The sequence below is a fragment of the Tubulanus polymorphus genome, chromosome 10 (assembly GCF_964204645.1).
Source record: "Tubulanus polymorphus chromosome 10, tnTubPoly1.2, whole genome shotgun sequence".
In the NCBI taxonomy this organism is placed as follows: Eukaryota; Metazoa; Nemertea; class Palaeonemertea; order Tubulaniformes; family Tubulanidae; genus Tubulanus; species Tubulanus polymorphus.
The window spans coordinates 12,512,824-13,032,961 of record NC_134034.1 but is presented as its reverse complement, the minus strand read 5'-3'; the positions used below and the strand labels follow the sequence as shown (position 1 = coordinate 13,032,961).

The following is a 520,138-nucleotide window of genomic DNA, read 5'->3' as shown; positions in this document are numbered from 1 at the left end:
TGGGCTGAATACTTGTGTATTTGGGGAGTATTGGGCTGAATACTTGTGTATTTGGGGAGTATTGGGCTGAATACTTGTGTATTTGGGGAGTATTGGGCTGAATACTTGTGTATTTGGGGAGTATTGGGCTGAATACTTGTGTATTTGGGGAGTATTGGGCTGAATACTTGTGTATTTGGGGAGTATTGGGCTGAATACTTGTGGGGGGCTGAATAAATGTGTGAAGGAGCTGAATTGTTCATGGCTGCTTTACTCGAATTGTGTTTACTATTTCTAGATCAGTTCAACTCACCACATCCCGGAGCAGTGAAACTACCGTCATACGCCGAGGCGACATCTAACGGATTCAACAGTTATCAACCAGCCTATCCACCCGCTTATCCGAGTCATCAGTTATCATCATCAGATCCTGCTTATCCACCTCCGGGTCCTGCTTATCCACCTCCGGGCCCTGCTTATCCACCTCCGGGTCCTGCTTATACACCTCCGGGTGCTGCTTACCCGCCGATACAGCCCTCGTACCCAACATAATGCCGCCATCTCTAGCGATCTAACCTAGTCAAATTAGAAAAATATCCTCTAAATCGGTTTTAAGAATTAGGCCAAAGATTGATTCCTTGTTTTTCATTTCTGCTGAGCTTAAAAATGTCGACCCGGCCGCGGCCGCCTATCTACCCTGTACATAACTAACTGTTTTTAAATCGTGATCGAGCTGACAATAACAGACCCGACAGACCGGATAGAAATGAACTGATTACAGGTGTTATTACGATTTACAAAATCAGAGGCGGATCCAGACCGTATTAGCCGTATTGCCCAATACGGTCTAGAATTTTTAAGTGCCCTTCGAAATTTCACCGGCAATATTTTTAAAGGCATTATTTCAGCAACCACTAATTCCGTGTCCGGGTCGTTTATTCTGGATTGCTCTGAATTAGTCTCTAGAAGCCCTCTAAAAGCCTTTAAATGGTACCATATTTTCAAAATTTTCTGGGGGAGGGCCCCTTTACCCCCTTCGAAGGACTTTGCGCCTTCGGCACTCGCATTGACCTGGATACTGGGTGTGCCCTAAGATCAGAAAGGTGCCCTTAAATTTTCTTCCAATACTGTCTACCCATGCCCCTGGATCCGCCCCTGAAAATGACCCGGCCGATTAGGAGAAACGATGTATTATTGTCTTAGCCTTAGTTTTGTAAATAAAAAACGACCGAAGATTCGTCGTATCAAGCATAAAAGACCCTGACGATGATCTCTAGTGTGAGATCGAAACGTCGTGTTCTAATATTTGAGATTGTTTCAATAAATAAATTCTCGATAGTTTAGAATTCTTTTAATTTGTAAATAGTGGGTTTTTATCTTATTAGCTTAAAAGAATCGAATCTGTTATAAAATGAAATAGATTTATTTACGTCCGGTCTGCGAAGAAAGAGGATTTAGTCGCAGTATGAGACTAGTGAACCATATATAGACTCACTCGGCGTGTAGAGCGCGCACAGACTTGTACACGCCCATACATGCATACATACATACATACATACAACAGCAGATCAGTACAAACCCGTCGTATATTTACTGAGTTCTGCCTGTAATTGTTTGTCCGGTTTTTAATAATTTATATTCATTACGCTTCGAGCCGTTGCTGAATGAACGAGTTGATATCGAACATGGGCTTTTCGACTAGTAAGTGATAGGATTGACTTGTTTCATTCGATTCAAAAATGATTCTAGCTTCGTTTGACCGGGTTGATATTGTAGGCCTACGCGTAAACTAGCAACAATGTTTAGAATCATATAAAATCTCAAAACTCAACGATTCAGACTCAGGATCCGCACGATCCAGTTCCACAGTTGTGAATTACGATTTGACTTTAGAGTTAACTCATCGCAAATGAACTAATTTCAAATCGGGGTTAACTCTAAACTCACAACTGTGGAACTGGGTCCAGGAGCCAGTTGTTCAAAAGTTGGTTAATAAACGTCGCCTGACGGATGTTACACTGAAGTTTTTATTTCCACTGGTTAACTATAACCAATTTTTGAGCAAATGCAGCCCCTGGAGTTTGTCTGGTTTTAATGAAATCTGTTATAACGTGGTTCACAGGTAAAGAACGAACTTATAGGATTCTCTATTTCATAATTGCGTTTTGAGAAGATTAAATCCTATTTCTATTTCAGGTCAGCGATTAGTATCGCTGTCGATGCCTAGAGGGCGGCAGTTGAAAGGCGCGGTTATAGGATTCGTAGGATTATTCGCGTTCGTCGTTATCGTCAGTAATTTGCACTCAACGCAAGAATCGATGACGTACAACGCAGAAATAGACGACAAACAACCAGCTTGGACGAATAATATGGATATCGACTCGAAAATCGAACGAAATTTCGAGAAAATTTTGAGAAATTTCAAAACCGAGAAAATCAAAAAATCGTCGAGGCCGCTTAGAAAATTGAATAAGCGAATGAACACAAAGTTGAGACTATCGGGATCGCATCCGCAATATCAGAACAGCGAGGGCTGTATGTTCTACGAGGATTCCGTCGAAAACTGTTTCAAAACGCCGCTCAACGTCACATTGCTAAGATTCCTATCTCCGCAACTAGAGAACCTAGCTATACGTCACTTCCTGGGAGTTCCCGGGGATAACCTGATGTACGCGAATAGTCCCGCGTTTTATCAGGAACGAGACGGTAATTACACGATAGTGGCGCGAATGTGGCAGGAAGCGGAAGCTTACGCGTCTTTAAACCAACGTCAAGCCCCGTTAAACGTTTACCAGGATAATCTATTCTTCACTGTCAGAGCGAACGATAAACTGGAACCGATCGATAAAGGCCACTTTATAGGAATCCCGTCGCCGTCTAGCGGTCAGATCGGCGCCGGACCGATCGAACCGAGATTGTTCCAGTTCAAAAACCGGCTGTTAGTATCGTACAACATGGCTTACAGACCCGGTAAACAATCGTTCCTCGATTACACGTTCATCTGGGATTACCACCGCCAGTATGTGATGACGCCGCAGATAAAAGAGGGCGGTAGTGTCGTGTTGAACATGAGTACCGCTAGCGGGTATCAGCGCAGGGATAAACACTGGATGGCGCTGATCGACAGAAATCAACTGTTCATGGTTCAAACTTTAGAACCGTTGCGGGTACTGCAATGCAACGTTACAGACGAGTTCCATTGCTCGTACGTAGGGGGCGCTCGTATACCGCTGGCGGGGGTCGGATCGGTTCGAGGCGGGACCCCGTTTATCCTGTATAAATGGCCGTTCTATATAAGCGCAGTACATTCTACGATAACGAGAAAAATCGATACGAAATATAAACGATACTACATATTTCACTTGTTGGTGATGTCCGTGGATCCAGTGTTTAAAATCGAGTACATGACAGAAGCGATCAATATTCATCCGTTAGTTTTAAAATCGTGTCCGATCGTCAGACATTTGTACATAGCAGACGAGTTCTTCTTTCCCGTCAGTATCCATCTAGAGACAGACGACTCGATCGTCGTGGGGGGTCATATCAACGACCACTCGGCCGCCGTGTTCCGCGTTACCGGTATACGAGAGATGATGGCACAAGTGATGAAACTGGCTAAAGATGCGGCGTCGTCCGGGACGAAAGCTTCCAGTCCTAGACGAGTGGTCCAGCACGCGGCTGAAAGCTTAAACGACTTCGCAGTTCGCACTAGTTCACGCGCGACGGGATACACGCTTTTCAAATCGAAATACTAACGAGGGTACTATTTTCTGGCGTATTTATACGAGTAATCACGTGTTGATTTAATTTCTGCTTTTTTTCTCTGGTCAATTTCTGGTCAATAAATTTCGATTTTGAAACAAAAGAAAAACATTTCTGCAATGAATTCTAGCTGTGACGTCACTCATCGAATGCCGATAGATGGCGTGTTTTACTGACCCCGATAAAGATGAGAACGAGGCTTAAGTGTAAATGTTGTTATAAGAATGATATATATTTAATTCCTGTCTGGATTTTATGAGTTATTTACAATATTTACAAAATAACCACACATCACGCGCCCCCTACAGGAGCTTCATAGAAATACGGGTGACCACTGTCGCCACCTACTGGAATACTGAGTAGATGGAATAGAGGTTTTTTGATAATAAAGATGGCTGTTTTTTAGGAATTCCGGGTACATGCACACAATATATACACAACTGTTTTTCATGGATTTCCTAATTCACCGGATCTCGGACTATAACGTCTATGCGCCTGCTTTGTGCTGCCACCTATTGTCCCTCGTACTTAATTTCTTTCACGCGGTCACGTTATAAATGCTGCTAATATACACATCAGAGGTCACGTGACATAATCACAGACCGCGTGTCGTCACTTACATTCCCAGTCGTCACGTGACACGATCAGTCCGATCGAAATGCTTCGTTCGATAGTTTAGTGTCTAGTCGATCGCCTAGGTGGCGCATTCCGTCGTATTGTTATCGTTAAGCTTCTGATTTTGTCCGTTAGGTGTCGTGCTGTAGGCGTTCAGGTAATCCTCGTTGCTACCGTGCAGATCGGGCATCGCGTACGAGTTGCGACTAAACTCACTAGGACGGAGTTGAACCGAACCGTTACGAGTTTCGGTCGACGTTAAACGAGTTGAATACGTGTTGAACGTCGAGTTTAAACTCCCCCGTCGTCCGTGACGTAGCGACGCCCGGATCTCGTTCCGCACCTACAAATAGTGATATCAAACCGGTTAGAAATCGGGACGTATTTTTGGCGAACTTCGGTTTTCGTAGTTATAGGGCTAAAGGTCGGAGCTATTAACCGAACGCACTATAAGCCGCAATCACATGACGGAGATAATTTGGCCGAGGCTCGCACCAAATTTGTTTTTGGTCGGGCCAAATTTGGCCAAAAAACCAGGGGCCCATATTCGGCACCCGTGTGAACAGGCCAAAAGCGCTGTGTGATCGCGGCCATAGTTTTGTCGTCGCGCCTTTCACAGTGTTCGACTTTGGTCGACTAACTACGATAACCGAAAAGTTCGATTTGTCAGCCAGATATTGAAGAACGGACTTTAAGACGGTTACCTCTTTATTCACGAAACAGTAGAAAATCGATACGAACATCCCTTGTGTGCCGATCAATACGTTCTCTATGATGTCATAAGGCCACCAGTTCTCCGGTCTGAACATCAGGAATAACATCTGTAAGCCGCACATAGGAACCATAGCTACTGTAGCTCGCAGCACCCGTCTATATGAGAGAGAGAGAGAGGGAGATAGAGTGATACATACAGCGCTACCTATACGCCGAACATATTCATCGACTATACAGTCCGTTCGATCGACACTTACTTCAGTATCATGACGTCACGATCCTGACCATGACCTCGCATTGTTGTTAACAGTATTCTTTGTATATTGCACATTAAAATCAATATAATCTGAAAATACGATCAGTTTAGATAAAGATGATGTTTATTTGAGGGAGTTAGAGCGTGGGGGACAGAAGGCGGGAATGCGGGGAGTGGGGGTAGAGAGGAAAGGGACTTACCAGTAATGTCAGTATGTTTGGAAGCTGAACAATGAAGTTAAGGTTTGAGTTGCCATTGTGTGAACGCATCCAACAACTACAAAACAAACATATCACCAATAATAATGATCAGTTGGCACGGCGGTCATCAATGACGTCATATGGGGAAAGCTATACTCACTTTTCATTATCGAGCTGCACTTTCACAATGATCCACGTGATCACCGGAATTAATGGGATTCCTGAAAATAGTCATAACCACCAACGATTAGTTACACACTGACCTCCTAGCCGCGGCCGATAAACGGCGCTCTCTATCGATCACGTGACCTACCCCAGCCGATGATGACGTATTTTTTAATCGATTCAGTGACGTTGCTGATCGACCAGGCGTGGATCTTCTGGTGTAGATATATACTCTCGCACAGTAAACACCAGTAGGTGGCGCCACGAGCGAACCATAGAAACGAGTGAAGGAACCGACAGCCGACCTGCGCGCGCAGATGAAAAGAGAGATACAGTAGCTGCGTAGAGATACACTTCATATTTATATAGATATCCTTTTTCAATAAGAAAGTGCCTTTTTCTTGAAATAGAACTGCCCCTCAATAAAGCTCGGGACAAGCCTGTACACAGTGTGACTCTGATACATTTACTAACGATCTACTATGTTTCAACTGTATAAGAGTCGGATTCTATCCCCAGAGCAGACGATTGAACTGTAGGCTACCGTCGCGAAAATCTCGTGCCGTTGTCCATTTTTTCAACGCCTAAGTTAAACTCATGGCACATTTTTAGTCGTCAGGTTCAATTCCGAAACTAGAAAACTAGGCACATTTTTTACGAGACGATAAAATCGGCGCGTACACTCGTGTTTTAATTTCAAGAAAAAAAAAGAATGCCGCCGGGCACTTCAAGTCGTCCCCATCAATACCAAAAGCAGAGAAGAATACGTAAGTTGTACTACGCTCAACGGTAGTCCCTGATTGCAGATTCACCCGCTAGACGGCGCCACTTACCGTATTTTGATTAATTCTCGCGTTCGAACTATTGATTAATCCGTCCAGATAGAAAACCGGTTCCCAAATCGATAATACAAAATGTAAGAGGAAAAACGAGCCGAATAAACTCAAGTGAAGACGAGCTCGGAACTTCGACGATTCATCTTTGCGTAAACCCCTGAAATATACAACATAATTACTCAGTCACGCCCTCTACCAATATAAACTGTCAATAACACAGCGGCCATATTGGATTTCGAGATATACACAGCGGCCATATTGGATTTTGATGACGAATTTATGTGAGAAGCTCGTGTTATTCGCTCAGCAACTGAAATCTTGCCTCTAATTGATTCTCGCGCAAGGAACTCATCACAATCTCGCGAGATCCAATATGGCCGCCGTGTTAATACGCACTACGCTATTCTACTCAGATTTCATGGTTTGAATATATTTTTTTTTCTTGTATTCGTAAATATTTCGATTAATTTTAGTAATCTATTAATATTATCAATATTATAAGTATAATCGTTATTACTATAAATACTCGTTCGCTATAAACGTATTTCAAATCTAAGCGTTAATGTAAAATCCAACAGCAGACTGTTTGAATTCCGAGTGCTTGAAAAATGCTTTAGTTTTTTTAATGGATGGATATATGACTCGTATTTCCGATGGTTCCCACCAGGTGGCGTCATTCACAGTGGGTCTTCTATTGTAAACAGTGTATGTTTGTATTTCTAACTATTTCATTAAAAATTTTTACTTTCTATAGTTTTGTAACTATGGTATATTTCATTGTCTCCCCCCGCATACCGCGGAAATGGTTGGAGTGCAAATAAATTCCTTTTTTTCTATTGATGAAACCAAAAAAAAGAAAATACACACAAGTTACTTTAGAATATGAAGGCCCACTAGCGCCCCCTGGTGGATGGTCGACTGCCGGAGTAAGTCATGTTGTCAGTGTTGAATCAATGCACAAGTGCGCGCGCGGCATGACGGGAACTAGAAGCGAGTCGACGCGACCTCGGTTTCAAAAGCGGTTTTAAAAATCTCCCGAACAGGAGACCGGAAATTAGTACGGATTATTATACTGCGTTCAGAAATAATCGTTTTACCCGAAACTCGCTGTAAACGGAACGCTAGAAAATAATACAACGAAACGAAAATTTATCATTTCCACAAACCGGCGGACCATGAGTTCCACTCGTAACAACTGTGGAACTGGCTCCTGAATGGTCGAGCAGTGTGGTGTCGGCGGCGGTGGGGCCGTTTTGATAAATTAGAAACGTTTAAACGATTTACCTGAAGTAAATATAAATGAACGTGGCCAACACTAGGCAAACCATACTGGTGATATTACAACCAAACCCGACATAAACCGCGATCTTTAGAATAACCTTCATCTCACCCTGAAACAAAATAAATCATTGCAATGTTACACTCGAAAAAGGTAGATTTTTCAGAATTCTGATTTTTCTGAAACAACAACTTGAGTCAGCTATATAATAAATCTATGTTGTGCTGACGCGCTATGCCACGCGTATGCGTTTATTTGAACAGCAGATATTTGAAAAAAAAAGTTAAACACGATATTTGAAAAACCAGCTCTGCGTAAACAATCTATACTGAACCCCATCACAAAACAGTTCTGCGTCAAAGCAAACAACCCGCAGGAGCTCAGTATGCTGCCTGAACTGTACAAAGAACAACCCTGTATAAACACTAAAGAACAACCCACAAACAAGTTCTGTGTTAAACGACCCGCAGGAGCTGAGTATATCTGGATCTCGGTATAACGAACAACCCTGTATAAACAATCAACCCCAATCACAATACAGTTCTGTGTTAAACGACCCGCAGGAGCTGAGTATATCTGGATCTCGGTATAACGAACAACCCTGTATAAACAATCAACCCCAATCACAATACAGTTCTGTGTTAAACGACCCGCAGGAGCTGAGTATATCTGGATCTCGCTATAACGAACAACCCTGTATAAACAATCAACCCCAATCACAATACAGTTCTGTGTTAAACGACCCGCAGGAGCTGAGTATATCTGGATCTCGGTATAACGAACAACCCTGCATAAACAATCAACCCCAATCACAATACAGTTCTGTGTTAAACGACCCGCAGGAGCTGAGTATATCTGGATCTCGGTATAACGAACAACCCTGCATAAACAATCAACCCCAATCACAATACGGTTCTGTGTTAAAGACAACGACCACTCTATTATAACCCTATATCATTCATTCATTACATTTCCTAAGGTTAACTATTTTCAATCATGCAGTTTTCCAGGCAACTCAAACGTGGCAGAAATTACTGACTCACGAATATAGCCTGTATTACAGGCGTGGCTGATAACTTCAAGGGCATGGACCAATTATTAAAGGGTGTATTTATAATTGGACAAGTGGACTAAATTAGACTAGTAGGGTCGGTTTGAAAGGAGCATAACTAGTGAGCAATACAATCAAGGATTTTATTGATACTTACTGCGTTGAAACAATTTTTGTAATTCGTTTTTTTCGCCCATTTTCCCCAAATTGAACAAGTTCGTGTCGATTTAACTGCAAATACAGAAAACAAACGACATAGGTAACACGAGAATAGATTCCGAATGTGAAAACTTTAAAAAGATAGTCTTCACCAAGTTCCATAGTCCTGGAGCCAGTTACACAGTCCTGGAGCAAGTTCAACAGTCCTAGAGCCAAGTTCAACAGCCCTGGAGCCAATTTAGCAGTAGTCCTAGAACCAGTTCCACGGCCCTAGAGCCAAGTTAAACAGTCGTGGAGACAGGTTTCACTGTGCTGGATGGCTCCAGCTGGTTAAATTTGAGTCTAGAGTTGAAATTCGTTGACCCAGAACTGAGTCTGTAGAACACTGTGGAATAACTAGATTTCTTATAGTCAAATGTTTTGTTCAATTCAAGTGAACTGTTACACTGTGGAACTGTTTCATCGTGGAACTCCTGTGGAACTGTGGAGCTGTTACACCGTGGAGCTGTTACGACGTGGAACGGTTACACCGTAGAACTGTTACACCGTGGAACTGTTAAACTGTGGAACTGAAACCTGATTGAATCTTCAGCAGCCTTTACGAGATTTAGTCATATTTGCGTGGACCTCAGTTTACCATCCTTACGAACAAAATCTTCACAAAATGTTACCAAAAAAAAACAACTTAGATATTCGAACAATATAACCATAGCAAAACAGGTGCAATTAGTTCAATGCATCAAGATTCAACAAACGTAAAATAGCTGAATCGATTCTGTAAATAGAAGGAATTTAATCTATTCTTCGGTGTAGTGTTTAACCTGAAGCCGTTCATCGACATCTGATCAAATATTTTTCAGTCAAAAAGATGTATAAAACTCGCAAGATCGAATGAAAAAAACGAGACGTTTTTGCGGTAGCTTTAACAGCACGTTACATCTCAACGCCCATCATTCACAGGTAAGAACATCGCTTATATATCTGACACTCCGGCACGGCCGGCAACCAGTCTCTAGTTCTCACTACCGGGAACCAGTTTCTAGTTCTGAATGCCGGGAAGCAGCACGTACGTATCTATTTCTATGATCTGATTGCAGTTTAGCCTACAGCATGAATTCGAGTAGTTTATTGATAGTCTTTCTGGCGGTTTTCTGCGCGTCGACCGATGCCCTTCATCCAGGAGATAGTATTGAGTGCAAAACGGTAAATACACTATTTCACTCGACTTAATCGAGGGTTATCAAGAACTAGTAATACTAATGTCTATTTCAACCTGGCTTGAGAGCATAAAGGGTGGCCTAGCTCAGTCAGTTTTGGTAGTACATACCTGATAAAAGTCTTATTAGGGCCAGAATGCATTGGCAGTTGACCTAAATCAACATTTTTTAATCCATTTGAAACTGTATTGAAGGATATCTAAAAAAATCTGCATTGAGAGGGGTTCATGAGAGAAAAGTGACTCCATGATTTGAAAGTTTAACAATATGTCTCCATGCCTACCAACTGAAATTTTATACGTAGGCATGGAAACATATTGTTAAACTTTCAAATCATGGAGTCACTTCTCTTCATTTAACCCCTTTCAGTGAAGACTTTTTGGGTATCCTTCAATACAGTTTCAAATGGATTAAAAAATGATGATTTAGGTCGACTGCTTGTCCTTTCTGGTCCCATTAAGACCATTATCAGGTTGTACTACCACAAATGAGGGAGCTAGGCCACCCTGTATGCTCTCAAGTCAGGTTGAAATAGAAATTACTGTCTGTCACACCTACTCTCCGTGCGACGTTTTGGTCCGTAATTTCGTTAATAATCGGTTTATCTACCTTTATTATGCATCAATTTGTTCAGTGAGGAATTTGCATTCAGAAATAAACAACAATTTTCACTAAAGTTGTTTTTGTTTTCATTTATGAGCGATAGTTTACTCAGCATACGCTCGCGTAATGCTGAAAAATCCGCTCCGCGGACGCTCGGAAACGTTACAGTGACGTCATCACCTGCTCATTAGCATATCAAAATACAGTAGGTGGCGCCACGTGACGGGCCATAAAAGCCGTTTTTCAGCATTACGCGAGCGTATGCTAGGTAAACTATCGCTGATAGAAGAAAACACAAACAAATTTCTGCCAGTTCATGATTTATTTCTGAATGCAAATTCCTTACTGAACAAATTGATGCATAATATTTACAGATCAACCGATTATTAACGAAATTACGGACCAAAACGTCGCACGAAGAGCATGTGTGACAGACAGAAGTAATTTTTTCCTTTAATTGTAGTTTGCTTTGCGTGTCGAAAAGTGGTACGGCGAAGCGTTGGAGACACCACTGGAACACGTAGATTGTGAAAGTTTACAAAACGCCAGCGCAAATCATTTGCGAGACGAGGCCAAAGAACTGAGGTGGCTAGACACTCATCCCAGACCCAGGTTCTCAAAACAAAACCAATTGCTGATCTTCAATTTCGTAAAAGAAACCGCGGAAATGGTTCGACGGAGATTTCATGACTTGAAAATGGCATTGAGGCAAATTTGAATGGCCCCACGGGATCTACGTATAGCTTCGGATGATTTACGGGTGGCTCCGTGGTATAAACGGGTGGTTCCACGGGATTGATAATCATTCGAGCTATATCACATTCACCTAATGTAGACGATGTTATGATTCTATTCTACGACAAATTTTCGGTTATTTCCGAGTATATGGTTCAAGGTTGTGTCAAACTATAAACTATCGTTTAAATCATTTATCAGTTATCAATTATCAGTAAGCCTATCAGTTATCATTTAAAACATATACTTTACATTCAAATTAATAAAATACATTTAAGTCGGCATTAGAAATGAACGTATTGATGTTTTCAAATGTTTTAGTTCCCGGAAACCGGTCAGCACGTGATACTTACAAGTTCCCAGTAGTTCCAGACCATGTCCTACGTAATACAAGGGACAATTTTGTGTAGCAGTAACGCCACCTAGCGTATGATCCCAACAGCTAACACCGTCCCACGCCATCGGACAATAATTGTGTGTCGGTCCACCTGCGATAGACAATAAAACAAATAAACAGTGCAGAGGGGAGGCACTAGTGTGGACATGACAATAGCCGCGATCACACGAGCATTTTTGGCCCGGGCCAAATTTGGCCCGAACAAAAAACGTCGGACCAGGCCCGAGCCAAATTTTAGCACCGGACAAATGATTACGTTTGAATACCGACTGGCACCGAAAATGATCCACTTCGCTTTGTTTGAGCATTGTTTAGTATCGAGTGAGTGGTTTGCGTGTGAACGCGCTCTCTATTTAGGCACGGGCCAAATTAGGCCCGAGCCTGATCCGTGCATATTTGGCCCGGGTCAAATCGTGTCCGTGTGATCGCGGCTATAACGTTCAATGATAGGGTTGATACCTGTAGGTGTGGCCTGCGTGGGCGTGGGCGTGTTCTTCAGCTGTCGATCACAGCACTGTTGGGCTGCCCGGCAACACGAACGCCATTTTTCACACTCTTGATCGCTGAGATATTTTTTACAGACGAGCGAATTCGACTTGAACGCGTCCGGGACTAAATACCGACTGTTGTTCTCTTTTAAGACGAGGTTCAACTGAGTCCGACTGTAAACCATTGTCGTATTGATCGTCAGGTTTTTACGATTGAAAAACACCCCCACGAAGCAGTACGAACAGGAAATAGTCTGAAAATCCGTTTCGTTGAAATAACCGAATTTGCTTAGATAGCAATTTTGAGCGGTTCCTTCCACGGCAACCTGAAACAGAGAGTTACGTCATTGAGCGAGGTTTGAAACTGGATTCGGAGAATCATTTAAACACGAACTGGCGCGTCGGTAATTCCCACTTCACCCCATACCCCAGGAAGGTACATCGTCCCTTAAACGCTTCTTTGGTTGGATCGATTTTCATGGTGAAGCGGAATAAAAACTCTGATTCTCGCTGAATTGTTACTTTACGGGAAACATAAATTACATTAGATTACGTGTTATTAGTGATCGCCTGCTCTATAGTCTGTTCCGACTTAGTGGCGTTAATCAAAGGTTTTACACCTGTACTGATGGATGAGTTGCTGCTGCTGCTGCTGCTGCTGCTGCTGCTGCTGCTGCTGCCGCTGCCGCTGCCGCTGCCGCTGCCGCTGCCGCTGCAACCGCCGCTGCCACTGATGTTGCAGTAATGCGCGTCTCTAATACAATTACTGCCACTAATCAAAACTATGTGTCTCTTTTGACCAGCTACACACGCGACGAGCAGACGGTATCTATTTACCACGTGACGAAGGATGTTAGCGTTATCACGTGATATATAAGCCGATGACGTCACACGTTACAGGATAGTTTTTTTTTTTTAATCAATCCGCGCAGGTTTCAGTTAAACAATCGGGGAAGGTGTCAAAGTATCGTAATAAATACTACAGTCGTTTCTAACATTGAGCAGCCGCGCAAGGCTCTTCATCGTTCAGCCGTACAAGAAACTATACAATGACAGGGTACAGGCGGGTTGGAAGCAATTTCTGCACTGTCCCCGATCCTGATCTCTGCAGTACATATATACAATGAATATATTGTGCTCTCATTAGAAGGTCGACAGTGGGCGGTACGTGCCATTCCGGAATGGAAATTAACTCCATTCCATTAACAGGCGGGTTGGAAGCAATTTCTGATTTGCTGCGGCCAAATACCGATTTTGGACAGGTTCTAAATATTGCCGCGGCAAATTAACTTAATTTCTTCAAAAACGTGGTAGTCAAAGAAAAAGTCATTCAGTAAATTATTGCTGCGGCTTTGGCCGCTGCGCAGTCGCTGCGGTTCCAACACCACTCCTGTAATTGACCACCAATGATTGGTCACCTACCGATCACACGTGATCGGTCACTCCCACTGACCGCCAGTGACGGATTATTCACGCTGACCACCAGTCACTGGTCACTTACTGGCCACCGGTGACAGATCATTCTGAACCAAGTAAAACTACGCAATGACTAGAATATAAATCCCCCCCACAATTCACGAGATCGAAAAAGTTTTTAAAAAATCGAAACAGTTTAGAATTAATTAAAAACCCGAATTTTCGGTTTACGCTAAAAAAAAAATTTTCAAGGAGTAACTACAAGAATGGACTATCACAGTATATATATATATATATATATATCCAACCAGAACGACACACACTATTACACATAAAACTAGATGATATCGACCAGAGAGGAAATGTATTTGGAAAAAAGTTTATTATGGGGGGTGAAACCAAGGTACCATTGACACAGGGATTAGAATAGGTACTTATTAAAGGCGACTCAACTATGTGACAATGTCGGGTAGTACTGTTGAAAATTCTACGAGAATTCCCAAACTCGGGTAGCCTCAGCACTTTAGGGTTTTTGATGAATTATATATCTTTCTTATGTTCTTTAATATGAACACTGATGGAGCGCCCGGTTTCTAAAAATTATCACAATCTAAACACCGGCAGTGTATGTTGGACAGAGTATTATTTTTTGGATAAATGACTAGAGATTTAATTATTATACTTGAATATGATATCAGTGTTAAGAGCTTTTGAGCGTAGGTTTCAATGTGTCTTAACAAGGGACGTAAGGAACAACAATGCGAGACTTGCGTTGAACAGAGTTAGGGTCATCACGGATAAAATTAGGTTAAAGGGACCTTTTAGCCTTACGAAGGGCGAGGTGGTCCCTCCTGATAGTGACTGGTCAGTCTTAATGACCAGTGACTGGTCACTCTAGATCACCAGTGACTGGTCACTTTTAATGACCATCACCAGTAGCTGGTCAGTGTCAGTCAGTCAGACTCACAGTGTTGACTCTGTATATTTGTACCTCTCTTCTGAGATGTCAAACCTGATCCCGTAACGAAGCTTCTTAGTGTACATACATATAAATCATTATTTATGACCTTGACATTGCGACCCCGGTATCCGGCGCATACCAGTAAATTCATTATAGCGCGCAGTGGAGAAAACTAGGCCTCAAAACAGTGTCTAATATAGAACAATAGATAAACAACCCGAGTGGAATTTAGGAGGCGGATGTTGTCGGAGCGGAGAGGGAGAGGGAGGGAGCGGAGAGAGAGAGGGGGGAGCGGAGAGAGGGAGAGGGGGAGCGGAGAGAGGGAGCAGAGAGAGGGGAGGGAGGTAAGAGAGATAGAAAGGGAACAATCAAAGTCTATAATTGAAGACACGACCCGCGCATATTTATACGTGTCTACACAATAGTGTATCTTATGTTGCAATAAAATAAAAGAATATCACATGATTAGAAAAACGGCGATAAAACTCGCGTTTGGAAATCGATATTTACAGCGCTGACTGTGACCTCCCCCTATAGGCTACGTCCCGCATTCGTTTTTCAATAAAATCCATAGCGCGACATTAAACCACCCCCCCCCCCTCCCTCCTGACTGCTGCCGCTGCTACGTGTCCTTGATGTCACTTCGAAACGAAAATGAAAGCATCTGTCCCTCGGGGAACGTCTCCGATTAATTAATTAACCCCTGATCCTCTGTTCTCACCCAGTTGCTGAGATGCCCCCAGTTTTTTCTTCTCGCAGATTTCAATCATTCAGAATCGGTTATTATGAATGACTTATTGATTTTCTATCAGACGCGTGCCGCACTGTGTATTTTGATGATATTGATATATCGCCCGTTGAGATTCTCGGATTATTCACTCGATCAGTGAATGGGGGATGTATCACGTGACCTCTCGGCGTCTCATCCTGTGTCAGACTCGACATTCACATTGTTGTCGTTAATAGCCCGTTACCTAGCGACGACGTCTCTCATTCAGAAAAATACATCATATCCCTATTCGAACCTGCGAGATTCCACAGTCCTTACGTGGCGTTAACGTGACGCAGTAAGTCCTGACAGTCTCCCTAAGGGAAAGGGGGGCTAGGTGGGCATTGCGCGAGTCTGCAGAGACGTCCCAAAGAACCCACAACTGAAATAAAGACGATTATACTACTCTTTTAACTTACCGGGTGAAAAAGAACGCTGACTATAATTAATACAACAGCTACAGCGAATAGAGGAGGCTTCATATCTCAGCAGTCAGTTTTTTTTTTAAATAAAGAGAAACTGAAATCCTATCTGTCCGTGGTTGGTGGCGTAATTCCTATATATGTCTGATATCACCGAGTGTAACTACGTAGCCCGAGAGACCTTTATCTCTTAGCATTTCATTTAAACCAGGACACACAACATTTTATTATATCCCTCGCCTACACTATGCGCACACGTATATGTATATATGCGCACAAACACAGATATGAAATTCTCAGAATTTGAAAACTGTATTAAATGAGGGGTTATTCATTTCCTGCGCAGCGTCGAGAAACGGTCATAAAATATCATTCCATTGTTAAACGGTAGATCAGAGACAAGCGAACACATCCTACCAGACAAGTCTCCCACAACTCGATGTGTGTGTGCGTACGGCGTCTGCGTGTGTGTGTTTTATAGCCCCTAAATTTATGACCTAAATTAACTCGACTTCACGTCCGATAGATATCCGCGATTGACCCAGTTGGTTTAGTTATCTACTTTTTGTCGCTTTACAACCGAGTGTATTGTATCCTAACCGGCGCACTATTAGCGGCTGGATGGACACGTCCTCCAACAGTCGCGGATATAAACATCTCGAGCCTTTTTTATGTTCTAGCGGTCTATCAATCCCAGCAGACGCAGTATCCGGCGCTCCGTCGTCGCACTGGAGGCTGTCCTCGCGAGCGACTGCAACACAGCGCGATCAATAAACCGATGAATAATAATTGACTCGTAAAATAATATAGCTCTCTCCCTCTCGGCTTTCTCTCTCTCTGTCTCTCGACGCGCGTCTACACGACTCTACACGACAAAGCTTCTAATAATAGTGTTGCGTCTCGCTCGAATCAATATACTAAAAACACTAGTCATTATTCACTAGTCACTATAATCCTGTATCCCTGCAGTTCCACTAGTCACCAGACAGTCCAGAGTCGTGTTCTAGTCACTAGTCCCAGCGTTTCACTAATCCCTGGCGCCCTGTATCACCAGGCAGTCCAGCGTCCACTGTTCCACTTTTCACTACTTCCTGTCGCGTTCCACTCGATTTTAGAAATATCAAAATCTATTTCGATATTAAAACAAAAACCACACCGCAACTGAACTTTCGTATTTCGTAATTACTGAAAACAATGTGAAACGTTCAACGACTTTCGCAACGATAAACGAATGTAACAATATTGCACAACGCAGAGTGAGAGAGGGATACAATGTCGCAATCAGATTGAAGTTCTGAACAAAGATCAACTATCTCTCGTGACCCTGAATCCACGTGTCACACTACAAGTCTCCTCAGTGTGAGATATCCAATAACTATCAGTGATACCCGTTTATATAGATCTGTAACAAACATAGAGTCAATCACAGCACGATTCCATACGCCGCTCCAGTCAGTACGATATAGTCACTGCGCTATACGTAACACTCTATACTATAGACTCCTCTTGTGCTGGAACTGCTGCGGTTATTTTTCAGCGCGATAAAACACATTATGTATATACGTGCGTGTCTGTATAGTGAGCTGTATGTGTGTGTGTTTAGCATTGCGCAGCGGTTCGCTGTGTAAAAAACAGCTGTTCGGAGGAGATCAGACTCGGAGAGAAGGAGAGTGACATAGAGCGTGCCGACGGCGTATAAACTGTGTTTTAATTGATATCATGTGTATGCATGACCGGCAAGACGCACTGCCCCGGGGAATCCGGCCACTGCTACCCTGGACTGCTCCGGTTAAACCTGAATGCCGACTGCCTTCCTGGACTACCTGGACGACCCTGGGTACTGTGCCGGTACTGGTGTACTCACGAACGAGAAAATGTTACGTTTTTACGTCCGGTGAAATATCACGAACATTAAATGAATTTCACCCTATAAAACCTAGATTTTCCGAACGAGCTCCGACAGGGACTCGAACCTGGGTCTCCGGCTTCCCAAAACCACTGGCCAAAGGGCTGATCCAGGGACCACTTAAAAAACGGGCCTAAACCCCTCCTACAATAGAGGGGCCTGGGGGTCCTCCCCGAGGAAAGTTTGAAAAATGTACTGCTTTTTGGTGCAATTTCGAAACAATAGGTGAAGTCCTGGTGAAATGCGCTTTCTAGAAAGTTTACTGCATCGAGATGTAGTTAGTTTCCAGGCGATAAAGATGAAAAGAATGCCTGGTGACTTTTTGTTAAAAAATTATCAGCATCGTCTTGTAAACATGTGTCCTTTCCTACTCATTGCGATTGATCGAGACAAAAGAGAGCGACGGTAACACACGCCTAGTGGTACTACAGCGTCTGAATCCCCGCCTGTCAGGGGTCAGTTACTGCGTAAACTGTGACATGTGATGACCGGTCACGTGTGTCGTGATGTTGTGGAATCGCTATTCCGAACAAAAGTTCGCCTCCCATCACGGGTACTCAGTCACCTCTCCCTGGTCAGGGTATTCACGTCGTCCTTGCACCCAAAGGTACTCAGGTTTTGATGGATGGAGGGCGGGGTTCTATTAGTGACACTATAGGAGAGTTGTGTATGCGCGGTATCTACAGATAACGCGGCCTCACGTACAGAAATAGATCTCGATATTTTTGAACTGGTTTCGTGCGGTTTTTAATTGCGAGTTTATTACAGTCTGGAATTTACAGTTTTATCAGCGGCATTTTAACTCGAACAACCCTCGGTGATCGTAATAACAGTCGCCACAATACATGTACCGAGATCCTAGTGTAACCTAGTATACATCAGACAAAAAGGTGAATAGATAAAGCAGCCTGTCCCGGAAGTTGTGGGGCTATAGGATGGCGTGGGAAGCTGGCGGTGAATCCTATGTATTTGTCATTAATATAATGCATCAGGAATTATGTATGGGCGATCGATAATCAGAGCCAACTTCGGTTATCTGAGTTAGTCGACTATAAGTCGAAATAAGCGAAACCGGATTTCAGTTAGTCGGAACTTTGAGATAAAAAAAAACCCAGCCACTATCTACAGATTAAAAGAATTTAAAAACAAGAATTTATTTATTTCAATCAAAAATACACGACGTTTCGATCTCACCCTAGAGATCATCGTCAGGTGTGACGCCTGTGTGACACCTAACGGTGATCTATAGGGTGAGATCGAAACGTCGTGAATTCTTTAAATTTTAGATTGAATAGATAAATTCTTGTTTTTAAATTCTTTTAATCTGTAAATAGTGGGTTTTTATCTGATTATCCGTTCACCACGTTTGAGTGTGGTTGTCGTTCTAGTCGGAACTATATTTCGGAAATTATTCGGAAATTAAGCGTATTCGGTTATTAGTTTCGACCGTTAGTCGACTAGATACGAACACCGAATTTGGCCCTGGCTGACGGGTAGATAGTTTATGTCACTTATTTTACTGCACTATTGTTCGAGGGGTTTGGGTTTTAAAGAGCACCGCGTGAACTGACTTTGATAACCATTTTACGGGGAGTAATAAAGTTCGTGAATAGACTCTCGGCAGTCAGGAATCTGTGGTTCTTCTCAGTGTTCGTGGTCTTTCTAGATCGCGGGGATTCCTTGGAATTGTATGACGTCATTCGGTGCGTGGGAGAAACCGTCGTCGTCTCGTGATGCACGTATCGTAGCTCGCTGAACTACCTTTGATGTTTGAAACCTTCGAAATTAATCGTAGGTTTCCGTTCTGTGGCTGCTTGAACTCTGATCGAACTATATATGAATAGAAAGAGTCTGTGGCAAGTGTGCGCGTCGGCAATCAATATACCTTATATCCATATATATATATTTGAACATGATATTCTCTGTATATTTATCTGATATATCAGACACGGAAGAGAGAGAAAGGACATTTATTTTATTACACCTATTTTTGGTGATTTCTCATTTGTTTAAGTCTCGTCAGCTTCCCAATCTATTTACATGTGTCAATGTCTGAATGTCTGCAGTATATACACCTCCCACATCTTCACTGCGAGCCTCGAGTCAACAAAGCTTCGACTGATTGATAAAACCAATTAATAGCATTTAGTTAATTAGACATTATCTAATTAAGATATTGTCGGCGGGAATCGCTGGCTGACTTCTTATCAGCTGAGATTAATATTACGATCTGAGAGATTAAAATCAACAGATTGAGTTCACGACCCCATACCCTCCCTTACCCTTCTCTTTCTAGCAACTCCCCTCCCTCTCTCCCTCTCAACCCAAATGGCTCTCAATGGGCGTTTCTAAATAGCAGTTACAATTAGGAATTTTGGCGTTTATTTCGTAATTGAATAAGTTTCATAACTCATATTTTATTTTCGATAAATTTCGATGATTGTTATTTTTGCGAGGATGTGCACTACGTCATCAATATATCCGGGCTAGACTGGTTGCCGGGTCAATCCAATTCAATTGTCGATATATTCAAAACCAAAATAACTTCACTGATCCATTAATACTATATAATTTATATTGTTCTATTCATTGTCGACAATATTACGTAATACATATGTTTTAATTTACAAGGCGTCTATAATTGTTCGAAGTTAGGTTTTGTGTTCTGATTTTCTTAAAAGTTGATATTAAGAGAGAAATAGTTCTACATATGAACCGGCTGCTGCTGCTGCTGCTGCCGCTACTGCTGCTGTTGCCGCTGCTGCTGCTACTGCCACTGTTGAACTGCTGTTGATTATTTTCGTTTTTTCAACTCGTTCGAAAGCCAATCGAGACCCTCGTAAAGTCCGTCCCCGCTCGTGGCGCACGTCGCCTGAATGTACCAGCTACGACTACGAATATCGTGAAGTCCTAATTTGTCGGTGACCTCCGCGGCGTTCATCGCGTTCGGTAAATCCTAAAACGAAAAGCGTTTCATAACGTAACGATGAATCGTGGTCCCAATGGGAAAAATGTCTGCCATTTGAATCGGTGAATTTCTAGTCGTTATTTGACTCGACTCGTGCGACAGAGGAACACACATTTTTATCCCAAACGAATTGTTGTTTTAACAATCTGCGGGGGACGGGCGCAGGAAAACCCTGTTAAGGCGTTAACTGTGGTTAGTACACTGTGGTTAGGCATAAGTGGGCGCAGGAAAACGCTGTTAGCTACCATTGTCTTCGTGCAGCCTCGTATTTCAAGCTGGTTAGCCTAACCACGGATAAGCCACTAACCACGGTTAGGCTAACAGGGTTTTCCTGCACCCGCCCCACAGATTGATAAAACAACAATTGGTAGGGATAAAGGCAAGGCTAATGATTCAGCCATAATCCGCTAGCAGGATCACTATCGGGTTACCGAACTTCAATTTCGTTCGACATCTACATCTCATTTAGATTCGAGTCAACTTTTCCGATTATAAATTTTCAGTGAAATCAATACACATACACCGAGTGAGTAGGCAATGTTGTATCTACCTGATGACTCGTTTGATGATTTTCGGATTTGGAAACCTCAAAACCAAGTCAGTCAGTCGGATATTTACTACGAATAACCCGATGTTTTGTTGCGCCATCTGGTGGTGCCAGTATCCCATTTCAAGCATAATGTACTTGTAAGGAAAAAAGTGATTTCTAATGTGGTCCCCCGGATGATATCGAAATCGAGCTGAAGAGTCTTCAAATATCTCGAATATGATTCTGTGCGAACAGAATCTGGACGGTAGCCGTTGATGACGTCATAGGGTGAGTGATGGCCGGCGAGATTAGAAAGAGCCGTTGTTACGGTACCTGTTTGTTGGCGAACACTAATAAAACGGCGTCTCTGAGCTCATCTTCGTTTAACAATCGATTTAATTCTTCTTTAGCTTCGCCGACACGTTCTCTATCGTTACTGTCGACTACGAATATCAAACCTACGAAACGACGAAATCAACCTCGAATCATAACCTCAAATCATTAATAACTCATCGTGTTTCAGATCAGGACCCAGGTCCACAGTTGTTTCTGAGTTAAAGTTAGTGAATTTTCAGTGAGTTGACTCGGAGTCAAATCCAAACTCAAACCGTTGAACCGTGCCTGGATTACTCAAGTAAGTCAAATACCTGGACCCAGTTCCACAGCTCTGAGTTGGAGTTTGAGTTAAAGTTAGTTCATTTTCAATGAGTTAACTCGGAGTTAGATCTTAACTCGGAACTGTGGAACTGGACCCCAGATCTACAAACCTTGCGTGTTCTGGAAATACTGTCGCCACAGAGGTCTGACTTCGTCTTGACCGCCGACGTCCCACGCGGTGAAACTAATGTTTTTATATTCTACAGTTTTTACGTTGAATCCTGCAACAGAAATGAGAGAAGCCTCTACTGAGAAAACTATACCCAGCAGCCCCCCCCCCTCCCCCTCTCTACCCCGGCCACATACACTCACCGCTGGTTGGAATAGTCGTAACTATTTCACCTAATTTCAGTTTGTGTAAGATCGTTATTTTACCAGCTCCGTTCAAACCGACCATCACGATTCTGATCTCTTTCTTGCCGAACAGAGATTTCATAAGACTTTGAAAAGCTCCCATTGTTCTTCTCAGATCAATCTATCTAATATTCGTGCTGCAATTTGAAAGCCGGGTTGATTACATAAATGCATCAGAGACAGGGTGCGGGGCAGGACGGACCCCGGGCAATCGTATTTTTGCCAAGATAGGTCACAAAATGGCGCTCGCTCTTTCGTGCACTATTATAGTGAGGCCATTTTGAGGCCTAGTTTTTGTATACATTATAATAATATTAAAAACACTAGGCCTATGAACCCCCCCCAAATTCTTCGATCCGCCCCTGAGGTTGGAGCGATGGGTGGAGGGCGAGGATAGGCCGGGCCAGGTCTAACAGACCGTAGAGTTATCATATCTTCACGTTAGAACACATCTTTTGGTCTCGTCAACACCCACCTCCCCCCCCCCTCCAACGCATACTAATCTACATACAAGACCCTAAATTCCTCTCACAGTGGATACATCAATCCACAGTGGAAAACGCGACTCTGATTTATAATATGCATTACTTACACTACTACTCATAAGAACTAAACAGCAAAATAGCAAAACATCCGACGCCCTGTTTTGATATCAGATCCTACAAAAACTGGTTTGTTATTTATAATCCCCGACCCCGCACCTGCGCGCCATTACATATACATTATACCTGGGAGAGAATCGATAACGGCACATTCAGCTATAATCGGCCTTAAAGAGAAATTCTTGCTGGTCCAGAAGAGTTTTTAAAGACCACGACCAAAAGCTTGTACTTTCGAAACCGACTTATAATAATATTCTATATGACGGAGTATCCATACGATTAGGACATGGCAAACAAAAGTAAGGATTATAGAAAATATAGTATGGTGCCGGTCTCTGACCTGATATAGAACGGGGTTATAGGGGTTTATAACTAGATCTATTGTGACATACTTGGAGTAATTACGGTTGACTGATTTCTCCGACAAAGTCACGAGAGGAATCTATTAATAATTCCACGGTTCTGGTTTCTATTGATTAGAGTCTAAATTGGGGGATTAAAGAGATTTTACATGATCGGACTGGACTTTATAACTTTAAACAGAATACACGTAAAACGTAAAATAAGATCTCATTTTCAACACCGTCTATGACCATTTGAAGGTAGGTGGCGCTGTCGTGTACTGAACCGCGTTCTTTTAGACCGTTTTAAAGATCCCGGTTACCTGGCTACAAAGGGTGATTAAGATGTACGTATTTGATGGCTAAGGATGGCCTGAGGTGAACTGAATTGATTAACTATTGGCGGGTTATTACAAACAACGCGAATACAGCTATATCCCTCTACCCACGTCCATCTCTACAGGAAACCTCCACGCGTGACGTCACAGAAACTACGGGATTGCTGCTAGTACGATACAATACAATACAATACAAAACACTTTATTGAACTCTTAAACTTTTATAATACAAAACAGTCGAGTGTGACAGCAAAAAAGTACACACAAGATAATCATACAATGTGGATAAGGATAAAATAAAAGAAAGGACAAAAAAATACAATCGAAGGGTATATGGCAGTACAGTAGCAGCCAGCACGTAACACACTCATGATAGTGCTTACTGACAGTCGTCTCTGCCCTCTACACGTGACGTCACAGTAGCTGCAGGATTGCTGCTAGTGCTGACTCGTCTCGCTCTTAAGCGATGTTTATATCTTTCCCCTTCTAAAGAATAACTTTTAATAGATACATTAATCATTTTTAACGTATGATCGAATATCGATCGTGTGGACTAGCAAAAGACTATAAACTAAATTTGTCGTAACATCATCGTCGTTTCAGCCGCGTTATCATCATTTTCTCGCTTCTCGCGTGTGACGTCATCGCCGGTGACTTCATGACCGGTGACGTCATCTTCAGTTGGTCGACTACATTTGCATGAGATGGTCCTGCGCGACAGATAATCGATATCGTCCATCGTTTCGGGAAGTGGCTGCTTTTTCGTTTCTGGCAACGGTAAAACGAGTATTCCGTTGACGACTGCTGCGACCCCTAGCGTCACGCCGAGATACACGGCGGATTTACGCGCCAAAACCTCCGCAAATGGCGCCAACATCGAACCGAATCTGGCGAACATCGAATTCATACCAATTCCTCGAGTTCTAAACAAAAACAATGAAAAAAAAATCAACAACCAACAATCATTTCACAAACTCATCTCCGTATTGCAGACCTCATACTTACCTGATATTGGTAGGATATAGTTCACTCGTGTAAATATAGATGGCGCCGTATGCCGTTGTTACGAAGAATTTTCCCATCGCGTTCATTGCCATGACAACGGGCACCAAATTCATGCCATTTACTAGAAAATAACAATAGAAATCAGACGCCTGCACAGCGCCACCTGGAACAGTGACAACGCCACCTATCGATCGAGCCTTACCGTGTCTGGGTGAACAGTTACTGATGAGAACGAATAACCCGGTCAAAATATAACACGACAAAACGCAGTACCGGCGACCAAATCTACAAATACAAATACAAATCAAACTTTATTCACTGTATGGAGAGCTGTTTGTAATAAATGGATTGAAAACGACTCACTTTTCAATGGAGAATTTCAGGAATATATACGCGGGTATTTCTACTACTGCTGTTAGGAAGAAGTTTACGAATCGATTTCCAACAAACGCCGTTGAACTGAACGACAGTCCGTAATAGACGATATTAGTATTCATCCTGTATGAACGGAGAGTTAACATATCAATGACTTATAGGGGGCGCTTCAGTCGATGAGATCAAGCTCGTCGGATGCACTCACCAAACGAATAGCATTAATAGCGACCAAATCCGTAGTTTGGGATGTTTCAATATATCCAAAACTCCAATATCCGCGTCACCCTGTTTAGTACAAGCACATTTCAGCTTCAATACAGCGGTGATATTCTTAAGTCCCGCTAGGCGGCGTTTTTGGCCATCTTCGGGCTGATTTGCATCACGCGATGCGGCCATTATGACGTCATCGATAACGTTGCTGGGTAGAGTCGCTCGGTTACGTTTTGCGGCTTTCTCTAGAATAGCGACGGCTTGTTTACCGCGACCGTTTGCGACCAACCACGGGACTGATTCCTCCAGCAACCTGTGGCGAAATACACAAATACTAAATGTGGAACTGTTGACTTGTGGAACTGTTGACTTGTGGAACTGTTTAATTGTGGAGCTGTTTGATTGTGGAACTGTTCAATTGTGGAACTGTTGAAGTGGAAATGATCAACTGTGGAAAAGTTCAATTGTGGAACTGGTGAATTGTGAAACTAGGGAAGTGGGCCTAGAAGTGTAAGTAACGGCTAAAAAGATTTGAACTTTACCAGACAGCGATAATGGAGAGATAACAGCTACATCCAACCAGTAATATAACATGCCTCCAATCTGTGAGTAAATATCCGACCAATGACAGAACGGATAACCAAATTGAATACCAGAAAAACTGATAACTAGCAGCGAATGAGCGCTTATCAGACGGGAATAGTTCGGCGTTTAGTGTAAACTGTGCCAGTCCGCTTCCCTGAAATACACACAACATACAGATCATCATACTAGGCAGGCTATTCAGCTGTGGCAGTCGACGTTTCCTCCTATGGCAAGTGGGAATCCGCTAGGTGCGCTAGTGTGCTGTTAGTTATATGAAAACGTACTTTTATAAATGCTCCGCTGAAGAATCTGATGGCGATATAACCGTAGGCGTCGCGAACCGTTAGCGTACACAGGCAAGTGAGTCCGGCACACCAGAGGGCGCCGAGAGCCGTCAACTTCCGCCCGAACATATCAGAAATCGTAGGAAAAATCAAACTTCCGCATAAAACTCCGAAAAAATAACAGGACTGACTGAGAGCGGAGAGATACGACTTATCACACACCAGGTCGAACTAAAAAACAAAAAAAAAGATTCTTATAAAATCATTTATCCGCGAGGCAGTGAGTAATTCGGTTGTCATACCTCAGTAACGATACTCGTGTATCCATCCGCGTTATACGTGTAGTCATGACAACCGGTCGTCTGATTGGTCAGTCGGGTGCGGTTATCGATCGATGAAGTCACGTACACGTGACATTGATCCAAGGTGCGGACGCTTTCCTTATTGTAAATGTACGGGATCGTTTGATTGGAGGAAGTGTTATTAGGTGTGGTGCAGTGATGAGGTGGAGTCCAACCTGCAATAAAACTGTACATCATTGAAAACAACCAGGAGCCACCCTCTTAGAAAATCATCCGGTTGTAACCTGGAGCCACCCTCTCAAACAATCTTCAACCTCTGGAACCATCCTATTCAGACATTCAGCATTGTTGTGCAAAAAGTCTAAATAGTTCGTTACTGGTAGTGGTTTCCGGAGAGCAGATTGTCTGAGGGATGCCTGCTCGAGGGGCTAATTGTAGCTGCTAAGACGAATATCGTGAACGTATCTAAAACTTACCGACGAAGACGTTTAAATAAGCAAAGAACGGACATGTTAGATAAACGAATACAGTCATTATAGTTGCTTTCTGCAACTGCCAAAGACTGCGTTTACCTCCGACCAGCGACAGAGCTTTATCAACTTCCATATCGAAACTATCCGTTACCCCAGTGACATCAACTACTCCTGCGTTAGTATACTCGCCCACTATAGAACATAAGGAGGAAATGACTTATCGCCGATACATAGTACATGGATGCGAGACAGATTGAGATAGGGGGTAGGGTGCTGAAAGAAGCGAACACCAGAGGGGAAACGTGAGGCCCGTCTACAATACGGACTCGCCGGGGTCTTCAGGCGTAGCGTCTAGTGACAGATTATTACACCGGTGTCGCTGATGTCACTGAGAAACTATCCGGTTCCCCAGTGACACCAACTCCTGCAACGCATCCTCGTCAACTGGAGAGTATTGTGAGGAAATGACCTGCGCTTTCCAATGGGATATGTAGGGACTTAAATGATCGACTATCTATCCTTCTCATTCCCCTCTTCTATTCCCAGAACTCATTACCGAAAAGGGGATGAGAGGATAAGTAGGTTTATCTAAGATAAAAGGTTTAGCAGTAAACACTTCTCCCAAAACTCATAAAATCGTGAGAAGAAGACTAGTGTATGTAAGTGCTAGATATCCAAAAACAGGTCTCAAAATCATTAATCTACAACAGTACAAGTTCATCCCTGGGGCAAAAATCCAACCGGGTAGAACCCAAAACAAATTAGTAAGTAATAGAAATAAACGTTAAAAATTGCGTCAATTGGTAGAAAATATAACCATGGGGCGGGAAGCCCCCGACCGTAACTAGCGTGAATAGAGTCTACTAGTCACCCTACGAGCGGACGCGGAAATTCTCATAAACCCGAGCCAAACAGATATTAGAGACCCGAGGTAGAAACCTGTAGAAACCTCATAGGACAATGAGAAATAAGCCGGGTGATTTTTGAGTCATACGACAAGCAATTGATCATGTAACAATGACGCAAGCTTACTATCATACATTAAGTGTAACAGCCTGACGGATCTCGAAACTAACGATAATAAAATGAATTAATTGTACAGCATTCGCCCGTATATAATATAACAAGCAAACTAACATGTGTCATGCTTCGGGCCCTCTGTCTAGACTATAATTTGCCTGGACTTGCCATAAACCTTTTGGCCATTACTTGACACAAAATCTCCTGCCCAACCTCACTAGTTGGCACAAATCGTCACCGCCCACTCCAACTAGTTGGCACGAATCGTCACTGTCCACTCCAACTAGTGGGCGCAAAACCTTCACTGCCCAATCCAACTAGTTGGCGCAAATCCAACTCCAACTGCCCACTCCAACTAGTTGGCACAAATCTTCACTACCCACTACAACTAGTTGGCACAAATCTTTACTGCCCACTCCAACTAGTTGGCGCAAAATTTTCAGTACCCACTACAACTAGTTGGCGCAAAATCTTCACTACCCACTCCAACTAGTTAGTACAAATTTTCACTACCTACTCCAACAAGTTGGTACAAATCTTAACTGCCCACTCCAACAAGTTGGCAACGAAATTAGACTAAAAACGGAACTCTCACCGGATAGAAGTCGACCGAACGGGTTGTAGTCTTCAGGCAATGTGTTTAGTGTCTGAATATTACACAGTGTCGCTGATGTCACCGAGAGACTAACAAAACCGTGGGAATGTTACCGTCCAAAAAAATACTTGAAATATCATCCAAACGACTATTCTTGAGGCAGTATAATCCACGAACTGGGTTAAAAACAACCGATTTTACAATAAATTGATCTGATATATTATTTTATTTACAATATTTACATAGATTATCATCGCATACTATTAAGATAGATTTTATGGATTGATAGCGCATTATTATCAAGTAATAAAGATAACGTAGAGAAATTGGAAAAAAGTTTGAAGTTCGTTTAAAAACTCGCGAAATTAAACATAAATTGTCACTGTATATCTGTGGGTTGAACTCAGTGTTACTCAGAGAGGATTATGAAGGGTTTTCATGGACCTGAACTACGCTAAACCATGCGCTTCGTTCATATTGTCGATATCAGAGTCGAATAATAATCCTGAAAAAAAGAAAGGAATTTAATATTTCGAATGAACTCGTCTCGCGTGATGAGGTCTGAGGAGGAATAAGAGGGTTCAGAGAACTGAAGACTGAAGGTTGAACTTTTCAACAGACATCCAAAATCAGGCCCAACCACATGTCAAACCGAGCCAGAATTAGCCCAAAAGATTAGACGGGTGACCACCCTAACACTTACGGGATTCGAACACGCGACCTGCCGTTCATCAGTTACGTATGTTAACATTTTTAGACCATCGACCCTAACCCCCAAGCAAGACTCGCGACCAGGGGCCAGTTGCATAGTCATGGCTTAGACTTAAGACCAGTCTAAGACCAACTTAGTTCTATAGCCGATCTAACAACTTGAGACCAGTCTTAAGATTTAAGACCACTTTTGGACTTAAGTCACGACTGTGCAACTGGCCCCAGGGGGAGAGGGGCGCACAGGGGGAGTGGGGCGCACAGGGGGAGTAGGTGCGTAAGACACACTGGGGTGGACAGGGGGAGTGGGGCGCACAGTGGGAATGGGTGCAGATGGGAGCTGAGAACTCACCCGCGATACAGGCAGTCATAAAACAGGCAACATTACCAGCTATCATAGCTCTCAGTACGACACGTGATATATCCTGTCTGCGGTTAGGAGCCATCGCTCCTAGAGCTCCTAACATCACCCCTATAGAGCCGAAATTACTGAACCCGCACAGAGCGTACGTGGCTATCGTTTCAGAACGAACCTGTAAACAGAAACGGAGCATGAGTTTATTCGCGAGATCTCAATTTCTACGATCAGGAGCGTCCTCTGGTGTTAAGGGCAAGTGGGTAGAGAGATAGTGCTAATGATGGTGGCAAACAGGACTGGAAGCAGATCTTTTATAGAAAAATCGGATAGGATTCATTAAGAACCTTAGTGTCAGGGTAGCTTAGTATAATATAAGTTCTATAGGGTTCTAGGATTCTAGGACTTAAAGATGGTTCTCGGGTCCTTAAGATTGTCAGGTTCTAGGATTCTATGGTTCTTGAGTTTCATGAGTTCCATGCTGGGATTCTATGGTACTCGAAATCTGTGAGTTCTATGATCCTTTGATTCCAGGGTTCTAGGATTCTCAGGTTCTGGGATTCTATGGTTCTCGAATTTTATGAGTTCTATGGTTGTTTGATTCCAGGGTTCTAGGATTCTCAGGTTCCTGGATTCAATGACGCTCGAGTTCTATGAGTTATATGGTTCTCAACGGTTCTCAATGGTTCTCAATGGTTCTAGGGTTCAATCTATGGTTCTGAGGCTTACCGTCATGAAACCCCCAATCAGCGTTTTGTTCCAACTTTCCAATATGACGTCATCGTTATGATACACAACGCTTCCGTTTCCGGTAGCTGCGATGTATTTTTGAAACGTTTTTCTGTTTTCTATAAGCGTCGATAGGGCTGCGTAACCTACGAACTCGTTGATCGACACTTTAATTCCGATAAGTCCCGCGACGGCGCGACAGTCGCTCATATCCACACCCATTACAAACGAGAACGGCCACAAAACATAGGAGCAGATCATCTGGAAGCGGAAGAGAATAAGAATCTAGGAGCAGATCATCTGGAAGCGGAAGAGAATAAGAATCTAGGAGCAGATCATTTGAGGAGAGAATAGTATTATAGGTGCGGATCTGTGAGGGACAAACTGAGTTAACAGATTAGTTTAGTGTGGACGATCAGTTTTTGAAAGTTTACAAATAGTTAGTGCGCCGGGTTGCAAAGAATCGATGCGATGTTACCTCGAATGTAAGATAAGGGTATCCAACTCGAGCTCCGAGCCACATCAGACTGGAGTTTATAAAGTGAAGTATTGAAATAAACGCGATTAGATTCACAGCGACTCCGGCTACCAGTTTGATAGAGGCCGAGGCACCGTTTGATGCAGCTTCTAAAATATTACCCTCTTTCCTGGAAAGAAGATTACAACATTGAAGTGATTAGTTTGACTGACTCCCTACGTCCCAGATTCCCTTCCCGCTCCCTCTCTGTGCGTATCCACCGATAAATAATTTAGTTATTACTCCTCGTGAAGCCAGACTCTGAACCTGTGCTCAACTCACTGGAAGCTGTGCATGCGATGGCTAAATGCATGATTATCATATCCGACTATTGCAAATTTCAAATCTGTTTGTAATGTCTTCATCATCGTTATCATCATTCCTATGGTGATTATGAAGTTCAATAAAGACTGTTTGTATTTGTATTTGTATTTGTAATTGTAGTTTCAAAGATAGTTACGGTTTTTCCATATTCCTCACGTGATCAGTCGTCGTTTTGGATGTTCTTGTTTCCGGCCAGAATAGTTTCGACATGGCGAGTGCAGCTGGCGCTGACATTACAGATGCGCTCAACAAATGATTAGCAGGTACCTAGAAAAAAAAAACAAATATGCGAATTTACAAAATCGCCGAATTGATAAAGCACGTCAGAATGGACTCTCAATTCTACGGTGAGTCTACGAGTCTGAATTGAGGCAATTTTACTGATTTTGAATTCTAGCCGAAACGAGACTGTCGGACCGGTATTATTTACCCCGAATTCGATATAAGCGGCCATGACACTTCCGGCAACTGTCGCGAAGCCACCGGTACAGACTGAATGCAGTTCAGATCGAGTCATGTGAGGAATTAGAGGGCGAATCATCAACGGCGCTTCACTCTGCAAAAAAAAACACACGAACCATCTAGAACCACCTAGAAACGTGTTTCATTATCGCATTGTTTGTTGAATTTCAGCTCATTTGAATAAATCGACCTCGAATCGACCAATCAACGGCCTGTATTCGATCGACTAACCAATCAGCTGGCCTCTTACCTGACTGATGAATATATTAGCGGCGGCGTTAACGGATTCGGCAGCAGTTGTACCCATCACTTTCTGCATGAACCAGGCGATTTTCTGTACAACTATCTGCATTATACCGATATACGTTAGCACGGATACAGTAGCGCTGAAAAATACTATCACTGGTAGTACCTGTAATAAATAAATACAATACTATCACTGGTAGTACCTGTAATAAATAAATACAATACTATTACTGGTAGTACCTGTAATAAATAAATACAATACTATCACTGGTAGTACCTGTAATAAATAAATACAATACTATTACTGGTAGTACCTGTAATAAATAAATACAATACTATCACTGGTAGAACCTGTAATAAATAAATACAATACTATTACTGGTAGTACCTGTAATAAATAAATACAATACTATTACTGGTAGTACCTGTAATAAATAAATACAATACTATCACTGGTAGTACCTGTAATAAATAAATACAATACTATCACTGGTAGTACCTGTAATAAATAAATACAATACTATTACTGGTAGTACCTGTAATAAATAAATACAATACTATTACTGGTAGTACCTGTAATAAATAAATACAATACTATCACTGGTAGTACCTGTAATAAATGAAAACAATCACTGACACCATCATTATTGTAAGGATCTCATTTATCAGAATTATTACATGTATATTTCATAATCTATTTTTATTTTCATTATCAGTTTTCAGGGTTCATCCCCTCTCTGAGTTCAGCCTTGTTTGGCTTGGGACAATTACTCGACACGTTTTTGTACATTAATGACTAATTCATATTTGCGTAATGTATTATGCCCTGTACTGTTCTTTCGTGTTTAAATAAACTTCAATTCATAAAAATAATCAAATCATTTCAAGATTATTTTTAAAATGTGACCGTACAAAAGTATTAATCTGATATTTGATAAGATATATAAGATATAAACAGTAGAGTTTTGTAAGCGGAACAACCAAGAAAACATAATCACGATTGATAAAACACAATATCCGTGTTGAAGCGACGTAGAGAGAATCCCACAATAATAACGAAAAACAGTTCGAAAATGTAACTGAAGCAAGAAGTTCCACTATTCCTGGAGATGACTATTAGGATAAATAGTCGAAACGTTGAATAAACTACACTAGCTCAAGGAATACAGTATTCCTGGAGATGACTATTAGGATAAATAGTCGAAACGTTGAATAAACTACACTAGCTCAAGGAATACAGTATTCCTCAAGATGACTATTAGGATATAGTCGAAACGTTGAATAAACTACACTATCTCAAGGAATACAGTATTCCTGAAGATGACTATTAGGATATAGTCGAAACGTTGAATAAACTACACTAGCTCAAGGAATACAGTATTCCTCAAGATGACTATTAGGATATAGTCGAAACGTTGAATAAACTACACTAGCTCAAGGAATACAATATTCCTGAAGATGACTATTAGGATAAATAGTCGAAACGTTGAATAAACTACACTAGCTCAAGGAATACAGTATTCCTGAAGATGACTATTAGGATATAGTCGAAAAGTTGAATAAACTACACTAGCTCAAGGAATACAGTATTCCTGAAGATGACTATTAGGATATAGTCGAAACGTTGAATAAACTACACTAGCTCAAGGAATACAGTATTCCTGAAGATGACTATTAGGATATAGTCGAAACGTTGAAATAAACTACACTAGCTCAAGGAATACAGTATTCCTGAAGATGACTATTAGGATATAGTCGAAACGTCTAATAAACTACACTAGCTCAAGGAATACAGTATTCCTGAAGATGACTATTAGGATATAGTCGAAACGTTGAAATAAACTACACTAGCTCAAGGAATACAGTATTCCTGAAGATGACTATTAGGATATAGTCGAAACGTCTAATAAACTACACTAGCTCAAGGAATACAGTATTCCTGAAGATGACTATTAGGATATAGTCGAAACGTTGAAATAAACTACACTAGCTCAAGGAATACAGTATTCCTGAAGATGACTATTAGGATATAGTCGAAACGTCGAATAAGCTACACTAGCTCAAGGAATACAGTATTCCTGAAGATGACTATTAGGATATAGTCGAAACGTCGAATAAGCTACACTAGCTCAAGGAATACAGTATTCCCGAAGATGACTATTAGGATATCGCCGAAACGTTGAATAAACTACACTAGCTCAAGGAATACAGTATTCCTGAAGATGACTATTAGGATATAGTCGAAACGTTGAAATAAACTACACTAGCTCAAGGAATACAGTATTCCTGAAGATGACTATTAGGATATAGTCGAAACGTCGAATAAGCTACACTAGCTCAAGGAATACAGTATTCCTGAAGATGACTATTAGGATAAAGTCGAAACGTCGAATAAACTACACTATCTCAAGGAATACAGTATTCCTGAAGATGACTATTAGGATATAGTGGAAACGTTGAATAAACTACACTAGCTCAAGGAATACAGTATTCCTGAAGATGACTATTAGGATATAGTCGAAAAGTTGAATAAACTACACTAGCTCAAGGAATACAGTATTCCTGAAGATGACTATTAGGATATAGTCGAAACGTTGAATTAAATACTAAATTTAGCTTAAAATAACACTTTCGGGCTGTTTTTTGTTATTATCGTGGGATTCTTTCTACACAAAAAAAAAACATAACTGAAAACATACCTTGAAGGCAAACGGATGATCTATGTAAGCCTCGCCAAAAACGAATTCGGCACCGGCGTCGGCATGCGCGAGGAATTCGGAAACTCGTTTACCGGCCCAATCAAACGCGGCATATCCCCAAACAGTGCGCAGTATCAGCAGAGCGAATATAAACTGTAAACCTAAACCCCAAAATACTGGACGCCATTTCACCTACCAGAAGAAATAAAACATGTTTATTTAGTTGGGAATTTCACCTAGGAATGAAATGGATTTTTACGCCGTAAAAACCGTTACAATAATGTTTATACACGTCGATACCTAGTATGCTTTATTCAAGGGGTTCTGTGTGAGTCGATGTGCACTACGTCATCAATATTGACGGTTCAAACTAACGATTACAAACGTGAATTTTGGGCTTTGTTTCAGATACATTTCATTAATATTATTTCATTTTCGATAAATTTCAATAATTATTTTTTGGAAGATGTGTACTACGTCATCAATATATCCGGGCTAGACTGGTCAATTCAATTCAATTATCGATGTCGACAATATTGAACGGTATATGTGTTATTTTTCAATATAAAAATGTCAAGTTAGTTGTCTTGTCTTTATTTTATACTTACCCGAGCCGGATGTTTGGAAAATATGTAGAAAAGTGTAATATAGACGGCGACACCGGACAGCGATATGAGATTTCGTGGATTTTTCAAACCGACCTCGAACACTAGCACAAGTATCACGCCGATAACAACTAACACTATAAAACCTCTGAAATATAAACCGCTTATCTATATGAGTTTTGGTTCGGAATTCGCTGTGAAATAACAAATATTTCGAGTTGTTTTTGTACCTTCTGAGGAACGTGTAATAGGAGAGTATGAAAAATTCGAACGGATCAAAAAATGCGACGATTTTATCGCCGAACTTTCTGTGAATCAAAACAATCGCGTAACCGATAATTACAAGTAGGGTTAAAACCAGTAAACAGACGGATGGACCATCTCCGAAACTATAGTCCATCGCGAACCCGAAATAAACAGCGTAACCAGCCAATAGAATCGCGTAGAATATCCGCCATATCGAATTCCTGTTTGCCTCGTAAAACTGTCTGATATAATTGCTGATGTGTGTTACGGGTTTCTGACACCCGGTGGCGCTGTAGTCGAGAATCTCATCGTCAGTTTCATCGTCATTATCATCAGCTGTCGGTGCGTGCGCATCACTGGCGCCTCGTACATCAGCGCCCTCTTTCGGTTGGTATATGATGTGTATTTGTGTATCATTCTCATTAGTTAGTGTATCCGACTGGTCGCTAGGTGGCGTTGGTAACACGGGGCGTGAATCCTGATCGTTAGGTGTCGCTGGTAGTACGGAAAGTGAAGTCTGATCGATAGATGGCGTTGGTAGCACGGAACGTGAAGTCTGACGACACAAATAGAAGGAACTGATTTAGGTTAGAGAACATTCAGGCGTTATATGAATTATCATAGTCATTATGATAATAACGCTTATCATAATGATAGATATTAATATTAATTATATTTGAGGGATGAAACTAACCTTATCTTTAACCATGATTTTGAATATTTCATTCAATAAAATCCTTTAACATAATGATAAATACAAGCCCAACCGCACAGTAATACCAGTCTATAATAGTAATCCTTATCAGTTTATCAGTAAGGTTAATAGTGATAGGTGCTTTCTATGATTGGTTCAAACTAATTCGTTTAATTCGACCTTTATCAAAATCTACTTCCTGATAAAATTCCTCGATCTAAAATTAATTTGTTTGCACTTGAAATATACGATGACTTATTTTTTGCGGCGCTGACTTTAAACACTCGATTAGGTTTTATCGAAGCTATACCCGCAATCTGTTAATGGTTTAGGATCACGAGTCACCAGTTATAAACTGAATATAACAAACAAGTATCGATCCTCAATTCTACAGTTCAACTGTTGAACCCCTACCGTGGGAACTCATAAAGTTCCACTAGTTCTACCAGTTCCACCGTGGAGCCAGTTCCACTAGTTCTACCAGTTCCACTAGTTCTACCAGTTCCACCGTGGAGCCAGTTCCACTAGTTCTACCAGTTCCACCGTGGAGCCAGTTCCACTAGTTCTACCAGTTCCACCGTGGAGCCAGTTCCACTAGTTCTACCAGTTCCACTGTGGAGCCAGTTCCACTAGTTCTACCAGTTCCACTAGTTCTACCAGTTCCACTAGTTCTACCAGTTCCACTGTGGAGCCAGTTCCACTAGTTCTACCAGTTCCACTAGTTCTACCAGTTCCACCGTGGAGCCAGTTCCACTAGTTCTACCAGTTCCACTAGTTCTACCAGTTCCACTAGTTCTACCAGTTCCACCGTGGAGCCAGTTCCACTAGTTCTACCAGTTCCACCGTGGAGTCAGTTCCACTAGTTCTACCAGTTCCACTAGTTCTACCAGTTCCACCGTATCTACTACAATTGTTATTTTACTGATGATCATAAGAAATACATCTGACAATGAAACTATAGTGTAAAATCCTCATTTCATAACAGTGGACTCAGCTCCACTAGCTCAGTTCCACCGTGCACCCAGTTCCACCCATTCCACCAATCACACCATGTTCCAGTTCCACCGTGGACTCAGCTCCACTAGCTCAGTTCCACCGTGCACCATCGCAACACAAGTATTGAAACCAGATATTCTATATCCATTATTCAGGCTATTTTGTTACAGGTTGAGGGTAATATTGATTAGCAGTAACGGCAGATGAATAGAGTTACAGGATTGATAGGTGCTGATTGGTTGGTTTTTTGCTTCATATGTTTTTTCTATGAAGTTGTCGCGACAATTATTTGTCGCGTATCTAATAAGCCCGTCCGAGTCAACAGATCCTGGCGGAAGTGTGGAACGGTGTGGAACCGTGTGGAGCTTTGTGGAACCGCCCGTCCGAGTCAACCGATCCTGGCGGAAGTGTGGATCAGTGTGGTACCGTGTGGAGCTTTGTGGAACCGCCCGTCCGAGTCAACAGATCCTGGCGGAAGTGTGGAACGGTCTGGAACCGTGTGGAGCTTTGTGGAACCGCCCGTCCGAGTCAACAGATCCTGGCGGAAGTGTGGATCAGTGTGGTACCGTGGGAGCTTTGTGGAACCGCCCGTCCGAGTCAACAGATCCTGGCGGAAGTGTGGAACGGTGTGGAACCGTGTGGAGCTTTGTGGAACCGCCCGTCCGAGTCAACCGATCCTGGCGGAAGTGTGGATCAGTGTGGTACCGTGTGGAGCTTTGTGGAACCGCCCGTCCGAGTCAACAGATCCTGGCGGAAGTGTGGAACGGTCTGGAACCGTGTGGAGCTTTGTGGAACCGCCCGTCCGAGTCAACAGATCCTGGCGGAAGTGTGGATCAGTGTGGTACCGTGGGAGCTTTGTGGAACCGCCCGCCCGAGTCAACAGATCCTGGCGGAAGTGTGGAATAGAGTGGAACTGCATTTTAAGATAACGGATAATTCTGATTGTGCGTTTTGTGGAGTCGATCATGAAATTGTTTGTTCGAGTTTTCCTTCTCTCGTTTACCTGTTTAATACGCCCCCTAGTGGCGACTGGAAGTAAAAAACCTATGCGCTTTCGTCACCTGTTGCCGGGCGAGAATGAGGGGAGCGTCTACTCAACCACAAACACTAGAAAATGGTTAGATTGCGCAATGGCTTGCATAGACGATACAAAGTGCGGTGCGTACCGGTTTAAACCGGGTTCTTGTGATTGTGAATTATACCATGGCGTCAACCGAACTTCACCGACAAGTACCGGACAATTCCGGAAAGATGTTTACTGTAAAGGTTTGTAAAAATTAAGTTCAATTATAATCAATTTGTATAGTTTGGGGTTCGGATATAGGATTCGATCTAGGGTTTAGAGCTCGGTACAAGGGTTAGAATTTTTTTCTAAAGAGAATGTGTTTTACATTATTCTCCACACAGAATACAGAGGATGTTTTAAAGATACGGCGGATAGAGATGTCAATGGTCTAGAGAAATCAGATTTTAAGCAATTAACGCCCGATATTTGCCGCCAGTTCTGTTTGGAAAAAGGTAACAATTCGATGGCAGCGACACCTGAGAGCAATTGAGAGCACGGGTTGGTTTTGTTTACTTGAATGACCTTTAACTCAATTCATAATGCATACTTGTCTAAAAAAGAAACTGTCCCCTTCATAAGCGCCACGTCGGGTACTGAGAGATAGTCGGGTGGACAGGGAGAACCAGTGGGACCCAGGGGAATAGTGATAGTCAGCAGGTCCTAGTGGATTAGGGAGGGTCAGCAGGACTCAGTGGATTAGGGAGGGTCAGCAGGACTCAGTGGATTAGGGAGTGTCGACAGGACCCAGGGGAATAGTGATAGTCAGTAGGACTCAGTGGATTAGGGAGTGTCGGCAGGACCCAGGGGGTTAGGGAGGGTCAGCAGGACCCAGGGGAATAGTGATAGTCGGTAGGACTCAGTGGATTAGGGAGTGTCAGCAGGACCCAGGGGGTTAGGGAGGATTGTTATCTATATTACTGATATACATATTGTTGTATTTCAGGATTCTATTACGCCGCGGTACAGTACTCATACTCCTGTTTTTGCGGTAATCTTTACGGCAAACATGGACGCGTCGCTGACGCTGAATGCAATATGAAATGTTTGAATTCTCCAAGTTTTATTTGCGGTGGTTCGTACCGCAATTCTATATATTCTACATGAAAAACTCAGTCGTATCAGTTAATCGATGGTTTACTCATATCTAGTCGGGAGGTTTTTGAACCCGTTGTAAAGTTTTTGACTGGAAAACCAATACAGCGGCTATGGGCAGCTTCTGCGTGCTATTCTGCGTGTAGAAATTAAATATTAAAGTACCGGTTTTTTCTGCGTTTTCTCATTCGTCCTGGGAGGCCGAGCGAAAATATCGATACCATGTACGAATCGTGCGCCATCTAGCGGAATTAACACATCAACCGAATTTCCAATTGTATAAATATTGCATGTCTCAATGTTATCTACGCTGTATTTAATTATGTGTAGATAAATCTTCGTTGAAAGAAAAAAATTAGCGTTGGTTGTATTATTCCCTGGAGAGTGTTTCTAATTCGATTTTTTGCTTCGAATCCGCTTCCATAGTTGAATCATCAGTCACGGGTTTAAAAAAACCGCCCAATCATCCATAAATCATGAAACATCTATTCGTTCCAGAAATATTCAGATACTTCTCCAACGGGAACCCGCAAAGCCAGCTATCCCGCCAGATGGCGTGACGAGCAGTAGGTCGCCCGTAGCCGTAGTCAGAATTAGTCAATTTCCAATGAGCCTTGAACTGTACTTTAAGACTCTTAATCCATATATAATCACACTCCCTCCCCCCCCCCCCAAGAAAATATCGCATCCTTCTTCTCGATATCGGCATAGTTTTCACGAATAATCGATCTGTTTAAAAAAAGTTCATTCAGTTATAATTGCAATGTGAACTAAATCGAACGCGGACGACCAACGTGGACCACACTTGGTGTATTATATTACACAGTACAACACGGTACCTCCTTACACGCGTGTGTATACAATACAAATACCGAGCAGGTGTTTTTATAAACCTGTCTTCTATTCATCAATGGTTTTCGAAATCGAAACAGGAAAATATTTGAATATCGTCGTAAAAACACGCAGTGCAAAGTTTAGAAAAATAGCTTCGTTCAGGAACAGTCGTGCGGACATTTAACACTTAATCGCGCAAATTAGGATTTCAAATCTCTCAGGATCCAGTTCAACAGGTTGTGAGTTAGAGTTAACTGTGAACTCAGGATCCAGTTCCACAGTTGTGAGTGTAACTCTGGATCCAGTTCCACAGTTATGAGTTCGAGGTAACTGTGAACTCAGGATCCAGTTCCACAGTTGTGAGTTAGAGTTAACTGTGAACTCAGGATCCAGTTCCACAGTTGTGAGTTAGAGTTAACTGTGAACTCAGGATCCAGTTCCACAGTTGTGAGTTCGAGGTAACTGTGAACTCAGGATCCAGTTCCACAGTTGTGAGTGTAACTCAGGATCCAGTTCCACAGATGTGAGTTACCGTTAACTGACAAGTCAAGCGAATTTGTGCCGTTAATTTCGAGGTAACTCAGAATTCAGGATCCAGTTCCACAGTTGTGAGTTACAGTTAACTCAGGATCCAGTTCCACAGTTGTGAGTGTAACTCAGGATCCAGTTCCACAGTTGTGAGTTACAGTTAACTGACAAGTCAAGCGAATTTGTGCCGTTAATTTCGAGGTAACTCAGAATTCAGGATCCAGTTCCACAGTTGTGAGTTACAGTTAACTCTGGATCCAGTTCCACAGTTGTGAGTTACAGTTAACTCAGGATCCAGTCCCACAGTTGTGAGTTACAGTTAACTCTGGATCCAGTTCCAAAGTTGTGAGTTTGAGTTAACAGACAAGTCAAGTGAATTTGTGCCTTTAAGTTCGTGGTCTATGTTTATGTAATTAGCAGAGCCTACAAGACGGGTTCGAACCCTGGTGCGCCTTGTTCCGCCGATTGTAAAGGTCATCGGTAATTTGTTTACGCGTGTTTTCAGCTAATCGCCTGAACACGTTAAATCCCAAGCTTTGTTCTCGTCGGATTACTATCGTAATAAACCGATTAGGCTAATCCGCCCGAGGATTAATTGCCCGGTGACGATATAGGATTAGTTGATTACCAGTAAAGCACTGACTGTCAACAGACACGGGTAGACAGAGAGAGTAGAGAGGGGTCTACTACTGGTCTGGGGTATTGGATATTACGAGTTTGTAGTTTCACGAGTGAAGATCGCGAACTGCGCAGACGCTTAACAGGAAAAAGGAAGTTACGGGCCGCTATTTCTCTGATTGACAGCTTCTGCTAATGGACAGCTACCGCTAATGCACAGTTTCCTTTATAATGGACAGCAGCGACAGTGAGTTTTTTAAAGTGCTGGTGCGATCCTGTGACGGGTAAGAATATCTGATAACACACGCACGCGTTCAATTTACATAAGAGATTACGTCATCGGTGCTAATTTGCATATCGTATAATGTATGTATGTTGTATGACAATTCGATTGAGTTTGTTATGATCAGGGAAAATGGAATCTGGAGGAATCGGGAATCAGAATGAATCGATGAAATAGAATCAGTGATTGAACGCGCAATTCGAGGATTATTACTTTACTGATTCGACGTGTTCTAATTATCACCGGTCCCCCCGCTCCCCCTACACCCCTACCCCCCCCCCCCGATCGAGGTTTAATTCATATTGACGCGCCGTAAATACCTTCAGATAAACATGGAAGCAAAAATCAATAAAACTCCCTTCCAGTATCCGGAGAAAGTGGGACTAGTGCGCCGCGCAAAAACAGAACTTGATCTCACGATGCCGCCTCCGACGGGTCGGAGAAAGATCTCCGTACCGGCTGCAGCTGCAGCGGCTACTGGTGCAGGAGCTAAACCCGGTAAACGGACGTCTAAAGACGGGCGTAAATCTAAACTAGGATTACACGATGCCGACAAGGATAAAGAAACGTCGCCGATTGTGAGTAAGAAACAACTTAGAGCAAAAACAGCGACGACTGATAAACGGGGTAAACATAGTAACAGCGATAACGAGTCCTCCTCAAAACCGACCCCTGCGGTACCCCATCTAGTGCGCAGGAAAACCAGGTCCGATCTGTATAGTTCGGACCGTCCGAAAACTAGTTCAGATCGACCGAGAACTTTAGGGGAACGTAAACATTCGGCTATCATTAAGGCTTCGTGCGTGGAACGGGGCAAAACTTTAATTGACGAATTACTGGATAAAACGCAGCTGCAGCAGCACCAGCTGCAGAATGATGAAAAAGATCGGAAATCGGATTCGAATAAGAAAAAATCCGATTTAGATTCGACGGTCGACTCGCTGGGTTCACCCGCAGATCAGGACGATACTGTTCTATCGAAAACGGATTCAGTATTTCGAGGATGTTTAGACGAACTGCCGCCGCTAGGGTCGAGAATCGTTAGAATATTCACCAGTTCAACTTTTACAGGTGAGTTTACAGTGAAAATGTGTTTAATGTTCTCACACAATTCAAAGGAAATGAAATTTACCCACCGAGTGCTGTAAATAGTCCCTTAGATAGGACCAGAACCAGTCCCTTAGATAGGACCTGAACCAGTCCCACAGATAGGACCTGAACCAGTCCCACAGATAGGACCTGAACCAGTCCCTGAGATAGAACAGAACCAGTCCCTGAGATAGAACAGAACCAGTCCCTGAGATAGAACCAGAACCAGTCCCTTAGATAGGACCTGAACCAGTCCCTGAGATAGGACCACAAGCGGTCCCGAGATAGGTCAGAACCAGTACCCGAGATAGAACAGAACCAGTCCCTGAAATAGAACCAGAAGCGGTCCCTGAGATAGAACCAAAAGCAGTCCCGAGATAGTACCAAAACGAGTCCCTAAGATCGGACCAAAATCGGCCACGAGATAGGAACAGAAAATAAATAGAATATTGACTAATTATCTAATATATGCGCCGGAAATATTTGGGTTATAAAATGGATTAACTCCCACCTGCGCAAACAAAATCATTACATATCTATTCAATGTAGAATCGTGATCTTTTGACCCCCGAAATCAAACACTGAAAACAATCTGTATAACAACAGACACTGTGTGTCTAAACGTATAAGTGGCTCATAGACTTTCATAGACTTCAATATACGACGAGAGTTTAATTACACGATCCTGAATAATTATTCATAGTTTACTCACAACTCGTGGAGTAAATATTTATTATAATTGTAATATAAATCGCGGAGCAGTATAATTATTTACTCTGTATAAACCGCCGCTAGGGGTAGATTACCTGTAATAGTTCCTGAAATTATTACACCAACAACGATGGCTCAATAAAAGAATTAAATTCGTCCCAAATACGGCTAAAAATAACCCTGGAAAAGTAACCATAACCCTAGCTCGTTCGTAGGCCTGGTTCTAGCAACACCCTGGACCTGAACGTGCTAACAAGCCGCTAGCAGTGACTGACGTGGTTTATCGATTAGTCTGGCCAGTCTGAACGCTCCATTTAAGGGCATTCGGGTATCGGGGGCCCAAATTGCTACACGGCCTGAGTTCGTACAGCTGTATGGGGGTGGGTGGGGGTTATTTGTGGCACACACGGTCACAATTTCCGGGAAAATTGAATTATAAAATGGATGACACTTTGTATAGCATTGATTGTCGTTGATTGTCAGTATTTTATTGTTAAATTGATAATAAAACCAGTAAAATAAAATAGAATAGAATGGAGAATAAAATGCGTGTGTCTTATTGAGTTAGAACTAGTTATAAAAACCGGCTTCGCAGACATTCAATAAATCTTCCAATAAAACTTGTTTAAGTTCACGAAAAACCAGTAAATAAACAGTATCTGTGTCGATGAGATTCAATTATCTGAATTAAATGTGCAAATTTCATCCGTCCATTTGAAATGAATATTTATCTACAATCAAAATCGCCGAATTACATTAAGTCTTGTCGAGTGAAATAGCGTGATAACCATTCGCATACGTACGTAGATATCTAGATATCTAGAAATTTAAGACAAACATCTCTTGTCGGTAGAGACTGTTATAACAAGTATAATTTCTCTTTTTATTTAGGCAGAGATTTAAATCGTGTTATTGTTCAGAATATTGAGAGTTTAAAAACCCATGAAATTACAAATAAAATCGTTCTTCCGTTGACTCAGGAGTGGTCACGTGGTTATTTCACGGTCAACTCCTTAATAATCCTTAATAAACTCTTCGGAAATGACGTTTCGTTTTTAATTACTCGGCGAAATTTCTGTTTTCAAAGAATTTTCATTGTAACCAATTTGTTTACGATGACAACGAAATTGTTTTGTAAACTAGAATAAATCGCGCCCAAACACGCCGCGGGCACACGCCCTTGGCGCACACGGAGGCACACGACAACGTCCCGGGCGATTAATAGTCGGTTATGTTATTTTTTCATGAATATCAAATGAAATCCTTAGATCTTTAAATTATTTGTTTAAGGGGAAAAAACCGTTGCGAAAAATGGGATGAAATTGATTAATTTTTGCTGGTGAATTGTGTGTATTTAGACAGGTGTTCGACGCACCGCAATAGCGGGCACAGCACAGCACAGCACAGCACAGCACAGCACAGCACAGCACAGCACAGCACAACTTGTGTCCCTCGGTGGGACTAGAATTTTCCTTGTGTAGCTCCAGGAGGCCATGGTTCTCCCTGTGCCACTCCAGGAGGCTCGGGTTCTCCCTCCGTACTTCTACAAGGCTCGGGTTCTCCCTGTACGGGGGCTGGGGTCATCCCTGTGTAACTCGATGGGGCTAGGACCCTCCTTGTGTTACTCCATGGGGCTAGGACCCTCCTTGTGTAACTCCATGGGGCTAGGGTCCCCCTTGTGTAACTCCATGGGGATAGGGCCCTCCTCGTGTATCTCGATGGGGCTGGGGTTATCCCTGTGTAACTCCAGGAGGCTCGGGTACTCGCTGTGTATAACTCTAGTTTCAGTAAGGCTTGGTCTAGCCACAGCCGTTCATCAAAAGCGGATTAATTCCGAATTCACGCGTCAGTTTCTTGTCGTTTAATAAACTTCCGTTGCTAAGGAAGTGGTTGTTTGGTTTCTAGGGAAATGGAGGCGAGTATTGTCCGCAGATGTATGTGTCGGTATGCAAGGGGTATTTACGGGATTTAGTCCATTAGAATTAGCTTAATTTGATTTAAAGGTTATCATTCACTATTTCACTATATCCTGATATTTGTAGAGAATGGAAATGTCACCCAGTTTTTACATCTCTGAAATTCGAGTGGTCAGTTCAATTATAACGACTCGCCGGCTTAGAATTTCTAATTCTTAACGACTTCTTCGTGTTCGTTAAGAAAACGTGCAGGACGACGATATTACAAACTCTTGTTTACATAATCAATTTACAGGCTAAAAACTGGTACCTTATTTCTCCTTAAGTAAAGCCAGCCGGCCGCCTATCTACCCGGTTTACTTTTTTAAATAATCATTAAGCTAACCATAACATACCCGATATGCATAGAAATTAACCGATTACAAATTTCATCGCAGTTTACCAAAGTGACCCTCAGCGATTAGGAGAAACGAGATATCATTTTCGTTTATCACATTTTATCTAAATAGAAATTCGTGTACCCGGAGTCGAGTAGATGTAAACGCGTTGGATCCCGGCGTTTTCTCAGTTGAGTGTGACTCGCGTTTGATAGATGTTTTTTATCCGATCTTTGTATCGTTACAGATCAAATAAAATACAGCAGTAGCAGCAGCAGCAGCTACTGCCTCACTGCTACCTGTGACTTCTAGATCCATTCCAGCAATTATTTATTCTGTCAAATACCGAATTGACTCACAGAGCAAAGCGTTATTCAACAGCTCGCTTGCCGCAGCTCGCTCGGTGATAAATACTGCGATTTAATCGTAGTCACGTTCCTACTTCCGGAACAATAATCGTAGCGGTTGAACGCACTTAAACAAGCTATTAATTTAAATCTATCACCTTAACGACGATCAAACAATCAACCAATCAAACTGGTAGTAATCATCAGAAAACTGATCAGTTTATTTATCGCGAATTCACTTTAGAATGAAGTCAATGAAGTTACAAAACGAATTCAAGCACATTTAAGGTTCTGGTAGCGGTACTTTCGCCATATTGGGTCTGATTAAATGGCGGACGCTGGACTGAAGCAGAGTCCTATAAATTCACCTCTAATAGATGGAAAAATGACGGAATTGATAACAACATTTCTGATTGATAATAATGATAATGATCATAATAAATTTCAGATACGACTTTAGAGCGCAATGCATTGATGGAAAATGTGTATCCTCTGTTGAAAAAATATTGCCGAGAAAAACATGGACTCGAATTTCAGGTATAGTTCATTGTTTATTTCTTTTCTCTCTCTTCTCTCCTCTCCCCCTCTTCTCTCTCTCCTCTCTCACCATCTTCTCTCTTCTCTCACCATCTTCCCCTCTCCCCCTTTCTCCCCTCTCCCCTCTCCTCTCCCTCTCTCCTCTCTCACCATCTTCCCCTCTCTTCTCTCTCCTCTCTCCTCTCTCCTCTCTCCTCTCTCCCCTCTCTCCTCTTCCCCTCTCCTATCTCCTCTCCCCCTCTCCTCTCTCCTCTCTCCTCTCCCCCTCTCCTCTCTCCTCTCTCCTCTCTCCTCTCTCCTCTCTCCTCTCCCCCCTCTGCTCTCTCCTCTCTCCTCTCCCCTATCCTCTCTCCTCTCTCCTCTCCCCCTCTCCTCTCTCCTCTCCCCCTCTCTTCTCTCTCTCCTCCTCCCTCTCATCTCTCTCCCATATTCCCATTTCCCTCTGTATCGTGTGTGATACATAAGTCTCTTAACGCCTTTATTGTCCATTAATCGTTGCTCATACAACACGGTGTTTATGTGACAACAAGTATTATTAGGGTATGGCCTCTAGTTAGTAATTACTGCTATCCATGCATTTAAACTGCGCCTGCTGCTAGCCGGTATGTCTATCAACAGTCAGTCCGACTCAAGAGTCAGTCACTCGTCTGTCAACGCAGTCAGTCCGACTCCTGAGTCAGACAATCAGTCAATCAATATGTAGTATATAATAGGTAAGCGATCAATATACAGTGAAAGATTTAATCTTTGAGTAGGCTGCATCTACAGACTGGCTAAAGCCTACCACCTCCTGACTGGGCTACCTCCTGAATGGGCTACCTCCTGACTGGGCTACCTCCTGACAGGGTACCTCCTGACTGGGCTACCTCCTGACTGGGCTACACCTACTGAAAAGTGCGAATGACTGGGAATTTTATTGAAGTCATTTCTAAACAATTTGCATTTATCGATAATTAGTTTTACGAGCTGTTCAGGTACTGATCGACTGCGGTATTTATCCGGCTGATTTGATACGACCTCAGCAGCAGCTCTCTAACTCCTGCCTGCCTGTGTATACACGATATACGATGACGTCATTATTCGTGCACTGGTTTAACCTGCACCAGGTGGCAGCATCAGCTGGTCAGTAATTAATTACGACTGTTGCTCGGGTTGATATCAAATTTCGTGTTCTATCAACATCAGTTTGAAACAGAGCGAATCATATTCTTTATCTAATATATGAACACTCCCTGTGAATCCAGTAAACTATCTCCCCGTGGCGCCCTCTACCGGTATTGGTTGTAATTACACTGTATCGCGTGTCTGAATCGATTCAATCAAATTAATAATAATCAATGCTCAGAGAATTGATGAAAAGGTGACGTTTTTTTTCTAATCGAATCAGAAAATGTCATTAATTTATTTCGAACTAGTTGAGAATCGTCTCTATTCTTTCTCTCAGCTCTCCCCTTCCCTTCTAACTTCCCTCCCTTTTCTTTCCAACTTCCAATATATCCCCCTCTCCATCTCCCTCTCTCCCTTCCTTCTTCACTCCCCTCTCCCCCTTTCCCCTCTCTCCCTGCGTGACGGCTGTCGATTGAACTTAATGAGTCTTTTGACGATTCATCTATAAAATCAGTCGCAAAAAAATCCATTTGCTTTTCATCCGTCTCGATTCACGACATTCGATAAACGACAAATGTCATAAGTCACTTCCGGTTGCGGTGAGGAATTTACCGAATAACCGTCAACGTCCATTTCCGGTTTTATTGCGCGGACGTCATGCGCAGTGATTATATGGGCGAGAGTTTTATGAAGTTAGAGAAAATTATGGATAATTTTTGTTTTTCTCATAAAAACGCCAAAAACCGATTTATCTTAAAAAAGGCCGAACTCACTGACCTTGGCAACGTGCCAGAACAATTATCTCCTTCCTAGCTTTCCTAAAAAAAGAAATATCCGGCTTTTATCGCATCGACGGTGCATCGAAAAACAAATAGACATTTTGAAAGAAATCAACTAGGACTGAACGCCGTATTTTATTGATATTATTCGTGTAGGTAGTTGATATGAGATGGGGAGTCAGGGACGAGGCTACCGACGATCACATGACCACTGAATTATGCATGAAAGAAATCGAAAACTGCCAAAGGCTTTCGACCGGTCCAAACTTCGTCGTAAGTAAAAACAAAAGAACTACAGACCTTCTAAAGGCATTCGACCGCTCTCAACATTGTCGTAAGAATAAAAAAATGTATTATAGACCTTTTAAAGGCTTTCAGCCGGTTTAAAATTCGTCTGAGATAGAAACAAGTGTATTATAGAGCTTTCCAAAGCTTTCGACTCGTCCAAACTTTGTCAAGTGTTTTTAGTTAGAACTTTCAAATGCTTTCAATAAGTCTACAATTTGTATTAAAACGTTATAGAATTTTGAATTGTCAAACGCATTCAACAAACATTCGTACAAAAGTATCAAAGGCCTTTTTTCTATTTTACGCTCAGGTATTTCTCGGACAGAAATACGGCTATCGTCCGATGCCTACAAAAATTCTGGCCACTTTATTCGACGCAATATGTGACGCTAGCAAGGATTCGAAGGGTGATTTAGATTTACTGCGTCAGTGGTATAAACTAGACAACAACTCGATACCTGCTGTGTATATACTACAACCAATCAGCTCCATTCTTACTAACTACAACAACAAGGTAAGCGACTGCCCTATTCGTAACATTACTTCTGATTGGGTGAATAGTTTTGAAATCGAAATATCTACCAAAAGCTAAAATGAACGAACCCACAATACCTTGGAAATTATCAGAATTTCCCCGAAACGTTGCCCGAAATATGTATATACTATTCTCTCATATATTCAAAGAATTCATGCCAATTAAAGTCTAATGACCTTACGGAAACAACAGCGTCACCTGGGTGAATAGAATTAGACTAATACGGGGTCGGTCATTCAACCTTCTAATCGATTAAACGTGATTCCTTATTTTTTTTTTGAAACAGCGTCATAAATTGAAAATGGAACAAGATCGTAATTTATGGTGGGAAATATTCGGTAAAATAACGAGAATTCTACGGAAGTGCTCCTACGTTCTTCAACTTACTCGCAAAATCAACAAAGAAGAAATGCACGACTTTTTCATGTCAGGTAACGATCTATACCGCTAGGCGGCATCATATTCGTTCAGCCATTTGCAATAAGTAATATTGTTTGATGGAAAGAGTCGTTATTAAGAAGTAAGTTAGGTCAAGCTTTGATAACGCGCACAATATTTGGAAACTGAGCGACTACTGGCGCCCCTAGTGGATACTCGACTGCCAGAGGTCGAATAATGTCTGTCTATATTGAGGGTTTGATTATGATTTGTTCCAGTCACGGAGAGGGAAATCGTGCACGGAATTCTAACGGCTAAGGACGTTACTGATCATTGTTTAGCCTACATCAGAATCATCGAAAACGTGAATAAAAGCGCCTTCCTCTATTCCTGCAAATTTATGGACTTCTCCGGTCGAAAGGTACGTCCGATAGATGGCGCTATTTTTTAACTATAATTTCGATAAATCTCCCCGCATTGAGGATTGGTTTGATTGTGTATTTTAGGCGGACGAAGAAGCGGCGAAATTGTTGGCGAAATTGAGGGATGAAAGACTGCCGAAAAAACTACCCGAATCGAACCTCGCGCGATTCACGGTCGAGTGGAGCCGTGAGGGTGTTGACAATGTCACACACGCGGAATATCTGCAGAAATTCTGCGATCATTTTCACGAGTAAGTGTCTTAGTTTACAGAGAGCCCTCTTTCTATCGGGGCTATTACGAACCTCGATCCGTTTGACCGGACTTCAAGCTTTAGAATCACTACATTATCTCAAGGAAATACAACTAGCACGCCTAGTGGATCCTCGCTTGCCATAAGGGGAATCCTCGATTGCCACAGTTGCATATAGATGATAATATTTTTTCAGACACGTAAATGAACTAATCGATAGAGCTGTGGCTAAGAACGAGGCTCTCGGAACAGACAGTGTTTACATCGAGATCCTGCAACACTTGCACGCCTGTCAAAACTTCTGCAAAATATTCCAAGGCCGCGAGGAGGTCGTCGCGAAAATACGGGATTACGTCACCGGGGATTCTGAACTGCCATTGGTTCTACACGGTGAAAGTGGGTGTGGTAAAACGTCCCTATTGGCTAAAGCTGCCAGCGAGGTATATATATATACATTACTATCATACGGGTTTAAAACCGTTATTTTGAAAAAGAAAAGTCGAATTTTATCGAATTTTGTTTTCATTGGCTCGCTAAGATATTACTATTATATACCATTTATTTGACCAAGCTTTTAGTCCTTTGAATTTGAAAAAAATTGAGAGCGCTAAATTGTTTATATGAAAAAAATATTCATTGTTATCTATGTTCGTAGGTGGCGAAATGGAAATTTTCAAAAACGTGTCAACCGATTCTAGTGCTCAGGTTTCTGGGAACGTCGCCAAATAGTTCGACGATAATGCCTCTACTGCAGAGTCTGTGTACTCAGATATCCACCGTGTACGGCGAGTCACTGGACGAGATTCCCAGCGAACTGGCGCCGCTCTGCCAATACTTCAAACGTCTAGTCGCCGCATGCGCCACCTATGAGAAACCGCTGTTACTATTCCTCGATTCGCTCGACCAGCTGTCCGGAGCGGATGGCGCTCATTCGTTGGCATGGTTACCGATAGAACTTCCGCCCAATATGAAAATAGTGGTGTCGACTTTGCCCAACTATTACGGGCTGCTGGACACCTTGCGGCGGGCCGTGCCGCAACAGGGCAACTTCGTACAAGTGACGCCGTTAGGGCCGAATTTAAGCAGCATGATATTGACGAGCTGGTTAAACAACGCCAATCGGCAGATAACAGCGGAACAATGGTCGATCGTGACCGAAGCGATTTCTAAATGTAACCTGCCTTTGTTCGTGAAACTGGTATTCGATGAGATTTGCCGCTGGAAAAGTTACAGCAGTCCGGCATCATGCGAACTGTCGTTCACCATACACGACAATATCGTGCAGCTTTTCGAGAAAATCGAGAAACAACACGGCCGAACTCTAGTATCCCGAGCGCTGGGTTATATAACCGCGTCTAAGAGCGGTATATCCGAAGCGGAATTAGAGGATTTGTTGAGTTTAGACGAGAAAGTTTTAAACGACGTTTATCAATGGCATTTACCGCCGGTTCGTAGAATACCGCCGTTACTATGGACACGTATCAGGAACGATTTACCAGGTAAATAACTCATAATCCTCATAATCCCCCTAAGCCTCCCTAATCTAAACTATCTAGAGATTATCATAATCAATGATCCATCTTTTAAGCGGTATATGTTTTGTACGCCTTAAACGTTAAAACTTTTGACCAATTGTCACCAGCCATCTATGTCCTAAATATGATACTCGGCCGATATGTCATTAACCTGTTTGCATTGATTATAGAATAAAGATAAAGACTGACCTTTAATTTTGTAACTGTGTCCAGGGTCTTCCCTCACTCACAAACCACCAGGGGGTGCTCATTCACGTTTATCTTATATTTTGTAGGGTATCTAAGCGAACGCGAGGCTGACGGTATAAACGTCATCGACTGGTACCACCGTCAGTTCATCGACGCGTCACGTGAACGCTACTTCCGGAACGTAAACCTACTGTCGGAGATACACTCGAACCTGGCCGAATACTACCGCGGAACGTGGGCCGGTAAACCGAAACCGTACGAGTTCTCCGACTTACAGAGACAGAGGTTCAACACCGAAGAAAGAGGAGGCATGTCCGATCGGAAGGTGTCGGCTCAACCGTTAGCGTTCACGGACGATTCGGGTGACGTCACGCGGTATAATCTACGTAAGCTGAACGAGTTACCGCATCACTACGTGCGTTCGCATCGATACGAGCTGTTAATCAGCGAGGTGCTGTTTAACTATAAGTGGTTGCACGCTAAGTTGAGTTGTATGCCGTTACAAATGGTACTGGGTGATTTTGAAGACGCACTGAACGCGATGCCCGACGATAAGGATATCGCTCTAGTCGCCGACGCGTTACGTCTGTCCAGTTCGGTCCTTTCCAAATACCCGGACATGTTAGCCCCGCAGATACTGGGTCGACTACTGCCGTACTACTCCAGGAGTAAGAAAATCAACGCTTTATTGAAACAATGCGATACGGACGGGCTGAACGACTGCGCATTAGTTCCCGCGCATCATTACCTGCATACCCCCGGAGGTCCGCTGCACTACTCACTAGAGGGCCACCCGTTCGCTCCGTTCGGTATCGCCATCACTTCCGATCTGAAATACCTCGTCTCCGCCAGCAACCAGTTCATAATCTGGGATTTAAAAACCGGCGAGATATTCCGAGTTATTAATCCGGGGATTAAGGGGATTATGAGTAATCTGATGTTGTTCGACAACGATTTGAACGCGGTCAGTTTTACCAATAACGATCAAGTTTTATTGTGTAACATAATCACCGGTCAATTCACGATCATCGACCAACCGCTCTTCGGGCAATCAAACGTCATCGGTTTGTGCGTATCAGCTGACCTGCTGTTCGCCGTCTGGTCCAATCAGGAAGTCGCTGTCTACGACTGCAACGGAGAGCTCGTCGCTCGACACGATAACGGTAACCATAGCAACCCGATCATACACGTACAGATAGCGGGGCGAGAATTCTATTGTTTGAATAAAACCGGAAGTGAAACTGATGACGATATGACTCTTAATGCGTTCACAATACCGACAGAGGGCGCTAGTAAACAGTCGCCTACAGGAGCGGTCGCAAACGGTCAGACAACTGCGCCATCTATAATGAAGCCGTTTGAATTACACAGCGCTATAGCTGTGAGTAAAGACGGTTTGATGTTGTACGCCTGCATAGCTATCAGCGATAACGCCGTGGCCGCTTACAGACGAACCGGAAACACGTGGAAATACGAGCGCACCCTACCGGACAATACGGACAACGTGTACTGCCTGACGCTGTCGAGTGATGGTAGGTATGTAGCGGCGACTGGGATGTTAGGATACAGAGTTTGGGAGATGATCGATCTGTTTCATTGTACGATGACCCTGATGCGTCTACCGCCTGGAATCCGCAACATTCCAAACAAAAACCCGATGTCGAGTTTAGTGGCGTTCTCCGAGAATAATCAATACTTCATCGCCGGAGTGCGGAAGGTGTTGTACGTATGGCAGACGAAGACCGGTGAGCTATTGAGATCGCTGGACGCGCACTTCGGTCGAATTATAGCTCTAACCTCCGTGCCCGTCGGTGCTAATATCGTCGTTTCGTCATCCATTGATAAATCTATCAAAGTTTGGAATTTCGACAACATCCGTGAGAGCGTCAACCATATCAATAGACACGAGAAGCCGATAGAGGGCGTTAGTTTAGCCGGTAACGATTGTATAGGCGCAGCTGTGGCCAGGAACTGTGTCGGATTGTGGAATTTACAATCCGGCCAGATGACGTCGTCGTTGATGCATTCTGGGAGCAGCGCTATCGTTACGCACGCGCAGATAACGACAGACGCCCGTTACGTCATCAGCGCCGAATCGGGGAAAGTCCTTATTTGGGATGTGGAAAGTAAGAAAGCTATCAAATCCGCAGTAGAACCTGACGTATTGCATCTAGTCATCACCGGGGACGACCGCAAATTCGTAACCGTCTCGAAATCGACGACAGATGGCGCTGTTATGACTTGTAGGGGAATCCCGAGCGGTTCGACTATATTCGCTATGAATTATACATACGGGTCTCGTTTCCTGGAACCGGTAATAACTACCGACGGTCTATTCATAGTAACACCTGCTGTCGATAAAAAAGGCGTTGAAGTGTTGAGTGTGTATCACGCTAAAACTGGGACACACCTGTACGATACGATCCCTAAATATAACAATTATATCGATTACAACCGGCTTATAGCGATACCCGGTGAACCGACGCAAGTCGGTCTGATCGATCACGAGAAAGGCAACATTTGGGATATCAAAAAGAAATCGTTCGTGCGTTCCGTGTTGAAATGGAACGGTCAGTGCACGAAGAACGGTAAATACGGTCTGTACGCGCCGACGCGCGGGGGTCTACAACTGCTCGACCTGAAAAACAACGGTCACGTGGTACACCAGTTGATACCTAAAGTAGCCGAGGGAGTGTTTAGCGTGAAGACATTGTTTACTCGTAACGACCAACACGTGTTGTACTATCACTCAGGACACAGAACTCTACGCGTTTTCCGCGTCGCAGACGGCAAACGTATCGCTAATTATAAAGCGCACGCTGACGTCACGGCTATAATCGGCGCACCAGATGGCGCTGGTGTAGTGTTGGGTTGTACGGACGGAAGTGTTACGATGTTTAATATCGCCGACCCGATTTATGAAGAAGGCAGAAAAGTGTTGAGAACGATACGAGAGCGACTCGAAACTCCGCCCGCTAGTCCCGTCAAAACAACTACGCACAAACTACCGCTGACGTCATCGACTACGCAAAAACCGGTGACGTCATCGACGAAACCCGTCCATATAACCGTAGCTAGTCCATCCGAGCCGGAAGTGAAGATTAACCAGACGAAGTCAATGGAGACTGATAAAATCACAGCGACACCTGGTGACACCAAACCTACAGAGAGTTCAACAGCAGCGACACCTGGCGAAACCAAACCTGCAGAGATTTCAACAGCAGCGACACCTGGTGAAACGAAACCTACAGAGAGTTCAACAGCAGCGACACCTGGTGAAACCAAACCTACAGACAGTTCAACAGCAGCGACACCTGGCGAAACCAAACCTACAGAGAGTTCAACAGCAGCGACACCTGGTGAAACCAAACCTACAGAGAGTTCAACAGCAGCGACACCTGGCGAAACCAAACCTACAGAGAGTTCAACAGCAGCGACACCTGGTGAAACGAAACCTACAGAGAGTTCAACAGCAGCGACACCTGGTGAAACCAAACCTACAGACAGTTCAACAGCAGCGACACCTGGCGAAACCAAACCTACAGACAGTTCAACAGCAGCGACACCTGGTGAAACCAAACCTACAGACAGTTCAACAGCAGCGACACCTGGTGACACCAAAACTACCGAGTTTTCAACAGCAGCGACACCTGGTGACACCAAACCTACAGACAGTTCAACAGCAGCGACACCTGGTGAAACCAAACCTACAGACAGTTCAACAGCAGCGACTCCTGGCGAAACCAAACCTACAGAGAGTTCAACAGCAGTGACACCTGGTGACACCAAACCTACAGACAGTTCAACAGCAGTGACACCTGGTGACACCAAAACTACCGAGTTTTCAACAGCAGCGACACCTGGTGACACCAAACCTATCGAGATATCAACATCAGCGCCAGCTGGTGACATAAAAACCACTGAGGTATCAACATCAGCGCCACCTGGTGGCACAAAAACTAACCAGACACCAACAAATGATGATCAGGGAAAATCCGAGCGCATCAAACAACCACCCGTGGAGAATGAGCAAACTGCGTCATCAGAACAAGTGAAGTCACTGAAAAGTGATTTAACTGATCCTCAGAAATCAGACGAAGTTCCAGAAACTGTTACGAGTTATTCTGCGAGAGCCGAAGACACAACAGAAACCAAGAAAAAAATGTCAGAAAATCATAAAATAGAAACTGTGGTTTCAGATTCCAAGATATCCGAGAAAATCCCAAAAACAATCGTACCTGATACCAGGGAGTCTTGGAAAATCCCAGAAAAGTCCATATCTAGTCCCAATAAACCAACAGAAGCGGTTGTTACTGCCAGCAAGTTACCTAACGGTCATCAGGACAACGCCAAAGCAGACAAATCTGATAAACAGATAATAAATTCGAATACCTCACAGTCTAATTCCAATGTCCCACAGTCTAGTTCAAATACCTCACAGTCTCGTTCAGATACCCCACAGTCCAGTTCGACCACTAGTGTTCATGCAGGGAATCAAAACTCAAATAACCACGTGACCAAATCGCCAGGGAATACAGCATCGCGCACAACGGCGACCAAAAACGATGATTCCGCTAATTCTATTCAAAATGGCGGCCCAGTTAGAAAAGCCAGTAAGAATTTAGCATCGAAATTAACTGAGGAAACTCAAAAATATAAATCGCGATCAGCTGAAGATTTAGTTCAAACGTCTGATGATAGGGGGCAGCAGCAGTCATCGTCTGCTCGCAGGACGTCAGTTAACGCGGCCATGTTAATAGCGAGGCAGGTGGGGAAAATGAACCATCGACGAAAACAGAACCCACAATCCCGTGCGTGCCTCATCTCATAACCCACAATCCACTGCGGCGTCTATCCGCCATTTTGTGTCTTCCTTATATGGAAATGTTGAGCAGTTATTGATTTCAGATTCTAATGAGTTGGTTATGTTAAAATCACGTGACGTGAAACCGGTTTTAATTGATCACCTTTAATCGAATAATGACCTAAATTATGATAAACTATTGTGATTGTGTTAAAGCGGTGCCTTCCTTACCCCGTCCCGTGTCGACGCCTTCCATACCAAATCCCCGGGTCGGTGCCTTCCTTACGCTATCCCCGGCTCGGTGTCTTCCTTACCCTAACCCCGTGTCGGTGCTTTCCTTACACTCACCCGGCTCCTCGTCTTTGTACAGAAACATTACTGACACTTGTTTATTATTCGATTTTACTCAAATTTAAAATGGTTGTTATGCATGCCTGTTGTATTCAGATCATTATTAACATTATTACGGTAAATCATGAATAAATTTGCATATATTAATTTCAAAGTTTTTCGTGGTTTAGAATTCTGCATTATTTGACAGTTTCCAAAACCCCATCTGTTGCTAAAGATTAAATCCCCCGCAGAATCTTCAAATCGTCGCCCCTGCAGGAAGGAGAATGATATCCCTTCTCACTCGCTCCTGGAGGATAGAGAAGGCAAGTTAAAGGCTAGGAACAGATTGACATAGATTCTCCATATTATTTTGTTCCCCAGTGGAGGTATTCACCGACTCCGGAACAGTTTAGACTAGATAAAGTCTAGATAATCGTATTTCGTGGATTAATGCATTCCGGTGAATATTGGGCTTTTAGTCCATTAGAGACCGTTAGCAGCCGATATAAAAATACCATTACTAGTTTTTATATCGGCTGAACGCTGATTGGCTGATTGGCAACAGGAACAGATCCGTTAGAGACCCGAGGAATTTACGCAAGGCAGTTACTCCGGATAACTCAGGCAGCTACTGCAATCTTCCTGTCCGTCACGCCAGGCTCCCTCATACTCAGGACAATCCGTAAGATGCGGTTCGTTTCTAACGGGTCTAGGAGTGGTGCTGATACAAGCTGTAGGTTACAGTCTGTTCGGTACGACGCGTTTATCGGTACGGTTTTACTGGTGACCGGAATCCCTCTAAATATCGTCACAATTCGAGTATTCTGTCGGTTTAGATCACGTTTGACGACGTTCTATCTGTTAACCCTGGTCTCCGGTATCGATATCGTTTATCTACTCGTCCTGGCCGTGTTCGTTCAAGGTCACACGTACATCGGTCTCGCCGTACACGGTCGATATTTCTACTACATGTCGGAACGGATTATCGTACCGGAAATTCCGCTCTATTTTAGCATTATTCAACATATCGTTGAGATGTTCCGCAATTGGTTCGTTGTTGTTCTCTGCGGTGAACGGTTGTTTCAAATTTGGTATCCGTTTAAAGGCCGTGTGTACTGTACGCGTTTTAGCTGTAACCTGTTGACCGTCGCGCTATTCGTATTCTGTGTTTTGTCTCAGATGTTTCGGTTTTGGTTTAAACGTCTGGGTTACGTCTATTTCAGGTGCCCGTACGACCGGTTGATGTTGACTAATTTAGTTTTACCGGCCTCCGAAACTACCCGTATTTTTAAGAGAATAATTATGAACGCTGTTGCTATAGTGATTATACCGTTTGTAACGCTTTGTTTTATGAATTCAGCGTTACTTTACGCTATATTTAAATCGTCACGAAGACGCCGCCAGATGGCGACGCCGTCGGTCGGGACAAGCGACACTAGCGGCACAAGTCGGAAGCATGAATTGAAGGCGGCCATGTTGGCCTTTGCGACGGTTGCTATGTTTCTAGTTTGCGAAGGGCCTCAGGTTGCCGATCGAATTTTAGACTACGCGAAAGTAACGGCCGACGTTATGACCTCGATCCAGAGAATTTTCTCACAAATAAATTCCAGTTTCAATTTCGTCGTATTTTTTCTGACAAATGCCACGTTTAGAAAACTAGCGAAAGAATTATTCAGTAGAAAATAGCGGCAAAATGAAAGCCCGGTTTTGAATATTGAATTATACAAAAACGGGTGTGGAACTGGTCAAAGCCTCCTGCAATCAGTCCCATTAAGTTATGGGTTTAATTCTAATGAAATGAATATCAAATTTTGCTATTGACCTTCAATCAAGATTTTATTTCATCGACTCATACATATAACATGATGTGGAAACTCTATTTCATCCACTGAGGAATCATTTTATCCACTGAGCAATCGGTTTATCACCCCTACTAAGCCACTGTATGCGCCGCGACGACTAAGTCCGTCGGCAATTTCTTTTGGCTATTTCTTCTGCAGTTGAATCATCGTTTGCCTCTCAACTTCTCAACATTTTCATCAGCGTTGACGCCACAAATAAGAAATAATGTTCTGATATTATCATCATCAACGTAATTAGATATAGACGCTACAAATCAAAGATAATGTTTTGATATCATCATCATCGTAATAATTGTAGAATAGCCCCGGTACACTCTGACGTGGAGAACAGATGATAAGTTTAAAACCCACACTATATAGAGTCCGAAATGTCGGGTGTATATCGCCACAATGCGATAGTGGCCATGACAATAATACTATTGACGTGCGTGGCTATACAACCGGCAAATAGTGACCTCCAAAAATTTTCGGTGCACGGGACACCGCTATAGAGCTTGATGGAAACGAAACAAAATTGAATATTACAATGCATTCTGAAATGCTCCCAGAATGCGTATCATAAGTCCATTTTTTCAAAATTTTACGCACAATTGTGACGAACCAGAGCTATAGTTCATACCTTACGCCGGCCCTGTAGTTAATACCCTAATGATGTCATACGTAAGTGGCCATCAGTTCCATCAGGTGAATCTATCATTAGAATGTCCAAACAAATCGAAGAACTAGATCCCACGCTCTCACCCTAAAGATCACCTGACGATGATCTCTAGGGCGAGATCGCGGAAACGTCGTGTATTCTCAATATTCTAGATCGACTAATAGATAAATTCTTGTTTTTAAATTCTTTTATTCTGTAGATAGTGGGTTTTCATCTTGTATCGAAGAACTGCTTTAATAAAATTCCCGTTACGCGGAAACATTCAGTACCCCGGTAGTTCATTGTCAGGGAGTTTCTGTAGAAACCTGTGGGCTACGAGGTAAAATATACATAAGCGAACAATTATATTCCTTCCTGTCGAAGAACTTTTGTTAAATCGATAAAATATTTACACCATACGCATGAACAGTTGTATTGATTTCCTGAGAAAGCGCACAATACACAGACAATGTATTCTAATAAATCAAATCATCTATTCAAAATATGTAAATTAATTCTAATCAATCTGATAATCAATTCAGAATATGTTGATTATTTAGGTATGTTATTTTTAGGTCCAGAATTAAATCGTGCTGATATTATTGAGTTCGGGAACCCGGCTGTAGACATCGGTACAATTCAGGGCTTGGAAACTTATTTTCTATATAATTACACATTCCCAGTAGATGGCGCATTGCTCGGATGGAAATATTTTTTGACTCAAGTGAGACCATGTAGAAGTTATGTGACCACCTGGCGGGTAGAATCGACATCAACCACTTCACAACGCCACCTAGTGTTGACTTCTAGAAGAAAACTTGCAGTGGAGGGGAAAAATACAACCGTTTGAGTAGCGACGTGCAGGTAAACCAATCATCCCCCTCACCCCTACCCCAGGGGAGGAAGTGGGGTGCACTTGGGATACACTCTTAAGCCTAGCGCACATCGACACTGCGATTGGAGACAACTAGTTGCCGGGCAGTTTTCGGCGCATGAGAGGAACTGGCTGGATACGATCAGTTGCTCGAATGTGTCGATGTGAGTTAGCTTACGACTGGTTAGCGTCCATCTATCTCCAGTTCCACCCAGTTGCTCATGTTCTACTTTTGAGCAACTAGTTGTACTCAGTTGCTCTCATATCCGTCGATGTGAGCGCTCCATAATCAACAACACATGGTTGTAACTGAATAAAACAAAGCTATTTGTCACGTGACTTGTGATGCCCTCATTTTTGCTTAACCACATCTCAGTTGCTGTCGATGTGTGCGCTATGGACCTAGCGACCGGCATGAGCCACGCAGTTGCTGGTTTTTACTAAATTTTCGATGTGCGCGGGGTACTCGCTCACTAGCAACTAGTTGTCTCCAGTCGCTTTGTCGATGTATGCTTAGCTGTACACCCCTGCATCAGAGGGAAAACATGGGTTACACTCGTATAAATTGGATGTCTTTAATTGTATTTTGAAGGTCAAAGCAGGAGACCTTATCGCTATAACTCATGATGACGAAGATCCTTACTCACTACATCTAGGCGTATGTATCTCCACATTAAGATTAAATTCGAGCCTGGAGAATTGTGTCGATGTAACCGAAAGACTCACAGGTTTTAGGCAAGATCAATTTAAAATAGGAGACAGTTATAATTTGAGTGTCGGGCAGGATTTGGTTTGTCAAAAATTCTCACTTTTAGCTAAATTAGGTAAGAATTTAACATCGGTATGACCATGTGAGGACACCATATGAGGTCCCCGTGTGACGTCACTAAATGAGGTCACCGTGTTGGGTAAAATTCATTTCTACTTACAGATAATTCTACAACTCCCACATCTACAACTGCCGTGTCTACAACTACTGCGTCTACAACTACTGCGTCTATAAGTGACTCTACTTATATTTCAAAATCGTTCAGTTCAAACGGTCGGGAAAACGTTAAACTCACTCCGAATCACGTGATAGCATCGAATTCCGGTCACAATATGATAAGTTGTGCCGCCTGGTGTCAGAGAACGGCACTATGCGTATCGTTCCAGTTTCACGATACGACACAGATTTGTGAGTTAAACGATATAAACATTGACGATCATTCGGACGATACCAAATCCTCTGCTGACGGGTTTATGAATTACGAGTAATCGTCTGCTGACGGGTCTATGTATTACGAGCAATCGTCTGCTGACGGGTCTATGTATTACGAGTAATCGTCTGCTGACGGGTCTATGTATTACGAGTAATCGTCTGCTGACGGGTTTATGTATTACGAGTAATCGTCTGCTGACGGGTCTATGTATTACGAGTAATCGTCTGCTGACGGGTCTATGTATTACGAGTAATCGTCTGCTGACGGGTCTATGTATTACGAGCAATCGTCTGCTGACGGGTTTATGTATTACGAGTAATCGTCTGCTGACGGGTTTATGTATTACGAGTAATCGTCTGCTGACGGGTCTATGTATTACGAGTTATCGTCTAAAACAATGCATAAAGATTTAAATATCTGGCGCGTTGCTTTCCTCTGATGTCCGGAAATCTGAAAGGGGTGAGATGTAAAGCCGCAGGTGCAACGTCCACGGTGCCGTGCGACATTCGTGGAATCACAATCGACCGGGTTTGGTCCATGCGTTGTTGCAGCTGATAACCCGTTTGTAAATATAACCCCTAACCTCCCGACCCATGAGTAAGTAAACATAGAAATTGACCGCGTAGTTACAACTCAGTAGCAACGATAGGGTTACGTAGATCAATTTCATAGCAGCGCCACCTATATTCGGTATGAAGGTATATATTGTAGTTGGTGACGCGGTCAGTAAGAAAACACTGGAAACGGCCAACAGCATGACCGTTGCGCGCCTCGTTTTCGCGCATTTAGCCTCGTTTCCTCCGAATCGACGGTTCGTGTAAAGTTTTACGGAAATCGCGGAATTCGCGAAAATAACGACTAAAATCGGAATCACGTAAACGTAGGTTACAAAAAATAGGAAAGCGCGCTGTTGGTGTTTCAAGGTTATGTGGCAACCAAGCGCGTCGGTGTACCCAGTTCGCGTGTCGATTATTGCGGTAATTAGCGCGTTAACGACGAGTACGCCGCCTAACGTCGAACGAGCGAACTTCGCCGTGCAGACGACTCGCGCCGTGAAAGGGAAAAACACGAGAACGAATCTCTCAACGGCGATTATAACGACGAACCACGAACTGCAGATTATCAACTCAGAAGCTAGCATTTCAAATAGAATACACTGAACCCTGTTCTGGAAATCTACCAGCCGAGATCCATGAAATTTCACATAGTAGTAGTTCAAAACGGGTAAACACGTCAAGAACACAGTCGAGCCGAAATCCGTCACGGATAGCGCTGTCAGATAGATCGCATACGAAAGATGCCGAAATCGCCGCGACGTCATTATGAAAAAGGTCGCCGCGTTTCCGAATAAACCTAGACCGAAGATCGTAGTCATAGAAACAGTAGCGACGTGAAGCGTTGACCCGTGTAAGAAGCGTAACCCGTCCAATAGGTAATACGAAGCGTATGGACGTCCTATCGGCCTTAGACTGGTTACGTTTGCAGTCGACTGCATCATGTCGACTACAGAACACGACTGAGCAATCCGTTAGATAAGACAACCAATCAGCAACAGGAACCTTTTTTTTATTTTGAAACGATAAAACTGTATTACTAAGAAATCCGTTCAGCAGATATACAAAATCTAACATCAAAGCAACCAATCAGCAACAGGAACCTTTTAACAGTTTGTTGTTTGTTTGATAACTTTTAAATACATAAACCACAAACCACAAACGGTTGATTTAGTCATAGGAGTCAGTATGTATATATGCATATATATATTTATTCATATACTGCGTTTCTACTGTTGTTATAGAGGCCTTGCAGATAAAGAGAGAGAGAAAGAGAGAGAGAAAGAGAGAGAGAGAGAGAGAGAGAGAGAGAGAGAGAGAGAGAGAGAGAGAGAGAGAGAGAGAGAGAGAGAGAGAGAGAGGGAGAGGGAGAGGGAGAGGGAGAGGGAGAGGGAGAGGGAGAGGGAGAGGGAGAGGGGAGAGGGAGAGGGAGAGAGGGAGAGAGGGAGAGAGGGAGAGAGGGAGAGAGGGAGAGAGGGAGAGAGGGAGAGAGGGAGAGAGGGAGAGAGGGAGAGAGGGAGAGAGGGAGAGGGAGAGAGGGAGAGAGGGAGAGAGGGAGAGAGGGAGAGAGGGAGAGAGGGAGAGAGGAGAGAGGAGAGAGGAGAGAGAGAGAGAGAGAGAGAGAGAGAGAGAGAGAGAGAGAGAGAGAGAGAGAGAGAGAGAGAGAGAGAGAGGAAATGTATTGTAATAGTTAGTTGACTGTTTAATCGCTGTATCGATCTTTTTAATGGTCGGTTATTGATTGAATATTGGATAATAATTGTTGGGTTTAGTAGTGCGGTATTTACGGTGAGGACGCCGGGGTTGAGAGACAAGCATGGAGCCGATACGGAGCAGACTATGGCTACTAACCACAGCTATATGGTTGTTTCTGAACTCGTATTTTGGTAAGTTTGGGGGGGGGGACTAACAGGTTTCATTTCACTTAGTGCGGGAAGTGGTTGTACCTACGACTCGGACGATCTTCAGTGTCCTACCCAACTCTATGGTGACGTCAGACATCAGACGAGGTTCTTGTTAAAGTTACAGTGTTATGTGTGAAGAATTAAGTTAACTGAACTGTTTGCACTTACATAAAATGTTAACTGAAAAGTTGTTTTCTTTTATTTATTTCTTACAAAATGGAGGTGGATTCATTTGGCGCAGTGAATGTTTGAATTGAATGTAGTTTTAAATGCTTGAACTGATAATGTAAGGGACCATCAATTTAGTACGTACGCAAAAAAAAAAATCTGCATATTTCTAACTTCCGTTGTCGCTGAACGGAACACGTATTGGTTTTCCGCGGATAGGTGGCGTGTCGGGTAAATTTCAAGCCTTCATTTAGACAGACCTGATAGAATGTATATTAACAAGCATAATGATATTTTAGGTGCATTTTCCGTTCGACTGTTACCGTGCTTGATGAACCCCGCAAAAACTACTTGAAATTGAGAATACCTTCAATACCCCCGATATCTAAAAAAAAAAACAGGCTCATAGATGTGTAAAGATCCTCCTCCAATAGTACAGTAAAACATTGTAAATAGTTTCTGTACATTTTGATATGTCTCTATTTTTTAGATTATTTTTTTCACCGAGTTGTTTTAGTAAATATGTATAATATTTTTCCTCCATATACCATGGCAATGGTTGATGTGTGTAATGAATATTCGTATTAATTTTAAAATCGTCGATGTCGCATTCGATACCTCCTCGCTCCCCTCGCTCCCCTCCCACTCTCTCTCCCCTCCCTCCCCCGTGCGCACGTATACATTTTGCACAGACCTACCCCTCCACCTATTGTGCGTACGTACTAAATGGACGGTCCGTGGGTCTAATTCGAAACGTGCAATCGGGTCCAGATAATAAATGCTCATTTTTTTCGCTGGGTGGCAGCACTATCGCAACTTGATTATCCTACTATCTATGTCGGAGACGAGCCGATACTAGCCTCGCAACATGACGGAAATGCTAAAGCGTTTTTCATGGATGACGTCACGTTCCCGACTGACGGTAGTATAATAAGCTGGGAGTATTACGCCGTCAAAACTAGTCCGCACTACTCCTGGATTACCACGTGGACTAGAAATAGTAACGAGACTCACGCCGTTTATATCCTGACGTCTAAGACTAAACTAGAGGCTAGTTCACTTGGAGTCACACTATATTCACCACAGGAACAACCACGAGTAAGTGTTTTAAGTCTGAGATATATAAGTACATGTATTTACGATTATGCGTCAATTTCAATTCAACCGCGAACTGATGACGTCAATATCTGTGATTGCAGGTTAAAGCCGGTGACGTCATGGCTCTGGTACACGTGACCGGGGAAGAACGTCGTTCTAATCAAGGTCAGTGTGTGTCGTACAGACGTCTGCAGGGTCAACAGCCGTGCAGAAGAACTGTGATTAGATTCAGCGGACTAAGCATCGATCAGTTTTCGATCGGGGATACGTTCGCAGCGCCACCAATCGACGTGATCTGTCGCCAATTTTCATTGAGAGCCGTATTCAGATCCAATCGCGGCATGATTGCCGGTAAGTGGCGCCACCTTACGGAGTTTGACTTCTCTGTTTAAGGATATTCTGGTTTTAGGTTATTCTGATGTGATTTCGTTCCAGATACGGCTACATTCACAGGTGCGCGATTGACCCAACCAATCATCGACTCGCACCCGGTGCTAGATTCCGCTTCCGGTTATACTGCTATCACATGCGCCGCCTGGTGTTCGCGAACAGTACTATGTGCCTCATTTCTATTTCACGAGACTGAACGATTTTGCCAATTGATCAGCGCCATGATATCCCCTGGCGGCGAACACTCTAAACACTCGGGCAATTCGATTCATTATACGAGCGAAAATAAACAGCCGTGAAAATAAGATATTCGCAAATATTCATTCCAACAAAAGAAGGAAAATAAACAAAATTTCGTGATGATTTAAAAAGTTTGTTCTGTTAAATTCGGTCTGAAAACGGTAGAGTAAGTTGTTTCTAAAATGATCTAGAAACGAAATTCGTAGAATTATGGCGTGAGCGGCCATCTTTATATGATGTCGCTATCACATTGTATTTACAACAGAATCCAAAAGATAAAGATCTGTAAGAAATAGCTTTTCTAATAGAAATATATTTCCTAATAATTCAAAATAATTCAAAACTTATTCTCAAAATGCTTATCACGTGACCATTTGAGCCGTTGCAGTTGCCAGTAATCGTAACCGACATAAGCAGTGAAGCAACTGCGAGGATCTCGTATCCCGATAGTCGGCCTCAGTTGCCGCGAATCGGAGTGCAGTCGACATAAGCTGGGCTGCGATGATCGCGGTTGCTCTCAGTCGCGTCGGTAGGAGTCGGTAGGCGTCGCTTCGCTTGTCGACATAAGCCAGGGAATACCTGTGACGACCTGTTCCCCCTCTGGTATGTAATGGACTCGTGCGATACAAATGATACGTCGATAAATATATATAGATGTTTGGTTGATGATGACGGAAATCCTGTTTAACCCTGATTAGAGGCGGTGAGACACGTGAAACCCTGGTCGATTCACTCTACGACACTTTATCTCTATCTTCTTAAGGTAAGAAACCGATCGAGAATTCAGTCGCATTCGAGATTACAAATAACGGAAATAAATTAATGAATTTATTGTCGATTTTTAATTGCTAGAAAATTAATTTTTATAGAACGATAACCACACTCAAACGTGGTGAACGGATAATCAGATAAAAACCCACTATCTACAGATTAAAAGAACAAGAATTTATTCATTCAATCAAAAATACACGACGTTTCGATCTCACCCTAGAGATCATCGTCAGGTGTGGACATGATCTCACCTGACAGTGATCTCTAGGGTGAGATCGAAACGTCGTGTATTTTATATATCTTAGATTGTTCGAATTAATAAATTTCTTGTTTTTAAATTCTTTTAATTTGTAGATAGTGGGTATTTATCTTATTAATGTTTATGATTACTTGATAGCGAAATTGACGAAAACGAAACTTATTCAATTCGATTTAAATAAAATCATTCCATCGACTTCATTTTAAGAAAATGTTTGAAATAAATTGACCATTTTCTAAGCATCTACATAAACAGAGATTCTAGAACAAAATGACCTGCAATTATTTGTCTGTGTCCCCTAAAAAGATCCGTCCACTACATGTAGGCTTACAACGAGCTGGGAGAGGTTGGACGAGGGAGTGGGTCAGGAAGAGTTTAGGTTTGGCTGGAGCTGGAGAAACTTAAGTTGGGCTGGGTGTGGAGAAGTTGAGGTTGGGCGGGGCCGGAGTAGTTAAGGTGAGGCTGGGTCTGGAGAAATTTAGGTTGGGCTGAGTGGGGAGAAGTTGTGGTTGGGCCAGGTAGAGTGGGTGGTTGGGCTGGGGTTGGAGAGGTGTAGATCGGTCCGCGCCGGGTAAGAAAGAAGCGGGTGCTTGGGCTGGGGTCGGGAAAGGCTGGGGCCGGGTTAAGAAAGAGGTTGGTGGCTATTACTGATACCAGGTTTTGGTGAGAAGCAATCCATACATAGATCTCTCTAGAAAAAAAAACGAATTCGATATTAGTTTCAATAGTGATTCATTTGTGAATGTTTGCACGACATAAATGAATATAGTTCGGGGTTTTGGTTTACCGGGAACCAGGATCTATGAACAAGGTCTATATATAAATATACAGATATTCGAACCAGGATAGGGTGCGTAAAGGATAATTTGATAGATACAAAGGTTACAATAATCGAGGAAGTAAGAGTTCAGTCACACGTTTGTTGTTATAAACCATCAACCCCTATCTGTATATGATAAAACAGTGATTGCTATCTAAATAATGATCACTCCTTAATTTGTTTGTAAAACTCTAGTTTGTTTAATCCGAATTCAGGACCCAGTTCGGACTCTGAGCGGCTAACTTTAACTCACAACTATGAAACTGGATCCTGAGTTAACTGTGAACTCAGAATCCAGTTCCACAGTTGTGAGTTAAAGTTTATTCAGGACCCAGTTCCACAGTTGTGAGTTAGAGTTCACTCTGAACTCGGAACCTCAGTTCCACGGTTGTGAGTTTTTAATAGAGTTAACTCTGCATGCTATCCCTAGTATAGAGTTAACTGTGAGCTTAGGATCCAGTTCCACAGTTGTGAGTTAAAGTTAACTCGGGACCCAGTTCCACAGTTGTGAGTTAGAGTTAACTCTGAACGCAGGACCCAGTTGTGAGTTAGAGTCAATTGGAACTGGACCCAAGAGGCAACACTGGTTTGACATGAATATATATCTTTTATATATTTGTCTAATAAAAGAATAGAAAGTTTAAGGTTGACGCCGGGTGGGAATTAATGTACGTTTTATTTGAGGTTATCATAATATTAGGGTAAGATACACTAATCTATTCAACGTGTCAATTAGACACATAGTTCTAACACGCAGCCCCGTTCCGCCGCTAAAGACGTCGGTTGTGATTGTCCTTATTTGGAAGTTGAAGAAGTATCCCATCTATTAGCCTCAGCCGTTTTATAGTTATCCAATTTATAGGCTTACCCAATTTGTAGATAGATACGTGTTTTTTGAAATGCGTATGGATTTCACTGTACATGGCCGTTCTCTATTTTCTGTTTGTAAATTCGAGTCCGAATCGCCGGGTAAAGTAGCTCTGGTCTCCGAAACTAACCTAGGTCTGGAGTCAATTCTACAACTGAAGACCAGTCTAAACTAATCTAATTACCTGAAACCAGTCTAAGTTCATTTTTGTTCTATAGCCGATGTAACAACTTAAGACCAGTCTAAGGGCATTCTAGTTCTATCACCAATCTAACAACTTAAGACCAGTCTAAACTCATTCTAGTTCTATGACCTATCTAACAACTTAAGACCAGTCTAAGCTCATTTTGGTTCTATAACCAATCTAACAACTTAAGACCAGTCTAAACTCATTCTAGTTCTATAGCCAATCTAACAACTTAAGACCAGTCTAAACTTATTCTAGTTCTATGACCAATCTTACAAAGACCAGTCTAAGCTCCAGAGAGAGAGAGGAAAGAGACAGCAACAATGATTTAACTATTTCAGAACCTATAAATTCCATAGTATCAGCACCAGCAGGATCAGCAGCACTAGCAGCAGCAGCAGCAGCTATGGCGCTGTTATTTGCACTGGTTTACACTATATATCGTTCCAGCATCCGAGCGTCGTCGAGGTGTTGTCGGCATCTTAGTTATGTCATAAAAAATCACACAATAGAAATATTACCGTCTAATTGTGTTATGCGTAATGCGTATTGGAATGTGTGAGAAGCGAGAAGCGAGAGGATCGAGAGAACTATGGAATGCCAGTCAGTCGAGTAGGAAGTTCTCAGCTGTCTCCTCTGGAATTCCCGGAAACCCGACCCGCACTTCAACTTCTCTCTTGTTCTATTGTGTTTTGTTGCTACGATACGTAATTGTCGACTGAGCGACTAGGAATCATATTGTGCGGTATTTTTCGGGTTCGAACCCTGTTGGTGATCGTACTGTTTTTTTATCAATTTTAAATCTATATTTTACCAGGATTTGAATAAACGCCACGAGACGATCACGATGAACCTAACTGTATTGTCGATGTTTATTCTGGTGCTGATGATTTTGATTACGACTGTTTTATCGCAAGCAAGCACTACTGGTAGTCCCAGTACTCCAGGTAAGGACTGGGGAGGGGAGGTTAGGACCAGTAGGGGTCGTCGGGGTAAGAGTCAAGTGTGGGGGGGGGGGGTAAGTGGGGTCAAGTGAGGGGTAAGAGCCAGTGGGGGTCAAAGGGGGTTTTCACCCAATCAATTCTATAACTCACAACATTTTATTTGTTTCATGTTCTCAGCTGCGACTAATGGTACTATTGCGAAAGCATCAACTCCTGCTTCCGGTTCCGGTACGGTGGCGGGCACCTTGCTACCGATTGTGATCGCTTCAATCTACCAGATCTTCTTCTAAACTACCAGCACACCAGCGCCATCTATAAGTCGCGCGCATGCCGCGCTGCTGTACATATTTCATTTATCGATAGGAAGGATGTCGAAGTGATGACGTCATCAGACGAATCGTTTATCGTTTGATTTCGAGAATTTTCGAAGACTTTTAAATATTTTTCGTCCGGAAAAAAGGGAAAAAAAGGAAATTCGTAGATAAATTCGCCTAATTTTCAAATCACAGCGTAATATATTAATTATCAAGATTCTAATATTATTATTGATACAAATAAATACATAGCATTTATATGATCGGAACTACTCGGCACTGTTCGGAACTATTCGGAACTCAATCTTGTCTTCAGTTTTTTGAATGAATTCACAATAAACTTTTCTTATTCAATTGAAAATCGTTTCGTTTCGTTTTTTTATCAATTTTTTGTCCAAACTCAAGACTAAGGAATGCATACCAGAATTCAAATAAGAGTTTTAACTTAATCCAAGGCCAACTTAGAGCTTTCTAGTTTCGGAGTTATTCGTAAATAATTTCCAACGAGTGACTCCTAGTCGTCCTACTACACCCGATTACGCCAGATGGCGCATTGGTGAAACGAGGAATTTTCAGGAAACTACTCGCTAACCCGTGGATGAATGGTATGGCCCCGTTTAAGGCATCACCCGTTCGTTTTAGCGGTGTAGATATGGATGAATCGATTGCATTAGAGGGGTGACAGGTAGTCGAGGATCAGCAATAAATAGAGAGATGTTGCGCATTGTAGTTTGAGATCAGAGTAACTTTTCCGAGTTGACGGTTATTAAAGTTGACGGTTGAATTTGAAATTCGAAGATTAGAGGAAGATTTCTGAATTAGCCGCACAATGAGCAGACGGATATTTCTAATCGTTAGCGTTGCCTCTTTACTCGGTGAGTTCAAACATTAGTTATCAAAAATTTTTCTGATTTTTCGATAAATAAATCAATAAATCGATAAATCAAATCTTGGAGGGCAGTAAAATGATTTCAAACTTGAAGGCGAATTTAAATCTACGGCGGTATGAAATTTTAAACAATTCTTATTGGAACTAGTAAATGTAGGGGGTCATGTGCCCGAGGATGAGTCCCATGCCCGGAAGGTTCCCGGGGGCCCATAGATCATTCACATACCTAAAGTAGGGGCCTGGGGCCTGAAGATTCGTCAAAGGCTTAAAGAGACCTAGCAATGGTCAATCACTGGCCGTCCCCCCTAAATGTTTTTTTTTCATGTTATAACAAATACGAATAATTCCCGAATGACAGCCGTCAAATAGCCTCTGAGATCAACAAAATTTCAAAATTCCCTGGGAAAGGAGCCCTGGTCCCTCACCTTCCAAAATCCAGGGGCCTTGCCCAAAAATTGGTCAGAGTTAACCAGTGGATAGTTGACATTTGTAATTGCAAGTTCATTACTACTATGGTATTTATCCGTTATCTTAAACCAACTTTTGAGCAACTGCAGCCCGCCCTGGCTCAGCCCTCGGGTCGTGGCCCCAATGTATAACGTGATATTCATATTGTAATAACCGACAATTTCGTAGAATGTCATCTAATTCAAATAATGAATGAATCTTGAAGACCCCGGTTTATATTCAATACTGTTGTGATGTATGAATAATTACCCGGTTGGGATGCGGTTATTGTTTGCCGGGGTCGAGGCTGGAGCGATATTGCTTTTCCGGGGTGGAGCCCAAAATTAATCCTCTATTTATAGATAATTCAAACTATCAGGAAATGAACGCTCGATTTTAAGTCTCCGCATTTTGAAATCACGCTAATTTTACGGATCTATTCCGAGCTCCGCAGTCGCAAACTTGTATCCATAAATACTATTATTATAATGGCTACATTCAATAAAAATGAGTCCAGAATGATCTTAAATTGTTAGATTTGGTTTTTGATAGACCCAAAATGAGCTTAGACTGGTCTTAAATTGTTAGATTCGATAGAACAAAAATAGCCTTGACTAGTCTTAAGTTGTTAGATTGGTTATAGAACCAAAATGAGTTTAGACTGGTCTTAAGTTGTTAGATTGGTTATAGAACCAAAATGAGCTTAGACTGTTCTTAAGTTGTTAGATTGGTTATAGAACCAAAATGAGCTTGGACTGGTCTAAAGTTGTTAGATTTGCTATAGAACCATTTTAACTTAGACTGATACTAAATCTATAAGCGTTAAACTGGTCCAAGAAGATTCCGCAAAAACATTCGAAAAACTTCGCGATAGAATTCACATCCGTGCGCGGTGTACGCGGTATTCGGGGTGCGCGCGGTGTGCGCGGTGTGCGCAGATGAGTTGAAAAGAAATGCATGAAATTTGCCGCGAATATTAAAACTAATTTAGTCTCTGTCAGTTTCAGAGTCTATTTATTTGTTTCTGTCGTGTCTAATGAAGTTCGGCTCCCGCGGGGAAATCATTTCTTTAGTCTGTTTCAACACCGTCAAACAAAAACATAAATCAGCAATCTTCAATTTGTATTCATGATTACTGTTTGTCGGAGTTGATATTTCGCGCCTGTTTTGACAACGAGCCCCCACCCCTTCTCTTCCCATCTCCTCACCGGCACCCTCTCTTCCCTCCCCACTCCCCTTTCTTTTCTCCTCATCCCCTCCCCACTCTCCTTGTTTTTTCCCAATCCCCTCTTTCCTTCCCCACTCTCCTTGCTTTTTCCCAATCCCCTACCTTCCCTCCCCACTCCATTTTTGTTTCTCCCCATCCCCTCCCTCCCCACTCCCTTTCTTCCCTCCCCACTCCCCTCGTTTTTATCCACATCCCCTCCCTTCTCTCCCTATCCCCCTCTCTCTCTCTTCTTCCACCCATCTCCTCTCCCTCCCTCCTCCCTTTCAATACTAGATATATATTCAAAAACTAGATATCTCTGATGTTAGTTTCCATAACCAGCAAAGATGTAAGACAACTCCCTGCTTAACCCACAATGGTCCGTTACCCTAACCCTACGTATCTCACCCACAACCCTCTACAGATGAAACACACTTACAATTAGTCCATAGACCTGCATTGATTGGTGGAGTAAAAGAGTTTGTCTGGTCAGGTGTGGTGACCGCTGACCAGTCAGGTGTGGTGAGCCTTGACCAGTCAGGTGTGGTGACCGCTGACCGGTCAGGTGTGATGACTGATGACCAGTCAGGTGCGGTGCCTCTTTTCACTAACAAAACCCGGATTTAACAGTTTCTTATTTGACCCGAGGGCTTTCGAGGTTAACTTGTACGCGGTATCTGTGATCTGTAGCGATCGAGCAAAGATGGGTTCAGATTCGTGTAGCCGCGCGTGCTGGGAGGGGGGATGAGAGGGGGAATCGGTAGGGGAGAGGGAATTACTGCTAATAGCCGCTCATTTATTCAACAAAGGACTTTCAGTAATGTAATTTATTATAAGACTGGTACCCGGCTCGCCGCGTTAGACTGGTGCCCGCGCCGTAGGGCGTCACGTATAATTACATATTGACGCCAACAGTAATAATAGAACCAATAAGGCGAACGCGAACGCGCTTGGGTTCTATTATGTCGAGAATGTTTTCATTAACACCTGATAGAAAACAGAAATTCCGGCTCAGATATAACATACACATCTTAACACCAACAAATTGATTCCTAGCTGCCAGTAGTGACCGGTAGTGACCTCTATTGACCAGTAGTGGCCTCTTTTTTTACTAGAAGTGACCAACAGTTACCACCACTAGTTACTGATAGTGACCACCAGTTGTCACCTGTGACCAGAAGTGACCTCTATTGACTAGTGTAGTGAACATCAGTGACCACTAGTGACCAAACAATTTGACCAGTGTAGTGACCACCAGTTAGTAATAACTTCTCTTGGCTAGTAGTAACCAGTAGTGACATCTATCAACGAGTAGTGACAATAAGTGACCTCTGGTAATGCGTTGTGACTCAACGTAACCAGTACTGACTTTTACTGACCAGTAGTGACATCTATCGACTAATAGCGACATTTACCGACTTGAAGTGACAAGTAGTGACCACTAGTAACCGAATACGAATACGAATATTTATTATCGACCAGTAGTGACGAGTAGTGACCACGTTGTGATCTCTAGTGATAAGAAGTGACCTCCAGCGACCTCTAGGGACCAGTATGCGATTCACTTGTAAGTAAACTAAGTAAAATGAACTGATTACAACTGAAGCGGTTGTTCATTGAGGCCGCTTCTCTCCAACTAGGGAGCACTCCCACCTCCCAGCTCCGACCGACCTCAAACAGACACCTGAAACCACCTGAGTGGCGTTCGTCGGGTTGAAAGATTTGCAGTTTCCACGATTCGATTCATTGCCCCAATAAACCAACAGCCGACTATTATTTCCATAATTCTATCTTATAGACGTTTGATTTGAGATTATGAATTCTAGCACGGATTCTGGTTCACGCAGTCGCACGGACTGACTGTAATAAATATGAAGTATTCTGGAGTCAAATCTCGTTATTGGATCGTGCTCTGCCGGTGTGAATACAGCATCTACAAGTCTCCGGGGGGTGACTACGAGTCAGTTCCGGGTCGAGTTTGAATCACAACCTTCAAAGTAACATTCTAAATCGACTCGCAAACACCTTTTTTATTCATTTTGATATGAATAATTCATATATAGATATAATATGATATTAAAAATTGGAAAATTATGTAAAATTTTGACTGTTAGAGGAGGAACGTACTTCGGGTATGAGTTAATCCTACGGGTAAATCGCGTATTAATCCCGCGGATTAAAATATACGAACGACAATGATAATAGGGTTGAAAACTGGGTCTAGAATTAATCCTAGATTAAGAGTTATTCGAGTCTAATAATCGAATCTTTTGAAGACGATTTAACGCAATTATAGATCGAGACAGACGACAATTACAAAGCCTGACGGGTAAAATAACGGTGAAATAACGGCCGACGACAATTTGAAATTTAAAAATTCGTCTGCGCAGAAATCGTTTGAAGACGGAAGAGACTAGTAGCAGCAGCAGCAGCAGGGGGTTTCTCTTTCCTCTCTCAGATATATCTGATATTTCTGATTGAACTTCGAGATGAATATCCAAACATCAAATGATATATCGTCTCGCTCAATCATTATCGTTTACTACAGTCTCCACCGCCCCCCCCCCCCTCTCCTCCCCGTGGGGAGGAGGGTTTAGAGGGCGATCAGTATCATCGCGTGCGTCTCTATTGAAAACGACGATACAAATTCAAATTCGATATTTTATTGAATACGGCAGTTTATTGGCAGTTTATTTTATCGGATCCGTCACTAAACCCGACACAAATAAATCAATACCAACACAGATCTGATCGAGCTCATATTTCTGTTTCCCAGCGATCATCGATGAGAAATCATCTGCCGCCAGGGGGCAGCAGTGTCGTACTGAAATTATCTTTTCAAAGCCAGGATGATAGATCTAATTGAAAGTATTTTTCATCGAATAACCCGGTGACCCTTGAGGGGTTGTAACTCTATGTTCGATTCTTATTCAACTAACGACGCGTGGCCCAGTCACGTGTCTGCAAAACCAAGACGACCTTAAGGGCGCGTTATTAAAAAAATTTCATTGCGTCATTACCGAATATTCAAATTTCGCATGTGTTACCACGGTAACGGGACTCCGATTGTCGGGGTTCTCTGTGAAGTACCCTTTAGGGCTTCAAAATCGATATTTCTGTCAATACTAATTACTGATTGTATTGTATACAATAAGCAGAAGAGTATTATTAATATAACTTACATAACCTCCTTGAGGAACCCACGTGTCAATTAATCCCCAATTGAACATTATGACTGTATAAGATAAGTGTGTTTCATGGTTTTGTGTTCGTGGTCGGTTCAGATTAGGTCGGTTCAGATCTTCATTTTCCCGGGATTAAAACTCACAGGTCACACACAACGTTTCGTCGGGTAGTTCTATAGAAATAGTGGTCTGTTAGATGGTGGGTGATCGTTGATGAGACCCAAGAGTTCAAGGAAACATTCGTTTTCCTTCCTTTATTCGTATAACCACTATTCATCCCATTATGACGTCATAGAATCACCTGTAATCAATGTAATTCATTAGTTTTCGCCCGAGTGACGTCATAGGCGGATGGAAATGATTGACTCAGAAATTGGTTTAGTTTTCGCCCGAGTGACGTCATAGGCGGATGGAGATGATTGACTCAGAAGTTGGTTTAGTTTTCACCCGAGTGACGTCATAGGGGGATGGAAATGATTGACCCAGAAGTTGGCTTAGTTTTCGCCCGAGTGACGTCATAGTCGGATGGAGATGATTGACTCAGAAGTTGGTGTGAGGAATAGTCGGGTTTGATTATGATCTGTTCCGCGATAATTGTCATCTCTGCGGTAATAATTATTACCGGTGTTTCCCCAGCAGGGACGCGCTAATTACCGATTCCAACAGTCTCAATCTATTAGAAAGACGGCGGGAAGAAAGCCAGCAGCGCTGATTGGCTGAAACGTGATCTGTTATTGTTTACAACACCTACTAGTACCCCCGTGCAATTATAGGTGTTAGTTTACAGCCCTTGAATTCACCGAGGGCTCTTCATTCAGTGAAGTGTTTACTTTTCTGGCCAGCGCACACTTCTGATATTGCAAAGAGCCGCGCGTATCGAGTGCCCGATTTTGCCAGGAGCCGACCAATAAAGTGTCAGATTCCGTAGTTGGCAAGTCGATAGTTGTCGCAAATCGAGAGTCGAATGTCGCGAGTCTCTTCAATCAAGCGTCATCTGACATCAATCGTACGTCAATTGAGGGGGTATCTGGAGGGGTTTAGGGTTATTCTGAGGGTATTTTGATGAGTATTCGTCATAAATATCATGCACAATACTTCGTCGAGTTGCCAGTAAGCTACACCGGAAGTGTCAAGAGGGGAACGTAATTACAGGGAGACGGACTCGGACTTGGACTGAGATGAAGCATTTACAGAATTTCTCACAGAGTCCAATATCACGTCACCTGTATCAGATATAGAATACTTGAGAGATCAATAAATGCTGATATTTCAGAGAATTTTTTTCCAAGATCTCCGTGGTTTATAGAAACGTTGTAGAGCATCGCAGCGCGCGGTCCAGTTACGCGACATCGTGTAACCGGAAGTGGGTACAATCTGACGCATTGCGCATCGCAGTTTTTTGCCAAATCTAAAAACGATTACGGGAAATCAGTGCGCATGCGCGCATGTGGAAGTACAGAAACTCGTCCGTTTATGACCGTCAATATAATATGTATTTGGGGAGAGGGGTTTGTTGAAAATTTAGATCAATGGCGACCTTACAAGTAGAAAGTATACCGAGACGAGGCCAGCTGAACCAACTGTATTGTTACTTATTCCAGAGTACAGTTTTAACAGACAATACATTATGTTAGTTGTATGAAAATGTCTAGTCAGACACGGGGCGTATAGCTTATGGCTTGGTATCAATGTTAACTCCCGGAGTACTGTTAACTCCCGGAGTATTGGTAACTCCCGGAGTAAGTGTTAGGAGTGTAAGGTAATGAAAAAGGCTGGTAGACTACATGGAAGAAGATAAAAGATGAATATGATTGACGGCCGGGGACTCGTACGGCCATTTACTGTACGTAACCGTAGCCGCCAACAATCACGTTAACGTTGAATTTACGTGTATTTTACGTGAACGGTAAATGGAATAAATGTTTATGCGTAATGAATAATTTAAACGTTATCAGCGGAAATGAAATAATAACAATGTACAGGTATATACGCAGTAACGACGCAGGTATTCCAACCGTTGTAGGGACATGATTCTCAGATATTACATCTCTCGTCAAATATCTATTTGTTGTAGATAATTCCGGAATAATTTCCATCCCTGTTTTAGTGTCGTAACGTGCGGCGTAAGGGAGCATCTCAAAATTTCTATCGCCTATTTCAATTAGAATAACGCGCAGAAGTGGGGGAGGGGGTGCTGAAAGCCTATCGTGGATTGATCTATCGACCATTGCTATATAGGATTTGAACTTTAATGAAAAAAAGAAATGTTTGTTTGAGAAAACTAACAATCTGCACGAGAAATTGTTGGCCTTTTTGTTAAGTTCCTCAGAGTTCAAAAGGTTTTTCACAATGTTTTTCATAATTTATCTAATGCATTGCCTATTGGGAGTTTTTGAAATTTTGAGATGCTCCCTTAAGCAATTCAGTTGCGATCAATCGAAATTCAAAATTTTGAATTACGATTGTAGAATCATATTTCGATTTACGTGGAAAGGGGGGAGACATTCACACCTCCCTCTCCCCGCGCCCCTTGACTCAGAACTGCTTGTTCCCTAACCGCACCATCAATGACGTCATTCTACATCCGGTAGATGTTTTACTACAAAAATGCGGCTCTCGACAATAGGAAATTACAGTCTTTGCGGAAACAACTAAATCACGTGCTCAACAATACTATCGGTTATCACTAGAGGAAACCAATTTAGCGACATTTCCGCAATTTCGACGCCATTTCGAGATTGTTATTTTTGCAGTAATGCGACAGCGCAGTCGTGGTGAGTACAGCAGGGGTTAAATCACAACCAGCGGTGACCGGTACTACCAGCTAACAGGGCTGTAGCTCATTACGGTCATTATAGACACACCACGTGACCACCGGTTGTCAGTTACGATTTCAGTGTAAAAGTTGTTGGATTGTTTGATTACTCAAAAAAATGTACAGACGAACAAAAAGACGAGTAGGCTAGCATAGATAGATGTAGACAGCCAAACGTACAGACAGCGAGACAGACAGCCTGACAACGACATACATACAGACAGGCAGGCAGAGACAGACAGGACGTAGACAGTCAAACGGACAGGCAGCGAGGCAGACAACGACAGTCATACAGACAGGCAGGCAGAGACAGACAGGACGTAGACAGTCAAACGGACAGACAGCGAGGCAGACAACGACAGACATACAGACAGGCAGGCAGAGACAGACAGGACGTAGACAGCCAAACGTACAGGCAGCGAGGCAGACAGCCAAACGGACAGACAGACATGCAATACCAGACATGAGCAGACGAGAATTAATGAGCTGCTTGAATTACACACGTTCCCCGCACAGATATTAACAGGAATCTTGAAATGTCATAATAATTACTTGAACGCTCACAGGAGGGCGCTACCAGCAAACAGAGGGATGTATCCAGCTTTTATACAAATCGATTGATTTATTCTCTATTGTTGTATTTTGCAGTGTTGCTACTCGGTAACGTGGCGACCTCTATCGACGCGGATTTAGACACGGACCCGTACTTCAATCTGGGAGGTATGGACAAGAAGGATTTCGAGTCGAACCCGTTCGACGAGGCCTACTTCTCATCAGATATGAAAAAACGAATGTTCCGAAGATGTAAACCGGGCTGGGTGAAAAATCCCGTCACATCACAGTGTGTGCCTAGTCTAGCGGTAAGTCACCCATATCTCCACATATAGAGGGCGCGCACGTACATGTGTTACCAATTGTTTCTTTGCCCATCAATGCTTAAGACTCGCCATAACAACAAAAAACAATTCACAAAAGGTCGTCGATGGATATCACTTATTATCATGTGTAAAAAGCGCATAAGGCTACCTTATTATTCCTCCTAAACCACGTCTTACCCGGGGTTTACCTAAACCAACTGAATTACTACCGATTGTGCTTCAGATTAGATTTGGTTTTTTTCATCATAAAATGGGGATTGACCCTGTTATCTATTTGATTGGTAGATTTCGTTTGATTGTTTTTTTTTTTTGATTCGGTGTCCCCTATGAACCAACCACACCTGCCGGGAGAGAAACAGGGGTTTGTTCGACAGTTGTGTGATTGGTGTGGGTTTTAGAACCCGGAAGTCGCATGTCTGAATGTAATTCATTTATCAAGATGGTTTCGGGACTCATAACATTGACGGGAGATTAGTTCCGATAAAAACCGCTTGGTGGCGATAAATGGTTATAACTGAATCGAAACGCGAGAAGAAGTGTTGGATGATATTTTCCTGTTCTGTCGACGCGTTTCGAGACGGTTTCACTTAACGTTCGGTGCGAAAACTTCAGACTCGGTGTCGATTTCCGTACCGGATGAAAATGATGTTGGCGCACAATTTCGTAAGACGCGAGAATGAAACCTGTGACGCTCAGTGAGAAAACTCATTATCAACCGACGGACAATTCTCGCGAGATTGTCGAATATCTCGCGAGAGACTGAGGCAGTGTACGTGTGAATGAAATTTGACACTTTACACGCTCGAAATAATAGTAAGAGATATCAATCGATCATCAACCGACACCCTTCCTCTCCTGGGTAACACTTGGGATTGTGAAATGACCCGCATAACCATCAAAATCATCCAATAAACACATCTTCAAATCTCTAATTCCCACTTCTAGGGTGGGATTGTGAAACGGACCCATTAAACCATAGAAAATATCGAATAACTAAATATATATTAACTAACAACCGCAGTAAAAATCTCTTCAAATCTCAAATTCTTATTTCTAGGGCGGGATCGTTGCAGCGATACTGTTAACAGTTGCCTAAACATCGAATACGGCTTCTCAGATTCAATCTAAGAACACCTTTGAAAGTTAGACCTGTGAATCTAATTTCTTTTTGATTTCTTATTTCAGTTCTTGGCCGGACCACGTAGAACGAGACAGACAGCTCACTAGGGGGCGCGCGTGTCGTGCTTTCATCTAAAAACCCGATCGAAACCCCTCGAGTTTAAGACGATCATCACGTGACTGTTTTCCTTCAGCGCAATACGCGCACGTGACACATGACACGTGACTTCATCCGAAACGAAATCCCCAGCACCAGATGAAACGCTTATCGATGAGACGTATTGCGCATGCGCAAACAGCAAAGGGAAATCGAAAACTTAAAAGTTGTTTTTTAATGAATTCGAATTTAACACGTGACTGTCGGTGCAACGGTCGCTGGGCGCATTGGCAGACGATTAACCAGATTGCGGTTCTCACCAGTAGCGGATTCTGTTTCTATTCTCACGAGATCTCGCGAGATTTTCTTATTCCAACAATCACGATACGAATTTACTTTGAGAAAAACAACATAGTGTCACGCTACCCCTGTACGCCCCTTCACAGCCCCCCCCCCCCTCCCCCGCCCCTTAACACGTCACAGTTAACTTGAGATTCGTAAAAAATTTTTCGAAAACAATTTGGCTAACGTTTCATCAGTTTTTAGAGTCCCGGCTAGGGAGCAAATTCCTGTGTGGAAAACTGATACCTTAGTTTTTCAACGTATTCCCGAGTGAGCATGAGGTATTCAGCAGACGATATGTCTGTCACTTCGGTCGTAGCGCGCTCGCGCGGAGAACAATCAAAACCAATCGAATTTAATTCAATAAAAGTGTTTTATTTCTAAATTGAAAACATCGACCGCATTTTAGTGTTAACCGTCGTCTGTTCCTCAGGGGTATATAAACTCTGTATTTAGTTCAATGCGCACCCACTCTCTCTCCCCTCTCCCCCCCCCCCCCTATCCTACAGACATATACTTGGATAATTGGAAATATAATGAAATTGTCCACAGCCCGATCGATGTGGAAAATGAATTTCTTCGGATTTTTGTAAAGGTTTTTTGTATAATTCATTGTGTTCTGAGAATCCGGTCGAAATAAACTCCTAAAAAAATTACGTAAAAATTGTTATTCGTTTGTTATTTCGGAATAGGAACCATTGTATTTCTTCAAGAGAGAGGAGAAGAGAGGGGAGATGGAGGGAGGAGAGAAGAGAGGAGAGGAGTGAGAGGAGTGAGAGGAGAGAGGAGAGAGAAGAGAGGTGAGGGGAGGCAGAGGAGAGAAGGGAGGAGAGAGAAGAGAGGTGAGGGGAGAGAAGGGAGGAGAGAGGAGGCAGAGGAGAGAAGGGAGGAGAGAGAAGAGAGGTGAGGGGAGAGAAGGGAGGAGAGAGGAGGCAGAGGAAAGAAGGGAGGAGAGAGAAAAAAGAGAGAGGAGAGATGATGGGGAGGAGAGAGGAGAGAGGAGAGGAGTGAGGGGGGAGAAGAGAGGAGAGAGGGAGGAGACAATAAAGAGGTGAGTGGAGAGAAGAGAGAGGGAGAGAGAGAGAAGAAATTGGAGAGGGGAGAGAGAAGATATTTTTGTGTCTGGTGCATCATCAATTTCAGTAATAGATGTATAGATATTATTGGTAATGCGATACTACAAACCCAGAGAGACTGAGACTGAGAGAGAGAGCGTGCTGACAATGATTCTAATTCGATCAAATATCTCAACTCACAGTTTTTACGGTAACCCGATACACGAGACGGTAATATCCGAGGTGTTCATTCGCAGCCACCCGCCCCTCGATACCTACCCCCCTCTCCCTACTCCCCCCGTAACAGACGGCTGCTGTAAATATCCGCCGATGAAATTCTGTCTCCAAATGACGCATAATCGCTCAGATGAAATCATCCGAATATCTGAGAACTCGAGAAATAGGAGCACAGTTTTACCAAAATCAGGGCGAATCCAAGGGGAGGGTGTAGGGGGTGCACATAGAGATTGAACGAGAAATAAAAACAAAGAAACAATCGTAAAAAACAAGCACAATCATTAGAAGAGAGAAGGATAATAGCTTTCTGTGCGTGGACTAAGTAAAGCCGTCGCAAGCAACCAGTAAAAATGGAAACAGAAAATGAAGGAAAACTCGCCTACTGTATAGAACGTGTGATACGCATGCGCATAGATCGAAAACAAAATGGTCGGCAGAAAAAAGATAGAGCGCCCTCTACGAAATGACATTTACACTAAACTTAAGTATTGTTATATAATATTTGTTTATTAGTAATAATATTTCATAATGGTAATAATTGTGTGAGTAATAAACGATTAACAAAAATTAATTATTAATGGATCTGATCGTTCACAGTTTGATAACTCATTATTCACGAGAAAATAGAAACAACCAAAAAACAACTTCGACGTACAACGGTTTGTACGCACAGTACTTCCTGTTCCGGTTGTACGTTACTGAGGCATTCTGGTCTGAGTTCGAATCGCTGCTTCCGGTGGGTTTAATTGTGACGTTTAGTTCTTATCAATAACGCCAGGAACGCCACCAGTCGATAGCCGAACAATAAACAAAACAAATACAGAAAATCCCAACCGAAATTATTCTGAAAAAGTCAAAAACAAAAAAATTCGTCATTCTTATCCGGGTACCTTGTTGAACTGTCGACTTCCGGGCAGGTAAATGTGACATCCCACAAATAATTCAAGATGTTGTGTTGTAAATAAGAGCCATTAGTTGTAGCAGCCGTTAAAACCGTTAAAACCTTTTACCTTATCGAAATTCAAACTTGCGATAACCTCGTTTCCATCGTTATAACAAAGAGTGCTGTTAATATTTGAACAAGCTGCAAAATAGGAAACGTGACGAATATTTCAGAACGCACTATACAATTGCTGACAGATACGTCACACGATGATATATCACCGCATTCAGCGTTTATATCAAAACATGTCAAACTATGATGAATATTTCACGATTTCTTCTGAGGAAACTGAATTTCAGACAGATGTTTGAATTTACAAACTTCAATTTCCGACTGAATTCTCAATGAAGTCACGTGCGTACCTATTGACGTCACTTGATCCCATTGGTTAATTACTAGTATCTCATTTGCGTATTGAAACCACGACAAATATTTCAACCATTCGAGAAATTTCGGAATCGATCTGTAAAAAAAAAAATTTTTGAAAATAACAAAATAGCGGTAAGAATTAAGGCCCCCGGGGGTAAATCCTTATTCTGGAAAAACTTTCAAGAGCCATTCGCTGAAAAGTTGGTTAAAAATAACTGATGGATAAATACCGTGGTAACAATGAACTTTCCATTGTCACCACGTCAACTACCCACTGGTGAACTCTCTAACCAACTTTTGAGCAAATGGAGCCCCTGAACTTTGTCTGGTTTGATGAGATATTTTATAATGTGAAAAAGTTCAGATTTTAACTGACCCCGAATTGAGGAAGAATCCACCGAATAACATGAGAGGAATCGTTAAAGGTGGCGCCAGCGACATGGCTATCTTCACAGTACTGCTGCATGTAGATATCATATAACCTGATAATAATAATAATAATAATAATAATAATAATAATAATAATAATTATGTCAATATTAATAAGGATAACAATAATAAACGTTAATGCAAAGCGAAAACCTACAATAAACTGAAGAAAACTTTAAAGAGAATCTGACGTTCCAATGAACCATTTTCAAAATCAGAATCTGGTCAGATTGAAGTTTTTTTTCACTTAACTAATGGACAACAAGTTTAATTAACACATTCGTATACGTTTCAATTAAAATCTGAGCAATTTTGTTGATTTCAATTCAAATCAATTCAATTCAAATTATGCGCCATCTATCGCGTTAGGCGAGCATATGATGGTCACGTGACACTCACCGAACGATACAGCTGTATTGGCAACAATGATGACCGTTACTAAACAGACGAAGAATTTACCGGCATCCGGGTACAAACCTGCAGTTATAAATAATACGTTAGATTCGAAATTGAATTTTGACACTTTTACGAGAAACCGGAAGAGTAGCGAATAGAGATTTTGATGAATTTCTATATTTCACAATCGCGTGGCGTTGCGATATATCGTGTAATACTTACCGACCATCCAGTAGGAAACGACGACAAACAGAGCCGGCAAACCGATAAATATCGGTAGCTACGACAAAAATAGACAAACATTATCATGAAAAATACTTTCAAAGATTTTCTTCAACAAAATCTTAACAATCGTGCATTGAAACGGCGGCCATCTTGGAGCACGTTATGATTTCGTTAAGATCACACGAGATCTGGGCAAAGTTTCGGCAAAATCCAAGATGGCGGCTTCGATATGAAATAGACGTAGACGCTTACCTCGGCAAGTGACTTGCAGGTGAAGTAGATGATAGGACGATACATTCCGTTGGAGTAATCCCTGAAATACAGCGGCATTTCCGTGGGGAAAACCTGCAAATTCATCGATTGAAATATATTTATATTCTACAATTCAATTTCAATTCAAAAGAAATTAATAATTTATTCAATAATCGATAATTTGAAATTCTTCTTTTTCATCTTCATTTCAATTTTGCATTTTTAGAAACAGTTTTTCTTTTTTATCTATTTTTCACAACAGATGATTATAAACTTTTTGTGTGATCTTAATTTCTAAATAATGTTGTAAATATATATTCGAATATAACTGTTGATTATATAGTTGTTTATGATATTATGGTAGGCGGTTTTGGCGCATGAGCAAAATCAATATTGGTCTAAAATCAACGTTTTAAAATCATAGATTATATCTAAATCAGTAAATAATCGTTTCTTCGGACTTCATTTTAGAAAAATAGATCATTTAAAAACCGATTTTATCTTCAATCAATGCCAGATAAGACGCAAGACGATTTGCAATATGGACAAAGTTTCTCAAATCAAACGCCTCCCCCCCACCCGCTCGCTCTTCAAGCTATAGCTCGTCCTTGATTCTGGACCCTCTTCACAGTTTCTCAAAAGAGTTAACTCCATCAGATAACAGCTATTATCATGTCCTTTATACGTGTCGACTGTTAATTGAGTCATCGAACTTTGAGATAACTCCTGCAACCCCAGGAGGTCGATATTAGTTTTAAAATTCGAAATCTGATGACCATGCATTCGATAATTACTGAGACATTGGTTTAACATCTCGAGTGTCTTTAACTGTGAATTTTATTCCGAAATAAATCCATCAATTAATTGGACACACTTTATTAAGATATATCTCGGTTTATCGAGTGGAATCGTGGTCGACATATTACGTTGATTTCTGATGATTATCGAGAATCTTGTTTTGATCATGTTGCGTTCGAGCAATTACCAATTCACAGAACGCAATCCACTGTCCGTGCTCACTGTCGTAGGGGTGTGGGGGTACAATTTCACTGTTGAAAATAATTGCTATAATTGAAAATGTGTTAGCATTCTCGATAATATTATCACAACAACTAGAATCCAGGTTGGTGTGAAATTGACCCCGGTTTAATCGGTTATATTACGCGGGATATGGTAGTTTTCTAGGTGAGTTGTGGGAGGTGTTTAGCATAGCCTCAAATTATTCAAAATAGCGATTAAGAAATCAACGTTGAATTTACCCGAAATCAAACATCGGAGCCGCCCGAGTACAATCTCAAACACCGGACCGCCCAGTTCAATTACAAACACTGGAGCTACTCCAGTGCAATCAAAGTACGGAGCCAGCCCAGTACAGTCAAAGACCGGAGCCGCCCGAGTACACAGTATTATTGACAATCGTGTTCACTAATCGACGGATGTGCGTGGGGACTGGGGTAATACTAGTTGACGGATGACATTCACTCCACTCACTTGTAGAACCATGTACAGATTTGCGAAACTCATGTTCGTTTGGAAAAAGAACATACAACCATTTATGTTCATGATACTGTCTTCCTGCGACGAGTCCTGACCGTAATATAGCGTTGCCGCTAAGATAGCCACAATCTGGTAACGAAAAAGTAGGACATTTTCATTTTTCTTTTTTTGAAAAATCAAAACTGTAAATAAAACATGAGCTTCAGAAAGAAGCGGAATGAATGTAAACCGTCAAACGTGTGGCGCCATCTATCGAGTTCGGTGGATATAATCATTATTCAAATTTTAACACCGTTCAAGCCGAATCGCGCATGCGCAACAGACGTAAATTCAAAATGTGAATATTAAGAATGCCGTGTTGGAAGCTCAAAAAAGCTCAAAAGCCAAGCGGGGAAATTGCTCGCGAACGAGCCGAGGTAAATGTGTTGTTCATACATCTAGGATCCAAATCATGTTCTCCCAGGTCATATTGATGACGAAATACATCATCATTCCGGTCAACGTCTTAGTAACGGCTGGACTGACATCTAGACTACTACTAGCGCCATCTATACTTCCGCTGCGGTCGTAGTAAATCTGGGCACCGAAGGCGCTTATACCGATCACAACAGCGCTTAACTGTTCCGTGGATAAAAGAGGGAGAGAGAACGCGCTGAATTAAAAACTGTGAAATGCCGAGGCTCTTATTTTGTCATTTGAAGCTTCAAAGCTCGAAAAGCCAAGCGGCCAAAACAATTTCATAAACGCGTGTTCCGAAAATCTAGTATTACTATTATACCATCCCATCACAAAAAAAAACATCATCGTTCCGGTCAATCTCTTCGGCTGCTGGACTGACATCGAGACTGCTAGCGCCATCTGTACTTCTGCTGCGGTCGTAGTAGCCGCAGGCGCTTACGACCAAGCTCACGATCACCTGTTTCACGAGTATGGTGAAACAGAGCGTGGATCGGGCAATGAGGGGAGTTGAAACTTGCACTAATACTGTGTACTCGGAAACTTCACTCGGGCTCCCGGATATTGTCTAATTAATTTTGATAATATTCCGCCACCGAAATTAGAACAGCCTATACAAGGTGGATGCGATCACTTTTGTGATCTCGGTGCCATGTGATCGCGTTGTGCGCGCGCAGACGACTCACTGAAATGACTCCCATCAAATTGCGGAATGTTGAAAATATAGCCATATAAAACAAAGCACCGTTTATATTCAAAATGGCCACTTCATTCAAACTGGAACCGCCTTCACTCATAAACAACAATCCAACAACCAGCGATATTACCTGTATCCATAGAAACCATAATTTGAATTTAAACATTTTCAATTATTGAAGACCAGTAGTCAAAATAAAGAATCCTGACCCCCGCGGGCTCCACCTAGTGAGGGAGATTAAGGATGATCTCCCTACCCCTAATTAACAGGTATTGCCCCTGATTTGAGTTCCGTATTGTGATTTAATTTTCATTCTTTTGAATATACATAATTATATATATTTCGCTATCGGAAAGCGGGCTGCGGCTAGTGAGGTTCTCAACAACGCACTCACTGAAACTGTTTGAAACACGTAACGCCCCGATACGGCAATGATATAGTAAAACAGGACCCCGTTTGTGTCGCGGACGGTGCTACTTTCCAACCAAACAGCACCCACCAGTAGAGATATCACCTATATACACGCCAAATAGAATATATCGATTTACTGAACGGTCAGGCGCATGCGGGCGACGAGAGACACGCATTGCGGCTCAAATTATCTTGTTGCTTACGAAGTATTACTGATACAGTGCCTTGTTTCAAAGTGAAGAAATTGCGTCATTTTTGCTATTTATAATTACATGTATTTATATCGCATCATGTACGGACTTTAAGTCACAGTAATATGATAGTAGGCTGCTGTGAATATTAGTTCGTTTGTGTCTTATTTGTCATCAGATACTGAGGTTCTCAGTGAAGCGGCGGTCACGACTTTCAATCATCAAAGCTCAAACAAGGTTCAAACAAATACACTCCAATAACCAACACGCGAGGGTGTACCCTAGACTACTTGACACGCAGGCTCCGTGATGTAGGATATTTACTTTGAAAATATCGTCGCAACGCAAAATAAACACAAATACTTAATTTCTTGTATTTGCTAAAGATATTTCAATCGATTCACATTTTGAATTCACGCCCGTACAGCTTGTTATACCGGCGTCATAGAACGACCCCCCCCCTTACAATAGAAGGGTAAAAGTCAGCTGCTGCCCCGATGTGACTCTTCAATGTAATCAGTCAATCTGCCGTTGAGGCATCTGATTCCGCGACACCAGTCTCAGGAGATGGCGACTAGATCACGTGATTCAGAATACCCCTAATTACGCTGATTGATAATAGAGGGCGTATTGATCGATAGCGGCTTCCTCACTCGATCAATGCGCGATTAATCATCGTTATCCGCCTACGACGGAATAGTTCCGACACTCACTGTTACATTCGTCATTACTACGCGAGTAGAATTCCATATGATCGTAAAGAAAATAGCGCCATTGATACCTAGGATTCCGTCGCCAGAGGTCGCGTCGTTACTCAAATACAGAATACCGAATATTATAGACATGACCTACAGTCAAAATATTCATCGAAAAATTATTTCAAAAAGAAAAATCAAATTAAATCAATTCAATTTCGGAAAATTTATCATAAACAAACTGCCGTATTTCCCTAAAAGGTGGCGCTATTTTTGAGTTTACGTCTGTCGATGGTAGCGGGTTAGTATAGAACGTAGTTACTATAGAAACGGTAACCACGGTGAACTCACTGTAACAGTAGCGAATACTCTCCATAACGTATTATATGTAAGAGTAAAGAACAGCGCTCCGTTAGTGCTGGTGATACCGGCAAACTCAGTCTTATCCAACTGCCAAAACATTGACCCAACCATTACAGCTACGATCTACATAATACACCACCAGGGGGCGTCTTTATTCAAGCGGATATTCACATAGAGGGCGCTACTAGATGGGTTAATTGTATAAATTCTTGTAACCTCTTTATACCAATGTTTGGTTAGAGAGAAATAAACCATTCTCTATTCTATTACGTGCTCGCCTAGCAGGAGACCCAGTGAGTCCACGCCCCTCTGAGGGGGAGGGGGTTGTGTAGGCCGCCATGTTTGTTTAAATCTACATCTATATGGTTCATAGGCCACGTGATGTGCTATGTCATCGGATGACGTCACATGCCAAGCTTTTAAACTCGTTTACAAAATAAGAATATTTTCTCGACATATGAAATATTGAAATTATTCTGACACTATATCGTTATATCGAAATGTTACTTACAATAGTTTGTATAAGTCTTGTATTGAACACGTAAACGTCGCGGTAAGTACCGACCCATGAGCGCCAGAAAACAGCATAGAACTGCCACCAAAACGATGCTTTATATCTGTAAATTACGAAATTCAATATACAGTTAAAGTCCTTTATAACGGCGCAGTTGTTGAGACCGATGAAAAATATGGCGTTATAACACGACTGTGACAGCGTTAACGAATACGTGGTAATATTTTCAATGAATTTGAGTTGGATTGAGCAAATCTGTTCCGTGAAAAATGCTGGCGTTTAGGGAGCAAGAGAACTTCGATTTCCGATTTCAAAAATCATTCTCCCTGTTTCGCTCCCGGCAGGTGTGGTGGGTCTGTAAGGGACACTCAATCAAAAAATTCAAACGAAATTTACCAACCAAATGAATAACAGGGACAATCCCTATTTTAAGATTTAAAAAAGAGAGCAGTGGTATTGGATGGCCGACTTATGACGGACTTTAACTGTATACATTTTAGAATATGAGAAACGGAACATTCGGCTTTACCTGAGACAGGCCGTATTTTATCGTTTCATAGTTCAATACTAAACGACTTTTACGATAGTCATTTTCTGAAAACTAGGACCTTGTTTTCTAAAGTGTTCTGCTGTAAATCGTAGTTGTCCAAGGTTAGAATACGGAGACGATACGACTCTCACCGCGGATAGCAGACTATGGTATTTTTAGCGGATACTTAGTGAACAGAAATTGTTTAATGTCCGTATAGAAGATTTTGACCGTGATTTTAACGATTTTTCGATGTAAAAATCGTGTCTGCGCGGATGGCGTTTAATATCGGGGATGCGTATCGTCTGCACGACGAGACCTTACCTGGATCGATCGGAGAAAGCCTCTTCTTCGTCTTCGATCTAGAAAGAAAAGAATTAAGAAAGAAAAGGAAACAACTGAAGTAGATTTAGATCTCTAAGATCGAGTGGCTCGTCTCTCTCTCTTATTTCTAACCCGCCGAATAATTAGATTATGTAAAATGAGTGTCTTATTCTGCAGCGGCGCCGCTTTTTTGTAGCATCTAATGTAAAATCAATAACTCAATACGCCTGTTCCAGTCACGTGTTACGTGTTTGATAAAACTAGACACTGATGGAATTCAAGATTCTATTGGTTGCCATGCTGTTTTTCATTGAGGTATTCATGCAGTGAAGGGGCCGATTTTAAAAGACCAGCCTTAACAAAGACCCGTCCACCACACCTGACTGGTCACCGGTCACTACACCTGACTGGTCACCGGCCACCACACCTGACTGGTCACCGGCCACCACACCTGACTGGTCACCGGTCACCACACCTGACTGGTCACCGGTCACCACACCTGACTGGTCACCGGCCGCCAAACCTGACTGGTCACCGGTCACCACATCTGACTGGTCACCGGTCACCACACCTGACTGGTCGCAGGCCACCACACTTGACTGGTCACCGGTCACCACACCTGACTGGTCACCGGTCACCACATCTGACTGGTCACCGGTCACCACACCTGACTGGTCACCGGCCACCACATCTGACTGGTCACCAGTCAAAACACCTGTCAGGGAGAGCTGTGGTCGGGCTAATTTTCATATTTTCATATTTCATCATCATCAGGCGTAGACATTTAGGCGGCAGATTCTCCACTTTTTGCTATAACATGTCGCGCAGTTTAGTAACAAATCAATCAGTGTTGAACCTCTCTCACTGTCGACGTCAAAGATTCATCAAAGTTTTAGGTGTTTTATATTCGCTCGGTGTAGGGGATATCGGTACCGACTTTCCCATTAAATATTGGAAGATTTCCAACAAAGAATTTATTCCGTTAGGCCAACAGCGTTTTGAAATCGAAGAGCAAAGAGATATATTATCATTCGAGTATTTTTCACAGAGAATTTATCTTTTTTCGAAAAAATTGAAAACCTGAAGAAGGATTTCCTGGTAATTTTCACTTTTAAACGCGAATGATCGGGAGAAACAATCCCGAAGGACAAACAAACTATAATTTTTTATTTAAATCATCGATCAAAAATTCAAAAAGACAGAAATGTCACGAGAAGAATTCGTCTTTCGTCTTGCCTTTGATGAAAACTCGTCGCAGGCAATTTCCTTGATATTTTTTGGGTGTTGTTATTGCGGCACGACCTACTCTGAGTAATTAAAATCGACATTTTCTCATTACTTTTCAACAATGAATTCATCGTCGATATTACTTTAGAATTTTCTGAAAATGACCACCGCAGAGGAAGAACCAAAATTACAATACAATCAACACTGTATACATGGTCAATTTATCAGCGGGGGAGCGGTGGGCGTGAGATAAGCTTGATGACGATCGAGGATGGCTCTCCGGGATATAACTCCTGGCCGAGTGACAACGATCGAGGAAGGCTCTCCGGGATATACCTATATACCTCCTGGCCGAGTCACGACGATCGAGGAAGGCTCTCCGGGATGTTCGCAACGATCGAGGAAGGCTCCGATATTTTCTACTTACTAGGAAGTCGCCCTCGGTTGTTGCGGCGTTTGTAACATTCTCGATATCATCCATGACTTCATTGAATAAATCTGACGTCTCATAGTCGTTGAAGAATTTCTGAAAAATATAAATATATCAATATGAAGATGGCTGCTTTCATAAGTCTCCCAATGACGTCATAAAATTGTCCAGAGATTCAATCTATAAATCCTTCAATAATAGATGGCCGCTTCCATGGATCAATCTATGACGTCATTAAATTGCGTCTGTCATCTGATTCATGAACACTTCGAAAAATTTATGACGTCATAGGGGTGTTTCTATGTAGGCCGCCATGTTTGTTATTTGGTCTTACGTCGACTTTCTTCCGGCACTCCTCCTCGCGTCCGGGAACTATAGCTAGAGTGTGGACGTAGTAATCAGCTGGATTATAGTTCATAGGACACACGAAACCATTCCTAGAAATAATCAAAAATACATTCCTAGAAATAGTAATTCATTCCTAGAAAAAAAACAATTCATCCCTAGAAATAACACTTCACCCCTAGGAAAAAACACAATTTATTCCTAGAAATAACATTACATTCTTAGGCCATTCGTGAGGCCCCGGAATGTGACTTACTTTTTAAAATATCCACTCGCTTTAGCGGCCGGACCTAAATAAACAACTCGACCTTCAGCCATCAATAACAGACGATCGAACATTTCAAATACTTCAGAACTGGGCTGGTGAATCGTACACATTATTGTTTTCCCTTTAGCCGTTAGATTCTTTAGAGTTTGAATTACATTCTGAGCCATGAACGAATCGAGACCTGATGTCGGTTCATCGCAGTACATCAGAGGTGGGTTCGTTAGAACCTGCAATCAAATTTTTAAAAAAATAAACATCACCGGCTAGATCGCTTTGTATCTGAACATGAATTGAGTATAGATGGCGAAAGGGTGAAATTCATCTTAAATGAAACGTACAACGTTCGTAGTGATATTTGAATTCAAATTCTGTTTAACGGTTTTAACGACTCTATACCCGACGATTACAGGAACCAGTCGCACAGTCGTGAGACTTTAGTGTCGAAAATTGTCTTGATTGAAATGGAACCGAAATCAGCTTAGGCTGGTGTTATTCGACTGTACAACACTAACCCGGAGTTGTTGCTGGAACCTGTGGCTTCAAACTTAAAAAGTTACAAACCTCAGAAGCGAATGAGAGACGTTTCATTTCTCCACCGGAGATGCCTTTAGTTCTGCCGGGGATTCCTATAATACTGTCAGCACATTTCATCAGTCCTAACTACAATGTAATCAACAACATCAAAATATACTATAATTTACAGCTATCCACAATTGTTTGAAAAATTATCAGTTTGATAAAATTGATATAATAAACAACATCGAAATAAACTATCAACAACAAATTGTTTGAACATTTATTTCGTTTGTGTTATTTACCTCTAGTAAAACATCTTCAATTCGCTGGAGACGTTTTTTATAAGATATATGATGATCCATTCGTAGCATTGCCTGAATATATTAGAATATCACAATATCAGATATCCCAAAAAATATCACAATATCAGATATCCCAAAAATATAACAATGCTAGATATCCAAAATATCACAATATCGGATATCCAAAATATCATAATATCCAAATATTATCACAATATCAGAGATATCCAAATATATATATATATATATATATATATATATATATATATATATATATATATATATATATATATATATATATATATATATATATATATATATATATATATATATATATATATATATATATATATATATATATATATATATATATATATATATATATATATATATATATATATATATATATATATATATATATATATATATATATATATATATATATATATATATATATATATATATATATATATATATATATATATATATATATCACAATATCGGATAATCCAAAATATGAAATAAATCATACAGAAAAATCGAAATAAGATAACAGAATTGACCTCGACCTTACCTGAAACCAGAGATGTTCTCTGACCTTGAGAGTTCCAATAAACAGATCATCCTGTTGTACATAGCCGGACATAGCGGTCATCCCCTCTCCGATTCGTTGACCGTTTACTCTCACGTCACCGGTCACTTTCAACTTGCCTCTGTTTCTGTATGTCAACACGTTCAGTAGGGTCGATTTACCCGCCCCGCTACAAATATCATCGATACAGCCATATATCAGGAGTACAGTTTATATCAAAAATATGAATTTTAGGCTAAAAAAAATTGATACATTGTTTCTCATTTCTGCTGATAAAATATTCAAATGATCAAATATTTTATTGCAGTTTACCGTGATCCGGTCGATTAGGAGAAACAAGGTATCATTTTTTCATCCTTACTGTAAAATAGAATATTTCTTCCAAATTCATTTAACTAAACGGAATCATATAAAATCATTTCAATTTCACTTTTGTTAATTTTCTAATTGAAATAAGATTTTAAATTTATGATGAAATATGAGGTTGTATTTCTCTCCGTAGACTGGCGATACTCCACTCATTCGCCATCTATATTCGATTCGTGTTATTATTTCTATCTAAAGATATATCTCGTATCTTCAAGATAATGTATGAAATTATGACAAACATAAACATAACAGATTTAAGGCCCAATGCGTGTTTGCTGTTTGCATCCACTATTATTGCAGTGTGACAGGAGGGTTCGAGTCCTGCTGGCTGCTTATAGTGTGGTGCGGGCGACACTTTAAAGGCCAGGGTCCTGTCGTGGGGTTAAATGAACAATCCATTGGGTAAGTCTCGGGGGCCGGTCGCATAGTCATGGCATAGACTTAAGACCAATCAAAGACCAACTTAGTTCTATAGCTAATCTAACAACTTAAGACCAGTCTAATCTCATCCTAGTTCTATGACCAATCTTACAGTTTCGATGTTAAAACTAAACCTCATCTTCAGAGGAACAAAAAAAAATCTGTTTTGTTCCTATAGGGGCCGGTTCCTTAGTCAGGGCTTAGACTTAAGACAAGTCTAAGACCATCTTATTTCTATAGCTTATCTAACAACCTGAGACCAGTCTTAAGATTTAAGTCCACTTTTGGACTTAAGTCTCGACTATGCAACCAGCCCAAGATCTGAACGACTTATAGCAAACAGAACAGAACAGATTTCAATGTATGGGCAACTCGTGTGAGTATTTCGGGTCATCGTCTGTTGTTATCTGCCGTATGCGAACCACGTGACACGTGTAGAGGTAAACCACGATCCACGAGTGACGAACTGATAAGTGATAAGCGATTTTACTTACCTCGCTCCCATAACCGCTAACAATGACCCGGGTTTTATCATTCCACTTACTGAAAATAGTAATCAGAACAAATACTTGACTTTTGTCACTGATGGAAAATTATTATTTTGATCACATGACTCTCTTTCAATGAGGGTAAATTTCCGTTGAATCGGGCCAATCAATCTTAGAAATCAATCTAAGTTTAACTAAAACACCTATTGTAGTGCTGCCTATACTGTGGTGTAGGCAGTGCCAGGCTCAGTAATTCAAGATGGCGGAATATTGAATTCACTATTCTCGATTCAAGCGAAATATATTTTTACGGAAAATTCAACAGTTTTTCAATGGATAGAAATCTTACTGTTCAACCTCTCACAATGTTCCACGATGTTTAATGTGTTTTCTGAATGTATCAAATTTTCGTTAAGCACTTTGAAGTAAAGGAGTTTAAAATAGTCATTCAGTTCATGATAGTGGGAAATTCAATTACAGTCGCTCAAGACCCAGTTTCACAGTTGTGAACCCAGTTCCACAGTTCTCGACCCAGTTCAAAAGTTCTGGACCCAATTCCACAGTTCTGGACCCAGTTCCACAGTTCTGAACCCAGTTCCACAGTTTTGAACCCATCAGTTCCACAATTATAGGTCCAGTTATGATATAACGTTATGATTATAATTCAGTCAGGTAGTTGTGAGAGCCTCCTGCGATATTTCTAGGAATAACTGCAGCTAATGCGATATTTCTAGGAATAACTGCAGGCCCTGCAATATTTCTTGGAATAACTGCAGCCCCTGCAATATTTCTTGGAATAACTGCAGCCCCTGCAATATTTCTTGGAATAACTGCAGCCCCTGTGATATTTCTAGGAATAACAGCAGCCCCTGTGATATTTCCAGGAATAACTGCAGCCCCAGTGATATTTCCAGGAATAACAGCAGCCCCTGCGATATTTCCAGGAATCTATTTCTTACACTTACCATCTTTCAGTATATGTTTGACGTAATCGCTCTCGCCTTTACAACATCCGCGCCCATCCGCCGGTAAATATACGTTCACGTTATTCCAAGTTAAAGTGATTTTCTCCGCAGTGCCGTCGATACTCAGCTGGGAATTCGAAAATTTACCCAAACCGCTCGCGTGATCGTGACCGTTACGGAAAGAGTTGTGCAAACTGACGTTGTTACTGCCGTAAGATTTCGTTTTGCGTGAAATGAAACCGACCTCCTCTTCGCTGGTGTACTCACTGGTTTCCGTGTACTTAGCGCGGGAACCCGTGCGTTTCGAGCGCCGCGTAATCAGCGTTCGGCGATCTTCGGATTCCGAATGAGAGGTGAACTCTAAATCGAAGGCGTCGTCGTCCCCTCGACGTCTGCGATTCACTTCCTCCTTCTCCCAGTCGCTCATACTGATCACGCTACTCGCGTCGGTAGGGTTACCTAGGAAATTCATTTTCGCGAATTTATCCCTCTAGGACAGTTCGATCGACGAAATATTGAATATTCTTTGCGAAAATGACAAGATTGTTCGAAGGCGGATTCAAAATCAAGAATCACATTTTTCGATTAAGTTCCAAGATGACTTTTAAAACCGAAATATAAGAACGTTGTCTACGAGTGTCTCCTGTATTAGCTTCAGAATCCAAGAGATAGAGAGATTTCTCGCAAACGGAAATATCTCTTAGTCTCAATCGAACGGAAAGCTAAATGAAATTCCTGACGAAATTGTCTGTTGAAAACGCGACAGCTGTTTGAAATGTTAATCGCAGTACAATAATCCTAAGATCCTTTGAGTTCAGAAGAGTCCCCTGCTGAAACTGAGACACTACCCTTCGGACCAGTGATACCGACCACTGGAGACGGGGTTTATATGTAAGTTGTACTGTCACAGTCACAAGGAATCGCGCTTGCTTTTATATCGTCTGCTCCTATTTAGCGTGTGTCGTCAATGTCATGCAATAGTTTTAAGAAATGAACCAGTCTTATCCTGTTTACTGATAAACCTGATAAACCTCATTGATAAGTTGTTAAATCGATATTGCGATATAGCGCTAACGGCGAGTATGATCGCTGGGGTCTAGATAAATGAAAACCATTGTTTCACCAAGCCTGAAGCAGCCGTAGGTCACCACACCTGGGGCCGTATTCACGAAACACCCGTAAGCCCACGTGTCAAATAGGTCTGCCCGTAAATCTAGCAAGAATTTACGGGCAGACTCGCCTACCCTGTTTAATGGCCTGTTTAATTAACGCAGTAACCCTAGTGTTGGCCTACATAATAAACGCAGTTACCCTAGTGTTGGCCCGTTTGATAAACGTAGTTAACCTAGTGTTGGCCTGCTTAATAAACGTAGTTACCCTAGTATTGGCCTGTTTGATAAACGTAGTTACCCTAGTATTGGCCTGTTTGATAAACGTAGTTACCCTAGTGTTGGCCTGCTTAATAAACGTAGTTACCCTAGTATTGGCCTGTTTGATAAACGTAGTTACCCTAGTGTTGGCCCGTTTGATAAACGCAGAAACCTAGTATTGGCCTGTTGTCACCGGCTACCACACTGACCGTACAACGCTCGCCAATCAATTCTGGTCTATGGCCTAGTGTTTAGCGCGCTCGGCTTGCTTGCTAGAGGTACGGAGTTCGAAACCGAGCTGGGGTTGTCCCAAGGATTGAAACCTTAGCCCCCAACCGAATCCCTGTGCGTAAGTTTTTATCGTAGAAGTAGAATTTCTTGGTGTTCTTTTGTTTGTGAATAGTCACCACAGAAACCACAGAAGCCACCACACTGACCAAACTTCGCAAATGGTCTCGTGGTTAGCTCGGCTGCTTCGCTGGAGGTACCAGGTTTGAATCCTATTAGGGTTACGATCGGGCTTACCATCGAGCTAGGATTGATTTTTGTCGCCTGCTATGATGTTAACTGATCGGCCAGACTGCAGCCAATTAAAAAAAAGAAGTTACCTTTTTACATCCCCATATTTCTCCAGAACAGCAGCAGAGAGTTCTTTCTCTGTAGCAGAAATCAAGTAAAACGAAAAAGGCATAATTTTTTTCTTTCATCTTTTATTTTAATCTTGAAAATAAATACAACAATAATGACGATTTTTATCGTCACTCCACTTTACACAAATACATTACAAACTCTTCCACTCTCCCCCCTCCTCCCCCCCTCCCCCCAATGTCTCCACTAGTAACAAATGCATACGACACTTTTTAATAGCTGATTTTTACAAACAGTAACAAAAGTTGTAAATTTGTCAACTCGAATAAATCTTTTTTTCGAAACGTAGATGTCATGGATGATTCGAACGATACCTCGCTTGCCGAGGTTAGTTCGAGAGCGGTTCCGTTTCGGGCACATGATGATTTTGAGCGTCATTTTGGCGACATTTTTGAGCACGATTCATTGCGCAACTGAATGTTCGCTACACGTTTGAAACGTCTTTCTGCGCATCCGGAAGTCGAACTAAAACTATCGAATTCCTCGACGATTGTTTATGAGCGAGGTCAAGGCCGCCTAGTTTCTCATACGGGTATTCTTTAGGATCGATTTTTATACCGACGTCACTGAACACGTGATTACTATACGTTTTATTGGCGCATGCGCCGCGAAAAGTCCGATGCGGACTTCTTTTTAAATTTTTGTCGAAAAAATGATCGGCCACGAATAACTGCGCCTTGACGAGGCTGTGATGCGCCCGAGACTGTTCACGACGATCGTTTTTAAGCAAGCGCATGGCTAATAGCACCAGTAATATTAATATAAATCCGCCGGCTATAGGCACGGCTATCACAGCCGCTTTAAACCAGATATCCTGCTGCGAAACGGTCATTTTCACCGCGGGCGAGTCCTCCCGTGACGTGGCGCCATCTCGCGTCAACGAATACCGTCCGCGATCGTTTGATGTGACGTCATCCGAGCCGGAAGTAGCGGCCGATTGTTTTTTGTTTAGTTTAACTGCAAAAAAAAACAAACGAAAATTTTGTTACTATAAATCGTCAAACGGGCGGAAGGGAAGATTATCCGCAGGTTAACGGATTAACTTCGAACAGTAACAGATGGTTAACTCGTCTCGTCTCGTCTGCTCTCTGATTGATGAACACTGACAACGCGCTAAGTAAACTCACTACACTTAGATACCATAACATTATTGTTAGTCTCTCTCTCTCTCTCAACCTACTGCGCGCACCGCCGGCCGTTTCATTCCAGAACCAGCGGCGGATCCAGAGCTTGGAGTAGCACCCGATGGAAAGGGCATTGATTAATAAAAAGATGCACTATCCGCACGTAGCAAATAGGGGTCTGCTGGCCCTGCCCCACGAAAATTTTGAAAACATAAACCCTGTAGATGCAATTTCCAAGAATTAGAGCTTGTTTCAACCAAATAAAAAAATCGCATTAGAAGCCCTTAGATGTCTTCAGCCAATTGAAAATCTAGAGGGAAGCACGCGTGTGCCCCAGGTGCTGCCCCCTGGATCCGCGCCTGAGACCAGTTGAAAAACCTGTAAAGGGGGCAGCATCTTCTGATGATAAGAGAACATTTTTATTCTTCTGACCAATTCGTATTATTTGCAAGATTCCCCGACATCACGGAGCTTTGGATTATAGGTGGATATTGCAAGAGAAATGGAGGCAAACATCTGATAGAAATATGTTAAAACTGACTGAGTAAATATGAACGTCTAATTATTTCTGTTCAGCATATTTCCACCCTGCCCCGCCCTGAGGGCAATCAGTACACGTTCAATTAATATAATAAAACCAATTTAGCGAAGCATTTTTTCTTCTGAATTTCGACAATAAAATCGATTTTGAAGGGAGTTTCACGGAGTGGAGGCTGTATATAGATTGTAGGTTCGTTGTCCTGATACCACGCCGAGACGCGATGCCAGAATTTCAACTAAAGTTTTAATCGTTAAAATATTTAACTGACAGTTGATAGAAAACATCCATCTCACTCTCGCTCCCTCTCTCTCTCCCCCTCTCCCTCTCACTTTCTCTCTCTCCGCTCACTTCTCTCCCATCTATTTCAATACACTGCGTGAACGTTATACGTCGTTCGTCAATATCTGAAAACCCGAATTTCTCCCCTTTCGAACCTAAACCGAAATCCTTTTCGCCAAAATATTCAAGGAATTATGCCAAGCCCTCAAACAATCAAGATTGTTCTCAGACCCACGTCCCCATACTCGATTTGTGACTGGAATCTTTTCGGTGTTGCAGATTCAATACGAAAGATTCCCTGGTCAGTGTTTACGAAAGCGCCCCCTAGTGGCGACCGCGTTAAATTGAAACCTACCATTTTGTGATTTTTTCGGTACACTCCTATTCGACGAATCATCTGGGTTGAAATTCAAATTCAAACTGTCAACGTAGTTACACATGTCCGTTTTACAACACGTGACCACCGGCCAATCGGAACTGGGAGCGTTTTTCACGACGATCACACCGCCGTCTTTTCTGCAAGCGATCTGCTCTTTAGGAGTTAGCTTCTCGATACAGCCGTGTATAGTGTCCGAGGACGGCGTGCCGTACTCGTGATGGCGTCTGGAGAAACATCGCCCCCTAGCGGATTTACACATGTATCCGGTACTGATACAACTGGGAGTGTTACAGTAACAGCGTATTTCACCTGGAAATAAACGAAATTGAAAGATTTAGTCGTCAACACAGTGGCCACAAAACAGAACCGAGAGATTTCAAACCCATTCTTTTGTTTGTTTATACTCAAAATGGATTTCAGGTTGATTAGATTCAGATCAAGACATTTAGAAAAAACCACGTGTCATCGGGTCACGTGTCGGGGTAAATGATGCCGGTTCTCAGTACAATAGACCGGTATTACATATAGGGGCCACACCTCCTCGATTGCGGTAAGGGTGGCTCCAACCGCCCTTCTCTGCACGTGTCATAAACACCTGTCGTCAGGTCGTTTAATGATTCACTGATCCGTCTCCGAGCGACTGATTGTCTCCCGGCGACTGATTGTCGCGACAATCATTGTTACTGATCATTCGAAGCCCGGATGTTGGCGGCGCCTAAGTCCAATTAATTATACTCTGTTTCACATCTCGAGACAACTCTATTCGAACTATACCGGCGTCGTCATAACGACTCTCGAGTACGAGTAATAATCAAATCCGTTTAGATTTGAATTTCAAATTCCATATTCCCTTACGAAAAAATATTCAACGCGGTAACAATTGCGTTATTCGATTAATGAGACTGAAATAGTTCTTTGAATTTCAAAAATAAGAAATAACCGTTAGCACGAACTAAAAAAAAAAATTTTCCGAAAAGAATTCACTATTTTCTCCTGACAGACAATAATGATTGGCCGTTACGGTTTGAATAGAGGGGTGATTTATAACAGCGGTGGCGCGGTGCGTAGACCTATAATTATTTCTGCGGGTGGGTAAAAATTCAGGAGAGATTGTAAGCGTAGATAGGTTTGTTAATGTGGAGACACCGCATAGGTAGGGACAAAGCGCGAACTACCAGTCAAAACGACAGGTCTTCATTCAATTCTGATCTCACTGATAAATACTGTCGCCAGGAAGAGATAACATCTCAACGCGCACCAGACGACTCTAATCATCTCTAATCAAATTTAGTTCAAATACTTTTTTTGAAGATTTTCAAGATCGCCGTATACGACCATGAATGTATAACCTGAATACAATACTGACGCAGGGACTGTCTGTTTTATAAGTCACTCGTCTCGGGTTTTAGTTAGACTCAAATTCACTTGCTATCGAGGTAGATTTATAATCTATACAAGGATTAAAAGATTACTTGAGAGCACGGAAAATACAGTAACTACTGAACTAATAGTCAACTGATGAGTTAACTGTAACTCACAACTGAGGATCTGGAGCCTTAGTTCACATGAGTTAACTATAACTGGATCCATTACATATTCTAAATTTCTCCTTAGAAAATAAAATATATGACTCATAGTGACAAAAGATTTAAACATTTAGTTCGCACATTGTAAAAAGCGACTGTACAACAAAGAAGAGTCTAAACGCTCACATATAGTAGAATGTCGTTTATTCAATATGTAAATTAGGAGGCATTGTTGCGTAGGTAATCGATAAATGTATTGACGCGTATATATATATGAATGCCGACGTTTATGTGTCGCCGGGTGGTCTGCGTTTATTAAAATGGCGTCGCTTTCAATGAAACTAATTACATAAATACACCATTGCCCCGCAGGTGGCGACGAGCAGCTGCACCAGCAGCAGCAGCAGCAGCACATTATTGTCCCACGTCGTTGTCATACGTGGAAATAAATTCAAATTACCACAACTAAATATATGGGTTTTTTTAATTCCCTAGTCAGCGAAAAAACGCCATTGTTGGGACCGATGAAAAAATGGCGTACTAACGACTTGTTGTAGAGACTAATATTTTCATTGAATTGAAAATAGATCGAGCAGATTTTGAAATACGTTCCAGTATTTGTAATCTAGTGTGTGTAATCCGGTGTTTGTAATCCAGTACAGTAGTTAGATTTTCAAAATACACAATTTTGTGGAAAGCTCACCGTACACGGAAAAATGATGCACGTATTTCGTTCGAAAGCTCTTGTCGAAAGCTTTTCTACAAAAATCTATTTCCGAGATTTCTGAATTCATTTGTTCTCTGAAAAAATGTTGACGCCAAGAGAACAGCGACATTAAAAACGATGGCGGCGTTACAACGAACTTTCACTGTTTATATATCGTTTTTCACATCCTTTGTCAGCGAAAAAAAAATGTCTAACTAACGCCCGCCGATTCAGAGACACCGTTACAACTTCGAAATTAGGATCTAGGAATTTATCTAAAGTATATATGTTCAACGCATATCGCTTGTTTGCTGAGGGCCTGGTAAAAAACCGGCTAAATAGCAGAGTTTATGGTTCTCAGTTGATAAGGCAGGAATTTTAGTGATACCATCAGAAGTTGGCGTCTGAACATGTATCCCAGCATGCTCCGGTCTAGCCAGGCAGACTAGAGAGGATCTTACTGCGGCATGCGAGCCCAGCCACGCATCATCCGGGTATTTCGTATTGTAGCCCGGACGAACGATCGGCGAAACCGCGTTCTCATTAAGGCGAACAAGGTTTTTGTGTAGCAAATATTTAGAGGTACTTCAAACTGGATAAAAGTTCTATTTTATCGTCAACGTGTCGGTATTGTACGACTAGTGTTTGGCTATTAATGGTATATCACCACTTGAATCGTTCAAGTTCTGTCCTTCTTTGTCATCGCTACCATTTTTTAATAACAACAAAAACCTGTTCAGAATCGACGAATAAATGCGTGCGCGCAAAAGCGAACTTCCGTCGCATAACGTCGAGAAAAATAGCCTCCGGATGCAATATGGCCGCCAGGCGACTATCACAATATTTATACGGCCGTTTGACGCAAGAATTCGGAACTTAAAAACTAAGATAGCCGCGATAGCAGCCGTTTAGGGTCATTCGGTTTATTGATTTAATGACAGTCTGATAATGATGAGATTAGATGATACCCCTGAGATTCATATACACCGATAAAAACAGTCTGCTGTAACTACGGACAGCAGTCGCTAGGGAATTGCGGTCTAATTGTTGTCGATGGCGGATGAAACGAGTTAATTGTGTTCCATCTGAGAGAAAGCAGCTTACAGTCAAACGTCTAAAAACATCAGACTGTCATCAAATCAATAAACCGAATGACCCTAAACGGCTGCTGTCGCGGCTATCTTAGTTTTTAAGTTCCGAATTCTTAAGTTCGAATATATTTCATATTTTCTTATTTTTCCATAAATAAAATATTTTCTAGAAATATTTTCTTTTCTTACTTTTACCCCAATAAAGAATAAATCCAACAGAAAAAAAATCAATGCGTTCCCTGTGAACGAAATGCTATAAGGATCAACTAATTCTATCCCAAATAGGTTGCTATAAGGTTGCTAAATACCTGTGAGTTTTGTCGGCGCCGATATTGGTTGGATGCTTGATGAACTGGAGGTGAGGTCACGGAGGGCCAGAGATTTCACTACGGAGTAGAGAAGGGTGGTAACGAGAACACTCGCTTCAACTGATAAACTCTAAACTACGCCATTATTACAGATTAGTAAACGCTTGATTATCTTTGAATGAAGTTCATTTAGAAATAGTAAAACTCTTTCGCTGTATGCGGGGCTCGGCGTGTATTCGGAGTCTATAATATATAAAAACCTACACTACAGACTAAAAAGTAGAGTCCGAAAATTGCGAGCCAGTATTGTTAAGTCGATAATCTATTCGATTAGAAGTCCCACAATCGCGAGACGAAATATTTGAAATATCGTAATGTTAAAAACTAAACATCTAAATCATTACGATAATCAATAAACTTTTCGGCTTAAATCTTAATCTTTTAACCTCGCCATAGTCATCTTCGGGATTACACCTAAATTATTAGGTATGCCAGGGAGTTGGGGGTCCGGCCGGGATATACGTCCTAATAGCCTACAATCCAACATAAAGAAACTCAAATATCACGTAAAAATACTATTTCTATAAGCAATCTAAAACCAGGAGACTCGTTAATAATTTAAGATGTGATACAAACTAGGGGTATAGCATAAACATGATAAAAAGAGTTTGAAATGTTCCCTTGAGCTAGAGTTGTTTATTCGACGTTACTACTCAATTCTAACATACGTAATATAGATCTTCGGGACTACAGCTTAATTATGGGACACCCCAGATAATGCTATGTGATGCAATGATTTCGGACTCAATTCTTATATATTCCTGGATGATTTTCAATGTTTAATATCGTCGCTACACTATGTCGGCAGTGCTTCATCGGATAGTCGCCCGCAAGGAGTCGTCTGTACCCACCACGCTGATACGATCTGCGATGTTTTTATATCTGAAGTGTTTCTTATTTCAACAGCTATCATTTTTTAAGAGCTGTTTAACATTTCTAGGCGGAAATGTTGCGAGCCACTGCGTAGAAAAATATTTGCCGCGTCGTAGAGTAAGAAATGATCGGCTTTTTTCAGTATAAAACGTAAAAAGCAAAGTTTGAAACAAAAAAACAAAAAATAACCGAAGAAATCCTAGCGAAATTCAGGTACATGGAATCCGGGGTCTCTGTAGGGGAGACGATATAAGATCAAAGCCTTCTCCTCAAGTGCCCTAAAACCCCTAAACCCTATACAAGGGTATTATCACATATACTTACTGCTATTAAACTTTTGAGTATATGGTAAATAAATTCCCGTTAAGACAATTGAGGAAAGTTAATGCAATTGCTACACTTTTCTGGGTAAGATTCAAGAATAGGGGACTAGTGGTTAGGATTAGGGTTAGGTTATCATCATTATCAATTACTAATATTATTACTTAATTGATTACTATCACTACATGTATTTTGCTATAGTCCCCTATTCTTGAATCGCACCCTTTTCTGTATTTAACATCGAGGAAAACTTTGATAACGATAGAATCAATATTTAGGCCAAATAAATGAAATATTTGTAAGTAACTTACCGGCAGATAATGTAAACCGCAAACTAAATATAATCCATAAACAAATAAGAGCCGTAAGTTGATAATCCATCGTCGTCTTTCTAGTACATGTCCGAGTGGATGTGTGTGGATAGTCCGAGGTGGATGTGGATACTAATGAATCCTGATGAGACCCGTTCTGTATAACACGGGTTTTATAGCCGCACGATTATAGCGTATTGTTTAGTACTGAGTACGGCAGTATGAGAGATTGTGTGTGTGTGTGCTAGCGCCTGAGAGAGAAGTGGGCGGAGCTCCAACAGACTGGCGCCAATCTGACGACCTGCAATGAATAGCCTTATCGCAGTCTGTCACTGTAAAGGTTTAGTGTTGTTGTAGCCTTTCAGTCGCGGCGGCGGCGGCGGCGGCGACTCCAGTACAAACAGCACCAAACACCCGTCTATTGAGAGAGGGATGTGTCTATCCAGAGGCTTTGTAGATTTTGCACACAATAGAAACAGAGATATCGAAACCGTAGCGGTACAAACAATATCAAACTGTTGATACAATGTCCGATACCGCGGAGTCCTTCTATGAGTGAGTATCCCGATACACCAACTGGACAGGGTATCATCAATCTGCGTTCTAAATTCTCACAATCTCCTCAAACGAATTGTTGTTATCGAAAATTAATTTTTCGTTAAATTAAATCGCAGTTTTAATGGCGTCGAAATCTGAATCTCTCTTTCTCCAAATAGATTCCACATAGAATCCGAACCTATCTAAACAGTCGACACAGGAACGCTGTAAAACTGTGAACTAATAATAAATCCGGCGGGATTAATGATGCGCGCTGTTAATCCGTTATAATCCACACGCGATAATCCGTCGATAATCCGGGGAACATTATCACATCTGTATTAAACATGTGACTGACGTCACGAGCAGACAGACAGACAGACAGGTGTCGCCAGTACTAATCATCTCAGTAAATATCATCAGACTAAACTTCAGGAAACTTAAACTCGCAAAATTCACCGAAAAATCGTCAAAAAAGCTAAGACAAGTTCAGTGCGTGTGTGTATATTCGGGTTGATAGATCTGACTGGGATCGGGTATAGCGAACGAGTGTTGGCGATGTCTCGAAAGTCTAACAACTCAGACGGAATCCGACCAAGTTTATATTGTCCTGGGCCCAGCGTGTCAGAAGCTCGCCCCGGAATTTAGGTCGTTATCGAGCTCGGCGCCTATTGTTAGGTGTGTAGCTGGAAGGCATCGGGTCCCGGTTTTAGAGCCGGTTCTTTATCAGCGAATCGAGTACGCATCGTTTCACGTGAATGTAGAAATAATGATTAGTTTTGAAGAAGTCTCGCGGTGCCGCGTTATATTGAACGACAGTGTGTCGTCTGTCAGAGCGAAATTATAACCTTCGCGAACAACCGCCAAACGATATAGTAGGGAATTATCTATAATTATCGGTTTCTACACAAGATGACGGGATCACGTGTTTCTTTGGCGTCGGTTTTTATTGTAAAACGAAGCCGAACTCATCTTGTTCGCTAATTACACAGTTGAGACCCCAGTCAGTCTCTGGCTTAGACAGATCTAGGGCTCTGTGGACAGATAGACAGATCTGGGGCTCTGTGGACAGACAGACAGATCTGGGGCTCTGTGGACAGACAGACAGATCTGGGGCTCTGTGGACAGACAGGCAGACAGATCTGGGGCTCTGTGGACAGACAGACAGATCTGGGGCTCTGTGGACAGACAGACAGACAGATCTGGGGCTCTGTGGACAGACAGACAGACAGATCTGGGCTCTGTGGACAGACAGACAGATCTGGGCTCTGTGGACAGACAGACAGATCTGGGGCTCTGTGGACAGACAGACAGACAGACAGATCTGGGGCTCTGGGGACAGACAGACAGACAGACAGAACTGGGGCTCTGTGGACAGACCCCCGGTCTCTGACCTAGACAGATAGGACTGATCCGGAACTATAGAGATCCCTCGTGTTCTGCTCATTCTGTCCAACACGACGGCGAAGGACAGGGCACCGGTTTCACAGTGACCAGGCTGATTCGAGATAGACCCTGCGTTTATATCAGTGACGCCTAAATCAAATTTGTTGTAACGTATTGCTTTTTGTGACAGGGAGGTGGGAGGTTGGGTGACCAGGGAGGTGGGAGGTTGGGTGACCAGGGAGGTGGGGGAATGAAACCTCCCTGGTTGACACAGAATTCCGACTAGACACGACTCTCTCGCCCCAGTCTCGCTTTCTAATCATTCTGTCTAATGATTTTGTTGGGAGGGAAATTACTTTTAAAATGGCGCCTCTTTCTGTCGCCATTCACTAATCGGCAGACGACATGATAATTACAAGTAATTAATCAACGTCTGTACGTGCCACGCATGCGCGCGCATCCCGGAGCCAGTATTGTGTAATAATTACACTAGGAGTAGTATTAATTGTTATGAGTACAAGACTAATCTGATTAACGTCGATTAGTAGCGGATTAAGTCTGGATTTAGTGCTCGTCTATTCATAGGATTAATTGATATTGTTATGAGTACAGACTGTATACACTAACCACGCCCACTCACCCGTATTCCCTTATATGGCGCCTGTAATTCAAATTGTGGGTAATCGAACGACCACGTCCTGACTGACTGACTGACCCGGGGGTCAAAATAAAATCAATTGTAACTTGTATAACAACTGGAACCACATTTTACCACGCGGTACATCGAGGATACAGATTATAATTTGTATAACAGAAAAAAATTCGTCATACAAAAATAACAACATATATATATAAACCTACGGTTAGTTTAGCACAGTTTTAATACATTTACATCGGTTTTACTTTGAAACGATCTCAAAATGAATGTTGCTTAATTCTGTTTGACGACCTATCATTATTTATGAGTTTGTACATTTTTATAGCGTTTTGTCTTTCTATATATTTTTTTGAACAATAGTATTCCAACATTCCAACGTACTAACTCTCAGCGACATCTTAAAAGCGCGTAGTGAACTAAAAGTTCACTCGCTACCCGCGGCCGTACCCACCGTACGGTGGCGCCGAGTAGCGATAGACCGCGGAACCAGTACAGAGATTGGATCAGAAGTTGACGCCGTGAATTTCTGAGATGAGAAATTATTCGATTAGATATATAATTACCGGATATCTGGTTCGACAAAATCCAATTTTCTCGAGCATTTTATCTCATTGTGCTTATCACGTAAATGATCTATATGAGGTTTTTAGTGGCGGCTTCCAGCCGGCAGCGGAGACCTGCTGGAAAAAGATTGAACAATTTCGCCGAATATCCTATTAAAACGAGAGAGGGGGTCGTTTGAGTTTTGATTCGAAAGGAACTAGGTCCGGAACTAGATCCGGAACTGTGGAACCGAGTGCGGAACTGTGTAACCGAGTTCAGAACTGCGGAACTGGGCCCAGAACTGCGGAAGAGGGTAGGCAGCTAGAGGGGTATGGCTCAGCGAGGGGAGGCCAGGGTCTGGAAAGAGACAGGGTCCATGAGACAGGGTCTGAGAGACTAGAGAGATTTTTAAAGTTCCACTGAGCGAGTTGTTTATCTATTTGAGAATCTCCTCTATCCGATTCCATCTAAACAAATTCCCTTTTTGAATCGTCAGATCAAAAAACTCCTAAACCGTAATCCGCACAAAATCGATAATAATAAGCTCCGGTATCTGACTATGATCTCGGCTCGAATTACCCCTGACTGGCGACTGGCTGTCTGTTTGATTCCAGCTCCCGCAAATTAGGGAAACCCAACACTACTGTCCCCTCGCACAATAATATACTATCAGTCGTCATGACAACTAGGTAATTATTTATGAAATCTTTTCAGGCCAAGAATTAAATTTATTCGTGTGACTTTAGCTATTCGTGTACTTTAGGGTAGTTCAAAGCGGCCAAACTTGTAGAGATCGTCTGCAGGAAGTTTTACCAGCCAATATCAGGTTTAATAACGGTAGAAATGTTCTTTGTTTCGCAAAGTTTTGCCGATTCGCCGAGTTACTGAAGCTTAAGAAAAAGTCGTCTAAGGCCGGCCTATACGTGTACGATCGTATCGGCTTAAAATAATCTAGCTAGAAAAAAAAAACTAAAATGAAATTCTATTTCGAAAATATAGAAAATCTAAACAGCACTGAGAATAAATAAATAATCTTTTATTTCAAAAAGAATTGTTCACTAAATTGTTTTACTCTGTTTAAATGTTTGAGTCTAATGCAAAAGAACAATTATGTTTTTATACAGTTGCACTAATCGAGCAAACAATATTCATCTTTTAAATCATGTTTAAAAACCTTTTATTTCAAAACATTTTACAGGTCTTAATTGTTTTACCCTGCTAATGTCAACTTAAATACTTTAGGCTTATGTAAAGTGAAATGATAATGTTTTCGTATGGTCGCGCTATTTAAGCAAATACACTTTAATAATTATCATCATTGCTATTATCATCAGTATTATCGATATCATTATCATCATTATCATTAGAATATCTCCCGGTTTTCAATCGGTTTATTTTTAACTAGAGTTACGTATATTTACATGTAGATAATATTGAACCATATTCACTCATAGAACATAGAACCAGAACCGTTATAGAAAACTCTTATAGCATTGATATGATGTAAAACGCCACTTGTGACTATTGTAGACGATTTTATTTTTAAAAAAAATACTCTCTATGCAAAACCGCGTTCTCGCTGTACAGAAAAGTAAACCAATTTTACGTTTGCCTGAGCCGTTTATGACCGCGACCCGCGACTGGTTTTAGAGAGAGAGAGGAACTATTCTTTAAAAGCCTGTCGTCTGCGTGAATGAAGAGAACTATAGGTAATTACTACCTTCGGCGAAAGAGAGGGAGAAAGAGAGGGAGAGAGGGAGGGAGAACCCGTTTTTACAAAGGGATCGCTCTAAAAGAGCTAGCGAACGGACTGGCCAATCAGCGATTAGAAAAACTTATCAGTAACTTAATCGACTTAGGAATACGCTATATTATACTGGTTGTGCCACCAGCACCACCAGGCAGGCGGAGAGAGAGAGAGGGTAGAGAGAGAGAGAGTTAGTGTTAGCGTTCACGGTGCGATGGACGTCGATATCGCATCAGTTCGAAAACTGATACAAACAACAACGAAAATGTTACAAACAATTCGTGAATTTACGACATTAGCAGCCGTTTGAGCGTCGCAGAAACAATAATGACGTCATTATCGCGCTACAATACGATTTTAATGTGTATTTACGGAGTTATACTGTTACTGATGGAAACTGATCATGTGCAAGGTAAGTGTAAAGTTAATCCAGAGCCGATGTATTATACTGATTACTGATAGATTACCGGGGCGGGGGAAGAACTGGACAACATGTTGGTTATATACTACACTGCAGGTGTGGAATTCAACCACTTTATCTTCTCTCTCCCTCCCTCCCCTCTCTCTTTCTCCTTCTCTCTCCCTCTCTCCTCTCTCTCTTACTCCTTCTCTCTCCCTCTCTCTTTCACTCTCTCTCTCTTTCGTTCCCTCTTTCCCTCTCCCTCTCCCTCTCCCTCTCCCTCTCTATATCTCCCTCTCTATATCTCCCTCTCTCTCTCCCTCTCTCCCTCTCCCTCTCCCTCTCATCACTACTACTCTCCCTCTCCTCTCTCCTCTCTCTCTTGCTCTTTCTCTCTCCCTCTCTCCTCTCTCCCTCTCTCCTCTCTCTCTTTCTCCTTCTCTCTCCTCTCTCTCTTTCTCCTTCTCTCTCCCTCTCTCCTCTCTCTCTTACTCCTTCTCTCTTTCACTCTCTCTCGTTCCCTCTTTCCCTCTCCCTCTCCCTCTCCCTCTCCCTCTCCCTCTCTATATCTCCCTCTCTATATCTCCCTCTCTCTCTCCCTCTCTCCCTCTCCCTCTCCCTCTCATCACTACTACTCTCCCTCTCCTCTCTCCTCTCTCCTCTCTCCTCTCTCCTCTCTCCTCTCTCCTCTCTCCTCTCTCCTCTCTCCTCTCTCCTCTCTCCTCTCTCCTCTCTCCTCTCTCCTCTCTCCTCTCTCCTCTCTCCTCTCTCCTCTCTCCTCTCTCCTCTCTCCTCTCTCCTCCCTCCTCCCTCCTCCCTCCTCCCTCCTCCCTCCTCCCTCCTCCCTCCTCCCTCCTCTCTCCTCTCTCCTCTCCTCTCTCCTCTCTCCTCTCTCCTCTCTCCTCTCTCCTCTCTCCTCTCTCCTCTCTCCTCTCTCCTCTCTCCTCTCTTTACGTCTTGTATATAACTCTATTTCAAAAACAAAAACATTGACATTAAAATGGTTTGTGCAATCAGGGAAGTGATGTAGAAAGCTGTACCCATTGAGTACCAGTCCTCACTGCTTGTGTACATGGCATGGGTACCAAAACAAATGTAAGTCAGCTGCCAAAAATAGGGGTCCTATGCCTTAAAACTATCTATGACCAAGCAGGGGCACTATACGAACAGTTACTGCCCCCTCGTAAATCTAAGACTTTCAGAGAAATTACAATCGAAATTGAATCAAATGAATTTGTTTTATATACAAATTGTATACAACATTTGAAAATAAGTTACCTAGCACAATTCCCAATGAAATCACCAAAAAATTCTAAGTCGAAAAGTAAAGTAAGGATCTTTTATAGGTTTTTTTCTAGAAATTTCCTCGTCAAAACGCATCCAAATGAATTCTAGATTGATTTTTACTATTTTGCTAAGTCAATATTCCGGGGAGCGCAGAAAACTGTTTGTATATTTGGCATGTATAGAGAGAAAGAGACTGATTGTGTGTAAGGGGGTTGGTCTCTTTGACTATTCACGCAGTCAAGAGGTTTAGACAGCTCTTATGTTTACAAACCTATTATACCCACATTACTTGAAGACTTCGAGTATTTAACTTCTTGTCTGGCGCCCATTAAATACTCGTTTTATATAAAACCCACGGCCAGATATTACAATGCGGATTTCTCGTGAAATATACATGCGCTAAGTCGCTAAATCTCGGGTTCTCAAATATACGCCAACACACAAAAAAAGGAGAAAATCATTTAATTCTCGTCGCGGTCGTGTTTGGATAAAACATATCTTATTGTGAGGTTTACAAGAAGTTAAGAGGGTTGTTAACAGTGTAGGCTGACATAAGAGTTTTAGAAAATGCCCCCTTGAATAACAAATTACACCCGGATCGACACAATACGAGCTTCGTCCGTGTACAATAACTATTTAGGCCTAATGCCGTACAATGGGAACGGATCCGAGCGCGTTTTGGAGAAGATGTTTTGAAGGGTTTTTGTGCTCAGTCGAGTTCAGAGAAGAACACTTCATACGGTGCTGAATCAATAACAAGACACTTGATTCTGTAACCGAGCTCTTCGCGCTGAGAGCAAATTCTGGTTGGTTATTATACAAAAAGGCCTGATATAGATTCTGTACACCGACCCAACCCCGAGCGAGAATCACCCCAGACCTGACCGGCCCAACCCCTAGCGAGAATCACCCCAGACCTGACCGGCCCAACCCCGAGCGAGAATCACCCCAGACCTGACCGACCCAACCCCTAGCGAGAATCTCTACAAACCTACCGGCCCAACCCCGAGCGAGAATCACCCCAGACCTGACCGGCCCAACCCCTAGCGAGAATCACCCCAGACCTGACCGGCCCAACCCCGAGCGAGAATCACCCCAGACCTGACCGACCCAACCCCGAGCGAGAATCACCCCAGACCTGACCGGCCCAACCCCTAGCGAGAATCTCTACAAACCTACCGGCCCAACACCAGTAAGAATACCTCCAGACCCGATCGAACCAACCCTTAGCGAATTACTCCAAATTTAAGACTTATTACTGAAATTGATACTGTGAGAGTGAGGTGAAGTTTTCTGGAAGTTAACTAATTGTTAATAGGCTTTAAGTGGATTCTAATCCCGGCCGGTATACTCTTATGTTGCTATATATATGCATGTAGTAAGCCTTACTGTTGTTGGGTTTGGTGCCGATGTATTCGTGTCAAGAGGGTCTTAATGTCTGTCGGTAAATATAACTACATATTATATTAAAATCGGGGTCAAAAATACCTTTTCACAAAGCCGAACAAACACCGGAAGTACCTTTACGTAATAGGGGGAAGTCACTGGGTCGGCACCACTGTCTGAGGGTACCGTACCCCCAGAGCCTCTAGGGTACTGACTCGTTGCGAATAGTACTACAGGGATTCCAAGGGCTGACTGATAGGGTGCAGTGTCCCCGGGGCCTCAAGGGGACTGACAGGTAGGGCGCAGTACCCCCCAGGGCCTCCAGGGGACTGACAGGTAGGGCGCAGTACCCCCAGGGCCTCCAGGGGACTGGCCGGTAGGGTGCAGTACCCCAGGGGACTGACAGGTAGGGCGCAGTACCCCGAGAGCCTCCAGGGGACTGACAGGTAGGGTGCAGTACGCCGAGAGCCTCCAGGGGACTGACAGGTAGGGTGCAGTACGCCGAGAGCCTCCAGGGGACTGACTGATAAGGTATCGAGTTGACAATGTAACAAGCGATCGCTTCCCCCCGAGACTCAAATCTAATCGTTATAAACATCGTTAGTTGATGTAACGAATGTTTAACTGACAGAGAATATAAAGATGAAACGGATGCTGCGGATACTACAATGCATCCATCATCGTCTCATCTCCATCCTCCTCTGCTCTGGTTGTAAACTAACACGTGGTGTAGTCTGTTGGAAATACGTTCGAAGATAACTTCATCAGTATGTGTGTACCGCATGTTTAAATGCTAGGGTTAATTACCCCAGGTATAGAGAGAGAGAGAGAGAGAGAGAGAGAGAGAGTTCTATAGAGAAACTTGAGCGAATAGGAATCTCGATCCTTGCTTACTTCTGTGGGAGTCAGACCACTCCACCTGAGCTAGATAGAGGTACACGGTCGGTTGGGTTAGTCACCCTAATCAGAACGTAGTTGGGACTTGCCCCAGAGAATTTGAAGCATGTGTATGGGCCGACCCAACTGGAGACTACACGGAAGGTCGCCCAATCAGAAGTAAGTTAGGCCTTGCCCAGAGAAGTTGGAGCATCCCTGATCTGTCTTCGAGGTAGACCCAAATGTAGGGGTTAGATACCCCAATCACGAGGAAGTTGGGCCTTGTCCAGATAAGCTGGAGCCTCTCTGATCCGTGTATGGGGTAGACCCAACTGGAGGGTACACGGTGGTCACAACAATCAGAGGGAAGTTTGGACGGGGAAGTGGCGAGCCTCCCTGTTATTGGGGTAGAAGGGTGGGCCGGGTATCATGTGAGAGAGAAGAGGTTCTACCTTCCATGGGGTCAGAGCTAGCAAGGTCGCAATGAAGTGTTCAGCTTCTCTATGAATTCTGAGGGTAGAAAGAGATGATCCTAATTAGAAGAAAGTTGGGTCTATCAAGCTCCCAGTTCTCTGACTGACCACGATCGGTGTAAGACTCCTGGGGCCAGTTGCACCGTCGTGACTTAAGTCCAAAAGTGGCCTTAAATCTTAAAGACTGGTCTTAAGTTGTTAGATCGGCTATAGAACTAAGTTGGTCTCAGACTGGTCTTAAATCTAAGCCTAGGCTGACTATGCAACCAGCCCCTGGACCCAGTTCCACAGTGTTGTCAGTAAGAGTCAACTCTTTGAGTTAGAACCAGTTCATTTTCAGCGTTTAACTCAGAGTCAAATCCAAACTCAAACCGTGGAACCGGGTCCTGTAGGGTTTATGTATATATGTCGGATTCAATATGGTAGTCACACACACACGATTCGAACTCAGCGCGAACGAGAGCGAAACATCTGTGCATAAAAATGACAAATGTTTAGTAATCACGCGAACATATCGGTGCAGACATCGAGGAGCCGTGTGGAGGTTTAGTAGAGGGAGGTCGTCGGACGAGGAGCAGATACCTCCTAGTAGTTTTGACGAGGTAGGAAAGTGTTAAAAAATGCAACAATGGATGACAATGGATTCGTGTTAGATTTTTATCATGCTACGATTACAAATTGTTAGTTTCCGGGCAGAAATTGTTGAAAATTGTTCGGAAAATTACTTCACAATTTTCGATTCGAGTCAATTTTCATTGAACTCGCATATTTCGTGACTCCGTTGACGGTTCCCGAATACCGAGCTATATTCGTGTCGGGATTAGAATCGTTAACTGGCGCCACATTTTCTCGTGTAATTTGATCGGGATTTGATCGCGTTGGATGAGGACAATAGTGAAGCGATGCCTATCTCTGATTGTGGAGACATCTCGGAGCCGTACGGTCGCCTCTTAACCGTAAAATAGCACGATTACGGATAATGGTCCCGGTATTAATCACAATAAACAGGTTTCGTATCTGTTAATCCGATCTATATTGAAATATATCTAAAAATATAGCGGCGGAATGAAACGTCTGTCTGTCTGTCTATCTGTCTGTCTGTCTGCCCTTTGTCCGTTTGATTTTACTGATAAATACCCGCAGTCCTTATGAAATATGACCCGCACAAAACTAACGTCAAAATGACGAAAAAGTTCTCCACCCTACATCTTAGTGTACATAATAGAATAGAATATATCTATTTGCCACATCTACAACAAGGAATCATTATTTCAACAATATTTGTACAATATATATGGCTGGATATACTGGAAGCCAAAATGGCTGCCCCTGAGGGGAACGGTATACCCAGGAATAAACATCAAGAAAATATATGAATATGTTTATGGGAGTGGTGAATGGGAAGAACAATTATACAGGAAGACGCATACTGATTGGCTTATCCTTCAGCCTTGTAGACCCCACGTGATCAGGTTTATCAGGTTTAAAAGGTATATAAGTATGTTACTGTAAACTACAGCTCAGCGTTAGTTTGACAGAGAAAATTGACTTAATAAAAACTCCCCCTGTCCCCGTCGTTCGATTAGTTCGCATACTGAAACATAGAAAACAACATATACAGATCTAAGCGTTTTAGAAACAAGAAGAATTTATTCAATTCAAAACGTCGTCTTTTTATTTTTTTGATTGAATAAATTCTTGATTTTAAACGTTTTAATCTGAGTGTATATAGTGGGTTTTTATCTTGCTATCTGTCCATGTCTCTGTCTCCCACTCTCCATCTCCTTTCTTGCCGAATCTCCACTCTTTCCCACTCTCTCTCTCTCCCTCTACTCTCTCTTCTTGACCCTACCTCTCCGTGTCTCTCTCTCTCTCTCCCGCTCTATGTCTCTGGCAGTTGATTGTATATGTTTATTATATCATTAGTTTTATGATTATAGGCGTCATTGATATAAATGACTAAATTGGCTAACTGACTAACTGACTGACAGTTTGCTATCATTATTGATTACACACGAGACTAGATTTACCGGCGACAGCGAGCAGGCGGCGGCGGCGGCGGAGAGTCCGGTAAGACAGCCTGCAGGCGACACTCAGTCCGCACGCTCCTGATCACCGCTGATTATCAATTTATCAGCGATATAATAATGATAAACCAGCATCATCAATAATCACGTGATTCTAAATAAATCATTATCATCACTGCGTGCGCATTCATGTCGCTTATATTGTCACAAACAATTTACTAATTCCCTACTTCCGGTTGGCGGTAGGGATTGTTTAGTTGCTGTGGTGATAAATCTTTCATTGTTGAGGAGCAAAATCCGATTTTTATCTTATCAGGGGGCGCTGCAGTTGCTCAAAAGTTGGTTGTCAACATAGCGACAATTAAAAGTTCGTTGTTTTATTTATCCGCCGGATATTTTAACTAACTTGTCAGATACTGCCTGGGCCCCGGTTTTTAATCCTCGAGGCCCGGATAATAAAGGGGTGGTCTACAGCTGGAGCCCTAGATAGGAAGGGTGGCCAGCCTCAAGGAGATGGGATCGAGTATAACTCAGGTATCGACCAACTCCCTCACCCCCCCCCTTCCACTAGCTAATGATACTTTAATCCATTGAATCGATGCGTGACGGTTTGTATCACGTTTGTGACGTCATGTGAATGGCGCCAGGTAACACGGAGACTGGCGTCAAGACGCGACATCCAAATCGATCGTTTAATACCGGGATCGTCTGCGCAGCTCCGGCGCTGCTTATTAACGACCGCCGATAATATAATACCAGATAATGACGACGGTTTAATTCGAAAATCTAATCAGAAAATCTCATACCATGTCACATGAGTCAGCAATAGGTATACAGAATGATCAGTCCATCGCTGACTGACTGGAGTCAACATGAAGCACGGCGACTGTGTGTGATGTCATAGGGTGCTTTATGGAGGTAGCCATATTTCTAGGGTGGTCCGATTATTAGACTAGGGGGGCGATACTTATGATCACTGATCGATACCTCAAAGGCGCCTAAGATAAGATAAGATAAGATCATTTTATTACTCTCCAACCATTTCCGTGGTACGTGAAGGAACCGTGTAATCCCACTGGTCCCTCCGTCTACTGTGGAGTCTGGAGACACTACTCTGCCGCACCGTTTAATCGATTATAAACCCCCTCCTGCTGTCTGCCGCCGCCGCCGCCGCCGCTGACGACAGGAATAAATACACGGTATATTTATCATCGCCTCTGAATCTCACAGGACTCAACGGCGACAAGTTCATATCCGTGTTTTAATCATATCCGTTCTCTCCATCCTCGCAACAATATTACGCTGCTGCTAGGCTACAAACCTTTGATCAAGAAAAAGGTTTTCCACGATTGAAGTTGTTTGTGGCTGTTTAGAACTGTTAAGGATCTTGGAGGGGTTGGCGGCGGCTGGCGGTGCGTAGGGAGACTGCATCTATAGCTAACGAGCTCTTCAGAACAGAAAGCTAGACGGGTTATTTTCACCGCTACACCATCTGGTCTCAGTTTCAGTGTTTATTTAAAAACAAAAAAGAAACAGTAATCTAGAGAAAAACAAGCTCCCGCTGGGCTCCACTTCCGAGACTCTCTCATCTCATTCTCTCTCCTCAATTCTGAAAATCGCCTATTTTTGAAATATGTCTAGGCTGATAAAACACTCACGTTTCGACTTGCAAAGGAACAACAGTTAGAAAGATCATTGTTCAGAGGGGATGGAGGGGTGGAAGATAGCGGAGACGAGTCTCGCTCCTCAGATCTTTGATATTTAAACTGGTTTCATACAATCATAGGTTACGAGTAAATCAATATTGACAATGTAGATATCTGTTGACTGATAATTGTAAATTAATTCATTTTTTATCTATAAATGCGGGCAGTCTGTTGTGACGTTTCTAGGTCACCGCCGACCTGATTATAAGTTTTATTGATTCAAAGGGTCGCGATAATGCACATTTTTGTGTTGATCAAATATTTATTTTTAAAACAAACCTTCGATGATGCTTTTATTAAGATGTTTGTTTTTGAAAAGAAATCGCATTAGTGTCACACACAAAGTTATTCAGGTCAGTAGCCGGTCGCGGCGGAATGGGCCACGACGATTCTACTGGCCTGTAGAGTCATGGAGAAGTCTCTCCCATTCATAGGGGTGCCAAATCAAAGCCAAGGCCCTTGAAAGCTCCTGGCGATCTTGGACATGCTTTTGTTACCAGTCACCAAACGACACTTACCAGACAACGCCAGTCATAATGGTCTAGTGGTTAGCACGTTCGGTTGACAGATCCCGGGTTCGAGTCCCGATTAGGGTCATTTCGTAGATTTTTCTTGCTCGAGTTATCTTTTCTTGCTTATTGTAATACATGTACAGGTTTTCAGTAAGCTTTCTTTTTGCTAAAGAGCTGGGCCTTGAACCCCCCGACCTGGCACAATGACAGAACTTTCTTCTTGTAGATCCGCGATCTATAGGAGAGCGCCGGGAAGCACCACAACTATCTTAAAGGTGGTCGGAGAGAGATATTGGAAATGTTTCAATAAACTACGCCTCTTTCTATTGTCTAATAACAACTGTTAGTATAAGCAGCGCGGGGTATTCTATGTCAATTATTACCTCTCTTAAACAATAAACACTCACAACATCGGAACAACCATTTCGACGATTGTAAACCAGATAAAAGTCTGGACCAACTGTCTACGAAGCTTTTAAAGCGCAACTGGCACCGAAATGGCTGACACGGATACCACACGGATTCACTCTAAGTAATCAGCTCTCTCTCGCTCGCTCGCGCTTTCTGCAGTCTGTCAGGCATCACATGTTTCAGTTTGTTAACTAGATCTTCCTAAATGGGTTGTTATATATGTATATGCCGCTTTAACGCATCGACACCTGACATTTGTTTTCATAAGTATGAAAACAAAGTACCTCCGCAGTACATCTCCGAACCGACCCATCTCGTTAACACCCCCTCCCCCCCCCCCCACGTTAACACCCCCTTTCCCCGAAACTTCACCGAGTTCGCTGATGACCACCCTGGTAAAGAAGCATCATTCTTTCACGTCACAATTTTGTATTTAGTAAATAATTACGTGTATATATATATATATCTTACCTCAGCTCACGCGAGAGATACCGGTGTTACGCGTTTGAATTCTCTTCGGAACAGTGAGCGGGAAAGGAAGCCTGAGGGAGAGTCGTCAAGCCCTCGTTAAATATACTTCAAAGGGCTGCGCTGGACCGGGCACCATACACTGACCAGTTACGCATAGTCATGACAAAATTGCTCTTCAGACCGGGTTCTCGTTCGATTGGCAATATAACTATAAGGGACCGATCGTCTTGCACTGGTCTTAAATATTAGCCATCACTTCGGAACTATAGTCAGCTATGACACTCGGGCAACACAGAAGTCTATAAGTAAAAGTTTGTTAAGCTGTAGTATTGTCCCTGTAGACTGAGAGAGAGAGAGGAGAAAAACTCAATTTCCATCAATTCAGTCGTTTAGGTGTATAGTGAGCGTCTTACACGGATGTGTTCGTACATCTGGGTACAAACGTTAAGTTGTTGTTGTACAACTTTTCTCCGACTGTAGCTACAGAAAAAAAAAACACGGCTCTCAGTGAGAAGAGAAGAAGATGAAGAGAGTGAGAGAGGGAGAGAGAGTTTAGTGGCGTGTGTGTTGTGTCGACTCGTTTAGTTAATAGTTACCAGCAGTGTTTGTATACACAACGAACAAGCAGGGGTTAAAGGCCGAGGAGTATGGATGCTAGTTAACCGGGTGGCAAACACTTGAGATCGGCCGTCCCACTTTTACAGTATCTTGTTTATAATTTTTAGAGTGAGCGAGGTTGGCTCACTACAGAAAAGCAGGTCACACACAGTTAAATTTGACAAATTCATAAAAGTTTTCATATCAAGTTCTAAACTAATTTTAAATAATCTAGTCATAGTGGGAATGAAAATCTGATGCTAGCGATCTTTTTTTGTAGAGATAGGGCCAAGATAAAAGATTTTAGAGACATTTCAAATTTTTTGAAAATCATTAATTTTTATCCGATTTTAATGAAATTTGGACACAACATTGATGGTAGATAGCTAAACAAGTGTACGAAATTTCAGACTGATCCATTGATCATAGAAAAAGTTTTGATGTTGCCAAATTTTGGTACTATGAATGAGGCTATGTTTTGTTTATGTATACTGATGACTATAGGTATCAAATTACTGTTAATGTGCTCTGTGAGCTACACTAATTCACTGGATAACTCCTCCCTCTATGTCATTCAAAGATTCAAATTTTGAAGGAAATACCAACTAAAAACCTTAATTTCTCGTAGAGGAGGGCCTAAAACACATTTTTGACTGCAGAAATGAATATATTACACATTAATACATATGTCTGACAAAAAGGAGGGTCCAAATCGGATAACTGACAGAGAAAATAGGAGGTTTCCAGTTTCAACCGTTGGAGCTCTCCACTGCACTATTGCTTCATGGGTACTGCCATCTTTGACATTGATTGGGCTTTTATACTGCTCCTCGGCCTTTAAAATAACGTTAGTTTTAACGATGTATACAAACCATCAGTCATTACCTCTCAACGCCGGCTCCACTCTAACTCAAACTCAAACTATAGTCTCTCTCTATTCGGGAGGAAGGGAGAAAAAATTGCGAAGAGAAAAATATTCGTCGGTTAAAAAGTAATTTTACTATGTAGAAACCCCTTTCACTACGGCAAATATGCTCTCAAATTCTCGAGCCTGGTTTCGTGTAGGCTTGTTGGATTTGCCTGGGGCTTTTATCTGGTTGAAGTTCATAGTCTGCTGGAAATCGGTGAAAGGATGTTGGACAGAATACTTGAGTAAAATGAGAAGACTAAACTTGACTTGGAAGTTTGTGGGGACGCCTCGAAAAAATAATCAAAAAATATATTCAAAAATGATTATCACAATGTTTAATGTCCAAATTTATCTAAATTGAAATAAGTTATGAACAAAATAAACGCCGAATTTACAATTGTAATTGTTATTTTGAAACGGCAATATTGATGACGTAGTGCACATCGACTCACACATAACCCCGTCGCATGCTATAGGTATCAATGTTTATAAACATTATTGTAACGGTTTTTACGACGTCAAATCAGAAGAGATAGGTGGGCAGGATGCCCCTTCATAGACGGGTGGGCACTAGTGTCCACTGGGTCCCTTCACAAGGACAGGTGGGCAGGGTCTCTCCACACGTGCTGAGGGTCTGTCGTTTGGATGAAGGTGAAGGCGATCAGTAAAAGTAAGGCAGTTTGGCATTTCAAGTATACTCTTACCCTACACGAAATAGACGGCTTATCACATGTCTTATCTTGTTAGATAATTCTCACTGAAATTATTTGAAACGCGATCGGCGCCTGCTGCTGCCGCTGCTGCCGCTGTCGTTCGTCTGCTAGCCGCGGGCGGATACTATTGCTGCCGTCTAGCGGCAAATCTTTACACTGAATTTGGTCGATGAAATCAAATTTATTCGACCGATTTTGGGGAATTGGGAATTTACAACGAATCTATACAGCTCTCTCGACTACAACGCCATCTATGCCTCGCTTACCAGGGATTGTATAGCCACCGAGTCGGTAGACAGTGCCGCCTATGTTGAAGAAACCTCGCTTACCGGCGAATGTTTTTATTTTCTAGGAGATGTGAATTGCGTATGTACAACACGAGCTTGCAAACAGAGACAGAAAAGAACGTGTCAGGGCAGGTAAATAAACATCCGTTCGTATTAGAATTAATTTCCTTACGATTCAAAATTCATTTCCTGAATTCTTCACTTCGCTCCAACTATACATATTTTCACGGTCGAATAAGACAATTTTCGAAATCGATAAATTTCTATTGAGAGTAATATAGTTTTAAATTTCTGCGCAGGTATATGTGTTACGCGCAGAGTATCGCCGCCAGTATCGCCGATATCGGGTTAGATATAGTACGAGGATGTATCGACGATCGAACTCCGTTATTGTGCGAGAATAAAATACCGAAAGACGTCACCGGAGCCTGGCCCGTTTTACACTGCTGTAAGGACGACTGGTGCAATCAACACGTTGTACCTCAAATACCTCAATGGCTTCTAGACAGTAAGTTCCACCAGGGGGCGCTCAACCCAGACATGGCCGTACCTAGGATATTGGATTTTTTAGGGGCGGGGGTCAGAGAATGCCGAAAAGGGCAGTTCTGTTGAATATGACAATAATATTTGCAAAAATGACAATTTTCCAAAATTTTAAAAAGATTCCTCACCAAAGCACCCTCGAACTTCTCGAATCTGGGTCGCTGTGGTGATCGGGTCTGCTATTAATTTATGGACCATCGTTTGAATTCGTTCTTAATTTTCTATTTCTTCAGGGGAAGATAAGAAACGGGAACCGAAACCTACTACACCGGAACCGACATATCAATACGATGCGCATGCGTCATTATCGAACATTAAAAACAATCCGTACGTGGAGGATATATACATGCGTAAACCGGCTGATAGTCGGCAATATTCATCCGCCGGTGAAATAAACCCAATCTATATCGGAATACCGATCGCAGGTGCTTGTATCCTATTGGCTAGTGTTATATTCGCTATATTTCTACTCAGGCGAAAATCTTCGCCGCGCCCCCTACCGGGCTCACCGAGAACTAACTACTACACCGGTGGCGGCTCCTATCGGCTGCCTGGATCGTCTCCCGAAACGACTACAGCGCCGTCTAACGCTTGTTACCATAGCAACGCCGCGGACGCTACTACGCATTGTTGCGTCAGTCATAGCAACGACTCGACGGTGACCGATGATAGGAAGTATGCACTGGGAAGAGAGGGTTCTAGTGCGACGAGTGAACGGAAGTTACTGATGAAAGTTTAGCACGTTTCCGTTTAAAAGATAGCAATAAACCACGCACCTGCGTGTCGATCCCTCCCGTGTATATAAACCTATCTATGCTCTCAGGTATCTCCGAGATTAACGAATTGTAAAATATATAGATCTGTATTATAAATAAATAAATCTATTGAAATTAAAGATAATTTTCACTTTCTAAATGGAATGCAATGCATCAGGTTCGAAGTCAAATCCGCTAGATGGCGAATGTGTATTTGAATGCACGTCGGTTTGTTTAATGAGTTTCGGTTGCTCATGGAGCATCTTCACCCATGAAAGAATTCTAACTCACTAAGCTAAAGCGAGCGAGGATGCGCATGGACGTCCTAGGTTTAAATACGTCCACGGTGAAATAAGGCGTTCGATGCTATAGACTGGTTGCCTGTCCCATTCAATATATCTAATTGACGATAGGTTACCGGTCTCTCACGAGTGGACTACGGCAATTTTGACTGGTTACCGGTCTCAATCTCATTGAAGATTGAGACCGGTTACCAGTCAAAATTGTACAGGCAACCAGTCTACATCCAGCCCGGTTGTCAGTTCTGCTGGCTACTTACAGTGTGCGAAGGCCGTAGTCCCGTCGTGAAAACGCAATAGGGTTCGAAATACAAGATCCGAACGACGCCAAGCGAGACAATGTAGAGCATCAGAACCAGTGGTTCCAGATAAATCCATCTTCACCCGTCAATGGATTCGAACCCACTACGCTAAAGCTGTTCCCCGAACCCCTTGACCTCACGAGTCGTTGGAGTCGTTACTAGCCGACCAGAATCAGGTCGGGCCAATCACAGCGCTTGTTACAAACGACATTAGGCATCTATGGAATTTCCCGGTAAATGGACCAATCAGCGAACACGTAGTGAACGCGGAAGTATTGTCGCGTGTTGATATATGACGTCATGCGCAAAAGCGCCAGTAATGAAATCGCGCGTCGTGAGACCAGGGGGCTGGTGGAAGCGAGTTTGGGAGCGATACCGGACTCCTGGCAAGCGAGGATGGACAAATCCGGTAGATGGCGAATGAGTATTGCGCTTTGATTGGTCGTTATGTATGAATATGCAAATTACTTCCTAAATACGGCAAACCAACCACAACCAATCAAATAATTCTTTATTTCATATTTTATTTTCATTGAATAGAATTTATACAAAATATATACACAAAACTTACTAAACCCCCGAAGACATCAGCTTCCGAGGGTCAGTCGCAGCGCCCCCTGTATCAAACGGCGGCCGACTGAGATTATCTGATTTTAGATTTCTCCGTGGTGTCGAGCGATACTTTGATATTCATCGAAGCGAGTTCGGCGACGAGATATCGAAATACGTACGGAATCTCGACCGGTTTAATCGTATCTCGAACTCGACACACGGAACACATCCAAACGCGTTCGGCGTCACGGGATACCACCGCTAACAATGCGGGCAGTTTATCCATCGTCGGGGACAACAGACTACCGCACCGCGTACACAACTGAGCCTAGAAAATAGAAAATGAAAATTTCTGTGAAACTCAGTGGGAGATAACTGGTGCACGGATAATAGATGGTTTCATCTTAATCTAAAACCAGGATGCATGGTTTGAAATCACACATTTTTTTCGCATTGAATCTTCCACAATTCTTCACACAAAAACAAACGATTTCTCACATTTTTTCCATACCAAAACCAGAATTTATCATTACGGACATATACCTAACGCGATTTCTTCATTTTTGAAGAGGTTTTATGCAAAATTTGCATACTTAAAAACACCTTTGAAATAATTCTTTGAAAATTAGATGCAAAGAGAGAAGCAACTTCACAACTTCCAGCTTATTTGGGGTGAAAATTTTGCTTCCTTTTCCTAATATTTGGCCTCAAAATCAAGTAAATTTGGAAGCTTGTGCACATTTTTACCAATGAGTGAATCTTTTGAGGTCGATGCTCAAATTTTCTAAATGCTGGCATCTTTCGGGCGGAAGTTTGTCAATGAGCAGTGAAACCCCCTAAATACGTGCCCCCTGATTATTACCCCTCGATCGATATTTCACACAACACCTGAGCCTGCGCAAGATACGATCGGAAAAGATAATGTCCACTTACGATACTCTTATCGGAGCAGTTAAACAGACGATCTTGCAGTAAATACGACGTTCCGTGAGAAATCAATCCGTCGCGTTCCATCTCCCCGAATCGGATACCGCCGGCTCGTTTACGGCCCTTCACTGGCTGATGAGTGATCGAGTCAATCGGTCCCGTCGTTCGTACCTGTAAAACGTTAAACGCAACACGCGTCGTAACAGCGCACTGATACGCCATCTAGTGAACCAGTGTGTGAACAAAGCACTTGTCCGATTGCCCGGGACAAGTATATTTTCATTAGGGCAAGTAGATAATCACTTGCCCACCAGCAGAGTCCGATCTAAGCACTTATCCGATTGCCCAGGACAAGTATATTCTCATCAGGGCAAGTAGGTTATCATTATCACTTGTCCCCCGGGCTAGTGCAATTTAATTTCACACGGCTTTTTCCAAATCGATACAACGGATGATAGTGCCACTAATCAAACTGCCTGTGTAGGGCAAGCAGGGGGAGGGGGCAAGCAAAATTTCAGATATGCTTGCCCCCCCCCCCCGGCAAGTGGCTTTCATTCCTTAGATCGGACCCTGCACCAGGCTAGTGTGTTTTATGTCTCAAAGCTTTTTTTCCAATCGATATAACCGATGATTGTGCCATCAGTTGGACTACCCGTGTACAGGGCAAGTAGATCTTTAACCCCAGTGAACCGGTGACGAAGTTGAACCGGCAAAAACGAGAAAATCTGAATAAGGAACAAGTTACTTGTTACTTGTAGATCCTTAAGAGGGGCAAGCAAAATATCAGATATGCTTTCCCCCGAGGGCAAGTGGCTTTCATTCCTTAGATCGGACCCTGTTGTGAATGCGATCGAGAAACGGCAGACCGATACGCCATCTAGCGAGCGATCGGGAGAAACTACTAACCTGGAATTTATCGGAGACCATGTGACGAAGGCGTTGATAGTAAACGACGCCGATGAAAATATCGGCTTCGAATTCTCGTCCGTCGACTCCGCTGTAGAGACGCTCGGTTCCGTAATAGTTATAACCAGCTACGAGAAACAACGAAAAACGTAGACAGGGTTTAAAATGCAGGTTATAGACGGTTAACCCTTTCACTACGTCTACATCCCAGTGCGGTGTATTAATCGGTGATAGATTTTACTAGTACACCGCACCGCAGTGTATTGATGTTATTAAATATTAGTTTGTATCTCTATTGTAAGATGGCAGCACCTGTGCAACTGTTAAATGTTAACTAACAATACACCGCACTGCGTATTATGCATAGCTGTATGCCTGTTATTCAACACTGGTGGAATTTTCTAAAATTACAAAATCATCTCCAGTAAATGAACTTATTTAAGGTCAAGCAACTGGCTAACCGGGAGAGAATTCTAGAATTTCAGGTAGCTTCATTCAACAGTACTAACCTGCAGTAAGCATACGACCAAAATAATCAATAGCCGGTTGATCCTCAGAGAACGTGAACGGCGTCGCATCGTGACATAAACCGTGCATAGCAGCAGATTTACCAGCCATAGATTCGATCATCATTCCTGAAATAAATCAGACAGAGAGACGGATAGGTTAACGCTATCATACCAGACAGCCCCCCCCCCCCGCACAGGATGCCACGCTTTCCCCGAAAAATTTTCTTTCCATCCTGGGCCACGTTTCAGGAAAAAGTTTAAGCCTAAAACAGTTAAGTTTGAATTGTTGTCCTCATTGAAAACATGAAGTAACCAATGGCAATTGAAACGAACTCAAATACTTGGAAATGTCTTCTGCAGGGGCTTATTTTTCAAAAACTTCTCTGGGAGAGGCCAACTAGACCCCTTTTCGCTACTCGTGGATAGCGCTTCTTTTCAATAATGACTGCTCTTTCCATCGGGTGCTACCCTCTTTATATGTTCTGGATCCGGCCCTGCCCGGTGACGTACCTATTGTCATTCTGGACGGAAAACCGTGAGGGTTGAATATGATATCCGGCGTCATTCCACTCTCCGAGAACGGTAAATTCTCGACCGGCCATTTCTGACTGCAAAACAAAACAAACACAACTGATTTCAACCCGATTGATTGATAAATGATTCCAATACAACAGCACGGATGCCAAAAGAAAGCCAAACCTTTTTTAATTGATGGCACCTTAACCCTTTCAGTGCTGACTAATTAATACCCTATAGTGCTGAAGATAATTTGAAAATTCTGAAAAATTCCACCCTAGTGTGTTGAATAACGGGAATACCACTATAGTGTGTCTACACCATGGCGCGGTATATCATTAGTTACTAATATTTCACTATGTTTGACAGGTGCTGCCATCTTTCAGGAGAGATAATTAGTAATTACTAATTAAAGCAATACACCGCAGTGCGGTGTACTAGCAAAATCTATCAATGATTCGTACACTGCACTGCGGTGTAGACGCACTGAAAGGGTTAAAAAGAGAAGACAAAATTAAATGAATAATCACAATACTAGAGATAGTAAGGATGGACAAAAAAACCAAACAAAAAGAAATGAAAAAAAAAGAACTTAGCCTGAATGATAATAATAATAATAATAATGAAATAAGGAAAAGTTAAGGATAGTGGCTGAGCGAATGAGCCGATATTCCGAGACGTACCTACAGATACCCTTCTGACCGTGACGACTAGCGAATTTATCGCCGATAATCGGATTACGTTGCACGCGTAACGTTATCGCTACCTTCTGTAAATTCTCGTTACCGAGGTCGCTGCCGCAAAATTTTATATTATCGACGATTGCGTCTTCTAAACCTCGATATTTCTTAATTTTCGCGGCGCCCGTTTGAATGTTTATATAACTGCACAGAGGTTCGTCGTATTTTATAGTAGAGCCAATAGGTGGCAGTCCGTCGCTATCTAGATTACTGACTCGTTCATCGCCGGCTTCTTTACCTGAAATATATATATTTATATATATAAATATATATATATATATATATATATATATACATACTTCATATATACAGTCATAATTAGCATCCCTTAACCGCTCCAAAACAATTGTGCACTCCCCGTACCAGATAAGCTTAAATTAATTTTGATGATGCAAGTACGTGGTGACGCCTATACAGATGAAAAGGAACTACAATGAAAAGCAGACGGTCTTCTGCTAATCGATAAATGCCTATATACCGCGTAGTGGTGTGCTGTGCTGTGTTAACACACTTTCACAGGTCTTAATACAGCTGACTGAAATATCGGTGGCAATGGTTAACAATAGGCAAGATAGTACGGGTTGAATATAGCAAAGCCACAAGATGTAATTATTGCCATTTTGGCATCCCCCGACCTGCCGAGCGGCATTTCCAACAACTCATATAGCAGAATCTTGGTTTCTTTTTCATATTCATTAAGGGTAGAGGCCAGAGAGGATCCACTACTATTGACTAGGATTCGAACCCCTTGAACCATGGATTCATGAGAGACAAGTGAAAGACTGATGGTTTAAAATGACAAAATGAAATTAATTGCTGCTGCTGCTGCTGCTGCTGCTAGCGAATGGAACTTACCAAATAAATAAATAATTCCGCTGTAGCGTTCTCCGGCGAGCGCTTTCAAATCGATAAACTCCGTTTTATAAATCGAACCGTGACAAAAACCGCGTTCGTACGAACTCTTACTCAATATCATCGCATCCTCCATATCATAACCCTGCAAAATATACAACACATATCACTTATCATAACCCTGCAAAATATACAACACATATCACTTATCATAACCCTGCAAAATATACACCACATATCACTTATCACATATCATAACCCTGCAAAATATACAACACATATCACTTATCGCATATCATAACCCTGCAAAATATACAACACATATCACTTATCACATATCATAACCCTGCAAAATATACAACACATATCACTTATCATAACCCTGCAAAATATACACCACATATCACTTATCTCATATCATAACCCTGCAAAATATACACCATATATCACTTATCGCATATCATAACCCTGCAAAATATACACCACATATCACATCACTTATCATAACCCTGCAAAATATACAATACTTATCACATATCATTGCCCTGCAAGTGATACAACAAATATCACATCATGACCAGCAAAATATACAACACATATCAGTGATATCATGTGTCAAAACCCTGCAAGTGGTGCAACAAATACCGCATATCATAATTCTGCAATAAACACATATTGTAATTGTATGAAGGTGATGATGGATGTAGATGTGATACTTACAGTATAAGAGATAACAGCTACGACTGCGTTAGTGCCGAGTGGATATTCATCGATGTTGTATTCGTTGTATTTCGTCGGTCGAACGACGGGAGCCTGAGGCGTCTGTATCCGATAGAGTTTATTATCACTGCGAGCTTGAAGAGCGTGACACGGCGTTCCCATCGTCTGCTTACCCATCTATAAACACATTACCAGTCAATTGTTAGCTATTCGACATCTGCAACCAACACCAGCAGCAGTAGCTGCGACAGAGGCACCAGCAGCAGCAGTAATAGCAACTACAGAGGCACCAGCAGCAGCAGCAGCAGCAGTAATAGCAACTACAGAGGCACCAGCAGCAGCAGCAGCAGTAATAGCAACTACAGAGGCACCAGCAGCAGCAGCAGCAGTAATAGCAACTACAGAGGCAGCAGCAGCAGTAATAGCAACTACAGAGGCACTAGCAGCAGCAGCAGCAGTAATAGCAACTACAGAGGCACCAGCAGCAGCAGCAGCACCAGCAGCAGCAGCGGCAGCAGCAGCGGCAGCAGCAGCGGCAGCAGCAGCGGCAGCAGCAGCGGCAGCAGCAGCTGCAGTAGCCTTATCAGGACATTATTACCCCCGAACACTTTAAATCAGTCCTACAATAATTAGCTGCACTTATTAGCTAAAGTTGGTTAGCTTTGTTTTATCTTTGTGGCTTACTTTAAGATTAAAATGATTCATAAGTGGTGTTAATCCAGATTAAAAAGGATTTTATTCAAGGGGCAATTGTCCTAGAATCAGTAGGAAGCAGCAGCAGTCAGAGAAAGTTCAGTCAACATTTGAAATAGCTCAACGTCTCTCACAGCAAAAACAGGCGCGTTATAACGCTTCAGTTTACCTAATAAAGACGGAGCCACTAGTTCTGATTCGCCTTTTAATCATCATTCTGCTCGGTTAATCGTTTCAGGCACCCGGACCCATTATAACTCACCTGGCATTGATACATGTTTCGAGGACTTTGATTGAAGTCTGAATACGGAGTTAAACTAGCGATACAACTCAACATCGTGCATTCGTCGATCTCTTGATGGGTCGTTTTCTGAAAATAAAACGAGGATCTGAGTTTTATAGATAGACACCGTACGTCATTGAATAATCATACAAGTCTTGATTGTTAGGCTTCCAAATCAAATAAGTCATTGATTGGAAAAGAAATTCACTTTCCCACTCAGTGTAAAAAAGGTATAGATTTAACCCTTTCAGTGCTGACTTAATAGTACCCTATAGTGCTGAAGATAATCTAAAAATTCTTAAAAATTCCCTAGTGTGTTTAATAACGGGAATACCACTATAGTGCGTCTACACTGCGGTGCGGTGTATCATTAGTTACTAGTATTTCACTATGTTTCACAGGTGCTGCCATTTTTTAATAGAGATAATTACTAATTACATCAATACACTGCAGTGCGGTGTACTAGCAAAATCCATCACCCATTTATACACCGCACTGCGGTGTAGACGCACTGAAAGGGTTAATGATGAGAAATTTCAATCTAATTGAAATATATAAGTAATTGAAGCGCGGTAACCGAGTGCCACTAGTGACACCTAGCGGATCCTCGCTTGCCACATGAAGGTTGCCCGTAACTCATAACTATAATGAGAAATGTTTCCGGGGTTGATTTTAAAACCGGCGCTCGCCCGGTCGATTACGTACCCCTCGATGTCCTTCAGACGCAACGACACAAATATCGAGATAAACTTGTTCGAAAGATCCGATCATTTCGATTTTTTTGTGAGCGAGATTCATAACTGGACGAATCATGCGAGCGAGAGTCGTGAACAGATATAACCCCGGATACTGAGAGCGGTGTTCGGACATCGGTATTAAACATATCTCCATCGAAGACGCCACCTACAATACAATACAATACAATATAATAAGGATTCTGGATGAACACAGTTTTCACAAATGGTGAATATCTGTCTAAAATTGATGGTTCAGACAAACATCATGGCACCTTAATCTATTTTCAAAGAAAAATGTCTCCCGGGGTACCACCGCATCTAGTTCGGGAAAGTGATGAAGGTTTGTTGGACGTTGCACAAATTTGATGCAAAGTTTATATCAGATCTCTCTTGGATAGAACGGAGAAAGTAGTTTATATAATTCAACACTTCTCAACTCTGCAAGTAACACAAGTCGTTTCCAAACTCTGATCACACCCTTCCACGCTCCCTCGTACCCCAAACCCCGCACTGCCTTTACCTTCATGTATCCGGTTACTTTCATCGTGCGAAGTTGATCGGCCGTCCGTTGAGCGATGTCGCTAGACAACCAGCCGACCATTTTACCGTTCAACATAACGGGATAACATTGTTTATAAGAGACGTTTGTTTGACTATCGATCGGTAAAACTCCGAGTGAGCAGAGCAGATGAGGGAGATGAGCAGACGGCTGTTCTTTATTCTCTACCTACAAAACATTAAAACATTCAACTCTATTTACACAAATACCACTGAACTCAGTTCCACAATTCTAAATCCAATTCCACAATTCTAAACCCAGCTCCACAGTTCGCGGTCCAGTTCCACAGTTCTGAACCCAGTTCTACAGGTCTGAACCGAGTTCCACAGTTCTGAACCCAGTTCCACAGTTCTGAACCCAGTTCCACAGTTCTGAACCCAGTTCTACAGGTCAAAACCCAGTTCCACAGTTCGGGGTCCAGTTCCACAGTTCTGAACCCAGTTCCACAGTTCTGAACCCAGTTCCACAGTGGATTCAGTTCTACAATTGACTGGATTCAGTTCCACAGTTGACTGCGGATCCAGTTCCACAGTTGACTCTGGATTTGGTTCCACAGTTGGTTAGGTTTGAATCTACACGCGTAAAATTAACAAACTTAACATTTTAACAACCATAGATTAGAATCAAATCTAAACCAGGATCTGCGGAACTGTGCGCAAAGATATCTCCGAAACTCGGGCGCAAGTTTATTCGGTAACTTGTTGAAACTTACCTGACAATTTGCACTCATATGATTCAACAGACCACACGGGGTTCCGTCTGGTGTGTGAACCGGACACATAAATCCTACAAACAAAACAACAAACACACTTTACAACAATACGAACAGTTTTAACATGATTATCACCGGCAGTAACGAGCAGGTTCCGTCAGATGTAACAGTTAACTCCGAGTTCAAATTAGCTTATTTTCAATGTTATAACTCTAAGAGTCAAATGTTAACTCGCAAATTTGAAACTGGATGCCGAAGTGTAACGTACCCCACGCCTCGGGAAGTAATTTACGAACGGCCGTCGTTCTCATCGTCGTGAAGAATCCTCCCCGATGAACGCAACGGAAATGAGATAAATATCGCATGAAATTCAGTTTATCGGCGACGACTGCTAAACCGGAGTGCTGAAAAAAAATTTATCGAAAACTAAAATTCAGGGGGGGGGGGGCATTTCACAACCGAAATCAGCACAAATATATAAATTCAAAATTCTGAAGTAACTCCAAACTATTTCATGTTTCAATGGGATACCAGCAAGGCTACTGTGGCAAGCCAGGATTCCGCCAGGATCGCTAGTGGGTTAGCGTGTTTCAATTTCAACTAAATCCTCGTCAGCTTTTCCGATTAGTAAATAAATTTTCAGTGAGATCAACGCCAGACACCGAGTCAGGTGAGAAAGGGAATGTATTCGATGAATCATTTGATAATTTTCAGATTTGGAAGCTTAAAAATCAAGTTCAAATTTCCTTGAAAACGAGCCGATTTCCATTACGAGAATGACCCACTGTTTTGTCGAGCCATCTGGTGAGTGCCGCCGATATCCCATTTTTGCGGACGGATGAGACTAGATACCGTCGTACGACCGCGAGGTCAACAACGTTTACCTGCATGAGACCAAGTCCCGATTTTGAAACGAGATTCCCGGTTGATAGCAGAAATTCCGTGGAGGCCGTGATATTCGTAACAAGTTTTGAACATTTCGTAATCGAATCTGTGTAAGAGAAAGAGAGAGAGAGAGTTAAAGAGAAGAGGAGAGCAACAGAGAGAGTTTATACATTGACTACCATACCTGCATCGACGCTTAAATCAACTTTCTTATCAGCTAACTTCAAAATCGTATATTTCAAAGCAGTCAACCAGTAAGACAGCCTTTCCTGTAAGACATGATGAAATCCTGGCGTACAGCAGACCTCTAATTTACGAGCACCGATCGATTTGAATGGACCGTTAAGTTTACGATACCTGGATGAATTTCTGATAAAGATGGCCGCCTAACAATACTTCATGATTCATCGGGTTGTCGGGGTTTTCAGGGGCGCATTCTCCTTTCGCTAAAGAGAATAGCTTACGAGTCATATACCTAGAAAAATAAAGACAATTATCAAATAAATTAGTTAATTAATAAATCAATTAATGTCTCACTGAATCTACAATTGTTAACTATCAAATCAATTAGTTAATTAATAAATCAATTAATGTCACACTGACTACTGTAGCTATTAATTATCAAATCAATTAGTTAATTGACAGATCAATTAATGTTGTACTGACTACCATAGCTATTAATCGTAAAATCAATTAGTTAATAAGTTAATTAATAAAAACTTACACTAAAATGTTGAACTTGTCGACGTTTGAATCCAGATGAATCGCGATACATTCTCTGAAATACACACAATACGAATCAGACGGCTGGATGAAGAGATGTGGAAGGGAGCGGGTGGAAGGGAGCGGGCTGAGGGGGGAGCGGTCTGTCGAAACTAACCTGAGTAGGAACTGACAGATTTGTACGTCTGAATGCCACTCCGGTTGTCGTAGTCTCACTCGGAATCGCTCCCCGATGAATTTCTGTAAGAGATGTTGCTTGGTAACGCCTTCACTTTGCGCCTGTCTCAACATGTTCGCTATACATCTATGAAAAAAAAACAATGCCATCTATTAAGTAAACAGCGAACTAACCGATATACAACGCCATCTAGCGGGAAAATTTACCCTTTGTAAAACGCGTCGTCCTCTTTTCCTTTGATTAATTCTGAATAAATGAATTGATCGGGGACGTCTATCAGAGCCTAGTGAGAAATAATATTGTCGTTTCAATAATTCACCGGCGAGTTTTTTAAGGATTTTAAAGACGACAGTCCGACTATTAGCGTTTACCTTTAGAACGTATATAATCGGGATGTAGAATTGTTCTTTACTTTGTGCGAAACACAACACGGCCGTTCCATTCATCAGATAGTGTAGAACTAAATCCTGAAAATAAACCTCACAAATTAACAGTTAAACTAGGACCGATCCACGGAATACGGTTGAATGAAGCCAACTGATTCAGCTGTCAATCCGCGGTCTGCACCATAAAAACACCCTCCGGCGACCACCTTTTGAACGACAAAGTGTGGACAAACACATCTTTCACAAATTGCGAACGTCTGTCTGAAATCGATGGTTCAGACATCGCGACACCCTCAGAGATGAAACCTTAATTCATTTTCAAAGAAAAATGTCTGCAGTTACTGCCGTATAGGGGATGGTGATGTCTGGATGAATATAATTGAGGAAAATGGTGATTATCTAGGTCCGGATGTCTAAGGGGGGATAAGTACAGACAACAGGTTGATAGCTGCGTGATATTGAAAGTAAACTCGATTACAACTTACGGATGAATACAGATCTTTTCTGACACATCTCATAGTGACGCCGAATTTCGTATACTGAGGGCCTCGTCCGGTCCAACTGTTCCTACATACAGCAGCCGGCTACAATCAAAATCAAAAACCATCCATCATACAGTGGCTGAGGAACGGAGGGCGCCGGGCTAGCTGAACCATTTACAGGGTTCGACGAGACTTATTTAGTTCGTCTTAGTACTTAAATCTTAAATGTATTGATATTACTAGCTTGTACTTAAACCCATAGGCCGGGTTTCAAAGATGTGGAAGAAGTTTGTCAGATATAACAATGGTTTCTCATTGTTGCTATGGCGGTTGTCACCCAAATTGAGGATTTATCCCTAGGCATAACTTAGATGCTCAGTCTATGAAACCGGGCTCTGGTTAATAATTAGCTTAGAATTACGCACTTGTAATTCTACAACTTATGTTGTTGGGCCCGGTTCTTTAGACTGGTATCATCTCTCAACCCGGGGGTTAACTCAATTGAAAATGAATTAAGTTAGCCCCCAGGTTAAAGTTAATACCAGTCAGCCTATTAAACCGGCCTCTGTAGTTAAATCATTTGATTCACGTGTATTTCACCTGATGAGGGGATGTACTTACGTAGTTACTATCTCTGCCCAACATCTACTTACATAGTTACTATCTCTGCCCAAGATCTACTTACATAGTTACTATCTCTGCCCAAGATCTACTTACGTAGTTACTATCTCTGCCCAAGATCTACTTACGTAGTTACTATCTCTGCCCAAGATCTACTTACATAGTTACTATCTCTGCCCAAGATCTACTTACATAGTTACTATCTCTGCCCAAGATCTACTTACGTAGTTACTATCTCTGCCCAAGATCTACTTACGTAGTTACTATCTCTGCCCAAGATCTACTTACGTAGTTACTATCTCTGCCCAAGATCTACTTACGTAGTTACTATCTCTGCCCAAGATCTACTTACATAGTTACTATCTCTGCCCAAGATCTACTCGTGTAGTTACTTACGTAGTTACTACGAGGCATCACTAACATTCGGATGATTTTTTCCAGTCCGTTTACGATGAAATATCCTCCCATTTCCTCGGCCTCCTCTCCGTGTCGGATCAACTGAGTCGGATTTAATCCGTTCAAATTACACACGTCAGACTGTAACGAATAAACAGTTATAACATTCACCGATAGGGGGCACTGATTGTCATATAACCCCGGCAGTTACACGGTGACAACTTTTTTCCCCTGTAACATGACCCTCAATCATACACCCCTCCCCCCAGCTGCTCTGTGGAGACGATTTTGTAATCCAGTAATATCATAGAGTCCTATAGAAATTTACACCCCACTCGTCCAGCCCGGGGTGTGCCTGTAATTACTGATACGTTGAAAGTAATTCAATTGTCAAAGTTGACGTGGAACATTTATTTTGCTGCAACAGCGCTGATAAGATAAAATCAACAAGAAGTCGATCTCGATACAAATGCAGGTAAGTTAGAATCGTAATTCGATGATCGAACCGAAGGTGTTGGCATACTCGAGAATTACCTTCACCATGATTGGCACCTCTCCGACATGCGTTTCTATTCTACCGCTTACAACGCCATCTATTTTCCATTGTAGCGTAACCGATAGTTTGCCTCGATACGACGTGCCGCGCCCTCTACACTAAAAACAACAAATAACACGAACTGTGGTCAATAAATAGTACATTTCACAATCGGCACGTTTGGCAGAAATTTTGGAAAAGGGGCCCATTTTGCAAATATGATTGTTATATCCAATAGAACTGCCCTTTTTCAGGTTTCTCTGCCCCCCTCCCTAAACGCAGCGATCATATCTTTATCATTATCATTACCATTTTTTTCGAACTCCATTTGTCCAGGTGTAGCCACTCCCCGAGGCAGTAACCCTAGATATTTTTATTTGAAAATGAATTTAGGTGTCACAATGACAAGCATGCACCATTTGCGAACCCAGACTTCGCCATTCAAAAGGATGACGTCGAAGGGGGTGGGGACAGACTGCTGATTGACAGCCGCAAAAATTCAAATGCTAGGTACGACCGTGAATCACATCTGCTTCTGTTTAAGCTGGTGGAGCTACTTACCTCAGCTGGGTAAACATGCAGGGATTTAGCTGTCAAGTTGCCCCTTGCAACAGTAGGTCGACTAATTTGCGCGTCCTGTAAAAAAAAAGCCACAAAATTGAAAACAATCTGAAAGGATTAAGACAGTTCAAAGAGGAGTTCACTGAGTTCAGCAAGGAGTTCACCGAAGAAGTTCAGAGATGGAGTTCGCAGAACTGAGTTCGCCTGCGGTTAGGAAGAGTTCACGGAGTTCACAGAACTGAGTTCACCAACAGTTAGGAAGAGTTCACAGAACTGAGTTCACCTACGGTTAGGAAGAGTTCACAGAGTTCACAGAACTGAGTTCACCAACAGTTAGGAAGAGTTCACAGAACTGAGTTCACCTGCGGTTAGGAAGAGTTCACGGAGTTCACAGAACTGAGTTCACCAACAGTTAGGAAGAGTTCACAGAACTGAGTTCACCTACGGTTAGGAAGAGTTCACAGAGTTCACAGAACTGAGTTCACCTGCGGTTAGGAGGAGTTCACGGAGTTCGCAGAACTGAGTTCACCTACGGTTAGGAAGAGTTCACAGAGTTCACAGAACTGAGTTCACCTGCGGTTAGGAAGAGTTCACGGAGTTCGCAGAACTGAGTTCACCTACGGTTAGGAAGAGTTCACAGAGTTCACAGAACTGAGTTCACCTACGGTTAGGAAGAGTTCACAGAGTTCACAGAACTGAGTTCACCTGCGGTTAGGAAGAGTTCACGGAGTTCACAGAACTGAGTTCACCTGCGGTTAGGAGGAGTTCACGGAGTTCGCAGAACTGAGTTCACCTACGGTTAGGAAGAGTTCCCAGAGTTCGCAGAACTGAGTTCACCTACAGTTAGGAAGAGTTCACGGAGTTCGCAGAACTGAGTTCACCTGCGGTTAGGAAAAGTTCACGGAGTTCACAGAACTGAGTTCACCCCAGGAGGAATTGAAAACTTACCAATATATCCAAACAGATTTTCTGTTCGAGTTCTTTATTTTGATCGTTTCGAGGCAAAACGAATTCAACCGGATTCAAAAACTAAATAAATGAAAAACAGAAAATTAAACTCTTCAATCGACCGAATTTTAATTGTTTTTTTTTTAGGTGCGCGATCCGAATTTTCAATGATTACCTTACAACACGTTTTCAAGCCTTCGTTTACGAAATAGTTAAACGAATCGATGTGAGGTTTCACCAGATTCTGTAACGACTGAAATGAGAGGAGATTGCTACTGAACGCAACAGAACGGGAGACGAGGGGAGGGCAGAGCTAGATACCTCCGACTGGCAGTAGGGATTCGAACCTGATGACATCCTAAGAGTCGCCACTATACCGAAACCCTGGGGCCGGTTGCATAGTCATGGCTTAGGCTTAAGACCAGTCTAAGACCAACTTAGTTCTATAGCCAATCTAACAACTTAAGACCAGTCTTAAGATTTAAGACCACTTTTGAACTTAAGTCACAACTGTGCAACTGGCCCCTGGTGCACAGCTTAGATGATGTCACTATCAGCCAATCAGAAATACTAGTTATTCTAGCCCAGGTTTTTCCATAGTTTATCCGTTAAATTTGCCCGAGCGATTACACAACGAGCAATCTGATTGGTGCCGCAAGTTTTTGGGGCCGTCTTATGTGGCAGGGTTTTATGCCGTGGCTGAGTGTAGCCATGCCATCGGTTCGAATCCCTGTCGGGCGATGATTATTTAGACCAGGAGTTTTCCAAAACAGACCCCCACTCATATTTCCTGTTTTAATAATCACTGATAATTTGGTGCCGAGGTGTGCTGGGTGTTTTTTGAATTGAATTGATTCGATCGTATGTAAACACACCGGACAGAACATTGCCAGTCAGAACTGATTGCGCAATACACAACGAGTGACAAGTGCCCGCAATTAACAATAATTATAAATGCGTACTTGTAGTTGTTTTTTTCTAGGTTTGCCGTAATTAGGGTCCGTTAAAAGGCGTAACCCCTCGTTTTCAGCTGTCATCCTGAAATCACACACGTGTTTTTCGCCGCTTTATTCGATTAATTTGTATTGAATTGAAATGTCTACCCATCTGGCTGAACCGATAAGACGCATCAATTGGATTATTGTTGAATCTAGGAGTCAATTTTGATAGTAAAATAATTTAAAAATTATTCAAAATGCTATACAATCTATTTAAAGATAGGTTTGATCGTCAAAGATGGAATTAGGGTGATAAACTATGATAATCGTTTCATCAATTTGTTTGCAAGATATAAATGAAGTTAGGAACTGAAACTATTTACTGAACCGTCGAAAATGTTCAAACTACCAAATTACACATTTCACAAAGTTAACAAACTTTATCATAACTAAATTCCTTAGATAAATCACTTTACTTGTGATTCCATACCTGTTAGGTGTTTAGTTACTTATTAAACAAAAAACATCCATGATGATGACTGGTCGTTTCAGTTAATAGTTCGTGATGTGGATCAGATTCTCTATTTCTTTAATTCTTTTTGTAAGCGCGTTCGATTATCTTCTCCGAGTAAGCTTACGATTTATCCGTTACGTGATAGTTTGGGCTTCCCGGGGAATAGTGCGTGCTTTGTGTTGTAAATCCGTTCTAAGTGGCAATAAAGAATTGAATTGAATTGAATTGTGGATCCAATATGGCCGCGCCCATGAATAAAAATAAATAGGATAAAATCACATATGAGTCATTCTGCAGATTTTCCAGAACCTGCCCTGAGAGGCCACCTGGTTTTTGACGCTAAGATTTCGGTATTTTGAGTGAAACACGATAAGACGCACTGCCTGATACCAGCGCCCTCAGCGGCAGGTTTCTGAACTAGATTTCTTAAGCTGGTTACACTGAATTGTGAAATCCTGCGTCCTAAAAAAATGTTTGGGGATTTATTTGTTGAGGATACGGCACAGACCGCAGCCTCCTCCGCCGCCTCGGCGACATCTGTTAATCATAAACCAACAGCGATATCTACGACGAAACTAGGAGTTGAAGCTCCGCCCCCGCCGAGACCGGAACACCGATTATGCGGTATATCGAATCAAGGCGCCACCTGTTATCTGAACAGTTTATTACAGACCCTGTTTATGACCCCAGAATTTAGAGGTGATTATTGTTATTATTTGTTTGCGGGTCCCGAAATTATATCATCAGAAATTAATTCACGTATTTTATGTATAATATCTATCTTTATTTGAAGCGGCGTTGTTTAATCTGGGTCCGGACGAGCTCGGACGTATTGAAGATCAACGGCGCGAAAACAACGATGACCGTTCGTCGAAGAAAGTTCGAATTATTCCGATTCAAATTCAGAAGTTATTCTCGCGTCTGTTGCTGCTCGATCAACAGTTCACGTCGACGACCGAATTAACGGATAGTTTCGGTTGGACGAACAGCGAGGTAAAAATCACTTGAAATTAAAATTTTCGAAAATTTGGATTTGGTCGATATTTTTTAGCAGACGTTGGTTAAATTCTGTAAATTCGACCGCCGATCAATTCTGTAAATTCGACCGCCGATCACACAAATATATTCAATTTCCGATTTCACATTCAAACCCGGCCAGTTTTGCACCCGGCAGGCGTGGTGGGTTCGTAAGGGACACCGAATCTAAAAATTTAAACAAAATCTACCGATCAAATAAATAGCAGGGTCAATCCCTATTCTAAGATCAAAATATTTCGAATGGTATCCAGAATAAAAGTAATAAGTTTGTTTTCATAGGGTCCCTACGACTCCTTGGTATCACATTGGCAATCTTTCATCCCGGCATCTCTTCCGTTTTAAATCATCTGCAGGGCCGGTCGCACAATCACGGCTTAGACTTAAGACCATTCTAAGACCAACTCAGTTCGATAGCCAATCTAACAACTTAAGACCAGTCTTAACATTTAAGAACACTTTTTTACTTAGATCTGATGACTGTGCAACTGGCCCCTGGCGGACATTGCTTCCGATCTATTTTCCCTCGTCATCGTTCTAATGTTTCTATTCATTTTCGCGTTATATATAAACAGGAGCTGCATCAACACGACGTTCAGGAATTAAACCGCATTCTATTCTCGGCGATCGAGGAATCCTTGTACGGCACGTCCGGACATGATTTCATAAAACGACTTTACCACGGAACGGTGGTGAACCAGATCATCTGTAAACAGTGTCATAGAATCAGTGAGAGAGAGGTAAGAAGAGAGGCGAGGGGGTGAGACCGTTTAAATCCATAACTTTCTCAGCTTGGGTTTGGGTTGGATGGAGGGAGATGGAAGGGAAAGGAGAGGGGAGAGGGGAGGAGAGAGAGGGAGATGTAGAGAGTGGGAAATGAAGAGAGGTGAGGGAGAAGAGGAAGAGATAGAGAGATAATTAGAGGGAGGAGAGAGAGGGAGAAATAGAGAGATAATGAGAGGGAGGGGAGAAAGGGGAGGAGAGAGGGAGGAATGGATAAAGGCAGAGAGGAAATTGTGCTGTTTATTTGTGTTAAAACGCGACGATTGTTTTTGTTGTTTTTTTTCAGGAGGATTTTCTCGATTTAACGGTGACAGTTGCCGGAATGCAGAGCCTCGAGATGAGTTTAAACAATGATTACGTCGACGTGGAAACAATGGACGGAAATAATCAGTATCGATGTGAAAATTGCCAGAGACTCGTTGACGCTGAACGGGTAAGTGAATCATCTCCCAGACAGTGTTTTCAATAAGAAATTAACAAGCCAGGTCCCTTTGAAAAACAGGAGGGTCCCATAATATGTCACAGTCCCGGAAATGAAAGCTGGTTTGAAAAAACAGGCGGGTCCTTTACAAACGACAGACGGGTCCGGGACCTGGGACCTGACTCTTATTGAAAACACTGCCAGAGGGCGCCACTTGTAGTATTCTCTATTTTTTTGGTAGTGTTTTATTTGAATGTATGTTTATAGCTGTTATAAATAACTCATCTTATTTCTGTTTGTTAATTTAAACGTATATATTGTGTTTTTGAAATGGTTATCTTTCTACCCGTGTTTTGTGTTATTAGATCTGTAAGTTGTGTTGTTGTCCCTCTCATACTTGTAATGGGTTTGAGAGTAAATGAAATTGAAAACGAACCATAAATCGTCGCCACCATGGAATATTCGCCGCGATCACACGGAGATGATTTGGCCCGAGCCAAATTGACACGGATCAGGCTCGGGCCAAATTTGGCCCGTGCCTAATTAGATTACATTTCCGGTACCAGTTGCAATTCAAACGCAATCATTTGTCTGGTGCTAAAATTTGGCTCGGGCCTGGTCTGACGTTTTTAGTCGGGCCAAATTTGGCCCAGGCCCATTTGGCACGCGTGTGAACAGTTGTTCCGGGCCAAATTTTGCCCGGGCCAAAAAATGCTCGTGTGATTAATGTGTTCTAAACATCAAAACTAGTAATCACTACAAGTGGCGCCCTCTCAGATGATTGGTGTTTTATACACCACAAATTGATCAAAATAATCAAAGTGAAAAATTTTGTACCACATAATCTGAGGGTTCTTACAGTTCAGGAAAAAACGGAATTCTCACTCTTTCTTGAAAATCAGGGAATTTGAATTTTTGGTGTCTTGTTGTTGTTGCTGGTGACGAGTGACACAAGGAACCTCTTGATGAGAAACAGCCCTCACTGAGGATATCTAGTAATTCAATCAGGGATTTTGAATTTTTGGTGTCTTGTTGTTGTTGCTGGTGACGAGTGACGCAAGGAACCTCTTGATAAGAAACAGTCCTCACTGATAGACTGGTATTAACTTTAACTCCATTCAGGTAATACCAGTCTATAAAACCGGACCCAGAGAATTATAGAAGGCCTGATCTGTAAGAACCGAGCGTCGTGGACAAATGGTGAATTTTGTAGATTATTTGTATGTTTTATTATTTTGTTTTTTTGCAGGGAGTAAAAATCCGTAAACTGCCGTCGATTCTAACGATCTCGTTGTTGAGATTCAGCTTCAATTTCGAGAAAATGGAACGATACAAAGAGACAGGAAAATTTACGTATCCCCAAACTATCGACATGAGGAAATATTGTGAGGAAAATGTGAGCATCAACCATCATTACTTAATGTGTCCTCTCCACAACTCTCCCAGCCGTCTTCAAACACTGAGTTCCGTGAATCCCCCTATGACATCATCGCATTCCTTCCTGAAAACCAGGCGAGATGGCTCCCTCCGTAGAAGTGAAATGTAGAATGAAATGACTGTTAGTTTTGATTTTAGATCAGTTGTAATGAAGAAACGGAGTATGAATTATATTCAGTATTAATACACAGTGGTAGTACTCACGGTGGACATTATCACGCCTTCATTAGAGATATACAATCACTAGCTAACTGGACTCATCCGGTAAGTAAACTGTCTGTCCGTCTGTTTGTCAGACATTTCTGGCTGTCTGGCGGGCTATGTCTGTGCGAATCTGACATTTCTGGCTGTCTGGCAGGCTATGTCTGTGCGAATCTGACATTTCTGGCTGTCTGGCAGCTATGTCTGTGCGAATCTGACATTTCTGGCTGTCTGGCGGGTTATGTCTGTGCGAATCTGACATTTCTGGCTGTCTGGCGGGTTATGTCTGTGAGAATCTGACATTTCTGGCTGTCTGGCGGGCTATGTCTGTGCGAATCTGACATTTCTGGCTGTCTGGTGGGCTATGTCTGTGCGAATCTGACATTTCTGGCTGTCTGGCAGCTATGTCTGTGTTTGTCTGACATTTCTGTCTCTGTCTCGCTCTATGATATGTATTGTCTATTTGTAGGATGATGCAGCAGCTGCAGCAGTTAGCAGTAAACCAGCAACAGCTACTACGGATCTAATCGAGTTTGATTCTCCGGTTGATTTAATGAGAGAGATACTCGCCAGGGCTGCTCCTCATCCGATCACTATTGATAACATTTGCAGCGTAAGTTTCACCCAGGGTCCGATCTAAGGAACAAAAGCCACTTGCTGCCCGGGGACAGGTGTACCCGATATTTCACTTACCCTTGACATGTTGTCCAATTGGTGGCACAATCATCCGTTTCATCGATTGGGATAAAAGCTTGGAGACATACATATGCACTAGCCCGGTAGTCGAATGAAAATGACTAAACTACTTGCCCCTAATGCAGGGTGCAATCTAAGCACTTGTCCGATTGCCCAGGACAAGTATATTCTCATCAGGGCAAGTAGGTAATCATTATCACTAGTCCCCCGGGCTAGTGTAATTTCATGTCACAAAGTTTTTTTCCCACTGGATACAACAGATGATAGTGCCACCAATCAGACTGCCTGTGTAGGGCAAGTACTTTTGGAGGGGGCAAGCAAAATATCAGATATGCTTTCCCCGGGGCAAGTGGATTTCATTCCTTAGCTCGGACCCTGTAATGGGAATATACTTATCCCGGCAATCGGACATGTGATTAGATCGCACCCTACTCGTCTGTGTACATGTATTATCTGTGTACCCGTGTACATGTATTATCTGTTTACTAAAGGTAACTATGTGTTTGATTATCGAACAGGAATTGGTAAAACAAACCGGGGTTTCATGGAATAAACGCTTCAAGAAGAATAACGGTTCCATAAATAAGGTAAATATTCCACCGAGGCCCTGTTCGAGACACCGGTCCCAAAATGTTGAATCAACCGAGGCCCTGTTCGAGACACTAGTCCCAGAATGTTGAATCAACCGAGGCCCTGTTCGAGACACCGGTCTCAAAATGTTGAATCAACCGAGGCCCCGTTCGAGACACCGGTCTCAAAATGTTGAATCAACCGAGGCCCTGTTCGAGACACCTGTCCCAAAATGTTGAATCAACCGAGGCCCTGTTCGAGACACCGGTCTCAAAATGTTGAATCAACCGAGGCCCTGTTCGAGACACCGGTCCCAGAATGTTGACCTTCACTTCAATTTCATCTATAACTCTGGGTCCACCAGTTCCACAGTTCCGAATTGATTTTGGTTGTGGCTCTGTTGTTAAGAGCGGGATCCAGTTTGAGCAGTCGGTCCTCTGTCAAGATTTGACGATACAGTTTCAAACTTTGAAAATGAACTAACTTTAACTCAGAGTTTACTCTGAACTCACAACTGAGGAACTGGATCCTGGGGTGTGAACTGAATGATGATTATAGCCCCCCCGCCACCCAACGGACCTATTTCTACGGTCGCGTTTCATGCTTGTTTTTTTTCTCCGTGAAGTTTTTAAGGAAACACGACGACGTGTTCGCGTTTGAATCCGGTTCGAATTGCGTCCGTTTGAAAAACGTCGAAACGAACGAAGACGAACGCGCGAATCAGCAGCAGAACCGGTAAATAGAGAACCGTGCGTAGAATTGACGCGTCTAGCGTCGAACTGGACGATAATCTATTTCATCTTATATGTATAGGTCGACGTCGCCGGCGCCCCCTAACGGGTATTGTTGGTACGATTTTAACGATACTCGCGTCCAAGCGATACAAACTGAACAACTAGAGAAACAATACTCGGGACGAGAGAGCGCTTATATGCTGTTCTATCGACTACGATCACTAGGGGGCGCTACTAGTGGTACAGACGACGTTCCCGATTGGTTGAGAGACGAGGTCGCCGAGTGCAACGATCAACTCATTCAACAAAGGTATTTTGTCAAGGTTACTCTGTCCGTATTTGAATCGATTCTGGAATTTCGATATCTCCGATATTTTCAGAGCCGCGTTCGAGATTGCGGCGAATACGATCGATATCGAGATATTACTGGCGGAGAATTACGACGTCGTAGGTGGCGCTGTACAACAACGAGAGGGAATCGAGCCGCAACATCTGTCGGTAAAAATCGATCAGAGGAAACGCGTGCGCGAACTGATATCAGAAATACAATCAATACTCAAACGACCTTCACCCGGTTTTACAGTTCACGTCGCTAAGGATACGATAGCAGGCATTCATCTGTATGAACAAATATCAGGTATTCATTGACCACAGAATCCCTGACCTAGTTCCGCAGACTTCCTGACCTAGTTCTTCAGAATCCCTGACCTAGTTTCACAGAATCCCTGACCCAATTCCATAAATCCCTGACCTAGTTCCGCAGACTTCCTGACCTAGTAGGTCTTCAGAATCCCTGACCTAATTCCACAGACTCCCTGACCTAGTTCCAGCCTCCGACCCAGTCCTATGATTATGGATTTCGTTACCTGGTTATATTTTGTTATTTCAGAGGATGAAAAATGTATAAAAGAATTTCAATTGAGTAGTAATTGTATGGTGTTTGTGTGGGATGGACAACAAGTACGTAAGGCCCCTCCCGCTACTGTCAATCAATGTCACATGACCCCTCCGTCTGCCCACTGAACTGATGAAGTAATGACTGCTTGTTTTTTTTTTTTCAGGTCGCCGGTAAATTTATTCTAACCGGACTCGAACACGAACCGATTTTACTGACAGTTCAGAAGTCTATGGTGAATCAGTGGTCGGAGGGTTACCCGAAAAGTCTCACTCTCGGGGAATTACGTATTTTAGTGTGCGAACGTCTGCTTCTGACGTACAATGATTGTGAATTATCAGCGCTGAATTCATTTGAAGGTACGACTCGCCCTCCTCACCTAACTTACAGTCCAATTCTTAACCCTTGAAAGCCAGCTACGAGAGGGAGGTGGCAAAAAAGTATCGTATGATATCAGTGACCTTAGAATTACGTTCTCAAAAGAAAGCAAGAATGAAAAAAATTTGAAAAACTTCTAATGGCGGACAAATACCACGGTAAAAATGCAATTTCAATCAGCTCTATGGCATTCTACTCTGAGCAACTGGCCCCAACCTGTTACAGTCAGCACTTAGTAGAATTGGGTAGCCCTGTGCCTCGGTTAGTTGGTTAAGTACAGTCAAACCTGCTCAATACGGATTTTAGTCTAATTTTGGTCTAACCCGGACAATATTTGCAGCCCAATTGTTCATCGATATATAATATATATATATATATATATATATATATATATATATATATATATATATATATATATATATATACAAGAAAATGATTTTAAATCCGGATTTCTCGTAAACCGGATGAAATTCGTCGGTCCGAAATTTATCCGAATTTCAAGCGGATTCAACTGTGTCGAATATTTCAGATAAGACCGGTCAGTATACGATACTCGAACGCGTTAACGACGGATTCACGTTAGACGAATGTAAACTCACCGATTTATGCGCGATCAACTGCGTCGATACGAGCGAATTCATACAACAGAACGACGTCCGTAACCACGGTAACCCGGTACCGGTGACAGATCAACTGATTACGGTAACAGTCGAGAATCATTGTAATCATACAGAAACAAACTCAGCCGATACAACGGGCGGTACGGGCGCTACGGGCACTGCAGCTGTCTCTAGTAAATATCCTACTGTATTTAAGATTCAAACTCCGGAATATGCGGTAAGCAAACGTTCAGAATCCTAAAATCGATTTAGGCTCCTCGTAATGAAACTAACTTCGCCTGGGCCTCGCGAGGCCGATTTGTATTTTCACCACACAGACTGTCGCCGAGCTTAAAGAACGGATTTTATTCAGATTGAATTCGCCATCGATCGAGACACGATTGAGAATTGACGACGATATGATGGGTTGGACCGCTCCCTGTAAGTAAACATCTACATGTTACAAGTACATGTACAACAAAACATGTTACATGCACATTTACACCAAAAACATATATCATGAATGACAAACATGTAACATGTATGACAAACATGTTACATGCAAATGTATCACAAACATGTAACATATATGACAAACATGTTACATGCAAATGTATCACAAACATGTAACATATATGACAAACATGTAACATGCACATGATTCTCAAATATGTAACATGAATATGTACCACAAACCTTAATATGTATGACAAATATGTAAGATGCACATGTACCACAAACATGTACTGGTAACACGAATAACAAATATGTAACATGTACATGTACAGCAAACATGTAACATGCGCAGCAAACATGTTCATGTTTATCTCTTGTTTCAGTACATGAAAATTTAAGTCTAACGCACGCAGGAATCGCGGCTACGACTTGTCTGATTCTAGAACCTGGAAAACCACCGACACATAATCAGGTAGATTCCACTGCACTCATCACTTCTCTCTCTCTCTAATTTTCCTCGTCGTTGTAAATGATTTTGAATTCTATATTGTTTTTGTGGTATAGATTATAGTGAATATATCACCACCACCACCAGCAGGTGGCGCTGCTACGGAGAGATTTAGTTTAACGATGGAGCGAGATATGACCGTCGACGCGTTACTGAAAACCGTCCTACGAAAACTAAACATCGAATGTAAGTTAATCGAACCCGAGTTTCACGATTAGAAAACTGTAACTCCTTACTCTGACACTCTCTGCAGCTACCGCGTGGCACCTGAGACTGGCGAACTGGTGCGGAGAACCGGCCGCCATATTGGACGATCTCGACGCTAAACTATCGGAATCGCAGATGAAAAACGGCGACACAGTTTTACTCGAGGAAGGACGCGTTCCCCCGAAGGTAGAATTATATCCATTAAAAAAAGTGATCGGTTCGCGTACATAAAGAGGGCGCTACTATGTCTGTAATTAACGATTGTAGGGTTACGTTCAGCTTCCCGTGTGGTTATATCCTACGGTAAAACCATCAACTGACTCAACTCCGGGTTTACTGTCGTGGATTACTACAGGAATACAAGGTATGTTAAACGACTATCTGTATGGCAGGAGTAACGTTAAACCGGATTTATCTTTAGATTATCTGTACGGCAGGAGTAACGTTAAACCGGATTTATCTTTAGATTATCTGTATGGCAGGAGTAGCGTTGAACCGGATTTAAAACCGTGTAAATTAGGAACTGTCGAAGTTCGTAAAGAATCGTCGGTCGATGAATTAAAAGAGAGAATATCGTTGCTACCGGCGATGAGTGAACAGACGTATCCGATGTTCGATTATTTGCGTCTGCGACTGATCGAAACCGATCGATTAAAGTCCGTTCTACGCTGCAACCATCAGAATTTGCAGTGAGTTCCACACGACCTTCACCTTTCAGCGGTGTCGTCTGCTACTGGTCACCGTTTGATTTGAACTCGTTATGTTTTTAGGAGACAAAAAGTGACAAGTTCCAGCGAAATAGGAGTCCAAATACTTCAGCACGCTGAACAGTTGAGGTAAATATCACGATAAGACCCCCTCGACTTGGACCCCGTCAACTAGACCCTCTCAACTTAGACCCCCTTGGCTTTGAACCCTCCTCAACTAAACCTCTCCAACTACTAGGCCTCAGTATTCTTATCCCATACCTTCTTGAGACTTTCTTGACCGGTTACTGGTTGCGCAGTCATGGCTTAGATTTAAGATCAGTCCAAGACCATCCTAAATCTATAACCAATCTAACCTAAGATTAAAGACCACTTTTAGTCATGACGATGCATCTGACGCCGGCTGGGCTAGGGGCTGCAGCTGTGCAATGGTTGGTTAAAGATGAACAGTGGATGAATACCATAGTAACAACAAACTTTTAATTGTCACTCTGTCACCAGTCAACTCTAAACCGACCGCAGTCCGTGGCGGTTATTATTCCGGGTATAAATTCTCCTTAGCGGAAATATTTCCAAAATGTTGTTTATTTTTCGCTCGCAGCTCGTGCGAATTGATATTGAACGTCTGGTTGCGAGTTCCCGGAACACGTACGTACAAAGTTTACCCGGAGTTTATTTGGGACACGAGTCGCGGAACGAGTCCGAATCAACTCGTCGATCGAATAGCGGCGCATTGTTCGTTGCCGCAGCAACAAATATCGATAGCTAAATATCATCAACATCGATACGAATGGCAGAAAATCGAGAAAATCGATTTTCAAATTAACGTAAGTTTTACCGGCGATGCAGTTGATAATTCGGGTATTAATTAATTCTGGGAAAATATAGCAGAAATTTTCTTTTCAGAAAAATATTAAAGGCAAACGACAAAAGATTCCGAAAGTGAACGTAAAACAGTCGCCTTATTACATCAGAGATGGAGATATCATAGCAGTGAAGGTTCGTTAGCCATTTTGTGTATGGCGGCCATATTTTTCTATGTGATCATATAGAATCAATTTTGCGCTGTAGAGACCGGCGTTTCAGATAATCGTTTGTCGTTGATAGGATTTGACCGACGACCCGACGGATGAAGACGACTTCACGACTATTGACGACGATCTCGGCAGACGACAATTAAAACTGCAGGCGGAAGAAAAAAGAAAACGGTAAAATCGATGAATTCCTCGAAATAATGAAGTTTATTTTCAGTCCCAGGCTATTTCAACTTGAATTGAAAGGAAATGCAGTTAAATAGTTGTGAGTTGAGATTTGACTCAATGAAAGTGAACTAATCTTATCAGAACTATGGAACTGGATCCAGTGTCATAACTCGGTCAGTTTTGTTAGTACATATGAACCTGATATAAGGTGTGAATAGGTATAGCAAAGATGGGCAACTGAACTAAAATATCGATTTTACACCATATTGAAGCATTACCGAAATATCTTCTTTTTAAACTGAACTTCGATCAAAAGAGACTCCATCTTTTAAATGAATCAAATCATATCACAAACTGAAGTTAATTTCAAATCATCGAAATAATTTTTTTGCGAGAGAGAGAAATTCAGGTTGTACTTAATAAGGAGAATGTATTCATTTATCATGATTTGAATATTCGAAAAGAGATTAATTTCGTATAATAACTATAATGAAATTCATAGAAATCGATATATTAATATTTTGTATGTTTATTTCACAGGCGAGAAGCAAGGGATGCTGCCGAAACTGACAGTGAGACAGTGATTGACAGCTCAGTGGGCGTGGTTTACGGACCGAAACGAGAAGAACGAAACCTGACGATTAAAGTCGATAGATTTAGATAACATTTTATACGGCTACAATATTTCAATGCAACTCATAGTCGACAACAGTAGATTCTGTTTGCGACGGAGCTATTTGCCGCCCTCTGATTGGACAAGCTGATTGGCAGGGATTACATCGGCTCCCACAGAACTGGGAAATTGGGAAAAACTTTTGAAACAATTCCCAGTTTGGAAATATTGGAATTTGAAAAAAATGTCCTCAAATCAGGGAAATATCCGGGTAATTCATTTATATTTCATGTATTGTATTTGCCAAGGGCAACTTTCCTTCAGCGATTTCCCTTGAAAATCACCTTTATCAACCATTCACCGCTAAGATGTCGACTGTAGTATGATGATATCTGTTCATTACCACTTGGGAAAATTGAAATGAAATAGTGAAATAGTTGGGAAAAACCAAGGAATTCACATAATTCAATAATTGTCAAAAATATTAACATAAAACACGTTTTCAATGTCAACAAGGTAACTGATCAATTTATTTGAGTATGATTCTACACTAAAATCAGTTATTGCATTGCAATAAACAGGAGTTAACCTCTATGTGACAGTTTAGCATCAGACATTGCAGGAAAACTCACCCATCGAATACTTGAGAAAGAACCTGGGAATTTCTAATTCATCTAACTGTGGGAACCATAGTAGCTATCACATGCCCTGTCCGATAATGTATTAGAGACCGCCCTGTCCCTGCTGCACATGTCCCGGGCATCGGTATACGGCGGAGACAATTGATTATAGCCCTGCTTGGTCCGACGCAAACAGAGTCTTCTGCATTTATCAGTCCACGATGAACTGGACTGAAAAACATTCAGGGAACAATAAAATTGTCATTAATCAGGGGGAAATGATGTCTCCCGATGTGAGAATTTATTTCAATTCTGTTTTATGTTTAGCCTTCATTGGTTTCAATGATTTAGAAATAATTAGGTTCAATTTACAGATTGAAATCATGCATTCAATTCTGGCAATAATTAATTGCTGCTCGGATTTTCAGTTTTCAAATGTCAAATTTAAAGCTATTGTTGTTTAATTCTAATTTGGGTTTGAAATCTGAAAACTTGTTTAATTTGAATTTTGAGTTTAGTTAGAAATCGAATATAGTTAATGTATTTTAACTACATGGATTTTCTCTGTGTTACAGTAATTAATTAATTAATTAATTAATTAAACAAACTAATTATTGATTAATAAGTGATGAGTCTACAGGTGCTAGAAAACGCTATTTGTTTCTGTGTAGATAAATGATTTGTATATTCAGTGAATAATAAATAAATATTGTTTTGTTAAATTGTATCTGTTTTGTGAATGGATTGATAAAAGGGGTGTCCCGGGTTCGAATCCAGTAATTATCCGTACTCGTTCCTTGTGGTACGGTCGTTAAATTGAGGATGTACAGGGATGACCCAGGTTCGAATCCAGGAATTACTGATACTGGTACATATATTGGCGCTGAACTATGGAAGACCTCAGACGACATACAAGATATGAGATATAACATACGAGATATGAGATGCAACATACGAGATACGACATATGACATACGAGATACGACTTATTTACAGTACGGGTGTCCGTCCGCTGGCGCCACCGCAGTGTATGTTTTTTCAATATTTACTGCATATTAATCGTTTAACATGGTGACGCGTACAGTCATCGTCAATTATATGAAAACCAACATAGTCAACATTTTATTCAAACCAGAAATAGATTTCTTTTGGATAATGGACACCTGGACCGGACACAACGATATTAGGCCATACTGTGAACACCCTGGACTAGGCGCGCCGCCGGCCGTTCCTCTCCCGCGGGCGACGAAAAGTTTTTCAAATCACAAAACTAAAAAGATATCAAACTGTTCAAGTTCATAATATTATGCTATTTCTTGTCTTCCTTTGGTCTTAAAACGGCCTGGTGTTCAGGAGCCGGGGTTCCGGTTACTCAATGCCTGCAGAAAAAAATAACTACTGTTCACCGCCCGCCGTAACCGCCTGCTTTTCTGCATCAGAAATCAAAATTCTAAAAAAAACTCCGCAGCCAGAAATCCCGGCCCCCTTGTACCCCTCCTCCGCTGTTTGACACCCCTGCCTGAGTTCTTGAATCCCAAACAACCTGGGAACCCGTACATCGCCCTGGTATCCAGATTAAGAACTCCCGTGCTCTCTCTCAAGGTTTGAAATCCCCAGCTAAATTCCATCCCTATCGAGCTACTGGGGCAGACTGGTGAGTCCACTAGACCAGCCATTGAGAGTCGAGACTGGCCAGTTTTCGCTAACCGCCAGGGCAGTATGCGGTACTGTCTTTCTGAAGCCATAGTCCGGGGTCCTCCCCTGAAAATTTGTTCAATTTAGGTACTTGTGTATTCTGAGTGCTTTTTGGCTATCTTTCTTTTCTGACATCTTTCATGGAAAGGGCCAATGGCTGAATCTGAATAACTTTCATAATCGGAGAATCCAATTTAAGATCATTCTTATCAATTGTCATGGCCAGTTTTAAAACTGTTTATTGACAAAAGTACAGGAACCACATAAATAAGTCTTCAGCAAAACACAACAGCTCTTACATTTGTAAAGATAAGAGATCCATGGAAATATCAAGTAACATTTCTTTAGACCGGGGAATTAGCGGAACACCGGAACGTTGCTCGTATGGTGCGTTTGCACCCGTCGCAAAAAACGTCGTGATAAATGAAATCAGCTGGACTAGGGCCAGGAGCTGAGAGTGATACAATGGAACTCCATTCTGATATTTAATGAATAATTCATTCAATAGATCTATGTTATCTTTAGTATTTTTAATTCATGTCCATGTTTCAATTCATTCGTTGAAATCATAGTACACTAAACACAGATTCCGCGTGTGTCGGACTTTTTTTTAAACTCTTTGGTCATCGGCATTCGTAATATACATACATCTTTCATTCTTCATCGAAAACCCTCGATCGAACGCGAAGTTTAAACCCTTGACTAGGCGCAATTCTTACTGACCACCAATTTGAAGGGGCCATGGCTAACTCTTTTTGAGGGATTTTTGTACACTCAAAAATGGAATTTGAGGCGTTTTTGGTGGATTTAGGGGCTGTAGCCCCGTATTTGGAGCCAACTCAATCACCGGACCATCGGTGTCTCACACTACTAAGAGTGGCCGCCCACTGATGTCACAGCGAGAAGCCGGTCCCCGGGAGTGGTTGATCGAATATTTTTAAATGTTTTTCGTTTCAAATGAAACGTTTTTCGCATATTGATATTCATAGTTAATGTATACGCCACTGCCTGCGCACGTGTCGTAGTATACGCCACAACGCCGAGTAGATGTTGAAAAATATACACTGCGGTGGCGCTAGCGGACGGACACCCGTACTGTAAATAAGTCGTATCTCGTATGTCATAAGTCGTATCTCGTATGTTGCATCTCATATCTCGTATGTTATATCTCATATCTCGTATGTCGTCTGAGGTCTTCCATACTGAACAGACAGATAATGCGCAGAGTGTCCCGGGTACGAACCTACGTTGATTACAACGATACGGCATATTCGCCATCTATTGGAATTTTGTTGAACTATCACTATCTATTTCTGGCAGCCAAGATTTGCACCGAACTGAACCAAGTTTCACATGCGCCATCTACCGGAATATAGAGTTATTATTTCGCTATTCAACTAAGCTGGTTCACTGCAGGGAGGGCTCCATATCTTAGCTTCCTCTTTATAAGACGATACAATTGAGTGATGCATTAATTCATAGGAATACGATGATCAGTTTTTCCCTGGTGAAGATCAAACAACATCGCAGTATAGTTACTGGGTTCGAACCGAGGGCATCCTAGTCAGTAACCTGTCCTGTGGTTTAGTATCGCCGATGATTTTCACCACAGTCAGGAACTGAACGCCGGTCCGGCATTTTTCAATGAAATATCAGAATAATTTGCCTGTCATTTCGTTGTCTTTTGAGATATCCGTCTGATTTTTGTCTTAAGCCCATACATTTTGTTGGTATAAGCCCACGCGATTATAAAAGCTACCGCCAACGATTCATAGGAAACTATTTTAGGGGCAGCCGGGCGTGTTGTTCCATTCAGCATCGTGGGGACTAATATGACCTTGAAGGTCATTAACCGTTTACATCAATCCGAGAACCTTGTTTACCGGGTATTGGCGTTAATGCCATTTTGTACTCTCGTTAATTATCTGAGAGCCAATCACAGGTAAGAACTGCTAATAATAGATACTAACATTCGTCACATTGTCGATGTTGTCATACGCATGGTGGTAGTATTAGAATGTATATAATGAATTATTAGCCATTCAGGCTCCGTGGGGGGTCTCCATATTAAACGCATCAACGTGGTACTGTAATCCGTGTCGCTTCTTGGACGCGCAAGAATCTTTTTGGATCTATATACAACCAATCTAACAACTTATTGCCAAAAACACTTATGAATTGTTCAAAACTGCTGCGTAGGCCCCCCTCCTTCTCACAGTATGGGTCATCCTTTATACCGTGTGTCGTGATCGACTTTGTCGCTGAAATCGAAGAATATTGACTTGACTGATTTTTGGAAATGCAACTTTTTTTATTTCAGATAGAAATATATATACATCATATTAAATTTCAACACAAAATAGAATATTTTGAAGTATGAAGAAAGATGAAGTGGATCACGTGATGATTGAACATTTATAACAAAGTGATTTGCATATTTGTGCATGTGAATAAATAGATAATGGAGAACCAACTTTTGAACCGAGTCCAGAACTGTGGAACTGGGTACAGAGAACCAACTGTGGAACCAGGTCCAGAACTGTGGAACTGGGTCCAGAGAACCAACTGTGGAACCGAGTCCAGAACTATGGAACTGGGTACAGAGAACCAACTTTTGAACCGAGTCCAGAACTGTGGAACTGGGTACAGAGAACCAACTGTGGAACCGAGTCCAGAACTATGGAAGTGGAACCAGGCCCAGAACTGTGGAACTGGGTCCAGAGAACCAACTGTGGAACCGAGTCCAGAACTATGGAACTGGGTACAGAGAACCAGCTGTGGAACCGAGTCCAGAATTGTGGAACTGGCTCCAGAGAACCAACTGTGGAACCGAGTCCAGAATTGTGGAACTGGGTACAGAGAACCAACTGTGGAACCAGGTCCAGAACTGTGGAACTGGGTACAGAGAACCAACTGTGGAACCAGGTCCAGAACTGTGGAACTGGGTCCAGAGAACCAACTGTGGAACCGAGTCCAGAACTATGGAACTGGGTACAGAGAACCAGCTGTGGAACCGAGTCCAGAATTGTAGAACTGGGTCCAGAGAACCAACTGTGGAACCGAGTCCAGAATTGGGGAACTGGGTCCAGAGAACCAGCTGTGGAACTGGGTCCAGAACTGTGGAACTGGGTACAGAGAACCAGCTGTGGAACTGGGTCCAGAACTGTGGAACTGGGTACAGAGAACCAGCTGTGGAACTGGGTACAGAGAACCAACTGTGGAACCGAGTCCAGAATTGGGGAACTGGGTCCAGAGAACCAACTGTGGAACCGAGTCCAGAACTATGGAACTGGGTACAGAGAATCAGCTGTGGAACTGGGTCCAGAACTGTGGAACTGGGTACAGAGAACCAGCTGTGGAACTGGGTCCAGAGAACCACTGTGAAACTGGGGTCCAGAAAACTTCCCCATAAAAAAATGTGTGCTCGTTAGAAAGTTATTCACATTAAGAGTCAAGGAGATCATGTCGAGTTAAATGCCATGTTTAAAATTGTTGTAAAAACAAATTTCGTCAGTAATCGATATCGCCGTAAAGGATCGAATAACTCTCCGAACTAGTTCCGGTTGCGCTGCTACTTCCGCCGTGTTGCATGCCGGAATCTTCGACCATGTGCGGATTTCCGGCCGCGGCTTCAGACTTGAAAAATAGTCCGAACATGGTGAACGCGATGCCCAGGATGACCAGCACGGCTAACACCCCGATTACTATCGACACCGACGCCGGATACGTAAAACTATCCAGCGTTCTGTGAGCATTGTTTCTCGTTGCCGAGCGAGCCTGTTCTGTGACGTCACCGATAAGTGTCAGGTTCCTAAGCAACTCGTGCGGGGTTTTATTCCCGGCTCGCAACGTGGTGACGGTTAAATTTGAAATGATTGTCGTTGAATTGATGCTGTTATAACCGGAGGTTGTAGTCGTATTGTTATCAGTTAATGGTGCCATTGTTTACTTAGAAGAAAATCAATTAATCGGTTCCTTAGCAACTCACTGAGTTATCAGTATCTCCTGAGATCAGTACCTCACCAGAGTTTGTCCCTCACTGAAAAAGAGTTTGTTCCTCAATGAGTTAGAGTTTGTCCTTCACTGAATAAGAGTTTATTCCTCGCTGAGTAAGAGTTTGTTCCTCACTCGGTGCTCCGAGTTAGAGTTTGTCCCTCAATGATTTAAAAGTTTTCAGCTCGCGGGAGTTGAATCAAATCTAGCAAACTATTAGGCCTAAGTGTCTCTCGTAACGGACACTGTGACGTCACTGTTGCCGTGGATATATGTCGGTATTTTTATATTCTTCATTTTCTCCTAAGTTTCTTTGTTTAACATGAAAATGAATTTCATATCGGTTTCATACGTGATTACGATGACAATATATTGTTGTTGATTGTTGTCGGCTGCTGCTAATGAGTAATTCTCGGTTGGATCGGTGACGGACTGAACCGCAGAGATTCTCTGAGGATAATTAACAACAAGCGGGATGTATAATTGAAAACGTCAATCTCACCATTACCGATATCTGAACCCGATAATGATGACGTCACGCGGTCGTTTGGTCACATCTAATCATAAGCGCGTATGAAGCCCCGATTGTTGTGTAGAACCGTTAAATGATAACAGCTCAACCTTGATCGCGTCGACGGCGTCGCTGAGCGGCTACGAATTCGACTTGAGCGATGATGGACGTAATTTGTCGTTTTCCAATCTAAAAATTCCCTCTTCGAAAAATCTATTTTTAGCAATAACGAACAGTACATTCAATCGCTACTAGATCGTTATACAACTCGATTGTATCCACACGAAAACAACCGACTCAAAACGGAACAAACTGATACTGTGGACAGGTACGGATCAGATGCGTGACAACAGATGCTGCTCCTGCGATTTCAACTGCTCCGAGTCGACGTGTGATTCTAAAACGAGAGAACAAATATACATGTGATAATTAAAGATTATTCAGAATCTGATAGCACGCAATACGAAGTAGTTAGCAACAACATGACCCATGAAAATATGAAATTCCGTATGACTGAATATTTAGAAGATAGCGACTGGCGTCATTGCAGAGCCTACCATCTCTAGTTTCAGGTTAGCGGGGCTTCATGCAACAACCCGTCTCCTTGCAAACTACTTCATTATCCGTCGTAAAGTGTTTTTATATTTCATCGAATTTTTCTTTTAGAGGCAAAAACTTTTACAAAAAAAAATGTTTCATACGATGCGTGATAGATAGGTTTTCCCCTGAATTTGTGATATAGATAAAATGAATCTGAAAAGAAAACTAGTCTATATATGTGTCTATAATATAAAAATGTATTTATAATATACCTACTTAAAAGGCAAAATGAAGATATATGTAAGATTTGGGTTCGACTACAGCACTTCCATCCTGGCCATCCAACTGAGGTCATTAGTAACCCTTAACCCGCTATACTGTGTAATCTTAACCCTTAAAGGACTCGAACCGAATTCCGCGTGCGCGCCAGTCGAACATGCTAACCACTAGACCATAGACCGGTGTTGACTGACCGATTTTGTAAGTTTGTCCGCTAAGTGTGGTCACTAGTGAACAATCAAATGTAGTGACCGGTGACCAGTCAGGTGAAGTGACCGGTGACCAGTCAGGTGCGGTGACTCTATTCACTAACAATACCCGCTATCATTACCTAAATACATCACTTTCTTTATCGGGTGCACTTATTTTGATAATTCAGAATTTACAGAAAATCGATCTGGAAAAATTCCGATAACAAAAAATGTCCAACTACACACTTCATATTATCATAAATAATACATGTGTATTTAATATTATACGGCGATTATTGTTTTTGAAACAATGGAGACTTATGAATAACTTACTAATATATAACACACGTCGAGTTGATCCTAATCAATGACGTATTAATCCGCGGATTTCATTATTTGATATTCTTCCGATAAGTAGATTATCATCGACGCTGATGAGGATCAGCGCTGGTATGATCTGATTTGTATATGTATGTACAATAATTATCTTCGATTTCACGCGATTTGACATCAGCAGCACCAGCATCAGCAGCAGCATCAGTCAGATTAAAGCGATGATACCCTCCTCCTCATACCTTCAGTTGCTGCAATATTCACGCGCTAGCTAACGTTCGTTACCGGCAGGTTTGGTTGGTCTGTAGGGGACAAATCGGACAAAATCTACCAATTAAATGAATACCCGGGTCAATCCCTATTTTAAGATCTGAAAAAAATGTGAAACACCAAACCAGCCAAGTACTGGATTTAGAGTCAATTCATTAAAACCCACACAACTGTGGAACTGGATCTAGAGTCGAATTAAACTCACACAACTGTGGAACTGTATCCAGAGTCGAATTAAACCCACACAGCGGTGGAACTGGATCCAGAGTCGAATTAAACCCACACAGCGGTGGAACTGGATCCAGAGTCGAATTAAACCCACATAACTGTGGAACTGGATCCATAGTCGAATTAAACCCACACAACTGTGGAACTGGATCCAGGAGTCCAATTAAACCCACCTGGGGAACGGTGGGTTCAGAATCTTCCATGCATCCCTCTAGGTTTCCCAGTATCACCAACAAAGAATGTACGAATGGAACTTTGACATTCAGTAAATGATACTGCGAATGTATGATCGCTTTTATTGGTTTTCTGTTTACCTGTTAATGCTTTAGGGGTACCGTGTAATATTGGGCGTGGTCGCTATAATCGTCAGTCGTTATTTACCGGTACTACCACTGGGAGGCTATATATAGTCATTACCCTCACTATCATGGGTGGCCAGGCTGTGCTGCTGCTACTGTCACTGCTGGGCTAAGTTTAGACCATTGATACAGATGAAGAGTCATAGATTTATTGATAACTATATTTATTAATATATTGCGATGATCTACCGGTTATTATTAGTTTCTTGGGGTCAGGTGAAATAGCCCGGGGGCACTTGTTCATTCCATCTGCAGCCGTAGAAGACGAGTGTTTGTGGGCGGGGCTGTAGTCAGATCGATGTCAGAGCTCTAGGGGTAGAGACGAGCAGACGAGTAATGGACACCAGATAGCCTCCGACCGCCGTCGGAGCTTTCCTCTTTCGGTCAGACTTACTGTGGCACGCGAGTTGAAACCGATGGCGGTATGCGAGTTAAAGCCGACTGCGGTACGCGAGTATTTGAATTACTTCCTATATTTCGAGTGCCTTAACTGTTGTATTGACTTTTTAAATGCTGGTCTATTTTTTGTATTGCAATTTTTTTCATAATCTTTATCAATAAAATTAGATTGAACCAACTGCGGCACTTGAGCCTTGACAACGAGACGCTTATCGAAAGTGGAACCCTCGGACACTGTTCGAGGTTCGAATCCTGCATAACTTTCAATAAAAAACATAACAAATCACATTTTATTTGATGTTTTGATATTTAAATCAAATATATTACTTCTATAAAAATTGATAATTGTCATTTGAGTGAATGAGTAGCTATTAGATGAATAAAACTTAGCGATAGAGCTGCCAGCGCGGATGGGAAATAGACCCAGATATTTGACAGTTTATTTTCATTTACTTCCGTGTTTGTAAATTTGTATTTTAAATGTTTAGTGAATATGTGTGAGCTGTGCGGGATTTAAAACTGTTGAATGATGTTCTATAAAACTGTGTGTTTGTGATTGTTTGATTAAAGACGTGTCTCAATCAGAACAAGGTGAATAATTAACGTAACTAACCAATAAATTCAAATTAATGGAACTTTATTGCCAGACGCCGAAAAAGCGCGCAATCGTCATCTTGGCAGCGCACACAAGGCAGTAGTAATGTACGCACGCTGTAGTTAGGTTTGGTTTCTGGGATAAGTCTTAACTCCTGCTGCTAGCTAGAAAAGTAAGAGAGGCTGAACCTGGAACGGGGAAGCAGAGAGATAAAGGCTGGGCAGATTGAACTTCTAGTTAGTAGACTGTAGAGAGCATAGGCGTCCCCAGGAATTTTCATAGGGGGTTCGAATTAGCATCAATCCAGTATCCATGCACAATGTCCTGTGTTTGGTGGACCTCCCCCAAAAAACTTTTTGAAAATTGGAGGGTTTAGAGACGTTTTCCAGGCTCTAAATGAATCATTTACAGTTAAAAGACTAGTCAAATCGGCAAGAAAATCTTGAACATTGATTACAAAGTAACTTAAGAAGTAAGCTATCTCGAAAAGGAGGTGCATCCACTACCCCCCGCACCCCCCTTGGGGACGCCTATGAATAGGGTTTGTTATCAGTGTCTTTAGGAATGTGGTTTTCTAATTTAACTATATAAGTTCTGAATCTGAATTGGGTACCGCAATATGTATCGGGCAAGAATATTCAGGTAAACAAGAAAATATGGAGAAATATTGCTTTAAATTGTTGTTTTAAATTGAATGTAGGATACACGCGTTAGTGATAGACAATGAGTGTAATCAGCTCCTCGCGTCGATCCTCCTCGCTGCGTCCGACGACGACGGCGACAACCCGGTCGTCGAGTTCCGTGAGAACTGCGACGATCCGCTCGTCCCTGGATACCGAGTCTCAACCGGCCGAGTTGTGGGCGAGGGACGTCAGATCGAGAATCTCGACGGCGAAATTCTCGGAAGTCGACGTCACTCCGGCCGATATTCATAATCTCAAACAGGAACTCGTGAAGTTGATTATCGTGGTTGTGCAACAGAATGAGTAAGTTTAAAATTCATCGGTTTAAAAACTTACGATTTCAACATTTTTGGAATGATAAAGAATATAAAAGTTTAGATGCTTATTTGTGAATTTGTCCTGAACCTGGTTTCACACCAGGGGCTGCTCAGAGGTTGGTTAAAGTTTACCAGCTGCCAGTGGATAGTTAACATTGTGTGACAATTAAAAGTCCATTGTTACTTTTTTATTTATCCACCGGTTATCTTTAACCAACTTTTCAGCAACTGTCAGTTAATATTTGACACTCCTGAGAACTGTGGAATCAGGTGCTGTCGAACTAGGTCCTCTAGGACTGAGTGCTATGGAACTATGTCTGGTAAAACTGGTTCCAGTAGAACTAAGTTCCGTGGAATCGAGTGCTGTAGAACTAAGTCCAGTGGAAGTGGAACTGGTTAAAGCGTACAGTATATGTTGATGTATGATATATTTTTCAGCTGTCTGTCGTGGGATTACCTCAGTGTTGCCGTCAGATCACTGTTTCCTATAAGAGAACTACTGCAAGGAAGCAAAGAGGTACTGTTTACTTACTTCGTTTGTTTGTTTCTTACTTTACGTCATTTGGATCTTGGTTTCTTGAGACTGACCTGAATTGGATTGTACGATGGAATGGCCTTTGAAGTGTTGCCCGCTCACCATCAGTGGGACTCGAACCCACTTCCTTGTCACTCAGCACTGAAGAATGCAACCGCATCGCGCCTTATCTCTCTGGGGCCGGTTCCTTGGTTGAGACTTAAGTCCAAAAATGGTCTTAAATTTTAGGACTGGTCTTAAGTTGTTAGATCGGTTATAGAACTAAGACGGTCTTAAATCGGTCTTAAGCCTAAGCCATGACTATGGAACTGGGCCCTGAAGGCTATCGTGCAACTTGAGCCCTGTATAACAGTTGGTTTTCAATCTCAAATGATTATTTATTGAAATCATTAAAACTAGGCTTTTGAAACCGGGTTGCGTTAATTTAGACTCATTCATCTCGTGTTGTTTTTGTAGATATATCACTATCTAGAACGTATTTACGATTTCATACGCGACGATCCTGACGATAAACTAACCGTCTTCGACGCGTTGAAAGCCGTGTTTCCGCAAGAGATGCAGAAGATCAGTTCGAAAACGACGGGGAAAAATCCGTTCAACGTCGGCTCTCCGTCTGCTGCTGTTGCGTCTGCTGCTGCTGCGTCTGCTGCTGCTCGCGGCGTTAACCTTACTCCGATCGCGTCGAAATTTAAAACACCCCCGACTCAACTCGCGTTCCCTTCGAAGAAAAATCTATTCAGGACGAACTATTTCGTAAGTTTAACAAAACGTAAAAGTTTGATAAAGGTAAATTGAGTTGATAGTTTTATTTAAGGCAGTAAACAATCTAAAAACCTACTTTATACAAACAGGCCAGCGCCACCTACCTGGGCCCGGTTTCATAGACAGAGTATCGAAGTTATCCCTAGGGATAAATCCACAATCTGTAGGTGACAACCAATATAGTTACAATGAGAAACCATGGTTATTATAACTGACAAATTTCAAAATGTTCCCAGGGACTACTATTTTTTTTCCACATCTATGAAACCCACCCCTGGAAATCAGGAAAAATATGGGGAATTTTCTTTTTGAAATCGGGAAAAGTCAGTTAAACTTGTTGATATTGCCGACTCAAACAGTTTCCGTAACAGTCTTACGTATTTGACTGTGTTTGTTGATTGGATTCTTAGTAGAATAAGTCCAGGAAAACAATGTGCATGTCAGGGAATAGTCAGGGAAGGAAGTCATATTATCAAAGAGGCCACGGCTGTCAAATTTACGACTCATGAAATCAATGTCTGATGCAGTGTTTGAATTGTTTAATTTGTAGGAAGAATACGAAGAGATCAATCTGCAGCCGGCTGGTTTAACGTTCAGCGATTTGAGGAAATCTCTTCCGGCCGTCGCCTTCGAAACTGCTACTCGTACGTAATTAAATCTGCTGCGATTCCATCTGGGATTTTAATCTCGATAAAACGAGAGATAAAACGTTGTTTTATTTCTGTTTGTAGGTGAATCGTTGTGGGGTCATTGTTTAGGACTGACGGCTCACGCTATGGATGTAGATTTACCGGATCCAGAGGTAAAAAATTGAGTCCAGTGCCCCTCCTGCCACTGGGGATCTGGAAACCTCTAGTACTGTTTTCAGTACCCCCCCCCCCCCTGCCACTGGGGATCTGGAAACCTCTTGTACTGTCTTCAGTACCCTCCTACCACTGGGGATCTGGAAACCTCTAGTACTGTCCTCAGTACCCCATCTGCCACTGGGGATCTGGAAACCTTGCACTGTCTTCAGTACCCCTCCTGCCACTGGGGATCTGGAAACCTCTTGTACTGTCTTCAGTACCCTCCTACCACTGGGGATCTGGAAACCTCTAGTACTGTCCTCAGTACCCCATCTGCCACTGGGGATCTGGAAACCTTGCACTGTCTTCAGTACCCCTCCTGCCACTGGGGATCTGGAAACCTCCAGTACTGTCTTCAGTACCCCTCCTGCCACTGGGGATCTGGAAACCTCCAGTACTGTCTTCAGTACCCCTCCTGCCACTGGGAATCTGGAAACCTCCAGTACTGACTCCAGTTCTGAGTATTTTTACATGTAGGATCTGTTAACCTGAATCTCTGTTAATTTATTCGTAGGATGAAATGAAAGATAAAACTCAATCGAGTTCAGCTGGAAGTCGAAAATTCAAAAAGAAAACATCATCTCTCTCTTCATCTTCAGTGAAGGTAATTGAATAACTGAAAGCTAAGAGATTCTATGCAGGCATGTTTTATGTACGCGAGAGGTTTTTTTCTGGTATATTTCAGAGTTTATTAGACGTAGCTCATCTGAAAACCGGACGAGAAGCCGTCGAATATTTCATGAAATGTTTTCACACCGGACGAATAGAATTCGCTTATTTCAACATCGCGGCGAACAGACGACATTACACTCCGTACGAGCTGATAGAAACTAGTAAACAGAAGGTGAGCAGTGATAAGAGGGAGGGAGGGGAGAGTAGATATCAGAGAGGGGGAGGGGAGGGGAGGGAGAGTAGTGATGAAAGGGAGAGTAGATATCAGAGGGAGAGGGAGAGGGAGAGAGAGAGGGAGAGTAGTGATGAGAGGGAGAGGGAGAGGGAGAGGGAGAGTAGTGATGAGAGGGAGAGGGAGAGGGAGAGTAGTGATGAGAGGGAGAGGGAGAGGGAGAGTAGTGATGAGAGGGAGAGTAGATATCAGAGGGAGAGGGAGAGGGAGAGAGAGAGGGAGAGTAGTGATGAGAGGGAGAGGGAGAGGGAGAGGGAGAGGGAGAGGGAGAGGGAGAGTAGTGATGAGAGGGAGAGGGAGAGGGAGAGGGAGAGTAGTGATGAGAGGGAGAGGGAGAGGGAGAGTAGTGATGAGAGGGAGAGTAGATATCAGAAGGAAAGGGCAGAGGGAGTGAGAGACATGAAGAGGTGATTAAGGTTGTAAACCGATATTGATAATGTGTAATATATATTTATTGTAGGCCGATGATGAACATTACGTATTCTCCACATTCGGAGTGATCCACGTTCAAGGTTTGGTCACCGAGAGTATGTCACTCACCGATTGGTTAAAAGACGCCGTCTTACACGCTGCCGTCTCGAAAATACCGTTCTTTAAATACTTCCTCGTTTTAAAATCAATGCGAAGGTACGAGTAAAATCATTCTTTTATATCAGGGCCCGGTTTAATATACTGGTATTAACCTCTAACCCGGGGGTTACCTCAATTGAAAATGAATTTAGTTAGCCCCCCGGGTTAAAGGTAATAAAACTGGGCCATGATTTCTTTCGATTTGAAACTTGTTTTTATGAGAATGTAAATTTTTCAGATGGCAGAAAAACGTCAGTATTTGTCGATTCGAGAAAATGCGCTCGTCCGTGGAGGATTCTATGATACAGTGCGTTCCGCTGTTCAGCGCCGCACTGCTACAAGTTGAAAAGTAATTATTTACTTACGTAGTTTATTTCACATTTCGACTGTATGTTAGTCCTCAGTATTCCTGAACCATAGAAGTGGAAAAGTGTTACAAGCTTCCAACGTGTCCCCAGCTATAGATATTTATATAAATCAAACCCGCGTTTAATACAACAATTTCACTTTTACCCACAAGACTCATATTAACACAAGGTTCCGCTGTATCAAGTCTGACTCTGTCCGTACTGACTCTGGCCTGTTGTTATTTGTTCGTTTTTGTACCAGGCTTCGTGCAATTTGCTAAAATATTGTTTTTTTCTATTTTGTCCGTAGATTGATGAAAGAATTGACGACATTAGAATTATTACCGCTTGAACGAGAGTAAGTTTAAATGGGGTCACACGTACTGTATGAATAGATTCCCGTGTATATATTCAGAATATTTTGTGTGTTGATATTGTAGTCAGTCGTATCCCTTAGTTACGTATGAACGCACTATAGAGCAGAAGACGAAGTTTTCCGAGAAAGTGCTCGAACGATTTTACAGGTAAACGCTAAAACCAGGAAACTCTTCCGCCGAATTATATTGTTACCGGTATTCTAATTTTTATTCGATTTTCAGATTTTGTAAAATGATTTTGGAAATGACCGAAATTGAATCGTACAAGAAAGTTCAATATTGCGAGGAACAGTTACAGCATAAAATGATTTTGTGAGTAGAGAAATTGATTTTGCGATGATGTCATAGGTGGATTTACGGAAGCAGCCATCGTTTCTGGAAACGTGTATTTCTGGAATGTAAATTTCATTTTATTACTTCAGTTCCAAAGATTCGTTACATCTTCAAAAAGTAAAAAAAGAACAAAGACAGGCGAATTTAGTTCGGGCAAAGTTTGAGGTCGAGTAAGTATTCATTAGACCCTGTTTGACTATTGTCGCTGTCCCTGAAGACCCTGTCTCCGTCCCCCTTCCTGTCCCCTGCTCCTGTCTCCATCCCTGTCCCTGCCCCTGTTCCTGTCCTTGTCCCTCCCCTATCCCTGAAGACCCTCCTGCAGTCCCTGTTCCTGTCCCTGAAGTAAGTTTTCATTAGACTCTGTTGGTGAAGTCCCTGACACTGTTCCTGAAGATCTATTCCTGAAGATCTGATCCTGAAGACCCTGTTCCTTAAGACCCTGTTCCTGAAGACCCTGTCCCTGAAGACCCTGTCCCTGAAGATCTGATCCTGAAGACCCTGTCCCTGAAGATCTTGTCTGTCTCTTTTCTCATTCAGTTTTCTAATGATTGTTTTATTTCTCTCTCTCTCTCTCTCTGTACAGGAGATTACCGATATTCTATAAACTCATCGATCAGATCGTCCTCTCCAATCTCATCGATATTTCTATATCGAACGTTTTAACGTTTGTGAATGAAGTGATGAAGAATGCGTCTGCCGAGAGAGATGGACTCTTTCAAGCATTCTTACAATTCTCCGATAACGGTTTGTCTCTCAATAAACTGAAACTGAACGACGGAATCTTTTGAACCAAACTATGAAATCAAATTCTGTTTTTTTTTTTTTTTTGTCGTTTCAGATGAACTTTGTTTCTGTCCGAATCGTGAAATCTTCATGAATTCCGTTTCCGATTCGATATTCAACATTCCTCATAAACTCAGCGATATCGTACGGACTATCGACTACGAGGATATCACTACATACCGGTCGACTAAACGATCTCAGTAAGTCCGATTCCGGCTCCGCGGGCCTCTCGCTTAAAAGAGCGAAAACATCGAATTAATTTTAACTCTAATTCAACCAAGATCTGTGGAACTCGGTCCTAACCGTGGAACTCAGAGCTAACTGTGGAACTGGGGTCCATTTCATTAGAAATCAAATCTGATTTCCGTTTGAATATTTGTTCCATTGTTTTATTCAACAGAAGCAGTTATTCGGAATTCCGTTTAAAACCGATCGGTCATAAACTAGCGTTACCGTCGTTACGCGATCCCGATACGGCGACGCCCTCTATGATTACGCAGACGGCGGCCGAAACCGAGCAGACGGATCGAAAAACGTGGAACAGTCTCGAATTCAAATTAGACACGCCGACTCCTCTAGAACTAGGTTCGTTAAAAAACTACTACCGTGGCTAGTGATGATCCACCAGGTGTCGCTAGTGTGTAGAAGGACATGCTTAGTAGTAGCGCCACCTAGTCGGATTCGAATAACCAGTGAGCTGGGTTCAATTGGAAAGTACTATTTGATGAAAAAACATGAATTGATAATAATGATAATAAGAGTAATGATATTGATAATGTTAGTATTAATAATAATGATAATGGTAATAATAAATGTAATTTATTAAGGGCAATCCTGTAAGAGTTGAAATGTGCTTTCTGAGAGTTAAATGCTGCACGGAACAGAATTGTTTTGAGTTTGGCGTTGAAGCTTGCGAGTTGTATTTATGTTTTTCAGCGACGGTTGATAAGAGAGAGGACGATTTAGGCGTGGCTACACCCGATCTGGTTCATCATTACAGTCAGATAATACCGCCGATACAGCAGACGGATCGAGGTTCGGACTTCGTAGCTTTATCGGCGGAGAATCTAAAAGAGAAACTCAACGCAGAGTAAGTAACGTTTATACAACACAACTGGGTTTAATATGAATAGAGATCCACAATTATGATGAAAAAGAAAAATTTTCACATTTCAAAACGCATGGAATTGAGTCAAAACATACTTTCATAAATTCATCTTTTTGATTGTGGTTACATCTTCAAAAAGTAAAAAAGGAACAAAGACAGGCGAATTTAGTTTGGGCAAAGTTTGAGATCGAGTAAATATTCATTAGACCCTGTTTGACTATTGTCCCTGTCTTTCTTCAATTTGGTGACTTGTCTATCTATAGAGAATTATCAGGACCCTGGACCCACAGTTAAAGTTAGTTCATTTTCAATGAGTTAACTCTGAATCAAATTTCCACTCGTAACCGTGGAACTGGACCCAGATCTACGATTGTTTCTTGAAACCTTACTAACAGCGATAGCCTAGATGCTAGGACTCATCGGTTCCAAGTTATCTAGTTCAATTTGAATTCTAAAGGGTAGAAATCAGTAAATTTCATATATTTTGCCCTGCAGCTGTCAAATTCTACCCTACCAAGTTGTAGAGCTGAAATGTTTGTATATTTTTTTCCACGAAATTTGGGCCGGTTGCAGAGTCATGGCTTAGACTTAAGACCAGTCTAAGACCAACTTAGTTCTATAACCGACCTAACAACTTAGGACCAGTCTTAAGATTTAAGCCCACTTTTGGACTTAAGTGACGACTGTGCAACTGACCCCAGGCGACTAATGCTGAATATATTGTGGGATTTCTCATATGTTCGGAAGACCAGTCTAAAGATTTAAGACCACTTTGGACTTAAGTCACGACTGTGCAACTGACCCCAGGCGACTAATGCTGAATATATTGTGGGATTACTCGTATGTTCGGGTATTATGTATCATCTCGGAATTGTTTTGTTGCATGTAGTGAGTCATATAGACGAGCTATAGACGAATACGAAACTCTGATGACGGAAGCGTTCGACGAAATTGATCAGTACTGCGCTGAAAACAACTGGTTGAAAGAGATTTCACAATTCACTCGAAGCTGGACGAATAAATCGACCGCAGAATGGAAAGGAGCGCCCCCTTTTACTTTCGAGGTGCGTTTAATAGTTGTACAACTTGATCGATTTAAAAAAAAATTTTTTAAACTCTGAATCAGAAAACCAGGATGGGGAGAGGGGTGTGGCGCCTTGTATTAATATAGAAATATTAATATGGTGCGGTGTACTAGCCAAGTTGATCTATACACAGCACTGCAGTGTAGACGCCCTGAAAGGATTAAGACAAAATAGAATTTTTTTATTTTTGGCTGGACACAATTTGCTGGACGCTACAGCACATTCTACTGTATCTGGTTTAAAATAAACCCCTGGGCCCAGTTTTATAGACCGGTATTACCTTTAATCCGGAGGTTAACTCAATTCATTTTCAATTGAGTTAACCCACGTGTTAAAGGTAATACCAGTCTATAAAACCGGGCCCTGGACTGCCTTATTCATAATTTTTTCGTTGCAGCAAAAATTGACAGAAATTCGAACGTGGATCGAGAGAATTAAGAGTTTCGATCATCAGTTCCTCACGAGGAATCGAGTCGTGTTCGTAAACTGTACGAATGGAATACACGAGTTACTCGTTCCTCGTCTGAACGAGATTCATCGAGAATTGTGTCATTACCTCGCGAGGGAAACGAGGAACTTGGCGAAAACGTTCGTCGAGGAAATGGACGTCATGATCGAGGTTAGTATGAGTGAGGAGAGAGTGGAAGGGAAGGGAAGGAGTGGGGAAGAGGGATAGAGATGATTCAATTTGAGGTATCACTTTCTTACTGTTGAATTGGAGCCTGCTGCGTAGTTTAGATTTAAGACCATCTTAGCTTTATAGCTAATCTAACAACATTAGACCAGGGCCCAGTTTCACAAAAAAGTTAAACTCAAGTTTTTGGTGTAATCGCTGTAATTGGTGTAATCGCTTCATATTTTCAATGAGGACAACAATTCAAACTTAACCGTTTTAGGCTTTAACTTTTTCGTGAAACTGGGCCCAGTTGTATGAGTTGTTAAGACCAGTTTTGCAGTTGGATTCACATTTGAATTGTGTGGTTGATCGTAAAAATTATTGTTTTTTTTTCATTTGTAAATTAGAACATGAAAGACAAGCAGACGACGTTGGATAAATTTGCTGCTTACTCGAAAAATCTACAGCAATACAAAGAAAAGAAAATTCACTATCAGCAACATCAGGAGTATATACGTCAGTTGTTTGAGGTAAACAGTCATATCCTTCACCGCCCAGCACGAACAGTTACAGGGTGGCGCCACTGATGTGACATGGGGAAATCAGGGAAAACTCGGGAAATTTGTAAATCGGTGGTCATCTCTTGAATTCCTTACTGTGAATTCCATGCATTGAACTCTAGATTCAAATCTTTAAAACTAGAAAATCAAATATTCATTTCACTCGTAAATAGAAACTGTCAATGTTGTCTCCGGTTGTCTCGGTGATCGTAACTGTTATCATTGTTGTCGGTCGTCTTGGTGATAATAACTTATTATTGTCTCCGGTTGTCAAGGTGATAGTAACTGTTAACGGTTGTTGTCGGTTGTCTAGGTGATGATAACTATTATTATTGTTATCGGTTGTCTAGGTGATAAGAATGAGTTATCGTCAGTTGAACGGAGATGAAGAGAAGTTGGAGACGAGCGTTTCTAACGCGTGGGATGATTTTATTCAAGTGATGTCCGACGCGAACACGTTCGTAGTTATACAAACGCCGTTACTTACAAAATCCCTTGACGATACGTACCAGGTAAAAACATGTCGGTTATTTACAAAATCCTGTTTTATTTCAATCAGTTTATTTCGTTGTCTCGACTAGTGTTCAAATGTTCAATTCAAATTCTCTTTTAATTCTTTTTGATTTTAAATTGATTTCAATCTGCGTTTCTAAATCATTTTTCCTTAAATAGCTTTTCAAGCAGAAAAAAGGGAGAACAAACTTTTCATTTGTTCATTAATTTATTCGTACGTCTGCTATAATTTATTCGTACGTCTGCTATAATTTATTCGTACGTCTGCTATAATTTATTCGTACGTCTGCTATAATCTATCGTACGTCTGCTATAATTTATTCGTACGTCTGCTATAATCTATCGTACGTCTGCTATAATTTATTCGTACGTCTGCTAGAATCGAATGATGAACGTCGTCAGTAAAATCAGTCGTCGTCAGTCGACAAAAATCGGGAAAGTCCTCCTCGAAAAACAACTTCAACAACATCAACAACAATCGCCACGGAAACAATCGGAACCCGACAACAATGAGATAACGTCTGCCCCATCGCCGCGGAAACTACCGTCGGTCAGTCCGACGAAACTAGAAGGAATCGACGCGACGGCTTTGATGGAGATTCTTCCGATTCTTCCTCCGTCTGCTGAAACTGCTCCGTCTGCCGAGAATCGCAGCAGCGCACTCGATGACCCCCCGAGTGATATAATGGTATTAAACTGCACCAACCCATCCTTCCCTCCCCTCAACCTCCCTCCCCTCATAACAATCTAATAGACTCGCTCCAATTTTAACTTGATGTTTAATCCTGAACTCTTATTTTATTGTTGTAACTAATTATTATAATGTAAACGATGTAACAAATAAAATTGATTACATTTTTGTGTTTTTCTGTTTAATGTTGTGTTTTAATAAAAAATGCTTGAATTCCTGCTTATTTGTTTTAAATGTGTGGCTACACTCTCAACTAACAATCTATAGACCCTCTGAGGAAAGATGGCTTGAAATCCCCTTATGACATCATCAACCTTTAAACTAAACACATCTACCTTGATCGCATAAAGGAAGCCATTGTTGGCCTATTATGCGTCTTAGACTGTTCTGTAGCAAAAGTGGAAAAATTGGTCATCAAAATGGCTTTATTTATACAGCATAGAAAATTTGGTAATCAGCCCCAACCACAGGCTCTCCCAGTTCTAGCTAGAAAAATCCACGAACCCTGATTCGAAACCGTAACCCTAGCTCCTCTGTAACTGTAACCCTAGCCAATGTGGGATTTGAACCTGGGTCTCTAACTTGCCAGCCCTCAGTCCTACCCACTAGACCACTGAGCTCTTGGTGACTGAGTGAGTGTGAAAGTTTGACTGGTCAGTGTGGTAACCCAGTTAGTAGTGGTGACCAGTCAGGTGTGGTGACTGGTGACCAGTCATGTGTAGTGACCGGTGACCTGTCAGGTGTAGTGACTGGTGACCAGTCAGGTGTGGTGACTATCCCGCTATCATTGTCTACAAGGGTTTCTGATCAGATCCGGTACAGGAATGATTAATTCTGAGGGCAATTTTTGAAAACATAAATGAAATGTACATATTGTGTTTCCTTCCCCAAATTCCGATAATGCAATGAACAACGCAAGCAAAGCTGCTGCCAACTGTTCTTGATTTTCAGTATTTGTTACTATTTTATAATAGAAAATACTGATTTGATTTGTTTGATGCATACAGACATATGAAAGATGTTACTGAGGGTCTAACTGTTGATTACTGATTAATCTAGATATATTCTTTCATATTTCCATGAAATGCTTATTGAAAAATTTCCATTTGTTACTGATAGCACTTTTCAGAGGTTTGCAACCCTGGGACAATACAATGCAGATAGTTAAAGATTCTGATGAAGAGTCCTGGGGGAGGGGGGCCGATGTGAAGCGTGGTATCTAGTCAGGAACGGTCTATAGATGCGCGCACTTTAGTTCTAAATGATGTAATGTATGTAACTGTCGTTCAGCGTGAAACTTTGTAACATATTTACCTTTTATTTGAAGGCAACGTGATTAAGATATTCAATCCATTTTCGCTGTCAGGAGTTAAATTTGATCGAATCGATTTAACTCCAAACCCAACTCAGACTTGACTCAATGACTTCTATTTGAGCGTAATTTCTACTCTTTTTGAGAGCTCAATTACTATCAAAAATATCGAAATACTCTGAAAATTATGATAATTTCTAGTTCATTTTCTATTGAAAAAAACTAACACTTTTTTGTGTCATTTTTGGTGAAAACTGCTCCAATTCGAGATATCAGGTTGATTCACGTCTGTCAACTGGGTTGTTTTTGATGATAAACCGGCGTCACATTTTCATCGCTATTTTTTTTGTTTCGTAAGTTCTTAAAATAAACGTCAATTTTTTTGCGGGGATATTTTTGTAGAAGCTCGAGGACGAGGCTAATCGTCTGGTAACCGAGGCGACGTCCGGAAAATACCTGAATCCGTCGTCGAATTGTTACGAAATTCTTACCGACTTGCGGCAACTTTTCGCGCAGTTTATCAAAATCAGGGATAAACTTCACGAAGTCAGCGATTGGAAGAAAACTATCACAGGTACAGATACAATACCAGATATTCATCAGATATTCATCAGATTATTGTCATTATGATTATTATCATAATTATTGTCATTATGATTATTAGCATTAATATCATTATTATTATTATTATTGTTAATATAATAATAATATAATAATAATTATTATTCTTGTTATTATTATTAATATAATAATAATAATATAATAATTATTAGCATTATTATTATTAGCATTACTATTATTATCATTACCATCAATCTTCTTCTGTTATTTTTCTCTAGGGGCCTGAACGTCCTAGTGATTGTACAGCCTTTAAGGCTCTGTTCCTCATCATCAAGCTACTTATTTGTTATAGATTTTATTTGTAATTATAATTGATGATGAAATAAATTACATTACAATACATTCTCAGATATATCAAAATGTGATGTGATATTTCGTACGATACTTGTTTTGGGTTAAACGAGAATTTGTATTTTTCGCAGGGGAATCGTGTGATTTGGAATATCTGAAAGATCTTCAAGCGAAAATGGAAATTCGCCACGAATTGTGGAAGTATCTGGATACATCGATCAGTACGATACAAGACTGGAGGAATATGCTGTTCAGAAAGGTATATCTCACTTTCAGGGTCCAGTTCCACAGTTGTGAGTTAAGATTTGACTCTGGGTTAGCTCAATGAACTCATGAACTAATTTTAACTCAGAGTTAACTCTAACTCACTACTGTGGAACTGGATCCAGTTCTTCAGTCTCCTGAGTTAACTCTGTGAGTTAGAGGTAGTTAACTTTCAATGAGTTAATGCTGAGTTAAATCTTTTACAGCTGTGAATTAGAGTTAAACTCTGAACTCAGGATTCAGTTCCACAGTCTTGTGAATTAGAGTTAACTCTGAACTCAGGATCCAGTTCCACAGTTGTGAATTAGAGTTAACTCTGAACACAGGATTCAGTTCCACAGTCTTGTGAATTAGAGTTAACTCTGAACTCAGGATCCAGTTCCACAGCTGTGAATTAGAGTTAAACTCTGAACTCAGGATCCAGTTCCACAGTCTTGTGAGTTAGAGTTAACTCTAGGTTAAAATCATTTCATTTTCAGTGAATCAAATCCCAACTCAAAACTTAATCTGGACTCGCGGTCCGGTTTCACAATGAAAAAGTTTAAGCTTAGTTCGGCTTCGTATAAGTTAATTTGTCCTCATTGACAATGTGAATTAAGTGATTAATCAGAAATTTTGAGTTCAAACTTTTCATGAAACTGGACCCCGAACCAACCCATCATCCCCTCCTCACAAACAATGAAACAACGTGAGAAACATATTTGTGTTTCTATTTTCAGTTGAACGTGAAGAAGATTTTGGAGAAGATTCACGAATGGCAGGGAATCGCTGTCCAGATGAAGAGACACGTTCCGTTAGACGATCAAGTGCTTATACAGTTCTATAGAAACCTACAGGAGTTTAAATCCTATCTGCCTATACTGAATAAACTGAGCAGTCAAACGCTGAAGGTATGTATGAAATCCATATTCTAATCTTAGTTTGGCTCTATAGCAAATCTAACTATTTTAGACCAGTCTTAGACTAGACCATTTCGGCTCTATAGCAAATCTAACAATTTTAGACCAGTCTTAGACTAGACCATTTCAGCTCTATAGCAAATCTAACTATTTTAGACCAGTCTTAGACTAGACCATTTCGGCTCTATAGCAAATCTAACTATTTTAGACCAGTCTTAGACTAGACCATTTCAGCTCTATAGCAAATCTAACTATTTTAGACCATTCTTAGACTAGACCATTTCGGCTCTATAGCAAATCTAACTACTTTAGACCAGTCTTAGACTAGACCATTTCGGCTCTATAGCAAATCTAACTATTTTAGACCAGTCTTAGACTAGACCATTTCGGCTCTATAGCAAATCTAACTATTTTAGACCAGTCTTAGACTAGACCATTTCGGCTCTATAGCAAATCTAACTATTTTAGACCAGTCTTAGACTAGACCATTTCGGCTCTATAGCAAATCTAACTATTTTAGACCAGTCTTAGACTAGACCATTTCGGCTCTATAGCAAATCTAACTATTTTAGACCAGTCTTAGACTAGACCATTTCGGCTCTATAGCAAATCTAACTATTTTAGACCAGTCTTAGACTAGACCATTTCGGCTCTATAGCAAATTATAACTGTTTAAGACCAAGTCTGTCTTAAGTTCTACAACCAATCTAAAAAACTAAAAGTTTAAAACCCACTATGTACAAATTTAAATTATTTAAAAACCAATTTGTAATACGAAATTGGTTTTAAATTCATGGGGCAGTTAAACAGTTGCACAGTTGTGACTTCAGTCCAAAGGGGGTCTTAAACCTTTAGATTTGTCTTAAGTTGTTAGATTGGCTATAGAACTAGATTGGTCTTAGACTGGTCTTAAGGCTAAGCCATGACTATGCAACCGGTCAGGACTGTGCAACCGGCACCAGGTTTTTACATTCTACTCTCCACGCAGATTGTGGCTATTCTACAATATAAGACTAATCTGTTGGGTTCTGAAACCAATCTAATACAAGTCCAGTCATCAGATCCTGGGGTCGGTTGCATAGTCATGGCCTGAGACTTGAGACCAGTCTAAGACCAACTTAGTTCTATAACCAATCTAACAACTTCGGACCAGTCTCAAGATTTAAGACCACTTTTGGACTTAAGTCACGACTGTGCAACTGGCCCAGGGTCCAGTTTCACAAAAAAGTTAAACTCAAATCTATGGTTTAATTGCTGTTGGTTACTTCACGTTTTCAATGAGGACAACAATTCAAACTTAACCGTTTTAGGCATACACTTTTTCATGAAACTGGGCCCGGGACCGTATTTGTGCGGAAGTCACGACTTCTAAACAACATAAGCTCATGGAATCATTTTCGTGAATATCGTGAGATTCTCTACATATTTTATTTGTGATAGGAACGACATTGGAGACAGATATTTGTCGGTATGGGTGAACAGTACGACGCGTCGGTTCAGTTCACCGTTAACGAACTGTTGTCGTTAAACATCGTCGAACACAGTCAGTCTATAAACACCGTGTACCAGGCGGCGCTCGCCGAGTACGAACTCGAAATGAAAATCTGCAAACTGAAAAAACTGTGGGAAGGAAAAGAGTTCAAACTGGCGAAGCATATTCTAGACAGTGTGTTCGCCAAGGGGGAAGGTAAGAGTCTGCTACGATCCACAGTTCAGGACCCGGTTTTATTGACTTGTTTTACCTTTAACCCTGGGGTTAGCCCCCAAGTTAAAGGTAATACCAGTCTGTAAAACCGGGCCCTAGGGAGTTTAAATCCAGGGGCTGCAGTTCCTCAAAAGTTAACCAGTGGATAGTTATAGTGACTATTAAAAGTTCATTGTTACTATATGTTATTTATCAACCGGTTATCTTTAACCATCTTTTGAGCAACTGCAGCCCCTAGGTCGCAGAACTTCATTCGGTGGCCTTTCCCTTAACTAATGTGGAATCAGAATCCATTTCTGCTGCTTAAACGCATAACTATCAACTTGTCGCATTGTATAATACTGAGTACATATTTCATTTTACTCTTATGGAATCATTTGAGTAAAATGAAATGTACTCAGTACCGGTACTTGGTAAGTTGAATCTTAGAACCGTTTAATGGAATATGAAATGTACTCAGTACCGCTCTCGGTAAGTTGAATCTTAGAACCATTTAATGGAATATCGATTAGATCGCTACATGTCAAACTCAACCGATAATCATTTCACTGGTCCTGATTTATTGATCGTCGTTGGATTTATTTTTATCTATAGAAGTGAATTCGACTCCCGCAAAACACAAAATGACGAAGGTCGAAAAATTACGAACAGCTCGAGACAACAGCTCCAGAGCGGCGTCTCCCGTTAAACAACTTTACATCGATCAGAACAGACTATATATACTGACTAATATAGAACAACTGAAATATCAACTACAGGTAATTTGTAATACCCAAAACAGCTCCACATTTCAGAACCCAGTTCCACAGTTTAGGATCCATTTCCACAGTCCAGGACTCAGTTCCACAATTCAGGATCCTGTTCCACAGTTTAGGATCCATTTCCACAGTTCAGGACCCAGCTCTTCAGTGACTGGAGTCACTTCCACAGTCCAGGACTCAGTACCACAGTCCAGGACTCAGTTCCACAGTCCAGGACTCAGTTCCACAGTCCAGGACTCAGTTCCACAATTCTGGGCTCAGTACCACAGTCCAGGACCCAGTTCCACAGTCCAGGACCCAGTTCCACAGTCCAGAACTCAGTGCCACAATTCAGGATCCTGTTCCACAGTTCCAGATTTACATTTAACTTAGTTGATTTCTGGTGTCTGATGAATGTGGATTTTATATGTTTTAAGGAGAGTAGAGTTTGTATAGAGAGTATGTTAGTATCACCGTATCTCGGAGATCATCGCGTCCAAGCTGAATTCTGGTCGACCTCGCTGAAGGAACTCGAAGAACTGATCAATTTGTGGAATACATGTCAGAAAAAGGTACAGAAATTTCTAGATTTCAAACTAGGCTATTTTAAACTTAATTACCCGGGTATTTTCATGAAACTATATGACCCGAGTGCTCTATGAACTGAGCCACACCCGAAACCCATACTGTGGATACCTGTACAGTTAGTCGGTCAGGTTGAGATCTACCCTGTATTGCCTCTATTTCCAGTGGTTATACCTATTGAAAGTATTTGAAGTACCCGAAGTTTACTGTTCCCTCGGAGAATTGAGTTCGAAATTTGAGGACGTGAATAAAACATTTTTGGTGAGTTTTTATGAATTTGCATATATCAATGAGTATATTTGCATATGTTAATGAGTTTATTTGAGTTTGCATATGTTAATGAGTTTATTTGAGTTTGCATATGTTAATGAGTTTATTTAGACAGTAATGTAACATATTTTCGTGAAGGGAATTCATGTAATCTTCCAAAATCTTACTTGAATAAATTCAGAATTGATTAATAATCTGTTTAGGATTTTATGGATTCGGTTGTTTGCGATGCGACCATTTTGTCGTTGACGAGTTTCGGTACGAAGAGACGTCTGCCGGTGACCGCGATCCGTCCGATGCAAGGAGAACACGCCAGGGTCACTCTACAACAACTGCTTATAGCTGAGGTAAATATACAACCTGCTTTAACTAATGCAAACTGTCTGCGTGAAGAAAAAACCCATTGGAGAAAAACTAAGAGAGTTGTGACATGACTCAAATTTTGAAAATGGCTCATAGAATTGAGTCTAAACGTAACTTCTCTCTTAGTTTTGAAAATGTCTCATAGAATTGAGTCTAAACGTCACTACTCTCTTAATTTTGAAAATAGCTCATAGAATTGAGTCTAAACGTCACTACTCTCTTAGTTTTTGAAAATGGCTCATAGAATTGAGTCTAAACGTCACTACTCTCTTAGTTTTGAAAATGTCTCATAGAATTGAGTCTAAACTTCACTACTTTCTTAGTTTTGAAAAAGAATTGAGTTTAAATGTCATTACTCTCTTAGTTTATCCTCATGATTGCGGGTTCTAAAAAAAATATTTTTCTCGCAATTATAATAAGTTATACCGGTATGTTTGTTTGTTTGTGACAGGAGATGATTCTGAAAGATCTCGACTCGGTGTACGCCCGATTGAGGCGGGAATTCCCGAGATTTTATTTCCTCAGCGACGGCGAACTGATCGATGTTATGAGTATTTCACGTAATCCGGACTCGTTGATTCCGTACGTACGGAAACTGTTCCCGGGAATTCACAACTTGACGTTTAAACTTCCTCCGTCTAAACTGCACAATGTCAACAGTTCACTTGATTATGCTATCAATGGTAAGTTCTTCCTGGATCCAGTCCCATGAGTTCTTCCTGGATCCAGTCCCATGAGTTCTTCTTGGATCCAGTCCCATGAGTTCTTCCTTAATCCAGTCCCATGAGTCCTTCCTGAATCCAGTCCCATGAGTTCTTCCTGAATCCAGTCCCATGAGTTCTACCTAGATCCAGTCCCACGAGTTCTTCCTAGATCCAGTCCCATGAGTCCTTCCTGAATCCAGTCCCATGAGTTCTACCTAGATCCAGTCCCATGAGTTCTTCTTGGATTCAGTCCCATGAGTTCTTCCTGGATCCAGGCTTGAAACCCCTTGCTCCCTAGTCACATAAGTTCATCATGAACACTGGTAAAGTCCTTTGTACAGTTGGTGAACAAACACTGTACTGAGAATGCCATTTCAATTGTCATCCATTTTAACTGATTAACTTTAACCAAACACATTTTTCAGCGTCTGCTGCCCCTAAAACTCTTACATTCCTATTCACCACATAGAAATGGCTGTGTCTAATCCACAACTGTTGAATTGGGAAGAGAGTCCACATTTAAGCTAGCCCAGTTGTTGAACTGTAAACCTGCTGCTGCTGTTGGATGTTGATATCATCATCATCATCATCATCATCATCTTCTCCCGCTGCCATTATAGGGGCGACCCTCAACTTTTAACCATGTGGCACTCTTATATTATCCAACCAGAACCTCCTTGGCCGCCTATCGATATTGATATAATGATATTGATGATTTCAGCTCATAAACTGTTAGCGACTGAAATCGAAGGAAATTACGGCGAGAAAGTTCCGTTAACGAACGCGGTTCAACCGACCCCTCGACTTACGCAGTGGATGAACGACCTAGAATTCAATATGAAATCTACTTTAGCTTCAGTTTTACAACATTGCTTGCAAGCACGACTCGAGGAAGGTAAGGTGTAATACATATTCATTTGTAAGTTTGAGTGCAGAACCACAGATACTGGCTGCTGGCCCCGGCCTCACTTTACCCTCTTGTGTTCAGAACTTCACTTTGAATATGAACTACAATCTCTAGATATTTTATCAGCTCATAACTGATCATCCACACTTCACACAATGTCTGTAGGGGGTACAGGCTGCAGGCTGTAGAGGGTACAGGCTGCAGGCTGTAGAGGGTACAGGCTGCAGGCTGTAGAGGGTACAGGCTGCAGGCTGTAGAGGCTCCAGGCTGTAGGGGGTACAGGCTCCAGGCTGTGGGGGGTACAGGCTCCAGGCTCCAGGCTGTGGGGGGTACAGGCTCCAGGCTGTAGGGGGTACAGGCTCCAGGCTGTAGAGAGTACAGGCTCCAGTTTGTAGAGTGTACAGGCTCCAGGCTGTAGGGGGTACAGGCTGCAGGCTGTAGAGGGTACAGGCTGCAGGCTGTAGAGGGTACAGGCTCCAGGCTGTAGAGTGTACAGGCTGCAGGCTGTAGAGGCTCCAGGCTGTAGGGGGTACAGGCTGCAGGCTGTAGAGGCTGCAGGCTGTAGGGGGTACAGGTTCCAGGCTGTAGAGTGTACAGGCTCCAGGCTGTAGGGGGTACAGGCTGCAGGCTGTAGAGGGTACAGACTGCAGGCTGTAGAGGGTACAGACTGCAGGCTGTAGAGGGTACAGACTGCATGCTGTAGAGAGTACAGGCTGCAGGCTGTAGAGGGTACAGGCTGCAGGCTGTAGAGGTACAGGCTCCAGGCTGTAGAGGGTACAGGCTGCAGGCTGTAGAGGGTACAGGCTGCAGGCTGTAGAGGGTACAGGCTGCAGGCTGTAGAGGGTACAGGCTGCAGGCTGTAGGGAGGATAGGCTGCATGCTGTAAATTGATGACACACCAAAAGAGGATGTAATATTCTGTTAGTTTCTAAAAGTTGTGTTGTATATTTAAGGTACGAAGAGTAGTGAAGCTTTACAACTGCTCGGTGAATTAAAACAACTCGAAGAGAATCTCGATTCTGCCGACGAGACCGAACGTCTTAAGCAACAAATACATCATACGTTCGAACACTGGTTGCTACGGTTTCCGGTTCAGTGCGTCATTGTTGCCGATTCGGTGTTGTTCAATCGAACGGTCGCGAAAATTCTCGACGAACACAAATTCTCGAAACTCGAAAGCGTCAGGTCGGTTTTTAGTTACTACATGTTTGACCGTTTTATACCGGTGCGGCGGTTATATTTGAATTTTGAATATATTACAGGTCGAATATCGCGATGAGAATCGATCAATATTCGGAGGCGCTGAAAGAGAATTTCGATACGGGTTCGAATTCGGAAACGCGACAAAGATTGAACATCGTTTTAACGAATTTAATAAATCAATCAATTCATCAACGAGATCTAATTAACGGTAAATATTCACAGTATGATGTCATAGGGGGATTCATGGAGGCAGACACTCGATGATCCACTGATAATGTCGTAGGGGGATTCATGGAGGCAGACGCTCGATGATCTGATGATGATGTCATAGGGGGATTCATGGAGGCAGACGCTCGATGATCCACTGATGATGTAATAGGGGGATTCATGAAGGCAGACGCTCGATGATCCACTGATGATGTCATAGGGGGATTCATTGAGGCAGACGCTCGATGATCAGATGATGTCGTCATAGGGGGATTCATGGAGGCAGATGCTCGATGATCTGATGATTTGTTGTGTATATTTTCAGGTTTGTTGGATCGTGTTGATTTTCCATCCGATTTGAAATTCGAGTGGATGAAAACATTGAAACACGAGGTGACGATCTCGGAGACGGTGCAGGCAGTGGCGAGTGAGCGTGATTTAACTGAGAGCGAGATCGAGCAGCAGCAGACGCAGCGTAAACAGATCAGACGTAATTCTACTAGAGGTACTTACACTGGTGCTGCCACCTAGTGGTGCAATACACTGGTGCTGCCCTCTACAAGTGGGTACAATGGATGTGCACTCGATCCGTAAATAATTTCTAATGATTTTTAATTCTATTTCAGAACGAGCTCCTCGGTTACAGACGACAAAGGTAACCGCGACGACCAAGCAGACGTACGAGTTTGGTTCGTGCGTTGTACGCCAACTCGGTTACGCAGTCCCGTACGATTACGAGTATTACAGTCCGCACCATGATTTAGTGTTTACGCCTCTCACCGATCGCGCGTATTTGACGCTGATGATGTCGCTACAAGTCGTACAATGCGGCTCATTGACCGGTCGCTCGGCAACTGGTAAAACGGACACGATTCAAAACCTAGCGCAGGTACAAAATCGACCCTAAAGCCAGACTTAAATCTAAACCTATTTAATATTCACAGACCGGGGCCCGGTTTCATAGACTAATATCTAAGTTATCCCTAGGGGTAACTCCTAAATCTGGGTGACAACCACCGTAGTAACAATGAGAAACCATGGTTATAACTGACGAATTTCAAAATGTTCCTAAGAACTATTTTTCTTCCACATCTATGAAACCGAGTCCAGAATTTCAAAAGAATTTTATTTTTACATTCGATTTTCAAAGATAGTAAAAGTTTTAGTTGATTATTGATTTTAGATGTTAGGACGACATTTAGTGACAGTTAGCTGTTCACAGAGTCTCGATTTACCACAGTTACTGAGGTATACACGCGGTATTCTACAAGCCGGCAGCTGGGTTCTATTCGATGAGGTTCAATCCATCGAACCAGGTATCTATCAATAGCGGTGAACCATGCATCTATCAGGGTTCATTTTAGAGATGAACCATGCAGCTATCATCATCTATATCGCATACACAGTTCATTCTTTAGTTTGACAAAACTGAAATTATGATAACCATAGATTCTAATAGTAAAATCCCTCAATAAATGATTTAACGAAAAGTTTATATTTAGGATGGTTACTACCAAACTTCTTCAGTTAAAAGTGACTTGCCAAAAAAAAGAAATTTTCCATTTTTTTTTGGCAAGTCATTTTTGATTGAAGATGGGTGTTTCTGATATCATTAATTCATTTATTGTGGGATTTTACTGTTATCGTTTTTTCAAGGATATTGTGAGCTACACTGATTCACCAGAGACTCTGCCTCACTCACTAGTAACCACTCGTTTGAGGCAGTGTCAGAATTTTACTACTATTTCTCTGATTCACTGTTTGTTTGTCCGTAGGAATATTGTCGGTATTTGCCGAACAGTTGGAGTATATTTGTAACAGTGTACGAGCTCTAAATTCCACGTCGTCGCGACTTTACGAGTCGGACGCGCAGCAGCGGCGGACGAACTCGATAACTCATCGTAGAACTCGTCGTCATTCGGTCGGAACTCTTCATTCCGCTGATTTAATTCCTCGAGTAAGTTCTCGAAAATCTCAACCGTTTTAACAATCTACAATTAGATTTCAGCAATCATTTTAACCACCATAGATCAGCTCTTTTCAATCGAGCCAAAATTTTATTATATATCAATGTTTTATCCGATCGGTTTCAACAAAATCTCATTGAATAAGGCACCAAATATGGAAGATGATAATGATAATTACAAATAGTTCTTGTACAGCGCAAACATCCTGATTCAAAGTTCAAACGCGCCCCTCTGAGATCTTGATTATCGAAATTGTTTTTTTTTTAACACCCTCAACCCGCTTAGCGCCACACAGCGGGTTCGATGTTTCTTTTTCCCAATGGGGGAGAGACCAGAGAAGAACCATTTGACCAAGAAACTCGTGTCGCCACCAGGATTTGAACCCATAAACCCTGGATTGACGAGACCAGTGACCGGCGGCTTAACCCACTCGGCCATTATCGTAATAGTCACCGAACAAGGTGGCTTTGAGATGTCTTTTATAGAATATGGTAAATGCTAATGATAATAATTTCATGTGTGTATGATGATATGTTTAGGATACGCGGCAGTGTTTAACACATAAACGACGTCGCTCTATTGATCGAGAAATGAATATAACTGACGAACAGCAGACGCTGCCTTTATTCACAGGTATTTATCGAAATATATATCGAAATATCGTACCAAAACTTGATCAAATGTGATGAAATGTCATTTCGATTTTTTCCCCAGATAAATTGAAACAGTTTACTGATAGCGAGAGCGATATATCGGACAGCAGATCGAGATCTGTTTATCAGCCCGGATTTATCGGTTATATGATGTTTAACGGAGAGTTTATTCAGGCGCGGTCGCACTTCGGGTGTTTTATGACGTTGAACACCGGAAATCGTAACTTCAAAACTATACCGGACGCCATCAAGGTAAAAAACACTCTGCGGATTGCTGTCGTAAGAAACTAGGCCTGCAGTTGCTCAAAAGTTGGTTAGAGTTAGTGGGATAGTTCATATAGTGACAATTGAAATGGCATTATTACTATGGTATCTATCCGCTGGTCATTTTTAGCCAACTTTTGAGCAACTCACCGCTGATATTTGAATTTGGATTGTTGAAATAATTTGTTGTATATATTTCAGTTGTTGATGCGGCCCTGCGCTCTGGTTGTACCCGATATTAAAGTTGTCGTGGAAACGAGTTTAATTTGTCGAGGATTCACAGACGCTGCGCAGTTAACTAAGAAGATCGTTCTGCTTACTGAATTCTTGAACAAACAGGTACGAGAATAGAGGAGAGGGCGTGAGAGGGGAAAGAGTGGGGAGTGAGAGGGGGAAAGAATGGGGAGGGAGAGGTGGGAAAATGGGGAGGGAGATGGGGAAAGAATGGGGAGTGAGAGGGAGAGAGAATAGAAGTATAAGCCATTCTATAATAGAAGTATAAGCCATAAGTGTATTCTGACTTCTGGGGCAAGTTGCTGTAAAGTTGGTTAAAAATGACCAACGGGTAACAACCATAGTAACAATGAACTTTCAACTGTCACTATATCAACTATCCACTGGTTAAATCTAACCAACTTTTGAGCAACTGCAGCCCCTGATAATTAATGATGTCATAGGGTGATTTATGGAGGCAGCCATAGATTTCAGCGTCTAGATATTGAATGTAGCTTCTGAAGAGTATATAGAACTCGTGTGTTTCAGATGTCGTTGAGTATCGGAATGCGAATATTGAAACAGATTGTAGAATTGGCGGCGTTTAAAATTCACGTCAGACGTAAGAAACACGAAGCGATGTTCGAAGCAGACGCAGACGACAATCTGTCGTACGATGGATCCGAAAATCATCAAGGTCTGCGTTATTCTTTATCGCTTAATCGGTGTTTAGGGGCGAGACTTACAAACATAAAGGAGATTTGAATGAATTTTGAAGAGAATCTTATGAATTTTTAAGAATGTCGTTCTTATTTGACAATTTCGATTTTGAAATTTGAATTTGTCAGTTATCGTCATGGTTAACGATGAGAAACAGTGGAAACAAGCGAAACAACTGAAAATTTCTTCCCGTTCCCCTATGATTGTAAATAATTGATCGTTTCTCTACTAGGTGGCAGCAGTACGCCGGTGTCGGCGCGGACGACCGAGTCCACGTCGTCCCATTTGTCGAGAATGGATCTAACGACTAAAGAAGAATACGCGATAATCTACGGGTTCGTCAACGTGTTGGGACCGCGGCTGGATTCGGACGCGGGCTCGATGCAGCAGTTTAAAGAGTTAATGCGTACGGTATTCCCGCAGAGTTCCCGTCCGAAGTCCGGCGTACAGCCTCACGACCCAGTCGTTATGTCAGCCGTCCAAGAGCAAATGGCACGCGATAACCTACAAGTAACGTCGGAACCTATTAACAAGGTCAGTGGAGCTCAAGTTTCAAAACCTTTAAAATTGCGACCGAATTTTGGAATCCGGGAAACTGTTAAATTTGCCTTTTCTCGCGTTTTGTAGATTCTACAGTTATACACGACGTTACAGTCATCAGTGGCGCCCTCTATAGTGCTATTAGGGGCGGCGGGTAGCGGTAAAACGACGTGTTATCAAACGCTCGCTCGTGCTATGAACGCTCTACACACTGACGGTGAAACAGCAGACGCAGCAGGAGCAGCAGACGACTTCGATCAGTTGAACATGGAAACCGGTTTACGACGTAATATTCAACAGACGATTAATGTACGTTACAAAACTCTTGAACCTTTTATTTATACTCTGACTCCAATTCCACAGTTCACAGTTCCACTGTTCAGGATCTAGTTCCACTGTTCAGGATCTAGTTCTACTGTTCAGGGTCTAGTTCTACTGTTCAGGACCCAGTTCTACTGTTCAGGGTCTAGTTCTACTGTTCAGGACCCAGTTCCACTGTTCAGGATCTAGTTCTACTGTTCAGGACCCAGTTCCACTGTTCAGGATCTAGTTCTACTGTTCAGGACCCAGTTCCACTGTTCAGGATCTAGTTCTACTGTTCAGGACCCAGTTCCACTGTTCAGGATCTAGTTCTACCGTCCAGGACCCAGTTCCACAGTTCACAGTTCCACTGTTCAGGACCCAGTTCCACTGTTCAGGGTCTAGTTCTACTGTTCAGGACCCAGTTCCACTGTTCAGGATCTAGTTCTACTGTTCAGGACCCAGTTCCACTGTTCAGGATCTAGTTCTACTGTTCAGGACCCAGTTCCACTGTTCAGGATCTAGTTCTACCGTCCAGGACCCAGTTCCACTGTTCAGGATCTAGTTCTACTGTTCTGGACCCAGTTCCACTGTTCAGGATCTAGTTCTACTGTTCAGGACCCAGTTCCACTGTTCAGGATTTAGTTCTACTGTTCAGGACCCAGTTCCACTGTTCAGGATCTAGTTCTACTGTTCTGGACCCAGTTCCACTGTTCAGGATTTAGTTCTACTGTTCAGGACCCAGTTCCACTGTTCAGGACCCAGTTCCACTGTTCAGGATCTAGTTCTACTGTTCAGGACCCAGTTCCACTGTTCAGGGTCTAGTTCTACTGTTCAGGACCCAGTTCCACTGTTCAGGATCTAGTTCCACTGTCCAGGACCCAGTTCCACTGTTCAGGATCTAGTTCTACTGTTCAGGACCCAGTTCCACTGTTCAGGATCTAGTTCTACTGTTCAGGACCCAGTTCCACTGTTCAGGATCTAGTTCTACTGTTCAGGATCTAGTTCTACCGTTCAGGACCCAGTTCCACTGTTCAGGATCTAGTTCTACTGTTCAGGACCCAGTTCCACTGTTCAGGATCTAGTTCTACCGTTCAGGACCCAGTTCCACTGTTCAGGATCTAGTTCTACCGTTCAGGACCCAGTTCCACTGTTCAGGATCTAGTTCTACTGTTCAGGACCCAGTTCCACTGTTCAGGATCTAGTTCTACTGTTCAGGAACCAGTTCCACTGTTCAGGATCTAGTTCTACTGTTCAGGACCCAGTTCCACTGTTCAGGATCTAGTTCCACTGTTCTGAACTCTGTTCCACTGTTCAGGATCTAGTTCCACTGTTCAGGACCCAGTTCCACTGTTCAGGATCTAGTTCTACTGTTCAGGACCCAGTTCCACTGTTCAGGATCTAGTTCTACTGTTCAGGACCCAGTTCCACTGTTCAGGATCTAGTTCTACTGTTCAGGAACCAGTTCCACTGTTCAGGATCTAGTTCTACTGTTCAGGAACCAGTTCCACTGTTCAGGATCTAGTTCTACTGTTCAGGACCCAGTTCCACTGTTCAGGATCTAGTTCCACTGTTCTGAACTCTGTTCCACTGTTCAGGATCTAGTTCCACTGTTCAGGACCCAGTTCCACTGTCCAGGACCCAGTTCCACTGTTCTGAACTCTGTTCCACTGTTCAGGATCTAGTTCCACTGTCCAGGACCCAGTTCCACTGTTCAGGATCTAGTTCTACCGTTCAGGACCCAGTTCCACTGTTCTGAACTCTGTTCCATAGTTCTGGATCGCAGATCAATGTGAATTTGACAAATTTTGCCAAAAAACCTAGAAAACTCTGGGAATGCTATAATATTGTTTCTTTATCAATACGCGATTCAATGAGAAATGATTGAATTTTAACACGTAAACCTAGAAATATCTCTGATTCACGCAGGGAATTTAGTGCAATCACATGGAAAATGAGGGAAAACTCGGGGGGATTTGGAAGTGGCACCACCCTGCTAATTGTAACCGGTAATTCAATGATTGATTTATGAATTGATATCGAATTTGACAGGTTTTACGGGGTGTAAAAGATGAACGTCAGCACATGACGAAATACATGAATAAATGGAGGAACGTGTCGCACAGACTCAACCGACTGCAGAATCTTTACAACGATATTCTCAACGATAACACGGGAAAAACATCACGAGATTATCCGCAGATAGATATCGAAATTCTACACCCGAATATGTTTACAACTTCACAGGTAAGGGCATTAACCCCTTGCTCCCCCTCCTTTCCTTAACTAGGGGAACTTTACGGCTAGGAGATCTCAATTTTAGGAGAAATAACCCCTTCTAGCAAGTTATTTTGATAACTGAAAGTATTAATGCATGCGCGTAAATATTTGATTTTTACATTTTAAACTAGTTAATTTACATGAAATGAATTTATGTCAATCTTGATAAATCTGTAAACACAATAACTTCTAAGGAAGGATATGATTTATCTAAAAAAAAGAATTTGGAGCATGAGTTAATGTTATCAAGTTGAATTTTGTGTTGTTTATCTATTTGTAGCTATTTGGTGAATTCTCATCTGATGCTGGCGTCTGGGAGACGGGAATTCTCGCGAATTTACTCAAAAATTCCGCGTTTCAAATTCAATCGGCCGAAATTTATCGCGACAAACAGCAGACGGATAAAACAACGACGAGTAAAAATCAAACGACGACTGACGTGGATACGATACAGAAACTGATCGTATTGGACGGGAATATAGGTGGCGTTTGGGTCAACGGTATGATGTCTGTGTTCGACGATGAGAGAAGATTGAAATTACCGAACGGATCAACCGTCGTTCTACAAGGTAAAAACTAACTTCACCTTGAGCCTATTGACCTGTATACCTGGAGATTCCTTGACCAGTATACCTGGAGATTCCTTGACCAGTTTACGTTGAGATATCTTGACCAGTATACCTGGAGATTCCTTGACCTATATACCTTGAGATACCTTGACCAGTATACCTTGAGATTCCTTGACCAATCTTCCTCAAAATTGGTTGACCAGTATTTTAGAAGATTTGTTGACCAGTCTTCCTCAAGATTCATTGACCAGTATTCCGCAAGATTCGTTGACCAGTATTCCTCAAGATTCGAGCAAGAGAAGAACAGGATCAGTAATATATATCTGTCTCGCGTTGTTTTTCAGATTCAATCAGTTTAATTTTTGAAACGTCGACTTTAGAAAACGCTTCACCGGCGATCGTCGCTAAGTCACAAGTTATACATATAGATGGCGCCGCTAACAGTTGGAAGTCGTTGGTAGAATCGTGGTGTACTCCGGCTAAAAATAGATACCTGCTTACGTCATCGTGGTCAGTGTTCAAACAAGTTTAACACATTGATGAAATACCCCTTTTAAAAAATCATTTCCAGAGTTTGGCAGCTTTGTAATCCTAGGCTGGGTTTCATAGATGTGGAAGAAAAATAGTCCCTGGGAACATTTTGAAATTCGTCAGTTATAACCATGGTTTCTCATTGTTACTACGGGGGTTGTTACACGGATTAAGGATTACCCCTAGGGATTACTTACAAACCCAGTCTAGGAAACCGGGCTTGTTTTATAAACGGGGTTTAAACTTTGACCCGGGGTCTAACTCAAGTGAAAATGAATTCAGTTAACCGCCCCGGGTTAATACAGTCTATAAAACCAGGGGCCAGTTGCACAGTCATGACTTAAGTCAAAAAGTGTTCTTAAATCTTAAGACTGGTCTTAAGTTGTTAGATTGGCTGTAGAACTAAGTTGGTCTTAGACTGGTCTTAAGTCTAAGCCATGACTACGCAACCGGCCCCAGGTCTTGCGAACCCTGCTAACTTAATGAATAATATTGACGAATGTTTTTACAGTTTACGCGTAATTCAGGAGTTGTGTTTACGAGTTTTCGCTAAAACTCTCGCGTTCATCGACGCAGAATGTTCGTTATCACTATCGGACGGACGGACTGTTACGGCGGCTACGCCCGGTATTCATCAGGTGTCGGCGACGTTGAAGATATTGTCGGCGCTGATGGAACGTTATCTATTGCGGGACGAACTCGAAAAACAAATGCAAAGAAAAGGTTCGAGTCGTTCTTAAATCTTAACTTGACTTGACCCTTTCAGTGCTGACCCTATAGTGCTCGAGATTATTTGAAGATTTTGAAAAATTCCACCCTAGTGTGTTGAATAACGGGATTACCACTATATTGCGTCTACACCGCGGCGCAGTGTAGTACCAAAATCTATCACTGATTTATACACTGCACTGCGGTGTAGACGCACTGAAAGGGTTAACTTAACTTTCAGACGTCATGATTTTCTGTGTGTTCGGTATTTTTGTTTGTAGCTCAGTTTGAATCGGATAACAATACCGCCGCTGGTAGTGCGGCGTCGCGGTTACGACCGAGGTCGTCTCAGAGCGGAGGTGGAGGGCGTAACTCGTCGCGGAGCGCTCGCAGCTATCAGAGCAGTCAATCGAGCGCGATCATAGAGGAAAACTTCCCTAATTATATCAACTCGGTGAAAGCGCTTTTCACGTACGCGTTTATCTGGGGATTCGGAGGTCAACTTCACGAGAGGTAACAATTAGTTTAGTTTATAACCGACATGGCGACTATTGAAATCAACGATTTTTGAATTTCGAGTAACTGCAAATGCCAGGGGGGGGGCACAGTCGTTAATTCAGTGCAAAAATGATCTCAGTCCGAAAATAACTTTCAAATTAGTTCAGTTTTTGAAATCATCAATTTTTGACTTTTGAGCAACTGCAGACGCCAGAGCAGTTGTTAATTCAGTCCAAAAATGATCTCAGTCCAAAAATGACTCTTAAAACTGGTCCCTTGGTCCCTTGTACTGTAATATTGGATATACAGTTAAGATAGTCTTAATACTGGTCTTAAATCTAAGCTATGAACTTTGGAAGTTTGGCCGCGGTACTCCTAAATCCTTCATTGATTGTAAATTGTTAGCTGGTCTATAGAAAAAAAGGTGGCCTAAGACAGAATTTAATCTAAGTCCGAGGCCAGTTGGTTAAAAGTTGGTTAGAGTTAACCAGTGAATAGTTGGCATAGTGACAATGAAAAGTTCATTGTTACTATGGTATATGTCAGCCGGTTATCTTTAACCAACTTTTGAGCAACTGGCCCCAGTTTCACAAAAAAGTTAACTCAAATTTTTGGTGTAATTGCTATTGGTTACTTCATGTTTTCAATGAGGACAACAATTCAAACTTAACCGTCTTAGGCTTAAACTTTTTCGTGAAACTGGGCCCTGGCCCCTAGGTCTTTACAGATGTGACCCTTGCTTTTCGATACAAATTCAAAATCAAATGAACTCGTTTGAAATTTTTCCAGTTGCGTCGAGAAATTCGATCATTTCGTTCGTCAGACAATGTTTCGCGACGCTCATCGCGTTGTTGTCCCCGACGACGGGTCGGTGTTCGATTATTGCGTTGATATGAAATCAGGTTCGCTCGTCAGATGGACGAAAGTCGAAACGAAACCGAAAAATGTCGGCATCCAATATCTGATGACTCCCGAGGTAATCGATGACTCAAATTCAACCCTTATGCACTGTAATGGAGTCAATCTCTGGTGACTCTTTAACTGATGACTCAAATTCAATCCTTATGCATTGTAATGGAGTCAATCTCTGGTGACTCTTTAAATTATGACTCAAATTCAAACCTTATTCGATGTAATGGAGTCAATCTCTGGTGACTCTTTAATTAATGACTCAAATTAAATCCTTATTCAGTGTAATGGAGTCAATCTCTGGTAACTCATTATGTTTCTCATCGACAGTTGGAGCGTTATGTGTATATAATGGATTTACTGGTGTCAAGTAATCAGCAGGTTTTACTGACCGGTGCTCCGGGAGTCGGGAAATCTTCACTCTTACAGGTACGTGTCTAGTTACTAGCTGCTGCCAGGTATGTGTCTAGTTACTAGCTGCTGCCAGGTACGTGTCTAGTTACTAGCTGCTGCATGGTACGTGTCTAGTTACTAGCTGCTGCCAGGTACGTGTCTAGTTACTAGCTGCTGCCAGGTACGTGTCTAGTTACTAGCTGCTGCCAGGTACGTGTCTAGTTACTAGCTGCTGCCAGGTACGTGTCTAGTTACTAGCTGCTGCCAGGTACGTGTCTAGTTACTAGCTGCTGCATGGTACGTGTCTAGTTACTAGCTGCTGCCAGGTATGTGTCTAGTTACTAGCTGCTGCCAGGTACGTGTCTAGTTACTAGCTGCTGTCAGGTACGTGTCTAGTTACTAGCTGCTGCCAGGTACGTGTCTAGTTACTAGCTGCTGCCAGGTACGTGTCTAATTACTAGCTGCTGCCAGGTATGTCTTTGTACTAGCAGCTGCCAGTCTTAAAGAATTACAAAGTTTTAGAAACTTTCTCTGAATCGAGGCCTGACTGTGGATTCCTGACTGTGAATTTCACTGATGTATAACGAACTCATAAACTGGAGACTGTGTCAGATGGAAGTGGTTGACATTGGAGCCACCAATCTTTTCAGCCTCAGGTAGAGGCTAAAACCCTTGATGAAACCTCAGAACCTGATGAGGTTAGGGCTTTAAACTTGATGAGGCCGCACACGCTCAGAATAAGAAATCTTTACATGAGACCTCTGACAGAGTCAAATCTTGGATGAGGCCACAAAAGTACAAGCTTGTTGAAGCAAGGCTTGTTGAGGTCTCAATTTGTAAGGTCACCGGTAGAGGGCGCTGATATTGATTATGTATTTGTATTGTATTATGTAGAGTGTAATTGTACCTAAGAATGCAGGCGGTTGTAGATTCGTTTGTTCGACCGATTCGTTCACCCCTGAGAAACTACGTAACGGTCTGATGAGACACGTCGGTGAATTACGCAACAAACGCTCGTCTGCCGGTAACGCCGCTCCTAATGTTACCACGGCTACAGCGGCGAAAATACCCAACAATCTACTGTTCGTACTCGACGACCTTCATATGACCTCTTACGACGAACGACGCGGTAACAAAATTGTGGACAAATTTTTTCGAACTTCAAAAACGTTCAACTGTCGAATATTGTTATAAATCGTAAATGATTTTTTTCGACGTAGGAATTCAGCCGACGTTAGAAGCGGTCAGGAGCATCGCATCGACGAGATCCGTTTACGATTATCAGCGCAAACTATTTACCGAATCTCCCGAAATTCAACTCCTGCTCAGTTGGACGTGTCAACAATACGCCGGTTTGTATCGCTATGGTTATCATAGGCGTCCCCAAGAGGGGTGAGAGGGTAGCGGACGCATCCCCTTTTCGAGATAGCTAACTTCTCAAGTTACTATGTTACTTGCAATGTTCAAGATTTTTCTTGCCAATTTGACTAAAGTCTTTTACCTCTAAATGATTCATTTAGAGCCTGTAAAACGTTTCTAAAGCCAATTTTCAAAAAGTTTTTTGGGGTAGGTCCACCAAACACAACACATTGTGCTTGGCTGTGAAAATTCCTGGGGACGCCTATGGTTATAGTTACCCGGGTAACCCGTGTCCGTCCGAGAGTATGATTAACCCTTGTTCGTTTTACAGGAAGTGGATTAGGATTAAGTAATCGTCCGATATCGCCGAGATTATCGCGTCTGTTCGTAACGATCAACATGACGACGCCTAGCGACGAATCGTTGCACGGAATTTACGGCAAGATGCTGTCGTCGTGGTTACACGAATTCCCGACCTACGCTCTGGAGCACACGAACGAACTCTCGAAGGTCAGATCTCCCCTACGTAACCTTTCGCTTTATAGCGGGCTAAATTTTAAAATTCATCGAAAGCCTTTAATAGTTTATTATTTATAGCTTTCGCTGCATGTTTTTATTTGGAATTTTTGGTAAAATTTTCACGCGAGAAATTTGTTTAAAAACCGTAAGAAGATTTGCATGTTTTAAAACACTGTTAGAACACGATGCATGATTTTAAAGAATTTGTAGATTTTAGAATTTTTTGTTTCCACACTCACTCCAGGGTGAGCTAGGCCCGAGGTCTGTCACAATGGGGCCTCGGTTGTACCGTATATAACTAGGCCCCAGGGCCCATGAAAAAGTTTAAGCCAAAAACGGTTAAGTTTGAATTGTCCTCATTGAAGATATGAAATAATCATTAGCAATTTCATCAAAAATTTGATTTAAACTTTTTTGTGAAACTGGGCCCTGGGGCCTAGTTATGCAGTACAACCGAGACCCCATTGTGACAGACAGCCCAGTCTGATAGGAATCACATTGTTATATCGAACATAATTTCATTGATTTCAGGCAATGTTTAAAACGGTACTGGATATGTACGAATGCGTACGTTTGAAGTTTCGACCTTCACCCGTTAACCCTCATTATATATTCACATTGCACGACCTATCTCATATCGTACGAGGCATGCTTCTATTGTCACCGCGGGCAACACCCGGGCTAGCAGGCGGAGGCAGCCCGCTGAAATCTAAACCGAGCAAGAAAACCTCCAGTGAGTCGTTATCTTACTTACCGGTATAACTGAAAAATTTCATAGGGCTTATGTTCGTGATCACAGAGTTGGTTTGATAGACCAGTTCTTACTTTTGAAATCCATAGAAGCAAAATCAGAACAAATCTCATTTTCTAATGAGTAGATATTTGAGATTTTGCTTTTTTGGATTTTCAACTGTTTGAACTCTCTACCCAAGGTCTACGGTAATTCTCACTTTATCTTGAAGTCAGTCACTATTTTGTCTCAGCAATTTATTAATGAGTTCTAATCCTGGTGGCCGCAGTATTTTGGATGTTTTAATTTCTCCGCGATTTCCTAAGTTGCATTTCATAGGTTGAGAAATGAAACTAAGAAATCATTTAGTTAAAGTTGATACTATTCTAAAAAATCTTGAAGTAATCAGACTTCAGTATCCGGATTAAGTTAAATGAGGTCTATATCTGAAATTGTTATCGATGCGTGATTGATTTTCTAGAGAGTAATAAAGGCAGTGGTAGCGTTTCCAGCGGTGATCTATTGTCCGATAATAAACCGCCGATGATGCGATCGGTCGTGCGTCTGTGCTGTCACGAGATCACGAGAACGTTCTACGATCGACTCGTCTCCGATGAAGGTAAATACCGGTAACTAGGAGCAGACGCCATTGCGTCGGTTGAGTTTATTTATCAACGAATGAAACCGCATTGGAAGAGATTTTGATTGTCGCAGTCAATTACCAATTTTGTCGAAAATATGGTAGAAAAAAATGGTATTCAGGAAGTTATTGCTGTTGTTTTCGCCACTGCAATTTGTAAAAAGAAATATTTTTCATTCGAAATCTCTGGTTCTGTGTTATTTTGCTAAATTTAGCTTTAATTTCTTAACATGACTTAAAAAAATGCTGTCTATTAATGTGTATTCCTAAAAAATAAAGAGCAAAATATCAGAGGAAACATGAGTCTCATCCATTTGTAAACACAGACATCATTGAGATAAACATGTTTCGGCTGTTTCCGTGTAAAAATCAGTTTCTCTTCATTTCATTTCAGATAAGACTTCGTTCGGTAAATTGTTAAACGACGTTGTGTTGAATGATTTGTGTTCGACAGACGACGGCGATCGAAGTCGTTCTCGACTGATGTCCGGAATTAAAGAAGAAAATTCATTCATCGCTACCGAAACGGTAAAACAATTTTCATTTTTTTCCCGGTTTTCGGAAATCACGTTTATTTGAACGAACTGTTGTTAGTGTTGGGTGTTTTTTTGCAGATCCGCAGCGCCGCGCAACAGAGTCCCGATAAATTGAGTACGGTTTCCACGGATACTCGTTTGAGTACGCCGTGTACTCCGGCTGAATTACCGTCTGTCGATCAGATCGTTACAACGGCAATTGAGAAACATCCGTCCAGCCGCGGTCCGGGCAGCACGGAGCCACCCTCTTCAGCAGCATCTCAGACTAGAGGTAAACTACCCTCCCTCTCCTCGGAGCCACCCTTATCAGAATTAAAACCTTAAAACTCTCTCTGTGCACTCTGCAAACTAGAAGTGAAATAATCCACAGTATCCTTCCTTTCCTGGGAGCCAACCTAATCAGAATTATCCCCTTTAAACTCATCGTGTTCTCTGCAAACTAGAAATTAAATAATCCACCATCTTCAAGTCTCTTGTTATTTGATATTTCTAGTAAGTTCGTCGCTAAGCAGCAGTTCAAAATCGCAACAATCTCCACCAATCATCGAGCAGACGTTACAACAACAGACGACACCGACTTGCGACGGCGTTGAGAGTCCGGTGGAGGTGACGACGAGTGTAGAGGGAATTCCTGCCGGACGGTCGTCAGCCAGTGGAGGGGGGATTCCCAGACGCGCGTCTGCCGCAGGGAGTCCCGTCAGGAGCGTTCAATTCAACGCTAAATCAACTACTAAAACACGATCACCAAGCGCAACGAAGAAACCTGCGAACCTCACAGAATCGGCACTTCACAATCAAAATATGGGTAAGCAGACAATTTTCCTTATTTGGAATATTCTATAATTTATGCAAATAATTCTATAATTTATGCAAAGAATGGATGGATCTGGCATCAGTAAACTGTAGTTGAATTCATGATTACTTTGAATTGTATTTATAGAACATGAAAGCGGTCTGTCTGTAGCGTCTGCTGCCGCTATGACGACTGCTACATCCGTCGCTATGACCGTCGCTACGGAAGATGATGAAGCAGCAGATTCCAGCGATTCGTCGTCGAGTGAATCGTTCTACACCGGTACAGTAACAGGTCCGTATCACATGTCAGTATCAACATGTACATGTTACATGTACCTGTTACATGTCACATGTACCTGTTACATGTCACACATACCTGTTATATGTCACATGTACCTGTTACATGTTACATGTACCTGTTACATGTTACATGTACCTGTTACAGTATAAGGAATATTGATGCATATTTTCAGGCTCTCATTCAATGACTACTGTTGATACTAAACTGTATCGTGAAGTACAGAAGAAAATTCAAGCACAAAAAGGTAATTAGTTCGCTCACACGCACAGCCCCTGAGGGGCATACTCCCTTAGGGGGGTCACTCACAGCCTCTGAGAAGGTTTACTCCCTCAGAGGGGTCACTCAGACACAGCCCCTGAGGAATTAACTCCCTCACAGCCCCTGAGGGTTTACTTCCTCCCTCAGAGGGGTCACTCAGACATAGCCCCTAACGGGTTTACTCCCTCAGGGGGTTATTCAGACACAGCCCTTCAGGGGTTTTACTCACAGAAGGGGCCTCATGGGTTCACTTACTCAGGGTTCCAGAAATTCTTACGATTCTAAGAAGCTGAGATTATGATTGAAATTGTTTGATTTACAGATAGAAAGTTTGCAGCCGGTTCCGGTGTAAGGGGTAGTTCTACCGGCCGATTGTCTCGCAATAAACAACTACAGAAAGGAATCAGTTTTAAGAGCGCAGCCGGAACCAGTCCGGATAGTCAATTTGACTGGTTCACCGGTCCACTGTTCTCTATTGATCAGGTTCGTTCTAGTTTTACTGATACCAATCTACAGTTCATATTTTCACTGTAAGATATATGTCGTATGTTAATGTAACTATAGCTCAGTGGAACTGACAGGTTGTAGGGATTTATCATTGATTAAAGGTCTATATTTGTTTTTTATCGTAGATAAAAGATCCCGACGAAGAATTGACGGATTTCATTTTCTCGAGATATTTCCTCGGCGTTCACGGTGATAAAACCGGGCGTCACATTGAAAAAGGTAACATTTTCAATACCCAGGACCCCAGTACCACTGTCCACAGTTATTCAGAGTTAGTCAGAGCTGCTGTGCTTCTGAATTTCAGTATTCCCTCTCAAGAAAAGAGACAGTTGTAACTAAGGGTCTTACTTGTTAACTGATTAATTTGATAATTTTCTCTCATATTTCAATGAAATGATGATCAACCTGCCCATAATGGGTTATTCCCGCATCATGAAAGGTTTCTTTCTTTTATATCTTATGTCAGTTTGATTTGATAAATTGGATTATGTTTTAAAAAATGAAATGATATTAAGTACACGTGTACAACTTGTTACCGATGTCCCTTTGTATCAGCCACTCTGGTTAAAATATCTTAATTACTCGTAGTAAACTCAACCAGTAGAACAGGGTCCTTCTCTACAGTTTAGTGGCTGTAATGTGTAAAATGTTTAATGATTATTTGTATGTTTTCAGGTTACGCCGAAGTGTCTGAAAACCTCTTACAACAAGCTCTCGTCACGTGTTTAAAAGTCTATAACGAAGGCACGAAACAGAATCTGAATCTCGCGTTCTTCAGTCGAGCAGTCGTTCGTATAGCTCGTATCAGTAGAATACTGGTACGTGTGCAGCAGACGTTACATTTCATTTTATTCAATTCTAGTGAACTTACCGTAAGGGGAGTCTATCTCACAGGGTGGCCACAAACCAGGATCCAGTTCCACAGTTCTGAGTTAGTGTGAACTCTGAATTTAAATTAGTTCATTTTCAATGAGTCAAATCTTAACTTACAACTGTGGAACTGGGTCCAGGAGATCAGGTTAAAGTCGGGGAATTTGAGATTGCTAGATCACGTTTTAAAATCAAACAGTTTCGGTCGCGTCTTATGTATTTGACTATCGCAGGGTGGCCACACTTAACCTGGGAATCAGGGAAAAGTCCAGAATATTCTTTTCTTTATAAGAATCGGAGAGAGTTGTTAAGATCGCTAGATTGCAAATCAGACTGTTTTGATTTGATATGATTCTTAGCAGATCACCGCTAAAATGTTGACTGTTGCATGACGATATCTGTTCATTTCCATTTTGGAAAATTGAAAATCATCCATGAAATACTTGGGAAAAACTTTGGAATTTTGAATTCATATAACTGTGGGAACAATGTCTATAGTTAAATCTAACAACTTAAAAAACCAATTTCACAATATTTATGATCATTATTGGATTTAAGCGATTTGACGTTGAGGTTAAGAATATTTTTGAATTGATTATTTACAGGCGTTGCAGACGGGTAACGCTGGAAACGCCGTATTGTTCGGCGTGCGAGGAATGTCGGGTCGTTCGACTCTGGTTAAAATGGCCGCGTTCATCGCTAAGTGTAAAGTGTTCGAACCGAAATCGCAGACGAACGTCGACGGTAACCTGACGGTGTTCAGAGAAATGACGAAACAATGTTTCCTAAACGCTGGATTACACGGTAAACCGGGAGTAATAATCGTATCCGACGCCCTCGGAGACGACTGTCTGAAAGAAGCCGTTCATATTATGACATCAGGTAAGGGGTTACAGTGCCGCCATCTATAGCGATTCTGAGTAATTACAACCCATCTGGTTTTAGACTCAATGTGATCTTTAGGAAGCTTTGGACCTAATGCAGTAAATTGTGCCGTACACGGGGCTGAATATTTCACAGAGTTTAGAATCAGGGCCCGGTTTTATTGACTGGTTTCAACTTATAAGCCCAGGGGTTAACTCAATTGAAAATGATTTGAGTAAAACCCCCAGGTTTAAGTTTGATGCCAGTCTATAAAACTGGCCCCAGAAAAATAATGGGTTTTTCCAAATGAATTTCGGTGAAATTCTCTTAAAACTTGAGAAACCGGAGTAAGCAGCCTGAAACTGGTGGATTTATGAAAATACCTCGAATGAAACATAATGGGTGGAAGGTAAAATCTGCTATAGTGATACCATCAGTGAGGGAAGGTTGAGGAATCTGCTATAGCGATACCCACAGTGAGGGAAGGTTGAGGAATCTGCTATAGCGATACCCCTTCAGTGAGGGAAGGTTGAGGAATCTGCTATAGCGATACCCACAGTGAGTGAGGGTTGGGGAATCTGCTATAGTGATACCCCTTCAGTGAGGGAAGGTTGAGGAATCTGCTATAGCGATACCCACAGTGAGTGAGGGTTGAGGAATCTGCTATAGTGATACCCACAGTGAGGGAAGGTTGAGGAATCTGCTATAGCGATACCCCTTCAGTGAGGGAAGGTTGAGGAATCTGCTATAGCGATACCCACAGTGAGTGAGGGTTGGGGAATCTGCTATAGTGATACCCTCAGTGAGGGTTGAGGGTTGAGGAGATGTAAAGTAATGATTGTTTTGTATTGTAACAGGTGAATTGCCGTGCGGTTACACAGATAAAGAAGAACACGCGATCATCAGTCAAATGTTTCCCGGACAGACAAAACGATTCGATAAAGTTCTGCAGGCGTTCGATAAATTCAGTCAACGCGTCAGACATAACGTACATTTCATCTTCTGTTTGAGTTATACAATTAACAACAGCGGTAAGTGCAACCTCCCCCCCCCCCCCAGACCAGTTAAACATCTCCCCCCTCCTGGGTAAATATCTGATGCTCGCACTCCCCCTCCTGGGTAGATATCTGATACTCGCACTCCCCCTCCTGGGTAGATATCTGATGCTCGGACTCCCCTGCAGAAAGGGCTGCAAGAAATAACTTTTGGGAAAATATATTTTTTCAGATCTTTTAAAATAGGGATTATATTTGTTATTTATTTCATTGGTAGATATCGGGAAGATATATCTTAAGTAGGCGACCATACTTACTCATAGGATGGTTGTAGTAATCCAGAGGGTAGTCGACGTAGTTAAAATCAAAACTTTATAGATTTCATGATATTTACCGAACGGTTTACTTAAACCAACTATTTAGCAAATGATCCCTGAGATGAACTTGGATTTTGAGGAGCCCAACAACCTCTGTTTCTGGTACCCTTTCAGTTGTTGCTCTCCCAGGAATCGAGCTTTATTCACACGTAAATATATTGCATTTTTTGTAGATTCAACTCCTAGAATTTCTCACTCGGAAATGGCTAAATATCCGGCGTTATTCAAATATTGTCACAATATCGACATCTACCGACCGTGGACGCCGACTGAATTACAGTTCACAGCTAAAACATGGCTGATGGAAAAGGTACAAAACAAAAACCATCGGCTTTCACGAATACCGTAGCTGCTTTGGGATCCAGTTCATCAACTGTTCATCGTTCTAACATTTGGATCGTTCAAACATTAGAAATTAACTAGTTTTAACGATACAACGATCATCCAAGTCCTGAGATGTTCTAACTTATATTTGTATAAGAATTAGATTTTTAATGATGACCTACAAGCAGAAGCAAGCCTACAGGATCCTGTCAAATCTTAACTGATAATTGTTGTACTGGTTCTAGAATTATTGATGTTCAAACTTCTCTCTTTTTGAGGCAAAATCTCGATCTAATGAAAAGTTTGCGTTATTTGTATTGTAGAATGCGTTAAAGTCTGTTCCGCACGTTCAGCTCGATCGTCTGTCTGAAGCGATGGTTTATATTCATAATTCGGCGTCTGCTGCCGTTACCGATCAGTTCAAACATCGTCTGCCCTTTTCCTGTTTCTATTCGCCGTTGATTTACGAGGAATTCACCGAAATTATCGACGTCATCGCGAGGCAGATCACGCAGACCGAAAACGTAAGTAATTTTCATTCGGTCCCGGCTGGGCAAAGACGGAGCGTGAACACAGCGCTCGGGAAAACTTTCTGCGGAAAAATATCCCGCATCTAGTTCCATAGTTATCAGTTTCATTCGGTCCCAGCTGGGCAAAGACGGAGCGTGAACACAGCGCTCGGGAAAAACTTTCTGCGGAAAAATATCCAGTTCAGTTTGACGAGAGTCAGTGAAATAACAGTTGAATCAATTAGGATCGAGTGATTGCGATAATGTTATGAATATATGACAACAAGTTGTATAACTACTGGCCCAGTGGATTAGTCACTGGCCCAGTGGATTAGTTCCATTGGCCCACTGGTTAGCGCGCTTGCTTTCTACGTACGAGACCCGGGTTTGATCCCTGGTGTGAAATTTGAAATTTGAAACTTGAATAGAAGAGTATATATATATTTGCGTAACGTTTCGGCTAAAGACTATTAGCCATATCAGGCGTGAATCATCATGCGCAATATATATATATATATATATATATATATATATATATATATATATATATATATATATATATATATATATATATATATATATATATATATATATACTCTTCTATTCAAGTTTCTCGTTTTGGCTTCGTTATTGTGGGATTTCTCTCGTTATCATCGTACACGGATAATGTGTATCTTTTCGTCTCATCATGATTTAATTACTTCATTAACTCGATCTTTTAGTTCATTTTCCAATGATTTAACTTTTGAGTCGCTGGCGGAATCGTGGACAATTGTGGAAAACTGTTGATGGTGCATGTAATAAATGTAACACTAATTGTAGATGAATATAATGAGACACGACGCCGCGTTGGATCGAGTGAAGAAAGCAGAAGAGCGAATCGCCAAACACCAGACGGAGGTCGACAAACTGATGCCGAAATATCGCTCGGCGATGAGCGTCGTCGACGACAAAGTGAAATCGGTCGAGAAACACAAATCGGCGTACGTGACGGCGTTAGAATCGTGTAAACAAGAGGAAGGACAAATCAGCGGTTTACTCGGTCCGATGGCTGATCTGAAGAAAAAAGCACAAGCCGAATTTGACAAGGTCTGTTTACACCTCCCTCCCCTATTGCAGATCTGTTTGACAAGGTCTGTTTACACCTCCCCCCCTCATGGCAGATCTGTTTGACAAGGTCTGTTCCTCTTTCTAGACACAGTTCACACAAACTCTTCTAGATTTATTTATGGCTTTTCTTTTGTTTGTTAACAATTTGACTTGAATCAATTGCGACGTTTTGACAAAATCTTACTAGTCATATTCAGCAATACTGCGCAAGAAATCTTAAGCAATACTGGTCCATCAGCTCATGGAAATATTGCCGAATTCTTTGTATTATTAGTGTTCTATCCCATTGATTTTGTGTTTATGATTCGAGGTGATATTTTGAGAGGAATTTTTAATGAATATTCTATTCCTGAAGATTGTTTTTGATGTCATTTTTAGATCAACCCGATTTATTACGCAGCTCTGGAAGCTCTTGAAAGTCTGAGTAAAGAAGCGATCGCCGAAATCAAATCGTTCCCCTCTCCTCCGCACGGGGTCAGGGTCGTTTTAGATGCCGTCTGCTTAATGTTCAATAAACCACAAAAGTAAGTTTGATAGATAAATTTTTGAAATTAAGAGTTGTTGCTCATCGGTTCATTTAAGAAACCAGGGGGGCCAGTTGGTTAAAGATAACCAGCAGATGAATACCGTAGTAACAATGAACTTTTAATTGTCACTATGTCAACTATTCAATGGTTAACTCACTAGGCAACTTTTGACCAACTGGCACCTGGTCCAAGTTCAACTTGAGTCCAGTGTCCGGTTTCAAAGACAGGCATTCGCACCATAAACGTTGACATAGTGACAATCAAAAATCCATTGTTACTATGATATTTGTCCGTTTGTTATCTTTAACCAACTTTTGAGCGACTGCAGCCCCTGCTGGTCTATGATGAAATCAACCTCTTGGCCCAGTTTCACGAAAAAGTTTAATCCTAAAACAGTTAAGTTTGAATTGTTGTCCTCATCGAAAACATGAAGTAATCAATTGCAATTACACCAAAAATTTGAGTTTAACTGTTTTGTGAAACTGGGTCCTGGTAACAATGTAATACTAGATCTATTAATTCTGTAATTTGTTCACAATGTAATGTAAAGTTTATTTCATCATTAAAGAATAGTTAACAATTATGTACATACAAAATGCATAATATACAATTATTTGTTGATAATGAATTGATTCAATGTGTATTTTGTTTTTCCAGTTGGGAAGAAGCAAAACTGCTTTTATTGAAAGACAGTTTCTTCAACGACCTACAGTTTTACGACAAAGATAAAATGTCGGACGACGTTTACGAAGGTTTGACGTCGTACGTGGAAAACCCGTTGTTCGATTCGGATAAAATCCGTTCTATCAGCCTAGCGACGTCGTTGCTATGTCACTGGATTAAAGCTATTTATCGTTATGCGACGATCTTCCGCGGAATGAAACCGAGGCTGGCGAAATTGATGGATGCCGAATCCGAGGCTAAAAAGGTTCGTGCGATTGATTTGTGAATATCGTTATTAGGAGGGGGGGTCGAATGAGAGAACCACCTCTCTGGGGGGAATGAATGAGAGAACCACCTCTCTGGAAATGGCAGGGAAGCTGCCGGACTCTCATCGATCTAGGGTTTGTGTCTTAGATGTAAGCGATAACTGTGCAACTCGGCCCCGCTGATTGTTCATCCCTAAAGTTTCCATTATCAACTAAGAAACAGATACTTAGAGCCCAATGAGATACAACGCTAGTGGGCCTGGGTTCTGATTTCTGTTTAGTTTGTCAGGTGTTTAGTTTGTCAGGTGTTTAGGGGGGTCAGGTGTTTAGGGGGTCAGGTATTTAGGGGGGTCAGGTGTTTAGGGGGTCAGGTGTTTAGGGGGTCAGGTGTTTAGGGGGTCAGGTATTTAGGGGGTCAGGTGTTTAGGGAGTCACGTATTTAGGGAGTCACGTATTTAGGTTGTCAGGTGTTACACAAGTTGTTGTTCGTTGTAGGCACAGATCGTTCTGACCCAGAAACGAATTTCAGCCGGTAATAAGAAGAAGGAATTAGAGTCGCAGATTGAGGAACATTCGGAGGCTTTTAAACACGCAAAGACAATAGAAAGACAAATACAGGTATAAATCATTCTCGATTTAAACTAAAAATAATTGCTGGCTTCAGGATCAGTCTTAAGTTGGCTATAGACACAAGATGATCAGACCAGGGCAGGTTTTGACAGAGCATATTGTGGTTTAGGAGTAGCAATTCCGGATTACAAACTCTCTACCGGTCGCTTCTATCGGGTTTACAGATAACAAACTCTCTACCGGCCGCTACTATCAGGTTTACAGATTACAAACTCTCTACCGGCCGCTTCTATCGAGTTTACAGATTACAAACTCTCTACCGGCCGCTTCTATCAGGTTTACAGATTACAAACTCTCTACCGGCCGCTTCTATCAGGTTTACAGATTACAAACTCTCTACCGGCCGCTTCTATCGGGTTTACAGATTACAAACTCTCTACCGGCCGCTTCTATCGGGTTTACAGATTACAAACTCTCTACCGGCCGCTTCTATCAGGTTAACAGAATATGTGCCTGAAGAGAATTCCAGAACAGTAGAGATCAATCCTGAAACTTGCTCGGTGTTAAAATCTTCCTCGATCAGTTTTAGAATTCTGTACAATCCGCGAGCTGCGTTCTGATTGTTTTGTAGGCAATTGAAAATAAGATATCGGAAGCGGTGAATGTAATGGATAATATGGCTGTAGAGAAACAAAGATGGCAGACGGATCGTAAACTGTCGAAACGTAAATTAAACAGTTTACACGGCGACGCGTTGTTGTCTGCCGCGATCGTCTGCTACTTCGGTCCGTTAAATAATCAATACCGACTCAGGTAACGAAAATTTAATTTTTGAAATTTGAATTTCGAAATAAACGGAAGAACGAGAATTTATCGCTATCTCTGATTCTATAAATAGATTATTGAACGATTGGTTGGAACGCTGTAAATCGGGTATATTCGACGTCGCCATGGAAACGACGGGTCGCGGAACGTACGTTACGTCGAAGATCGACCGCGTATTTCAAACTCGATGTTTCATCGCCGAATCTGTTACATCGCTTCCTGCCGGGGAAAACCCGAACATCGGTACTCCCATTAAACAATACTCCAGCAGTTCAGGTAAGTGTCTCAACAACCCTGAAATTCTCACTCCCAGCAGCATCGTCACTGAAATCTCGGGGAATCGGAAAAATCTCGTAAAAAATCATGGGAAAACCCAAGGAGTTTGACAAATTTTGCAAAAAACCTGCTGGAAAAGGTTATTTGGATGCTATTGACCACTTGTTTCTTTATCAATACGTGATTCACTGAAAAATGAATGAATTGTAACATTTTTAACCTAGAAATTTCTCTTGATTCACTTGCGGAGAATTTTGTTTCATAACATGTTTTAATCAGGGAAAACTCAGGAAATTTGTTAATTAGAGGAAAGTGGCCACCCTACCCAGGGACCAGGGACCCTCTCTGAATTTAGAGCAACTAGGGCCCATATCAAAGGCGTTGTAAACACTGGACCTAGTGGACCCAACACCCTCTTAGCTTGCATCCTGCAACGTGCACCTCCATAGACAGACATTCAGGACTTCATCTCAGTATTCTACAAACTCTGGATGGACAGGAGTGTTTGGGGGTGTTTGATGGATTATAGATTGTCTAACTCTGGATGGTCAGGTGTTTGGGGTCTCTGATGGATTAGATTGATAAGTTTTGTTTATTTTCTATTCGAAAGCGTCGTCGATGGGAGGTAGAAATTCCGCCGACCAAAATTACCTACGAATACGGGATAATTTCTGTTTGGAAGAGATTTTGAGTTCGTTCGAAGAACAGGGCGACTGGTATAAGCGCCACCTACCGACCGATCTGAGAACCGTTCAGAATATACTGACGATGCGTACGTCTGCCGATAACTGTCGACATTGTTGGACGTTGTTGATCGATCCGGAGAATCTCGGCGAACAGTACGTACGATTGTTACGCGGTCGCGATATAGAGGGCGACGCCGTAGAGTCTGAATCCGACGGTAGCAGTTCTGAGATCAGTAAGTTTTCGACGAATACAGAAATCTGTACGGAAAATCCTTTTATTTTATCCAGAAAAACACTAGAATATGATATTAGAAAATTACATAGGAAAGTTAATAATGATGATAATAATAATTTATTATTCAATAACCCTTTCAGCGCTGACTAATTAATAGCCTATAGTGCTGGAGATAATTTGAAAATTTTCAAAAATTCCACCCTAGTGTGTTGAATAACGGGAATACCACTATAGTGCGTCTACAACCCGGCGCGGTGTATCATCAGTGATTACTATTTCACTATGTTTGAAAGGTGCTGCCATCTTTCAAGAGAGATAATTACTAATTACATCAATACACCGCAGTGTGGTGTACTAGCAAAATCCATCACTGATTCATACACTGCACTGCGGTGTAGATGCACTGTAAGGGTTAAACTTATATTAAGGAAATACAACATATAATAGTGACAAAAGTGAAGGAAGCAGTGAAAGCCTAGAGGCTCTACAGGTCACTGGTCGTTTTAAGATTCTATGTTTAGAAAATGGTTTTTGTTTCCGCAGCAAATGAAGAAACAGTTGAAATACCGACGGCAAGAACTGACGAGGTCACTTTACAACCGACTTATAGAAGGTTCGTTGAACAATTCTTATCATTTTTCATAACTATATTTGCGTTCAATCTGTATTTACACAACATCAGATACAACAGTTCCAACAGGAACCATTGATGTTTTAACTTTATGTGAAATATCCATGAACTCTAAATTAAAACACAATTAATAAATGTTATAGATGTGATCTTTGATAAATATTTCGATATTTTTACAGTCAGTTATCGACGATATCTCGAGGAATATCGAAATTCTCGAGTATCGATGATTTTACGGCTGTGAATCACGTGTTCGATATCGAGAGTTTGTTTACGCCTCGTAGCGACGATCGGCCGGTACTAAAACCGCCAATAGATGGCGTAAGAGTCGTTAAATCGACCGATAAACTTCTAGACGATTACGTCGAACAGGCCGTATCTAAAGGTAACCATTTATGACATCATCGGTGTACCGATTAGCCAATCAGAGCAGCTCGTCTAATATCGATTGTTGTGTTGCTAGGTTACGCGTTACTGATAACGAATATAGAGAGGAAACCACTGGACGTCGTTTATCAGAGTTTAATTCATAAACAATATCAAACAGAAGCAGACGGAACAAAAACTATCAAAATATCAACGCGACAAATCAAATATCATGAGAATTTCAGATTGTATCTCAGTATGTCAACACCTCTTACGCTGCAGGGTAAGTCTATCTGTCTATCTGTCTGTCTGTCTGTCTGTCTGTCCATCCGTTTGTTAGACAGCTCTTACACTGCAAGGTAAGTCAGTCTGTCTGTCTGTCCATCCATCCGTCTGTTAGACAGCTCTTACACTGCAGGGTAAGTCTGTCCATCCATCCATCTGTCTGTTAGACAGCTCTTACACTGCAGGGTAAGTCAGCCTGTCTGTCTGCCTGTCTGTCTGTCTGTCCATCCATCTGTCTGTTAGACAGCTCTTACACTGCAGGGTAAGTCAGCCTGTCTGTCTGCCTGTCTGTCTGTCTGTCCATCCATCTGTCTGTTAGACAGCTCTTAAAGTTAAGTGATAATTAGATCCTTGTAGAGCATATACCGGTATTCATTCATTTTACATCTATCGTTGACTGAAGCGTCTGGTGAATGTTTTTGTAGGACGTGCTGGCGTCGAGTCGAACGGTTTAACGTTGAATAAACTGATTCTAATCGATCTATCGATGAACGAGGAAGGGTTAGCGAACTGGCTGTGGATGGAAACGATGAGCTACGAACGTCCCGAATACGAGGCTCAACTTCGCTCGTACGAAACGGAAATATTCAATCAACGAACGAACATTCAAGGCGAACAGGTAAAAAAATTCAATAATTCATTCGGTTACTGGTCACTTCATCATATTGAAGATTTTTAAACTTTTGTCGTTAAATCAGTGAGTCGACCGGCACTGATATATGTCCTGCCTGAATAACATGGTTTCACTAGGATTCGAAACCCTCAACCTATCGGTTGTGAGTCAAATACCGTTATCCACCATATGCCACATGACAGGACACCGGGTTTACCGGGGGAGACAATCGGGAAATAGAACCTTCGCTATCATAGTCAGAAAATCTGTCTAATTTAGATTCGTCAGTTTCAATTGATTCATTAAACCCAGAAATTTGTTTAATGTAATTTATGTAATAAGCGCCTTAAGTCAACCCTTTCAGTGCTGACTAATTAATACCTGAAAATGCTGGAGATAATTTTGAAATTTCAAAAAATTCCATCCAAGCGTGCTGAATAACGGGAATACCGACCGCTATAGTGCGTCTACACCGTGGTGCGGTGTATCATTAGTTATCTACATTTCACTGTTCGACAAGTGCTGCCATCTTTCATTAAAGATAAAAACTAATTCCATCAATACGCTGCGGTTTTCGACATACTGAATTAAAGCGTGATTAGGATTCATTCTTGAATGATAGACTCGTATAGACTAGACCTTAACACTAGTCTATGCGCCCATGATGACACTTATATATAACAGTTGTAACCCTTGTATTCTTTTATATGATTTTGTATGTATAATCGTGTTGTAATTCGAGGGAAAATAAAAAGTTATTATTAATGAATTTAGATCGAGTTTTTATTTTTTCAGGAAAAGATCAAGAGTAAAATTGTGGATCTGCAGACGTCGTTATTAGCAGACGACACGTTGCTCGACGATTTGAACGAATGTCGCGAACGATTGGCTAAAAACGAACTGATTTTATCCGATACGAATTCGAACGTGCGGGAACTCGAGTCGAAAGTTCGGCCGTATTTACGATTGATTGAAACCGCGACGACGGCTTACGGCGTGATCAAACGTCTCGAGATGCTAAACCCGTTTTATTACACACGGTTAAAACGGTTTAAACAGATATTTACGGAAACCGTTTCTTCGCATCAGAGAGGAAAAGGTTTATCAGGTGAGTTGTAGCGCCGGACCAGGGGCGAACCAAGAGGCCAGTTTTGAAGGGCTGGTCACGTCCCAATAAGACTATATCAAGCGTACAGTCCACAATGAAATGCACCAAAATGAAAAAGGGCACTAAGAAAATTTGATGGGCGTATTTACAAGTGTCACTAGTTATCCTGGGGCGAGTTGCTCAAAAGTTGGTTAAAGATAACCAGTGGATAAATACCATAGAAACAATGAACTTTTAATTGTCACTATGTCAACTATCCACTGGTTAACTCTAACCAACCTTTGAGCAACTGGGGTCTGGATCCTGGATCCGCCCCTGTGGACCCCGGTGAGAATCACCAAAGTTATGAGAGAAGAAGTAAATTGGGGAGATCATGTGAATGGAAATTTCATTCTCGTGGAGAGGGCTCACTGGGGGGATTGATAGGGTGCTGGGTTTATCTGTGGGAACCCATGTTTAGGGGAGGATGTCTGCCTCGAGGTCAAGATGAGCATAGATAAGATCTGATTGAAGGAAATGAAACTGAAATGAGTTGTGAGCAGTGAGAGGAGTTGTTAGAATGTAGCTAGTTGTGAGCACGGTCCAGTTCCACAGTATAGTGAGTGAGGAGTTAACTCCGAGTTAAAATCAGATCATTTTCAACTCTTAAGAGTTAAATTAAACTTAAAACTGCGGAACTGGATCCATGCAGGATTAAAATTTATTCTAATTTTGTTTCTACTGTAGGTGATGTGAAAGCTCGTTGTTGTGAACTGATAAACGCTCTGCTCAGTAATATCAGTCGTTACGTAAACGCGATGATGTTTGAATCGCATTCGAGGCTGTTTCCGATTCTGTTGACGCTCGAGTTGTTATTGTCGAATAAATCGATGACTCGCGCGGAATACGAGGTTTTCATTCGGGCGGCCGAGACCTCGCGAGGTTCGGATCTCTTCATGAAGCCCTCGTGGATGACGACTGAGGTAATATATACACTTACAAATTCATCATTCATAATCATATTCTAAGTTTATGTTAATTAATGCAAATGTATTCAAATCTATGCAAAATTTATACATTTACTGATTAACTCATTATTGATTTTAGATCCAAAAGCTTGAAATCAATTTCATTTTTGTCAAGTTTTCATTCTTGAATCAAATAGATAATAGATAGGGTCAATCCACATTTTTACATCAAAAGGGACCATTCATTATGAAACCCATACGAGGAGGAGGGCTGTTCGAAGATTGTCATTTCACATGCAGGGTCCAAACATCTACGAGATTTCTCTAAAAGCTGATGGTTTGTTTTAGTTTGTTTGTGTTCGTGTGTTGTAGGCGTGGTCACAATGCGAGGGATTGAGAGAAATTCTACCCGCGTTTGACAAATTACAAGATTCATTACACGAAAATCAAAAACAATGGCGCGAATATTTCAAAGTAAAGTATCAATAATACAATATGGCCGCCCCCGTTAATCCACCTATGACATCATCACTATCCGTGTATATTTTCAGTTGCCAGTCTCGCTGATGAATCCATTGCCGGACGATCAGTTTTTTGGATTGACTACGATTCAGAAATGTTTAATTTGGAGGTGCGCCTACAGCGAAAAGGTACGGATTGTTTTCAAATCAAATCGAACGACCTCAAATTTCATCGATGGAACTGGATTTTTGACGAAGTGTTTTTCTGTTAATTGTAGTTTGTCGAGGTTTGTGAAGCGTTGACCTTGCAGGAACTCGGTGAAATCAGTGAAGGTCACGATGCTCAGTTAGATTTGCACGATGCGTATGTGAACAGTTCATCGTATACACCAGTTATACTCGTACTGCCGTCTGCTTCTACTACTAATGCAGGTATGTGCCCACTTCACAAACTCTTACTCAGTATTTGATACCAACTCGGGGTAGAATTTTACCAGTCTCAACTTTACCGCAGTAAGAGACAGAGTCTACTGTATTTCACAAACTCTTACTCAGTATTTGACACCAACTCGGGGTAGGATTTTACCAGTCTCAACTTTAACCGCAGTAAGAGACAGAGTCTACTGTATTTTACAAACTCTTACTCAGTATTAGACATCAACTTGGGGTAGAATTTTACCAGTCTCAACTTTACCGCAGTTAGAGATAGAGTCTAATGTATTTCATAAACTCTTACTCAGTATTTGACACCAACTCGGGGTAGAATTTTACCAGTCTCAACTTTACCGCAGTAAGAGACAGAGTCTACTGTATTTCATAAACTCTTACTCAGTATTTGACACCAACTCGGGGTAGAATTTTACCAGTCTTAACTTTACCGCAGTAAGAGACAGAGTCTACTGTACATCACAAACTCTTACTCGGTATTTGACACCAACTCTGGGTAGAATTTTACCGGTGTCAACTTTACCGCAGTAAGAGACAGAGTCTACTGTATTTCACAAACTCTTACTCAGTATTTTGACACCAACTCGGGGTAGAATTTTACCGGTCTCAACTTTACCGCAGTAAGAGACAGAGTCTACTGTATTTCACAAACTCTTACTCAGTATTTGACACCAACTTGGGGTAGAATTTTACCAGTCTTAACTTTACCACAGTTAGAGACAGAGTCTACTGTATTTTACAAACTCTTACTCAGTATTAGACATCAACTTGGGGTAGAATTTTACCAGTCTCAACTTTACCGCAGTAAGAGACAGAGTCTACTGTATTTCATAAACTCTTACTCAGTATTTGATACCAACTCGGGGTAGAATTTTACCAGTTTCAACTTTACCGCAGTAAGAGACAGAGTCTACTGTATTTCACAAACTCTTACTCAGTATTTGACACCAACTCGGGGTAGTATTTTACCAGTCTCAACTTTACCGCAGTAAGAGACAGAGTCTACTGTATTTCACAAACTCTTACTCAGTATTTGACACCAACTCTGGACAGAATTTCATTTGCTGGTCTCACTGATGGAAAAATATCACTGATCCCTCGGAAAGTGTAAATTTAGTATTAACCCGATAGCTGATGTTTTTCTGGTATTTCAATTTTTTCTAGGAGTTTTATCCAGGAATTTAACAGAATCATTGAATGAATTGAGTAAAGATTGTCAGATGTTTAGAAGAGTTCACGTGATGAACTTAGGCTCCGATGTTCAAATGCAACTCGTGGCCGATAGGTTGAAACGTTGTATGAAGGCTGGTGATTGGCTGGTCTTGCAGAATGCTCATCTGGTTGAAAAATGGTCGCAAGAATCCGTCGAAATTCTTCAGGTATATATCTGTGCAGGGTCAGAGTCAGGGGTGGTTGTCAGAGTCAGCATCAGGGGTGGGTGTCAGAGCCAGGGGTAGGTGTCCGAGGCAGGGTCAGGGCTGTTGGGTATCTTTAGAATCGAGACTTGACTGTTTTGAATGATAAGAACTTTGTTTGAATTTGCAGGAAGTTTTAGATCAATCGGAGACCAGTGATTTAGAAGTGAAATCAACGTTTAGACTTTGGATTACAACGAAATCAGACTCTCGAGTAGAAATCATACCAGGTATGAGACTACGAGCGTTATAGATATTTGTTTTATCGCGGAAACTATTGAAAATATGTTTTAAAACTTGAACTCACAGTTGCTCAAAAGTTGGTAAGAGTTTGGATAATTGGTATAGTGACAATTGAAATTGCATTATAACCACTGGATTGGTCCACCAGTTATCTCTAGCCAACTTTCGAGTAACCCGAACCCAGGCCTGTGATTGATTTTGGATTTTATTTTATTTCTTTTTAAAGGTGTATTGATCGAGTATAGTTTGAAGGTGACGTGCGAATTGAGAGGAAACATTAAATCAACGATCGATAAATGTTACGACGCGGTCGGTAAAATCACAGATCAATGGAACGCTTTGTATCCGCGCGATCAATGGGTTAGTATTCAAACTTGACGTACGCATCTTTAACGGTTTGAGGAGTCAGGGAGGAGGGTTGGTAAACGACGTCCCGGTAGACACCGCATCTCCTACCTGAAATATATTCAGCATCTGTTAGGAGATTATTACAACCACCTGTCCCCGCAGAGCATTGCAGACCGTGGACAGAAATTGGTCGAAGCTTGCAGTCGCCCGCTCCGATGACTGAACATAATATTTTAATCGCAAATTAACTAAATTTGAGTAATATAGGGCCAGTTGCTGATAAGTTGGTTAAAGATACCGGTAACTGGCGGATAAATACCACGGTAACAATGAACTTTCAATTGTCAACTATTCACTGATTAACTTTAACCGACTTTTGAGCAACTGCAGCCCCAGGGATTTGGGTGGAATACCAAGTTTGGCCGATTATAAAGATTGAGTCCGAAACCTTTGAAGAATTTGGTGAAATATATTTACAGTTGAGCGACGCTGATTGGCTGAAGAAACTGCTTGTATTGTTACATTCCGTTCTCGTACATCGTCAGAACTACACGGGCGCTAGCGCCATATATGAGCAGACGCCTGGCTGGACGTATAAAGAGATCGAGACGAGTTTAAACGCGTTGCTAACGGTGATGACGAGGGAGCAGACGTGTTTCGGGCTGAAAACGATCGTCACGGCGACGTACGGCGGACTGTGTCAGAACAAGGCTGATCGCTGCGGCGTCGACTCGCTGTTACAGTTATTACTGAACGTCGTGTTTAAATCCGATCATAACCAGGTAATTTAAACCCGGATTAAAACCCGGAGACACTGATTACGGTTGATTATGCGTGTAATAAATGTATTTTAATTTCTAGGCGTCGTTTGGTAAGAATGATATGACCTCGTTGTGGTTAGCTTTAGATCACGAACGTAAAGACGTAATAATCAATAAACTGGATGAGCTGTCGTCTGTGACTGGTCAAATGTTAGGTGCTCATTCATTGGTCGATTCGTTACACACGGCTGCTAACAGCAGGTTTGTACAGTATACATTGCGGGTGTATTTATTGCTTACATGATCCAGTTCTATACAGTTCTGAACCAAGTTCTACAGTTCTGAACCTAGTTGCACAGTTCTGAACCCAGTTCCGCAGTTCTGGACCCAGTTCCACAGTTCTGAATCCAGTTTCACGGTTCTGGTTCCAGTTCCCAAGTTCTGGGTCCAGATACATAGTTCTGGTCCCACTTCCACAATTCTGAACCCAGTTCCACAGTTCAGACCCAGTTCTATAACTCGGCAGCCGGTTCCACAGTTCTGAATCCAGTTCCACAGTTCAGACCCAGTTCTATAACTCGGCAGCCAGTTCCGCAGTTCTGAACCTAGTTCCACAGTTCAGACCCAGTTCCACAACTCGGCAGCTGAGCCAGTTCCACAGTTCTGAATCCAGTTCCACAGTTCAGACCCAGTTCTTTAACTCGGCAGCCAGTTCCGCAGTTCTGAACCTAGTTGCACAGTTCAGACCCAGTTCCACAGTTCGGCAGCCAGTTCCATAGTTCTGAACCCAGTTTGTTCCAGTCCAGCAGCGAATATTATCTATGTACATTGTGGGTGTCTGATATTAAAGAATGTGTGTGATTAATGTTGTAGGTGTTTGATTGATGATTTACTGACAGTTGAAGGTGTTGTAAACGATGTTGAGAGCGGAGGTGGAGGTGAGACCGTTCAGCCTCATTCAGCTAACATACGAATACTCGAGCATCACTTACAGTCCGTTCTAAAATTACCATCGCTACCGGCGACAAACAGCCTCGCTTTCAACCCGATGGAAATATTCTTCCATCACGAAGTCGAACGTTTCCAACGGCAACAGAATCGACTGCAGGCCGATTTAGAATCGATTATTAGCGGTATCCGTGGCGACGGTGCACTAACTCCGCAACTCGTTGAAATGTGGCGTTCTATATCGACAAATACCATACCGTCGGCGTGGCAACGGGATAGCTCGGTTACCGGGGAAACGTTGACGGATTGGTTGAATCTGATAGCGAGCAGACGACAGACGATGAAGAGTTACATCGAGCAGACGGATTCTATCGTTCTGTACAGATTACCGGTTTTCAATCGACCGGAGCAGTTTATACAGACTATCTTACAACACCACGCTGTTACTCATTACTGTGACGTACACAATCTCAAACTAGTTCAACAGGTATTACTATAGAGGGCGCTCATTATCTAAAGCAGCTCCACCTCGTGTACGCAGGCTACTCTCAGCGCTGACAACAGTTCCTGATTTTCAGTATTTGTTACTCTTTTATAATGAAAAATACTGATTCGATTTGTTTGATGCATCACAGAAATATGAAAGCTGGGGGTCTTGCTGTTGATTACTGATTGATATGAACATTTTCTTTCATATTTCAATGAAATGTTACTGAAAAAAATTCAATTTGTTACTGATAGCAGTTTTCAGAGGTTGGCAGCCCTGTACTTATTACGTACACATTAGGGGAGGGGTCGGTGCAATTGCGTACTGTAATGCTTAGTGTATATGAAAAAATGTCCAATTTTGCGTACAGAGGGGGAGGGGGGGTTGAAAAATTCAAATTTTATGCGTACGCAATAAATGATCCCTAATCCTGTATTGTATTTTTTTATATTTGATAGTTTTTGCCGTTTAACAGTGACGAGCCGAGCCGCCCTCCACCGTGTGGCGTTTACCTCCCGGACCTACTCGTCAGACACGCCTCGTGGGATTCTACGAATTCAACTCTTACCGATCACCACGACGACGACAGCAGACGTCACATTTCTCAACGGATGCCGATCGTTTGGTTGAAACCGATAGATACGACTCAATCAGAAACCGTGGTAACCACTGATACCATAGAAACGTTACAATGCCCCGTTTATTTAAACGATTCCAACGGTAGTGATCCCATAATGCACCTCGATTTACCGTGCGAAAAAACCGCAGATTGGTGGATCCCAAAAAATGTCCACCTAGTGGTCAAATTATGAACTATTTTTTTGTAACAGATATTGATTCCGTCCAGAAACAAGTTTAAACTGCTGTATAATATTAATTAGTTAATTAACTACTGAAATTAACTCTAGAAAATGAAAATCCATCCATTATTTACAGATATTTTAAATTATTGACAAACGTTTTGCTGTGATAAAAGAAAAAGATTTTTCAACTATTTTTTGTTGTTCGTATGAATTATTAGTTTACACAATGACCAACAGGTTGCGTGCTGCTTCCTTTTGAGATGAGAATGTAACAAACTCTAAAAGCATCGTTGAAATATAAACTATTTTATTGCATCAATGAATTCAATGATTATTAAATACTGACATTTTACATGTGCATGTATAAATGAGGTCACATGTACATGTTTATCCCTCAATTCTTTCTCATCCCATTCCACCACTCTCTTCCCTACTACCCGAACCTCCCCCTCCCCTGCGGCCTGGACCAGTCCCACCCCTACTGTGTGGACCTCTTCTTCCCCTGCTGCCTGGACCTTCCCCTCCCCTACTGGCTGAACCTCCCCCTCCCCTACTGCCTGGACCACCTCCACCCCTATTGCGTGGACCTCTCCCTCCCCTGCTGCCTGGACCTTCCCCTCCCCTACTGGCTGAACCTCCCCCTCCCCTACTGCCTGGACCACCCCCACCCCTACTGCCTGGACCTCTCCCTCCCCTGCTGCCTGGACCTCCCCTACGAGATAGGCCTGTTTGACCCCTCCCTCTCCCGTGCTCCCCTCCTTTACCTTGGCCACCTCTACCCCGATCTCCCCTGCCCTGTTCCCCCCAGCCCTGCTCCCCCCAGCCCTGCTCCCCCCTGCTCTGGTCCCCCACTCTACTCCCGTCCTCCGCGGTATTCAACGTTCTATCACTATCGCCTTCAACGTTCGAGTCTCCTCGATCCAAACGAGTAGCGCCATCTATAGTCCGATCGGAATGTTTATTTTTTGCCGATTGTCTATTATTCGTCGAGGAATCTTTTCGATGTCGGGTATTTTTAGTTTTAGTTTCCGTAGCGACGATTGATTGTTGTTCGTTGTCGTCGACGATATCTCCGGCTAATTGTCTGCGTATTAAACGAGCCTCGTGAAGTCGATTCATCCACCACTCCTCGAACGTGTCACTGTCTCCAGCCCTGCGCAATTTAAAATCGAATATTCTTACATATTCCAGAGTTTAGGCTCGTACTTAAACTCGGTTTAATCGGATGAAATACCTTTTTTGTTCGGGAGTAAGTTGTATTTTAGTGAGGAGTATAGTTACTGCTGGAATATCTCGATTCACCTTTAGTCGATCCAAGCCTTCTATCGTCGGCTCCCAATATTCTTCAATCCTTCAAATACACAAAATATCGTTTGAATTATTCGCGAAAAATGTGCCCGAATTTGATGAGATTTTCGAACTGTTCGAATTTTTACCTCAAAACTTTGAATTTTCGGACTTGATGCAACTGAAAATAGAAATAGAATATTGAATCGGATTCGAGAAGTTAAAAAGCACCAGTTTTAACTTCAAAACCAAGGACCAGCTTTTATAGACTCCAGTATTAACTTTAACTTGAGGGACAAGAGTTAGTCCCAGGGGCCGGTTGCAAAGTCATGGCTTAGACTTAAGACCAGTCTAAGACCAACTTAGTTCTATAGCCAATCTTACAACTTAAGACCAGTCTTAAGATTCAAGACAAGACTTGAGCCACGACTATGCAACTGGCTCCTGGGTTTAAGTTAAAAATTATGCCGAACTGGACCACCGATCACACAACTATATCTGTACTTTGATTTCCGATTTCAAAATCAAACCCTCTTTTTCACTCCTAGCAGGTTGCCGGTTTGCAAAGGACACCGAATCAATACAAACCTATACCAACCAAATAAGAGGGCAATCTCTATTTAAGGGATCATTCATTTATTACATACGCATAAAATTTGAATTTTTCAACCCCCCCTCGCCCTCTGTACGCAAAATCGGCCATTCTTTCATATACATTAAGCATTACAGTACACAATTGCACTGACCCCTCCCCCCTCCCCTAGTGCTTCCAGGCTGCGCGGTCCAGCAGGACGCGGTCTCCCGGGTAAACGCACCTTCAGTTTATCAGCGAGAATCTCAGCACAGTTTATCGTTTTAGCGACAGATTTTCCGATTCCGTTCCACGTGATTTGAGCGACATCGGTTTCCTAGAAACAAAAACGCGTTTAAATCAGAGAGGATTAAGACGGATTATCCCGCGATGCGGACGGATTAACAGATTATTATAATCCGATCGCTGACCTTCATTCTATTGAGTGAATACGCTATTAGGTTACGTATTTTAGAGCCGTATTTCACATACATATGAATAGTGTTTGTGGTCGTGTTTAACCCGGGCAGTCCCGCCGTCTCCTCCTCCTCCAGTTCCTTCACTTCTCCTTTTACGTAATAATCCACTACAAATATATGAACAATTCAAACGGATGAAATCGAAGTGGTCGTAGTGAATGAATTAAGACTGTGGACTGAAGTGAACAGAAAGTATATTTTTGAAGTGTTACTTTTTTCAACCGTGTTTTGGCCCGGTTGTCATCCCTAACGTTGGTATAAGCTCATCCGATTATAAAAAGCTCACCACCAATGATTACGTAACTAACTAGCGCAGGTATTGAATGAGATAGTACCTAGCCATCCTTCCAAATTCCCACAGAGAGGGAACAGGTTACAATGACAGGTATTCAGACTATAGTCTATGATCGCACGTGTTGATCTCTGGCCCGCGCACTGACTGACGGGGCGCCTTATGTGTCGCGGACCCACCCGCCCGGGCGTGTAGCCTAACGCTGGGTTTGCGAAAAGAAGGGAACCACCATAGATTCTCGGCACCGACCAGATCCATCCCTCCCCAGCCACCCCTCTGCTCTGCGCCCCTTGGCCGCAGCCCCAGCAGCCGAGTTCGCCGGCAGGGGCTAAGAAGGGGCCGGGGTGTTGACAGACAGTACACTTTGAGCCAGGTGGTTAATTCCGTGATTTAAGTATTTAAGTTGCTATCAAAAAACCCACTCACTCAATTCTTCCTGACCGAAAAACTTTATTTACGAATATTGTTTTGTGGCAATAAAGTCTTGATGTTTTTTTGAATTGACATACGGAGTCATGGACCGGACGCGGATTACTGGCAGGACCTCGAATTTACTTCCCCTTCTCATTATTGATGGACAATCCATCTTCACCCGTCAAGGTAGTCTGCTGAATAGCAGTCGTTGTTACGGTGCCCTGTACACATGATTTGATTCCGCCATACTCTTTGACCAAAATCAAAAATGGGATAAGAGTAGATTGGAACAAGAAACGAAATTCTAATATGGACTTTCCTAAATTTACATGATGATGTACGGCGTTTAATTCAGTATCGAAATTAAAGAAAACAATTTGGTTTTTTTTCAAATTATGAGTGATAATTAGCATGAAGTTTTTGAGAATTTCGACCTGGAATTTCAGAGGATCGGTGCTCCAAGTAATTAAAAAACCTGTCTCCCCTCAATTGAATCAAGGAGTTTTTATAAATCTGTCGATTGACGGGATTCTGTGATAACAGCATGAATGATGATTAATCATGAATACATGGTATTAATACCACTAATTAGTGGGTTTTCCCCAATGACTCAAATAGACCGCTTTCCTCGTGCATGGTGTGAGTTAGTTATCTCGGGGTGCATGACTAATAAACTAATTTCATTAGTAAATGTTTACGCGGATTCTAATGAAGACCTGTGTTGGTGTGAATCTTTAACTGAAGAGCTATCGGTCGGTATAAATTTATAAATTTTTCCAGAATATTCTAGCAGGAAAAAAACAGGCGGCGGCTAATAAATTCGGAGGTAGCTGTTGGGAATCAAGTAATTTATTTCATGACCTTTATTCAGTACCTCCACTATATTGTTCAGCTGACTACTGGCGTGTATTCAACCCGGCGGTGGAACCTTTCATAATGTAAACCCATTCAACGATAGAGAGACACAATTGCGGTTTTTCAGAGTTGTTGATATCATTCTGACACGCGCTATTGAATACGTCACCGGCTGACCACGTGTACACAAGCATAGGCCTCATTCACCTCTGCACACTCACACTGTGAACATGCTACCGTGGATTCTCCTCCTGGCGATCTTCGCTGCGCTCCTGCTCCCGCTCCTGTTCCTGCTTCCTGAGGAACGACGTCTTCATGTTTTATGTGTTACTGTTCGTCTTCGTACTGTCCTGTACTGTTCCGTGTTTATTAATCCGTTCTTTTTTCCAGGTTCTAACCCGTTTTATTTTTCAGGGCCGATTTCTCTGTCGAATTTCAACGTTTGCTGGAACAAAACTAATGTCCGAAAGCGTCAGCTCTCCTTCGCCGGTCATGTGTCGAGGATGTCAGACAAAGAGTCGGTCAGGAAATTCTGCCCTCTACACGCCCTCATACGGAACACGAAAACTAGGATGACGAGGCCTCACTGCCCCCACCTATCTACAAAGTGTGCTGAGTGATGTCAATGACGGGCATATCTGTGGGATTGCGCGGGAAACAAATGGAGCGGTTATACTGGATTGTCACGCTACTAGCATTCATTGTGTCCTTGCGACCACCCGGATGGGGGATGATTCTACTGTCACGCTCTTTGTTTCTGGTATTCTGAGTCGGCTGAGGGATGATTCTACTGTCACGCTCTTTGATTTCTAGTTTGAGTGCTAGTTTTCATTGTGTCCTTGTGATAACCTCGGTCAGTGGATGAAGTCTCTCGTCGGCTTGTGAGTGCTAGTTTCATTGTGTCCTTGTGATAACCTCGGTCAGTGGATGAAGTCTCTTGTCACGCTTTTGGGTGCTAGTTGAGATCCTGAATCTCAACCCGGTCAAGCTGGTTGTACTGCACTATTTGTGTTTCGTGCAATTTTACAGGTGTGTCAGTTACTGACGTCGCCCAGTACATCCTGCAGTTAGATGGGGAATGTGAGGCGTTGTCATCCTGGTTTTCGCGTTCTGTGTGAGGGCGTGTAGAGGGCAGTATATTCCTGGCTGGCTCTTTGTCTGGTGTTCTGGGCATGTGACCGGCGACGGAGAGCTGTAAAGCTTTCGAACATTAGTTTTGTTCCGTACCAGGTTTTCATCGCTCTTCTCTTTTTTTTAATTTCAGGACTCCCAAGATGAAGAAGAAGATGCTGAAGGCGACTACAACGAAGAGGATGCCGAAAAAAAGAACACTGAATTCAGCAATATTGAAAGTTAAGTTGATACACATGTAAATTACGATGAGTGATACGAAAAGGATTGTGTAACTACAGAATATTGTTCTTTTACTCATTTCAGGTTAATCCGGAAAGGCCCATCTAAAATCTGCCCACCAGAAGTGCCCACAAAAGACTCCACCTTGAAGGACCACCAAAGACCTGCCGCAACCGAACCTGGCAGTCTTGACCTCATCCTGCATGGCAACAGGAATGCATACAGACATAAAGCTAAGTTGATTCTTCATATCTGGGTTAGAATGCATAGGCGCTGGAGAGGATAGAGACGCTGGTCAAGCTCACCATCTCCGCACTACTTTATTGAAGCTCTGTGGCCGGTAGTAAATTGAAATATAGCTAGGCAATGATTGCTTGAATATTTAGAATATTAGACGAAATGATTGAGTGACGTCCTTTAAATATTCTTTGGTCTCGTAATTAAAATGTAGATTGGTCAGTTATTGATTAAAAGATTTTGTAAGTAATGTAAAATTAAGGTAAATTCAATATCTTATGTGACATTTGAAATTTTTCGAATGTACCGTAGATATTTCAGGCCTCATATGACTATTGTTTAACTGACAATCAAGATATAGATAGGACAATTTACTAATTAACTAATCGCTTAGATATTAGCAATCATTCAATATCTTATAATGCTTGATGAAAAATTCTTCTGGTGTAGATATTTTAGGGGCCCATATACATTAAGGCTGGCTTTACTTGTAAAGATATATATCAATTAAACTTTATCGTCAGTTGATAGATTTTTTTACAAATGATATATTGATACATATGTCATTTATAAACATTCAGGCACTTTACAGTGTATATTATGTGCTGCTTTACCCATTGCATTAATGAATTTCTGGGGGAAAGATGTATAAAATAGTGTCTAGGGCTCTATCGAGATCTGGTGTAATATATATGGGGAAAACTATGGACTGCGGGTCTTTCAGAAACTGTGATTAGGTCTCAGCGCTTTGACAAATCTAGAATAAAACAAAGCTTTAAGCGGTTCAAATCATTCCCGAAAGCCACACTCTGTGCCTTGTTTTGCGCTATGATTATTATTTAACTGACAATTATCATTTAAAGCTAGGAAAAATTGCTCATTAACCAATGGCTTAGATCCACAATAAAGATGAATTCAATATTTCTAAGATCAAAAACTTTTTATCCGGTATGTAATACAGGTCCATAATATAAATGTAGTAAAATTGAAAATTTAAATATAGCTGATATATGTATAAGCACATCTGAATCAGTCTCATCGACTGATCAGTATTTACATCTCCAACTGCCGTGCTTATGGCAACTGGTCATGTCCTTCACAATTGCCAAAATTTACCTAAACCTAACTGATTCATCTAAAAGCCATACTGTGTGTCAAGTTACGCATAATAGATATTGTTTAACTGACAATTAGAATCAAAGGTGAATTACTCATAAATGTATTACTATATGATATCTAAATACAGCTGTATTAGTTTTGATACATAGGCCTATTGCCAAAATCATTTCACGCTGATTTACTTCCGATCGAAGGGAGATAAAACAAATCTGTACGTGCACAAATACATTCCTGAATTTGGAAGGGAGAATATTTCAATTTCACTGTGTATATCAGATTGAGAGCCTTATTCTGACAGGATATCCTAAACTTAGGTCTTATTCCTCTTGCTAATAGCTCTCTTTTACTAACCCCTCTCCTTCAAACTATTTTCTAGCATAATGTCTTGCACCGCACCAGGGAGGTCCGGTTATAACAAGGTCTTTCGGTCCTTATACACAGTGTACTACTATAAAAGGGAAATAAAGATTATATAGCAATTCGGCTTTAAGGGAATTTCTAATTTACCACTTAAAATGTAGCTAGTATGATCACTAATTAACAGATCACTTAGATATCTAGAAGATTAATTAAAATTAATTCAATGTAATATATATAAGTGAAAATTATTTAAATAATAGTGCAGTGGATGAGACGACTGTATCGTGCAATGTCACCTGCGTCATAACTGGGCGACATGTGTGTGGGATCTGTTGAATCAGTTAGGTTTTGGGGAATTCTGTATTCGTCAAACTAGATATCAAAAGCTCTTATGCAAAATAAGCATTTTGAAATAGTGATCAATCGAAACCAGATCTGAAATTCTTGTCATGTAGAAATATCAAGCCCCGTATAAAATTTTAAGAGACAATTTTAATTATAGCTAGGAAATTAATTGGGTGATTAGGCATCTAAGATAAAGATTAATTCAGCATCTTCATATAAGGTAAAAGTGCTCAAATCTAAACCGTAGGGGTTGATAAGAAAACTGTTTAATCTAATTGGTTGATATCTAAAAAAAACAGGGTGTGTTTAAACTCTGTCTCTTAGGCGTGGGATTTATTGAATCTTTTAAGGCTTTGCAGAATTCTGGATTTGTCAAGGCGTTGGAATGATTCAAGGTTTCTTAAATCTGTAGAACCATGTTGACCAGGATCAATGCTGGCAGCGCACAGTTAGTTATATCATCATAATTACAAGATCATTGTATATATTAGGAGCGATATTTAGAATTACTGGAATGGATTAGAATAACATTCACTGGGCACAGATGTCACCACCTATGGGTAGAAAACAAATCTCTTAAAGTTTATTAATTGACGATGAAGTTAATTTGATAATACGAACAAGGTTTAACTGACAATTGAAATGTATTTAGGGCATTATTACTAGCAGGTTTGCACTTAGTAGGATGGGCCTGGGTTTCAGTAAAAGCCTACTGGTCACTGAGTGTTTAGCACCCAAGAAAGAAAAACATCAAGAATCTCTGAAGATAGAAACAGTACAAAAACAATTTGATAAGATTTATTATGCATTACTAAATTTGTTGTGACTCTGGTATTCCTAGAGATGACTAAAGATGCTTTAGTCGAATTGTTTTTAAACTATAACAATCAACCGTTGCTTAGATATCTAAAATATAGATGAATTACGATATGAGTTGAATTTCATATAGATATTGTTTAATAATTGACTATTATCAAAATCTACGTACCGGTCCACATTGCTGATCTTATATACATATGAATTGACACGTTAATTATGATCAGTGATATTCGAAAGGATTTTCTGCTCACAAGATTCTGCTCTTTTTTTTTCAGCTATACTACTACCCAGTAATCAACTATTCATAAAATGTAAAAAATGATCTTCAACCTTGTAATATAGATATTCCAAATCTCGATGTATTAAAATAGGCAGTCAACTTAATTGACCCCAATCAGTCGCTTGCCGGTTCAGACTGGTTGGAAGATTAATTGAATAAACTGGAACCGAATTTCCCAATTATGCGCTCCTCGGATTTAAAGAAAAAGAAATCTATGTGAAATCGACCGCCGATCACACAACTATATCTGTACTTCGATTTCCGATTTTGAAAAAACTTAAAACTACAAAAAAAATTTAAATTAGACAAAATTACGACCTTGTAAACTTTCGGACTATTTACATGAAAAAAAAGACCAAAGATATGTAAAACTTAGACAAAATTCTCTTAAACCTTGTAAACTTTCGGACTATTTACACGAAAAAAAGAGCAAAGAAATGTAAAATTAGACAAAATTCAAACATTGTAAACTTTCGGACTATTTACACAGAAAAAACAACAAAAGATATGTAAAATTAGACTACAAACTTAGGAGACCTCACCGATAATGAACCCGGCAATCAGAAAAGGTAACTTAGTATACTATCGCCCAAAATCGACTTACTTGAACAGCGCACAGATGAGGCCAACAGAATCGAACTCATTAACCCACCAACTTTAGATGATCCACACCGATAACAAACCAAGTAATCATAAAAGGTAACTTGATAAACATGAAATTATTACGATTAATTCTTATTGAAATATTTTGTCATTACAGGATATCTTCTTTTAATCATTGCAGCTAAATTTCAACTATGCGGAAAAACCAAGTTTGAGAACAACTACTCGACCAAAATCGACCAACTTGAACGGCGCACATATGGGGCCAACAGAATCGAACTCATTAACCAATCAACTAATAAGATAATCGCTGATAATGAAACCAGCAATCATAAAAGGTAACTTGATATACATGAAATTATTACGATTAATTCTTATTGAAATATTTTGTCATTAAAGGACATCTTCTTTTGATCATTGCAGCTAAATTTCAACTATGCGAAAAAACCCAGTTTGAGAACAACTACTTGTCCAAAATCGACCAACTTGAACAGCGCACAGATGGGGCCGACAGAATCGAACTCATTAACCAATCAACTAATAAGATAATCGCTGATAATGAAACCAGCAATCATAAAAGGTAACTTGATATACATGAAATTATTACGATTAATTCTTATTGAAATATTTTGTCATTACAGGATATCTTCTTTTAATCATTGCAGCTAAATTTCAACTATAAGAAAAAACCCAGTTTGAGAACAACTACTCGTCCAAAATCGACCAACTTGAACAGCGCACAGATGAGGCCAACAGAATCGAACTCATTAACCCACAAACGTTAGATGATCCACGCCGATAACGAACCAAGCAATCATAAAAGGTAACTTGATATACATGGAATTATTACGATTAATTCTTATTGAAATATTTTGTCATTAAAGGACATCTTCTTTTGATCATTGCAGCTAAATTTCAACTATAAGAAAAAACCCAGCTTGAGATCAACTACTTGTCCAAAATCGACCAACTTGAACAGCGCACAGCCAACTACGATCGAACTCATTAACCAATCAACAAGATAATCGCCGATAATGAAACCAGCCATCATAAAAGGTAACTTGATATGCATGGAATTATTACGATTAATTCTTATTGAAATATTTTGTCAATACAGAATATCTTATTTTGATCATTGCAGCTAAATTTCAACTATGCCAAAAAACCCAGTTTGAGAACAACTACTCGTCCAAAATCGACCAACTTGAACAGCGCACAGATGAGGCCAACAGAATCGGACTCATTAACCCACCAACTTTTGATGATCCACACCGATAATGAACCCAGCAGTCATAAAAGGTAACTTGATATACATGGAATTATTACGATTAATTCTTATTGAAATATTTTGTCATTACAGGATATCTTCTTTTAATCATTGCAGCTAAATTTCAACTATGCGGAAAAACCCAGTTTGAGATCAACTACTCGTCCAAAATCGACCAACTGGAACAGCGAACAGCCAACTAGGATCGAACTCATTAACCAATCAACTAATAAGATAATCGCCGATAATGAAACCAGCAATCATAAAAGGTAACTTGATATACATGAAATTATTACGATTAATTCTTATTGAAATATTTTGTCATTACAGAATATCTTCTTTTAATCATTGCAGCTAAATTTCAACTATAAGAAAAAACCCAGCTTGAGATCAACTACTCGTCCAAAATCGACCAACTTGAACAGCGCACAGCCAACTACGATCGAACTCATTAACCAATCAACAAGATAATCGCCGATAATGAAACCAGCAATCATAAAAGGTAACTTGATATACATGGAATTATTACGATTAATTCTTATTGAAATATTTTGTCAATACAGAATATCTTCTTTTGATCATTGCAGCTAAATTTCAACTATGCGAAAAAACCCAGTTTGAGAACAACTACTCGTCCAAAATCGACCAACTTGAACAGCGCACAGATGAGGCCAACAGAATCGAACTCATTAACCCACCAACTTTTGATGATCCACACCGATAATGAAACCAGCCATCATAAAAGGTAACTTGATATACATGGAATTATTACGATTAATTCTTATTGAAATATTTTGTCATTAAAGGATATCTTCTTTTAATCATTGCAGCTAAATTTCAACTATAAGAAGAAACCCAGTTTGAGATCAACTACTCGTCCAAAATCGACCAACTTGAACGGCGCACAGCCAACTAGGATCGAACTCATTAACCAATCAACTAATAAGATAATCGCCGATAATGAAACCAGCAATCATAAAAGGTAACTTGATATACATGGAATGATTACGATTAATTCTTATTGAAATATTTTGTCATTACAGGATATCTTCTTTTAATCATTGCAGCTAAATTTCAACTATGCGGAAAAACCCAGTTTGAGATCAACTACTCGTCCAAAATCGACCAACTTGAACAGCGCACAGATGGGGCCAACAGAATCGAACTCATTAACCCATAAACTTTAGATGATCCACGCCGATAACAAACCAAGCAATCATAAAAGGTAACTTGATATACATGGAATTATTATGATTAATTCTTATTGAAATATTTTGTCATTACAGGATATCTTCTTTTAATCATTGCAGCTAAATTTCAACTATCAGAAAAAACCCAGCTTGAGATCAACTACTCGTCCAAAATCGACCAACTTGAACGGCGCACAGATGAGGCCAACAGAATCGAACTCATTTACCAATCAACTAATAAGTTAATCGCTGATAATGAAACCAGCAATCATAAAAGGTAACTTGATATTCAAGGAATTATTACGATTAATTCTTATTGAAATATTTTGTCATTAAAGGATATCTTCTTTTGATCATTGCAGCTAAATTTCAACTATGCGAAAAAAACCAAGTTTGAGAACAACTACTCGTCCAAAATCGACCAACTTGAACGGTGCACAGCCAACTAGGATCGAACTCATTAACCAATCAACTAATAAGATAATCGCCGATAACAAACCCAGCAATCATAAAAGGTAACTTGATATACATGAAATTATTACGATTAATTCTTATTGAAATATTTGGTCATTACAGGATATCTTCTTTTAATTATTGCAGCTTAATATCAACTATGAGAAAAAACCCAGCTTGAGATCAACTACTCATCAGAAAATCTACAAGTAGATGAATACTGATTGACCCATTTGCTGATGAAAACTGCAGAAGCCCAGATTAGAAGTTGAGGAGCCATCAACGGATTAATCACTCAACGATGGATTCTTCTACAAACAGTTGTTGATTTCTATAAAATATTTTATCAGGAGCAGCAGAGACTATAGTGAATCTTATAAACACTGATTCGAGCGACAAAGCTCATGGATTATCTCATAAACACCGATTCAGGATAAGCACTGTTTTAAAAGCAGCAAAGACAATAGTGTATCTTATTAGGAGCAGCATAAACAATAGTGCATCTTTATAAACACTGAGATCCAGGAGCGGCAAAGACAACAGCGGATTTCTGTCGTAAAGTATTGATTTTTTTACTGATCACCCTTTCTCAAACCAGTCTGATATAGTGTTTTCAAGGAAATTATTTCATAATGTTTAATGCAATGTGAGAGTAATAAAAGCGAAGCTCCATTAATTCACGATATTGGTATTCGATCCTTGGTCGATAGAGAAGTCAAGTTAGGTTAGTCACTAGGGGTAAATGGTCGCGTCGAGCGCCTTGTTTGGGCTGCAGGTCTGTTGAGTTAACTCCTAAGCTGAGATATATTGTGAGTTTAATCTTTAAACTTTACCATAGTTAAACATAGTCAACTATGGCTATTTGTCCGTGTAGGTATCACATAGTTAGGAAACATAGAACATAACGTTAGGCCAGTGTTTGATGTACAAATATTAAGTATTTGCTGAATTGTAGATGTATTTATTTGATGGATATATATTTTCGAAGGCCCATGTAACTGATTTCACAATTGAATCGTATATGTCGATTTTCACATCGAGTTTTAACTTTGAGCCTCCATCAATCTGTTAGATGATCATAGCTATGTATTTGAAATCAAAAGCTTTATTTGAAAGGAGACCATTATTTACATTTGAGAGGTAAAGCTAAGAATAACAAGGCATAAAGTTATAGCTAGGACTAATTTTTAACGTTTTAACATTGTTTATAGCTGTTTGAACTTCTTTTATTGTAATGGGTAAATCCATATCACGAGATGGCTCTCGTGAATAATCACTTAGCTTCAAATTGGGTGTATAATGATTATCAAGGAGTGGCAGTGAATCGGTAGTGCTTTTCTAAAATGGGCCCAGAAACTTTACAGTGAAAAAATGCCTGCAGTTGTAAATAGAGGAGTTTAAATAATACATAATACAAACTACAAGTACATAAATTAATAAAAAAATAAATAAAAAAAACCCAATAAATAATAAGTAGAAAATAATACAAAATACAAGTACATACATAAATAGATAATACTAAAAAAAAGATGAAAATAATAAACAACAATAGAAACATCAACAAATTAATATTCTATTTACATGAAAAGGCATTTTTTCAAATATTTATAAACAAGGTTCTTCATTTATCGAACAACCTTCCCTAAGTATAGCGAAAACCCGAGATCTTTTCTGTTGTTATTCAAAGCATTCTATCGGACTCAGTTATTGTAATGAACAAAACAAATAACCATAAACCTTAACTAAATCGAACACACTTAAAGAAAATAACTGATATGATAGAATGCTTTGAATAACTGTGATGAAAGATCGACCCGTCCTTTCAACTAGCCGCGCTCAATCACTGCTGTGACTGTTGATCGTTATACTGGGGTAGACTTACTATCTAAAATCTGGTACATACATTTTACTTTTTAGAAAGAATGTAAAACAGCTATAAACTTAAGTTATTGATGTTATTGATTAGTTACCGATTGTATGATTATGTTGATGTTTTCGAAGCTGACAGAAAAGAACATCAGAATACTTAGTATTTAATGCCAAGGTGCTTGGACATCTTTAAGTCAGGGCAAAGTAGGCAAAATTCTAGTTTTCTAGGTTTCTAGTTTTGAAAGTAATGATTAGTGGATACTTAGATTTCCAGAGTGAATCTGTGTGTTCCATCTCTAGTTTTAATGCTCTATGTTGGAGACTGTTATCGTAATACATAACGCATGTTTGGAAATTAGAAACTTGCATAATGACAGGGGCGGATCTAGAGCCCAATTTAGGGGGGGCACCTAATAAATGTAGCTATGATGATACTTTATTGGCAACGAGTGTCGTAGGCGCGAGACGTTCCTACGCTTTGCGCCTCGGGCGCGAAGCCCCTGCGGGGGTCAGAAATTTTTTGAAATTTAACTCTGTTTTGGGGCCATTTCCTACATTCTGAGGCAAGAATTCATGAATAATACTTCCCCTTTTCTGCTGCTGATAAACTAAAACAAAGGGATTAATTTTTGCGACCTTCACTTAAAAGAAGGAGTGGGGCCCGGGCCCCCTCCCTAGATCCGCGCCTGAATGATTCCTCGTTTAAGATATTATTGTGTGAATAAAACGATGTACATTTTCATCATTCATGTTGAAACTTTTTAGTTGTTAATTTCTATAGCAACAATTTCACTGTGGTGCTTTTCAGTGGTTCATAAAATACTGATTTAATTAGCGGGAACATAGAATAGAAGGAGCAGTTTCTTGATAGGCTAACTCCAGGATACAGTGCTAATTGGTCAATTGTCCTAGCTTTGTTTAGATTATCAGTTTAACCACGTCTGTGTGGGGCCTGTAATATCTGGTTAAGAAGAATTTCTGATCTTTATATAGAGTTGTATTAATATCTACTGTCAAGTTGAATAATACAAATTAAGAAGTTGCCGTAGCTTCGTCAGTCAAACCATATTTATATGAAAATACTCGATTTATCTTAAATTATCACGAAGAAAAACCTTTATAATAGATAGTTTGCAGGGTTTGATCTAAGGAATAAATGCCACTTGACCTTGGGACAGGCATATGTAATATCACTGCCCCCCTCAAAAATCAACTTGCACAATCTTCCCTTACATCGAGTGGGATAAAAGCTTTGAGATATAGAATTACACAAGCCCGGTGGACGAGTGATTGTGATAACCTACATGCCCTAATGAAAATTACTTGTCCCGGGCAATTGGACTAGTGCTTAAATCAGACCCTGCTTTGTTTCAAATGTAACATTTGTGAAATGAGCTAGTTGAAAATGAAAGAAATCTCTACGACGAGGAAATTTTTGACAATGTTTTTAGTTTTCTTGTAGTAACTAAGATTAGTTAGTTTACCTTACGCTTTCCAGAGTGAGCGAATTTGTAGGTTTTATGTTGAACTGTTTTTTTAAATAACTCATTTAGCGGGGTATAATTGTTGTGTAAGAATAAAATGATATACATGTTTCGTCATTCATACTGTGGTGCTCATCAATGCTTCATAAAATACTATTTTCATTAAGGCCCTTATGGAAAATAGAGTAGCAAAATAGAGGAGCAGTCTCTTGATAAATGAGGATATATGAACAGTATTAATCAGTAGATTATGCTAGCTATGGACTAAAACCATGGTTTATCGATGTCTACATGGGTACTGAAATATCTGCACAAGAAGCACCTCAAAAAGTTAGTTATTGAATCTTAACTTATTTGTAGCAAAGCCATTAGTTATTAGTAATTGCCCTAGCTCTATTCAAATTGGAAGTTGAACAATATTTATATACTCGATTCATATACTCTTGCTGAATGCATAGAAGAGAATACCTCCAAAATACTTTGCATTAAATGTAACATTTGAGAAAATAACCAATTTGATAATGTCTTGAAACCTCTTAAAGACAAGGCAAAGGTGGCAAAACTAGCTATCTTGTAAAATAATTTTAATGAAAATTAAATCATATCTTACGCTTTCCAGATTGAATTTGAGGTTTTATCTCCGGTTATAATGTTTTTATGTTGGAGATTTTTTTTGAAATACAGGTCACGTTTTTGTAAATGGCTGACGCACTTCCTCCAGTACATCATTACCTGTCATTTAGGTATAATTGTTGTTGTGGAGATAAAATGACATGTTCATGTCAATTGTTCATAAAACATTGATTTATTAAGGTCCTATCGAATAAAGTTGAGCTTTTTGTTGATAAATGAGATGTCCTCAATCGATGTCATTTGAAAAGTTGACGATGATAGATTCATATTTCATGAAATATAACAAAGTGTCGGTTACATTGACCTCATGAATTGTCAAATTCATAATCTTAGACTTTCAGACAAGTCCAATTTTTTTTATGGATCAAAGTTTATAATTCTTTGTGTATTTTTGTCATTTTCCTATCGATGTAAATTGTATAAATCAGCTGCAGTGGAAATGTATCGTAGATAAAGACTTCTAAATACCTAACATGTAACTTTGTTTTAAGTTAGTACAATTTCATACATAGTAATAGAAATAAAATTACTATTAGAATTTGAGAAAATAAGCTAAAAGTTAATAATATGATGTGAAAATAAAATGATGTAAGAATGTAAATCAGATTACTTAATCCTACGCTTTCCAGAGTATTTGGCCAGGTTTATCTCTGGTTTTAGTGCGGGGAGCCATGGACTTTTACAGTTTAAGAGTCCATGGTTGGGCCATAGACTTTTCTGTTTTAGAGTCTATGGTTGGACCATGGGCGTATAAACTCTCGTTTATAGTTTATACGCCTATGGTGGTTGGACTAATTGTTTTTGAAAGTCCACGTGTTTGAGGAGCTTACATTATAATTCCTCGAGCACAAACCTGGTATTTTGTATAATTGTTGTATGAGAATAAATATGATTGATTTTGAAATTTGTCATTCGTTTCAACAAGTGTTACTAAAACGAAGCACTACTAAAAACGAAAACTATATGCACCCGAGAAAACCGACCAGGCAATTAACGTTTCCGACAGAGGTGGTACAGAGCGCCTCAAGTGATGATTTCGAGTATCTTCTGACTTCTTTTTAGTCATGCATAGTTCTAATACCCCAAAGTGCATAGGTCTTCGTTTTAGTAGCGCATGTTTTTAGTAACACCCCCATTTCACTGCCTTGCTATAAAATTAACTGCTTTTCGCGGCCGGCCCGTGAATCATTTTCACGAACCCAGGGCCACTTTCGGTTATCTGAGTTAGTCGAGACTATAGTCGAACTAAACGAAACCGAATGTCCGTTAGTCGGAACAGGGAAGTGTGATGAGGAAGTGTCTCATCACACTTCCCTGGTCGGAACTATAATCTCGAAAATCAAGCGCATTCGACCACTAGTCAACTAGATACGAAAACCGAATTTGGCCCTGGCAGTTGAATCGGTAGCTGTTCCCAGGAAACCGTTTACTAGGTCACGCACGAGGCGCTTTTCACTACACGCACAGATCGCAGCGAGTCTTGTGGCGCACACGTGTGTGTAGCACGGCCGAGAACATCATCATCAATATCGCGGACTTATGGAGGCCTGTTGAGGCTAGTGTCCGGCTCGTTTGGTAATTAACATCAATTTAGGTGACGGTCGGTTTAAAATATTTCTCATGCAGCCATAGTTTGATATGCACCTAGCCCATCTAAAAGATGGGCGTTAAATGTTCTTTAGATCAGTTAGAATGGTTGCCAAGTATTTAGGCAACGCTCCTGCAACATGCGTGAAAGCGCATTAACAAAATAGTTCTCGAACGACCCCGCACTAGACTGGTTGCCGGTTTCTACCTACAGTTAGAATGGGACTGGCAACCAGTCTACTGAACCACTGGCAAGCGAGGATGACTAGAGAGTGCATCCTCGCTTGCCGGGGTCCGATATCGCTCCGGTAACTGCTTTAGCTTAGTGGGTTCAAGATCCCTTGACGGGTGAAGAAGATGACTGAGGTATGGGTACCGGTACTACTGGTACTGTGCCGCGGGAATCTCCCGTGCATCGGTAAACATGTCTGTCCAATGACAATGTTCTGGAAGAGGACCCGACCCCTCGTTTTTGTGGTCCCATTTTGCTCGCAACGATATGTTCACCATCTATTGGAACTTATCTGAACTGTCACAATTCTGGAATCGACCGAGTTTTACAATCGAGCCACATTCACATGCGCCATCTATGAGAACACGTAAGCGACATTTGTCTTTTACAATTTGGAATTTATTAATGATATCTTATCTCACGCTAGAATGATAAAGAAAAATTCATGAAATTCAATATTTTTATAATATCGCGGTTATGTTCGAATGTATGTATTTCTGCTGGGATGATTTCATTTGTGTGGTTTATAAAGGTTTAGAGCGGTATTTAGTGCTACCCGACTCTCACCACTACCTGTCACATTGGATCGGGTAATAGGATTCGTTCCTCCTACTAAATGTGGTCTGTTGGATATAAAACCGTCAGTTACAGGTAATCAGTCAATTCTTTAATCTGAATGAATTCAATCCGATGAAAATGAGAACTCGGGAACAGATTTATTTCCAGTCGAAAACTGAACAAATTCAACATGTTATTGTTGAATTCAATAAAATTTAATTGCGAGGACGAAGGTTTGGGCTGGCGTGATTTACATAAATCCGGCCCTAGGGCCGCTTCTCCCCGAGATTTGACTAGAGCTTGGCTTCAATAGATATTTATATTAACTGGACCTGTATGTGTTTAATTGTAATGCAGGTTATTTAGGCTCTGATGGTGGAGGGTCCCCCAGGGCCGAGCGAGGGGTGGGTGGAATGGATATGCCTTGGGCCGGGCGCGGGGGTATTGTTGGATGGTATGACTGGTTGGCTAGGGGTTCAGGGTAGATGAGAGCCCTGATGTTTCTGTTAATATTGCAATGATTGGTTGTCCACCTCGGCTATAGCCGACAGTGGTGTAGGCTAGGGCAGGGGTCTGCGGGCTTAGCCTAGAGAGCCAATAGGCCTAGTTTTAAGTCGTGTGTGGTACCTTTTTTAATCATAATATCATCCTAAAAACATTAAAAAATCAGTTTTCGTAAATATTTTCCTGAGCTAATTTTAAAAATTCAACTAACAGTAGAATGTTATTCTAATAAACAATCGTCAGTGAATGAGACGCTTCTCTATTTCCGCGCGATGCCCCTGTTACGAGAATTGTGCGTCTCTCGTTGTCTGTTTGTGATGTGTCACTATTCACAGTTCTTTCGTATATATTCGTGATTGAAGGGCCCGAGGGCGGGGTGACGATAGTCTGACGCCCGAGGGCTGGGTGTCTTTTAGATGTTTTATTTAATATATTTATTAGGCCCTATGGACTGACTGTTAGATTCAGTTCGGTTTTTTTAATGTCAATAGACTGATGAGACCGTTTTATATGTGTTGAGTATTTGTCGAATGTTTATTATCTATCTCTACAAATTTAAATAACCATGTTTATCGAATTCTTATCTCTGATAAAATTCCTCGCGTAGAGCGTTAAACATTTTTTATCAGTATGGAATTTAAGAAAGATATCAAAGCGTATGGAACTGTTCCGTAGGTTTTTTTTTTCTATTTTCTACTGTCAAATTTTGCGCTTAAAGAAAGCTAAAACCCTTAGAATTTAATTCATTCTTCGTTTCAGTTCGCCGTTCTACGTTTGTACTGTATAGTCGTCATGGATACGGCAACAATAACCCCGCGAAATATATCATCTTCGGTGTAATATTTATATTAAATATATAGTTTGTTAAGAGCTCGAGCGGAGAGAGATAGAGAGACAGTGACCTCGACCTTGTTGTCGTTTGTTGAGAGGTAAGTGTCGAATAGTTTTAATATCACACAGTCGGTGAGTAGGTGCGTGTACTAGCGTGGGAAATAGGAGTGGAGAGAGTGGTGAGGGGGAAATAGGAGTGGAAAGCAGGGAGGGAAACAGGGAGTTGGGAGGAGGGGTGATAGAATGGGAGAGGAGAGGAGAGAGTGGTGAGGGGGAAATAGGAGTGGAGAGGCAAGGGATAAAAGGAGAGAGAGGGGAGCTGGAGGGGAGAGGCGATAAGTGGGGGAGGAGAGGGGAGTTGGAGAGGAGAGTGGGTAGGGAAATACGAGTGGAGAGGCAGGGGATAAAGGGAGAGGGGAGCTGGAGGGGGAGGGGCGATAAGAGGGGGAGGAGAGAAGAGGGGAGAGCAGAGTGGGTAGGGGAAATAGGAGTGGAGTGGGGAGTGGGAAGTTATCTCTAATTAGATACAATCACTGGAGATCGACTCCCCTCTCCTCCCCATCTCCTCCCCTCCCATCCCCATCTTATGTCACATTTAATAAACTGACAACTTGATTGACTCTGCGTGTATGTAATTTGATAGCAAATTTTATCTTAGAAATGTATAGACCTACGTCGAATTGAATAATTATTGGGTTAAATAATGAACTGATTGCGAGGCAGGGAGGACTTGTGTAAATCCATCATTCAAATCTTCAAACTGAAAAAAATTGCCGTATTTCAGTGCGCAAGTGTGTTTGATATTGCCTTTTTTGACGTCGAAGTGACGTTTCGAGATGTGACAAGTTCCTCGAAATGAGCTTCTTCATCCGGCCCTAGATTGGTGTCCAAACAATGAACAGTACCTGAACCAGAACAAACGAGCCGGACACCAATAGCCCACCACCAGACCTTCTGTCCGTGATTTTGATGATGATGATGATGATGATGAGTACCTACGGGCTACTAGCCGTGGCTGATGCTGTTCAGTACATCCGACCACGATGAAACCTTGGTTTAATTGTTTATTACTCGCATCGCCTTCGGGGATGATTTAGATGTATAATTAATAGCCGTAAGATTACTGTGGATCAGTGTGGATCGATGTGGATAAATCCCCGTGGATCTGTAATACATTCATCTAAATCCCCGATTCAAGTGACATCCAACTGGGGTTCAGATTATTGATTTCTCTCGGACGCGGCTTCTTACAGCAGGGACAGTGTCTGACAGCTCTTGATTTTAGACTGGTCTTAGGTTGTTCGGATTGGTTAAAGAACCAAAATGACTTTAGACTGATCTTTAAGTTGTTAGATTGGTTATAGAACCAAAATGAGTTTAGACTGGTCTTAAGTTGTTAGATTGGTCATAGAACCAAAATGAGCTTAGACTGGTCTTAAGTTGTTAGATCGGTTATAGAACTAAAAAGAGCTTAAACTGGTTTTAAGTTGTTAGATTGGTTATAGAACCAAAATGAGTTAAGACTGGTCTTAAGTTGTTAGATTGGTTATAGAACTAAAAAGAGCTTAAACTGGTTTTAAGTTGTTAGATTGGTTATAGAACCAAGATGAGCTTAGACTGGTCTTAAGTTGTTAGATTGGTTATAGAACCAAGATGAGTTTAGACTGGTCTTAAGTTGTTAGATTGGTTATAGAACCAAAATGAGTTAAGACTGGTCTTAAGTTGTTAGATTGGTTATAGAACTAAAAAGAGCTTAAACTGGTTTTAAGTTGTTAGATTGGTTATAGAACCAAGATGAGCTTAAACTGGTTTTAAGTTGTTAGATTGGTTATAGAACCAAACTGAGTTTAGACTGGTCTTAAGTTGTAAGATTGGTAATAGAACCAAAATGAGCTTAGACTGGTCTTAAGTTGTTAGATCGGTTATAGAACTAAAAAGAGCTTAAACTGGTTTTAAGTTGTTAGATTGGTTATAGAACCAAAATGAGTTAAGACTGGTCTTAAGTTGTTAGATTGGTTATAGAACTAAAAAGAGCTTAAACTGGTTTTAAGTTGTTAGATTGGTTATAGAACCAAAATGGTGTTTTATTGGTGGTGTTAAAGCTAAAGCTGTAAACCAGAGCTACTGGCCCGTGTTCTCCAGTTTGAACCGACTAAAGTTGCGATGTTTAAAATCTAAACACCGAACCGGGACCCGATCCAAGGATATATAGAAATTCTGCTGAGGCTGCGGAAAAAGTTTGATAATTCAGTTTGTTTTCAAGTGACTTGCCACAGACCACAGAGTTTATTGTTACATCTGCCAATAAATACTGGTATTATTATTATGTGCGCTTGAAAGAGAATTGATTCATTTCATTATTAATGTTTACTCAACGGTAAGAGAAGAGAGGGGGGTGCAACACGTGTGATAGATATGAGGGAGGGGGGTCACACGTGTGTCAATAAACCAGTATTAACTCGTATCGCTACTTTCACTGTCAAATTAACGTAAATGTGTCATTTTCACATGTGCACGAGTCATTGCAGTAAACAGTGAGCCTGAAACTGCCGGTTTCGAATTCGAATCAGTTTCTATAGAGAGAGAGAGGAGAGAGAGGAGGCGGACTTTTCAAGGATGAACTAATTCTAACACAGTAAATTGAATTTGTTTTTTTTTGTTTTTTTTTTTTTTTATTGTGTTGGTAGTCGCCAGGTAAAGATGTTTAAGAATATCGTACCTTGTTTCTAGTAAACGGCCGGGTCGCTTTCATAAATCGCTATGATTATTCGTAATCAGTTCATTTCTAAAGGTTGCAGTTCTATAGTCATGGCTTAGACTTGAGTCCAGTCTAAGACGGACTTGAGTCCAGTCTAAGACGATCTTAGGTCTATACTCAATCTAACAACTTAAGTCCAGTCTTAACAGGAAATGAACACCAGACATAACCAATAATTGGATTTAAGTCTCGACAATGGAACCTGGTCAATATTTAAGCTCGGAAAAACAAGGTATTAATTTTGTAAGTTTAAGTTACGTAATATTGTATCGTTGTTGTTTCAGCAGACGGAGTAAAGATGGCGCTGCGGTATTTCGTACGGCCGCAGTATTGTAAAGTGATAATCGCGACGTCTCTCGTCTGGTTCCTGATCGACGTCGTCGTCATCATGTATTACACCGACTGTTCGCCGTCGTCGTGCAACAATAACAACAACGCGGCCATCGCCGGCGGTAATAAAGCGCCCCCTGCTGGCGGCGGAGGCAGCTTCCTACAGAAATTACTACCAAAAGGTGAGATATATTAGTAATTATCATTTCACCGAAGTGACACGGCGGCCATCTTGAATTTGTTGTTAGCGCTCTTCGAGTAACGAGCGACTTTATTGACAGTTGGTAGCTATGGGTCAAACCTATAATCAGAAATTTGTTTTCTCGTTCTCCCAATATGGCCGCCACGGCGGACATCTCGATTTGTTGTTCGCACTCTAAACCCCAACCCCGTAAACCCAAATCTGTTTTTATAGGTGACAAATTATGTCATTGAATATACAATTTATAGTATTAACACATGGTAATAGTTCACGTGGCCTGAGAGGTTGAGCGGTTGTGGGTTCAAATCCTAGTGAAACCATGAACCACGCAGCACGTGTACGTTTCAGAGTCATAAACCGTCTTATTAGGGTTCAGCAGTAACTGATAGATAGACAGGTAGAATAGATATTTGAGTTTATCAATACAACAGGTGCAAATTGCTGCAAAGTAGGTCAGAGTTAACCAGTTAACCAGTAAACAGTTGACCTTTGTGACAATTAAAGGCTCATTGTTTCTACACTATTTATTATCCATCGGTTATTTTAACCAACTTTTTGGCAACTGACCCCTCTCTCGCCCCCTCATATTTATTTTGACTGATATATTTCATTGTATATTGTCGTTTAAGTCGGACGCCATAGACGCGGTACGTAACAATTTCGACTGTTTCATTACCATAGCAACGATCATTCATAATCTGTTTAATTCGGTTAGATAAGACACCGCGGTTACAAGGCTTCAGCTTTTCCTAATAACGGATCGACCTTTTTTTTTAATTCAGTTTATACTGCAGCTACGTATATACACTGTGTCGTACTAACAGCTGCTCAGTTATTCTAACCAAACAGTGTACAACCTTCCCCCCTCCCCCCTTCAGGCTGTGTATACCACCCTTATAATCAACCTCCCCTCTCCCCATCCCCTGTGGGTGCTCACGCTGTTATTAATATCGAACCTGTTTTATGAAAAATACCCTGAAGAGGTTTTCAAATCTAAACATCACGAGGCGTATCATATACTTACATCAACACGCGGTTGTATATAGAATTATTTACGGTACATAAGCCGCGATGCACACGAGCAAAACTGTTTACACGGGTGCCGAATGGGCCCGGGGCTCGTTTTGCCCGACCAAAAACGTTGGATCGGGCCCGAGCCGATTTTTAGCATGGGTAAAATTATTGCATTTGAATAACAACCGTGGTTCCGGATTGAGTCACTTTGAGCATTGTTGTGTGAACGCGCCTTATAATTAGGTCATCTCGCTCCCGATGGATGACCTGGTTACTGCTATACGGTGGCGCCACTTACCAGGGAATCAGGGGAATAGTCTGGAAATTATAAGCTAAAATCAGGGAAAAGTCAAACAGGGAAATTTGTTGAGATTGCAAGATCGCGCGTGAAATCACGTTTCTGTTTATGTCATAAGACCCTGACCGTGTAAATTGATCCGATTGTTAGCAGATCAAGTCAGAGAAAACGACGTACGCGTCTGGGAATAGTTGCCACCACCGCGCGCGTACTGCGATTATAGTTGTATTTATTATTTCAGGTATGGTAGAGAAAGAAGGAGCGGGTGAATACGGAAAAGCTGTTCACATTCCAGCTGAAAAACAAAAAGAGATGAAAGAGAAATTTAAAATCAATCAGTTTAATATAATGGCAAGCGATATGATCTCATTGAATAGAACGCTAGCTGATGTCAGGATGGCACAGTAAGTTTAACTCACAACTAGGTCCGGCTTCCTAACTGGTTCATTTCAAACAGGGGTGGCTCCATGAGTACATAGATTCATTACAGGTGGCTCCCAGGATATCAGTGGGTGGCTCCAGGATATCAGATACATAGAGGGTGGCTTCAGTACAGCAGATATATCAGTTGGTTAGCTCCAAGGGCATCAGATACAATAGAGGGTGGCTCCAGGATATCAGATACATGAGTGGGTGGCTTCAGGACAGCAGATATATCAGTGGGGCTGCTCCAAAGGTATCAGATACATGAGTGGGTGGCTTCAGGACAGCAGATATATCAGTGGGGCTGCTCCAAAGGTATCAGAAACATGAGTGGTGGCTCGAGGATATTTGAGTTCAGTTGGTGGCTCCAGGGACATCAGATATATATGTGGGGCTGCTCCAATAGTATCAGATATATCAGCAGAGTGTCTCCTGGATGTAAGATACCTCAGTGGTTGGCTCCGGCGTGATGTATTGTATTATTGTGTTTAGATGTAAAGAGAAAGTTTATCCGTCTGCTGATGTTTTACCTGATACGAGCGTAGTGATCGTATTCCATAACGAGGCTTGGAGTACGCTGATTCGTACGGTTTTTAGTGTTATCAATCGGTCGCCGCGGAAACTTATACGAGAAATTATACTAGTAGACGACGCTAGTGAAAAACGTATGTATTTGAAAAGGGAGGGAGGGGGAGGGAGAGGGGGGTTCTGCCTCAGGGAATTGAACTGATCCCAGTCTCTGTCTGTTTATAGAACATTTAGGTAAACAATTAGAAGATTTTGTATCCGAACTTTCCGTCCCAGTTTATGTTGTAAGAATGGGTGTACGCAGTGGTCTGATCAGAGCTCGATTAAAAGGTTAGTATCAACCGCTAGGGGCGCTGCTAGCAGTGTGTCGTATACACACTAGGGGGCACCATGAGAACAACGAATATTGATAGCATTGTTTTTATTTCTAGGTGCTAGTCGCGCGAAAGGTAAAGTGATTACATTCCTAGATTCACATTGTGAATGCGCTGAAGGTTGGTTAGAACCATTATTAGCTGAAATACATAAAGATAGGTATGAACCCCTTCACCCCTCAAACCCCTCGGGAAACGGGGGCCTCAATTATTAAGGAACCAATATCTTTCTGACCAGGATTTTCCTTTGATTATTCATTTTGAACCACCTTTAACCTATAAGACATAATATTCTCAAAGGTCCTGCATTGGTTTGATGATAAACAAATGCTCGCTAGATGCCAGGTAAAAGTGCTCCCTAGACAACAGGGACCCGACTCCAGAAGTCCATAATGATCCATCTTGAAAAAGTGTTTTCATTTCTGATATATTTGATTATTATTAATGGTTAAGAATACGTAATTGATTGGTGTATTTGATTGGTGTGTATTGTGTATTCACCCATCTATTTGATGATGTATTTGATGATGTATTTGATGATGTATTTGATGATGTATTTGATGATGTATTTGACTGTATTTTGCAGGAAGTCAGTCGTTTGTCCGATTATAGATGTGATCAGTGACGATACGTTCGAGTACATCGCCGGTTCCGACATGACGTGGGGCGGGTTCAATTGGAAGCTGAATTTCCGCTGGTACCCGATACCGCAGAGAGAGATGGATCGTCGCTCTGGCGACCGCAGCGTTCCCGCCCGAACTCCAACAATGGCCGGCGGTTTATTCTCGATCGAACGTAACTTTTTCTACGAGATCGGATCGTACGATAAAGGGATGGATATTTGGGGCGGCGAGAATCTGGAAATGTCGTTTCGTATTTGGATGTGTCACGGAACGTTGTTGATCGGAACGTGTTCGCACGTCGGCCATGTTTTCCGTAAGGCGTCTCCGTATTCGTTTCCCGGGGGAACGGTGAAAATAATCAATAAAAACAACGCGAGATTAGCGGAAGTTTGGATGGACGAATGGAAGGAGTTTTATTATAAAATTAATCCAGGTAAATGTTTTATCGTTTAAATGAAAACCTAACATTGAGAATAGTGTGCTTGTCTGAGAACTGAGCGTGCGTCTGCTGAGAACTGAGTGTATGTCTGGTGAGCACTGAGTGCGCGTCTGGTGAGCACTGAGTGCGCGTCTGCTGAGAACTGAGCGTGCGTCTGCTGAGAACTGACTGTACGTCTGCTGAGAACTGAGTGTATGTCTGGTGAGCACTGAGTGCGCGTCTGCTGAGAACTGAGTGTACGTCTGCTGAGAGCTGAGCGTGCGTCTGCTGAGAACTGAGCGTACGTCTGCTGAGAACTGAGCGTACGTCTGCTGAGAGCTGAGCATGCGTCTGCTGAGAACTGAGCGTATGTCTGCTGAGAACTGAACGTGCGTCTGCTGAGAACTGAGCGTACGTCTGCTGAGAACTGAGCGTACGTCTGCTGAGAACAGTTCAATCCTCAGTTAACTACCAATAACCAGAAGAGGAAGATTTACTCTTACATAATAGTTGTTATTCACAGGTGTTTAGAGTGTTGATCGCCATAGGTGTTAAAAGTGTTGATTTGTTTGTAATTTGCAGGTGTTAAGAGCGTTGATTATGGAGATGTCTCGGAACGTAAGAAACTACGAGACAAACTTCAATGTCATGATTTTAAATGGTATCTGGAGAATATCTACCCAGAATCTCAGATGCCTTTAGATTATTTCTCTTTAGGCGAGGTGAGTACCGTGGTGCAAACACTCCCACCCGCTGTACGGTGGTGCTAACATCGGAATAAAACCACCCCTTCAGCAGCTTGGAACCACCCCTTCAGACAATCAGCAGCTTGGAACCACCCCTTCAGACAATCAGCAGCTTGGGACCACCCCTTCAGACAGCAGCTTAGATCCAGCCTCCCCCTCTAAGCTTTCACCATTTATGAAGTGTGCACATTCAGACACTGAAGAGTTTGTTTTTAGGATTTAATAATTAAGAAGAGAGAATTGTGATGAATCTTGAGATGAATCGTTATATAATTGATTGAATTTTAGGTAAAGAATCAGGAATCTGGTCAATGTTTAGACAGTATGGGTCGTAAGAACACGGAGAAAGTTGGATTAGTTTCGTGTCACGGCATGGGAGGCAATCAGGTATGTTCAATCTATTACTCAACAGTTGTCACTAACTGGTGTGTTACTCATCAATTCATTATTGACCACTCGGATACTGGTCGATTCATTGTTGACCGGTCGGTTACTGGTCAATTCATTGTTGACCGGTGTGTAACTCATCAATTCATTATTGACCGCTCGGATACTGGTCGATTCATTGTTGACCGGTCATTGTTGTCAATTTACGATGTTCGAAATATGTCCTGAAAATATGCGACTGCATTTTAAGGTTCATTAGTGAATTATGAATTTGCCATGATAAGTTGTTAGCATGTGGCTCAGTAGACACCATGCTAAAGTGAGTGTTGCTATCTGAGTCTAGTATTTCTCTACATATTCTCAATGTATTTCTCGATGTACAGGTATTCTCAATGTATTTCTCGATGTACAGGTATTCTCAATGTATTTCTCGATGTACAGGTATTCTCAATGTATTTCTCGATGTACAGGTATTCTCAATGTATTTCTCTATGTACAGGTATTCTCAATGTATTTCTCTATGTACAGGTATTCTCAATGTATTTCTCGATGTACAGGTATTCTCTATGTATTTCTCTATGTATAGGTATTCTCATACACGAAGAAGAAGGCAATACAAAGCGATGATTTATGTTTAGATGTTGCAGCGTTCGGCGGTCCAGTTAAAATGATCACCTGTCACGGTTTAGGTGGAAATCAACTGTGGGAGTATGATAAACAGGTAAACATACCTCTCTCTTCAACAGCAGCAGACGGATGCCGGTTATAGGGCTCCACAACATATCTCTCTCTTCGACAGCAGCAGACGGGTGCCGGTTATAGGGCTCCACAACATATCTCTCTCTTCGACAGCAGCAGACGGATGCCGGTTATAGGGCTCCACAACATATCTCTCTCTTCGACAGTAGCAAACGGATGCCGGTTATAGGGCTCCACAACATATCTCTCTCTTCGACAGCAGCAGACGGGTGCCGGTTATAGGGCTCCACAACATATCTCTCTCTTCGACAGCAGCAGACGGATGCCGGTTATAGGGCTCCACAACATATCTCTCTCTTCGACAGTAGCAAACGGATGCCGGTTATAGGGCTCCACAACATATCTCTCTCTTCGACAGCAGCAGACGGGTGCCGGTTATAGGGCTCCACATCATCTCTCTCTTCAACAGCAGCAGACGGGTGCCGGTTATAGGGCTCCACAACATACCGGTATCTCTCTCTTCAACAGCAGCAGATGGATGCCGGTTATAGGGCTCCACAACATATCTCTTTCCAACAGCAGCAGATGGATTCCAAAATCACAGGACTCCACAATTCTCACTTCAGTTTAGACTCAGAACAGTTTGAAATAAAGTCCTTAATTGTAGAATTTTGACTGCTTTCAATCTTTCGGTTGGTCCAGTGTTGTCACGTCATATTTCTTTGCTTCATTGATGACTGTTATATTTTAGTATTTCTGTTTTTATTTTCAGAGTTTAACTTTAAAACACGTTCACAGTAATCAGTGCCTTGATAAAGCTTCACCTTCAGATAGAGATTCACCTACTATGGGTAAATATATCATACTAATATTAAACTTCATCTTAGTCCCAACGCTACTGAGTTAACTCATTCTCAACTCCGTCCCAACGCTACTGAGTTAACTGATTCTCAACTCCGTCCCAAAGCAACGAAGTTCCCTGATTCTAAGCTCAGTCGCAAAGTTAGAGTTCCCTGATTCTGAAATCAGTCCCAAAGCTACATAGTTCCCTGATTCTGAACTCGGTCCAAAAGCCACAGAGTTCCCTGAGCAAAGTCAGTCCCAAAGCTACATAGTTCCCTGATTCTAAACTCCGTCCCAAAGCAACGAAGTTCCCTGATTCTAAGCTCAGTCCCAAAGTTACAGAGTTCCCTGATTTTAAAGTTTGTTCCAAAGCTACAGAGTTCTCTGATTGTCAACTCAAGTTCCAACCCTACCGAGTTCCCTGATTCTAAACTCCGTCCCAAAGCAACGAAGTTCCCTGATTCTCAACTCCGTCCCAAAGCTACAGAGTTCCCTGATTTTAAAGTTTGTTCCAAAGCTACAGAGTTCGCTGATTGTCAACTCAAGTTCCAACCTTACCAAGTTCCCTGATTCTGAACTCAGCCCCAAAGTTACGTAGTTCCCTGAGCAAAGTCAGTCCCAAAGCTACCGAGTTCCCTGATTCTAAGCTCGGTCCCAAAGCTACCGAGTTCCCTGATTCTAAACTCCGTCCCAAAATTACGTAGTTCCCTGATTGTCAACTCAAGTTCCAACCCTACTGAGTTCCCTGATTCTAAACTCAGTCTCAAAGCTACATAGTTACGTAGTTCCCTGATTCTGAACTCGGTCCAAAAGCCACGGAGTTCCCTGAGCAAAGTCAGTCCCAAAGCTACATAGTTCCCTGATTGTCAACTCGAGTTCCAACCCTACATAGTTCCCTGATTCTGAACTCATTCCCAAAGTTATGTAGTTCCCTGATTGTCAATATTTGATGGCCCTGTTATTTTCAGCTTTGTGCAGTGATACGAGCCCTTCTCAAAAGTGGATATTAACGGATATGGATTGGACGAAAGCGAGATGATCGCTGATCACATCGAAAGAGACCTGTCTTCATCATCGTCGTCATCTTCACCGCTCGCACCGACTCTGTCATCATTTTCATCCTTCTCATTATCGTTAGATGTTCGAACGAAGAATTTTCACTTTTCAAAACCAAAAAAAAAAACCACCGAGAAACTTTTACGAGTGTTGAATATCATTTTTTTGTCACCAAAAATTTTTTCTGTAGGTTTTTTCCCTCGATTTCCTCCTTGTGAAGCAAAATTCACCGATTTTGCCTCCCTACCTCCCTCTCCTCCCTCCCTCCCTCTCCTCCCTCCCTCCCTCTCCTCCCTACCGCCCTCTCCTCCCTACCTCCCTCGTAGCCCACATGCGTATTCTATGAACACATATTTTCATATTCAGTAGATTTTCACACCTTTATTTTGCCATGTCGCGCCGACTCTGTTCTGCGAGCGTATTTTTTCGCCTGATCGCGGCAAATTTATAAATCGCCCGAAAAATTCGCTTGTGTGTCCGGTCACGGGGGCCGACTCGATCGCCCGGCGAATCGCCCGTATCAAACATGTTTGATATTTTTGCCCGATTATTTACGCCGGCGATCGATTCGCCCGTCTGCCCGCAGCGATCCATTTTTATCAACCAATAGGATGCATTGTTGATATCATGTGATTCGTTAACTCTCTCCCACTAAGTGCCGGTCGCTGACTGAATTTCGGTTTGATCGCTACGTGTGCTCGTATCGGGCGTATAAATTCGTCGGCGAATTTGCTGGCGGATTTAATCGTCGCGATCGGGCGAAAAAATACGCTCGTGTCCCCTACCTTTAGGCCAATTCTGTGTTATTATCTGTAGTTAAAATGAAGAAGCTTATTTGAATCGCGAGGGTCCTCTACGGTGCTCAATCGCCTGCCTCCCGTTCGGGGAGAGAAGGTTAACCTGTGTACTATCATATTGTAACAATTGTAATGATCCCTAATCCTCAAAAGAGTCACACAAATCATTTGTTGTTTGTTTGGTAAATTCTACATCGCTCTGAAGTGCGCTCTCTTACAATCCGTACTATAAGGTTTAAATGTATTGCGTTAATGGTGTTAACAGTGCCCTCTAGTGATTAAGAGTGAAAATAGAACGAATTGCGTCATCGCTTTTTAGTTCACAGTCTTTAGAGCAGCTAAAAACTAGAATAACCTCCGACTATTCGATATAGAAATATACTGCTACCATTTATACAAACATTCCATGCAAATCTAGTTTCCGGGGGACGGCCCTGGTTTTATAAAACCACAGAACTGAGTTTCATTGATATCTGGGGCACGCTGGGAACTTTGTGAAATTTATCAGACTTTACCATGGTCTCTCATTGTTACTATGGTGGTCGTCATCGGGTTAACAATTCCTAGGGGTAACTTCGATACTCAGTCTATCCCTGGTTGAAGATTGGACCCTAGGGGTAACTTTGATACCTGGTCCATAAAACCAAGTCCAGGTTGAAGATTTAACCCTAGCAGTAACTTTGATACCAGGGTCCAGTTCCACAGTTCTGAGTTAAGATTTGACCCTGGGTTAAGTCATTGAAAATGAACTAACTTTAACTCAGAGTCAACTCTAACTCACAACTGTGGAACTGGGTCTGGTCTATAAAACCGGGCCCTGGGCGAAGATTTTAGCCCTAGGGGTAACTTTGATCATCTATGGTCTACGTTGATATTCAATGAAACCGGTAACTGGTATTTCACTAACCTAGATTCGTATGTTACTCAGGACATGGTTCTATTGAACAATCGAGTCTGACGGTCTGCATCAATTCATATTATTCATCATATATTATTAATTATTCTAGAACGTCCTGTAGGGGGAGACACGTGTACATCGTCTGCCATTCAGATTAATGTGTTACATATTGTGCTATGATACGAATTTTGACTCGGAAAAATGTCTCTCGCTTGCGAAACTTAGCCTTCAGTAGATTAACAATAGTGTTAACAAATCCATAGGGTTTTTAGTTTAGAAGATAGAAAAAAATGAAAGAAAGTATTTTTTTCCTTTATTCTAATACGAGAACAAAAAAAACTTTTTGTTTTTGTTCCGAAAATGGCGAATATTTTTAATTTCGAAGATAAGAAAAAACTTCTCGAAGTAAACATATCAGAACTGCAAGTAATATGCGAAAAATCGACTATTGTTTGAAATGGATACGATTTACAACCGTATTCATTGTTGGTCCCGTTTTTAAAACAATGAATACAAAACTAGATGTATATAAAAACGTATATACAGATTGTATGAAGTATGCTGTTGTACTTATTGTATTTAGCACCAGATTTAATTATTACTGATAAAATACATTCCTTTTATACAAATTATTCACAATCAGTGTTTTATCGTTCGTTTTCTGACAATCGGGCGCTCGTGATGAATCATCTAGACGATGGATAGGGGCGTCCCGGGTTCGAACCTTATTCGCAATACCGATCACGTTCGCCGTGTTACTGAATAGAGCCTAGAGGATGAACTGGGTGGGACCCATCGGTGTCCAAACTTCTTATACTGACGAGTCTAGTTTCCGTGACACCCTGTACATCGTCTATTCAGCATCAGGACCACTCTGAATCAGTATCAGTGATCACTGGGTTCGAACCCGTGCTCCTGTCGTCCTCTATCCAGCATCAGGAGCGATCACTCTGAACCAGTATCACCTTTAAGATATCAACATTTTACCGTACGGTGCTGCCGCTATGCAGATTGTTAGCGGGATTTTCATACACTAACAGAAATAAACTCTGGCAGGCTAGGGTTACGGGACTGCACGTCGATTGCCAGAGTTGACTTAAGTTAGTGTATGAAAATCCCGCTAACGATGAGCATAGCGGCAGCACCGTACGGCCGAACGCGCCCTGTACATCCTCTAATCAGCATCATGTCAGTACCAATATACCGGTTTCGAACCCGGGACACCCCTGTTTGTCCTCTATTCAGCATCAGGATCACTCTGAATCAGTATCAGTAATTACTTTTTCTTAAGAGATCAACATTTCACCGTACGGTGCTGCCGCTACGCTCATTGTTAGCGGGATTTTCATACACTAACGTAAATCAACTCTGGCAAGCGAGGGTTACGGAGTATAACTGGAGAACACGTTGATTGCCAGAGTTGACTTAAGTTAGTGTACGAAAATCCCGCTAACGATGGGCATAGCGGCAGCACCGTACGGCCGGGACACGCCTTGCACATCCTCTAATAAGCATCATGTCAGTACCAATATACCGGTTTCGAACCTGGTACACCCCTGTACATCCTCAATTCAGTATGGGTAATAACTGGGTTCGAACCCGGGACATCCGCCTAGTTTATCAATGATACTATGATCGCCATCTATTGGATCTTGGCAGAACCGACTAGATAGCTCTTACTCGTCTCACTGACTCTTCTTCAATGAATACGAATACGAATATTTATTACACTCCAACCATTCCCATGGTATATGGAGGAAATATCAACATAAGATATCAACATTTCAACGTACGGTGCTGCCGCTATGCTCATTGTTAGCGGGATTTTCATACACTAACGTAAATCAACTCTGGCAAGCGAGGGTTACGGAGTATGACTGAAGAGCACGTCGATTGCCAGAGTTGACTTAAGTTAGTGTACGAAAATCCCGCTAACGATGAGCATAGCGGCAGCACCGTACGGCCGGGACACGCCTTGTACATCCTCTAATAAGCATCATGTCAGTACCAATATACCGGTTTCGAACCCGGGATACCCCTGTACATCCTCAATTCAGCATCAGGACCACTGAATTAGTATCAGTGATTACTAGGTTCAAACCCGGGACACACCTGTACATCCTCTATTCAGCATCAAGACTAGTACTCTGAACCATTGTATCAGTAATTACTGTTTGAACCCGGGACACCCCTGTACATCCTCTTTTCAGCATTAGTGTCACTCTGAACTAGTATCAGTAATAACTGGGTTCGAACCCGGGACATCCGCCTAATTTATCAATGATACTATGATCGCCATCTATTGGATCTTGGCAGAACCGACTAGATAGCTCTTATTCGTCTCACTGACTCTTCTTCAATGCGTTGAAATCACACTCGCCATCTGGTGGATTTCTATGCTGCTACAGTCTAATGATAGTTATATCCACCAGATGGCGAGTGTGATTTTAACGGATTAAAGAGAATCAGTAAGACAAGTAAGAGCTATCTAGTCAGTTCAGACAAATTCCAATAGATGGCGATCACGTTAGAAATCTTGACATCCCTTCCTCTCTGGCAACCCTGTACATCCTCTATTCAGCATCAAGACCACTCTGAATCAGTATCATCATTAACCCGGGACAACTCAGTACACCCTCTTAATAGCACAGGACTCTCAATCAGTATCAGTAATTACTAGGTTCTAACCCGGACACCCCTGTATATCCTCTATTCAGCATCCGGACCACTCTGAATCGGTATCAGTAATTACTGGTTTCGAACCCGGGACACCCCTGTACATCCTCTATTCAGCATCAGGACCACTCTGAATCAGTATCAGTAATTACTTGATTCGAACTCGAACTCGGGACTCCCCTGTACATCCTCTATTCAGCATCAAGACCACTCTGAATCAGTATCATCATTAACCCGGGACAACTCAGTACACCCTCTTAATAGCACAGGACTCTCAATCAGTATCAGTAATTACTAGGTTCTAACCCGGACACCCCTGTACATCCTCTATTCAGCATCGGGACCACTCTGAATCAGTATCAGTAATAACTGGGTTCAAACCCGGGACACCGCTGTACATCCTCCATTCAGCATCAGGACCACTCTGGAACAGCTGGGCTCGAATCCGGGACAACCGTTTACATCTTGTATTCAGCATCGGGACCACTCTGAATCAGTATCAGTAATTACTGGGTTCGAACCTTGGCTCCTGTTCATCCTCTATTCAGCATCAGGACCACTCTGAATCAGTAGTAATTATTTTTAAGATATCAACATTTTACCGTATGGTGCTGCCGCTATGCAGATTGTTAGCGGGATTTTCGTACACTATCGTAGATCAACTCTGGCAAGCGAGGGTTACGGAGTATAACTGGACAGCACGTCGATTGCCAGAGTTGACTTACGTTAGTGCACGAAAATCCCGCTAACGATGAGCATAGCGGCAGCACCGTACGGCCGGGATGCGCCTTGTACATCCTCTAATCAGCATTATGTCAGTACCAATATACCGGTTTCGAACCCGGGACACCACTATACATCCTCAATTCAGCACCAGGAACACTCTTAATCGGTATCAGTAATTACTGTGTTCGAACCCGAGACACCCCTGTACATCCTCTATTCAGCATCAAGACGACTTTGAATCGGTATCAGTACTGGTTTTGAACCCGGGATACCCCTGTACACCCTCTATTCAGCACCAGGATCACTCTGAATCAGTATCAGTAATAACTGGGTTCGAACCCGGGACATACACCCAGTTTATCGATGATACTATGATCGCCATCTATTGGATTTTGGCAGAACCGACTAGATAGCTCTTATTCGTCTCACTGATTCTTCTTCAATGCGTTGAAATCACACTCGCCATCTGGTGGATTTCTATGCTACTACATTCTAATGATAGTTATATCCACCAGATGGCGAGTGTGATTTTATTGGATTAGAGAATAATCAGTAAGACAAGTAAGAGCTTTCTAGTCAGTTCAGCCAAATTCCAATAGATGGCGATCATGTTAGAATCTTGACATCCCTTCCTCTCTGGCAACCCTGTACATCCTCTATTCAGCATCAAGACTACTCTGAATCAGTATCAGTAATTAGTTGGTTCGAACCCGGAACACCCCTGAACATCCTCAAATCAGCATCAGGATCACTCTGCATCAATATCAGTAATAAGCGGGTTCGAACCTGGGACACCCCTGTACAACAGCATTGATACAGACAGATTCTAAGATATTATTTACATTAAATGTTTTATTTTCACTGATTTATTTACAACTGAAAATGAATCATGAGAGGATTATCAGAATCAGAATCATGATCTTATGAGGAACAGATCCCTCTCTCTCTCTCGCCCCTCTTAACTTGTACGACTAATTCTAAAAGTCAATATACACATTAAAACGTAACTTTGCAGTGAACTTTCTTGAAAGCTCTTGAAATACGCCAGGAATTCGCTTCCTCGTATTTATTATACAACGGCTCCACTTTCTGTTGTTTCTTGTGTTTAGATAGTTTCGTCGGGTCGGCGAATTTAAAGAATTTCGGGGCATATTCTACGAGCCAACGCGGATCGATTGTTGTTACTTCTCGCATGTATTCTTTAGTCGTCAACACCAGTTCATGATACACGACCCTGAGAAATAGAATTAAACATAGTTAGAGCTAGTAGCAAGTGAGGATCCACCAGGTGTCGCTAGTGTGCTGTAGAATATCAAAGACTGCTGCAGTACAGGATTCCACTTGTGGCAAGTGAGGATCCACCAGGTGTTGCTAGTGTGCTGTAGGACATCAATTACTGCTGCAGTAGAGGATTCCACTTGTGGCAAGTGAGGATCCACCAGGTGTCGCTAGTGTGCTGTAGGATATCAAAGACTGCTGCAGTACAGGATTCCACTCGTGGCAAGTGAGGATCCACCAGGTGTCGCTAGTGTGCTGTAGGACATCAATTACTGCTGCAGTAGAGGATTCCACTTGTGGCAAGTGAGGATCCACCAGGTGTCACTAGTGTGCTATAGGACATCAACTACTGCATCACATGTACACTTAACCTGAATACGAATACGAAACTGAATGTTAATCACGCCATCTGGTGATTAAAATACTAACCAATCGGGCTGTCTGTTGAATAAAGCGCTAGACGGATGAATATAAACGACTTGTCCGTCGACGAGGGTTCGATATCCTTCCTGAGGATCCTTCTTCGCGGCGCTCGAGAAAAATCCGCTGAGAATCGCTTTCTGTACGCAAGCTGTATTCTTACCACAACTCACCACGTCCAACTTGTGTCTACAATATACACGCATCAGATTTACAAACATCAGATTTACAACTTACAACAGTTTAAACACGACGGCTACGGATCCCGTCCATACCTGTCCATGATTCCTAACATCTGTTTGCGAACGTCCTGAGCTCGTTTTAAAGTACGTATCTGCACGAAGTTCTCGTAGCACCACGGAGCCGAGAATTTATTATTCTTCCACGAGTTATAAACGGCTAACAGAGTCAGGTGATCGCCTTCCGGCTGATGGAACTTCGCTTTCTTCTGGTCGGCCTGCTCTTGACGATCCTATAATTCAAATATTCAAATCTATAACTGTAATCCAACAGTCATCATTGTAAAGAAGGCTGCAATTTGTATGAAAGGGAGTTTCGACCCAGGGCCCAGTTTCACGAAAAGGATTAAGGCCTAAATCGATTGTAAGATAAACTGAATTAATGAAGAAATTAAATCGATTAACCCTTTCAGTGCTGACTAATTAATACCTTATAGTGCTGGAGATAATTGGAATTTTTTGAAAAATTCCACCCTAGTGTGTTGAATAACGGGAATAGCACTATAGTGCGTCTACACCGCGGGGCGGTGTATCGTTAGTTAATAGTATTTCACTATGTTTGACAGGTGCTGCCATCTTTCAAGAGAGATATTTACTAATTACTTATTACATCAATACACCGCAGTGCGGTGTACTAGCAAAATCAATCACTGAGTTATACACTGCACTGCGGTGTAGATGCACTAAAAGGGTTAAGGAGTGAACCTTTTTGTGAAACTGGGCCCTTATCCATAGTTCTTGAACTAATTTCAGCTTTTAGTCAAATCTAAACACAGAACTATGGAACTAGGTTTCATTTTAATCAAGAATACCAGTATCTTTGAGCAGTTTTCATCTTTCATATTTTCAAAACCAATTTCATAAGCGAAGTTTTTTTTTTCTGAAGGGTCTGTAGACTAGTCTGTGTCATTTACCTTCGGTCGATAGAAAACGTTTTGTACGGAAAGCATCGAAACGATCGTTAAAACTTCATCCGAACAACTCAACTGAACCGACATAATTAACATCTTAGAAAGTTGCGGTTCCAGCGGAAACTCTGCCATCTGAATACAGAAATACAGACATTTAACTTGAAGTCTTACCGAATAATAACTACACAAGATTCTTACAGATCCTGATTTCATCCGATCTGTGGGGGCCACTTGCCGTCCATTTACAAATCCCCTTGCAGTTTTCCCCGATTTTTCCACACAAAATTCCCTGAGTGAGTCAGAGAAATTTCTTGGGTTTAAAATCCGACAATTTATAAATTTTTCAGTGAATCACATACTGATGACAAACAAGTCGGACCCAGTTCCACAGTTGTGAGTTAGAGTTAACTTTAACTTTTAATTAAAGTTAGTTCATTTTCAATGAGTTAACTCTTGAGTCAAATCTTAACTCACAACTGCGGAACTGGACCCTGAGTTTTCCAGGTTTTTGGTAATATTTGTTAGATTTCCTGATTTCTTTAAAAAATTTTCTAATTCCCTGAGTCCTCCAGGTTTTCCAGGTTAGTGGCGCCACCCTGTGTAAGAACCCTGATTTCAAATTTCAACCATATATTCCAGGACAAATCGATCGTACCCGTCTGCCGAGTCTGGTCAACAATCCCTCGTCGTCGAGGGCGCTCAACGCGTGTAACTGTTCCATCGCCGAGATTAACGTCTGCATCGGAGGAGCGTCCATGAAATCGAACGACAATAAATCGTTGATTCCCATCGCTTTCAGCGACAGCACGGTGCTCGCGAGATTCGTACGCTGGATTTCGGGAACCGCCGTTTTTAACATCTCGTCTCGGTATGCACGTTCGGTGTATAAACGGTAACATTTACCGGGACCGGTGCGACCGGCTCGGCCCGCACGCTGCTTCGCCTGCGCCTATAATTATACAATACTCTCAGTTAAACCAGCTTCAAATTCCACATTATTAAACAATAATTCACAAGAAATTTCCCCGAAACATAATTCAGGGGCCAGTTGCACAGTCGTGACTTAATTCCAAAAGTGGTCTTAAATCATAACACTGGTCTTAAGTTGTTAGATTGTCTATAGAACTAAGTTGGTCTTAGACTGGTCTTAAGCTTAAACCATGGCTATGCAACCGGCCCCAGATTCCCCAGAAACATTTGTCGGTTTAAAATGTTACAATTAATGACGAATTCATTTCTTATCAATCATCTATCTATCTATTGAAACACGCGGTCAATGAATGGCGTATCTGAATTCCCTGGGCCTGGTTTTATAGACTGGTATTAACTTTAAGCCGAGGGCTAACTCAATTTATTTTCAATTGAGTTAACCCCAGGGGCCAGTAGCACAGTCGTGACTTATGTCAAAAAGTGGTCTTAAATCCTAAGACTGGTCTCAAGTTGTTAGATTGGCTATAGAACTAAGTTGGTCTTAGACTGGTCTTAAGTCAAAGCCATGACTATGCAACTGGCCCCTGGGTTTAAGTTAATACCAATTTGTCAAATTCCTTGAGACTTTCCCTGATCTTTTCTGATTCCCAGATATGAGTTTTCCTAGTTTTGCAGGCCTGGTGGTAGATTAAGCCTTCCCTGACTCTGATAATAATAATAGATGTCGTACCTGTGAAATAGGCGTGACGATCAGCTGATCCATTCCGGTTTTAGAATTATAAACTTTCTGTTTCACGAATCCCGGGTCGACTACGAAAAATATACCATCGATTGTCAGAGACGTCTCCGCAATATTAGTCGCTATGACAACCTACAATAATATCGGCCAGCGATAAAGTACTAAGCCAAGCTTATGATATCAATAAATTCTCGAGTTGTAAATAACATACCTTTCTCGATCCAGGTGGCGCCGGTTCAAATATTCTCGTTTGCATCTCGCTAGGCAACGCGCTGTAAACCGGCAGTATTATCAGTTCGGGAACCTCCGGACCGAGAGCTTTCATACGCTCGTACAGGATCTCGCAGGCCGAGTCGATCTCCTCTTGACCGGTTAAAAACAACAATACATCGCCTACGCAACAATCGATACCGTTAATATCTCCATAGCAATGAGTAATATTCGAATAGAAAGCAGTAGAAAATTTGTATCGTGTCAACGCAGTCAAACCCGACTTATGTCTATTTCCACTTTGACATCAACAATGTTTTTGGCCAATTGCCAGAGCTTTCTGGTCCAAATAAGACATTTATCAGGTATGTACCACCAAAACTGACTGAGTTAGGCCACCTGATGTACTCTCAAGTCGAGTTGAAATAGACATAAGTTCGTTCTTTACTAAAACTAAGCTCCGATCGATCTGATCAGAACTAAGTCAACCGGAGTTAGGCCATGAAATGATTTTTTTTTTACACAAAAAAATTTGGAGTTTCCAATAAATTGTTTAAATTTTTTTGATCTTTCAGGGTTTGAATTTGAATTTGTTCATTGTGGTTTGAAATACAATATTGAAATGTGATTGTCCTCCATCACGGGGTGGTTTAAACGAGCAACAATCGATACAGTTTGAATATAAGTTACCGGGTGGTTCAGTGAGGTGAATCTGCATCACTGTAATCAACGAAGCGTCCAAATAGTCTGTTTCAGCTTCCTTCGTATAAAGCGTCTCCACGGGATACGTACGTCCGGGAATCGTGAAAATCGGCTGAAATTCAAATCGGATATCGTCGATCGCCGTGGTGACGAGTTTTAGACGGGTTCATTTATGAATTTTGAATATTTACCGCTTCGAAGAAATATTGCGAGAATTTGACGGCGTCGAGAGTAGCAGACGTAACGATCAGTTTCATATCGGCTCGTTTCTGAATAGTCTGTGTGAAAATATTACATCGTAAACATTGTTAGCATGAATAGAAAGTAGACCCCCTTCCCCTTCTTCGAGCGCCACTAACCCCTCTCCCTCCCTGGAGCACCACTAACCCCTCTCCCTCCCTGGAGCACCACTACCCCCTCTCCCTCCCTGGAGCACCACTACCCCCTCTCCCTCCCTGGAGCACCACTACCCCCTCTCCCTCCCTGGAGCACCACTACCCCCTCTCCCTCCCTGGAGCACCACTACCCCCTCTCCTTCCCTGGCGCACCACTACCCCCTCTCCCTCCCTGGAGCACCACTACCCCCTCTCCCTCCCTGGAGCACCACTACCCCCTCTCCTTCCCCGGAGCACCACTACCCCTCTCCCTCCCTGGCGCACCACTACCCCCTCTCCCTCCCTGGAGCACCACTACCCCCTCTCCCTCCCTGGAGCACCACTACCCCCTCTCCCTCCCTGGCGCACCACTACCCCCTCTCCCTCCCTGGCGCACCACTACCCCCTCTCCCTCCCTGGAGCACCACTGCCCAACGAGTACTTGCTTCCTCTCCAGAGTACCGATACCCTCCTCCCTCCCCGGAGTAGTACTGTCCATGTAGTACTTGCCTCCCCTCCCTGACCAATCCCTCACTGTAGAACCCCCTCCCCCCATTCTGAGAGAGAGAGTTTAACTTACATTTTTGAGTAATCCGAACAGTACATCCGTGTGTATCGTGCGTTCATGAGCCTCATCTAACATTATCACCGAATACTGAGTTAGATCGCCATCTATTAGACATTCTCGTAACAACATTCCGTCCGTCATGTATTTGATTTTCGTTTCTTGACTCGTACAATCTTCAAAACGGATTGTGTAACCAACCTACACGAATACAATACAATATACAGGGTCGTGTGTAACCAACCTACACGAATACAATACAATATACAGGATCGTGTGTAACCAACCTACACGAATACAATACAATATACAGGGTCGTGTGTAACCAACCTACACGAATACAATACAATATACAGGGTCGTGTGTAACCAACCTACACGAATACAATACAATATACAGGATCGTGTGTAACCAACCTACACGAATACAATACAATATACAGGGTCGTGTGTAACCAACCTACACGAATACAATACAATATACAGGATCGTGTGTAACCAACCTACACGAATATAATACAATATACAGGGTCGTGTGTAACCAACCTACACGAATACAATACAATATACAGGGTCGTGTGTAACCAACCTGCACGAATACAATACAATATACAGGATCGTGTGTAACCAACCTACACGAATATAATACAATATACAGGATCGTGTGTATCCAACCTACACATATACAACATAAATTCAATTAATTCTGGGCAGAAAGAATGAGTGAAACCATCAGTCTTTCACTGGTCTCTCATTAATTAATCTACAGGGTTAATATGGTTCAAATCCTGGGGCCAGTTGCACAGTCGTGACTTAGGTCCAAAAGTGGTCTTAAATCTTAAGACTGGTCTTAAGTTGTTAGATTGGCTATAGAACTAAGTTGGTCTTAGACTGGTCTTAAGTCTAAGCCGTGACTGCGCAACCGGCCCTTGGTGGTTGTCCAGCAGGTCGATGGTTCTAAGGCCTCACCCGTCCCTAGGAGGAAAAGGAACCTTGATCCTGCTTGAAATACCCTGGGCCCGGTTTCCAGAAAATAGATTAACTTTTCAATCAATTTCAAAAGATGAACTGAATGAATTCAGTGGTTTGAGGGGATTTCGTTAAAACTGACCTCTTGACCGAGACGACATCCGAACTCTTCAGAAACTCGTTTAGCTACGGACATGGCCGCCACACGACGAGGCTGCGTACATCCTATTTTACCCTTCGTCGTGTATCCTTCCTCGGCGAGATATTGCGTAATTTGAGTCGTTTTACCGGAACCAGTTTCACCGATTACGATCAATATCTGATTGTCGTGTATGGCCTGTAAAAAATATTTCACAGAAATGTTAAAGCTTTCTCCATCTGGGCCCAGTTTCACGAAAAAGTTTCAGCCTAAAACGGTTAAACTTGAATTGTCGTCCTCGCTGAAAACGAAACCAATAGCAATTACACCAAACATTTTGGTTTAACTTTTTTGTGAAACGGGGCCCTGGGTTGAGTTCTGAAGCAGCAACACTCAGATCCCTAGCTGTGGGTTAGCACTGAGACTACTACGGGTTATTGCTACGGAGGACAGTGGAACTGGTGGAAAGAAGTTAGATATCTATGAAATTCTTGGATGATTGAAATAAAACATAAAGCAGGCATCGTTTGAGATAGATTCGAATCGTCGAGACGCGTACCTTGATAAGTTCATTGCGTAGTTTATAAATCGGTAACCCTTGACGCTGTTCTAAAATACTCTTTTTCTCCTTACGTCCGAACGAAGCTTTAGCTCCGCCGTGTATGTGTTTCTTCCATTCAGGCATATCAGCCGGTCCGCTGCTAGCCGCTCCTCGGACACTGGCCACCAACTTACGTCCATCCTCTGTAAATACGTAACAAACAACATCCATCAATAACTGCTGTCTCTATGAAATCACCCTATGATGTCATCAGATTATCAGAATTAATGGCTGCGTCCATGAAATCACCCTATGATGTCATCATATTATCTGAATTAATGGCTGAGTCCATGAAATCACCCTATGATGTCATCAGATTGTCTGAATTAATGGCTGCCCCCATGAAATCACCCTATGATGTTATCAGATTATCTGAATTAATGGCTGAGTCCATGAAATCACCCTATGATGTCATCAGATTGTCTAAATTAATGGCTGCCTCCATGAAATCACCCTATGATGTCATCAGATTATCTGAATTAATGGCTGTCTCTATGGAATCACCCTATGATGTTATCAGATTATCAGAATTAATGGCTGCGTCCATGAAATCAACCTATGATGTCATCAGATTATCTGAATTAATGGCTGAGTCCATGAAATCACCCTGTGATGTCATCATATTATCTGAATTAATGGCTGAGTCCATGAAATCACCCTATGATGTCATCAGATTGTCTGAATTAATGGCTGCCTCCATGAAATCACCCTATGATGTCATCAGATTATCAGAATTAATGGCTGCGTCCATGAAATCACCCTATGATGTCATCAGATTATCTGAATTAATGGCTGCGTCCATGAAATCACCCTGTGGTGTCATCAGATTATCAGAATTCATGGCTGCCTCTATGAAATCACCCTATGATGTCATCATATTATCTGAATTAATGGCTGCCTCCATGAAATCATCCTGTGGTGTTATATTTTTGACACATAAAATTCAATCACAAGAGATGGCAGCCTCTGTACCCTCCTCTTATGATGTCATCAGATATTTTTGATAGATGTACAAATTGATCACAAAAAGATGGCCATTGCTACGCAATCCCCCAATGATGTCATAGTTTAGATACTATATACACTACGTACCGTCAGGCATGGGATCGATCCAACTCTTACCGACACCGGTCGGAACAGCTTCTGCTTGTTCTTCACGTTGAGCTTGTTTCAATTCTCTTCTCTCTTTCTGCAACGCGCTCTGCATCATAGCGGCCTGGGACAGTGAACCGTCGGGATTCTAGAAAACAACCAATCAAATATCAGTTTATATCAGCCTAGGACAGGTCGAGATTCTAGAAAACAACCAATCAAATATTAGTTTATATCAGCCTGGGGACAGGTCGGGATTCTAGAAAACAACCAATCAAATATCAGTTTATATCAGCCTGGGACAGGTCGGGATTCTAGAAAACAACCAATCAAATATCAGTTTATATCAGCCTGGGACAGGTCGGGATTCTAGAAAAAAACCAATCAAATATCAGTTTATATCAGCCTGGGACAGGTCGAGATTCTAGAAAACAACCAATCAAATATCAGTTTATATCAGCCTGGGACAGGTCGAGATTCTAGAAAACAACCAATCAAATATCAGTTTATATCAGCCTGGGACAGGTCGGGATTCTAGAAAACAACCAATCAAATATCAGTTTATATCAGCCTGGGACAGGTCGGGATTCTAGAAAACAACCAATCAAATATCAGTTTATATCAGCCCGGGACAGGTCGGGATTCTAGAAAACAACCAATCAAATATCAGTTTATATCAGCCTAGGACAGGTCGAGATTCTAGAAAACAACCAATCAAATATCAGTTTATATCAGCCTAGGACAGGTCGAGATTCTAGAAAACAACCAATCAAATATCAGTTTATATCAGCCTAGGACAGGTCGAGATTCTAGAAAACAACCAATCAAATATCAGTTTATATCAGCCTGGGACAGGTCGGGATTCTAGAAAACAACCAATCAAATATCAGTTTATATCAGCCTAGGACAGGTCGAGATTCTAGAAAACAACCAATCAAATATCAGTTTATATCAGCCTAGGACAGGTCGGGATTCTAGAAAACAACCAATCAAATATCAGTTTATATCAGCCTAGGACAGGTCGAGATTCTAGAAAACAACCAATCAAATATCAGTTTATATCAGCCTAGGACAGGTCGAGATTCTAGAAAACAACCAATCAAATATCAGTTTATATCAGCCTAGGACAGGTCGGGATTCTAGAAAACAACCAATCAAATATCAGTTTATATCAGCCTAGGACAGGTCGAGATTCTAGAAAACAACCAATCAAATATCAGTTTATATCAGCCTAGGACAGGTCGAGATTCTAGAAAACAACCAATCAAATATCAGTTTATATCAGGATCCTGCAGTCTGGAACTGGCACCTTCAATCTGGAACCGCCCCTTCAGCCTGAAGCCATCCCTGTAGCCTGAAACCGCCCCCTTCTGCCTGGAGCCGCCCCTGCAGTCTGGAGCCACCCACTTCAGCCCGGAACCACCCTCCCAGTAATGTAAATACGATCAAATCTTCAAACTTACTTTCACAATTTTGACGGGACTGAGATCTAAACTCTGTCGACCGCAGCCTTTCAGGAACGCTGGTTCCTCCTCTACCAGCTCGATCTCGATATCTTCATCGGAATCGTCGTCTTTCGGTAGAATCCCCGTCTCCTCGTCGAAGTCCGGTAATTCCGATTTATCGATCACGTTCGCCGCGATCATCTGTTTCAGTTCCCATTTCTCCGGCGACGAGATACGCTGGATTTTACGCCGCTGTTTCGAATCCATTTCCGGCATCGTCACCATGGGAACGGTCATCGGCCGATCGGGATTTCGAGCCTCCGCCGACGAGTTCGCGCCGTCGCCGTCCAGATTCAAATTTCGAATTCGCTTCGGGTTGAAATCTTCGCCCGTCTCCTGGTCGACGTCTTTTATCGATAGACTCGTTTTTTGCCCGGTGAAATTGAGAACTTTAACTTTACATTGTTGTCCCTTAGTGATCACCTCGGAGACGTTAGTTACGCGACCTTCGCGACGAAGCTGAAATTAACACCGATATTTCGCGGAACACGTTCTCTCGATAAAGACAGCGTAATTTAACCCTTTCAGTGCGTCTACACCGCAGTGCAGTATATGAATCAGTGATATATTTTGCTAGTACGCCGCACTGCAGTGTATTGATGTGATTAGTAATTAGTTTTTATCTCTATTGAAAGATGGCAGCACCTGTTAAACAGTGGAATATTAGTAACTAACGATACACTGCGCCGTGGTGTAGACGCACTATAGTGGTATTCCCGTTATTCAACACACTGGGGTGGAATGTTTCAAAATTTTCAAATTATCTCCAGCACTATAGGCTATTAATTAGTCAGCACTGAAAGGGTTAACGGAAACGTACCTCGGATATGTGAACGAGACCTTCCCAGCGTTTCTTTAAACCTTCCAACAAAACGAAACATCCGAACTGCATCAGAGTCGTCACTTTACCGTTATAAATCTACGAATAGAAAACATCGATGTTAAACCAGGGAAATACTAGCGCCACCTGGTGGATCCTCACTTGCCGCAGGAGCATTTTTTGCGGGATCTTTTTTTTACCTTTCCGACTTCTGGTTCCGATGATAATATGTCCAGCTTTCTGTCGCTGTATCGTTTACGATCTCGCGGCGACCTTGACCTCGAGCGTCTGCCGTTGCGATGTCGTCTGTCATCGGGAGACGGTGACCTCGACGATCTCGGACGACGATTGCGTTCTCTAGAGCGACTGCGAGAGCGCCGTCTATAAAACATGATCAAAACAGCGATTAGCAGACGTGGATTACAAGTTCAAGGTTAATGAGCAGATGATATAGATCAAAGTATTTCTAAGGTTATACTCTTTTATCAGGTCGAAGAATCCGATTGCCTCCAAACGTACTCTTATTATTGGTCATGTGACCTTTTCGAGAGTCGGAAAGCACCTTTCTGTCGAGGTGGTGTGATTCGGATTTTGTGAGGAGCCAACCGGAGATTTCAGATGGAGACTTCGGAGGTCATAAAAGAGTACGTCCTAAAGAACGTTTTCCAATCTGAAGCCATTGATTTTTTTTTACCTGTGTCGCCGTCTATCCCGATCCCGATCCCGATCTCTACTGCGACTACGACTGCGGTCTCTGCTGCGGTCTCTGCTTCGGTCTCGGTCTCGATTTCTATGTTTTTTCTTTTTATCTGATTTTAATTCCTTTGATGTATCAGCTGCAGGGGGAGCTCTGCGTAAATAGATGGAAAATCTAACTTAATGATAAACACAAGTTTCATAGAACAAGAACTGGGCTCACAGTTCCTCAGTTCTGGGTCCAGTTCCTCAGTTCTGGGTCCAGTTCTGTTGTTCTCCGTTCCTTAATCCAGTTCCACAGAATTGTGGAACTGGATCCTGAACAGTGGGACTGAGTCCAGAACTGTGGAACTAGGTGCCAGACTGTGGAACTTGGCTCAGAACTGTGGACTTGGGTCCCGAACTGTGGAACTGAGTCCAGAACTGTGGAATTGGGTCCCGAACTGTGGAAGTGGATCTAGAACAGTGGAACTGAGTCTAGAACTGTGGAACTGAGTCTAGAACTGTGGAACTGAGTCTAGAACTGTGGAAGTGGATCTAGAACTGTGGAACTGAGTCTAGAACTGTGGAACTGAGTCTAGAACTGTGGAAGTGGATCTAGAACTGTGGAACTGAGTCTAGAACTGTGGAACTGAGTCTAGAACTGTGGAAGTGAGTCTAGAACTGTGGAAGTGGATCTAGAACTGTGGAACTGAGTCTAGAACTGTGGAACTGAGTCTAGAACTGTGGAACTGAGTCTAGAACTGTGGAACTGAGTCTAGAACTGTGGAACTGAGTCTAGAACTGTGGAAGTGGATCCAGAAGAGTGGAACTGAGTCTAGAACTGTGGAAACTCGGTGCTGGTTAATGCCGTACGTTTTACTCTTATGAAGTAATGCCTCTAATTCGTCCATCATTGAATCAGCGACGTTTTCGTCGTCCTCCACTTTAATCATCGGTTTCTCTTCGTTCGGTAGAGCCAGACCCGGATACAGTTTCCTCTTCAGCTCTTTATCATCTTTTATCTCATCCTCGTCCTCGTCGTCATCCTTCTCCGTTTCGACCTTCACCTTCGTTTTCATTTTATTGATTAAACGCAACAAATTCGCCGTAAACGACTCCTGCGACAACAATCAGAAAAACCGGTATATTTCAAATTTCGAAAATCGAGAATCAGGTCGGGGTCGGATTCTCGGATCAGAACTCACCGGAAATTCAGCTCCGTTTTCGTCCAATGCCTTTTTAAAATCATCATAAACCGGATTCTTTTCTGCTAGATTTATAATAAACTCAGCTGAAATGAAAAGGACAAGTTTTAGTCGCAATCTCTCCAGTGTCACGTCGTAACGAATTTCAGCCAGGGGGCGCCGCTTACCGAGATCTTTATCGTTCAACCCTAAATGATTGTCTAATTCTGTACAGACTTTAGAAACAAGTGATAAATGTTCTAATTGTTTGAATTCTTCCATGGTTGTCGTCAGATCGGGCTGGGCCCGGGCGGGGGCTGTGTGTCGCGCAGGTGTAGCCTCCTCACAAAAAATCAGTTCAGTTTTGACTCTCTACAACCAGTCCATCACTTCTATTCAAACAAAAAGCTAAGATCTTTGTTCAAAGATTTATATGATGTTGACCTATAACAGAAAATTAAGGTGATTTAACGTGAAATGTCTGCTAATAAATATGGATTGAATTTGATTGAGAAGAAAGATTAAAATAGACTTCAAATTTGAAATTCTTAAGAATGCATTTATCAGAATTTGATTATTCGATTTAAAAGTAAAACGTTTACCTTTAATTCAAGGTGTAAACAATATTTAAACGGCTAAAAATGCGTGAAATTACGACGTTCAATATTCGAATCAATCTAATTAAATATAATTTTATTTCACTATTATTTGTGGTGGTTGATTGAAATGACTCCAAAAAAAATTTCGAAACGAGAAAGACCAAAAATTGTTAAAGTAATGTTATTCCATTTATAAAATAGAGAACGCATTGACAATTGATGGTTTTAATTTACTCTCGCAATTTTGGGGTCGAATCCTGCGATATTGCATCTCTGTGACATTTGTGAAAATCGATGAAAATGTCTTCGAAAGTGGCAGTTATAACCGGTGGCAATGCGTAACGTATCATCGATATAATAGATATAACTATTAAATTTCTATTCTAAATCATGTTAAACTCTGATTTATTGCGTTTTAATCCTGAAAACTGGTCGTTTCGACTTGAAAATCACACTAATTACCGAACGAAACCTACTAAGTTAGTCTGACCAACCCACCTGAATCCTTCAGGAAGCTGATATCTGTGGTGGCACGACCCAAAAAATATTTCTTAAAATGTATATTATCAAAATATTATTATTAAAATTATCATCAACTAAAATTTTCAATGCACTTGGACTTTTCCTCATTTAAGTTAACGCACACGCCCCCCTCTTCTTGCAAGGAGGGAATGCGAGTGCTGGAATGAATGAATGAACTAACAGTAACGTGGTCTGTTTTTCAATTGTTAGTGGTTTAGGTTTAGCTTTAGCCGAGAGACTGTTAACGGATGATCCTACGATCCGACTGTGTCTGGCGTGTCGTAACACCGGTCGGGCGGAGGCCGCGCGTAACGCTCTGAAACTCTCCAACCCGAACGCTCGCGTAGATATCCTCAATCTGGACGTCGGCAAATTGAGTTCCGTTTACAGCGCTGCTAAAGAGATTACGCACAGGTATCCGTGTTTTAGGGTTCAATGGTTTCCTCTTCTGGTTCTTGTCTTTGATTTGTAAAGTGTTTTTATTTCAGATACGATCATGTAGATTATTTGTATTTGAACGCTGGCGTTTTGCCAGGAGTTAAGATCAGATGGGAAGGATTGAAGGAGATATTCTCAAGGTAAACTGACAAAATACTCTCACAAAATACCAAGTCTATCCCTACCACCGAGCTTGAGGAGCCGCGCAGCTGAGCTTGAGGAGGAATTTCTCCACATTTCAAAATTTTTGAGAAATATCATGCATATTTTTGAGAAATGTCATGCATATTTTCCATAAATGTTACTCCAGAAATGTCGTGCATGTTTTATCGACCGGGGATGGTTTATTGACAACTGTAAAGCAGACGACCGAAGACGGATTACAGGAAGTTTTTGCTACAAATCTATTCGGACATTTTGTTTTGGTACGTTATAACAATGTAGTCTTAGTGTTAGGCCTAGAGCACTGAGCAAGCTCTGATGAATTGAGTCCCAGTTCCACGGTTGAACTAGTATTTAAGTCAATTTGTATTTCTTGGTATTCTAGGTTCGACAATTAGAAGATTTTCTTGCGCGGGGTCCGAGAACTTGTCAAATAATTTGGTCGTCGTCCATGAACGCTTCTAAAAACAACTTTCATCTTGATGATATACAACATGAGAAAGGGTTAGTGAACATTAGTGAACTCTTTCTGGGCAAGTCCAGTTTTTAGTGAACCCTTTCTGGGAACTAGCCATTGGTTTTAAGTGAACTAGTTCAGTTTTTAGTGAACCCTTTCTGGGCTGGTTCAGTTATTAGTGAACCCTTTCTGGGCTTGTTCAGTTTTTAGTGAACCCTTTCTGGGCTGGTTCAGTTTTTAGTGAACCCTTCGTGGTCTGGCTGTAATATAACGTATCGTATTGTAGATTTCAGGCTTACAGTTCATCGAAATACGCCATTGATTTAACAAGTTTAGCAATAAACAACAGATTGTGTCATCAGGTAAAATAACAACAGTTGACTCTCTTTTATAGTTAAAATCAGTTCATTTTAAAAGCTTAAACTGAAGAATCAAATATCAATGGAACTGTGAAACTGCATCCACAACTGTGAAACTGCATCCACAACTGTGAAACTGGATCCAGGGGCAAGTTCCATAGTCATGGCTAAGACCAGTCTAAGACCAACTTGGTTTATTGCTAATCTAACAGCTTAAGATCAGTCGTAAAGATTTAAGAACACTTTTGGACTTAAATCTCGACTATGGAACCGGCCCCAGAACTTTATCGAATATTGTTCATTGTTTGCAGAATGTATATTCACATACTACCTCTCCGGGATTCGTTTTAACCAAACTGACATCGCCGATTGTTCCTAACTGGCTCTGGTATATCATACTACCCATACTCAGTCTGGTAAGAGTATCTCTCGTGATGTCATAGGGTTTTAATCGGGAGGTAGCCATCTTTATTAGACGAATATTCGTTTGTTGTTGTTACAGTTGAGGTTGTTTGTACCGAGTATGACTATTTACCCGTACAACGGAGCCGAGTCTATGGTAAATATTTGTGGAAACAAGTATAATCATTTTTAGCCGCAGGAAACAAGTATAATCATTTTTAGCCACGGGAAACAAGTATAATCATTTTTAGCCACGGGAAACAAGTATAATCATTTTTAGCCACGGGAAACAAGTATAATCATTTTTAGCCACGGGAAACAAGTATAATCATTTTTAGCCGCGGGAAACAAGTATAATCATTTTTAGCCACGGGAAACAAGTATAATCATTTTTAGCCGCGGGAAACAAGTATAATCATTTTTAGCCGCGGGAAACAAGTATAATCATTTTTAGCCACGGGAAACAAGTATAATCATTTTTAGCCACGGGAAACAAGTATAATCATTTTTAGCCGCAGGAAACAAGTATAATCATTTTTAGCCACGGGAAACAAGTATAATCATTTTTAGCCACGGGAAACAAGTATAATCATTTTTAGCCACGGGAAACAAGTATAATCATTTTTAGCCACGGGAAACAAGTATAATCATTTTTAGCCGCGGGAAACAAGTATAATCATTTTTAGCCACGGGAAACAAGTATAATCATTTTTAGCCACGGGAAACAAGTATAATCATTTTTAGCCTGATGAACTCTTAATTTCTCATATTCTATTTTCCGCTGTAGTTTTGGTTATCGAAACAAAGACCGGAGACTCTAAACCCGTGCGTTAAATATTGTAGCGGAACCTCGTTGGGCGGAACCAATCAAGTCACTGCTAAAAACGTAAATACACCAATCAAATATTCTCATTTGAATCCAAACGTAGCTATTTTTACAGGGGTGGATCCAAAAGTTGTTTAAGGGGGTCTCGGATGCCCTGCTATGTGTTCTAAAGTATCTGAGAAAACCCAGCGCTTGACCCCCCTCCCCCTGCTCAAATTTCTGGATCAACCCCTGATTTGTTTCTTGATCTCATAGGTTTTACCGATTTATAAAATCAGTTTTCGTTTCAGATGAATTTGGACGAAGAATTAGCGATTAAATTATTCCAGAAATTGTGTGAATTGGAGAAGAGTTTACGTTCTAATTACACTTAAAACATCGCAAATCAAACCATCGATTTCTACTCAATATTTTGTTTACAATTATTGTCAATTTTCAATTGTTTATATTTTTAATCGTCAATTATTTGATTGCGAAATAAATTTCCACGAAAATAAGATACTTCGGACGCTGTTTTTTTTTTTGCTTTTTGAAATTTATCTGGGGATTTTATTTTCGCTAATAATTTTACACCTAATTTATATTATTATTTACATAATAAATACAGAAAATACAAATACCATTTCATTGTTAAAATCTAATTGGATCCACTCTCCAACCATTCGAATTGGAGCCACCCACCCACCCGCCATTCTTTACCCTGAACACATTTGAAGCATTATATACATAAATGAAGTTGATTCTGGTCCCATCGATGGTGGATCCCTTATTTTTATCCTATCCTGACTATTTGGACACTTGAGACAAAGGAGATGCCTCTATTCATTCAGATAATACAATTTGAAATCTATGACCCAGAATGGGGTCCAATCCAAGACTTCCTCAGTCCAGTGAGACCCAGAGTCTGGTCTAATCCAAGACTTCCACAGTCCAGTGAGATCCAGAGTCTGGTCCAACCAAGACTTCCACAGTCCAGTCAGACTTGACTCTGGTCCGATCCAAGACTTCCACAGTCCAGTGAGACCCAGAGTCTGGTCCGAACCAAAACTTCCACAGTCCAGTGAGACCGACAGTCTGGTGCGATTCGGTCTATTTTTCCCACAATCCGAGTTCTTTCATTTTATTCTGGAAGAATTTCTCCAAAACGTTTGCACATTTATAATACTCGGTATCCGGTTGATTGTAAGCTCGACAGTTTGTAAATATCCGCGTCATGTCGGCGATCAACAGACGTTTATGAATGTAATATCGACCTTTCAAACGATCGGTTATTGACTTCAGATCTACAAAATAGAAACATCATCATCGACACACGTCACATCAGTACCACTGAGGGGGGCTGGTTTTATAGACTTTAACCCAGGGGCTAACTTAAAAGCAATTCAGTAAATCCGCAGGTTTCAGTTAAACTGGTCTCTTGAACTATGTCTACAGTTTGTCTATAAAAATGCGACTCCAGGGCCCAGTTTCACGAAAAAATTTGAGCCTTAAAACGGTTAAGTTTGAATTGTCCTCATTGGAAACATGAAGTAACCAATCAGCAATTACACCAAAATTAGAATTTTTAACTTTTTTTGTGAAACTGGGCCCAGGAATGAACTAATCTCTAAAAGAGTCACTGTTGAACTGGGTCCAGTTATAAACAGCTAGACTCCTAGCATTATAACCGCTTTTAAACATTAAGGTGGATAGCAGGGAGGATAGTTGTGTGGACAGTTATGTAGATAGTAATGTACGCGATGTACTTACCCATAGGATATTTAATATGATCGTAATAATCAGGAGCCTCGGCCCGGTCGACCGGTTTCAGGAAAGGCCACGCGCTTTGATGACTCTGAAAATAACAGATAAACCACTGTGAAGGCGGGGGGGTTGATGTACGTTCAGGTTGAGGGGGTTGAAGGGGGTTCTATAGAATAACTGACCTTGATTTGTTGCAATATCGGTTTCAGTATACTGTAGAGTGTATCTGGGTCGATCGGCGACTCCCTGAAAAATAAACCATATTCATTCATCGTTGAAATATTCTCTAATCTTAACAGATTATTGTCAGACTAATGCAGCGAAAACAAATGAGAAAACATGAACTGAATGAATGAATGTGAGTGGGTGCGTAGTACCTACCCCCCCCCAGCCTCTCCAAGGGTGCGTAGTACCGCCCACCTCCGACTCCACCCCTGCAAACCTGCCCAGCCCCTCCTTGTGTGCTTAATACCCAAACTCAACCCTCCCTATTAGTGTGTATAGTACCCAGACTCTACCCCTTCCTAGTGTGATGTGCTAACACCCCCTCCTGCACCCTCCTAGTGTGAATAGTACATCCTCCCTCTCTCCAACCCCTCAAACACCCCCCTCCTAATGAACAAACAGCCCCTCCTGCGCCCTCCTAGTCAGTGTGCACGTTGGGCTAGTGAAAATAAAATAACATTGCACCGACACAAGTGAACAGCAGGGCGGTGAATCGATCATTATTGTGATAATTTACTAATTAAACTGTTAATTAAACGGTGCATGAATCGAAGTGTGCAATAAATAAACGTTAATAGTGTTTACCGCAAATACTGTTTCCTGAAACAATGAGTTGATGTAAAATGATAAATGAATAATGAATGGAGCCGAGCAGCTCGACGACCAGTACAACACAACAAGCGGTTAATATCTCTACGGTTACGATTGATTCCGAAATTCTACTCGGACGGCTGAGATTAGATACTTACTCTTTGTGCGATTTCGGGGTCCAACCGGCTTCCATTACTCCGGGAATACTTTCAATCGGGATTTGTTTTACTCCTTCGTGGAAACATCTTAATCCGGGATGAACTTTACGAATCTCCGTCTGCCGGTTCTCGACTAGTTTCTTTATGATCTGAAACGGAGTATAGAAATATCAGAAAAAAAAAACATGGACGCTTCCATTTATTCCCCTTATGACATCACAATGATTGATGATGAATTCTATACTGTCCCCCTATGACATCACAGCAACCAATCATGAATTCCACACTGTCCCCCTATGACATCACAGCGATTAATGATGAATTCCATACTGTCCCCCTATGACATCACAGCGATTAATGATGAATTCCATACTGTCCCCCTATGACATCACAGCGACTAATGAATTACATACTATCCCCCTATGACATCACAGCAACCAATCATGAATTCCACACTGTCCCCCTATGACATCACAGCGATTAATGATGATTTCTATACTGTCCCCCTATGACATCACAGCGATTAATGATGAATTCCATACTGTCCCCCTATGACATCACAGCGATTAATGATGAATTCCATACTGTCCCCCTATGACATCACAGCGATTAATGATGATTTCTATACTGTCCCCCTATGACATCACAGCGATTAATGATGAATTCCATACTGTCCCCCTATGACATCACAGCGATTAATGATGATTTCTATACTGTCCCCCTATGACATCACAGCGATTAATGATGAATTCCATACTGTCCCCCTATGACATCACAGCGATTAATGATGAATTCCATACTGTCCCCCTATGACATCACAGCGATTAATGATGAATTCCATACTGTCCCCCTATGACATCAGAGCGATTAATGATGAATTCCATACTGTCCCCCTATGACATCATAGTTTACCTCTTTTTGTTTGCGTACGACCTCGGAGAACTGCGTGTATTCTATGCGTGAGTTCAGTTCACATCCCATCAACGTGGCTCCTTCGTAATCCTTTATATATCCTAAATACGCCGCTTTAGATAATTTTATCTCTTTAGAAAAACCCTGAAAATAATCAACAAATTCTTTCTCAGTTCTAGTCACTAACATCAAGCCATGGGCTGCCGGAGTCTCGAAATAGGGTGTCAATTGTATTTTTCTACTTGTTGCTCACAGCTGTGAGGGGAGAGAGTTCAACAAGAACTACAGTGGAGTCTGCTTAATTCGCATCATTTGGGATCAACAAAATTCATCCAGTTTACCAGAAATCCGGATTAAGTTATTTGCTTGTCTGTTAATGAACAAATGGACGGCAAATATTGTCCAGGTTAGAACAAAATCTTAATCTTGGATTAAGCCAATCAGGATTTAGTGGATTTAAATGTATTCGATGCTGTCTCACATGCAGCAGCTTCATAAGGAGGTTCACTAAGAACCCATTCATCACTAAGAACCGTAAACGAACCTGTTTTTTGAAGTACCCGATCGCGTATTCATCGGCGAACGTTAGAAAGTGTAGAATATTCTGACGAATGTGAAAATCTTTTAAATGATTCATCAAATGAGTACCGTATCCCTGAAATATATCGAATAAACCGAAATCTGAGGATCTGACGAGAATTCATAATTCGATAAGATTTGGAACGGAGTATAGAATTATTGACCGACCTTGACTTGTTCATTAGAGGTCACGGCGCAGAAGACGATTTCCGTAAAACCTTGAGTCGGAAACATGCGGAAACAAATTCCTCCGATGACTTTATTCTCTTTTACTAACGCCAGACATTTGTGTTTACTGAAATACAAGCAGACGGATATCGATTCATCGAGTCGATACTAGATGGCAGCACTTATGGGGCAAAGACATAAATAAATGACTTATTGATTGTGACAGGACGCCACAGTGGCACGGTCATGGCTAATTCCAAAAGTGTTTAAGGTGTTAGATCATCCATAAAACCAAGAATGTCTTAAACAAGAAGCCATGACCCGTGCAACTGATCCCAGTTTCGCAATCAGAATTTTAACAATATACAATTAGGAAACTGTAAAGTCAGGTTTTAAGCCCCGAAATGTGGAACGGGGGACCGGACCTAAATGAGTCAGAGCCAAGTTCGACAGTTGGGAGTTAAATCTACCTCAACTGAGTCTAAAAGATATATTTTCAATCATATTAACTCTTCATAAGAGACGCAACTGTTTAATTGGGCCATTAACGCAATAAATGTATGAAATGAATTCTCATAAGTTTATGAAAGCAGACCGATATCGATTTTAGAATTCGACACTAGACGGCAGCACTTACGGATCGAACACTAATCGCGTGATATATTCTTTCGGCATGCGCGGTAATTGATGCGAGTAAACGTTCTGCATTTCGATCAACCACAACATCGTCTGCTTCGACGGTCGCTGTGACAACGAGTTACTGATCACGTGGAAACCGATGGCGCCGCGTTTCTCTTCGATCCGCGCGGCCTCGTCCCGCGCGGCGTGCGCGCAGAATATACTCGTCTCCGGACCGAGCATCTTCTCCGGATCGGTTACCGTAGATACGAGTTCTTTGACGGTTTCGAACGTTAGGTCGCCGTCTATTTTACGACGTTTCGACGTCGATTCGTCTCCGTCTGCCGTCGATTCGTCGTCGTCGACGGTTAGTTTACGTTTCTCAGAACCAGCAGCAGCAGCAGCAGCAGCTGTGGAGGATGGAGATGAACCTATAGGTATAAATACTACTTTAACCCTTTCAGCCCGATACGATAGATTTTCTGTCCTTGACCCCCGATACAGCCAATCAGTGATGTTTCCATTGATTTAAGACAGAATTTGGGTACAGTCACCATTTGGCTTGGTCCTAAGTTGCACCCTCGCTTATTAATGTTAACTCGCATTCATATTTTTCATTTTATTGTTATCTTAAGTGAAAAAATAAATTCAATTTTAATTTTAATTTCACTTTCTTTTGAATTTTTTTCAGTATATCGGGGGTCGACGGTCTGTAAATATGTTTTCAGGAATCAATAACTGACCTGGTTCCGATGATTTCGAAGCTCGCGTCGCGTTGATCAATCCGGGAGTGACGTTAATCGACGTGAATCCGTCTACCGACCCGTTGTTACTAGCGCCGCCGCCGCCAGCAGCAACAGCGCCACCGCACGACGGTAAACTAGTCTGAAATCGATTCAAACCGCTGACACCAGGGGGCGAAGCGTCGTCGGTTAGCATCGTAGCCGTGGCAACGCTCGGTGGATTATGGGTAAATTCCGGGTCCCAGATCGGAGAATTTCCTCCGTAAACTTCTTCCTCTAACATCGATAGAAATCTACAAGAGCAGACGCGAACGAGAATTTCAAACTTTTCTTTTTCGCAAAATTCTAAATTCGATTAAATACATCGGGACCTCGTTATAAAACACAACGATTTGAGGATTCTGTCCCAATTATGACAATATTAATCAATTTCAAACTGGCTCCAACAAACTATTTTGATTTTAACGAACAGATTTTCTCGTACCTTCCAGTTTGTTGTAATGAGGGAATTTCATCTATTCACCTCAGATCTGAGAGTATTGGGGGGAGGGGGGATTGCGGGGGGTTGACAATAGGACAATATCAACTAATTTCATGCTGGATATAATGAACTATTGGTTTTAACTAACAGATTTTCTGGTACCCTTAAGTTTGTTGTAATGAGGTTACGCTGCATCTAGACAATTTAGGTTTTTATCTATTCTTCTCAGATCTGAGAGTATGGGGGGAGGGGGGAGGGAGGGGGGAGGGAGGGGAGGACGTTGCATAAACTATTAAGGTTTTTAGCATATCATTCTCCTCAGATCTGGGAGGGGGAAGGGGAGCAGTTTGGAGAGGATATTCTGCTACTACAAGACGATCAATCCTAATTTTCGTACCTGGGAAAATGAGTTAAAACGAGGGTTCGTTTCTCGGGCGGCATTTTATCTTTCTCGGCGCGGAATTTATCAAGCAGTTGACGTCGCATCGTCTGGAACACCGAACGCAACAATGTGCGTCCGAATATCAGCGTCGTTTCGTATCGTGGCAACCCGTCGCAGAACGTCGGCACGTGACAATAGCAAACCCACCGCGTATAATTCACTTTATACGTCGACGCGTCGTCCGTCTGTTGCTGTTTCCGCGCCGACGGAGTTTCCAGTTTCCAATGATTCAAACAATGCAGGAACATCTTGGCGAGGTCGTACATCGTCTGCCATTCCTTCTGATTCAAATGACCGAATTTATACAGCACAAAATTCGTGACTCCCTGAAATAAATAGAGAGAAATACTAAATATACTTCCAGAAACTTGGCATTGAATCCCCCTATGACATCATTAAATTGTCCAATGATTTGATCTGTGACCCTAGAAAAGATGTCTACCACATGTATCCCCCAATGACATCATCAAATTACCTACTAGTGTTCTGATCTATGGAAATTCAAGAATGATGGTTGCTTCCATACAATCCCCCTATGACATCATCAAATATCCTAATGATTTGATCTATGACCCTAGAAAAGATTTCCATTTCCGTAAATCCCCCTATGACAAATTACCTACTAGCGATCTATTGACATTTCTAGAAAGATGGCTTCCTACATAAAACCCCCTATGACATCACTATTGCAATAGGCCTATCTGCTTGAGCTAATTGAATTCAATAGTCAGATGATGTCATAGGGGGAATCATTCTCCGCTATAATACACTAGGTATTGTTATCGGTTACCTTGGCGATGCTCGGTTTTTCAAAAGGCGGGTTGCCTAGCGACCCTTCAACAGTCGGTTTACTCATGTTCAAAATACATTTTCTCAGCAACTGCAAAAAAATATTCAAAATTTGAAACTCCAGAATTTCTCGAAAGAGGTTTAAAAACTATTTGTAACAACAGAAACGAACCTTAAACAAATAGAAATAAACTTGTTTAGTATCGGCGTCTTCTTCTTTATGAACGCAGAGAAACAGATTCTCAACATCGACGACGATTCCCATCAATCTGTTTAATTCATCATCGTCGGTGTCTTCTAAATGTGATACGTGACTTCCTGCGTAGAAATAAACGCATTGATTCTCAAACTGACCGATTAGAAAGCATTTTCTACAAGAATTGATCTAGTTTATTAAAGCTGCTGAGTAAATGGAGGTCAGAACTGATCAAAATCATTCACCAATCGCACTGCCTGTGTAGGGCAAGTAGCTTTTGGAGGGGGCAAGCGAAATTTCAGATGTGCTTGCCCCCGGGCAAGTGGCTTTCATTCCTTAGATCGGACCCTGCTACGACAAATTCTGATGTAGAGAATACTCGACCAGCCTGAGAGCCTTTTTTCCCTCTCGATACAACGGATGATAGTGCCACCAATCGGACTGCCTGTGTAGGGCAAGTAGTTTTTGGAGGGGGGCAAGTGAAATTTCAGATATGCTTGCCCCCGGGCGAGTGGCTTTCATTCCTTAGATCGGATCTTGCAGGGCCGTAACTTATATTTGAATGTTGGGAGGGGGCGAAGAAACCCGAAAAAGGGCAGTTCCCTAAAATCAAAAACCAATAGGGCTATATTCTCGAACAAAAACTGTGTTTGGCCTATGATTGAAATGGTTGTCAGTCCCAAATGATTCTACAATTGGATGCAACAATAATATGGGCAACAGAGCGTGTATTTACCAAGAGTATGAGCACAGCGACACGGATCGCTGAGATTCGCTGCTGGTTGCGTTGACGACGAATCTACTCTAGGGGGCGTTGTTGTAGGTGCCGGGTTCGGGTTTTTCCAACCGTTACATTTACAGCTGTCCGTCTGAAATTGAAATAAAATTACTGTTAACCTCTTTAAACGAGCACCAGGGGGAACCATTGACACTGCAGGTTCTCATACTAGCCACACAGCCGAGGATTTAACGAGCAGTTCTCACGTGAGCCACCAGGGGGCGCCACTGACTGATCGACATTGTTTCCCGATTCAATATTTTGGACTCACTTTACACGATGAATAAACGGCCAATTTCTCCAGTTTTTTCGTCCTCGGAAAGTTTCTGAATTGCGCTTTTTTCTGAGCGATTCTCTGCAGGTTGTTCGGTCGACTCATCTCCCCGACAGCGGCGTGAGTTCGGCTTGAATTATCACTCGAACCGCCTGAACTGGACGACGCCATTTTTAATCGATCTACCATTGACCCGTGGCGGGATCCGATATAACCGTAGCTCTCATACAGACCGAGGAGGTTCGAATCCCGTCATTTTAAATACCTAACCCTAGCTTTTATATCCTATCTTCATATTTTCATAAGTCTAATAGATGCTAATTTAATGATTAATATATATTTTGAATGAGTAAAAACAATCTGAAGGTGGTATGGCTAGATAAGTTTGTCGATCTCGGAGAGAAGATCCAGAGCCGGTTCGTGTTTCCCGATGTTGGATGTGCTGGTATGATTAGGGTTAACGTTAGGGTTAACGATTTACCATGAAGTGGCTGGCTCACAGGTTGGCGTTTCCCGACTGAGTAATGCGTCCACTCAGAGTATGATGGATGACACGACCACATCGACAGTGAAACCGTTATGACGTTCTAATCCACCCGCGCCGCCGCCCCGCAGGTTTAGCTCTTTTGAAGTGAGGAATATTTAACTAAACCATGGATGAAGAAGAAAGACAGAGGAAATTAAAAGCCGGCAAAGAAAGAGTGAGTGACATTTATCATACTGGAATAAAAACGTTAAAATGCTGTGAAGAAACATTCATTTCCGGGTTGTTGGAACCGGTCGAACGAAACCCTGACAGCTGTCAGCTTATTCTGGAGAGGACTACATATTGGTACCCTATCATAGGGGTTTGGGGCGTATGGGTATAGGTTAGGGGGTGGTTAGACAGTAGGTAAAGAGGGGTCAAACTTTTTACTGATTTTTGGAGGATTTTTTAGGCCTGCTGGCCCGGTTTAGGCTACACCCCCCTACTGACCCCTCCCCTCCCCTCTAATACTGTTACACTCTTCTGCTCCCTACCAGTCAGCATAGACAGTTGTTTTGAAAAAAACTTCTTGCAATCTTCTACAGGCTCTCCTTATCAATAAATCCCAAATTTATGAAATTAATCTTTAAATTCTTGATTTGGTATTTTTAAAACAATTTCCAGTCTAGTTAAAAAAACAGTTTCTGAAATATTGTGAATATTAATTGATATATGAATTAATATTCACAATATAGAAATGTTGGTGCTTTATTCATTGAACTTTTGACTTCACATTAAAGCGCGAGACCCAAATATTATTTGTGAAAATGAATTACCGGTTTCACTTGTATTGTATTCACTGTAGACTCTACACACATTCCTCAACCGCAAGAACTGATTTATTTTCATTCTTAGATAAATTCAGTTGTTCGCTGTTAAACGACTTCTTAAGCTGATAAACAAATAAATCTATACAACAGACTTCTGTGCGAATATTGTCTCATTCGTCTGTTAATCAGGACAGCGCTATTTTAATCACTAGATTAACCCCTTAATTAGTTTATAATTAGATTAGGCATAATTAGTGTAAAAACAAATAAACCTTTTCAAAGGTCAGAAGATTTTCAAAAATAATCGAATAGGCCTAATGATAATTGGACTAATTTATTTTCTTAATAGTGAACTCTGACAAATTGTAATCAGCGCACTTTATATCAGTGTTGAATTTAAACATGAGATGATAAAATAGTAATTTAAAACACTTAGAAAATGAAAGTTAGTTAACAGGTGAATAAGATTAATTGCGGTTACACTGATCGATACCTCTTGATTCAGTTATATCGTCAAACCTGAGATATCAGAAATGTCTTATCTTTTTATTTCAATTCCTGACAGGTCCTAGATAGATTTCATTTTTGATCTTTTGGATTTGCTACGAGTCATGAGTATTAATCTTATTGATTTGGAAAATATTCTAGAAATCGATTGATAACTGGTCCCAGAAATTGAGTGCCCCGTAAAAGGACATAAATTTCAGTCTCAAATTACTAATAGCTTTTTTTCTGATATCTTATTTCCAGCTCGCCGAATTCACAAAACGTAAAAACCGTCGAAAAAAGAAGAGTAAAAAGTCGTCTGCTCCCGACGACGGAACGGACTGTAGTAGTAGATCAGAGCGTCTAGACTCAGCTGCCAGTGCCGGCATTTCAGAACGTCCAAACTCAGCTGCCAGTGCCGGTTCCTCAGATTTTTCAACGGACAGTCTACATTCATTGTCGTATGAAGATGTAAGTCATCAGAAAACAATGATTTAAAAGAGTTTTTTAAGTAGATTTCAGCGTCTGCAGTTGCTCAAAAGTTGGTTTAAGATAACCGGCGGATAAATACCATAGTAACAATGAACTTTTAATTGTCACTATGTCAACTATCAACTGGTTAACTTTTCAGCAACTGCACCCCCCCCCCCCCAGTTGTCTGAGTAAATTTTATTTGCAATGTTATTTTCTTCAGAGTGATCAAGGTTCATTTTTGGCCAGTGATGAATTTTCTGCTGACGTAAGTTAAAATCGATATCGCTCTCAATCGAGCTTCATCTCTTCGATGATTTGTATCGATATATCGATATGTTTTTCGATATTTTCTAGGATTCTACTGTGAATATATCGTTTGATGCTCACATCGAGTTAAAAAATGCCGCCGAACACATAACACAGTTAGAGGAGATGTTACAGGGGAAGCAGACGGCATTGGATGAATTAATAGCCGAAAATCAATTACTAAAATCAGTGCAAAAAGTAAGGGCTAAGTTTTAGTTTCATATATGTCCCTCAGGGGGCGCTTAATGAAGGCCTATGGTGACCAAATATGTACAACATTCAAAATTGACAATATTCTAGTTTGATATAAATCCTCCAGGGGGCGATCAAGTATGTAAAACATTAAGAATGGACAATATTCTAGTTTGATATATCTCCTCCAGGGGGCGATCAAGTATGTAAAACAGTATGAATTTGGGAAGATGTCCTGTAGATGTCTGTCTTAATTTTCACCAGTTGTAAAATAATTGTTTGATGATTGTTTTTATGAGCAGACGGATGTTGCCGCCGGTGATAACGACGACATGCGCGACGCCGTCATCGAGCAACTCTCGCGTGACCTACAGGGGGCGACGCTGTCTAGAGATGATCTACAAGTGGAATATACGTGTCAGGTCGATCAGTTAACGCAGCAGATACATCTGCTACAGCAGCAGCTGCATCAGGTCAGTTCTCGCTATCAGATCTCAAGTGGTTGTGGTCGCTTTATAATCCAGAGATGTTAACAACTGGTGGAAGCTGCTTAACCTATTGCTGTTGTGATGCCCGCGGCAAGGGGAATGGGGGTGGACTTTTTTGGAGGGGTCGACTTTTGGTGGGGGTGGAATTTTCTAGAGCATTGAGTTGATCAAGAATCACGATCCAGTTCTATAGTTGTGAAAGAGTTAATTCTGAACTCAAGATCCAGTTCCATGAGTCAAGAGTTAACTCTGAACTCAGGATCCAGTTCCATAGTTGTGAAAGAGTTAACTCTGAACTCAGGATCCAGTTCCATGAGTCAAGAGTTAACTTTGAACTCAGGATCCAGTTCCATTGTTGTGAAAGAGTTAACTCTGAACTCAGGATCCAGTTCCATGAGTCAAGAGTTAACTCTGAACTCAGGATCCAATTCCATGAGTCAAGAGTTAACTCTGAACTCAGGATCCAGTTCCATGAGTCAAGAGTTAACTCTGAACTCAGGATCCAGTTCCATGAGTCAAGAGTTAACTCTGAACTCAGGATCCAGTTCTACAGTTGTGAGTTAGAGTTAACTCTGAACCCTGAACTGAAAATGAGTGGGGTCAAACTCTTGGGTCAAATTTTAATTCAAAACTGTGTTAGTGCAAGTTGTCTTGAGAGTAAATTCTAGAACCGCACACCACTCATATCCCCAGCCTACGATACATAATAAATCTCTGATCAGTAACTACTGTATTTGTAACAATGTTAAGGCTTTCGCCGGTAATATAAAGGTCACTTGCCAGCGGTCCATTTATTTCTAACCGACGAATTCAACGAAATTTGCTTCATTTTACGAAAATAACGCGTCGATTTTTAAATCGGCACATTTAACAATAATCGTAACCAGTTTTGATATGGTCGCTATGGATACGGATATTTTATATTCTAACCAATCGGTGGTCGGCACATTTTGAAATGATAGAGACGAGCGACGGACGCACGGCGGGCCGCGGGTTCTTAATGGAGGAAAGGTGATTCATAGATGTTTGAAATTCTCTCTCTATTATCATTTCGCGTTCAACTTCAGAAACTCCTCCTCAACCTCAAAACTAAACTAAACTAAACTCAATCACATTTCTACTCATTTTACTTCACTTTATTGATTTCTTCATCGACTTAAATAGAATTAGAATTAACAGTCTTTTTGTATATTTTGAGTACTGCGCTGAATCGGGTCGGAGATTTCTGGAATAGAATTTTGTAGAGAATTATTTTCACGATTAAATAGAATATAACGATTGACCACAATAAGTTACGGTTGTGAAAATATTGGAATTAGCTGAAAAATTGGAATCATATTTTAACTGGTAGGTAGAATATTTATTGAATTTGTGAGTGACAAGCAACTGACGGCCCGCACCCCCCGGCCCGCACCCCCCTAACTCTAACTCTAATAGCTAATAGTAAATCAGTTGGTTTTGTGTTACAACACGTAATAGAGTAATATCATCAGGTAGAACATTACTGCATTCCGGTTGATAATTAAAACACACCAGAGATAGGTTGATATGAAATTCATTTCATAAATCTAATATTAAACTTTATTTGAACCACACCGAGTCAAAGTGTACAGTTCATATACTATCACTATGAGTGATGTATGTTAAGTACCTATGATTGATATATTTACTAAGATTTACAAGTCACATATTTCACGACTGACCGTAAACATATACTCCACATGTTTGTTCTCATTTCTAGGCGATCGTAGCTTAGAGAATGAATTAATATCTAATTAACAGAGCAGTCATTTGATACACTGACCAGCGGTCAATCCGCAGTGGTCAGTGTGGTCATTTGATGCATTCTGAAACTGACCAGCACTCAATTCAGAGTGGTCAGCTTGAAGAGAGCTTTGAATAAATTTGTTATATAGATGAATACTAATATTGACCAGGGGTCAGTGTGGTCATTTGATGCATTCTTAAGCCAACCAGTGGTCAGTACAGAGTGGCCAGTGTGGTCATTTGATACATGCTGATGCTGACCAATTTAAACTAACTCTTTGTCACTAGTGGTCAGTGTTTGATCGATGAACACTGACCACTAGTGAACCACTGTCCTAAGGGTCGCCCTCAATTTATTTGGTAAAATTGTAATTTTTTCTTAACAAAAACCAAACCAACAAACACTAACTTAGCTTGAATCCCCGTGAGGAGGATGGGGGGGGGGAGATTTTGAAGTTGAACAGTGAATATTATTTTCTATTGAAAGCCATAGCATTCGATCAAATACAGTAGAAACGACTAACCTTCTTCAGATCTATATTTCTGTTTTTTCGTTCAGCTAAACCCGGTTTTCTAAACCCCGGTTAATAAAACAGCCACCGACCAGGAACTGTATATGAGAGGGAATGGGTTAATGAGTTTACCTTCCTTCCATTCTGTAATAATCCATTCCTTGCTACGCGTAGGTGGTAGTTTTTAATCGCTTCAATCTGGTGCTGGTTTTGAATGCTATGGCTGCCGTTAATGCTTTACAACTTAACCAAACCCTGCACCTAGTTCCAGTTAGTCTGAACACCGGGTTCTAGTCAGTCTGAACACCGGGTTCTAGTCAGTCTGAACACCGGGTTCTAGTCAGTCTGAACACCGGGTTCTAGTCAGTCTGAACACCGGGTTCTAGCTAGTCTGAACACCGGGTTCTAGTCAGTCTGAACACCGGGTTCTAGTCAGTCTGAACACCGGGTTCTAGTCAGTCTGAACACCGGGTTCTAGTCAATCTGAACACCGGGTTCTAGTCAGTCTGAACACCGGGTTCTAGTCAGTCTGAACTCGGGGACCAGTTTCACGAAAAAGTACAAATGTTTAAGCCTAAAACGGTTATGTTTGAATTGTTGTCCTCATTGTAAATATGAAGTAACCGATAGCGATCACACCAAAAATTTGAGTTAAACTTTTTTTGTGAAACTGGGCCCTGGACCGAAAGTCTTAATGGTCTTAATTTGTTTGATGAGATTTAACTCTATTTTAAGTCTCGACTGGAACCAGCTTTAGGCCTTAGTTTAAGCTTAGAAAATAATATGTGGGCCTCCACTCAAAATATCGATTTGAAATCATTATTCTAACAGTTATTGTTCGTTATATTTTGAATTTCATAATCTAAATTTCGAATTTCAGGCTGCGAGCAATTTGATTGGACAGACGGATAAAGGTAACGATTGGTCGAACGCTTTGAACGGCGCTAAGCAACAGTTGGTTCACTTGCAGACGGTATCTCGCGAGAAAGACGCCGCGCTGCGTCTGCTCGCGACGCGATATTCTCAAAAATCCGACGAATATCTCGAAATACTCGCCGAGAACGAGAAACTGCGAGATAGCGACATCGAACAGCGAGATCGGATTCAACGAATTACGAATCAACTCGAAAAACAGAATCCCGATTCAAAACAAGATGGCCGCTGCGTTCAGAGTGATGAAACTGTGCCGCAAAATATATGCGGTTCGTGTCAGAATTGTGCAATTTTTGAAAAAGAAAATTCGACCCTGAAACAGCGACTGGAAGAGCTGAAATCAATCCTTCCAATTAATGGTCCGCCTGGTGGTCCATCGCCTCAAATAGAGGAAACCAGTGGTCCACCTGGTGGTCCGCTGCCTCGGACAGAGGAAACTGGTGGTCCGCTTGGTGGTCCACCGACTGGGAGTGAGGAAGGGGATATCAACAATGATCAGACCGTCGCCATGGCTGCGATGCGGGAACATAAAAATATCGTCGAAAAATTAACGGCCGAAAATCGGAATCACTTGAAACGTATCGACGAATTTAAACTCGAGTTGAACGAGAAATCGCAACAATGCGAGCGGTTAGAAAGCGAATTGTTGCGAATGAGATCCGATATGAATCGCATCGAAGAAATCGTCGCCGATCACGAGGCGTTGAAAATACGAAACGACGAGTTGAAACTTGAGATCTCGAAACTGAACGAATCGCGCGTCGAGATATCGGAGATAAACGACGTTTTCGGTCGAGATTTCGCGCGGATCTCGAGCGAATTCGCGACGTCTCGGAAACGCGTCGACGAGTTGTCGAGCGATAAAACGGAATTGTTGAACTGCGTCGGCGAACTGACCAATCGCAATACGGAACTCGCGAAGCGTATCGACGCGTTAACCGATCAGAACGCGGCCGACGACGAACGTTTCGAATTCGAAAAACGCGAATTCGAAACGAAAATCGACGATTTACGAACGGATAATTCGAATTTAACGGAACAGTTGGAAACGTTTCGCGAGAACGTGCCGTTTAGAATCGAAGAACTGACCAATCAGAATACGGTATTACTCGATCAGATAACGTCGTTATCGCGGGAGAAATCCGATTTGTTGAGTTCGGTTAACGATCTGACCAATCAGTGCACGGCGTTATCGATGAAAGTCGACGATTTGACCAATCAGACGGCGCCGCCGGAACTCGCGCGGAAACTGGACGAATTCGCGCGTAAAAACGCGGAACTTCTGACGACGAACGCGGAATTGATGGCGGAAAACGCGAGAATTACGCAACGATACGAGCGCACGGAAACGGAACTTCGGACGCTGCTCGAGAAACTGACGCTCGAAAATGATTCATTGAATTCAAAACTCGAAGAAATGGCGACGAAAAACTCGGATATTTCGCGACGTTTGACGACGGTTACCGAGGAGAAACTGAATTTAGACGCGCGTCTGCTGTCGACGCTCGAGGTCGGCGAGACGAGCTGCGACGCTTTATACGCCGTTCGAAACGATCTCAAGATGGCCGCCGATAAAAATCGTCTACACGAGGAATTGAACTCGGAATTAACGCAGAAGTTGGACTCGTTGATGGTCGAGAAAGCCGAATTGGAAAATTCGCGCGCGGAAATTTGTAAAAAGTTGAAATCCACGGAGTGTATTAATTCGGAACTCGAGGTCGATATTAACGCCCTCTCTAGTCGGAATACGGAACTATCGGAAACGGTGAAAAATCTTACGGACGAAAATCAAGTTTTGACGAACGATGTCGAGAAGTATAAGAACGTCTGCAATGAATTGAATCGCAATAACGAATTGTTGCGCGCGGAATCGGGTGATTCTCGAAACGAATCGGCCGAATTGAGAGCGAAATGCGATCAACTCGAAGCTGATCTCCGTTCGAAAATCGCGGAATTAGTCGAACACGTTCAGAACCGGGAAGAACTGATCGAATCCGAGATTCGCGCTGCGTCCGAACGAGACCGGTTTAAATCGGACGTCGTCGATTCCCGGCGAGAAAGAGACGAATTAAAGAATGAATTAATTCGTATTTCCGACGAGAACCGTCGAAATCTAGAACAATTCGCGATTTTAAAAACGCAATTCGACGAAAATATTGCTCAAAATTCGGCAGAAAATGGAAGACTGCAAGCTGAACTGACGAATACTAATGAAGGAAATGTAAAACTGCAAGCTGAACTGGCGAATGCGTCTGCCCAAATCTCTCGTATGAATGAAGAAAATGTAAGACTACAAGCTGAACTGATGAATACTAATGAAGAAAATGTAAAACTGCAAGCTGAACTGGCGAATGCGTCTGCTCAAATTTCTCGTATGAATGAAGAAAATGTAAGACTACAAGCTGAACTGATGAATACTAATGAAGAAAATGTAAAACTGCAAGCTGAACTGGCGAATGCGTCTGCTCAAATTTCTCGCGTCAACGAAGAAAAAGACGTTTTGAAATCGGAACTAATGAATTCGTCGACGTCGTTTTTAGATTTAGAAGAAATGAATTCTAGTTTGATCGTTGAGAATACCGAACTGAAGGAGGGCGTCTCACTGTATCAGGAAAACATTGTTAAACTCAGCAGCGAGAAAGTGACGGTCGCTCAAAATAACGAACGCTTAACGAGGGAAAATACGAATCTACAAAATCAGTTCTCGGACCTGACGCGAGACAAGGCGACTTCGGACGAGAAAGTCAACGAGTTAGAACAGAGTTTAACGACGCTGTCGGTTGAGAATTCGAATTTGAAAGAAACGCTCGCCGCTCTAACGGAGGAGCACCGTCGAATTAACGAACAATTTACGAATTTGAATCTCGAGAACGACGGTTTGAAGACGTATTGCGCTCAGTTGAACGAGAGAGTGACGTTATTAACGAACGACGTGCATACGTTAAACGGACATCTGACGGCGTGGGGCGAATATAACACTCGAATACAAGCCGTGATCGCGCAGGTTAATCAGGAGAATAGTGGTCTGAAATCGCAACTATCGGAACTATCCGAACTATCCGAACTATCCCGCGGTGATCACAATCAATCGGAATCGCTACAGAAACAAGGCGTGGAAACGCAGACGATCGCCGAGCTGAGATCTCGAATAGATCACGATCGGAACCAGATCGAACGTTTAAACGACGAAAACGTCGTCCTGCGGCAACAATTAAACGAGCGCTTAGAAACGGTCGCTACGGACGAACGGATTCAAAAACAACGCGAGAATGAGGCCGCGTCTGCGCTAGTCGAGAATGAGGCTTTAAAATCTCGAATCGTCGAATTAAACGAGAAACTTGCGACGTCAGTCGAGCAGACGGAATCGATGAACCAATCAAACGAGCGGAATTCGTCGGAATCGACCAATCGGATCGAAGCGTTGAAGATCGAAATCGAAAAGCTAACGGCCGAACGCGACGTATTGTTGAAAGACGTGCGACGATTGGTCGACGAGAACGAGGATTTGAAGGATGAAATATCGGACTCGCGTAGGCGTAGAGACGAGCTGTTCGACGAGATCGATCGTTACCGGTTTAAACTGGACGAAACCGTTAAACGGAACAATCACATTTTACTGGAGAAAGACGAACAGATCGAGAGTTTAGCCGAAGAGTTGTACGACGTACGTAAACTAGTCGCTGATTTACGGGATCGCTCGCGTCCGGACCACGGACCGCTTAGTCCGACTAGACTGAGTCGTAATACGCCCAGTCCCCATAGCGATCATCACGCGGCGTTGTTGAGTCCGGTTCGACGGGACTCTCGTAGTCCCGTGATCGAGGAGTCGTGCCACGTCGCGTCCTGGGTGAATTCGCATAGTTTACCGAAACAAGCGCCACCTGTCAGCAGTATATCGCTACCCGAGTCGCGACGCGGGAGTTCGCGAGAAAGTCCGGTATCCGTTTATAGTGATATCGAACGATACGATTCGGCGAAGGCGAATCTGGAAACTCAAGTTCAAAGTTTAGGAATCCGAGTGGAGAGTCTGGTCAGCGAGAAATACGAAATAATGGCCTCGTTTACCGACCAACTATCCACGTTAAAATCCGACATTCAGACGTTAGTTTCGGAAAAATCCGATTTGATATCGAAATCGGAACAATTGAATATCGAGAATGAGAGTTTAAAGCGATATATCGAAACTCACGAACAGCAGGTCGACGATTTGAAATATCAGATCGATAATCTGAAGAAACAGGAATCGAAGCGCCACCTGGATGTAGTAGATGATAGTACCGGGTTCGACGATGGAGACCTCAACGATACTCTATCACCGGTACGCGATTTTAAACTCGGTCGACTAATAGATGGCGCTACCAGTCCGCAATTAGAGACCGATTATTCGGATACTGGACTCTGCGGTGGTGACTCAATGACTTCTGAATATTTCTTCTCTCCGCTGAACAAAGTCGGCTCCATTCGACAAAAACTCCATAATAAATTATCATCGTCATTGGAGAGGGGTGTCGGCAACAATGAGCTGACGGATCTACGTCATCGCCTCGACGACGCTGTCTCCGAGAAACGGTGCGCGATTTTAGCGTTGGAGAAAATTCAGTCGGAGAACGCGACGATGAAAGAGTTCGGAATCGCCGAGAAAGGGTTGTACGAAATCGAGATCCAGAGATTGACGGCGTTGACCGAGAATTACCGCGAGCAGGAGGAGGCGCTCCGGGACGAATTCGCTCGTCTCCTCGCCGAGAAGATCGCAGCGACGTCGCAAAATTATCTACTACGCGAAACGATCGATCGGAAAGATTTCGAAAACGAGAAAATCAAACGACGAATCGACCACGTCGAGAACGAGAAACTTCATTTATACGAATTGTGTCTGTGTGCGAAACTAGAACAAGGTCGAGCTTTAGACGAGAATCGTCGATTGTCGCGACAAGCGATCACGGCAGAGGTGGAAAATCAGCGCGGAGCCGACAATCTGAGCGAGCAACTTGAGAAGTGTAAATCTGAAGAGAAACATCGGTTAGACGAGTATCAGACGAGCGTCGCGAAGCAGGTTTCTGACAGTGTCGTAAAAGGTGCTCAGAATCAGATTCTCGCGGAAATTCTGGAAGAGAACGGCGCTGATTTAGACGCCCGGTCATCTGAAATTATCGCTCTAACAAGCGAGGTTGAACTGCTGAAAAAAGGTCTATTCGAACGCGATACTGAACTGAAGTCTCTGAAAAAGTGTGTCAATGATGCTGATGTCGAGTCAAGTGTGAATGAAGAAATTGAGAAATTGAAAACGAAATTAGAAACTGCCAAACGTGAATTATCGAAGGTGAGAATGATGGCCGAATTATTGAACTCTGAAAACGAAGCGTTGAAACGAAATAAGGAAAAGTTCGTAAATCGAGCGACGCGCGAAATTACGAAATACGTCACGGCGTCCATTTTATGCAACGCTCAAAATCGGTGTCTGATCGAAGATTCGGTAGAACGTAAACGTCTGCTCGATAGTCTGCAGACGGAATTATCCGAGCAAAGAGTCAAACGCCACGAGTGTTCACAGGAAGAAACTAGTCACGAACGGGAGGTAGATGAAATAGTCGGTGAAACCGTGGAGATACGCCAGCAAAGAGTGAACGATAGTTTGGGAGATGAATGTACTGATGTAGGTCCTGTCAAAGCCGGTGAAGATAGGATAATTGAAGAAAATCACGATCATCCGAAAACTGCTGGTTTCGATGATCCTCTAGATGTTATTGAAGTTAGTTTGGAAGATAATGTTGATAATCCTGATGATAAGATAATTGAAGATAATTATGATCATCCTCAGGATCAAAGTCAATCAACAAATGAAGTGGTTGACATAATTACTGGTGTTGATGGTCCTGTAGAAGCCGCTGAAGGTAGTTACGAAGATAGTATTGATGATCCTGATGATAAGATAATTGATGATGATGGAAGTTATTCAGAGTCAGATGCAGGTGATGAACGTGAACTTGAAAATGAATATTTGAAGATTGATTTGGAAAATCTGAGAATGAAACTTCACGAAATGGCATCCGAAAATGTGAATCTCGTCGACATAATCGATGAGCTACGGATTCAGAATAAAGGATTGAAAGAGACGTTGGAAGGGCTGAGACTCGAACGCGATGAACTCGCGATGGAAAATGAGCACGGTGTCGTCAGGGAGATGATCGCAACAATGACGTCTAACGCGTGGGACGAGGACGCGATCGCCAGTAAGACGTGTATCGAAGAAGAGATCAGTCGTTTGGGGCAACAGTTAGATTTATGTAAACAACAAGTTGAGAATCTTCGTACAGAAAGAGATGAACTGCTGATCCGCTGTTCAGTTACTGAGCTGTTTGATAGCATGCTGAACTTTGTCTCCAGCTCCTCGAAATCAGAAAAGCCCGAATATCGAGATGGGAACATACCGGCAAGAGAAATAGCTGAATGTTTGGTCAGTGAAGCTGAGAGTAATGTGTTTGCTGTAGATATTGCTAAAAACATTGAAGAACATCCTGAACAACAGCGAATAGATGATGATATTGATGTCACTGATGTTGATCATTACGAATCGGTTGAGCATAATGTGGTCGTCGAAGATGTTGCTAAAAACATCATAGAACATCATGAACTACGGCAAATAAATGTTGATATTGATGTCATTGATGTTGCTCATCATGAATCTGTTGAAAATAATGTAGTAGCTCAAGATATCGCAAGAAACATCGTTAAACATCATGAACTACAGGAAATAGATGCTAAAATTGATGTAGCTGATGAAAATGCGAGTTGCATCGTTCAACAGCTAGATATCGATCGAACTGAACTCGATGTAAAATCGACGAGAGAACGGATTATAGTTTCTAATCCACGCGAGGTCGAACGAGGCGAACGAGAATTGTGTCGTAAATGTAACGTTCTGATCGTCGAAAACATTACCGAAATGCTCGTAGCAGACGTCATCGAGGAGGTTTCCAGGCGACGACTCAACGAATTGAAGACGAAGTACGAAGAAGATACGTGCGAGTTGGAGATGGAGTTGAAAACGCGCGTGGCGTCGCTAAGAGCTGAACGCGAGCAGGCCGTCGAAGCTTTACAGGACGAAATCGAATTTTACGAAAACGAACTCGACAGTTACAAAGACGATTTGGCGTCGGCGAAAAGTAACATCGAAAAACGGCAATCGACGGTCGAGGAGATGATGAAGAGTTTGCTGTTCGCGGAGCAGGAGTTGGAAAATATGCGGAAACTGAACGAGGATCAGATTAACGAGTTGATGTCGCTTCGGGAAGCGGCGGAGAAGAGAAACGACGAAAATACGTCGCTCTGTCGAGAGATGAAAGCGTTCGAAACCGATAAAGAAAGATTGGCCGATTATAAACGAGATAACAACCGCCTCGTCGAGGAGAACGCGTTGCTCAATCGCGAGATCGAAGAGTTGAAGTCGCTCGAGGAAAAACTAGAAGCGTCGAAACAGGAGAGTAAAGGGTTAATGGAACGTTTGCAACACGTGACCGAAGAAAAAGATTTATACGAAGATCGTTTGAATATCGCGTCGAGCGAAATCGATCGTCTCGAAGCGCGAAACAAAACGTTCTCCGGCGAGGTCATCGAACAACTGACGTCGGATCGAGACGCGACTTTATCGTCGTTTGCGGCGGAGAAAGAAAAATGGGAGCGAATAAATTACGAAAATGAAGCGATCATTCGCGATCTCGAACGACAGTTGGATTTAGATAAGGAAATGTTGAGCGCGGAAATGACCGGACGGATCGCCGAGTTGGAGCAGAACGTCGCCGAGTTGGAATGCGAGCGAGACGACCTCGCGATCGAACGAGAACAGAATCTCGCGGCCGTTCGCATTGAGAATCAGAAAATATCGAAGCAACGAAACGACCTGCGAACGGAGATCGATAGTCTGAGGGGTAAACTGAAAGAACAAGAAGATCTCGAGGATCAGGTGAACGAAGCGTTTAGAGAGAAACAGGAAGCGGACGATAAGTTACAGATTTTAGAACGCGAATTCGAAGCGATGTTGATGGATCGAGATCAATGGAACGTCGAAAGTCAGTCGAAAATCGAAAAACTCGAGACTCAAATACGAGAACTAGAGAATAAACTATCGGCGGTAGACGACACGACCGACGCGGCAGACGGACATAAATCGAAATCACCGTCCGATTTACAGAAACAGTTAACGAAGAAAAAAGCGTATATTCTACGCATGAAAAAAGAAGCCGAAGCTTTACACGTCGAGTTAAAAGAAAAAGACGATCTTATCGAAACTCTTAGAAATGATCTCGATTTGTTGAAATGCGACTTCAAACGACCGGAAAAACAGCGAGAGGAAAAACCGGTGAAACAAGACGAACAATTGGTTTCAAAGATGGATGACTCGATTGCGGAGGAAAAAGAAGCAGAACAGGATGAAAAGTTGGCTTCTAAGTTGAAGCGACTAGAAGAATTGCTCGTAGATAAAGATCGTGAAATTGTCCGGTTGGAAAATGAGCTGAAAGACAAACAGGTGAAGTTTGATTCCGAAAAAGAAGAACTGTTCAATCAAGTTGCCGATGACATGCAGACGTTGAAATCGAGTTTCGAAGCGGAGTTGGAAGTGAAGGTGGACGAGATCGAATCGATGAACGCGAAACTGACGGATCTGATGTCCAGCAATAGTAGTCTGAACGAGACGAATTTACACTTGAAATGCGAAATCGATAATTTGACATACGAAAGCCAGTACGAAATAAAATCGTTGAAAAACACCGTTAACGAACTAACGGAGCAGATAGCTTCGATGAAACGAGAGTTCGGACAAGAGAGGTTCCTACTGTCGGAGGAAATAAAGAATGAAAAACAGATTAAAAATCGATTGGAAAAAGATTTCGAATCGTTGAAAAATGAAAGTACGGCGTTGAAAAAAGACCTGGAGAAATCCAGGAATGAATTGGAAGATTTGAATTCCGATTACGAAAACGATTTGAAGGCGATTAATTCGAAGTTTAAAGCGATCGTCGACGAAAAGAAAACGGCAAACGACGACATGCATCGATTGGAAGAGCAGGTCGAGAAAATGAAACTACGTCATAAAACGGAAGTCGAAAAAGAACGCGAAGAACATCGCGACCAGTACGAATCGTTGAGAGCGAAGAAAGACGACAAGTTGCGCGAGATGCAGAGCCTTCTGCAGAAATACGAGCAGGAAATTATCAACTTACAAAACGGTGAAAAGTCGAGTTTATTACCGGACGAGTTGTACGTGCTGCGCAGCGAACATAAACAGATCGTAAGCTCGCTGCAATCGACGAATAGTAACCTAGTGTCCGAATTCCGCGCCGATTGGAACGAAACGAAGGCCGAGCTGATTCTGGAGTTGTCCAACGAGAAAGAGGAGTCGGACGCGACGATCACCGAGATAAACGCGTTGTTAGAAACGTTGAGCGAACGCCACGCCGCAGACGTCGAACAGCGCACGAGAGCGTACGAGAAACTACGTCGACAGAGAGAGGAGAGCGAGTTGGTCGTACACGTTCTAGACGACGAAATACAAGTTAAAAACGTCGAGTTGAAACGTCTGAACGAGTGCTGCGCGAAGTACGAGAAAGAGTTGGAAAATCTGAAGATCGAATCACAGACGCGCGACGACGAGATGTTAACGATGCAGGATAACATCGTGAAAACCAGCGAACTGCAGGATAAAGAAACGTCCGATCACGAACAGTTGATTAAACAACTTCACACGACGATCGATTCTCAGAATAAACAGATTTCGGAGTTCACGACGAAACTGGAGTCGTTGGAACAAGAAACGTCGGAACTACAGGATAAACTGGACGATAGTCTCAAACAGGTAATTATAATATATCTATTCTACTTCTTAACCCTTTCAGTGCTGACTCGTTAATACCCTATAGTGCTAGAGATAATCTGAAAATTTTGAAAAATTCCACCCTAGTGTGTTGAATAACGAGAATACCACTTTAGTGCGTCTACACTGCGGTGCAGTGTATGGCTAGTTACTAGTATTTCACTATGTCTGACAAGTGCTGTCATTTTTCGAAGAGAGATAAATACTAATTACATCAATACACCGCAGTGCGGTGTACTAGCAAAATCCATCACTGATTTATACACTGCACTGCGGTGTAGACGCATTGAAAGGGTTAAGGAAGAAATATGGGAATACCAAGTTCCACATTTGAGTCATCTGGCTGATTACATTAAGCCTTGATGTTAACTCACCAAACCGGGACAATTTTGTGGCAGGAAAAGGTCAGGGGCTGCAGTTGGTCAAACGTTGGTTAGAGTTGACCAAGCTAATTCAAGGTTCATTGTCACTTTGGTATTTATCTGTCGGTTATCATGGTTCCCTCAGAACAGGAAAATTGGGAAAAACTTGGGAATTTTGAATTCATATAACTGTGGGAACCATGGGTTATCTTCAACCAACTTTTGAGCAACTGGTCCCAGTTTTACGATTGGAAATACCTCGCAAAGGCCAGAAATCGAGTTCTGAATATTTTTGTTAATGAAGCCTGTTTGTGTTTGTTACAGAACGACGAAATCGAATCTAAATTTGAAACGGTTATAGATGAACTGGAAGAATCGATGACGATAAGTCAGGTGACCGAAACGGTTCGAGATTTAAAAACTGAATATTCGGAGGAAATTCAACGATACATGAGCATCGTAACCGAACTGAACGCTAAACTGAACGGTTTATCGAACGCGATTTCAGCGCGAGACGAAGAAATAATGTTGATTCGTAAAGAGAAAGGGATATTAGCGGATGAGTTGAATCGGTTGAAAACCGACGCGCCGAATAAACGGGCGAAGAATGAAGTTTCTGAAGAGGTCGGAAAATGCGAGGAGGTTCTGCAGAAAAGCGGATCTGATGGCGACGCTTCTATCGGAAGTTTTGAATTGCTAACGACGAGTCCGAACATGTCGGGAAATCAGCACGAAATCGATGAGGCGTCGCGAGAGAAGATCACCCGATTGGAAAAACAGATTTCGCGACACGAGGACGACTTGAAAATGCAAGAATACAATCTACGAGAACGGTTCGAACTGGAGATGAGTCGCGTTCGCAACGACGTCGAATTCGAGTTGAAACAACAACTCGAAAACTATCAGAAAGAAATGGAAGTATTTCAGGAGCAAAAACTGAAATCGGAAAAACAGAACATGGAGAAAAAATTCATCGTCGAATTGCAGAAAGCTCGTCTACATTTGCAGTACAAGCACGAGGACGATTTGGAGAAAGTTCGGAAATGTTACGCTCAGGTAGGACTAATTATAGACGTCTACGATCATCGATGAAATTAATCGGTAAATCGGATTAATTACATCTCCAGAGATTTATGTGAAATACGATTTAAACAATGAACTACTGAAGATGAATGGCAGAAAGCATTTCAACCGAAACTAGGGTTAAAAATGATACCTTGTTTCTCCTGATCCTCCGGGTCACTTTTTAAAACTGCATCAAAATTTGCGATCAGTTCATTTCTATGAGGGATAGTTCATTAATTACGTACGCATAAAATTTTAATTTTTCAACCCCCCTCCCCCTCTGTACACAAAATCGGCCATTTCTTCATATACATTACAGCATTACAGTACGCAATTGCACTGACCCCTCCCCCCATCCTCTAATGCGTTTGTAATAAATAAATGAAGTAATGTACAGGGTAGATAGGCGGCTGACCGAAATGAGAAACAAGGTATCAATTCTTTAAGCCTAATTTTCGTTGTAAAATGTTGAAGATTTTTGGTCCTCCATACACTGTCTCAATTGACTTTGGTTATGCTGCAATAAAACACTGAATACTTCGTCTATTTTCCAGGATATACTGCATCAGACTGACTTTGAATGTGACATCGACACCGAGAAATTGATCATGAAACTTCAAACTGATAATCAGGTAAATATAGACTACAAGATCAAATTAGAAATTTGGTGATCCTTCAACTTGAAATTCATTTTGAATGATTCAAATTCATGTTTTTTACACAATTTCAGAGTCTTACGGAAGCTAGAGACGACCTCCTCGCTCAAGTCGGGCATTGTTTCAAACAGATCGAAGACCACCAGGAACTTTTACTGGCGAGCGAAAAGAATAACGAAAAAGCTTTGAAACAGTTGATGTCGTTGATCGATGAAATGGAATCTCGTCGCGACGAGACGACGGGAATATCGGCGTTGATCGATCGGCTGTACGAAGTGTTTCAAACTTTACAACTCTCTCCCGAGAAGCGGCAGACGCCGTCGACGAACGTCGCTGGTAGTTTCGAAGCAGACGACGAAAGAAATTTACCGCGATTGTTGAAACTCGTCGACGAGAAAAAGAGTCAGTTCTCACCCGAGGAAGAGGTGGAGGAGGAAGCGAATGATGATGATGATGATGAAGACGATATTTTCGTCGTCGATAAAAACGTCGAAGCGTTAAATTTAGCTCAAGAATTGGCGCACGCGATCGAGAACGAAACGCTCGCCGACGACCGAACGGAAAACTTTAAAAAACGGTCGGCTTCGTTACCGACGAATTTCAAAGATTTGAAACTGGTGTTGCCGCCGCCGCCGTCGTCGTCGACCGAGGGCGAATACATCCGCGAAATCTCACCAGAGGTCGCTAGTAGTTTACACGCCGCCGCCGACGGTAAGAGCGGGTTCATAAAAGAGAATTCGCCGTCGTCGGAAACCGATCAACTTAAAGACGCGATTGTTAAACTTCGAGACGAGAATCGAAAACTGAAGAAACAAATTGAAGAAGGAGGAGATGGAGGGGGAGGAGAAGGAGGAGGAAGACGACTGCAGCGAACGTTTCAAGAGAATTTGATCGACGATTTCAAACGTCTGCAACGAGAACATCAGCAGACGACGCGCGAACGAGACGAACTTCGAAAACAACGCGATCGCCCGAATTTGGCTGACGACGACGAAGACGCGACGACGAACGAAGACGATCTGCGGACGAAATATCGACGGTCGCGTCGCGATTTAGAATCGATACGCGTCGAAAATATCGATCTGATCGAAAAAACGGAGCGTCTGGAAAATAAGATAAAACAGCAGAATATCGATTTGTTAGAGTTGGACGGATTGAGGTCGCAATGTCAGCGACTGTTTGACGATAACGAGGAACTGAACGCGAAAATAGAAAAACTGCAACGAGAAATCGCGAATTTAAAACCTGTGCTGGAATCGCAGATCGGTTACGAGGCTGTGATGATAGGTGGCGCTACCGGCGGTTATACGCCCGAAGCGAGCGAAGAAATTGAGGAAAAACCGAACCGATATTCGGAACTGATTAGCGATCGCCCCGACGACGATAACAATGTAGAGAATGACGGCGGCGATGCTGCTATGGATACGGTCGGTGTTGAACTAGGAGGTGAAGGGTTAATATCGGAGAGCGATATGTTGTTCATCGACGGAGAATTCTTTACCGACGTCGACGACGTTTATTCGATGGATGCCGGCGATTGCGAGGTAGCACCACCAGGGGGCGATGCTTTAGACTTGAACTCGATCCAGGGAGAGAGTATCCCGTCGGAGAGCGCGGCGGCCGTTAATCCGCAGTCGGCGCCGAATATTGTGAATGATTCGAAAAAAGACGTCGGTTTACAAATTCCTGAAATGACGCAAACCTGGGTTCAAGTGGATATGTTAACAAGCGCGGGTGCGGACGCTCGGCGGGACTCACAACCGGACTCGCAGCAGGGAAACAGTAATCGCTCTTCAGTAGTCGAGGAGACGGTACAAAGTAATCATGCGGTTCAATGTGAAGGGTCGTTACAATGTGAAGGGTCGCTACAATGCGAGACATCTTTTATCACGGCGTGTACCGATATATCTACGGAGCAGACGTCTGATTGGTTCGATACTCGGTCACCTGATCAACTATCGACGAGTCTGACGCGTTTCACCGAACAATGCTCGTCTTATAGACAACGTCAAAACGAGATCGACAACGCGGTCGTTGTCGATGGCAACAACGGCGATTCGCGTCTGCGTCGGGAAATGTCGAATCTACTGTTGGAGAATCGACGGCTGAAAGACGAACGAGACCTCGCCGAGTTAGAATCGGGGCGTTTGAAAATCGCGACGAAATCGCTCGGCGACGAGAAATTACGATTGGCGGAAAATTGTCGCGACGCGCGTAGCGAAAACGAGCGATTGACGACGAGATTACGAGACGTAGAAACCGACCTGGCGACGTTCGCTCGCGAGAACGATCGTCTGCGCAACCGTAACGACGAACTGACGAAACGTAGCGAGACGCCGGCGGAGGACGCGGCGACACGACGGTCGCAGAGTTTACTCTCACCTCGCGGCGGACAACAATCGAAGATGCGTACGTACAGTCTGACGGACTGTCGTCGTAACGATACGACGCCACCTAGGTCGAGCGGCGGTCCGTTGATGCAGAGTACTCCGCTGACGAATAAACACACGTCTGCTCGTAGTAGAAATACTAGTTTAGACAGTAACGAACTGTCGCCCGACGGGAACGCGTCCGGCTTATCGGGAATTAGACGGTTATCTAGCGACGAAACGGGCAACGGACGACCTCTATCGGAATCGGACGATTCGCTTCCGAATTCTCGATTCCTGCACGAACTGTCGAAATTACGAGATACGTTACAAGAGACGAGAGACGTTTACAGTCGCGAGAGCACAATACTGCGTGATGTGTTACATCGGCAAAACAGGTCGTCGACCGCCGCCGGGTCGAACAGGTCAACCGCGTCGTCAGCTGCTGCGTCATCGGATATATCATCGGTTACCGCGACGACGAACTATCCGATCGATTACTACGCGATGAAGAATAAGATTCTGATTCTCGAGGAGAGTAATACGTCGTTAGTTCTGGAGAAAGAGGATTTGTTTTGTCGTTTGAAAGACCAGGAGGCGACCGTGAAACGGTTGCAGACGCGTTTAAACTCGAGCGACGTCGTCACGTCGGAGGTGCAGCAGATATTCGCGCACCAGATGGCGATGTTGCAGAATCAGCGAGATTTCCTGCATCGCCAGTTGCAGACGGAGAAAGAGAAGGACGCGAAACTGACCGATCTGATCGGCGAGAAGTTCGTGTTGGAGGAGAGTTTACGTCGCGAGAAAGAGTCGGTCAGCGAGAAATTACACGAGAACGAACTGTTAACCGTGGAGCTGTTGAACGAACGCGCCGCGCTCGATATCATGATGGCCGAACAGAAAAAACTGGAGGCGTTACTGAGAGAGAAAGAGAATCTCGAATACGAGTTGATGAGACAGAAACAGATGTTACAAAACGAGTTGAATTCCATCGAGAATCGTCTGCGCGATAAAGACGAACGATTGGTCGAAGAGAGAGATCAGGTCGCCGGGAGACTGTCGTCCGTTGCCGCAATACCGTCGTCGCTAGGAGCCGAGGTGTCGCGCGTCAGTTCGGCGCCGAATCTAACGTCTGATCGTCTCTCCGATTCCTCGCTCAGCGTTGACGTTGATTCGACCCGCGTGCGCCACCTACAGGAGAAACGTGAAGACTACGAGCACCGACATCAGCGGGTTATCAGTAAACTGCGTAATCAGTTGGATCGAACTTGGAGCGCGAGCACCGTAGCGTCGTCTAACGTTCTACGCTGGAGGCGACGCAGACGACCGAATAGTTCTCAATATTACAACACGTCATATTGATGAGAAACATTCCGCTCAATTTCTCACAAATATCTTTCAATTAAGCTGTGCTGAATAAATGTTCGTAATCGTCGGCTTTTTAGGAAAACATGGACGCTTCCGAAAATCCCCCAATGACGTCATTAGATTGTGAATAGTAGACGAAAGCGTATTGATTATGATGTCATAGGGTGATAGTGGACGGGTCCATTGCATTTATTAATTTCATCTGCTAGAAGAGTTGTCCCGAATAAGGGTCATCCATAAATGTGTCATCTGCGTGAAGGCAGGGTGCGATCTAAACACTTGTCCGATTGCCAGGGACAAGTATATTCTCATCAGGGCTAGTAGGTTATCATTATCACTTGTCCCCCGGGCTAGTGAAATTCAATGTCAGAAAACTTTTTTCCCACTCGATATAATGAATGATAGTGCCACCAATCGGACTGCCTGTGTAGGGCAAGTAGTTTTTGGAAGGGGGCAAGCGAGATTTCAGATATGCTTGCCCCCGGGCCAGTGGCTTTCATTCCTTAGATCCGGACCCTGAGACAGACTGATTTGAATTTATCCCACTCGATACAACGGTGAATTGTGCCACCAATCGCACTGCCGGTGTAGGGCAATTATTTTTTTGAGGGAGCAAGTTAAATTTCAGATATGCTTGCCCCCGGGCAAGTGGCTTTCATTCCTTAGATCGGACCCTGGAAGAGGTCATCCATTATGTGTTTGTGTGTGAAGACATTAGTAATGAAAATTTAGAAATTGAGGAAAATTCGATTTAGGAAAATAGGTCCTGCAAAAAAAATGGGGAAGTGAATATGTAATATTTGTATGCTGTATTAATTATTTTTTATCCGGTGATGTGTGAAAATTGATGTGTATAAAATATTTGTAAATTTGTTATTGATTTGTACAGTTGAAATACTTGGTGCCAAATGTTATGAAAATTCGGATCCAATGTACGAATATTGAATGCGATGTAAGCAAATTTTTTTTTTGATCTTACAAAAAATGTTGTTAAGTTTGATTCCAACTATTATAAGTATGAAAAGCACGTTTCTCTTGATCGATGTCTTCCAATCCGTGTCTTCTTGTCTTTTCATGTCATCTTAAACTCTTTCCAGGGAATGTTATCTATTGAGGTGGGTTGGACTGGTTAGAAGGGGGCACGCGGCACGGGTGGTATAGTAATGTTATATCGGAATTATAATGTTTATGTGTCATTAACATATCATGAATATGCATGAAGGAAATTATGGGGATTAAATTTGAATATATTTCTCTGTCGGTTGCCTGAAAATCGAATTTTTGTTTCGTTCTGTTCTGTTAAACGTGTCACGTGGGACCAAATGATTTCATTCGTTAAAATCTGTTTAGAATAATGGAAATACATTGAATACATTGAAAAATCCATTCAAATATCACGATTTTGTTGTTTTGGTGAAGAATTTTCAAGAGGGATTTGAAAAAAAACGGTTCTAAAAAAAGCAGATCCTAGCTACTTGTTGTTGAATATTCGTAGAGTAGCCGTGTTAACCAGGTTTAAAATAAGTACTAACGAGACGAGTAGTACTGAATGAAGCTTCTAAACATTAGTAGCGAAAGCTCGTGCGTCAAATAAATAGTTAACAACCTATATAGTACTACTTGTCTAATTACTTGTTGAATTTTGTTAAGCTATATTAGCCACTTCTTCGAAAAATGTTGTTAAGGCCCTGATATGCCGATGCTCTTTTGACATAAGGTGCTGGAAAGTTCTTTGACTTGCGTGTTATCTGAAAGTCAATAGAGTGTACATCGATGTACATAGACTAGAGTACAAGTCAATATAGTGTACATCAATACAACCACCTGTCGCTCTCTCCCTAATTAAAATGCACCGATACAAATCTACTGTTTTATAGATAATTCTTTCATGGAAAGATTTCCGACTGAGAAGTTTCAGTGATGTTCTAGAGACCTGAGAATTTTCTCGGAATCCGGACCCGGCCCGCCCGCAAATCGGTAAATAGTTTGTCCACTGCAGCCGTTTTCCAGACTTTGGCAAGCGAGTATTTTTTTAGTTCGCGTTCTTCCCGCTATCGTTATACATAGAGGCAGCACTGGACGGTCGAGAGATCGCTATAGCGGGCTAATATTGTGTCGTCAACATTTTAGTGCTTTATTTTATCAAAGCATCCTCCAAATATAAAAGACTTGCCAGCTACCTGCTACCCAATCACTACAGTTTCAGAATGATCTTTAATTCTAAGACGTTTTTATCTGACTTGTCGTGAATTTATTTACTCATAATTCAAATGATCTAGAATCGGTCGCCAAGTTGTTCAAAAAAATACAGTCAGAATTCTCGCCCGCGGAGATAGGGGGTACGACACGGGACCTGAAATAATGAGACACATTTTTAGAATAGGAAACCTTCGGATAGATTTCAACGCGTTCACGTGTGCGGGTATACCGGGCTCACTCACGTTGATTAACGACGCGTATCCTCTATTCCTGGGGGTAAAGGCGGTGCCGTGGGTAGAGGCGGTAGTTGTGTCACTTCACCTGAAATTAATTTCCTTAGTTCAGTAATTAAAACGGTTGAATTTATTCTGAATTTTGAATTTTTTGCGAAGATGATATTGCGGCCGAAACCAACCACCGGCGTCGCTGGTTCAAAAGTTGGGGATTCCGCTTAGAAGTCACCATTTTATGATATGCAAAATTCAATTTTTTACGCAGAAGATTATTGTGAATTTTTTTTTCGTCCTCAAACGGTTATAATTAATCATTTATGAAATGTGATTTTTTTTTTGCGAGTAGCGCCCCCTGGCCCTTCTTACCGCATTCCACATAGAACACGAAGTGGGAAAAAATCATCAACAACGTCATCAGAAACGATAGAAACAGTTTTAAACTCATAGCTCTGTTCGGCTGAAACAGAACGGTTCAATTCTTAGGCGAATTTATCAAAATTTGATTTTAAGCAAATCGTTTTTATCTTGTCATAATCAAATTAGATTTGGTCTAATTTTCTAATTTAACGGTATCAAATTCAAATCGATTTGTCAAATCATCAAAGGCGAATTTATCTTGTCAAATCAGATTTGATTTTCCTAATTACAATTTGCTAGTCACGAGGTCATCTAATCAAATAAGATTTGCACAACAGGATGAATTTGACGACTTGGTCCAAACGGTTTGTGAATGGTCATTATTTAAGACTAATCAGTAAATAAACTAATATAAAGATGAAGTTATTTTATTCAAATAAGTTTCGACCATCTAAGTAAATATCATATAATTATTCTTGAAGTTAATAGGAAACAATTTCATATGATGGATACTTGTTCCAAGTACTTACTAATTTAATTGTAATGTCTAGTTCAACCTGAGTTGAGAGCATTCCGGGTGGCCTAGCTCGCTCATTTTTGGTAGTACATACCTGATAAAGGTCTCAGTAGGACCAGAAAGGACGGGCAGTCGACCTTAAACATCGTTTTTTAATCCACTTTAAACTGTATTGAAGGATACTTAAAAAGTCTACTTAGGTCTACTGCCAGTCCTTTCTGTTCCTATTAAGACCTTTATCAGGTGTGTACTACCTAAAATGAGCGAGCTAGGCCACCCGGAATGCTCTCAAGTCAGGTTGAACTAGACATTAGTTTTTCTACGTTATCAAATTGCAGAATGCACACATAAGATATTTTCCTTTGAAAGACTAAATAATTATGATTTGGCACTTGTTTCAATGAATTTTTTATCAATTTCTTTAGAATAAATCCTTGGATACATTTCTGATTTCATCGTAGATTTTCCATATGTTTTCGATAGTTTAGGAATACATAATATACATATTGAATGATACCTCTCCTGTCAAAGATTAAGTAATTCTGATTCCCCTGGAAATGTTTTTGATGAATTTCTACTTACAATATTTCAGCTTCTTGCTACCGGGGCTTGTTGTTATTGCGGCTGAGTCCAGCTGTTGGAATGAGTTCCCCTAGCCACTATATCCCTTCCTTTCCCTGTCAGTTCTTGCAGCTGTGAAAAAATGTTGAAGTTTTTCAGATAATCAAGTTAACGTTTTGTGACATTTTTCCTAGAGCTTTCACCAGGTGCAGGAAATATCAGTGATGCAATCCGAGTAAATAGAAAATAGAGATATAGAGATATATGTGATTCTAATAAAGGCAAGCTAAAACTGTAAAACGTTTAGCCTAAGGATCCAGTTCTTCGGCTATCGGATTTGTAGATTTAGTTCTAGGGTAACGGCTCCAGACAGTGTTTAAGATCATACAAAATAACTATATGATACTTGTAATAGATTATCTTTAGTTCATCTGATGTTAGAGAAGGATGAAAAGCCACTTGCCCTTGGCGCAAGCATATTTGAAATCTCGCTTGGCCCCCTCGAATATCAACTTGTCCTGAACAGGCGGTCCGATTGGTGGCAGAATCATCTGTTGTAACGGGTGGGAAAAAGCTTTGAGACATAAAATTATGCTAGCCCGATCGACAAGGGATAATGATAACCTACCGTACATGCCCCGAATGAAAATATGCTTGTCCCGGGCGATCGGATGTGTGCTTAGATCGCACCCTGCTGTAACGTATCTGACAAATATTAGTCACAGATCGGGTTATTGTGTGGCGGTGGATTCAGGGTGCCTCACATGCCTGATCACGCGTGGCACTTAAAACAAATCTGAGATGCCGTTTTTGGAAAGGTAGAAAAAAATTGAGCAATGGAACTTTTGTATACGTTTCAAATGTTGTTTTTTTCAGGCGAGATTTCCTGAGGGTGGGCCAAAACAAACTTCTCATTTATGGTTTCGGACTTCGTTATTGTCTTTTTATTTAGGCTTTCGGTAGTGACGCGGGTGGCTTCGCGATTTGATGAGAAACAATCAGGTATCAACTTTGATGGGCCTTAATGTGCTTCTTTTTTATATTCATTGGCGAGGCGGTCAAAATTGGACCCTGAATCCGCCCTTGTTTTACGGGTACTGCAGTTTTGATCTAATAATCAAACGCCTAGCGCCCATTTTTACAAAACAACTAGAAAAAGAAACGATTTTAACTGATCTGAGTTGTGAATTTATTTACCAATGAATCAAATTTATCAAATATAACTATCGATCGTCATTTGGTACCAATTGAAGTTTCCAGTCAGAATCTCGCCCGCGGAGAGGGACCGGGGGGCCTGAAATACGTAGATAGACATATTCTTGAATACATGAAATACAACTTATAATTAGATTCGATTTTAACTTAAAATAAAGAACGAATATATATCGCTTTATTACTCACTTGTGGTTTCTTAGCCGCGTGAACCATAGAAAGCATTTGGGGATGGGGTTGGAGCCGGTGCTCTTTTCGCTCGACCTGAAATCAATTCCCTCAGTTCAGTAATTAAAATCGGATTGAATTTTCCGCGAAGGTGCATGATTGAGACCGAACCGTTTTCGGCGCCGTCGGCTTCAACGCGACCTCGTATCGTCGACACTCAAACTGGCTTAACCCGGATTTTAGTCTAATCCGGACTATTTTCAGTCCATAGTTTGTTCATTGTAATAGAGTGGAGCCCACTTAATTCGGATCATTTGGTATAAACAAAATTCATCCGGTTTTCGGGAAATTGGGATTAAAAGTCATTTTCTTGTAATAAATAAATAATGAATAAATGAACTGCAAATATTGTCCGGATTGGACCAGAATCCGTATAAGCCGATTCCTTTAGTTTATTCAACGTTTCGACTATATCCTAAAAGTCATCTTCAGGAATACTGTATTCCTTGAGCTAGTGTAGTTTATTCAACGTTTCGACTATATCCTAATAGTCATCTTCAGGAATACTGTATTCCTTGAGCTAGTGTAGTTTATTCGACGTGTCGACTATATTCTAATAGTCATCTTCAGGAATACTGTATTCCTTGAGCCAGTGTAGTTTATTCAATGTTTTGACTATATCCTGATAGTCATCTTCAGGAATACTGTATTCCTTGAGCCAGTGTAGTTTATTCAATGTTTTGACTACATCTTGATAGTCATCTTTATCTTCAGTATTCCTGATGATGACTATAAGGATATAGTCAAAACATTGAATAAACTACACTAGCTCAAGGAATACAGTATTCCTGAAGATGACTATTAGGATAAAGTCGAAACGTTGAATAAACTACACTAGCTCAAGGAATACAGTATTCCTGAAGATGGCTATTAGGATATAGTCGAAACATTGAATAAACTACACTAGCTCAAGGAATACAGTATTCCTGAAGATGACTATTAGGATATAGTCAAAACGTTGAATAAGCTACGCTAGCTCAAGGAAACATTTTTCGGACTTTGTCTTTCTTTATTATTGTGGGATCATCTTTGTTTTATCGTTACAACACCGATCTATAGTGTTTTATCAATGGTGATCTGTCTGAATTATCATTGTTTGTAAAATGTGAATTTTTTGTGAGTAGCGCCCCCTGGCCCTCCTTACCAGCGCTGCATTCCACGTAGAACACGAGGTGGGAAAAAATCATCAACAACGTCATCAGAAACGATACAAACAGTTTTAAATTCATAGCTCTGTTCGGCTGAAAAAGAACGGTTGAATTCTAGTGATTATTTTTGATTTTATAAATAAATTTCTTTGAAGTCAGTTTGCTGAAAAGTTGGTTGAAACCCATCAGGTGTGGCGACGTCGATGAAAACCTTCAGGTATGGTTGCGGTCACCTCGGGCCTGACTGACCTACTGACCTAATTGTCCGTTAGATGGCGAACTAGTCGAAGGTGGCTTCTCTCATACAGTAGAGCAGTCGTACAGTCGTTGAAATGCCCGAACACTAATTAGGTGGCTGGGGACTTTCTGGGATATTTTTTTTGAAAAATTCGCAAAAATTCCCCGCAATCTCGAGAAATGTATTTTTTAATTCGCCAGGGTTTTAAAGATAAACGACGGATAAATGCCATATTCACCACACAATGAACCTTTATCAACTATCTGACCAACGTTTGAGCAAATAACCCAAATACTGAAATATAAGAGATCATCATCCTAGAGATCATCGTCAGGTGAGCTCACGTCCACACCTGACGATGATCTCTAGTGTGAGATCGAAACGTCGTGTTCGTATATTTTAGATTGTTTCAATAAATACATTCTCGATTTTAGATTTTTTTTTTAAATTTTTAAATAGTGGGTTTTTATCTTATCATCTGTTCACCACGTTTGAGTGTGATGGTTATCGTACCACCAACCCAAATACTGTATAGCGACTAGGAAGTAGTAATTTCCATTTGGCACTTTTTTGATACATTTCTTATCAATTTCTTTTCATATTTATTTCGGATAAATTTCTGATTTCATCGTAGTTTTTCTAAACGTCTTCGATGGTTTTTGAATGCATACTACATATTGCACACATACCTATTTCCCTATCAAAAAAATTAAGTTATTCTAATTACCCCGGAAATTTTTTTGATAAGTTCCTACTTACAATATTTCAGCTTCTCGCTATCGGGAATGCAGCTGTTGGAATGCGTTCCCCTAGCTACACTACCCCTCCCTTTCCCTGTCAGTTCATTCAGCTGCCAAAACGTTGACGTTTTTCAGAGAAATGAGTTGACATTTTGTGACACCTTGTAAAGAACTGTCATCGGGTTCAGGAAATATATGTGATATTTTCCATGACGTGTAAACTGTGGAGATTAGAACTCTAGTTTGTGATTCTACTAAAGGCTTACTCCCTATTTTCATTAAAAAAAAAAAAAAAACATAAACATTGTATCCAAATTTCGAAAAATCTTAACCGGAATTTTTTCACGCTGACTTTTTGACTTTAAGCCAAAAACAAAAACAAAAGACTGGTCTTAAGTTGTTAGATTGGCTATAGAGCCAAATAAGTTTACACTGGTCTTAAGTTGTTAGATTGGTTATCAGAAACAAAATGAGCTTGGACCGTCGTGAGGTTACAAGTATAATCCAATAGGGTTAGTCCTGGGAAACCAAGATCTCGAATATGAATACTCGTCGCGAAAATTACAAACAAGCGAAATTAATCGGGTTCCTATAGCGAAAATCGGCGACTCGTAGAAATAAGAGACTTTATTAGACGAACTTGTAACGACGGTGTTTTATTCCAGTACAGTGTTTGAGGTGTTTATTTGAAGGAGAGTGAGGCACGGAATCAGTGGCGCTTACAAGGTAAAAATACATGAATGTTTACAATACGTCGTGGTCTGTGAGGGTTTGTTTATAGTTCAAACTCAAACGGTCACAGTGTCAACTCTTTCCAATCCCGTATATGGACATGTAGACCTATTTGCGTAGCATGTTTTTTTTTTCTATCAACATGCTGTAGATTTTCTCTATGGCACTGATCAGATTTATCGGTTCCACTTGTAAAAGTCGAATAGTAATTTTTATGAATAAAGTCGCAGTGATATGCATGCATTTTTAAAAGCAATTCTGGGTCAATTGCGGGCGACGGGTGTTTATCGCTGCGCTGTGGTTTGCGGCCCCGAACTTGACAAATCCCAAAACTTTACAGGTCATCTAGAATATCGGGAATAGCTAGGTTCAAAAAGTATTTTTGTGTCAGGCTCCTGTCGATTTCACGTTTGTTCCCGGTCGCACTTTTGACTTTTTTTCTCTGTTGATTTTCTATAAACTGAGTAAAAAGTTCGCACCGGATCAACTTCTTCGGTCAAGATTGACATTTTTATTAATATAACGTCTGTGACTGTTGTATACGCGTGGGTACGGTCGTGTATATCACGTACAGTGGCTCTATAACTGAACCTGCTGTGACGTCCGCGCGTCCATTGTAAAAACCGTTTTGGTCTCGTAAATTTTCTTTTGATTTTATAATCTTACTAATAAATGTAATACGGTCGCGGGTTTGGCTTGTTATAGTCTCTCTTTCTTTCTGTCGTACTGGTGGTGGTTATAACGCTGATATACAGTACTGTGTGACTTCAGATGGACGAGGTAGGTTACGTCATTTACGTGTATAGCTTAGAATTGATTGTTTTTGTATTTTTGGGGATCATCGTCGTAGTTAAAACGTCGTATGAACTTAACAATAGATCAAGGAAACATTTTGTGTACTCTATTTGATTCTTAGTGTCCCGAGATTTTATATTATTTTTTACAACAAATGTATAAATATGTGAATTCAATTTTGTGACCATTTCAGACCAGGTTTTTTTTCGAATATGTGTAGTATTCTAGCTGTTCTATTGTTCAAAAGGGTAGAAATAAAAGCTGCTGATTTCGATATAGAATCTACACGAGATTTCCTCTACGAAATCATGATTAAAACGTTTATTTCATGCTTTATTCGACACGGCCGCCGTGGAATCATTCTGAAAATAATTTCATTAGTTCTGGAATAAAACAATGATTGATTGTTGTATACCGGTGTCATATAGATTGAAATATGCTCCCCTTATTACGCCCCCCCCCCCCTTACTGTAGGGATTAAAAAGGTAAGGTTTAGGGGTCAGTAGACTCTCCGTCAATCTGTTCTGGGCGGGGAGGCATCTGCGACATCTGATTCTATACCACCGGAACAAGTGGGTGCACTCTTTGTAGTGTTAAGAAATTCTACCAAAATACCCATAATCTCACCATGGTTATGCGTGACCCCAAAGCCTTACCCTGATTCTTATAGTTCGTCCATAGCCCTGTTCCTAGTTTCACCCGGGACTCGAACCTGTTACCCACAACCTATCAGCGAAGCACGCTAACCACTAGGCCACGGTACACCAGTGTCCGAGGAGGATTGTAAGTTGGAATGCTCCGTGTGACGACCAGTCAATAGTGACTGGTGGCCAGTCAGGGGCAGTGACTGGTGGCCAGTCCGGGTATGATCTGATTACGCAAATTTCTAAACGAATAGTGTATCAATGATACGTGAAGGTATCTAAAAGAATCATGTACATGGGCTGGAAGCTGAAATAGTTAATATTGTTGCTACTGATTATGAACGGCTATTGATGACGTGATAAGGGGGGATATGTCGAGAGACAGTGTTGATCCGGATATTACTGTCACTGATTTTAGGTGATAAACAGGGCGTCAACCCGTCAACATTCATACGGGTGCTAATTAATAAACACATCATCATCATCATCATCATCGATACAGGACAAACTGGATAGACAGACAGACAGGCAGGCAGGCAGACAGGCAGACAGACAAACAGGCAGACAGGCAGACAGACAGACAGGCAGACAGACAAACAGGCAGACAGGCAGACAGACAAACAGACAGACAGACAGGCAGGCAGTCAGGCAGGCAGACAATTTTTTATAGCCCAGTAGACGTACAAGTATCTAACTATCTGAAACGCCAACCGACTTCAAGCCCTATAACTGGTGGTAAATTTATGTTTAATGTCTGTTTATTTGGTAACTATCTATTCAAAATGACACCTTGTCACACACCGTTTATCGCAGCGATATTCTGACGTCATTAACAGAATTACGGATAAAAATGTGTCTAAATTCAGGATGTTTTTTCACATATAATAATGGCTTACCGGTACCTAGCCTCGGTATATATATATATATATATATATAGTTAGACTATGTAAAGTTAACTAATTTTGATGCCGGATTCGGATTGAACGTACATAGCCTGTACCACTCAGACAAGGAGTTCAAACCGACTACATTTCAAACGTTTCAAGAATAACCACTCACCATGTGGAGCATATTAAACATTTCAAATATAAAAGACTATATAAAATGAGGTTTGTTCATCAAGAATTGAAATCCCACTTGACGATGTTCTCTGAAGAAAGTCCGAAAACGTCCGATCTTTTAATCTTTTTTCTAAAATTTCTTATTTCGTTTTCAATCTTTTAAATTCATAACATTTAATTGTTATTCATAACATTACATGATCATATAATATAATATGATCGTACGGCCGCCGCTTTTTCGTTGATGATAGTCGGTTAATTCTCAGACAGTCAGTTCCAGGTCTCTATAGTATATTCGGTCCGATGTCAGATACGTCTACAGAAATTGTCTGAGATATCTTTCGTATTCGGTGAGAATGTTTATATTTGAATTGAAACGAGCGGTATTTTTACCCCTGGGCCGGAGACAGTCTTGTGAAATTGTGTTGTGAACATACTTTCGATTTTCAATACCGTTTTTTACTTACTTTGTTTAAATACTATATTAGACCCTGTATTATACTATACTATACCCCCTCCGCCCGCCTACCCCCTCCCGCCCCGACCGTTCTGAATGCGGTTTCATTCAATTCACAGATAATCGAGCGTGAAGGATTTCATACCGTGTTTTTCACGCCGAGTTTTTGTCAGTCAATTAAAATATTGGTATTTCTTTCTTGAATTGTGAAAAAAGAATCGAATGTTTAACCGGTGGTTCCGTGAGTCTATTTTGGGCTAAGGAGAGAGTTTTAACAAAATGCTTTGATTAAATGTTTACAATTTCAACTTTCAGATTCAGTTTTTCTCTTCTCAATATTCTAGAAATGATCAGATTATCATAAAAATTTTTTTTTCTGGTGAAAACCTTGGAGTCAAACAGGAAATCGCTTTAAGATATTATAGGCTAAGAAACTGTTACGATTTTAGAGTTTTACAATTTCTCAAAATAGCCAAACACTATTTCTTGACCCACCGAAACAGTAATTTCTAAATCTAATTTCAAAAACATTTCGATATTTGTGTTATATGAATAATGCAATAAGTTCCCGCGTAGTTGGAGACTTTTTAACTACATGTAAATGGTTTGACTGGAATTTAGAATTTTAACTTTTAGTTCAAGGGACTTGTCATCTGTAATAAGAAAAATACATGCTTTTTTGATAAAAATGATTTTCAGTATTTTACAAATGGTTGTTACAATGATATTAAATCATGAATGGTTTGTTTATGGTCAGAACTCGATAACAGCAAAACATGAAATCATTAAAAAATATGCAAGAAACTGTATTTTTACATAATTATTACATAAATCTTACAAAATGGCGAAACATGATTTTTTTGTAAACCACTCATTCATCGGGACAGTGATTTTTGAATCCTGTTTCAAATATTTCGAAATATGTAATCATATTTAGAGTTGAATTAAGCGTATAGCGATAAACCGGATGATTTCCCGGGAGAGTATTTTTCGCCTGTTTATAAAATATCGTCTGCTCGTATTCACAGTCGGTTGATCGCGTGATCGAATTTATAAACCGGACAAATAATTAATAATTAACGATCTATTGATTTAACATCTGTCGATACACGGTCGATAGATCTGGTACCGTCTGCTACAGAGCGCAGTGCGCGCGCAACACAACCAACAACATTCATCCGCTGTCCTTAGAATATTGAATCAAATTCCTTCACTGTTTAATCTCCGAGAGACTTTTTTTTAAAATCCATATCTTAGAACTTAGAAATTTCTCCACCGCCTATGTTTTAAGTGTAATTAAATGCGCACGGTCTATGTGAGAAACAATATTAAAGTGGTTAATAATTAATCGTGCCTTGTTGTTGACCATATGGTCTTCTTTATGTGATCGGCGTATACGCAGTACTTCAGTTACTGGTATATCTAGAGAGGCTTGAGACGGTGAGGGTGGGATTTTGAGACGTTTGATTTCTGAGATGAACGAAGCGACAGGGAGCGAACTGGTTTTGGAAACGAGATTCTGAGCTGAATAGATTTCAATCGAAAGGATCGCAATGATTCTATGTCGATAGAGAGAATTAGCGACCTGTGAGAATTTTCTGGGGCAGATTTTGATAGAAAATGCAAGGTTTATCGCAGGCAAATTAATATCGATGGATTAACATTCTGTAATATTAGTAGTTACTGTTTAAAATGTTTCGTATAAATGCGATGCAGCTAGTCGGTTTAGAAGCAGCTGAGGGTTTACACGTCAGTTGGCTACCCGACGGGATTATGTTCGAAATATCCAAACATAAAGTAAGTTTAACGGTAACGTTCACCGAGAGCGTCCTCCGATGAAATGATATTTCTGAAAAAATGTATTCTATTTTTCTCTGAAGATGTGGCAACATCTTAAAACTGTCAAACTATGAAATATCGTCATTTTTGGGATGATTGTACATTACATCCTCATTTGATAGATTACGCAGAAAAAGAATCAAGTTCGATTCGACTCTAGTTGTTGACAGCTGTGGAACCGAGCACGGTATTTTCTCTTATTACATCCACGCTACGGCTCTGATAAGTTCAGAGCACTTTCTCTCGGATTAAGGAAACTCAATCAATTTTCCCCCTTTTTTCTATTGCCTTTGAAAAATCTTTTTTACCGACCCGACGCCTCTGAGTAACCAGTGCAGTATTTGGCTGGGGATCCACTAGGATTATCGTTTGGTGTAGTCTGAATAGCAGACGTTGTCCGGCGGGGTTCCCATACAACGGTTGCTTCTTTGGAATAGTGGCTAGACCCGAAAAAGAGACGGTTTTGCCACTTGCAGATTTAACCTGTAACGTGTAAAACTAAAGGCTAAATGCCGCGGGATTTTCCAAAGAAACGTGATTACCGTCCTTATTCAAGGAATTTCTAAATTTTCCCTTTTTATTTCTATTTTGCAGTTAGATGCCTTGAAAGAACAAGTCGAAACATTGCGCCAGGAATTACAACATTCCCAACAACGGCAGCAACAAGCGGAGTCAACCATCGTACCGCCGAGGAGCGCTCCGACCCCGAGTGATACCGTCCAGTCTACCACCGTCCAACAAACTCCTCCGATCATGGGTCAGCAACATTCTAGTCAGAGCACAGAGGGTACCGTTCCGCCGGCTGCCCCTCCTGAGACAGCAACTACCGGCGCCGGTGCTATTGCTACAGTCAGAAAAAGTCGCCATAAGGTAGGATCTCAATCTATTAGAAAAATTCCTTAACTTTTTATTAGGTGTCTTAAACAGTTATGGGGCAAAATCTTAATTCTAAATTTTATAGAAATTAGAATTTAACTGAATCAGCGTAACCCGGCCCGCACCGTCAATCCAATTCAATACACCTGTACCAATAAAGTTTTGTTCAATAATCTAAAATTGAATTGAATTTGATTATAAAAGATGGCGCCAGCTGACGGTCAAGACCATTTCATTTCCTGGTTTTGAATTTTTTTGAAAATGTTCTCGCCGATTTTGGCTCCGTATCATCCACAAAAATAGGATTTGGATGAAATCGGCGATAAACTGGACGCGGAGAGTCGCAAGAAGCTGGATGAGATTTATACGGAGATGCAGCGAGCTGAACAGGATGAGTTGAACAAACTGAGATCTGACAGCGAGCAAGAGTTGAACTATCAACTGCGACTGATGAAAACGACAATGGAAGAATTAAACGCCGGCGTTATCGAAGTGATGAAAGACGATTTCAAACGAGAGCAACAGCAGAAAACATCAGCGGAATCTAACAGTCAGAAACTCAAACAGGGTATGTTTTTAAAGTACTGATTCTTTCTGACTCTTCTTTGACTGGCTGCGCTGTTTGTTGTTAGTTAGTCCAGCAGCCAGTTTCACAAAAAAAAAGTTTAATAACTAAAACTTTTGATGTAATTGCCATTTGGTCACTCCATGTTTTCAATGAGGACAACAATTCAATTGTTTAAGGCTTAAACTTTTTCGTGAAACTGAGCCCAGCAGTTGGTCCTAGAAATTTCAATTCTACTAACTCCTTGACCTTGTACCCATGGAATTGATGGGTTAGGTTTATTCAGGTGCAGTTTTCGGAGAGGCAGAAGCTCCTGAAATTCAGCGGAAGTAAAGTTTTGAAGAAGAGTAGAGTAGGCCTAGGCCTACAGATAGCGCCACCTTTCAACCTCTCCCCCTCTCGCTCATAGATGTAGCACTCGGTCGGTCTGAAAGTCACTGTTCTATTTCCAATTCTTCAGGTGACGATGAAGAAACTGTATCCGACCTGCTGGAAAAACTGAAATCAAAATTATCAACGCAACATCAAAATATAATACAGGTATAAATACAACAACATTACCCGGAATAAATCACCTCTCTGCAGAACCAATGAATTTAATTTATTACTGTTATTTAGAAAGTTGATTATAAAGTAATGAATTTTTTTCATTATTTATTTAAAGAGTTTGGGAGAAGATTTTGAGGCGAAACATAAAGAAAACTTGAATAAATTGCGGAGTGAAAATGAAGATAAAATGAATGGAGCAAGTGGAGACCAGGAAGATGGTGTCCGCGGTAAGACGAAATAACACAGCTTTAAATACTGAAATCTTGCGTCAGTTTTTGAGATGTTTCGATGATAATTCGTGTCGGTTGATTTTGATATTTCAGCTTTATCTCGGGAATTATTCGAGATTAAAACTCAGTTAGAATCGGAGTTGAATTCGATTCGACAAATTAAACGCCAGCTATCAGAAGCCCGTCCGAAATACGACAGTGAGATTCAACAACTTCAATTACAACTTCAAAATGGTAAATATTACATTCATAAACATCTTCTGGGTATACTCTTTAATACTTCAGCCTGGGCCCAGATTCACAAAAAGGTTTAAATTTTAAATCGATTTAATTTCTTCATTAATTCAGTTTGTCTTGAATCGATTTAGGCCTTAATCCTTTTTGGTGAAACTGGGCCCTGGGCTGCAGTTGGTCATAAGTTAATTAGAGTTAACTAGATATGTGATATAGTGACAATTATAAGTTCATTGTTACTATGGTATTTATCTGCCGGTTATCTTTTACCAACCTTTCAGTAACTGCAGCGCCAGGACCCACTACCACAGTTCTGAGTTAGAATTAACTCTGAGTTAAAATTAGTTCATTTTCAATGAGTTAACTCAGAGTTAAATCTTAACTCACAACTGTGGAACTGGACCTTTCAGTAACTGCAGCCCCAGGATTTCATAGCATTCTTCAATTAATCATAAAAAATGTTTGACTAAAACAAAGCCCTAAGATTTGGCTTTAACATGGCACTAAGTGTCTTAAAGTACCCTGGTACATACAACGCCATCTGGGAGGATCAATCAAAAATTGTCTGCTTCTCCTGGTTACGTACATTGAGCACATATGAGTCGTATTCTGAGTATCGATGAACGACCCTGGGAAATTTTCCATTTTCACAAATTCTTGGATTCTAGAAAATACGAGGCTCACTATAAGAATTAGACCTTCACGTTTCACGTGTCCTTAAAGTACAAATAATTATGATTTGTTTCTGGAATTAATTAATTACTGTTTAATTCATTCGTTCGTAGCTTATACAAAAGACGACGTTGAACAGTTGAATTTCGAACACGAACGAGAAATGAAAGAATTACGAACGTATTTCGAGAATCGTTGCTCGGAAATCGAATCGAATCATCGAATTCAACTCGACGAGATGAAACTGCAGCATCACGACGAGTTGATGAAGATACAGCCGGCGTCTCCGTCTGCCGCTGCTGTCGTCGGGATGGATGCGTCGTTTGAATCGTCTGCTGATGAAACCGATTTAGCGAAAGATCGACAACAGTAAGTTTTAATGATGCAAATTAATTAGACAGGGTGGCATCACTGACCTAGAAAACTCAGGGAATCAGAAAAATCTAGAAAAAAAACTCCAAAACTTACCAAAATCCTGGAAAACACATGGAATTTGGTTAATGCTATTGACCGCGTGTTTCATTAACCCTTTCAGTGCGTCTACACCGCAGTGCGGTGTATAAATCAGTGATGGATTTTGCTAGTACACCGCACTGCGGTGTATTGATGTAATTAGTAATTTGTAATTATCTCTATTGAAAAATGGCAGAAAGTGTCAAACATAGTGAAATACTAGTAACTAACGATACACCGCACCGCGGTCTAGACGCACTATAGTGGTATTCCCGTTGTTCAACACACTAGGGTGGAATTTTTTAGAATTTTCAAATTTTCTCCAGCACAATAGGGTATTAATTAGTCAGCACTGAAAGGGTTAAATCAGTACGTGATTCAATGAAAAATGAATGAATCGTAACATTTTAAACCTAGAAACTTCACATGATCACATGTCACATGGAAAAATACGGGAAAGCTCAGGGGATTTGTAATGGGCAAAAGTGGCCGCCCTGTTAGAGGATCTCATGGGTTACTCTAGAAATACTTGACAATTGTTGTTATAATTATAGATTTATGCAGCATACAATGTTAACTGTGATATCGGACGAAGAGATTACGCCTAGTTCTACCCCTGAGAAACCGAGCGTTCATCTCGCGGCGTCGTTGTCGTCGTCTCCACTTCGGTCGTTACAAACGGACGATACGCTCACCGAAACGCAAATACCGGACGATCGTTTCCGGCAACTCGAACAGAAACATCAACACGAACTGGAAACCGTTAGACGAGAATTAACGCGCGAAAAGATCGAACAATTAGACAGTTTAACTTCGAAATACGAAAAAGATATTGAGAATTTGATGGAAAGACAAAAGATCGATGCGGCCGAATGTCGACAAAATCTCGAATATAAACTGGCATCGGAGCTGTCGAAAATAGTAACGTATTCGGCGTTGGAGCGGGTTAAACAGATGGAGGACGATCGGAGTAAAATACGCGTCGAATTGGAGGAGGTTTATAGAACCGAATCTCGACACGCGAGCGAGGCGAGTCCGCTGGTCAGTCCGGCGAGTCCGCAGGTCAGTCCGGCGGAGAGTGAACCCGGTGCGCGGTTAGATCTAACCGAACTTGAGGCCGCCGCGTCACCCGTCCTACCGAGCAGACGCGGCGACGAGCAGACGGTCGGGTTGGATCTCGCGGCGAGTTTAGATTTCAAAACGCCTCCGAACAAACACATGGTATCGACGTTAAAGGAAGACGAAGACGACGTGAAGGAGGTGACGAATTTAGACGCGAGTTTGGAAATGATGAAACTCGAGTTGGAAGAGGAAAAAGAACGCTTGAAAGTGGAACTCGCCGAACAGTTGGAAAATAAAGAGAACGCGAATAAATCGATGAAAGATCATTACGAATCGGAGATTCATAGTTTGCAGAATCGACTGGAGGACGCTCAGGGCGCGTTCGATTCGATGAGGAATCGATACGAGGCGAGGATTCTCGAATTGTCGAACGCGTCGTATAACTTCACGGCAGACGACAGCGACCTGCACCACACGCAGGACGAGTACGGCGACGATACGACCGACACCAGGGGGAGCTCCGCGCGGTCGGAGTTCGAATCGAAAAACGAGAAGGAACTCGACGAAATGCGGCAGGCGTTCGACGACGAATTGGAAACGATACGCGTCGCGCACGAGGAACGAATTCAAGAGGTCAGCGACGCGTACGAACTAAAACTGTCGCAGAAACGCGACGAGATCGTCGAAATCGAAAACCAGTACCGGCAACGAGTGACGGATCTGACGACGGAAATCGGTGAAAAGTTGAAAGAGAAAGATCGCGAAATCGAAGCTTTAGTAAACGAGCAGACGGAGACCAGGACGGAGTTAGAAAAACGGTCGCGAGAAAACGAAGATTTGTTGGAGAAACTTTCCGAGTTCGAGGATCTGGAAAACGTTAAAGATAAAGCCGGCGAACTAGAAATGAGATTAAAACAGACCAATGAGATTATCGAAGAGAAAAATGAGATTATCTATGAATTGAGATTAAAATGCGAGAAAATATCAAGCGAAAATAACGAAGAGTTGGAATCGAAATCGCGAGAAATCGCGGAAATTCGTAAGAGTTTCGCGGAGAAGTTCGAAACGTTGACGGAGGTTCACGTTACCGAGATCGAGGAGTTACAGGAGAACCGCGATCAACGCGTCAGAAAATACGAAACCGAAATCGAAAAATTGAAATTCGATTTCGAAAATATCGAGAAGAAACTCGTTCTCGACGACGAGAAGTTGAAGACCGCGGAAGATCTGCTCGCCGAACGCGACGAGGAGGTCGTAAAATTAAAATCGGAAAACGAAAAGTTGGATAAATCGCATCATAAAACGGAAGAGATGTTGGAAAATCGGGATTACGAATTGCAAGTTTTACGGGACGAGTACGAGATGGAATTAGAGGAGTTGAGAGAGGAAAACGATCGATTGAGAGGCGATGAAGAGGAAGAGATAGAGGAATGTATCGAAGCTGACGATGATGATGAGAATGAGGAGAATGATCGGATCGGTGAAGATGAAAGCGTCGATTCGGGTCGCGAACGAGACGCCAGTTTCTCGACGGACGTCGTAACGAGTATCGAATTCTCGCCGGTGAAATCCGAGGAAGAGAAGTTATTATCGTCGCCGTTAGAAACGACGCCCGGTGAACAACGACACGAGGAGGTGATCCTCGCGTCGCCGACTAGCGACCTCACACGACCTCCCTCGTTCGATCTCGGCGATCTACCGCCCGTCGACATCGAAAAACAGGAAACTCTCGAACTCCCGACGACGTTCGGAGATTCGATATTCCCTCCCGATACGACAGACGGCGCCGATAATAATATAGAGGGCGCCGTCGTCGCTAAAACCGATGGATTGTTCGGCACGCCGCCTGGTGGCGATGATAGTATCAATCCGATGCTGCTAGCGCCGTCTAGCGATAATTCGATCGATTTCGACGAAACGGAAGACGATCACGACGGTAAAATGCCGGACGAATACAGCCGCGGCGAGATCGTCGAGCAGACGGTCGACGATAGTTACCTCGTCGACGAGATCGAAGCTTTAAAAACTAAACACGCGACCGAACTACGAACGATTAACGCGAAACACGCGGACGAGATCGCAACAATGCGAGCGGTTCACGCCGAGAACGTGAAGTCGTTGGAAACGGAATGCGAGAAGTTGGAAGAGGAATTGGAAGCAAGCGTTACCGAGCTGAAGAACGCGCTGGAGGAGCAGCTGAAACTGAGCGAAGAGTTGGACGACAGTCGCGACCGGTTAGAACGCGTCGAACGCGAGCGCGATTTAAAACGCAACGAGTACGAACGTTTCGAAGAACAGTCGGAGAAACGCGTTCGCGATTTAGAGAAATTCATCGAGGAGTTGAAAGACGACGTCGATAAATACCGACGTCTGGAACGAGAGGAGGGCGGCTCCGCGTCGTCGTCGTCGTCGTCTGCCGCGCGGCGACAACTCGACGAGAAACGCGAAGAATGCGACGCGTTGAGAGCCGATTACGAATCGCTCGGAAACGAGGTCGAGAAAATGTCAACCGAGCTCGCGGAGGTGAGGTCGAGTTTTATCGAGAGAGGCGAAGAGGTTATGAGATTATCCGCCGAATGTAGTTCGCTTCACGGAGATTTGGAACGGTTAACGACGTCGGAGAAAGCGCTGCGGGCAACGATCGACGAACTGGACGATGACAAAAATGCACTAGTCGCCGCGACGACAAAACTGCGGACGGAGAAATCGGAAATTGAAGAAAAGTTTGCCGAAATGACGAGTCGACGAAGTGAGGAGGATTTAGAGTTGGAAAAATTGAGAGAGAAACTAGAGAAGAAAGATGCGGAAATAAACGATCAAATTAACGAAATTAGAAGATTGCAGACGCAGCTTGACGCGGGTGAAGGTCACGTGGAGCGAGTGAAAGAAACGCATCTCGAAGAGTTACAATCACCGCCATCACCACCAGGGGGTTCTGATACTCAGACACAGTCACCTGGGAACGACTCAGCTGAAGAACTGGCTTTAGAATTAGAGAAACAACAGGTTTGTAACAACTTTTAAAAAGATCTCTTAATGTTTGCATCTCTGGTTGTGATGGGTCTCGTGAAATTTGTGTTTAGGTTGAATTCATCAAACAACACGAACGAATGGTTGAAAAAGCCGTCGCCGAACAACAACAAGAGATTGAAAATCTGAAGCAGACGCACGCGCAACAATTAGAGCAGTTAAAACAACAATACGAGCAGACGATCAAACTGAGACACGATGAATTTAAACTGAAATTAGACGAGAAAGATCAACAATTAACAGACGAGGTCAGAAATCAAACAGAAATATTAGTCTTTTTTTGGAGTATATTTCGTCGTTCGTTATTTTCACGAATAAGATATTTTTGTCGATTTAGGTCGCGACGTTGAGACGAATCCACGAGGAAGCGATGGAAGATCAGAAAGAATTCTGGATTAAAAAGTTCGCGAATAACTCGAACAAGAACACCGATCTCGATCAGGAGAACGCGATCTTGATGGCCGAACTCGAGGATTTAAAACAAAAACATAAAGGTAAGAACAATGACCCGAACAAGAAAAAAAGTATTATAGATTGGTCCTGAATTTTTGGGATCGGAAAAAACTATTACTAAACCCAAAACCTTCTCTGCCCTGGGAAAGGTTCTAGATTTGTCGGTTAATTCGAAAGGAACAATCTGAAATTCAAGGGAGATGAATGTAGAATATTTTGAATATTTTTGATTTCTAGTTGAGATCGATGAACTGCAGTCCGATTGGGCCGAGAAAATCCGTGATTACGAAGAGGAACATAAAGAGCTGTTAGATATAGAACTAGCGCACGCTGACTGCGATAAAAAACATCGCCAGGAACTCGCTGAATTAATGACCAATCATCAGAAAGAGTTAGACGACATAGAACAACATTATAGAAACGAATTCGATGAATTAGAGAAACATCATACCGTAAGTAAATCTGAAAACCAGGTTTACAATCATTTAACTCAAGGCCCAGTTACAGAGAAGAGGGTTGGTGCAAGCTAGGCTGTAGCATATCTCTTGAAGGATTTGGAGGGGTTGTTCCAAGCTGTAGAATATCTGGAGGGGTGGTTCCAAGCTGTAGAATATCTGGAGGGGTTGTTCCAAGCTGTAGAATATGTCTGGGGGGTGGTTCCAAGCTGTAGAATATCTGGAGGGGTGGTTCCAGGCTGTAGAAAGTCTCAAAGGGGTGGTTCCAGCTAGCAAATTGATAATAACTCTCAATGAGCCCCAATCGTTAAAATTGTTTATGATATATCTGCTGCAGGAGGAGATGCGTCAGATGAAAGACGCTCAGGATGATGAAATCAGTAAACTACGACAGAAGATTTTAACGGAAGTTTCTACGGAATTAAACTCAGTGAAATGCGAGTTGGATTTGTATCACGATCGTTACAATCGTAATATAAACTCGTTTAAAGAGTTGATCGAAACGACTTTCCACGTGGATAATTTAATTAATAGAGGATTAACGAAATTACGCCAGAATTGTGAACCTAAAACACCCTCGCGGGGCAGCAAGGATACCCCCTCGCGAGGTAGCAAGGATACCCCCTCACGGGGCAGCAAGGATACCCCCTCACGGAGCAGCAGAGACTCTCGCAGTAAAACACCATCACGAAGAGAATCAGGTAAGAATATTTAAAATGTTGTTTATATTCAGTAAATCTTTATTAGACTGTTTCTATGTTGTAACTGTAAGATCCACCAGGTGTCGCTCTACACACAGTCCGGTTAGGAATCAAACTGATGCAATATTTCTGCTTTTAGATGAATTAGTTTGACAAAAACTCCAATAATGAATCTGATACTGTCGAGGCTTCAGTTGATTGTACGGTTTCGGTTTAGGGGTTAAGTCTAGATTTTGACGGGCTTCAGTTTAAATAGTATAAATGCTGAACGTACTGGGATTATACTGATAGTGATAACAGTACATGTAGGGCCAGTACACAGTACACGGTACACGGTACACGGTACACGGTACACGGTACACGGTACACGGTACACAGTACTGTAGGTGTACTGTAGGTACTGATAGTGATAACAGTACATGTAGGGCCAGTACACAGTACACAGCACACAGCACACAGCACTGTAGGTACACAGTACACAGTACACAGCACACAGCACACAGTACTGATACTGTAAATAATTAATCAACTTCACAATCACACATACATTCACACCGTTAATAATTAAAACACTGACTCCTCCCCGGGGGCCATCCATCCGGCTTTCCATCCGGCCGCCGCGGGTCGGGAATACAGTCTCTCTCTCGATACCGGATAGTTGTAGAATGAACGATGTCGTCTGCTCGAGTTTAGAGATCGGTCTCACAATTACTGATTACTACGGTGAGTGACTGATACTAACACGCCACCTATAGGTTGGTTCTACCCCTCATCTCGTTTATCTAGAGAGGTCTATTGGCTGTCTGTCACCTCCTGAGGTAGTCCCATGGTCTCCCTCTAACGGAGGTAGTCCTATGGTCTCCCCTCTAACGGAGGTATTCCTGTGGTCTCCCTCTAACGGAGGTAGTCCTATGGTCTCCCTCTAACGGAGGTATACCTATGGTCTCCCTCTAATGGAGGTATACCTATGGTCTCCCTCTTAAGGGAGGTAGTCCTATAGTCTCCCCTCTAACGGAGGTAGTCCTATGGTCTCCCTCTAACGGAGGTAGTCCTATAGTCTCCCTCTAATAGAGGTAGTCCTATAGTCTCCCCTCTAACGGAGGTAGTCCTGGTCTCCCCTCTAACGGAGGTAGTCCTATAGTCTCCCTCTAACGGAGGTAGTCCTATGGTCTCCCTCTAACGGAGGTAGTCCTATGGTCTCCCTCTTAAGGGAGGTAGTCCTATAGTCTCCCCTCTAACGGAGGTAGTCCTATGGTCTCCCTCTAACGGAGGTAGTCCTATAGTCTCCCTCTAATAGAGGTAGTCCTATAGTCTCCCCTCTAACGGAGGTAGTCCTGGTCTCCCCTCTAACGGAGGTAGTCCTATAGTCTCCCTCTAACGGAGGTAGTCCTATGGTCTCCCTCTAACGGAGGTAGTCCTATGGTCTCCCTCTGAGGGAGGTAGTCCTATAGTCTCCCCTCTAACAGAGGTATACCTATGGTCTCCCTCTGAGGGAGGTAGTCCTATAGTCTCCCCTCTAACGGAGGTAGTCCTATAGTCTCTGTTGACCTCAATGATTTCTACTGTGTTTCTATGAATCAGTTGTATTGTTGTGTTGTTGGTAAATACCACAGTAATGACAGCGTGTATCAGGTCGGAGGTGTGTCGGGGGTGGAGTGAGTGGTTACTCACTAGCAGCTGTTTTATTACTAGAAACTAGAGATAACTGATATTACGTGTTTGAGAACTGTCTGTGGATTTACTGTGACCTGATCACATCAACTCGAACGTGTGATTAATAAGATTATTGATATCTCAGAGTCAATGAGATTTTAATATCTGGGAGTCAGTAAGATTAGAGACATCTGGAGAGTTAGTGATGATATGTGGAGAGTCAGTGTGATATCTCTAGTACTGCACCGATTGACTCAGTACTACACACACACAGTATAGAGAGTTACAGCTAGCAGGAAGTGAACAGTATCGTTTACTGCTCTCTCAGTCTCATCACCTACATGAACCATCATCAGCTCATCAGATACTGTAAGTATTACTCTCGTCGACCCAGTTCCACTCTCACGGGTCCGGCCGGGTATCTACATAGGTGTCCAGTCAGTCAGGTGTTCGGTCAGTCACGTGTCCAGTCAGTCACGTGTCCGGTCAGTCAGGTGTTCGGTCAGGTTGGTTCATGTGATAGTCATTGATTCCTGGTTCACTGTACCTGTCAGCCTTTCAGCTTCTCCCTGTAAACACTGTACCTGTCAGCCTGTCAGCTCCCTGTAAACACTGTACCTGTCAGCTTCAATCAATATTTAACTATCAGTTACTCGTGCTACTACGATAGATGTGCTGCTGTGTGTATTTGAGATTTTAAAAGCCATTAAAGTTTCATGAGTAACAATGTAAATATGTTTATATTGATTGTGTTTCGGTCTCAATCTCCTCCCTCCTGATAATGTTCTCAATCTCCTCTCAGTGTGGACTGTGGTGAGGGAGACCCTTCTAATTATGTTATGCGGTTAAAAATCATTTGTCATTGAGGAAGTTGAAGGATGTTAGTTGGAATGCTGGTCCAGTCATTGTGTGTTTAGAATGCTGGTATTCATTGACGCTGGTATTCATTGACGCTGGTATTCATTGACACAGGCCTGTTTACAGGTTCAGTAATGTATGTACTATTATGGCAGGGATGATACTGTTGTGAGATAACATGGCTTTGCAGTCTATTCTGAATTAGGATTTAAAAATCTCTGATGTCGCATTCTCAGTGCAGCAGCAGAGATGGGGTTCGATTTGGGATTATTGTCTTCAAGCTGGAGGCTTCCCTGATACAGCGGTATCAGTTCCCTGATACATATCGCTATATCGATACGATGCTTGATACAGCGATATAGTAGTGTCGGTTTAATTGGATATCAGGACAAACAAAGGTGCATTTATTTACTGCTGATAAAAATCAGATTCTGGACACGTTTAATGAGCTACGTGAATGAGCTGTTGAATGAGCTATAACTCGCGGATCACAGTTTCTCTATAACACTGCTCTATACATGTATAGAGTTAATGTATAAATGGTGCTGATGTGTTCTAGTTTGAAGTATTGAAAGGGAACTAATTAATCTCATTTGATAATTACATCACTGACATCAATTGATGAGCCCTGAACAGGCTGCGAGGTGACGCTATCCCTGAACAGGCTGCGAGGTGACGCTATCCCTGAACAGAGCTGCGAGGTGACGCTATCCCTGAATAGAGCTGCCAGGTGACGCTATCCCTGAACAGGCTGCGAGGTGACGCTATCCCTGAACAGGCTGCGAGGTGACGCTATCCCTGAACAGGCTGCGAGGTGACGCTATCCCTGAACAGAGCTGCGAGGTGACGCTATCCCTGAACAGGCTGCGAGGTGACTCTATCCCTGAACAGAGCTGCGAGGTGACGCTATCCCTGAACAGAGCTGCGAGGTGACGCTATCCCTGAACAGGCTGCGAGGTGACTCTATCCCTGAACAGAGCTGCGAGGTGACGCTATCCCTGAACAGAGCTGCGAGGTGACGCTATCCCTGAACAGGCTGCGAGGTGACGCTATCCCTGAACAGAGCTGCGAGGTGACGCTATCGCTAACTTTCCCCCCCTCATTGCTGGTGCTAACTAAATATTGATGACTGTTTTATTGTGAGTGGTTTTTCAATAAATTGGAAATTAAATGCGCTTTTGTCTTTCGCGCGTGTGTGCGGGTGGTATCCGGAGTGGGGAGCGCGCGTTAGCTGGAGCCGGAGTCGATCCAGAGAGCAGGGAATATATTTGACAGTTGAAGTACCTCTCATCCGTCTGGTAGTGAATGTGCGTGAGTCAGGTGTATATATTGTCGACCTGTTCGAAATCAATACCTCAGCGCGGTACCTCCTCTCACCTCCTCTCTCTCCTCTCACCTCCTCTCTCTCCTCTCTCACCTCCTCTTACTCCGTTATAAACAATAGAATACTGATATGAACTCGCGCGTGCACGTACACTCCGGCGCTCGTTCGACAATGTTTATGTATGAAAAACATGTTTGTAGTTCGGGATTCAAATGTTGATCGAAAGTTGTAGCTAACTTCGAAGTCAATTATAGTAGTGGACATTCAACACAAACATAGTGTAGATATTCCGCCCGATGTGGATATGCGGGCTTATATGGATATGTGCGTGGGTACACTGTGTAAACACTGTGACTGGCGTAATGTGCATATATGTGGATACAATGTTGAACTGATGTGTGCGGATACAATGATGTGGATGTAATTTATTGCACGACGTTAAAAAAAAGTTTGAATGAAATTCTACTACAATGTATGACACACACTGTACACACACACTGTAGACACTGTAGACAATAATTTCAACTGATAAGAAACTTTTAAAACTGATAAGAAACTTTTAAAACTGATAAAACTGTTATCGAATGTTTGATTATTCATAGTGAGCGATTTCAGTTTAGAAAGTTTTTCATATTGGTGTTTATTATGTGAGGTGTAGGTGTGACTATATATATATATATATATATAGGAGAGGGGATTACAGCTATAGTTATGGATTACACGTTACGTAATTCAATTAGTACCGCGCCGATTATCGCGGGAGCGCCGTCTAGTGACAGGAACCGGTATAAAACGTCGAAGATTCCTACGCGCTCGGCGTCGTCTAGATTTAGTAAAAACAAGGAATACGCGGTAGCATCACAGGAGAGAGATGGAGTCAGCCGGAGTCAGGAGAGAGATAGCAGGGTATCCAGCGGCGGGAGGCAGGAGAGAGATGAGGTCAGCCGGAGACAGGAGAGAGATAGAAGGGTATCCGGCAGCGGGAGGCAGGGTAGCGATCGAATGATGTCACCGAGATTGAGTCTACCGTCAAATCTAAAACATCCTCGTAATTATTCGGATAAAAATCGTCGCAGTTTTAAACTTGATTCCGATCTAATTAAGTCACCTGTGAGTTTGACGAATTCTGAAAATCCTGCGAATAACGATGCCAGAAGGTTGTCGTCGCCGATAGCGACCGGTTCATTGTCGTCTGCTGACGGGAATCGTATTAAACGTCATTCGCTCGACGGCGGTTCATCATCCGTCAGTTGCGGTTCTCCCTCCGTCTGCTGCAATTCAGCGTCCGTCTGCTGCGGTTCATCGTCCGTCTGCTCGTCGGAGGAGTCCGTTCTCAGTTCGCGGCCGGAATTACAATCTCAAAGCGATCAGATATTTAAACTTCTCCGCAGATCGTCGCTCGTGCTACAACAATACAACAATCATACCGTTACCGCGGCGACCACGCCGAGTTCGCGCGGTTCTATTTCATCGTTCTATCCCATAGGTGGCGCTACTACAATTAACAATACACTTACTACAGTTAAAGGTATATATGGTAACATTGGAACAAGGTTCCATTGTACGGGTTATGATGAACAGGACCCTTGCCCCTCAGACCCTTTCCCCGCTGACCCTCGCTCCCCTCCATCCCCCCGCTGACCCTCGCTCCCCTCCATCCCCCCGCTGACCCTCACTCCCCAAATCCTCTCCCTCTGTCCTTCACTCCCCCAACCCTCCCTCTGACTCTCACTCCTCCAACCCTCCCTCTGACCTTCACTCCCCAACCCTCCCTCTGACCTTCACTCCCCAACCCTCCCTCTGACCCCTGCAGCCCTTTGGGGGGCGCAGGAATACCCCTGTTAGCCTAACCGTGGTTAGTGGCTTATCCGTGGATAACCAGATTGAAATAAGAGGCCACACGAAGACAATTGTTAGCGAACAGCATTTTCCTGCACCCATTTATGCCTAACCATAGTGTACTAACCACAGTTAGCCCTAACAGGGTTTTCCTGCACCCATTTATGCCTAACCACAGTGTACTAACCACAGTTAACCCTAACAGGGTTTTCCTGTGCACGCCTTTGAATGTTATCACTATCAGTAACTGGTTATATTTTCTATTTTCTGCAGGTATAGATGCAGGTAAATGTAACGACGTTGGTTCTGATGGTAACAGTTTAACCAGTGATGACGCCGTACAGGATTTATCTATCATGTCCGATGAAGGTTTATCGTTGTCTCAACATCTGTGTGAAAGTTTATTTATGGGACCGGGGTTAGAGGAGGCTGAACAACAACTATTAGCAGGTACGTATCACCGCTCTCAGGACCGTGAGAGGGTTAATTCTGATGAAGCCTTTCACCCCTCAGGACCAGTAGGGGGGTCTTTTAATGAAGCCTTTATTCTGGGGATCAGAGAAGCTCATAGACAGCAGAACACCCCTCATGACTACAGGGGTTTAAAGGGGGGACTTCTGATACCCTTTTAATGTCAGGACCTAGGAAGCTTATAGGTGTTTGAAGGCCCCACAGAACCAAAGGGACTTCAATACATGTAGTGTGTAAGGAGACAGCTCCCTTTCTCTTGGATCAGGGGGGTTGGTTATGAATTGTAAATTTCTTTGAGAACAAACAGAGGAGTCCCAGATATTCGGGACAGTCATCTGGGGCCAGTTGCGTAGTCATGGCCTAGACTTAAGACCGGTCTAAGACCAACTTGGTTCTATAGCCAATCTAACAACTTAAGACCAGTCTTAAGATTTAAGACCACTTTTGGTCTTAAGTCTTGACTATGGAACCGGCCCCAGGATGGCCAATATTGAAGTGTTTGTATAGTTAGTCGTATGTAATGATGTGAATGATTGATTTATTTATAGATTCGAGTTCTCGCCTCCAGATGGCGGTAGAGAAACTACTAGAAATGTTAGCGACCACGACCGATCAGCTGGAGCAGACGCAGTCGACGAATAAAGATTTACTCGCCGAGTTGGAGCAGAAGAACGAATCGGTACGAACGCTCCAAGATCGCATCGAAGATCTGGAGCAGAATTTAAAATCTGAACGCGATGGAAACAGTTACCTGGCCGTAGAACTTCACAAAGCCGAGGGTAAATACCAAAAATATGGCTGCCTCCATTATTCACCCTATGACATCATCGAGAATTGTACCTATACATGCTTCTAGAACAGAAGACTGCCTTCGTGTATCCCCCCTATGACATCATAGAATTCCATTACCTGTAGACCTCACCGGGGGCAGTTGCATAGTCGCTGCATAGACTAAGACCAACTTAGTTCTGTAGCAAAAATCTAACAACTTAAGATCAATCTTAAGATTTGAGATCGATTTTGGACTTGAGTCATAACTGTGCCCCTGGAGACCCTAACAGATCGATTTCTTCCGCCATTGATCACCCTATGACATCATCAAATTGATCAGTAGATGCTTCCAGAATAAATGTCTGCCTCCATCATATCCCCCTATGACGTCATCAATTCAATAACCAGTTTATCTTTCCGATGAGGCCCTTATTGAGATACAGATATCATGTCTGGTGATTTGATTACCAGTACCGGTAGGTAACTAGTGATGTCATAGGGGGATGTTATGTAGTTTTGTTGTTGGTATGAAATTAATTGTGTGTTGTTATTGAGTATTTTTATACGTATGACACACAGACATTGTTCTAGTAAGATAGCGACTGAATATTGATCCATAGATAGGTATGTAGAGGTACACTACCTACCTGACTGACTGTAAGTGTTTATGATATGAGTGGGTTATATGGAACTAGGTGATCTATCTCGATCTCTGTCTCGCGTTCTCTCAGAACGCGCTATACTAGGATTAATTAGTATATACACACAGTGTATATCACTATGTTACGATGGATTCAGGTTGGTTTCCTTATATTTGAGATATCATTTAAATCCGCTACTTTCGTGGCTGTGCTTTCTTCGGGCAAATATTGATTTCTAATATAATGGAATAGATCTCAACTAAACATGATATAAAGTTCATGATTTTAGGGTCGCACTGTTGTGACCTGCTAAGTTCAAATGTGGTCTTAAACCTTAAGATTGGTCTTAAGCTGTTTAGAAACTAAACTGGTCTTAGACTCTGGTCCGAGATTGAAGCTATGATCACGCAACCACGTTGGAATTGGGGTTGATTTGAATTGTTAAGTTTTGGGGCAGGGATACGTCGATTTGAATTGTTGCGACTGTTGTTAAGTTTGGCGGAGGGATACGTTGATTTTAAAGTTGTGACTGTGTTTTGGCGGAGGGATACATAAAGTTTAAATCGATGTGTTGTTGTTGTTAGGTTTGGCGGAGGGATACGCCGCTGAGAAGGACGTCCTTGAAGAGAAAGTGAACGACCTTGAAGAGAAACGCGAAGCTCTCGTTCACGAGTTACAGCAGACGACCGAACGTCTTCACGATCTACACGAAACGCAACAGGAAGTGAATGCCATGAAACAGGAAGTAGAACGTCAACGGTCGGCTCTGAATGATAGCGTCTCAGGAACGGGCGAGGAAGGTAAGATTATCTTTCATCCCTATCAGGTGTTGACCTACAGGTCATAGGGGTCCCTGGAAAACCTGCTGATTAGGGAACCCACTCTTCAGGGGTTTGCAGGAAATGAGGAAAATTCTTGCTCAGTTTTCTAGATTGTCTTCATCAGTTTAGAAAAGTATAAAACCTTCACTATGTACCAGTTTCTGGTTCTCTGGGTTCTAAACTTTCACTGCGTACCAGTTTCTGGTTCACTGTGTACTGGTTCTCTGAGTTCTAAACCTTCACTGTATACCAGTTTCTGGTTCTCTGGGTTCTAAATCTTCACTGTGTACCAGTTTCTGGTTTTCCCGGTGCAGACTATGAGTCTGTGTGATTTCTATACTATCAGTAAATGTATCATTGCCAATAACCAATGTATCCCATTGGTTGATTTATTGATTGATCTATTGATTGATTTGTGTGTATTGATTATTGATCAGTTTGATGTGTGTTTATCACTGATTTTTGTTCATTCTCTTTCACTGTGAGAGGTTTACATTAATACAATATCGTGTATCTAGTGATACCAGTCGCCATCCCTCATCCCCATCTCTGTTCCTCTCATCCCCATCCCTCATCCCCCCTCATACCTTACTCATCCCCATCCCTCATCCCCCCTCATACCTTACTCATCCCCATCCCTCATCCCCCCTCATACCTTACTCATCCCCATCCCTCATCCCCCCTCATACCTTACTCATCCCCATCCCTCATCCCCCCTCATACCTTACTCATCCCCATCCCTCATCCCCCCTCATACCTTACTCATCCCCATCCCTCATCCCCCTCATACCTTACTCATCCCCATCTCTGTTCCTCTCATCCCATCCCTGCTTCCCTTAAATCCCGATCCATGTTCCTTTCATCCCATCCAATTCCTTCATCCCATCTCTGCTTGCCCATCCCTGATCCTCTCATCCCATCTCTGTTCCCCTCACCCTTCCCCATCTGCTCCCCTTATCCCCCAATCCCTTTTCCCCTCCTATTTCTTCATCCCTCCATTCCGATGAAAAGACTCTATCCGTCTGAATTCAATAAATTTGTAATTGATTCATTAAGAATTCCTAATATTTTTTTAGTGTTTTTTTCGGGTTTTACAAAATTTTTATTGCACATTGTTATTGTTTTTTTTGTTTTTTTTTAATGCAGTCAATTCTTCAACGACGGTTAAAAATAGTGAACCAGGTACACGCACGCCACCTATATTCCTAACCTGCCAGGGTCTGTTGTTCTATCGTTTCATGTTTTTCACTTTTCAGTTTTTTATTTGCAAATTCAAAAATTCAAAAAAGTTTAGCTTCGCGCCACGGAACTCGAATTCTATGGCTTTATAAATTCACTGCATGTTTTATATGTAGCTGTTTGTTTGAAGGGTTTATAATCGATGAATAGCGTTTATATAAGCTTTGAGGTGATTCGGAAATTTCAGTTTTTTTAGTTTTATGAAATCTATTGTGCTGGTGTTGAATACTATAATACAATTCTACTTTATACCTGCCCTTCACAATCCTGATAGACAAAGAGAGAGAGAGAGATAGAGGGGATGTAACTATGGTAACTGCTGCTGATGATGCCGGTATCCCACCTGAGTTGACAATTGATTGAAATCAATTCTCGGAACGGGATAAAAAACACTACCGACTATCGACTACTACCGGGAGGGAGTAATTAAACATCACACCCGTGATTAAACAAACTTACTATACAACTCCCACTAGACTCATGGTTTAATCAATGATTTATATTTATTATTCATTACAAAAGTTGATTTAAGAGTGAGTGAGAAATTGTAGCTACAGTAGCTTTTAGATTGTAGCTATCAGTTACTACACAAGTCCTGGTATATCAGTTCCTCAAACATCATCTCATGCCAACTTTAGACTGGACACTAGACACTAGAACTAGTAGCTACAAACCCCATAAACACCAATAGATATCAATTTATTGTCAAATGAAGTTCATTTCCTATTTTTTTTTAAATCCAAATACAAACAATAATCCTTTTAGACTGAGTCAAAATCTGTGAATATAAACAGCTGAAAAAAAGCACCAGACTGACTTTACTTCCTGTGTCATCTGACCAGCTGTGACATCATGAACCCTAGCTAGCCAATCAAAAACCCTATGCCTAGGTCACCTGACCAGCTGTGACATCATAACCCTAGCTAGCCAATCAAAAACCCTATGCCTAGGTCATCTGACCAGCTGTGACATCATAACCCTAGCTAGCCAATCAAAAACCCTATGCCTAGGTCACCTGACCAGCTGTGACATCATAACCCTAGCTAGCCAATCAAAAACCCTATGCCTAGGTCATCTGACCAGCTGTGACATCATAACCCTAGCTAGCCAATGGAAAACCCAATGCCTAGGTCACCTGACCAACTTTGACATCATAACCCTAGCTAGCCAATCAAAAACCCTATGCCTAGCTCACCTGACCAGCTGTGACATGTACCTGTGGGACAACTATAGCAGACTAACAGGTCAGGTGACTTCTCTAGCAGACTGACAGGTCAGGTGACTTCTCTAGCAGACTGACAGGTCAGGTGACCACTATTAGCAGACTGTTCTAATCAATGTGTTCAGTGAACTATATTCACAATGTAGAGACTCTTTATTAGAGTTTGATAAATTGTAAAGCATAAGAAAACAGTTTAAACCCAGTAAAACAAGGATGATCTCACTACTTCACTGGTGATAAACACTGCTAAATACATCCATGAAAGTAATTCAAATGTTCATCTATACAAAATTCATTATTTGATCCATCCTAGAATAAAACCTGCCCCATCCCAGAATCAAACCTGCCCCATTGAAAAAAAACTACCCCATACCAGAATAAACATGTCCCATTGAATAGAACCTGCCCCATCCCAGAATAAAACCTGCCCATCCCAGAATAAAACCTGCCCCATTGAAAAAAACCTACTCCATCCCAGAATAAACATGTCCCATCCCAGAATAAAACCTGCCCCATTGAATAGAGCCTGCCCAATCCTAGAATAAAACCTGCCCCATTGAATAGAACCTGCCCCATCCCAGAATAAAACCTGCCCCATTGAAAAAAACACAGCCCATCCCAGAATAGAACCTGCCCATAATTTGTATATTCCCTGAAACAATTCATCAGAAGTTTTTCGCTGTGTTTTGTTTTAGGTCTTTTACAAGAGAATCAACGTTTAAACGAAGAAAAAAGAGAAATCGAACGTCAATTCAATAAAGATCGCGAAGAGTTGGAAAAACGAATCGACGAACTGCAGATGACGATCGAGGATCTACAATATCAGAACGATCAGCTCGGCGACGAGAAACGCTCGGAGACGAACGACCTTCGCTGTCAGATCGACGCGTTAGAGAAACAACTACGCGCCGATCGACTGTTCATCGAGGTAACTACGCCATCTATACCCAGTAACGCGAACTATGGTTTCGTTGGAAAATGTGGCGTTATGTATGAAAGCATACAAAGTTTTAAAGACAAAAAAATATGTATTTAAATTACGAATATCTAGGGTCCAAAGTGAAATTAGAACTGACCCCTGGAATCCAAACTTCAGTCCAAAGCCGTGAAATTAGAACTGACCCCTTGCATCCGACCTTCAGTCCAAAACTGTGAAATTGGAACTGACTCCTTGCATCCTACCTTCAGTCCAAAACCGTGAAATTAAAACTGACCCTTGGCATCCAAACTTCAGTCCTAATCCGTGAAATCTGGAAAACATATTTGGCTTATTTTCGTAGGAGCAAACTCACGATCGGGAACAGGAACGAGACGAATTCAATCAAGAATTAAATCAGTTAAAATCGAAACTACGCGACCACGAAAAACACCGTAAATCGGACGAACGTCTGCAACAAGAGGTCGATAATCTTCAAGGTCAACTGAGCGACCGAACGGACGCTCAGAGCGAATTACTGCTGAGGAAAGAGCAGCTCGAACTGGAGCTGACGAAAAAACAGAAAACCGAAAAACAACTCGAAAAAACCATCAACAATTTGGAACAAGAGCTCAGTCGAAAAATACAGTTGGAACAAGAGTTAAAAAAGGTAAAATAAACTGATTACCGGTTTGCATTGTTGATTTGATTTGAAATCCGAACTGAAAAGTTAAAACGTGGATTATTGTCTACCGTTCGTTATTCTTGTAGAAAATCAAAGATCTAGAATACGAGTTGTCGAAACAACAAGAGATCAACGATGAACTACGCGAAGCAGACGGACAGACTTCGACGACCGGTAAACAACAGACGGATAAACTTGTCGCCGAGTTACGCAGCGAACTGGACGCTAAAATCAGAGCGGAAAGTCTAGCGAATCAACAGAAACACGAATTAGAACGAGAACTAGAGAAACTGAGACGACTCGACGAGGTACGTGACGCGAGGAATATTATAATCGACCCTTTCAGTGATGACTGATGAATACCTGAAAGTGCTGGGCTTGGTTTCACAAAAAAGTTCAACTCAAATTTTTGGTTTTATTGGTATTGGTTTACTTCATGTTTCCAATGAGGACAACATTTCAAACTTTACCATTTTAGGCTTAAACTTTTTCATGAAACTGAGCCCCGGAGATAATTTGCAGTTCTTTGAAAATTGCACCCCAGTGCATTGTGTAACTGGCACATCACTATTTTGTCTTCACCTTGGTGCAGTGTATCGTTAGTTACTTATGTTTCACTTTGTTTGACAGGTGCTGCCATCTTTCAATAGAGATAAAAACTAATAATGTCTATACACCGCGATGCTGTGTACTAGCTGATTACTGATTTATACACGGCACTGCCGTGTAGACGCACTGAAAGGGTTTTAATTCATTGCAATGTCGATGTTTTTCAGGAGCAGTCTCGTCAGCGGGGGTTGCTACAGCAACAAGTATCGCAACAATTACAGCAGATATCGGAATTACGCAGTTCGATCGACGAACAAAGAACGGGTGGTAGTTTCTATAAACCGGCGTCGGGGGCAGCACCGGGCGAGACGAGTCTCAGCGACATCAAAGAACAATGCGATCAACATTTACAGTCTATAGAACTCAAAGATAAAGAGGTATAGTCTATTCATTTTTCGATGAAATTTGAACTCGATTTATTTATTTCGAAAATTATCAATCGAGTCATCGGATAGATATAGAATTCCCTTACTCGCTCGGTGTAAGGTATAGAAAAATGATTTACTAATCAGAACAGTTGACTCGAGAACTTCATTGAATGAAATGTGCAGGGTGGTAACCCAGAGACACTAGCGACACCTGGCAGAATCCTCGCTTGCCACAGAAGCGTTGCCGGTATCCCATTACATTTTACGGTCCAGAATAAAACCAGCAGAATCATCTTTTAAGTATTTTTGATAATTTCATAGATTCAAGATTTGGAAAGTCAATTGGAAGAATTTCGAACTCAGCTGATCGCAAGAACGGAAGAATGTGATCATCTGAACGCTCAGTTAGAAGTCGAACGTAAACAGCAGCAGACGGCGGAGCAGACGCGGGCTGCCGGGAAACAGGAAGATCAAACAGACTCGAGTGATAAACAGTTACAGGTAGAGATCTGATGATAACTTCAGTAGCAACAGCAGCAGCCACATGTGGCAGCAGGACCCAGTTCACAAAAAAAAAAACTTGATAATAACTATGATTTATCATTTAAAGCACTTAACATTAAGACAATCTCAAAGCTCAAACAAGATAAAATTAGTCGGCATACAATCAGTTCTCTCACTTGGAGTAAAGTGGTATATCGGGGGTTAATTTTGTTTAGTTCCAAGACAAAATACTGATATAAAAAACCTGGAATTTAGCGATCAACCCTAGGGGTGGTTTATCAGGGAGCTGTATATCGAAGTTTTGGAATCAAACGTCAAATTGAATGTTTAATGAACGTTTGTCTCATGTAGGCGAAGGTCGATGAATTGAAGGTTAAACTAGAGGAGTACGAAACCGCGCCCTTACCCCCGATAGCCCAGACGCTTTTACAGAGTAAAAACGAAGAGATCGAATTCCTGAATAAACAAGTTAAACTTCTCGAAGACGACGTCAAAGAGGCTCAGAGCGAATCGAAGGCGAGAAAACTGGTAGGTTTTTAAAATTCGAACCTAACCGCTACAACTGTTCGCCGGTTGACACTATGACCTTGAAATCATCTATATTTTGATTGGAATTCAATTTCAGCAAATTGAATTGGACGAAAAGAAATCTGAGTTGGAGAAACTGCAAGAGTTTGTCGGCGGTAAATTAGACCAGGAAGATTTAGTGAAACATCTACAAGCGTTGGTCGATCATAAAGAACAGCGTCTGCTCGATCTCGGCTCGAATGTGGAACAGTTGGAGAAAGCACTGAAAGTAGGTCATTTCAAATTGATTCAGCTGAGTTCTTACAGATCAGGGAACATCATTGCAGGGAAAATCAGGGAATTCTGACTACAAGAAACAGCTCCCCCCTTGCTAAGGATACCTTTATGTTAAATAATAATCTTTCATTTAATCAGCGAACGATTTTTGGTCAAGTTTCTGAAAATATCACAGTATTTATGATAACCTGATCTGTCAGACCTGCAGATGTCGGGAATGATCAACAGTTAATTCAGTGTTGCTCGCTAATTCTCTTAGACATTTTCGATCTTTGTTTTTGATGAAATTTGTGTCGTGATTTTTAGAAGCAGACGGAATCGTCGGAGAAACACATCGATGATTGTCAGGTTCAGATTTCGTCGCTGGAGAAAGAATTAGATCAGGTTTTATTGCAGAACGAGAGTCTCGCGATCGAGGTGGAAAACCTCACTAAATTCCAGGTAAGTTTGTTCAGAATTTCCACGTCGTGGAATTGTAAGGAGAGCACTATTTTGATGCGAGGGGTAATTTATTAATTGCAGACGTCGTTACAAGAAGATTACGACACCGTTCAAGTTATGTTAGAAGAAAAACAACACGAAGTTGAAAGTCTGTCTAAAGATCTGATCGATTTAAAAGATGAAGCGCAGGTATTTATTTTTAACACCCCTACCTCCCCCATCTCAAACTACTTCCCCCTACCCCCGAAATATTGGTTAGTTTATTCATAATCAGGTTCAGAAGCTCTTCTATATCAGTTTCTTCGATAATTTAGTTGAACCTAAAATCGATCGGGGTGGCGCCACTTACGTGGAAATCAACGAAAGGCATAGAAAAGTCTGGGAATCGGGGAATTTTGTAGAAAATGCCGATAATCAGGGAAATATGTCGGGATTGCATGAAAAAATTTAAACAGTTTCCGTCTATGTGTTACATATTTGACAGCGTTCAAAGATTGAATTCTTAGTAGATCAAGTCAGAGAAAACAACGAGCGTGTCGGGGAAAAGTCAGGGGAAAAGAAAGTAAAAAAATGACCACACTGTCGATTTTGGAGTTAATAGTTTCTGTAACCAAGGGTTAATTGTAAATACGCGGACTGATGGCGTTATTAGAGAAATATTTAATAATTTTACGCTCGCTTTAAGTTGAAACCGATTCGTTCGTCGATTCCAGGTAAAATACGACGAAGAAACCGCGATTCTTCAGAAAATGTTAAAAGGTAAACAGAACATCATCGACGAGAAAGAGGAAGAGTTGTATGAGTTGAAAGAGCAGGCGGAACAATTCGACGAGAAACTCGCCGAGTTGAAACAGTTGAAACAGAAATTCAACTCGATCGAATCGACGTCGTCTGCTCAAATACGCGACCTTCAGAAATCGGTCGACGACAAGGACGCGAAAATTACCGAACTCCAGAAAGAGGTGAGATTCGTATAACGATTATTTGAAATTAACGTCTGCTACTGTTGCTAGATTTCGATAGACAGTTACGCGTTAGTTCGAATGAGACGTCTCCTATTGTTTGTTTAAATTGAACCCTGATCCCTCGTTTTGAATTTCGAATATTTGAATATTTCCACAGTTGAAAACGCTGAAAAACGAATTCGACGAACAGAAAAATCTGTTAAAAAATCGCGAAACCGAAATTCAAATTTTAACCGAAGACGCTTCGTCGAAAGAGATTGAAATACGTCGTCTGCTGCGAGGGTCGGACGAAGAGGGCGCCACCGACGAGATGGAAACGAGGATCACGGAATGGAAGACTCGAGTTGAGGTACGTGGGTTCTAGGATTGATTTCACAGTCGCCACTGACCTGGGGGCTGGCTGCAGAGTCATGGCTCTGACTTAAGACTAAGCGTAAGACCAACTTAGTTCTATAGCCAATCTAACAGCTTTAGACTAGTCTTAAGATTTAAGACTACTTTTGGACTTAAGCTACGACTGTGCAACTGGGCAGTGGAAATCGGGGAAAATTGAATTATTTTCTTTGTGAAAAAATAGTCTGGGAATTTTGTAAAAAAAACCTAAAATCAAGGAAAAAGTCTTGGAAATATGTGGAGAAATGTATCTAGATCAGGCATAAAATCAAAGAGTTTCTGTCTATGTTTAACTAATTTCACTGTGTTAATTGATTAAATTGATTGCAAATCAAGTCGGCAAAAACAATGTACAATTATGTACATGTCAGGAAATAGTCTGGGAGAAAAAAGCAAATTAAAAAAGTCAAATTAAATTCTGAAATTGAAAAATGTGGTCTGAAAGTTGTTTCCGATTTCCGTGAAATTCAGGAACAACGACAGACGATCAACGAACTGCGTCGCGAGTTACGCGCCGGTCAAAACGACCTCGAAATCAAACAGCGTAAAGTGGATCGCGTGACGAGCGAACTCGACGAGTTGAGACGCTACGTCGACGCCGAGAAAACCAACAACGAACAGGAAGTGAAACTCATACGAGACGAACACGACGGGATCGTTCGAGAATTACGCGATCGTCTCGACGAATTAAAAACGGAACTCGAAGTTTATAAATCGGCGGAGACTCCGTTCAAACAACTCGACGTCGTAAGTTTACGATTCAGAAAAATTATAATTTTACTTAGTTTTTATGAGAACGGTTTATAGTAATATCTCACCAATAAGTAGTAGATATATATTAAAAAATTATTGTATTGATATTTTTCCGACTTCAGACTGGACAATTCTACTTTTGGTGAGATTTTACGATTTTTCCTGGAGAATGATGAAATGACACGATGCACCTAATTCCTGAGACGAATTAATCTCTATATTTCCCCAAACCTGTAAAAACCACGGCGATATTTGATCTGAATCTGTTTAATCATTGTATTCTTTAATTTATATTGATTATTCGCGTGAATTGATGCTATATATTTCCGCTCCCAGGGTCCGACATCGAAAAAAAACTGAAATAGATTCAGCTTTTAAACTATGATATTGAATAATTGAAATCAATCTTCTGTCCGCTCACAAAATACACTCAATGGACGCAAAAATTTCATTGGAATTAATAGAAATAATTCTGAAATATCCGTTGGTTCAGTTCTTCCTAAACCTTGTCCCTGACGTATATATTAAAGGTTTTGTTTCCACCTTGAAGTACCTAATACCTGGCGTGGGGGGGGGGTGCGAAGGGGAGGAGGGTATATGATAGAAGTAGGTATTGTATGGATATTGATATTCATACAGAGTTTGAAGTATTTTTCAAGTGTAATTCAAACTGTATTTAGAAGAGTTCATGTTGTAACCTCGTCAAATATGACAGGTTTATTTACTTCGCGTGTAGTTCAGTGTTTACTATGAACAAATAATTCCTCAAGTTGTTAAATTGTAAACTCATGGGTCGTACGTGTAGACTAGTAGGTTCTAGTCTCTTTGAATTTTATTGCAAATCGCAAATTTTAACCCGTTCAGAATTAGGACTTCTCGAACAGTGAGTTTATTAAAAAGAAATGTCAACAAGGGATTTGCGCTATTAGGTACACGATACATGATGATGTCATTAGTTTACGTGTGGCTATAATGAATTGAAGACTATTAGGCGCGATAATTGATGATGTCACGAGTTTATGTGACGTAACTAGGATTGATTAACGAGCAGCAGGTGCTGCTGTGTGATGTGTAGCAGACGTCATTGTTGTACTGCCTCAAGAGCAGACGGCTCTTTACCGGTGATATTCGTGTATTGATTTTTATATCGAATACAACCAGCTGTTACATAGCAGTAGTTAGAATACTGGTGACACTGACTTCTACTACTGCTGCTGCTAGGATACAACATGTTTCCTCTCGTACTGTTTTAATTCTACTGTTAAAATATGAATTCTATTTCCGCGTTTGGATCCAGTATTTCTTGCTGTGGGGATTGCGTTAGTTGCTAGGATACCGGTAAATTGAAACGTTATAAGTCGTTGTGAGAAAAATGTTGAGTAGTAATTTCTAAAGAATCATTCATTAAGTGTTCATCCTTCTTACGAATTTGAGACATCTGAACGTTGAATTTTATACATTTAACCCTTTCAGTGCATCTACACGGCAGTGCGATGTATGAATCAGTGATGGATTTTGCTAGTACACTGCAATGCGGTGTATTGATGTAATTAGTAATTATCTCTGTTGAAAAATGGCAGCACATGTCAAACATAGTGAAATACTAGTAATTAACGATACACCGCGCCGCTGTGTAGACGCACTATAGTGGTATTCCTGTTATTCAACACACTAGGGTGGAATTTCTAAAAAAATTTAAATTATCCAGCACTATAGGGTATTAATTAGTCAGCACTGAAAGGGTTAAACAGATTTTTTTTCATTCTAAATTTTGCATAGAATTTTATTCCTGATTTTGTGTGACGTTCGATCGTTGAATTTTTCGTCTAGAAATTTCAAGAGTTGTACGAAAACCAGCGTAAACAACACGACCTTGAGAAAGAGAAGATGAGTCGCGACCACGAACAGACAGTGAAGGTTGTTGTTGAGGAGAAACAGTTGAAACACAGCGAGCAGATGATGAAATTGAAGGCGCAGTTTCAACAGGAATTAGAGAACGGTATCGCGAGAGTTCGAGACGATCTCGATCGGAGACACGCGGAACAAATCAATCAAATCAGATCCAAACATGAATCAGAAATACAACAACTTAGACTTATGATCGGTAAGTCAGTAACCCGGCAACCCAGCACTCAGTTCCACCATTCTGTGACCTAGTTCCGCAGTTCTGAAGCCAGTTCCACAGTTCAAGACCCAGTTCCACACTTCTGGAACCAGTTCCACAGTTCTGGACCCAGTTCCACACTTCTGGAAACAGTTCCACAGTTCTGGAAGTAGTTCCACAGTTCTGGACCCAGTTCCACACTTCTGGAAACAGTTCCACAGTTCGAGACCCAGTTCCACACTTCTGGAACCAGTTCCACAGTTCTGGACCCAATTCCACACTTCTGGAAACAGTTCCACTGTTCTGGAAGTAGTTCCACAGTTCTGGACCCAGTTCCACACTTCTGGAAACAGTTCCACAGTTCTGGAAGTAGTTCCACAGTTCTGGACCCAGTTCCACACTTCTGGAAACAGTTCCACAGTTCGAGACCCAGTTCCACACTTCTGGAACCAGTTCCACAGTTCTGGACCCAATTCCACACTTCTGGAAACAGTTCCACTGTTCTGGAAGTAGTTCCACAGTTCTGGACCCAGTTCCACACTTCTGGAACCAGTTCCACAGTTCTGGAAACAGTTCCACAGTTCTGGAAGTAGTTCCACAGTTCAGACCCAGTTCCACAGTTCAGACCCAGTTCCACAGTTCAGATCCAGTTCCACCTTTCAGCGACCCAGTTCCACCTTTCAGCGACCCAGTTCCCCAGTTCTTGTTCCGCAGCTCTGGAACCAGTTCCACAGTTCTGGAAACAGTTCCACAGTTCTGGAAGTAGTTCCACAGTTCTGAGCCCAGTTCCAGAGTTCAGACCCAGTTCCACAGTTCTGGATCCAGTTCCACAGTTCTGGATCCAGTTCCACAGTTCTGGATCCAGTTCCACCTTTCAGCGACCCAGTTCCACCTTTCAGCGACCCAGTTCCCCAGTTCTTGTTCCGCAGTTCTGGACCCAGTTCCACAGTTCTGGGTTTAAAGATTTGTCACTAACATTGTTGAGAATGAACTCATTGAACTCATGAGTGAAATTTAACTCAAATTTAAAACCGGTTGATTTTCTAGACGGTGAAGATGGAACTGCGCTGTCCGATATCGGGGTCCAACTCACCGAGGAGTTAGCCAATCAGGAACGACTCGATTCCAGTCTGCTCGGACATTTATCGTCGTCGAAAGATCATCGACAGGAAGGAGTCGGACAGGAAACGAAAACGTCGCCGTGGCAACAGAATTTAAACGATTCATGCGAACAGCAGACGGATTCAGTTTATCCGGACAGATTACAGGTAAATACGTAAAACATGGCCGCTTCTGTGAATCCACCTATGACATCATAAATTATATGTCTGGACCCGATTTCGTAGACCAGCAGGGGCCAGTTGCACAGTCGTGACTTAAGTCCAAAAGTGGTCTTAAATCTTTAGACTGGTTAGATTGTCTATAGAACTAAGTTGGTCTTAGATGACCATTAGTCTAAGCGATGACCATGCAACCGGCCCCACGTATCAAAGTTATCCCTAGGGGTAAGTCGTCAACGACTACAGTAACAATGAGAAACCGTGGTAATAACTGAAAATTTTAACAGTGTTCCGGGGATTATTTTGAGCTGTGAGCCATTATTGCGAGGTTCAGTGAGTCTATTGTCGGTGGATCGGTGGCAAGCAAGCGTAGCAGTGATAAAAATAAACAGCCATAAGATTTAAACAGTGGGGGGGGGGGTGAGAGCAGCCACAGAACAGAGCAGTGAAATACTAGTCTCTGTTACAGGTGTTACTGAGTCGTCTGCACAATGAAGGCACGACCGTAATGACGCTAGCCGAACTTCAGTTCATACATCAACACCAGATGGCGGTAGACGCCGATCACGTACCGGATATCGACGCGTTGCAACGAGCGTGGGACCAGGAGAAACAATCGCTGTTAGACGCCATTCAAGCGCTGAAAGATCTACTCTCGAATACTCAACAAATCAAACAAGACAAGGTAAAAAAAAACAACGACGATATTTTTACAAATTGTTACAAATTTAATTGCATTTCCATGGTAACAGTGAATTTTAATGTATGATCGTATTGTTGTAATTAGGAGAAGGAGAATATATCCGATTGGAGGGCGGAGTTATTGAAGTCGATCAATTACGTGTTCACTAAAGAACGTGAAGCGTTGTTGGCTGAATTACGTACGCAGGTGATCTCGGGGTCAAACGATAATCTCACGTTAGAACAGAGAATCGATAGTAAAATTAGAACCATGGTACGAAACATCCCGTTTAGATATTCGCATCGATTGAATCTGTTAAAATGATTTGATTTAAAAATGATTTATGTTTCTGCAGGAATTAAAACATGAATCGTCGGTTGAACAGGTGATGAACGCCGATCGTCAGTCGATGTTAGCCGAGATCCGAGATTTACGAGCTCATCTCGCCGTAACCCGCGACGAGAAACAACAATGCGAAACGACGTTTAACAACGAATTACAGAAACAACAACAGAATTCAACGAATCTACGACAACAAGGTACGTAGCAGACAGATTCAGAAGCAGACGGATTCTGGAGCAGACGGAGTTAGTTTCAGGAGCAGCAGATGGAATTCTAATGAAATTTTCTATTGTTTGTTTCAGTTGATTTGTTGAATCATCGACTCGCCGAAGAGCAGACGGCCTCCGACGACCTTCGTACGAACGTCGACCTTGAGAAATCTCGAATGACGGAAATCTCGCGTCAACTCGATATCGAGAGATTGAGAAATGCCGAGTTGATTACGGAGATATCGGACGTGAAAACTCAACGAGATCGGAATAAACAAGCGCTTGATCAGGAGAACGAAAGAGTTAAGAGTTTATCGTAAGTGTTTATAAATATTATTTACTTTAAATAAGAATTACTGGTTCCACAATCACTGAACCCAGTTCCGTAATTACTGAACCCAGTTCCGCAGTACTGGATTCAGTTCCACAGTACTGGATTCAGTTCCATAATTACTGTACCCAGTTCCACAGTACTGGATTCAGTTCCATAATTACTGTACCCAGTTCCGCAGTACTGGATTCAGTTCCACAGTACTGGATTCAGTTCCATAATTACTGTACCCAGTTCCATAATTCTGGACCCAGTTCCACAATACTGGATTCAGTTCCATAATTCTGGACCCAGTTCCACAGTACTGGATTCAGTTCCATAATTACCGTACCCAATTCCACAATTCTGGACCCAGTTCTGCAATTACTGGTTAACTTGGACTCTTCACTAAAAGAAAGTGAAGTTCATTAGAAATAGAGTTTGTATACTCAAAATTATCGCGGAACTGGGTTTGATTTCTAAGGTTTAATTCTTACTGAAATGTGGAACTGGTTCCTCATCGTGGGTTTTTTAGACAGTTGTTCAAAAGTAAAGTGTATTCAGTTAAAATGTTTAGATAAAATATCCTATGAAGCCTGTACTGTCTGATCTATCACTGATTGTATTTTGTTTTACTGTAGGTCTATATGTGATGAAATATTGTAAGTTTATATACGGATAGCAGTTAAACCCATATCGTACTCCCCTCCTGCACCCCCTCCAGCACCCTCCCCCTCCTGCACCCCCTCTTACACCCTCCTCATACACCCTCCCACTCTTACACCCTTCCCCCTTTTACACCCTCTCATGTACTTTAAACACCCCCTCTTCATTATTATCTGCTTCATTATTGAATAATTCATCTGATGAATATTCCTCCACCGCCGCAGCCTGCTTCTCAATCTATATTTCATAGTGTAGTGTCTGATACTCTTGTGGCATGATTTGAATTCAAATATTTCTATGAATGTGGAATACGGAATGGAGTTTAGAAGAGTCTGGTTAATGACACATGAACTGATGTAGATGTCTATTTAGCATGGTTTAGATATACAGTAGACTCCGTTCAAGAGCCGTAAAAATGTGTCTGACTTGCGTGATATCCGAGTTGGATATTATGTATTTCATAAATAGTTTCACAAAAAATATCTCAACAAATATTCTATTTGAACAGTTATCTCCAAATTGATGGGATCCGACTCGGGCGGTGTCTACTGTAGTTGAGGTATAGACCGAGCTGTGGTTTATACCGGTATAAACTCAGTTCTACTGTCGTCTGTTCGCTCTCGGGCGGAGTCTACTGTAGTTGAAGTATAGACCGAGCTGTGATTTATACCGGTATAAACTCAGTTCTACTATCGTCTGTTCGCTCTCGGGCGGAGTCTACTGTAGTTGAAGTATAGACCGAGCTGTGATTTATACCGGTATAAACTCAGTTCTACTATCGTCTGCTCGCTCTCGGGCGGAGTCTACTGTAGTTGAAGTATAGACCGAGCTGTGATTTATACCGGTATAAACTCAGTTCTACTATCGTCTGCTCGCTCTCGGGCGGAGTCTACTGTAGTTGAAGTATATAGACCGAGCTGTGGTTTATACCGGTATAAACTCAGTTCTACTATCGTCTGCTCGCTCTCCGGCGGAGTCTACTGTAGTTGAAGTATAGACCGAGCTGTGATTTATACCGGTATAAACTCAGTTCTACTATCGTCTGCTCGCTCTCGGGCGGTGTCTACTGTAGTTGAAGTATATAGACCGAGCTGTGATTTATACCCGTATAAACTCAGTTCTACTATCGTCTGCTCGCTCTCGGGCGGTGTCTACTGTAGTTGAAGTATATAGACCGAGCTGTGATTTATACCGGTATAAACTCAGTTCTACTATCGTCTGCTCGCTCTCGGGCGGTGTCTACTGTAGTTGAAGTATAGACCGAGCTGTGATTTATACCGGTATAAACTCAGTTCTACTATCGTCTGCTCGCTCTCGGGCGGTGTCTACTGTAGTTGAAGTATATAGACCGAGCTGTGATTTATACCCGTATAAACTCAGTTCTACTATCGTCTGCTCGCTTTATTTGAATCACGTTTGAAATTTCAAAGTCGAATTCAATGACGAAAAGTCAAATGCTATAAATCTGCGGCAGACTGAGGCGTAACTGTGTATAGAGGGCGCTGGCTCGCCGTGGTCGTGCAGTAGTACGTGTATATAGCGGTGTTGGTTTATTTGTCTCCCTCCCTCCGCTGCTACTGCGACATAGTCAATCTCTCAAATATCACTTACAGAGAAAATCTAAATTTCACATACTTTTCACCGGTCAAAAGATGCGTTCTAATGCTAAAATTAGCAATAAACTGGGCTTAGCTAAGTTTAATGAATTCCTCCCCCCTCCCCCTCGCCCTGTACGTCAGTGATATCATATCAGCAAATTTTGGATTGTTTTATTTTCAGAACGGCGTTAGAGGATGAGAAAGTGACGACGGCCGAATTGAGAGAATCTCTCGAACAAGAGCAGAAAAACTGCGAGAAATATCGCGACGAGGCGTCGCACGAACATCATAAACTACAACAGGCTCTAGATAGAGATAAACTAGCTAGTGAGGTACGTCGTCATCTTTTCAAACTAACAAATACGTCTTTAATGTATTTTAATGGCCATTAAAATAATCGGATACATACCATTAGTAACAATGAACTTTTAATAGTCACTATGTCGACTGTCCGCTGGTGAAAACTGACCAACTTTTGAGCCGCTTGATGCAGGTCTACCGACCTTAACCCCCAAAAGATTTATTTCAATTATAGTTGATAAATAATGAATTAATTTGATGATTTATGTATATATTTAAGCAACGGTAATACATTTTTTGACACACTGGCTTGGTTTTATAGACTGGTATTACCTTTAACCCGGGGGCTAACTTAACTGATAATGAATTGAGTTAGCCCCCGGGTTAAAAGTAATACCAGTCTATAAAACCGAGCCTCTGTATATTAGAAGAAGTTAAGAGTTTATTTGTAAATAACTGGGTTTTATATTTGTCAGGTCAGTCACAGAGAAGCGTACACCAAACTCAGCGAACTTCAACTACTGTTAGATAAAGAACGTCTGCGCGCTCAACTCACCGAAAATCAGTTACAAAATTCGAATCAGCGAATCCGCGAGCTTGAAACGGCGCTCGATATCGAGAAACTCCACGGCGACGAATATCGGCAGACGACGCAACGACGAACGAACGATTTAGAATCGGAACTCGAAACGGAGCGTACGAAACTGCAGCAGACGCACGGAAACCAACGCGAATCGGCCGAGAGAATTCGTGAATTACAGGTGGCGCTAGAAACAGAGAGAACACGCGTGGAAGAGACACTCAGGTAAACACCACCAGGGGGCATAATTCATTTCCAGCAAACATTAAACTGCATTTTAGTCCCTGGATTTTTTTCCTAGTTCCTAGTTCTAGTTTTCTTTGATAATTTGGAGGAATCCTCACTTGCCGCAGTACTGCACTACGGCCGGTATCACTATTCCAATCATATTAATGCAGTCAGTGAAAATGAAAAGTCTGTATTTAACTAATCATGATTTTGCTTCGTGGTGTTTCGAATATCGTAAAACGGTTTTGATTGTTGCGATTACAGCGAGTTGGAAGATACGAAGAGAACGTGCGACGATTTGGAGCGTGAAGTTCAGATGTTGAACCAGCGAGCGATCGACGCCGTTCTCGAACACTCCATCAAACTACAAGAGAAAGATCTCGAGAATCAGCGAACGAAACGTCTGTTGATGGACGCCGAGCAACACGAGCAGACAACTCGTAAATACCAGCAGACGACGGGGAAATCGAAACAACTCGAACAACAACTCCGAGATCGAGATCTCGAAAACCAACACTTAAAAACGCGATTAGTCGACCTTGAACTACAACGCGACGACCTTCGCGAGCAGGTGAAAAGACACGAGCAGACGGCCGCGAGGTCGAGGTCGCGAGATTTGGATTATCAGAATTTGATGAGTCGAGTTCGAGAATTAGAAAAACAACGAGACGAATTGAAAGACGAGATTAAAAACTCTAGCGTTCGCTCGCAATTCAGAGACTGCGAACCGTCATCGAGGTCAAGGTTAACCCCGGAATCTAGGTCGGGGCTAGATCACACTGAGCCAATGTCAAGGTTGACGTCGGAATCTCGGTCAAGGTTAGGTCACACCGAGTCCATGTCTAGATTTATGCCGGAATCTAGGTCGAGGTTAGATACTACTGAACCGTTGTCAACTTTGACAGCGGAACCTAGGTCAAGGTTAGATACTACTGAACCGATTTCGAGGTTAACCTCCGAATCAAGGTCGAGGTTGGGCCTGCAGTATAGCGAGGATAATGAGAGGAGGGCGAGGTCAATGCGACCTAGTTTTACACCGCGGTCGAAATCTGATTGGCAGCTCAACGAAACTCAGGTAAATTACAGTCTTTGTTTCCAGGGCTGGTTGCACAGTCACAGCTTAGACTTAAGACCAGTCTTAAGAATTAAGACCACTTTTGACTTGAGCTATAACTGGGCCCCGGGCCTGGTTTACTTCAACTGGTCTAATACCTTAATACTGGTCATAAATTGTGAGGTTAGCTCTAGATGGTGTTAGACTGGTCTTAAGTCTAAGCCCTGACGATAGAACTGGCCCCAGAGTTTTATGGTAGGGGAAAGGTATCGTCCTCTAACCGAGATTGAGAGGTTTGATTTGATTCGAGTTGATGTTTATTTTTCAGGTATCTGCTGAAGCCGAAGATTCATTGAGAGAATCTCGTGAATTATATTCAAACTATCGATCTCAACTGCAGAAATTAATTCATCTCTGTCAGAAACATCATCTGTTAATCATACATCACAAAGAGCAGGTCGGTAATATGAGTCAACTGGCGCCGTCTGGTGACGATACGATATCGACGGCAGCGTTCGTACGAGGAGAAAATCTTCACATGAAACTCGACACGATTTTATCGGAACTCGTCACGGTCAAAGAGAAAATTGAATCCGATAAACAGGTAATTTGTCCGGCCCGTCGACTACCTGACCTGTGGGCTACCCAGCCCATCAGCTACCCGGCATGTGGGCAACCTCGCCTGTGGGCTACCCAGCCCGTTGACTACCTGACCTGTGGGCTACCAGCCTTCAGCTACCTGACCGGTGGGCTTCCCGGCCCGTCAGCTACCCGACCGGTGGGCTACCCAGCCCGACAGCTACCCAGCCCGTTGGCTACCCAGCCTGTGGGCTACCCAGCCCGTCGACTACCTGACCTGTGGGCTACCAGCCTTCAGCTACCTGACCGGTGGGCTTCCCGGCCCGTCAGCTACCCGGCATGTGGGCCACCTCGCCTGTGGGCTACCCAGCCCTTTAGCTACCTGGCATGTGGGCCACCTCGCCTATTGGCTACCCAGTCCATCAGCTACCCGGCCTGTCAGCTACCCAGCCTGTGGGCGCTACCCTGAATCTGAATTATGACGTTGGATTTTTCTCCACAATTTTTCAGATGAAAACGGACGAAATCAACGAGAATATTCTACGTCAGAATAACGAATTATTACAGTTCGTTCAACGAATCAGTGAAGAGAAGCAAGAACTACGTCAAACACTCGGCCATCTTGAACAAGAAATATATCGCTATCGGCAACAGGAATCTGCCCGTCAATCGGTAAGAAAGAAATATCTCAAATTTTGTCGTTTTCTTCGATAGAAAAATGAAAATAGATTTTGCAATTTCGATATATTTTAATTCAGTCGCAATCTCCGTTATCGATACGACCGTCACTATCGGCGACGACGACGTCTGCCGGTAACGCGAGGTCGTCGTCTGCCGCCGCTGCTGATTGGTCGAGCGAACGAGCGAATTTAACGTACGCGCTTCACAACTCGGAACGAGACGTCAATCGGTTAAAACAGGAATTACGTCGACGCGAACAAGAGCTCAACGACGTTTCTGCTGCCACCTATAGGATTTCAGGAAGAACTACTAACGACGAGAAGGTAAAGTTTATTATTTGTTTATTTCACTTCAGACCGTGAAGGTCCGTATATAATACGGTTTATACAGGATGTATCTTAAACAAATACAAATTTCTAATCAATGAACTTATGAAAGCCAATTGGTATCGAGAGGACGCTCAGCTGACTCAATGGTTTCATAGACGTGGAAGCAAAATGATCCCTGGCAACATTTTGAAATATGTCAGCTATAACCATGGATTCTCATTATTACGATGGTGGTTATCGTCTATAGATTGAGGGTTCAGCCCTAGGGATAACTTTGATACTCGGTCTATGAAACCGAGCCAAGAGAAATAAGATGACTGTTGAAACTCGCCGATAGTCTAGCACTGAGGGAAAGTTTTGTGTGGAAGCTCAGTTGACGAGAGAAATCCCACAATAACGAGAGCCAAGATTGAAAAATTCTATATCAGAATGATTATATTTGAGGAGCGACGTTTCGGCTAACAACTGTTAGCCATCATCAGGCGTATTTTTCAATCTTGGCTTCGTTATTGTGGGATTTCTCTCGTCATCATCATACACGGATATTGTGTCTTCTCGTCTAAAGCTCATTTGGCTTGAGGAAATCAATATCTGCGCGATATTCAGGAGATGATCGTTGATGATGTTGAGAATGTTTTTAACCGTTGGAATAAAATGTTCGACGTTTATGATTTCAGACTCAGAGACTTTACGGTCACTACCTCCGCGCGGAAAGTTACCGCAAAAACCTCATCTATCAGAAACAGTATTTAATATCGTTATTAGTGAATTATAAAGAGACCGAGGTCAGTACGTTACAGATGTTAGCAACAATGGGAGCGTATCCGCCGGAGGAGGGATTAAAACGACGTTCGCGGAGAACTCGAGCGTTGATGAAATTCCGCAGCGCCGTGAAATGTGTGATCGCGATCTCGCGCATGAAATTCCTCAACGCCAAGTGGAAACGCGTTAAACGCATCGGCGCGCCGGTGGTCGCCGGGGTAACCAGCAACACTAGCGTCTATTCCCCGTACGTGCCGCGTTCTCAGAGTCTCCACACTCCGACTCGCGACTCTCTATCGCCGCGGCAACAACAACAACGCTCATCGTCGTCGCCGGCGACCGCTCGTAATAAGCCGGAAACGAGACTGTTTACGACGCCCCCTACCCGCGAGGAACAGTGGTATCCGATCGGTAAAACGCCCTCTAGCGGCCTAGTCGAGAGACACTACGCGCATTCGACGCCGTTCCATGTAACCGAACATTCCGCGACACCGGCGCCATCTAGCCGCGTAGAACGACACTATTCACAGTCGCCATCTATAGGTCACGAACCGAGACATTCCAAATCTTACACGGAAGGCAGCAGGTATAACTGATTCTATCCTCGCTACACTCCCACCTGTATTTTATTATCTGTTTCTTTTTGGCGCACTGTGTATTTATTTATTTATTCAGCCATGCATGTTGCCGTTGTTGTTTTTAGGCCCACCCTGTATTCTCTTTGCGCATTAATGCAAGTTATATCTGTAAGTGAATGCTCCCTGCTCCCCATCACCTCCTATCACCCCCGATCACCTCCTATCACCCCTCCCCGCCTAGTTCTCTGTGGTGTTTGTTTCTAGTTTGAATGAATTAGAACCTGTTAATTGAGGCGCTGATTCTTAATCCGAAAAAAAAATTTATGATTTTTACGTCAAATTTTGGATTTAGATTAATCTGATCATTTGTAATCTATCATAATCAAAACCTGCTTGAGTCTGCGATCAGTTTGACTACAGTTGAGTCCTCTCTACTTCCTATTGTTATTTGAGTCTCAAATTTGACTCTTGTTTCGAAATCTCTCAACTGTGGCCATTTTTGAATAGGTGTCGGGAGGTAGTTTCATAATAAAAATGTATAAAATCATTTAGAAATTCAGTTTGAATATCAAATCAAACAGTTTTTACTATGAAACTGCCCGAGCTAGTTCCGCAGTTGAACGACTCATCAACTGCTGGCCCGGCGTGTCACCCACGTGATCATATATTAATTATTTATCGGTTTCAGGGTTAGGTATAACGGTACCTCGTCCCGTCTGCCGAGCGGAGGCTCTTTACCTCGTCATCACTCATCCATTCCGGCCGCGTCTGCTCGCTCGGCTCCTCCGTCTGCTGCTAGTTTCAGCGGTTCGTTCGCTCGTGAAGTCGCCTCCGATTCGTTCATTAAACAATTAGAAATTCTCGAACAACGTTTAAAAGAAATTCATCGTACGTATGTTTAGTCGTGTAGTTACCGTGGAGATTGTAGTTTAACGATTTTAACTGTTTTCGTTGTTAACCGAGTTTTGAATGTTTAACAGTAATCATGATTAACCCTTTCCCCTCCCCTACTTTATTAAACCCTTAACCGAGAAGTTTTTATGTCTCATCCTTATAAATAACTTGTGCACAGATTCATCTAATCTTTCTGATGCTTGATTTTTGTCGGCTTTATTCCTAAAATTCTACCTTCCTTTTGTTTTGTTTCGTCTGCTTGAATTTTGTGTGTTTGCTATTTTCTGCATGTTCAGGTATAGAATACATGTTGCCTTATTTGAGTATACACATTGACCTGCTCAGCTGGCTGGCTCGCTGACCGGCTGGCTGACTAACTGGCAGGACTGCTTATTCTAGAAAACTCAGTTGTCTCAATTTAAGTTAAAATCAGTTGAATTAAAGTGTTAAGGGGTCAAAACTGACAACAATGGATTGAACCGGAATCTGAAATTAATTTCATTTTAAATCCAATATAATTCATTCAATTCGAATTCGATCGTTCAGACCCTGTTTATATGAAATGTTTCTGCTCTATTTACAGCAAGGGAGTGACGTTTAAACCGTCGTAATCGACCAATCATCATCCACGTACTAGTCACATGACACATCAACCAGCCAATCGGAGCGAATAGACGTCGCGTTGCCATGGAAATTAATTATTTGCTACAATATAAAATTTGTCCATATTTAATCTCGTCCACAGTGAATTATTAAAGCGTCCATTAATTAGTTCAAAGCCAAAATTGAATTAACCGACAGTATTGTTGCGATTAACTGCTGTGCTTGTTATACTGTTGTTATGGTGACTTGTTTGTATTTTTCTAGACCCGTGACCCTCACAGGTGTGTACACTCAGGGCGCGTCACCCTCGCGAGTGATGCACTCGGGGCTACATGTTCTAGAAATTAATACCAATAATTTTTTTAATGGTCAAATTTACCTCAATAAATCCTCCTATGACATCATCAAAGTATTTGATTCTATAGAACTCAAAACTGAATTGGAAATTTATTTAGAGGGATTTGTTGAGGCAGCCATCTTGTTTGAACGGCTAATAATCAATAAAGTGGATTTTGATTTGTATTTTGTGAGGCATTGAACTACTTAAAAACAAATGTAAATCAGATTTATTATTATTTTACATGTAAATGGTTAGAATAAGGGTTAGAGAGAGACAGAGAGACTGAGAGAGACAGAGAGAATGGTCAGATTTAGATTTCAGATTCTAGTTATTTCTCGGAACGTTTTGGTTCATCGGATGGCTGTGTTTTTATTTTGCGTATAAAACCAAAACAGTACTTTGATTTTCAATCGTTAAATCAAAAAGAGAATTGAGACGCTGTATATTTTTACGTTTCGTAGCATTGTTAGTTGAATTACGCTTGAATTTTTGTATTTAGTTGAATTTTTATGATGAAACTTTAGAAACTTAGCGCTCGCGGACGAAACCGTAAACCATTTAAAAATTCGATCGACGACAAATCTTATTAATCCACATATTTGTACTTATTAAAGTTGGGTAGAATTTAATCCAGAATTCTCATAAACCGGATTAGCTTTATCCCCGGATTAAAGAAGGTACCGGTATCACCGCTGACCCCTCCCCCTCTTAATATGAGAAACAACTCGACGAAACATTGGTGCTAATTAATGAAAATTATTGTTTTTTATGTTTAATGAATCTCATTAATTATAATTTGATGATTAATTGAATTATATTTAATTAATTGCCGAATAAAACTGAATGATTTTGACTGATGTGCTGAAACAGACAGTGAGAAACTTAAGGGTCAGATTTTCTAAGATACTCACAATTTTCTGATCGACCCCTGACAAACGTTTCAGAGTCACAAAATCAAACTTAGATTTATTTGATATCGATGTTGTAGTAGATTTTCATGTATGTTTTTCCGGTGAGTGCGTGTTAAGTTTGCAAACCCGGACCCTCCTCGAGCCCTGCCTCAGGCCCTTCCTCATGCATGTATTCTGTTCATTCTCGTAACGCAGGGTCCACCAAATTTGTAAAGATATTTTAGATACATTTTCAGTCGATGATAAATGCAAACAAGATGGTGTGGGGGAATACAGGGGGGGGGGGTAGGGGGAGTTCGTCTGTTGTGTACTAGCAGAGAATGTTATTGACTTTGTAAATAAATTGATGTCTTTATCAAAAGATCTGATGTAATATAACAATATTATTATTATTATTATTATTATTATTATTATTATTATTATTATTATTATTATGATTATCATGGTTTTTGTCGATTCGACCAATTTTTCACATGTTTGTACAAAATTATTATTATTAATATTGATATTGATATTAATTAATTAATTATTATTATTATTATAAGATTTGCCAATGAATAAAAACCAGATTTGGTAATAATAAATTAAAGCATTCTATCTTTCTTCGAGTTCATTCACTTTAAGGAAGTCTGACGAACAGCAAGTTGTTGCTTTATCACCAAGTTGTCCAACGATGAAACCGACACTGGCACGCAAGGAAGCTCATTGTGATTTTAGCTCAGCAAAGGTCCAATAGACGGCGCAAAACATCGAAATACCCTTTAGGCCCCAGAAAAAGTTACAAAAACCTCCCGAATTCCTATTCAGTGTTTGAAATGAATATATCTATGATTTCAAAACCAGTTCAAATTACTTGTAAATTAGTTAATTAGGCAACGTAATTATTTGTCTAACGTATTTTAGCTTATTAAGAGACGACTACATTTCCCTGTTTAGTTCCTAGAAATTCTGCATGATGGCGCCACCTCCTTTAACCGGTCGTTTTTTGCGTCTCGAAAAATTCTTGTCGTTTCTAAATAAGTTCAAATACGTTAGACAAATAATTACGTTGCCTAATTAATCAATTTACGAGTAATTTGAACTGGTTTTGAAATCATAGACATATTTCAAACACTGTATTGTTTCATTTCGGGAGGTTTTTATAACTTTCTCTGGGGTCTAAAAGGTATTTCGATGTTTTGCGCCCTCTGTCGGATTTTCGCTGAACTAAAATCACAATAGATCCTTTGTAACAATATTGATAGAATCTCAAAGACCAAACGGGGTTAAAATGGACTCCGCTATTGGAACACTAGCCGAGAATAACTACACGAAAAAAAGTGTTTTCTGTTGCTGTTGGAAGGAGAACTGATTTCACCACCATCCCCCGGCCCGTTTCGGCGGACCTGGTTTAATAAGTCTCGGCCCCAGTAAATTTTATAGATCTTAAAGTAATAATCAACATTGGTCGATCATCATTGGGCGCATCATTTGGGCGCTGGGCGCATCACTCGGGATTTATATTCTAACTTTAATTTAAGTACGATATTTCTGAGCCATACGTTTAGCGTGTATTGACAACGGTAATTCATCGAGTGTGCGCGTCGCATTCCTCGTTTTACCAGCGCCACCTGTCGGCCTGTGAGCACCCTTCTTCTTCTTCTGACCACTCCTACCGGCCCCGCCACTAGACACGTGATTCGAATGATTGGCAGCTGTATTGAACGCGTCGGGGAAAACCCGGCCTGAAAATAATGAGATAAGTATTTTGAAGCCAATATCGCGGTGCGTTTTCATCATGTTACTGTAATTTCATACCCATTCAATTCCAGTCGCACACGAATTACAGTAAACTTACGTTCAGCGATTTGTAAATCTTCGACGTGAATTCGATTCAGTTCGTCCGCGTATTTCAAAGCGATCTGACGACGTTCGTGATCTTTCATTATCTCTTCTTTAGAGCGAGGAATTCGACAGTCAAAACAGCAGCACAGAATCACTACTGTTACTCAACAAAACAAACGGCATTAGCAGCTTTTACTGATCAAATAAATACTGGATATTTTATTTGTAGAAGGGTCAGACGGGAGAGGGGTTAGAGAGGATCTGAGTTAAGGGCACGATGATGCCTGTAGATACCATGGACATGTAGAGTAAGGCAGAGGGAGGGTGTTCGAATGCCTGTTGATACCGTGGTGAGAGGAGGTGGTTGGAGATGGTGAGGAAAGGGCGAGAGGGTGAGGGTGAGGGAGAGGGTGAGGGTGAGGGTGAGGGTGAGGGTGAGGGAGAGGGAGAGGTAGAGGGAGAGGGAGAGGGAGAGGGAGAGGGAGAGGGTGAGGGTGAGGGTGAGGGTGAGGGTGAGGGTGAGGGTGAGGGTGAGGGTGAGGGTGAGGGTGAGGGAGAGGGTGAGGGTGAGGGAGAGGGAGAGGGAGAGGGAGAGGGAGAGGGAGAGGGAGAGGGAGAGGGAGAGGGAGAGGGAGAGGGAGAGGGTGAGGGTGAGGGTGAGGGTGAGGGAGAGGGTGAGGGTGAGGGTGAGGGTGAGGGTGAGGGAGAGGGTGAGGGTGAGGGAGAGGGAGAGGGAGAGGGAGAGGGAGAGGGAGAGGGAGAGGGAGAGGTAGAGGGAGAGGGAGAGGGAGAGGGAGAGGGAGAGGGAGAGGGAGAGGGAGAGGGAGAGGGAGGCGGGCAGGAGAAGGGGTCAAGGTTTACTTACTGACAGTAGTAATGGCTGTAGATACCATCAGTATTATATGCCACACTCTAAAAGGTGGCGCCACTACCGACTCGATCGTCAGTGTTTTAACAGTTCGACTTTCTAATTTCTTTAACATATTCTGAAATTTATCAAAACTGAATTGAGAATTCGCGGCCGCCCGAGAAGATCGTCGAACCCCGATAGATCTAGTAGATAATACTTACCAGAGTGGTTGTAGTTGCCGGAGGAGTAACAGCCCCGTTACAACCAGTAACTAACATCAGTACCAGTAATAAAACCATCTCCAGTAAATAGAGTCCCCTTATCAGTGACATAATAGAAGTCATTTTACACGCGCCTGTAATTGCAGTGGTACTGCGTGTAATGAAAAGGTAGGTATTAGAACTAATGATTCATACCATTTTTTGCGAAAGGAGGGTACCGTCCTTTGAAATCGTTCGATAGCCTCTATCGGTAAGAGTGAATGCAAATTCGAGGAAAAAGGATTTGATAAATTCGAGCGGTTCTCGTGTTTACATGTCACGGTTAACACCGTCCCAGTTCATTATTCATTGTCTACTGTTCAAGAAACTTTCCATTGTCCAGTTCATTATCCATCCTAGATTGCAACTAATTCCCACAGTTCAGCTCGAGTTATCCTCCTTGATGCTCGACTATCCCTGTTTCAGCAAACACATACACTCAGCCCCAGCCTGTCTCCGCCTCCACTATTTCTGAATATAGCACCGTCTGAATTGCAAAATATATTTTATTGCATCCAATAAATGTAGCACCGCGTATAGTAATCAATATGAATACTCTGGTGTTAGTACTGGAAGGGCGGCAGGTATCCCATCAGAGAGTAACCATGGGTAACCAGTCCTCCCCGTAAAGTCAGTCAATCCCAGCTACATCTATTTCAACTATTCCCAGTTTTGAATAAGAATGAAACAAATGTTGTCGTACAGCTTAAATGAATCAAATTGTATCCATTTTATGTAATATTGTAGAAATCGTATTTATTCAGGCTAAAACAATTGATACCTTTAGTTTTTCATTTCAGTTGAGCTCAAAAGTTGACCCGTCCGGCCGCCTATCTATAATGTACACAACTTCTTTAGTCATGACCAAGCTCTATTCCCGGGCAGTTATAGAAATGAACTGATTTACAATATTTATTGCGATTTATGAAATGACCCGCCCCGATTAGGACAACAAACAAGGTATCATTTTTAGCCTTATTGTTCAGAGTTTTATAGATTTATAATTTTCAGTATCAATTCTTTTTTAACGATACAACAATTAATTGTGTTTCATACGCGCCTATGCTGCCCTATTGTTTTAATTCGCAGAAATTCCACGCAATGTCGTCGACAACGAATCCGTTAGGCGGCGTTATGTATTGAAAATGCTCTCGAAATCTTAACAATAGATCGATTGTGATTTTAGTTCAGCGAAAATCCGACAGAGGGCGTAAAACTTAGAAATACCCTTTAGACCCCAGACAGAATTACAAAAACCTCCCGAAATTAAAATAAACAGTATTCTTAATGCATTGATGCATTCAGAATCAGTTCAAATTACTCGTAAATTAGTAAATTAGGCAACGTAATTATTTGTCTAACGTATTTGAACTTATTTAGGAACGATCGTTAATAGTCGCTGGATCGCAGAATTCGGCACCAGAAATCCGTCGTTGGTATCTGAGAATGTGGTACTGTCGTTTCTAAATAAGTTCAAATACGTTAGACAAATAATTACGTTGCCTAATTAACTAATTTACAAGTAATTTGAATATGTGCTGAATTTATAAAAGTAATCTAAGAGTTGTATACTTTCATTTCGGGAGGTTGCCGTCGCTTTCTGCGATGTCTATAGGGTATTTTGATGTTTCACACCCTCTGGTGGAATTTCACTGAACTAGAATTACAATAGATCTTTTGTGAATTTTCGAGAGGATTTTCAATGGATATGAAACCACTTTCACAGTGTGTTTGAGTTAAACCCGTGTCACCCCTGGTCAGCATCAGGACCACACTGAATCGTTCGAACCCGGGACACCCCTGTACATCCTCTATTCAGCATCAGGACCAACTCTGAATCAATGTCAGTAATTACTGGGTTCGAACCCGGGACACCCCTGTACATCCTCTATTCAGCATCAGGACCACTCTGAATCAGTATCAGAATTTATTGGGTTCGAACCCGGGACGCCCCTGTACATCCTCTATTTAGTATCAGGACCACTCTGAATCAGTATCAGTAATTCTGGTTTCGAACCCGGGACACCCCTGTACATCCTCCATTCAGCATCAGGACCACTCTGAATCAGTATCAGTAATTACTGGTCGAACCCGGACGCCCCTGTACATCCTCTATTAGCATCAGGACCACTCTGAATCAGTATCAGTAATTACTGGTTTCGAACCCGGGACACCCCTGTACATCCTCTATTCAGCATGCACTCTGAATCAGTATCAGTAAATACTGGTTTCGAACCCGGAACACCCCTGTTCATCCGCTATTCAGGCAACCAGTCTAGACAGAGAGACCGGTAACCAGTCTACAACCACTCTGAACCAGTAATCACTGGTTTTACTATACTCCCGTAACCAGTAATACCAAACACTCATTTATGGTGTAATTACGTTCCTTTTTATTTATTATAAAATTCTATAATACAAATTACTAATACGGAAAATAGACATTTAAAATTCCCGCGAGTTTGGTGGCAGCACCGTACGGTCCCCAAGCGGAATTTCTGCGAACTAATACATAATACCACGGCTTTGTCAATTAGTTCATAGAAATCCCGCTTGGGGACCGTACGGTGCTGCCACCAATTTTGCGGGAAATCATCCAAAAATTCAATATTCTTTTATTGTATTGTAATGTTTGTTTGTAATAATAGGATTTTATAATAAAGAAACGTATTCACATCATACATGTTGATGTCGTTATTATTTCAACGAACTCATGCCGGATCTGAAACCACCCTGTTTCACGAGTCAGACCGAGATCCCGAACTGCCGTTAGTGTTTCAGCCCAACTTATATAAATCAGTGGTAATCACTGAGTTCGAACTAAAGGACTCAGTCACCTGGCCATTCTTTATCAGCAACAAAGTTATTAAGAAAACTCACAGTTAATTTTTCAGATAATAAAAAACAAACGTTTATTCAATAATTACAAACGTCAAGTGTCTGACTGAATCAAATACATTGTAATATTCAATATATAGGTAATAATCGACTAACTTCATTTAACATCTATTCCAAATTTAACTTGAAAATATTCTTCTGCGAGGATTAAACACTTCACCCTCATAAAAGATCAAAAAGAGGTACGTTAATACGCTTCATAAATGCAGGAGCCATTTCTCTGGCCCTGGTTAAGTAGGTACCAGCTTCAACTGAAACCCGTTTGACTGTTAACGGGTCAGTCAAAACTGGTTAAAGCGAACTTTGATCGCTTTTCGATTTTTGTATTCGATAATTTTGGTCGAATTTGCAAAGTTCGTATTTTGAAATACTGTCTAATATCCATTCACGCGATAGAACGATTACGCGGTGATCCGTCTGCAACTCTGCAAATATAAACAACAACCATAAGCACTATTATTGATCCGCTGATAGCAGGTGAGAGTAGCCCCGTCCAAAAGAGGTTGTAAATCTGTTGTTAGATTTGCTATAAAACCAAAATGAGCTTAGACTGGTCTTAAGTTGTGAGATTGGTTATAGAACCAAAATGAACTTAGACTGGTCTTAAGTTGTTAGATTGGATATAGAACTAAAATGAGCATGACCTGGTCTTAAGTTGTAAGATTGGTTAAGAACCAAAATGAGCTTAGACTGGACTTAAGTTGTTAGAGTGGTTATAGAAATACAATGAGCTTAGACTGGTTTTAAGTTGTTAGATAGGCTATAGAACCAAAATGAACTTAGACTGGACATAAGTTGTAAAATTGGACTGTGCAATAGTCTGTAAAGTATCATCATAAAATTTCTGGAATCAATTCCACAATTTTTCGGAGTTTCACTTCAATCAAATGAAGTATGTAACTAAACCCACCAGATTCTCGGTCCTGCGACTCCTCTGTATCTCGACACAAAAACTCAAAGAAAACTTACTGATTATCAGAGCTCTGGTTTGCTTCTCGATTTTAATATTCGGTTCCATGATCATCAAACGCTTGCCAGAGTTGGTTGTCGTCAGTTGGAAATAATCGGGAGATTTAACGACGCGTCCTCCGCAAAGTTCGATCATTTCGTTCAAATCATCTACGAATAATTAATTAATTAACATTTCAATTAATTTCATAAATCGAGTAAAATTATAAATTCCGTTTTTGGTTTTCGTACCTGCGGATAATCCGACGAATTTTCCGTAGCAACAGATTTCGAATCCGGTTAACAATGAAGCGTTGCCGGTCCTCGCTCGACGCGGGCCGTCGTGTTTGTCGCCGTTCACGGTGTCGCCCTCTATCTCGTACGGTTCGCTCGGAACTAACGATTGCTCTCGTAAACTCGCCTCGATCCACGCGAACGTCACGACCCAGCTTCGATTCGTGATACACTGGAAATATTTCAACGTACGTTCACAAACTCGAGGTTTATCTGTAAAAATAATACCAGAAATAAATCATTATAAGATATCCTCAGTGAGGGCTGTTTATAATCAAGAGGTTCCTTGTGTCACTCGCCACCAGCAAGAACAACAAGACACCAAAAATTCAAATTCCCTAATTCAATCATAAAATACCCTTAGTGAGGGCTATTTCATAATAATAAAAATAATACCAGAAATAAATCACTATGAGATATCCTCAGTGAGGGCAGTTTATAATCAAGAGGTTCCTTGTGCCACTCGCCACCAGCAAGAACAACAATACACCAAAAATTCAAATTCCCTGATCAAATTATAAGATATCTTCAGTGAGGGCTGTTTCTAATCAAGAGGTTCCTTGTGTTACTCATCACCAGTAAGAAAGCAACAAGACACCAAAAATTCAAATTTCCTGATTAAATTATAAAATCAGGGAATACAATGATCATCGCTTATAGATTCTTAACTTCGAGATCCAGTTTCACAGTTAAAATTTGACTCTATCTCGGTAAAAATCAAATCAAACTGACATTCAACAGCAGAACCGACGGCAAACCGAGCTGTCATTTTCAAACGTGAATTCGTCGTTGGTTGGTTTGTTTGATATTCTACTCACCCGAATGTTTCGGCATCACGATCACGTGACTCGTATCTCTGGAGAATTTCGAAGAGAATTTAAATCCGAATTCTTTACAAAATCGTTTCACGACGAGCTACAAAAACAAACAATGGATTCAACAATTCAGGACAGTAGTCGTAAAGTAACGCAATGACGTTTAATAACTCACCATCCCTTCATAAGGGATCCCGCTGCAGATTAGAGTTTGCTGTTTCTGTGGTACTGGTGTTTGTTTCTGTGGTACTGGTGTTAGTTGTTTCTGTGGTACTGGCGTAGTCTGTTGTTTCTGTGGTACTGGTGTAGTCTGTTGTTTCTGTGGTACTGGTGTTTGTTTCTGTGGTACTGGTGTTAGTTGTTTCTGTGGTACTGGCGTAGTCTGTTGTTTCTGTGGTACCGGTGTATTCTGTTGTTTCTGTGGTACTGGCGTAGTCTGTTGTTTCTGTGGTACCGGTGTAGTCTGTTGTTTCTGTGGTACTGGCGTTGTCTGTTGTTTCTGTGGTACTGGCGTAGTCTGTTGTTTCTGTGGTACTGGTGTAGTCTGTTGTTTCTGTGGTACTGGCGTAGTCAGTTGTTTCTGTGGTACTGGTGTTAGTTGTTTCTGTGGTACTGGTGTTTGTTTCTGCGGTACTGGCGTCGTCATGGTAATCTGTTGTTTCTGCGGTACTGGTGTAGTCTGTTGTTTCTGTGGTACTGGTGTTTGTTTCTGTGGTACTGGCGTTGTCATGGTAATGTGTTGTTTCTGCGGTACTGGTGTCGTGTTTGTTGTATCTATTTTCTGTTTTTTCGGTTTATTCCCGGTCGATGGAGGTGAACTGCGTCTCTTTTTGCTGACGGCAGACGTCAATGTCTCGCTCGGAGCAGACGGACTACTCTTAGCAACCGGAGAATCAGCTTCAACCGCTTCAGTTTCTGTTGTATCGAATCGTTGAGTTCCGGTCTGATTCTCGCAGGTCTCCGCCGACGATAACGTATTACGAGCTCGACCTTGACCCGACGACGCAGACGCAGCAACCCGATTGGTCGATTTTTCTTCGACGGGCTTCGACTTTTTTTTCGTAAATACCAACGGCAGTGGAACGAAAGATTTCGACGCTGATCTCTTATTGGTTTCAATCGATTTCAACTTGTCGATTTTCGAACCCAATTTTCGTTTAGTCGACGACCGTTTTTTACCGAATGTCGGCGTCGAAGCTAAATCATGGTCGGACGAATCGGACGAGTCCAATTCGAAATCGTCGAACAGCTTCGCGAACGTCTCCGAGCGATTCGAGTTCTGCGCGTCTCGATTCTCAGCGACGGGAATCGCCATTTTGGATTCTTTCCGTCGAACGGAACGAATCGTCGGTAACGAATCCTCCTCTATAGCAACAGCAGCAGACGACGATGAACTCAACGCGTTCGTAAATGAATTCGTTTCTAGGCTACGACGCCGTTTCGTTGCGGATTTATTCCCGTCAGATCGAGGAGACGCTTCATCAACAATACTCAACGCTACCGATGACGACGACGATGATGATGACAAACACTCGTCGTAAGTCGGTACCGCGACTGAGGGGAAACGACCCTCCGATGAACCCTTACCCGAACTTACATCCGCTAAACACTGACGTTTCTTTGTGTTTGCAGTTGATTTCATTTGAGACGAAACAAACAAATCGTTTATCAGATATTGTTTCATCGGTTGCGAATTCTGTGACTCTGAGTGCCCTGTATCTCGGGCAGGAGAGTGCTCCATATCCTGGGCAGGTGAGTGCTCTGTATCCTGGGCAAGAGAGTGCTCTGTATCCTGGACAGGAGAGTACACCGTATCCTGGGCAGGTGAGCACTCTGTATCATGGGCAGGAGAGTGCTCTGTATCCTGGGCAGGAGAGTGCTCTGTATCCTGGGCAGGAGAGTGCTCTGTATCCTGGGCAGGAGAATGGTTTGTATCCTGGGCAGGTGAGCACTCTGTATCCTGGACAGGGGAGTACCCCTGGGCTAGTAACTCTCTTGTGGAGCCAGTCTCATGGGCCGCTGAGTGCTTGTCAGTAGGTGTACAAACATTACTTGTTGAAATCACGACTGATCTCGTATTCACAAGCTCTTCATCTATAAATCATACAAAATCAAATTCAAATAGATATGGCCCCTTAAGCCGTACGGGTGAAATATAAACAGAATCTCTTTTTCTCACCTTTAGCTTTTAAAGCGGCCTCTAATTCACAGATTCTAGCCTTCATTCGTTCTATTTCAGCGACTAATTCCTGATTGATTCCGTTAGCAGGTTCAGATGCAGCAGGTGCGACTGTAATAAACAAACACAAAATCAGCAACATTTACAAAAAATTTGAACGATTAATCCACATTAGTAGCTTGACTCACCACTAGGTGTCTCTGCCGATTGTCGTCGTCTGCTGGTGGTAGCGTTGAAAGCAGACGGAATCTCATCGGTCGTCGATGACGAATTTTTACGATCGAAATCCGATATTCTAGTCAATTGTTTTTTCGCCGAACTTCGTTTGATTCCTCGTACGGCGCGTACTCCCGTTTTAATTGTTTCCGGGGACGACTCGACGTCCGAGCTACCGATCGCGGAATCGTTTAAATTCAAACGGCGTTTCAAACTCTTCAAACCGTTTTCATTCTCGTTGCTTCGATCGACTACTTGATTTTTGTTCGCGGAATGAACAGCGACGGAATTCAAGCGATCACAAGATTTCTTCATTTCTGGATAAGTACGATCGGAATTTACGTCACTAAATTCCGATTGCAGCAACAAACTCGGGTCCTGAGTTTCATCGTCCGAACCTACGACTTTATTAGCGCCATCTATAATCTCTAAATTCTTCTGGGCGTCGAACGTTTTGCCGGAATTGATCAAACCCAGTTTCGCGAGGCGCAAATTATCGGTTTCAACTTCAGGAGTGGGGGGAATATCGAACATATCGTTGCTATAGTCGTAATCTAAATCAGCCATTTCTGGAGTTACAAAAGACGCAGTCACAGCAGACGGAGCCTGAGTTGGAGCAGATGGAGCCTGATCTGGAGCAGACGGAGCCCGAGTTGGAGCAGACCAATCCTGATTTGGAGAAGAGAGAACCGGAGTTGCAGTAGACGGACCTGGTTCGATATGTTTTTCAGTTATTTTTGTTTCATTTTCCCGATGAACGCTATCTGTCAAATTCTTCGAATGTCGTTTCGAAGTCTCCACGAACTCTAGCGCCCCCTTGCGAGCACCGATCGAACCGATTTCCTCTATCTCATCAAATTCCACTATTTTATTTCGACTCTTCTTAGATTTCAAACGCCCCGATGAAGTTTTCCTTTCGGTCGAGTTTGACGTTTGGTAACGGTGGTTGTCGGGGGTGACATGATGAACCTGAGCTTCGACGACAATTCGACACGATTCGCCTCCGTCTAATTCTCCGCGTTCCTTCGACTCATTTTCCACATCGGGTTTAAATCGATTCAGATTCAGTTTTCCGCTCGAATTTCTCGCCCGTTTAACGGCAGACGGAGGAGGCGTGTTCTCCTGATCGTCGTCGCTACGACGACCGCCTCGTCGTTTCTGACTGTTGAACAACGTCTCGATCGTCATCTGTTGTAACTGCGGCGATGAAGGCCGTTGCGTCGCGATGTTTAACTCGCTCAGTTCGGCATCGTTTATTTTCTCATTTAAATCCTTGATCCGAAGTAAATTCAACGTTTCGTTCTCTTCGTCCGATTTCGTCGTCGTTTTCCGTTTTTTCTTCGAGCGTCGTTTCGTAACGTCGCCGGTCTCCATAACGTCGATTGTCCCGTCCGATTCGGAAACGGTTTCGTCTGTCGTCGATATTTTCGATAGTGTATCGGCGGAAAGATCGTCGTAATTTTCGTCGCGATGTTTTTTCCGTTTTTTCGACTCGGTTCGGTTTCCTCGTTCGGATGTGATGACTAGACAGTCCTGTGAGGGGTGTGAATTATCCACCTGCGTCAGTTTAAATAGTTCGATCGCCTCCTCGTTCGTGTCCGACGTATTTTGTTTTTTACGCAATTTCGTTTTTCGTCGACTTTTCCTCGTTTTTTTCGCGCTGTCGTTTTTAGGGGTCGACGAATATTTACTCGGACTCATCATAAACGCGTACGGGTCGTCGCGGTCCGGGTCGTCACGGTCCGGATCGTTTTCGCTCGATTTCACGATTTTCACTTTTTTCGTTTCCACGACGACGGCCGATGAATCGCGATTCGTAAATATTTTATTCCCGATCGATTTCGAAACCGATTTATTCTGTTCAGGAGCGGCGGTGGCGCCCTCTATAATCATCGACTCCTCATCGTCGTCGTCATCGCTTGAACTTAAACATTTGATTATTTGTCTTTGATCCGATTTTTTCGAACTCGATGATTTTGTCGTCTTTTGATTTTCAGATATTGAATTTAAATCGTTATTTTCATGTGTTTCCGTTTCCGATGCCGTTTGCTTCTTCTTTCTTATTCTTTTCTTTTTGCTCTTTTTCGTCGTAGAAGAAGAGCTACCAGCGTCTGTCGTTGTCGTCTGCTCCGCACCTGTTAAAAAATCAAATAAACGAAATGATTTTTTTCAAGGTCAAAATGATCAGAATTCAACGCAAAATGGCGGTGCTTATTTTGCCTTACCTTCATCGATAGAATTATCATATACCGGTAAATCATCCTGCTGCTGCTGCTGCTGCTGCGGTTCAGGTGTTTGTCTGATTGCGTCATTCACCTCCTGAGGATCGATATTACCCTCGTCCAGCCGAGCTGAGGGTTCGTCTGCAATTATTAGAAATCAATTCTACTTTCAGAGAGAAGACAATCAGTATTCGAACCCGGGCCAGCATCTTCCCACTAGACCATCGAGGCACGACTGTAGATCCGCACGCCCCCTGGTGAGCTTTTCAGGAGGACAATCATGATATGAGACATCACTGTATACGCCAAGAATTTGAGGATCCCAGGTCGCCCCCTGGTGAGCTGTTCTAGTACTGTACTTACTGTTAGTAGCGGTATCATTCTTATTGACCTTATTCTGAAAACAGGCGAGTAATTTATTCAGATGAGCGCTCGGCGTTAAACCTCTGAAATCAAAAAATTTGATAATACAGTCAGTTAGAATTCGATCAATCAGAGACTTCTTCACGTGTCATCTGTGTTTGTATTTATTGATTACCGTCTCGTGATTGACGTTTTACACAACGGACACATAATGATTTTACTCTGAGATTTCTTCCAGCTTGCGATATGCCGTAGAATGCAATGTCTGAAAGAGAAAGAGGATCAGGGTCACACAGACAGACAGGAGGCATATGCTGGGCGGGGAGTGGAGGGGGAATGAACCTCATCACCATCATCCAAATCATTTACCTGCAGTAAGTGTGAGAACATTTTGTCGTTACTGGATTTATCATCACATCTAAACTATAATGAAATAAAAACGGTCGTCATTTAAGACGTGAAACGGCAATTAAAATCGCAATTAAAGCCACATTTTTGATTGATTGAATTTGACTTTGTTGCATTAAAGTTGAGTTTCTATCGTGACGTAATTAGCAGCAGAAGTTGTTTATTCTAGACTCACCATATCGAGCATTCGAGATTTTTCTGAACGAGTCCGACAAAGTTTTCTGTCGTCATTTCGACGTTTACGAACGATTTCGATTTCTGGCGAAAACTCTGTCGAGCCTAAAATGTTTCATAATATTTCCGCGTTCACGTGTGATGGTAAATTCGTAGTCACCGTGGGCGCGTGGTTTAATGTGGGATTCGAACCCGCCACTCGTGATCATCATCAGACATCAGACTTACGACTTACGACACTCGATCGAGACCGACCGGTTCGAATCCGTAATTTCGAACACTTTCAGAATTAGTAATCATCTATGATCTAAAATTATTTTAAGCGTTTTAATTGCGGTCAAAGTATCCTCCTTCTAAAAAGTAGACCGACGTTTGAGATTACACCTCAACAAAGATATTTTTATAAGTGTACATTTTTATGATAAAAACTTGTAGGGTCCTGGTTGGGAATAGCTCTTTTGTGGGTCCAAATATCCTCAACTGCCATTTGAAAAAATACTAGTTCCAAACAGATTTTTACATAAGAATTTAGTTTTATTTTTTCATATTTCGTTTCTATTTACAAATTCATATTCAATTAATTGTTGATTCCATCGTACAATCATATCGTTAATTATTATCAATTAATTAATTAATTAATTATCCAAATGAAATTTACAATCTAAATTACAAAGTAAATCACAATAAATTCTCGCTTAAAGACGAGGCACAATTTGACCGGAAAGCAGAGAGCAGCAATAATACACGGTAGACTCAACGTCTGTTCAGTTCACATTTTGAGGAACTAAGCAATAACTGTTCCACTCGAGAGATATCTCAATAGTATTCGACTAGGCTAGCTTCCATAATACTGGGCTTGTTTTCGCAGCCTGGGCTATATTCCATACTACTGGGTTAGATCACATAGTACCAGGCTAAATACCATTGTCTTGGGCTAGATTCCATAGTACTGGGCATGCTCCCATATTGGAGTAATCATTTGAAATTTCAAATGATCACTCCAAGATCCCATAGTACTGGGTTGGATCCCATAGTACCAGGCTAAATACCATTGTCTTGGGCTAGTTGACATAGTCTGGGGCTAGATTCCATAGCACTGGGTTTGATCCGAAAGTAACCAGGCTAAATTCCATAGTTTTGGGCTAGATTCCATAGTACTTGATGGGACCCCATAGTACTGGGCTAAATTACATAGTCTTGGGCTAGATTCCAGTATTGGACTAGTTGCCATAGCCTCGGGCTAGTTCTCTTTGCTCCTACAAGATATCTCGAGTCTCATTTGCAACCACAGATGAAGCGCACAGTTCGAGGGAAGTTCCGGGTCCAATTTCGTCCCTGGCCCGCGTAAATCTTCCCCGACACTCTCTCGAGTCCAGCGTGAACTTCGTTAACAAAAACATAACAACATCATTATGAACAGCGTTGGCAGAGGCGAAATTATTTAACAATTGCATCGATGACCTTGGCACACACAAAATATACAAACATTATAGCGTACCGGTAGCTTATAGTAGAGTATAGTATCAATATACAGAGATTCAGAGATTACAGCTTTTTATACAAAATGTACACAATATTCTCACGCCACAAATTGAAACTAAATCAGAATACGTTGAACGTACAGAACTTGAATCACTCATACACACATATAGAATCACAAATTACTGCATCGGTACTATTTATCTATCCCAGTCCCCAAGCACCTACCTCACACATATAGTCACTTCATTAAGACTTTGATCTATTTGTATTAAGCTTAGAGAAATTCTGATTTGAAACCAGTGAAAAATGGTTCTAATATTTTCTATTCTAGAAACTCCAGTTTGGCAGTGGTTTGCAACCTCAATGCCTGTACATTCGGCCCTAGTGCCCGTACTATGGGTCTCATCGCCTGTGTGGGCCTTTGTGTCTGTACACTCGGTCTGTGCCCTCGGGGTCTCAGTGCCTTAGCACCTGTACCCTGGGCCTCAGTGCCCATATACACTAATGTGTAAGTATGGGTCTCGGAGATTCTGAGTGAATTAATTGATAAATATGTCACCAGTACATACAATATTCAAACACGTTCACTTAAATTCATTTTACTTCACTTTCCTAGAGAACAATTCACTGTTCAGGATCCCATGGTGCAAAACGTTTTAATTCTAGTAAATTAAAATCTTTCACAACATTTGTGGAACTGGTTCCCGAAAGCATTCAGTTTATATGCGCAATGTAAATAACCTAAAAACCCCTTCTGTCATCGGGGTAAATTCGGATCACCATAGTTACTCGTAGCACGTAGTCTGCTGTGTGATTGGTGCAACATCCGTAAATTAAATAAATTATATTCGTACATAATTCAACAACGAACTAAAAAGCAGAAATTCATAATACAAACGATGAAAATAATTGTGACTCAAAAATAAAAATGAAAATGCTTTGATTAAAGTCTTCAGACTGACACCGGCAATAACTAACTGTACATAGTATAAAATCATTAAACAACTTTAATCATTAGAAACTACAAGAATCCGTCTGTTCCTACCAACTCGGAGTGTGACCTTCAGTAAACATCCATTACGGGGGTCAGTTACTTAAAGTTGTTTGTAGTCGACCGGTTGAACAAATCATCGAGGTGAAAATAGAGTTTTTATTGTCGTCACTATAAGTCGGTTATCCACTGGTGGTGATCAAACCTTTACCAACTTTTCAGCTATACTGACCTCCGGGTATAGATAGAAGCCAAACTTTTACGAACATTTTGATGAATAAATTAGGAAATATGAATTAATCTATAAGCCACATTTCATACCAGATTCAAACTAGCCACAATTTATTTTCTACGTGCGACAGAAATTCGCATTTCTTTTACGCTTGAAACTTGCAAAAATAAATTACAGCCGTTTCGAGCTATTTTTTAGGTTTTATTTTCTATAAGACACGGCGCAAGCACCGGTCCGGTGGGGTAGTCACATAATTCATCAAACGCCGACAATCATTTCGTCTTAAAATTACGTCATGGAAAATTGTGGCGCGCGGGTAAAATTTAAAACGGCAGAATCTCCGTTCATCGAAATATACACACAACACGTTTCATCATTCTCTGGTCCTCATTTCAATATTGCATTGATTCGAATCAAACATTTATAAAACATTTATGAGAGAAAAAAGTGCAAAAACTATTCTTCGTCTATCATCACTTTTCGCAGATAGATGATTATTACATCGATTTAGCATGGTTCAACATTTTGCATTGATTTTCTCTGGTTTTCGTCGACCCTGGTTTCAGTTCCACGTATTTTACCGTTAGATTTCAGTTGAAATTGTAGTCAACCGCCCGAAACTACTGCTATTCTCACCGGCAACGCCAGGGCCCAGTTGTGACTTTAGTCTAAAAGTGATCTTAAATCTTAAGACTTGGTCTTAAATTGATAGATTGGCTATAGAACCAAAAAATCAACTGAGGCTGGTCTTAAGCTGTTAGATTGGACTTAGAACCAAAATGAGCTTAGACTTGGTCTCAAGTTGTTAGATTGGTTATAGAACCAAAATCAGCTTAGACCGGTCTTAAGTTGTTAGATTGGTTATAGAACCAAAATGAGCTTAGACTGGTCTTAAGTTGTTAGATTTGTTATAGAACCAAAATGAGCTTAGACTGGTCTCAAGCTGTTAGATTGGACTTAGAACCAAAATGAGCTAAGGATGGACTTGAATCTAAGCCATGACTAAGCCACTGGACCCCGATACTGCTGAAATCCTAAGTCACTGATATCAGTACAATCAGTGCAGTCCATCGGGTGTTGACTGTAGTTCACTTCAAATCAATTAACTCGCAACTTTGGAACTGGGTCCTGAATTGTGTGGAACTATGTCCACAAGGATACACATTTAATTCTGCAGAATATTCCAACAAGTAAATTATAATATCATAATTCTCTCTCTCTCTCTCTCTCTCTTTGTCTCTCGCTAAGTACAAGAAGTAGATTAGAAAACACAGTTTTTAGAGTTGAAAATGTTTTCGAATTCACAGACTGTTCACAGTTCATTTCTAATAAATTCCACAAATTCATCGAGTTTTAAGCAGACGCTTCGTCGTCGAGATCTGAGCACAACAGATCCGATTGGTTATAAGTATATTTATGTAAATCTGAGCAGAAAGCTGATTGGAGCAGAGCAGATTCGATATCCCACAATTCCTTAGCTGAGTAATTCTTGTCTCTCCATGGTTCAGAATGCTCAAGAATTCAGAGCTTGACTAGAAATATTGTCCGACCTATTTTATTTTACAAAATCACACTTTCACTGACCAATCACTGACCAATAGACTATACACCGACCACTGCACGCGCCATCTGGTGGCCACTACGACAAACGATATACCCCACAGCACACTACGAACTATATGAACTATTCTAAGTCAATTAAACTGTTATCGTTTATAAATATCAGCCAATCAGAATCCACGTAGCGTCGGTGGAGTATAAGTTGTACGTTTGATGACATCGTATCGCGTTACTACGGTAACGGTTATCGTTAACTGTTCGTATTGTTGACCTCGGTAACGTAAGTAGCTGGTATCATTCCGCGTGATTTATCGGGTTTTTCGCCGTACCACCAGCCGTCCTCGTGTTTGTGGATGATCTGTATCACGTCTCCTACAAAAACAGCAAAATCTGATATTTAATATTTTTCAAGGATAATTTGTATTGAACTGAAATCTGGGGGGATAAAGAGGGAGGGACAGGGTGAGTGGAAAGAGGAAAATAGGGAACGAGGGGAGGGAGGGAGGCAGGTATGGATGGAAATAGGGAGGAAAAGAGGGATGGAGGCAGGTAATGGGGGCAGGGGGGAGAGTGGAAAGAGGGAAATAGGGAGTGAGGGGAGGGAGGGAGGCAGGTAATAGGGAGGAAAAGAGGGATAGAGAGGAGGCAGGGAGGGAGGTAGGTAGAGTAGGGAGTCAGGGAAGGACAGGACAGAGGGAGGAATGCAGAGAGAAGCAGCAAGGTAGGAGGGAGGGATCTGATTCTGAGGGATTTTAATTTGAGAATATCATTGGCAAGCAATCTATTGGACAATGAAGATTAAATCTAAATCAATTATACATCTGCTGACCAGTAGCTGACCAGCCACTGGTCAGTTACTGGTCAGTTATTGACCACATGCTGAAATCGAGTCTATACAAAATGAAATAATTGAAATGTGATGAAGTTTGATCATGTACGAAGGTGTAAGCACTAACAGTAACATGTATCAATGAATGACAGGTGATTCTGTGTGAAATTACAGCACATCCATCGCTCGCCAGGGGTAGATCCAGGGCCGGGGCTTATAACGGGCTTAATTCAGACTGCTCCCTGGTTTAAGGGGGCTCTGGATCGACCCCCGGACCACAGTCCGTTTCATCCTAATTACAACGATATGAAATGATTCTCGAAGCTGTTTTATCATGCAGTTAACAACTGAATTCTGGCCGTTCCAACTTTCAATGCAAGCTAATATCATACAAGCCAAGCACGTAGATGAGTCGTAAATAGGGGCGGAGCTATAATACGTCACTCATGTTCAGTCATGTGACGTAATTTCTGCTTCAAGAGTGTTATTGTGCTCGACAAAATTATAACTAAAATCATTCTTTAGTGAATTCGAACGAAAAGAAGTTTTAGGGGGAGGGGGTGAGGCGGGGGCCAACTGGGGCGCGATTATAGTCAAAATAAATCTTCTATATCAAAACATACAGACAACATTTAAAAACTTCCCCTCCCCCTCTAGCACTCAGACCTTCGAGGGGGGATAAACCTCCCTATCACTCACTCACCTCATCCATATAAACTGAGCAATAAGAGACAAATCACCTGTAACTATTAGTGCCTACACCTTTTATATATAACACCATAAAGTGGCGCACCCTATTGTAGTAATGATCTTATATTTCAGGCCCCAGTTTCATGAGAAACAGTTAAACTTGTTGGTTTAGTTGCTATCGTCAGGTACGAAAATAGGTTTTCTGCGAGCAGTTAATTTGGGCGAATTTCTCTTGAAATCAAAGGAAAAATGAGGACAAACTGAATCATTTTAAGCTTAAGCTTTTTCATGAAGCGGGACTATATTCCACACCTCACTCATCAAACATTTCCCCTATTCGAGCTGTTTACAAAGGGCTGCGACTTGAACATTTAATCGCACACTGTATCATATAAACCGGTATTAGGGAGATATCTAACACCATACAGTGGCGCACTCTAGCATTTGTTTGAGAAACTAATCGCAATAAGCAGCAGACGGCTGCGACTTGAATATTTAATCACACACTGTATCATATAAACCGGTATTAGGGAGATATCTAACACCATACAGTGGCGCACTCTAGCATTTGTTTGAGAAACTAATCGCAATAAGCAGCAGACGGCTGCGACTTGAATATTTAATCGCACACTGTATCATATAAACCGGTATTAGGGAGATATCTAACACCATACAGTGGCGCACTCTAGCATTTGTTTGAGAAACTAATCGCAATAAGCAGCAGACGGGAATGTGTTTACCTTGTCTCAGTGATAACTCATCGCTCTGCGTCGCCGCGTAATCGTACAACGCCGTACACTCGCCGATTATATCGTTACCGTAGTCTTTATACTCGGTCGTCGTGTTCGAGCTGTACGCCGCGGCCGATGCTGCCGCCTGCTGGCCGACGTAGTCGTAAACCTCGGCAAAATCGTTATCGCCTAAAACACATTTGAAACATCGATTAGTGCGCTGACTTATAAAGAAAAAATACCGATAGGGTCTTCATTTGAATCTCCTATGACTATTTCAGATACAGATTGGACTATCGGTCGGGGCGGCAGTTGCTGAAAAGTTGGTTAAAGCTAACCAGTGGATGGTTGACATAGTGACAATCAAAAGTTCATCGTTACTATGGTATCTAACCACCGATTATCTTTAACCAACCTTTGAGTAACCGCAGCCCCTGTATTGTCGGGATCCAGTCCTACAGTTCTTAATTTACGATTTAACCCTCAAACGGTCGAATTCTAATCACGAACCGTGAAACTGGATCCAGACTGATTAAAATCAAACTATCAAACCAATTCTTATCGATTCCCTGCTCTGTAAGAAGAAAAAGTTTTGTAAAATTTGGTGAATTTCTGAACTAGACAATATTCTACTGAGTTGCGTTGAAGCAAGCCGTGCGACGGATAGGTGTGATACGTGCTCGATGCAATACACAAAAACAGACTGAAACGGGAATCGATACAACAATAGCTGCCTCTACAAACACAAGAATAAAAATATAAAAATATATTCAGAAACCTGAGATCAGACATAGACATAAAATACCAATCACCAAGACAAACAGGCCACTTATATTCACTAAGGGAGGGGGTTACATAGCCGGGTTTATAGTACCATCATTTGTCAATAGGTGGAGTGATTAAATCAAAACGAAACAGACTGGAGGAGGGGAGGGGTAGTATATTGACGGAGACAATGAACAAACACAAATAGTTGCAATGATACAAATAAAGTTGAAATGCTTTTTTTTAAATCTCGGTTCTTCGGTTTAGAATTCGACTCCCGAAATTAAAAACATTCGCGAATGAACTGATTTTAACATTAAGAGAGTCACATTGAACCGTGTGAACTGAAGAACTGGATTCAAGGGTTCTAAACATCACATCAAACTACATCTACGAACATGCGTGGAGTGTTGAGAGCGTCTGCTGCACCAGTGCAGCGCGTCTGCTACGCTAGCACAGTGCGTGCATCTGGACGGCGTGCATCTGGCGACGGCGGAAAAATGAAATTAAAAAAAAAACGGGAGTTTCACAACACCTACCAAATATAGATAACGACATACCCTGTTTGTCAAGGTCATCGTCAAGGTCGTCGCCGTCGTGTGACTTCATGGATTCTTTCAGCGACCACTGGCTGCCGTCGACGGACTCAGTGTACGAGCCGAGTCGATCTGCGTGAGTGAGGAGTAACAGTGAGAGAGTGAGTGAGATACAGTGAGAACAGAGCAGACGTGATCAGCTTTTAATTCATATAGTCGTAGATAGATGGCGCTAGTGTGCTAATTATGCGCACGCGTACATGTATATATAGCCTATATGTGAAATTCATTCAAGCATCGTGACAAGTTTATTTCTGACATTTACCGGTACAAATTTTATTTAATCAAATGAATCTGAAATTCTTAGTTGAATTCTTAGTTTTATGTTTATAGTCAAAACTTAAACGAATTTGTAAGACTGAAATTTAAAGATTCGGGCACCAGTTGTTCAGTAGCGACTTCGATCTACAACGCGTATCAAGAATTAACTTCGAGTCATGTGACCGAACAACTGGCCCGAAAGAAACCATTCGACATCTAAAGATAGAAGAATTGAAACGCAAAAAACTTTATCGCGTCGTCTCGGACGACAATATCTCTGTAAGTAAGCGGACGTCGATAACTAGCTAAACATTTAAATTTTACAGTTAAACGACCGTTAATTTTAAAATTCAATTTCAGTTCAAATATTTGTGAATCGATGAACGAATGCAGCGATCGCGACTGATTCACAAATAAACGACCGAGTCCCTGTATATATGCATAAAGCCTCGCAGAAAAATGGCCACGTTCACGTTCATAAACCCCACTATGACATCATCAAAACTGTCAGTGATCGGTGATGTCATAGGAGGAAATTGAGAGGATCCCGTTGTAAGGAAACCATTTTATTTCCAATCAGTTGGTCAGTCGCTCAAAGGTCGGTTAAAGATAACCAGCGGATAAATACCTTAGTAACAATAGACTTTTAATTGTCACTATAGCCGCGTTCACACGGAGACTTTTTGGCCCGGGCCAAACAAGCCCCGGCCCATTTGGCAACCGTGTGAACAGTTGTTCCGGGCCAAATTTGGCACGGGCCAAAAATGCACGTGTGATCGCGGCTTATGTCAACTATCCACTGGTTAAGTCTGACTAACATTTCAGCGACCGCAGCCGCTAAATTTCAACCGAAGACATTATCAAGCGTAGCGATCCGTCTGGTATGACTTCCACACGTGTACGAAAAACGAAAAAGATCATCGTCGAAAAATGTAAGAAAAAAAAAACCGGAAAAAATTGTACAACAATAGAATATAGGTACACACCACAGAAACATATGGACATACCATTACCATTGCACTTGTTGGTAGAATTAGCGTTACACGTGTAGGTTTTCAACTCATCCAACGATCGTATTGAATCGACATCGTCTATCAATAGGTGGCAGCACAGGAGAGAACAGACGCACTTCATTAGATTCATATATATATATATATTTATATATAGGTAAGCATCATGCTCTATATAATGGCAGAGTATAGCAGACTATAATAGGGTCTAAACAGGTAATCAGAATTTCTAATCCGATATTTATTTCGAGTTTAGCCGTCTGCTAATAACCTGTACAGAGATTACATAATGAGAAATGACCAGAGGTCAATATTTGGGCTTTTCACAAAAAATGGTGTTTTATATATGAATAGTAGAATTCCTTTTTTTCTGTGAAATAGGTGGGAACCTGCAAACCTAGAAATATTCAGCGGAAAATAAAGCAATTGTCTGGCTGAATAGGAGGAGGAGGGAGGAGGGAGGAGGAGGGGCCGGTTCTAAATAGACAGACAACCTACAAGCAGATTCGATGTTAGTATGGACACAGTATACAATTTAGTCCCTCAAGTCACAGTAATGAGTTAGACAATGAGGGACACAGATTCAGACAGCCCCTCACAGTATTGAGTTAGACAATGAGGGACACTTGAGGACAGATTGAGACAGTCAGTCAGCCGTGAGTGAGTTAGACAGAGTAGAATTGGTTCATGCAGCAGTTTTCACCATTACCCCATAAACAACAATGTAACAACCTACTTCATTTAGAGAACCCAACCCTGTCACGCCAGGGAACCCTACAACTGAGAGAACCCTGTCACTGAGAGAACCCAGCCAGGGAACCTTGCAACTGAGAGAACCCTGTCACTTAAGGGAACAATGTCCGAGAACACTGTTATTACAAAAACCAGGTCTTAATCCAATTTCGCAAAATTTGAGGGGTTAAATAGTTCATATAGGTGTTCTATGGGGTTCATCCAGTCAGAACTCGACCCCAATAAACCGACTGGTCAAAAGTTTAATGCCGTCTGCTTAAAGGGTTCTCTTCATAAGTAGAGCTACATCGTTGATTGTATATAAGATGCTGTAAAACGACATGCCCACTAGACGGCGCACCTTTGATAACCCCACTGCTACTGCTGCTCATTGTCTCCAGGTGGCAGCACCTGTCGCATAAATCCACCGCAAACGGATCGAGAATTTCTGGCAACGGTGAAAACGAAATGAAAAAAATAAATAAATCGAAAATAAAAAACGGAAAGGAAAGAAAAAGAATCGTTTGGTTGTTTGTTTTGGAGCTCGTCGCAGCGTGAAGCATTAAATAACTGAAAACAAGGAATCAGGACTCCCGGACTCGGTTCCCGGTTCAGTTCGACTCTGTGAACAGAACCGTGAAACAGTGGAACCCGCTCCAGATGTCATAATGATCAGAAATTTAGTTAGTTTGCCATTTGTAACTGTTATAGATTTGGCTAACAGTCCACGTATTAAACTCTGAACCCAGCTCCATAGTTCTGATTTCAATTTATCTTTAGAAAGTTAAAACAGTGAAAATGAACTGATTAGAATTACAACTACGGAACTGGTCCATTTTATTAACGGGGTCCCAGGAGGACTAGTTAAAATAGATGGTAGGGGTGTCGGAAGGGGAGTTGTTAGAGTACTGAGGTGCGGTCACACTACGTAGAGTTGATGCTCACCGTAAGGATTATCGGAGCAGTCCGACTGACCAGACGACTGACCGCCGGCCGGTTGAGGTCGATCCCCTTGCGACATATAGCCGTAATCTGACATATCATTATTTATCATCGATAGAGGAAGTCGCAGAACGCTTTGAGGAAGACCCTGAAATATATAAACAGATGATGATGTCATAGGGGGAGTCAATAGAGGCAGCCATTCATTTTAGATGCTCCCCATATATCAAATCACAAGCTGCTATCTTTTCTGAGAGGTTTTTCTCGATCACAATGATGATGTCATAGGGGGATTGTTAGAGGCTTCCTTTAATTCTTGCTGTATGCATAAATCAAATAACAAGACAATTTGATGATGTCATAGGAGGATTTAAGGAGGCAGCCAACGATTCTTGCCAGGTACTGTCTACGCGCCATCTAGCAATTTCAACAAATTTCCCGAATTTTTAGCTTTTCCTAAGCTTTCTTCTGAAGCAAAATACCTTGATATTTTTAAAGAAATTTCCCTGATTTTTAACTTTTTTTTAAAACAAAATTCCCTGATTTTTAATTAAATGACTTCTCCCAGATTTCGAAGGTAAGTGGCGCCACCTTGCGATGTCATAGGGGGGATTGATAGCAGCGTACCTGTTTATCTTTCGAATGTTCTATGTATTCAGAGAATCGATGCGTTGGTTTAGATTGCCCGTGGACGGCGGCCTGAGCGCACGACAATTTATAGTGACTCGCTTCGAGATAGTTCATCATCGCGTTCACCTGTAAATACGAACAAATTACATCGTTTAGCCTTAATTAAACCGCACGCGTCTGCCGGTTGTGACAGTTGGAAATTTGAAATTCAAATTCAGAAATTCAGTCAATTCTAATTTGTGCGTAACTCAAATTCGATATCGTATTCGTGAAGTTATAATATTCTAACACTGAAGCTAACATCGAGAGATATATATATTCGAAACAGTTTTAACTAGTCTACGACGGTTATTTTTTATTGATTCAACAGAACAGTTCGTTAAAATTCAAATTTCAAACAAGGATTCGAAAAAGAAAACCGGCGGGAATAAAACGTTTGCAGGTTTGCAGTAACACGGGTCGCGAGCGAATATGTGCGGACGCAAAATAACAATTAATTTCAGATTTTAGAAAATAATCATCAGTAAAAAATGATGCCATCGGTTGTATAGTGGGGGAAACATAGATATATAAATAACAGGCCGGTTATTTGTTATAAGTTGGATTACGGATTTGATGGATTCAAGATAATTGTGGAGGTAGGAAAAGAATTTTTTTAAACATTTTCTTTTAATCATTTTTTTTCTTAACCCCTTTCAGTGCTGACTTAATAATACCCTTTAGTGCTGGTGATAATTTGAAAATTTTGAATAATTACACCCTAGTGTGTTGAATAACGGGAATACCACTATAGTGCGTCTACACCGCGGCGCGGTGTATCGTTAGTTACTAATATTTCACTATGTTTGACTGGTGCTGCCATCTTTCAATAGAGATAAAAATAAGGGAAATGGCAAAAAAAATTTTTTCTTTACCTAGAATAGGAAAAATTCTGAATATCTGTAATCCAACTAATAATAAAAACAATGGCCTTGGTTTAAACCGAGAACTAACTGAACACAAGTAAAACTGATCAGATAAAACTGGGTGGGATATATTAATGATAACAACTGTTTTCAGAATTCGTTTAATGATATATTTTGATTCGTGTTATTATAATTAAGTCTCATGCATACACCGATGCGGAATGTAATATTTGTTACAGGACCTGCGACGCCGCCGCGTTTCGAGTCTTAAAAATCAAATAAAACACCATTTTAGAATACAGGTTTTTTTTTCGTTGCAAAATGTTTGTTTTTTTCTACGGGGGGCGGAGAATTTTTTTCAGAATAATATCAAAGGTAATATATAGAAAATTCAGGACTCGGCTCCGCAAAAAAGTTAAACTAAAATGTTTGGTGTAATTGCCATTGGTTACTTCATGTTTTCAATGAGGACAACAATTCAAACCGTTTTAGGCTTAAACTTTTCTTGTGAAACTGGGCCCTGGACTCAGGAAGATAAATCTAAGATGACAAAAGTTGAAAGTCGTTAATACGACTCCTGTTAAAGACTAAACCTGGGGCCAGTTGCACAGTCGTGACTTAAGTCCAAAAGTGGTCTTAAATCTTTAGACTGGTTAGATTGGCTATAGAACTAAGTTGGTCTTAGACTGGTCTTAGACCGGTCTTATGTCTGAGCCATTACTATGCAACCGGCCCCTGTTGATTACAATGATAATATCATCGTCGTTGATCTAGAGGCCTACGGTAGGTCATAAACCTGCTAGAAAACATGGCTGCCTCTGTAAACCGCCCTCTATGACATCACTAACGACTAATTCGAAGGTGTTGGCTAATTTACGATGTCATTCGGGGATTGTTCATAGAGACAGCCATTTTCCGGAAGCGATCTACGAACGGTTAAAATGAGAGTCGATGAAGCGTCTGCCCCAGTCGCTAAATTTTGAGAATTAGGCGCCTCAATAAATGGTTAATTTCACTCGCTCAAAATGAAATAAATTTAGTTGATTTGAATTGTTTTCTATACAACGTAATTTATTTGATTTGAATTGCGTTTCAAATTCAGTTTATTCATAGAATATTTTCTCGTTTCTTAGCGACCGGGACGAGTAGCAGACAGTGTTTTTTTTAACGGATTGTTGAACTTACGCTTAACAGTTTACGTTTCGCGTCGTCTTGTGATTCGTTATCTGCAAAATTAGGTCGATTTCGGTAAACCTCCATTAATTTCTCAACGCCTAAAATACGACACAGAATTTACGCAAAAAACAAAACAACAACAACAACAACATAGAATACAACATCAATAACGCCCGGGTCCAGTTTTAGTTAGGCAGGTTTTGATTGGTCTCTCTACCGATTACAGAATTCTCTTCTGATGCGTTCGTTTCCTTCAATACAGTTTGAAATGGATTAAAAAACGATGTTTAAGTTCGACTGCCCGTCCTTTCTGGTCCCATTAAGACCTTTATCAGGTATGTACTACCAAAAATTAGCGAGCTAGGCCACCCGGAATGCTCTCAAGTCAGGTTGAAATAGACATTAGAAGCGGCCGGTAGAGAGTTTGTAATCCGGAATCGATATTCCATAATCGCTCAATCAAAATCTGTCTAAATATATCTTGTATCAAAATTACATCCAGCTCCACAGTTGACAGTTAAATTTGACTTTATTTGAGTTGATAACGACCAGAGTCAAATGTTAACTGACAGAACTGTGCGCAATTGTATCCTAGACCACGGGCTCAGTTTATAAAAGGTTTAGTCATGATTAGTTACTTCAATTTTCATAATCAAAAATAAATCATCTTATAAATCTTTATAGACCTTCAAATTCTTGAGTTACATTTGTATGTTCCTTATTGAGTTTTAAATTAAAGCAAGCGCTGAATTTAAACTTGTGGCATTTGTAAATTGCGAGTCAAGCCGAAAAAAAAAATCTTCAAACTATTTTAGCGCAAATTTTTCTTTTCATGGCAATTCGTTTAAGCGAAAAACATATCCCTAAAAATTACCGCAATTTCTGAAATTTCTGAAGAAAAACCGAAATAAAAGGAAGTGAAATAAGATATCGTAGACCATTGGTATTACTATAATTAATATAAAGATCATCGTCATCGTCATCGTTTTGAGGATCGGTTTGATGACAATCAGTTTCTATATGCTGCGTGATTATCGCTGAAATTGAACGATTTATTACAAAAAATGGAGAAAATTTAAAAAGAAAACATCTATTTAAGCCTCGTTACTATAAATATCTAAACTATGATATATTTATGCATACAACATTCAGACGACACAGAATAAGACGCAGTTATGGATCCAGTTCCAGAGTAGTGGACCCAGTTCCACAGTTGTGGATCCAGTTCTGCAGTTGTGGATCCAGTTCTATAGTTGTGGAACCAGTTCCACAGTTGTGGTCCCAGTTCCAGAGTTGTGGACCCAGTTCTGCAATTGTAAACCCAGTTCCACAGTTCCAGAGTTGTGGAACGAGCTCCACAGCTGGGGATCCAGTTTCAGGGTTTTGGAACAAGCTCCATAGCTATGGATACAGTTCTACAGTCATGGATCCAGTTCCGCAGTTGTGGAACAAGTTCTACAATTGTGGATCCAGTTCTGCAGTTGTGGTCCCAGTTCCAGAGTTGTGGAATGAGCTCCACAGCTGGAGATCCAGTTCTGCAGTTGTGGATCCAGTTCTGCAGTTGTGGATCCAATTCTACAGTCGTGGGCTTAAATTTAAAGTTGAATTAGCTTCAATGTCCCAATGATTTTAGATTCTGAATTCACAACTGAAACTACAGAAATTACTTTTTCATGAGCAGATTTAAGGTAACAAATTATTGCCGATTAAAGAAATGCCAAAAATTGGTTCTAAAAATGTTTAGTCAAATCTAATTTATAAATTTTCATGATAATTTCGACCGATAATGAAATAGCGATTAATATCGGACTCACCTTCTCTTCCTTTCTTTTCTATATCCATGTCTTGTTCTAGGAAATAAAGCGCGTTGCGTAACCAATGTAACCTCCGTTCACGGTTCATCGTATTGTTGAGATCTTCTGCCTGTAATCGTGACAACAACGCATCAAATTATTCGATTCTGCGATATGAGATTTGAGAATAAACAAACTGTTTACAATATGAGATTTAAGAGATGATTTTAAAACGAGCTGTTTACGATATGAGATTTGAGAGATGAGTTTTAACGAACTGTTTACGATATGAGATTTGAGAGATGAGTTTAAACGAGCTGTTTATGATATGAGATTTGAGAGATGAGTTTAAACGAACTGTTTACGATATGAGATTTGAGAGATGAGTTTAAACAAACTGTTTACGATATGAGATTTTAGAGATGAGTTTGTTAAACGAACTGTTTACGATATGAGATTTGAGATATGAGTTTTAACGAGCTGTTTACGATATGAGATTTGAGATATGAGTTTAAACGAGCTGTTTATGATATGAGATTTGAGATATGAGTTTAAACGAGCTGTTTATGATATGAGATTTGAGATATGAGTTTTAACGAGCTGTTTACGATATGAGATTTGAGAGATGAGTTCAAACGAGCAGTTTACGATATGAGATTTGAGAGATGAGTTCAAACGAGCAGTTTACGATATGAGATTTGAGAGATGAGTTCAAACGAGCAGTTTACGATATGAGATTTGAGAGATGAGTTCAAACGAGCAGTTTACGATATGAGATTTGAGAGATGAGTTTAAACGAGCTGTTTCAACGTACATAGCATTCGAACAGTAATTGTTCAGGTTGGTTTTGACCGGTTCCTTTTTGTTCGACGACGGCTTGTAGATCGGCGCTCATATCTACAATCATTATCGACTCTTCCATTCGCTCGACGCTCTATAAATACAATATTCAAACGATGAATTCAGCCGGGAGGGGAGCAGGCAGGGGAGAGGGGCCAGGGGTTTATCGAGGTAAATTGCTAGACCGGGTTCCAGATGAAAATGACAATTTTGAAAGGTACCCCGGTAATAAGGGGAGGAAGATTGGGAGGCCGGGTTCCAGATGAAAAGAAAAGGTAATTCTCGGGTACAGCACCCAGGGCAACGGCCACTAGCGGGGTCCTACCCGGAAATACATCCTTAAAGATACAAATTCCGAGAGGATGTGTGTAAAATTGGAAGGTTTTAACGATCATGAGGATCAACCTCAGTGGGTCCCCGCACCCCCGAGACCACCCTCTAAATCCGCACTTGATCGACCAGAGCATACCGGGGTTAGACGTACCTTGATGCGTTTAGGACCTATCACAGATAAATGGTTACTATATTTATTTAACACTTCGTGAAGTTGACTCAAACGTTCCTCCTCTAACGACTGTAATTGAGTACAACCCTACAATATACAACAATACCGTCAGTTGACCGGTCGGTATGACGACGACAGCTCCCCCTGGTGTCACGTACCTTATACACAGATCCCTCCCACTCTTGTCTGGCAGCTTCCGCTTTAAGGCAATGATCGTGATATTCTTTATCAGCTTTACGCGCTCCCGATTCTAATTGTTTACTCTTTTTCTCCAGTTTCGATATATCCTTCTCTCCGAACCGACCTTTACCGGCCTTCGCGTCCGTTAACTGGTCCATGATTTTTTCGCTATCTCGCGCCAGAGTGAACGCATTCTTTTTACACTACAAACACAAACAATACGAATTAACCATCATTCCTACTGTCTTATTACCCATCATTCTTAGAATAATTTCCCTGAACTCCTGGGGTCGGTTGCATAGTCATGGCTTAGACTTAAGACCAGTCTAAGACCAACTAAGTTCTATAACCAATCGAACAACTTAAGACAAGTCTTAAGATTTAAGAACACTTTTTGACTTAAGTCACGACTGTGCAACTGGCCCCAGGGCCCAGTTTCACGAACAAGTTAAACTCAAATTTTTGGTTTAATTGCTATTGGTTACTTCGTGTTTTCGATGAGGACAACAATTCAAACTTAACCGTTTTAGGCTTAAACTTTTTCATGAAACTGGACCCTGGGCTGGGTTTCTTATATGTGGAACCGAAAAAATCCCTGGGAACATTTTGAGATTTGTCAGTTATAACCATGGTTTCTCATTGTTACTATGGTGGTCGTTAACCAGATTTAGGAGTTACCCTTAGGGATAACTTTGATACTCAGTCTATGAAACCGAGCCCTGATGTCGAAGCGGAATAGTTACCCACAATTCCTGTGATTTAATTACCCAGGATTCCTCAAAGGTATATTTACCCAGAATTCCTATTGTCCTTGTTGAAAGTTACCCAGAATTCTTGAGGTATGATTACCCAGGGTTCATAAGGCACGATTACCCAGAATTCATATCAATACACGCAGTTGTTACCCAGAATGCTCGATTGTTTACCTTTCCTTCCTCGTTTCGTTTTTCTAGTAAATTTTTGATTGATTTATCGACTGCTGCCTCGATCTGAAAAACAACCGTTAAATTCAAACGTTTAAAACGTAAATCATCGCGGCGCGAGGTAGAATAGTGAATTCAGGGTCGTTCGTACTCTTACCGGTTTGCGACTTTTATGCACGTGTTCCGTCAGCGTTTTTAAAGGTTTATTAATATCTTCTAATAACGCCGAACACAACGTCCTGAAATCAATAATCAATACAAACATTATGAAGAAATATGATCAACTAATGACTCAATAGTTTATCGTCGTTTCTCATATTTGGGTTCATTGAACCAGATCTGCACCAGCGCCGATCAAGGAGGGTGTTAATAAAGAATGTTAATGTTAAACCGCCTGCTAAGATAGGGGGCCTATACGGCATATTGTTTGGCCAAACATAAGATGACATGGTACCGGTTTTTGTTACTGTTAGCCCACTTTATCTTGAGTAAGCGCTTAGATTCCTTCACGAAAACAAATTTTTAAAATTTTTTGGTAGCTGAGCAGGTGGGGAGGGGGGTCGCGACCCGAAACCCCCCCTGCTGCAGTAGCTCAAATCAGAAAATGCAGTCATCATTTTAGTATTTCTGGTTTTAATCATTCATTTCGATTTCAATTTACAAATGTGTAATAATTTGTTATTTGTAACGGTGCGAGATTCAGAGTTCTGGTTGATTCTAGAAGTATTCATATACAGCGCGAGTAGTGATACAAGTGACATGCACACGTCGTCGCGACGACACAACTGATTACGTAATACGTCTCACGCCCTCATCATTAAAATATCCGTCTGCTAAAAATAAGTGCACAACAACGACGATGACACACTGGAGCAGACGCAGCTCTAGCAGACGCAGTTCTAGCAGACGAGCAGACGAATTACTACGGTTTTATTTAGATCTACGAACCTGTGCAATTCTGCCTCGGCTTCCATTTCTGTTGCCACGGCAACCCATGCACCAGCCATCGTGCTGAAATACGATAGAAACGTGCGGAAAATTAAAACGGGTCGACGACATTGTTCGTCGTAGCCGCGGTAACCAGAGATAACGAGATGATAAGATTTGGAGGGGAACCGTTTGTCGGAGCATTAAATCCAACCACGACCGACAAGCGCCCCGAAGGAGCGTAGGGCTCACACTGCTAACTCCCCGGGGTGTAGGGCTCATATGGGCAGTTATTGGATTGTTTTTACTCTTGATAGTTAAAATCGACACAATTAGAAGTAGGTCGTTAAAAACTAGAGCAGAATTCATGAAAGCATTGATGTGGGTTGAGAAAATATTTATCCAACAAAGTGGCTGTGAATAGAGAGAAGTGAGAGAGGGAGAGAGGAGACCGGAGATAGAGGAGAGGAGAGAGGAGAGAAAGAGAGAGTAGAGTAGAGGGAGAGTGGGAGAGAGTAGAGAGGAGAGAGGAGAGAGGAGAGAGGGAGAGAGGAGAGAGGGAGAGAGGAGTTTTGGACGATAGTAAAAATACAGTTTACGAGAACATCAAAGATTTTGGAAAATATATTTTGTCAATGATTCCGACGACAACAATCGAAGAGAGTAGGAGGTAAACATCACTCGCCAGGGGTAGACTACTACTAGACTGCGTAGGATGAAACATGATTTTACTACAACTCTATTAGACAGGTTTTACTATTAGACGCGCACTATGAATAAAACATCACCCACCCCTCTCTCTCATCCCGTCTTACCCGATAAAACATCAACCCCCCTCTTTATCTCTTACCCGATAAAAGATCAACCCCCCTCTATATCTCTTAGCCGAAAAAACATCAACCCCCTCTATATCTCTTACCAGATAAAACATCAACCCCCTCTCTATCTCTTACCCGATAAAACATCAACCCCCCTCTATATCTCCTACCCGATAAAACATCAACCCCCCTCTATATCTCTTACCCGATAAAACATCAACCCCCCTCTCTATCTCTTACCCGATAAAACATCAACCCCCCTCTCTATCTCTTACCCGATAAAACATCAACCCCCCTCTCTAACTCTTACCCGATAAAACATCAACCCCCTCTATATCTCTTACCCGATAAAACATCAACCCCCCTCTATATCTCTTACCCGATAAAACATCAACCCCCCTCTCTACCGCTTACCCAATAAAACAACATCAATCAACCCCCATCTATATCTCTTACCCGATAAAACATCAACCCCCCTCTTTATCTCCTACCCGATAAAACATCAACCCCCCTCTATATCTCTTACCCGATAAAACATCACCCACCCCTCTCTCTCATCCCGTCTTACCCGATAAAAGATCAACCCCCATCTATATCTCTTACCCGATAAAACATCAACCCCCTCTATATCTCTTACCCGATAAAACATCAACCCCCCTCTATATCTCTTACCCGATAAAACATCAACCCCCCTCTCTATCTCTTACCCGATAAAACATCAACCCCCTCTATATCTCTTACCCGATAAAACATCAACCCCCCTCTATATCTCTTACCCGATAAAACATCAACCCCCCTCTATATCTCCTACCCGATAAAACATCAACCCCTCTATATCTCTTACCCGATAAAACATCAAACCCCCTCTATATCTCTTACCCGATAAAACATCAACCCCCCTCTATATCCCCTACCCGATAAAACATCAAACCCCCTCTATATCTCTTACCCGATAAAACATCAACCCCCCTCTATATCTCTTACCCGATAAAACATCAACCCCCCTCTATATCTCTTACCCGATAAAACATCAACCCCCCTCTCTACCGCTTACCCAATAAAACAACATCAATCAACCCCCATCTATATCTCTTACCCGATAAAACATCAACCCCCCTCTTTATCTCTTACCCGATAAAAGATCAACCCCCATCTATATCTCTTACCCGATAAAACATCAACCCCCTCTCTATCTCTTACCCGATAAAACATCAACCCCCCTCTATATCTCTTACCCGATAAAACATCAACCCCCCTCTCTATCTCTTACCCGATAAAACATCAACCCCCTCTATATCTCTTACCCGATAAAACATCAACCCCCCTCTATATCTCTTACCCGATAAAACATCAACCCCCCTCTATATCTCCTACCCGATAAAACATCAACCCCTCTATATCTCTTACCCGATAAAACATCAAACCCCCTCTATATCTCTTACCCGATAAAACATCAACCCCCCTCTATATCCCCTACCCGATAAAACATCAAACCCCCTCTATATCTCTTACCCGATAAAACATTAACCCCCCTCTATATCTCTTACCCGATAAAACATCAACCCCCTCTATATCTCTTACCCGATAAAACATTAACCCCCCTCTATATCTCTTACCCGATAAAACATCAACCCCCCTCTATATCTCCTACCCGATAAAACATCAACCCCCCTCTATATCTCTTACCTGATAAAACATCAACCCCCCTCTATATCTCCTACTCGATAAAACATCAACCCCCTCTATATCTCTTACCCGATAAAACATCAAACCCCCTCTATATCTCTTACCCGATAAAACATCAACCCCCCTCTATATCTCTTACCCGATAAAACATCAACCCCCCTCTATATCCCCTACCCGATAAAACATGAACCCCCTCTATATCTCTTACCCGATAAAACATCAACCCCCCTCTATATCTCCTACCCGATAAAACATCAACCCCCTCTATATCTCTTACCCGATAAAACATCAAACCCCCTCTATATCTCTTACCCGATAAAACATCAACCCCCCTCTATATCTCTTACCCGATAAAACATCAACCCCCCTCTATATCCCCTACCCGATAAAACATCAACCCCCCTCTATATCTCTTACCCGATAAAACATCAACCCCCCTCTATATCTCCTACCCGATAAAACATCAACCCCCCTCTATATCTCTTACCCGATAAAACATCAACCCCCCTCTATATCTCCTACTCGATAAAATATCAACCCCCTCTATATCTCTTACCCGATAAAACATCAAACCCCCTCTATATCTCTTACCCGATAAAACATCAACCCCCCTCTATATCCCCTACCCGATAAAACATGAACCCCCTCTATATCTCTTACCCGATAAAACATCAACCCCCCTCTATATCTCCTACCCGATAAAACATCAACCCCCTCTATATCTCTTACCCGATAAAACATCAAACCCCCTCTATATCTCTTACCCGATAAAACATCAACCCCCCTCTATATCTCTTACCCGATAAAACATCAACCCCCCTCTATATCCCCTACCCGATAAAACATCAACCCCCCTCTATATCTCTTACCCGATAAAACATCAACCCCCCTCTATATCTCCTACCCGATAAAACATCAACCCCCCTCTATATCTCTTACCCGATAAAACATCAACCCCCCTCTATATCTCTTACCCGATACATGTTGCCGCTAATTTCTGCAGTTTTGAGCTCAATCTTGATAAATTTTTGGCGTAATTCAATTCGATTTCCGACCTGAAAAAAAAAATCAACGACACAATCACAACATTATAGGAAACGGTTCTAGAGTCGTGAGGTAGAACTTCAGTCATTGTAAGGTGAAACACGTTTAGTGAAATTTCCAATTGAAAATTGATTCAGGCCAAGTGTAATGCAGGTGATGGTTTTGTAGACCAGGCAGCCGGTTTGGCAGGGCGTATTTAGCAGGAGTGCCATTTTTCCAAATATTATTGTTATAACCTATAGAACAGGCAGGGGCTGCAGTTGCTCAAAAGATGGTCAGAGTCGACCGGTGGATAGTTGACAGTGACAATTAAAAGTTCATTGTTACTACGGTATTTATCTGCTGGTTATCTGTAACCGACAGCCCCTGCCCTTTTCCTCGCCTGCCACAAGACATGGAGTCCTCAACTGCCACAGTAGCACTGCGGGTAACCTATCGAAAATGGACTCAGGTCACGGTCCGATCAGCGGGCTCCATAGCTGTGAGTTAAGTTCCGCGTGAAATTTTGAGTGACAGTTTATCCCAAGTTTGAGTTCGAGAGTTGAAATAAAATATAGTTTTTACCTGTCCTGCATAATAGCGGACACCTCTTTACAGAATTCATTCCCGGATTTGATATACCTTCGCAATTCATCGAATCCGTTTAAACCCTGAAATAAAAATAAACAATTCATTCGTAACGCGTTCAGTGAAGTCTTTTTCGTATCAAAACATTTAGAGCGCTTTTCTCGAAAATAAAGTTTGTACGTTTATAAACGTGTTTGGCTTTCAAGTTTTTCAGTTCTCTCTGAAAAAAAAAAACTATCAGTTCATATTCAACAACATTAAAATCAAAGGGAAGAAACGACTTTAAGAAACAACAGTAAAAACAACAAAACATGCGACTTATGAACAAAAACCTTTTAGATTTAATTCATTCTTGATTCATAGCAGAATAGGAATAACCCCCCCCCCTGTACCTCCTCAGGTGTGGAAAATAGATATTAGTCAGATTAAAACCCGCTATAGTTTGTGAGTTTTCATTCCATTCTCATCAATTTACTGTAAATTACAAATAATAATCTACCCCAAAAGCCCCCCCCCGACCCCTGGTATCAGTCAAAAGAGATCGGAAATCGTTGATGCACGTAGGAAAAACGGAACCTTTGAATTGTGTTTACGTCCAATTGGACATTTTCTCCTATCGGTACAAACAAGTTGAACACCGAACTCAAAGTCCCGTCAAACTCATCAGTGAATCCGAGAACTTGCCTGATCCATCAGGTCGCATTCTAACCAATCAGTGCTTCCAAACTTCTGTTTCATTTCGACTAAAACCCGACTACGCTTTCGTTCGAGTTTACGTTTGATGTATTCCTGCGCCATTTTAACCGTACCGAAAAAAAAAGTAGTCCTCGAAATTGTCTGAAAACTAACTGATGACGAACGGAGACCAGCAGTTCTCAACTACTTAACCAACACCAAATAGTCCAATATGAAAAGGTTACAATACATTCAAACTCACAGATAAGTCGTCAAATTACTAAAGTCACCAGTATTTTTGAGTCCCGATTCGCATTTTTTCAATTCAGTTTATAGAAGTCAAAATTGTCATTTACGCAATATTGTATCTGCTGGGTGAATAAACCCTCAAACCCTCGTTATCTATTCAGAGATATTGAACAAAGTCATTCGCATGAAAAAATGAAATCTATCTACAGTCGACCTCGTTTAAAAGTTGTCATCAGATAAGACGTCACGTTACTGAAGTCGTCCCTATCTTTCGTCCCAATTTGTATTTCTAAGTCAATTCACTAAGTGTAATTCAATTCACTAAGTGTAAGTTGTCAACAGAACGCAATGACGTAAGTGGTTCGGAACCGTTATAGTGCGTGTTGAATTAATCCATCCAATAATCTCACGATAATCTCGGGATAATCCAACACTCGAGATATTCAAACCTCCTCAAAATCTATAATCCTTATCCAACTTTGTATTGACATGTTCTCCATACGAGGAGTACTGTAGCAATGATACACTAGAACATCACTACATTTATACCTTATATGTTACAACTATAGCGAAAATAACAAACTCACGAAAAAACATCCGCTCGAAAAGATCGTCGAAAAGCCCTTCGAAAATAAATTCCGTACGAAAATTTGAAATTCTAGTCGAAATTTTCCAAATTCCATCCGATTTTTAAATTCGAGATAGGAAATTTTGGTCGTAACGTAAATAAATAGCTGACGAAAATAAATGACTATTGGGAATTAATTTTGAACAGGTGTTAGTCATTTGGCATATAGGAATTCAGTTATTGGCTTCAGATATGAATTTGAATTCGTCCCAGGCAGGAGTACAAACAAACTGACGAATAATCCACTTATTTTTATAACCTCTATAATTTTAATAACCATCGTTGATTGCTGTTTAAAGGCTGGTATTTTTATTTATAGGGAATGATAGGCCAGGCGGGTAGAGTCTCATGATGTCACCAGGTTCAATTCCCTGTGAGGGAGGATGTGTCTACTAGGACAGGGGTTTGTACTGTGACAGAGTCTCGCGATGTCATCAGGTTCAAATCCCTGTGAGGTAGGATGTGTCTACTAGGACAGGGGTTTGTACTGTGACAGAGTCTCGTGATGTCATCAGGTTCAATTCCCTGTGAGGGAGGATGTGTCTACTAGGACAGGGGTTTGTACTGTGAATAAGCCATCAGGCACTAATTTCAGCGTCCCAGACACTGATGGAGCTATGAAACAGTCAAACCGTACACCGTGAGATATGAAGTCAGACAAGATGACCTCACGCCGACAACCCTCATCAAGTACCGTCCGCTGAGTTGACCTCATCAACGACAATACGACCTCACGATTGACCTCGCAATCGACCTCATCAATACAACACTTGATTGATATAAGAGAATATACATTGAATTAGACGAATCAATACTGAAAATCAATAAAATCTATCATCAGCAACAACAATCGCGACCAGTACTGTTATATATCGCTATGCCGACTGAGAATTAACCCTTTAAAACCTAACACACACTCGCTCACCTGATCCTCGAGCGGCGACGATCTACTTACGCATAGTTCTTTATATTCGCCTTTGAACTCGATACGTGATTGCGTCCACTGATTCCAGTGTTGGACGGTCTTCCACACGACCTTGGGAACTTCGACCTCGATCGCCGACGATTTCGGTCGTTTGACGCTGCAGATGGAGACGCGGCGTCCGGTTCCATCGCTCGAACTGGACGTCCGGCGTCGAGACGAGCAGACGGATTCCGCGTCTTCTTCGTCGGACATGTCTCAACGGAAATATAATCCAACCGAAAAATTAAACGATTTAAGATTTCCCAAATTTGTTACCGGCGTGAACAGCAGTTTTATTTGTCTTCGGGAGGGAAAAATTTCCAAATTTATCGCAGTCACAACAAAAGCATTTTCTTGCCACAAGATGAAACACTTCGAAGATCAAAATTCAACAAACTTTCTCAAACAACGTCTCACAAACTCTTGAGAGTTTATTCCTCTATTAGACAGAAAACTTAATAGTTTCCGCGCTATAAATCATTAAATCACTAAAACATTTAGAGGATCCTCTTTCCGGAATAAATCCAGCCCAGTTTGAACCGCTTGAAGTAGAGGCCGATCTTAGCTTCACTTCTAGTTAAAGCCCTCGTTGGTTCGTACACTTTTTCCTACTTGAAAAAACTGAACTGAGATCCTGTTGATCCACTGAGATCTACTGAGATCTACTACTTGGCAATTCACAAAACAAACCGGTTCCTTATAAGCAGCTACGTCTCTGTGAGGGGTGGGGGGTCGTACCGGATTATACTACTGATAATTGGCAGACGCACCGAAACGTTTTCAATCGAAAAATAAAATACCAATAATTAGAATGAAACTCGTCTGAAGTGGTGATTAATTCCTGCTTTAAAACACGTGTTCAAAAACATGTTTTTCTATTGCGGATAAAAAATTGTCCTATTAATTAATGTTTACTACACGAGGCATCCACGTTCGATAAACTGGAGTCCTCCAGTCCTCCAGGGTGACCGTAAGCTAGGAGTCCTCCAGCTGAGGGTGCTCCAGGGTGACCTCAACTGTTCAGTCAACTGAGGGTCCTCCAGGGTGACCGTAAGCTAGGAGTCCTCCAGCTGAGGGTGCTTCAGGGTGACCTCGACTGTTCAGTCAACTGAGGGTCCTCAAGGATGTCAGTCACCTGGGAGACCTTCAGTCCTCCAGGGTGTCAGTCAGTGAGGGGTCCAGGGTGTCCTTGATGACTGCTCAGTCAGCTGAGGGTTCTCATTCACTACTGGTTGACTCTGAACCCTACAGGCTGGTGCCCAGCTGAACCGTCATGACTTAAGACTGACCTTAAGTCATCAAATTGACAATAAAACTACGATGGTCTTAAATCTAAGCCTTGATCAATGTAACTGACCCCTGAACCCAGTAATTCCTGCCTCCTCAGCCTGTAGCCAGTAATACCCCCCTCAGCCTGAACCCAGTAATATTGCAGTTACTATAGCTCCCCTCAAGACTGAACCCCCAGTAATACCCCCACCCCACCCCTCAGCCTGAACCCAGTAATATTGCAGTTACTATAGCTCCCCTCAAGCCTGAACCCCCAGTAATACCCCCACCCCACCCCTAGCCTGAACCCAGTAATATTGAAGATACTTACAGCATGTTTCCGATAGAATTTTGTTGAACGTAAGGTCCACATTGTAGACATCGGTTGAAAACAGCCTTCACCCATTATTACCGCATACCGGTAAACATTATATCAAATCTCGATATCACTGTTAATCTCACATCTCATTAATATCAAATTTCACTGTTATCTCAAATCTCAATCTCACAATAATCACACGAGATATCATCAAATCATAAAATCTTACAGCGACAAACTCTCTTTCAAACAATCCTCTGATAACATATCACTGTGTTTTATTCCTGTTGGTGTATTGCACTGTTGTTTACTTCTGTGGCCTGATGTATAAACCTCTACACAGCATCCAGCTATAACTCTCCGACATAGCTTACAAACTACGCAAAAAATTCACATGTTTGTTTTGATGATGATGATTTTTTCACAGTTTGGCTTATCGTCGAATTCTCCTGAGATATATCACCAGAGGGCGGTACAGAGGCGCATCGGTCGGTCCTCGTACCCAACACGTCGGCGAACTCTACCTACAGTTTCAACAGTCGCATCGAGTGAATTTGGAAAACATCTACTGTTAATTCCTCAGTTGAAGACATAGAAAGAATTCCAGCTAGTCGTCTTTCACTTCTCACAGCTGTTTTATCCTCGTGAACCTCACAACACCTGATTCACTCGATCACTCACAGAACACGGCAGCTTTATTCCAGAACTCGTCACTGAAATACGTCGATCGTCGAATCGAAGTTTTCAATGAATTTAAATCGATGAAATGTAATGAACGATAGATAGAGAGGTACAAGCTGTTATAACTCAGTTATAACCGCGGTATGCGCTATCTCCTATATAACTGTATACATAAGATTACCGCGGTATAGGCCGGTACCGTCAGTATATATATATATATATACACTACTGATGCTGAGCTATCAAATACCCGCTCAATAGGTCAACACAAAGTATCACTCTCAGGTAATGAGAGTCTACTGGTTACCTATCAGGGGGTGGTGGGAGCCTGTAGGCTGGACTCGCTCGATGAGTACCGACCGAATACCTGACGGGTTAATGTAATACTCGCCACTAGGGGTCACTACCGGTCAGACTAAACATCATCTAAACAAACACTCGGTTTATCGAACGCGCTATAGACTAAAACACAGACAGATAATCCGGAGATAATCCACATTCAGCTGAGATAATCCACCGATAGACTAGATCAATATTATTACAGATTTCGCCCGGCTATTGATCAGCAGCCAGTTATGAGTAAGGGGCACGTCTGAATCGATCTAACAGCCTTCAACTCGATCAGCTTCCGAGGGTACCGTACGCGCCTCCTTCACCGAGCGAGGGACGCGACAAGTTGAAAAATATCCCTTCATAAACAAAACTCGCCGGAATTAGAAAAGATGAATCGTATCTCGCGATAACAAACAACTCGTGTTAAAGTTTTAAATTGTATTTCACGTCACCGGCAGAGAATGAACTCTCTCTCTCTCTCCCTCTCTCTCTGATAAACACTTCTCTCTCTCTCTCAGTAATTACTGCGCCTGTATACATGCACGTATAGTTACTGTAGTACAAACTGTATTTTGTATTCGCGAAAAATAAGTTAATCATCTCATCAAAACTATCAGCACACATACACACACTCACTTGCCGCAGGCGGATACAAACAACACGCAATTAGTGATTATTAGTTATAACGGGGTCAGTAGTTCGAGTAGTGATCTCGTTTTAACGCCGCCGTCAGTAGGTGGCGCTCATTCGCGGTGCGTAAATCAGCGGTAAATGGTTTTATGACCAATAGGGGGCGTTGTACCCGGAGTAAGCGGGATCGTGAACAGTCAGTTACACTAGTAGATAGCGATATAACCGAAATGGCCGACAAGCAGGGCTTCATCAGCGTAGACAAGTACGTCACCAGTAGGTGGCGTTGTAACTTACACAAAATGGCTGCCAAGCAGTAAACATGGAATGCATATGAAACTGAGCCATGCGGGAGGAAGGTGTCCAGGGGAGGGGGCAGCGCTAGCTTCAGGGGGAGGGGGTAGTACTAGCTTCAGGGGGAGGGGGCAGTACTAGCTTTGGGGGGCACTAGTTCCATAGGCAGTGGGCAGCACTAGCTCCAGGTAAAGGGGGCAGCACTAGCTCCAGGGGGAAAGGGGGCAGCACTAGCTCTAGGTAGAGGGGGCAGTACTAGCTCCAGGTATAGGGGGCAGCACTAGCTCCAGGAAAAGGGGGCAGCACTAGCTCCAGGTAAAGGGGGCAGCACTAGCTCCAGGTTAAGGGGGCAGCACTAGCTCCAGGTATAGGGGGCAGCACTATCTCCGGGTTTTAAACAATTTTCAAACATACCTTTAACATTTCGAGTCCGCACGTTGCTTTATATTTATCATCGTCGTCCCATTCTTCTTTATTATTCCGTCGTCCGGAATATTCAAACTTTCCTCCGAGCGACGACCGTCGTCGCAACGTTTGATACATTGTTTAGCACGCGTGCGTTTATTTATAGGTGGCGCTGTGTTCGATTAGTCGATCAGGGCGACGGGATACTGTAGGTGGCGCTCTCGGACACCGTGTCGATTAGCCGTTCAGGGCGACGGGATACTGTAAATATAGAAATTTTCATCCGACTTTAGAAAAAAAATTCGCGTCTCGACGAAAAAACCCCGACCGATAAACTAGATCCTTGTGCGTAATTAATTATAGTAAATTATAGTTAAATAAATAATCAGTAATTATTATTAATTATAATTAATCGAGGGTTAGGAGTTTATTGGAAATTAAGATGAATATCTCTAAACTGATATATCGTAGTTTATGAGAAGCGGCAGTAAGATATATCAATGTTTGCTGTATATGTTTAGATACGATACGAGCGCTGGAAAAACAAAGCGAATATTTTCGTACCAGGGTATAATAGATACATTGATGAATGAACAGGATTCGCTGTTTTGATGAATAACAGTTTGACAGTGCACGCGCAGTAGCTGCGTATAACAGGAAGCCATCTGTAACAGGAAGTGGATAGCGATTGAAGCTCAAACAGTGTACGTTGAGAATGTGTGGCGATTGATTAGAGTTTGATTGAAATCTCTTGATCGGGGAAAATCTAGTTAAATTTATAAAAGCTGAAAAAAGCATTGCTATCTTTTTTTTAAACATTCTACAGCTTAAAAGATAATTGCCCTAAAAATGTACTTTAAGAATTTTCCCTGAAAATTCAAATGCACAAGGCTTTGTGATAATGATAACCAGTCACAGGTCACCACACCTGACTGGTCACCAGTCACCACACCTGACTGACCACCAGTCACAACACCTGACTGGTCAGCGGTCACCACACCTGACTGGTCACCACTACACTGACCAGACAAACTTACAAACTCAGTCAGTCGTCAAGAACTCAGTGGTCTAGTGGTTAGGACAGAGGGCTGGCAAGTTAGAGACCCAGGTTCAAATCCTGCCATGGCCATGCCTAGGGTTACGGGTCACAGTCACAGTGGAGCTAGAGTTAGGGGCTACTGAGGAGCTGGTTGTGGTTGACCTAAGGACATCCGATGGGCTTATTTTTTGGTGAAACTTTTCCAAAAAAATGTTTCTTTCGATATCAGAAATATTCTTCTATATTTCCATCGCTAGTTAGTGAAAGATAGCTGAGCCCGAAAATTACTGTCCTATGAAACGGGGTCAGTTCAGCCGTTACAGACTTCATTAAAAAAATTCTTAAGATACACAATAAAATGAAAATCGTTATAATTATGGAAATGAATGAAGATGTTATCTGTTAAAACAGTATCTATTGCACACATTATTATCAAAGCATTGATTACAGGTTAAACCAGTTACCCAATATACACCAGCAAATATGGAAGCCTTCATAAATCCCCCTATGACATCATAAACTACCATGAATTTGTATCCTATCGCAACAAAAAGTCCAGTCTCTGATTTTTAAATCGCCCAATGATGTCATAGGGGGAATCTAACGAGGTGTCCATACTTTGTGAAGGGGTCTAAGAATCGGCGATGATGTCATAGGAGGATTTAACGGAAGCGGTCATATTTTCTCCGGGAGGTGTTGAAAAGAACGTGAAAAATAAAAAGTGGACGTATTCTCAGATATTTACAGTATCCCGACGAGGGGTTGACCTTCGGCGACCTCGCTCTCCCGCGTTTAGCAGACGGACTCTCACAAGCAGACGGACTCCACGTCTGTCACGTTTCTTACCTGAACTTCATTCACGAAATAATCACACACGTATCCACATCATACATTCCACTCTATCCACAGTTTAAACCTACTATGAACTATTCAACACAAACACGTGTGCGCATACGGAATAATTCAAACTCATTTACATTTGTAATTTACGCATAACTCTCTCTCACTCTCACACTCTATATTGTTCTATAGTAGGCCTCTATTAATCAATGAATACTCTGTGTATATACAGCGAACCCTGGTTCGTTCTACGCAGTTTTTCCATCGGAATTTCGAATCCATGAATACGAACATTTCGTTAATCATATCTCGATTAGAACGATATTATCAATTGAAGCATATATTTCATTGAAGTTGGTAGATATCATCGATGAACCCACCGACCGGTTAAACGGTCCAAACTGGAATCTACCAATTATATATCGTCAATAAATGGATTTGTATCCGTTTTTCTTGTCAGAAATATGCTTAAAATATTCATTTCTGCTATCAAAAATATATCGTAGGCCCTCCTCATTAAGAGACCCTCCTCATTCAAAGACCCTCCTCTTTTGGCTATTCAGCTATTTCGTTATCATTTTCTTCCGAGTAATTCAACTACTATTCTATTTATTACACATATTCTAAAAAAAATTGAAAATTTTTCGAATAGAATACACGTATAGCACGTATCTCTACGCACTTCAAACACTTCACGCGCGGAAACATGGAAATAGTCGCGAGGATGATTTTTAATTAAATCGACCTCTCGTTTGCTTATGAAGAGATACTTCAGCGTCTAACGAAGTTACTTCATCAATTTTTCTTTCTTGAGAACAAAGTGATGTATCATGTGTGTGCGTATATTAGAATACACGCACTGTCGGCTGAGGAGACTCATAGACTACCAATATCAGGGGTAACAAAGAAAATCAAGATCACTGTCAAAACTCAATTAGGTCTATAGCCGCGATCGTACGAGCGTTTTAGGCCCGGAACAACTGTTCACACGGGTGCCAAATGGGTGAGCCTGTTTGGCCCGGGCCAAAAGCAACGTCGAATTTAAATTTTAACAGAGGTCAAATGATAGCGTTTGAATTGCAACTGGTTCCCGAAATGATGCACTTTGTTTTGAACATTGTTGAGCATCGAGTGAATGGTTTACGTGTAAACGCCCTCTCTTATTAGGGACGGGCCAAATAAGGCTCGAGCCTGATCCATGCCAATTTGGCCCTGGCCAAATCTTCTCCGTGTGATCGCGGCTTATACGTCTACAAACTATACGCGATGGGCTTTGTTGAAACCGCGAACATGTGAGGAAGGTCAAAATTAACAACTTATTAGATTATTTGATGACTTTCAATCAATACGCTCGCCAAGTTTTCAACAACAACAAAAGCAAAGAAAATTAATTAATCAACATCATCAGTTTTTGTCACCTAAAATAAAATCCCGGTCCTCGAGGTCCGGTCCGGTCCCTTATTTCATACAAGATTAACAGAATTAGCATCATCAGCACTTGCCTTAGTTCAAACAATCAGTTTTATCCGTAATTCCTCAGGTTTCTTAATCCAATAAAATACAGGGCCGTCGCCTCTGTCACATTGTACGCATGCAGGTTGAGCAGGATATAAAACAATAGTCAGATCGCCCGGTCCGTCTGTCAGTGTGTCTGCCCGGTCCGTCTGTCAGTGTGTCTGTCACTATGCATATAGACCTCATACAATTATGTATTAATGGTTTATAACAACAGCAGGCAAAGAAGAATCTAATGAATATTTATGAATCAGTCTCTCTCTCCTCAGATATCACGGGAACATTCCAGCACATATCGTCTGTCGGTCGCGAGTCGTAGGTCTCAGTACAGTCGCCCTACATCATCACTAGTAATTAACTACATTTATATATCTAATTGTTAATTGCATTGTTTCACTAACATTTCCTCGAGTGGATGTCAGATCTGGGCCCCGCTCGAGTGGATGTCAGATCTGGGCCCCGCCCGAGTGGATGTCAGATCTGGGCCCCGCTCGAGTGGATGTCAGATCTGGGCCCCGCTCGAGTGGATGTCAGATCTGGGCCCCGCTCGAGTGGATGTCAGATCTGGGCCCCGCTCGAGTGGATGTCAGATCTGGGCCCCGCTCGAGTGGATGTCAGATCTGGGCCCCGCTCGAGTGGATGTCAGATCTGGGCCCCGCCCGAGTGGATGTCAGATCTGGGCCCGGTCAATCGCTCGAACCTTTAACCATAGTTGATGAAGTGACAATGAATGCATTGTTATTGAAGTATTTGTCCACTCGAACAAACTTTAGGGTAACTGACCCCCCTCCACCTCTCGGGTATCGAAATCAAGCTGCTAAACACATCATGGATAAAGGGTTAAAATGAGCCCCAGTCAATTGTTCAAACCTCGGAGCCAGCGGATAGTTGACATAGTGACAATGAAGATTATACATGAATTGTTATTTAGGTATTTGTCCACTGGAACAAATTTTAGGGCAACTGACCCCCCCTCCCCCTCTTGGGTATCGAAATCAAGCTGCTAAACACATCATGGACAAAGGGTTAAAATGTTTATTCAAATCGCCAGATATTTATGTACAATATATAGTTGCACTGGGTTATAAAATACCGGCTTGGTAAAAAATGTTACGGGTAAAAAATAGCATTTTTACTCAATGGCTTCATGAATGAATGAATGAATGAACAAATGAATGAATGAAATGAATAATTGAACAATTTGCCGATTTATTCTATGTGAAAGGATGCAGGCTTATATTTACATGTACAGGGAAAGAGAGAGAGAGGAATGAAAGGAGAGGGAGAGAGCGAAAGGAGAGAGGGGAGCGGGGAGAGAGAAAGGAAAGGGGAGAGCGAAAGGAGAGAGGGGAGAGAGAGGAGAGGGGAGAGTGAAAGGAGAGAGGGGAGAGGGAGGAGAGAGGGAGAGCGAATGGAGAGGGGCGAGGGAGAGGAGAGGGGAGAGTGAGAGGAGAGAGGGAGAGGGAGAGAGGAGAGTGAAAGGAGGGGGAGAGGGGTGAGAAAGAGAGGAAAGGGAGTAGAGAGGGAGCGAGAGAAGAGAAAGGGAGAGGAGAGAAAGGGAGGGAGAGGGAGGAGAGAGGGAGGAGAGAGGGAGGAGAGGGAGGGAGAGGGAGGGAGAGGGAGGGAGGGAGAGGGAGGGAGAGGGAGGGAGGGAGGGAGAGGGAGGGAGAGGGAGGGAGGGAGAGGGAGGGAGAGGGAGTACTTTATGAGCCAAGCGAAGGAAGTTTGCGACAGAGGAAACCGACATAAATCATTGATTAAGTGAGTGTGAGTGGTAGAACATGAATCACAGCTCGCGACCGGTCGGTCTGGTGGTCCGTTCGTCGGTCACCATACATCATAACACGATCGTAAAACCACTAATTTATACCGGTTCGCAACAATGGTTTACCAAAACCGATCGCTACGATAAATCAATCTCATCGATTACGATAAACATCGCTATAACGATCGCCGTAGCAACAACTTCCTCCTCGGCAACAATACCCGTCGTCTTACACATCACCCGTCGACGTCTCGCGATCAGAAACGTCGTCGACGAAATATTCGTTTTTTTTTTCTTGCGAAAAATGAAAATCTCCTTATAAGGGAACGACGCGTACTCTCGCTCGCTCGCTCGGTACGTACACGACCTTGACATTGAACTGCAGCAGCAGACTGATTCAGAACGTGATTAATGCCGGCAGAAACGACGAACGAAATCAATACGTGACATAACGACGACAAAAACAGTAAACGTTATAACGCGCAGTTGAGTGAGAAACTAAAACCCGGTGATTTTACACTAACAAAAACTGCTTTTGAAACGTGTTACATCTCAAAAACTAGACGCCATAGTATAATTATAGACAATGACGACAGACGCCGCGCTGTAAGAAAACTACTACGGAACAGGTGAAATTCGCAGAGGGCCGCATTCCGCAAAAAACAGAGACGTTTATATCTCACGCGCGCGCGTCCAAAACATGACCCAGCAAAAATCTTTTTATTCCAGATCTTAATCAGATTCACGAGACCAAAAAATGACCTGACCCGTGTTAGTGCAATGTCTGCCCCTCCCATGCCCCCGGGCCTCTTCCAGCGACTTTTATTCCAAACCGAATCTCACAAAGATAATCTGATTAGGTTTACTGTTAAAAATAGTCCGGGAATCTCGGTCAGTTATATTGTTGACCGGTGGTCAGTTATTTCATTGTCGATTCGTCGACCGGCTGTCTGTCAGTTATATTGTTGACCGGTGGTCAGTTATTGCATTGTTGACGGGTGTCCGCGGCTTCTACGTCTGACCCGATTTCGATATCCGGTCGCTCGACCTAAATTTGAACCGCAGTTCCGAAAGACGTTCGAGGTCGGAAAGAATGAAAACAGATGAGGATAGATCCATCACACGGTGTGTGAGCTGTTTTACACATTAATTACACACACACAGTGTATGTGATAAGTGGACAGCGCGAACACGCGCGTCGCTCGACTCATCGCCAACACTAGACTCAATTCTACGTGTATTGATTTCTATAGAGCGGTTTTATATATCACTCATATTAACCCTATATCATCCTCCTACCGTGACAGAGATTCGAGAACCTGATGGTGTCGAGACTCGCCATCGTACCTGTCACACTAATCGCGAGCGCGCAGCTTAGATGATGTCACTATTAACCAATCAGAAATCCTGTTTTATTCTAGCCCGGGTTTTTCCCATTTATAGTTTATCCGTTAAATTTGACCGGGCGATTATACAACGAGCAATCTGATTGGAGCCGCAAGTTATCGAACGGTAAACCTGCGCACCCGGTCTAGTGCGGCGGGGTTTCGTACCGTGGCTGAACGTAGCGATGCCATCAGGTTCGACGCCCTGCCGCGGGGAGCCTATCTTCAATCGCTCGTATTAACCCTCTCCTGGCTATCATCAGCGCACCGAGGACAACCACGAACTCAAAAGCTTTAGAAGTTTTAGAGAGCGGTTGAACTGAGAACCGCGACTGCAGAATCATTACACGCGCCGCTATAGAGAAATCCTTCCCACTAAAATCCGGATAAATTATCACGGCTTAAAGTCCAGTTTTCTGTTAATGTCTGAGAAAGCCGCGCGCGCGACGTTCGTTCAAACTTTCCCTCGCGGGCATTTCGAAACGTAGATAAACGAATCAGCGTCGAATCGGTCGACTGAATCTCCCAGAGCTCAATTCTTGAACCGCTTAATAGACGGTTGTCAGTGACAACTGATGCTGGATGACCGTTAACAGCCAGCCGGACGGCGTGTGTCGTGTGATACTGTGTGTGTATATACTGCTGTATGACACCATCTATTCATATCGTCTCAACTATACCGACATCTAGTTTAATATCGACCTCTTTGTCGTACGTTTAGAAAAAAGTATCTACAAACATGGACATCATCCAGTTCAACACAATCCATTTAATCGAATCATCTCGAAAAGAACGAACTCCTCGCAAAAATAGAAACAAACCGTTGATTTTGATATTGAGGTATATAGTTTTCCCTGATGGGTATAAAACATCTAATCCAATATGCTCCACACTCGAAGGTCATAACCCTGGTCAACCTCAACAGTGCAAATCAATTCATCAATAATATTACGTAATAACCCATGCTCGCTCTCATTGTAACCTGAGTGGAGTAGTGCTTACACACTCAGAGGGTCAATTACCTGAGGGGATTCACTCTGAGTGGATCCACAACCTCAGAGGGTCAATTACCTGAGGGCCAGGCGTTAGGTGAACCGGAACTAAGTCTGACGAGGTTTTAAGTTTTGAAAAACGATTAAGCGTTGATGATGAAGTTGAAAGTTGAGATATAAGTGAACGCGTCGAGGTGAGGTGATGATACCCGCCTCAGGTCTCACTGAAGTCAAAACAACCATAGATAAATCAAACAGTTTTTAGTTCTGTAAATTTATAATGGGTGTAACCAATCATCCCCCTGTATTCAAATGAATCTTCTGAACTCAGTATGTGTATTATATACGTCTATAGCCGACAGCAATCTCTCCCCTCTCTCTCTCTCTCCTCTCTCTCTCTCTTTCTCCTGTCTCTAACAAACAACTCAAACAGACCATAAAATTCTCGGAAATACTACCAGACGTAGGATCCGGTTTCTTCTCGAGTTTTATCGTAGAACGTCTGAGTGAAGGTCTGACCTCCCCCCCCCCCCCCGGTCTCTGTGCCTGCTAAAGCCGACAGTCTTCGATGGGGTCCCGGAAACGGTTCAACAGTCAGCATCCAATTCCCTATTTTGACATTACAGTTAATTCTGATTCCCGAATGTTTCATCTGTACAGAAAGACAAGGTCCTGGTAGCTGAATGACCTCTGCCTGTTGTTAGTCAAAAACTGGAAGTTCGAAATTAGCGGCAACGCTAAAAAATAGACATATCATAAATATATGTATATCCTCGATTCGGCGTTCAGCGATTAGTCACAAATTAGGGTCACATGAAGAATGGAAGCATCTGATGAAGTGACGATCTGTCATCGGCAGATCAAGTAGGTAATACCAGATACAGTAGATACATAGGCCTTGATTGGTAGGCTACTGGTGGTGTACTCGTGCATGGATTTCGAATTCTCTTACAACCTACAGTCCTCCTAATCCTATACAACCTACAGTCCTCCTAATCCTATACAACCTACAGTCCTCCTAATCCTATACAACCTACAGTCCTCCTAATCCTATACAACCTACAGTCCTCCTAATCCTATACAACCTACAGTCCTCCTAATCCTATACAACCTACAGTCCTCCTAATCCTATACAACCTACAGTCCTCCTAATCCTATACAACCTACAGTCCTCCTAATCCTATACAACCTACAGTCCTCCTAATCCTATACAACCTACAGTCCTCCTGTAGAACCTACTGTCCTCCTGTAAAACCTACAGTCCTCCCGTGGAGCCTACAGTCCTCCTGTGGAGCCTACAGTCCTCCTGTGGAGCCTACAGTCCTTCTGTGGAACCTACAGTCCTCCTGTAGTACCTACAGTCCTCCTGTAGAACCTAGTCCTCCTGCCGAACCTACAGTCCTCCTGTAGAACCTACAGTCCTCCTGTAGAACCTACAGTCCTCCTGTAGTACCTACAGTCCTCCTGTAGAACCTAGTCCTCCTGTAGAACCTAGTCCTCCTGCCGAACCTACAGTCCTCCTGTAGAACCTACAGTCCTCCTGTAGTACCTACAGTCCTCCTGTAGAACCTAGTCCTCCTGCCGAACCTACAGTCCTCCTGCCGAACCTAGTCCTCCTGCCGAACCTAGTCCTCCTGTAGAGCCTATAGTTCTACCAGTCTCTGTGTCACAGACCACACCGTGAAACTGACCTCATAGCATCAACATAGTTCTACTTACACCAATCTCTGTTTCACCTTGGAGTGATTACTCCAAGGATATACTTACTTCACGATATCTTCCATGGTACACAGGCATTTTCTATGGGTTCTATACTAACAGTGACAATAACAACATCGAAAGCCGACACAAAACGACGATCGCGGCGGGGGTTTCCCCGCGATTACCGAATAAAGAAAATATACAAAAAACCAAAACGACAAACACCGAGGAATGAGGAAGAGACCGAGTATTTACCTTCGCCAAACCGACCTTCAGATAGGTTTCACGTTCCGAGTATGTAGGTTCCTCGGGCGTACTCTTCATGCATAACATCATCGAGCACATTTTATACCCGACATTGGAAAGCATTTGCGTTCGTATTTCCAGTTAATCCAGACTTAGCGACAATGACGACGACGACGATTATAATAAACCGGGTTTAATCGCGGCGGTAACAGAAGAATAGACCGGTATTTTAGTAGCAGACGCGGAATAGATCCAAACACAATATTCCGACAGCTCTTTACAACACGACTCTATACACTGTGTGTGTACACTGCTGCTGCTGCTGCTGTATGGTGGGAGAGCGCGTGGATGACGATGATGATGATGGAGGATGCTGCTGCTGCTGCTGCTGCTGTTGTAGAGATGTACTGATGTATGGATCCTCTATCCAGTTAATCAAGCAATAAACTGAATTTCTATAATCAAATTGAACCCGATTATATTTCTTATTTTCAAGCGCAAAAATATCGATGAATTTATACGGAATATGTTTCTATAAATTCCTATCAACCTGATGAAACCTTGATGCTCGTTAAATGCGAACATGAGCATTGATGCTCATATCAAGCGACGCGAGGCTCCAGTTATTTCTGAGCGAGTTTAAGCTTGAGAACAATCAGATATGAATCGTCGCAATGAAACCACGAATAGTTTTTTTGGATTAAACATTTTCGTGAAATTGGTGGCGACCCAGCCGAGATTTTTTTCTTTTGTTGAACTAAAGCCTGAGGCGAACTGAACAACATTGACGTCCTAGTCACATAATTTAAGGCCGTATCTCAGATTTTCAAATAGCTGATAAATTTTCTATATAAATTTCAATAAAAAAAGCCTTTTTATTTTTCGGATGAAATCTCAGCAGATTCAGTGTTGGTCGCTATTCAAGAATTCCAAGAAACCTATAACAAGCCAGATGGTCGGACGGACCACCCTTGTAGCATCACCCTATTAAATATCGGTTATTACGTAATACAGAGACTTGGAATTGGTTTAGATTTCTGCCTGTAGATGTCACTACGAGCTAGCGTAGAGATACAGACATTGATTAATAATCATTGACAGATATAGTGCAGCATCATTTCTTCGATAGACCGTTTTTTTTTTCGATCTATTTCATCTGTCTGCAAAAAATGGGTTGTTCATATATCTGCCTGCCCTGATTGTAGAACGGCCTATATATGAGTGTGAAATACACAATACAATGGATAAACATTATCTACCGGTTTAAGTCTGTGAAGTTGAACCAAAAAAACCTTACAGATCTTGTTCTTACAGATCAGGAAATCCAAATTCTCTAATTTCTCCCTGATTTTCCTAGACCATTGTCCAAACATTTCCTGATTTTATCATTAAGGAACTTGATAACCTGATGTCGAAATAAGGCCCTTATCATCCATCTTTATTGATGGCACAGACACTGTGCCGGCGTTGGTCTAAATTTAGTGTTTAATATCCAGAATTTATTTCTAACCTACATGAGAATAGATCAATTGGTAACCTAGTGGGATAATCAGATTGTTACCATAAAGGAATTTAAAAGATTTTAGGGAAAAAGACTAAAACTAAAAAAGAGCACTTTTTTTGACGTGAGAGTCAGAGAGGCTTATACTATAGCCAAATAGGATAATCAGCAGCTCGCTTTTCTTCCCCAGAAGCCCTGACCTGTCTCTATTTCACATGACAAAAAAACGTACGACGTCTATGATTTAAACGACAAATAAAAAATTGGCATCCTGTAAAAAACGAGCCATTAAAGAAGGAACAAAGTTTAATTGATTTGTATTGAATGGTTTTTGGTAGCCTACCTCCGTGAAATGTTCTTCGAAATTAATTCCTGGACACGAACTTTCTCTTCTTACTAAGTCAGGCTGTCTGACCGACGATTTCCTTTTAAATGAAAACATCTGCACGTTTTTGTATCCGGTTAATCCCTTTAAATCGTCTCTAATTCGAAGGCGATGATTCGAACCGCTTCAAATTCCAACTATGGCAAGCGAGCAAATTCAACTAAAACTATATTCAAACGAAATTCAACTTTAAACTAGACTTCCCGTCTCTGATTTCAGTTTCTCTGATATGAAATGCTGATAACAGGTGAAAAATTTTTGCCAGAAAACAGATTACTAATATTTGAAAACATAACTTAATTGAATTGAAAATTCCACCTCCGGCAAGTGAATCAATTCAATCAAATAAATATATATTGTAGCAAAAATGAAAATCCCCAGCTGTGGCAAGCGATGAGAGAAGATGGCGGCGTCCACTGACCAGTCGAATATTGCACATGTGCAAGTTAAATTCTTTACGAAACAAGAACAGTAAGTATTCTAGAATAATCGGCAATAAACTGAAAATAATCCCGACCGACCGGAGCATCCGAATCCGGGAGGTTTCCTCTAATCGATTCTCGCTGAAAGTCTTAAATACTCTTTCTACCTACACCGTTTTAACTGTACATATTTGAATTTTAACCTAACTGATATCCAGTCCGAGCATCGCTGTCAAACGCTGTGGGACAATACCCAATTATGGGTCCTCCACATTATTCTAAAGAAGAAGAATTGATCGAAAAATCAAACCAATTCAATTCAATGAAGATTAATTACTTCCGAGTGATAACGAAATTACATACGTGACCCGTCCTACATCCTGGAAACCGGCTAATAAACATACCCTTCACCCCCTGGCCGGGTCAACGTACTTCTGAACGATTAAACTCTGTTTCAGGTATTCAGTTCCTGATGATCCGTTTTCTGTACCTTCAAACGTAACGATCAATGAATTAAGTGACCTGATTAATGGACTCATCAAACAAGGTTCGTTTATTTTCGTGAGTCGCTTATTTTCATCTCGACGATCGAAGCCGCTTATTTTTACTTGACTGAAATTTTGCGATTCAGGTTCCGGCGAAGGGCGTAAAGTTTCGTTCGACTTTTTGATCGACGGCGAATTTCTGCGATCGAGTCTACAAGAATACATCGAAAATAGCGGTAAATCTACGGTAAGCAACGTTCAGAATTCATCTTCCGTTTCAGGTTTTCGTAAAGTTTTAAATCGCAAGCGAAATCAGCCGTATTTGCCCTGTCAGAGCTTGGTTTGATGCCGGGATGTCGTCTTCGGTAGAGATTTTGTCCGTTTTTTGGCCCCGAGTTCGAACATTTAGCGCATTAGAATCGCCGGTTCTTTCCACTGTCTGAAATTGTCTAAAATTACCAGTAGAACCTTCTTCGTCGCCGTAATTAATTTGGGAAAGAGATTAAGATAAAAACAGAGCGTCAGACGACAACCGCTAACCGGGAACTAATTGTATCTTGCAGAGACGAACAATCGCGCTAGAATTCCGAGACAAAATGGCCGCCGTATCGAACGTAAAAGAAGACACGAACGAACTGTGCGATAATGTCATCAAGCTACTGTGCTTTATAATCGAACGCGATCGCGTGTCGACGTCGGCGGACGGCGACCTCGCGGAGGAGGAACGAGAATTTCGTAAGTTCGTTACGGAGCACGCGAATTGGGTCGACGAATGGAACGAGAAAACTCTCGATAAAATCGATTTCAGTCATAACTGGTTGCGTCAGACCCTCGCGCGTACCAACAGTCGTTTTCGATTGTTGGTGTTGTTGTTGAACCTGCTGCGCGAACAGGTTCTCGATCACCGTTGGGTCGACGCGTTGCACGTATTCTCGCGCTGCGTGTACGAACCGAGTACGTCGCTCGCGTTTCTATGGCGACTCGGCAGCGAGATATTGTTACAATACGGCGAGTTCGGCGTCGGTTTGCGATCGCGCTTCGAGAAACGTCTCCGGCCGTTACTCGGTGTGAGGGCCGGAATTTCCGAGCAGGAAGTGCTGCTCGACGAAGCGCTAGCGCTGTTGGCGTTGCGGCGTTCGAGTCCCGTCGATTTAAACGAGGCCGACGATATTCTACGGTCGCCGCGGGTTAGTTGGATGCGTAGCCCGCTGCAGCAGACGGACAGCGATCTGATATTCGACATTATCTCGTTCTATCGCGGTTTGATCGCGTACGTTAAATACCGACGCGCCAGACGCGAGTATAACGAATATAACGTACAGTTGGCAGACGGAGGGGAAGAAGCCGTCGATATCCTCGCTATGGACGCCGCGGACGCTCTCGCGCCGATTACAGATGGCGTCGCCGGTCGTGTTTGGGATATTTTCATCGCGGTGTACGTCGAAGTTTTGGAACATCTCGAAGAGTTTTCGGTGGCGCAGAAGACATTAATTAAAAATGCCGATTCGAATAGCGACAATCCGAACGCTCACGTATTGTTGTACGAGTTCTATAAACGACACCCGGAGATGTGCGACTCGTCGACTCACCGGTTAAAACCGGTCGAGGATCTCGTTCGACTCGTTCCGTCTCATCGACTGGCGATCGATTTACACGACGAGTATCGTCGCGAGTCGCCGGGCAACGCTCGTCCGGCGGTCGCCGTTCTGTTCAACGCGCTCGATTACGTGGCGGGTCGCCGGATCGAGTCGCGACCGTGGAAACTACTAGCGGACGATCTCGTTACCGTGGCGACCAACAAAAAGCGGGCGGAAATCGAGCACGTGAAAACGTTGTGGAAATCGCGTGCGGACTGGTGGCCGGCTTTTCACTTTAACTCGAAATGTTTGAAAACGGAAAACGAGGAGGTTTTACTGCAGAAATCAAGAGTTGCCGCGATATTATTTGAAAACGATTCATCGGAGTTTAAAAACTGTCTGAAATTACTTCCACAACATCAGAAACAACTGAAAGATTTGACGAGATTTCACGAGACTTTCTCTTCATAAATCAATCTGTTCTCACTGTTTCTTTCCTTCCTTCTCCCCTTTCCTCCCTTCTCCCCTTTCATCCCTTCTCACCGCTCTTCTCTCCTCCCTCCCCTCTCACCACGCTTTTCTCCTCCCTCCCCTCTCACCACGCTTCTCTCATCCCTTCTCACCGCTCTTCTCCCCTCCCTCCCCTCTCACCATTCTTCTCTCCTCCCTTCGCCCCATTCCTTTCTCCCCCTCCTCTCATCACCTCTCTCATCCCTCACCCTTTCTCTCTCGCTGGTTAACTGTTAATTGTTGCTCTAAAATTGAAAAATGATACGATTCGTAAAATCAGACAAATTCTCATGGAGTTTTTGAGATTCGATGAAAAAAAAACTTTCTCAATCATAATGAAATCCGAGAGGATTGAGAAACTGAATTACATAATCCACCGAACAGTTGTGTCTAAAAACATGTACTTTTAAAATGTATATATTTTCAAGAAATTTCCTAAAAAATAAAAACCTTTTATAATAAAAGAATAACGTTGTTCTTCTCTCTTATTGTCGGACGAGATGTCTTAGAAAATTCTTCGCGAGCAAACTTTTATTTCTTGATTATTCCATCGATTCTAAGAAACTGCTATAAACTGATGGGATCCGTCTGTTATCTGCAGTTCTAGCTCCGTACGTCGGGTGCGAATTGTTGAGAAATTTTTTTTTAAATGTGTCCGATTTCATTCTGTCGATTTTAGGAAGCCGTGTTAGATGTGGAGTTTTTAGAACGCGAAGCGGCGCCCTCTCCTGAGGATTCTTTACAACACGATGATTGGGTCAGCTGCGTAGAAGGGTCGAATTCTTTGTAAGTACGAAAATGACAGTTTTTGGGGAGATATCAGTGGCTGCGGTTGCTCTGAAGTTTGTTCAAGATAACCGGCGGATAAATACCATAGTAACAATGAACTTTTAATTGTTACTTTGTCAACTATCCACTCTAACCTACTTCCGCAGCCCCTGAATTTTCGAACTTGAAAATCTTGGAAGTTAAATTTTTCAATCGATGTTTTTACAGCATTCTTAGCGGTTGCTACGACAATACGGTTAAAATTTGGAACACGAACGGCGATAATTTGGTGACGATACCCGGACACACGGCGCCGGTAAAATGTCTCGCGTGGGTCGAACAAGGTAACCGACGAATCGGGAATCGACGTCTGGAGTTCGTCGCGTCGAATTTCTGATGTTGATTTGTTTTGATTCGAAAGTAAAAAGGCAACTATCAAAATCTTCATGATGATTTTATTTACATGTTTCATGATTCCATCGATTTCGACTCATCTCTCCGAGTCCTTTTGGGATCGTTCATTTATTACGTACGCATAAAATTTGTATTTTTCAACCCCCCCTCCCCCTCTGTACGCAAAATCGGCCATTTTTTCATATACATTAAGCATTACAGTACGCAATTGCTCTGAACCCTCCCCCCTCAATCCGTACGTAATAAATGAATTACCCCTTTCAAGAAATGAATAGATAGAAACTAACTATATATATTATTCATTTCTTGAAAAGGACTTGGAAGAGATGAGTCGAAATCGATTGATTCATGTAAATAAAATCATAATCATAAAGGAGATTTTGATAGTTGCGTTTTAACGCTTATCGAACTATCTGGAGATACTCCGCCGAAATTATATTGTTGTTACTCGTTTTAGATGAGGAATCGGCGACATTCGTCACCGGGTCACATGACCAGGTTTTGTTGAGATGGCATTGGAATCCGAAGACGAATTCGGTGAAATGTTTGACGCAATGTAAAGGTCACGCTGGAAGTATCGAGTGCGTCGCGGTCAGCCCACAAAAAACACGGGTACGAAATTACTTACTACATTTCAAATTAACCTTGTTCGGCTTAAATAGGACGATACTGGACCAAGTAGTCCAGTCATGACTTAAGCGAAAGATCGAATGTAGTCTTAAAACTGGTCTTAAGTTGTTAGATTGGCCCTCTAAACGAAAGTGGTCTTAAACCTACATGTAAGACATGACTGTGTAATTGGCCCTAGATACATGTATATTGAACTATCGGTCATAATCCTTCTAATTATTATGAATATGGATGGATATTATAATGTTAACGATATTCATATATTATAAAGTGACATATATATCTATTTGTATTGCACCTTGCACATAATGCACGTGGGCACAGTGCCTTAGTAATTATAAGTACAGCCCTAGACTCGCACTGTGTCCCTCATCTTATGTCTTTAAAAACTATGTTTAACTCCTATATTGTATCTTGCATGACATAATGATGAAAAATAAATTATATATATATATATATATATAACGAACGTATTTTCTGGTGCCCTGAATTTCGTTGTAACGACGTTCAACTGTATTGAACTATCGGTGAAAACGAATAGATTTCTGGGGCCGGTTGCTCAAAAGTTGGCTGGAGTTAACCAGTCGATAGTTGATATGGTGACAAATGAAATTTCATTGTTAGGCTAAAAAAAATTGATACCTTGTTTCTCCGCTCTACTGAGCTTAAATGTTGACCCGGCCGGCCGCCTATCTACCCTATACATTACTTTTTTTTAAAATCGTGATCAATTTTACCATAACTGACCCGGCCGCTATAGAAATGAACTGTTTATAAATTTTATCATATTTTACAAAAATGACCCGGCCGCTGCGGAGAAACAAGGTATCATTTTTGTTTAGCCTTACCATGGTATTTAACGGCCGGTTACCTTTAACCAACTTTTGAGCAACTGGCCCCAGGTCTCTTGGAGTTTGTTGTGACAAGATTCCAATGTGTATATAAATATTGGTTAAAACGAACAGATTCTGATGCCTTGAAGTTTGTTGTTACAAGATTCAGTTGAATGATTATTAATGATTACGATGTTTTGTGTTAGTTTTGCAGTGGTTCCTGGGACGCGTTATTAAAGATCTGGAATACAGGTAAAGTTGATTGGCAGACGAACCATTCATGTCACGGTTCTAATCTTTAGATTAGAGATAATTACTAATTACATCAATACACCGCAGTGCGGCGTACTAGCAAAATCCATCACTGATTCATACACCACACTGCGGTGTAGACGCACTGAAAGGGTTTAACTCTTGAATTTTGGTGTTGATTTTTAGATAGCAGCGATTCGACCAATCAGGAAGCAGACGGAGACGAACATACGGATAAAAAACGTAAATCGGATCACAAAGTATCGACGCAGGTTCCCGTGATGACGTTCTCCGGTCATAAAGAATCGATATCGTCCGCTCGATGGTTGGACGATAAGGATATCCTGACGGCTTCGTGGGATCACACGATGAAAATATGGGATCTGCACGAGGGCTGCGAGAAATCTACGTTGGTAAGTTACACTCCCGGGCCGCCAGGTGGTGCTGGTTACGGTATCAGGACAATTGCCCCCCAAATGAAATCTTTTTAATCGTAAAGTAACACAGATATTAGACAAAGTTAACTAATTCTAGCTAATTACTCTAGGACTGTTACACTCCCGGGCCGCCAGGTGGTGTTGGTTACGCGGTTCGGTTTTTACGGAATAGTATTTTGTATTTTGTAGAATGGTGTAAAAGTGTTTTTAGATATTTCGTACTCGACTGCGAATAAAATGGTGCTTTCAGCGTCTGCCGATCGTCACATCAGATTGTGGGATCCACGAAACGAAGGTATCAACATTTCTCTCTCCTCCATCAGTCTGTGGCATCCACAAAACAATATAACTACGTTTCTCTTCTCTCTCCTCTCCCCTATTAGAATGCAAGCACATCTGAAATTTCGCTTGCCCCCTCCAAAAGCTGCTTGCCCTACTACACAGGCAGTCCGATTGGTGTAACTATCATCCGTTGTATCGAGAGGGAAAAAAGTTTTGTGACATAAAATTACACTAGCCCGGGGGACAAGTGATAATGATTACCTACTTGCCCTGATGAGAATATACTTGTCCCGGGCAATCGGACAAGTGCTTAGATCGCACCCTGTTATCAGCAAATAGTGATGGTTTAAGTCAAAAGAATTCCGAGTGCAGGGCTGCAGTTGCTCAGTTGTTGGTTAGAATTAACCAGTGGATAGTTGACATAATTGACACTTAAAAGTTCATCGTTACTATGGTATTTATCCGCTGGTTTCTTTGAGCAACTCCACTGGTTCCTAAGAATCAATGGTCGATTTCGAATACCCTGCAGGGAAGATCAGTGAATTTAGATCCACTTCGAGATCCCCACCTATTTCCCCCGATTCCGTAACTGATGCACCCATAGCTAGCTAGATAAATAAATGATGTAATTTTTCAGGTGACAGTATTGTGACTAGTACATTCACGTCTCACACCGGCTGGGTGACCTCGGTCTCCTGGTCTCAACACAATCCAAACCTATTCATCTCCGGCAGTTACGATTCAGTGTTAAAACTTTGGGACGTCAGAAGGTAAGATCAGCGTTATTGCAATTAATTTCTCATGACGTTGTAGGGGGATCTGTAAAGACTGCCATACCCAGGGTCCGATCTAAGGAACCAAATCCACTTGCCGGAGGGGCAAGCATATCTGAAATTTCGCTTGCCCCCTCCAAAAGCTACTTGCCCTTCACAGGCATTCCAATTTGTGGCCACAATTCACCGTTGTATCGAGTGGGAAAAAAAGCTCTGTGTCATGAAATTACACTAGCCCGGGGGACAAGTGATAATGATAACCTACTTGCCCCTATAATAATATACTTGTCCCGGGCAATCGGATAAGTGCTTAGATCGCACCCTGCATACCGGTATCTACTTTCTAGAAGAGTCTATAGATCAGGGGCCAGTTGCACAGTCGTGACTTAAGTCAAAAAGTGGTCTTAAATCTTAAGACTGGTCTTAAGTTGTTAGATTGGCTATAGAACTTAGTTGGTCTTAGACTGATCTTAAGTGTAAGCTATGACTATGCAACCGGCACCTGATGACTAACTACATGTAGTAGATAATGTGATATCATAGGGGGATTAATGAAGGTAGTCATGTTTTAGGGATTGACTAGTGATATGGCTCCTACTAATGTAAAATCCCATGACAGGCTAAAAAGTTTGTTTCAAAATATAAGAAATATTTCGGGTGGTTTCTACTGGCTTCTGCAGTCTGAGAAATTCTTTTAGACCGAAGAAGGGCGTTAGAAACCACCCTAAATATATCCAGTATTTTAGATTAAAATTTTTAGTTTTTCAACGATCGTTGGATTTCACATTCATCGTTGATTCATCGCTTAGATATTGCGATCTAACCAATTGCGTGTCTTCGACCGTTTCGGGCAGGAAGGAACTTAAATCGTCCAATATTTTCTATTTTCAGCCCGAAGGCTCCGATGTACGATATGACCGGTCACGAGGACCGAGTGCTGTGCACCGATTGGTCGATACCCGACCTGATGTTGTCGGGTGGGGCGGATAATCATTTGAAAATATTCAAACACTCGCAGAAATAACGACAGAGCCGCATTTTATCCTTGAAAATCACACACTGGACCTATATGTAAATATCATGAAAGAAAGCAAACAAAACTATATTGACTAGCAGAGAAAACGACTAGCTTTTTGTTTTTCTTTAGACATTTGGGTCCAATTTTAAGGACCTCAGCTAAGTTGGTTTCGCGGAAGCAAATAATCACTGAGAACATTTTGATTTGAAATATGTCAGCTATAACCATGGTTTCTGATTGTTACTAAGGCGGTCGTCACCCGGATTGAGGATTTATCCCCCTAGAGGCTATCTGAAATTTGTTGGTCCCATGAGATTTGAGGCGAGCGTCAATTTTCCTGAGATAACCGACGAACCGTAGAATTGATAAAAAAAATACATATTATTTTTTTTTCTGACATAAACTAATGACGATATGTGCGCGTTTTATTTACAAAATTCAACGGTTAAAATCAAATCTTTTTTACAAAGCGACGAAAATCAATCAAATCAAATACAAATATTCCGGTTTATTTACATAAATGCAAAGAATGTGTCAGTCTCCCCTTGATGCCTGTCCTACCCCTTCGATAACCATCCTCCCCCTCGCCCCCCTCGATACCCCATCCTCCCCTCTATCCCCACAAACTCCCCTTCCTAATGCCCCTGTTACAGGAGATCTCTATCCAAACCCTCTAATATTTAAAAGCATGTTTCTCAATTTTCATCTTTTTGATTTTATGCAAAAGTACGACCAAGCGCGGTCTGGTAAAAACCCTTCTGCCTGTCACCCCTCCAGCTGCCACCCCTGGTGAGCCCCTCCCACCTCCCACCCCTCACGACCCCATAATCCCGTTAAACGGTAACAAACATCGAACGATTCGAACTTATTTTTAAAAACAAATTAAAACCTATCTCGCTATATCGGAAAATCCAATAAAATAATCGAACATTAATTGCTGTCCCTTGTTGGGTAAGACTTCAACCCAAAAATTCTAACGATTCTTGAATAGAGAAAATTGGATTTAATCCAAACACGAACTCAAACTAAACTAGAACTAATTTGAGACGTAGTCTCTGGTCTAACGCTGTAGGGTCGAGGCTCATAAGCTTTATAAAACCCGGGCCCAGTCTGTAACGGGGTAACGTAACAATTGATCGTGGCTTAGTGTGACCTTAATCAACTATAATACAAACATTGTTAGCAGACGATCGTAGAAAAACAGCTCCATCTGGTGATCGATTTAGACACCAAATCAGCATATTCAAACCAGGGAAGAGGCGTCTACACTTCCCCCCTCCTTCCTCAGTCAAACTCCTTTCATAAATTGCGGCTCGGTGAAGTCGTCTCTATATTCGAGTAACCAATACATATTCAATACAATGGATACCAGCAGCAGCACTCACCAGATGGCTCAACAAAACACTGGTTCATTCCGAGCGAAGATCTTTACGCTTCCAAATCCAAAAATTATCATCAAACAAGTCATCGGATAGATATCAGATTGCCTTTCAGTGTATGGTATAGATTTCACTGAAAATTGATTTCACTAATCAGAAAAGTTGACTCGAGAATCTAATTGAAATGTAGAAGAGATGGAAGCGCGACACCTGGTGGATTATCGCTGAATTCTCACTTCCCTCCCGTAGCCTTACCGGTATCCCATTTTAATTCAGTTAACTTTGTACGTTAAACCTTATCATTATTTCTCAATATTATACAAGCATTTATAACATTATCGATAGAAAGATCAGTTGGTTGTTTTTTTTTCGCGAATCTTCGTTATTTCTGATTAATATATTTCCGATTTTAAGAAGTTGCTAAGCGACCGTCGCGATTTAATCCAACAAACGTGTCATACGTTACCATTAGAAGCAGCGCGACTGTAAGCGCAGCACGCAGGCGATCGTGTTACAGTTACAGTTCGAATAATTGCACCGGTAATAGCCTCCATGACTGGTGGTGAATGAATGATTAAAGCTGTCTTACGTTCTACGAGGGCGCCCTCTTTGTTTGTGCGGAGTATTCGTCGTTGTTGTTGCCGTTGTCGTAGCGACCGTCTCCGGTTTACTGTCTTTACGCCACGGTAAATGAAACTGCCTGAAATTTGAAATTCAAATTATTGATTTTAAACCGGTGCTTAGAAGCAGGGGTGGAACTGAGGAACTGGAAGCAAGGTTTGAACTATGCGTGGATGTGTGGAACTCGAAGCAGGGGTGGAACTGTGTTATACTTACTGTGATGATGTTTTAGGAACTGGATATCCAAATGCACAAACTGGTAAATTATCATTCATTTCTATATACAATACTGAAACAACATGAAATCAACATTTCATTAGAATTCCTTATACGGGGCCACGCCCACCACCTGTCAATCAAACTCCTAATAAAACTTACGATCGTCGACGTCCGGTAGAAATGAGTTAAACGTATGTTTATTATTGTTATGAGATTGGCGCGAACTGGTCGACTGTCGCGAACTGGTCGCCGACTCATCTCGGCTTCGACCCGATTTTAATTTCTCGCGAATTTTTTGTTCTCGCAATCGCTGTATGTCCCATCTACGAAAATATCGCAAAATTAAAACTAATAGCCGAAACGACGGTGAAGTGAAACGTATTTAACAGCGGTCCGATGTCGTTTTTTTTGTTTTTACCTTTTTCGACGTTTTTCGTCGATCTCCGGTTTTTGATGGCGTTTAATATAAACTTCATCCTCCAAGTTCTCCGTACCCTCCAACGTCCAACTGTTACTGATTGGATGATATCTCCAAGACGGAACTGGAAACATAATTACACAAATTATTCATCCACTATTTCAGCAAAATCCAGGATTATCAGTTTAAATTTATCCGAAGGCAAGAACAACACTTTTAGAAGAAATGCTGCTTATTTTACATGAAAAAGCAAAACCAGAAGAACAAAATAAAACAAATTTGATGATGATATCTCTTTTAGTTTTTGTTTTATGAATCTCTGAAAAACATGGAAATCCTGGCAAAGCGCGGCATTTCCTGAAAAAAAGGCCTGGCAGGCAAAGAGTTAAGAGTCTCTGACCTACTTAAGCTGTTCGTTTTGATGACTATTTGGAGTCTCTTACCTTCTACTTTAGCTGTAGGTTTAGGACTATCCGGAGTCTCTTCCTCGGTAAACTCTTCACACGGCACGTAGTATTCCGTTCGAGTGCGTAGAATATTCGAGTCGTTCGCGTCCTCGGCGACCGGCTTCAACATTGTCGACGCCGTTTGCATGGGGACGCATCGTTCCTCCTTCGCGTCGTCGTTCGTTTCAGTTTTAACGACGTCGTCCGCCGTCGTCGCGGTCGCCGATGACAACGGATTGCGTTCGTCTAAAATTCGTCGTCGATTGAGGAAGCGTTCGCGTTTTTTTATGCTACTCGACGGTGTTTGGTTGCTACGCGCCCGTTCTAACAATCGAGCCGATACGGTGCGTTTACTCGACCACGGGCCGTGCTCGGCTTTCCTGAAAAAAATACGAAACAAGTGACGAATATCAGCTCGAAATCAATCCGATAAATCAAGTACTAATCCTCTTTGTACTTGATTCTACTTTCAAATTTGAAGACTAGTTCGCCACCTATCAGAAAGTATCAGTACTAATAATAATTCAAATGTAGGCCTACCTTTTAGAAGTGTTTTTCTCCGGAGCAGCGTTCGTCGGAGTTCGCGGCGTCTGCTGTAATTTCTCCGGAGTGTCGAGAATTCCTTGTTCTTTTTTCATCAGAGCCAAACGTCTCTCCATGCGCTCCAGACGACACATCAACTGAAAATGAATCAACGATTTTAAAACCGACGACCCATTGACGAGAGATCACGAGTCCGGTCGCAGTGAACCGTTGACCGATCCGGGGGACTTTTATTCAGTGTTCTCATTTATTTTGTCTCAACAAAGATAATAGGCGCATTTCAGTTCAGGAGTAGGTGTGGAGACGCCATTTTTATAAACTAGTTTTTTTTTTCGACTTCAAAGTGCCAATTTTATGTGACAAATTCTTCAAAATTGGCCTCTGTATCCAACCTGGTTACAAGACAAGCTTTCACCCTCCCCCCGGGAACTAGGGGGGTCATCCCCAGTTCCTCGCCACCCCCCCCTCGTGCAGGTCGAATACTCACATTCTCTTTCTCGGTTGATAATGATTTAATCTGTTGATCTCTCGCGATCAGAAGCTGTTGTTGATGTTGTATCATATCGAGGTGCAGTAACAGCAACTCTTTCAGTTGTTTGACGTCGTTGATCTCGTCCACGACGACCGGCGCGCTCTCCTTCGTAGCGACGGCCGCTCCTCCTCCGGCCGACGTATTCCGCTGATCCTCGCTTGCCGCAGCGTGTCCGTTAACGACCGTCAACATATCCGTCGTCGTCGAGACACCGCTTTTATTGTTGTTGTAATTTTTACGATGATGGTTGCTAGGAGATTCGACTAGATTATTGTTGGTGGAAGCAGTCGTCGTCAGTGGCGAATCATATTCTAAACAAAGCGATGATGGCGATGATAAGAGCGATAATGATAACACGGGAGAAGGAGGAAGAAGAGAACTCGTGGAAATAGAGGATCGTATTTTCTGACACTGATCGGGAGTTGTTGGTGGTGGTGGTAAATGTTGTTGTTTTTGTTGTTGTTGTTGGTTTGAATTTGATAATAATTCAGATTTCATGGCGCCGTCTGCTGCTGAAGCGGTAGTAGTGTCCCGCGCTGCTGGTGCCGTAGCTGCTGCTGCTGGTGCGGTTACTGCTGATGTACCTGTCGTGAATATATGACCGATAAACGAATGAAATCGTTTAAAAGTCGACATGAAATAATCATCGAAACAACGCAAAGAATATCATCATTCATTTGACGGAAGTGATGTCAGGCGCTACTGTTCTCGGGAAGGATTCACTTGACTTCAACCTTTATTTCATCTCGAATCGGCCTCGTGTATCAAGTGCCTCTGTGGCGTAATTGGTTAGCGCGTTCGGCTGTTAACCGAAAGGCTGGTGGTTCAAGCCCACCCAGGGGCGATCTGTTTTTTTCTCCCATTTTTTCTTTCTCAATGGAAATCATTTTTGTGTTCAGCAATCAGTCGCTAAGGGACTTATCAAGCTTCATTTTTTGCAAATGACTGGTGACTGGTTTGGATTTTCTAAAGACTAATTCGGTTGACTCATGACTGAACCTCGCATCATAAGCATGGATAGCCGAATCCCACCCAGCAGAGTTCAGCAAACACATGATTAACTCTCAAAGTCGAATGTAAAGTCGATTTGATTTATCAGTTTATCCCTGTGTAAAACTGACCATCAGGAAAGTGTGTACAGCTTTTAAACAAGCATGCGAGGGTTTCTAACTTAAAGATTTTACCCTGGCATGCGAGGGCTTGCTCTAGCATAGCGGCAGCACCTGACGGTGCATTGAGACGCCAGTTGCGGCTGTTGTCAGATTCGGAATCCTCCACCCGCGTCAGCGCGCGTGGTTCCGTTAAACCAATACTGGACGTCGGCATAGCAATACTGCTGTTTACATCCCAAAGCACTTGAATGAACGGTAGCAGTTGAAACATGGGTGAAAACGTGAAAGTAGCCGTCAGGGTCAGACCATTCATATCCTTTTATCCATTAATCATTTATAGGGATTAAATATCTTTTGATTTTACAGCGACAAATTGGAACCGCGACGAAGTCGAGCGTGAAAATAAACGCAAAAATGTAGTCTGATCGTTTTCCATTCAGTTGTGTAGATGTTAATCACTTGTTGATATGATTGAATGCTAATTAATAAGGGATTCCGCGTGTAAATGATGATAAATATAAATTTTTGATGATAAACTAACTTTTAGACAGTCAGGAAAGTGATCCTGCAACTATAACTGCGTCTCAGTTGCAGGTTGGTATTACAGGGACTTGACACCTAACCATAAGGATTTTGACCCCAGTATCCTAGGTACGATATATAAAAAGGCTTTTTATATATCGTACCTAGGATACTCTAGGGTCAAAATTCTTTTGTGTCGAGTCCCTGTGGGTTGTTAAGTCAGCAGGTTGGGTGTCCTGGAAAGTGACCCGAGCCCTGGCCTACTGACTCGATCCCCTGTGTTCACCAAGAACCTTTGTCAGATGTACCACGGATGCTGAAAATATTTGAATGATCCTGTGTCTGGGTGGTTGGTGACAGAGAACCACTGCGGGAGTGGGTGAACCCCTGTCTGTGTCGATGATTTTTCGAAATACCCTTAACTCCCTTCTCCTCACAACCAACGTGAAAATGCTCGCAACGCGAAACTCATCATTTCGATGTCTGGAAGCACGACCGAAATTTCCGACCCGGCAAACAAGGGCAACAAGAAAAAATTTGCATTCGATTATTCGTACTGGTCACATGACGGTTTTACGGAGGAAGCGAACGGTTACTTGAAACCAACAGCGTCGAAATATGCCGATCAGGTGAATAAAAAATCAGGCGGGCGGGCGGCATGCATCTGGGCAAAATTAATTTCAATGACCTATTGACTTCAGTGGTCTAGGGAATAATGCCCTAAGTTGATATTGTGAGTACCAGTAGCTACCCCATTGTTTCCCAAAGAATGTCTTGTATTCAGGCTAGCTGCTAGGTAGGACACAGGACCCAGTTCCACAGTTCTGTGTTAAGATTTGACTCAGAGTTAACTCATTGAAACTCATTTTAGCTCAGAGTTAACCCTAACTCACATTACTGTGGAACTGGATGTTTTGCTAGTTGATTAGACCGAGTGGTTTAGAGCGGCCGGTCGGTAGGCCTATATATTTACTCCTCAGTTGTAATGCACTACTGTTTGTGTGTGTGAGAACTCTGAACAAACACTTTCACTGCTGAACTTCACTATTATTGTGTCAATATTTTATTGCGTTGAATTCACAATGAACACAAACAACATTTCAATTAGCCATAGTTGATTGTACTAAAACATTCAGTGGTAGTGTTAATGACTGAATTTACCTCCTCAGACTATAGGTTTTAATAGACTTCATTCCAAACTTCTAATTGTGGTCTAATTGGTCCATAGTTGTTGGCCTCATTATTCCACGGTTGTTGGCCTAATTGTTCCACAGGTTGTCAAAAGTTGCTTCGTAACATCCCCTTTATGATATCGTCACATCTACAATTTCATATTAAAATGTTTGCAATATCATCAGCCGGTTACAATATCTCGTTTAGAATAAGGAAGATTTCTAACTTAACGAGCGAAAATAATACCGAAAAACTAAAATTGAAAAATCTAGACGATATCGATATTTTGAATTGATAGATGGTAGTGTTTAACGATCTCGGTAAAGGAGTTTTGGCGAATGCTTGGAAGGGATATAACTGCAGTTTATTCGCGTATGGTCAAACAGGAAGTGGTAAATCCTACTCTATGGTCGGCTACGGCACTAATAAAGGTACTGTATCTCTAATGGACGCAATCAGTCAACTCGAGATTTTTCACCTGTTCTGTCGGAATTTCGTCGTTTTTATTTCTGATGAAAACAAGAAGCTATTTGTTTTTTTGTTGATATTTTCAGGTATCGTGCCGATATCTTGCGAAGAGTTGTTTAAAGGAATTGAAGAAAAACGCAAAAACGCAGAAAAAGGAAACGAGTATCAGGTAAAAAAAAAACCCGCTAGACCTAAATCATTCCGGGCTTCATTGTTTAAGATGTAAAACTCATTTAAGTTATAGTTGTCAAATCAATCACAAAGCCAAGTAGTTAGGCTAAAAAAAATTGATACCTTGTTTCTCCGCTCTGCTGAGCTTAAATGTTGACCCGGCCGGCCGCCTATCTACCCTATACATTACTTTTTTTAAAATCGTGATCAATTTTACCATAACAGACCCGGCCGCTATAGAAATGAACTGTTTATAAATTTTATCATATTTTACAAAAAATGACCCGGCCGCTGCGGAGAAACAAGGTATCATTTTTGTTTAGCCTTATGTGTGCATCAACTGATTTTATTTATTGGACAGAATTAGCTTCATCGGGTAAATAAGTCAAGAAACAACCGTACTTATACGGAGAGTGACACTTTTTTGAGAATACTTAATTATTTGTCGATGATTTTCGATTGCGATCCTTGCAGGTGACGTTGACTATGCTGGAAATATACAACGAACAAGTGCGCGATCTGTTGAGTTCAAAAAGTGCGCCGAAAGGTGGTCTTAAAGTGCGGCAGCATCCTTCTAAAGGCTTCTACGGTAAATAGCACCGCGACATTTCTGAAATCTGAAAGCGTTTTTACTTCAATGTATAAAATCAACAATGATGTCAGTTAATTACCAGTAGCGTTTGTTTGTAGTCGACGGTGTGATTGTTGCTCCCGTCGATAGTTACGCGGATATCGATGGTAAAATTCAGGAAGGAACCCGCAACAGGACGGTCGCCGCTACTAATATGAACGCGACAAGCAGGTGATATTTAGAAGCCAATCTCTGGTGCAATGAAAACTGTCTTTTCAAAAATTTTTCGCTATTAACATTTATAACATGCGATGTTCTCCACCAGGGCCCAGTTTCGCAAAAAAAGGTTTGACGCTTAAATCGACTTAATTCATTAATTCAGTTTATCTTAAATCGATTTAGGCCTTAAAACGCCGGCCATCCCTGTAACTTTTTACATCCACCCCTGATCCAGCTATCAGATATCGGTATCAGCTACATGAGTTTATGTCGATGTTCAGACTAAACTATGAATACAGCCCCGTCTAAAAACCGGGTATACGGAGAACACGGGTTTGTTCGTAATTTGTTAGGGATTTGTTTTTTGTAGTCGCGCTCACACGATCGTCACGATAAACTTCACTCAGAAGACCGTAGCAGACGGACAGAGCATGACTAAAACATCCAGTATAAACCTGGTCGATTTAGCCGGAAGGTAAGTCGTCGTCGTAAAAACCTTTCTATTTCTTCTCGCGATTATTTCGTTTTCGAACTCGTAGTTTTAACGTCTGTTCGATCGTTTAGTGAACGCGCTGATTCGACCGGTGCGACCGGTGACCGGTTAAAAGAGGGCTCTGCCATCAACCAGTCGTTGAGTACGCTCGGCAACGTTATCAAAGCTTTAGCCGATTTGGGTTCGGGGAAAAAAGGCGCGCAAGGTTCGTCGTAGCTCGATTTTTAAAATACAGAAAATAATTCTAACCGTTTCGATGGAATTTAGGATGAAATTGTGTAAATTTCAGTTCCGTACAGAGATTCAGTATTGACAAAACTATTGAAGAATGCTCTCGGTGGAAACAGTAAAACTATCATGGTAACTATATACAACCTGATTCATCCTCAGATCAACAGGTTCGGTTTCATAATTGCCGGTTAAATTTGAGACTCTAGATCTAAAGTAAGCTCCTGGACCCAGTTCCACAGTTGTGAGTTAGAGTTAACTCTGAGTTAAAGTTAGTTCATTTTCAATGTTTTAACCCAGGGTCAATTCTTAACTCAGAACTGTGGAACTGGACCCTGGGGCCAGTTCCATAGTTAAGACTTAAGTCAAAAAGTAGTCTTAAATCTTAAGACTGGTCTTAAACTGTTAGATTAGCTGTAGAACTAAGATGGTCTTAAACCAGTCTTTAGTCTAAGCCATGACTATGCAACCGGCCCCTGGGCACAGTCTGGACTTAAGTCCCTAAGTGGTCTTAACTCTGAAGACTGGTTCCGACTCGTTGTATAAGCTATAGAACTAAAATGGTCTCACACTGGCCTAAAAGTCACGATTGTGCAACTGGCACCAAAATCTAAACCAACAACTGCGGGACTGAGTCCAGATCTTTTTATAGCATGAAACAATTATCTAAAACCGCAGTTTAAACGTTTTCAGATCGCTGCTTTGTCTCCTGCAGACATTAACTATGATGAAACGCTTTCTACGTTACGTTTTGGTAAGTTAAACATTCATTGGTAACATGCACCTGTAACATGTACCTGTAACATGCACCTGTACAGTGTATATTGATTTATCTGCAGCCGATCGAGCGAAATCTATTAAAACTCAAGCGATGATAAACGAAAGCCCGACGGATAAACTGATTCGAGAATTACGCGAAGAGAATTTACGTTTACAAGAAATGCTAAAAGGTGGCGGCGGTGGCGGAGCTGCTGCTGCTGCTGCTGGTGCGGTAGCCGCCGGACAGGTGGCGTCGCAATCATCCGAAGGTAACGTCTGCTATAAGATAAACTCAGTATTTTACTCCTAATGATAAAATGCGTTGATCGTAATTTGTGTGGTTTGTTACAGACTATGATGAGGACGGGTTAGGTGAGATCCAACTAGCGATAGGTCTCTCCTCAACTTTATAGATCTTTTCTTCTGAAATATATCATAGAAAACCAGTCATTTATTAATCATAGATTCTCATAGTTTTCAGACAAATTACTTGTCGGAAAAATCTCAGAATTTTTTTCCATGGACAACTGGGTCCTGATTTAGTAAAAGTCTTTGTTGTAGATTACGTAGAAAACGAACTGTTATTACGACGTTTATAGACGACATCGGTGTTCATAGAATGAACTTTCGAATTTTCAGAAATCGAAGAAATGAAACGCACGATGGAAGAACAGATGAAAAAGAATCAAGAAGAACTGGAAATGATGAAACAGACGTGGGAACAACGTATGAACGAGGCTAACGCTACTAATCAGGTACAGAGACCACCGAGCAGACGTACTGCAAGTTGACCTTCACCTTTATCCCGCAAAATTAGAGATAGATTCGAATTAGATACTAAATTAAAGATAGATTTTACAGGAATGTAAAACTGTTTGAATTCTTAGAAACGGTTTACGAACGATTCGAAATTTGAAATTTTTCAGCAAAGCAACGAACAACAAAAACAGCAGACGGAGAAAATGAAAACGATTCCGCATTTCTGGAATTTGAATCCGGATCCGGCGCTGAACGGGATGGTCGTCCATTTCGCCGATAAGGGAAAATCTCGCGTCGGAAATAAAACCGCCGAACCTCCCGCCGATATTCAATTAAACGGTCTCAAGTACGTACGTAACCGTAGTAACACCGGTGTCGATTATTACGAAGTCTGACGTTTGCGATTTGTTCGTTGTAGTTTACTGAAAGAACACGCGATCGTTACGAACAAGAAGGATACGGTAACCATAGCGCCGTGTCACGGAGCTAAGATAGTACTCAACGGGGAGGATCTGAAGGTGGAGAAACTGTTACACCACAACGACAGGTATTGTAAATAACACAGGGTCGACTTACACGGTCAGGGCTTAGAGTTAAGACCAATCTGAAACCAACTTAGTTCTAACAACGTACGACCGATTTAAGCCCAATTTAGTTAAACCAATCCGACAATTACTTAAGCTAAGATTAAGACCACTTTATGTAAATGGTATCAGGTGTGGGTGATGCTGCTTTCAGGTGTAAAAACGACAGTAGCTGGTTTTTTTAACGCATCTAGTTTTTTTAAGATAGATAGATATTTATTTTTCGTAAACCGTACATACAATATAAATGATCATCGATACAATTTTTTAAATTTAAATATTTCTACATGATGTTGTTTCCGAGGGATACAGTGCGAGCCAATAGGCTTTACTTAGAAATCTAAGGCACTGAAACCCTGAATTCAGAAAAAGGCAGAAAATAGTAGTTTTAGGAAGCTTAGATGCAAATTAGATGTAAATTAGTGAGGAAATTGAACCAATCAGTGATGAGATGTTAATTTTTTTTCTCCTCAGGGTATTGTTCGGATCGAATCATCTGTATGTGTTTTCTCATCCGAAAGAATACGCGAAACTAGCGAAGAAAAAGAAAGTCGAGCCGCCGACGTACGAGGACGCTCAGGCGGAGATGGCTAAAAACGTCGGACTGATGAAACTTGCGAAAGGAAAAAGCGCAGGTATGGAAAATATCGACCTTACGGCAGTTCTTGTATTTACTTGAAATCTAGCTGTGTTTCAAGATCCCATGTATAGTATGCAATTCAGGGCCCAGTCGCTCAAAATTTGGTGTAGAGTTAATCGGTGGATAGTTGACAATTAAAAATTCATTATTACTATGGTATTTACCGCTGGTTATCTTTAACCAACTTTTTCAGCAACTGACTACTGAGCATTATCTTCATGAGCAGAACTGCCAAAGTCTAACCGTGTTACCCCATTAATGCTAGCTAGTTGACTTGGGAACCTACAATAGGTTCCTAAATCAACTAGGTAGAATTCTTTCCTAGTCGACCCAGGTAGAATTTGATCTGTTCAATGAATATATGTTGTTCGTTGTAGAGGATTTGTTACTGCAAGAAGATCTAATCGAAATGATGCCGATGGTGAACGAAGCTAACGCGATGTCCGAGGAACTCGATAAAAAAGTGAAATTCGATATCGAGTTGATTTCACCTCAAGCTCGCGGTCAACAAGGCGGCCGCACAGAGGTACGACTCACTAACACATCAGCCTCTTATGAATGACCATTAACGCTTGCTGTATAGGGGCTGCGGTTGATGAGAGTTAACCAGTGGATAGTTGATGTAGTGACAGTTAAAAGTTCATTGTTACTATAGTATTTATCCAAGATGGCGAACTAGTCAAAACTTGATTCGTTTTCAAATTCAACCCTTTAGAATCCATAACTAACAATAAGGACCCCGTGCTCCCAGTTAGTCCACCAGGGCTGTGGTTGGTCAAAGGTTATTTAAATATAACTGACGGATAAATACCAAAGTAACAATGAAGTTTTAATTGTAACTATGCCAACTATCCACTGGTTAACTCTAACCGACCTTTGAGCAATTGGCTCCAGATGTTCGGCAGCATTGTCCTAATGCACACTGTTGCCACCAGGTGGATCCTTGTGAAATCCTCGATTGCCGCGGCAGACGGCGGAGTCCTCGTAATTCTCATTGTAATCCGCGTAATTGGAATCCTAATCCGATTGCCGCGGCAGACGGGCGGAGTCCTCGTAATTCTCATTGTAATCCTCGTAATTGTTGGAATCCTAATCCGATTGCCGCGGCAGACGGGCGGAGTCCTCGTAATTCTCATTGTAATCCTCGTAATTGTTGGAATCCTAATCCGATTGCCGCGGCAGACGGGCGGAGTCCTCATAATTCTCATTGTAATCCTCGTAAGTGGAATCCTAATCCGATTGCCGCGGCAGACGGGCGGAGTCCTCGTAATTCTCATTGTAATCCTCGTAATTGTTGGAATCCTAATCCGATTGCCGCAGCAGACGGGCGGAGTCCTCGTAATTCTCATTGTAATCCTGGTAATTGTTGGAATCCTAATCCGATTGCGGCAGCAAAGTCCTCGTAAGCGAAACAACGCTTGTTTCTGATTCAGGTGTGCGTGAAAGTTCGTAATTTAGAGAACGGTAACGAATGGATGTGGGATCGAAATAAATTCATCAATCGTAAATATCTGATGCAGGAGATGTATCAGAATTTCATCGAAGGGAACGACTGGGACGTCGCTAAGGTACGCAGTCGGTTAAAAAAAAAAACCCGGAATATCCGCCGCGGGTTTCCGATCGATGATATTGTTGTATTGTTGTCGTTACTATAGGAACAGGATCCTTTCTGGGAGCCGGCTAACTCCGAGGTACTCATCGGTAGCGTACATATATACCTACAGTCTTTGGCGTATTTAATCGAAGTCGAAGAGAATTTGGCGATTACGGATTTTAAAGGACAAGAACAAGGTACGCTTCGATTCTACCAAAAAAGAAGAGCAAAAAAAAATATAGATTTAGGTTCAACTATCAATAGTTATGGTTGTTATTTGTTGTCGATGGTTACGATAGTTATTCCATTTGCGTTACAGGACATTTATCCATTGCAATCAACCCTTGCAACAAAGATGGTAAAGACAACGAAGATGATTTTGTTGAAGACCCGGATGAACTGGTAAGCATTAGTCATAGATACCAAATCTCATCAACGTGAACCCGTTTCTATTTGACTTGTACATGTTTATTTTTTTGACATGTACATGTTTATATTTTTGACATGTACATGTTTTGTATTTTTGACATGTGCATGTTTTGTAATTTTTTGACATTTACATGTTTTGTATTTTTGACATGTACATGTTTATATCATGTTTTGAAAATGTTTTGGCTTGTACATGTTTTGTATTTTTGGCATGTACATGTTTTGTAATTTTGAAATGTACATGTTTTGTATTTTTTAAAGATTGGCAAAAGTCTGTATTTCAAAGTGTGTATAATACACGCTCGAGGACTTCCTGTTAAATTTAACAAGGTCAGTGTCAGTTTCTCAGTTTTATCGCAGGTTCTCGACGCGGGTTTTCAAATATCGCTGTTCTTGTTTTTACAGAGTTTTTGTCAGTTCAAGTTTTATTTGGATGATAAATACACGATAACCGAAGAGGTGACCGGTACCTCGAATCCGGACTTCAAATACGAGAAATTGTTCTCGTTCAAAGCTGTCACTAAACAGGTAAATACTGACAACATGGCCGCCTCTATGAATCCCCCTATGATGTCATCGAATCGCCCAAATAGATCAACAATGAGATGGCTGCCTCTCCCTGAAGATATCATCGAATAACCTAAACTGAACCGAACCAAACAAAAAGATGGCCGCCTCCGTCGTGATGTCATAAACTTGCCTAGTGAATCATCTATGACTTTTCTAAAATACGGCGGCCTACATGAATCTCCCTATGACATCATCAAATTATGAAATTGAGTTCATTCATACAACTCACATTAAGGCTAACACACGAGTTATTCTAATTGACTCCCGAGTCATTCTAATTGACTCCTGGTTTGTTTTCTAGTTGTTGGAGTATTTATCGACATCACCGCTTGTGATTGAAATCTGGGGCCGGCAGAAAGAAGAAGGTCTCGGTAAAGTTGGAACTGGTCCGACTAAAGCGTTGATGGCGCGCGAGAAAACTGTGTATAAAGTTAATAAAGGGGTAAGTGAAGGATTGATTTGTGGAATAAGAGGCTTTAGCTGATAGTATTTGTTAGGGGTAGGGTTGAAAGATGCTTTTTAGTGGATAGTTAGTATTTGTCACAGGGGGGTGGGTTAATTCTTGAGTCTATATGTTTTGCACCTATCCATCTCTGCGCATAGTGAAATGTCAAAACCGAAGATGTTTTTTTTTTCTCTATAAATTGTTTAAACTGTAATTATTTTAGGCGACCGGAGGCGACGCGGTGAGTCTTAACACGATATTCTCCCTTCATAATCTATTATATTACGCGATGCTCCCCGTTATACAATCGTCACACTCCACTATCACTGTCAGTTATACCGCACTTTCAACAAGCACGTTTTAAATCCTCGATCGATTGAAACGATGAGTTATCTTCGGGTGATGAGGTTTATCTAATCGGAAGGAGGAGTCTATACTTTTCCAACATGAACTCTATAACATTTCACTGTAATTAATGCAACTCTTTTTTACGTTTATCTGGGCCCTGTTTGATAGACTGGTATTATCTTTAACCTGGGGCCAGTTGCATAGTCACGACTTAAGTCCAAAAGTGGTCTTAAATCTTAAGACTGATCTTAAGTTGTTAGATTGGCCTAACCCTAACCCTAACCCTATAGAACTAAATTGGTCTTAGACTGGTCTTAAGTCTAAGCCATTTAAGATTTAAGACCACTTTTGGACTTAAGTCACGACTGTGCAACTGGCCCAAGGGGCTTAACTCGATTGAAAATGAATTAAGTTAGCCCCCGGGTTAAAGTTAACACCAGTCTATAAAACCGGCCCCTGGTGATTAGGACCTAGAGGGCGATATGGTGTAATGAATAATTAGTTGATTTCGTTATTTTTAGGCCACGTCGGAAAAAGAGAAGTTAATGATTGAATTGAGCATGTACAAACGACGAGCAGAACGCTCTGAGGCTAAAGTTGTAAGTTGAATTACTGTACTGCCGTATATCGTTCAACTGTCCGTCTGCTGACTGAACTAAATTTTCTCACAATTTTTCAGAGTAAAATTCGTTCGTTGATACAAGATGCAAAAGGCAAGAAAAAGAACACACTGCAGGTATTGAATCAGTCGTTATACCATCGTCAAATATTCATCGTAATTTAGACGTGAAATTTAGAATAATGTTTCGTGCGATTGTTTTGTTCAAAGTTGAAGGACGTCGAGGAAAGTTTACGTCAGAACAGTCACAGATTACGAGCAGCCGTTCGGATGATACAACAGATGAACCGCGCCCGTTCGGACAATCTCGGTCAGAATACCTCGCAAGCCTGTATACTACAATAATAGAGGGCGTCGGCTGTAGATGATCCGTCCGTTTGCCTGAGAATTCAAAACGTACAATCCTGAATTAATACTTACTCCAAGTGTCGCTAGATGGCAGGATTTCACCAATCACAGTTCATAATTTTTCAATTCCTGGTACGATCAAATTAGTCTTAAGTTGGTTTAACTTTTTGAATTCAACGTCTGTCTATCTGCATTAGACTTAGAACTAGTGTAACACAGCACCGAAAGCATTATTTATTTGGGCCTAGATCCTTGTGCCCGTTCCATGAAATTGGATACAGAAAAAAAGCAGCTGAATTAAAAATGAGGACAATTGCATTGTTGCTATGGTGTTTACGCCTGGTAACGCTTTCCATGACTACAATCATCGTTTCTCCACTAGGGGGCGTTCGTAGATTGTGTACTCTATATTAAAACGTGACACAGAAATGAATAGTTTGAATATTGACTGAATGTTGACATTGTTTCCTCTTCGTTTAATACAAATTTTATTTGGTTATATGTATTTTTAACTACAAATGTGACCTGGGGGACCCTGTTTTTGTTGGGAGAATCGAATCACTTTTTAAACTGTAGATATATATTAATAGTGTAGACACATGACACATATTTGTAAAGCAATACTGTTTATAGTCTTCATTTTACTCACTAGGTGTCAGTACTGTTGTGAGCAGTTAACTGCACTTAAAAAAAATGCTTCCTTTTGACCCGATGTTTTTCGCTCATGTTCTTATGTTAGATATTTCTACGAAAACGTTTTCTGGCAGCTTTTGAACTTGAACTGTTTTCTATTCAATCAGGGTTTTCTGTACATGTCTGTAAAAATTGTGATCCATAAAATTCCGTCCTCATAATGAAAATTGGAAAACCTGTTTTTCTATTATATCACTGAATTATTATATATAAATATGTCATACTAAATAAGAATATTTATTGATTTATCTGCTCGTTTGTAGTGAGTATCATTGTCGGGAAATTATTTTATTATTCTATTGGAATGTTCACGGTGGTGAGTCTATTTTGGATTTGAAAGGAACTTAAACTGGAGATGCGAAGCTTAGAAAGGTAATACACCTAAATAGGTAGGGATCAAATAAATCCACGTCTGGTCCTGGTTTTACGAGACTATGATTACCAGTAATTGTTTGACTGAGTTCATGAGACTGAAAGGTTAATTGACTAATCATATAGATTTGTTAAGAGTAGTAAAAGTGGGCCCCAGATAATGGGACATAACTAGGGCTATCTCTGTCAGATAATGAGGTCACTACCCCTTTACTGTCTGTCTTTATTTTGAATGTAGACTACCAATGACAATTTGACATAAATTTCTAAAATTGCCCAATTGTCGCTGAAAGGTCAAGGCAATCGTCGGATATCTTTTATCATTTATCCACTGGTTGACAAACTTTAATCACTTTGAGCAACTGGGTCCAGGACAGTTCGACAGTTGTATCGTTTTGATTCAACTCTTGTCGACCCAGTTCCTCAGTTTGGTGGATTTGATTTGATTCTGGACCTTAGTTCCACAGTTGCCTGACATGTCCCTGGCAGAATTCTGAATCTCTAAAAAGTTATCAAACAACTCAAGAACTGTTGCTAATAAAAGCCCTTCCAACTGTAACACAATATGTAGCTCTTGTACATAGGATAAAATTAAATCACAAAAACATTCGGGTGATTCCAGGGTCAAATAAATGAGACCAACTATCATGACCTGCGATGATAAATGGGTTGTTTATCTGTCTGATGAACTGGTGAAATATAGACACAAACAAGTTCACGACTTCCTATGAGACCTGATTAGATACTTCGTGACCTTCAAAAGTAGGGTATGATTAAAATATACTGCTAACCCTAGAATTGAACCTAGCCATGGCGGGATATAAATCGCAACCATTCAGAACACTGAATTTTTGGTAACTGAACGAGTTCGTAATAAGGTTATCTAGTCAGCAGTATGGTGACCATTTAGCTGTGATAATCGGTCAGATGTGGAAACTGGTGACCATTAGTCGCTGTGACTTGTCAAATGCTCTATTGAAATTATCAATGAAAACCTGTTGAAAATCCATGCAATATAAAATATAAGACAACAGGAATAATACATTATCAATGTCTCTCATCAGGTTGAAATGAAAATATACCTTGTTTCCCCTAATCGGCTGGGTCACTGCAATAGAATTTGTAATCAGTTCATTTCTATAACTGCCAGGTCGGCTATTTTTAGCTTGATCATGATTTAATCAAAATTAATGTACAGGGTAGATAGGTGGCCGGCCGGGTTAACTTTTAAGTTCAACAAAAATGAGAAACAAGATATCAATTTTCTCAAGCCTTATAGGGAAAATAATTATTTATTTCCACGATCGAGTTTAAAGACACTACTGGTACATGTGTATAAGAAACAGAAAACTGTTTAAATATTTCATTAATTTCTGTGCGTTTTAAAACTAATAAATTGAGTAAATTTCATTCATTGTATAAAATTTTAAAAATCATCAAAACAAAGTTTTTCACGATTTGTATAGATTTAAAGCTATATATTCCATGATAATACTGCGCATGAAACGGACAGCAGACAACTTTCCATTTTAACAGACGAATATTTAAAGACCCATCAACTTGAAAATTTCCTGGAAGGAAAAAAAAATGAAATATAAATCCCCAGGCAAAATAAATCTTACAGTTTTAATGTCACACTGCAGGATGATTCCATAATGCCTCCTATGACATCATCAATTTGCTGAAAAGTGATTAATGATGTCATAGGGGGGATTTAGCCCCGAATGGTCCGTAGTATTATACATACCTTTGTCAGCAGAAATTCCGGGTCGATAAGATTTTCAATAATGTTGAAATGATCGACATCGGGAACAGGAAGCAGAACGCTATCGATTCCCAGATTCTTTAAAGCCTGAAATAAACAAACAGTTACGAAACTGATAGGAGGGAATTATAGAGGGCGCTACCAGCTTCTGATGGGGCGATCGATTCATACCTGGTTTAAGTTCGAGGATTGATCAGCGAATTCCGGAGATTCGTTCATTCCATAAGTGATTAGAATCTTACGATCGGCGCAGTTTTTCTTGTACGAATCCAACTGATTCAAGGGACTCACTTCCCACGCCGTATCACTGTAATAAACAACCAACAACTACATTAAACACTTAGATATCTAATCAAAAAGGAAATTTTTTAGCATGCGATTCAATTCGAATTCTTGATGAGATCCCAGCAAGAACAATGTCGTCCTTACTCGTTTAGATAAAGCGGCTTATTAATAGTAGTCGGAACCAATCTTCGAACGTCGAAAAGACCACTAACTGGGATCCCACCTGAAAATTGAAACGACAGAAAATTAGCAAATTATTTTTTTCTTAAATGAAGCCTCAGGTTCATCTGCAATAGATGTAAGAATACCTTTGATCAGTTGATGACTAGATTTAGCAAGGACCATAGCCGATAAATGTCCCCCGGCAGAATGTCCACTCACATAAACACCTCTAAATATGATCAAAATCATTCATTACCAGAATAAAACTTGATATCTCAAATCGATCTTGTCTTCGGTCTTTTACCTGGAGCCTCTTTTCTCGGCGAACTCCACGACCTTATCCATTCCCGTCAGGACTTCGTCGACCATTGTCGCCATGGTGATATCCGGGCACAGGTTGTAACCTAGCAACGCGACGGCTACCCCGAACGGAGCGAAGGCTCTCGCGAGGATCTCGTACATATCGTGAGTTATACTGTAACAAACCCCGGCGAATTTGATAACAATTTAAGACAGGTGCATTGAATACTTCCTTCACAATGATCACAAAATATCTAAACTGTAAGAGGCTGTCTGTATAATGATATATGATATGATATGATAAATAGACTACATCAGAAAAGACACTAAATATCTGAACTATAAGAGGCTGTCTGTATATGAGGCCTATAGCCTTCTTTGATGGTAAATAATAATATGATATATGATACGATATGTGATATATGATATGATAAACGGACTACTGAGTTCGATTCACGCTGGAAGGAGTTTTTTTTTGTTTTGTTTTGAAAAACATTATTGCGACTTACAAATGTGTCTGCCAATATCCTCCGTGTATGAATACCAGAATCGGTGCATCTGAAATAAAATCAGATTGAAAACGAATTTCCGCTTTTACTGGTTAACTGTTGTTTGAGAAATGGATGGAAGAGTATAAACTAAATTAAATGACCTTTTGGTAGATTTTTCGGTACGTAGACTGCCACTTTTTGACGGTCCGATTCGCCGTAGGATAAAACTTCGCACGGAATACTGCCATCGGTGATTTCATCTAGAAATACATCGGAGACCGATGGCATTGATGTCCAGGGCCCAGTTTCATAGACTGGTATAAACTTTAACCCTGGGGCTAACACAATTGATAATGAATTGAGTTAACCCCCGGGCTAAAGTTGATTCCAGTTTATAAAACCGGGCCCAGGGTTGCAGGTTCATAATCATTCTTATACGGGAGTTTTGACAACAGAAACAAGGCCCAGGAAATCAGGTTTGTAAAGTGCTCTATATCGACAAGGAGTATCACTATAAGGTACAATACTTTTTTTAAGAAGATCGAAATGAGTATTTAGAAGAACATCTGGATCAGCGCGAAGAGTTTCTGCATCGACACGTTTGGTCCATTTACTGCAGGCGTATTGGTAATCCAACTCCTGTGTGTCGTAGAAACAAAACCAAATTTTAAACTCCTTAATCACGATAAACGGAACAGTAAAAATCAGAATCAGAACGTTTCAAATCATAGGGACTTCTAGCAGTTATTGATATAGTGAATGGATAAAACCAGTATGACCCAAACCCTAATCTGAACACCAGACGTTGTTACGGTCCCCTTGTTTAAGGAAAAACAGCTAGATACTCCACTAGACCTACACCATCATAGAGCCTAGTCAGTAACCTGTCTGTGGTTTAGTTTCACGATCGGATATTTTCACAAACCACATATAAGCCCATCCGATTATAAAAAGCTTACCACCAACGATTAGGTAACTAACCCTGACCATGTTTCAAAAAATCGATTACAGGAATATTATACTGGAGTTGGTCATACTGATTTACTGGGGTTGGTTATTGATACTTGTTTTGACTGTGGTTCAAATATAGTATATGATTTAGGCCTACTAAATTTAGATCAAACAATAAAGCTGATTTGAATTTGCTAGTTTTTCGCTGTTTTTGATAACTTAAATCCGTTTTTAGATTTTGTCAGTCATAAATTCTACAGTATTCTTAAACTTACTTCGTCGCTTTTCGGCGTCCAGCTCATTCTTGCTATCAATTCTGCTGCGAAACGATCCAAATTCCACAATGGTTCGAGAGAAAGTGACAAATTGATCAGAGTGAAGCCGACGCCCGAGCTGAGATGACGTCAGCGAGAACTCTGGACGGGGATTTCCGAAGAAATCCCAAAGGCCGCTGATTCTGGAAAACCCCGACTGACAGCTAACTAGACTGGTAGCCTGCCCCATTCAAGATAGACTGGTTGCCTGTCCCATTCAATATGGTGACTTTCCATGAAAAGTATTAAAGAATGCCTTTTTATTCTCCTGTTTAAAATCCATACAATATAAAACAAAAGGAATAAATATATTAGAGTGAAAATAATTTATTTCTATGATCGATATAACCCGTTAATCAGCATAACGTTTTATTTATATCTATGTGCTTTAAAACTGAATAAATTGAGTATATTAGATGAGAAATTTACCGTAAATTATAAAAGATTACATTTACATTTTCAATCCTTAAAAGAAAATTGTATACCGTACATAGTGTACATTGAGAATTATATTTTCCTTTCATACTGGGTATGAAATAGCTAACTTCTTACTTGCCACAGACCCATTCAAAGACCCATCAACTTGACAATCTCCTGAAAGGAAAAAGAGAGAAAATAAAAATCCCTAGGCAAATAAAATCGTACAGTTATAAACTGATGATTCCAGAAAACATGACTTCTCTTTTAGATCTCCCTATGACATCATCAATTTGCTGAAAAGGGATTAATGATGTCATAGGGGGATTTAGCCCCGAATGGTCCGTAGTATTATACGTACCTTTGTCAGCAGAAATTCCGGGTCGATAAGATTTTCAATAATGTTGAAATGATCGACATCGGGAACAGGAAGCAGAACGCTATCGATTCCCAGATTCTTTAAAGCCTGAAATAAACAAACAGTTACGAAACTGATAGGAGGGAATTATAGAGGGCGCTACCGGCTACTGATGGGGCGATTGATTCATACCTGGTTTAAGTTCGAGGATTGATCAGCGAATTCCGGTGATTCGTTCATTCCATAAGTGATTAGAATCTTACGATCGACGCAGTTTTTCTTGTACGAATCCAACTGATTCAAGGGACTCACTTCCCACGCCGTATCACTGTAATATATAGGGAGATAATAATGATCATTTTAATGATCATGAAGATCAGAACGACATTATAATAGGGTAACTATCAACCTGTAAATCAGGCAAAAGTCGAGGAAATTTTTTTATCCTCAGAATTAACGTCATGGAATTTTGTAAAAATGCGTAAGATCAGGGAATTATGTCGAGCTCATCGGATCATGCTTAAAATCAAACATTTTCTGTCCATGTTTTTTACGTAATTAATTGATCGAATTCTTAGCAGATCAAGTCAGAGAAAACAATTTGCAAGTCAGGGGGGAAAGCAAGTAAAATCAAGGTGGCTGCCAGCCTGCATAATGACACAAACACTTGACGTTACTTCTCACTTACTCATTCAGATAAAGTGGTTTATTAATAGTAGTCGGAACCAATCTACGAACATCGTGAAGACCACTGATTGGAACCCCACCTGAAAATGACAGATTTCTCATTACTCGTTAAAATTTAGCGTCAAGGGTTAGTGGCGTAGCTCAAAAGTTGGTTGAGTTTTAACCGGAGAACAAACGCCATGATTGTTCAATTGTCACAGTAAGTTACCCTACAGTTAACATTCAAACCAACTTGTCATCAACCGAACCCTGAATTGTGTGCTGCTACCTTTGATCAATTTGTGACTAGATTTAGCGAGGACCATCGCCGCTAAATGTCCACCAGCCGACACACCAGCCACATAAACACCTCTGAATATAAATTCAAATCATTCGATCATCCGAAAAGATTTATCGAAATTTTTCTCGATTCTTCGGTCGTTTACCTGGAACCTCTTTGCGCCGCAAATTCCACAGCTTTATCGATACCCGTCAGAACTTGTTCGACCAACGTCGACATGGTAACGTCCGGGCACAGGTTGTAACCTAGCAACGCGACGGCCGCCCCGAACGGCGCGAAGGCCTTAGCGACAATTTGGAACAAATCGTGAGTTACACTGTAATATACGTAATATGGGGCTGCTCATAAAAGACGTCCGAGGTCAAAGGGGGGCGGCGGGGGGATTGTGAAATTTGGACTTTTGTGGACAAGGGAGGATGGTTGTTTGGATGTGGACGTCTTAATTTCTGTAAACCGCAACAAATCATTCAGTGCATTAATACATGGATGATAACTTCAACTTCGAATTAGAGGAGGAATACTTCAGATGGATATGTTTTCAAAAGATAATGTATGGAATAAGCAACTGTAGTCCAGAATGTATTATAAATGATTAAGTGAATGGAAAAACATTATTTTTCTGATATCCTTGCATTTTTGAGTCCAATCGACAAGGGGGTTAGTGCAATATGGAAAATGGGGGGAGGGGGTAAAAATTCTACAATTTCATGTGGACATTTATGAACAGCCTCTTGTCGGGTTTGATCGGAGCTACATGGAATACCGATTTTTCATATATATTTTTTACTTACAAATGCGCTTGCCAATATCCTCCGTGTATGAATATCAAAACTGGCGCGTCTGAAATAATAATCAATCGGAATTTCTAACTTGTTGATTATTGTTTTGAACGTTTCACGAATGGAAAATAAACTAAATGACCTTTTGGTAGATTTTTCGGTACGTAGACTGCCACTTTTTGACGGTCCGATTCGTCGTAGGATAAAACTTCACACGGAATACTTGCATCAGTGATTTCATCTAGAAATACATGTCTTTCATCACTAAGGGACAGACCACGGTATCAATAAGATTCTAAGGGGAGGTACCCTAACATCTCGGATATTACAAAATCAAAGATTTGGAAAAGGTTGGATTGTTTTGTCGTACTTTTTTTCAATGCATCCAGATGTATAGTTACAATTCTATCTGGATCAGTGCGCATTGTCTCCGCATCAACACGTTTAGTCCATCGACTACAATCGTATTGATGATCCAACTCCTGTTTCATAATAGAAGAAAACAATGGGTTAAAAAGATCAAACAATAAAACTGGTTTGAATTTGTTCGTTTTTTCACAGTTTTGATAAATTAAATCCATTTTTAGATTTTGTCAGTCATAAATTTTTTCAGTATTTATAAACTCACTTCATCGCTTCTCGGTGTCCAACTCATACTTATTGTCAAATCCTGTTAAAACCGATCCAAATTCCACAATAGTTCGAGTGAAAGTGACAAATTGATTCGAGTGACGCCGACACCGGAGAGCTGAAATGACGTCATCGGGAAAGGGTGATTCCCGGGCCGAGGAATACGGAAGCCCCTAGGTGACATACGAGAAAACTTTTTCACAATTTCGACTTAAGTCGAATTTCGACTTAACAAGTCGAATTTCGACTTAATAAGTCGAATTTCGTGTTAATTAAGTCGAATTTCGAGTTAATTAAGTCGAATTTCGAGTTTTATTTTCATGTCGAATTTCGACTTATTAAGTCGAAATTTGACTTAATTAACACGAAATTCGACTAATTATGTCGAAATTCGACTTATTAAGTCGAATTTCGAGATAATAAGTCGAATTTCGTGTTAATTAAGTCGAATTTCGAGTTTTATTTTCGGCGAAATTCGACTTAATTTACACGAAATTCGACTTATTATGTCGAATTTTGACTTATCAAGTCGAAATTCGACTTAATTAACACGAAATTCGACTTATTATCTCGAAATTCGACTTATTAAGTCGAAATTATGAAAAAAATTATCTCTTATGTCACCTACTGTACAGCGGTGTTCAAATTCCTCACTGAACAAATTGATGCATAATAAAGGTAGATAAACCGATTATTAACGAAATTACGGACCAAAACGTCGCACGGAGAGTAGGTGTGACAGACAGGGCTTCCGTAGAGGAAAGGCCGGGATTCGTGAGGAAATTCCGAAAACGGTGATTCCCTGGAAAACCCCTGCTACGTACCATTTTTCATTTTCAGAAAAATCCAAAAATCGCTGAAATCTACCGTTAATACTGTTAGGAATGATATTAGTTTACTCAGCTGTGGTTGTATTTATATGCGTGTGTTTATATGCTTACAGAAAACTGAACAATATGGCAAAACAGGGCAGTACACTCTTCAAAATAGGGTAAATATACTATGCTACTACTATTACTAACTAGGCTAACTAAAACATGAAGTGAAATGAATAGTAGGTAAACACTAATCAAGCTCTAGCTCCCCCTTAGTACGCTCTCCGAAAATTGGGTAATGTTGGGCATTCATCACTGCTTAGTCATTTCGGGCTAGTGACGGTTGTAGGTTCTGCTAGCTGGAGTGGGAAGGGCCTAATGCACAGAGACAGATTGAAATCCGGGGTAGCAGCCGATATGATGCCCTCAACCCTCCTCGCGGCCTCATTAGTTTTTCCTATTCTATATTTCAGGTATTTTTTCTACACTCGAACACGTCTGGGATATTTCTATTATCGTCGCGACGTTACTAAAGCCAACCAGAAATACGAGAACGGACACTCGGTTGTTGAACCGCTGGATTTCGACGGCGGTCTACGCATTTTACCGATACCGATTAGTTTAGATAATTACTGTTATCTAATTAAAGATATGAAAACCGGGTCGGGCGTACTGATTGACCCCGCTGATCCGGACGCCATTCAACCGATACTTACTAAAGAAGAAGTGAATTTACAAACAGTTCTTACGACTCATAAACACTGGTACGTCACATCCCCCTATGACATCATCAAATTTTTGCTTCAATCCAGAAATGAGTGTTTTCTCCATTAGTCCCCGTATGACCTCATCATATTGCCCCCGAGTCCTGTCAGATCAAAACTCCCTATGACATCATCAAGTTTGATAGCATCTACAAGAACCCAGGAGCCAGTTTTATATACTGGTATTACCTTTAACCCTGGATTCCGTTAAAGATCCCCCTAATTACAAAAACAACAGCCCCTTTCCATTACATCATCAAATTGTCTGCTAGTGATTTGATCTCTAGACCACTTCAGGAAAAATATCTGCCTCCATAAATCTCCCTATTCCGAATTTGGTCTATAGACAAGATGGCCAGCTCTATATTTCCCCCTATGAAATCACTAATTAATTGTGTATTTGTAGGGATCACAGCGGTGGAAATAAATTCTACAAATCTAAATATAGAAACGTACAGATAGTTGGTAACGCGGACGACCACGTGCCAGACGTCACGAAGTACGTCTGCTCCGACCGAAAACGAAACATTCTCATTTTAGTCACTCGATATATCGTTGTGAATTTCGATATTTTGCAGATCTGTCGTCGATAACGAAGAGATTTTAATTCCGAACAGCGGATTGAAATTCACCGCTATTTTCACCCCCGGACACACGGTCGGTCACGTGACCTATTTACTCGACGGCAAGAGTTTCAACGCCCCGAATTCGTTATTCTGCGGAGATCATTTATTCATCGGAGGTTGCGGTAAGTCAACAATCAGATCGACGCTATCGGTTACTTCGTATAATTTCCATTTGAAAATCGGAGATTTATTTTCTCGTACTTTAGGACGAATGTTTGAAGAAACCGCGGCAACGATGCAACAATCGCTGGATAGAATCTCGAATCTTCACGAGGATACGTTACTGTGGCCCGGTCACGAGTACGCTCTCGATAATCTCGAATTCGCTCGATATATCAACCCAAATAATCAGAAATTACAGGTACCGTTTCATATCTCCCTCTCTCTCTCCCCTCTTTCTCTCTCTCTCTTTCTCTCTCTCTTCCTCTGCCTCTTCTGATATTTAAGGAATTCACTTTATCAGTCCATCATCACTATGCAAGATTGGTAAATTTATACCTTGTAAAAAATTAGACCCGTTTTTTGTCAAATACGAGCTTGTGTTGATTGTCATAGATAACATCATAAATAGCGCCACCGCGCGGGGTTGTATGTGAACTATATGCACAGAGTGAAGGATAAATAAATGACTAATTTATGGCTAAATGGAGATACTTTTTTCAGTTCGATAAGTCAGATCTCAGGTCTGCGCAAATTCATTGAAATCTAACTCAAATTCTCAATGAAAATATAATTCTTCATAATGTCAAATTCGTTATTTGTCATCAGTTCCAACGGTGGCGTAATAAAGGTTATAATTTTACGGTAAAATTTTGATATCTTTGGTTTTCTTTTAGGAGAAACATGACTGGGTGAAAACTCAAAGAGAAAAACGACTCTCCACGGTAAGCCTTCAGATCTTTATAAACTTGAAACATGAAATTAAGAGTTGTATGTTGTATGTTGAATGTTGTATGTTGTATGTTGTATGTTTTCAGGTTCCGTCGAGTATTTGGGAAGAAAAACAATATAATCCATTCCTACGAACGGACGACCCGATGTTGCTATCGGCGATCGGATTATTGGAACAATACAACACGGAACCGGATTCCACACGTGTTCAGATGTTACTCTCGTTACGTCAGAGTAAAGATAAATTCAAATATAAACTGTGAAATAAAACGGCGTCTACATATGTGACCTTGACATTGATCTGAACAGAAATATGCAGTGGAATATTATCGTATAGTCAGGCAGCAGCCGTTGAACAATCCAGACACCAGGACTAGTTTCACAATTCAGTAGCCAGTTCCACAGTTCTGGATCCAGTTCCGCAGTGCTTGAACCAGTTTCAGTTCTGAAGTTCTGGACCCAGTTCCACAATCCGAGACCCAGATCCGCAGTTCTGGATCGATTTCCACAGTTCTGGACCCGTTTCCACAGTTCTGGATCTAGTTCCACAGTTCAGGACACAGCTCTGGAAGTTCAGTACTAGTTCCACAATTCAGTAGCCAGTTCCACAGTTCTGGATCCAGTTCCGCAGTGCTTGAATCAGTTTCAGTTCTGAAGTTCTGGACCCAGTTCCACAATCCGAGACCCAGATCCGCAGTTCTGGATCGATTTCCACAGTTCTGGACCCGTTTCCACAGTTCTGGATCTAGTTCCACAGTTCAGGACACAGCTCTGGGAGTTCAGTGCTGTCGCTCAATTATCGAGTTTGTTTACTATGAAGTATTTGTATGTATATTTGTGAGTACAAAAACAATTGAAGTGCCTCCACATACAACTGGTCACTAGGTCTTCCTGTTAGCAGCATACTGTGTAAATAGAGATAGATCAGTTTGGATTTTAATCGTGGATGTATCTGTCTCAGGGATTTCCTTCCTTTTTGACGTCCTAGACATTTCGTAGATCAGGAACGATGTTAACCAGATACGAGTCGAGTTTCAGTGCTGACTTATTAATACCCTATAGTGCTGGAGATAATTTGAAAATTTTTAAAAATTCCACCCTAGTGTGTTGAATAACGGGAATACCACTATAGTGCGTCTACACTGTGGCACAGTGTATCGTTAGTTACTAATATTTCACTATGTTTGACAGGTGCTGCCATCTTTCAAGAGAGATAATTACTAATTACTAATTACATCAATACACCGCATTGCCGTGTATTAGCAAAATCCATTACTGATTTATACACCACACTGCGGTGTAGACGCACTGAAACGGTTAAAGGTAAACTATTTATTTGACGCACAAGCTTTCACTACTAATGTATAGTAGCTTGATGAGGTGAATGATGAAACTACCATACATTAATAGCAAAGTATTAGTTAACCTTTAAAGTAATAGTTAACCTATATAGTACTACTCGTCTCGGGGTATTTATTCTAGACATTGGCTCCACTGGCCAGTTCCACAGTTCGTAGTTAGGATCTGATTCTTGGAGAGTTAATTCATCGAAAATGAACTAATTTTAACTCAGAATTAACTCCACTCATCACGACTAATGGAACTGGATCCTGATGGTTTATATTAACTAGGGTTTCCAGTTCGTCTCTTTCCAGGGTTGAGTCATATTTTACAACTGTATTCGGATGATTATATCATGTATTACGTGTTAGTTTTATCGTATTGTATTAATGATTCTGTAATAGTTGATGGTGCTCTATCTTTGTGTCTTGTAGTATTATGTGTTGTGTTTTGATGAGCAGTTATAAAACTTGTTCCGTCGCGGAACCCAAACTTCTTGCATAAACTGCCTTTTTAATGAAAAATATGTGTAAACCAAAACTTGTTAAGTGCATTTTACAATAAAACTTCATTCGATAATGAAGAAAAAGTCAATTAATTGCAGGTAGTAATTTTTTCTGTGATTCGAATGACTGGTGGGCTGAGCGGAAGGGCGGCCTCACAGGTCTATAGTGCTTGTTTGTTGTATTTAGTATCTGCTAATTTAGACCTAAGCTCGGGGTTCAGGGGGGCCTATTGTGTGGGTGTCTTATTCAAACTTATTCATGCCAAATAAATTGCAGAATCATTTTCCTCAATCAAAAATCGAAATATCGAATTGCCGGATGGAGTCATAGCCCGCACGGGAATTCCTAAGTCTTTTTCCGTATTTTACTGAGTTTGTCCGGTTCCCCGTTTTCCGTTGCATGATATCGGACTATTCGGAAATCGGACTCGGAGTCATTTCGGATAAGGATTCGGCTTAGGAACCGGAGTCGGACAAGCCGAGGCACATCCGGGCGGAAGTAAACAAACTGCGACCGTTACGCGACCGTTGAGTTGTTTTATAAACAAGTATTGACACGTTTTAACCGGTAAGAACTCGTTTAATTCTAGAATGAATAATCTCTGATGTAATATTTAATGTGGTTAATCTCGTGAAGTGATTGTTCGAGTTGACAGCGCTTCAAAATTACCGAATAATCCACTTAAAACCGGTTAGTTTTTTTGTCGAGAAAATAGTCTGCGTTTTTTCCGTTTTATGGCGCTTTCAAAAGAGTTCAAAAATAATCGAATTTAATCTTATTCAATTGTGCGAAACTTTATCCAAAAGTGTATTTAACAGTTTATCAACTTTTTATCAGATTGGTCACTGCTGTGCAGAACGAATATTTTTACTTATTAGAAAATATTTTTTTTCCAGTTTGTCCGGACCCGAGAAGACAACAAAACAACAATGAGTGCGAGACCTCGTCCAGTGACCGCTATTGTTAAACACCCGTCACCGGTTCATGAGAGCACTCGAATTATCAGTTCAAGCAGTCATTCATTATCACTAGATTCAACAGGTATCAACAATATAATTGAATTGAAGTTCAAGTTCATTATTCTGGGCAGATCTAGGATTCTTGTCTTTTTTTGACCCAAAAATTAGAATAGGATTTTTTTTGGAACTTAATTTGAAATATAAAGTTAAGAAAAAAATATCTAAAAATGAAGCAAATTTTCTGAGGAAGAATTAGAACCAATTTAGGCTTGAGTGAAAGAATTCAAAGTTTATTTAATTTAATTTTCAGGCGATTCGACGAAATCTTTGATCTCCGTTCTCGATCACGACAGCCTCGACGATTACGACGCAGATATAGAGAATATCGGCGGCGTAACCGTCGACGGCCGCAACAATGAGGATGAGCGGAACGAGGAGAAAAACGACGACAAGAAAACTGAACTCGACGATAAACAGAATAAAGAATTGAATAACAACGGAATAAAAGCGTTTGATAGGTGAGAATTAAGGGTTGGAGGTGGAGTGGTTAGATAGGGGAGGTGAGTAGATAATCCTGGGAAGGGAGAGGTGAGTAAAAAGGTCTGGGGGAGGGTAGGTGAGAGGTGAAAGGAGAGTTGAGTGGGGGAGAGGGAGGTAGGGCGAAGAAGCTGCTTTAGTCATAAAGTTGTTTGAAGTTCAAGGTTTAGAGCGGGTTTGACCTGGCTGCAAAGTAATTCCAAAAGTCTTAAGTTTTATCACTGGTCTCAAGTTGTTAAGTTGGCTATTGAACCAAATTGAGCTATGATGGTCTTAGACTGCCTGGTCTTAAGTTGTTAGATTAGCTGTAAAACCAAAATGAGCTTAGACTGGTCTTAAGTTAGATTGGTTATAGAACCAAAATGAGCTTATACTGGTTTTAAATTATTAGATTGGCTATAGAACCAAAATGGTGTTTGACTGGTCTTAAGTTGTTAGATTGGCTATTGAAATAAGTTGGCCTTAGGCTGGTCTTGAGTCTAAGCCATGACAGAGCAACAACTGGCCCCAGAGGCGAGGCCTTTTTATAAATAGATCAGGACCCAGTTCCATAGTTCTGAGTTAAGATTTGACTCTGAGTTAACTCACTGAAATGAACTAACTTTAACTCCGAGTTAACTCTAACTCTCAACTGGTGAACCGGGCCCAGGTTCATATATGGATAATCTGGGGTATTCTTTCTATAAGTAATATGTAAGATTATAATCATGTTTATTTTAATGATTCAGTGAAACTGCTGCTGCTGATGATGATGATGATGATGAGGAGGCAAAAATCAAAAAGCTGTCGTCGTGGGAGAAATGGCTCGTCGAAAAAGCCCGACTCGAACGCAAGAAAAAAACGCAAGAACGAGAGAAACTGAAACGCGAACAGGAAGAGAAACAGCGCCTGGAAACGGAAAAACAGCGCAAACTGAAACAAGCCGAGGAGAAACGTAAAGAGTGGCTTCATCAGAAAAACATCCAGGAACAAACGAAAACGAAACTCGAGAAACAGAAACAAAAAGTCGCGGAGGAAATGAAAACCGAAGAGAAACGACACGTCGAAGAGAAATCGAAACAGAAATATAAAGAATGGTCGAGGTAACGGGGAGCACGGTGGCGCCACTTATCTGAAAATCACTTTTCCGAGAGGATGAATTTACGAAAAATTGAAAAAATTAAACATTTTTTTTCGTTCAGACAAAAAAAAGAAGCCGAACTGAAACAGAAACAAGAGGAAGATGAGAAAAAACAGAAAACGTTAGAAGAGCAGCAACGTAAGAAAGAGGAAGCGACGGCCGCGTTTGAAAAGTGGCTGAAATTATCGAAAGATCGTCCGAAAACAGCGTTCAACAGTTACGGGTATACGTCTGGTAAACTGACCGGTAAGTGTGTGATCAGTTCATACACTGCATTCCTTAATTGGTAGAAAAAGTGGCTTTGATTATGTGCTTCACTTGAGGTTCCATTTCAAGAGTATTTTTGCTTCAATTTCGAGTTTAGGGTCCATTTCAAAAGTATTTTTGCTTCGATCATGAGGTTAGGGTCCATTTCAAGAGTATTTTTGCCTCAGTTTTGAGTGTATTTTGTATCAATTTGGTTTTCAAGATTCATTTCATTGTTTTTGCTTCGATTTCACTGTTAGTGTTTAGCGTCCATGTATCAGAAGTAAAAAAGTCACAAATAATAACGTCCAATAACATTGTTTATTGCTATGAACTAATTAGTAAAGATATAAATAATTAATGCATAAATAATGATATTTATTTATTCGGCTGCCTCTTCCTGTTGGTCTACCTGCCCGGCTCCAACCTCCTCCTGCCCGGCTCCAACCTCCTCCTGTCCGGCTCCAACCTCCTCCAGTCCGGCTCCAACCTCCTCTGCCTGCTGCCCTGCAATTCAAATTAGTTAAACTCATATATCATTTCTATGGAATTCAAATTCTGACAGTTTCTGATTTGATGAAAGAAACAGGATGAAATACCCTCGACATCAGCAGCAGCTCCGTCAGTAACAGCATCAGCAGCAGCATCAGCATTTCCATCCTCCATCGCCGCGGGTTCTTCGGATTGTCCGTCTGCTGCTACAGCCGCTTCTTCCGTCTGCTCGGTTACCGTTAGTAACGATCGTTGTATAAGTTCTTTGTTCGTCGCGTAAAACTGAGGCTCGTGATTTCCCTGAACGACGATACCGATTATTAAATATACGCATTGTTGCGTTACCATGGCGAATTTAACTAGTTTTCGTTGATATTTTTTTCAATTCTTACCAGATCTAGAGTAGTTAGTGAGGCGTTGTTTGATTTGAGTAGTTCGACTATACCATCGTTAGTCGAGGCGTACGCGTAGTGCATCGCTGTTCTCTTAGACTGTAACGATAGATGATAAAAACCGGTTGAATCCGACGTGGAGCGTCCGTCTCTCGAAAAACTATGAATCTCAAAACACTCACCGGATCGGTCAGCTCTAATATCTCCGGGAACGTTGTTATCAGATAATCGATTAGCTCCATTTTCTCGTTGATAATGGCTTTATGTAACAGCGTTAACCCTTTCTCGTCGACGCCGCCTGCCAGTTGTTTGCGATCTAATTGTTGTTGTAATTCTCGTAGGTCGCCATCGAGGACCGCTTTGTGGGCGGACGCTATTTTTTGCTAGTCGACGAAAAAAGAAATCGTACCGCGATAAGCTATGATGTCATAGGGGGGATTTAAGGAAGCGTCCATCTTTGAAATGATCTACGATTTGACACAGCTAGGTGGCATTACCTGTAAGTCCGGAATGATTTTCCAGAATTGGAACGCCTCTTCGTTCAGTCCTTCCCCTTCTGTTCCGTATTTCAGTCCGAGCTCCGGGAATTGCGCATATCCTCTCAATAGGAGGCGCTGTATTTGATCCATATCTCCTTTCTCGAATAAACCGCAAACATGCGCGTCTAAAAACAGCGGGAAAATATTTAAGAATTTCAACCGAAAGAATTCTTCCCATGATTATTTAGAAACAGGAAGCAGGGTGGCGCCACTAACTTGAAAATCGAGTAATATTGTGGAATTTTGTGAAAAAGCTAAAAATCGGGGGGAAAGTCGGAATTTTTTTTTTCTTTAAAAAGTCACAGAATTTTGTTTAAAAAAAGCTAGAACTCAGGGGCCGGTTGCATAGTCAAGGCTTAGACTAAAGTCCAGTCTAAGACAGCCAATCTACAGCCAATCTAACAACTTAAGACCAGTCTAAAGATTTAAGACCACTTTTGGACTTAAGTCATGACTGTGCAACTGGGTCCAGGGCCAAGTCACGGAATTTTCTCTTCTTAAAAAAGTCTGAGAATAGTCTGGGAATTTTATGGAAAAAAGCATGAAAATCAGGGAAAACAACATGCATGGAATAGTCAGGAGAAAAGTGAGTGAATTAAGAGTAGCCGCACTGATAAATTGAAGTAAATAACTCACCGATAGCGTCTACATGCGTTTGTATTTGTTTATCAATAGCGATTTCACGAACTGTTTTATCATTTGAATCACGCGTCGTTAAATCGTAGCCTTGATTCAATAACGCCGTCATATCGCTGTCTGTAATACAATTAAAACAAGATTGTCGTAAGAACAGAACGCTGATTGTCGATTCGTTCGTCGCAGGTTTCTTAAAGAGCACTCAGGCAGGCTACGACTAGGTCATCAGGGTTCGATTTAGGGAATGAAAGCCACTTGCCCGGGGGGCAAGCATATCTGAAATTTCGTTTGCCCCGTCCAAAAGCTACTTGCCCTTCACAGGCAGTCCGATTGGTGGCACTATCATCTGTTGTATCGAGTGGGAAAAAAGTTTTCTGACATGAAATTACACTCGCCCGATGGACAAGTGATAATGATAACCTACTTGCCCTGATGAGAATATTACTTGTCCCGGGCAATGTGATGCATTAGCTACGGTGATCTGATCGGGTTGTAGAGAATAGAACTTGGTTCTATCCTCGCGATTCAACTTACGATCGGTCGTAATCAAAGCTGTTCCCGAATTAAAAATCACGGATTTGACTGCCTTAAAGATCCAACGATCTGATCGGATCTTAGTCGACCTGAGTTAGGTTTTAGAGTATAATTAACAGCGACATATAACAGTAAGAGTTAAACCTGGATCAGCGGCGGCTCGATGTAAAACCTTCCAGTCTAATTCAGTTTGCGTCGTAGTTACAGCTGTAGGATCGTCCTGTTCAGGAGCTGGTTCTCCTCCTTCAGCTGCTGCTGCTGCTGCTCTTTCAGCTCCGGTCACATCTGCTAAACCTGCTGCAGCCTCCCTGAAAATATCGACAGTAATGGATGGATCCAGACTCCAGTGTCTATTAGACCGCATTGTTCTATAGTAGAACCTACTTAACACGGATCATTAGGAACAAAGAAATTTGTCTGGTTTATGGGAATTCTGGATTAAACATTGGATCAAAATCAGGGGCTGCAGTTGCTCTAAAGTTGGTTAGAGTTAACCAGTGGACAGTTCACACAGTGACAATTAGAAGTTCATTGTTACTATGGTATTTATCCGGGGGATATCTGTAACCAACTTATGAGCGATTGCAGCCCTAGGATCAAACCATCCCGAATCAAGCGGGTTTCCACGGTAACTTACTGTAATTGTTGTTCTCTCTCTTGTTCTTCCTGTTTTTGTTTAGCTATTTGTTTATCTTGTTCCCTTTGAACGCTCAGTTCCTCTTTAAGTTGTTGTTTACGTTCCTGTTGTTCTCGTTGCTCTCGCTCCAGCTCTTGTCGTTCTTCCAGTTCTTCGGCTTCCTGAAAATACATCGTTTATAACCGTCGATGTATTTCAAAGATATCGATCTCGAAGTCATTTAGTCGTTAGGCTACTAAAATTGGTACCTTGTTTCTCATTTCTACTGAGCTTAAAAGTAGTTGTTTCTATCTACCCTGGACCCAGTTCCACCGTTGTGAGTTAGGATTTGACTCGGGAGTTAACTCATTGGAGGAAATGAACTGATTTTTAACTCAGAGGTAACAAACTCACAACTGTGGAACTGGCCCCTGTACATTATTTTATGATCAAAATTATGATCAAGCTGACAATAACAGACCCGGCAGTTATAGAAATGAACCGATTACAAATTTTGTTGCGGTTTATGAAAGTGACCTTGCTGATTAGGAGAAACAAGGTATTATTTCAATTTAGCCTAACCTGAATTTTCTGGTCGCGAGTTTCCGCGTATTTGTACAACCACATCGCCAGGTACTCCACCGGATCCCAAGGTCGTTTATCGGCGACCTCGGCGAGCGCCTCGGTGAGCACGTTACCGAGCGCGTTGGCCAGGTAACACGCGTCGAACGTTTTCGGCGGATCGGCTTTCACCCTGAACGGATCGTCTTTAACGTCGGTGAACGCTACGCTGCTCGGTGACCGCGTGCTGAACGTACGTCCTGAAAATCAATAGCAGACGGATGTTAATCGTTAGAATAGTGACGACGTCAGCGACTAGAGGGCGCTTTGTCGGTTCTTCTGTTTTTACCCGATTTGGCCGTGCTTTGTCGTGACTGCTGGGTACCTCCTGTAACCGGTCTAGAACCTGCACCTTCGTCATCAGCGGCAACCTCTTGAGCTCCATCGGTAATATCCCGAGAAACCTCCTGACCTCCATCGGTAACATCCTGGCCTCCATCTGTGACCTCCTGACTATCAGCTATGACCTCTTGACCTGTCACCTCTTCCTCGGCTATTGAAACAGTTTTCTCCGATTTTGCCGACGTTTCTCTCCTTGCGGCAGACGGCGATTCACTTTCTTCGTCTCCGGCGACGACGTCTTGCGATTGTTGCTCGTTTTCCTGAGATTCCGCGGGGGTTTCTTCTTCCACTGTTTGCGAGGCCTCACGAGAATTACCATCCTCTTCGGGTACTTCTTGTGAGTCTTCCGGTTCTGCTGCTGGTTCTTGCGTAGTTTCAGAAGCAGACGGTTCTCCTGCAGTCTCCTGTTCTTGTGTAATTTCCGAAGTAGGTTCTCCCGGAGCTTCAGGTTGTTGGCCAGTTTCGGAGATGGGCTCATCCGCGGCCTCTACTTCTTGAGTAGTTTCGGTCGTAGTTTCTTCTGGAGTAGTTTCCTGTTGTTCCTCGGTTTGTTGCGAGTCCGGTATTTCCGATTCGTTCTCCATTCTAGTTCCAATACGTTATTTGTTCTGCGAAATAAAATATTCACGTTTCGAATTCACGTTTCGAAGCTGAAATACGAAAAGCAACGAAGAGTTCAAATAGCTATTTAGATTTCGCTTTATTTCGAAATAAACTATGAAATAGGTCATCAATTTGAGAAAACGTACCTAAACCGTGATAAAAATGTGTTAATCCTCTATGACTAATCAGTAATCAGCTGCCGTAATCCGTAATCTCTGCACTCTCCGACCGAGTCACCCGTGACTATTACGTTATTTTTTGCGCGGTGTTTGTTGTTGATATCTGGTTGCTACGTCGGTTCGGTGCGGTTTTTAAAGCGCGCGTACGTTACCGCGGCTAGCAACAACAACAACGTTGACGCCGGGACAGTACGGAAACAAAAATCAATATTACAACGAATGAATGAATGAAAAAAAAACGCACACACATTATTGCACCGTTAATGTAGTGTATGAGTATTTATATTTAATAATGGCTACATTGAAAACGACTTCGTCCGACAATTTACACAACGTTAACGCAAATTTATCTAGGTTCGAATTGAACGATAATTCAGTCGATTATTAACCGGTTTCCCTTTCAAATTGGTTTTATTGTAGTGCGTACACGCCAGGCGACTGCCTAGACTTTCAAACCGGTTTATAGCGCAGTGTTCCCATTTACCAGCGCGTGTCTCGTGTCCGATCTAAGGAATGAAATCCACGAAGCATATTTGAAATTTCGCTTGCCCCCTCGTCCAAAAGCTACTTGCCCTACACAGGCAGTCCGATTGGTGACACTATCGTCCGTTGTATCGAGTGGGAAAAAAGCTTTGTGACATAAAATTGCACTAGCCCGGGGGACAAGTGATAAATGATAACCTACTTGCCCTGATGAGAATATACTTGTCCCGGGCAATCGGACAAGTGCTTAGATCGCACCCTGGTGTCTGGCTACCACAGATTGTGGATATTTTTTTCCTTTAAAACCCTTTGAAAAATCAGGGGCGGATTAAGACACGGTCGGTCCTACATAGAGGAAGCTTCCCAGTAATAGTGCCTCAGGTCTAAGGATGCAGCAGCTACCTATCCCTGAACTGAATTGAAGAATTCTCAGATGTTTTGGTATCTGTTTCAGGTTATTACGATCGCACGGCCTACCCGACGCCTAGTTACTACAATCCGATACCATGGCAACCGGTACACGTACCCAAACAACATGTCGCTAGGAAGAAAACGAAACCGGTAAACCCGAAAAATAAACGCTGGAATCCGAGTAAATATTATTGATCGGTTCAAACCCCCGGACGGACCAATGAAAAACTGTATCAGTTTCCATGGATATAGAGGACTGTCTCGTTACTAACCAGCCAAACTCGTGCCTTTCGCATTTCAGCTGCTTTCAAATAGTAATTTATTTCTATATAGTAGAGACTCCCTTAATGGGGGACAGGGTTGTGCCTCACCCTCTCGGGGGTCAGGGTAGTGACTCAACCCCTCAGGGGACAGGGTAGTACCTCTCACCCTCTGAGAGGACAGGGTAGTGCCTCACCCTCTGAGAGATCAGGGTAGTGCCTAAACCCTCTCAGGGGACAGGGTAGTGCCTAAACCCTCTCAGGGGTCAGGGTAGTGCCTCACCCCCTGAGAGGTCAGGGTAGTGCCTAAACCCTCTCAGGGGTCAGGGTAGTGCCTCACCTCCCTGAGAGGTCAGGGTAGTGCCTAAACCCTCTCAGGGGTCAGCGTAGTGCCTCACCCCCCTGATAGGTCAGGGTAGTGCCTAAACCCTCTCAGGGGTCAGCGTAGTGCCTCACCCCCTGAGAGGTCAGGGTAGTGCCTAAACCCTCTCAGGGGTCAGGGTAGTGCCTAAACCCTCTCAGGAGATAGAATATAGCATAGTAGAGTGTTTTAGTGTCTGAATGATCTGTATGTGTATGTGTATGCAGAAAAATATTGTAAATATATTAATATTTCGATGAATAAATTTTATAAAAATTTCTAGTAAAATTTTAATGATTTTCTGTCATGACTTTCGTGAGAGGATTTAATTACTGGGTTCGAACCCAAGACACCCCTGTACATCCCTCTACTCAGAATCAGCACCGCTATGAATCAGTATCAGTAATGGGACACCCCCATACAATTTTTTCGAAGCATGAGTTTTCTTTACTTCCGATAGATGGCGCATGTGAAATATGGTTCAACAAAGATTAATGCCATTGTAAATTCCAGAAATTTGACAGTTCAGCGAAATTCCAATAGATGGCGAACATGTCGTTATTAGCAATCTATGCATAATAAACCCACACATCTGTGCATCCAATAAACAGCACCAGGACCAATCTGAATCAGTATCAGTAATAACTGGGTACCCGGGTTCCTGTACATCCTCTATTCAGCATCAGGACCACTCTGAATCAGTATCAGTAATTACTGGGTACCCGGGCCCCTGTACATCCTCTATTCAGCATCAGGACCTCTCTGAATCAGTATCAGTAATTACTGGGTACCCGGCCCCTGTTCATCCTCAATTCAGCATCAGGACCACTCTGAATCAGTACTAGTAATTACTTTTAAGATATCAACATTTTACCGTATGGTGCTGCCGCTATGCTCATTGTTAGCGGGATTTTTATACACTAACGTTAGTCAACTCTGGCAAGCGAGGGTTACGGAGTATTACTGGACAGCACGTCGATTGCCAGAGTTGACTGACACTAGTGTATGAAAATCCCGCTAACGATGAGCATAGAGGCAGCACCGTACGGCCGGGATGCACCCTGTACATCCTCTAATCAGCATCATGTCAGTACCAATATACCGGTTTCGAACCAGGGACACCCCTTTTCATCCTCAATTCAGCATCAGGACTACTCTGAATCAGTACTACTAATTACTTTTGTTAAGATATCAACATTTTACCGTACGGTGCTGCCGCTATGCTCATTTTTAGCGGGATTTTCATACACTAACGTAAATCAACTCTGGCAAGCTAGGGTTACGGAGTATAACTGGAAAGCACGTCGATTGCCAGAGTTGATATACGTTAGTGTACGAAAATCCCGCTAACGATGAGCATAGCGGCAGCACCGTACGGCCGTGACGCGCCCTGTACATCCTCTAATCAGCATCATGTCAGTACCAATATACTGGTTTCGAACCCGGGACACCTCTGTACATCCTCCAGTCTACTCGGCATCATCAGTACCACTCTGAATCACTGTCAGTAATTACTGGGTCCGAACCCGGGACACCCTGTACATCATCTATCCAGTATCAGGACCGCTCTGAATCAGTGTCAGTACTGGTTTCGTACCCGTGACACCCGGCCTGTACATCCTATATACAGCTTCAGGAACACTCGGAATCAGTATTAGTAATTACTGGTTTCGAACCCAGGATACCCCTACACATCTTCTATACAGCATCAGGACCACTCTGAATCAGTCAGTTTACGCTGGGTTCGAACCCGGGACATCCCTGTACATCATCTATTCAGCATCAGGACCACTCTGGATCACTGTATCAGTAATTACTGGGTTAGAACCCGGACACCCCTGTACATCCTCTATACAGCATCAGGACCACTCTGAATCAGTATCAGTAATTACTGGGTTTGAACCCGGGACACCCCCGTACATCCTCTATACAGCATCAGGACCACTGAATCAGTCAGTTTGCGCTGGTTTCGAACCCGTACACCCCTGTACATCCTCTATACAGCATCAGGACCACTCTGAATCAGTATCAGTAATTACTGGGTTTGAACCCGGGACACCCCCGTACATCCTCTATACAGCATCAGGACCACTGAATCAGTCAGTTTGCGCTGGTTTCGAACCCGTACACCCCTGTACATCCTCTATACAGCATCAGGACCACTCTGAATCAGTATCAGTAATTACTGGGTTTGAACCCGGGACACCCCCGTACATCCTCTATACAGCATCAGGACCACTGAATCAGTCAGTTTGCGCTGGTTTCGAACCCGTACACCCCTGTACATCCTCTATACAGCATCAGGACCACTCTGAATCAGTATCAGTAATTACTGGGTTTGAACCCAGGACACCCCTGTACATCCTCTATTCAGCATCAGTACCACTCTGAACCAGTATCAGTAATTACTGTGTTCGAACCTGGGACACCCCTGTTCATCCTTTATCCATCACGACCACACTGAATCACAGTAATTGATGGGTTTGAACCCGGACACCCCTGTACATCCCCCATTCAGCATCAGGACAACTCTGAATCAGTATCAGCACTGGAATATAACACTGGAATTGAGTATCAATCACTCTGAGTCAGTACCTGGGAGTGGGTTCGAACCTGAGACACATTATTTATCCGTTTTTTCAAATAACTAGTTCTCTTTAATTCTGGTAGATGGCGCATGTGAAATATGGTTCAGCAAAAATGATTGCCATTGTCAATTCTAGAAATTTGACAGTTCAGCGAAATTCCAATAGATGGCGAACATGTCGTTATTAGCCATCTATGCATGACAACTCTAAACATCAGGAACACTCAGAATCAGTATCAGTAATCACTGGGTTCGAACTCGGGACACCCCTGTACATCCTCTATTCAGCATCAGGACCACCTTGAATAAGTGCCAGTAATTATTTTTTTTAAGATATCAACATTTCACCGTACGGTGCTGCCGCTATGCTCATTGTTAGCGGGATTTTCATACACTAACGTTAGTCAACTCTGGCAAGCTAGGGTTACGGAGTATTACTGGAGAGCACGTCGATTGCCAGAGTTGACTAAAGTTAGTGTATGAAAAACCCGCTAACGATGAGCCTAGCGGCAGCACCGTACGGCCGGTACACGCCAGTACATCCTCTATTTAGCATCAGGAACACTCTGAATCAGTACCAATAGACCGGGTTTGAACCAGGGACACCCCTGTACATCCTCTATTCAGCATCAGGAGGGTTTGAACCTTGGACATCCCTCTTCATCCTCTATTCAGCATCAGAAGGGTTTGAACCAGGGACATCATCCCTCTTTAAAACAACTCTTCAAGTAGATACAGTAATAATATTCTATTCAATTTAATTACATTGCGCTGTATACAATACATTATAATTCTATACACAGTGTACGAATTTCATCATCAAAAGCTGTTTATAAAAATACACGTCACACCAGCCTTACTTCTATATACACCATTATACAGAGTCTTACTACTCTGAGAAAGATGGCCGCCTCCGTATATCGCACTATGACATCACTATAGAGGTGATCTTATAGAACCCATCTTTTCAATTAAATCATGGTCTTCTTTTCATGAATGTACGAAAGAAGTTTAAAGTGGTGTCCTCTTTACAAAGTACAGCCGACCAACTGTTTACACATAGCATAGTCAAATAATGGTTAACTCCAGTAATCCCCCTATGACATCATAAAATATTTTCTGGAAGTCAAATGGATCAAAATGACTGAGAAGGCAATTTGAAGATGTCATAGGGTGATTAAGGGGCAGCCATTTTGAATAGTAGAATATGATGGACAGTTTTATTATATGAAATATTTGGACGTTTATCATTTATATAAATAGATCATTATAAATAGATATTTGTGTAGTTCAGAGACGGCTGAAAAAGTGATAGAGCAGACGGACAGAATGGATGGATAGCACAGATGAATAGACAAAAACCCTTAGTTACTGCATCAGTGAATTATTGCTGGTACCAAGACCCCTGGACCCAGATATACAGTTGTAAGTTTGAGTTAACTCTGAGTCAAATCTCAACTCACTGAGTCCGACTATTGGGTGACTGGAACCTGGAGATTACTATCGATGATCATTCCAAGTCAATATCAAACTTGAACTTTCATAACAAATTTCTTATTTAGAGACAACCTATAATTAGTATTGGGTTGTACATTACTAGTAACATTCCAGCACACTAGAGGGCAGCACCAGCTAGATAAATAGTTGAGTATTGAAACCGTGTTTGTCACAGGGGGCCGTGAAACACCCCCAACCCCATCCCATCTCTTGGATATGGAGTTCATGGAAGTCACTGGATTTCAATCACAGTATTTGAAATCATGGACTAAGTTTAAGTCATATCTCGAGGTCGGGTTTTTGCGAAAAAGTTTAAGCCCCCCAAAAAAATCTGTTGCAACGTTATGTCCGCTGAAACCGGATCGAAATTCGGAGCGAAAACTTTTTCATGAAACCCGACGACGACGTCTGTGAGCAGTATTCTAACAATATGAGCAGTTAAACGGTTTCCATAGCTACCGTATAAAATTTTGAATATACACACTCTGTGTCGCGATCTACATCATTCTATTGTACATCATTTTGACGACCATGAATTCAAATTCACATTTCGAATAACGTCTTACTTTGATAAATAAATAAATATATTCTATATCGAATTATGATTTCAGTTCTATTGCACTTAATAAAAAAAACTACAATACATTTTACGCTGTATTTAATCAATATAATGTCTACAATCAATGTTCTACGATGCACATACATACAATGTATGAATTCATAGTTCAGGTCCCTTTTTTATACGTTTTCATAGAAATATCACTAAAAGTTAGTCAAATATCTTAAGATTCTAGAGGAGCTGTGTTAACCAGGTTTAGAATAAATACAACAAGACAAGTAGTACTTAATCCTCTCAGTCCTGACTAATCAATACCCTATAGTGCTGGAGATAATTTGAAAATTTTTAAAAATTCCACCCTAGTGTGTTGAATAACGGGAATACCACTATAGTGCATCTACACCGCGGCGCGGTGTATCGTTAGTTACTAGTATTTCACTATGTTTGACAGGTGCTGTCATTTTTCGAAGAGAGATAAATACTAATTACATCAATACACCGCAGTGCGGTGTACTAGCAAAATCTATCAGATTTATACACCGCACTGAAAGGGTTAATCGGTAAACTTGTTTATTTGACGCACAAGCTTTCACTACAAATGTATAATATAGTAGCTTCATGACTCATTCACATGACGAAGCTTCTATATAAAGTAGCGAAAGCTCCTGTTCCCAATAAACTAGTTAACCTACATAGTTAAGTACTACTTGTCTAGTTGTATTTATTCAAATATCGAAGCCCTATTTCCTGTTGGAATGAAAAAGGTTTTTAGGACCGAGTTCCACAGTTACCGGCAAGAAAAATTGGAACCTCCGAAAGCGAAAATCGATTTCAATTAAAACTCCGACAGTTGCGGGACTGAGCCGCGGAATATTTCAATGACCGGACGATGACCCGTGTTGAGGCGGGGGACACCATTCAAAACGCATTCCTCACAAAGTAACGTATAATACACAATATACAAAGCACATGAATACAGATTGTAACGTATAAACATTCATACAAATTAACTACAAACTCGCTAATTATCAATTCATTTAAAACGATAAAACAATAATAATAATAATAATAAGTTTTCTTGTAACCTTAGTAACTGATTATAAGCCAATATTGATAGTTTAACTAGCAAAGAAATGCTAAATTATAATTATATTAATCGTAATGGGATACCGGCAACGCTAAGTGAAGATTCCGCCAGGTGTCGCTAGTGGCACTGGGTTTCTTCTGCATTTCGATTAAATTCTTGAGTCAACTTTTCTGATTAGTTAATCAATTTTCGGTGAAATCTATAACCGTACACTGAGTGAGAAAGTGAATCTTTATATATCTGATGACTCGTTAGATAATTTTCAGATTTGGAAGCCTAAAAACAAGGTTCAAATAGCAGTGAAACCAAACTAATTTTCACTACAAAGGACCTAGTGTTTTGTTGCGCCGTCTGGTGAGTGCTGGTATCCCGTTGGTTTAGAATATAAATTGAGGTAAAGTGTACTCTCTCTCTAGCTTGTGGACTAAATTCGAAGTGAAGTCCACGTATGATCGAAAACTGGATCCAACTTCGAGCGTACCCTGTCCACTCGCACTGGCCCCGCCTTCCTCTCCTGTCAATCAGACCATCCCACGCTCCTCCCCCTCGTACCGAAATACTGACATACAAAGCACCATATGACGAACTAACAATATCCGATGAAGCAGACGGCGGTCAACTTGGTTTACACATCGAGAATATAGAAGATTTGCAAAGATAATTTGCCCTAATGATTCACTAGCAAACTCTTATTACACAACAGATTAATCAGTTTAAACTGAGATGAAAGTTTAATACATTGATACAAAGAACGAGCACAGAACTATTGTCTTATATTACACGAACGTTACTGCTATTGATCAAACGCGTCTTAATTACGGAAAATCTTCAACAATTCAGTTCATATACAGAGTAAAAAAGTACAAAGAAACACAGTTCTAGTCCGAGAACCTAGTTCAACAGTTTAAAGAAACGCAGTTTTAGTCCGAGAACCAAGTTCAACAGTTTAAAGAAACACAGTTCTAGTCCGAGAACCAAGTTCAACAGTTTAAAGAAACGCAGTTTTAGTCCGAGAACCAAGTTCAACAGTTAAAAGAAACGCAGTTTTAGTCCGAGAACGAAGTTCAACAGTTTTCTGTAGACTTCGACTTGGCCACAGTTAGAATCAATAATAGTTCATTACCAACGTTTTTCAAGATTTTAAACTCAGAAATGTGGAACTGGGTCCAGCAACTGTGGAACCGGGTTCAGTAATCATGGAACTGGGTCCAGAACTGTGGAACTGGGTCCAGAACTGTGGAAATGGATCCAGAACTGTGGAATTGGATCCAGAAACCGTGGAAATGGATACTATTTAGTAATGATGAATATACGTATCACACTTTAGCACCGGATCTAAGATCAGCTATATTATACTGAGGCGGAGGTGGATGATGTGTTCGGGATGTATAGTCCCGATACGTTGGCGTACCCGAATCCCGATACGTCGGCGCCGTTTCCCGATACGCTTTACGCGGATCGTCGTAGTCGCCGATCACGTTACTATCCGACGGATCGTTAATGACAATAGATGGCGGCACCGACGAACTGGAACCGAGCGGTTTTTTGTTGTAATGCGTGTGTCCGAGGTATCCTTTAACGGGCGTTTGAGAGCGGGCGCGTTGTTCGCGGGCCGTCTGCCCGGTGCTCGCCCGGTAAAACTCTCCGCTCGACATTCTCACGTGTTGTATATGATCGTAGATCGGCTCGCCTCCGCTACCGCCGCTGTAATGTCGCTGTTGCAGCGCCACCTGGCGGGAATGTTCGATTTGAGCTTGTTTGCGCCGAGCGTGTTCCATCCGCCGCGCGTGTTCTAGTTCTTGACGTTGCGCATAGATGTCTCTGTATTGATCCTGACGGTGAAACGCGGCTTTGATTTCGTCGAGGTTTTGATAGTGGTCATAGTTGTCGCGGTTTATTCGAGGGTCCGAATAATTATTACCGCCCCTCGACGACACGTGCTGACCCCTAGAAATAATAGACGTAATATCATGGATGAAAAACGGTATTAGAATCCTCAAAATTCAACGGTCAATTTCATAGAATACGTTAATCCACCTATGACATCATCAGATCGTCTATCATCTGTGTCGACATAAATCACCCTATGACATCACAAATTAACATGATAACTAATCATCAATTTCATGATGTCATAGGGTGATGAACAGTAGCGGCCATTGTTCAAGGTTATTGTTACCTGTGGTATGGATTTTGATTGCTGGAATATCGCGGAGGCATTAAATCGTAATGACTGTGGCGCCACCTACTGCTCTCTTCCGCCCTCTGAAAAACGAGAGAAAAAAAAACTCAAAACATTAAAAAGATAAAATTCCTCTTTTGTCAAATTCACTAATTTTCCCCTGATTTTTCTATTTTCAGGTGACAGTGGCGCCACCCTGTGATTTCGTCTAACTCTTACCCGTCTCTGCTCATCAATTTCCATCATCTCTTTATCGGCGTCGTCGTCGCGGGATTCCGTCGGGTAAACCCCCTGTCGCTCCCGGTGACGTCGCTGGTGCTCGTGGCGTAATTGATGAATCCATTCGGCGCGATTAACGCCCCCTGGTGGCTGTATCGGAGACTGACGTTCTCGTTCTTTAATATGCCGCTGGTAACTCGATTCTTGCTGTTGTTGTTTTTCCTGCAGACGTTTTTGTTGTTCTAATTTTTGTCTGAGAACGAAACGGAAATTTATAGTCATATAGCAGCCATCTTTATTCATCAACGGAACAATCTCAATTCAAATTCAACTATTTCTAATTCTAAATCATCAAATTTAACCAAGAACTGAAGAACTGTGAGTTTAGAGTTTTGAAATAAGTTCATTTTCGATGATTCAAATTGATTTAAACTCACAACTGTGCAACTGGGTTCAGAACCATGGAACTGGGTGTGGGAAAGGTGGAACTGGGTCCTGGACAGTGGAACCGGGTCCGGGATTGTGGAACTAGGTCCTGGTCTGTGGAACTGGGTTCAGAATTGTGGAACTAGGTTCTGATACTGTGAAACTGGGTCCTGAACCGTGGAACTGGATCTGGGAACGTGGAACTGGGTCCTGGACTGTGGAACTGCGTGCTGGACAGTGGAACTGGGTCCGGGATTGTGGAACTGGGTCCTGGGCTGTGGAACTGGGTTCAGAATTGTGGAACTAGGTTCTGACACTGTGAAACTCGGTCCTGAACCGTGGAACTGGATCCTGGACTGTTGGTTCTGTTTGATACAATTTCAACTTATTTACGTGTAGATGATTAGAATGATTTCGGTAAAGTACGGAACTCACTTCTCAAATTCTGCTTGTTTTTTCAGTATTTGTTCTTGTTGATGTTTTAGTATTTCTTGATCTCTCAAACGTTGAGCTTCTATTTGAGCGTTTTTACCGGCCGTTTTATTCTTACCGCTTTTACGACTACAAACAAGACAATAACAAGACAATAAAACCCGCCTTTACATTGAGCTAATGGTCCTAAACTGGATCCAGGGTTCTTACAGATCAGGGAATCTGAAATTCGATCATATTTCCCTGACCATTGACTAAAAATTCCCTGATTAAAGATAAGAAAACTTCAGTGAGGTCTCTTATCAAGAGGTTCCTTGCGCCACTCGTCACCAGCAAGAACAACAAGACACCAACAATTCAAATTCCCTGATTCAATTATAAGATATCCTCAGTGAGGGTTGTTTCTTATCAAGAGGTTCCTTGCGCCACTCGTCACCAGCAAGAACAAGACACCAACAATTCAAATTCCCTGATTAATTATAAGATATCCTCAGTGAGGGCCGTTTCTAATCAAGAGGTTCCTTGTGTCACTCATCACCGCCAAGAACAACATGACACCAAAAATTCAAATTCCCTGATTAAATTATAAGATATCCCCAGTGAGGGCCGTTTGTTATCAAGAGGTTCCTTGTGTCACTCATCACCACCAAGAACAACATGACACCAAAAATTCTAATTCCCTGATTAAATCATAAGATATCCTCAGTGAGGTCTCTTATCAAGAGGTTCCTTGTGTCACTTGTCACCAGCAACAACAAGACACCAAAAATTCAAAATTCTTTTCCCTGATTTTTCCAGATCAGTCAGAATTCCATGTTTTTCCCTGTAGGTTAAAATAAATCTGATCTGATCGGCAGGAACCCTGCGTATCCTCCAGGAAACTTACTGGAACAAACCCTTGAAAATTCCACCTTTCTTCTCTTTGTTTTGTTTCTGTTTTTTCTCTGGTGTTTTCTGATGATTTCCGCCGTCGTAACTGAACGACGAACGAGCTGAATTCGATTGACGACTAATCGATAATATTTCACTGCCTTCTTCTTCAACTAGAAAAACAATTAACATTTAAACCATTTAAAACCGTTGTGAATCATTAATTCAATCAGAACCCGGTTCGACAGTTCGGTTCCACTGTTTGGTTCAATTTGACAGAACCGTGGAACTGAGTTCTGAACTGTGGAACTGGATCCAGAACTGAGGAACTGGGTTCTGAACTGTGGAAATGGTTCCAGAAGTGAGGAACTGGGTGCCAGACTGTGGAACTGGATCCAGAACTGAGGAACTCGGTTCTGAACTGTTGAGCCGGGTTCTGAACTGTGGAAATGGTTTCAGACTGTGGAACTGGGTTCTGAACTGTGGAAATGGATTTTGAACTGTGAAACTGGAATATAGAAGTGTGGAACTGGATCTAGAAGTGTGGAACTGGATCTCGAATGCGGAGCTGGGTTAAGAACTGCTGAATTGGATTCAGAACTGTTGAACTCAACATTATTATTCTCTACACAAACCTAAAAAAATTTCATTCTAAAATATCAAACTCAAATCCGAATCCTCCACAGTTAGATTTGAAATTAGTTCGATGTTTGATCTCTTTAGAGTCAAACTGTTGATAACCATGGTAACCATGTTCCGCTTAAGCTACTTACGAGCGTCCATTGTTTCTAATGGCTGTTCGTCGTACGACCGATCGACCGCGGCTCGGAAACTCTCGTTACAACCGCGACCTCGAACTACGGCAGACGGAGTTCTCCAGTATCCATCGTCGTCGGTAACGATCTCTTTAACCATCGCCTGTAGACTTTCTAACGACGACGATTTCTTCATCCCGAGCGTCGGACCGATCGTGTCGCCACCTGTCAGCTCCGACTGAGACGACGAACGATAATCTGTTTCGGAGAAAAATTCAAAGCAAAATTTTAGAATAGCAGCCATTGTTGTGGATGAGATTGGTTTTAATACTTCACGGATTTGGTTTCTCTTAAAATGAAGGCGCAAAATCCTTTTTTGTGAAATTGCAGCCCTTGGCACGGCTTCATAGACCGGTGTTACCTTTAACTCCGGGGCTAACTCAATTGAAAATGAATTAAGTTAGCCCACCGGTTAAAGGTAATACCAGTCTATAAAACCGGCCCCTCTGTTCTGCAACTATTGCTTAAATTTGACTCTTGAGTTAGAAAATTAGTTCATTTTAAATGTTTTAATGAACTCTCGAGTCAAAACCAAGAGATAACTGTGTAACTGAGTTCAGGGCTACGTTTTCAGAGGGTTTTGTCATCAAATCATTAGAATACAAGGAAAAATAACAGAAAAATTCAAATATTCACTAAAATGAACTTGTTTTATGGCTCCAAATATTGTCTCAATGAATCATCAATATTTACAAAGAAAAGATAAGTTTTTATTTCAGTTATTTTTGATTCATTACTAGTAATTCAATCTATTATCAATTTTGATTTCAGTTATTCATAGATTTTCTTAAGTCTGGAATTCTTTAAACGTTTTCTTATATATTGTAAGCAGACGGAATATAGAGGGCGCTTCTATCTCCATAATACATACTATCCAGTTCCGAAGAGGAAGGGTTTAAAATACAGTCAGCAGATCCAGCTCGAGTGACTTTATTCGGAGAAATCAACGTAAGATTAGGTTGACTACCGCCGTGACGCCGAGACACGGCGAAATTATCGGACTGGTTTTCATCATGCAAATTGGACTGGTTCCCATGCATGTCTGTAATCAATACGAATATTAGTGGTGAGTAGAACGTTAAGCAACATGCAATAACAGGCAACAACATGCAACTTAATACAGAGAGACAGGAACCTCTTATGAACAAACTGATTCCATTTCTAGAGAAATCATAATTTCAAACTGTGAATTTGTTTGGGTTTGTCATAATGGAGGTTCCTCTGAATCAAAAATGCGCAATCATTATAAATTTTCGATTCAATTGATTAATCATTGAATAAATGACATTTAAACAGAATTGAACAAGTCGTCAAGTTGTCAAGCGCTAACAATGCTAAAGTTTAAACTTAGTCGTTTGAGTAAAGTACATGTATTTCTAGACACCATTAAAACCAGAGAATAAACCATAAAACCGTAAGATCAAATATCTTTAAAAACTAGGTGAGGCTACTGTAATCTATGGTGTGAGTGAGGGACTCATGGTGCGAGGGATCTACAGTGAGGTCCCCGAATGAGGGCTATAGAGTGAGGGTCTACACTGAGGGTTTCTCGTAGTGTGAGGCCCCTGATGGGGTCTACAGAGTGATGGATCTCATGGTGTGAGGTCTATGAAGTGAATATGTCCTGAGTTTCAACTAGTTAGCTACTGATTGAATCCTTTAAACCAACATTAGACAAGCGATGAGAGACATAGAGAGAGGGAGAAGGGAGGGAGAGAGAGAAGAGAGGAGAGAGAGAAGAGAGACAGAGAGAGGAGAGAGGGATCTGCTCGTGCTTGGGCCTGTGTACAACAAGACACAGGGTCTGATCTAAGCACTTGTCCGATTGCCCGGGACAAGTATATCTCATCAGGGCAAGTAGGCAATCATTATCACTTGTCCATCGGGCTAGTGCAATTTTATGTCACAAAGCTTTTTTCCCACTCGATACAACGGACGATAGTGCCACCAATCAGACTGCCTGTGTAGTAGGGCAAGTACTTTTGGAGGGGGGCAAGCGAAATTTCAGATATGCTTGTCCCCCGGGCAAGTGGCTTTCATTCCTTAGATCCGGACCCTGAGACAGATTGACTCAATTAGGAACCAGCAACGTGCGACGTTTAAACACTCAACCTATAACATACACCACGACCCGATTCCACAGATCTCCGCTTTAAATGACTCGCAATTCTGAAATTAGTTCATCTCTAACTCTACCCGACTGTGGAACCGGATCCAAGATCTAAATATAAATAAACACCACAAATTCCGAAGAGCGATAAAGATAAAAACTACGTAGGATGAATTGTTTGTGTTGGGTGCTGATAAATTGATTTATACTAACAACTAGAAAGCTCTGATGAAGGTGCCGGGGAAGGCGGTGAAAAACCCGGTCGCAACAATGCGTCCCATTCTTGTTGCTGGGTAACGCATTGATCCACCAGCAATTCCCATTCTTTGTCTAAAGACTCGATTTCGGTCCAACTCGAGCGTATACCTGAACTGATCACCGTGATCGGTCGAAACCTCCGACGATCCCAGCTCGACGCGTCGTCGTTGCTACCGGTTACCGCGCGTCGATTGTTGCCGATGAGACGACGGTCCCAGCTGGCGGTGCCGTCGTGGCCGCCGGGGTACGGAGGCGGGGGCAGGTTGCGTAACGCGGGCGGGGGTGGTGGGATCTCTGCAAACATAATTCATATACAAATCAGCAAATAAAAAGACTGAAATCAAATTCCGATGAAACATCGCTATTCTATACAGAAGGCGGAGGGTGGCGGCGAGAACAGCAGTTCACTCACCATCCTGTGATAAAATAAGACCCCAGTTCTACAGATCTCTGTCGGAAACTAAACTCTTGAGTAGAAACATCGAAAATTAACTAATTTTCACTTTATAGAGCGCATTAACTAAACTGACTTCTGTAGAACTGGGTGCCGTATTTTCATACGGACTATAATCAAGGCATTTATTTGTTCAATTACTTGAAGCACGGATTACGCCCCCAGATTTCTACAATCATTCCGATATCATCAAATTAGGAAAAACATTTTTCTTCGTTAGTCCTTCATGTTCTCATGTTTTAAACACCAATATACAAATCTTTCTAAAATTTTCATTTCTTTCCCTTCGTCCTCCTGTTTTTTTCTCGGAAAAAAATCTGTGCTCCAAGTGATTGAAAACAAAGCCTAAATCGATATAATGAGTAGAATTCGTTAGTAAAAATTTGTTAGTTAGAAATTTAGATTAGTAAAATCGATTTCAGATTGTGTTTCTGGGTTCGGAGAGATTGATCTGTTTTGTGCTTGACATGCGAATAATTCATTCTCAACGATCTTGAATATTAGAGATGATTTCCTCGATTTTCGGTTGATTCAATTGAAATCATACAGAAAAATAATTGTTACCACGGCGTCTAACAATGTACACCGTTAATTTACCTCCACTGCCGGTTTTAGAAACGTCTGCTGCTGGTTTTTCCTCCTTTACGTCGGAATCATTCCTCGGCGATGATGAAGATTTCGTCTCCTCTTCGTCGTCATCCTTCTTTTTGTTCGCTTTCAGTTTCTGGTAGGTTTCGGTTTTTTTCGCGTCCTCGTGACCGTGGCGCTTCTCCGACATGCTCCGGCGACCGTAGCCCTCTCGCTCGAACGGTATCATAGCCGGGTCGTCCTCCGTCGGAGTTCTACAATAAAACAAACGGTTTTTTTTTACGGTTTTACAATTTCAACATCGTTTGTTAGCGAGTTCCACTTTGGTCTGGTCTAAAATATTAGTCTACGTTGGTCTCTTATCAATCCGTGGTTCATAGGTTTGAATTCTGGTAATGACACAAGAGTTTCTGCGTCGAAGGTTCTTCTACTGGTTTTTCAAGTTGGCCACTTTTCTTTGACTTGCTTTTCCCCCTGACTATTCCTTGACATGCACAGGTTGTTTTCCTTGACCTGATCTGCTAAGAATTCACTTAACACAGTCAAATACGTAACCCATAGATGGAAGCCATCTATTTAGCAATCTCAATAAATTTCCCAACTTTTCCCTGACATTTAGCTTTTTTACAAAATGACCCGACTATGGCCACCACTCAGGAAAAAACGCTTTTGTGTTACTGTGGATATTAGTGGAAACAGTGGATATTAGTGTTACTTACTGTGGAACTGTCTGTTCCACGGAATCCGATGGACTGTTGTCTGGTGTTGGTACAGTCGGAGGATGCACAAACCCGAGTGAGGAACGAGGTCGCGGTTTCTGAGGAGTCACGTTCACTCGCTGTAAAATAAATTCAAAACCATTCTCTCAATTCTGATTGGCCACAGTTTTCTGAAATATCGCCCAATCGAATTAGCTTTTACTTCAAGAGTAGGATTTGGTTTACATTTATCACCAAACTACCTGAAATCTGATTGGTCAGTCCGCAGAAATATCGACCAATCACTATTTACAGTGAGATTATAGTTTCCATCTGAAATCTGATAGGTTTAAATTGACTGGTTACCTGGGTAACGGTATCGTCGATCATCAATGTTTCGCCGATTGTTGCGTTTAACGTTACCGAATCGTTGAATCCGTTTGTCATACTACCAGTAGATGGCGCTGCTAGCTCGTCATCGCCGGACGCAACGATGGAAGATTTCGAATACTGTTGCTGTCCGCCCGACGAGATTAATACTGACGTATCCGTCTGCTGCGCGGGCGTCGTCGTGGAAACGGACGATTCTTCGTGGTCGTCGCCTAGATTCTCGAAACTGAACGAACCGCCGTCAGATGGCGTTGGCGTCGGCGCGCCGGTACGTCGCGTCACCGCCAGTAGGATGTGACCGCGTACCGGGCCGTCTGCTTGCATCGCCCGACGCAGACAATCCATCGCTTCTCCGTTCGATTTACCGATCAACGAGATTCGATTCACTTCGATCAACTGATCGTTCACTTTTAAATTACCATCCTTTAAATTAAAGAAAACGGTTTTTTTAAACCATTTCGGTGCGGACTAATTCAAGAAATTTCAATTTTTTGAATATCTAAAAATTCCAGCCCAGTGGGTTAAATAAACGGCATAACGCTATAGTGCATCTGCACTGTAGTGCGGTGTATCATTAGTTACTTATATTTATCTCATACGACAGGTGCTGCCATCTTTCATTAGCGATGAAAACTAATTTCTTTACATATCAATATATGGCGGCGCGATGTACTAGTGAAGTCCATCGCCAATTTATACACCGTACTGCGGTGTAGACGCATTGAAAGGGTCAAAGGTTCACTAACTTGCCTGAAGAGGGGAGATGAAGCTATCCAAAACGTTGGCAATGATTTACTCGTTCGAAAATGAAGTTTAACGTACCTTGAATGCAGCGCCACCTGTGATGACTGCTTTCACGAATATTCCGAGGTCGCGTGTAATCCCTCGCTGTGTTATAGTCTTACCCTTGACGCTGACGCCGAGTCCGGCGGAACCGGTGTCGTTTAGCGGTATCTCGAGTTTTATCTGATTTAAACGACGTAAACTTTCGACGTCGCTGTCATATTCAGCGCGGTCTTTCGGCTGAAATAATCAATATCAAGACCGGATATTATTCAAAAATTCAAATATAACTGAAATCGATATCAGCAGAATTCAAATTTAACCGAAAACAACGCAAGCAGACGGACATTATTCAAAAATTCAAATTTAACTGAAAACAATGTCTCAGCAGATGGACATTATTCAAAAATTCAAATTCAACTGAAATCAATGTCTCAGCAGACGGACATTATTCAAAAATTCAAATTTAACTGAAAACAATGTCTCAGCAGATGGACATTATTCAAAAATTCAAATTCAACTGAAATCAATGTCTCAGCAGACGGACATTATTCAAAAATATGAATCTAACAAAAGAATGAGTCACTATTCAGCACCATCGCAACTCAAGATATATGAAACAATGGGGTAAAACAGCAGTTGAGGTGGACATTGCTATGTGGTGCAAGTGAGACTAAGGGTTAAATGGACATTATCCAAAAATTTAAGTTAGAGGTTTTACTATGTAAGGGATTTGACTAAATTAGGTGTTTAACTAGGCTAGAGGTTTAACTAGGTCAGGTGTTCAACTAGGTTAGGTGTTTAACTAGGTTAGAGGTTTAACTAGGTCAGGTGTTCAACTAGGTTAGGTGTTTAACTAGGTTAGATGTTTAACTAGGTCAGGTTTTTAACTAGGTTAGGGGTTTGACTGTCTTACCAGTTCTCGAGGTACAGAGAATCGTTTGTCTTCAGGCTCCTGTCTAGAAACGACTATTTGTACGCGGCTGCCTTGAGGAGCGTTTCGCAGAATGTTCACTACGTCTGATTGTAATTTATTCGTCAAATCTTCACCATTTACCTGAATATATTTACATACATTTACATAATCAGTTTTTGTACATTTAACAACAAACAATGAAACCGGATCCATGTGACTCACCTCTAAAAGTCTATCACCGGGTTTCAATCTGCCATCATCAATAGCTGCTCCTTTTGGCAAGATATTCTTGATATAAATCGGACAATTACCGAGAGCCTGGTAATCTCTAGTAGTGATACTAAACCCTAACCCTAAAGCACCTGAAATACAAAACAACTCCGTCACTGTTAGGATTCAAACTATCGATTGTCTGGGGTGGAGAGCTCAGAGAAGAACTACAGAAAGAAACTTTGTCACTGTCAGGATTCAAACTATCAATTGTTGGGGGGAGGGGGAGAGCTCAGAGAAGAACTATCGAAAGAAACTCTGTCTCAGTCAGGATTAAATTTATCAATAATCGGGTTGATAGTTTACAGAAGACCCTGTCACTAGGAGGATTAGGGGATCGGTTGTTACCTTTAGTTAACTCGACCGGAATTCTCACTCCTATTTTGCGAGTATTTGTCGGCGCGTTGAATAAACTCTTCGCAGCCGATCCGTCTCCCGAGAGAGACGTGTTCGGACTCCGAGCCGGTGGTTTCGGCGGTGTTTTTAAACCGGTGGTTTTCCCCGTCGTATCGCCGTCGATGACGGGCGCAGACGCCGTGGTATCCGTCTGCTCCGGCGTCGAATCATCTGTCGATTTCGGACGCGAATTTCCGCCGTTTAAAAGTTTTAAATCACTTTTCGTTAAATCGGTGGTGGTCGTCGTCAGCGGTACCGGCTTCGATTGTTGTGTAGTATCTCCCGAGTTGCTACTCGAACTAATTTTCCGAGTCCGACCCGACGAACCGGTGCCGCCATTTTGTTGTAAAACCGAATGTTTGGCGATTGTTTTATTCGGAGTTGTCGTCACGAGTTGTTTTTGAAGGAGTTTATTAAGATTAGGTTTAGGTTTAATCGGCGGAGGAACCCTACGTCTGCCACCGTTATCTTCCTCTGATGATTGTGATATATCCAGTACCGGCGCGGAGACGTCCGGCGTCGCCGGTTTCACGACGCGTAAACGTAAGTCTTTATCGAGTAACGCTTCTTTGAATATCTCCTGAGCTCTGAAAATTATTACATCAATAATTAAATAACAATAGTTTTGCTGATTTTTAGCTTGTTTACACATTCCCATGACTTTTTTGAGGTCCCTGACTTTTAGCTTTTTTTTTTTTTACAAAATTCCCGACTTTGCCCTGATTTTTAACTTTTTAAGAAAAGTGTATTTTCCTTGATTTTTAGCTTTCTTACACATTTCCCTGAACTTTTCTAAAAACTAGAAAATTCCCTGACTTTACCCCCAGGTAAGTGGCGCCACCCTGCCTTTGCCTCGCATAAGGCGATGAGCTGTATAGGGAGAAGGTTCTCCTGAGGGGCTGGAGGAGGGGGGGTTAGTTTTGATAGATACCTGATGAAATCCATATCGTATAAACTACGAGCGTTGATTTCAATGATTCGATCGTCGACCTCGAGTCGTCCGTCGCGGTGAATCCGTCCGCCCGGTTCGATACCCTGAATTATCAAACCGATCTCGCGGTTTTTATCGTCGTACTCGGGGACGACGTGAATTCCTAACGGACCCGGTTCGCTCTGTATTACGATCATCTTGTTGCGTTTATCTTCGACGCGTAATTCTAATTCACTGCAAATAATAAATCATTCAGTTAACCCTTTCAGTGCTGACTGATTAATACCCTATAGTGCTGGAGATAATTTGAAAATTTTTAAAAATTCCACCCTAGTGTGTTGAATAATGGGAATACCGCTATAGTGCGGCTACACCGCGGTGCAGTGTATCGTTAGGTACTAGTATTTCACTATGTTTGACAGGTGCTGCCATTTTTGAAGAGAGATAATTACTAATTACTAATTAAATCAATACACCGCAGTGCAGTGTACTAGCAAAATCCATCACTGATTTATACACCGCACTGCGGTGTAGACGCACTGAAAGGGTTAAACATTGATGAAACACTCTGAATCCGTTTCTGCTGCAGTTGTTCAAAAGTTGGTCAGAGTTAACCAGTGGATAGTTCACGACACATAGTGACAATTAAAACTTAAATTTGCCCCCCGGGGTAACATTTATTTAGCGGTACTCATTCACTGCAAATAATAAATCATTCAGTTAAACATTGATGAAACATTGCGCGAGTCCATCTCAGTGGCGGATCCATACCTGGCGCGCACCCTTTTTCGGCAGAGTGACCTCGGAATTTTCTACGCTCAGAATGCATCTAATTTTTCAAAATTTTCTGGAGGAGCATACCCAGGGTTAGTGACCCGAGTAAGTAGAGCGAACCCCCTTTTTCCGAAAAGCTAGATCCGCACCTGCGTCTGCTGCAGTTGCTCTAAAATTGGTAAGAGTGGATAGTCGACATGGCTACAATTGCCCCCAGAAGAAACAATCCGAGGCACTCTCCGAGCAATTTTACTTACGCGTTCTCATCTTCATCAGCAGCGCCCCCTACTGGTTCTTTACGCGGACTTAGAGCCTGAAAATGATCGAATAACAATTTTTTAAACTGTTGAAGAATTTAGTCGTTAGACGGCGCCGTAATCTCCCGAGGTCCTACCTGACGTTCCTTCTCCTCGTGCTGCTCCTGCGCCCTCTCCTGAGCCTCCAACCACTTAAACATTGTCGGCATGTTGCCGAGCGATTTACGCGCCGAATCACGATTAAACGCAGAAAACCCGGTACGTTCGTCGTTGCCCCCGACGATGACCGATTTACGGACGGACTGCGGAGACGAGCCGGTCGACCGACTGCCGCTGTGAACCTGCGGAGACAACAATTGTAATATTCATATTCATGCCGTGGCAAGTGAGGATACACCAGGTGTTCTAGTAGTAAGCAATGTTACTGTGGCAAGTGAGGATACACCAGGCGTTCTAGTGGTTAGCAATGTTACTGCGGCAAGTGAGGATACACCAGGTGTTCTAGTAGTAAGCAATGCTACTGCGGCAAGTGAGGATACACCAGGCGTTCTAGTAGTAAGCAATGTTACTGTGGCAAGTGAGGATACACCAGGCGTTCTAGTAGTAAGCAATGTTACTGCGGCAAGTGAGGATACACCAGGTGTTCTAGTAGTAAGCAATGTTACCGCGGCAAGTGAGGATGCACCAGGTGTTCTAGTAGTAAGCAATGTTACCGCGGCAAGTGAGGATGCACCAGGTGTTCTAGTAGTAAGCAATGCTACTGTGGCAAGTGAGGATACACCAGGTGTTCTAGTAGTAAGCAATGTTACCGCGGCAAGTGAGGATGCACCAGGTGTTCTAGTAGTAAGCAATGCTACTGTGGCAAGTGAAGATACACCAGGTGTTCTAGTAGTAAGCAATGCTACTGTGGCGAGTGAGGATACACCAGGTGTTCTAGTAAAGGTAACAATGCTACTCTGGCAGTCGAGGATTTGCGAGGGTTTTTACAAGCACAAAGATGATTCGAATTTAACTTAAGATTTTCTACGTATTTTGAGAATTTCACAACGTTTAAGACGATAAGAAAATTCCTTTTAATCGCAAGTAAACGACCAACTGTACCGCGTCAACTGAGGTGTAAGGGGTTAATAGTATGCGCGAGACCAGGGTTTCTATGTGCATAAATCATATATACAGCTAATTTGATACTCCAGTACAGTGAGATATGCTTTGCCTGCTATTGTGACCCCGCGATCAGTAAATTCCTCATTGATTAGTACAGTATACAGTAATCCATCGCGCTCTCTCTCTCTCTCGCGCTCGCTTGGAATGTGTTTTTTACTAGTCACAAGAGAGCGACGATGATTACTGCTAGTTAATTATATACCATTACTAGTCCCCTCCTTATAGACTGCATTCTGATCATATTCTAAAAACTGGCAACATATTCATGTCAGTTTTTAGGTCTAAATTGAAGAACAGGGACCAGTTGGACAGTCAACACCAGCTTTAGCTTATTTTGGTTCTAATAACTTAAGACCGGTCAAGGAGTAAGACCAGCTATATCCCTTCTAACTACGTAAGCCCAAGCTTATGATATAAGACCATTTTGGACCTTAAAACCAGTCTAAGTAAATTTTGTTTCTAAGACTTTAATCAAGTCATTTCAGTCATGTAGGCTGAGGTGAAGAACTACCCAATGCTTACAACACCCCATCAAAGTTTCAAAATTCATCACGTTTTTTTTACCTTTTCATCGCGATTGACATCATTAACCCCTGACCAGCGTTTGATATTCAACTGTTTGTCGATAGGTGTCGCCGGTGGTGATTTAGTATCAGCAGACGGCGTTGTTGTTGTTCCGATGTTGACTAACGACGGTTCACTGCCGCGACGAACTGTTAAACTCGTCCCTGCGAAATAGATCGAAATATCGAAAATATAAATACAACACACCCAACTTTAGCCGAGCCCAGAAAGCCTATAGATCTTATTAAAGGGTCTATGAATAGAACTTCAGGGATAAACAATGTGGGCGGGAGGGGGATATAGGGGCAGTGGCTACCAGAAGTGCTTTTGGAATTGCCCTCAATTGCAAATATTGTCGTGATATCCAATCTTAGAATCTTTAACTTGGGACTGACGACAACCGTTTTGTTATAGGCAGGCCCAACAGTTTTTGTTAGAGCAGAGAAAAGAAGAATCGTTACATAATTGTTTTTATTTCAGCTTACTGCCCTTTTTTCTGGTGTTTCTCTGCCCCCAAACATTGAAATACAATACGTACGGCCCTGATCCCTGATCGAACCGATGATAAACGACAGAAATTGACGAGTTATTGTTATTGTATTCTTCAATGTCTGTTTTTGTAAGGCAAAAAAAAATATTCTGTTTCTAGTCAGGCCCTTCTGCACAAAATGATGCGGTTTGTTTTTTTTAATGTTCCTACATTTGACTATAGAGTGTGATGGATTAGTCGTCAGGAACAAGTCCGAACGGACGTATAGAGGCCGGCCCTTTCAAAATTGACATCGATATCAACATGGTTTTGGTTTTCATTCACAATCAGACAATCAGCGATGAATAGATCGATCGACTAAACTTCCGCGTTCTGTGACTAGATGGCGCTAGCGCACGGTGCGCGAATCTCGGAGCCGATTTTTGTTTCAGAAAAAAAATTTTGACACGGGGGTTCTAGAAACAGAATACATTTTTAGTTTGGCCTTATAGAAAGCAGTAATTATTTTTTCATCATTTTGAAGTGTATCGAATTGACCCCGATTCAGAAGTACTAGAATAACAGACTGGCCCGGCAGCCGCGATGACGTCACGTGACTAGTGCCTAGTTAATCGTATAAACCTCAATAAATAAATCTTTTTTTTTTCGGCGGTGGGTCGGTCGGGATTGATTTAATAATCGTCCGTGGTTTGCTGCAACTCCGTTAAACATATACATATTATACACACATATCTACAGTGAGTGAACTAGAAATATGGGTTTATAATCACACCTTATTATGTAACATTTATAAAATATAAATCAAACCACGATGAATGAGACGCTGAGAGTCTATTGTATATATCAGAGAATAACCCATAGGGGAAACAGGTGGAAACCTTTCTTGATGAATATTAGTGCGGGGAATGTGGTTGATTACAGAAGGGACCAAAGAAAAGCTATCTTAACTTCGGCTAGGGGCTTCGATCCCTGGTTCTATGGGTTGTCTACTGTCAGGGGCCACTGAGGCATGGTCATACGGGTTGTATTTTTATCTGGGGCCGGTTGCATAGTCATGGCTTAGACTTAAGACCAGTCTCAGACCAACTTAGTTCTATAGAGAATCTAAGAACTGAGACCAATTTTAGTATTTAAGACCACTTTTGGACTTAAGTCACGACAGTGCAACTGGCCCCCGGGGCTATTAAGACCTAGTCTATTTATTGGTCTGGATCCCTGTCTGGAGCTGCTAAGACTGATTCTTTGGGTCTGGATCCCTATGTCTTGGGCCACTGAAACTGAAACTGGATTTGGGCGTGTTTAAAGAACTTACCGATGGCCAGATCGCTAGGAGTAATAACTACATCATTATTGGTAGTGCTGCTAGTGTTGCTGGTGTTGTTGGTGTTATAGTACGACTGATGATCAGTTCCGTTGTGTCTGCTAGTGAATATATCAGGACTAGCAGTACCCGCTGAACTAGCGCTAGTCCCATCTCCGTTATTGTGATGCTGCGAAGAACTACAACTCAACTCGGCTTCTTCATAATCGGCGATGATCTGAAACAACAAAATATCTTCAGTTAATACATCTACAGTTAATACATCTACAGTTGATACATCTACAGTTAATACATCTACAGTTAATACATCTACAGTTAATACATCTATAGTTAATATATCTACAGTTAATACATCTACAGTTAATACATCTATAGTTAATACATCTACAGTTAATACATCTACATTAATTATCGATATTTTCAGATATAGAGAATGAATATTCAAATATAATTTGTTATGAAATAAAGTAAAGACCGAAGTAAAGCCGTTATTCGGCGATATCCGAGGGTAAACCCAGCATAGTTGAAAAAATCTTCCCTCGGCAGGGATTCGAACCTGATGCATCGCTACACTAAGCCATGGTACGAAACCCTGCCACACTAGACAGAGAAGAGGGGCAAAAATAAATCCCGAAGATAAGAAATGTTGAATAAACTTTACTAGCTTAAGGACTATATTCTTTACATTTTTTTATAGTCGCCACAACACGGATTCAGAATATTTCCGTTAATGGTTGCGCAATTAGTAGAGATCAAACTCTGCGGTTGTTCGAGTTTGATTTGTTTTTATAGCGGAACTAATACAAATAACTAATAGAAACTACAGTCATCTATAAATCAAGCATGAAATACAGGAAATTACCTCGACAAGGAGTTTACTACTACTGCTGCTGCTGCTGCTGTAATTTAATACTATCAACAGCCGGGGGGGGGGGGAGGGGGGAATCTATTATTCTTTGTGTTCGATGATATTTTCTTTTCAATAGTATTTTCTTTTCTTAGACCAGAAAATTAGCTCCTGTTACAATATCGGTTTGCCTCAATGATGATGTCATAGGGGGAATTCACGAGGTAGCTGACGAATACAGGTGGAACAGGTGAGGACGGATCGCTGAACTTTCTTTAAACAACTGACACCAGCTGGATTTCACCGCAGCTACGCCCGCCATCAGTAAACTCCTTCCCATCGAAAATTCACCTATTCAAATGTTTTATAGTTTTTTTCTCAGGTAGTGATAGTGAACGTGTTCTCAGCCGGGAGGGGGAGGGGAGGAGGGGGAAGGGGGTAAATCTGATAACACGCTACAGTACAAGTTGAGTAACCAGCTGCCAGAGGCTGCTACGGCGTATCTGATAACTCTATAAACAACATTTAACAAGATTATTTCACTACAGAAATACTTCTACTACAAATACATAACACACATGATTTCCCTTGAGTAGTAGTAGTAGTAACTGTCGGTGGGGGGGGGGGGGACGGGGAGGCCGAGGGGGGATTGCGGGATAAGCATTGGCAAAATTTGAAAGAAAGTACGTTTTCAATCTACAATAACAAATAGAGAAACAATGAGAAATATTTTGCCGCAGGGGTCTGGTCGGAGGTATCATGATTATTCGGGGAAATATGCGAGGTCACTGGCCAATAACCTAGATCTACACTAGGGTCCAGGCTAAAGTAAATAGATTAGTCACTACGCTAACAAACTGTGTGTAATGTGCACAGACGGCCCGCGGGGTTTGTAGGAGCAGGTTTTGAGAGGTTCTGACCGCAACAATTTCAATCTCATGAAAATATTCTACCCAATAATATGAGTCAAGCGGGTCCTTTCTCGTAGCGACAGTTATCATACGATACACGATATACTCCACAATTTACTATCGATGACCGAAACTTTAGGAATGCGTCAGGTTAAGGGGGAGGTGACACAGTATGTGAATAACTCAAGTTCAAGAGTTTGGGTCGAACTTCTGCAAAGTATGATCAAATAAATATAAGAATTTCTGGTCGAGGTCCGGAGTACTGAGGTAGGCAGGTCAGGGGGTATGCGGGCAGTTGACGCGCAGGGGGGAGGGCGACCTCTGCGCTCGCTGCTTTATTGCTGGAATTTCTAGCTGAAGGTGGTAAAGAATTTTTCCCTCTCCTGAGAGAGACAGAGATCAGCTAGTAGTAGTAAACAGTGCGGAATGTGTAGTATTTACTATGAAACTATCATACACCGGGTCGAACTAGAGTTAGAACGTGTTCCCTCCTCGTTTCCAACATAACAAATATCGGATTTACGAATGTTGAGAAAACCAAAGAAAAACCGCTTAAAACTACAAACAAAATTGCCAAAATGTAGTGGCATTATTAATCACTCTTTTTTGTTCCCAATTTTCACTACTCGTTTTGGTTTCTTGAAAATGTCACGTTAGTTTCAGCTACGGGTTTTTGAAAATCTTCGAAATTATGACTGCATCAAAAGACGCGACTTTTTAAAAGCCTGTAGCTAAAACTAACGCGACATTTTATATTCGAGAAACCGATTTTATCAAATTCTTGACACCGATATTCATCGTTTTTAAAGGGAAATGTTTTGAAAAATTTACACTTTGAGAAAACTGTCGCTAAGCCTGTTTTTTTTTTTTATTCACATTTTCTTTAAAACCTTATTCAACTTGGAGTAAATTTCTGGCCATGCGAGAAGAGGTAAACAGAAGGGAGAGGGAGAAGTTGGCAGACGATCGCCTCCACCCGCCGCGCCCCTGGGGAGGATGCATAACTACAGGTAACACACGAATGAACAATAAAGTAAATTTTGAATGTTTGAAATATTCCTCAGGTAACTCTCTCCGCGCTCAGTGAGAGAAAACCGTGCAGATATTTAGTAAACAGCTGGTGGTGCTAATGCGAATAAAACCAAGGCTCGCTCGTTTCAATTTTTAGTTTTACTCGCGCGAAATTCTGAAGAAGACTTTTTAACGTGTGAAGGTATGAAAATAAATCTACGAAATGAATGAAATCCATTGAGACGCACAAAAATAAAAATAACAAATAAAAAACCCATGACTTCTTTTTACGGGCTGGGTGCCAACGTTACCCCAAATAAATCCTCAACCTGGCCCCGGTTTTATTGACCGGGTATCAAAGTTACCGTTAGAGGTAAATCCTCAACTTGGCGTTGAGACATTTGACTCAGAGTCAACCCATTGAAAAATGAACTAATCTTAACTCGAAAAGTTAATTCTAACTCACGACTGTGGAACCAATACCTGGGTGGCCGGGGTAAATCCACAATCTGGGCGCTGTTTCATAGACTGGTTACACCTATGTAATTCGAGGGCCTATGAAACTCAGAGTTAAATCACAAAAACCAGAGCTCCCTCTCCCTCTCCCTCTCCCTCTCCCTCTCTGGCTCAATCGGTAATATTTAAAACCAGGGAAACAAACAAATGGTAAATTCATCTGAAATTCAGCCTCCTCCCCCCCCCCCGCACTAGCGAAACAGAGAAACAAATCGACGTGGCCTGCTGTAAATGAAGGCTAAACAGTTAGAGAGGCTGCTGCTAATTACACACACACCAGTTCTTTGTCTTCTTCGGAAAAAAAATTACCAGCTGACTTATCATCGCCCGAACTGATAAGAAGGAAAAACTGTTTAGCTCGATCGAGTCCATGGCTCGATATATCACCAGATAATCCTCTTATCAGTCACTGGTAATTATATAACGGGATTTAACACACCACACCTACCCTCTCCCAGGCCCTCTCCTCCCTCCTCCCTTCCCTCATCTCTAAAACACTGACTCATAGATTACATTACATAGGAGAAATATATCGGACGCGAGATCCGTAATTCAGAATTTTTCAAGAACGCTAAATGAATTTTTCTCATTGATCAGTTCGAATAAATAGCTGATAATTGGTAATCAACTAGATGAGTGTTTGCCATATTTTACTAAATTACTCAGTGACCTAGTCGAAGTATCTATAACCGAACATCCGTCTGGTATTCAGACTATTCATGACCCCGTTTTAAAGTGTCAAAATAAACCCAGAACTGTCAGGTTATAACCTGACAGTTCTCTCCCTCTCCGAGCGTTATTTGGTAGCCTATACGGAGACTGTGGAACTGGGTAAAAAGACTGCAACTGTCAAGACTGTCGAACTGCTTAAAAAGACTGTGGAACTGTCAAAACTGTGCAACTGTCAAGACTGTCAAGACTGTGCAACTGTTAAGACTGTGGAACTGGGTAAAATGACTGTGGAACTGTCAAAACTGTGCAACTGTCGAACTGTCAAGACTGTGCAACTGTCAAGACTGTGCAACTGTCAAGACTGTCGAACTGTCAAGACCGTGCAACTGTCAAGACTGTCGAACTGGATAAAAAGACTGTGGAACTGTCAAGACTGTGGAACTGTCAAGACTGTGCAACTGAGTGCGGAGACAGTGGAACTGATGAAACCTATGTTCGCGAGACTGTGGATAAACAGTTGTTGTCCTACCTGTTCTCTGTCATCAGCAACATCAATCAGTTTATCATCGGCGTCGAATATACCTCCGTCTGTTAGAGATTGTAACGTATTCACTCGAACCCAGTGATTTGAAGGCTAAAAATCACAAAAAATAGAAATTATTCTTAATTCTCCCCTGATGTTTATCTAAACTATTTGGTTATTTTTCTTTGGTATATTGATTTTTCAATGTCTGAGGCCAACAAAGAAAATGTAATATTCTATGCGAACGCTACTGAATTCGGCCCAGTCACCCCCTCCCCCCCAAAAATAACACTGCCGGCCAACATCTCTAAACTCTACTAACCTTTCCGGTGGCTTTCTTGTAGCGCAAAATACTTTTAACAGTTAAATCTCTGATGAGTATGGATCCATCACCGCAGGGTACAACGACCCTAGTTTCACCAAAACAAACTGTCACCTTCATCTAACAACATCAGAGTGCTGAAACACACCCAGCAGAGTAATGACTGAGGGCTAGGGATGACTAATCCATCTGATACTTTAATCCATGTGTATCTGGTAAATCCGTATATCCACCGAAAGCTGAAACATTGCAGTTTAATCCTGGGACGGTTACGTATCGTTTCGATGAACGGGGACTAATTAACGACGGGTTTAATTGATTATTAATAAGAGGGCTTCCCCGAACTGAATAGTACGCGTAGAGATATACGCACGAATGTCAACATGAACGACTTGGCTGACTGGGGATTCGCGTGCCGCAGTATGCGTTATGCGAACCGGCCGTCTAGTGTCGCCACCATTTTCGACACCGCATGCAGCAGTAAGCGCTGACTGAATCGACCGTTTAGTGTCGCCACTTCTTTTTCGACTCCTGAGAGAATTCGCATGCCGCAGTAAGCGCTGATTGAAATAGACGCTGATTGCGACAAGACAAGACATCTGTGTCGTAATCACAGTCTATGGCGGTGAGAAGAGAGATTTCCAGATACGTGTTCATACACACGGCCTTTACACACGACCAATTGATTCGGCTTGCCGTGCGGGCCGGCGGTGATTGGCCGTACAAAACCCTGCCGACCGATATCGTCTCGAGCATCCTCGCTTCATGCCGATATAGCTACGATCCTAATACATCCACTCTTCGGTGATCTTTCAAGATTATTGACACCGACTACTGGGAAGTCTTTGAAAAATTCTGATAGCCTGGGTTCCGCCCCGGCTAATTCATATCGGACAAAAATTCAGAGTAACGACCATAAAAGAAAAGTTGTGTTTGTACTTGATTTATTAAATTTAGGCTAAGACATGATACTTGTTCCTCCTGGTCGGCCGGGTCATTTTTTGCGTTATTATGCCTTGAGGAACTGATCGATTATTGTAAAATACAAAAGTCTACGTTAACCTTCGCTAACGTGAAGTACAATTTACACAATGTTTATGTTTGGTAAGCAACAACACGAGTGAGAAACAAACAAACAATTGAATATCTATAAAAAAAAATGAAAATACCGTGAGTCAACCCCCGATATACCGCCCTCTCATTTATCGCCACCCCGCCTACTGCCAGGTTTTCTAAAAAAAGTAATAAAACAACCCCGATATACCGCCGCCATTCTTCCTATACCGCCAAAATCGTTCTGCGCCGATGTGGGCGGTATAATCATGGGGATTGACCAAACAAATTTGTAAAGAAAATGTGCAATAGTAAAATTAAAATGTGTTAACAAACTAGTAATTTCCAAACTGGAACGAAGAAAACTCACGAAAACACGAAAGGAATTATCGATATTGATTATTCTAATAATTGTTTGACCTAATAGATTACAGTAATAACCGATTTAAGATATTCAGACTAACATAGATCGTAGATATAGTTAATGAAAAGAAAATAAAAATCTCGAACTGTATGGAAATATCCTATGTTAAGTAAATCAGATCAAGTGAAGGGTTATGGAAATTAGATTCACCCTGAGATTGAACAGTAGTGATATCATCCACATATATAAATCCAAAAAGATTTAGCAAAACCTCGAAATTCGATTTTCAACTTTTTTGAAAACTCGCGATATCTTGAGCATACAGAACGGTTTTAAACAGAAAGTTTGAATTGGTTATAAAAATTATGATGTTGAATGTTTCGGCTATTCTTTATTAGCGGGCTTTAACACTCTACGGTCTAGTAGTCTTAAAAACCATTTTACGGACTTTACAAAATGGGTGACCCTTTGACAAAGACCTCGCAAAGAGTCAAGTAGGTTCCGCTCTCCGTTCTGATGGCGACGTATCTTCCTCTCAAATTGGCCGGACAAGTAAATTCTACTTTGGCTCCAGCAGCGACAACACCTGGATTCGAGTGACATACTTGATCTTGCGTGAACTTAGCTGTTTGATCGAATGGAGTCGCGGACACAAGAATCTTGAAATTATTCAGTCTCTCACCTGAAGAAATAGAAATTGATATTGATTGGGTGAAATGGAAACATATATACGATTGAAAGGACAAAGATGTAAATGCTGCTTCTAGATCTTACTGGTTCTTCAACATAAAACACGAATAGTCACGAATTTCGGGTTAAAGTTAAACTCTAAATATTCGGTAAACTTCTTTTTTTTCAATGAGGACAATTCAAAATTAACCTTTTTAATACGTTTGTACTTGTTCACGAATACGTAGAGGGGTTGGGTGAGGGAAAATCTTTTAGGGCTCCAACGATCAAAACCATAGTTTCCTGCACCCACCGTTCTTGTCAGGCTTGCTATAGAAATGGTATCAGGATTATTACTTACTGCAACAATCAGCTCTGTTTACTATTGTAACACTAGTCACTACGAATTCCCGTTGGAGATCAATCTTCCACCAGTTGACCGGGGCTTCCAGAGTGTGTGAACACGAGTTGCCGTTAAGGTAGTCGGTATCTTCGTTACCATCAATCGCTTTTTTAGGATCACCTTTATCGATTTGGTCTATTGAACTTTGTTCAACTGGTTTTCCTCTCAAATCGATCGGCGCTACAAAAAGACACGAAAAATAGATGTTCGTTTTGCAAACATGATGATGATGATGATATGACCATACAGCAAGTACCATCCCTTTAAAGTCATCACTTAAAATGCCTTGTTGACTCCCATTCATTCTCCTTATTCACTAAACAAAGTGTAAGTCGTCATTTTGAAAGGTCGTTAAAATAATGATCGCCTCAACTATGATTTTGGTTGTAAGCTGACGGTAAAAGTGAATACTACTAACCTGCAGGTTGTAGTTTCAAAGTTCCAGCCACACGAACCTCGCAAAGAGTCAACACTTCACCGCTTGTCGTCATCACAGTCACGAATTGACCTGCCAGTTTTCCGTTTTTACATCGGAACCTCTTCAACTCACCGGCGCCGATACTTTTTACCTGGGAGGCGCAAACTAGCGAATTGGGCTGTTCACTTGTTATCTGTTTGTCCGTCACGTATATTTTAAAGTCTCTCAAGCGTTCACCTGTAAAATAATCAATACGAAAACTGTTGGACCCAACGGCTTAATATTGGTTAGCTTTGTATTAGCTTGATGTTGCTTATAATGACTACCCCCACAATGCGCCCCGCAATGCATTCCCAACTGAGTCATACTTACTACAACAATCCTTACGGTTCATGACCCAGACATCAGTGACGTCATAGGTTGCCCCGAGGTCGACGGTCCACCAGCTGAGTTTGCTACCCTGAGCAGGTGGACCGGTGTGAGAACAACTTCCTCCGTACCAGTCGGGGTTTTCGATACCGTCAACAGCTCGGTCGGACACACCTCCTTCGATTAAACCATTACTCTGATACGTCTTTTTGCCTCGTAAGTCCAACGTTTCTACAATTGAAAATCGCGTGAAATTGATCTTCGTACAAATTAATTTTTGCACAGAACCGACTCTTTATTCAGTCATTATGATAATGATAATGATATTGATACGGATAATGATAATGATAGGGATAATTTTGATGATAATGATAACGATAAGATAATGACAGGGATAATCATACAAATGTATCTTCTATAAGCGGTTTACTAAAAGACCCTCAAAGCTCTTAACAAAATTTATAAAAGTGACCTCGTACAAAAATGTCTTTCCAGCATATTTCAAACACTCCTGAACTGATGGTGGATTTTTGTTCCCTACAATAATATTGTATTACAAATAATCACTCTTGTCAATGGAATCCAATACGTGCCCCTGCTGTTCTCTGACTCTCAAGGTACATACCAATTGTTTCACTGATCAGCACTTCACACAGCGTCAAAACTCCAACCGTCGTCCGCACGACTATGACGTATCTTCCGGTCATTTTCGGACATTTGAAAGTTTGACGAGGTCCTACAGCAACAGCTCCCTGTTCGCCACACATATTTTCAGCAGCAATGTTGTTGTAGTCGCCTGGCACCGTTTTAGTTACATAAATCTTGAACGATTGAAGGCGTTCAGCTTAAACAGAAAATAGAAGAACAGACACGTTTAAAAAAACAAAGCATCCTCAAATAATTCTCTAACTAACTCGACAGTAAGAGAGGCTTTATATGTTAGTTGATTGGGGTCATGCTAAGTTTTTTCGAGTTTAGAAATGTGAAAAGAAATATTTTAGCGAGAAATCATTGTTTTCTCGCTATGAAGTGTGTCTGAAACGTTAAAGGACGTGTTACTCACAGAATTTCAGACGATTGACCAACGTCACTTCCGATACGGGTCGTTCACCGCCCAGATCTAACTGCCACCAGTTTTTAGATTTGTCGTCAGTATGGCTGCAGCTACTGTCAGGGGTGTAATAATCTGGCTTTTCGTTTCCATCGACAGCAAGCGACGCGTCACCATTAAAGTCAGTCGAACTCTGTGTAGCGGTCATACCGGCAGTATCAACAACGACTACAATATTATGAAGTATCATTTTCGTCAAATATAAACCATTTTGTCGCTAGATTTTTACATGAACAATGGTCAGTACCAACTAGTCCAATGAAAGATGGTGAATTTAGTTCAGTTTTAACTTAAACATGGACAAAGGGACTAAGAATTGAATTAATGCCGAGACTTATGTTAAACCTATTTTCATGAAACGACTTCAAACATTTTCAAGTTAGATTAATACCTGGACAGGATGTTCTCGCGCATTCTTGTTTCTCGATGTCGGGTCCGAATATTGAACAATCTCCACCGCATCCGCTCGGAGTCGGATTCGTACAGGTCCGTTTCCGAGTCCGGAACGCTACACCGCACGAACTGCTACACTCGGACCATGTTCCCCACACGGAATAACCACCATTTACTATTCGGAATAAGAGAAACAAGTGTATTTTATAACTGACGGCGGTGACGAGGAACTACACAAAAACCAGGGCCCGTTTTTATAGACCGGTATCATCTTTAACCCGGGGGTTAACTCAATAGAAAATGAATTGAGTTAACCCGCAGGTTAAAGTTAATACCTGTAGATACCTGTTAAAACTGGCCTCGGGAGTTTTAACTTGTAGTAGAACTTATAACTTGTAGTAGAATAGACACACACACACACACAAAGGCACGGGGTAAAGCTGCTCCGTGCGCTCTCGTCTGGATTCACCCGTGAGACAGTATGTAAACTACATCCTCAGATGCAGGGCCCAATTTCATAATCACCTTGACACGGTTGTTTGTAGCAGTCACGTGTTTCCTCACTAGGACCAGTACATTGGTTGCCACCATTTGCTGGGACTGGATTGGTGCACGTACGAGTTCGTTTCTGAGTTCCACCTCCGCAGGTTTTCGAGCAAGGATTCCACTTTGTCCAATCGGAATAACCACCGTCAATCGCTGCAATACATCAATCAATCAATCAATCAATCAATCAATCAATCAATCAATCAATCAATACATCAATTAATACATCAATTAATCAAACGAACAATCAATCAAACAAACAATCAATCAATCAAATCAACCATCCAGTCAGTCAGTCAGTCAGCCAGCCAGCCAACCAACCAACCAACCAACCAACCATGCGAGTTGAGCACATTATGAAATAAGTCTTCTGTGACGGACACAAATACAGAGACCAGACTAATAAATATTAGACGAATTGCTTTGCTGTATAGTTCGCCTGCTATTCGATTCGGGAGACCGAGGTCTTACACATTTAGGCGAATTCGGTGCGAACACGTTTAGGCGAATTCGGTGCGAACACGTTTAGGCGAATTCGGTGCGAACACGTTTAAGCGAATTCAGTGCGAACACGTTCATGCGAATGCGGAACTGCCAATTCACATTTCTTTATCCCGGTTTCTTCTACGAGGTCAATGTCGAAAGAGTTCATTATTATCATTCACTTTTCATTTAAAGATAACAATAGAAAAATATAAAGCACTGTTTACATCGACATGCGAGGGTGCAGTGACAGAGCCCACAGGCTGTAACAACTTCGTGGACCAAACCAAGTGGTAACTGTACCCGCAAAAAAAAACGATGAACAGTCGAATAGCATTTGTTGATGCAGAAACATACATTGTTCAGTTACTGGGATGAGCGATTGTAATAATATTTAATAGAAAGTCAATGAGGACTCTACGTTCGACTGTGGCAATCGAGGATTCCACTTGTGGCAACCGAGGATCCACCAGGTTCGCTAGTGTGCATTCAGACAACAACTCCCGATTTTCTTCTCAGATGCAATAAACATTTATGCATAATATCGCAAATCTTCTTTGAATGGTGATTCATATTCACATGAACCTAAAGATCATCTGAGTTTATCAAGAGGAGCAATTTTTCTAATTTCTGATGAAGCTATAAATCTAACCGAAAGTTCATTGATTAAGGACTGATACGCACGCCATCTATGTGGGATAGCTGGTGGCGCACGGAGTTTTCATTTCTAGCACTCTTTTCACTGTACCTATGGTCAACGGCGTTTTCCATTAAATTGGTATTATTATAGAATGGGTTCGATACTTCTACCAATATTATTTTTTTTAAGTAAAAAGTTCGACGAAGATTGAGCGCACATTATTATCATCCTTTTATAAAACTTAAGTTTGGAAGTATAAAGGGAAAAATGTTATAACGCAGATGAATCGTATCTTTAAGAGAAAATCTTACCTGCTGCTGCTGCTGCTGCCAGTAACAACGAAACCACAACTAAATCAAGAAGCTTCATTTCTGTATTTATTCCTGAAAAAAAGAAACACGCATCGTTTATAGAATTTCTGATTTTAAGGAACTCTAACGAAGACTATTATTGTTTGTTTCCCTAATGCGATCATGGACGGATTTTCTATAGAATAGACTCGACCTAATACAAAGTTTTTTTCCGAATGGATCCAGTAATTTCCAGTTTCACTTAATAATTATTGATTATGTTATCAATCATTGAACTAAGAATTAGGAAATTTCATTACCTGTAGTTTTACGCAAACCCGATTCAGAGCAAAGTGCTGGTACCGACCCTGAGAACTTCTTCGACCAAACTGACAACCAATCCTCAAGATCTCTGTCTCAACACGAGTTCGTTCGTTGGGTCATTGTGAGGTCTAGTATTGACCGTGTGAAAAATTAAACAATAATGACAACGAGAGGCGTCTTATTTTCTTTAATTACTATCTTTATGAAAGAACTCGTCCGTGAGAAACGTCCGAAAAAAGAGTACATTTGAACCGTGTTTTAAAATGTCATTCATTGTCTCGTCGCGGTTGAAAGATTGCTGTTTGTCCTGAGCTCGAAATCAAAGGACAATTATATATGATTTCCTATAGTAAACCAGAGTCCATGAAATTGAAAAGTAGTTTCATGAGAAAATCGAGAGGGGTTCCTTTTGACGGTGCGAGAAAAAACTAAAACGCTGCTTCCAGAGAATGCGAACACGAGTCACCGTTAATATAGGAAGTGAGAAAAAACCACAATAAACTATCGGACTATTTACACGTAGAAAACGACCAAAAAAATATAAAAATGGACACAATCATCTTCAACCTTGTAATTAGCTATTTCCAAAATCTTGATGTATTAAATTAGGCAGCCAGAAAAATTCACCCCAATCAATCGCTTGCCGGTTCAGACTGCTTGGAAGATTGTTTGAACGAACCGGAACCGAATTTCCAATTATGTACTTCGATTTTAAAAAAATTCTGTAAATTAGACCGCCGAGCAAACAACTATATCTGTACTTCGATTTCCGATTTCAAAATCAAACCCCCTGTTTCGCTCCCGGCAGGTGTGGTGGGTCTGTAGGGGACACTCAATCAAAAAATCTAACGAAATTTACAAAAAAAAAAAAAAAAAAAAAATATAGGAAGTGAGACTACTGTTTAGGAGAATGACTATGGTTTTCTGTAGAACGGTAGTAAGTGCAGCGGCGGATCCAGGATTTTCATAAGTGCTCTGCTGTTAGTTCTTTCTTAAGAACATTGAATAGTGTATTTCTTGCTTGTTCACGGATATCTCTTTTTGTGTTTAACAAAATTCGCAGTATAATGATTTTAAGATGTACTCCCAAATATAACTATTGCCATGTATTCTTAAATGTAGCGTTGAAAACCTGAAAATAAGTCATATGACGGAAACTTTCCAAGAGGGATATGCACCCAAGGCCCCCTGTATCCGCGCCTGGTGAGATCTAGTCCGTTCAAACTGGAAAACCAGCAATAGTTATTCAAAAACAGCATCGAGACCTCCATTCTTCCGTGAAATCGATGTTGAAACCAGTTTATAGAACTCCAACCCCCGGTTCATTAAGCTTGGATGCGTTTGTTGTTAAGTCGTGCTCCTTGAAAAGCCCAACTGCTTCTGTCGTTCCCAAACTACTACTACCAGTGAAATTGATGTTAAAACCAGCCCCAACCCCAGTTCATTTTTCTTGGATACATTGGTTCCATTTCTAGCTACTTCTGCCCTTCCTAAACTATTGAACTAAAAAATCACGCAACGCCTCATATAAAGAAAAGCTTAACTCAAATTGTGTATGTAGTTTATTGTTTTTTTTAATTAGATCAACTGAATTTCATAAAATAAATGTCGAAGAACTCTATAATTTAAATATGAATATAAGTTCTATAAATTACACAATATCTTTTGGCGAAGAACAACAATGTATATAAGCAAAGTAAATCCGACCACAATTGAAAAGCTGAAGAAAACTAAAAATATTGATACAAAGAAAGTAAAGAAAATATGCAATATAGTAGAAATAATGCATCATCATCACCGGTTACATCAGCAAGCGCCGCTGCGCCAAGATGTCGTGTACTTAATGTCACCACTGCTCACGATCTGCAGTAAGTTGTTTTAGGATTTCGATATCTGATGTTCTATGTTGAGGTGTATGCCAATCGTAGTAAGATCTTGTTTTATGTTTGACAATGCATTAACAAACTTGTTATTTCTATAAACTTAGGTAAGAAAAACACACGACAACTAAACTAGGAATGAGTTATTAATTATTTTTGTTGATTGTTTCATACATCACGCCATAGACACACCAATAACTAATATAGTTTTTTTTTAACGTGAATAAACTGAAATAGATAATTATTAGTATGAATAGAAAAGATGATAAAGATATAAAAGTATATGAAATATCTTGTATAGCGATTTTCCATTAATACGTTTTAGTAAAATTCTCCCTGAGCCGACCATTACAAACAGGTGACCCACAAGAAAGGTGACCCACAAAACGTGCCCCACAAGATAGGTGACCCACAATACAGATGACCCACAAAACAGGTGGCCCACTCCTTGGTGGTAGTTCTTTCGGAGTTTTCAAATTATGTTTCAAATGTTTCGGTCACACTCTAGGGTGAAGTATTCTTGAATTATTTTACAGACTTTTCTTCTAAAGGGCTGACCCTTTGACCAGCACCTCGCAAAGAGACAAGTAGGTGCCGCTCTCCGTTCTGATGGCGACGTATCTTCCTCTCAAATTGGCCGGACAAGTAAATTCTACTTTGGCTCCAGCAGCGACAGCACCTGTATTCGAGTGACATACTTGATCCTGCGTGAACGTAGCTGTTTGGTCGAATGGAGTCGCGGACACAAGAATCTTGAAATTATTCAGTCTCTCACCTGAAGAAATAGAAACAATTCGAAAAATTAGCACCAGATATTGCTTCACCAAAGCACAAACTGTTCACTCTCGATTTCATTGACTATGATATGATGGAAAGATTTGTCCATTTAGTTAGTTTAGCGAGTGTAAGTATCTTGTGTAAAAATATACATAATTTTCAAGTTAATTTTAGTTATCTCATTTTGTTTGGTGAATGATTATTTGATTGATTACTAAAATACATGTATTTGGGTTGATTTTGAAACGTTCGATTTTCACTACCAGTGGTTAGGCATGATATATGGCATAGATATTTATGTAATGTAGATGTTGTGAGTAGTAAAGTATTTGAATCTAAATTTTATTTATATTGATAGGCACTCGAATATGCACGCAGCAGGCTTGTCTTCTATCTCGAGGTGAGAGGCGTAAGTTAACAACAAATTTCATTCGCCAGTTAGGCCTAATTGTATTTTGCGTTTGGTAGATTTGTCAACATATATCTATCAGATTTAAAACTATGTATAATGAATTCATTTGAGATCTACTTTTAAATGTATTACGTTGAATTATGATCGTAAGGAAACTAAAGAGAATTTGTGTGAAACTCAGATTGCATGTATGTTTTAAAAATGGCACGTTAGCCTTTTCACTGTGAATATCATTCTATTTATAAAATAACCATCATTTTTCATCGCAAATTCTAAAAAAAAAACCTTAGCCCAATGAGGAAAACAATTCAAACTTAACCGTTTTAAGTTATAACTCTGTTAGGGCTCCAAGGATTAAACCACAGTCTCCCTGCACCCACCACTTGTCAGGTCTCTTATAGAAATGGTATCAGGATTATTACTTACTGCAACAATCAGCTCTGTTTACTATCGTAACACTAGTCACTACGAAGTCCCGTTGGAGATCTATCTTCCACCAGTTGATCGGAGCTTCCAGAGTATGTGAACACGAGTCACCAATTATGTAATGGGTATCCTCATTTCCATCGATCGCTTTTTTAGGATCACCTTTGCTCGATGGGTCTGTTGAACTTTGTTCAACTGGTTTTCCTTTCAAATCGATCAGCGCTACAAGAATAAACCAAAAAAATGTTCGCTTCAGAAACAATGAGAAAAACCATATTGTCAAACTCCTATCGTAATTCGTCTTTATTTGAGTCTGAGTTTGTATTTGCAATACAATTTACTAAGTATAAGTCATCATTTGGAAAAGTCGTCAAAAATGATCGCCTCAACCATGACTTTGGTTGTAGGCTGATGGTAAAAGCGAAGTGAATACTACTAACCTGGTGATTGCATTTTGAAAGTTCCAGCCACACGAACCTCGCAAAGAGTCAACACTTCACCGCTTGTCGTCATCACAGTCACGAATTGACCCGCCAGTTTTCCGTTATTACATCGGAACCTCTTCAACTCACCGGCGCCGATACTTTTTACCTGGGCGGCGCAAACTAGCGACTTGGACTGTTCACTTGTTATCTGTTTGTCCGTCACGTATATTTTAAAGTCTCTCAAGCGTTCACCTGTAAAATAATCAATACGAAAACTGTTGGACCCAACGGCTTAATATTGGTTAGCTTTGTATTAGCTTGATGTTGCTTATAATGACTAGCCCCACAATGCACCCCGCAATGCATTCCCAACTGAGTCATACTTACTACAACAATCTTTACGGTTCATGACCCAGACATCAGTGACGTCATAGATTGCCCCGAGGTCGACGGTCCACCAGCTAAGTTTGCTACCCTGAGCAGGTAGACCGGTGTGAGAACAACTTCCTCCGGACCAGTCGGGGTTTTCGATACCGTCAACAGCTCGGTCGGACACACCTCCTTCGATTACACCATTACTCTGATACGTCTTTTTACCTCGTAAGTCCAACGTTTCTACAATTGAAAATCGCGTGAAATTGATCTTAATTCGTAAATAAAGAATAATAATAAATAATAAATCTTCACCAGAATACGTCAGATCGATTACAAGTCCCACGGTCACGGGCCGAAAAAAATATGAATCATCATTATGTTGAATTTCTATTTTCAAACATCCGAATTCTCGGTTTTCCTCTAAAAACCATTTTATCGAGGAATGGATTTTTCGGCTCGTGATTGTGGGATTTATATTTGCAACTCGAAGCGAAGGTTTTTAGTCAACTATTTCTCATTTCGAAGCCACACACCGATGATTATCATCGAACAAGTGCCAGTCTTATGTCACAATGTAAATCGATTTTGCTTGTAACGGACTGGTCCCGAAATTGAAGAAAAATGTAGAGAGTTATTTTCAAAATAGCTCATAGTATTGAGAAATGCTGTTAGCTATATTGAAAATAGTGGTTGGATTTTGGAAATGGCTTAGCCTTTCCTGATGATTTTTACGAACAGTCACTTGTCAATGGAACCTACGAGCAATTATCTAAACTCGTTAAGATAATTGCTCGTAGATGGAATCCAATACGTGCCCCTGCTTTCTCTGACTCTCAAGGTACATACCAATTGTTTCACTGATCAGCACTTCACACAGCGTCAAAACTCCAACCGTCGTCCGCACGACTATGACGTATCTTCCGATCAGAGGTATAAAACATTTGAAAGTTTTACGAGGTCCTACAGCAACAGCTCCCTGTTCGCCGCACATAATTTCCTCGTCAATGATGTTGTAGTCGCCTGGCACCGTTTTAGTTACATAAATCTTGAACGATTGAAGGCGTTCAGCTTAAACAGAAAATAGAGGAACAGTAACATGGGTGAAAACAGGATGACCTTCGATCAAAGAGCCAACAGAAAAAGAGACATTTTTTCAAGAAAACCTGAATGGAAGCTTTGCGCGATATTTGAGTGGGGTCATGCCGAGTTCAGAAAATGTGAAAACAGCGAGAGATCATGCGCTACATATGTTTAAAACGTTACATTTTAAAGGACGTGTTACTCACAGAATTTCAGACGATTGACCAACGTCACTTCCGATACGCGTCGTTCACCGCCCAGATCTAACTGCCACCAGTTTTTAGATTTGTCGTCAGTATGGCTGCAGCTACTGCCATAATAATCAGGGTTTTCGTTTCCATCGACAGCAAGCGACGCGTCACCATTAAAGTCAGTCGAACTCTGTGTAGCAGTCATACCGGAAGTATCAAAAACGACTACAATTGTGAAATATCATTTTTGTATCATCCGAATCCAATATAAACCATTTTGGAGGTAGGATATTTACATAGACAATGGCCAAGTCCCACCCAGTCCAAAAATGGGCTTTAAGCATCCAAGATTGGTAAGTTGTTAGAGTTATGACTTGGTCTTGTCCCAATTTTGGCAAATTTATTTTGGCTGGATGATCATGAAGGAGACTTGATCCAGTTGTTTTAATCTCAAAGTAAGGATTGACCCTATTATTTATCGTTTTCTTTGATTAGACTTGATTGTTGTCCCTTACAGACCCACCACACCTGCCGGGAACAAAACAGGGACTTGATCCAGTTTTAACTTAGACATAAATGGACTCAAAGTTGAATAAACGCCGTGATCTAAGTGAAAGCTTATTTCCATAAAGCGACTTCAAACATTTTCAAGTTATATAAATACCTGGACAGGATGTTCTCGCGCATTCTTGTTTCTCGATGTCGGGTCCGAATATTGAACAATCTCCACCGCATCCGCTCGGAGTCGGATTCGTACAGGTCCGTTTCCGAGTCCGGAACGCTACACCGCACGAACTGCTACACTCGGACCATGTTCCCCACACGGAATAACCACCATTTACTATTCGGAATAAGAGAAACAAGTGTATTTTATAACTGACGGCGGTGACGAGGAACTACACAAAAACCAGGGCCCGGTTTTATAGACCGGTATCATCTTTAACCCGGGGGTTAACTCAATAGAAAATGAATTGAGTTAACCCGCAGGTTAAAGTTAATACCCTGTCTATAAAACCGGCCCCAGGAGTTTCAACTTGTGGAAGAACTAGTAGTAGAATAGATTTTATCATATTTTAATTCACATCAATATACAGCCCGGGGCTGACTTTGACAGGAGCACAAAGAATTGAAAAGGGCATATATATATATATATATATATATATATATATATATATATATATATATATATATATATATATATATATATATATATATATATATATATATATATATATATATATATATTATATATATATATATATATTTATATATATATATATATATATATATATATATATATATATATATATATATATATATATATATATATATATATATATATATATATATATATATATATATATATATATATATATATATATATACTGAATATATATACTGAATATATATACTGAAACAGGGCCAAAAATGCTCTGGAAAATCTTTGCAATCAGTGCATTTCTAGGTACTTGATGGGCATAGTGAATAAAATCTTGTACTGCGGACTGCTTAGTTGCGGATGGAAAGAGTTCGCCGAAAAATATTGCCGTTGTATTTTTAAAAGGGCACGGGGTAAACCTGTACCGTGCGCTCTCGTCTGGATTCACCCGTGAGACAGTATGTAAACTACATCCTCAGATGCAGGGCCCAATTTCATAATCACCTTGACACGGTTGTTTGTAGCAGTCACGTGTTTCCTCACTAGGACCAGTACATTGGTTGCCACCATTTGCTGGGACTGGATTGGTGCACGTACGAGTTCGTTTCTGAGTTCCACCTCCGCAGGTTTTCGAGCAAGAATTCCACTTTGTCCAATCGGAATAACCACCGTCAATCGCTGCAATCAATCAATCAATCAATCAATCGATCAATCGATCGATCAAACGATCGATCAATACATCATTTAATCATTCAATAAGAGCAGGAAAATGTTCGAAATGTAAGTCATCGCTTAATGAGAATAGGAAGGAATAGGATCTAAGTAAGTGTGTAATTAAAGAAATAATGGAAAAGTAAATCGTTAGCTGGATCGTAAGAGACGATTTTACCTGCTGCTGCTGCTGCTGCTGCTGCTGCTACTGACAACAAAACGACAACTAAAGCGAGACGCTTCATTTCTGTAATTATCCCTGGAAAAAAAAAACATTCATCGTTTATCGCATGTCTGATATCCGTTCGTCGCCATCGATTTTAAACGCTGAAGGCAATATTTCTAAAAAAAGGTTTTTTGAGTGAAGAATTCACTGGTGGTGGACGTGCAGTCACAAGCAATTAATTATAAATGAAATCTGATCCGGCAATTAACTTCGACCGATTTGTTCTCCCGGTGGAAAATCGGTACATCCTGATCATTACTTCCGGCGACATCCCGGTAAAAAATAACCTTGAACTTTCCTAAATGAAGGTCAAGTCTGTAAATTAGTCGCTAGCTTTACGTTTTCACGAAATGATGCAGTTCCTCTTATTCAATCGATTTAAAAATTAACTGAAACATTTAGGAGTCGAAATATTTTCAACAAACAACAATTAGTGAACAATTTTTTACAAGATTCCTAAATGCAGTGAAATAACGAGGAATCAAATCAATTCAGAAATTTCGTTTTCTTTTATTCACGAGCTAATATGTCGCCTAGAATGTTTAGTTTATTTATGAAAAATTAATTAATAGAAAATCAACTATTCGTTCAGTAGACAAACCGTATTGTGAGCGGAGTTGAGACTCTGTGAGAAGCTCGCCGAAACCAAACTGACAACTACTAATCCTAAGATCGACGCGCCTTAATGAGTAAATCTGCCCGAACACACAATCTTCATTAAAGTCAAGTTTTAATCGCGTGAGTGATTGCAGTTGAATTGAATATTAATTACATCGATAACGACCATTTATTTTGGTTACGGAATACATCAATGAACTTGCCCATACGAAACGGCCTCTTTATGATAAAGCCGGGCTGGAAAAGACGTGCCTAGTGTGCGCCCGGCTTAAAGTGCATTGAACCATATTTCAAAATTCCGTTAAAATTGAATCGGTTGAAAGATTTATTTGTTGGATTTTCCAAAATATGGAAACAAAAGCATAATCGAGATTTCTTAGAAAGTATAAATAGGAGTCAAAGCCAATCCCAATTGCACGAAGTCACGAGGAAAATTATGATCACCCGTTTCAGAGCTTTATTACAACCAAACCATATCGTAATTCATCATAATTTTACTGAATCGATGAAATTATTGAGAATGAGAAGGTCGTCATTAACAACTATTAACAATTTTACTGAATCGTTGAAGTTATCGATAATGAGAAGGTCGTCAGTCATTAGTAACTAAAAATAATTTTACTGAATCGTTGAAGGGCGTCCCTAGGATTTTTCAAAGAAAGGGGTAGAATTTCTCTTAAAAAGGTCCAAATCCATTCCAAATTTCCTAACGACCGCACATTATCTATAGAGTCTAAACCTGTTGACGTCACGGTCACGCTCTTTAATACACATCTTTTTAATCTTAAAATAGGGATTGTCCCTGTTATTTATTTGGTTTGTAAATTTCGTTTGATTTTCTGATTGAGTGTCCCTTACAGACCCACCACACCTGCTGGGAGCGAAACGGGGGGTTTGATTTTGAAATCGGAAATCGAAGTACAGACATAGTTGTGTGATCGGCGGTTGAGTTTCCGAAAGTATTTTGTTTAAATCGAAATACATAATTGGGAAATTCGGTTCCGATTCATTTAAACAATTTTAAAAGTTGTTTTCATTGCAGAAATATCGAGTAATTCGTATAGTAAAAAAAAAAAACGATGATTTTTTGGAAAGGTTACTATGGCCCAAAAGGGTACAATGAATGATTCTGTGCAGAAAATGATCTGTTTTTGTCGAACAATGAATGAACATGACAAGAAAGTTGAGTAGAATATAGCGTACGAAAAAGCCATTTCGCAATAGTAAAATACCGGTACCTACTGAGGAGAACTAGATAACAAGACCAACTAGAAATACATTTCAAAGATTAAAAACGAAATCATATCATAAAGAATTGAGATCAAAAATGTTTCAAAGTTTCAGACCCCTATCTCTCTCTCTCTCTCTCTCTTAATCCTAAGATACTGAGGTTTAGTTAACTGTGGACTGTATATAGTGTTTAACTATTATCATGAAGAAAACTTACTGCTACAACGTCTCTGAGATCCGTGACTGAAATGGTCCTCTCGTGGCGGTCAGGCGGTCACTACTGAATTCAAGAGCAGTTTTGCGTCGATTTAAATATAGCCAGGGAACGAATACCTGTCCAAACTCGAAACTAATAAGGTTAATTATGTTAACTGAACCTTGTTAAGATTGAACAGGGACGAGTTGTGTGGTCTGTTCTGACACGACAAACGCTGGAGGAGTGGGGGAGGGGCTGGTCAAGCCGTCTTAATCAGTGTTTAAACATAATCATAATGACAATATCTTGGTCTCATTTGCAAAACACGTAATTTTCACCGAATAAATTCATGGCTGAAATAAAAAGTCCCAGTCGACGGCCAGAATGACGCACTATGTGACGTTACCCATATTCTAATAACGAAAAGAAGAGATAAGAGAAGATTTTTTCTTTTCAAATCTTTATTTATTTACTAATAATTCACTAATTATTGCGTTATATTCAAACATGTGTTTCTTAAACTGAGTTCGTATTACTTCATTTTGAATCGTAATCATAATTCTATTCTACAAAATGCATGAATTTGTTTTCCAACTAAATCCAAGCCGACTGGGCCGCCACCATCAGGAATAAAATACTTTCAGTACGTCTCGTGTTTCTATGGCATAAAGGAAAATATAAAAGAGGGATTAATATCTATAAACATGTTTACGACCTATTCCATTTTGAATATATGTATGTATCCAAATGTTTGGTAACGTGTGCACATGAGAGTGAATGAGGGTGTGCATGTGGGAGTGAATGGACGAGGGGTTAGGACTTAACTTAACTTAACTTAACTTAACTTAACTTAACTTAACTTAACTTAACTTAACTTAACTTAACTTAACTTAACTTAAAATATTGTGCACAAAACAAAAGCAGAATTCATATTCGACGCCGGGGTTCGAGCCCACTCAATCGATCGAATGATGTCGATTTACGGGTGAACTTGAGTCGGCGATCGACAGAAGATTATTTTGTAATAAGCGGAACGAAATTTTTGATTCGTGACGCAGTAAATGATCGGGTTGACGATAACGGCAGATTTAGCGAGCACCGGGGCAAATGCTGACCACTGTATTGAATACTGATCATACAAGCCCAACGTGCCCATAAACGACACAATGGCGTACGGCGTCCAACAGAACAAAAACGCTGAAACCATAGTTACGCCCATCTGTAATTAGATTAGATTCTTCGTGAATTTTTTTTCAGGAATAAACAAAAATCAGGTTTTATCAGACAAATTGCGATTGAAACTTGCCAGTATGATTTTGCGTTCAGATTTGATTTGCTGCTTCTCCGAATCGGTTATGGTGGCGCTTTCTTTGAATTTCTTGGTGCGCATGCGCGTCCATTTCATGATCGATCCGTACGAAAAGATCATGACGATTAGCGGAATAAAAAACACGAACACAAACATGGCGACGATGAAAGTCAGGTTTCCGGTTCCGTCACTAAACCAGTCTACAGTACAGGACGTCTGCAATGAAATTTAAAACCGATCTTGACTTTGTCAAATCAATTTCTTCTAACTTTGAATCTATCAAATCCAATTGGCACAATCTGCAATTATAAATGATTGGTCAGTTATTGGACCTCAGTTATTGGACCCCAGTTACTAGCCCCAGGGCCCAGTTGCACAGTCGTGACAGTCCAAAAGTGGTCTTAAATCTTAAGACTGGTCTTAAGTTGTTAGATCGAGTATAGAACGAAGTTGGTCTTAGATTGGTCTTAAATCTAAGCCATGACTATGCAACCGGCCCCAGCAGGTCTTAGCCACCAGTTACTGGACCCCAGTTGTCCCAGTTACTGAAATGAGTTTGGTTATTATAAAGGTTTTGAACCTCCCTGAACTGAGTAAGTGACATAATTAACAGTTTCGCGCAGAGTCAATGTATTGTTATTATTCCAAACTCTGGATTATAGATGAACTTACGCCGTGGGGTTCCAGCGCGTAGCTACTCCAGCCGAATATCGGGCACAGAGACCACGTGATCGAATACAACCATATACTACAACTGACTATCCACACTTTTCTCATGGATCCCATACAAAACGCTGAAATGCGAGAAGATGTAACCACAATATAAAACAGTTACATGACTTAGTCACTATGACATTATAGGTTCGGTAAAATGAAATATGATTTATTATACTGTAAATTTTCTTCTACTTTATCTACATTCCCTAGAACTATATGAATCAAATCGGTCGCAATGAATGTTAGCTCCCCCTGGTGGCAGGTTACGGTACTTACGGCTGAACGGTTTCCACACGTGTAGATACCGGTCGAAACTGATCGCGGCTAACATCGTGATGCTTCCGTTACCGGTTAGAAACCCGATGAACCCGTACCAATCACAGGCAGCCGAGCCGAATCTCCATTCGTTCTGTATGTACAGCAAATATTACAAACATTGAAACATATTACTCGCGTATTACCAAAAATACATTAAGACCTACAGTCAACCCCCAATATACCGCCCTCCCATATACCACCACTCCCGCCGTCTCAATGTACATCTCTATATACAAATACATAGTTAAACACCCCCAATATACCACCCTCCCATATACCACCACCCCACCTTCCCGTACATCTCTATACAAATACATAGTAAAACACCCCCGATATACCACCCTCCCATATACCACCACTCCCGCCTTCTCAATGTACATCTCTATATACAAATACATAGTTAAACACCCCCGATATACCACCCTCCCATATACCACCACCCCCGCCTTCTCAATGTACATCTCTATACAAATACAGAGTTAAACACCCCCAATATACCACCCTCCCATATACCACCACTCCCGCCTTCTCAATGTACATCTCTATATACAAATACATAGTTAAACACCCCCAATATACCACCCTCCCATATACCACCACCCCACCTTCCCGTACATCTCTATACAAATACATAGTTTAACACCCCCGATATACCGCCCTCCCATATACCACCACCCCACCTTCTCAATGTACATCTCTATACAAATACATAGTTAAACACCCCCGATATACCACCATACTCTCTATACCGCCGAAACCGTTCTGCACCGATGCGGGCGGTATATCGGGGGTTCTGACTGTATTTATGCATTTTGGTTCTACTAAATTTGATTCGCATAAGAACGGAGGATTCTTAGTCATTCAACTCAACAGAAAGTCGTGTAGATCATCTAAATGGGTGTGGTCGGTCGGTAAAATATAGACTCTGCTAGATTGATTCATTATTTTATCTCGTTAAACAAATTACCCCCTTGATGCTACGAACAATTATCTAACTCAGATAATTGCTCGTAGCTTGATAGAAACAGGAGGTTTAGGACGACCTCTGTGAGTTACTGATTAAACAAATTGAACTTTTTACTTTTCCATAGCTAGTCTCTGCTGACAATAGCAGCAGCGGAAACAGGGTAGATCAAAGCATCTCTCTTGATTAGAAAGCGTTATATATCATAAAAGCGTCAAACAGTCATCGTAGTTAAGATAGCAATCCCCATACATAGTCTATACAAAGTATATACAAAGGCCACCCAGGGGCGGATCTAGGGTCTGATTCGGGGAGGGGTCGACCCCCAAAATAGGGCACAAATGATTTAAAAGGCACCCGAAAGATTGCTCGTCGCAAAACATTGACTCATTTTTGGAAATACAGAGGACGAGCTTGTGAATGGAAACTTTGAATTTGCGTTCAGTTCATTATTTTTCATTTTCCTTTGAAACTTCAAGGCAACTTGGCTGTTTTAAAAACGATCGCTCTGCATCCCCCCCCCCTGCACCGTATGTGCTGCACCGTCCCCTCGGATCCGCTTCTGGTCACACCTCCTTGTTTTATAGTTTTCTAAGCAGTAGGAAAAATGTATATCATCAACATATTGCATCATTACCAACAGATTGAGATTATTGATAATGTATTTTTCATTTTGTGTTAACCCGAAATACGGTACCTGAAAAGCGGCGATCGTCGCAAACGGGAACGCCACTACGCACATAGCAGCGTCTGCTACAGCCAGGTGTAACAAAAACAAGTTCATCGGGGTACGTAAAGAGGGCGTTCTTATCCAGGCGACGAAGAATAAGGAGTTTGATATGAATCCTAACACACCTGAAGTAGAGAGAGACAGAATATAACCGAGTCTTAACTTTAGGTACTGGATCTAGAGTCTAATCAAACCCACACGACTATATGGACCTGGGTACAGAGTCGAATGAAAACCACATAACTGTGGAATTGGATCGCAGGGTCAAATTAAATCCGCACAACTGTGGAACTGGGTCTAGAGTCTAATTAAACCCGCACAACTGTGGAACCGGGCCCAGAGTCTAATTAAACCCGCACAACTGTGGAACTGGGTCCAGAGTCTAATTAAACCCGCACAACTGTGGAACTGGGTGTTACAGATTTATCGCATTATTATGCCCGCTTCACGGTCGTTTATTTTATATTGATTCTTCAATCTGTTGTTCGCCGTATTAATTCCCAGTATGTTTATGGTTGCATGAACTCCAAGTATGTGTATTGTAATATAGTTCACCCGGGTCCAAGTTATTGTGCAAAGTCAGTGTCTGGCACTATTTTTCTATACCAAACTTTATTCTTGTAAACTTACCTTACTATATAAACCCATGTAATTTGTAAATGTGGTGCAGTTAAAATATAGACTTCAGCTTGACAACCAACTCTTCGCCTCTCAATTCTTTGCCGTTAGTTGGTTTTGCCGACATTTTCTGGTCCCTCGAGCCGGATGGAGGAAGAGTTAGCTGGTAAGCTGAAGAAACTGCGGCGAGCCCGTGGGGTTAAGAAGGGTATCTTCACGCGTCAATGCCAGAAGGCTGAAGACTTGATAGCCATCACTGCAACCCGAAAAGATCTGAAAGCTGTCCTGTTGCAGATAGGCCAATATGTTGACGCCATCGACGAGATTAATGAAGAGTTGGTAGCCTTACTGGTAGATGACGCGGATGTTCAAGATGCCGACGATTATATGGCCGAAGTATACAGGAAACACCGAGTAGCTGTCGAGAAGATCACGACGGCCGTCCTCGAGGCCCGAACACCAACACCAACTGATGTTGAGACCGTCGATGAACTGCCTTCAGAAGACCTCAGACACCAGACGTCGCCACCGAGAGTGACACATATGCCATACTTGTCGATGCCACGTCCGATTCCTGCACCATCACGATTGCCACAGATGTCCACGTATACTGATAGTTACCAACCTAGATGGCCGCCAGCACCGACAACACCGCCTAGACGTACGCCCTCGCCACGTCCAGAGCCGTTACCACCAACGCCGTTCCAGCCAGCAGCGCCAAGACCACGCAGTTCAACGTTTGCGAAATCCGTACCCAAGCTGAAACTGCCCGTTTTTCGAGGTGACTCTGCAGACTGGCCAAGATGGTTTGGTTTGTTCTGTTCTATCATCCATCGCCAAGACTCGCTAGCAGACGATGAGAAGATGGCGCACCTACAGAACTCCGTAGAAGGTCCACCGCAAAAGCTGATTGCTGGTATGCTGTATGATGGACGCCTGTACCACCATGCCCTTGAAGCCCTGATGAACCGTTACGGGAAAGAGGATGATGTTGTCCATGCCTGTTTCAGAGTCGTGTTTGACCATCCCCAGCTGAAAGCACATGACGCCACAGCCCTCGAAAGTTACCAAGGAGCAGTTCATTCAGCCGTAACCACGCTACAGACACTTGGGTTTCATGGTGACCTCGCCAGTGCCGAAAACCTGCGCCGCGCTGTCCAAAAATTACCACTAGATCTGAAACGAGACTGGGGGAAGCAGGTCCTAGAATTGGAAAACCGAGCTCAACGTTCGACTTTACTCGACTTCAGTGAATGGTTAGCTCTGCAGCTTCGAATTCTACTCAGCTATGCAGATGTAGCAAAGCCAGATGACCGTTCATCCCGAGGCCCGAAGTCCACGCCGTTCAAGTCCGTGAACAACACTGAAGTTGATGTGTCTTCACTTGCCACTGGTTCCAGCAGTTCACAGCTCAGCCAGTCTAAGCCCGAAGTCTGCCCAAGCTGTAAAGGTGACCACGTCCTGACGAATTGTCCAGTCTTCACGTCCTTATTGCCAGATGACAGAGCGAAGTTTGCTGCAAGCAATGGCCGGTGTTTCTCCTGCCTCCGCTGGGGTCACCGTTCACGCCAGTGTCGGTCAAAGAAAGTATGTACAAGTGCAGGTTGCTCAGAAAGACATCACCCACTGCTACATGGAAGCAGCCGCATATATCCGCGTCGTCCAAGCTCGGAAGGGAGCTCACAGCCGTCAACGGGGACCGTGCCTCAGCCCGTTGCAGACAAGAAACCGCAAGAAGATCCACCTAAGAAGCTAGTTTACACCTTAGCCAGGAAACCTGCTGTAAGTGACGAAGTCCTTCTGCAAGTCGTTCCTCTCCGTCTCCATGGTGACGATGGTAAATTTGTCGACACATTTGCTGTCTTGGATCCTGGTTCGCAGACGTCTTTATGCAGTCAAGAAATCGTTGATCAACTTGGTCTAGATGGTGAAGACAAGATGCTGCGGCTGAATACAGTTGAAGGTCAAGGATGCCAGAGAGCAGTGAAGTTGGTGAAGCTAGATGTCGCCCCGCTCGCAAGTGGTAGCACACAGAAGCTGATAAATGTAGACGAAGTATGGTCCGTTCCTGCCCTGAAGATTCCTGTTGCTCACACTCGACTGAAACCGAAGCAAAGCTGGTCGCATCTTGATGACATAGAAGTCTCGTCGCCAGATATCTCTGATGTTCAAGTTCTCCTTGGAGCCAATGTCACCGAAGCCATAGTCCAGCATGAATCAAGAGTGGGGAAGCCAAATCAGCCCATAGCTGTCCGTACAGATTTTGGTTGGGCGCTTACTGGTCGTACCTGTAACTTCCTGTCACCAGCAGGCTCCAGTCCAAGCGTGTACCTCTTTAAGAAATCCAACGAAGAAAATGACGAACTGACGGCGCTTGTCAGAGAATGGTGGTCAACAGAGTCGTTTGGTGTGAAGTACAGCAAGATGGAAGTTCAGTCACTTGAAGATACGAGAGCTCAGAAGATGCTGGAAGACAATACTCACCTCGTGGATGGTCATTATGTGACGAAGCTGTTATGGCAAAGGTCCGATGTGAAGTTACCAGACAACAAACCATGTGCCCTCAACCGACTTCGAAGTGTGGAAAAGATGCTGAAGAATGACGCTAAGAAGACAGACGCTTACAGCAAGACTTTTCAGACCTACCTAGAGAAGGGCTATGCCAGAAAACTGACTGCCAAAGAAGCCGATGTTCCAAGCCCGAAGCGATGGTTCCTACCGCATCATGCTGTCTGCAACCCCAAGAAGAAGAAGTTGCGTGTGGTCTTTGATGCAGCATCCAGTTACCAGGGAGTCTCCCTCAACAACCAGTTGATGTCCGGTCCAGATTTCCTTCAAAGATTACCAGGGATTTTGCTGAGATTTCGGCAAGAGCCTGTTGCTGTTATGGGTGATATTGAGGCAATGTACCACCAGGTGAAGATTGCTGAAGAAGACCAGCCTGCCTTAAGTTTCCTGTGGAGAGATCTTGAAGACCGAGAGCCCGATGCATACCAGATGGTCGTAAATATCTTTGGTGCCCGGTGCTCAGCAGCCATAGCTTGTTTTGCCCTTCGGAAAACCGCTGACGAGCCAGGGGTCGCTGCAGATGTCCGAGACGCCATTCTACGAGACTTCTATATGGACGATTTTCTACACTCAGAGACTACGCCACCCGAAGCAACCAGAATGGTACAAGATGTTACTCGAACTGTACGCCATGGAGGTTTCCGACTGACCAAGTTGCTAAGCAACAGCAGAGAAGTCATCCAAGCCCTTCCACCAGGAGAGCTGTCCGTAGATGTCGCCACTGATCGTCTACCCTCCGAGCGAGCCTTAGGTGTCTGGTGGAATGCTGAGACGGATGAAATTGGTATCAAGCTGCCTAGTCTGGAGCTGAAGAGATTTTCCCGTCGAGAACTACTCAGGCTAATATCCTCGATTTTTGACCCGTTTGGTATGATAGCACCTGTCATCATCAGAGCCAAAATCCAGATGCAAGCTACATGGTCCAGGAAGTTACACTGGGATGCTGAATTGCCAGAAGAAGATGTTGTCCAGTGGAGAGAGCTCTTACAAGACCTGCCCAAGCTGTCAGAAGTCACGATCCCAAGATGCTTCAAGCCCACAGATGTTGAGCCTGTAAGAAGAGAACTCCACCTGTTCTGCGACGCATCGGAAAAAGCCTTCGGTGCTGTCGCTTATTTCCGAATGATGATGCCAGATGGTACCACCCGATGCTGTTTTGTCATGAGCAAAACTAGAGTTGCCCCTCTGAAGAAGATGTCGATAGTCCGTCTGGAGTTACAGGCTGCAGTCCTAGCTGTACGACTTGGTGAATCCATAAAGAAGGAAGTTACGTGCCACATTGACGAAACGTTGTACTGGTCAGACAGTAAGGTGGTCCTGTCCTACGTGTCGAATGAAAGCAAGAGGTTCCACATGTTTGTTGCCGTTCGGGTTGCCGAAATCCACGACTCTACCATTCCCAAACAATGGCGCCATGTACCGGGGAGTCAAAACCCGGCTGATGATTGTTCCAGAGGTATACCAGCTGCTGCCCTTGCTGAGAGATGGTTTCAAGCGCCAGTTTTCCTGTACCAGTCGGAAGATAGTTGGCCAGATGTGTCGCTGCCTATTGTCAACCTGGATACAAATGATCCGGAAATCAGAAGATCCGTCAACATCACCGCTCGGACGAAAGCCAACCATGTACTAGATCCTTCTCGTTTTTCGTCCTGGACTCGATACCGCAGAGTTGTCGCTTGTGTCCTGAGGTTCATCCGGAATGCTGGTTCGCAGATCAAGAAGTCCAGTTGCAGAATTGGTCCGCTTACTGCCACCGAAATGGATGCTGCCAGGTTGTTAGTCATAAAGTCTGCCCAAGAAGATGGTTTTCCAGAAGAATACTCTGCTATCAAAGCTCAGAAGAAGATCGCTCGTTCCAGCAAACTCCTACAGCTGTGTCCTACCATAGATGAAGATGGAATCCTGAGAGCACGCGGTCGGTTGAAGAATGCTGATGTTGATGTCGCTGTCAAGTTCCCGATGATACTGCCAAGAAGTCATGATGTCACCCGTCTGATTGTCACAGCTATCCACGTCCTCCTGATGCATGAAGGTCCAGAGCATACTTTAAACGAAGTCCGTCAAGAGTATTACGTTCCGAGAGCCCGTTCTACCGTTAAGAAGATTGTGCGCCAGTGCATGAAGTGCAAGTTGAGGCGTGTCCAGCCTGAAGTTCCATTGATGTCAGATTTGCCTGCTGCCCGTTTCAACACAAGCTTCCCATTCAGCTGTATTGGGATCGACTACTTTGGTCCGTTTGATGTCCGCCGCTTACGCAAGACAGAGAAGAGATATGGTCTCCTAGTTACCTGCCTGTCAACCAGAGCTGTCCACATTGAAGTTAGCCATTCACTGGACACAGACAGTTTCCTGATGTCTTTTCGCCGCTTCATCGCCCGTCGAGGTCGTCCAGCCACTGTATACTCGGATAACGGAACCAACCTAAAGTCTGGGGAGAGAGAGTTACGTCATTCGCTAGATGCTCTGAACCAGCAGCGTATCAATGATGAGATGTCTCAACGCCAGATCCAATGGTTCTACAACCCGCCGACAGCCAGCCATATGGGAGGCGTCTGGGAGCGCTTGGTTTCATCCGTTAAGAAGTGCTTGAAGGTTGTCATCGGAAACCTTACTCCAACAGATGAGGTGCTACACACTGTTCTTGTGGAGGTCGAAGCCGTGCTGAACTCGCGTCCGCTAACCTACACCGACGCGAACGATATCTGTCCGTCAGCGCTAACACCGTGTCACTTTCTGTTGGGGAGATCCAGTCCTAATTTGTCACCGGTGATTTCTGATGTAGCTGTTAGTCACCAACGCCGCTGGAAGCAAGCACAGACTCTCGCTGATCACTTCTGGCAGAGATGGAGAAAGGAGTATGTCCCGACTCTGATCAGACGTAGCAAGTGGACTCGTCAGACGCGAAACCTGGAAATTGGAGATGTCGTTCTCGTCGTAGACGATAGGTGCCCGCGCAGCTACTGGAAGCTTGGTCGCATAGTAGACGTTTTTCCTGGAGCCGATGGAGTCGTCCGATCCGCCGAGGTCAAATTATCCACAGGTTTGTTGCGTCGTCCTGTCAGCAAGCTTTGTGTCCTCGAAAAGTCGGACATTTGAAAAACGAACCGTTTTGCGTCGTGCTGTAGACAGTTAAAGACTGAAATCGTAGTCGTAGACGTCGTCGCTTGATTCGAAGTTAAAATTTGATATAGTATTTTTAAATATTGTTCTGCATCATGTTTTGAGCTGGAGGAAATGTTACAGATTTATCGCATTATTATGCCCGCTTCACGGTCGTTTATTTTATATTGATTCTTCAATCTGTTGTTCGCCGTATTAATTCCCAGTATGTTTATGGTTGCATGAACTCCAAGTATGTGTATTGTAATATAGTTCACCCGGGTCCAAGTTATTGTGCAAAGTCAGTGTCTGGCACTATTTTTCTATACCAAACTTTATTCTTGTAAACTTACCTTACTATATAAACCCATGTAATTTGTAAATGTGGTGCAGTTAAAATATAGACTTCAGCTTGACAACCAACTCTTCGCCTCTCAATTCTTTGCCGTTAGTTGGTTTTGCCGACACTGGGTCTAGAGTCTAATCAAACCCACACGACTACATGGACCTGGGTACAGAGTCGAATGAAAACCACATAACTGTGGAATTGGATCGCAGGGTCAAATTAAATCCGCATTACTGTGGAACTGGGTCTAGAGTCTAATTAAACCCGCACAACTGTGGAACCGGGCCCAGAGTCTAATTAAACCCGCACAACTGTGGAACTGGGTCCAGAGTCAAATTAAACCCGCACAACTCGAACTGAATGCTGAGATACTGAACCACGACGAACTGGCTATGACCGCGTCGTTGATTAGGAGTTATCACTATCACAGTTAACGATGGAACCTTTAGCAATTCTATTAACGCGTTTCATTGACGCGACAAAGACGCTAATGAAGGGTACTGTGTATAGGATATCACGTAGAGTCATGAAGCATTCACTAGTTCAATACCGTGCATCATTTACACGACGCCTGCAATCACAAACCTCCCAAAACTCCCTTCATGTTATTCGGCAAATCGCCAAAAGCAAAATCCTGATGAAAGAAAAATCATTTTCGATTTAAGCCAAAATTGACGAGATCAGATATTGCCACGTATGGGAAAACTAAAACTGCCCTAACCCAGGTTCGTAACCGTATCACCAGTTCCGATTTGATTCGAACCCAGGACATCCAGCGCACAAGCCGCACATGCTAACCACTAGACCATAGGACCAGCGACGACTGCCTGTGTTTGTAAGTTTGTCTGGTCAGTGTGGTGACTGGTGACCAGTCAGGTGTGGTGACCGGTGACCAATAAGAGACACGGTTCTACAGACAGTGACTACAGGAGACACGGTTCTACAGATGTGAAACAAAATTTGACTCAATGTTGAAAAAAACTAAGATTTTATTTATACAATTTGAATGACTCTTCAGAGCAGCAGAACTGGACCCAGAACTGTGGAACTGGATGCAGAACTGTGGAACTGGATCCAGAACTGTGGAACTGGACCCAGAACTGTGGAACTGGATCCAGAACTGAGGAACTGGATCCATAACTGAGGAATTGGACCCAGAACTGTGGAACTGGACCCAGATTTGTGGAACTGGATGCAGAACTGTGGAACTGGATCCAGAACTGTGGAACTGGACCCAGAACTGTGGAACTGGATGCAGAACTGAGGAACTGGATCCAGAACTGAGGAACTGGACCCAGAACTGAGGAACTGGATCAAGAACAGCATAACTGTACCCAGAATAGCAGAACTGGACCCAGAACTGTGGAACTGGACCCAGAACTGTGGAACTGGATGCAGAACTGAGGAACTGGATCAAGAACAGCATAACTGGACCCAGAATAGCAGAACTTGACCCAGAATTGTGGAACTGGTGTTTATAACTTACCGATAATCGCTAAATAGTATCCGATAAAAGCGCTGAAACCTGTCGTCAGTTTGATGTGGGGTCTCATCGGAGACGTAAATTCGGTCAAGTTGATGGCTGTAGAATTCATAGCTGTTTCTTCTGCGCGAGATCTTTCTCGTCTGTATCTCTCAGAACGTTTTGTTGCCCGCGTCGTCAAAGTTTGACTGGGGTTTAATAATCCTCGACGAAGCTTATTCCGAAACGACTTCCGCGAAGGTAATTGCAATTAGACCGAATTAACGTCCGCTCAAAGCCGGAATCCATTTGAGACTTATGGCATCGGTTTTTATTCGTTCTTTATTCGAAATGTAATCCGTTAAACGAACCCCTCACATTATTATTAACACGTTATAAATTCGTTATGAGTGATGAAGTCCTAATTCTAGCTTCCGGTCAAATATAATTGAAACACACTTTGATACAAAACGAATAGTAACGAAATGAATCGAAAGATACTCGAAGTTGCGGACTCTCGGACTCTCTCTCTCTCTGTTTATAGCAGACGATTGTTTCACCCTCGACTCCGAGACGACGTTTCTTTTTCAGTCTTTGGTTTTAATGAATTTAGAATTTCGTTTTTGAATCTTTTAAAAAATCGTATGAAGTGGGTTGTGATTACACAACCGTCTGAGGTGTTTCACTCCTCACGACATGTTAATCCTCACATCTCATACAGCTCTCTCTCTCTCCCTCTTTCTCTCTCTCTGGATAGATGCTGAATGGTGGTATAAGTGTATCGGTAATTTGGTCAGCGCCACGCGTGGTATTGGTGAATCTGACCGCTTTATCAAACAATAGCCAATCACCGTTAAGCAATAACCAACAACATAACCAATCAACACGGTGGCCGGATAGGGATGGACACAATTTTCTGAACAACAGGAAGTAACAATAACAAAAATACGTGTGCAGTTAGACAATAATATATAAACGTAAAGAAAACACGTCCAACCAGTGTAAATACTGGACCGAGTTAAAAAAGTCCCGAGGCCACAGTCAGGCTTTGATACAAACGTGGTCTAAGATCTTAAGGCCAGTTCGAGGAGATAGAACGTTTTAAGTTAACTAAGACCGTTTTAACCGAAGGGGCGACTGTGGTGCAAATTGGCAACGAGCGCAGTGTTTTCACCAGATATATAAATCTTTCTACATGATATATTTAGATGAAAAAAAGGCATTCATAAAAATGTGTGTACAGTTATTTCAGGCAGACGTCGATACAGCATCGATAAAGATTTGAATAAGTCTCAGATCATTACCATAATTGATATCACTAATCACTATAAGAAAATTTCCGGACACGTAGTGGGGGGGGGGCTAAACCCCCTAATGCCCCTGTGTACATGTGCTATTGGAAGGATCTATATACATATAGACCTATTTTGATAGATTTAGCCAGGTTTTCAACTCCCCCGTGTTGTAGGCTTTTTTAGTAGGTTTCGCGGTTTTTTAGCGACGCGGCAAAATTTCGCAATGAATCGCGAAAGGCGAGTAAAATATATATTAGTCCCACAATAAAGAATTCGAAAAAAAAACTTTTTAAAACATCGTAAAGTTTAGATTGATTAAGAATCCGAATTTTCAACTAAAGTTGATCACTTAGAACGTTACCGGCCGAATCAACGCGCTATATATACTCGCGCGTCCCCTAGCGGGGTTTAACCGCAGCTATTCGAATCCGGATGAACTTGAGCGATCGGCGGCGCTCGGCAGAAGATTATTTTGTAATAAGCGGAACGGAAGTTTTTATTCGTGATGCAGTAAATGATCGGGTTGACGATAACGGCAGATTTAGCGAGCACCGGGGCAAATGCTGAACCCTGTACACCGTACTGATCATACAAGCCCAACGTGCCCATAAACGACACAATGGCGTACGGCGTCCAACAAAACAAAAACGCTGAAACCATAGTTACACCCATCTGTAATTAGATTAGATTCTTCGTGAATTTTTTTTCAGGAATAAACAAAAATCAGGTTTTATCAGACAAATTGCGATTGAAACTTGCCAGTATGATTTTGCGTTCAGATTTGATTTGCTGCTTCTCCGAATCGGTTATGGTGGCGCTTTCTTTGAATTTCTTGGTGCGCATGCGCGTCCATTTCATGATCGACCCGTACGAAAAGATCATGACGATTAGCGGAATAAAAAACACGAACACAAACATGGCGACGATGAAAGTCAGGTTTCCGGTTCCGTCGCTAAACCAGTCTACAGTACAGGACGTCTGCAATGAGATTTAAAACCGATCTTGACTTTGTCAAATATATTTCTTTTAAATTTGAAATATCAAATCCAATTGGCACAATCTGCAATTATAAATGATTGGTCAGTTATTGAACTCCATTTGTTGGGCTGCAGTTAATGGGCCCAGTTACTGGCCCCCATTGGCTTCCAGTTAGTGGTCCATGTCATTCAAGCCCCTTCAATTTTATTTCACATTTTTCACTTTTCGTTTTAACGCCACGTTACGACCAACTTTTCGTTTTAACGCGCATGGTCGTCTTTTTTCGTGCGGTCGGAACATGTTTTCGAGTCCGAAAGTAGAAATTCTGCTTACATCGGATATATCGGATATATCGGATATATCGGATATATCGACAGTTTTGACAATTGATAATTTCCTACATCGATTCGGCGATTATTCACTTTCATTGAAAGAAAAGGGAGTGTCCCAGTCGAGCAGGAGACTAAAATTATTAAAACTAAACGTAAGATAAAATCAGTAGCTCCTGGGTCGAAGGCCGGAGTATACTTTGGAATCCATGGAACTGGCTTTGCTCATAACGACAGTTTTATATAACCAATAATCTCCCAACATCATCGATTCAGTAATAATTCATTTTCATTGAGGAGGAGCAGACGACCGGGTTCATTTTACGGTGTGCGGAAATGAAATATGATATAAACAATACGTAGTTACACTATGGACCCGTAGTAAGACTATCTTTCACTATTATCATATAAAACCAAACTTTCAAATGTTTGAATGAATGGGGAAACGAACTTCCGACAGTTCGCACGTCTTCGTGCGGTTCCGTATAATGAGAAGCATGACCGAGCGAAATTGTATCCGTTCTGTGGAGACTTCGTCACCGCGTGCGCGCGTAATCCGGCGCGTTAAAATTGTTGTTGTTCGACGAACCCACCAGGGGGCACTTTCTCGACCATTCGTATCGATCGATAATGTTTATTTCCGCCCAGTTCGTTTGCATAAAGAAAATACAATGGCGTAATAGCAAAATTGTCTGATCAATCCTGTCTGTTATATATAAGTCTCTCTCCCAGGGGACGCTAATGAGAAACTCATTAGTAACTAATCACATATTAGGTCTCACACTCACTCATCAAAAACCAACGTTTTTCACGTCATGCTAGCAGTGCCGTAAATAACAAGAAGATTTGACGGCTTTGAAAGTAATAAATGCACAAACATATGTAATATATTACCCAGTAAGGCTTTAGGGCAGTGTCGAACGTGGCTCTTCTTTAATACCCTCAAACCAATGAGCTTCACGCAGGGCGTTATTAGTCGGTTCGATGGAAAGGCCAGAGGGGAACCACTCCCTGCGACCATAAACTCTGTCGCGACCGAGAAGGTTCGAACCGATGGACTCTAGGTCGACAGGGCCAGGTTCAGGCGGCTTAGACCAATCACTGCGTCGACAATATATTAATATACAATAGAAGGCCTACGTCATCTAAATGCCGCCAACGCGGGTCCATTGTAAACAATGTATCAAGTGTTATTTTGCAATGAGCCAAAAAGATATTTCTAAATCAGTTTTGATGAACTTACGCCGTGCGGTTCCAGCGCGTAGCTACTCCAGCCGAATATCGGGCACAGAGACCACGTGATCGAATACAACCATATACTACAACTGACTATCCAGACTTTTTTCATGGATCCCATACAAAACGCTGAAATCCGAGAAGATGTTTCAATGAAAAACCAATGATTCCAGGCACGGGTCCAGAGTGGGGTAATCGGGGGTCCTTTTGAAAAATCACAGGTGAAAATCTTCACCCGACTTTGCTCAATGGCAAAAGTCTACATTACTTCTTAAAACAGTAATATGCACTAACATTGCGCATAACAATGTAACTAGATTTTCTAAATTTTCTAGGGGGGGGGGGCCACCAGACCCGCAATATATAATAATATCTATAAATCTTACTGTGGGTTTTTTTCGCAGAAATGTTTTTCATTTAAATATAGTTATTATACAGTATTACAGTACGTAATATATACTCACGACTAAATGGTTTCCACACGTGTAGATACCGGTCAAAACTAATCACTGACAACATCGTGATGCTGGTATTACCGGTTAGAAACCCGAAAAACCCGTCGACGTCGCAGGCCATCTGTCCGAACGTCCATTCGTTCTGTAACAAATCAATGCACATCAGAGTGAACTCATCATCAACTCGGGGACAAATTTATTAGTAGCAGACGATATACGGATTATCCGAGGGCGCAGACGACAGCGCTATGAGCACGTGCTTCCGTAGCCATTTTCAAAAATACGATGGACATCATTTTAGGGCACTTTTTCCACCCATAACAAGCTAGCAGCTGTTCGCAGCGCAAGATTCTCTTAAGATGAGACTGCAAAAAGTTTTGAAATGTTTCTGGCGGATGACCAGCAGCAGAGCACCCATTGTAGATATCCTGGATCCGCCCAATTCATGACCAGCATTCGCTTTCGTATTAATTTAGGGTTGAATATGGTTTAGTTATGACCACAGCATTCGCTTTCGTATTAAGGGTTGAATATTATTTAGTTATTTGCAATTAAGAAATATAGGCCGTCATTCACCCGTTACCTCTTACCTTGAACGCGGCGATAGTCGAAAATGGAAACGCCACGAGGCACATCATGGCATCGGCTAGAGCCAGGTGTAATAGAAACAAGTTCATCGGGGTGCGTAAAGAGGGCGTTTTAAACCAGGCGACGAAGAACACGCCATTTGAAATAAAACCGAACACACCTGACAAAGAGACAAATGTATAAATAACTGAGTCCTCGCTCACAACTGTGGAACTGAGTTCAGTCAAGTTAAACCCACACAACTGGAAACTGGATTCAGAATCGCATCAAACCCACACACACAACTGTGGAACTGAATCCAGAGTCGAATGAACCCCACAAAACTGTGGAACTGGGTTCCGAGTCAAATTAAACCCGAACACACCTGTATAACATAGAGACAAAAGAAATTATAATAGGGCCGCGTTGCGCACAGTTTATGGTTAGATTTTGACCCTTAGGTTCGTTAATTGCTTA

General features: G+C 41.7%; 40 protein-coding genes, 1 long non-coding RNA gene and 1 other non-coding gene across 70 annotated transcripts; 22 read left to right on the top strand and 20 right to left on the bottom strand.

Moving 5' to 3' along the window:
• The first annotated feature begins 1,590 nt into the window (after positions 1-1,590).
• LOC141911634 (uncharacterized) lies at positions 1,591-3,734 on the top strand. Its single transcript, XM_074802622.1, has 2 exons — positions 1,591-1,680; positions 2,176-3,734. The coding sequence occupies exons 1-2, from the start codon at positions 1,644-1,646 to the stop codon at positions 3,732-3,734; spliced, it is 1,596 nt and encodes a 531-aa protein (XP_074658723.1). The 5' UTR covers positions 1,591-1,643.
• Positions 3,735-3,952: 218 nt separating this feature from the next.
• LOC141912013 (calcitonin gene-related peptide type 1 receptor-like) lies at positions 3,953-17,514 on the bottom strand. 2 transcript variants are annotated; one of them, XM_074803168.1, is made up of 13 exons: positions 16,022-17,514; positions 12,428-12,782; positions 11,925-12,059; positions 9,015-9,088; positions 7,812-7,918; positions 7,625-7,648; positions 6,525-6,684; positions 5,840-5,996; positions 5,687-5,747; positions 5,527-5,602; positions 5,328-5,416; positions 5,061-5,226; positions 3,953-4,699 (listed from the first exon to the last, which is right to left on the bottom strand). In XM_074803168.1, the coding sequence occupies exons 1-13, from the start codon at positions 16,082-16,084 to the stop codon at positions 4,436-4,438; spliced, it is 1,731 nt and encodes a 576-aa protein (XP_074659269.1). In that variant the 5' UTR covers positions 16,085-17,514; the 3' UTR covers positions 3,953-4,435. The 2 variants fall into 2 exon arrangements, with proteins under 2 accessions (XP_074659269.1, XP_074659270.1); XM_074803169.1 differs by lacking the exon at positions 7,625-7,648 and having other exon boundaries at positions 16,022-17,513.
• Positions 9,937-11,786, top strand: LOC141912015 (uncharacterized). The gene is made up of 3 exons (XM_074803170.1): positions 9,937-9,976; positions 10,114-10,219; positions 11,300-11,786. The coding sequence occupies exons 2-3, from the start codon at positions 10,127-10,129 to the stop codon at positions 11,552-11,554; spliced, it is 348 nt and encodes a 115-aa protein (XP_074659271.1). The 5' UTR covers positions 9,937-9,976; positions 10,114-10,126; the 3' UTR covers positions 11,555-11,786.
• Positions 17,515-20,686: 3,172 nt separating the features above from the next.
• Positions 20,687-22,554, bottom strand: LOC141911764 (ADP-ribosylation factor 1-like 2). Its single transcript, XM_074802801.1, has 4 exons — positions 22,397-22,554; positions 22,195-22,305; positions 21,761-21,885; positions 20,687-20,886 (listed from the first exon to the last, which is right to left on the bottom strand). Exons 1-4 carry the CDS (start codon positions 22,539-22,541, stop codon positions 20,725-20,727), a joined length of 543 nt encoding a protein of 180 aa, XP_074658902.1. The 5' UTR covers positions 22,542-22,554; the 3' UTR covers positions 20,687-20,724.
• A 1,495-nt stretch (positions 22,555-24,049) lies between these two features.
• Positions 24,050-28,592, bottom strand: LOC141912073 (organic cation transporter protein-like). The gene is made up of 10 exons (XM_074803259.1): positions 28,569-28,592; positions 26,957-27,145; positions 26,481-26,695; positions 26,179-26,409; positions 25,852-26,048; positions 25,305-25,622; positions 25,088-25,222; positions 24,927-25,009; positions 24,725-24,845; positions 24,050-24,642 (listed from the first exon to the last, which is right to left on the bottom strand). The coding sequence occupies exons 2-10, from the start codon at positions 27,084-27,086 to the stop codon at positions 24,291-24,293; spliced, it is 1,782 nt and encodes a 593-aa protein (XP_074659360.1). The 5' UTR covers positions 27,087-27,145; positions 28,569-28,592; the 3' UTR covers positions 24,050-24,290.
• Positions 28,593-28,839: 247 nt separating this feature from the next.
• Positions 28,840-36,237, bottom strand: LOC141911964 (solute carrier family 28 member 3-like). The gene is made up of 11 exons (XM_074803094.1): positions 36,154-36,237; positions 35,420-36,015; positions 35,217-35,361; positions 34,609-34,800; positions 31,914-32,075; positions 31,632-31,757; positions 31,338-31,468; positions 30,839-31,007; positions 30,361-30,621; positions 29,629-29,809; positions 28,840-29,073 (listed from the first exon to the last, which is right to left on the bottom strand). The coding sequence occupies exons 1-11, from the start codon at positions 36,166-36,168 to the stop codon at positions 29,018-29,020; spliced, it is 2,034 nt and encodes a 677-aa protein (XP_074659195.1). The 5' UTR covers positions 36,169-36,237; the 3' UTR covers positions 28,840-29,017.
• Positions 36,238-38,279: 2,042 nt separating this feature from the next.
• LOC141911633 (xylosyltransferase oxt-like) lies at positions 38,280-39,867 on the top strand. The gene is made up of 4 exons (XM_074802621.1): positions 38,280-38,415; positions 38,557-38,667; positions 39,159-39,287; positions 39,806-39,867. Exons 1-4 carry the CDS (start codon positions 38,280-38,282, stop codon positions 39,865-39,867), a joined length of 438 nt encoding a protein of 145 aa, XP_074658722.1.
• A 2,035-nt stretch (positions 39,868-41,902) lies between these two features.
• Positions 41,903-57,213, top strand: LOC141911632 (NACHT and WD repeat domain-containing protein 2-like). Its single transcript, XM_074802620.1, has 11 exons — positions 41,903-42,641; positions 46,459-46,547; positions 48,590-48,706; positions 49,032-49,235; positions 49,543-49,687; positions 49,913-50,055; positions 50,141-50,307; positions 50,504-50,747; positions 50,963-51,806; positions 52,118-53,295; positions 53,362-57,213. Exons 1-11 carry the CDS (start codon positions 41,903-41,905, stop codon positions 56,860-56,862), a joined length of 7,371 nt encoding a protein of 2,456 aa, XP_074658721.1. The 3' UTR covers positions 56,863-57,213.
• Positions 57,214-62,257: 5,044 nt separating this feature from the next.
• LOC141911631 (uncharacterized) lies at positions 62,258-63,241 on the bottom strand. The gene has a single exon (XM_074802619.1). It carries the CDS (start codon positions 63,239-63,241, stop codon positions 62,258-62,260), a length of 984 nt encoding a protein of 327 aa, XP_074658720.1.
• A 1,973-nt stretch (positions 63,242-65,214) lies between these two features.
• LOC141912302 (uncharacterized) lies at positions 65,215-66,169 on the top strand. Its single transcript, XM_074803546.1, has 3 exons — positions 65,215-65,467; positions 65,569-65,818; positions 65,903-66,169. The coding sequence occupies exons 1-3, from the start codon at positions 65,264-65,266 to the stop codon at positions 66,154-66,156; spliced, it is 708 nt and encodes a 235-aa protein (XP_074659647.1). The 5' UTR covers positions 65,215-65,263; the 3' UTR covers positions 66,157-66,169.
• Positions 66,170-83,039: 16,870 nt separating this feature from the next.
• LOC141911934 (protein white-like) lies at positions 83,040-97,695 on the bottom strand. Of its 4 annotated transcripts, none has more exons than XM_074803052.1 (18): positions 96,745-97,695; positions 95,786-95,834; positions 94,485-94,671; positions 93,911-93,982; positions 93,654-93,752; positions 93,081-93,319; positions 92,814-92,916; positions 92,477-92,575; positions 90,823-90,860; positions 89,967-90,072; positions 89,111-89,245; positions 85,146-85,238; positions 84,891-84,948; positions 84,672-84,749; positions 84,220-84,325; positions 83,837-83,937; positions 83,542-83,615; positions 83,040-83,375 (listed from the first exon to the last, which is right to left on the bottom strand). In XM_074803052.1, the coding sequence occupies exons 1-18, from the start codon at positions 97,214-97,216 to the stop codon at positions 83,274-83,276; spliced, it is 2,211 nt and encodes a 736-aa protein (XP_074659153.1). In that variant the 5' UTR covers positions 97,217-97,695; the 3' UTR covers positions 83,040-83,273. The 4 variants fall into 4 exon arrangements, with proteins under 4 accessions (XP_074659153.1, XP_074659151.1, XP_074659150.1 ...); XM_074803050.1 differs by lacking the exon at positions 89,111-89,245 and adding an exon at positions 87,785-87,925; XM_074803049.1 differs by lacking the exon at positions 89,111-89,245 and adding an exon at positions 87,078-87,260.
• A 1,245-nt stretch (positions 97,696-98,940) lies between these two features.
• Positions 98,941-106,538, bottom strand: LOC141912039 (BMP and activin membrane-bound inhibitor homolog). Its single transcript, XM_074803209.1, has 3 exons — positions 106,282-106,538; positions 101,062-101,394; positions 98,941-99,719 (listed from the first exon to the last, which is right to left on the bottom strand). Exons 1-3 carry the CDS (start codon positions 106,349-106,351, stop codon positions 99,187-99,189), a joined length of 936 nt encoding a protein of 311 aa, XP_074659310.1. The 5' UTR covers positions 106,352-106,538; the 3' UTR covers positions 98,941-99,186.
• A 4,776-nt stretch (positions 106,539-111,314) lies between these two features.
• LOC141912104 (uncharacterized) lies at positions 111,315-124,586 on the top strand. The gene is made up of 4 exons (XM_074803322.1): positions 111,315-111,564; positions 123,274-123,340; positions 123,508-123,716; positions 123,985-124,586. The coding sequence occupies exons 1-4, from the start codon at positions 111,480-111,482 to the stop codon at positions 124,488-124,490; spliced, it is 867 nt and encodes a 288-aa protein (XP_074659423.1). The 5' UTR covers positions 111,315-111,479; the 3' UTR covers positions 124,491-124,586.
• A 1,115-nt stretch (positions 124,587-125,701) lies between these two features.
• On the bottom strand, positions 125,702-140,581 carry LOC141912369 (DNA-directed RNA polymerase I subunit RPA2-like). The gene is made up of 27 exons (XM_074803630.1): positions 140,491-140,581; positions 139,704-139,781; positions 139,529-139,609; positions 138,581-138,655; positions 138,019-138,138; positions 137,485-137,625; positions 136,471-136,569; positions 135,971-136,066; positions 135,806-135,882; positions 135,579-135,725; positions 135,423-135,476; positions 135,056-135,173; positions 134,883-134,967; positions 134,698-134,804; positions 134,082-134,217; positions 133,814-133,887; positions 133,063-133,269; positions 132,511-132,708; positions 131,785-131,892; positions 130,830-131,006; positions 130,113-130,254; positions 129,201-129,495; positions 128,512-128,609; positions 128,002-128,127; positions 127,493-127,620; positions 126,593-126,757; positions 125,702-125,987 (listed from the first exon to the last, which is right to left on the bottom strand). Exons 1-27 carry the CDS (start codon positions 140,563-140,565, stop codon positions 125,751-125,753), a joined length of 3,444 nt encoding a protein of 1,147 aa, XP_074659731.1. The 5' UTR covers positions 140,566-140,581; the 3' UTR covers positions 125,702-125,750.
• A 678-nt stretch (positions 140,582-141,259) lies between these two features.
• Positions 141,260-153,548, top strand: LOC141912028 (ubiquitin carboxyl-terminal hydrolase 40-like). Its single transcript, XM_074803192.1, has 25 exons — positions 141,260-141,679; positions 141,774-141,973; positions 142,591-142,755; positions 143,085-143,231; positions 144,469-144,615; positions 144,795-144,920; positions 145,327-145,470; positions 146,072-146,140; positions 146,749-146,858; positions 146,937-147,167; positions 147,238-147,494; positions 147,747-147,817; positions 147,919-148,111; positions 148,660-148,967; positions 149,068-149,170; positions 149,569-149,657; positions 149,750-149,879; positions 149,947-150,086; positions 150,168-150,264; positions 150,367-150,589; positions 150,671-150,736; positions 151,209-151,434; positions 151,514-151,606; positions 151,715-151,815; positions 152,350-153,548. Exons 1-25 carry the CDS (start codon positions 141,451-141,453, stop codon positions 152,471-152,473), a joined length of 3,789 nt encoding a protein of 1,262 aa, XP_074659293.1. The 5' UTR covers positions 141,260-141,450; the 3' UTR covers positions 152,474-153,548.
• A 9,745-nt stretch (positions 153,549-163,293) lies between these two features.
• Positions 163,294-218,967, top strand: LOC141911630 (dynein heavy chain domain-containing protein 1-like; the record flags this gene model as incomplete). Its single annotated transcript, XM_074802617.1, has 91 exons — positions 163,294-163,421; positions 163,874-163,952; positions 164,427-164,723; positions 165,283-165,376; positions 165,464-165,534; positions 166,092-166,181; positions 166,263-166,421; positions 166,942-167,108; positions 167,290-167,400; positions 167,709-167,756; positions 167,839-167,922; positions 167,998-168,087; positions 168,198-168,278; positions 168,692-168,852; positions 168,947-169,091; positions 169,292-169,476; positions 169,828-169,981; positions 170,889-171,063; positions 171,482-171,703; positions 172,108-172,230; positions 172,611-172,772; positions 173,153-173,461; positions 175,179-175,350; positions 175,820-175,947; positions 176,672-176,842; positions 178,292-178,538; positions 179,151-179,314; positions 179,734-179,868; positions 180,047-180,142; positions 180,355-180,498; positions 180,966-181,197; positions 181,940-182,113; positions 183,079-183,310; positions 183,388-183,536; positions 183,861-184,040; positions 184,162-184,424; positions 184,719-184,851; positions 185,311-185,492; positions 186,042-186,135; positions 186,217-186,407; positions 186,621-186,758; positions 187,182-187,329; positions 187,585-187,886; positions 187,980-188,201; positions 190,245-190,439; positions 190,753-191,041; positions 191,386-191,551; positions 192,084-192,295; positions 192,562-192,793; positions 193,568-193,754; positions 194,018-194,116; positions 194,975-195,209; positions 195,301-195,432; positions 195,771-195,949; positions 196,490-196,691; positions 197,170-197,307; positions 197,723-197,856; positions 197,943-198,135; positions 198,358-198,669; positions 198,805-198,951; positions 199,133-199,204; positions 199,541-199,701; positions 199,851-199,944; positions 200,401-200,543; positions 201,201-201,477; positions 202,317-202,490; positions 203,005-203,141; positions 203,479-203,679; positions 204,487-204,753; positions 205,153-205,298; positions 205,959-206,229; positions 206,726-206,848; positions 207,432-207,613; positions 207,699-207,901; positions 208,512-208,820; positions 209,366-209,435; positions 209,633-209,838; positions 209,887-210,102; positions 210,530-210,723; positions 211,513-211,825; positions 212,552-212,787; positions 213,145-213,246; positions 213,324-213,422; positions 213,512-213,665; positions 214,845-215,059; positions 215,226-215,325; positions 215,565-215,698; positions 216,166-216,468; positions 216,548-216,708; positions 217,321-217,882; positions 218,341-218,967. Coding segments are annotated over 91 exons (16,263 nt in total), but the record flags the coding sequence as incomplete, so codon positions are not given.
• Positions 218,781-221,788, bottom strand: LOC141911629 (ribonuclease P protein subunit p25-like protein). Its single transcript, XM_074802616.1, has 7 exons — positions 221,737-221,788; positions 220,975-221,129; positions 220,788-220,880; positions 220,122-220,153; positions 219,920-220,036; positions 219,538-219,838; positions 218,781-218,786 (listed from the first exon to the last, which is right to left on the bottom strand). Coding segments are annotated over exons 1-7 (705 nt in total). The 5' UTR covers positions 221,738-221,788.
• A 15,187-nt stretch (positions 221,789-236,975) lies between these two features.
• Positions 236,976-251,296, top strand: LOC141911820 (polypeptide N-acetylgalactosaminyltransferase 13-like). Of its 2 annotated transcripts, XM_074802878.1 has the most exons (14): positions 236,976-237,065; positions 238,236-238,405; positions 241,350-241,577; positions 242,227-242,244; positions 243,151-243,313; positions 243,825-243,997; positions 244,086-244,190; positions 244,292-244,394; positions 244,821-245,290; positions 245,858-245,997; positions 246,310-246,408; positions 246,995-247,129; positions 247,880-247,958; positions 248,919-251,296. In XM_074802878.1, the coding sequence occupies exons 3-14, from the start codon at positions 241,364-241,366 to the stop codon at positions 248,987-248,989; spliced, it is 1,770 nt and encodes a 589-aa protein (XP_074658979.1). In that variant the 5' UTR covers positions 236,976-237,065; positions 238,236-238,405; positions 241,350-241,363; the 3' UTR covers positions 248,990-251,296. The 2 variants fall into 2 exon arrangements, with proteins under 2 accessions (XP_074658979.1, XP_074658980.1); XM_074802879.1 differs by lacking the exon at positions 242,227-242,244.
• Positions 251,297-254,964: 3,668 nt separating this feature from the next.
• On the bottom strand, positions 254,965-268,144 carry LOC141911711 (ATP-dependent RNA helicase DHX8-like). The gene is made up of 21 exons (XM_074802722.1): positions 268,061-268,144; positions 267,647-267,902; positions 267,480-267,565; positions 267,148-267,392; positions 266,291-266,446; positions 265,797-265,977; positions 265,597-265,695; positions 264,735-265,235; positions 263,272-263,419; positions 262,138-262,322; positions 261,582-261,776; positions 260,487-260,672; positions 259,724-259,810; positions 259,521-259,644; positions 258,832-259,013; positions 258,612-258,752; positions 257,607-257,900; positions 256,955-257,083; positions 256,077-256,273; positions 255,811-255,990; positions 254,965-255,337 (listed from the first exon to the last, which is right to left on the bottom strand). The coding sequence occupies exons 2-21, from the start codon at positions 267,738-267,740 to the stop codon at positions 255,100-255,102; spliced, it is 3,648 nt and encodes a 1,215-aa protein (XP_074658823.1). The 5' UTR covers positions 267,741-267,902; positions 268,061-268,144; the 3' UTR covers positions 254,965-255,099.
• Positions 268,145-268,299: 155 nt separating this feature from the next.
• LOC141911920 (3-keto-steroid reductase/17-beta-hydroxysteroid dehydrogenase 7-like) lies at positions 268,300-271,724 on the top strand. Its single transcript, XM_074803025.1, has 10 exons — positions 268,300-268,395; positions 268,790-268,993; positions 269,068-269,157; positions 269,328-269,442; positions 269,565-269,683; positions 269,923-269,998; positions 270,307-270,411; positions 270,498-270,554; positions 271,185-271,283; positions 271,514-271,724. The coding sequence occupies exons 1-10, from the start codon at positions 268,352-268,354 to the stop codon at positions 271,595-271,597; spliced, it is 993 nt and encodes a 330-aa protein (XP_074659126.1). The 5' UTR covers positions 268,300-268,351; the 3' UTR covers positions 271,598-271,724.
• Positions 271,710-280,088, bottom strand: LOC141911919 (histone acetyltransferase KAT2A-like). 2 transcript variants are annotated; one of them, XM_074803023.1, is made up of 15 exons: positions 279,918-280,088; positions 279,605-279,737; positions 278,845-278,990; positions 278,674-278,763; positions 277,839-278,209; positions 276,961-277,253; positions 276,237-276,648; positions 275,600-275,726; positions 275,397-275,507; positions 274,853-274,996; positions 273,941-274,089; positions 273,777-273,791; positions 273,149-273,212; positions 272,973-273,057; positions 271,710-272,506 (listed from the first exon to the last, which is right to left on the bottom strand). In XM_074803023.1, the coding sequence occupies exons 1-15, from the start codon at positions 280,023-280,025 to the stop codon at positions 272,313-272,315; spliced, it is 2,442 nt and encodes an 813-aa protein (XP_074659124.1). In that variant the 5' UTR covers positions 280,026-280,088; the 3' UTR covers positions 271,710-272,312. The 2 variants fall into 2 exon arrangements, with proteins under 2 accessions (XP_074659124.1, XP_074659125.1); XM_074803024.1 differs by lacking the exon at positions 273,777-273,791.
• Positions 280,089-280,470: 382 nt separating this feature from the next.
• On the top strand, positions 280,471-287,448 carry LOC141911628 (uncharacterized). The gene is made up of 7 exons (XM_074802615.1): positions 280,471-280,621; positions 281,967-282,173; positions 282,397-282,441; positions 282,531-282,680; positions 282,977-283,147; positions 286,322-287,339; positions 287,417-287,448. Exons 1-7 carry the CDS (start codon positions 280,574-280,576, stop codon positions 287,446-287,448), a joined length of 1,671 nt encoding a protein of 556 aa, XP_074658716.1. The 5' UTR covers positions 280,471-280,573.
• A 32-nt stretch (positions 287,449-287,480) lies between these two features.
• LOC141911626 (uncharacterized) lies at positions 287,481-290,895 on the top strand. Its single transcript, XM_074802614.1, has 2 exons — positions 287,481-290,780; positions 290,876-290,895. The coding sequence occupies exons 1-2, from the start codon at positions 287,570-287,572 to the stop codon at positions 290,893-290,895; spliced, it is 3,231 nt and encodes a 1,076-aa protein (XP_074658715.1). The 5' UTR covers positions 287,481-287,569.
• On the top strand, positions 290,846-303,735 carry LOC141912079 (uncharacterized). The gene is made up of 4 exons (XM_074803269.1): positions 290,846-296,224; positions 296,929-297,660; positions 298,224-298,301; positions 298,400-303,735. Exons 1-4 carry the CDS (start codon positions 290,990-290,992, stop codon positions 302,054-302,056), a joined length of 9,702 nt encoding a protein of 3,233 aa, XP_074659370.1. The 5' UTR covers positions 290,846-290,989; the 3' UTR covers positions 302,057-303,735.
• A 559-nt stretch (positions 303,736-304,294) lies between these two features.
• LOC141912089 (uncharacterized) lies at positions 304,295-311,710 on the bottom strand. Of its 3 annotated transcripts, none has more exons than XR_012620122.1 (5): positions 311,679-311,710; positions 305,951-306,061; positions 304,861-304,951; positions 304,504-304,582; positions 304,295-304,415 (listed from the first exon to the last, which is right to left on the bottom strand). It is a non-coding gene; the product is annotated as an uncharacterized LOC141912089 (long non-coding RNA). The 3 variants fall into 3 exon arrangements; XR_012620121.1 differs by lacking the exon at positions 311,679-311,710 and adding an exon at positions 306,558-306,593; XR_012620120.1 differs by lacking the exon at positions 311,679-311,710 and having other exon boundaries at positions 305,951-306,288.
• Positions 311,711-314,876: 3,166 nt separating this feature from the next.
• LOC141911625 (uncharacterized) lies at positions 314,877-319,794 on the top strand. Its single transcript, XM_074802613.1, has 9 exons — positions 314,877-314,981; positions 315,618-315,893; positions 316,203-316,467; positions 316,925-317,004; positions 317,129-317,240; positions 317,337-317,477; positions 318,263-318,518; positions 319,157-319,689; positions 319,748-319,794. Exons 1-9 carry the CDS (start codon positions 314,877-314,879, stop codon positions 319,792-319,794), a joined length of 1,815 nt encoding a protein of 604 aa, XP_074658714.1.
• LOC141911624 (uncharacterized) lies at positions 319,703-323,519 on the top strand. The gene is made up of 5 exons (XM_074802612.1): positions 319,703-322,670; positions 322,748-322,942; positions 323,032-323,188; positions 323,385-323,454; positions 323,504-323,519. The coding sequence occupies exons 1-5, from the start codon at positions 319,821-319,823 to the stop codon at positions 323,517-323,519; spliced, it is 3,288 nt and encodes a 1,095-aa protein (XP_074658713.1). The 5' UTR covers positions 319,703-319,820.
• LOC141912080 (uncharacterized) lies at positions 323,422-356,872 on the top strand. Of its 5 annotated transcripts, none has more exons than XM_074803270.1 (33): positions 323,422-323,599; positions 323,940-324,303; positions 330,251-330,427; positions 330,997-331,227; positions 332,445-332,660; positions 335,838-336,070; positions 336,423-336,728; positions 336,830-337,051; positions 337,520-337,729; positions 338,042-338,221; positions 338,576-338,752; positions 338,850-339,020; positions 339,335-339,469; positions 339,551-339,658; positions 340,183-340,431; positions 340,592-340,783; positions 341,299-341,574; positions 343,411-343,684; positions 344,732-344,952; positions 345,434-345,649; positions 345,752-345,919; positions 346,002-346,185; positions 346,291-346,513; positions 347,149-347,169; positions 348,953-349,103; positions 349,548-349,876; positions 350,144-350,954; positions 351,262-351,537; positions 352,023-352,184; positions 352,271-352,516; positions 353,200-353,870; positions 354,551-354,750; positions 355,340-356,872. In XM_074803270.1, exons 1-33 carry the CDS (start codon positions 323,519-323,521, stop codon positions 355,348-355,350), a joined length of 7,692 nt encoding a protein of 2,563 aa, XP_074659371.1. In that variant the 5' UTR covers positions 323,422-323,518; the 3' UTR covers positions 355,351-356,872. The 5 variants fall into 5 exon arrangements, with proteins under 5 accessions (XP_074659371.1, XP_074659372.1, XP_074659374.1 ...); XM_074803271.1 differs by lacking the exon at positions 354,551-354,750 and adding an exon at positions 353,988-354,030; XM_074803273.1 differs by lacking the exon at positions 354,551-354,750.
• A 5,656-nt stretch (positions 356,873-362,528) lies between these two features.
• Positions 362,529-365,165, bottom strand: LOC141912086 (breast cancer type 1 susceptibility protein homolog). Its single transcript, XM_074803294.1, has 5 exons — positions 364,675-365,165; positions 364,503-364,599; positions 363,643-363,897; positions 363,412-363,561; positions 362,529-362,867 (listed from the first exon to the last, which is right to left on the bottom strand). The coding sequence occupies exons 1-5, from the start codon at positions 365,143-365,145 to the stop codon at positions 362,734-362,736; spliced, it is 1,107 nt and encodes a 368-aa protein (XP_074659395.1). The 5' UTR covers positions 365,146-365,165; the 3' UTR covers positions 362,529-362,733.
• A 5,451-nt stretch (positions 365,166-370,616) lies between these two features.
• LOC141912082 (nostrin-like) lies at positions 370,617-409,257 on the bottom strand. 12 transcript variants are annotated; one of them, XM_074803280.1, is made up of 19 exons: positions 408,816-409,257; positions 399,333-399,584; positions 392,874-392,959; positions 392,240-392,320; positions 388,783-388,845; positions 387,992-388,073; positions 387,838-387,900; positions 386,890-387,114; positions 386,711-386,818; positions 386,201-386,320; positions 385,408-385,516; positions 383,603-383,691; positions 382,660-382,683; positions 381,510-381,638; positions 380,886-381,030; positions 380,302-380,388; positions 377,881-378,009; positions 376,586-376,765; positions 370,617-374,698 (listed from the first exon to the last, which is right to left on the bottom strand). In XM_074803280.1, the coding sequence occupies exons 2-19, from the start codon at positions 399,459-399,461 to the stop codon at positions 374,577-374,579; spliced, it is 1,971 nt and encodes a 656-aa protein (XP_074659381.1). In that variant the 5' UTR covers positions 399,462-399,584; positions 408,816-409,257; the 3' UTR covers positions 370,617-374,576. The 12 variants fall into 12 exon arrangements, with proteins under 12 accessions (XP_074659381.1, XP_074659379.1, XP_074659384.1 ...); XM_074803278.1 differs by lacking the exon at positions 380,302-380,388 and adding an exon at positions 379,185-379,289; XM_074803283.1 differs by lacking the exon at positions 380,302-380,388 and adding an exon at positions 379,185-379,289 and having other exon boundaries at positions 377,902-378,009.
• Positions 409,258-411,076: 1,819 nt separating this feature from the next.
• On the top strand, positions 411,077-419,185 carry LOC141912083 (ribosome biogenesis protein WDR12 homolog). Of its 2 annotated transcripts, XM_074803292.1 has the most exons (11): positions 411,077-411,163; positions 411,573-411,661; positions 411,746-411,846; positions 414,366-414,472; positions 414,683-414,798; positions 415,326-415,480; positions 416,538-416,583; positions 416,770-416,996; positions 417,210-417,315; positions 417,940-418,072; positions 418,967-419,185. In XM_074803292.1, exons 1-11 carry the CDS (start codon positions 411,096-411,098, stop codon positions 419,097-419,099), a joined length of 1,281 nt encoding a protein of 426 aa, XP_074659393.1. In that variant the 5' UTR covers positions 411,077-411,095; the 3' UTR covers positions 419,100-419,185. The 2 variants fall into 2 exon arrangements, with proteins under 2 accessions (XP_074659393.1, XP_074659392.1); XM_074803291.1 differs by lacking the exons at positions 414,366-414,472; positions 414,683-414,798; positions 415,326-415,480; ... (3 more) ...; positions 417,940-418,072; positions 418,967-419,185 and adding an exon at positions 412,163-413,904.
• Positions 419,186-419,705: 520 nt separating this feature from the next.
• Positions 419,706-423,914, bottom strand: LOC141912085 (male-specific lethal 1-like 1). 2 transcript variants are annotated; one of them, XR_012620119.1, is made up of 8 exons: positions 423,207-423,914; positions 422,717-422,856; positions 422,174-422,556; positions 421,731-421,854; positions 421,472-421,635; positions 421,310-421,382; positions 420,939-421,172; positions 419,706-420,605 (listed from the first exon to the last, which is right to left on the bottom strand). XR_012620119.1 is itself a non-coding variant. In XM_074803293.1 (7 exons), the coding sequence occupies exons 1-7, from the start codon at positions 423,885-423,887 to the stop codon at positions 421,058-421,060; spliced, it is 1,680 nt and encodes a 559-aa protein (XP_074659394.1). In that variant the 5' UTR covers positions 423,888-423,914; the 3' UTR covers positions 419,706-421,057. The 2 variants fall into 2 exon arrangements, 1 of the variants encoding a protein (XP_074659394.1); XM_074803293.1 differs by having other exon boundaries at positions 419,706-421,172.
• A 107-nt stretch (positions 423,915-424,021) lies between these two features.
• Trnan-guu (transfer RNA asparagine (anticodon GUU)) lies at positions 424,022-424,095 on the top strand. Its single transcript has one exon. It is a non-coding gene; the product is annotated as a tRNA-Asn (tRNA).
• A 469-nt stretch (positions 424,096-424,564) lies between these two features.
• LOC141912081 (kinesin-like protein KIF28) lies at positions 424,565-436,213 on the top strand. 2 transcript variants are annotated; one of them, XM_074803276.1, is made up of 26 exons: positions 424,565-424,675; positions 425,324-425,514; positions 426,357-426,489; positions 426,613-426,695; positions 427,172-427,286; positions 427,388-427,499; positions 427,858-427,962; positions 428,052-428,185; positions 428,270-428,340; positions 428,902-428,962; positions 429,048-429,236; positions 429,607-429,722; positions 429,894-430,072; positions 430,145-430,273; positions 430,785-430,945; positions 431,328-431,476; positions 432,384-432,518; positions 432,606-432,741; positions 432,864-432,946; positions 433,235-433,303; positions 433,379-433,501; positions 433,845-433,985; positions 434,212-434,229; positions 434,858-434,935; positions 435,016-435,072; positions 435,166-436,213. In XM_074803276.1, exons 1-26 carry the CDS (start codon positions 424,633-424,635, stop codon positions 435,298-435,300), a joined length of 2,946 nt encoding a protein of 981 aa, XP_074659377.1. In that variant the 5' UTR covers positions 424,565-424,632; the 3' UTR covers positions 435,301-436,213. The 2 variants fall into 2 exon arrangements, with proteins under 2 accessions (XP_074659377.1, XP_074659378.1); XM_074803277.1 differs by lacking the exon at positions 434,212-434,229.
• Positions 436,214-437,418: 1,205 nt separating this feature from the next.
• Positions 437,419-440,793, bottom strand: LOC141912088 (kynurenine formamidase-like). The gene is made up of 10 exons (XM_074803297.1): positions 440,598-440,793; positions 439,899-440,010; positions 439,533-439,631; positions 439,390-439,438; positions 438,885-439,055; positions 438,727-438,809; positions 438,563-438,641; positions 438,305-438,440; positions 438,116-438,220; positions 437,419-437,939 (listed from the first exon to the last, which is right to left on the bottom strand). Exons 1-10 carry the CDS (start codon positions 440,622-440,624, stop codon positions 437,913-437,915), a joined length of 888 nt encoding a protein of 295 aa, XP_074659398.1. The 5' UTR covers positions 440,625-440,793; the 3' UTR covers positions 437,419-437,912.
• Positions 440,794-440,903: 110 nt separating this feature from the next.
• On the bottom strand, positions 440,904-443,917 carry LOC141912087 (kynurenine formamidase-like). The gene is made up of 10 exons (XM_074803296.1): positions 443,786-443,917; positions 443,528-443,639; positions 443,300-443,398; positions 443,170-443,218; positions 442,524-442,694; positions 442,367-442,449; positions 442,100-442,178; positions 441,604-441,739; positions 441,415-441,519; positions 440,904-441,230 (listed from the first exon to the last, which is right to left on the bottom strand). Exons 1-10 carry the CDS (start codon positions 443,810-443,812, stop codon positions 441,204-441,206), a joined length of 888 nt encoding a protein of 295 aa, XP_074659397.1. The 5' UTR covers positions 443,813-443,917; the 3' UTR covers positions 440,904-441,203.
• Positions 443,918-444,454: 537 nt separating this feature from the next.
• On the top strand, positions 444,455-448,822 carry LOC141911885 (putative thioesterase PNKD). 2 transcript variants are annotated; one of them, XM_074802966.1, is made up of 8 exons: positions 444,455-444,465; positions 444,731-444,778; positions 445,076-445,366; positions 445,773-445,865; positions 445,945-446,114; positions 446,199-446,353; positions 446,829-446,876; positions 446,970-448,822. In XM_074802966.1, the coding sequence occupies exons 2-8, from the start codon at positions 444,744-444,746 to the stop codon at positions 447,144-447,146; spliced, it is 969 nt and encodes a 322-aa protein (XP_074659067.1). In that variant the 5' UTR covers positions 444,455-444,465; positions 444,731-444,743; the 3' UTR covers positions 447,147-448,822. The 2 variants fall into 2 exon arrangements, with proteins under 2 accessions (XP_074659067.1, XP_074659066.1); XM_074802965.1 differs by lacking the exon at positions 444,455-444,465 and having other exon boundaries at positions 444,599-444,778.
• A 566-nt stretch (positions 448,823-449,388) lies between these two features.
• LOC141912019 (uncharacterized) lies at positions 449,389-458,279 on the top strand. The gene is made up of 6 exons (XM_074803180.1): positions 449,389-449,420; positions 449,627-449,771; positions 450,000-450,207; positions 450,955-451,308; positions 451,408-451,592; positions 457,484-458,279. The coding sequence occupies exons 2-6, from the start codon at positions 449,660-449,662 to the stop codon at positions 457,633-457,635; spliced, it is 1,011 nt and encodes a 336-aa protein (XP_074659281.1). The 5' UTR covers positions 449,389-449,420; positions 449,627-449,659; the 3' UTR covers positions 457,636-458,279.
• Positions 451,918-456,716, bottom strand: LOC141912018 (uncharacterized). 2 transcript variants are annotated; one of them, XM_074803178.1, is made up of 11 exons: positions 456,514-456,716; positions 455,712-456,414; positions 455,384-455,622; positions 454,823-454,983; positions 454,330-454,493; positions 453,652-453,771; positions 452,974-453,140; positions 452,659-452,859; positions 452,477-452,575; positions 452,192-452,384; positions 451,918-452,099 (listed from the first exon to the last, which is right to left on the bottom strand). In XM_074803178.1, exons 2-11 carry the CDS (start codon positions 456,346-456,348, stop codon positions 451,975-451,977), a joined length of 2,106 nt encoding a protein of 701 aa, XP_074659279.1. In that variant the 5' UTR covers positions 456,349-456,414; positions 456,514-456,716; the 3' UTR covers positions 451,918-451,974. The 2 variants fall into 2 exon arrangements, with proteins under 2 accessions (XP_074659279.1, XP_074659280.1); XM_074803179.1 differs by having other exon boundaries at positions 455,712-456,372.
• A 3,134-nt stretch (positions 458,280-461,413) lies between the features above and the next one.
• Positions 461,414-486,249, bottom strand: LOC141911623 (uncharacterized). Its single transcript, XM_074802611.1, has 22 exons — positions 485,902-486,249; positions 485,586-485,690; positions 481,091-481,316; positions 479,289-479,452; positions 477,698-477,901; positions 477,561-477,616; positions 476,530-476,763; positions 475,551-476,185; positions 475,155-475,294; positions 474,933-475,073; positions 474,056-474,256; positions 473,210-473,656; positions 472,865-472,983; positions 472,155-472,399; positions 471,059-471,397; positions 469,607-469,777; positions 468,694-468,933; positions 467,937-468,093; positions 467,054-467,179; positions 466,193-466,445; positions 465,971-466,056; positions 461,414-465,738 (listed from the first exon to the last, which is right to left on the bottom strand). Exons 1-22 carry the CDS (start codon positions 486,019-486,021, stop codon positions 465,108-465,110), a joined length of 5,040 nt encoding a protein of 1,679 aa, XP_074658712.1. The 5' UTR covers positions 486,022-486,249; the 3' UTR covers positions 461,414-465,107.
• A 17,400-nt stretch (positions 486,250-503,649) lies between these two features.
• LOC141911622 (melanopsin-like) lies at positions 503,650-506,762 on the bottom strand. The gene is made up of 5 exons (XM_074802610.1): positions 506,676-506,762; positions 504,973-505,105; positions 504,652-504,773; positions 503,977-504,195; positions 503,650-503,889 (listed from the first exon to the last, which is right to left on the bottom strand). The coding sequence occupies exons 1-5, from the start codon at positions 506,760-506,762 to the stop codon at positions 503,650-503,652; spliced, it is 801 nt and encodes a 266-aa protein (XP_074658711.1).
• Positions 506,763-507,473: 711 nt separating this feature from the next.
• On the top strand, positions 507,474-512,990 carry LOC141911621 (uncharacterized). Its single transcript, XM_074802609.1, has one exon. The coding sequence runs from the start codon at positions 507,474-507,476 to the stop codon at positions 512,988-512,990; it is 5,517 nt and encodes a 1,838-aa protein (XP_074658710.1).
• The last annotated feature ends 7,148 nt before the right edge of the window (positions 512,991-520,138 follow it).

Excerpts from the sequence above, each read along its gene's own strand:
- LOC141911964 (XM_074803094.1), bottom strand. Across the intron at positions 32,076-34,608 it reads ATCATCCGTTTGCCTTCAAG|GTACTACCAGTGATAGTATT; the intron begins GTATGTTTTCAG and ends TATTTATTACAG. Across the intron at positions 31,469-31,631 it reads CCGCTTATATCGAATTCGGG|GTACCTGCTAATCATTTGTT; the intron begins GTAAATAATACC and ends TTTTTTTTCTAG.
- LOC141912015 (XM_074803170.1), top strand. The coding sequence starts at position 10,127 with ATGAATTCGAGTAGTTTATTGATAGTCTTTCTGGCGGTTTTCTGCGCG. Across the intron at positions 10,220-11,299 it reads ATAGTATTGAGTGCAAAACG|TTTGCTTTGCGTGTCGAAAA; the intron begins GTAAATACACTA and ends CTTTAATTGTAG.
- LOC141911622 (XM_074802610.1), bottom strand. The coding sequence starts at position 506,762 with ATGAACTTGTTTTTGTTACACCTGGCTGTAGCAGACGCTGCTATGTGC. Across the intron at positions 504,774-504,972 it reads CGTGTGGAAACCGTTCAGCC|CGTTTTGTATGGGATCCATG; the intron begins GTAAGTACCGTA and ends CTCGCATTTCAG. Across the intron at positions 504,196-504,651 it reads ACGCGCTGGAACCCCACGGC|ACGTCCTGTACTGTAGACTG; the intron begins GTAAGTTCATCT and ends ATTTCATTGCAG.
- LOC141911632 (XM_074802620.1), top strand. The coding sequence starts at position 41,903 with ATGGAAGCAAAAATCAATAAAACTCCCTTCCAGTATCCGGAGAAAGTG. Across the intron at positions 49,236-49,542 it reads TTACTAACTACAACAACAAG|CGTCATAAATTGAAAATGGA; the intron begins GTAAGCGACTGC and ends TTTTTGAAACAG. Across the intron at positions 51,807-52,117 it reads TATCAGGAACGATTTACCAG|GGTATCTAAGCGAACGCGAG; the intron begins GTAAATAACTCA and ends TATATTTTGTAG.
- LOC141911820 (XM_074802878.1), top strand. The coding sequence starts at position 241,364 with ATGGCGCTGCGGTATTTCGTACGGCCGCAGTATTGTAAAGTGATAATC. Across the intron at positions 243,314-243,824 it reads GCTGATGTCAGGATGGCACA|ATGTAAAGAGAAAGTTTATC; the intron begins GTAAGTTTAACT and ends TATTGTGTTTAG. Across the intron at positions 246,409-246,994 it reads ACGGCATGGGAGGCAATCAG|GTATTCTCATACACGAAGAA; the intron begins GTATGTTCAATC and ends CTCTATGTATAG.
- LOC141911764 (XM_074802801.1), bottom strand. The coding sequence starts at position 22,541 with ATGGGAGCTTTTCAAAGTCTTATGAAATCTCTGTTCGGCAAGAAAGAG. Across the intron at positions 22,306-22,396 it reads TACGACTATTCCAACCAGCG|GATTCAACGTAAAAACTGTA; the intron begins GTGAGTGTATGT and ends TTTCTGTTGCAG. Across the intron at positions 21,886-22,194 it reads GTATTTCCAGAACACGCAAG|GTTTGATATTCGTAGTCGAC; the intron begins GTTTGTAGATCT and ends GTCGTTTCGTAG.
- LOC141912086 (XM_074803294.1), bottom strand. The coding sequence starts at position 365,145 with ATGACGACGCCAGTACCGCAGAAACAAACACCAGTACCACAGAAACAA. Across the intron at positions 364,600-364,674 it reads GGATCCCTTATGAAGGGATG|CTCGTCGTGAAACGATTTTG; the intron begins GTGAGTTATTAA and ends TTGTTTTTGTAG. Across the intron at positions 363,898-364,502 it reads CGTGATGCCGAAACATTCGG|ATAAACCTCGAGTTTGTGAA; the intron begins GTGAGTAGAATA and ends TTATTTTTACAG.
- LOC141912013 (XM_074803168.1), bottom strand. The coding sequence starts at position 16,084 with ATGAAGCCTCCTCTATTCGCTGTAGCTGTTGTATTAATTATAGTCAGC. Across the intron at positions 12,060-12,427 it reads CACGCAGGCCACACCTACAG|GTGGACCGACACACAATTAT; the intron begins GTATCAACCCTA and ends TGTCTATCGCAG. Across the intron at positions 6,685-7,624 it reads CCGTTTACAGCGAGTTTCGG|GGGTTTACGCAAAGATGAAT; the intron begins GTAAAACGATTA and ends TGTATATTTCAG.
- LOC141912088 (XM_074803297.1), bottom strand. The coding sequence starts at position 440,624 with ATGAGCTGGACGCCGAAAAGCGACGAA. Across the intron at positions 439,632-439,898 it reads TTTCGATCTTCTTAAAAAAA|ATGAAATCACCGATGGCAGT; the intron begins GTATTGTACCTT and ends ATGTATTTCTAG. Across the intron at positions 439,056-439,389 it reads GGATATTGGCAGACACATTT|TATAACTCACGATATGTACG; the intron begins GTAAGTCGCAAT and ends GGTTTGTTACAG.
- LOC141912104 (XM_074803322.1), top strand. The coding sequence starts at position 111,480 with ATGACGTCATTATCGCGCTACAATACGATTTTAATGTGTATTTACGGA. Across the intron at positions 111,565-123,273 it reads GGAAACTGATCATGTGCAAG|GAGATGTGAATTGCGTATGT; the intron begins GTAAGTGTAAAG and ends TTTATTTTCTAG. Across the intron at positions 123,717-123,984 it reads ACCTCAATGGCTTCTAGACA|GGGAAGATAAGAAACGGGAA; the intron begins GTAAGTTCCACC and ends CTATTTCTTCAG.
- LOC141911629 (XM_074802616.1), bottom strand. Across the intron at positions 220,037-220,121 it reads CGAAAATTCAAAGTTTTGAG|GATTGAAGAATATTGGGAGC; the intron begins GTAAAAATTCGA and ends GTGTATTTGAAG. Across the intron at positions 219,839-219,919 it reads CTTACTCCCGAACAAAAAAG|GGCTGGAGACAGTGACACGT; the intron begins GTATTTCATCCG and ends TAAATTGCGCAG.
- LOC141912019 (XM_074803180.1), top strand. The coding sequence starts at position 449,660 with ATGAGTGCGAGACCTCGTCCAGTGACCGCTATTGTTAAACACCCGTCA. Across the intron at positions 450,208-450,954 it reads GGAATAAAAGCGTTTGATAG|TGAAACTGCTGCTGCTGATG; the intron begins GTGAGAATTAAG and ends TTAATGATTCAG. Across the intron at positions 451,309-451,407 it reads AAATATAAAGAATGGTCGAG|ACAAAAAAAAGAAGCCGAAC; the intron begins GTAACGGGGAGC and ends TTTTTCGTTCAG.
- LOC141911626 (XM_074802614.1), top strand. The coding sequence starts at position 287,570 with ATGAAAGTCGACGATTTGACCAATCAGACGGCGCCGCCGGAACTCGCG. Across the intron at positions 290,781-290,875 it reads GGATACTGGACTCTGCGGTG|AGGGGTGTCGGCAACAATGA; the intron begins GTGACTCAATGA and ends TCGTCATTGGAG.
- LOC141912080 (XM_074803270.1), top strand. The coding sequence starts at position 323,519 with ATGACCAATCATCAGAAAGAGTTAGACGACATAGAACAACATTATAGA. Across the intron at positions 345,650-345,751 it reads AACAAATCAAACAAGACAAG|GAGAAGGAGAATATATCCGA; the intron begins GTAAAAAAAAAC and ends TGTTGTAATTAG. Across the intron at positions 346,186-346,290 it reads AACGAATCTACGACAACAAG|TTGATTTGTTGAATCATCGA; the intron begins GTACGTAGCAGA and ends TGTTTGTTTCAG.
- LOC141911628 (XM_074802615.1), top strand. The coding sequence starts at position 280,574 with ATGGATGAAGAAGAAAGACAGAGGAAATTAAAAGCCGGCAAAGAAAGA. Across the intron at positions 282,174-282,396 it reads ATTCATTGTCGTATGAAGAT|AGTGATCAAGGTTCATTTTT; the intron begins GTAAGTCATCAG and ends TATTTTCTTCAG. Across the intron at positions 283,148-286,321 it reads TACAGCAGCAGCTGCATCAG|GCTGCGAGCAATTTGATTGG; the intron begins GTCAGTTCTCGC and ends TTCGAATTTCAG.
- LOC141911934 (XM_074803049.1), bottom strand. The coding sequence starts at position 97,216 with ATGAATTTCCTAGGTAACCCTACCGACGCGAGTAGCGTGATCAGTATG. Across the intron at positions 93,753-93,910 it reads TTGAAGATGTTTTACTAGAG|TTAGGACTGATGAAATGTGC; the intron begins GTAAATAACACA and ends ATTACATTGTAG. Across the intron at positions 84,326-84,671 it reads CAATACAGCTGTATCGTTCG|GTTATATGATATCTACATGC; the intron begins GTGAGTGTCACG and ends TATTATTATCAG.
- LOC141911621 (XM_074802609.1), top strand. The coding sequence starts at position 507,474 with ATGGAGGAAGAGTTAGCTGGTAAGCTGAAGAAACTGCGGCGAGCCCGT.
- LOC141912073 (XM_074803259.1), bottom strand. The coding sequence starts at position 27,086 with ATGGAAGTTGATAAAGCTCTGTCGCTGGTCGGAGGTAAACGCAGTCTT. Across the intron at positions 25,623-25,851 it reads CTCTCCATTATCGCTGTCTG|GTTGCTGGAGGAATCAGTCC; the intron begins GTAAAGTTCAAA and ends ATTTCGCCACAG. Across the intron at positions 24,846-24,926 it reads TAACTGTTCACCCAGACACG|TAAATGGCATGAATTTGGTG; the intron begins GTAAGGCTCGAT and ends GTTATTTTCTAG.
- LOC141911885 (XM_074802965.1), top strand. The coding sequence starts at position 444,672 with ATGATATTAGTTTACTCAGCTGTGGTTGTATTTATATGCGTGTGTTTA. Across the intron at positions 445,866-445,944 it reads CACGTGCCAGACGTCACGAA|ATCTGTCGTCGATAACGAAG; the intron begins GTACGTCTGCTC and ends GATATTTTGCAG. Across the intron at positions 446,354-446,828 it reads CAAATAATCAGAAATTACAG|GAGAAACATGACTGGGTGAA; the intron begins GTACCGTTTCAT and ends GTTTTCTTTTAG.
- LOC141912028 (XM_074803192.1), top strand. The coding sequence starts at position 141,451 with ATGTTTGGGGATTTATTTGTTGAGGATACGGCACAGACCGCAGCCTCC. Across the intron at positions 144,921-145,326 it reads TAGCTAACTGGACTCATCCG|GATGATGCAGCAGCTGCAGC; the intron begins GTAAGTAAACTG and ends GTCTATTTGTAG. Across the intron at positions 149,171-149,568 it reads GATGGGTTGGACCGCTCCCT|TACATGAAAATTTAAGTCTA; the intron begins GTAAGTAAACAT and ends CTCTTGTTTCAG.
- LOC141912087 (XM_074803296.1), bottom strand. The coding sequence starts at position 443,812 with ATGAGTTGGACACCGAGAAGCGATGAA. Across the intron at positions 442,695-443,169 it reads GGATATTGGCAAGCGCATTT|TGTAACTCACGATTTGTTCC; the intron begins GTAAGTAAAAAA and ends CGTATATTACAG. Across the intron at positions 442,179-442,366 it reads TAGTCACAAATTGATCAAAG|GTGGGGTTCCAATCAGTGGT; the intron begins GTAGCAGCACAC and ends TGTCATTTTCAG.
- LOC141911633 (XM_074802621.1), top strand. The coding sequence starts at position 38,280 with ATGGCTTGCATAGACGATACAAAGTGCGGTGCGTACCGGTTTAAACCG. Across the intron at positions 38,668-39,158 it reads CCAGTTCTGTTTGGAAAAAG|GATTCTATTACGCCGCGGTA; the intron begins GTAACAATTCGA and ends GTTGTATTTCAG. Across the intron at positions 39,288-39,805 it reads TCCAAGTTTTATTTGCGGTG|AAATATTCAGATACTTCTCC; the intron begins GTTCGTACCGCA and ends TATTCGTTCCAG.
- LOC141912369 (XM_074803630.1), bottom strand. The coding sequence starts at position 140,565 with ATGACAGCTGAAAACGAGGGGTTACGCCTTTTAACGGACCCTAATTAC. Across the intron at positions 132,709-133,062 it reads AAGTAACCGGATACATGAAG|GTGGCGTCTTCGATGGAGAT; the intron begins GTAAAGGCAGTG and ends ATTGTATTGTAG. Across the intron at positions 129,496-130,112 it reads CGGAATTATTTATTTATTTG|GTAAAGAAGCCGGCGATGAA; the intron begins GTAAGTTCCATT and ends TATATATTTCAG.
- LOC141911920 (XM_074803025.1), top strand. The coding sequence starts at position 268,352 with ATGAAAATGTCTTCGAAAGTGGCAGTTATAACCGGTGGCAATGC. Across the intron at positions 268,994-269,067 it reads GCTAAAGAGATTACGCACAG|ATACGATCATGTAGATTATT; the intron begins GTATCCGTGTTT and ends TTTTTATTTCAG. Across the intron at positions 269,999-270,306 it reads ACAACAGATTGTGTCATCAG|AATGTATATTCACATACTAC; the intron begins GTAAAATAACAA and ends CATTGTTTGCAG.
- LOC141912085 (XM_074803293.1), bottom strand. The coding sequence starts at position 423,887 with ATGTCGACTTTTAAACGATTTCATTCGTTTATCGGTCATATATTCACG. Across the intron at positions 422,557-422,716 it reads GAGAAAAACACTTCTAAAAG|GAAAGCCGAGCACGGCCCGT; the intron begins GTAGGCCTACAT and ends TATTTTTTTCAG. Across the intron at positions 421,173-421,309 it reads GTTCCTAAAACATCATCACA|GCAGTTTCATTTACCGTGGC; the intron begins GTAAGTATAACA and ends TTCAAATTTCAG.
- LOC141911634 (XM_074802622.1), top strand. The coding sequence starts at position 1,644 with ATGAACGAGTTGATATCGAACATGGGCTTTTCGACTA. Across the intron at positions 1,681-2,175 it reads GAACATGGGCTTTTCGACTA|GTCAGCGATTAGTATCGCTG; the intron begins GTAAGTGATAGG and ends TTTCTATTTCAG.
- LOC141912039 (XM_074803209.1), bottom strand. The coding sequence starts at position 106,351 with ATGGATTATCAACTTACGGCTCTTATTTGTTTATGGATTATATTTAGT. Across the intron at positions 101,395-106,281 it reads GCGGTTTACATTATCTGCCG|GTGAAATACGCTGTTACTGT; the intron begins GTAAGTTACTTA and ends GTTTATTTCCAG. Across the intron at positions 99,720-101,061 it reads ACCGAAAAAATCACAAAATG|TTAAACTAAACAAAAAACAA; the intron begins GTAGGTTTCAAT and ends TTTTTTTTGCAG.
- LOC141912302 (XM_074803546.1), top strand. The coding sequence starts at position 65,264 with ATGGATGACGTCACGTTCCCGACTGACGGTAGTATAATAAGCTGGGAG. Across the intron at positions 65,468-65,568 it reads CACCACAGGAACAACCACGA|GTTAAAGCCGGTGACGTCAT; the intron begins GTAAGTGTTTTA and ends CTGTGATTGCAG. Across the intron at positions 65,819-65,902 it reads CAATCGCGGCATGATTGCCG|ATACGGCTACATTCACAGGT; the intron begins GTAAGTGGCGCC and ends ATTTCGTTCCAG.
- LOC141912079 (XM_074803269.1), top strand. The coding sequence starts at position 290,990 with ATGAAAGAGTTCGGAATCGCCGAGAAAGGGTTGTACGAAATCGAGATC. Across the intron at positions 296,225-296,928 it reads TGGACGATAGTCTCAAACAG|AACGACGAAATCGAATCTAA; the intron begins GTAATTATAATA and ends TGTTTGTTACAG. Across the intron at positions 297,661-298,223 it reads TTCGGAAATGTTACGCTCAG|GATATACTGCATCAGACTGA; the intron begins GTAGGACTAATT and ends TCTATTTTCCAG.
- LOC141911711 (XM_074802722.1), bottom strand. The coding sequence starts at position 267,740 with ATGGAAGAATTCAAACAATTAGAACATTTATCACTTGTTTCTAAAGTC. Across the intron at positions 265,236-265,596 it reads GTCTCGTTCACATATCCGAG|CTTCGTCGCGAAGGTCGCGT; the intron begins GTACGTTTCCGT and ends TGTTAATTTCAG. Across the intron at positions 255,991-256,076 it reads ATGTTAGGAATCATGGACAG|ACACAAGTTGGACGTGGTGA; the intron begins GTATGGACGGGA and ends TGTATATTGTAG.
- LOC141911624 (XM_074802612.1), top strand. The coding sequence starts at position 319,821 with ATGGTATCGACGTTAAAGGAAGACGAAGACGACGTGAAGGAGGTGACG. Across the intron at positions 322,671-322,747 it reads TAGAATTAGAGAAACAACAG|GTTGAATTCATCAAACAACA; the intron begins GTTTGTAACAAC and ends ATTTGTGTTTAG. Across the intron at positions 322,943-323,031 it reads ATCAACAATTAACAGACGAG|GTCGCGACGTTGAGACGAAT; the intron begins GTCAGAAATCAA and ends TTGTCGATTTAG.
- LOC141912082 (XM_074803278.1), bottom strand. The coding sequence starts at position 399,461 with ATGTATCAAACGTTGCGACGACGGTCGTCGCTCGGAGGAAAGTTTGAA. Across the intron at positions 392,960-399,332 it reads GCGGACTCGAAATGTTAAAG|GGTTTAAACGGATTCGATGA; the intron begins GTATGTTTGAAA and ends TTTTTATTTCAG. Across the intron at positions 381,639-382,659 it reads GAAACGCGGCGGCGTCGCAG|GTGAACGCGATGATGAACTA; the intron begins GTCCTGTAACAA and ends TCGTATTTACAG.
- LOC141912081 (XM_074803276.1), top strand. The coding sequence starts at position 424,633 with ATGGGTGAAAACGTGAAAGTAGCCGTCAGGGTCAGACCATTCA. Across the intron at positions 428,963-429,047 it reads GCTTTCTACGTTACGTTTTG|CCGATCGAGCGAAATCTATT; the intron begins GTAAGTTAAACA and ends ATTTATCTGCAG. Across the intron at positions 432,742-432,863 it reads TTTTAAAGGACAAGAACAAG|GACATTTATCCATTGCAATC; the intron begins GTACGCTTCGAT and ends TTTGCGTTACAG.
- LOC141911625 (XM_074802613.1), top strand. The coding sequence starts at position 314,877 with ATGTTTCGTATAAATGCGATGCAGCTAGTCGGTTTAGAAGCAGCTGAG. Across the intron at positions 316,468-316,924 it reads CAGTCAGAAACTCAAACAGG|GTGACGATGAAGAAACTGTA; the intron begins GTATGTTTTTAA and ends CCAATTCTTCAG. Across the intron at positions 319,690-319,747 it reads TCCGGCGGAGAGTGAACCCG|ACGCGGCGACGAGCAGACGG; the intron begins GTGCGCGGTTAG and ends CCTACCGAGCAG.
- LOC141912083 (XM_074803291.1), top strand. The coding sequence starts at position 411,096 with ATGGCGGCGTCCACTGACCAGTCGAATATTGCACATGTGCAAGTTAAA. Across the intron at positions 411,164-411,572 it reads TTCTTTACGAAACAAGAACA|GTATTCAGTTCCTGATGATC; the intron begins GTAAGTATTCTA and ends ACTCTGTTTCAG. Across the intron at positions 411,662-411,745 it reads TAATGGACTCATCAAACAAG|GTTCCGGCGAAGGGCGTAAA; the intron begins GTTCGTTTATTT and ends TTTGCGATTCAG.
- LOC141911919 (XM_074803023.1), bottom strand. The coding sequence starts at position 280,025 with ATGAGTCGACCGAACAACCTGCAGAGAATCGCTCAGAAAAAAGCGCAA. Across the intron at positions 274,997-275,396 it reads TCGGGTACTTCAAAAAACAG|GGTTTTTCTAAAGAGATAAA; the intron begins GTTCGTTTACGG and ends GATTATTTTCAG. Across the intron at positions 273,058-273,148 it reads CGATATTGCAACAAATCAAG|AGTCATCAAAGCGCGTGGCC; the intron begins GTCAGTTATTCT and ends TGTTATTTTCAG.
- LOC141911623 (XM_074802611.1), bottom strand. The coding sequence starts at position 486,021 with ATGAAGGTGACAGTTTGTTTTGGTGAAACTAGGGTCGTTGTACCCTGC. Across the intron at positions 477,617-477,697 it reads ACGAGGAGAAGGAACGTCAG|GCTCTAAGTCCGCGTAAAGA; the intron begins GTAGGACCTCGG and ends GATCATTTTCAG. Across the intron at positions 474,257-474,932 it reads TCTCTGTACCTCGAGAACTG|CCGAAAGACCGCGCTGAATA; the intron begins GTAAGACAGTCA and ends TGATTATTTCAG.
- LOC141911631 (XM_074802619.1), bottom strand. The coding sequence starts at position 63,241 with ATGATGCAGTCGACTGCAAACGTAACCAGTCTAAGGCCGATAGGACGT.
- LOC141912018 (XM_074803178.1), bottom strand. The coding sequence starts at position 456,348 with ATGGAGAACGAATCGGAAATACCGGACTCGCAACAAACCGAGGAACAA. Across the intron at positions 455,623-455,711 it reads ACAAAGCACGGCCAAATCGG|GACGTACGTTCAGCACGCGG; the intron begins GTAAAAACAGAA and ends ATTGATTTTCAG. Across the intron at positions 454,494-454,822 it reads GAGAGAGAACAACAATTACA|GGAGGCTGCAGCAGGTTTAG; the intron begins GTAAGTTACCGT and ends CGATATTTTCAG.